The sequence below is a fragment of the Callithrix jacchus genome, chromosome 13 (assembly GCF_049354715.1).
Source record: "Callithrix jacchus isolate 240 chromosome 13, calJac240_pri, whole genome shotgun sequence".
Lineage (NCBI taxonomy): Eukaryota > Metazoa > Chordata > Mammalia > Primates > Cebidae > Callithrix > Callithrix jacchus.
In genome coordinates, this window is record NC_133514.1 from 48,792,704 (window position 1) to 49,309,808 (window position 517,105).

At 44.6% G+C, this 517,105-nt stretch overlaps 1 protein-coding gene and 1 pseudogene across 23 annotated transcripts; one reads left to right on the top strand and one right to left on the bottom strand.

Moving 5' to 3' along the window:
• Nucleotides 1–14,915: 14,915 nt before the first annotated feature.
• On the bottom strand, nt 14,916–451,793 carry LDLRAD4 (low density lipoprotein receptor class A domain containing 4). 23 transcript variants are annotated; one of them, XM_078347670.1, is made up of 8 exons: nt 451,299–451,793; nt 277,816–278,226; nt 261,570–261,728; nt 254,709–254,743; nt 228,327–228,467; nt 45,654–45,808; nt 24,476–24,529; nt 14,916–22,450 (listed from the first exon to the last, which is right to left on the bottom strand). In XM_078347670.1, exons 6-8 carry the CDS (start codon nt 45,756–45,758, stop codon nt 21,920–21,922), a joined length of 690 nt encoding a protein of 229 aa, XP_078203796.1. In that variant the 5' UTR covers nt 45,759–45,808; nt 228,327–228,467; nt 254,709–254,743; nt 261,570–261,728; nt 277,816–278,226; nt 451,299–451,793; the 3' UTR covers nt 14,916–21,919. The 23 variants fall into 23 exon arrangements, with proteins under 23 accessions (XP_078203796.1, XP_078203797.1, XP_078203798.1 ...); XM_078347671.1 differs by lacking the exon at nt 451,299–451,793 and adding an exon at nt 450,392–450,620; XM_078347672.1 differs by lacking the exons at nt 261,570–261,728; nt 451,299–451,793 and adding exons at nt 437,805–437,911; nt 450,392–450,620.
• A 58,186-nt stretch (nt 451,794–509,979) lies between these two features.
• Nucleotides 509,980–513,228, top strand: LOC100386579 (WD repeat-containing protein 89-like; annotated as a pseudogene).
• The last annotated feature ends 3,877 nt before the right edge of the window (nt 513,229–517,105 follow it).

The following is a 517,105-nucleotide window of genomic DNA, read 5'->3' on the forward strand; positions in this document are numbered from 1 at the left end:
CAGGCTACTGTAGAAGATGGTAATGGTGGTGAAATGGGCAGAAGATGATTTTTAGCAAATGAGGCAAAAAAAAGGAGTCATGTTTCCTGCTTTTTCTGAAATGATACTATGTTGAGAAGATGTTTTTGTGAGATATGCATTTCTGAATTAAAGGATTCCTTCTGAAAATATAACTTGTTAGGTAATGACACATTTTTTTCTGTTGCCCACAGTTCATTTTTTGAAATGGGGGCCTTCATTTTTTTCAGATTTTCAAAACTGAGTCTCCATAAGGCCTAAATGAAATAGATGAAATGTTATCAAAGTTGTTTGCTCCCGTTTAAATATCTTTTTTGCGAGCCACTTATATTTTTTGGTACTGAAAGCTCACTACTACGTTATCTTTATGAGCATGAAGGTCTCAGTGCATCAGATGATACTGGCCCACATGCCTGAGTGGGACCTGCACACTCAGGAAGTGGAAGCCTCTTCGCTGCCTGCCTTGGAATTCAAACACCTAAGCCAGAAATCTGGGAAATTTTACGTACTCATTCTGCAGATGTTAATGTTCTCTTTTGGATCATTTGTGTGTTACGTAGAATCAAGTTAGTATTAAACGAGATTGCAGAAGGGACTGCATTGTGTTCCCTGAGGACAATAGGAGTCAAGACATTCTTCCCTTGTGGGCTTCAATGGTCTGGGGACCACACTCCTTCCCAGAATTCATCTGCAGTCATGATTTTGGCCTGGCCTTCTGGTTCTTGAAAGATCTTTCTCCTGCACTTGGTGCTTGTAACTTGTTTCAGAAATGCTGAGTCAGGCCAATTGATAATATTTTCCCTCTGTAGATTTTTTCCTTTGTGACTTTTGTGTCAAGTTTTTTCACTTTAACTAGTCAAAACAAGCTTTTAATTGTCTTGCTTCTTCAGGGTTAGGCTTTGAAAATCAAGCTGTATTCTTCTTCATGCATCATTAACAGTCACAATAATTATAGATCATAATTATCCTGTGGCAATTATGATAAGAATTATTTTCTTCGTAGAAAGAATGCATCCTGATTTCAGAAACCAGGGCAGAGTATAACATGAAGCCTGCTGTTTATTCTGATAACTTGATTTTACATCTCAGGCAGCCAGAGGCATTCTCAAGAGTATCATGTCTCTACAGAGGAGAGGTGCTTTCTCTGGGACAACATGCTCGATAGGAAAAGTTGAGTTCAGTTAGACACGCCCTGCCTGCTGCCAAAGCCGATTTTCACTCTCCTTGAAAGTGAGGATTGAACATAACCTCTCTTCTTTTCCTTCTCTCTCCCTCCCTCTGTCCAGCTGCTTCTGTTTTAGATTTTAAATAATTTAAATGTTAGAAAAACTTTGAAGTGAGAAAGAAAAAGACAAATTTGTCCTGAGCATGCCAGGTACACATTCTGCTTGACATTTCTGTGCAGATCTCCCTGTTGTGGTCCCTAGGGGAGGATAGGCACACTGTCTCCAGAAAGAGGACAGTGAACTCAGAGCTGCATTTGACTGGTACTAGGCCATTTTTAATACTTAGAGCAACAACACTAAAACCTAAACTTCATCCTTTTTATTTTGATAAAATGACTCCCCCTCATTTTTTAATCAAATACATGGCAAAAGTGGGTCTTATCCTCTAATAGTTCCATAAAGGCTATATTCTAAGCATGTAATAAGAAATACTGGCAATTCTGTATCTTCTCTTACACCAATTAGATGTTTAACTCTTTAAAACCTGCGTTGTTTTTAATGAACACATGGCATTTTCGCATACATGTGTATTTCAGCCTTACCGTCTGTGCTCCTCTATATACAAGATTTTTGAATTTATAATGGCTGAAGCAGAGTTTGACTAATGTGTATTTTATTCCTTTTGAGTCAATTTTTTTTTGGACACTTAATATGGTGACTTAATAGTGCAGTTGCTTTACTTTTCTAAGAATAATGGTGACTCTCGTTCTCTTTCTTATGATAAGGGTGCCAAAAGTCCTCACATACCAGCCTGGCTGATCTCAGCTGCAGCCCGGAGTGGGAATTACAGGGCTTTGTTGCCATAGTGCTGCATCAACATGCACTTGTTATGCTCTCATTATTCAAGAAGATGCATTATACGGTGGGTCACAGTTTGCATTCCTCACTTCTTTTGGTCCTGAAATAAAAGTCTCACATTCCAACCAAAAGTTGTATTATTGAGCAAATATGTCCACAAAGCCTAATGCAACTTTTGTTGAGAAATATTAATTGTATTTCAAACACATTTTAGATTAATAGTTTTTTGCATCCTAAATCAAACCCTAGGCTTATAGAACCAATGAATTTGACATTTCATGGGTCACATTAGAACCAATATTTTTAGTTGAAGAAAGAAGCACAAGAGAACTGGGTTTAAAATTGAGATCTTGACTTCCAGTTTAGTGCTTTCCTTCGGTGCCAATTATGTAGATAAAAGGCCAGGCTTTGGGACTTCTGAAATTCCTTGTATTTTTGGTGACAGAAGTTCAAGCCAATTTTTTTTTCTTTTTTGAGATGGAGTCTCACTCTGTCACCAGGCTGGAGTGCAGTGGCGTGATCTCGTCTCACTGCAACCTCTGCCTCCCAGGTTCAAGCAGTTCTCCTGCCTCAGCCTCCCAAGTAGCTAGGACTACAGGCACATGCCACCATGCCCAGCTAATGTTTGTATTTTTAGTAGAGACGGGGTTTCACCATGTTGGCCAGGATGGTCTCAATATCTTGACCTTGTGATCCGCCAGCCTTGGCCTCCCAAAGTGCTGGGATTACAGGCGTGAGCAACTGCACCCGGCCCACTCAAGCCAATTTATTATAAATATCCCTTACCTTCCTTCTCTGCTGGTGCTTTCATCTTTGGCTTTCAGCTTCTTTTAGAACTCTTTTCATCTTTTTGTCTTTAAAGTGATGGGATGGGAAGATAGTCACTATTCTGTGATCTCAGTTTCTGAATGTAGAAAGGAAACATGTATTCATTAAAATTTCTCCTGCTTCAGCTTCATTTTCCCCTTCACCGGGGATGGATTGTGAGATGGGAAACTTACATGAGCCAGTTCAGTGACATCTGTCACTTTCTGGGTGAGCTGGTGTTGGCAAAGCTGTTAGGTAGCTATTTCCTTTTTTTTTTTTTTTTTAAGTTGACTTTATTTTTTTTTTTTAAGAGGCAAGGTCTGGCTCTGTTGCCTAGGCTAGAGCACAGTGGCAGGATCATAACTCACCACATAACTCAAATTCCTGGGGTCAAACAATCTTCCCACCCTGGCCTCCCAAGTAGCTAGAATTACAGGTGCACACCACCAAGCCCAGCTAATTTCAGGTTTTTTTGTTTGCTTACTTTTTGTAGAGACGAGGATCTCACTGTGTTGCCCAGGGTGGTCTTTAACTCCTGGCCTCAAGCAATCCTCCCACCTTGGCCTCCCAAAGATTACATGTGTGAACCACTGTGCCTGGCCACTATTTTTTTTTTTCTTATTTTTTTATTGCATTTTAGGTTTTGGGGTACATGTGCAGAGCATGCAATACAGTTGCATAGGTACATACATGGCAGTGTGTTCTGTTTGCTTTCACCCCTTCACCCACATTTGGCGTTTCTCCCCAGGCTATCCCTCCCCACCTCCCCCTCCCACTGGCCCTCCCCTTTTCCCCCCAATAGACCCCAGTGTTTAGTACTCCCCTCTCTGTGTCCATGTGTTCTCATTTTTCATCACCTGCCTATGAGTGAGAATATGCGGTGTTTCATTTTCTATTCTTATGTCAGTTTGCTGAGAATGATGTTCTCCAGATTCATCCATGTCCCTACAAACGACACAAACTCATCATTTCTGATTGCTGCATAATATTCCATGATGTATATGTGCCACATTTTTCCAATCCAGTCTATTATCAATGGGCATTTGGGTTGATTCCAGGTCTTTGCTATTGTAAACAGTGCTGCAATGAACGTTCATGTACATGTGTCCTTATAGTAGAACGATTTATAGTCTTTTGGATATATACCCAGTAATGGGATTGCTGGGTCAAATGGAATTTCTATTTCTAAGGCCTTGAGGAATCGCCACACTGTCTTCCACAATGGTTGAACTAATTTACACTCCCACCAACAGTATAAAAGTGTTCCTTTTTCTCCACATCCTCTCCAGCATCTGTTGTCTCCAGATTTTTTAATGATCGCCATTCTAACTGGCGTGAGATGGTATCTCAATGTGGTTTTGATTTGCATCTCTCTGATGACCACTGACGATGAGCATTTTTTCATATGATTGTTGGCCTCATATATGTCTTCTTTCGTAAAGTGTCTGTTCATATCCTTTGCCCACTTTTGAATTGGCTTGTTTGTTTTTTTCTTGTAAATCTGTTTGAGTTCTTTGTAAATTCTGGATATCAGCCCTTTGTCAGATGGGTAAACTGCAAAAATTTTTTCCCATTTTGTTGGTTGCCGATTCACTCTAGTGACTGTTTCTTTTGCCGTGCAGAAGCTGTGGAGTTTCATTAGGTCCCATTTGTCTATTTTGGCTTTTGTTGCCAATGCTTTTGATGTTTTGTTCATGAAGTCCTTGCCTACTCCTATGTCCTGGATGGTTTTGCCTAGATTTCCTTCTAGGGTTTTTATCGTCCCAGGTCTTGTGTTTAAGTCTTTAATCCATCTGGAGTTAATTTTACTGTAAGGTGTCAGGAAGGGGTCCAGTTTCTGCTTTCTGCGCATGGCTAGCCAGTTTTCCCGACACCATTTGTTAAATAGGGAATCCTTTCCCCATTGCTTGTTTTTGTCAGGTTTATCAAAGATTGTATAGTTGTAGATATGTTGTGTTGCCTCCGGTGCCTCTGTTTTGTTCCATTGGTCTATATCTCTGTTTTGGTACCAGTACCATGCTGTTTTGATTACTGTAGCCTTGTAGTATAGTTTGAAATCCGGTAGTGTGATGCCCCCCGCTGTGTTCTTTTTGCTTAGAATTGATTTGGCTATGCGGGCTCTCTTTTGGTTCCATATCAAGTTCATGGTGGTTTTTTCCAGTTCTGTGAAGAAAGTCAATGGTAGCTTGATGGGGATAGCGTTGATTCTGTAAATTACTTTGGGCAGTATAGCCATTTTCACGATATTAATTCTTCCTAACCATGAACATGGAATGTTTCTCCATCTGTTTGTGTCCTCTCTGATTTCGTTGAGCAGTGGCTTGTAGTTCTCCTTGAAGAGGTCTCTTATGTTCCTTGTGAGTTGTATTCCAAGGTATTTTATTCTTTTGTAGCAATTGTGAATGGCAGTTCGTTCTTGATTTGGCTTTCTTTAACTCTGTTATTGGTGTAGACGAATGCTTGTAATTTTTGCACATTGATTTTATATCCTGAGACTTTGCTGAAGTTGCTTATTTTCACGATATTAATTCTTCCTAACCATGAACATGGAATGTTTCTCCATCTGTTTGTGTCCTCTCTGATTTCATTGAGCAATGGCTTGTAGTTCTCCTTGAAGAGGTCTCTTATGTTCCTTGTGAGTTGTATTCCAAGGTATTTTATTCTTTTTGTAGCAATTGTGAATGGCAGTTCGTTCATGATTTGGCTTTCTTTAAGTCTGTTATTGGTGTAGACAAATGCTTGTAATTTTTGCACATTGATTTTATATCCTGAGACTTTGCTGAAGTTGCTTATCAGTTTCAGGAGTCTTTGGGCTGAGGCGATGGGGTCTTCTAGGTATACTATCATGTCGTCTGCAAATAGAGACAATTTGGCTTCCACCTTTCCTATTTGAATACCCTTTATTTCTTTTTCTTGCCTGATTGCTCTGGCTAGAACTTCCAGTACTATATTGAATAGGAGTGGTGAGAGAGGGCATCCTTGTCTAGTGCCGGATTTCAAAGGGAATGCTTCCAGTTTTTGCCCATTCAGTATGATATTGGCTGTTGGTTTGTCATAAACAGCTTTTATTACTTTGAGATACGTTCCATTGATACCAAGTTTATTGAGGGTTTTTTGCATAAAGGGCTGTTGAATTTTGTCAAATGCCTTCTCTGCGTCAATTGAGATAATCATGTGGTTTTTGTTTTTGGTTCTGTTTATGTGGTTAATTACGTTGATAGACTTGCGAATGTTGAACCAGCCTTGCATCCCCGGGATGAATCCTACTTGATCGTGATGAATAAGTTTTTTGATTTGCTGTTGCCATCGGCTTGCCAATATTTTATTGAAGATTTTTGCATGTATGTTCATCATGGATATTGGCCTGAAGTTTTCTTTTCTTGTTGGGTCTCTGCCGGGTTTTGGTATCAGGATGATGTTGGTCTCATAAAATGATTTGGGAAGGATTCCCTCTTTTTGGATTATTTGGAATAGTTTTAGAAGGAATGGTACCAGCTCCTCTTTGTGTGTCTGGTAGAATTCGGCTGTGAACCCGTCTGGACCTGGGCTTTTTTTGTGTGGTAGGCTATTAATTGCTGCCTCGACTTCTGACCTTGTTATTGGTCTATTCATAGTTTCAGCTTCCTCCTGGTTTAGGCTTGGGAGGACACAGGAGTCCAGGAATTCATTCATTTCTTCCAGGTTTACTAGTTTATGTGCATAGAGTTGTTTGTAATATTCTCTGATGATGGTTTGAATTTCTTTGGAATCTGTGGTGATTTCCCCTTTATCATTTTTTATTGCATCTATTTGGTTGTTCTCTCTTTTCTTTTTAATCAATCTGGCTAGTGGTCTGTCTATTTTGTTGATCTTTCCAAAAAACCAGCTCTTGGATTTATTGATTTTTTGAAGGGTTTTTCGTGTCTCAATCTCCTTCAGTTCAGCTCTGATCTTAGTTATTTCTTGTCTTCTGCTGGGTTTTGAGTTTTTTTGATCTTGCTCCTCTAGCTCTTTCAATTTTGCTGATAGGGTGTCAATTTTGGATCTCTTTATTCTCATATGGGCACTTATTGCTATATACTTTCCTCTAGAGACTGCTTTAAATGTGTCCCAGAGATTCTGGCATGTTGTGTCTTCGTTCTCATTGGTTTCGAAGAACTTCTTTATTTCTGCCTTCATTTCATTGTTTACCCAGTCAACATTCAAGAGCCAGTTGTTCAGTTTCCATGAAGCTGTGCGGTTCTGGGTTGGTTTCTGAATTCTGAGTTCTAACTTGATTGCACTATGGTCTGAGAGGCTGTTTGTTATGATTTCAGTTGTTTTGCATTTGCTGAGCAGTGCTTTACTTCCAATTATGTGGTCAGTTTTAGAGTAGGTGTGATGTGGTGCTGAGAAGAATGTGTATTCTGTGGATTTGGGGTGGAGAGTTCTGTAAATGTCTATCAGGTTTGCTTGCTCCAGGTCTGAGTTCAAGCCCTGGATATCCTTGTTGATTTTCTGTCTGGTTGATCCGTCTAATATTGACAGTGGAGTGTTAAAGTCTCCCACTATTATTGTGTGGGAGTCTAAGTCTCTTTGTAAGTCATTAAGAACTTGCCTTATGTATCTGGGTGCTCCTGTATTGGGCCCATATATGTTTAGAATCGTTAGCTCTTCTTGTTGTTTCGATCCTTTTACCATTATGTCATGGCCTTCTTTGTCTCTTTTGAATTTTGTTGCTTGAAAGTCTATTTTATCAGAGATGAGAATTGCAACTCCTGCTTTTGTTTGCTTCCATTTGCTTGGTAAATCTTCCTCCATCTCTTTATTTTGAGTCTTTGTGTATCCTTGCATGTGAGATGGGTTTCCTGGATACAGCACACTGATGGGTTTCGGATTTTTATCCAATTTGGCAGTCTGTGTCTTTTGATTGGTGCATTTAGTCCATTTACATTTAGGGTTAATATTGTTATGTGTGGATTTGATACTGCCATTTTGATGCTAAGTGGCTGTTTTGCCCATTAGTTGTTGTAGATTCTTCATTATGTTGATGCTCTTTAGCATTTAGTGTGATTTTGGAATGGCTGGTACTGGTTGTTCCTTTCTATGGGTAGTGCCTCTTTCAGGAGCTCTTGTAAAGCAGTCCTGGTGGTGACAAAATCTCTGAGTACTTGCTTGTTCGCAAAGGATTTTATTTTTCCTTCACTTCTGAAGCTCAGTTTGGCTGGATATGAAATTCTGGGTTGAAAGTTCTTTTTTTTAAGAATGTTGAATATTGGCCCCTACTCTCTTCTGGCTTGTAGTGTTTCTGCCGAGAGATCTGCTGTGAGTCTGATGGGCTTCCCTTTGTGGGTGACCCGACCTTTCTCTCTGGCTGCCCTTAGTATTTTCTCCTTTATTTCAACCTTGTTGAATCTGACGATTATGTGCCTTGGGGTTGCTCTTCTTGCAGAATATCTTTGTGGTGTTCTCTGTATTTCCTGCATTTGAGTGTTGGCCTGCCTTGCTAGGTGGGGAAAATTTTCCTGGATGATGTCCTGAAGAGTATTTTTTAGCTTGGATTCATTCTCTTCGTCCCCTTCTGGTACACCTATGCAACGTAGGTTAGGTCTTTTCACATAGTCCCACATTTCTTGGAGACTTTGTTCATTCCTTTTTGCGCTTTTTTCTCTGATCTTGGTTTCTCGTTTTATTTCATTGAGTTGATCTTCGACTTCAGATATTCTTTCTTCTGCTTGGTCAATTCGGCTATTGAAACGTGTGCATGCTTCGCAAAGTTCTCGTGTTGTGTTTTTCAGCTCCTTTAGTTCATTCATATTCCTCTCTAAGTTATCCATTCTTGTCATCATTTCTTCAAATCTTTTTTCATATCTTTTTTCAAGGCTCTTAGTTTCTTTGCATTGATTTAATACATGTTCTTTTATCTCACAAAAGTTTCTCATTATCCACCTACTGAAGTCTAATTCCGTCATTTCATCACAGTCATTCTCCATCCAGCTTTGTTCCCTTGCTGGTGAGGAGTTTTGGTCCTTTCTAGGAGGCGAGGTGTTCTGGTTTCGAGTGTTTTCCTCCTTTTTGCGCTGGTTTCTTCCCACCTTTGTGGATTTATCCACCTGTCGTCTGCATAGTTGCTGACTTTTCGATTGGGTCTCTTAGTGGACACCCAGATTGTTGGTGATGAACTATTTCTGTTACTTGGTTTTCCTTCTACCAGTCTAGCCCCTTCGCTGTACAACTGCTGAGGTCCACTCCAGGCCCTGCTTGTCTGGGGTACACCTATAGCAGCTGCGGAACAGTGAGGGATGCTACCAGTTTCTTTTTCTGCTATCTTTGTCCCAGGATGTTGCCTGCCTAATGTCAGTCCTTTGGATATAGAGGGGTCAGGGAGCTGCTTGAGGAGACAGTCTGTACTTTATAGGAGCTCAATTGCTGAGCTGTGAGCTCTGTTGTTCATTCAGGGCTGTTAGGCTGCTATGTTTGATTCTGCTGCAACAGAGCTCATTAAAAAAGCCCTTTTTTTCTCAAATGCTCTGTCTTGGGGGGTTGGGGCTTTGTTTTTGGTTGTCTGTTGAGGTGTCCTGCCCAGCTAGGAGGCAGTCTAGTCACTATTTGACTGCCAAGACTCCGCCCTGCTGTTGTGAGGCTCGCCCTGTTGCTGCAGGCTCTTGCTCTTCTGCTGCGTTCTTCACCATGGGCTACACCCTGCAGTGGAGTCTCTCTGTTGGAGCAGGTTGCCTCGACAACGGCAGGCTGCATCAGCAGTGGGCGTGTCTCAGTCGGGGCGGGTTGCCTTGGTAATGGTGGACGCCCCTCCCCCACGGAGCACCTCAGGGACGGTCTCCACGGTGAGCATTTGGAATCGCCGTTTTTTGCTGTCCCACTGCGCTATCCCACACGCTGTGTCCCTGCAATCCCCTGGGCTGGCCCACTGCCCAAGTCCCTTTCAGTCTCGAGTTCAGCCCCCTCAAGTCTCAGGTTGCCGTTTCAATAGGGCACCTGGACAAGCACGCCCTGTGGGGATCACTGGGTAGGGCTGGCCGCCACCCTGGCTGCTGGCTTCTCCAGGCAGAGCCTCTGCCTGATGTCCCGTGTCTCCTTTATACTTGGGAATTTCCCTGTTCTGTGGGCAACAAAGATCATTCTGAAAATGCAGCTTTGACTCACCTCTCCGCGGATTAACCGAGAGCTTAAATCCTGGGTTGTTGTCACAACGCCATCTTGACTTCCTCTCCTGGCCACTATTTTTAAACATCCAAATCCATACTAGAGGGCAAGTAATGGAAAAAGTTATTAAATCTAGTTTTTTTACTTCTAACCTTAAATATTTCACACATCCAAGGAGAATTTGACCTCAGGAAATTCCCCATTGCCCCCTTGGAACAAAATGAGGTTGCCATTTCCTGCTGCTGTGAGGAAGATCAGACAGTGGTCACAGCATCTGATCCTGTACTTGTGGCATACTTGGAGCCGGCTCAAATTTGAATTTTCCATTTAATTGCTGCCAATCAGTGGCAGAAACTGGCATTTGTGGAAAATTTTAGTGCTGAGTAGTTCAGATTAATATCTGTTAGTTGTCACCAAAATACAGAGGTTCGCCTCTGAATTCCATGAAAATTTCCAACCTTAAACCTGTACTGTATTATATACTTTAAAATGTGCTAGAAGGGTAGCTCTCATAAGTATTTTTACCACAATGAGATACAAAACAAACAAAACCCCTGGCCCTTCATACGCGGTGTGGGCAGCTCTGCACTGCAGTACCTGCTTCACAGCCAGGCTGTGCCCTCGTAGTGTCTGTGTGCCGGGTTCCGTGTCTCATGCACCTGATGGACTTAGAATTGCTGTGTGGCGTTTGCCTTTGGTACTCATGGTGGTTAAACAGCAAGTGCCTTGCCCCTCCATCAGGCTGCTGAGGACCCAGCAGGTTGAGGCACCCTGCTACTCCCATCTCCAGCTCTCCTTGGCTGGAACCCTCGCAGAGGGAGACCAGCAGATGGTGAAAGAAGTGTCAGAGTGAGAGACAGGAAGAATGTGTTCTGGGGTTTAGAGTGGAATTCTCAGTAACGCACAAGGCTAAGTGCTTGCACATATTCCCAAAGGAGGTGGGTGGGCCAATGTCAGCAGAGGGAATGCAGAACGAGAAGGCCCATCAGCAGGAGAGGCTGCCCAAGGGCCTGGGTGCATCCAGAGCTGCTTCAGGACTGAGCTAGGCAAATGGAGGGAATGGTGAGTGACAGTGCCCAGATCCATGTGGGCTCTCCCTGAATCCTTCAGACAAGGAAGACCAGAGGGAAGTGGGAAGGGCAGGAGAGGGTGTGGGGGAAGCAAGGCAAGAAGCCAAATGATTTTGAACCATATGTTGTCCTTAAGTCCTTCTGGGTTTCACATTTTGTTACAAAGTCTGTAATAAACCCTGCCCCCACTGCAGTGTGCTTCATTAAAACAACTGTATAGCTAAAGTAATGGAGTAGAAGAAACAGATGTAATTTATTTTATTTATTTTTATGTGTATTTACTTTTTGAGATGGAATTTCGCTCTTGTTGCCCAGGCTGGAGTGCAATGGCATGATCTCAGTTCATTGCAATCTCTGCCTCTCAGGTTCAAGTGATTCTCCTGCCTCAGCCTCTTGAGTAGCTGGGATTACAGGCACCCTCCACCATGCCTGGCTAATTTTTGTATTTTTAGTAGAGACAGGGTTTCACTATGTTGGCCAGGCTTGTCTTGAACTCATGGAAAGGAAGTTCTGGCCCAGTGACTTGGTCTTTACCTTGTCACTGGGTGGTCTAAACCCCCGTGGTACTCATTCCTGGGCATTAAATCAGCACCTGTTTATTTCACTGGGTTTTTGTTTTTTTTTTTTTTTCTTGAGACAGAGCCTCCTCTGTCATCCAGGCTGGAGGTCAATTGCATGAGCTAGGTTCACTGCAACCTCCACCTCCCAAGTTAAGTGATTCTCCTGCCTCAGCCTCCCGAGTAGCTGGGATTACAAGCACCTGCCATCATGCCTAGCTAATTTTTGTATTTTTGTAGACATGAGGTTTCACCATGTTAGCCAGACTGGTCTTGAACTCATGACCTCAGGTGATCCACCCGCCTCGGCCTCCGAGAGTGCTGGGATTATTTCACTGGGATTTTAAGCTGCAGTCATTCAGTGTGGAGGGCATTCCAAAGGCAAAGGGCATTTACAAATCTGTTGTATTCAGGCAAAAAATGTTTTAATTAGAACATGAAAGTTTGAGCGCTAACAGCCATTGTTCACGAGGAGCCCCAAATGTCAGGCGCTATGGCGTGCGCATTCCTTGGATCTTCACAACTGTCCTGTGAGTAATAGATGAGATTGCCTGTTGCCGTTCTATAGATGAGATTTGAAAGCCTGTCAGGGACATAATTAACTTGAGGTGAGGCTAATATTCAGACCACCCAGGTCTGTTAAGCTTCAAAGCCTGTGCTGTCCTTTAACTGTAAGCAGGAAATATTCAAGGAGCCAGATCACCTGGGAATCCCACGCCAAAGACAGCACCTCACCTACTTCTGGAAGCACGGGCACCCGGGCCTGTGTGGAGCGGCCCCGTTGGACTACAGGCTTGCTCTAGGTGCTAGTGTAGGTTGCTAGAACATTTTGTGCTTACAGACGACTGGTAACAGTGGAGACAAATACAATGCTGTAAATGAAATGGTTTTGTAAACCGAGGAAGTTATATAAGAGTCGCTGTTTACAGCTGCAGTTTTTTTAAGACAAAAAAATGTATGTGCTTACAAGTAAGTCCTTCTGAAAGTGTATTTTTAGTTACCACTCTATGCTCAAAAACTGAGCTTTTGCACTTCTGACATTTTTAACATGAAAGTGTAAAGTAAGGTGATGAGGTTTGCATTATTAAGGCAAAAGCCAGAGTCTTGACAGAAACATGACAGTAAGACAAAACTTTACAGATGCAAAGATCTAACTTTTCGGAAGCTGTTTTAAAATGCGCCTTTGAATTAGAATCCATTCAAACAAAACAAGGCAGTGTAGTGAAGGAATCTAATTCGAATGTTCTCAGCAACAGACTCATGCCCTGCATGTGTCATCACAGAGAGCAGAATAGGGGCTGTTATGCCATGGCCCAGGCTGGGTGGGCCTCTGGAAAGTTCCGAGGGATTCTTTTGAGCATGCCTTTCTGACTGTCCCCCCAGGGGGATGGGGGAGAGGGTGGCCAGGTGGATTCTACTCAGCTGTGGACACTTCTGTTTTCAAAACGAATATCTAAAATAATTGGGTGAAAGAAAGCCAGGATTGCTTAACTGCAGAAACTGGAGGGATTTGGGAACAGTCAGGTGGCACTGAAGTACAATGGAGAACTCCCCAAATTCGCCACTTTTGAGCATTAAGGAGGCCCAGGGCAGGATGGTGATCCCGCCCCCCTCGCCCCGGGCATGGGGGAGAGGGCTGCTGGGTGGATTCCTCTCCCCCATGCCCGAGGGGATCGTCAAGGAGGGGGTTCAGACAGCAAAGGTGTGGGCACTGGACATGTGCACTTGCCCTCTCTCCCTGCCGTCATCCCCTCCACCTCGCCCGTTCTCTCTGTCGCTTGGTCCGCGCTGTCCCAGAAGCATCTGAGCACGGTGCTTCTTGGCTCCCACACTTCAGCTCCAGCCAGAGCGGGCGGTTCCTTTGTGCACCAGTAGCTTCCACGCACTTCCAAGCCTTTGTTTTTCTGTCTCGGGTCTTTCGCAGAAGCCATCTGAGCTTGCTCAGTCTACAGCCAGAGTGTCTGGGAAGATGATCCTGTAAGGGCACTCCTCAACCGTGGGGACTGTTTTCCACAGGCAGGTGTCCCAGCATCCTGTCCTTCAGAGGCGCAGCCTGCGTGGTTTCTCAGCGTCGTTGAGCCCCTTCGCCGGTAGAGGGAACCAGCTCAGCCTGCACCTTTTGCTGTCTTTTCTCTCTCCGCTCTCATTTGCCTGTTGCCTCTACTAACAGCTCTCACATTCTTGGCTCTGAGACAGCTTTCCAAGTGACAGCCGGTACAGCCTCACAGGGACGGTGGGGCAGAGAGGAGTCCTGTGTCTCCGTTGTGACGAAAAAGCCCCAGGGTTTACTGGATTTGCTGCTTATGGTCTGCAAAGCGGGATCCCCAGCCTGGACTCCCCTCATTCCTTCTGTGCAGAGCTGTCTCCAAGAACAAAGTTTGCACTAGTGTTAGCAAGTCTGGGGGTTGTCTTTAATATTTCTACAATTGTCTGCTAAATTAAGAGATGACAGAATTTATCCCAGAGTATGGTGTGGTTTATCAGTGACTACTTGCCGTTTTACAGGAAGGAAAGTTTCCTATTGCTCTCTCTCTTCCTTCTTATAGCTCTCTGCGAATCCCCTTTAAAAATAGTCTTGAAGAATTTAATTCAGAGTCTAAAATGGGTGTACCGAAATTGGGGCCTATACTGTTTTGAATGGTCTTTTCAAGAGTTCAGTTTCCACATGCTCATCACAAGTACATACAAATGCAAAAAATAAATGGTATCTGCTGCCACCATGCAAATCCACTTGAGTAGTTTGGTAGGTTGTGTGGGGTTTTGTGCACACAGTCATCATCTGTGAACCCATATCCTTACTTAGAGCATAGAGGTAACACTATTCTAGTCTCTCGGTGTAGGAAATTTAGAGCCTTTCTGTTGTTCTTTATGACTAGAGACTGCCAATGCCAAGGAATTTAAAACACACACTCAAGGGGTCTGTTCTGTTCCATTGTTGAATAGTTGTCATTGTTAGGAACATTTCGGTTCTGTGTGACAGCCACCCAAAGACTTCGAGGCATCTAGAAAGTCCTCCTGGGGTGAGCAGTTTCCCTGGGGACTCCTGGCATGAGGGGACCTGCTGACTGTCTGAATGCCCTGTGTAGAACCCAGCATTGGGAAAAGAATCATGATCGGACCAGAATTGCTTCTAGTAGAATATGAAGTAGTGACTTTTGAAAAGTCAGAGTTACGACAAGCTGAATGGGAAGTTTAGCTAGGGAGCCATAAGGAGGGTTTCTTTGCGACAGGTCTTAAAACACACAGCATTTACCCCCATGCATGTGCTTTGTTGCTGAAAGAGAAACAAAAATCAAAGCAGAAACCCAAGGGACAAATGTGTGCCACTGATTATTTTTAATGATTTTGTGCTATGGTTTGGCCACAGCATTAAGAACAAGCAGAAAAATCTGATTTCATAACTAACGAACAGTACTTAGAGCAACATCGTTCTTTAAAAGTATTGCAATTACAGACCTTAGGTCGAAGAACTACATCACCATTGCTCGGGTAAAAGAGGCAGATACATGACAGGTGGAAATCTTTTTCTGTATAGAACTGGGAATTATGTTGAAAAGTAAGCGCAAATGTTTGTTTAAAAAAGACTTTAGTGACTTGTATCATAGCTCACAACCAACTATTGAAAAGTTCAAATACAGTTGTACTTTTTAGTAGATTGCTTTATAATAAAAATTAAATGAACTAAATGCTGTGCATTGTATTGTACATATTTTAAAATAGTTTTAAACTAGACAAGCATACAATTAGAAAACGTGATTTTCGAAAGCAATAAAATGAAAGATAGCAACATACCAACAAGCACATTAAAATGAACCAGTATAATTAACAGTAAAGTTTAAGCCTCAATTCGTTCTGTAGAAAAAGAAGCAATGATGTGGTAACAAATTTTAGTACCTCTGAGTCTAGAACATTCTCATGCTCAACAGTTCTTGCACAGGGTTGAACCTGGGGTGTGGGAGCTTTGTTTTTGACAGTAATGAGCCTCAGTTCTAAATGCGGAATCACAAGGGATGCAGCATATGATGGAACCAACACATGGGTCTAGACACGCGGGATCCACAACACCAAGAGTGTCAACTTCTCACGGCCCTTTTAAACAAATACTAAAAGGGCTGCCTTTTAATCTGTTCAGCATTGAGAGTTGCATTGTACAGTCGATTTCAGTTTAAGGAGAATCGGTCATTTGTTTCCTGAATGTTAGGGGTATGATTCCATTGTGATTTTCAAAGTCAGAACATACACCGTGAAACTAACAAACTTTGGAATTTATTGGACTATCCTCTGGTGGCAGAATAAGCTGATGATATGGATCAGATGGGCCAAATTCCATGGACTGCCCTTACGGATAACACTCGAAAGGATACCCACACCCAAGATTCAACCATGGTTTTAATGAACACGGTGTTATAAACTTTTTGTTCTTTTTTTAAAAAAATTAGGGCATTTGAAGATAATGCAGAGGTCATAATCAGACACTAAAAACTAAACTCGGAGAAGGATGTAACAATATACAATTCAAAACGTAATTTCTAACTAATGGCAAAACCAAGCTTGCTTTTTGGGTCAGGATGATGATGGGACACGAATGGGAATGGATGAGAGCTTCGCTTGGCTGGCTGACAGCCGAGTCTCTTCTAGTGCTAACCCATAACTAAACACTTTTTCCAAGAACAGGGCCTCCTTGTAAGTGGATGTGTTTTTCCTGAGGTATCTTTCCCTACAGTCTCTACTGTTGCTTCATTGGCTCCACAGCTTCAGTTTGTAAAAGAAAAAGGCACAGAGAGACTTGGACACAGACGGTAACAGATGCCTCTGGAGCTGAATGAAGTCCTCTGCTGTAGGCTGATTTACTTTTTCCTCTGACACAGTTTCTGCAATATTAACAACAAAAATGTGCACTTTTCACTGAGGCCTGACACCTTCGTGATGCTACAGCAGGAGACAGATGCAGGAGATTATAAAGCAAGCTGAAAATCAACATTTTTCTGACTCAAATGTAACTAACACTGGTCCAGCTGAGCATTACCAAAAAGATTAAATAAGAAGCGTCTAGTGGCAACCAAAAAGCTGTTGGATTTTTTTAAAAAGTATTTTCTTTAAAGTGTTTTCACAGCAAAGATGCAACTTTCCATTGCTATATATACGCTGGTCATGAACTGTTGCTTGTTCACACTTCTTTCTCTTGTGTTATAATATTGATATTTAATAGGAAAATAAACTACATAGATTTTAATCTGTATGCATCCATTTGCAAATTTCCTTACAAAAGAAGACAAAGCACATAGGCATTCACCAATTCTATGCCATTTCTGTTAAAATTGATATCGTCTATACATTATATTACAGTATTAACAACTTTTTGTTCTACCCATTGGGTAGGATATGTGCATAATATATTCAACTTATATACAGCACCTTACACATAAAAACATAAGAAAAGACAGACAACTGAAAAAGCACCATTTTAAGTGAGGCACAACAAAGGTGGGCGCATCAAGTGCAGGAGGGGCGGCTTGGTTCCTGTGTCTGCTGAACTCACCATGAGGCACCTTTAGTTGCTGAAAACTGACATGCAGATCTCTGACATGATGGGGGTGTATAGATATAATGTGCCTATATATTCTCTATATAGGATAGTGTCTATATATTCTCTATAGCTCTAACCCTCTCCCGCATTACACAAAACAAGGACACACAGAGGGAAGAAAGAAAAGGATGGAGGAAGACCCTGCTTTCTTAGCAAGACATTCCTGCACTCAGACAGCAGCTTCCTAATGCATCCAGTTCAGGAAGCAGCAGCAGCAGATGACTGTCCCTGGCAATAACATGAACTCTGCAGAGGACACAGCGTGCTGAGTATTAAAGAATGCTGGAATCTTGGTTCCTAAAAAACAAAGACCATGGCAAGGCTAAGAGTGCTTCCCATTGCTTGTTCACATCTCTGTGATCTGTGGAGGTGCTGGCAGCTGCTGGTGGTGGAACTGGTGAAAGGTAAGCCACGCAGCTGCCGAGAGCTAGCATTTAGGATCTGGGCTGAAAGCAACATATCTTGATTTGTGACTTTCCTCACACCAGGAAGGGGAGGTTCTCCTCTTACACCTGTCATTCAATTGTTCTTTCACCGCAGCAGGCCAAGCACGGGGCGTTTGAGGTCAGTGTGAGTAGGAGAGCAAGGGGCAAGGCTGTGGGGCTTGTTCATGGAGTGAAGGCTTGGCTCCAAGCACTGGCTTTAATCACTTAGGCACGAAACGCAAAAGTTAACTGAAACCAGGTAAATTTCCCATTTTTTTTTTTCTCTCATATACTGCTGAGCTTTGGAAATTAAAAAAACATTTGTTTAAACAAAAATTAAAACACAAAGTTAATGCTGTCATTCTAAGTAGCAAAATTCAATAAGCGAGCAGTGCAGCAACCCCCGTCCCCAACACCAAGAAGGGGTGCATCCAGTTAGGGCTGCGTGGGTGGCCGGGCTCCCTGCACCTCCAGCAGAACATCTCTGAGCTTACAATTGACCGACACCACGAGGCCATCCTTTGAGGGAGGGCCCAGGGCTGGGTGCTGTGTGTCTCTGTGCCAGCAACCAGTGTCTGGCCTGAGGACATATTTGAAGCACTCTGCATCAGAGCCTTCAAAAAAGAGCCACTGGATGGAAGATAGAGGATGGCCCCTGTCAGAGACAGGAACTGTTTGTTCAGAGAGGAAGGCAGGGATTTAGATGGATTCTTCTAGGTCAGAGAAACTTTCTAACAGTGCTTCCTTTTGAGCCTTTCTCTTCTTATGAGATGAAATAAAGGTGAAGAAAATCAAATGGAGATTGGTAGAAGTTCAAGAAGTCCTCGCCTGGGTACGACAGGCGGCCGCCCCCATTTACTGTTGGCCCCTATTTCCTGTCTCATAAGTTTGAGTGAATGGAAATGCAGTCCTCATGATAAATCTTTTAAAAATTCTCCTCTGCTCTCTTGGGATTTCTTGTGGCTTGGGTGTGTGTCCATGTGTTTATGTGGTGGGAAGGTGAAGACATGCTTGTCAAGCTTCTGTATTCGTGAATTTTGGACACCAAAAATAGATCAACTCTTGAAATACCTAATTTGTTTCATGAAATCTCTTTTCCATTAAGGATTGCTTCAGTATTTAAAAAGAATGCTAGAGTTTCTGAAAAATCAAATATATGCTGGAAGACTCTGTTCTTATAGGTGGGCTTCAGGATGCCTTGGGTCTCCTATACCTGGAACAAGGGACTTTTGAAAGTCAGCGGTATGCCCAGGAGTGCTCGTTCCCACCAACTGTTCTTCCTAACAATGCAATCCTTTGTTGCCACACTTTGCTGGAATAGTCTGAGATTATAAACCTATCACTGATTGTCTAAATCACTGGTTACTAAACTGGACCTGTGGGTTCCATGAGCTAAAAAAAGAATTCTTGAAAGAACAATAGGCCCCACTGTGTAAGCTCCATCTTCACAATCTCCACTCATTCAACATCACGCCAGCCATGAGGTGACACGGTATGAACAAGTCAGCCACAACCTTCAAAAGAGCTACTCATGTAAATCACCTTTTCCTTGTGCTGAAGGGAAATTGACTATTAATTCATGTCTGACCTTGGCTTTTAAACTAATTCATTACATAGTCCCAGCCTCAAAGACCTTTCAAAGTCATGGTTTGATATGTATGTGTCTTGATTTAACAAAGGCAATTCTCTAGGGTGGCGAATGGGAGGAGCCTCTTTCTTGAAACATGGTTAAAGGTATCTGAATTACATAATTATCTTGCCAATACTGTGGACATATGCAAAACATTCATATACTCACATTGCTAAGGAATTCACAAGTCTCTGCTCTGAGCTCCTTCTTGAGACAGGTAGAGAAGTAAGGACCGTGAAGCCATTTGAGAGCTAGGGCTGTGGGGTGTGTCCCCTGCTTCACCAAAACTGTGGGCGAGAACTGGAATGATGGAATCACCTTCTCGCCTCCGCATGTGCAGGAACACCTGACCAAGAATCCACTGCAAGTCCCTGCCCAGGGCCCAATGGGCAAACGGGCTCCTCATCTTTGCCTGACAGAGGAAGAGGCTAATCCGGAGAGCCAGTGAACCTTCAGGGCATCTCCAGGGTTGGGGAAAGTCCTGCCTGGCCCCTAACCGATCTCTGCCCTGAGAGCTGGTTTCTCTCCTGCAGAGGCCTTCCAAGTGTCACTGGAACAAGACTGAATCCAGTCTCGGAAGCTCCACTGTGGCCCTCAACTGTATCTACTTCCACACAGGGTTGTAAGCATGAGCTGGCAACTGGTGCCCGTGCTTTTTCTCTCTGCATTTAAGAGTTGGACTAGTTCTGTGGATGTTACTGTGTGGAATGGATGAATGTAATGGAAATTCCAATCCTCAAAACCAACAAAAACCAGCGACCTACCTACAGAGGTAAGAAGCAGAAGGGAACAGACTGGGATCAGACAGGACTTGGGGTTTGGAACAATCTCTCCAGTTATAGCACAGAGTCACCGCACCTCTGAGACCCACAGGCAGACACAAACACACACGTGAGGATTTGGCTTTAAAGCTGCATAGATCGGAGTCATGGAATCATCATTCCAGCTCATCTTGTTATGTGCAGAGGCCACAGAGGCCCACCCTCCACATGGCAGACCATTCTGCAGAGAAGCCCTTCTCCACGCGCAGTGTCTGCTAAACATGTTGGCTGCTGCTCTTATAAAAGCCAATGCTTACATCTGTAGAAGAAAGTTATTTTTTTAATTGTACATAAGAATGTTTGTAAATGTCAGGAGTATTAAAACTAATGGTATTTAAAATCAGTTTTCTCGTTGCATTTTAACTGCATGTTGTGCTTTTTACCCTGTGCTCTTAAGTCACTCGCCCCCTCCACTGTTCTCTGACGGTCCAGGTCTGGCCTTCAGTACAAAGGCTGGCCTGGAGAAGGGTTTGGTAGAATCCTGCAGGAGTTTGGGTAGGTTTTGAGCACTGCATTCCTCTAACAAGGCTATGCTAATACTAGTGACATACAATGGCTTATTATGATCAGCAACAGGGCATTCTTCCGTCATTTCTAGGGGCTTCCAAAGCATAAGAAACCACCACCCACACCACTCCTGCAGGAAGTTCTGGGTAGGCCGGATGTGGGGTGGCTGTTGGGAGCCTCCTGTGAACTGAGCAGCCCTGCAGAACTGAACTGAGCTGTCGAGGAAAGGGGAGAGGCAATGGGGATATACTGAGGAGTCACATATTTCAACAGTATGCAGAATAACCACCTTGCATTTTAAACAATTTATTGCATAAAATAAGGTATATATTTGAATATAGTTCATGCTATAGTGAAAAATATCTAAATTACTGAAGAAATTGCACTGCTGAAGGATGAGGGCAGTACTGCATGATACTGGATCCATAAACGCACGTGTTCATTTTCTCATAAAATATGCAGCCTAAGACTAGCAGAGTAACTCAAATAACAAGTCAGAAATGCTGGAACTTAATCTTCCCTATCTTCCATCCAAAAGTCTCCAAAAGCTTCACTGCTATTTGATGCAAACTCCTGCAACAATAATGACTTTTTTTGATTTACGCAAGTTGGTAAAATATTAGGCTACATCCCCAAATATCTGTTCTTAGATGATTCTGGGGACCACTCCAGGATATTCCTTGGGCCTGATGACAAACCACAGGTGAAAAGACAACATACAGAACTTCACATAAAACAGTTCCCTCGTATATATTTTCCACATTAAGATAGTGCAACTCTGAACACATATCGTCACAACACAAAGGAGCTCCTTGCATTCACCCAACTCTTCCACTTTATGCCCTGGCACACAAAACAGGAATTTTGAGTCATACTTTTTAAACAAAATGAAAGTTCCACACCTTAGGAGAAAAAGCAAACTGGCTGGTTCTTCCCCACAAGAATATATAATAATCCTTCCTTCTTCATTCAGTCAATTATAAAACAGGCCATTCTGGCCTCATTTATCTGCAAAGTCTTTCATAATTAAATAAACCAAATACCTCTGTGGGTTTTATTTCATGATAGCTTCAAAGCATCCCTTTCTCTGTTTTCCCCTGCCCACACCCCCATCCCAACCCCTGTCCCCAAATAAACACTGTTTGCAGTCAGACCAGGGGGACGTTTGTATCATTTCAGTCTAGTTTGCATGCAATTCCCCTAAAAGGAATCAGAAGCAAAGACCATGTTTGCGCATTTGGTTTTACTTATTTGTACCATGTAAAACTGAACAACACTGTACGCAGGAGGGGCCCAGCGGCCGCTTCCCTCCTCGGTTTCTTTCTCCAGCTGAAGCGCACATTGGAGGAAATCAGACCAGGTTCCCAGGCTTCCTGTCTTTGCCTTTGATGGGCACTACTGTGCTCTCTGCATTGTTCTGCTGAAACTGCAGTCTGCTGCCCCTGTGTGCATTGCTGCGCTGGTGATGGAGGAAAGAGGCACCTGGGTGGTGGCCCATCACCTCGCTGTATGTGGGGGGCGGCCCCTCCATCCTCCCGTTGCTGCTGCAGGTGGATGCACTGATGCCCGAGTTGCTGCTCGGTGGGCACGGGCCCCCACTATACATAGCAATGTCTATCAAATCACTGTCAAATATGGTTCGGTTGGGTGGGGCCCTCACGGACTCTCGGTTGAGTTCCATCTGCTGTTCAGGGTCCCGGAGCTGCAGGGTGCAGGGCCCCTGGTAAGGAGGTGGCTCTTCACCATCGGACAAGGAGATGGTGGGAGGAAGATCAATCTCGTGCTGCACATAGGGGTAGGTGGGCTGGAAGCGGCTGAAGCGATCCCTCTGGATGAAGGATGGAGCTGTGAACCTGTCCCTGGACCGCGGGGCATGCATGATCTGGAAGGAAAAGAGAGGCTTGAAGATGGTTTGGGTGCAACGATGACCTTAAATGTAACAGAATCAAGGAGAGTCACACTTGGTTCCTACCAGTTTGAACACCATCTCCCAGAGAAAGCAGGAAAATCCAATTCTAGAAAAAAGCTTACTTTTCTGATTCCCTATGTTCCTTATGACAGACCACTCACCTTGCCAAATCCCAGCGCATCCAGGAGGGCTGAGCAATGGAGAGCTGTGGGTAATTGAAAGCTTGGGCTCCTGGGAGTTACTGTGCATGCTACGTGTGCATTTTCCAAGGGTTCAAACAGAACACACTAGGAACTCCAAGAGTCACAGGGCGAAGAGCACTGCGGCCAGCACTCGGATCCAGTCATCAGTGACCTCGCCCAGGCCTCGGCTTCTCTATAACTTATGAGGACAGGACAGGGCTGCCTGCTTTCTCAGGTCCCTGCCAGTTCTAGAACCTAGAACCTAAGATTCAGAAAAGTAACAGGGGCTCTGAGTTTTTATTTATTTTTTAAGCTTAATTTTTTTTCTTTTTTTTTGAGACAGGGTCTGGCTCTGTCACCTTGGCTGGAGTGCAGTGTTGCCATTTTGGCTTATGGCAACCTCAACCTTTTAGAATCAAGCGATTCTCCCACCTCAGCATCCTGAGTAGCTGGGACAACCGGTGCATGCCACCATGACTGGCTAATTTTTTTAAAAAGAGAGATGGGGTTTTGTCATGTTTCCCAGGCTTGTCTCAAACTCCTGAGCTTAAGTGACCCACTCACCTCAGCTTCCTAAAATGCTGGGATTACAGGCATGAGCTACCGTTGGCCAGGACTCCAAGTAAGCCGAAGTTATAACTTCACACAATGATGTGCGGAGCAGATACAAAGCATTGGGTTGATTTATTCATTACTTAGAGATTATTGCCCTACCAATTACTTATTTAAACAAATCCCCCCAAAATGACTGCTTTTTCTTTTTTTAAAATTTTTATTAAAAAAAAAATCTTTTTTTGAAACAGAGTCTTACTCTGTTGCCCAGGCTGGAGTGCAATGGTGCCATCTCAGCTCACTACAACCCCTGCCCCCACCGGGTTCACCTGATTTCCCTGCCTCAGCCTCCTAAGTATCTGGGATTACCGGCGCCTGCCACTGTGTCCAGTTAATTTTTGCATTTTTAAATTTCGCATTTTTGCATTCACCATCTTGGCCAGGCTAGTCTTGGACTTCTGACCTCGTGATCCATTCACCTGCCTCAGCCTTTCAAAGTGCTGAGATTACAGACAAGAGCCACCATGCCCAGCCAATGACTGTTTTTTCTTCCTGGCTCCTAGACTTTTCCAGTTATTTGGAATCTGACTAAAAGTTTCCTATAATTATTTTTAGTCACTGACATGAAAAATGTTTTGTACTCAAGTAGATATGATTATAGTAATTTCTTTTTCTGAAATTAGTACATTCCAGGTAGTACATTTCTTACAATGTCTTCTCATTTGTTCTACCATTCCAGTTTCTAGGAGACAGCTCTTTTATATACATATATATACATACAAATGCATATATGCATAGATGTATATGTGTGTATAAATGTGTATACACATGCATTTAATATACACACATATCTACACACACACACATATAGAGATATTGATTTCTCGCTCACCATTATTTTTAACTTGAAGGCAAAAAAACCGTTGTTTAAAAATCTACATTATTACACTTGGAGATGTAGGAATGAATCACACTATATTTATAAACTATGCCCACACTTGCCAAGGCACATTAGTAGAAGCTATGGAATCATGTAAAGATCAGTGATTCACAAATTGTTTTTGGTAAGGAGCTTTAGACTAGAACGAATAGTCCTTGGAAGATTCTAGGAAAAATCCCCTCCTGCTTTTGACCAAAGTTCCAGGCAATGCCTTCGTCCGAAAGTATCAGCCCAAGTGGTAATGCCCCTGCCCCTTCCACCTCACTTGGCAGGGACATGCCCCCTCACTCCCCACCCCAGCCCGCACCTCCTGGGGCCCCTTACCTCCGAGGCGCCCTGCCGAGGTACGGGGCTATCTGAAGGCCACAGGCACCCTTCCTGGCGGAGGGGAAGGGAAGGAGAGTGGGGAACAAGAAACAGAAGAAAAACATTAGCCCTGCAGCATCTAAAAACATGAACCACAACTTCTGGAAACGGGGATCTGCTCAAAACGTGGAACGAGAAACAGCCGGTTTCTTTTCAGACCTCATGTCTACATGGAGAGCTGTGAACAAAAAGAAACATGGAAAAGTTGACCTCCTGGCCGGATGAGATAGTGGAATGTGGCTCACTCTACACCTGTGTGCTTGAAATACATTCAAGATGACGGTTCAACCGCATTCAGTGGCCTCTCGACGCGGGCAGGCTGGGTTGAGGAAGCCCTTACGGAGGCGGCCTCCCGCCGGCGCCCTGCAGCCTCCAGCAAAGGCGCACGGCTGCGCTCGCAGGTGGACGCCCCTTCCCAATCCCGAGTGTCCTTCCGCGCCCTACAGCGAGTGTCACCGCCAGTCCGCTTATTCACAGGGCAGCTGCAACTTCACATCTGGTGGCTTGGTATCTTTTCTCAAAAACGTCTGGCCAGATTGACAAGGCGACAGGCCAGCCACAGGCCTCACGAAAGGTTCTTTCCAAGGCCGCACGCGTGCTGGAAGAAAATCACGCGTGGTACCCTTTTCAGCCCAGTGTGGCTGTCTGCAGGGTCCGCGCGGCGGGGCTGTCGACCGTCTTGGGAGAACGGGAACTCAGCGGGGAGGAGACCGCGTTTGGGGTACTCTTGGAAACCGGCGGGCTGGGCCATCACTGAGCCTCCGAGGGCCCCAGCGCCAGTAGCGAGGGGCGGCGCGACAGAAACACCGCGCCTCGCGTTTGTCCAACACAGCCGGTTCCTGAGATACTCGGGGACATCCTGGAATTAGTGGCAAAAATACAGGGCGGTCCAACTGTGCGGAAACGAAGCATCGACTCAGGGACCTCCTGTAACCTGAGGGAAGGGCCCGGCCTAGGGGGCACCGGCGAGGGCAGGGGTAGGGCGCCTGCGGGGCGACAGCGGGAAGGGGGCGGAGGCGCTCGCACAGCCAGGGGCCCGGGCTCCTCCTCCCCAGGCTCCGCCCGCGCCGCCCTCCGCCCGCCCAGCCGGCAGGGGCGCTCCTCACGCCCGAGCCCAGTCAGCCACAGCCGGGAGCGCCGCCGGGTCCACCTGCGGGGCACTCAGAGGGGCTGAGCGGATCCTGAAAACCGTAGTGACCGTCCCCAGTGGCCTTATTTCCCCAAAAACGAGCAAACCCGGCCAAGAGCCCCAGTCCAGCCCGGCGGCGCCCCCGAGGCCCGGTCCTCAGCTGACCCAGGACCCGCTCCCCTCGCTGCACCCACGCCAACAGGCGGCCCAGCCACCTAGTCCGAGGTGTGCCCGCTGCTCCTCTGGGCCGCCTCCTCTCTCCCTCACCCCAGCCCTCGGCCCCAGAGGCCCCGGCGTCCCTCCTGGTCTGCGGTACTGAGTGTCTGGGCAGAGGCTGCTGCGCTGGGTGGTACTCGCTGCAGCTTCCTTGAACGCGAGGACTATCTTACCTATCAGTCAATGGATTGATCCATCTATCTCTATCTAATCTATTTCTATCTATCCATTCATCCATCTAATCTATCTCTATCCGTTTGTCTCTACCTATCCAACTTGTCCATTCATCAGTCAAGGCTATCTAGCTATCTAAATATCTCTATCTATCTAAATATCTGTATCTGTCCATCCATCTAATCCACCTATCGAGATGAGGGTCTCGCTATGCTGCCGAAGCTGATCTTGGACTCCTGGGCTTAAGCGATCCTGCCTCAGCCTGCTAAAGTGCTGAAATTACAGGCCAGCGCCACCATGCCCAGTTAAAGGGCTGTCTTCCCACAGCACCCATAACTAAGAATTGTTGCTGTTGACATCTCATCAGACTTGTCTCATCTTTTCCTCTATATGTGTATTTAAAAAACTACATATGTAATCCATGTATACATTCTCCCTTGTACCACACACAAGCAAAGGCATTCTAGGGCCCCAAATCACCCTTTACTTGGTGCTGCTCCTCTCTGCACCCGGAGTTCACTGTGTGTGTTCCTCTGTGTGTTTTTAATAATGCATTTCCCAGTCCCACATGTGTGACACACGTATAATCTAAGTAACTAAATTCTTTCTTAGGGCCTGTGAACCCAGGCGTCCCTCTTCTCCATTCCCTCTCTCATTGACCTTATCCGGCCTGTCAGCAGACCTTCTAAGCATCCCACAGAGAGTTCCTGAGGCCAGGAAAGGGGTGCAGAGGGTAACTCAGGGCATGGCTGCAGCCCTGGAGTCTCCTCCCGGCCACGCCACCTTCCCCAGCCTTGCTGCCCAGGCCAAGCCAGCCTTGGACGTTTCCCAGGCCAGCGCACTAGTGTGGGTCCCATCTGCTCCTGTCACTCAAAACAAGGGCACAACTGTTATCTATTGATTTATCTTGCTGGGGTGGAAAAAGGTGTCCTGCCCTGAGGTTCTCAAAGCCTGAGAACCAAGCCTGGAGCAGGAGGAGGTTGGCCTCCGTAGAAGAGTTCAGGCCATTCCTGCCTTGGGACATCTGCCAGACGGGATGGCCTGGAGATAGGAAATTTTCCTGCCTGGCTTTTTCGCAGGAATAATATAACAGCAAAATTAAAAATCCAAAATGGGAGAAAACGCATCTACAGTTCCATCATCCTAATACTTGAACAGATTTCTTTTTTTTAAGTGCTTTTCTAATGCTTTTTCATTTGCATACATTAAATTTATACAGCTGTAACCATAATGTGACCAGAGTTTTGTATTCTCTTCTTCACAGTATAACATCAGCGCTTTCCTCTGTCACCACCAGTTTTTCCAGCTTTGATGTAATAAATACTAAAAATTGTTGCTATATAATAATTTATTTAACTATTTACTCATAATTGCACCCTACTTCAATTTATTTACTTTTATAGAAACATTTTTTCCAGTGTGGTGCACAGGGGACATTATAACTACAAGACACTGTGGTGGAACAGCTTGAGGCCAACAGCTGAGAGGGCTGGCACTTCAGCTCTGTGCCCCAGGCTGCTGTGCAGAAAACCCAGATGGGAAGACTGACCAGAGTTCTAGAAAGGCTGAATCCCAACCACCCCATACCATTAGCTGATGCTCACTCCACAATCTCCTCTGGCTATTCCACCAAGGCTGTCACATGCTGTCGGCAAGGTCACTGTCCTTATCCCTTAAACCTCTTGCACTGCTGGTGAAACCTGCTGGCTCCTCCTCCATCTCTATGTCAAACAAGGATTTAACTCTGTGACTGGTGCCCTCCAAGGGACTTGTGCCAACTGAAAGACTGCAGATAGCTGAGTACAAAGATGTGTCCCCCTTGTCTAGGGTGGGGGGTCTCCACTCCACATGCTAGGGGGAACATTTTCAGGGAGAAGGGGGCTCACTAAACAGCTGGCTTCTGCTCAGATGGCAGCATTCCGATATCCTCATTATAGGACCAATTTTAATGTCGTCAATGAAGGCACTGATGTTCTCGGCTAATGCTTGCATTGTTGTATTATTCAAAATAAGCTGTGAAATAAGATAATACTTAAAGTAGTTCACAGAATTTTGAGCAATAGGAACACAACTTTGTTAATAATTTTGCACAGGTTGAAATGCATTCCCTGTCTTGTAGGCTGTTTCCTGGTAAGAACAACCGACAGGGAGGCGGCATTCACCCCGCTGTTCATTCACGACTTCACTGTTCGTGTACTGAATACTTCCTTGCAGCGGGTCTCAGTCCTCTGCCATTGCAACATATGACTGGATGTGCACATGGCCAACGGATACTGGTGCTGCACGTCCCCAAGGGGTGGGGGGCAGGGGCTCTGTACAGCTCCCAGGGCTCAAGTAGTCACTCCAAATCCTTTGCTCCACTCAAGAAAGCATCCTGGAAAGCCAGTGGGTTAGAGGGACATTACTCTAGGGATCACTTTGAATGAATTCTAGTTTACTTTTTAAGGCATAGTACTCTCAAATCACTCATGTTTGACCATTATAAGGACCAGTTCTTTGAGACCCACACGCACCTGAGCAGGAGATACCAGGGGGTGTTACACCTGCCCCAGGGATGCTTACAAGAGGGCATCTGCTTTGGGGGACACAGAGGTCTGGCAGCGGCTCTCAGAGGCCTCCCGTATGTGCAGTGCATTGCATGCGTGTTTTTATTCTCTTACTTTCTCCCTGGAACAAAGGCACCAACAAAAAAGGTAATATGAAATACCTGATGACAGTTTAATATTACACAGATGGAGGCTACTACTCTCAGCACAGGTATAAATCTGTAAGGTAAGAAGTCTCTGAGGAAGGTAGCCACTGCACAGGCTAGAATTCTAGCCATGTTTTTCATTTTAAAATTTAAAACAATTTATTATTTTTTTTAAGAGACAAAGTCTCTGTTGCCCAGGCTGGAGAGCAGTGCATTTTCATAAATGTTCTCATAGCTTTGAACTCCTGGTCTCAAACCATCCTCCCACCTCAGCCTCCCAGAATGCTGGGACTACAGGTGTGTGCCACTGAGCTCAGCTTCTGCCACTTTCTAAACTGTGACCTGAGGCAGCTCACTTAATTTCTTCCACCCTCAATTTCCTTATTTGTAAAAAGTGGTGGTCATGAGGCTCAAACACCATCTATGAGATTCCGTAGCACAGTGCCTTAAATAAGCTTCAGCAAATGGCAGCTCTTCTCATCGCAGGGAATGGTTACCCGCTATTGTTATGCACAGTTAACGGGGGATAATTTTCCATTATCTCTTTTAAGATATCTCTTTAAAGACAACGAGTTCATTGACATTTCCTTTTTATTTTTTTAAAGAGTATTCCAAAGGTGGCACTTTGAATGGAAAGGCTGAGGAATGAGAGTGGCTTAAGCCCCCATTTGTGTTAATTCCAGATTTCTTCAGAAGCTTCCTCCTAAGGATGGGTACTGCATGAGCCAAGAGACTCCTCATGGGCAAGTTCTTCTCTGGCTCTGGCTACTTGGTTTCAGTAGAACCCCAGGTGCTACACAACCAAAGGCCCGCCACTGCATAAACACCACCTGTGCTCTTAAAACATTAGCCCAGCATTGCAATCAGCTGCCCGCCAAGGCAGTCACCATGACTACAAACCTCAGCAGAGATTATCTGCACATGCGCTGTTTTCTTGATGTCAGGAGGTCACGCAGGGAGGCAGTGGATGGGGTAAAAAATGAAAAAGACCTTTAGGCCAGGCACAGTGGCTCATGCCTGTAATTCCAGAATTTTGGGAGGCCAAGGTGGGTGGATCATGTGAGGTCAGGAGTTTGAGACCAGCCTGGCCAACATGGTAAAACCCCATCACTACTAAAAATACAAAAATTAGCCAGGTGTGGTGGTTTAAAATAATAATTACAGGTGGGTGCCTGTAATCCCAGCTATTCGGGAGGCTTAGGTGGGAGAATTGCTTAAACCCAGGAGGCAGAGGTTGCAATGAGCTGAGATCATGCCACTGCACTCCAGCCTGGGTGACAAGTGCGAGATTCCATCTCAAAAAAAAAAAAAGACTGGGCACAGTGGCTTACACCTGTAATCCCAGCATTTTGGGAGGTGGAGGTGGGCAGATCACCTAAGGTCAGAAGTTCAAGACCAGCCTGGCCAACATGGTGAAACCCTGTCCTTACTAAAAATACAAAAAATTTAGCTGGGCATGGGCATGATGGCAAGCACCTATAATCCCAGCTACTCAGGAGGCTGAGGCAGGAAAATTGCTTGAACCCAAGAGGCCGAGGTTGAAGTGAGCCGAGATTGCACCATTGCACCCCAGCCTGGACAACAGAGCAAGACTCCATCTCAAAAAACAAAACAAACAAAAAACTTTGTAACATTCAACTTTATGATAAGCTTTTATTTTCCTTTTGGCTTTTTTTTTTCTAAAAGGAAATCTGTATTGTGAATGAATACAGTGGACCATTGAACAACATGTGTTTAAACCTGGCTGGTCCATTAAAAAGCAGATTGTTTTCAAGCTAATGTGTATTCATGAGATGTAAAAGCCTCTCATAGGGAGGTGGCCAACCTTTTCTGTCCGTGGGTTCAGCAGGACAGACTGCAGGGCTTGAGCATGCTGGGACTGTGGTATGTTTGAAAGTCCTAGAACCAATCCCCTGAGGATACCAAGGGACAGCTGGGCCTTGCTGTTTGTCATTCTCCTACGAGTGTAGTCACTGTCAGACAATCACTCCTGTTTGAACATCTCTGAGTAGGATGAGAACATTTTTCTTTTGGGTCTATAAGGCTGTGGGCAGAGTCTTGACGGCAGTAAACATGCCAAAGGCAGAGGCTTTCCTGTGACAGTCCCTAGCCAATATCCACAGAAGGTACAGTCACACACACACACACACACATACATACACACACACACACACACACACGTGGGCATAGCTGTCTTCTCTGCTAAGTACAGTTGGAATTATAACGTTAGTCTAGTGCTCTGGCCTCTCTGGCTTGTCCCTGGAAGTTGCCCCCATGGGCAGCTCCAGTGAGCATAGCTGCCCAGACCCAGGGATCATGCTGAGGGGCTGGCTAGTCAAACGTCTCTACTGAATCCAGACTTTTAATTCCTACATCTATGAAAAAAGGACACAGAAGGGTTCCAAATCTTGCAGGCTTGAGGACAGACATTTGCAGACTCCTTTACACTTGAGCATTCTGTTTCATATTTTCTTCCTTCTGAATGGTCAGTGAAAGGCCACACTAACAGGCAAACTCCTCACAAAATCAATCTGCTTGACACCAAAACACATGCATTAAAGAGAAAAATTTCACCTGATCTTCTCAATAAGTGTCTTTATGGTGCTGAAAATCAACATGTGTTATTTGCAGACCTGGAGCACACTGACTGAATTTTTTTCCTTTTAAATCAGACCATTTGGCACTTTTTTGGGGAGGAAGTGGAAAATACTCCTAATGTTATGGTATTTGGAGGTGGAACCTTTGCTAGGTAATTAGGTAATGAGGGTGGAGTCCTCATGAATGGGATCAGTACCCTTATAAGAAGAGGCTGAGGGCTAGCAAGCTCTTTCCACAAGAGAAGGCAGCAGTCTGCCACTGGGAAGAGTTGCCTTATCTGAACCCGACCGTGCCATCACTGTGGTCTCTCATATCCGATCTCCAGAATGAGAAATCAGTATCTGTTGGTTATCAGCCACCCAGTCTATGGTACTTTGTTCTAGCGGTCAAACTAAAGCTGAATTTTAAAGTTTCAGCTCTTATGTTTATGTCCATTTTGAGTTAATTTTTGAATGGGCCAAATGTCACTCTTTTGCATGTAGCTATCCAGGTTTCCCATCACCACTCTGAAAAAGCTGTCTTGTTTTCCACTTAACAGCCTTGGCATCTTTGCTGAAAATTATTTGACCATATATTTGAGGGTTTATTTCTGGACTATTCTATTCCATTGGTCTATAAATTTGTTTATATCCCAGCACCACACTGTTCTGATTACTACAACTTTGTAATAAGTTTTGAAATCAGGAACTGTGAGACCTCTAACTTTTCAATTCTTTTTTGAGATTATTGTGGCTATTTAGGGTCCCTTGAGATAACACATAAACTTTAGGATGGATTTTTTTTCCCCCTATTTCTGCAAAAACCTTCATTGGGATTTCAAAAGTGTTTACGCTGAAGTCTGTACATTGCTTTGAGTAGTAATAACTTCTTAAAAATAAGTTTTCCAATTCATGAATACAAGATCTTTCCATTTATTTGTATCCCCTTCCATTTCTTTCAGCAAACTATTTTTCAGTGCTCAAGTCTTTCAACTCTTGGTTAAGTATACTTCTAAGTATTCTGTTCTTTTTGACACTATTGGAGATGGAATTTTCTTTATTTTCTTACTGAATTGATCATTGTACATGTAAATAAATGCAACTGATTTTTGCATGTTAATTCTATATCCTGCTACTTTGTCAAATTCATTAGCTCTGACAGTTTTGGGGTTATTATTTTTTAAATAGAATCTTTAGGGTTTTTACACATAAGATCATGTCATCTTCTAACAGAGATACTCTTACTTCTTCCTTTCCACTTGGAATGTCTTTTATTTCTTTTTCTTGCCTAATTGCTCTGGCTAGAACTTTGAATTAATACTATGCTGAACAGAAGTAGTGAAAGCAGCCGTCTTGTCTTGTTCCTGGTCTTAATGGAAAAGCTTTCAGTCTTTCACCATTAAGTATGATGTAAGCTGTGGGCTTTTCATAGAAAGCCTTTATGATGTTGAAGTACCTTCTTTCCATCCTACTTTGTTGAGGGTTTCTATCATGAAAAGATGTTGAATTTCATCAATACCAATGGCAGTGGTGGCACACCTGGAGCAGCTGCTGAGAAGATGCTGGCTGTAGTGGGGGAGGCATGGCCAGGGCTGTGTAATCCATGGAGCTGGTGGGAGCTAGGAACAGGTGGGAGCCCTGTCCCCTTCTGAGATGCCGGCGCAGGAGCCCTGCCCACCCAGATGCAGCTGCAAACCCAGGCATCTCTGTGCTCTCAGAGGCCTAAGAAAGTCCCCCTTCCCCTACAGGCTCAGAAGTGCCTGTTTCCACTGCCTGGCCTCTCCCTGCTGCCTGGCTTCTTCCCGCTTGTGGTGTGTGCTCCAATTTTGGAGCAAAGTTGAGGCTGAGCATGGACACTGACACAACTTGGCCAGGTTTGTGTGTGCACTCAGGGTGGTGCTGACACACCAGCCCCCCACCACCTCAGCCCCCTTCAGACTTTGGGTGCCGACAAGCATGGGAGGGAGGCTGAGGTGGGGGTGGGCTGAGGGTGGCTCCACATGGGCCTGCAGGTGTCTCTTGATTCTAACAGCCTGAGTGCCATGTATATGACTGATGACAGCAGGAGGCAGACAGGCTCCTGGGCAAAAAGGTGTGGGTCCCTGGTGAAGCCCCACCTTCAAGCCAGGGATGGTCTGAAGCATGGAGCCAAGCTGTCAGTTCTGAGTGGAGTCCACAGACCAGAGTAAGAACTTATGATGCTTTTTCTGGGCCTTCCCTTGACCATCCATGGGCCAATCAGCATGCACTTCCTCCCTTCTGAGCTCATTAAAAATCCTGGATTCAGTTAGTCTTGAACAGACATCAGATCAACCTGCCTGTGGATAGGAGCTACTCACTGCAGGTCTCCTCTCCACTGAAAGCTGGACATTTACTGCCATGACCTGCCTGAGGAAAGGAGCTACCCATTGCAGGACACACATTGGGATGACCTGCCGGAAGAAAGGAGCTATGCACTGCAGGTCTCTTCTCTGCTCTGAGCTGGACAGTTGTTAGGATGACCTGCCTGCAGAAAGGAGCTACCCAGTTCAGGTCTCCTGGGAGCTGTTCTGTTGCTCAATGAACCTCCTCTCCACCTTGCTCACCCTCCAGTTATCCATGTACCTCACTCTTCTTGAATGTGGGACAAGAACTTGGGACCTGCTGAAAGGTGGGACTAAAAGAGCTGTAACACAAACAGAGCTGAAACATGACCCTCCACTCACCACACTGTGGTTGACCAGAAGGAAAGAAGAGCTGCAGCCCTTTGGGGAGCCCATACCTAGGTCTCTCTGAACCTGGGCTGTGATACCCTCTTTGGGACTCTGCGGTTCCTCGTGTCTCCAAGCTTCTAGGTGCCATCACATTCTCCTCATCTAGATGCAGGTCCCTGCAGCGGATGCTGCATGCAGTATATCTGGTCCAGCCATAGGCATGTGGAGCTGCCTGCCCTGCTGTATCACCCAGCATGCTTGGCTGTGTGCAGTGGCTGGACCTCGCCCTCGCTCACTCACACACCTCTCACTGCTCTGTGCCTGGCTTGCCCTTGGCAGGTGTGGGATCTGGGCCAGAAGTATGAGCTGAGAGCAGCCTGCCAGAGCAAGTGCGCAGGATGAGCTCAGTGGGCACAAGCAATACTCAGGCAGAAAATTCAGCCACAAAAATTTCTGGCTGGCAAAGCAACACCCCAAGGATCCTGTGACAATGCTATTTCTGCATCAACTGAAATTATTGTGTGATTCCTCCCCCCAACTTCATTCTGTTAATGTACTGTATGACACTGAATTTGATGTATGGAACCATCCTCGCCTTTTGGGAATAAATCCCCACTTGACGATGTATAATCCTTTTATGTTTTTTAAATTTTATTTTAATTTTTTATTTTTTTGAGACAGAGTTTTGCTCTTGTTGCCTAAGCTGGAGTGCCCTGGTGTGATCTCAGCTCACCACAACCTTCACCTCCAAGGTTCAAGCAATTCTCCTGCCTCAGCCTCCCAAGTAGCTGTGATCACAAGTATGCCTAGCCAATTTTGTACTTTTAGTAGAGATGGGGTTTCTCCATGTTGGTCATGGCTGGTCTTGATCTCCCAATCTCAGGTGATCTGCCTGCCTCGGCCTCCCAAAGCGCTGGGATTACAGGTGTGAGCCATTGCGCCCAGCCTAAATTTTATTTTTATTTATTATTATTACTTTTTTGAGACAGAGTCTCGCTCTGTCTCCCAGGCTGGAGTACAGTGGGGCGATCTCAGGTCACTGCAACCTCTGCCTCCTGTGAGCCATTGCGCCCAGCCTAAATTTTATTTTTATTTATTATTATTTTTTTTTTGAGACAGAGTCTCACTCTGACTCCCAGGGTGGAGTATAGTGGGGCGATCTCAGGTCACTGCAACCTCTGCCTCCTGGGTTCAAATGATTCTCCTGCATCAGCCTCCTGAGTAGTTGGGATTACAGGCTCGTGCCACCATGGCTGGTTAATTTTCATATTTTTGGTAGTGACAGGGTTTCACCATGTTGGCCAGGCTGGTCTCAACTCTTGACCTCAAGTAATCTGCTTCCCTTAGCCTCCCAAAGTGCTGGGATTATAGATGTGAGTCACTGTGCCAGGCCAGTATAACCCTTTTAATATACTGCTGAATTTAGTTTGCGAGTATTTTGTTGAGGATTCTTGCATCAATGTTTACAAGAAATATTCGTCTGTGGTTATCTTTTTCTGCTGTTTGTTTGGCTTTGGTTGGCAAAGTCTTTGTTTGGCTTTGGTAGCAGAAATGTTGGACTCATAGAATGAGTTAGGAAGTGTTCCCACCTCTTCAAATTTCTAGAAGTTTAAGAAGGATTGATGCCAATTATTTACATGTTTGGTAGAATTCACCAGTAAAGCCATGTGGTCCAGGTAGGAGATGTGAGACTATTGGTTCAGTCTCCTTACTAGCTATAGATCTATTAAGATTTTCTATTTCTGGCCTGGGGTGGTGGCTCATGCCTGTAATCCCAGCATTTTGGGAGGCCAAGGTGGGCGGATCACTTGAGGTCAGGAGTTTGAGACCAGCCTGGCCAACATGGTGAAACCCCATCTTAAAAAAAAAAAAAAGATTTAGGTGGGTGGATCACTTGAGGTCAGGAGTTCGAGACTAGCCTGGCCAACATGGTGAAACCCCATCTTTAAAAAAAAAAAAAAAAAGATTTTCATGATTCAGTCTTGGTAGGATATTTCTAATAATTTTTTCATTTCTTTAAGTTATCCAATTGGTCTGCATACAATTGTTCAAAGTATTGTTTTATAATCCTTTTCATTTCTGTCTTTTTGGATCATTTTTCATCCGAACAATACATTTCATATTAAAGTACAGTAATCTGCAGCCATGACTTGCTGAGGATTCCCCTGTGCTGCTCTGTGGGCTGCCCTGCGTTCCCATGTGCAAGGCTACACCATGCCTGGAACCCTCCTGGGCTTATGCTTTCAGCTACACTCTCCTTTCCACACACACAGAGGACCCAGGAATGATCAAGTATGGGGTCTGGAAACAGCCAGGTAGAACACTGAACACTGTTTTCCAGCATGTGCTTTGCAACCTCTCAGAGAGCTGGAAAATCCATTTAAGTGGGTCATAGCCAGCATTCTAAAAAAAATTAAATAGAATAAAAACGATCTGAGTACACTGTAAGTAGTTTTTTGTAAAATGTCTGCCTTGATTGTGTTATAGGAGGCTTTTATGTTGCAATATAAAATGTATCTCTTACTGTTCTTCATGGCTAAATACAGATTAAAGGCTTCTGAATGAAGCCAGTTATCCCTCATTTAGAGGGGGGAAACTGAGGACAAAGAGGGTGCATTCCTCTCTAGGTGCCTCGTCCAGTCTGCAGTAAAGCAAGGCTGCTGCTGGGTATACTGATGCTACCCAAGGCCTAACCTCTCAGTGAATGAATGTATGGCCTCAAATAGTTGGAAGTCTATTTTTCTCCTGTTTCAGGGTAAGAATTTCAAAGAAGAGGTGAAACTGATCTTTGGATATTCAGCAGCATCTTTGCCTTCTGATAAAATCAGTTTTCCCTGTTTTCTCCCTTTTCTCATGCAGCCCCGCCACCATCCCAGTATTTTATCACTACCATCCTGTCCACTCTAGATGGCAGTCACAGCCTGGATGTGAAGCCAGCAGGCCTTGATGTCAGAGACTGCACCTCCCCCTTTCTTCCTCCCGGAGAATCCATCATCAGACTTCTAAGATTCAAGATCCCCCAACTCTGCTCAATCTAGGGCACATCCCTTAAGAGAAAAGACAAATCATCTAGGAAGATCTGCTGGGAAGGAAAGGAAGGGAATCCTTTCTATTTCTAGGACAATGCAATGGACTGGGGGCGGCGACGGGAGGGGCGGGGGGAAGCGATACAAGGTGCCTCTCCCAGCTTGCCGCTGGGGATTCTGAGTAATCGGACTTCAAGAGGAATCAGCCTGGGCAGCAGGGAAATGTGGAAGCACACATGATCCAGGCAGGCTTGATCTTGATCTCAGCCCTAGCTGCCTCGTCTCACCTGTGAGAGGAAGTCAGGGCTCAGAAGGGCGCTTCTGTGACTTTCACTCAAGGTCACAGAGCTGCGGGATTTGCCCAAAGCCAGACCCCAGCCTGGTGAGCCTCCCCAACAAGGGCCATCCAGAGTTAGGATCACTAAGAAAATTTTTATTTTTTATTTTCCAGAATAAACCACACCAACTTTCAAGGACTAAGCAAAAAATAAAGCAACATATTTTACTACTAGATTATTAATGCTAATACCTTATATATGTAAAAGATTACTATAAATTTATTTATAAAAACTTTTGTACATTTTATTTAAAATTATTATTTTAGCCACCATAGAAACCATGTTCAAATGAATTACCTGGGAGTCTACATAGATGGCCAGATCATTACTACCTTCAGCATCAGTTTACATGAATATATTCTTACCATAAAAGTTTTACTGCACAGACCAGGTTTTCTTTGTTTGTGTCTTGTCCCCAGGCACAGCTGTCAGTTTGCTATGAGTCCTTCCTGATCCCTGTCTACAGGTCAGTTTGTAACTTGGACGTCAGTCTCACTAACTGAGTCGCGCCTGCCTTTGTACCAAAATTCTATCATTTGGTTTGATCACCCATATCATGCATGAGACTTAACTCTAAATGGATTTTGGCTGGTGCCAAAAATCAAATCTATCCCCAAAAAGCAAGTAGGAAAAAAAAAAAGGGAAGGTTTGCCATTGTGGAGAAGCTTTCAAAAAAAGTTTCCCTTGACTTAAAAAACAACAACAACAAAAAAAACCTAGTCAGCTGCTGTGGCTCATGCCTGTAATCCCAGGACTTTGGGAGGCGGAAGTGGTAAGCTGGCTTGAGCCAAGGAGTTTGAGACCAGCCTGGGCAACACAGTGAGACCTTGTCTCTACAAAAAAATTTAAAAATTAGCCAAGTGTGGTTGTGCGTGCTTGTAGTCATAGCTACTTGGGAGGCTGAGGTAGGAGGATCACTTGAGCCTAAGTGTTCAGGGCTGCAATGACTTATGATCATGTTACTACACTCCAGTGTGCAGAACAAAGCGAGATCTTGTTACTTAAAAACAACCCCCAAACCTGAAGGTAATTCCCAAACGTTCTGAGCAGCGGCAACATCAGGAGAAGGATAGTAGAAGGACTATTTCAGACACTGTCACTTTAAAGACAAGTCTCAGCTCTTCAAAAGCTCTGCCCACTGTTGTTCAGGTGGGAATCTGCGCGGACCTGGGGTCTAGCATCCTTACACAGCTTCCACTTGGCTGCTTGGCCTCCCGTTTCTCTTAATTGAAGGGAGACGTTCTCATTTTGAGGTAATGTGAAGTTGTCTATCCCCTAATGCTTCAATTAGACACAGCAAAAACTTCCAAATCACCTGATAACATGAAGTCCTTGCTCACTCAGACACTGTGCGGCCAAATCATAGGACCCTGAGCTCCTGAACAGCAGTTTCCGTGAAATGCAGTAACAGAGAGTTGTCACTGGACAAAGCAGATACACACATCTGGTCTGCAGTGCAGCAGGGTCTGCCTTGCCTGCAGGGAAACAGTCCCCCACCTTTCACCCCAGCAGTGATGCCAGAGGAAGCCTGTGGCTCTTTTCTTTAGTCTGGAGTGTGAGAGACAGACTGAATACAACTGCATCAGTAAGCCCTTTAGTCCACTCCTTCAAGCCTTACTGAAAATCATTCCTTTCCATCATTTTCCATATGCTTTTCTAAACACATGAGGTGGGCAAGAGCGAGAGCAGCATGGCACAGTGAGCCGGCCCTCCAGACACAGCAGGAATGAACAGCGGCACTGAAACCCCTGCTCCCTCCAAGGGATCCCACTGCCTGTGGGTTTCTCAAACACCCCTGAGCCTGAGGCCCACCTCAGAGCCTCTGTCTGCGGGGGAGGGTACAGTGACACTGCCCAGGTAGAGAAAGGCACCCCCTGAACATGGCGCACCCAGAGGTCCCCTCATCGTAGATTCCAAGCCCCAGCACAGCAGGCTCCTGGCTGTCAGCCACCTGCCCAGGACTGTCTGCTCTCTGGCCACTGCTGCTCCCAAGGTCAACAGAGAGGCTGCTGGTGGCAGGGCGAAGCCTCAGATAGCAGGGAGTCCATGGCCATCTCTGTCCCTCTGGCCACAGGATTTAGCCACAGAGGAGGGCCCTGCCTGGGGATATGACTAGACAGCAGTGGCCACGAGTGACCATGTCAGGCTGGCACAGGACATGCGGTGCACTGCTGACCCAGACATGCGGCTGAACTCCTAACCAGGCAGATACAGTCTTTACTTCTACAAGGACTTTCTCGTCCATTTTTCTGGAAAACAGTGGCCTCTCAGTCTATCTTGTTCTTCAGTCTTGCAGTAGAAGCCTGAGTGCAGAAGAACATTTTCTCTGAAAAACAGCCCCCACATGCTAACCCACAGATGGCAATGACACTGCCCATTGTTGAAGAGTCCCCAGTGAGAGATGGGTGACGGGCTGGGGAGCACAGGCCCCCATGGCAGCCACCTCACAGCCCCCACTTCAGGGTGTGGCCCCATAGGCTGCCTTTTCAAGAGAAGATGGAAATTCCAACTCTGATGTGAAATCTCCCAAATTTAATTTTTTAAAATTATTTTTATTTTTTGAGATGGCGTCTTGCTTTGTCGCCCAGGCTAGAGTGCGGTGGTACAATCTCGGCTCACTGCAACCTCTGCCTCCCAGGTTCAGGCGATTCTCCTGCTTCAGTCTCCCAAGTAGCTGGGATTATAGGCATGTACCACCATGCATAGCTAACTTTTGTATTTTTAGTAAAGATGGGGTTTCACCGTGTTTGTCAGGCTGGTCTCAAACTCCTGATCTAAAGTGATCTGCCTGCCTTGGCCTCCCAAAGTGCTGGGATTATAGGCATGAGTCACTGCACCCAGCCCCAATTTTTAAAAGCTAGAGCAACTTAGGTCAGAACACCCTGTGGGACAAACCGCGTACACAGCCATGCTCTAGGCTAACTCTGTGGCTTCTGCAGAGAGGAACTTGTGGGATGGATTCATTCCATATCAGGGCACTATGGATCTGAGGAACAGGAGTTTCTGCATCAAGAGGGCTGACAGCCACCAAGTGCTTGTCCTCCTCCCCAGCAGTCAGGACCCCCTCCCAATGTCCCGCCGGGGGGAGCCTGGCTGTGCTGGGTGGGGCCTGGCTGTTCCTCCTGGCTATGGGAACAGGCACCCGGAGTTTCACAACCGATTTAATCCCTGTAGGAGTTGGTAGTGAAGAGATGCCTGATGTGATTTCTTTTGTTAACTTTTTAATTGAAATTGCTGTTTCTATAGGTAAAAAATGGCTGAATGTCCACAATTTCATGCTCTTCAATCTGGGTAAAGGTCCCCATCCCTTTCCTGCCTCTCCTTCCATCCACTGATGGCCACCCCTTCTGCTTGCATGCCATCTGCTGCCCTGGGCTGTCCACACAGGCTGGGCTGGACCCTCCGGGCCAGGCTGCAGGCAGTCATAAAAGGTCACGTAGGCTCTCTCAGCTCTAGCAAGAAACGTGCCAGCAACTTGTTCAAACAGGTCTCCGTCTGTGTCTGGAATATTCATGCCCCTTTACTGTTTTCCCATAACTAAGTGGTCTAAGAAAATGAAAAGAAATCTAGACAGTCTCAAAACTCAGAAGTCACACAAACTAGGTTCCAAAGATTCAGATTCAAACACACAAGGATTCAGATTCAAACCCACCACTGCTATCTGCCATGATATAAGCATTTGTTTTGCCTGTGATGTAATTTGCATCTGGGTTGCTAGTTTTCATTTTCATCCAGAAATGGCTACTTCCACCACAGTCAGGCCCAGTAATGTCCCTGGGCTCCCCTGAGACACACAGTGTCTACTGTGTGGCGACAAAGGCTGACTGGCTTCACGACGCCCATCACATTCATGCAGCATGCATTGTCCCAGGCCAAGGGACCAGGGAGGAAGGTGCTAGTGTCAGGAGGATGCTGGCAGAGGGGAGGAGGGCCCTGGAGGTGGGAGGGGGTGCTGGCCGAGGGGAGTAGTGCTGCTGCTCCTCACCAGCACAGGAGCACACCCCATGGGACTGGGACCAGAACTGGCTGAGCTGGTCACTCCCTCAGGAAAGGGGCCACAGATGGCAGCGGGGGCAGTCACCACTTCTCAGAAGGGTACTCTCCGCAAGAAGCAGGGAAGCCAGGGCCACTGTGATGCTGTCTGCTTAACCTTGGTCTGGCCCTTCCTTGTGGTCAAAGGGGAAAACCTGTGGAGGAGGCAAAGGGCCGCTCACAGCAGGGCAGGAAACTTCCACAACCAAGTAAGGCTGCCCGCCCGCTCATCTCCTCAAAACCAAAACCCAGTCCCATCCTACTGCCTCAAACTATGCTTCCACCTCCACTCTCCAGGCTTCCAGCAGAAAGATGTAACAATTAGTTTAACCAGAGTGTGAAGGCAAAGCACCTAAAAGTTGGTTAATTTGATGCCCAGCCCTTCTGGCATCAGGTTTCAAAAGAACAGCATTTCGCTCACGCAGCCCTCGGGTGGGTCTCTACTAATGGGCCCCCATAGGAGGCGCCCGAGCAAGGCTCTGAATAAGGCTGTGATCCACAGAGGGGATGGGAGGGGCACCCACCCTCAGCTGCTGACTGGAGGGTGCTGGGGTCCCAGGGCCTCAGGTGCTGAGGGAGAAAGGCCTGGGACATCGGTGCTGAGAAAGGAAGGGGTGCTTAGCAGCTTGCAGGGGCTCTGATAATGGGATGCAGGGGCTCTGATAACAGAACGAAGCCATGAGGACGGCAGCACCTGCTCACACACGCACCTCCTCCCCAGCAGCCTCACCCTGGAGCACAGGCCCCCACAGCAGCACAGGGATCCCGGAGGCAGAGGACTACCAGGCTCTGCCAACAGGCAAGAGACCCTCCCTGCCATGCTGACCGGCCAGCCGTGCCTGCCCAGCCCCTTCCAAGCCCCTTGGGAGGGGGCTACCTGACACAGGCAGTCACCTAGGGATGGGGAAGCAGGCAACTTAGAACTACCCTAGCCAACTGCACATGGGCTGGGCCAGGCTGGGCATGGAAACAGAGGAGACACAGGTCCTCATGCCTGCCCCAAACACCTCCCACAGCTCCCAAGCCTGACACTCCTCCATCCCAAAGTCACAATCGGCCAGCCAGGCTCCCACCCTCCCCCAGGAAGATGGAGAGAATGGCAGCAGGGCCTCGGCCTCCACCAGGGGACTGCAGGTGCTGCTGGTGGCAGGGATGGGGCATGGCCACTGTTTCCTGCTCCTGTTCAGTGTCCAGCTCCTGAGGCGGTGACCACTGAATGAACTGCATAAGCAGAGGAGGCAGGAGTCATCAGGGGAAACTGTTCCCAAGGCAGAGTCCCAGACTGAACCCCAAACTTGTACTGCTGGGAAGTAGATGCTGTGGATGCCTCAGAGCCGGCCTAGAGAGACACCCTCATGGCAACAGGTGGCCTCTTCTGTCAGTGAAGCACCCCTGTGCCAGGCAGTGCTCAGCACCTGGTGGGACCCGCTCCTCTGCCTCAGTGCTGCTCACATCCCTCAGATGATTCTTTGTTTCGGGGCCGCCCGTGCACTGTAGGACACATTGTAGGACCCCCTCCCCCGCTTATGGTGCCAGATACTGCAAATGTCCTCTAGACATTTGGCAGAATCATCCCTGATTGAGACTCCTGACCTGAGTGTAGATGAATCAGATCGCTCCCCCCACTATTATACAGGGGAGCGATCAGGGAAGAGGCATTTCTTAAAAGAAGTTAGGGAGAAGTAGGGAACTAGGAGGCAGGAAGCCTGGCTGCTTGGGGGCATTCCTGGGGTGAGAGGACCTGGGTGAGGGGACCCTCACGGCAGAAAGGGGGAAATGGAGAGCATGGCCACACCTACAGTGTTAGCAAGGCCTGCGTCTGTGTCCAGGAAAGAAGGGAGAACCTCATCAGCTGCCACTCTTTTCCCTTGTGGGGAACCATGAACTAGGCTAAGAGACCAGTTCGGGAAGTGGAGCAAGGGCCTGGGTTGAGCTGCCTCTGGTCATCGTGCTGGAATGCATCTTGCATTTTATGAAGCATCACACAGAGCCCTTTGCTAAGCTGTGCAGAAGCCACAGGAGGAATAGCCACATCTCAAGGAGGGACAGGTTTGAATTCCAGGTTACTCAGAAAAAAAAGCAGAAATAGCGTAGCAGCTCAGGACCTCAAACCATGCTGTGTGCAGCCGGCTTCTCTGCAAGTGCCAGCGCAGTTCCAGAGCAGAGCTCTCAGGGGCAAGAGTGTACATGCATATTAACAAAACGAGGCCCAGACAGAGATGTGGACCTCTGTGGACAATTCACTGGCTACCAAATGTCTTCACCTGCCACACAGCGTGCAGACCTGAAGGGACCTCTGAATGTTGCTTCATCACCTTCCTGATTTCAGGGAAGGGAGGCTCTGCTGGTGGCCAGTGGTGCTTCCTGGGAGAGGACTTCACAGAAACCCACCACCACATGACAGAGAAGACACTTTTTTTGACACGTTTTGCTTTTCTGCTGTGCCTCTTGGTCAGGAAAGGTGTGGCCAGTGTACAGGTGTTCAGGACACAAGGTGCTATGAACAGGGGCTTCAAGGAAGGCTGAGTGTGTGCCAGGCGCAGAGGAAGGAGCTGACTGACTCATGCTAGGGAGAGAGAAGCCAACACCAGAGCAAGTCTGGGAGGAAGATGGGGGAGGGCCCAGGCAGGGGACAGAAAAGCTCCCTGTGTGCCCACACACAGAGACCCCAAGCATTCCGGAGCTCCTGGAGAGAAGGCCAGGGAAGGCTGTGCCTGTTTCCATCAAGGCCAGGGGTGGCGTTCACCACCTGTAATACATTAAGACAAAGCAGCCATGTCTTAGCCTTCTGTGGTTCTGAAACTGCTGTTGTGATGAGATTTTCTCCCTGTCCTCTCTTGAAACAGAGGAATCGCATACACTGTGTGTATGCGATTCAGAAGAATTAGTCCTCGCTCTGTCCAACAATCTACAGGCAGCAGGACACCAAAGTGTTCAGTGCATCTCGATGGTGCAGCTCTGTGGACACCAGACAAAGGGCCCCAGGATGCTGCTGAGGCTTGAGGAAGGTAAACAGCAGGGCCAGAGTGGCTTGTAGACTAGCCTGAGCACCCGAAGAGAGAACAGAAGGGGCAAGAGAGGATGTAGGGGCAAGTGGAGGAAAGGGCTGTCAGGGTGCACACCTTCTCTGGCATCCCATCTCCTCCCTGAGGCTGCCCTGTCCAGCCCTCGCCACAGTCTGAAGGTAGCACCTGGTGGCACCCACCCCTTCCCTCTCCCCTCTACCTGCAGGAGCTGCAAAGCAGACAGCACACCTCAGCTCTGAGCATATAGATGGCTGTACCAGTGGGCCCAGTGAAGGGTGAACCTGCCCTCCTGAGAGGGGTCTCAGCGGTTCGAGGGAAACCACTCTAGGAAACCCACCTGAATGGCTATACCCTGTACCCTGGACAGCCTCCCTAAGTCAGAGCAGGAGCAGGAACAGCACAGCCCTGGTCCTGAAAAGGGATACCTCTCCTGTGCTCAGCAAACTGCACGACTCAGCCCCACTGCCCACCACTGAAGCCAAGGATCTATAAGCTTGCTGAATTCACCACTCCTAACCCTCTGGCTGGAAACGAAGCCATCAGAATCACAGCCTGCAAAACAGTCTTGGGACAGGATGCTCTAGCAGCCCCTGGTCTCCCAAGTTTGATCATAGAGCAGTTTGGCTGAATATCTGTGTTTTACTTTCCAGAGGAGGAAGCTGGTTTGGGGCAAGAAATAACTGGAAACCTAAAATTAACCCAAGCTGAGTGTGTACCCCTCTACAACCCCACCGCTGATCCCCTAGGGGGCTCCCAGGGCCTCAAGCTCTGGGTGTCCTCCAGCTCATGGCACCCAGGCACTGCTGGCATGTTTAGTGACAATGAGTGTGTGATTTGTCCCTGAAGCACCCTCAGGACCCAGCTCAGGACAGGACTTTACAACACAATGTATCTCACAAGTGCACTGCCAAGCCAGAGGAGCCAGGCACGAAGGAGCACCATGGCCGGCCCCATCAGTGTACAGCTCAGAAACTGGCAAATCCACACACTGGGCAGAGGAGGCCTGGCAGGGGCCAGGCGGGCTTCTGGGAGGACTGCCATGTCTGTTTCTTGACGGGTGCTGGTCACCGATGTGTTCAGTTTGTGGGGACTCACTAAGTGGAACACTTACAAGGTATGCTTCACCCTGTTTTTTAAATGTCAACTGAAAGCGCTTCCAGCCTCTGAACTTTGATGGGCTCCTGAGTCTCTTGCCGCTGCCTGACTCTGGAGCCAGGGTGACCAGGATACTCACCTGTGGCAGCCCGTCCTCCTGTCTCCGGCTCTGGCTCGGGCGGTTGATGAAGGACCGCGTGGAGACTTTGTAGTGGTTCAGCAGGCAGACGATGACCACCACCATCACCGTGACCACAACGACAATGATGATGATCTGGGCGAACTCCAGCTCCGCTGCGGTGAAAGAGAAGAATGGTTAGCCACCTGGCCCCTATGGCCCCACCCTATTCTCCAGCTACTGCCACTGGGCCAGCCAGCAGGCCCTGAAGGCCTCTCGCACACATCTGGTCCTCAGAGGCCACAGATGACAGAACAACTGTCCCACTTTAGGGAAAGAGACATGAAGGTACAATTGGGAGGCTGAGCAAACCTGCAGCCAGGGAGCCGGAAGCCTGTGCTTCTGGCCACATCTGCCACTGGATCCAGCCCGCTGCCTGGACCACGGGAGGACTAGGGTGTCCTCAGAACATCTCCCAGAAAGGTTGGTCTAAGAGGGACTCTTCCCCGCAGACCTCTGCTCCCCAGCGTCTTCGTCCCATAAACCTTGTCTCTGCAATGCTAGAATGAGAGGTCCTTAAGAAGGTATGTCTATTTGCCCACAGACCTCTGGAAGGGCTGGCTGTAATGATCCCTGCTTCCCACATGGGGATGTAAGTCCAGGCCAGAGTGCTGACCCCAGTCAGGTCTGTGGGCAGGCACCTGGGTGCCACCTTCTCCTAGGACATGAAAAGCCCGGGGCTCCCATCACCTAGACCCTCTTCCTGCCAGAGGACGCCCTCCATCCCCCACCACAGGGAGCTGAGAAAGTCTCCCCAAACTGAAGCTATTTCTCCAATGTCACTGCTCTAGAAAAGTTAAACCCATCTTTATGGTTGAGTGGAGTTTCTCAAAGCAATCCCCCAAGAGACCCATACTCAAAAGGAAAACTCAACATCGGCCCCTTCCCTCCAAGGCTATGGCTCTGCAGGTGAGTTAGGAGACAGATCTGCATTGTTTCCAGGCCTGTGGGCATAGCACTTCAGGAGTGATCAGGTCTCCCCTGGGCTTCTGACACCACCACTCCAAAGATTCCCCAAATGCCCTGACACACACTTCACACATGAGTCCAGAAGCACAGAGTGACTTCCAGTCACAGCACGTTGGGCCAGCAGCTGGAAGCAGGTGAGTCAGACCCCTGTTTTGGAAGAGGAAGTAGGTCAAGGGCTCAAGGGCAATCTGGACCCAGTTTCTGCCCCCCTCTCCTAGCCCATGGCCCTGCTGCCTGCTTCATTCCTAGTCCCCCACGCTGGAAGGAAATGACTGTCCATGCAGTGATATAAATCCAGAGCAAGGGGCTTGGGGATGCTGTGAGGAAAACAGTGCAGGAATCTGGGGGTGGCATCATGTGGGACATCACACAAGGCAGGAGGAAGAGGAGAGAACACCATCAACTGCACTGCCCTGGGCTCACAGCACGCACAGACACACATGCGCATCACACACATATGTGCACACTTGTGCTGCGGCAGGACTCAGGCCCTGGTCAGTGGGGAGGTATATCTGTCAGTGCATCTGCTCACATATGCAGGTAGAGACCAGCTGCTTCCCCAGCAGTTATGGCTGTGTGCGTCTGCTGTCCACACCCTGGGAACTGAGGGTGAGGGTGGACGAGGGGGGCTCTCTGGATTCCTCCATGTCCTACCCTTTGGGACCGCCCTCCACTTCCACACTCAGATCGCAATATCTTAGGGACTGAGGGTGGGAGTGGAGGGCAGCGGGGCCCTGGGGCCTATAGGAGAGGGGCTGGTGCCTTAAGAATAGAAAGCAGAGTGTGTGGGAGGCTGATGGCTGAGCTGTGCACAGCGAGGAAGTGGACCTGTCAAGTGCCCCCTGCCCCTGCAGGTAGGGAGAGGCCAGATCAGTGGGAACATCACCTTCTCTGTGGACACGGACAAAACCATGCTCAGAGGCATAGAGGCCATGCCCTGAGCAGCTCCCCGAGGCTGGCAGTCAGTGAGGCCTGTTGACCCTGCCCCAGCCAAGGGGCTGCTATTGCCCTGGGGTCCCCAGTGACCTGTCAGCTGAGTGGTGGGCACTCTAGGAACCTGGTGCCCGGCCCAGCCTCGGGGCTTGAGTGTCTACTTCCTATGGGGAGGAAATGTCCAGCAGAGCTGCCACACTTATATGACCCCCTCCCCGCCCCGACCCAAGAGCTCCCCAGGGCTTATCAACAATTTTCATGCTGGGGGCTTCCTGGAAAAACTGAAATTGCTTCAAGCAGGGGCTTGGGCCCTTTACAATTGGGTTCCAATAGAAATGTGACCGAATTTCTGCTCACAGGCCATAGGAAGTATGACACACTTCTTTACCTAGGAACACAGTCTTTGACTCTGCCCCTGTGTGTAACCTTCCTGTATCTGGGACACCCTGTGTTTCTCAGGACCCTACCCCCACGCACCATGTGACATCTCCCAGGCTGAGTCTGGAGCCCCTACTTTGTCCCTCCTGACATGGGAGGCAGCTAAGTGGCTTCATTGGTACAAGGTGGATTGATGAGAGACTCAGCACCCCCAGGCTGAGAGAAAGGGGTGGGATGCGTGGCCCCGGTGGGCTCTGTCCAGCTGCATGGGTGCGCTCTCTGTGAGGGCAGCCACCACCAACAGGACAAGGCCTGCACTGGTTGCAGAGTGCCTGACTGCTCCTCCAGGAGCCCTGAGGGTCTGTGCAGGGGGTTGGCCACCAGCCCGAGGAGATCACCCAGGGACAATCATGAAAGGAAGCAGAGAGATTCTGCTCAGGACAAAGGCAGTGAACACAGTGTGAGGACTGAACCCCAAATAATGCCTTGTTTACCAATCCGTATTTTTATTTTGTGGTTAAATAGCAGAGTATTCGCAAATTACCTTTCAAGTTAAAGCATACCCTGGGATTTCCAAATGTTTTCTTTTCAAGAGAACTTCATTGCTTTATGGGCATGGAAACAGGAAAATCATGGTGACAGGGGAGGTGCACAAAGTCCTGCCGTGAATCAACTCTTCCCTTGGACGACGCCTTTCTAGGTCATCTGTTCTTGAATATGGAAAGCTGTGCAGATGAGCATTTGCAGCAAAGCAAATCAAATTATGTTTTCCTAAGTCTCTGGGCATTTTTTACATATTTGTGTTTCATTTGAAAAGAGCTTTAATTACAAAAGTAATGAAAACTTCTTGAAAATTTAAATCATATAGAAGGAAACAGTGCAGTGTAAAGTCTCCCTTCCCAACCCATGGTGCCCTGACTCCACCAAGCTCCACTCCATCCCACGGGAAAGCCCAGGCCCCCGTTGTATGTGTCTGTGTTTGCTATGAAAAAAAGGCTTTCCTCTTTTCAGTTATTGGACTCGATGTGCAAATATCTTGTTTGTGTCTTTTCACTTAATACATCACAGACTTCTTTAAACAAGAACACATATGCACTGGCCTTGGTCTGTCTGGCGGCTGTCTGTTACAGAGGGCACACATACTGGAATTTGCCTTCTCCGGCTGGTGGCTGTTCAGGCAGCTTGCTTCTTTATTCTCTTATGACCATAAGATTGCACGTGTATATGTGCAAGTGTATGGATGGCACACATTTGTCAGTATACTTGTAGGAAAGACTCCTAAAAGTGACATCTCTGGGCCCAGGGCATAATCACTCTTAATCCTCATGGCTACTGAGAACCTGCCTTTTGTAAATGCTGCACTAGTTTAGGCTATCCCAGAAGGCACGTTCCCCATGCCCTCATTCACAGCGGAGACTTGCCCTTTTAACTGATGCCAATTGGATGGACAAAAATATGTGTCTCATTTTAATTCATATTTCTCCAATTTCTGGTCATTTCAGATCTTTCCCAATGGTTATGGTAATTTGTATTTCTCTTTTACATGATCATATTAGTGTGTCTGTAGTTTTCTCATTTATTTCCTATGTATTTATATGAAAGCTTTCATATTACAGTTACACATCCTTGTCTGTTACGTGTTGCAACTATTTCCCCTAGCCAGTCATTTCTTCAAACTTTGCCGCGGGTTTCTCTATAGACGCTATGCATTTTTATGCCATCAAATACTCTCTTTTTCCTTTATGGCCTCTAAACTTCCTGTTTGATTGAGAAGGTCCTCTTCAATATTCGAAACATATTTTTTCTTCTAAGATTTTTGGAGTTTGTATTTTATGTTAGATCTTTATTTGCTCTGTATTTTATTCCTCTTTTGGTCTTAGACAGCACATGGAACATGCGACACTGTCTGAGAGGCGTGCATCTTCTGAGCTAATATCTTACTTAAAAATTCAGGCAAGGAAGAGAACGATCTCAGTTGTATGAAACAGTGCATGGAGTTAATCTCTGTAATACTAAATTCCAGGCTGGGTGTGTCTGGAATCTCAGCACTTTGGGAGACCAAGGAGGGGGGATCACTTAAGGCCAGAAGTGCAAGATCAGACTGGGCAATATAATGAGACCCTATCTCTACCAAAAAAAAGTAAACCCCCCACCACCTTTCTTTTGAAGGGGACCGCTTTCTTATAAACCTGCACACTCACGGGGCCTGCCCTGTCCTTCTGGGACACCTGCACCGTGCTGTTGCCCTGAGGCTTCAAAGGTGTCATGCACTGGCTGTGGCAGGTGCATCTACAGCACAGAGATGAGCGGTGGCCCTGGAGGTTCACAGGCACCTTAGTGGCATGGAACTCATTTGGGGCAGGTCAAGATCACAGGCATGCTCAGAGGCTGTGGGAGCAGGAACAGTGTTCCCAGGAGCCTGCAGACTGAATTGGGTGGCCCTGCAGGGTGCCCTGGGGTGGCAGCAGCCTGATGAGGGCCTGAGCTGGAAGAGCGCTCTGCCGAGAGCCAGAGAGGCAGCTCTTCCTGCAGGTAAGAAAGACCCAGGGACACTTGGGTTCTAGAGATCACCGCCTCACAGCCTGGTCATCTCACTGCAGCAACTTGGTCCCTGGCTGCAGGTGAGGGTGGCCTGTGGTGCCCCTGAAGCCCTCTCCTGAGGGTGTCAGGGTCTAGTGCGGGGGCCCACAAGTGCAGCAGACACTTGCTCTGGACTCTGGGCAAAACCCATAAATGGAATGAGACCTCCTCGTCTTTAAGTCATGGGAGCAGAACACTACTAGCAACTGAAAAGACAGCACTGTACTCTCTTCAGGGCCACAAAGCCTTTCCAAACAGGGCCCAGGGGATCCTCAAAGTGAAAACTGCAGTCAACAGGTTCTCAGAAACGTGCGTGATGATTCCCAGATCCTGGAGCTCTGCACTGAGATGCCCTTTCCCTCCACGACCCGCTTCAAGCTCATGAGGGGGTGTGTGGCAACCCCCACACCTGTCCTCCCACACCCTTTCAATCATTTTAAACAGGAGAATTCCACTAAACACCCACAGCCTGTTTTCACGTGGCAGGGCAGGGTGGTGGCTGTGGAGTGTGGAGCCCCGCATTCACAGAAAGGAAAGATGCCTGGGGTTTGGGTTTTGTTTTTAGGGGTGGGAGAGGAGTGGGCTGGAAAGGGGAGGCTAAGAAGAAAATGAATTCTGAAAGAACCATTAAAACAAAAAGTTTAGAAAAATAAAACCTTCAGAAATAGTAGCATTCTTAGAAAATTAATAGGATGCTCTGGGCTTCCAAGATGTCATGCACCTAACACATATTCTGAACACAGACCACTGCTCAGGTTTCCTTGGTCAACAGCAACCGATGTCCACAGAAGAGTGCCAAAGCAAGGCAAGCAAGGAAAGAAGTTGAGGCCAAAGTCAAATGTTCACACCCCCTTCTACAGTGCTGTAGCTCATGATGCTGTAACAGATGAGTCAATGCAATGGAAATACCGGATACTTTTTAATACCTAAAACTTACAGGAAGGCATCCTAGCACCTTCTTTTATTATTGTAAAGCAGTGACAGTGACGACAGTGATGATGGCATCTCTCTATTTTTATGGAAACATCTCCAGGAAATCCCAAGCTGCACAGTGGAGAATTACAGGAACAGAAGAAGCGGTGTGAAGTCTGTCGGTCTCTTCCCTAGTTCAATGAGGAGCTGAACTGAATCATACTAGAGGCATGAGTGTCTGCACTATTTTTAAAGAGCTCTGGGGAAGTGTGGTTGTCCCACCTTAGGCTCCTAATATAACACTCATTTCTATTTGTGGGATGGTTAACACCATCTTCCACTTGGTCTTTCCTCCACTAATACATTATCCTTCACTGAAGTTCTATTTCTACATGTTTAATTATTTTTAAGCTCCAGATGTGCAATGTGTGCCCTCAAAAACCCTGTCGTGGAGCAGGGGGCAAGGTCTGGGCCCCTCATGTGTTCTTCTCTTTCCCCAGGCTGAGTAAACACCTTGGCAATAATCCAGAAAACATTCCACACAGAACATTGCAATGTCACAGAATCAGCTGCCCACTAGCCATGAAACCCCACCCTACCCTACGTGGTCACTTCCCACCCTACCAACAGTAGCACCCTGCCTCACTCACGTACGTGCTGGTCTCTCCTGGAACACCAAGCCCAGGGCTGGGCTGGCCTGCTGCACAGCCTCACCTCCAGGCAACCCCTTCCCCTGCACACCTTCCTGCCCCACTGCTGGGACACAGACGCCGACCCTTCCACGTGTGGCTGGGCCTGCTTGGCTTCTGCACGGTTAACTTGTCGAATTTCCTTCCTGTCTCTGTCCTCCTCAGCAGAGACGGGCGTGGTGATGAGATGACAGCCTTAGGGGTGTCTTACTCTTTATTTATGGCTCTGTGACACTTTTAAAGTGCTGAATGTTCCTAAAGGCTGGTAAATTCTTTCCAAGTTCCTCCAGAGACCAGGCGGCGGTGTGGCAGGAAGATGGGTGGGGGCAGGAGTTGGAATCTACTTAGACTATAATTGCCATGAGTTTGTGAACTGTTAGTATAAAAATACTCTTGGATATTTTAATGGTTGAATGAAGATTCACACTCATTAAACACCATGGCTGAGGGGGAAAATTCAGCCTGTGTTACAAGAATGATTTCACAGCTTGAAGTTCAGAAGCAAAACAATAAGAGCTATCATTGTACTGATTACATTACATATTTTGAATTTTATTTTCCTTGGAGGTGGGTTGGCTACTTTACTGGATAGTACAAGAAGTAGAACAACAGAAAGGGAAAAAAGCCACCCCACAGAAATACCCAGGTTTTGGTGTCACCTTCTGGCTTTATCTTCTTTTAGAAGCTCTTTCCTAAGCCCTGATGATGGGTTCACTACCTTTGGGGACTCCCTGTGCAGCTCTGAACCCTGTTGCAGCACTTAGCACTGTCTTGGTAATGTCCACTTTCTGGTCATCTTCCTCCCTAGAGTGAGCCCTAGGTCAACACCTTGCTCATGTGTAGTGTCTCAGCAGGTAGTGTGTGCCTGGCGCAAAGTTGGCATCCCCTATTTAGAAGCTGGTGGAGAATACTTAAGAAGGAAGGGACCCCAATGGCCTGACCTCCTTCAACAGCATCTAGTACAGACACGTATTCTCCCAAATGCTTCCTGATGACTTTAGTGGTGCAGAAGTTTTGCTAAAAGTTTTCATATTTTGCAACAATTATTCAAAAATTACTACTCTAAGAGGGTGTGATCTGTCACTGAGAAAAGAGCCTCCTGGTTGGTCTAAGCTGCCTATTTGTAACCATGTATTTGTGTACATCGTTTGTATGATAATAAAAGGAGGAAACCGTCCCTATGATCTGTAGGGGGAGAGATGAACGTGGAGGGCAGGTGTGGCCCGGGCACAGCTACCTGACACCTGCCCAAGGCCAGGTACCTTGGACGGCACTGCCAGGTGGCAGGAACCAGTGATGACTGGACGGACTAGGGAATCCCTGAATGCAGACTCCACGAGCCCGTCTGGGTGGAGTGGCATCTCCTCACTCTATGAAGGCCCAAGCATTCATCCACTACAATGACTTCTCACCACACATTCTAGAATCTAGAGTTTCATGATCTTTTCAGAAAGAAATTTACCTAAATATCTTCTGATCAAAGATGACTGACAGGATTTTCTAAAAAATCAGCAGAGGAATAAGAGCAATTATAAACCTTTTAAAAGTCTATCCCTCTGCCATGCTATAAATGGAAAAAAAATACATACATAAGCCAGAATTCTCCCTATAGGATTCATTTAAAATCCACCCTCACCTCCACCTCCACATTATTAATTTAGGAAAGTGCATCAGAAAAAAAATACAGCTGTACATGGAATGAAACCTTCTCCACAGGGGAGTGTGCTTGCTTCTGAGGCTCTCGTCCCACAGTCAGTCTGTCTGTCTTTCACTCTCTTTGGCTCTCTGTCTCTTGGAGTCACAGTTCTCCGTCCTAATAGCTCCTGTCACTACATGGATGACTTAAGAAAGTGTCCAATGAACCAGCCACATCCTGAGAAATACCTTTTCTTTAAAATGCAGTTTTCAACTCAACAGGATGAAGAAAAAGGACCTATCAATGAGTAACAGAAATTCCAGAGGAGGTCTGAGCCTCATATATAGACATTTGAAAAAAATAAAACTCCAAAGCAACAAACTGTGTACTCATGCATAGCACCTCCAACAGGAACAAACTAATTCCAGACTTGAAAGAAGCTGAAAAAGCCTGACATGCATCTTCCTAAAGGGAGTCCCACCCTGAAATGTTCTGAGTTGACAGAACTCTCTTAGGTAGAAACAAACTTCTTGAGAAACAGCTTCTCCTCTTTTCAACTCTGTCCTCAGACCAAACTCCAAGAGGAACCATGCAAACCTGAAAGAGCATGCATCATCCACAGCAGTTCCCAGGAAATGTACCTTTTTTAAAGAACAGGTCTTTGAACTGAGCCTCCTTCAATGTGCTGTTGTTCAGGTGGTCACTGGACATAATCAGGTCCTCTGCAAGTGGGAGTCCAACCGTGACGCAGCCCTCTACGTTCAAAGCATCCCTTCAGCTTCCGGCAATCTCCTCTCCAGGCAGCTCAGAGCTGCAGTTATAGCCGGCGTGTGGTGTGGGAGAGTGTGTGAACGTGGCGGGGGGTGGGGGGGGTGTGTTTCTGTCTGCCTTGTTCACTCTCTCTCTACTGTATCAGCGGGGCCCACCCCAGGTGCTAGACTCAAATGCTGTGGCTCTGACCGCAGACTGTGGCTACCAATTACCAACTGTCATCAACAGAAACCAGGAACTCTGCGGCAGGAAGCCCGCCGTGTTACTGAGCAGAGAATAAGTCCGGGGTCTCTGATCTTGAGACCAGCTGGACACCCAGGGCAGTGCCGTTTACAGCAACGTCTGTCAGTGAGCAGTCTGCACCTCTGGGGTTTGGCCTCACACCTGGACGTGTCACACACACAGACAAGAATGCAGCTAGATGGCTCATCTTGTCTCACTGCGTTCAATAATCTTTTCAACAGGCAAATACCAAATCAGTCCAGACAGAAAAGAGGAAATCTGCAAATCTCACACAATATTCCTTCCCTTGATCTCTGCTGGAAGCTTTCAGCGTGGAAGGACCGCAGAGGGCGCTTACCAAGACAGGACCGTGACAGGCAGGACACTCACGTTAGGCCGGCATGCTTCTCCCTCGCAGATCCGCTCCCCGGAGTGTGCGCACCCAGCTGGGAGCACCCACAGCGCCCCTCAGGCTGCGAGCCAGGCTGTCCTCTCCTGATGCTCCCTCTCTACAGCCTCTAACTGATAGGAGCAGCTCGCAGGGGCTCTTGCAGCCAAGCTCTGCACTGGTAAGGGGTGAGGTCCTACCCACAGCAGGAAACACTGCCTGCTCCTCTCCCTCCGGCTCTCTCTTCCCCTCTCGGCTCTCCCATTCCTTCCCTCTCCCTCTGCCTCACATTATTATTCCCCATGTATGGTAACACAAAAACACCACAGACTCCTTCAAAGTCAGGACGCTCAATGTTCCTACCCAGTTTTAGTTTATAAGGATCAGAAATTAGAGAAAAGAATCCCAGGCAATTCAAACCTGAAAGCAGAGACATGTCTCAGGAGGGCGCTTTCTCTTGCTTCATTTTGTTCAAGTGCAGTCTCTTTTCCCTAGGTCTAAACAGTTTGTTTCATCTGAGTGTAAAACATCTCCTGTGCATTTGGATGCCCCCAGGCTGTGTGAAGAAAATTCAGGGCAGGCTGCGATTCTGTCTGTCGCAGTTTTCAGAGAAAATCACGGGGTGGCTGCAGTGGAAAGGCCAGCCTGCCATGGTAACACTGCAAATAACCACCACCACAAGCACTGCCCGGTGCCCAGAATAGCCCTTGTTTTTCCTTATTTAGGGTAAATAGGAATGACATGTGGGCCACAACAATAGTTTTGGCTGTGGGAGGAGTTGTCAAAGCAAAACTAAACTCTGTTGGTTACTACCAGCCTTAGAAACCAGGACAGTTGACGTTAGCAACCTGCCCGCTGTCAGCCCGGCACATCACCTGGGGCATGACAGCAAGGACTGGGCCCTGATGTCACTGCCGGGTCCTCTGGGTGGCTGGAAGACATCACTTTCTCATGTTCTCATTTTTGGGAGCAGGGGCAGAAAAGCAACAAAAGAACCACCCAGAAGAATCTCCAGAGGCTTCACATGGATAAAAAGAAACCAGGGAATTTCAGCAAGAAAAGTGACAACTGTATTAATATACAGCTGCCTGGGAAATCCAGACTGTGTGATTCTTCCTGAGCAATTTCCAAATTAAAAGTGGAACTTTCCTCCCTGTGTCAGACTTTCCCTGACTTCTTCTCAGAGTCATGCTGCCAGGGGAATGAAGAGGGAATTGCCCTCAGGAAGAGGCAGGTTCAGAGAGTATTAGAAGCTGCTGTCACTTCAAGCCACCCCTCCCTGGCTGCCAGCCTCCCTAGTCCCTGGAGCCCTGTGGCTCCTTGCCACGGGCACTTCCTGGTCAGGCTCAGTCATGTGGTAGGCTTGCTTTCAAGCCAGGGCCTCAGCCAGGAGTGCTGCAGACCACTGTACCTGTCTGTTTCTTAAAATTAGGGCTTTGGGGGCTGGGCAGGGTGGCTCAAGCCTGTAATCCCAGCATTTTGGGAGGCCAAGGTAGGCGAATCACCTGAGGTCAGGAGTTCAAAACCAGCGTGGCCAAAGTGGTAAAACCTTGTCTCTACTAAAAACACAAAAATTAGCTGGGTGTAATGGCACATGCCTATAATCCCAGCTATTAGGGAGGTTGAGGCGGGAGAATTGCTTGAACCTGGGAGGCAGAGTTTGCAGTGAGCTGAGATCACGCCATTGCACTCCAGCCTGGGCGAGAAGAGCAAAACTCTGTCTCAAAAAAAAAATTAGGGCTTTGGTGAACTTCGTGATACTCGGAAAGTTCTCCTGTCCTTTGCTAATGGACATATTTGCATTTTGAAATGGTTATAAATTGCCTGCTTTGGGGTTTAACATTATATAAAATGAATACTTCATATATATTTTTTTAAATGTATGTTTTTTTCATTTTAATGGCCACAGGCTATTCCCCAGTGTCTCAATGCATTTCCTGTGTTTGGCTGACTTCGTTGTCACTGGGCATCTCGGCCATGGAAGCCGATCTTTTCCTTCCCTCCCTCCCTCCCTCCTTTCCTCCCTCCCTTCCTTTCTCCCTTCCTCACTTCCTTCTCTCCTCCCTCCCTCCCTCCCTCCCTCCCTCCCTCCCTCCCTCCTCACTGTGTCAACCAGCCTGGAGTGCAATGGCGATATCTTCAATCACTGCAACCTCTGCCTCCCGGGTTCAAGTGATTCTCCTGCCTCAGCCTCATGAGTAGCTGGGATTACAGGCGGGCGTCAACACGCCCAATTAATTTTTGTAATGTTTGCATTTTTAGTAGAGATGGGGTTTCATCATGTTGGCCAGGCTGTTCTGGAACTCCTGACCTCAAGTGATCCACTGACCTTGGCCTCCCAAAGTCCTGGAATTACAGGCATTAGCCACCGGGCCAGGCTACGGAGCTGATCTTAATTAAGCTCTTTGCTCACTCAGTTTAATGTTCTCACAGTTCAACCCACTTAAAAATCACTTTCAAAACTTTTGACTTTATGAATGAAAGTTTACTTTGAAAACATTTCCCACACCTAACACACACACACACACACACACACACACACGCTGAACGTTCCTGTGTCTGGGGCACGGCATAGAGGCTGTCTTGGGATTTGTGGCTTAACAGAGGCACAGGACCTCTCCCAGCCCCTGCTGAGGGGCTGTCTGGGTGGATGCACTAGGTAGTGCCCTTGAGTTTTATTCTTAATTCCCTTTTAAGCACAACCTGAAGATGGTGCTTGCTTCAGAAGGAAGTTCCGAGGTCAAGTTGTGACTCATGGTTCATGCCCTGATACACAGCACACCCCTACCCTAAATGACAGCATGGGCATCACTGGGCTCTTTAGCTGAGACCTGCCAAAATTTCTTTTCCCGTCATTCAGAGAAAATGGCAGAGGGTGTGGGAGAGAGAAGCCTGTGGAACACACAAGTATGAAAGTGTAAAAACATTTGCATTCGGAACTCTCTCCTCCCACATCATCTTTACATTGCGGCTTTCACATGAGTACTCTGATGGCTATCACTTCTAATGGGAGTTTTGTGTAGTCACCAGAATACCTCAGAGCTTAAGAGGCATCCACGTGTGCAGCAGAGACCTTGAAAATGGAGCAAGGCAGGGTCACCGAAGACACACACTTTCAGAAAAGTTTGTTGGTAGCAAAAGGACTTGAGACTGTAAGGATATCTTCAGGTTTCCTCTATAAAGGTCTTCAGTTCTTTAATCCATCGGACAAATATTTACCCGAGTGTTTACAGTCCTTAGGAGGAAATGCACTGGACCTTCAATGGAGTCCTACAGATAAGTGTTTCTGTGTGGCTGAGCTCATCGAAGCTTCCATCTCCAGGTAGTTACTTTTTTAAGGAACCAAACACGCTCTAGGGATCAGCTATCAGTTGAGACCTGCATGGGACAAGCTAAGGTGGGTGGAACCTTGCTGTGGTGAATGGCCAAAAAGAGGCAGCTTAGGGCAGGGATCTGATTGGAAGTGATCAGTTGAGATTTCAGCTCTCATTCAGCCACTCCAAGTATGAGTAGCTCAGGGGCTACTCAGCTCATTAGCTTCAGAAAAAAGTTTCTGAGTGCTAAAGTGAAGCTCTGCTCTACCAGAATCTGTCTGTCATCTCTAAGCCCAGTTATAGCATCTTGCCCAGCCCTGGGCCTCGCCCCGGCTCTGACCCCCAGGGCTTCTCGGCGCACCCTGCTGCCTCCCCCTCCACAGCGTGCCCCACCACGGAAGCTTCACTCACAACAGAAATTCTCACAGATAAAGATCACTTGAAGAGTTAGAAATAACGATCGCCACTCTAACTGGCATGAGATGATATCTCATTGTGGTTTTGATTTGCATTTCTCTAACGACCAGTGATGATGAACTTTTTTTTTCATGTGTTTGTTGGCAGCATAAATGTCTTCTTTTGAGAAGTGTCTGTTCATATCCTTTGCCCAGTTTTTGAAGGGATTGTTAGTTTTTTTTTTTACATTGTTGGTGGGAGTGTGAATTAGTTCAACCATTGTGGAAGACAGTGTGGCAATCCCTCAAGGATCTAGAACCAGAAATACCATTTGACCCAGCAATCCCATTACTGTGTATAAGCCCAAAGGATTATAAATCATTCTACTATAAAGACACATGCACACGTATGTTTACTGCAGCACTGTTCACAGCAGCAAAGACTTGGAGCCAACCTGAAAATGTCCATCAATGATAGACTGGGCAAGGAAATGTGGCACATATATACCATGGAATACTATGCAGCCACAAAAAAGAATGAGCTCATGTCCTTTGCAGGAACGTGAATGAAGCTGGAAACCATCATCCTCAGCAAACTGACACAGGAATAGAAAAGCAAATACCACGTGTTCTTACTCAAAAGTGGGAGTTGAGCAATGAGAACACATGGACACAGGGAGGGGAACATCACATACTTGGGCCTGTCGAGGGGTGAGGGACAAAGGGAGGGAGAGCAATAGGACAAGTACCTAATACGTGCAGGGCTTAAAAACTAGATGACAGGTTGATAGGTGCAGCAAACTACCATGGCACATGTATACCTATGTAACAAACCTGCACGTTCAGCACATGTGTCCTAGAACTTTAAGTAAAATAAAATAAGAAGAAAAAAAGGATTAGAAATACCTTTTTAATGGTTCTGCAGCATAAATTTAGCATTTGTAAACATTCATAAAGATTTACTGCTATGTGGAAGGCACTTTCAAGTACTATATTATCTCTTATCTTCACGCCAACCCTGTGAGGCACATTTTTCTTGTTACCACTTTACAGAGGGGGAAACTGAGGCTCAGAGAGGGTGAGTCTTCTGTCCCAGGGCAAACTGCTGGTGAGAGGCCGGCGAGGAGTTGGAGCTGAGGCAATCTGACTCTGACACTCCCACCCAGCCACTCACCCATTGTTTTGCTCAGTGGCCAGTGAGCTCAGAATTACCTAACAGTCAACAAATGTAGCAGCCACTGAAACTAACCGAAGGATGCCAGTGGACTGATGATGACTTACATTGATATTTTTTTAGCCTGATTGCCCAACTTCTTTTGGGCACTAAGGGGATGAGTTAACTTGCAAATCCACATACAAGAGTTTGCATCTCCACATGCTGCCATGAGGCTCTTGGAGCCATTTTATGTGTCTCGTCTGCCTGTTAATGCAACTCTTGTTAAGAATCATGGCTCTGTCTGTTGCAAATTCCCATTCTTTGAGGTTTATGACTATGCTATAAAATTTTGCTCTGAGATGAAATTTTCCACATAAAATTTAATCCCTGGTATTTGGCCTTCAGAAAACAAAACAGTACATTTTAAGTAATTTTGTTATGCTTAAAATCATGAATGAGGATTTAAAAATAACGCAAACTTTATATTCCCACAGACTCAAAACATGGTAATAGTTTGATACTTCTGGACATTAGTCTATAGCATGAATAATCTAGTGTATCCTTGGAGCTTAGAGAAACGCGGCACAGAGAGGACTTTATGTAGAAATGCAAACACTCTGCGTGCACTCCCACCAGCCCCGTCGTTTGATAGGAATGTTCGCACATATAAAGTGGGTGGCCTCAAGGAGCTAGCAAGCCAATAAGGTGGATTCCACATGTATTAAATAAATTAGTTCAGATTAAACATCATTAAAATAGCTTCCTAATATGCAAAAGAGTCTCTGAATTAGCAGATTTGAGTGTACCTTACACATTAGCTATAGTACTAAGTGGGAAAAAAAAAGAATTAAAGGAATTACTCATAATTCCACATTTATGGTGCTATAGATTTTCATAATGGCTAAGCTACCTCTTACTAAGAGGGTTTGTGCCTGAAATTGCAACTACCCTTCCAAGCCCCTGAAGAAAATGGGAGGCAGTATGAAGTTTTTACAGAGGCCAGTTAGAACCAACTTTGGGTTCCAACCCTGCCACCTGTTAGGTCAAGCTGGGTGCATTTCCTCATCTATAAAATGAGGCTGAGAATAGTTACCTCACAGGAGGATGAAATAGCACATCCAACCCTTGCTCCTCAGAGTGTGGTCCACAGACCAGCAACTGCAGCATCCCTGCCTTAACAGAAATATGATCTTGAGCCTTGCCTAGACCTTGGAACCGAAGCCTGCATGTTAACCAGATGCCCATCCAAGTGATGTTCACACCGATGTTTCAGAGGCCCTGCTCTACTCCAGACTCCTCACCTGGATGAAATGAGCAAGCCAGGGGCTTGGAGAAATTGTGATGCACGCATACCACCACGAGGACACATGAAGGCTCCTGTTATTGCTAATTGTCATTCAACAGTGATTTTAAATAACAGTACTCAACATGCAACAATTTGCATGCACTTGTAGGTAAAGCAGTAACACTGCCCTCCTGGGCATGGAAGGTGCTTCCTGCTACCCTCTGCTCTGTTATTGATCCACCCGCACTTTTCAGGAGAACTGGCAGGGGTTAACAGTGTCATCAGGGTCCCCAAGAATGGCAAAGCTAGCTGGCTTATGTTAACAGAGGCTCTGGATGGGACACAGTGGCTCACACCTGTGACCCCAACACTTTGGGGGCCAAGATGGGAGGACTGCTTGAGACCAGGAATTTGAGACCAGCCTGGGCAACATAGTGAAACCACGTCTTTAAACATTTTTTTTTAATTAGCCAGGTGTGGTGGCACCCGCCTGTCATCCCACTTACTCCGGACGCTGAAGCAGGAGGATCGCTTGAGCCCAGGAGGTTGAGAATGCAGTGAGCTGCGATTGTGCCAATGCACCCCAGCCTGCACAACAGAATGAGACCCTGTCTCATTAAAACAGAGGATCCCGTGTTGAGAAACTATTTCTAGAATATTTGGTATCCTTCATAAAAACTCGAGAAGTCTTTTAGGATTTCTGGACACCATGTGTTAAGAGAACACTCTGATTCTGCACTCTGGAAAAACTCAAGTGCCAGGAGCAGACTTCTCGTAAAGACAGAAGGATGAAGATGCCAAGGCTCCGTCCCTATGAGCCTGGCCCCACTCTCTCTACATCCCTTCCTCAGTCTTCCTGTTCCTTGAGAGAGCCAGATGCCAGAAAGAGAGTCCTGGCCCTTGAGCATTCTGGAAGCAGCACCCATTCCTGCTGCATGTGTCCTGCCTGCCTGGTGGCTGCTGGCACGCCCCCAAATCTTTCCTTATCAAGAAGGCATGCCGACAGTGCCTTCAGAAAACAGCCACGACCTCTTCTGGGGGGTGTTGAAGGGGTGGTAGAAATCTGCATATTTCAGGTGAAACACGTTTCTCCTATGGAAAAACGCACTGAATATTTTACCATTTAAAATGTTTGATGTGGTTCCTCAGGAAAATATTTTATTTTGCTTTTCAAATATATTACAATTTTCACTTTCATCCCCAAACTGGAAGGCTGAATAACCTTCATAATTCATCTTATTTCTGGGTACGGCATGGAAAATGAGGCTCAAGATGTTTATTAAGTCAGGAGTTAGACACTGCTATTCTAGTTCTCAGTTTTTTTACCCTATAAAAATTGTAACTGCCCCTTGAGAGACCGAAACCCCAGTTTCATTAGCTCCTTAATCCAGGCAAACGGCGCGCCTTCTTGCACATGCGCAGTATGTGGCACACATAGGTCGTGCTCATGAGAGTCCATGTGGTTGCCAAGCGGCGGCAGCCTTGGGGCCGCTATTCCTGCAGCTGTTAGGGCAGCGGCCCGCCCCAGTCCTAAGGCACATACTGTCACCTCTGCAGCTACTCTCTGTCTTGCTTATAGACTCCAGAATGCATCTAGGTAGCTCCAAGACCTTTAGCTTTGGACAAAGCATTCATTTCTTCAAAAGCTGAGATAAAATCAAGGCACATTCCAGGGTTTTAATTTTGTATTAGAGCATACACTAAGCCACATATCAGAGAAATTATGTGCCAAAAATCCAAGCTAGTCCAAAGTCAACCTTGACATCAGATCTATATAACTATACTCGGTTTCATCTTTGGCATTTTAAAACTAGCGTGACACACAGATGCTGTGAAGGCAAGGATTTTCTGCTCTCCGGTGCCAGAGTGTTTCTGAAAGTTCCAGCCGGGGATTGATCCTCTTTGATGCCAGCTCCAGGAATGCATGCAGCAAATGTAGAGTGCTTACTATGTGCCCGCCACCCCAAGTGCTGCAGGAAACAAAGAAAGCCAGGAACCACCCTTGTCCATGCCATCCCTACTTCACATCTGTAGCAAAGCTAGCAGGGTTGTGAGGCCTGTGCGACTTAGCGTGACCCACAGCAGGGCACTCAACGTGGAGCCGGTGAAGGCACCAGGGAAGGGGGTGCTGCTGGAGCACACGAGGGGGTGCCTAACCTAAATACTGACAACAACAACTAACACTGAGATGGTGCTTACAGTGGACCAGGCAATACTCCAGGGCACTCTAACTCATTCAATTAGGCCATTTAATACTTAGGACTACCAGGAGATGAATTCTAGTTATTATCCCAATCACACTGGTGAGAGAATGGAGGCACAGAAAGATTAAGTAATTTGCCCAAAGTCACACGGCTGTAAGTGGCGATGCCAGGACCTGAGCTAGGAAGACTGGCTTCAGAGTCTGTTCCTCACCACTCCATCAGGCCAACTCTAAGTGTGTCCAATCCTAGGATGACCCTTCAGAAGGGTCCTGATCCATAAATCCCATTTAAAAGGCTCAAAGAATGAATTTTTCTTCTCTTAGACCAGGGCTCTAGGAAGTTCTGGAAGTACATAGAGACCATTTAACTGAACCTGATATCAGGAAAGGACTTCTTTTTTCACACCTCAGGGAAGATGGTCCTAGAAACAAACTATATTACCAGGCAATTTTCCTTTATGTTAAATTAAATCTGTTTTCTGGAAATTTAAGGTTATTGCCTTTATCCTTTTCCTTATCTTGGGCTTAAATGAAGTTTCTGCTTCTGTACTAGAGTATAAAAATGTAATTAAAAAACTTAAATATTCATGAAAATCAGAGTTTTCTAGACTAAAACTCCCTCAACACTTTTCTTTGTTACTGTTTTTAATTTGTTATGTCCACAGCCCTTTCTCTTCTTTCTGATTGAAAGCATATAGGGATGTCCCCCCATTAAATGTCCTCCATTTAGGGATTCACTGGAACCTATTCCAGTGCTGAAAACCATGATGTGCCTGAAGGGCCTGCTCAATTCAATATCTTACTTATTTGTGACTTGAAAAAGTACTAAAATAAAATTTTTTATTTGTTTTTTAATTTCTAGTTTTTCCTCTTTTTATTTTTTAAACAAAAAATTAGGCCGGGCGCAGTGGTTCACGTCTGTAATCCTAACACTTTGGGAGGCCGAGGTGTGAAGATCACTTGAGGTCAGAAGTTTGAGACCAGCCTGGTCAATATGGTGAAACCCAGTCTTTATTAAAAATACAAAAATTAGCCAGAAATTGCTTGAACCCGGGAGGCGAAGGTTGCAGTGAGCCGAGAATGTGCCATTGCACTCCAGCCTTGGTGACAAAGCAAGACTCGGTCTCAAAAAAAAAAAAAAAAAATTAAATGTCATAGTTTAAGAATGATGACATTTGATAAAATTCCCCCCGTCCCGCCACCAGTGATGGTTCCCAAAGCAACCAATATGCTGGTTTTGGAAGTGTGTGGATTTACAGTCAGATATCCTGGTTGAAATTCTAAACCTTACTAAACCGTCTGATATGATTCAGTTCTTTTCTACTTTTAGTATGAGGTTCAGGGGCACATGTGTAGGTTTGATACAAGGGTATACTGCATGCTGCTGAGATTTGTGCTTCTATTAATTTCGTCTCCCAGATAGTGAGTGTAGTACCCAAAAGGAAGTTTTTCAGGCCTTTCTCACTTTTCTACCTCTTTCCTTTTGGAGTCCTCAGTTTCTATTGTTCCCATATCTATGTCCATAAGTACCCAGTGCTTAGCTTCCATGTATAAATGAGAATGTACTTATATTTAGTTTTTCTGTTTCTGCATTAATTCACTTAGAATAATGACCTCCATCTGCATCCATGTTTCTGCAAAGGACATGATTTCATTCTTTTTCATGGCTGTGTAGTACTTCATGGTGCATATATATATCACATTTTCTTCATCCACTACTGATGAACATCTAGCTTGATTTTGTATCTTTGCTATTGTGCTACAATAAATATACAGGTGCAAGTGTCTTTTTGGCACACTGATTTATTTTCCTCTGGGCATATACCCAGTAGTGGGATTGCTGGGTCTAATGGTAGTTCTATTTTAGTTCTTTGAGAAATCTCCAAACTGCTTTCTATAGTGGCTGAATTATTTTACATTTTTACCAAGAGTGTATAAGTGTTCCCTTTTCTCTGCAGCCTCACCAACATGGTTTGTTTTTTTAATTTTGTCTTTTTAATAATAGACTTTCTGCTGGGAGGTGGTGTCTTGTCATGGTTTTGATTTGCATTTCTCTGATGGTTAGTGATGTTGAGCTTTTTTTCCTGTGTGTGTTGGTCACTTGTAAGTGTTCTTTTGAGACTTACAAAAGAAGTGTTTGTTTATGGCCTTTGCCCAGTTTATAGTGGGGTTATTTGCCTTATTCTCATTGATTTGTTTACGTTCCTTATAGATTCTGAATAAATTCTCATTGTTAAATGCATTATAATGTCAGATTTCTTTGTTTAAAATATTTCTACAAGGTTGATAAATGGAAACATGAAAACTGTAGCTGTGAATGTGAGGCCCCTGGTTAACCAGAGATAATGGAGATGGATCGTCTGGGCTTTATGATGACATCTTGCCACCATGAAATAGACAGAAGCCAAAGGGTTAGGAGAGCAGGTGCCCATCCTCTCTACAGGCCTGACAGTGCCTTTTATGCAGATAAGGAGAAACATGGTTTTGTTTTGATTAAAAATGACCTTAATTGCAGGAAAGCAAATCCAGTAAAATAGAGTGTTAATAATAAAAATGTAGAGTCCTCACAGAAGAAATGCTATTCTGGCAGAAACACATCTAATTTTGGTCATACAAATAAAACTAATTTTTAAAAACATTGTAAGCTTAGAAATGTTAATACTGCAAATACCTTTACCACTTTTTTTCCTGTTGTATACCTTACAGAAAATTTTCCAAATTGGTCTATCACCATTAATCCTCTGAGAGGCAGAAATCCTGGCCAATGTTGGCTGCAGGGTGGCAATTTGGTCACACATGTGCTTCTTGGTGATTTTTAGCTCAAACAGACAAAACAGCAAATGGAGAGCCTTGATCAGATTCCAGCTGAATGCCTTGGAAGTCTTAGGCTACAGATTCTGTCTGCTGTCATTATGCCTGGAACATTTTGGTTTTAGTGCCTCTTGATGCGGTCAGATGCTGGTCAGGAGACCCAGGGTCTAGTGCCACCTCTCCTACTAGCCGAGAGTGACATCTTGAGTCACACAGCTGTGCAGTCCTCACATGTCTCATATCATTGCTGGGACCAAATCAATGTCTTGCACACTTCAGTCCAAGCCCTTCAAGTCCCACCACTAGAATTCTTAAAATACCTGCACTCCTCATGTTATCTTATTTAATATTGATTTTAAACTGGACTTTAATTAATTTTAAAAAAGTTTAACCTCTAAGTAAAAATATCCATAAAATCACATATATGATATGCTAGAGATTTTAAATAAAACATTTGAGGCAAGCATATTATTAAAAAAATATAATAAAATTACAGACATAGTGGTATGTGCTTATAGTTTCAGCTACCTGGGAGGCTAAGGCAAGAGGACTGCTTCAGTTTCGCAGGAGTTTGAGACAAGACTGGTCAATATAGTGAGATCCTGTCTCTATTTTTAAAAGATATAATAATAATTGCCAAAACAATCTTTAATGTTATTTATAGAATATAAAGATAATGTTCTTATTCTTGCTCATTTAAAAGAAATGCTTGCTGTATAATTTGGTTTCAATCAATTAGCAAGAGAAACATGACTTATCCACATATATACTGTGTTTGAACCTTAAACACAGTTAAAACATATGAGTCTCACTTAAAGAATAGTGAGCTGAGAAGCTCCACAGACTCACTTGCCAGAAAAACAACCATAACTGACGAAATATTAATGTGTAAAAGAGTAACCATTTTGAGTCTCTGAAAATTGTCCAAGGGAATTTCAGCAGATTAATAAATATCTTCTTTCAAGAAAATCTATTAAATCTCTTACTTCCACAGTGAGAGTCTGTGGCACTTGAGTCACAACCCACTCCTTCCTTCTCCCTTCCTCAGTTCAGCACAGGGAAGCTCTACACTGAGTGGGTGTGGCAAAAAACAAGGTTTCCTCTCTCCTCATTTCCCAACAAAGTCTATGACACCTCCAGCAAAAGGCAGGCATCATCACATTCCTGTTGCAGAGATTAAATTACAGGTGAATGCAGTCAAGAGGCCATAGGCTTCCTATGACCACGTGGCCTTCCTTGTTGCACCCTTTCCTCACCTCCACTCTTAAGGCAGAAAATCTATTCGAGGAATGGCAGGCTAATGATAGCATGGTCCCAACTGATCTCAGCCCAGTTCATTCACAGGGTAGAAATTCCATGTAAGGAGAGGCAAGCTAAAAAGACCAGAGGCTACAGCCTCTACCCAGTGTCCTGCCCATCCTGCCCATAAACTTCAGGAGGGCTCACTCAGGCAAGTGAGTTGATGTCCCCAGTCAACTCACAAATTTTTCCCCGGCCATATAGGCAGGCCATAAGAACAAAGAGTTCCAAAGCTCTGCGACCAAAAACTGACTTTATTTAGGACAGCATAGGAGGAAGCTCAAGTGTTAACAGTGCTTTCAAAAACAGTAGAAATTTTGGTAGTAAGCAATTGAGAGGAGGCTAGAAGCTTTATGAGAGTAACAAGCTTAATGCCAGGTCAGCAATTTTACTAGAATTAGAGAAAGAGACAGTTAAGAAGAACCTTTCTGGGGTCAGAACAAACCTCAAAGGCTACATTCAAAAATGACCCCTACAAATGGGCCTGACTTTAGTTGGATCAGACTCCAGAGCAATTTATGCCCCAGGCATAGAGGAAAACAATAAAGCAATCAGCCAGCAGTTAGTGGAAACTAACAGCTGGATGTGACACAAACTAAGCAGACAGCTTAACAGAAATATGAGGCAAAGAAACAAAGAGAGCTCTGCTAAGTCACTGCTATCCCAGGGTGACTGTACCAGATCCAAGGCTGTGCCCTCAGAGGAGTGACATCAGAGGATTCACATTGCAAGGAAAACAGACTTTAATAAAATAGTACAACAAAGTTACTAAATAAACACGAAAACAATAAGAAGTTCTAGGGAGAAGAAGAAAATCATTATTCAGAGTTAATACAATATGCTATCAAAATGTCCAGTTTTTAGCAACAAAAAATGAGACAAGCAAAGGAAAGTGTGATGCATACACAGGAAATAAGGCAATAGAAACTACCTGTGGGAAGGCCTAGATATCCAGCTTAACCAAGACTTCACAATAGCCATTACAAATATGTTCAAAGAACTAAAGGAAACAATGATTAAAGAAGCAAAGCAAGGTATAATGGCACTGTTGCATCAAATAGAGAATATCACTAAAGAAACAGAATTATCAATGAAAAAAACAATGGAATGCCTGGTATTGAAAATACAATAACAACAACAACAACAACAAAATTACCTAGAGCCTAACAGTGGCAATCTAAACTGGCATAAGAGAGATTTAGCAAACTTTTGATTGATATAGACTGTGCATTCTAAGTAACAGAAAAATGATTGAAGAGAAACAAGTAGAGCCTCAGGGAAAAAAAAACCAACACAAGATATCACTGATCACAACATACACATTATAGAAGTATCACAGGAAAGAAGAGAGAGAGAAATAAGCAGAAACAAAAATCCAAAGAATAATGGCTGAAAATGTACTAAAGTTACTGAAAAAGTTAATCTATACACTTATGAATTACAACGAACTCCAAGTGGGATAAATCCAAAGAGATCAACAACAGACACATCATGGTAAAAATGCTGAAAGCCAAAGCAAGAAAAAAAGTAACAGACAAATGACTCATCATTTATGAGGGAACCCTATTAAGATTAACCAAAATTTAAAAATACTGCCAAAATTTATTTAAAAATACTGCCAACCAAGAATTTTATATCCAGCCAAACTAGCTCTCAAAAGTTAAGACAAAATAAAGACATTCCTAGATAAACCAAAACTGAAAGACTATTGCTAGTAGACTCACTTAATAAATACTAAAGGAATTTCTTTAGGTTGAAAGCAAGTAACCCTAGACAGTAATTTGAATCTGCATGAACAAAGAGCTCTAGTAAAGATAATTGCATAATTATAAAAGACAGTATAAGTGTATATTTCTTCTTTCTTCTCTTAGTTTAAAAGGCAATCGTTTAAAACAAATATATGCATAAGTAATTATCCCACTGGCCCAATAATATGTAGGAATATGTAGGAATGTAATCTATTTCATAATGACAGGACAGAGGAGATGATTGGGAGCAAAGCTGTACTATGCAAAGAGAATGCTACGGGATGGTAACTCAAATCCACAGGAACAAATGAAAAGGTAAAATTAGAAGGCTAATACAAGATATGCTATAAATATATGCTTGTTCTCATTTCTTCTCTCAAATTATTTAAAAAACATGAAATGACACAAAGTAACAATTATAACAATGTATTGTTAGGTTTGTAACATGGAGAGCAAATGTGTATAACAACAGAGTGCAAAAAAAAGAATAGGAAACAGCTATTTGGGGTACAATTTTATTTATATATATATCTTACACTAGAATATAGTGGAAATCTTAAGTAGATTCCGACAAGTTATGCATGTTAAGCTTGAGAGCAACCACTAAGAAAATAATTTTTAAAAAGTAGTATACGAGGAATAGAGGGAGAAAAGAAGATGAGACATATAGGAAACAAAAAGTAAGTGGCAAACCAAATGACATCAATAAGATTATATATGAATGAAATGAGCAATACAATCAAAAGGCAGAGACTGTCAGAGTGGATAAGAGAACAAAATCTAACTATATGCTATATAAAAAAAAATTTAGATACAAATTTTATTTGCAATACAAAGATAGCAATACATTGAAAGTAAAAAAATGGAAAAAGATGTAACAACAGCAATCATAAGAAAATGGGTGTGACCATACTAATATTAGACAAAATAGACTTCAGAAAAAAAATTACAAGGGATTAAAAAAAGACATTTAATAATGACAAAGTTCATTCCATCAGAAAGGATGAACAATACACACATATATACATCCAACAACAAACTCCCAAAATATATGCAGCAAAAGCGGACAGAATTTAAAGGAAAAACAGACAACTTAAGAATAATAGTTACCACAACACTCCACATTCAATAATAGATAAAACAACAAGGCAGAGGATCGACAAGGAAACAGAAGACTTAAACACAGTATAAGCCAAATAAACCTAACAGATGGACCCCTATAGAACACTCTAATCTACAACAGTAGAATGTGACATTCTCAAGGATAAACCACATGTTAGGCCATGAAACAAAAGAATTGAAATCACCCAATATATATTCTATGATTAAAATACAATAGCATTAGAAATCATAACAGAAAGAAGATTGGAGAATTCAAAAATTCACAAATATATAGGTGATGAACAACCTACACATTAAAAAAAAAAACATGGATTGAGCTGGCTGTGGTGGCTCATGCCTGTGTTCTCAGCAGTTTGGGGAGCCAAGGCAGGAGATTGGCTTGAGCCTAGGAGTTTGAGACCAGCCTGGGCAGTCTAGTGAGATCTCATCTCAAAAATAAAACACCACAAAACAGAAAAAGAACAATCTGTAGGTCAAAGATGGAATAACAAGGAAGTTTCTCCCCCAAAAGGGAATCTAGAAAACACTGAGATGAATGCAAAGAGATAAGGGCAAAACATATCAAAACTTATGGGATACAGCTACAGGAGTATTCTGAAGGAAGTTTACAGCCATAAAACCCTATATTAAGAAAGAAGAAAGATATCAACTTAATAACCTAATCTTCTACAATAAGATAGTGGACCAAATGGAATAAATTAAACCAAAATAAAAAAAAAAGAAAGATGAAAATAACAAAGATTACAGTAATAAAATAGAGAATAGAAAAATAGAGAAAATCAACAAACCATAATTTGAATCTTGAAAAAGATAGACAAAATTAAGCAATCTTTATTAGACTGACATAGGAAAAAAAGAAAAGACTAATTACTAAAATCAGGAATGAAAAGGTTAATATTATTATCAGCCTTACAATGATAAAAAGGACTGTAATGGAATATTATGAGCAACTGTATGCCAACAGATTACATAACTTGTAGGAAATGGAAAAATTTCTAGAAAGACACAAATGACCAAAACTAAATCAGGAAGAAATAGCAAATCTCAGTAGACCTGTAACAAGTAAAGAGACTGAATTAGTAATTTACTCTTTAAAATTTATTATCATTATTATTATTTTGAGATGGAGTTTCACTCTTGTTGCCCAGGCTGGAGTGCAATGATGCAATCTCGGCTCACCGCAACCTCCATCTCCCAGGTTCAAGCGATTCTCCTGCCTCAGCCTCTTGAGTAGCTGGGATTACTGGCATGTGCCACCATGCCTGGATAATTTTGTATTTTTAGTAGAGATGGGGTTTCTGCATGTTGGTCAGGCTGGTCTCAAACTCCCGACCTCAGCCCACCCGCCTCAGCCTCCCAAAGTGCTTGCTGGGACTACAGAAGTGAGCCACCGCACCCAGCTGAATTAATAATTTTAAAACTTCCCAGAAACGAATAGCCCAGACCAAGATGGCTTTACTGGTAATTTTATCAAACATTTAAGGAATAATTAAATTCTCCAACAATCTCTCCAGAAAACTTCTTTTTGGAGGAGAGAACACTCCCCACTCATTCTAGTATGATTATGATTATAATTTTTAAAATACTTCTTACTAGTATTTCTTTTTTTCCAATTTTTTTTTTTTTTTTTGAGATAGAGTCTCACTGTGTCACCCAGGCTGGACCATAGTGGCAGGATCTCGCCTCACTGCAACCTCCACCTTCCAGGTTCAAGCAATTCTCATGCCTCAGCCACCCAAGTAACTGGGACTACAGGCATGCACCTCCACGCCCGGCTAATTTTTATATTTTTAGTAGAGACAGGGTTTCACCATGCTGGCCTTAAGTGATCCATCACCTTGGCCTCCCAAAGTGCTGGGATTACAGGCAAGAGTCACCACACCTGGCCCCTCACTAGTATTTCAGCATTTATGCTCCCTCTTTAACCAGTGCTTATTATGAGTATACACAAACAACATTTCCTAGCATAAGAACAAATTGAACCCACAGTGGAATCCCTATGGTGGCAGACAGTGTCAGCTGAGTGACAGACCAACAGAGGAAAAAGCCACAAGCCATCTCCTCTAAGCTCCACTGCCTTCACCTGAGCTCATGGCATGCACCTGCACTGCCTCTAAGAGAGGGTCTGCTCTTCACGCTGCCACTCTGGAGACACTGACCCCACCAACACATTAAGCTCTCTGGGACCCCAAGGCAGATGTATATAAAGTGCAGTTGCATATGTGTGCATGTGTATAATATATATGCAAATATTACATGAGGATTGTGATGGAAAAATCAGGATATAAGAAAGTTTTGGAGGAAAAGAAAATTTTAAAAAGGCTGCCCAGCTGGGTGTGGTGGTGTGCACTTGTACTCCCAAGTACTCAGGAGGAGTCTGAAGTGGGAGAATTGCTTGAGCCCAGGAGGTCATGGCTGTAGTGTGCTGTAATCACATTTGTACATAGCTTCTTCATTCCAGCCTGGGAAACACAGAGAGATCCTGTCTCTAAAATAAGCCAACATATAAATAAAGAAAGAAATAAATCAGGGAAAAAGAGGGAGGAGGGTGTGAAGGAGAGCTGTTATAAAGAAGACTTGTATGAAGTCCCAGTTACTTAGGAGGCTGAGGCAGGAGGATTGTGTGAGTCCAAGAGTTCAAGGCCAGCCTGGGCCTCATATTTAGCTAGCCGGATAGATAGACAGACAGATAAATAGGATGGATGGATAGATAGATAGATGATAGATAGATGATAGATAGATAGATAGATAGATAGATAATAGATAGATAGATAGATAGATAGATAGATAGATAGATAGAGGTAAGTAAATAAACAAAATAAAAAACAGGCTGCCCACACTGCCCAATGTTCACATCCTGATAAGCCATAGGTCAATCAAACACTCCTAGGTTCAGACTGAAGTTCTCTTCAGCATCTCCTCTGTAACTAACACTGGAAAGCACTTCAAGGGAAGACAAATTCATGCCCAGGTCAGCTTGCAAAAAGCTCACAATCTTGCTGGAGAAGCAAGACTGGATTTAATTAATTAATTAATTAATTAATTAATTTGATGGAGTCTCCCTCTGTTGCCCAGGCTGGAGAGCAGTGGTGCCATCTCGGCTCACTGCACCCTTCGCTTTCTGGGTTCAAGGGCTTCTTCTGCCTCAGCCTCCCAAGCAGCTGGGATTACAGGCGAACACCACCATGCCTGGCTAATTTATGTGTTTTTAGTAGAGTCAGGGTTTCACCATGTTCGCCAAGCTGGTCTCCAACGCCTGACCTCAAGCGATCTACCTGCCTTGGCCTCCCAAATTGCTGAGATTACAGCCGTGAGCCACTGTGCCCGGCCAAGACTGGATTTTAAAAAATTAAAAATATAAAACAATACTATTTTGCAAGTGGTACTTTGTAAATTTAAGAATACACTCTCTAGAATCTCATTTGATACAATCAGGTTTCAAAAGTGACAATCGGGTACTAAATGCGTAAGAAATTGTTTGAAACTGCATTGCTCCACAAAGGCAAAGTTTGGGTCTTTTCCACTCCCTTTCCAAGGGGGAACTAAATTTAGAGAAGGAATTACAAATTCCTTCTAAAATATTTGTAGGTTATGTACAAATTGTATTTTTTCATCTTGGGTTTCTAAGAGTTAAATGCAACATTAAAAACTTAATATTGTATTCATTGATTATTCCTCCTTGGATAAATCATACCTACAATTTTTACTGTGTGAGATTTGTCCTTAAAAGGGTTAAAAGCCTGGTTGACTACACAGAACCAGGCTTATCAAATTTCAAGTAATATTTCCTATACCATTCCTATATCATTCTTTGGCCTACACAGATCTTTCCACGTGGCTATATAAGACAAGTCATTCACTTCCCATATCATAATGCTACCTCCTTTTTCTGGCCTTCAGAGGGAAGACAGGAAGGAAGCTGAACAGGGTTTTCTAAAGCATGGGCTGCAATCTACTAGGACAGTCAACTTAGCAGACTGCAACCAGTTTTAAAAGAAAGAACAGAATAGGAAATATCTAAGTGTGCATAGTAAAGATAGGTATTGTAAGAAATTTTTGTTGTCATTGCATGCGTATATATTTATACTGAGTTATGATGCAAGATGCATTTCCCATTGCGGGTCAAGGTTTAAAAAGTTTGAAAGCCACTGGTTGAAAAAGTAACGAACTATTCAAATATCATTCCTTCCTATTCAAGGAAGGAATCAAGGTAAAACCATCTTCTTCCACAAAACTCAAGTCTGTACTGGGAACAAACCAGCAATACACTAGTGAAGATCTTTCAAGGTTGAAGGTTTAATTCAGAGGTGACACATGTCTGAGGACCCAGGGTCACATAATCTTCTTTAGCCCCAGTTTCCTCATCTACAAAATGTTATGATTACCTCCACATGCCCTAAGGATGTTATAACAATCCATGCGCATGTGGCATACAATTATAAAGTGTGCATTGTTTTTGATTGGCTCCACACACAAGTGACCTCTTAGTTCTACACTGGTTCATGCCTCACAATCCTGGAATTGCACTGCATGTATTGTTCAGAGCAGTGATTCTTAACTGGTTGTAGATTGCATCCATAGCGTATTTTTACCAAGACCAATACCTGGGTCTCATTGCAGGCTAACTACATCGGAAGACTCAGAGGTAGACCTAGGCATCCATTAATTTTACAACTCCCCAGATGATTTTAGTGTGCAGGCAAGGTTAAGAATCACTGTTTCACTGATTGGTTTCTTTATTTTTAATATTCTGTCTGCTGTCTTCCTCTCTCGAGAATAAACAGGCAGACACACACCGACACACAGATACACACACATGCACACACATACATACATCTCTTTGGAATACATCCCTTCATGTTGCAGAGACTTCAGGAAGAAACAAAAATCAAATGCATAATCTCTTCATTCCTATGCTAACTACCTGGTGATATTAAATATGAAACTCAAAAAATCTTTGAAAGCAAACCAGTTTCTACAATGAAAGTCTTCAGGTTAGACAAATCATTACTTTTGTCATTCCTAAAGAATCCCCAAGAGTTTTTGTTTATATGGCTTTATTTGAAGAGAGAGAAGAAACAGAATTCTCTAGCAAGCAAACTGAACACAAGATTTGGGTTCTGTATTTCTTCTTTCAGAGATTGTAACTGTTCAAGGACAATAAAGCAGCCTCAAAACTCCCTGATCAAAAGCAACTAAAACCCATACATGATACTGGGTTAGAATCTCCTGCTCCTTTTAATTCATTCTTAAAGGAACATCTGAAGACAAAGAGCAGCAGGAATTCCAGGGAGAACACAAGTGCCAGCCTCAAGGCCACCAGCTCACGCTGCTGCTTCCTCCTTTCCATTTGATAATAATGAAACCTCTGGATTAGAAATTATAAATCACTTTGGGAGGCCGAGGCAGGTGGATCACGAGGTCAACAGATCAAGACCATCCTGGTCAACATGGTGAAACCCCGTCTCTACTAAAAATACAAAAAATTAGCTTGGCATGGTGGCACATGCCTGTAATCCCAGATACTCAGGAGGCTGAGGCAGGAGAATTGCTTGAATCCAGGAGGCAGAGGTTGCGGTGAGCCGAAATCGTGCCATTGCACTCAAGCCTGGGTAACAAGAGCGAAACTCCATCTCAAAATAATAATAATAATAATAAATCAGTCTTTCAAATTATTTTTACACATAAGATGCTTCACAAATGTAAAACTCTAAACCAAACTCAATCTCCAGTGCAACTGATCAGTAAGCTTTCCTGAACTTCTAATGCGTTTCCAGGTCCAGCAGGTACAGAATGAATCAGTCAAGGGCAGAGAGCTCTTTGGGTCTTGAGGCTAATCATGCACAAGAAACAAGATGCAGCCCTGTCAGTAAGAATTTTGTTTGGGTTAAATTGTTTGCAGAGATCAGAAACACTGCAGATTTGAAGAGGAAAAGACACCAGTGAGGACTGTGGTGGACAGAGGAGGTGTTGCAGCAGAGGTGACCTTCCGGAGCTGCAGGGCCACGTACATTCTAGACACACAGTCACAGGCGCACAAATAGCATGCTCACATGTGCCATGTTTCTGATTTGGGGCAATTTGATTTTCTGCTACATACGAGTGGGTTCTCCATGTGCATGCATACACATACAACACATACATATACATACACATGCATATACAGCCACACCCACACATGCAAACCTGCACACATGGGCACCCATGCATGTGCACAGCCGCATACAGGCATACCCACACACATGCAGATCCACACACGGGCACAGCCACACATGCACACCCCCTACACACAACCCCACACATGCACACCCACACACACACGCACCAGCTCACATGTCCAGTGCCTTCCTTGTCTTTCCCCACTGGCTTTTGAGACTTGGATTGCAGGGCAGGCCCAGCACCCCCGAATCAGAGACACCCTCTGTCTGTCACTCCTCAAGCCCCTCCGTTCCCTCCCTGCATTCACCTTTCCCGGATGTCATAACCTCTCGACGGCCCTTTCCCTTTCCTTCCAAGCCCTCTTCTCCCTTCTCTGAGCTGCTTCTCTCCTTTCGACTCCTTTCTTTCTGACTTCACCATCTGAAGAGTGTCAGGCCCTGCCAACTAAACTGGGATGTGCCTGAGGGGACACTGGGAGAGAGGGCCATGCCTGAGTGACCCAGCCTGGGGGAAAGGCGGGAGTCCGAGGCCACAGGGCTGTGGGTCTCATCCAAGACCGACCCCTGCATGAGAGGACACAGTTACAGGCCACAGTCATCCCAGGAACACAACACCAGCGAGGCTCCCAGAAAAGCCACGGTGATGGGAGCAGAAACCCTAGTTAAGAAATAAGCAGCAGCTCCTGCAGACTCTCCCTGGTCTCCACCAAGTATTTGCAAATGAAAATGAACAGCTGAAGCCTCCCTAGGTAAAACTCAGTGTGCCATGTGGCCCCATCACACAGACCAGCAGTCCACACAGGAAAGGCAGCTTGCAGTGGCATCCAACCACATTTCATTTGCCTTCTCCCATCACAGGTTGGGAACAGGAACCAACCACAGATGAAAAAAGGTGGCAGGCTGGGTGTGGAGGCTCATTCCTGTAATTTCAGCACTTTCGGGGGAGGCTGAAGTGGGTAGATCACTTGAGGCCAGGAGTTTGAGACCAGCCTGGCCACATGGTGAAACCCCATCTCTACTGAAAACAAACGTAACAGCTGGGCATGGTGGTGTGCCCCTATAGTCCCAGCTACTTGGGAGATTGAGGTGGGAGAATCATTTGAGCCTGGGAGGCAGAGGTTGCAGTGAACCAAGATAGTGCCATTGCACTCCAGCCTGGGTGACAGAGCAAGTCCCTGTCTCAAAAAAAAAAAAAAAAGACAGAAAAAAGATGGCAGAGTGCTGGATGATTCCGCAGAGCTTTCTGGCTGAGCATATGGCTGAATGAGTACACCAGGAAACATAAATTTTGCTGGAGTGTAGGATTAGGGAAGCCACTTCTCTGAAACGGGGTCAAGATAGTTTCAAGAAACTAGCCATAATCATGTATATTATTTGTGAGTGGATTGTGCTAATAGCAGAAGAACAATTCAATCCTAAGAACACAGAGGCCAAAAAGCATTTTCAGAAATTGAAGCTGCGGACAAAAACACCAAGCAAGGAGCACAGGGAAAGAAAGAGCTTGCTGGACCTTCACATGGTGAGGTAACAACCAGAGACACTGTACTTCCCTAAGAAAGTTCTAAGGGCAAGGGAGAAAACTGAAGTTTAAAAAATAATGAATCATTTTGATCATATATTTTAAAATACATTCCTTGATGAAGCTCCGTCTGTAAACTTATTTGTAATATTTCACTGCAAAAAGAGAAAATTTCAAACATTTTCAGAAAATGAAGAAATCAATAGATTCATTTCCCAGCCTTCAAATTTGTCATTTTATCTATAAATCTCTGTGTAAAAACGTTATCACTCCCACTGGTTCATTCAGACCAGAAAGACTCAAAATGAAATGACTGAAAAGGAGAAGAAAGCCCCTACCAAGCAGGTGATAGAGAAGCCACACGGCCCGTGCCCACACACAGTGAGACCACTTAGAGCATCAATGTCATCAGGTTTCCGCCTCAAGCAAAAATAATTCTGTCTTTTTACAGTATTTTCATAAAGCTTCTCAAAGGGACAGAAGGACAAAGAAATTATTCCTGTGAGAATGCTTTTTTTTTTTTATACATAAATAATGTCAGCACCACGTCCTCTACAGGAACCAAGAAAATGGTGCGACTCATACGAAAAGGCTTTCTGGATTCCAGATGCAGGGTGAGCCAGAAGCCTAAAATAAAGAAACTGTTGGCAACTTAGAGAAACAGCCATCCAATTTATATGAAAGAGATTCAAGATCAGCTATCAGATATTACTACTTACTTATTTGGGGACTAAATTTTCAAGATTGAAAGTGACCTCCCCCGATTTTATAGACACTCTAAAGCTAAGGAAATAGACAAAGGATTGGATACCGGTAAGCAGGATTATGAATGAGCAAAGGCTCAGTCATAAACAACAGTCATAAAGATTGGAGAAAAATAACCCCACTGGGACATTGGCACAGAAGGGATCAGAGAACCCACAAGTCTATGCAAGGTCTAGCCATCCGAGAGAGATTCGTCTGCAAAATCTATGATCATGTGTCTATTGGAGATGGGAAAGTGGTCTGTCTCTAAGGAAAAGCAAATAATTGAAATTGTGTAAGCCTGTATGTCTTGAAAATTCCACCCTATGAAATGAAGTGTGGACCTGGGAATTAGCAGGTCCTCCACTCACCAGCGTGTGGGCTGAGGGTGACCAGAGTCCTTTCTGTGAGGGACTGACGGGTCGGCTGCTCTCAGGAAAAGGCCAGGGCAGGGTGGTTCTTGGATTCTGTGCTGCTAGCACACTACCTGGTGTCTGATAAGGGCTCAGTATTTACAAAATAAATGAGAATGAGACTGTCTAACATGGACAGAGTTCTGGAAGGCAATGCCTAGGGCGGTGGTTCTCAACGTGTGATTGCTAGAAAAGCATCACCTGGGAACCTGCTAGAAATGCAAATTTTCAGGTTCACTTAGATCTACTGGGGGCTCTGGACATGAGGCCAGCAGTCCGGATTTTATGGAGTCCTCTAGGAGATTCTGATGTTTGTTAGAGTGTGAGAGCCCTGTGACCCAGGGAAAAGGTGGTGTTTCAAGAGTGGAAACCTCCAAGAAGATGAATACACATGTAATATTTTTATACTGCCAGCTTCCAAGACAATCTGATTTCTCTCGGTCTCTGACTTCCATGACTTAGCACTCCCAACTGTTTTTTCTTTGCAAGTGGATGCAGTGTGATGTTACGGGGTGCATACACATACTGATCACCCTGATTTTTTTCCTTTTTTTTTTTTTTAAGAGACAGAGTCTCGCTCTGTCACTCAGGCTGATTGCAACCTCTGTCTCCCAGGGTCAAGGGTTTCTCCCACCTCAGCCTCCTGAGTAGCTGGGACTACAGGTGTGCGCCACCATGCCTGGCTAATTTTTGTAGATAGGATTTTGCCATGTTGGCCAGGCTGGTCTTGAACTTCTGACCTCAAGTGGTCCACCCACCTCAGCCTCTCAATGACCCCCATTAATTTTTAAGGCATCCAGATTGTTTTGAGACTCACTTGCCTTAAAGTTAGATTCTGGAGTACATGGGTGTGTGTTTGTTCTAGGGCTCCGAGGCTCTTTTCACAATGGCACAGCGACTATCATAATCTGACTTCACTTGGTCGTCAGGGAAAAGATAAAATGGTAGCTGTGTCTCAGAGCCCTCTCAGTTTCTATTCCTTTTTTTTTTTTTTTGAAATAGAGTCTTTCTCTGTTGCCCAGGCTGAAGTGCATGGCATAATCTCAACTCACTGCAAACTCTGCCTTCCAGATTCAAGCAGTTATCTCTCCTCAACCTCCAGAGAAGCTGAGATTACAGGTGCTCACCACCATGCCCGACTAATTTTTGTATTTTTAGTAGAGATGGGGTTTCACCATGTTGGCCAGGCTGGTCTCCAGCTCCTGACCTCAAGTGTTCTGCCCACCTTGGCTTCCCAAAGTGCTGAGATTATAGGTGTGAGCCACTGTGCTGGTCCTCAGTTTCTATTCTTTACTAGGTATATTTTCAAGTTTAGGTTGCTATAATTTTAGCCTCAAGGAGTTTGCCAGACATTCCATTCACTCTACATCATCAGCTGTGTGACATTAGCTAGCTTGTACATCACGAAATATTTTTGATCTGTTTCTTTAATGAAGAAATCTGAAGATTGGAGGGACAAGTTCATTTAAGAGGAAGTAAGTTTGCAGATATTGGCTAACTTTCAGTTCCTCTACTTACTTTACTGCCCTGGCTTGGTTCAATATTGAAATATATATATTTTTTCCAACATAGAACTTATTATTCTGTAATATATTAGCAGGAATCAGCAATCTCTCCACAACACCAATTTGTGTTCAGTAAGAGATATTTTGGTTGATGTAGCAATTGTGCTTATATTTGGAGAAAATCTGGAAAAGCAGTTGTCTGTATCAGTAAAATTCATCACTAAAATTAAATGCTTTAATTTTCCTAATGGGCTTGAAAGGGAGAGTGGGAAACCAAATGTGCTTTAAAAAGATAATCTCCTGGAAGAGGAAGTCTGTATGAAGGCTTAATCAAATCTGGGGCAGAAGTCACGTTGCCAAAATTACTAATCATCAGAATGACCCCGCTTGCTCATTAGTGCATTAATAAGTGTGCCCACCCTTCACCTGAGCAGGCTGCTAATCCCCACGGTCAGGCATAATCCATTTCTTCTCCTCTCTCTTCACCTCAATATTAAAGGCTTAGCAAAGACCCCTTTAAAAAAAGCACAACTCAGAAGGCACTGTTATTTATCACCAAAGATAATAAATTAATGCAGCTTACAGTATTCATGGCAGAATAAAGAGAGCCAGTAACAGATTTGTTCCTGATGCATTAGAAATGAGCCCCAGTGACAAACTCCTGCTCTCTTCCCAGCGAAGCTGATGTATTGACTAGACAGGTAGATATGAGCTACTCAGGCTGTCTGGGTGCTATGGAAATCATGTCGAGTGCATTTGACCATTGGCAATGGGGCCAGACACACACGAGGCTCATTCTTATTCCAGCCAGGGAAGAGGCCTTGTCTGCATTTGCCTTTTGCTGAAAGGCTGCCATATTTGTCAGCTCAGACGCGTGTAAGATAAGCTCCGTCCTCGTTATCTAATATTTCACCAGGCAGTGGAACCAAAGGATAAGGACACCCTAATCACCCACATGGGCAGCAAAGCTTGAGTGCTGTCAGGCCCGGCACAAAGCCTGGAGTCTGGACAAGAGGAAGTTTACCGCGGAAGTTAATCACTTCATTTGGAAGGAAAGCCCTTAAGGATTTGGACAATTATGGTTTATCTTGGTTATACAATGTATCAGGAGACAGACCCAAAGTTCTCACTGCAGAATAATCTTCACACAACTTCCCTTTCTTCCTCATGGCACACTCTTAACTTAAATTTACCCTAGGATTAAGCACAATAAAAAGAGGTGGTAATATGGAATTATTTGTCCAGAGTTAACAAGAAATGAGTCTGAGGAAAGAGAGATTTTGTGGCCATCCCTCCACCGAGCTATCCTAGGATCCCTCCATTGGTTAAATCTTCCTAGGTGCCAGGTGCAGGCTAGTCACTGAGGGGAACAAGACAGATGAGCTCCTGTTCTCAGAGGAGCCGGAGGTGTCTGGGAAGGAAGGGGAGAGAGATGAACAGCTACAGTTCCATTTTCTTTCCTCTGAGCCAGCTGGTCAGGACTGTAACAGAATCATCACAGCTCAGCTCAGGAGAGGAGAGGAAGTGCCAAGCAGTGGGAGGAAGAGAGATTGGAAGAAGGCTTCCTGGAGGAGGTGGCCACTCATCGGAGTCTTAAAGGATATGTAACAATTGGTCAAATGACAGGGAAGGAGGACAGGATTCCAGGGAGAGAGACTGTCATGAAGCAGAGCCTCAGAGATGATAGAGCACAGTGTGTCTGGGACAACTCTAAGCAATTTGAGTCCAGGGTGTTACGATGATGAAGAGACCAAGGCAGGTAGAGGCAGACACTGGTCACAGGCTTTCTCCTGTGGCCCTGGGGGCACTGAAGGGTGAGGGTTATGGGAAGCAATGTGGCTTGAGGGGGGGCGGGGCAGGCTCACTTGTGCTCTCAGGAAGATGGGTATGGAGATGGGCTAAGGACGGTGGTGGCCCTCAAGGGAAGCCAGGCTGAGGCTGCAGAGATGGAAGGGCACGGCAGGCCTGTAGGCAGCTGGGGGAGCAGGGCGAGGCGACCCCAGTGTGTGAGTGGTAGAAAGTGCTGGCAGGTTCAATTCTCTTTGAGGCTGACATTCATTAAGACCAGCCATGCCAGAACTGTGAAAGGCAAAGCCAGAGATGCAACAGAAGGACTTTGCCAGCATGGCTGGCTGCAGGGCCTTGGCTTGGTGACTCAAGCAGGCTTCTGCGAGGCCGGGCACCCCAACACTACTTGTTAGTGAATGAAAGAATGAAAACCACACCCTGGTCAAGCCACCAAGCCTCTTAATCTAACTGAATATCTTTTGGCAAATATCAGTCTTTCTTAAAATTAAGTTTCTCAGTTAAATGTGGTAATAATATGTTCCTCTAAATATCTCAGGGGCCAAACTCATTTCTTTCTTTTTGGAACTCTAAAAACTTATTTTTTATAACTCATTTAAAGTTTCCAATCCCATGCATTCTCGTACTACTAACTAGATCTTAAGGATCCTAAAGCTGGTGCGTGGCCCGGTCCCTCCCCTAGATCTTGGTAACAAAAGGCAATCACCACTCACATGGCCATCAGGAGGCCACCCCAGTTGCCACCAGGGCTGAGTCTGTGAGTCCATCAGCCATCCTCTCTGCACCTCACCTTGTCATCTGTAGACTTAGACTACAAATACTGCCTTACCAATTTCACAGTGTTTTAGAAAAAATTGAGAGAATACAAAAAAAAAACCCACTAAAACATTAAATTACATGTGTTTACATATAATTCTGTACTAATATTACAAAAGCTTCTAACTTTTGGATAGCAACTAGCCTACTGTGGCTAGTAGATAAATTTTAAAATAAGAGCTACAATTCATAGTCTTATAGTGCAGGTCAAATAATCAAAAAGACCCAGGTGACCAAGAGAGCTCTTCATCATAGAAACCTATGATTTAGAGGTTTGATTTAGAGGTTTGATTTAGATGAGTATACAGGCTCATGCCTATAACCCCAGCACATTGGGAGGCTGAGGAGGGAGGATCACTTGAGGCCAGAATTGGAGACCAGCCTGGGCAACAAAGCAAGACCCCATCTCTACAAAATGTAAAATTTTTAAATTAGCCAGCACAGTGGCATGTGCCTGTAGTCCTAGCTACTCAGGAGGCTGAGGCAGGTTGCTTGAGCCTGACAGGTCAAGGCTGCAGTGAGCTATTTTCATGCCACTGTACTCTAGCCCAGGTGACAAAGTGAGACCTCATCTCTAGAAAAGTAAATTAAAAATAAATAACTAAGTGCAGAGATGAAGTGGAGCCACATGGGGAGGTGAGCCACCCAGGAGCAGAGCTCCTGGTGGCATGGTTGAGGAGGGGGTGGGCCTCCTGTCACACTATGTCTTTCATTTGGGGGTTGCCAAATGCCTCCTCCCACCTGCTCAGAGGAACCCACGTGGACAGAGCAGAGGTGCTGCAAACACTGCCCAAGCACCTTAGAAGCCTCCTCCAGCCAAACCTGGCTGCAGGCTTAATGGCAACCCTGGGAGGGAACTGTGCCTGCCTGGAAAAGGCAGACTGCTCTCAAAGCTAAATCCCACACCAGGCAGTTTAGATGCAGTTCTTTAACTGATGGCATAGCTACCTTGCTGCTGTCTGGGACGCCCACTTAGGGCCCAGCACAGTGCTCACACAAAGATGATATACACATTCATCTTCTTTCGCCAGTCACGTCTTGCCCTTTTAGGCCATTCAAAGGCAAAGAAAACTGGCCATTGCTGAGTGCTTCTGTGCCAGGCACTGTGGTGACTGCTTTAAGTTTTTTTTTGTTTTTTTCCTCATCTTTGGCATAAATCACTATGCCCATTTTTGTAGAAAGTATTGACGCTGGGTGGGGTCATGTCACTTGACTACAGATGCCTGAGAACTGGTGGCTGACTCCAATCCAGATTTATAATGCACCCAAGGCCATGCCCCTTTCACAGCTCCTCAGTGTGGAATAAATCACAGAAAGATACATGCACGCTTGTTAGGGATGGGCGGGAGGTAGAGCATCAAATGCTGCAGTCCACTCCCTGCTTCCCTTACCACACACATGCACACATGAACATACATGTACACACATGTGTGCACACACCTCTGCACACAAGTGTACAGTACACACGCACATACAAGCACATGCATTCACCCACACAGGGTGCCAGTAAGCATGGCTGCTCAGCTCAGGGTTCTCAGATCCAGCAGTGCCAAAAGTCTTCAGCTCTGTCTGCACACATGCCCACCAAGACAGGCTTGCAATTTGTATTTTTAACCACTGGTAACGGTTTAGGAGCCAATAGAAACCACAGAACTAAAATTACTAGGTTCAAATTGCTGGACAAACTTTAGGCAAGGATGAATAGAAAGTGAATGGTAGACAAAACAGAAGCTAATGCTAAGATGCAATTTCATAGCTGGATGATCTCTAGTTTCTTTTTATAACTGCATGAGTCCCTTTTTCATGTTCCCAAAAAGAAGGCTCCAAAGAATTTAGGAGAGTCTACCCAGGGAAGACAGAATGCAACAGCTCGGCTGTTTGAATATGCTAGACTGTCTCCAGACAGTTCAGTAGAGACAGAAAATGAGAGACAGGCCTCTATATAGACTGCAGGATAAAAAAAAGAACAACCAGCACAAATGTATTAGGGGTTGGAAAATCTAACATCTGAGATGCTCGAAAATCCTGAACTTTTTGAGAGCCGGCAAGACACCACAAGTGGAATATTCCACATCTGACCTCCTGGGCCAGTCACATCAAAACGCAGTCCAAGTTTTGTTTCATGCACACAATTACTATGCACTGTATAAAATTACCTTCAGGCCATGTGTATAACATATATATGAAACATAAATGAATTTTGTGTTTAGGCTTGGGCCCCCAACCCCAAGATATCTCATCCTCTATATGCAAATATTCCAAAATCTGCAAAAGATCCAAAATCCAAAACACTTCTGGTCCCAAGCATTTTGGATACAGGACACTCAATCTGCATACAGAACACAAACCAGTTATCTACCAACCAGCAACCTGGCAATTATTCATTTTCAAAACCAAATGCTGAAGAGCATTTATAAAAGAACAAACTTGTAATAGTTAAGCTGCTGCTTTTCTCTTTGCCAGAGGCTGGCTTAGAAAGGGAACTGCAGTTCAAAGACAGCTTGATGGTTTCATAAACCAGGAAAATGCAGATGCCTAGACCTGTGGCTACTAGGAAGTCTGGAGCCCTGCCTCTGGACAAGGGCATGGTCAAATCTCCCAGGAAAGGAAGTGACTGCTGGTCAGTCCCCCGAGAAGTCTGGGGACCAGGATGGACACCCTGTGCCTCTGTCAGCAGTGGCCCCAGCACCATGGCCCACACATTCCGGAAGAATCCTGCAGATGGTTGAGGTGGAATGTTCTCATTGCCATTCAAGCTTATCCCAAGAACATCCTCCCAGCAGCAGCAAACACTCACCAAGCATCAGGAGAACCGAGCAGCTTGATGCATCCCTGACACTCTGGGGTCCATCCTCTGGCTGTAGGGACAGTGCTGCCACTCAACAGGCACAGAGAGCCCAGGGAGTGGTTCAGAAAAGCCAGAGGATTCAAGATGATACAAAGGTCACAAGAAAGCTGAGGGGGTCACAAGCCAAGGTGGGGTGACCACAGCTGTGCCTAGACACAGACAGGCTCTCCAGAGCAGCAGGGTAGGCCAGGAGCTGGTGCTCCATCCTGTCCACAGGGAAAAGCCGCTGAAGGCTTTGAGCAGGGACTGTGTACACTATGCACGAGGCGCAGAATGAAATGCAGAAAGCAGGAGCAAGGAGAGCAGCCTGGAGCCCTGAAGTCAACCTGAGGAGAAGTGTCAGTGGAAATGAGAAATTGATGAGCACGGACCATGAAAAAGCATCGCATTAATAATGCAGTTTTATTTATGGCTGACATGCTTTGAACTAGAGGAAGGAAGGAAGAGAGTGTGAGTAGGGGCCCTAGAAGGGAGACTCAAGGGCCCTTGCTCTCACAGCGTCAGAGAGCAGCCCTGCTGAAGAGAGACACTGCAAAGGAGCAAGTCTATGGCCCCCAGATGACGCATGACAGACTACATTTCAAAAGTTCAGATGGAAGTTGGCTACTCAGAACTGGGCACTAATTTTTCCACAGGACAAATAATACGGCAAAAGGCAGGGTGGTGTCCAGAATAACTTGCAACAGTGTCTTTAATGCATACATTCTTGCGATAGGCAAAGGTGGCATTTCAATGCTATTTACATATAATCTTTGGGGACTTTGGTGACTTTGCAGTCCAATGATATGTCTCCACCAGTTGAAACCTGAAATTCACTATGATCCCACAAAGACTTTCACTACATTGGCATTTTCCATCCATGGCAATCACCAGCCGAGAGAATGCCCTTCAGCTACCACACAGGGACAAGGAATACTCTTCCCTTACTGGTCATCCGTGCAGAAAGAAGTCCCCTGGCTCAGTGGAGACTGGAGAGCTTTGGCTCAGAAAGTAGGAGGAAGTCAATTCCTACTAAAAAGGGACAGGCCCATTTACACGTTTTCTATGTGTCACAGATGACTACATATAAAAATCAGAGGCTGATAACTTGATCATTATTTGATAATAACTACATACAAACATCAAATGACTATAACTCAATAATTAATTCTTTTATAGGTATTTTTAGATATTTCCCACACTATCAGCAATATCATTTTAAACAAATAGCATTATATTATTAACTTATAGTGGTCTGTGTTCTACCATATCTAACTCAAAAAAAAAAAAAACAAAAAGACCTGGACAACTTTTAAATGGGCCACTGTACTTTCATGGTTTCTATTTTTACCTCTTGTATGTATCCTAAGTTTCATACAAGATCAAAAGTTGTTTTTTATCCTAGCAAAAAACAAAGGTTGCTCCAAGCTAAATATATTACAGTTCACTGAGAAGCCGGCACTAGCATCTTATTTGGCTGTGTGCGTGATCTGGCTTTATAAGATCGCCATCGTCACATCTCCCAAGTGAGCACCGTGCCTTCTTCTGCTGAAGGTTAATGCTTCTATGTGTTTCTTCTTTTCTGTCCTTTAGCTCATTCTTTGGCACCTAGCACCATGCTTGGCAAACACTGCTTGGAAGAGGACAGTTAAGAAGGCGGTTCCGACGACAATGATGATGTGCTGGCCAGAAAGGGCACAGGTGGGAGTGGGAGACCATCGCCATCTCCTGAGACAAGGAGGGACGCAGATTAGTCAATCTAGCTTTAGGAAATATTTCAAGGGGTTCCAGAGGAATATAAATAACAGTTAAAATTAGAAAATAAAGTAGTAAAGTGGTAATTCATTAGACAGATGACACAACTGATTATTTCAGAGGGAAAAAACATGTACTGAGTTTGTAGCAGGTGCTTTTAACTGAGACCCAAAGATGAGCTTCAGTGGTCTGCAAACCCCTTAACTATACATGAGACTTGGTATATGTGCATTGCTTTGGGATGAAAGTCTTTGGCCTGCTTCGGATTCTTAAAGGTTAAGAACCTCTGGTTTTTAGAGATGGATTCTCCCTCCCTGGCTCGCCCCACCAAAAAGAAGTAGGAGACACTGACCTCCCTTCCTCACAGCCACTCTCAGCCTCATTTGGGTGAGGAAAGTAAGCACAGCCTCTCTTTAAAGATAATAATCAGAGCTAAGTTTTAGACATAGCAAGAGAAAAGCCCATCCATGATTCCAGAGTAAGGAAACATTTCAGGATGAAGCTGTGCAATGTTCCCAGTGCCTTTTCACCTGGAAAGCAAGAGTCCATTTTCAGGCAACCTGATTTTGTTTTCTTAAGAGGTATGCCTCACATGGCCAAATGATATTAGAATTTGCCTACAGCAAATCAATTTGCAACTGATAATGTAGCCAGTACTTTTCCTTATTAAGGTTCCATTTATTCATTAAAGAGGACTGTGCAATGCTAGAGATGCCGCACACAGAGCTCCCCTCTCCCTTCGCTTTTGCTTTTCCTCTCACTATCGCCAAGAATGACTTCCCGTTTTAGTTTTCTGAGGATAAGAACATCTCCATTTCTTAAGTTTTCTCTGAGGACTTTTCTCAGAGGCTGCTCTTTTTTCTAATTACAATAGACTGAGTCGTAACTCACTCTGCCCACGTTTCTAACATCACCACAGTGAAACGGCGGCCTCGGCTGAGCAAAGGCATGTTCCCCAGCAGCCAGCAAACCCATCTCAACACAGCCGCTCTTGGAGACTCAGGACTGCAGCTGCAGTGTTCTCTTAGTTCTCAGAGGCTGCTGAACATGTCCTTTTTTGCCCATTACACAACCCCTGAAATATTAGTCTCATTTCCCAGAGTAATCAAGTTTCTTTCCAGTCCATGCAGGCAAGGAACAGCACGCCCAAGAGTTTATTTTCCCATTATGGACTCTGTGACTATCACATCTACTTCAAATCACACGGGCTGAAACTTGCAGAAATACAAAACTAGCCTCATGAAAATTCAGACAGTTTTAAAAAAATTGCTAAACCACAAAGCAAAGCAAAGACATCACCAGGAAGTTAAACACTGTGGACTTCAATTTTTTAGTGTTGGGCCAAGACACCAATAATATTTTCAAAAACTTATGTTAAGGATTCCTTTCCACAGAAAACTATGTATTGTTTTGCTTAATGTTGTAACTTCTTTCAAAGCCAGGTCCTCTCATCTGCCCAGGGGGCAGTTTCTCTGAGAAGAGCTCATGGACAACCCCAGCCCTCCTGAGATTCCAAGGCCACACTGCTGCCAACCCTCACCTAACACTCCACCTTCTGCACCCTCCGGACATCCCCCTGCTACTCCTGTGAAGGCCAACTGCACTTACCGTGACTATCTGTGGTCTCACCCAACACATCTGAAGGTTCGGAGCTCAGAGAGCCTAGCAGAGCCCATGAAAGAGAGACAATCCATATTCTGTGAAGCGCAAAGAGAACTGGTGGTTGACTGAACTGACCCCAGACATTTAGAAGCCTCCAGCTCCTAAGCTTATTTAATAAAATAGAAAATCCCAATCAAAGTGTTGGAAGCCAGAAAAATCACAATGTGAGCTGGCAGGCATTACATGGCTTTAAGCTAGGCAAGAAACTGGAAGAGGTATCCACTCTCTTGATGCTTGTAATAACTTTTATGAGACAAAATATCCTCCCCAAAGACTTGCTTCATAAAAGCTTCTGCACAGCAAAAGGAACAGTCAGCAGAGTAAACAGACAACCCATGGAGTGGGAGAAAAATTTTCACAATCTATACATCTGAAAAATGACTAATATCCAGAATCTACAAGGAACTCAAACAAATCAGCAAGAAAAAATAACAGTCCCATCAAAACTGGGACTAAGAACATAAACAGACAATTCTTGAAAGAAGATAGGTAGATCCAAGATGGCCCTTTTAGGAGCAGCTCAGGATTGCAGCTCCCAGTGAAAGCACAGAGGGTGAGTGGATGCTGCATTTCCAGATGGATCTTTATTGCCCACAGACCAGGAGATTCCTAGGCGGAGGAGCCCTATGGGTAGCCAGCGCGGCTGTTTTGGCCGGCGCAGCTGTTTTGGCCAGCCCGGCTGTTTTGCCAGTGCCGCAGCGCGGCGGCTCTCCATACAAAATACTCTGGTCTGGTTGCCCTTTTAAGCTGGCCAGGAGATTCCAGGGCAGCGTCGTTGTTTCAGCTGGTGCAGTGGGTAGCTGCATGGGAAATCACAGATCCCATCACCCTTTCAGCAGGCGACTGGAACACCTAGGAGAGAGTCAACCATTCAACTTAAAAAAAAAAGGCTCTGAGGCAGGGAGCCAGGTGATCAGGCTCAGCGGGTACCCCCCCCCAAAAAAAAACCAGCAATTGGAAACACTCGGGGTTGACAGTGGGGTGAGAGTTTCATGGCAAGTACAGCTGAACCCAGGACAGTGCAGCTCGGTGGGGGAGGGGCGTCCGCCATTACTGAGGCACTCCACCCCTACAGAGGAAGTCCGCCATTGCTGAGGCAGCTTACCGTTGCCGAGGTAACCCGCTGTTGCCAAGGCAACCTGCCATAACAGAGAGAGTCTGCCATTACAGAGGCGGGCCACCATTGCCGAGGCACTTCTAACCACACCCATATAAACAGGGCTACAGGGAAGCTCAATGGCAGCAGGGAGGAGCTCAGCAAAGCCTCTGCAGGCAGGCAGTGACTAGGCTGCCTCCTTGCTGGGCAGGGCAGCCCTGAAAAAAAAAAAAAAGCAGCAGCACAACGGACACTCATAAATAAAGCCCTAACTCCCTGGGACAGAGCACCTGGGGGAAAAAAAGGCGGTTTATGAGTTCTGCGGCAGCAGACTTTAACGTACCTGCCTAGCAGCTCTGAAAGAACAATGGAGCTCACAGCTCAACACTTGAGCTCCTATAAAGAACAGACTGTCTCCTCAAGCAGCTCCCTGAACCCCGTATATCCAAAGAGTCACCTCACAAAAGACTGATCAGACTGACATTTGGCAGGCATCATTCTGGGACAAAGACAGCAGAAGAAGAAACTGGTAGCAACCCTTACAGTTCTGCAGCTGCTGCAGGTGATCCCCAGGCAAACAGGGCCTGGAGTGGACCCAGCAGTCCTATAGCAGAGGGGCCAGACTGTTAGGAGGAAAACTAAGAAACAAATAACTTCATCATCAACAACCTGGACATCAACTCAGAGATCCAATCTGAAAATCAGCAACTACACAGACGACAGGTGGATAAATCCACTAAGATGGGAAGAAACCAGTGCAAAAAGGAGGAAAACACCTGAAACCAGAACACCTCTCCTCCTACAAGGGATCACAACTCCTCACCAGTGAGGGAACAAAGCTGGATGGAGAGTTAGTGTGATGAAATGACAGAATCAGAATTCAGAAGGGGGGTAATGAGAAACTTCTGTGAGTTAAAAAAACATGTTCTAACTCAATGCAAAGAAACTAAGAACCTTGAAAATAGATTTGAGGAAATGATAACAAGAATGGACAACTTAGAGAGGAATATGAGTGAATTGATGGAGCTGAAAAACACAACACGAGAACTTCACGAAGCATGCACAAGTTTCAACAGCTGAATTGACCAAGCACAAGAAAGGATATCAGAGGTCGAAGATCAACTCAATGAAATAAAATGAGAAGGCAAGATTAGAGAAAAAAGTGCAAAAAGAAATGAACAAAGTCTCCAAGAAATGTGGGACTATGTGAAGAAACCTAATCTACGTTTGATAGGTGTACCTGAATGTGATGAAGAGAATGAATCCAAGCTGGAAAATACTCTTCAGGATATTATCCAGGAAAATTTCCCCCACCTAGCAAGGCAGGCCAACACTCAAATCCAGGAAATACAGAGAACACCACAAAGATATTCCACAAGAAAAGCAACCCCAAGGCACATAATCGTCAGATTTACCAGGGTTGAAATGAAGGAGAAAATGCTAAGGACAGCCAGAGAGAAAGGTCGGGTCACCCACAAAGGGAAGCCCATCAGATTCACAGCAGATCTCTCAGCAGAAACCCTACAAGCAAGAAGAGAGTGGGGGCCAATATTCAACATCCTTAAAGAAAAGAACTTTCAACCCAGAATTTCATATCCAGCCAAACTAGGCTTCCTAAGTGAGGGAAAAATAAAACACTTTGCGAACAAGCAAGTACTCAGAGATTTGTCACCACCAGGCCTGCTTTACAAGAGCTCCTGAAAGAGGTACTACACATAGAAAGGAACAACCAGTACCAGCCATGCCAAAAACATACCAAATGGTAAAGAGCATCAACAAAATGAAGAATCTGCATCAACTAATGGGTAAAACAGCCAGCTAGCATCAAAATGGCAGGATCAAATTCACACATAACAATATTAGCCCTAAATGTAAATGGGCTAAATGCACCAATCAAAAGACACAGACTGGCAAATTGGACAAAAAAACAAAACCCATCAGTGTGCTGTATCCAGGAAACCCATCTCACATGCAAGGATACACAAAGGCTCAAAATAAAGGGATGGAGGAAGATTTACCAAGCAAATGGAGAGCAAAAAAAAGCAGGAGTTGCAATTCTCATCTCTGATAAAATAGACCTTAAAGCAACAAAGATCAAAAGAGACAAAGAAGGCCATTACACAATGGTAAAAGGATCGATACAACAAGAAGAGCTAACGACCCTAAACATATATGGACCCAATACAGGAGCACCCAGATACATAAGACAAGTTCTTAATGACTTACAAAGAGACTTAGACTCCCATACAATAATAGTGGGAGACTTTAACACTCCACTGTCAATATTAGATAGATCAACCAGACAGAAAATTAACAAGAATATCCAGGACCTGAACTCAGACCTGGAACAAGCAAACCTGATAGACATTTACAGAACTCTCCACCCCAAATCCACAGAATATACATTCTTCTCAGCACCATATCACACCTACTCTAAAAATGACCACATAATTGGAAGTAAATCACTCCTCAGCAAATGAAAAAGAATGGAAATTATAACAAACAGTCTCTCAGACCACAGTGCAATCAAGTTAGAACTCAGAATTCAGAAACTAACTCAGAACTGCACACCTTCATAGAAACTGAACAACTGGCTCTTGAATGTTGACTGGATAAACAATGAAATGAAGGCAGAAACAAAGAAATTCTTCAAAACCAACGAGAATGAAGACACAACATCCCAGAATCTCTGGGACACATTTAAAGCAGTCTCCAGAGGAAAATATATAGCAATAAATGCCCACATGAGAAGAGTGGAGAGATCCAAAATTGACACCCTATAGTCAAAATTGAAAGAGCTAGAGGAGCAAGATCAGAAAAACTCAAAACCTAGTGGAAGACAAGAAACAACTAAGATCAGAACACAACTGAAGGAGATAGAGACACAAAAAACCCTTCAAAAAATCAATAAATCCAAGAGCTGGTTTTTCAAAAGGTCAACAAAATAGACAGACCACTACCCAGATTAATTAAAAAAAAAAAAAAAGAGAGTGAGAATAACCAAATAGATGCAATAAAAAATGATAAAGGGGAAATCACCACAGATCCCACAGAAATTCAAACCATCATCAAAGAATATTACAAACAACTCTATGCACATAAACTAGTAAACCTGGAAGAAATGATAAATTCCTGGACACTTGTGTTCTCCCAAGTCTAAACCAGGAAGAAGTTGAAACCATGAATAGACCAATAACAAGATCTGAAGTTGAGGCAACAATTAAGAGCCTACCACACACAAAAAAGCCCAGGTCCAGATGGGTTCACAGCCAAATTCTACCAGACACACAAAGAGGAACTGTTACCATTCCTTCTGAAACTATTCCAAATAATCCAAAAAGAGGGAATCCTTCCCAAATCATTTTATGAGACCAACATCATCCTGATACCAAAACCCAGCAGAGACTCAACAAGAAAAGAAAACTTCAGGCCAATATCCATGATGAACATAGATGCAAAAATCTTCAATAAAATACTGGCAAGCCTATTGCAACAGCACATCAAAAAGCTTATCCACCATGACCAAGTAGGATTCATCCCAGGGATGCAAGGCTGGTTCAACATATGCAAGTCCATAAACGTAATTCACCACATAAACAGAACCAAAAACAAAATCCACATGATTATCTCAATCGATGCAGAGAAGGCCTTTGACAAAATTCAACAGCCCTTTATGCTAAAAATCCTCAGTAAACTCGGTATTAACAGAACTTACCTCAAAATAATAAAAGCTATTTATGACAAACCAACAGCCAATATCATACTGAATGGGCAAAAACTGGAAGCATTCCCTTTGAAATCTGGCACTAGACAAGGATACCCTCTCACCACTCCTATTCAGTATAGTACTGGATGTTCTAGCCAGAGCAATCAGGCAAGAAAAAGAAATAAAGGGTATTCAAATAGGAAAGGAGGAAGCCAAATTGTCTCTATTTGCAGATGACTTAATAGTATATCTAGAAGACCCCATCATCTCAGCCCGAAATCTCCTGAAACTGATAAGCAACTTCAGCAAAGTCTCAGGATACAAAATCAATGTGCAAAAATCACAAGCATTCCTATACTCCAATAACAGACTTAAAGAGAGCCAAATCAAGAATGAACTGCCATTCACAATTGCTACAAAGAGAATAAAATACATAGGAATACAACTAACGAGGAATGTAAAGGACCTCTTTAAAGAGAACTACAAACCACTGCTCAATGAAATAAGAGAGGACACAAACAGATGGAGAAACATTCCATGTTCATGGTTAGGAAGAATCAATATCATGAAAATGGCCATACTGCCCAAAGTAATTTACAGATTCAATGCTATCCCCATCAAGCTACCAATGACCTTCTTCACAGAACTGGAAAAAACTACCTTAAACTTCATATGAAACCAAAGAGAGACTGCATAGCCAAGTCAATTCTAAGTAAAAAGAACACAGAGGGAGGCATTACACTACCAGACTTCAAACTATACTACAAGGCCACAGTAATCAAAACAGCATGGTACTGGTACCAAAACAGAGATATAGACCAATGGAACAGAACAGAGGCATCGGAGGCAACACAACATATCTACAACCATACAATCTTTGCTAAACCTCACAAAAACAAGCAATGGGGAAAGGATTCCCTGTTTAATAAATGGTGTTGGAAAAACTGGCTAGCCATGTGCAGAAAGCAGAAACTGGACCCCTTCCTGACACCTTACACTAAAATTAACTCCAGATGGATTAAAGACTTAAACATAAATCCTAACACCATAAAAACCCTAGAAGAAAATCTAGGTAAAACCATTCAGGACATAGGAGTAGGCAAGGACTTCATGATCAAAACACCAAAAGCATTGGCAACAACAGCCAAAATAGACAAATGGGACCTAATCAAACTCCACAGCTTCTGCACGGCAAAAGAAACAGTCAGTAGAGTGAATCGGCAACCAACAGAATGGGAAAAAATTTTTGCAGTTTACCCATCTGACAAAGGGCTGATATCCAGAATTTAAAAAGAACTAAAACAGATTTACAAGAAAAAAAAATAAGCCCATTCAAAAGTGGGCAAAGAATATGAACAGACACTTTACAAAAGAAAACATACATGAGGTCAACAAACATATGAAAAAATGCTCATCATCACTGGTCATTAGAGAAATGCAAATCAAAACCACATTGAGATACCATCTCATGCCAGTTAGAATGGCGATCATTAAAAAATCTGGAGACAACAGATGCTGGAGAGGATGTAGTGAAATAGGAACACTTTTACACTGTTGGTGGGAGTGTAAATTAGTTCAACCATTGTGGAAGACAGTGTGGCAATTCCTCAAGGACCTAGAAATAAAAATTCCATTTGACCCAGCAATCTCATTACTGGGTATATATCCAAAGGATTATAAATCATACTACTATAAGGACACATGCACACGAATGTTCATTGCAGCACTGTTTACAATAGCAAAGACCTGGAATCAACCCAAATGCCCATCGATGATAGACTGGACAGGGAAAATGTGGTACATATACACCATGGAATATTATGCAGCAATCAAAAATGATGAGTTTGTGTCGTTTGTAGGGACATGGATGAACCTGGAGAACATCATTCTTAGCAAACTGACACAAGAACAGAAAATGACATACTGCATGTTCTCACTCATAGGTGGGTGATGAACAATGAGAACACATGGACACAGGGAGGGGAGCACTACACACTGGGGTCTGTTGGGGGGAATAGGGGAGGGACAATGGGGGGTGGGGAGTTGGGGAGAGAGAGCATGGGGAGAAATGCCAGATATAGGTGAGAGGGAGGAAGGCAGCACATCACACTGCCACATGTGTACCTATGCAACTATCTTGCATGTTCTTCCCATGTACCCCAAAACCTAAAATGCAATAAAAAATAAAATAAAATAAAATTGTAAAAGGTTAAAAAAAAGAAAGAAGATATACAAGTGGCCAACAAACATAAACAAAAATTGCTCAACCTCACTGATGATCAGGGAAATGCAAATTAAAACCACAACGCGATACCACCTTACTCCTGCAAGAATGGCCATAATCAAAAAATCAAAAAATAATAGATGTGGGCATGGATGTGGTGAAAAGGGAACACTTGTACACTGCTGGTGGGAATGTAAACTAGTCCAGCCACTATGGAAAACAGTGTGAAGATTCCTTAAAGAAGTAATAGCAGAAAGAACTACCATTTGATTCAGCAATCCCACTACTGGGTATCTACCCAGAGGAAAAGAAGTCGTTATAGGAAACAGATCCTTGTACTGGCATGTTTACAGCAGCACAATTTGCAGTTGCAAAAATATGGAACCAGCCCAAATGCCCATCAATCAATGGGTGGATAAAGAAATTGTGGTATATATATATATGACACAATACTACTCAGCCATAAAAAGAACAAATTAATGGCATTTGCAGCAACCTAGTTGGAACTGGAGACTGTTACTCTTTAAGGTACTTGACTTAGTAACTCAGGAATGGAAAATCAAACATCGTATATTCTCACTCACAAGTGGGAGCTAAGCTATGAGGACGCAAAGGCATAAGAATGACACAATGGACTTTAGGGACTCAGAGGAAACAGAGGGAGGTGGATGAGGGATAAAAGACTACACATTGCATGCAGTGTACACTGCTTGGGTGATGGGTGCACCAAAATCTCACAAATCTTCACTAAAGAACTTTCTCATGTAACCAAATACCACCACCTGTTCCCCAAAAGCCTACGGAAGTAAAAATGGAAACAAAAAACAACAACAAAAAACACTTTTCTTCGTATTTCTGGAAGGTTTTTTAGTTTTTTGTTTGTTCATTTATTTTTAAATAGTATCAGTGACTCAGCTAGGGAAGGAAAAAAAGCTAGATAACATATCCTCTCCCCCTTCCCAAACAGCCTGTGCTATAGAGAAGAAACGTAGAGGGGCAAGAGGCAAGAAGGGAAGGGCATCCCAGATAGGTATTCCCATCAGAAAGGCTAGTGTCAAGCTCTGATTTATTTTCCTTTTGGCTACAGTTTGGAACATGGTAGAACCGTGTTCAAAAGAAGCAGGAAGCTCTTCGTTTCTAACACTTCCCAATAATTTGTAAGATGGTCCTGAAAGTACCCTCCACAGTGGGGCACCCCTCTTAAATTGGGGCATTTCGGAGGGCCAACCGACAGAGGTGGGGTGTGAAGTGCTCATACTCAATGCCAGGGCTCCATGAGTGTCAAAGTCGGGGGCTCTCGGGCAGTTAGGAAAGTGAACCCCGAGACAGAGGTGCCAGGGAGACACATCCGCCGTGGTTCTACAGCACATCTTACGGTCGAGATTACTGGAGTCCTCAGATGCCAGGTGCTAAGGGTACGAAGATGAACACAGTTCCTGCTCTCAAGGAGCTGGTGCCCTGGTGAGGAAGATGTACAGGTGGATGAACCACCAAATGATGAGGACCTAAACAGGGGTCTGGATGGCAAGCTGTGGACAGAGAGCGGCTGCTCTCCCAGACCCGGCCAGCACGGGAGAAGTGCTGTCACAGCCAGCTTCCCCAGGAGCTGCAGCCCAGTCACATTCTGCTTTTTTCTTAAAAGGCTTTCTAATACCCACCCTCACACAAGTAATAATAGCAGATGGTGGAACAGCCATTGTCAATTTGATAATAGTGAGATGTGCTTTTGCAAATCTGGTCATCCTGCCACTTTCTCAGTGATCAAAGAAGAGCAGTGAGCAAGTGGAATAACCAAGAATTAGAGCCTTCCCCATGGTGGTCAGTATACCCACGCACCTCAGTGTCTTCAGCCCAAGACTTCTGTATCCATGGCTATGCATAAAGCTCACAAGTCTCACTCTGGTGAGAGATATCAGCCTGGAAAAAATGTAGCTGTCTTTCATGAAGTTCCTGTCCAGGAAACATGGGGATGGGAACAGGAAAAGGAGCATGTCTCCCACAGAATATCTGGCTCTATTCCCTTTCCAGGATCTGTCTGTGGTTTCAGCTTCACTACCTGAGAAGGGGCTACAGATGTGAACTTAAATCCGACTTCAGTCTCTTTTCCCAGATCATTCTCTGAGTTTGCTTCTCTGATTATAATTCTACCAAAAGCCTATCACTGCCCCCAAATCTGACAGAAAATGAATTCTAGTCCAATGCTTGTTTGCTTATGCACAGTGTGTGTTTTGTCAGTCTATTCCCGTCACCTGTAATGTGAGCTCAGCATACTTCTAGATTTCTAAAAAAAAACTTAAGACAAACTCTATAGGAGAACCAAGGAGTACAAACCTTCTCTTTAAAGGAGAGCAGCCAGTGGCTCACACCTGTAATCCTAGCACTTTGGGAGGCCAAGGTGGGCAGATCACCTGAGGCCAGGAGTTTGTGACCAGGCTAGCCTACATGGCAAAACCTTCTTTCTACTAAAAATATAAAAATTAGCAGGGAATGGTGGCGGCTATCTGTAATCCCAGCTACTCAAGAGGCTGAGACAGGAGAATCACTTGAATCTGGGAGGGGGAGTCTGCAGTGAGCCGAGATCACGCCACTGTGCTCCAGCCTGGGCAGCAGAGCAAGACTAGGTCTCAAAAATAAAATAATATAAAAAAGAACAAATCTTTTGAAGCAGCAACTCCTTCCCAGATGAACACTGCAGCTTTCCAACATCTAATAACACCCACACAGCACAGGAGGGGACACCTCCAGCCCCACAGAGCAGGCATGCAGAGCCATCACATGCGTCCTGGCCTCACTAGCATCTGCAGCAGTCTCGCCTGCCCATTCTGTGTTCTCCGTGCTGCTGCTATTGGGATAGGACAGGGCATGTGCTTTAGCTACAACTTTTGCCACAGGTATGCACTGCCAACAAATTCCTACTCTATGAGGCGTCCACATAAAAATCATCACTTTTGGATGAAAGAATGGTCAAGAAGCTACCCTCAAAACACCTGCTGGTTGCTAGGATTCAGAAGCCCCAATTTAACTAAAAAATGGTGATCTCCGGGTATTGAGAAGCGTTACTCAGAAGCATGATGGGAATCGTAAGAAACTGGAAGCAAATCTCTCTTCCCATTGACTGCTTTCCTGCTTTCCTTTTGTGGTTTCTTAGGAAATATGCATCGAAGCCAAATAAAAGATTTAGGAACCCTCTTGATAAGAACTGAAGAATGCCTAAATCTTCTAAGACAAACACAAAAATGAGTAAAAAGACCAAAGGATTCTCTTTGTTTACTAAACCAGAGCCTCTTTCCACCCCACGCCCAGGCTATAAGCCCACACCTGCACTCTGATCACTGACCCTGGAGCAGGGAAGCTGAGGACATTCACGTTCACATTCACAGCAATCACAGAAGGACAGCCGGCTGCGAAAGGGGCCAGGGGTGGCTCAGTAGCAGGCTTGCTTCTTTTGTTACTTGAAAACCATCACAACAGTAGTATAAACTTAAACCCATTTTGTGACCCCCAGTGCGGTACGTCCTCACTTAATGCTGCTGATAGGTTCTTCTAAACTGCAACTGTAAGTGAAATGACATACAGCAAGTCCTTGGATAAACTTGTTTCCTTCAACTTCGTTTTTTATTTTATTTTTGATTTTGTCACAGGTCATTTCACTTAAAGTTACAGTTTCTAATCATGTATTGGCAATGTTAAGTGGGGACTCACTGTACAGTTAAAATGCTGGGTGGTCTAAAGAATGAATCCCGAATACTCTTCATGTAGGTTAGCAATGATTAATTAATAACAGTGTATGAATAATTGCTCTATATCATTTTTCAGAATCCAAAGCAACACTGGCACGTGCATTGTATCAGGCAAACTACCCAACGCCATCATCCATGAGCTTGGGAGAACATATTTTCTCTGATCCTGCTGGGAATGCGTCCAGGTCTTCCTCTCATGGGTTACCAGAGGCAGTAGTGTGGCATGGAAGAGTGCTTCCTCCTAAGTAATATCCAGGGGCTGTGGATGGAGATGGCAGAAACAGGGTGATGGGCTGTGACCAACTTCACATGCTTTATATAAGGTTCTTGGAGGGACCGGGAGCTACAGGGAATTGGTGGCTGTGCTGAACTTAGTGATTCCCAGCTTCTGACCACAGGGGCTGAGTCGGAGCTCCACTGATCATAGACAGCACACTTACACATTTGCAAATGGAAACATTTACTTTCCTAATTTTTGATGAGAATCTGCCTGGCCACGCATATGGGAGTGTGAGGAAAGTGGACACATTCATGAACTCCACACTTAGAAAGGGCATGCCAGGTGTGGTGGCTCATGTCTATCATCCCAGCACTCCAGGAGGTTGGGGTGGGAGGATCGCTTGAGGCTAGGAGTTTGAGGCAAGCCTGGGCAACATACAAGTCCCCATCCCCACCAAAACATTTAAAAATTAGCCAGGTAAGGTGGCAGGCACCTGTAGTCCCAGCTACTGGAGAAGCTGAGGCAGGAAGATCGCTTAAGCCCAGGAGTTTGCAGCTGTAGTGACCTGTGATCATACCATTGCACTCTAGGCTGGGTGAAAGAGTAAGACTCTGTCTAAAAAAAGAAATGAAAGGGAGGGAGGGAGGGAAGGTAAGGAAGGGAGGAAAGGAAGGAGTGAGGAAGGAAGGAGAAGGAAGGGAAGGAAATGAAGGAAGAGAAAAGAAAAGAAAAAAAAGAGAAAAGGGCAGCCAGAGGACTGCACCTTCTGTCATCAAGGTGGAGCTCGCCCTGGCACAGGAGACTACAGGGCTCCAGAGTGAGGCTCCTGCTGGATCTCCCAGTGAACTGGGGCTCCTCATTTCCTTATTCGGGTACAAAATCAAGAGCATGCCCTTTCTATGCAGTAGGAGCTGAGACTATTAGAAGCATCTCCCCATTCATTAGGTGCCTCATTAAGGAGGTGCCTGGCTGAGACCATGCTGCTTCCAGCTGGCAGATTTCTGTTTTGTGTGGAATGGGCAGGAAGTGCTTGGAAGCCTTACGTGCTGTGGATGCCTCAATGCTCATTGGAGTCTTTGCCTCTCCTCTGGCCCTGATGACTGCCTATGTGGACTGGCGTCTGGGCTCCTACTTGCTGGTAGTCTAGGCAACGAACTGCAAGACAAGGTTATGGAGCCCTGAGCCACGCAGTGGTATCTTGGGAAGACCACTACCCACAGAAGGGCTGACCTGAGCACAGATAAGGCCCCCCACCTGCTCCAGTGCAGACCCTCTTAGGTGAGTCACGTCTGTCATTCTTCCTTGCCTGACACATGAGTGTTAGGAGCAAGTAAAAATGTCACCTTCTATCATCACCTTTTATCTTTGCTTCACTTAAATAAAAAATGTCCTTCAAAGGCCTAATGATTTTGTCAAAAAGAAGAAAAACCACCTGTATACTAAAATACAATCCCTTCCCCCAAAACATTTTAACTGTTAAGCCCAGCAGCTTAATTTTGATGGGGATCAGCTGTTTTGCCTCCCTCATCCATACGTTTAAAACAAATAAATAAATATAAATAGCATCTTATTCTTGCAAGGGAAATTTATTTTTTATTTTTCATTTGTTTATTTTTTGAAATGGAGTCTCACTTTGTCACCCAGGCTGGAGTGCAGTGACACTATGTTGTCTCACTGCAACCTCCACCTCCTGGGTTCAAGCGATTCTCCTGCCTCAGCCTCCTGAGTAGTTGGAATTACAAGTTGCCACCACCGTGCCCAGCTCAAGTTTGTGTTTTAAGTAGAGACTGGGTTTCCCCATGTTGGCTAAGATGGTATCAAACTCCTGACCTCAAGTGATCCACCCACCTCGGCCTCCCAAAATGCTAGAATCATAGGTGTGAACCACTGTGCCCTGCCCCAAGGGAAATCTAATACAATTCAAGTTGTTGGTGCAATCATTTGTTTCTATCAAAAGGGAAATTAGGCCAAAGTAATGCTAATCTTTAGCACTACAGAATTTTGGAGAATATTTTCTTCCTTGAAAGACACATAAAAGCAACACATTTTAAATTGAAGTGAAGACAAGGAACATCCAACTTATGAATTAGTTTGGTTCCCAAAATTCATTTCTAATTGGCTTATCCTGCAACTGAAAGCAGCTTTTCTACAGAGACAAGAGCACAGACAGTGTTTTATTCCCCAGATAGCACAGGGCTAGTATGGAGCTAACAGTTCAGTTTTGAATCAGAGTCCCTGAACCTGCAGGATGGGGGGCTCTGGAAGGTCCATTCGTGGGAAAGAAGCTTCTGGGGCAGCGTGTGGGGAAAGCCCCAGCAGCTGGGAGGAAGGCAAAGGGTGCATCTCCCGTGTCTGCTGTGAAAGTATGACATCATCTGAAACAAGCATCTCATATTGGATTAGTGTCACAACTTCTCTTAGCTTCTTATAATCATTTTTTTCCAAATTATGTATTTGCTCATGTAATCCACCGAAATCAACTAATTCATTAAATGTTTATGCATGGAGTGCCCACAAACATCACGTTGGGTAGAGGCTGCAGGTGAGAGGAGCTAACATCCTTCATGGCCCAGGGACTGGTGAAGGTGGGGTACGAGAGCCTTTCCCTGAGCCCTTCATGATGACCATGCTGACGAGATGTGAACACGCTTCCTGGCTAGACGCATGCTTGGCTATATTATAAATTTAAATAACTAGATAAGGTAAGAGGCAGGAAGACCTGAAACCTCCACTCAACTGGCCTCTAACCACAGGCTCTGTCTACTGGGATACATAGACACTAAATCATAACGAAGGCCACAGGTCCTGATGTGGAGCATGAAGCGCACTCGCTTTTATTCCACCTTCCCCTTCGTCCTTAGCAAGACTGGGACCTTGCCCAGTGACTCCTGCAGCTGGTACGGCCATACGGTGAGGTTCTGGTCAGGAGACAGTGGCAGAAGCGCTGTGTGGGACTCCTGGGAAGGGTCTTTAAAGGAATGAGGCATGTATCATTTTGGACTTCTGTTCTTTGTCCATGGTCCAGACTGTAGTGTAAGTGTCCTAGCTGGAATTCCAGCAGCTATTCTAGACCACGAAACAACCTCAAAGTTGGACACTAAGTGCTGGGAGTGTGGAGCTGAGAGAAATAACCTGGATCCTTGAGGACTTCCCGGGGCTCCTGTACCAGCCCCAAGCTGCTTTCTGCAAATTTCTTTCTTTTTGTTTTTTTTGAGACAGTCTCACTCTGTCGCCCAGGCTGGAGCACAGTGGCACAATCTCTGCTCACTGCAACCTCCGCCTCCCAGGTTCAAGTGATTCTCCTGCCTCAGCCTCCCGAGTAGCTGGGATTATAGACATGCCACCACATCTGGCTAATTTTGCATTTTTCATAGAGACGGGGTTTTGCCATTTTGACCAGACTGATCTTAAACTCCTGACCTCAAGTGATCTACCCGCCTCAGCCTCCCAAAGTGCTGGGATTACACAGTGCCCGGCCAAACTTGTTTCTAATGTGAGGGAATAACTGCTTAAGGGTTGAAGGCATGATAACCAGATGTCCATGACTCACAGTTCCTAACAGCGACACCTACTGTAACAGCAAATCCAGAGTTAATACTTTCATTATTTCCAAAAAGCCAAGACATTTCCAAGCTAGAGTTTACAGGCTAGAGTTTAAATGATGACACCATTATCACTGTGTTACTCTATTTTTAAAATGAGCAAATAATCTAACTTTTTGACAAAAATGTTCTTACAGCTCAGTTTTCAAAAGAGAACTTTCTCTGTCTTACCAATGTCAAAATTATGTCCTGTCAGATGAATGGAAACCAGCAGGGCAAGCTCATTTGCATTCAGGGAAAAGAGAAACGCAGTCAAGAGAGAACTCTTAGTTTGGTGCTAATAGTCTTGATCTTCAGAGAAGTTCAGTGTTGAGAAAATGTTTTTAAGAGCCTCAAACAACTTGAGGGTGTTTATTTTTACTTAGGCACCTGGGTCTCTTGCAAAAGTGGAACTCCTGGAGGCTGCTGCGGTGAGGGGTGATGACAGCACATCTGCAGGCTGGCCCCACACAGCACGGGTCCAGGTCTCAGGAACTGAAGCGGAGCAGCATTAGCTATAAAGAGCTCCCAGGTCAACAAGCCCCTCATCTCCGCCTTCAGTCTCGCTACTCCAGGAATCTTAAGCAATCCAGACACTGTTAGATTAGAAAGATGCAAGGTACTTATTTTCTTCCCTGCATGCGTGTATTTGTCTTTCTTAGCAGCGTTCCTGGACACTTAGGGCACCCACAAAAGCATATGCACATTGTAGCTAAACTAGTGAGGCTGGGTGTCGGGGGGAAAACGATTAATATTGACCAAGACAAACGAGAGCGACCCATGATGAGGATGAGTTCAGTGACACAGGAACAAGCCTGCGTGCACTGGCAGGGCTGCTTCCCCCTTGGGCCAGCCGTGGTCGGTTCTGGGCTCTTCCGTACATGCCGTGGGACTCCAGGCCAGGCTGCGCCAGGCTGGGCTTCACCTTCCCATCAGCTCAGCAGGACACTCTCCTCACAGGGACACTGAATCCACTGAATTTTTAGCACAGTATTCAGGACAGAGCGGACGTTCAACAAGTCTAAATTGTTTTCCACTTTCCATGCTATTCTCATACCCCTTTGGGCAGATGTTTGTAAGTAAACCTATCTATATTAAAATCCTCTCTTTCTGGGGGCTGGGGGGAGAACTCTTGTGTCAAGGATAGTGTGAAGTCATACAGCCATAGTATAGCACTACATCAATTATCTCCATTGGGCTAAGAGACACCTGTTGTCATTTAATATAAGGTGTACTCTTTATTGAAAATAGAAGGAAACCCGTGCCTGTTGTGCTGAGCAGAGATAGGTGTTGGCTTCCCCTGCAGGACAGACTGACCTTCCAGAAACAGGAACAGAAGCCAAGGGACAGCTTACTGTCCTGGCTCAGTGCTCTTTCCCCTGTTATCTCCCTGACACTGACGGGGGCCTCGCCCGATGCCCGTTAGTCTTGTCATCATGTCCCACCAAGTGGATGTAACTGTCACCATCTTAGACACCTGCCCTCTCTACCAGACACCACACCCCCAGGAGCAGGAGCTGGGAGGGAGCATTTCTGTGTCCCCACAATGAGATGATGTAGGTCCCAGAGGAAATTCATGGCCCAGGCTTGTTGGACTGAATGAATGAATGAATGAATGGCATGCCATGGAACAGCAGCCTGGCTTGTATTTAATGCCGCATGAGACATCATTGTCACAGGTTGTCAGAGCCAGGTTTCATCAATGCTGATGGAATTCTTCATTTAAATATCTACATGAACTCCTTACCTCCAAGGCCCCATCCAAAATGTGCGACCCCACAAGCAAGGAAGAGCTCCGTCCTAGTGTCTACAAAACACAAATACCAATTCTCCTCCCCATACGAAGTAAGGTACAGGTACAGAGCTCTGCCACAAATGAGCACACCCATCTTCCCGCGGCAGAGAAAGGATCTGCTCATGGCGTTAGCCACAAAAGTACCCTTTTGTTTGTTTGCTGTTGAAAGGGGGACGAGAAAAGAGAAAAGAATGAGTATTTCAGTACAGCTGGGCTAGCTCGCTCCAGAGCACAAGACAAGTGCCAGGATGGTCCAGCTGTGAGGGTGGCTCATGCCAATGTCACAACCCCATGACAACAAGGGGCTGTTATCCCTGCCACCATGGCTGTGCCACTGAGGACCGCAGCACCCCTTTGTCTTGCTGCCTGGAGGGCTGCCCAGGCTGCTGGCAGGCCAGCACAGCAGGGCCCTGGCCCACTTGGCACTGGCGATGGCTGTGTACTTCTGTGGCTCAGGCCCTCACAGCACAAAGGCCCATCAGAGGGGCTGTCTGGGATCAGAGAAGATGCTTCCTTCAGCTGTGGCCTTCAGCCCACTCCTGGACACTCCTGGCCAACCCTCTATTACAGACAACTCGTAGACCTAAAAGCTGATGTATTATAATTTTACAAAACTCCTTTGAGGATACTTTATGTATTATGGGGAGATATAATCCTAGAAAACCTAGTTCTTTGATGTGTGGCTTTGTTTTACATTGCTGCTTTGAGTTCAAATCGTGATGGCATGAGATTTAATTACCTTCGTTTTCCAGACAAGGGCATACAGGGTGAAATACATACTCTGTGTTCTAAAATTGTAAGGTAAGCATAATGGACATGCATGGAACAACTTTGACCATAAATCCCCGTCTGGTTGAGCCTCACTTTTAATATCTGTTTTTTCTTTTCTTTGGGGAGGCAGGAGGTGTGGGCAGAGGCACAGAAAGCAACGGTTCTTCAGAAAAGGCAGGAGATTCCAGCCTAAACCGCGCCCAAAGAGCAAGGCACTCCTGGACTTGAATAACCCCGACTTGCTTCAGGGAAATTAGCACAGGAGGGCTGGAACGCTGCCAAGGCAACGAAGGGAAATGGTTTCCAGACTCAGCCCAGACATGAGGAAGGGGGAGCAGCAGGGCAGAGGAGGGGTCATGGGTCTGCGCATCCTCACCTGCCACACTCGCCACAACTTAGTTCCCACAAATGCTCAGGCTGTGTGTGTGTGTGTGTGTGTGTGTGTGTAAGAAAATAGGAACACAAAAATGAACTTTATCCATTCTCAAAAACAGAAAAACCAAGGAGAGCAGCTGAGGCGAGGAAAGGTTCTCAGAGGACCAAGTATGCAGGTCTTAGAAGAAGGGAAAGACAAGAAAGTCCCGCCCTGAGGGCCGGCCACAGAGCAGGAGCAAAGGCAAGCATTGGGGACTGGCCTCCGTCTATGCACGGGCAGGGAAAATTGCCAGAGATGTGTAATTTACCTTTAGATACAACAATGTACGCTTGCTTCTGACAAGGACTACTTGAATAGCAGCGGTCCTCCAAACCAAAATACTCCATTTAGGAGGGAAAAAGGAAAGTACAATTTCTATAATTATCAGCAAAAGGCATCAAAAGGGAGAGAATCTGGGAGTTTGAAAATGGCCTATGCCGGAGTGTGGTGAGTCACACCTATAATACCAACAATTTGGGAGGCCAGAGCAAGAGGATTGCTTGGGCCAGGAGTTTCAGACTAGCCTGGGCAACAAAGTGAGACCCCATCTTTACAAAAAACCACAATTATCCAGGCATGGTGGTGCACATGTGTGGTCCCAGCTTTTTGGGAGGCTGGGGTGGATCACTTAGCCCAGGAGGTTTAGGCTGCATTGAACTGTAATTATACCATTACACTCCAGTTTAGGTGAGAGAGTAAGACTCTCTAAAAAAATGTAAATAATAGCAAAATAAAAGTAATTTTAAAGAAAGAAAATGGCCCAACTATAACCCAGCTGTGGGGGTTTAACCCATAGCTCAGGAATCACTAAAGGGCCTTTAGAGACCATCTGTTTAAAGACCCTTAAGCACAGGGGTCGGTCTTGTGGCTTCTGCATCTCCCATGGGGCCAGGCATTTGCAAACCTCTTAAGTGTTTATTGATGTATGAGGCCAGAGCCTCCCGTTTATCAGCACTCCTAGCTGCCGTTCTCCAGCACTGCTGACACGCTAATGTCGTGACCATTGAGGGATTCGGTAAGGAAGCTCTGTGCCCTGTATGTGTTCTGTTCTGCTGAAAGCAGTCACATGGAAAAGCTGCAGAACATTTCCGTTCTGCGCCCTAGACTCGCCTTCCCCAAGTGAGGACTATGCCCCTCACTTCCTTCCTTGTGCTACTCTATCCAGAAAATCACTGTTGTGTGAACAGATCAGGGGAGTCAGGACACGCAATACCCACCCTCTCAGTTGGCCTAAGAGGGTGGGTTTCCACCCCCTTCCAAGGGGCATCCACAGGCATGGCTGGATGGATTTTCATCTGAGGTGTCTGGAATCCTACCATCCATCCAAAATTAAACTGGGTCTAATTCTCAGCCTAAAATAGGCTCTATGGATTATTGGTTAAAGATTAATTGGGGGTTGTGAACACGCTCATGTTCCCTACAGGCATCATTAGTTACCCCCAAAATAAAGATGCCTGTCATCTCCAAAGACAAACATAAGTTTACTAAAAAATAGAGAGTGACAAGAAATAGTAAAGCTCCAGGTGTATCTTTGGTAAACCATCAGGTCTGTCCCTAAATCCTCAGAAGTGGGAAATGAAGGGTTAAGTTTCTTTCCTCTTCTAACAAAGAACTCTATTCATTACACTAGACCAGGCGACAACCATCTCTATATAGAGGATGGCAGTTGGTTCAAGCTCTACCTTCCTTTCTCAGTTGGATCTATTTTAAGCCTGCAGCAGAGGAAACTTGGCAGCTGAATGTTTCCAAAAGTTAGTATACCACTTCCCTACTTCAGATCACACAGGAGGGCACAGCCCAGGAAGCAAAGATTCCTTGGGTGGGAGAGGCAGGCGCCAGCCCAGAGCTCACACGGCCCCCAAGTTCATCAATGTCCTGTTGACAGCCTTCACCGGACATAGTTTTAAAATCTCACTTACATGTTGCATCTAAAAAAGTAGAACTCACAGAAGCAGAGGGTAGAATGGGGGTTTCCAGGGGTTGGGCCGTTGGGGATGATGGGGAGATGTTAGTCAAAGGGTACAAACTTTCAATTTCAACTTTCTTTGAAAGTACAAACTTTCAAAGCCTCAAGGTGGCCAATCTGGGTCACTGGGATCAAGGATGGTGATTCTCTGACAGTCTCTCTACCAAACACAGCTGCACTGTAATTTACCCTCACGGCAAGCCACATCTACCTATAAAAGCAGGTGTGATGATCACCTTTCACAGATGAGGAAATGGAAACTCAGAGACATCAGACAACTTGTCCAAGGAAACTGTCTTAAAAAGACTAAGCCAGGACCACGATTTGGGCCTGGAGCTACAGAACCAGGAAGTTCTCCATCACTCTGCAATGCCAGAGAGGTGGGGGATGCCTCCAACACCAGGTGGTTGAGTAGAATTAGTTAGCCAGTAATCATTATTGGATATTCTAGACTTTGTACTTTTTCTTTTGTACTATTTCTCATTGTTGGACATGTTTGGTTTTTCTTTTAGGTTTTCTCTAACATAATAAAACAGCAATTATTTATAATTATTAGCGGAAGGTTTGACAATCTGGAAAACATTTAGGTTCAGCTACTCTGAAATCGATTTAAGATTCATAGCACATCCTCATTATGCTGCATCACTGGCGTAAGTTACTGCATATTTTAATGCTCCATATCTCACAACATCCAAGAGATGTTGGTATCAATCCTACACTCAGTCAAGGCATGTGTCTGTGCACAGGTGTCACCACGTCCGTCCTTGCGTTCTCCCAACATGTTTCTTGAACTATAATCAGGACACCACTCCCAATGATGAAGTACACTTCCAACAAATGACTGCTCATCAAGGTCTCAGCTGCAGTGTTTAATCACACAGCAGAAACCATTTATTTTCTCATATACTTCTCTTTCTTGTAATATCTCTTAATTATCTCATTTACTCCTATATAAAACTGCTCAAACATCTAATTACAAGAGCAAGATCTTAAGGAGTTGCAAAGTGTGTGATTATTTCACGTAGAGAAATTTTCAAAAGCCCCCAATGCTATGAATGAGGAAAAATAACTGGATGATGCACCAGAAAAGGGTAAGGGGTGATAAGATAAATTAACAGAAGCCCATTTCTAAAACTAATTATGTATATATTGTTTCATAAAATAAATCCACATACCCATTTCAGGTGACACTCTTAACACCTTTCAATCTTTTAAACATGGACCCTGAAGAATAGCTCCAGTGTGTGGCCCCAGATATCTATAGGACATTCCCCGAGACAGTTAAGATCTGGAAACTGGGGAGCTTTACATGCTCATAAGGCCGAGTGACATAATCGTAAGCCATTTTACCAGGGAAGAAACAGAAGCAGAGCTCTTGGGAGACCTTCCTAAGGTCACACAGGTTTGTCTGTGGAAAAATCAGAACCAGTCTCATTGTTTTCCTTCATTTTCACACAGGCTTGAAGTTGTTTTGTGCTAAGAGAACTACAGTGATGGACACCTGCTAGCTCCCAGGTCACCTGCAGGCCCTTCTGAGAGTCATTTCAGCCTCAGGTCTGCACTCTGTTCCTACTTTCTTCTCAGCCACATCAACAGCTACGGCTTTGTGAACACTTGATGTTGGAATTGAGATTGGAGTTTTCTTTAATTATTATTCTCAACATAAAAGGCTGAGGCTGAAAAGGGAAGCTTGAGCTCAGCAGATCCTTTCACAGAGAGGCTGAGAAGACAAACTCTCTGATTTCTGTCTGGTCTTGTCAGAAAAGTTTAGAGTCAAAAATCATGGATGAGAAGACAAACATTTGTCTCCAAAATCTTGCCACTCTGGTGTTGTGAACTTCTTTAAGTCGGTCACTTAGAGTCTTACCAGGTCATCTGAAGGGCAAGCCCATAGGAGCCCAGAGGAAGAGACATCAGCTCCCATCATCCCCATGAATACAGAGCCTCAGATACAATGCAGGTCTCTTCTAGGACCAACCCAGGACAGCAGTCACAGTCTGAGGGGGAAGGACCCGAATCCCCTTGGGCTCTAAGATTGTGCCATTACCTAGAGCTTCCAAACACCTGCTTAGAAGTCAGAGAAAAAGTTAGCAGCCAGACAGACTCCTTGAGAATGGGGTGTACATATTCATCCTTCAGCAGTCTCACCCAGGGTGTTTTGAGGACGGAGCTGGCTCAGGCCAGCAGACCCAAAAGCAGGGGGACACCCTCTAGGGCTTCAATTCCCTGAAAAGAATTCCATGGTTCCTGTATTTGCACTGAACAATGTAAATCAAAAACAGAAAAAAACAAACGCAAGATAGGAACTAAAGAGTTCCACTTTTTCTGCCACCAATTAATCCAAAAGCTAAAAAGCACCTGTTTAATACTCTAAAGTTATCAGAGCAAAGGCCCGGAATTAGGAACTCTTTGTTGCTAGGAAGTAACGCGCAATCCTGTTGATTATGCAATGGCAGACCAACACCTTGGTTTAAAGACAGGCACTTCTTGGTCAGGGGTAGCAAGGTGCTGCCTGGACACAAGCAGACACTGCACCAGCTGTGCTGTCTTTGTACCAGAAGAGGCATCGGAGATCTCCCGCCAATCCTCCATGGGCAACTGAGGCCAGGAGAGGGGCAGTGATTAAGCGGAGGTCCTGGAAAAGACATTTGCAGAGCCACTGTCTAAACCCAGTTTTCTGACTCTCAGGGAATGCGATGTTTGTCCCTAGACAGAAGAAATAACAGATAGCTTACATATATACATATACACATATATATATAAATATACACACACATATGTGTGCATATACACAGATATACATGCATTTCTATATGTATATATACATGTAAACGATTTGTCATACATGTGTACACATATATATGCACATACATACTTAGAAATTTTAATTCTGGACAAATAGAGACTAATAATCCTGTTGCATTTTTTTTAGCAGATTGGGCCTTATATGTAATTAACAATTTATACAAATAACTTGGCTGAGGTGTCCAGACATTTTCCATGAATGCCATTTCAAGGCAGGTTCCCTCTACCAGCTCTCTGCGATTTATCTCATTTGTTTTTGTTTGTTGGTGAGAGACTGAGTCACAGAAGCAGCTGGTAACACTTCAGAACCCCACAGGAAGCAGCCATGCAGATGCTGTGCTCATCACCCACTAAAGTGTCCCTTTGTCACTAATTAGTCAACAATTATTTATTGAGGAAAAATGAAAGTAGGGATTCCCTCTTTCCTTAAAGAGACAGTGACACCTTTACAGGGGCCAAAGATGAGTGGTGACCCACTGAGACATCCTGCTTGCTTTTATCTAATGCTGGTCTTGCAGATAGTGGGGTACTACATTCTGGAGTGGTGGCAGTGGCATGCCTAGTGATGGTGGCATGCCTAGTACTTTAGTGCCCACGAGTCATATTAGTTGGGGAAGTGATGTGCTTCACACTTCTGTGATTACCCTAGTGCACAGGGTGGCCCCCTGATGACTTGCTCTTGCAGGGGGCAGGGGCGGGGCCATGCAGGAAAATTCAAGGTTATGTAATGCTTTCTCTTGACCACCTATTAAGAGAAAGCAATGATGGAAAAGCTTTTCTTTGGGAATTCATATTTTACATTTTTCTTACTGTTCTACATTTTTTGTGCTGTTTTTAATTTTTCTTGCTAACATTAACTAATAGCAAAATTATTTTGCATTTCTGAGTAAACAGTAACTCCTATGGAAGATAACCTAGAAACACATGAAGTCCCTGTGGGACTCTTTCAGCTAGCTGATAAACTTTTATGACTGAGCCATATACGTACTGACCCTACTAGGAATAAAAATTTGCTACCCATATCCCAGCAAGTGCTGCCAGTTCCTCGGGTTACAGCTACATAGATAGAGCTCTTCTTCTATTACTGCTTTAAAGCTTTATGAGTAAGCTGGGATGTCTGTAGCCAGTGCTAGGTCTAGAACAATGTTTTCCAGGAATGCTCCTCACCACGTGGCCTGGGAAACCTGCCCCTGCTTGCCAGAGAAATTGGATAAGAATAGGGGAACTGAGGCCCGCAAGCAGAGCCTCCACAAGCCCCTGTCACCCAGGCTGATCCCCAGGGATGCGCCTTCAGAACCATTAGTCTTGTTTTCTTCTGCCAGAGTGACACCTACTGGTAAGTATGCAGGAAGGCAGCCTACTCCTCTGACAGTCCCACTCAATATTCACCCTGTCTATTTTTGCACAAGGTAAGAATTTCAACCAGCTTGGATAAACACACAAGTTGTGTGACATGAAGATAAATTTGGCAAGAGTTGCTTAGAAACTAACAACAGTGCAATCAATAGGCAGTTTCCCAGAGCATCCTACTCCAACACCTTTGAAAGTGCCAATCAAAGTTTGCAAAAGCATTCATTATATTTCAGTATGTGGAATTTCCTTTTACCTTCAAAAATGATTAGATTTTGTTCATGTTTAAAAACTTACTTCTAATTCAAATTCAAAGTGAAAATAGTGAGATTGGATATCAAGAATTTAGATCTACTGGTGTCTGGTATCGAGGTTCTTCAGCTACCCAGTGCAGACGATGATGGTGATGGCCATGATGGTAACAATAGATAATAACACTTACATGCCACATACTAAGTGTCTTACATTTCTTAGCTCACTTCTTAACAATTTCTGGTTTCCATATAAAAAGTTTTGTCTAAAGAAACCACCTTTAGGCACTCGTGTTTGAGAAGGTCAAGTTTAGATTAGGTTCGTCTTCTAAGTGAAGACAAAGTCTAGTATTTGCTTATCATTTTCTTTTGAGACAGGATCTCGCTCTGTCACCCACCCTGGAGCACAGTGTTATAGTCATAGCTCACTGAATGCTTGAACTCCTGGGCCCAAGTGATCATCCTGGCTCAGCCTCCTGGGCAGCTAGGACTACAAGCATGTGCCATCATGCCTGGCTAATTTAAAAAAAATTTTGTAGGCCGGGCGCGGTGGCTCACGCCTGTAATCCTAGCACTTTGGGAGGCCGAGGCGGGTGGGTCACGAGGTCAAGAGATCGAGACCATCCTGGTCAACATGGTGAAACCCCATCTCTACTAAAAATACAAAAAATTAGCTGGGCATGGTGGTGCGTGCCTGTAATCCCAGCTACTCAGGAGGTTGAGGCAGGAGAACTGCCTGAACCCAGGAGGTGGAGGTTGCGGTGAGCCGAGATCGCGCCATTGCACTCCAGCCTGGGTAACAAGAGCAAAACTCCGTCTCAAAAAAAAAAAAAAAGAAAAATTGTTTTTTTAGAGATAGGGTCTTGCTATGCTGGCTAGGCTGGTCTCCAACTCCTGGACTCAAGTGATCCTCCTGCCTTGGCATCCCAAAGTGTTGGGATTACAGGTGTGAACCACTGAGCCTGGCCATACTTACTATTTTCTTAAGACAGATGAAAGGGCTGTAACATCCAAGCTTGGTTTTCATCACTGTGCATTGCTAATACCTATTAATCACCCTTCATATAGCATTAATCACCCTTTAAAGGGTAGTTCTCTTTAGACAAGGGGAAAAGAGCAACTTGACAGGGAAGAAACCTCAGTTAGGTGATCAAGGCCACCATCAGCAGTTATAAATCACGTTGATAGTATAGACCTCTGATATGACACACAAGGACAAGGACAATCAGTGACAACCATTATCCATCATGGCCTTTTCCAAACATATTTCTGTGCATCCCACTGGCAAGTCTTTGTTTACCCACTGACACTCTCTTTCCCTCAAATACATCTCCCACCTCCGGAAACATATTCATTCTTAAAAGACCAGGCTCAAGTGCTCCCTGTTCCATGAAGCTTTCCTTGTTTTCTAAGGCAGAAGTTATTTCTCTCTCTCCTTGGTCTCTGTGGTTATTTGATCTGGGCTCATAATTTTTCTTTATAAAAGCCTCTCTGGAGGCAGAGGTTGCGGTGAACCAAGATCGCACCATTGCACTCCAGACTGGGCAACAAGAGCAAAAACTCCATCTTAAAAAAAAAAAGCCTCTCTGGATTCGGGCACAGCCAAGCACCAAGCCTTGCTCTCCCAATGCACCTGCCTCAATCCTCACCCTGAATTTCACACATTAAAGAGACTTAGATATAGTGATAGTGCAGGTAATCATATGTCTTCACTGGATGGTAAGGCTCTTGAAAGCAGAGTTTACATCAATACAATTTCCATCAACTCAAAAGTACTTGTTCCAGTGAGGCCCTGGAGCCTCCTGATAACATGTAGAAACGACAATGACCAGTCACGAGAAGGTAAGCTCTGTTCACCAAAAAATGTTCCCCACTCTCCAAGAAACAACAATGCAATAGATTGAGAAATTCCAAGTACCTAATACATAGCTCATACTTAAATCAAGTTTCCAGACATGGTGAACTCTAGAAAATAACTTATACTGATGCTGTAGAAGATGAGTTTAATTTATCCCATTTATGAGTACACAAATTATAAATCTCAGTAACTCCAAGTAGTTAGAACAGGAATGCATTCTAAAACTACCACCTGGGCCATGCTAGATGGAGAATAAATCTAATGCTTACCTCAGACTCACATTCTCTATATAATATAGAAATATTATATATATTATCTCTATATAATATAATATAATATATATAATATATAGAGATATTATATAATATATATAATATCTCTATATATTATATATAGATCTATATATAATATATATAATATCTCTATATATTATATATATATCTATATATAATATATATAATATCTCTATATATTATATATATATCTATATATAATATAGATATAATATAGAGATATATATTATATATTATATAATATCTCTATATATTATATAGAGAATGTGAGTCTGAGGTAAGCAAGGCAAGGAAGACACCAATGAAGCTACTAAAAATAATGTAAGAATAATTCACACACAAAAAACTGCTTTCCCACCTTCTTAGAAAACAATACAACTCTGAAAGAAGTGTTAAGTAATAATCCAAAAAGTCCCAATGATTCGTCATCTGTACAATAATTATTATATACTTTATAAACTTCTTTCCATCTACAATTCTGTGTCTTCATCTAATTACAGCGAATTTCTCTGAGACACACCTGGCTTGCCTAATGAGATAGACCATGTCCTTTTTCAACTCAAAAATCAATCAATCACATTGTTTTGCACCCTGGGGTAACAACTGCTCTATGCCTTATAAGGCAACATAACAAATTGTACGCACTTATAGTTTGCATCTTCTAGTCCATTTTAAATGAAAACAGTGACCTGAAAATCAGTAATGTATCTAATATTGAATTCCATAGGTAAGAGAACATAAGCTATTTCATCTAAAGTAAACCAGCTGAATCATTTCTACAAAGAGAAAAAGAGGGAGAGATAAGGGGAAGATGGGAGGGGGTAGGCTGTGACTCATTTTACTTACATGTTATTTGCAATCAGACTTAAAATGCATCCCAAACTAATACAGAAAGGTAGTGTGGAGGTTACATGGTTCCACTGAATGGCCTTCTTTCCTCTTGCTGATTATCTTTTTAAAAAAATTAACTGACATCTATAGTTTATTTTTACTTCGTTCGTTTTTGCCTAATGTCCCTTTTCTGTCCCAGGATGCCACCCAGGATGTCTCACTGCCTTTAGTCACTGGTCTCCTTAGGCTCCTCTTGGCTGTGAAAATGTCTTCAAGTCTTTGTTTTTGATGACCTTGACAGGTTTGAGGAATAACAATCAGGTATTTTGTAGGATACTCCTCAACTGGGATTTATCTGATGTTTTCACTCATGATTAGACTAACATTAGGGTTTGGGAGAGGAGGACCACAGAGCACGTTATATCACTGTAATGCCAACATCAGCATTCGTGTGATCACCTGGAGTGTTTGTCAGGTTTCTCTACCATAAAGCTGCTCTTTCTTCCTTTCATGCTGTACATGTGGAAGAGGTCACAATGCACAGCACACACATCAGGAGCCAGGGTTAGGCTCCCTCCTTGAGGGTGGAGTGTCTACATAAATTACAGATTACCATTTGAAAACATACACAAGTGGAAATATCACTAAAATCTCATTTTTAATGGTCAAAGGTATTAAATTAATTTCTGTTATAATGTTCCTGAACATTATCATTCCCTAAAGAAAACAATATTATTAAGAGGCAGTAGGTTTTTGTAGCAGAAAATTGTGAATATCTAGTTGAGAATGTCTTTGGACCCTGAGCCTTGGCATCATATGGAGAGGTGTTCATATGGAGAGCCAGGTGTAGATGCTGACGCTATCTACACATTGAACACACAACCCTTACAGATGAGACCTGACCATGTAAAGGTGAAAAAATATATTAACAGATAAGCATCCATTTAAAGCTACATTTTAAGGTAAATGCTTAAAATAGTACTACCAAAATATATAACTAGTTTATTTCACTTGACTCCCTTGACCTAGAAAAACACATAAAAACAGCTAGTCAGTTACTGTCTGAGTTTTATGTATTGCTATGGGCTAACTCTGGACTTTGGCCATAGCTTATAATGTTTTTATACTGAAAATTATATTTTTAGCTCAAACAACTGACCTTTAGCAAACAAGAGGAAAATAAAAACATTTTTAATGCTTGCACTCCTTATGAATTATTCTTTGATCTGTTGGCTCAATAACTATTTGTAGAGTGCCTACTGTGTGTCAGACACCAGGGAAGCAGAGAAAGTACAGTCAATCCATTATCTATTCAAGTACAAAGCAGACAAAAGTGGTATGTGATTAAATGCTAGCTATGTGACTAGAACAATTAGAAGAAATACAACATATTGAGAGTTACAAATGGGCTACACAGAGACACTCAGAAAGCCTTGGATGGGGAGGTCACTCACTAATTCATGGCACAGATGAGAATTTCAGGCAAATTGGTTTCACCTGACAAAAAGGGCAGTTGGTCATAGACACACTCTGGAGACCAGGCCAGATTGCTTCATGTATGAACACAAAAGGGGGGAACACACAGAAAACACACAGCACAACACAGGGTGCTGAGGCAAGGCAACTGTCTCCATGAGATGAACAGATGTGGTTATCTGCTGTAGAAATGGAGGTTAGCCAGGGAGTCTGCACCAAGAAAGAGCTAGAAAATAAAGGGATCAGAAAACTAAAGATTAATGAAGCTCCACGGCTATTAATGGGAATCACCCCCCATTCTCAGCACAGCTCAGGGAACATCATGTTTCAGCTTCTGATAAGGAAAAAGTGATTTCAAATCATGCAAATAATTATCTTAGAAGAAACACATCCTTTTAATTTAGCATTTTTCTAACTCTGTAATTTAATTTATTTCTGTATTAAGAGGCGGTTTACAGACATATTTTAAGAACGTCATTCTTCAAAATCTCGTCTCACATCTTCAGACATTTTTCTGTCACTATAACCAGTGTCTAGACACCCAAATTAAGTACAGTAAACCCAGCCGCAACCCAAATGATCCTTCTGCTTTAGATAATGTGTACACAAGGTCACAAACACGCAAGCATACAAATATTTTCAACATATACCAAACAGGAGACCTTTATTTGTAGACAAAAATATTGATGTTGCTAAGTGATACTGAACAAATCACAAGCTATAGGTCTTTATTATTTATTTCCATCTATTTCCCACTCATAAACACTTTTAACTCTGTTCCAGGTCTGCACATATTTAGTCTCAACTAGAGTGTCACATTTACTAAAAATATAACAAAATACTAACCTCTTATCATTTTTCAGATCCTTTCTTAAAAATAAACAGAGGGTGAGTTAAGTCTTTTTTTTTTTTTTTTTTTTTTGAGAAGGAGTTTTGCTCTTGTTACCCAGGCTGGAGTGCAATGGCGCGATCTCGGCTCACCGCAACCTCCACCTCCTGGGTTCAGGCAATTCTCCTGCCTCAGCCTCCTGAGTAGCTGGGATTACAAGCACGCACCACCATGTCCAGCTGATTTTTTGTATTTTTAGTAGAGACGGGGTTTCGCCATGTTGACCAGGATGGTCTCAAACTCTTGACCTCGTGATCCACCCGCCTCGGCCTCCCAAAGTGCTAGGATTACAGGCTTGAGCCACTGCGCCCAGCCTGATGAGTTAAGTCTTAAATGAGCAACATCATAAAGGAAGTAACAGAACCAGATAAAATGATGATTGGTTAGTTTCAACCTAATCTAGGAACTTTTTTGTGTAGCAAACTCTGACTTTTTCTGAACGAGACAGAAATAAAGCTAGGCAAAGTAAATCCCTAGGCAATCTCAATCTGAAGCTCGGTAAAGAACTTTGCACACACAATCACTCAGGTAGCCCCTGAAGAGGGAGACGGACAGGTCCTGAGTTCGGTCACTTTCCTGTACTGTCTAGAAGAATAGCATCATCTAAAGTTGGGATACAACACAGAAAAAAGAGTAAAGAGTCACAGTCCTCCAGGAGCCACCGCAGCCATCAGCCTCTCCCCCATTATTAGGAAATGGAAGGAGGAGGGTGAGTGAGCCCTGGCCGTCAACTGAAGGCACAACCAAACTGCGCCAGGAACCACAGAGGAGCCAGAGGGAAGGATCATGACTGGCTAGGCAGAATCTGAACCTTTAAGAGCTAAGGGAACCTTAAAGACATTTTCAAAGATACATAAGCCCAGGTCTAGACCTTCCAGGTCCAGCTAAGGCAGAGATCAGAAGGCATAAAATGTCAGCGACTTGGAAGAAGTGAAGTGCAAGGGTAAGGCATGGTGGCTCATGCCTATAATCCCAGCACATTGGGAGGCTGAGGTGGGCAGGTCACAAGGTCAGGAGACCAGCCTGACCAACATGGTGAAACCCCATCTCTACAAAAAATACAAAAATTAGCCAGGTGTGTTGGCACCATGCCTGTAATCCCAGCTACTCAGGGGGGTGAGGCAGAAGAATCATTGAACCCAGGAGGTGGAGGTTGCAGTGAGCTGAGATCATGCCACTGCATTCCAGCCTGGGTGACAGAGCAAGACTCCATCTCAAAAAAAAAGAAGTGAAATGCAGGTATGCCTTCCAGTGGCCCTGAGATTTGATGACATTAGTAGTAATCTGTCTGCACTGTCCCAGCAAGAGGAAGCACAGTGTCGGGCTGGTGGACAGTTGAAGGGATGCAGGTGCTCACCCTGGCAGGCTGTCAGGAGCTGCAGGCCCAGGTGCTCACTGCTCACAGCTGTGCCTCATTTTGTTCACCCTGCTGATATGGTTTGGATGTCTGTCCCCTCCAAATCTCATGCAAAATGAGACCCCCAGTGTTGGAAGTGGGGCCTGGTGGGGGGTATGTGGGTCATGCAGTGGATCCCTCGTGGCTTGGTGTCCTCCTTGTGGTAATGAGCTCACAGGAGATCTGGCAGGAACCTCCCCCTTGCTCTCTTGCTCCCCATCCCGCCATGTGACATGCTAGACCCCCTTTGCCTTATCCCATAAGTGGAAGCTTCCTGAGGCCTCCGCAGAAGCAGATGCTGGCACCAAGCTTCCTGTACGGCCTGCAGAACCATGAGCGCAATAAACCTCTTTCCTTTATAAACTACCCAGCCTCAGGTATCCCTTTGTAGCAGTGTAGAAAGAACTAACACCTGCCCACTTGACAGGCCCAAATTCATGGCAGGTCAGGGTCTTCTCAGTCCACCTCTGCAACTGGTTTCCTCCCAATTCCCCATGTCTCCCCCTGGCAGAGGACCCTCCTCTGTCCCTGTTGTCCACCCTCCTACCCTCATTGTGGCGTACTCTGTGATGCTGTCCTGTATGCTCACTAACTCCCCTCAGTTCTGCAAGGGGCTACTTTTCATCTATCCTGTCTTCTCGCTCTTTCTCTGCAAACCAGAGCAATCGGAGCACTCCTTGCTCTCAGCTTTATCACATATGTGCTGGGAGAGCTGAGGCCTCAGCAACCTGGCAGGATTCACTCTTAGCTATGTGTCAACAAGCAGTTCTGGCCCCCAAACATTGCCCAAATGGGCCTGTGCACAGACTAAATGCAAAACAGATCCTCCATAAGACACACAACAGGAGAACTTAGTCAAGATGCCTCTACAAGGTGCCCTTGACAGGACAGTTGACACAGCTGTCCCAGGGTTGCAGGCGACACTCACTGCTGCTCTGTTGGACAAGCCCCCACACTGCTGAGCATGGGAAGAAAGAGGGTTGCAGGTGGCACCTGATGACCCTGTTTTGCTCATGACCATTGGAGGTGAAGTCAAACACTGGGTCCTGTGGAGAGTTAGAAAATGGCACTGGCGGTAGGGGTGTCGTTTAGAGGTGCACAGAAAATGGCCAGGGAGGCATATGGAAGATAAGAAGGGCCGGGTGTTCTGCTACCCCCAGAGGCAGAAGTCAAGCCCCTGGGCTGGGTGATGAGAATGAGCACAGAGGGGACATGACTGGAGGGCGGTGTGGCCATCCATCCTGGCCCACGGTGACAGCATCTGCGCTCACAGGAGGGAGCCCAAGGGAGGCAAAGCGTGGAACATCCCCAACAGAATTTGGCCCCGCCTGCTTGTGGAGGAAGGGACTTGGGGCCAGGGTTTGGATACCGCTCACAGCAAGACTTGGACTTAGACTTGGGGTCTCACTCTTCCCAGGCTCTCTCCATCACCCCTAGATCTGGACAGCTGGGGGGCTGTCAGCCAGGCTACTGTGATCTTCCTTGCTTGCACCTTGGCGGGTGTCAGCTCCTGAAGTGGCTATTTCCTAAGCCCACTGTGGAAGCCTGCTCGGTGGGACTCATCATCTTGATGGCATCAACACTGCCAGTGCGTAGGCCTCGCGCCTTCCTCCTGGTGGTCCTCAGGGATGCCTGCTCGTTCTCACAGCATGCGTTCATGATGCAAGCAGTCCAGACCCCCTCTACCCTCTCGTTGATTTATTCTAAGCCCTCTGCTGTTCCCAATATTACACCTTTCCACAGACCCATGGCAAGTTCAAGAATTTTGTTGATATCCATCACAATTTGCATGACACGAATCAGTTGAAGATTTTTTTCCTATACTAGCTTTCTCTCTATAGAAATTAAACAATCCTGTGAATGAAACCATTTGCCTATTACATGTGAAGTCTGTGTCTGCCAGCTCAGGGCTTTGTGTTTTTATATTCCTCATGAGGCTGTCCCTTATTCTCCCTCCAAGACCGCTACAGCATTTTGTTGGAAGCCTTTTCCATGGTGGAACTTACATTGTCATGCTACAGTAATCTGTTTTCAAGTTTTACATTAGGTAGATAATAAGCCCGTTGCCCTCTTATAGACAGCAACTGTGTCTGCTTTCTTCCTGTGTGGGCACGTGGCCAATGCTCCAAAAAAGAAAAAGGTTCCTGGATTAAAATATGCCAGTGGGATGATGGCAGCAGTTCAGAAGAATCCGTGAGGCAGAATTATCGTCTCCATTATACAGAAGAACTACAGCTCAGAGAAATGAAGACTCTTGCCCAAGTTTCCCTGGCTTCTAAAGTGGTGGTGCCTGAATTTGAACTTAGTTCTGTTTGATGGCAAAATTGCCTTCTTGACCCATCTGCTGCTGGCTTCCCCAGAAAAACAAGGAAGTAAGACAACCAAATGCCAGAAGCTTTAAAATTGCACAGACTAAAATAAGGCTGTCCCAGCTGCACAGGGTGCCACTGGTCTGCGTACACATGGTCCAGCCAGGGCTAATTTTAACTCTTTGTCTGTTCTCTAAGTTTCTTCTCTCTTACAACAGAACCCATCATCCTCTGCTCTCAGCAGCCACGGCCTTTCTATGTTTCATGCTCACAGCTCAGACGCTCAGATTCAGTTCCCTTTTTCAGACAATGTTAAAACACAATCATAGATCTGTTCTCCCATTAAAATGCCTTCGTGAGTAAAATAAACTGAGCAGAACCGTCTGGTCTTCCTGGGCCCTTTCCCAGAAGCACATGATGGACATCCCAGCACCTTCCACAGCAGCACCCCAGCTAGGGCCCACAGCAGCTCCACTCTCCAGCGTGATGCCTCAGCCGTGCATGCTCTCACTTTTCTGAGAAATGAAGACAGCTGTTTTCATTGTGGTTTTAGCCTAAACAAAACTCCAACTTCTTATTAAGAATGTTTAATAAAATCAACAGGGCGTTTAAACTGCCAGCAGGAAGCTAGGCAAATTAGACGCTGGCATGGTGCCTCCCTCTGTGTCTGGATGCAAATATTTCTCATCTTTACACAGCTTTTCTGAGACATCATAATGCCATCTCAGCCAGCCCACCACATACCACATGCAGCTAGGACTCTGTGAGGCACACATCAGCATCCATTTGTGATGAAAACGAAATCCAACTCCTTGTAGAATCAGCTAGGCTAAGTAGCTGCTTGCTTTTGGGGAGCTGAAAATTCAAGAAGTTGCTTTAGGACTCATGAAATAATTAATATATCCCCATCTTGAGATGGTAAAATGGAAAAAGTATTCCTTGCATTGTCTCATCTCATATTTATTAGGTGCTAGTGATGGCAGTGGTGGCCTGTCTGGAATGGCTGCTGCCACAACACTGGCTGCAGCAGGGGAGGCATGGCCAGGGCTGTGTGCTCCCCAGAGCGGGCAGGAGCCAGGAACAGATAGGACCCCTAATGCTTTCTGAGTTGGCAGGGCAGGGGTCCCGCACTCCCAGGTGCAGCTGCAGCCCACCAGCCACAGCTGTGGACATGGGCATCTCTGCACCCCTGCACTCTTGGAGGCCCAGGAATCCCCCCTGCCCCAGCAGGCTTGGAAGGGCTTGCTCCAAATGCCAGGCCTCTCCCCACAGCACCCAGTCAGATTTTGGAACAAACTTGTGGCCAAGCCCAAGTGCTCCTGTGACTCAACCAGTGTGCAAACACTTGGAGTGGCACTGACACACCAGCCCCTTGCCCTTGGCCCTCTCTGGACTTTGGGTGCTGACAAGCAGGGGAGGGAGGCCTGAGAGGGTACTGAGGGTGGCTTGGCCCAGGTCTGTAGGCACCCTTTGACCCAAAATTGCTGTTCTGATTCAGCAGTTTAGAAACACACTTTGTGTAGAATCTAAAAAGGGACATTTCTGATTGACAGGAGGCCTACGGTGAAAAGACAAATATCTCACAATAAAAACTAATAGGAAGTTATTTGTGAAACTGCATTGCAATGTGTGCCACAGATGCCGTGAATGGCAGCAGGAGACAGACAGGCTCCTGGGTGGAAAGGGGCAGGTGCCCGGTGAAACACCACTTTCAGGCCAGGGATGGCCTGAAGTCTGGGGGCTGTGCTGAGTTACAATTTATGGTGCTTTTTCCTGGCCCACCAGTGGCCACTGATGGACCAATCAGAATCTACTTCCTCCCTTCTGAAGCCCATAAAAACCCCAGACTCAGGCAGATAACAAGATGACCTGCCTGTGGAGAGGAGCTACCCACTGTGGGTCTCCTCTCTGCTGAGAGCTGCACTTGTCAGAACAACCTACCTGTGGATAAGAGCTATCCACTTCGGGACTCCTGAGAGCTGTACTGTGTCACTCAATAAAGCACCTCTTTGCCTTGATCACCCTCCAGTTGTCTGCATACCTCATTCTTCTTGGATGCAGGACAAGAACTTAGGACCTGCTGAATGGAGGGAGGGTGAAAGAGTTGTAACAGAAGCCGAGGCGGGTGGATCACGAGGTCAAGAGATCGAGACCATCCTGGTCAACATGGTGAAACCCCGTCTCTACTAAAAATACAAAAAATTAGTTGGGCACAGTGGTGCGTGTCTGTAATCCCAGCTACTCAGGAGGCTGAGGCAGGAGAATTGCCTGAACCCGGGAGGCAGAGGTAGCAGTGAGCCAAGATCGCGCCATTGCACTCCAGCCTGGGTAACAAAAGCAAAACTCCGTCTCAAAAAAAAAAAAAAAAGAGTTGTAACAGCTGAAAGAGCTGTAACACAAACAGGGCTGAAACACACCCTCCTGCTTGCCATGTTGTGGGTGACAAGAAGGAGAGAGAAGAGAATGAGAGAAGATGCTACTAAAGTAAATGATGAAGTGCTACATGTTCTTCCTTCCTACCTCAAAGGATGACTTAAGGGAAATAAAGTCAGTAACAGAAAGCGGGTTAACAAACAGAGACAGATGCACAATTCTCACTGACACAAGAGCTCTGCTTGCCAATGGCAGGCACACTGGAATCTTATCTAGCATCAACAAATTTCAAGATGGCAAAAATTAAACAGCTGCACAGTCTCACCTCACCAGCCAAAAATGTCAAATGTTCTCATCTTAAGTGTTGTAAATGAAAAAGAAAGCAACTCGTCTGTCAAGGAGATGCAGTGAAAACCCTCTCCAAGCCACTGCCTTTCCAGGTGGCTATTTCATAATCCAGCAGAGACACTACCTTTCTGTGCTGCTTCATCACCCAACAAGTCCCTCACTGATGTCAGTGACAGCAGCCTCAGATATCACTGCTTTTGCTAAGCTGAGAAAGAAGGGATGAGCTTGCATGTAGTTCCCTGCACACACTGATTACTTTTGGGTCAGGGTGCTGAGTAATTCCACTAGTGTTATTCAGTGACATCGCATAGCGGTAGAGCATGTGGTATTTTAAAAATATGTTATCCCAGCTTAGATAACATAGCAAGACACTGTATCTACAAAAAATACAATATTAGCCAGGCCATGCACAACTGTAGTCCCAGCTACTCAGGAGGCTGAGGCAGGAGAATCACTTGAGCCCAGGAATTTGAGGCTGCTATGAGCTATGATTGCACCACTGCACTCCAGCCTAGGCAACAGGGTAAGATTGTCAGGCAAGAAAGTGGGGGGAGGGGGAAAAGGGGGAGGGGAGGAGATGGGGGAGGGGAGGGGATGAGGAAGGGGAGGGGAGAGGAGGGGAGGGGAGGGGAGAGGAGGGGAGGGGAGGGGAGGGGAGGGGAGGGGAGGGGAGGGGAGGGGAGGGGAGGGGAGGGGAGGGGAGGGGAGGGAAGACCATCTTTAGTCTTTTATTGTTGAGCCGCTTCAGCTAGACAGATTACTCCCGAGCAGCAGTCAGTTGTGGAGTTGGCCTGCGAGGTTCCTCTGCAGAGCTGCCTCGCTGACCTCCCTTTCCTTACCCCTTGACCTTCCACTTGGCGAGTGTTGACCATTGGGTCCAGGCTGAATGCACCCATCTCTCCATCTATGCACACAAATACAGTCCCTTGCCTCAACTGCTGTTGACTTTTACCACCCACTTCCCACTCAGCAGGGGCTAACTTCTGACTCTAATCCCAAACCGCCTCTAGGCTCATACTTCACAGGTAGGGAACTTAGGTTCAGAGGGGGAAGGTAACAGGCATGTGCATGTGATCCCACAGTTATGGGCACTGTATCCTGACCCCATCCTTCAATGCTGCTGCTAAGAAACTCCCTCTCAGTTTGGGATTGAGGACAACTCCGCTCTTATGACTTCCGAAATGAATCCCACTGACTCTTACCTATTGGGTCCTCTCCAGCCTCCATCCTGCCCCATTGGCTTTCCCTGACTTTTGAGCTGTGGTTACATGTTCCACCCTTTGAAGGCTCCATTCCACTGTGACCTGAGCACAGCAGACACTGAGTACACTTGGTGTCATAATTAGCTTGCTTGGCTCTTTCCTGCCCTGTGAGTTTCCTACCCTCCTCAGCTCCCACAGCTTATTTGCAGCTAAGAAACTGCACTGCTCATGGCCGGCCGCTGGAAGAAGGTGTGTGGAAGAGCAGCCAGAGCTACTGCTGGCTTTAGCATAGGACTCCATAAAGGAGAAAGCCATTCATGGATCCCAGCAGGGCAAGACAAGATAACAGAATGATTCTCTCACTGGTCAATGTAGGACCACTGAGTAGGTCTTAATCTGCAAACTTCATATTTAATCATTTTCATGTTTTCCCTCACTTTAACTAGGGGCTCAGCATGCATTCTGGCTTTGCCAAAAGGATTCTTTGATACGTAATTTGGATGTAAAAAGCAGAGTCCCCAAGGAGTCCCCTTCGCTTCTCCATTTGTTACCCAGAGCTCTCCAGTTCCAGGGATCTGCCCTGAACACAGGCAACTCAACAGTGTGGTCAAAGACGCTGGGGCTCCTGAAAACACATCTTTGTATCCGTCTTTGTTTTCTTTCTGGGTCTGTAACTGTATTAAGCTCAGGGCTCAATTCCTTCCAGTTTAGAATATTTTCCCTGCCCAGGAGATGGGGAGGAAAGCACGGCGTCTGCTATTTATGGTGTCAAAGAAGATTTGTTTATCCTATTAACATAATCAACAGTCATGCCTCCGTGGCACCCTAGACGTGTCCCTGGTCCACTGCAGCACCCTGACTGGGAAATCACACTCAAGGAAAACAGCCTGGAGGCAGAGCAGTGCCTCAGGCAGTCAACGTATTTTTCACTAAAGTTTCCCAATCCCATTTCTAAAGGTATTTTTGAAAAGCAGTGTGGCTCCATAGCAGGCCCAGCAGTGGAAACCACAATGTCAGGGCTGAAAGCCTGTAAGTGTGGCCTCAGCTTCACCATGCCTTACCCTGTGTGCACACATGTGTATGCATGTGCACATCCACACATATGCAAGTATGTGGGCGTGCATGTTCGGGGCAGGTCTCGTCCTGGTGTCCCCCGGTACCCACTCCATGCCAGAGTCCATGCTGGTTTCCTTCGAAGACATCTCCTTGGCTAATCCTCCCAGCAACCCTGTTGGAGGTAGGGCTTAACAGGTAGCCCTGCTGGAGGTAGTTTTTCCTCATTGGAGAAACTGTACCTCAGGAAGTTTCACTGACTTCCCCAATGGCACAGAGGAGACAAAGGGCAGAATCTAGATCAGAGTTAGAGTCTGGCTGATTCCACAAGCCAGCTGAACCCCAAGTCACCAACAAACTCCAGGTGACTCCTCCAGTCTACCTCTGAGACCTAATGTAAGGCAGACAAAGAAAGTAAAGATGCAAAGATAATCTACAAATGCTTTGAATAGATAAGAAGTTAATTTTAACAATAATGCAGTCATGTAAATTGTCTCCAGTTGAAAAAGGTCTTATTCTTGAATTCAGCTTGTTAAACCTCCTTCAGGGCTCTAAAACCTTTTAGACCCTTAAATTGCAGCCTTCCATGTCTCCTGTCCTGCCTCCAACACCCTCTTCAGTAAACAGAAGTCAATGGCACTGGGGCAAAACTAAAGGAAAGCATTGGATGGTCTCAGAATTCAGGAAGACAGTACCTGGAGGCCCGCTGTAAGTGTGCTGGCAGAAGGCTGCAGATACAAGATGAAGATGATTTTAGGAGCAGGAGCTCAAGACCTCCAGCTCCAGCCCCATTTAGATCCTGTGGTTGTCCCAGGAAGGCCCTAAAGGACACAAAAAGCCAACTGTTCATGTGTGTGCTTGTTGTCCATGCTGGATGGCTTTCAGGGGCAGATTTAGATTTAATTGGCGGGACTGAATCAGAACCACGATGTTAAAGAAATTCCTAGAAAACTTACATAGGTGATCCCTAAATTACCTTCTGATGAGCCATGTGTGCATCCTCTAGCTGCTCCAGATGTGAAAAATGCCTGTAAAAAGGCGGGCCTAAGGGCCACATTTACCACGTTTTTCCAGAGAGTTGCTTCTCCTAAATACCAGGCAACCAGGCGACAGCTGGAAAGGAAAACATCAGAAGGACTCGGAGGGGACACAGGCAGGGAGGCATCTCTGTCCTTTGGTGCTGCTCAGACACGAGTTGCCCCTTCTCTTTGTAAACACAGTCAGCAGATCTGTGTTCAAAACAGTCCTCCATGGAAGGGAAGCAAACTACAGGAAAGGGTTTCTTTAAAAACACCAAGGACCCAAAAGAAAAACCAGAATGAAGTAAGAGCAGAAGAGAGCGTTCTGAGTGTGTAGAGCATGTCCCCACCTCCCTGTCTTCTCCCTGTATTCCTGAGGGCTGCCTGGAAGAGGATGAATGTCCATGCCTCCTCTGAGGAGCCCACAGTAGTGGACGGGAGGTTGACACACAGAGAGGGTGACACAGTCCACCCAGGACTGTGACAGAAATCCATGCAAAGGACTGAAGAGAAGCCAGCAGGTTCTGCCTGGAGGGTTGGTGATGGCTTTGCCAGGGAAGGGACAGTGATGGGTCCTAGGTACGGAAGGTCCTCTGGAGAGAGGAAATGGCACACACGCAGGCATGGAGGCATGAGGGGCTGGGGTCCTGGAGGGCACTGGGCCGGGGCAGATCAGACTCCAGGCAAGGAGGGAGATGGCGCCAGACTGTGATCATCAGCTTCACGATGATGCAACAGCCAAATATTTACTGTCCCACAGTGGTGATTAAACAACCTCTCCATAAAACACACTGTGTTGTTCTCTGTACTGACAGAACTTTTTAAACCACAAATCGATTCTGCAACATAAACTACACACAGCCAACTTGTTGAAGAGAGCTGGACAGCTGCTATGTAAGTAGAACTTGAGTACAGAGTGACCTTTCTCCTTTTCTGGAGTTGGGGTCTCACTGTGTTGCTGGGGCTGGAGTGCAGTGGTGTGATCATAGCCCAGTGCAACCTTCAACTCCCCGGCTCAAGGGATCCTCCCACCTCAACCTCCCCAGTAGCTGGGACTACAGACGTGTGCCACCACACTCAGCTAATATTTTTGGGCTATCTTTGTAGAGACAACATCTCGCGATATTGCCCAGGCAGGTCTCAAACTCCTGGCCTTAAGGAATCCTCCTGCCTTGGTCTCCCAAAGTGCTGGGATAACAACTGTGAGGTAACACCAAAGTGCTGGGATAACACTAAACCTGGTGGTCTTTTTCATATGTTACACTCAGTGTGCTAAACTTCTCACACCAGAAAAGGTCCACAGGTCATCCACACCTTCCCGATTTACAGGGCATTTCTGAGCACTGTGACTCAGAAGATGCCAGAGGCATCTCGGGGGCCAGCAGGTATTTGAATTATTAGTAGAAATGTGCAGAGCACAGAACGACGGAACAAACAATCGTTCTGTGAGAAAGACCAGTTCTAGTCTCCACATGCTCACGTCTCAAAAAGGACGCTGGGACTCCCACCACCTGAGGAGACCACTCTTCACATTTTTCTTCCATTAATCTCAGTACACACACCTAAGTGTGCACACCCCGTTTTTGCATACATGTGCAAATGCTTCTCACCGATTGCTTTCCACTGAACGGTACAGAGTGAATCTTCTTTCTAATTTCTTTAATTGTAATTTCTTTATTGTTGATGCTGGTTAGTGTCAGTCCAAGTTTTCCGTGTTACACGAAGCAACTTAAAGTGAACCATTCATTTCACTGCTACAATGAGTGTCCTTGAATAGTTACTGCTGTACATTGGTCTAAACTGCTGAGGAGAACAGTCTATACATTTTACATTTTGTTCCATTTTCCTCCAATGACTTCAAAAATGGCAGCACCAATTTATACCCTGGTGGGAGTGCCTTGCAGGGGTTGGGCTATTTTTGGAGGTGTGGGTGCTGCCTGCCCTCTGAGGGTTGCCATAGCTTTGCAAACTGTCTCAGAACCTAGAATGCAGCACCCGCCAGGGGTCTCAACACTCAAGGTTTCCACTTCCGCCTCCCCTCAGTGCCTGCAGGAAGGGGCAGGCCTGGCTCTGCTCAGTGCCAATGTGGAGGTGCCCGCAGGCTCCAAAGAGCCCCAGCAAGCAGGTAAGTTGCCCAGCAAGCCCAGAAGTGAGAGAGGAAGAAAAACGTGGTCAAGACATCCAGAGTGCCTTCCACCTTAGAACTGTTATCAGCAGACACTGATTTTCTGGGCATTTCACATCAGATCTTGCTCCTGACATGCTGTAACTAACATGTATAGAATTTCCCTCAAATAACGTTTCCTGCTGCTCATTATAATCGGAAGCAATTCATAATGTTCCTGAGAATTGCCCTGGACAGATTATTTTCCAGCCAGCAGATTTTGAAGCAGACTAATAAATAACCACTGACGAACCCCCACGGAACTCTCTGAAAAGGCTGTAAATATATTTAACAACCCACAGCACAAACACATCTCCAGCTCTCCACCAAGATTGAATACCTTTCAGAAACTGTTATGGATATACCTGAAGAAAAAGAAAAAAGGTTATACAGGACGCATTTGGAATGCCCATTTCTTCCAGAAAAAAATATGAGGCCCAGCATTTCCTGTTTCCTTGGCTTGCCCTTAACAACTGCAGACATCTGCAAACATTAGTGCCCTTACAAATATCAAGTCCCTGTGTTTATTCAATGGTCATTTCATTTTAGATGCAAATCTACTCTGCCTTACAGACTAAACAAAGAATTATGAGGATCTCAATTTCTTGGCCCATATCTGTTACTAGTTTTTTAAGACTTATATTTTTAACAAAAGACAAACATAGATAAATTGGGATGATTTGGCGTGAAAACAAACAAAACAAAATATCCTGTTTTGCTCAACCTCCCTGGCATCTGGCTGCGTAATTTCTTACGGTAGACTTTCCTCATTTCCCTGTTCTTGGGCCAGAAGGAGCTTTGGCATGTGGGTGACTCCACCTCCGTTGGCCTCACCACCGGGGGTGTCAGAGTCTATAGGACTTTGCCTATGGGCTGACAGTGGTCTTCAAGGACCCAGGTGGCCACAGCCAGCCCAGGGCATAGCCATGTGGCCCCATGTCAGGACATTTATCTGCCAGCATCTGTTCCTCCCCTCCAGTGTTGACACTGGTTACACTTCTCTTTCATGCACCGTGGGTTTTGTTTTTGAAAGAAAAATTATAATTAGAGAGTGAATTCTTTACCTGTTGAATTTACTTAATCCAGGATGTAATTGAGCCAATATGAAAATATCAATCCTTACATTAGTCCCATTAATTTCAGATGCGATGTCTTTTCTCCCACCAAGACACAGCAATCATGATACCTACTTCATTTGCTTTTCCCATTTGGGCAAATAAGAATGCACATATATTACAATAGTGTTGAATACTGAATAGGTGCATGGGGAGTCAGATATCTTTAAAGAGGTGGAAAGGGGGTGGAAAATAATCTATGTCTGTCCACAAAAACACAAAAGAGCATTCTGTAGTGAAGGACATTAAGTCAAGAAGAGCTTGCATCTGCTGTTCTTATTGGCAAAAGAAAAATACTCGCTTTTTCAAGTTCTGGTTCCTCCCTTGAACAGCTATTTTTCTATGCAAATATAACAAAAGGAAATTGAGCAATTAGGGACTGAGCAGTTACCTGCATAAGCTCTTCCTTCAGCTAGCTGGTCTTCAAATAAGCACACAGTTGCTCCCTGATGTGGGTTCTTGTGTTCACACAGTCACATGGTCCCCACCCACTTCCTGGACCCCATGTCTCCCCAGAGGCCTCGAAATAAAGCATTGCAGGGAAGGCATAAAGATGATTTCCCAACAAGCTTTTATCTCTAGAATAAGCCTATAAAAGCAAGCACTCTACTCTGAGAAAAACAGTACTTGGCAGAAACTACTTCTCTGCTTTTTTCTTTGTAACTAGGGGAGAAGAAGTAAAGCCAAAATCAAAAGTTATACTAAAGGAAACTGAATTTCTCATTAAGAGCCAAGGAGGTAAAAAAAACACTAACCTTAATTTCCCTCCTAGGGGCAAATAAGAAAAAGATTAGTCAACATTCCTTCAAAGACTTCATTAAGCAGATCAATTCTAGAGCAATAAGCTCTAAGCAGAGGCAGACTTCCCTGAAAAAGGCTTTTCACAGTGACAGTAAGAGTCACAAGGTCAGGCGTGGTAGCTCACACCTGTTATCCCAGCACTTTGGGAGGCTGAGACAGGCATATCACCTGAGGTCAGGAGTTTGAGACCTGCCTGACCAATGTGGTGAAACCTTGTCTCTACCCCAAAACACAAAAATTATCTGGGAATAGTGGCAGGCACTTGTAGTTCCAGCTACTGGGGAGGTTGGGGTGGGAGATTGTTTGAACTCAGGAGGCGGAAGTTGCAGTGAACTGAGATTGTGCCACTGCAGTCAGCCTGGGCAAAACTCAGACCTAGTCTCAAAAAAAACAAAACAAAACAAAAAAAAAACAAATCACAGACATCAAAATTTTAAATGAGACCCTTCACATCCAAAAAAACATATGGATGGAAAGCTGCATTTTTTTTCTCTCATTTACACTCTAGTATCCCATTCTTTAAAATATTTTGAATTGAATCATAGTAAAAATAAAACAGTTAAAAATTTGTGAGACACAGCTAACTTGGTGCTTACAGGAATGTCTATAGCTTCAAATGCATGTGTTATATAAGAAGATATAAAATAAATTCTCTAAATTCCCACCTTAAGAAATTAGAAAAAGAGAGCAAACTAACTCCAAAGTAAGTAAACGGAAAGAGATAAGAAAGGTAAGAACACAAATCAACAAGTAATAGAGAAAAATCAGTGAAGAGAAAATCTGGGTATTTGACAAGACCAACAAATCTGATAAGGTCTCTAGCTAGACTGGTCAAGAAGAAAACAGGGAAGACATAAATTACCAAGATCAAGAACGAAAGAGGAAACACCACTACAGATCCTATGGATATTAAAAGGCTAATAAAGAATATTATGAATAATTTTGTGTCAACAGATTTAACAACTTAGACGAAAATGGACAAATTTCTTAAGTTATGATAATCAATGTAAGAAAGAACAAAAAAACTGAAGAGCCCTGCATCAGTTAAATAATCTAAATAATAACTAAATCTCTCCCTTTTCTCCTCTCTCTCTCTCTTTCTCTCACATACACTAATTCCAGGCCTAGGTGATTTCTCTGATGAATTCTATTAAATACACTCATAACAATGTATTGGTCAATGATGGACCACATTTATAATGGTGGTTGGAGCAGTAGGCTCTACTGTATGGCAGGGGTTCCCAGCCACTAGGCCGCAAACCAGTAACAGTCCGTGGACTGTTAGGAACTGGGCCACACAGAAGGAGGTGAGCAGCGGGTGAGGGAGCATTGTCTCCTGAGCTCTGCCTCCTGTCAGATCAGCAGTGGCATTAGATTCCACAGGTGTGTGAGTCCTACTGTGAACTGCACATGTGAGGAATCTCAGTTGCATGCTCCTCATGAGAATCTAACTAATGCCTGATGATTATGATCTGAGAACAGTTTCATCCCAAAACTATCCTCCTGCAAACCCTCAGTCCATGGAAAAATTTGTCTTCCATGAAACTGGTCCCTGATGTCAAAAAGGTTGGGGACTGCTGCCATATAGCCTAGGTGTGCAGTCGGCTATATCATCTAGGTTTGTGTAAGGATGCTCTGATGTTTGCACAAGGACAAAATTACCTAACAATGCAGTTCTTAAAACCTATCCACTTCTTTAAGCAATGCATGACTTTATTTAAAGAAGAAATAATACCATCTTACTCAAATTATTTCAGAAAATACAGGAGACAGGACCATTTCTTTATTAATTTATGAACCAATACTACTCTGATACCAAACCAGATAAACATATCACAAGAAAGAGATAACAACAGACCAATATCTCTAGTGAAAATCCTTGGCAAAATTTTAGCAAACAGAATCTAACAATACATAAAAGGAATGATACATCATGGCCAAGAGGGATTTATCCCAAATATGTAAGGTTGATTTAATAGCTAAAAAATCAATTAATATAGTTGGTCATAATTACAGAATATTAAAAAAATATGATCATTTCAATAGATGCAGAAAAAGTATTGACAAATTTCAACATTTACTCATTGTAAAAACTACCAGCAGGCCGGGCGCGGTGGCTCAAGCCTATAATCCTAGCACTTTGGGAGGCCGAGGTGGGTGGATCACAAGGTCAAAAGATCGAGACCATCCTGGTCAACATAGCGAAACCCCGTCTCTACTAAAAATACAAAAAATTAGCTGGGCATGGTGGTGCTTGCCTGTAATCCCAGCTACTCAGGAGGCTGAGGCAGGAGAATTGCCTGAACCCAGAAGGTGGAGATTGCGGTGAGCCGAGATCGTGCCATTGCACTCCAGCCTGGGTAACAAGAGCGAAACTCCGTCTCGGGGGAAAAAAAAAAAAACTACCAGCAAAGTAGGAACAGAAGGAGACCTTCTCAATCTGATTTAAAGTACCTACAAAACACATATAGCTCATATCATACTCAGGCATAAAAAAGCTCCTGCTTTCTATCTAAGATGAGGAACAAAGTAAGCATGTCCTATTTTTTTAACCACTTTTATTCAACTTTGTACTGAAGGTTCTGAATAGTGCAGTAAAGCAAGAAAAAGAAATTAAAGGCATACAGGCTTGGAAAAAAAAGATGTAAAATAGCCTCTCTGTTCAGAAGATATAACTTTCTACAAAGAAAACCCTAGAGAAAACACAAAAAAGCTGCTAGAACAAATAAAGGAGTTTAGTAATGTCATAGGATACAGGGCTAATGTACACAAATCAACTTTATTTATTTAAACTAGCAGTGACTTAAAAGGAAAATTTTAATATACTTTCATTTACAAGAGCATAAAAAATTCTTAGGAATAAATTTAAAGAAAGGTGTGTATGGCCTGTACACTAAAATTTTAAAGGGAAAATCAAAGACCTTAGTGTATAGAAAGATAGGCCAGTGCAGTGGCTTATACCTGTAATCCCAGCACTTTGGGAGGCTGAGGCGGGCAGATTATGAGCTCAAAAGATTGAGACATGGTGAAACCCCATATCTATTAAAAATACAAAAAATTAGCTGGGCATGGTGGCATGCACCTGTGGTCCCAGCTGCTCTGGAGGCTGAGGCAGGAGAATTGCTTGATCCTGGGAGGTGGAGGTTGCAGTGAGCCAGGATTGCACCACTGCCCTCCAGCCTGAGTGACAGAGTGAGACTCTGTCTTAAAAAAAAAAAAAAAAGAGAGAGAGAGAGAGAGAGATACCATGTTAATGAATTGGGAGATTCACTATTATTGATAGAAATTTTTCCTAAATTAATCTTTCAGTTCAGTGCATTTGCAGTTAAAATCCTAATTTGCTTCTCTGAATAGTTGACAAACTAAACTGAAAATCTATATGTAAAGGAAAGACCTAAAGCTGAAACAGTCTAGAAAAGGAACTGGAGAACTTAACCTTATTCAAGAGTTCCTATTAAGCTGTAGTAATTGAGAGAATGATATTGCCATAGGGATAAACATATAAATCAATGGAATAGAATAGAGACTGCAAAAAGAGACTCAATGTTACATGATCATTTAATGTTCTACAAAAGCACCAAGGTAATTCAATGGGGGAAAAGATGGCCTTTTCACCAATGGAACTGAAACAATTGTGTCTTTAGCTCGAAAAATGAACTTGACTCTTAACTCATACCATATCCACAAATTAACTTGATACAATCATAGAATTAAACATAAAAGCGGAAACTATTAAACTTATAGAAGAAAACACATGTGACATTAGGTTGGGCAAAGATTTCTTAAACAGGACATGAAATCCACAATTTATACAAGAAAAATTTATGAGATGGACCTCATACAAATAAAAAACTCTTGATCTTTGAAAACAGCTAAGAAAACAGAAAGCAAATCACAGACTAGGAGAAAATAATTGCAGAAAATATACATCTAACGAAAAGTTTGTATTCAGAACATATATAGCTTCCTCACATATCAATAAAAAGACAACCCAATAAAAATGTGCAAAAGATTTAAAACAACATATCACAAAAGTAAAGACACAAATAAGCAATAGGGACATAAAGAGATGCTCAGCATCACCAGTCATGAGGGAAATGCATATTAAAGCAACAGTGAGATGCACTATACAACCACCAAAATGACTAAAGGTAAAAGGACCAACAATATCAAGTGTTGGTGAGAATGTGGCTCAATCAGAACCCCCATTCATTACTGGCTGGAATACAAAATGGTAAAGCTACTTTAAAATCCAGTAGAGCACTACTTATTAAATTAAACATAAATTACCCAGCCAGTCAATTCTTGAGTATTTAACAAAGAGAAATGAAAATATATGCACACACAAAGACTTCTATGTGAATATTCACAGAAATATTGTTTATAATAGCCCCAAACTGGAAACAGTGAACAGATCTGTCAATGGATCAGTGGATAAACAGATTATGGTACATCCATACCATAGAACACTACTCAGCAGTACACTAGAATAAGCCATGGAAATACATCATTACATGGATGAGTCTCAAAACATTACCCTAAATGAAAGAAGTAAAACTGCAGTGACATGATGCATGTTTGTATTGTACTATATTTCACTATATTTCAGAAGAGGAAAAAGTAGAGTGACACCAGGTCACTGGAGGTGGCCCCAGGGTCTGGGGACTGGGTACCAAGGAACATGAGCCAACTTTTCAGGGAGATGACACTGACTGTGGTATAGATTCACAACTGCATGTCATTACCAAAATTCATCAAACTTCACCAAAAGTGAGTAACTCTACCTCAGCAAAGCATACAAAAAGATGTCCCACAATAGATAGCAAATACCAAATATGAGGATAAGAAAGTACACTGCACATCAGACAAATACAGCCTCTTTCTCTTCTATGTCTTTATTCCGACTTTCTTTTTTTTCCTTTTTAGCAACGGGGTCTCTTCGAGAGAGATTATAAAGCTTTCTTGTCCTCTCTCTTAAAGCTTTCCTGTTGCAAGGTATGTTCCTCCAAATTGCAAAGGAATTAAAGAAAAACTACGCATTCATTTAGGTTAAAAATGTAGATTAACATTTGTGTTTATGGTTGATTTAACAACAGGCTTGTTTACAGGATGATTTAACAACAGTTCCCATTAAAACTTTAGCCAGTTTTCTGAAAACAGCATTTGACACATGCAGAGCATCTCCAAGAAGCCCAAATACCAAACGCACTGAGGCTGTGCCGTGAACTCATTACCCTTTAATTTAAAAAGTGTTTATATATTCACTCATATGGAGTCCACATCAAAGAAAAAAAGTGAGAGTTATATGGAAGCGGAGATAGGGACTACCTTTAACCATCACCTATAAAACCTAAACAAGGTGGCAAAATACAAAATTACCAGGAGTTTTTGTGGCAGAAGTGAGAAAGATATGCCTAGTTCACACAATTCACAGGAAGCATCAGAAGGCAGGCAGTGTGGAGTGCCAGAAGACACACCTGGAGATTATTCCTGGGGACATAATGGGAGGGCAACAGCTTCACGACCTCTCAAATTAAAATGCAATCTTAAAACTGCATGTTACATTCATATGCTTCATCCAGTTTTCACGGCATCCTTCTGTTTCATCTTTTGTCGAGTAAGAGAGCGGGGCAAGTCTCCTTGGTCCTTTACGGTTCAGTGAAAGGCATATCACAGTCAAGAGAGAAACTTAAAAGTCCCTGTAATTCCCAGAGCAGAATATTATTCACCTATTGAAGTGAGCCATTAAACTCAATTCAAAAATACCCATCCCATTCCTCCTTCTAACTATGCACATAGTAAAGAGATAGGTTTTAAAAGGCCTACTATGTAATTTAGATACATGGACTACTGCTTCATGTAAGATTCAGTACTAGTCACTTCCAAAATATCCATGGTAAGGGGCAACTGGAGTACCGTTTGTAAATATGATTTATATTTAAATTAAACCCACATATTTAAACCAAATTCTTGCCAGGCACAGTGAAAAACATTATGGTTAATGCAAAGAATATGAAAAAAATTGAGATCATAAGCTAAGTGTAAATGCTTAATTCTATTTTGACTGTCTTCAAAATTAAGCACTTTCTCCTTAAAATGCTGTACAGTCCAAAGATCTGCTAATTGCAATGTTATTTTATCTTCCCTTTCTGGTTTTTTCAAAGCAGTCATGAGGGGTTCAAAAGTAAATGTCTGACACTAGATGGGGACCAGAACTACATCAAAGTGATTATGTTTTCAGGATGAAAAATCCACTGCAGCAAGAAAAACATCTCTTTGTACAGATACCCAAGTTTATTGAGACAGAAGTCCTATGACTTGAGCCCGTCACTAGAAGAGTGCTGTGAGGGGCAGGGACCCTGTCTATTAGTCACTGGCTTATCCCTTAGCCCTGCCACACAGTAGGTGCTTGCAAATTTGATGGACGAGTTAATGAAAAACAATGGATAAATGAACTGGTACCTTACCAAAAGCAATAAAACACTGGCGCACTTTTCCCAGCGAAACGAGGCTCATTTCCTGAGTGTTGTTTTGTTTCTCACTCAGGAGACCCAACATTGCTGCTCCAAGTTCCTGGCCAAGGACTCCTTCCACGGCCCCTGCCCGGGACAGGGCCCCTGCCCCCAGCTTGGGAGTCTGGAGGACCAAGGGCGCAGGGCCAAGCATGCCATCACATCTCAGGAACACAAAGGAGCAAAGAGGGCTTCCGCCCTGGGCACCAGGACCGCAAACTATTTCACAAGCGCTACTGCTATTAAACCGGATTACATAGATGAACATGCCTCTGTCCTGCCAAGTCCAGTGAAGGTGGATTCATCTCCATGTTTATAAAACCACAGACAAGATGATGAGCATCAAAAGGCTGGGGCTGAGACGAGACTGGTTACTGAGGTCATCTAGTTGCTCAGTTGTTTAATTCCTTAGACAAATGCCGATTACCTCAAACAAAACCCATCCCACTCCTCTGCCTCCCTCCCACTTTAGGAAACATGGAAGACAGGGGCCCACTGTTCCAGCATTGCTCTTCTCCCAGCGACACAGTTGCTTGTATCCGGGCCTGACTTGTTTGGAAATAAACTTAGATCCCAAATCCTAGTAACTAGCATGTCTACTTTATAATCATCAGTTTAATGCCACAGGTCATCCAGACAGAATACAACCACTGAAGTTTCAGCCTCAAACTTGAATGTATAGTCACATATTTCTTAGAGGTAGGAATAATATATACTCCAGAATTCAGCTGCCTCGATGCCCCTCCCAATCGTTCTTACCTCTGAAGGAAATCACTGGAGCCGTCCATCACGTGCACGGCGGGGTGTGTATCTTTAACAGCCTGGCAGCTGCTTCTGCAGGCCTGATGCTGTGTCGGCTGTCCCTAGCCCTGCTCCCATCTCTCAGCACCCATCACCCCGCATGGACCAGGGTCCCCACTCTTTATCCTCCAAAGTAACATGATCACCAGGCAGCTGACCACATTCTGCCAACATCGGGGGTAGTGAGGGTCCGTGTGAACATCACACTCCACACAGCACAAACAGGCACTGGCGTGGGAAGCTCTGTCTCCAGAGGGCCAGGCCACCCTTCAGCAGGACCACCAGCCACGCTGCATCCTCAGAGCAGCCTCCTGCACACAGCTGCTCCTGCCCTCGGAGGACCCTCACCCCTTCCACTGCCTCTGAGGCTAGCACAACCCCAGAGTTCTCTCAGGAGACAGGTCCAGCACTTTCTCTCCATCTCCAGATTAAACCGCCTCTCCTACTAAAGGAGGCCCATCAGGGTTCCAGCCCAAAGAGCAGATCTCTGAGCACCAGGAACTGTGCCTTCCTCCTACCTCAGACCAGAGCCAGACAGACTCTCTCTATGACATTGTTACCACAAAGTGTGATTTCTTTTTAAAAAAGGAATCTTGCTCTGTTGCGCAAGCTAGAGTGCAGTGATACAATCATAGCTCACTGGAGCCTTGAACTCCTGGCCTAAAGTGATCCTCTTGCCTTGGCCCCCCAAGTAGCTGAGAGGCTTCTTTTTTTTTTCTGTAGAGATGGGGTCTCACTATGTTGCCCAGGCTAGTCTCAAACTCCTGGACTCAAGCGATCCTGCATCTGCCTCCCAAAGTGCTGAGATTATAGATGTGAGCCACTGCGCATAGCCAAAGTGTGATTATTAAGTTGTAAGACTGATTCCACAAGCAGGGCAGTCACACATCTGTCTCAGCACTTAATAGACTTTGTATTAAAGGAACATCAAGCATGTGGCTTAATCCTGAGTTGGAACTGGTGCCACTCAGTGCCCATGTGACCTTTGTGGACCTTTGGCTGCCTCCAGGACTGGGCTGGTCCTGAGCCCAAGGCAGACCCCAGGGTTAAGGAATAGCAATTTCTGGTTTTGTAGAGTGCAGAACAGCCAGCAAGCAGACCAGCCTGCAGGTGGCACAGTGTGGTCAGCAGATGAAATGAAGGAGAACCACTGTGTTAAGAGGCAGCTTAACTTTACCCTAAATGCAGACTTTTGGTTAGAAAGTGTTTAGAATAAAGTCCTTCCAAATGAAGTTTGGCTGCCTGGGACCCCTCCAGCCCAAGTCCACACCACTGTGACCCTGGGACATCTCTGGGGGCTGCTCACCAAATGCTATAATCCTCATGCCTCTGCCCTTCCTCCTGGCTCAAGGGCAGTCTTCCAGACAGCAAAACCACAGCTTTCACTCTGGGGGTCCACCCTGGCCCTGGCAGGGTCCTTCCATGTCACACACATCGACAAGCTGTAACAAAGAACCCATTTTTTGTGTGCCAGGGCATGAGAGCGCTTGCTCAGTCAGTGGGCAGGGTCCAGGGTGCTTCACAGAGCCATCGGACCCCACCCTGCTGCCTTTCTCCACTGACCTGAGATTATCCTCGGGTCAATTTGCTCTTACTGCAGATATTGCTAGAAAACCTTTCATTTTGGCCAGGATGTTTTTGAACTCCCACTGGAAGGACACACTGCCCAGAAACACACAGCACCTGCTAGAATCATGCTGCTCCCTATCTAAAGCCTCGGAATGTTCCAGAAACATACTGATGACCCCATCATCTCCTCTAAGATTGTCGATTAACAGCTATGACATTCAGTGAGAGAAAAAGAAGGAGGCCATCTTTTAAATTCCAATGTTGTTTTTCTTCCTGGAGAAGAACACGTGTTCCTTCCTCTTCTTACTTTTAAAGTCTGCAGCTGCACATTACGTTTCCACATCGCTTTATTGAGGTCTATGTTTTTTACTGCAGCAGGTCGGTGACTCCACAAATCAGCTATCAAGGATTCTGGAGACACATGGCTGGAAGCACAGGTGGGAGGCAAATTTAATTCTTTTGACTCAAATGTGAATTTTATGGTCAGGCAATCTTTTTTTTTCTTTAACCTGGCCTCTAAGGACACATATTTGAGGATGAGACTCACCCTGAAATATCACCTAGTCACCTCAAATTATCTGAACTATTTTAAAAGAGAAAGCTTCCCACTACAAAGATAAACACATCATTTTCGCGAAAGCAAATATTATCCTAGGATGACAGTCCTTCAAAACGGAACCTCTTCCATCTCAGTGGGCTGGTGCCATGGAAGTTTCTAAAGCAATAGCAGCATAACGCAACAGGACACAATCTGTGGACAGCCTATGTGGATGAAATACAAGTTTAATCACATCAGAACACTCTTATGTGCATACATTATTCAAATGGCCTGCCAACATTTGGAGAAAATAATTAGAATTAGAATTTGGAGAAAGGATAGGATCGCTATTGATTCAAAAGTTACATTTTCTTTTTGTGTTTTTCACACTGGAGGGGCTAGTAGCTCCACCTTTGTTTCTTGCCATGTCCACATGACTATGAAAAACACACTTCACAAAGCAACCTGGTAGATCCCGTCCTAAAAGCATGTATTATTTAGTTGTGCCAAATTCTCTGAGCTCTGTGGCAGTCCAGCTTCCTACAAGGCTTTCTAAAAGTCTTGCACCGTGATAGCCTGCTTTTGAGACTGCCAAGGTCTCCATATGCATTTTCCCATTTTCCACTTGTGGATGACCACCTTTTAAAAGACATCAGTGGTCGGGCGCGGTGGCTCAAGCCTGTAATTCCAGCACTTTGGGAGGCTGAGGCGGATAGATCACAAGGTCAAGAGATCGAGATCATCCTGGTCACCATGGTGAAACCCCTTCTCTACTAAAAAAATATACAAAAAATTAGCTGGGCTTGGTGGCGCGTGCCTGTAATCCCAGCTACTCAGGAGGCTGAGGCAGGAGAATTGCCTGAACCCAGGAGGCGGAGGTTGCCGTGAGCCGAGATCGCGCCATTGCACTCCAGCCTGGGTAACAGCACGAAACTCTGTCTCAAAAAAAAAAAGACATCAGTATTCCAGGTAACTTATATTCATCACTACCATTTGTATCATCAAAGGCCAACTTCAGAATGTCTTTTCCTTTGGAATGTAGGAGGAATATATCAAGGAGAGAACCCGAATCTTCCAAGCACCTAGTTGCTAGTTTGGAAAGGTCACCACTGTGGTAGGTGGGCATCTGGCCAGGCAACTGGTGGCCCAGGACTGCCAAATGAAGGGATTGCTGGGGGCAAGCTCTGGTTTGCTTGGAACCAGAATCAGATAGTGAGCTCCTTAACCACATTCTCCCCACACATCTTCAACATCTGTGTTTTCTAAGCAAGAGTTTTAAGTATCTGCTGCTATTTCAACTTCCCATCATTCTGACCTCAGTTGGGCCAGTGTCTCTGGCTTCCTGGGATCCAGAGCACTGTGAAGCTAGAACAATGGCTGAGGATCTATGCCCTTGCTACCCAGAGTGTGAGCCACAGACCAACAGCAGAGGCATCACTGGGAGCTTGTGAGAGAGGCAGATGCCCAGGCTTCACTCTCGACCTCAGAATCAGAATCTGTGTCTTCCTGGAATCCCCTGAGACTCATGTATCCTACAATTGGAGGAGCACTGCTATGCAGGAGCCAGCAGGCCATGCAATGGGAACTACAGGTGTCACAGCAGAATCCAACTGTGCAAGAAGCTAGCTGTAGGACAGTAAACTATTCTTTTTTGAGAGTGGCATAAATTTGCAACCTTGTATAAATTATACTAACCTTGTTAAGAGAAGGTTGAAAACAGATGATAATACTGTTCAACTCTGGGCCGGGTACAGTGGCTCACATCTGTAATCCCAACACTTTAGAAGGCAAAGGTGGGTGGATCACCTGAGTTCAGGAGTTTGAGACCAGCCTGGCCAACATGGCAAAAACCCCATCTCTACCAAAGATACAAAAATTAGCTGAGCATGGTGGTACACAACTGTAGTCCTAGCTACTTGGGAGGCTGAGGCAGAAGAATCACTTGAACCTAGGAAGTGAGGGTTGCAGGGAACCAAGATCGCGCCACTGCACTACAGCCTGGGTGACAGAGCGAGACTCAGTAATAATAATAATAATGGTGCTCAATTCTGCTCTGAGGACTAACAGGGTAATGGAGGTAAGGTGTCTCCAGCTCAGCACTGGCATAGGAAGAGTGCCGGCAGATGTGCGCTAAAAGTCACTGTGTTTTCCCCGATATACTTTTAGACATGGGTGGGGAAGAGCACCCACTTTCAGGAATCTGCTACGGGGTTGCTGCAGGAAAGCCTGGCTAGGTTGTCCAGGGCAGCATATCAGGGAGTAAAGTGCAAGACCAGGTACAGAAGCTGCATCTTTTGTTGAGAGAAGGTTGAAAGGTAGACAGCAGTCACCAGGAAGCTAGGAGGGAGTGTGCCAGCCTCCTATACAGATGGCAGGAGCTGACAGAGGGGTGAAGGCAGCTGGACCAGGACATCAAGCCAGGTTAAAGCAGGAGGCAAGCTTTGAGAATGGGAGTCCATGGCAAGGGAGGCGGTGGGGGCTGCAGGAGTGGCAGGCCAGGGTCTCCAGCCCCAGACCTGATGGGCTGCTGTGTGAAGGCCATGGCAGCCTCCTGGGACTCGGGTAGGTCTCCCAGGGTCCTCCCTGCTCCTTTTGCACATGAGTTTAGACCATGCAGGACTGTTTGGGCCATCCTACTTCCCCTCCTTTGCTTTCACACTCTGCTTCTCTTTCTCCCTCCAGCTGAGCCCTCTCTTCTGCCTCTTCCAAGTAGCCATGCATGTGGCCAAGTCCCTACAATTCCCTAGAAGAGGTGGTAAGCAGACCAAGGTGAGAAGTCAGAAAGTCTGTGGGTGAGGGACTGCAGGCTGGGGAGAGGCTCACGTTGGGTCAACCTGGAACTAGGTCTTTGGCAAGGACTGAGAAGAAGTGGGAAGAATGAGGCCTCCTGCAGAAGCTGTGTGCATAGCAGCCTCCCTTGGTCCCAGGCCAGCACCATAAGGGTACAGTGTCCAGAAGGCCAGCAAACGCAAGCGTCAGCCTGAAGCCCCACCTCCCACACAAGGCACAGTTCATGCCTCATTCAAGGATAAGGACATATGCCAAGTGATAACCCTATCAGCAATATTAAGACATCTTCTCATGCACGACTCTCTAAGGCTGATCTGTGACAGTTGTCATGAAGTGTCTGCAGAGCTGGCATTTTCTAAGCACCATTAAATTCACTTATTTGGCTTCTCTGCCTCACAGCCTTCTCCAGTGAACTGGGTAAAAGTCAGCATGAAACTTAATGGTGTCTTACAAGGAACCTGCACCAGGACATGAGGTCCCAGCCCAGTCAGTGTCACCATCCAGTGTTCTCTCTCTCTGCCAAGGGCAGCTGCAAATGACAGGGATGCTTTTCATCCCGCAGCACAGACATAACAGTCCCATGCATTCTATACACCCACCCAGGTCATCTGTATTCATGAGACAGACAATAACACAGAAAAGAAAGGAGCCAGGACACCAATCAGGGAAGGAAGAGAGGGAAGGAGGGAGGGAGGAAAGAAGGGGAAGAGAAGAGGAGAGGAGGAGAGGACCTCGGACCAGGACTCAGAAGCCTTAGTTCAAGCCATGTCTGCTGTTTCTCAACCTTATGTCCCTAAGCAAATCTCTTGTTCTCTTGGAGGCCCAGCTCACCCACATGCACATGGAAAAACACCTTCAAGGACATGGTAAGGATGAAATGATGACACGTGGAAGGTGCTTTCTGCATTATAGCATACATCCTCATAGAACTGACATTTTATTTTTGCTCTGACTAGGATCAAATAACACCAAAACAACTTCACAAGAGAAACACAGAAATGGCAGTTAACACACAAGTGAGACAATGGAGAAAATGTTGTCCATTATTTAAAAAGTATGGCTCAATCACAAGTGAGCTCATGATACAGAAAATGCAAAAATATGAGAGATTTTGAAATTGCTTTTATACTTCTGGATTTTTTGGAGCTAACTTCATTTCCCCTCTTACAGACACATCTCTTTTTCTCTTCTCGCACATTTAAAGCTGTTCAGAGTGCATTATATGTGTTCCAATATTATAAAAATCCCTTCTACACACTTTATAACATGCCCCAGCTTATCCGGGGATATTTTTCCCACCACATGCAGTGCAGGAGTCACTCCAGGCTCATTGACAAGAGGAGGGACAAGGAGGCTCCTGCAGAAACATGAAGGCTCGAGAGACAGTGTCCATCTAAATTGTGATGGGAAATGAACATGCACAGAGGATATATTCCATATCCATCCTATGGGAGTGTTTGCTTATAATAGTGCCATAAAATTCACACAGGAAATTAGCTCTATTCCCCCAAAATAAAACATAATAAAATTCCCAAATCACAATTGAATTCATGAGATTGCAAATATGTTTAATACTTTAAAAGTGTTCTGAAATAGAAAAAGCTGCTCTAAATCTGCTGGCAGAGAGAAACCTCACACAGACACAGGAGGGGGCAAGATACCCTTTGGAGAAAGAGATAAGGGGGTGGTGAGGCCCCGCTTTGGTATATGGCCTAGGGTACAGGTGGGAGAAGAACCACTCCTCCTCCTCGTCACTCTGCCCCTTAGAGTGGGCATAACTGCGTCTCTCAGTTTGCTAAGTCAGGGCTTTAGTTTTCTACTTACAGGCGCCACCCTCCCTGGTACCCAGGTGAAAGCAAGCTGGAGTTCTGGTTCCCACCCAGCTCTGCTCTCCTGCTCACATTCTGCTTCAGGGCCTCAAGCCCAGTGAGACTGGTCCTTTTGTGGGTCACCCCAACAAATGCCAAGATCCTCCCAGACACAACACAGATTTGAAACGGGATTTCGGGCCCCCTGAAGCATACCCATCAACTTCGAATGACACTGGTCAAATTTCTGCACAACCAATCAAGTTTATGGGAATGCCCATGTTTTCCTGGAGATCCTGACTGGTTAGTTTTCCAGGGGTCCAGGAGGGCCAGGATTTAGAGGGAGTTCTGTGGTCTGAAAGGCAGAGATTGACTTTACCCCGTTTAAATGTGAGATTTGCATAACAGACTCAAGAGGGCATGGGGATGATGCTCACCATGTTCCACGTGCCCACTATGCTCTTCATTCTCCCAGAAAACCAGAGAGCTTGAGGTCAGTGTCTCTGTTTTACAAATAGGGACACCCAAGCTCTTGGACATTAAGTCGTTTGCTGAAGGTCAAAATAATCACATGTGGGAGAGTCAGGGCTCAACCCACAGATCTGTCAGCTCCCATGCCACTCCCACTTCATCACAAAGTACTGTATCCAGATGAACTCAGTCCTTGCATCTAGATCTGAGTACACGTGTGTCTATGCCTGCCCGCAAGCACGCACACACCCATGCAAAGGCGCACACACACTCCCAAACCAATTGCGAGGATTGTAATTAAGCTCTTCTAACACTCAGTCACAGTGAGGCTATAAGCAGCTTTAACTAGGGCAGCCTTAATTTAGAACTGGGGCAAGATGGAGAGTGACACACGCCAACTTAGTTGGCATTTTAATTCTTTTTAAGATCAAGAAGATCAATTCACACTTAAAGCTTCAGAAGCTCAGGATAAAATCGTGGGCTTAGTTCTGATGTGGAGAAGAACACAGGGCTTCCATTCTGGAGACCCTGCATGAAGCCACATCTCCATTGCAGGGAGCCGAAATACGGACAGTTCATTCAACATGATCTTGTCTCGGCTTTTGCTGGAATAAGCAGGTTTTGGAGCAAAGATAGGTGAAAGTGATGTTTAGTGATAATAAATGGTTATTGTTTGAAGCCCCGGAGCTTGGGAGTAGTTTGTTACACAGTGTTACTGAGGCACTAGATAACAGATACATACAGTAACTTTCCGTTTTAGTAATAAGGTGACCAGGCAACTTAAGGCCTTCTTTCAAACTCTGTTCCCAGATAACAGACTAACCACTCTGTTAAAATTTTTTTTTCACCTGTTAAAGCCCAGGTGAAGATATTTGCATTTACTCAACTAACTTTATTTTACTAAGCATAAAAAAACCTGTATTTTTCTTTAGAAAAATATTAAACAGGTGTAACAGAGTGTATAATTGTAAGTTTCGAAGGAAGCATCAAGATACAATCAATATAACACATCAAAGTGAGGGTGCTGATCATGTGTGTCTTTTCAGAGGAAAGTGTAAAATAAACAACCCAAGACCCTTTGGCTCTTCGCCGCGGTGCAGAAGGGCCTAGTCCCGATTCAGAAAGGGCTTCCCTGGTGCTCTGAGGCTCCTCCCAGTCCCAAGGGAAGAGGAGGGGCCTGACCTGGAAGACTGAGGTGCTGGCAGCCAGAGATGCCTTTGGGAAGAGAAGCTCTTCTGAGGCATCTGAGGGAGTGGCCAGGGAGGGAACTACAATGCACACAGCAAGGAAATGCAGAGACACTTTGGCCAGAGGCTCTGAAGAGCCCAGGAGAACACGTTCCACCACAGCCAGGCAGACGGCCACAACCCAGCAGCTCAGAACAATACTGAGCTGTTAGCCCAGTGGCTCAAGTTCTCCTGAGGCTGGGATCACGGCAGGCTGTGCTCCCTCCTGAGGCTTGGGGTCCTCTTCAGCATTCACCTGTGCCATCAGCAGAATTCAGTCCCTTGCTATTATAGGGCTGGGGTCCCTGTTTCCTTGCCATGTGGCCCACTCACCTCCCCACAGTATGGATCACTACTTCACCACCAGCAGGAGGGTGTCTGAGGCTGCTGCATGTCCCCCCTAAAGACTCACCTGATTAGACCAGGCCCACCCAGGACAATCTCCCTTTTGATGAATTGATTGAGGATGTTAATTACATCTGCCAAATCCCTTCATCTTGGCCACTGAATGTGCCCTAATGTGAGGAGTGCCCATCTGGCCACATCCCAGTCCCACCCCACCAAGTCAGTCACATCTCTGAAAGCAGATCACATTTGCAGTTTAAAACAAACAAACAACCCCTTAGGACCACTCAGTACAGATATGAGATATGCAGACCAGCCCTTCCAAGGTCCTAAGGGGGAAAGATGTGTAAAAGGCATACTGTTAAGCAACATTATACAATGAGGGTACAGTGTAACGCTACACAAATGTTTAGAAAAAGTCTGTTGTAGGAGATTTTCTAGAATCATTTATGGATGATGTTTCACTTTCAAGGGTCTTCCTGGACAGCAGAAGGAGAGGTCCTTTTGTTCTAGACAACAGCGAGGCTACAGTCTAGTAGAGAATTATGCAGCTTGTCTAGAGAGCAAGAAGTCAGCCTGGCCAGCCACGGCTAAAAAGTGAGGACAATGGAATGCCACAGCATTTACCACCTTAAACAAAAGAAACAGATGGGAAATATTTTCCAGTTTTCAAAATACTGCTTTAGGGAAAAAATGATACAAATAAACATGATCAACAAGTGGCATTTGTGAACTAAAGGGCTTCAGGTGAATTACTTCACCATAACCCTGTAAAGTAAGCACTAGTGTCCTTAGCCCACTCACAGACAGGAGACCTGGGCGCACATGTTCAGCCACTTGCCATGGAGACAAAACCAAGTCTTGGAGCTAATTACTGGCCAACCTTAGAGAAAACAGTGATGCTACTAGATTTCAAATTACAGTGCCAGTAATGACTAGTACTCATTTTAAAATTTGCTTATTTTTCCATATAAATCATTCTCATTTTATGGTAGTGCCCATATTTAAGATAATTTTTGTATGCCAAAACAGAGCAAGTCAGCAACAGGGCTGAGAGAAAGCTCAGATGATTCCTCATCATGTACTCACAGAAAAGATCCCGTGACAACAATAGTTTCCAGATCAAATGCAGCAACTGCTCCCTTCTTCCTCCTCATGCCACTCATATCATAAAAGAGTGCAGTGACAGAGGATGATTGTCATCTTGTGGGTTTGTACCACCTCCCAGTTCATTCCACTGGCAATCCATCCAGCACCGGTACTCACAGAGGTCATTAACAAGGCAATCTGTCATACTTTCAACTCTCCTGATTTGTTTTGCTGTATCCCATCTTTAATGAGAGCAAGAAAAGCTCCTAATGACTTCGTATCTTCCACAACGGGCTGATTTTTACACCTGTATCAAATCACAAAATAGTCTAATCATGTAAATATGGTTAACAAGAAGGTAATTAATCTTCTCAACCAAATTTTATAAACAAATATTCATGGTTAAGACACAGAACAATTTCCAAGTGTGCACGTCCTTGTAGCCTGCAAAGCCAGGCTGCATGAGTGCCTGTGATCAAGAGTCAGCATCTCTCCCAAACTTCTCTTCATGGGACATATGTGTTCGGCAAGCTGCTAATGGGTCTTTTTCTGAAAACAAAAAGGATTCCAAGGCTACAACAGTAGGGAGACTGACTCATTAAGCAAAGTCTAACAGGCTTTCTGACTCTGCAAGGCATACATAGGCAACCTCGAATGACAAGTCTTCAAGAAAATGAATTCCCGTGGCCTGTCCAAGAGGCGCTGAGGCTAGGGACGCCTTCTCCAACAGCAACATCCCCTGCATTCTCTGACTTTCCTGTCCTGTCTTCTTAATCTCATGTGAGTGTGAGGGCATTTTTTGGGGGGTGGGGAGGACCGAGTCTTGCTCTGATGCCTCACAATCACAGCTCACTGCAGCCTCTAACTCTCAGGCTCAGGTGATCCTCCCACCTCAGCCTCCTGAGTAGCTAGGACAATAGGGCTCTGCCACCACGCCCAGCCAATTTTCAAATTTTTAGTAGGTCCCTCTATGTTGCCCAGGCTTGTCTCAAACTCCTGGGCTCAGGAGATCCTCCCATCTTGGCCTCCCAAAGTGCTGGAATTACAGGTGTGAGATACTGTGCCCGGCCTGAGGGCATTTCTAAGTTGCTCCCTCTGTGTCACCCATCCTAAAGAACAGCTGCCCCAAGCACTTCCTGTGTGGACATTCTGGGCAGCTGGGCCATGTACACAATGTTCTCCCCCACTGTCTGAATATGACACTTCCTTTGTCAAGAGACATCTATTAATATCTCAGCAAAGAGAGCACTAAAGTACAGTTTAGGATGAATCACCCTAGAGCCTTGAGGGTTACGGTTATTCTTCTTAGCCCACTGCTATTATTCAAGGTTCTGGTTCCTCTGGATCAGAGGATGCCAACAAGGCCAATTTTCAGGGGAGGCTGGAAGACAGGCTTTGGCAGACTTGGGAAGCTACCTCCAACTAAATGGTGAAAATTCCACTCATCCTTACGAATTCTTCTGAGGAAGTACCAGCAATATCTCATTGCCCAATCCCCTAAAAAGTGTGAGATTAAAAAATAATCTCAAATTATAGGGTCTATAGAGGATTCTTATGGTTGTGAAAATTCCTTGTTCTCAAGTGCACACACAGGTCTACCGTCTTTTTCATGTGTATTCATTACCTAAATGCACCTGTAGCTAGTGCACATTTTACGTAGCAAATTCTGAGTATGTTTTAAAATTCAAGCTTTTGTAGTTAACAGCACAGACTTGAGGTAACAGGACCTGGTTATAAAATATCCTTAGAAAATTTGAAGCTCATGAAAATAAAAAATCAATATGAGCCGGTAAATCAGTACTTTTGGGGTATTTACTTGAGATAACATGAGGTTTGGTAGGAAGTTTCATTTCTACTTTTTGTTTTTTGGAGACAGAGTCTTGCTCTGTTGTCCAGGCTGGAGTGCAGGGGTATTATATCGGCTCACTGCAACCTCCACCTCCAGGGTTCAAGCAATTCTCCTGCCTTAGCCTCCCAAGTAGTTGGGACTATAGGCATATACCGCCACTCTGCTAATTTTTTTTTATTTTTAAATAGGGCCGGGGTTTTACTATGTTGCCCAGGCTGGTCTTGAACTCTTGAGCTCAGGCAATCTGCCCACCTCAGCCTTCCAAAGTGCTAGGATTACAGGCATAAGGCACCATACTTTGGCCATTTCTGCTAACTTTTGGGAGCTGTCATGTCTTTTTAGAAAAGGCTAAGCATCCCCTTGAGGAAATCAATGAAAAGAAGGGAAACCCAAGGCAGACAGGGCAAGAGCTGGTCCCGGCTCCCCTAGCTCCTTCCAGAACACCAGGGAGAACGACGTGGGTTGACACCACATGTTTCTGGAACTAGAGAGACAGTAAGTTTCATGTCTGGAAATACAGTAAGTGAGATCCCCAGAGCAACCTTCTGCTGGAAACAACGAAGGCACCAGATGAAATAAATAATCTTTAAAATGACAGTAAGAAAAAGTAAGCAGTACTCGGAGCCCATGAGCTAAGGAAAGCAGGAACTTAGAGAGTTCACTGAGCATGGAAGGTTTCCATCTCAAAAGTATTTGCCAAAGCAATGAATTTGAGCTTTCATTTTAATGCACTCTTGCAGCTAACAGACAGGAGACAAAGCCTAGATAGAGCATTTCCACTGTGGGGATACCATAATAAACACTGCTGCTGGAGAAAGCTGGGTCTTCACAAAATTATATCCTTGACAAAAGGGTGAACTAGGAATAAAATCCATCCCCGAAGCCCATCCTACCCTAGCAGCCTGCAAGGAAAATTACTAGTCTTGAGAGGATGGGAATAACTATCTCCACCCGTAAGAATTTGTAACCATAAAATCATACTCTCTGGATGGGTCAAAAACATCAAAGCCAGTAATAGAAAATAGTCAAAGTTGGGGGTGTTTCCAAGACATCTGGTGGCTATAAATGCATGGACCACGCCCCCGCCCCCCTCCAGAGAAAACCACCTTCAATCTAGGCCAGGAATTTCCATAGATGAACTTCTAAGAATTATCAGCTCACATTTTAAAAAAAATCACAAAACAAGAAACAAAGCACCGTGAGTGAGATCCAGCATAAAAACGGGAAGTTTAATAGACTCGCAAAGACTGCAGATGTGGAAAATATCAGATACAGAGGATAAAATTAAGTTCGTTAAATAGCTTAAAAAGAAAAGAAGACTTTGGAAACTTTGTATAAAGAGCAAGACGACTTTTTAAAATGACCAATCCCAGTTGGAAAGAATACAACTTCTGGAATGAAAAATATAATACGTGAAATACAAACCAATTGGATGGGTCCAGTAACACAAGACACAGCTCAGAAGTGAACTAATGACTGTAGGAAGCTACCCAGGATATAAAAGCAGAGAGATGGGAAATACAGAAGTGAGTGAAGGAGCACAGAGGACAGAGAAGGACTAACTCACAATTCATCACATGGGGAGGATAATGAGACCAAGGCGGAGGCAATGCTTGAGGAGGTCTTGAAAATCTGCAAATTTTCCAGAACTGCTGAAAGACACCAATTCACAGACTAGGAATCTCACAAAATAACAAACAGGACAAAAATAAAAGAAAGTCATGTCCAGGCATATGATAAGAACAGAATATCATATAAAGACCTAAAGGAAGCTAGAGGGGAAAACTCTCCCACCTGTGGGGCCCCAGCAACCACAAACTGCACTTCTTAACCAGGACCACACTGCTTGTGTGGAATCCAGGCATTCACGGGCCGCCCTCCCCGAACACAGTGACTGCACCGTACAGGTGGCCACCAGAGACATTTGAAATACACTGATGCTCTGAGACACTTATCCCTGAGTCAAAAATAGTGTTCACTTGAAGTGCCACTCTGTTGGTTTTTAGAAACAAAATTTCAAATGCCACCCTAGCAATAAAAAGCCACGCAATGTACACACACCTGCGAAGGAGGGTGCTTCCAGAGTTCTCAGGTCTCTCCACATCACCCCCACCCTGCCACCATGGCCTCAGACACACAGGTGTCCCCTGGATGTGCATTGTGCCCCCACAGTGACAGCTGAACAAAGATGCATATGTGTTGGCTGCATAGGGCTAGAACTTTCTGTAAACATGAGAGTTCCTCTAGAACATCAGGAAGAGATCATGCATGGCTTCACTGTTGCTGTAAAGGTTCAACATCATTAAAAGTTTGTTACTGTCACATGTATTTGCAACACCCTCACTTTTTCTACATTCAATTTTGGGTGTAGGAAAGAGTGGGATATGTAGATAAAACCTTGATATGGTCCAAAGACCCACAGTTCTTTTTTCTCACGCATGGAAATTTTTAGGAATCAAAACATTCAGCTTAGGCTGGGTGCGATGGCTCAGCCCTCCAATTCCAATTCTTTGGGAGGTCAAGGCAGGTAAACACTTGAGGCCAGGAGTTCAAGACCAGTCTGAGCAACATTGTGAGGTCTCGTCTCTACAAAAAAAATTTTTTTAATTAGCCAAGAATAGTGGCATGTATCTGTAATCACAGCTATTTGGGAGGCTGAGACAGGAGGATCCCTTGAGCCCAGGAATTCAAAGCTGCAGTCAGCTATAACTGTGGCAATGCACTCCAGCCTGGGCGATAGAGAAAGACACTGCCTCAAAACAAAAAATTTCAGGTTGCTTAAGAAACTCCCCATAAAATGCAAATAAATACCTAAAGCAGTAGTGATCTTAATATAATTTAGAAATGTTCAACTCTACAAATCTTGTGTCACTGTCTGACTTCATTGTTAGATCTTTAAAAAGGTAAAATAAAGAACCACTGTTACAGGATGAAACATAAACATTTGAATTTGTAAGTCTGCTGAGAGTCATTCCTTCAGGAGGCTGGCAAAACATGAAGAACCCCCTGCCAGTGCTATACATCTGATCATTTGCTTGCGTCACATCACAATTTAGCATTTGCTCATCTGTGTTGGTGTCTATGTGCTTTAGTTTCAGTTTTTTAAGACAAGTGTTCTATAACCACAAGCCATCTAGGACAACCTGACTTCAAAGTTACTTTCAAAGTGACATGCAAGAACCACCCCCACTCCTTGTTTGTCTCTTTTCCTTTGCTGTATATTTGGAAGCTTTTCAAAAAGCAAAGTCAGAAATATTCATCCTTCCTTCCCTCATGCCTACAGGCAGCTTGCCAATGATTTTGGTTTCTTTAAAACCAATGTAATAACAGAGGCAGGCAGAAGAAAGAATGCATGCCAATGTTCTGCACAAGGAAGGTTTGTTCGGGAGACATCTCCAAAACCCAAGACTAGACCATATGCTCCTCTGCTTACATTCATTTTCTCTAAAGGCTGACCCTTTAACTGTTATATAATTCAGCTACTTCATAACTATTTAAATATAGCAAAAATGTCCACAAAGAAAAAAGTTGCCCACCCACCTAAATACCTTCCATGCTTTGCCCACAGTGGTAATGTGTGAAAGAAGTGAAGGAGAAGAGGTGGTTGGGGCAGGCTAACAGGCCCTTCAGTGAAAGCATGGAGAGATGCTATAGTCCAGGGCTTGAAAGAGCTTCTGTTTACAGCTTGCTCACCTACGAAGAGTGTAAGGTGGGTTTGAGCAGAGACACTGAGCCTGCAGCTCTCTTCTGTGCACCAGGAAATTTGCAGAGGCTGGGCAGCAACACCAGTGGGTTTCACCAGGGCTTATGCATGAGCTTAGCTCATCAAGCTGCATTGCATTAAGCCTGTGATCCTGGGATGAGCTCAGAGACACAGCTGTCCAAGGTAGAAGTTACAGGACCAAGGCAACCCATGGCTTATTTAAATAAATACACACATAGACACAAATATTCAATTTAAATAGTCTTAAGACTGTGTACAAGTAGCTTCCCAGTGAGGGATACCATGACCAGTGATGTCAGGCTTTCCAATTACGTCATCTGTCTCTATGTGGCCCTAGAATCCTGGCTCACCTGTCAGTGAGACCCACCTGACTCAGATATCCATGGTCAATGATATAAGAATGGGTAACTTTGAACTTTATAAATACAGAAAGGAAGGAAATGGAATTGATATCTGTTGTGTATTTACTATATACTAGACACTGTGCTAGGTGATTTATTTGTATTCATCTAATTCCCACAGCAATTATGTAAAATTGGTTTATCTCATTGTAGAGAGGAGGAAACTGAGGTTTAAAGAGATGGTTAACTCTTCCAAGGTCACACAGTACAGAGATGGAGTCAGGATTCGATCCAGGACTTCAGTCCTCCAAGGGTTATGAATTCTTTGAAAATGGGAGGGCCCTTATTATGGAATGTGACCCATATACAGTTTACTAGAAGTTAGTACAAGAGTTAACATATACAACAAAATACAAATGAAATACAATAACAATAATTTCCAATCTCTCCAGCCTCCCAGCAAGAGACAAAAGTCTGTTGGGACTGTATGGGTCATCCTCTCTCCAGCACCCCAGTTCCCTAAATTGATCTGCAATGGTGTGCTATGGCCCTGCTAGCTAAAAAAGCCTGTATTACTTTCTGCTGAACATTCTCAGGATGTCTATCTGAATTTCTTCATGTTCTGACTTTGAATCAGAGCCTTCATCAACTGGATCTAAGCACTTTTACATGTTTCAAGCTTAAAAGGACAGGCTAAGTGTGCCAGGGTAGGATCTGCCTTTTACACTTTTACCCCGGCCTGATAGGTGTTCCATGAGTAACCTCTAACATGCTCTCATGAAATCGAAGCCCAAAACAGGTCCAAGGCTTGGGGCCCTAGTGCTTTCGGCATAGCAAGAAAATTCAGCAAAGGCTCTGAAAGCTCCCAATAAGCAGAGACTGATGAAGATGATGAAGGTGGAAGCCCGTGAGGACCTGTTTGCACCTAAATATCTGAGGATCCAGCTCCCCACAGGATCTCCAAAAAGATCTGAAGCTCTTGAAGTTTGCATTTTCCCTAACAAAAGAATGGAAAAACCATGTAATTTAATTACTTCTTAACTATATAAGTATGGTCAAAAAATGCCCATGGAGACACAAAGTTGCCGACCCACAAAAACATCTTGTGTTTAGCCCACAGTGGTAACACAAAAAATGTGACTTGCTTACTGCTCTCTAAATGCGTTCTCAAGCAGCAGACAGCTCAGCTTCCAGAAACTATGACTAGGCTGTCTATAAGCCTGGAGGCAGGAAGGGTGCAGAGTGTATTCGAGTGAGGGCTGGCCAGGCTCTTTCACCTTTCAGGGCAGCTCTGTGACCCCAGGCCAAGTGTCAACCAGAACAAAGCAAACTGCAATGTAGGGCAGGCTGGATGATGTGATCATCAGACCCGTACACATTTATGGAGCTTATGCCACATGCAAGACCCTGTTCTGGTGCTAACCCTCTGAGTAGTTTAGACCCTGATTAGTTTAAAGGGATTGCTGCTGGGCAACTAGCATCTGTGGTCAAACTTGATCCACTGCACTCATCATCTGATAATTCAGAGACAAGCTCTGAAGTCCAAAAGGCAATGAGAGAAGACAGGATAGGGTAACATATAAAACAAGCCAACAAAATTTACTTTTTAGTGCAAGTAATCTACATTGCCAAATTTATTTTCAAACAGAATGTGAAATCCCAACACATTACAGCCAATTGGAATTTGACCAGTAAGACCCAGGACAGTATCTGAACCTAGTCATCTCAAAAATATAGGTGGAAATTTTAAAGTTAAACATCAATGCAGTTAGAGTTAGAGAAGGGAAGAGGCAGAATACCTGGAAAATCAATCTCTAATTTTCTCAAAGTAAATGCAGTAGTCATTAGCTCACTAAAGCGCAAGGAGGAATTGATCAAGCCCATTTAACCTAGGAACCATGAACTACATAAAATTACTCAATGAATCTAAGGAAGTATGAATGCAGAATGTGAACATCGAAAGCAGCAAAACTATTAGGAACATAATATATTTCCAAAAGCATCAAGGTTTGAAAAGAACTCTGAGCACCCAACCGTTTCCACTCCAAAAGCTCATGGTGAGCACCTCACAAAACCACGAAGCATGTTCCTGTTTTGAGAATATTTTCTTACAAAGTTGTCCCCATAGGAAACAAGACCACAGACAACTGAGTGACTATAGCTATGTATGGTTTTAAGAAGATCATTCCTGGCCCAGGTGTGGTGGCTCACCCCTGTAATCCCAGCACTTCGGAAGGCGGAGGCAAGCAGATCATCAAGTCAGGTGATCAAGACCATCCTGGCCAACATGGTGAAACCCCGTCTCTACTAAAAATACAAAAATTAGCTGGGTGTGGTGGCACGTGCCTGTAACTCCACTCAGGAGGCTGAGGCAGGAAAATCCCTTGAACCAGGTAGTCAGAGGTTGCAGTGAGTCGAGATTGCGCCACTGCACTTCAGCCTGGCAACAGAGCGAGACTGCATCTCAAAAAACAGTCAGGTACTTCTTGCCACAACAGATGTGTGGCTGAGGGGTTAAAATAATGCTGTATCTAAAATATGGCCACATTTTCTTACTCAGTCTATATCTACTCTGTAGGCCCAGCACAAGACACAACCGTGAAAAGGAACAGGAAGAAAATAACATTAAATATAAAATACTATGTTTTGCCTTTCATCCTGACTTAGATAAACTGAGCAGTACAAGCGCTCCTTGTTAGAAACTTAATTTCATGCACAAAGAAATGTCAACTGCATACATTAGCTGTCATAACATGCACAACCCAGAGGCTGCACATCTTTCTAGTCACCGGAACACGCCCCATGCCAGTGATGATAAAAATAAATGTCTTGTGTGTTTCCTGAAACATTCTGACTTGTGGGGGATTAAGTTGATCAAACAGAGACAAGGCCAAGGTCTTCTCTTTGTTTTGGGTCTGGGGAGTTTTACTCCTGAGAACCAACACTTCTTAGCCCAGCACACCCAAAGAACCAGTGCTGGGGCTGTTCCAGCACCTGTACCCATGCTCTTGCCTTTCCAACCAGGAGCCAGAAACAATCACTGTCTTTCTCGTTCCTGCCCACTCAAGTTAGTCCTTGAGGGAAATTTCTACCCATTAGAAAAAGATTAGAGAATTCATGACATAAATTTCCTTTACTCATAATTTTCAAAGAATATGCCCATTTTCTATTAATACTATGCTGATAACCTGTGTGATTATTTTTGAGCTCACTTGGCCTTCCCTTTTCAGAAATGGGACTGAAAGCTCAGTGGAGAGAGACTTTCTGAGCAGGCCCAGTTTTCTCCTCTTCCTTCCACAGGCTGCACTTGGGCCACTTGTCACAGATTCTGTGTGTGAGGACGCAAGTTCCATGACTTCTACGAGTGACCTAATCCAGGCTTGAAGAATGTTGCTCTGAGAAATCACTGCCACTTTCCTAACTTCCATGTGTTAGCTTTTCTTTGGAGGATCTGAATTTAATTCTATTTTTTCCAAGCAGACGAAAAGATCACTTGAGCACCATCTCCACACATCTTCCTGTTTTGTTTCGAAGCTTCCCTCTCACTCCTCACCCCAGCCCCATTAATCCTCTCCACGCTTTCAGCTGTATCCCCCCCTCCCCAGGCAGTACCTCTCTGCTCCCATACTCTGCAGTGGAGACAGATGGTCCATCAGCAGCCTTGGGTGGGAACCTTAGCAAGTGTTGACACTGTCTTTCCACACCAGGAAGGCCAACCCCGCTGACTTCACCTTTCCTCATATTTTCAAAGATGATTTTTTAATTTTAACACTGTTGGGGTACAAGTGGTTTTGGTCACATGGGTGGATTCTACAGTCATGAATTTTGAGATTTCAGGGCACCCGTCATGCAAGCAGTGTACACTGTTCCCAATATGTAGTCCTCACCCCCCTCCTAACATTCTCCCCAACTCTCCAAAGTCCATTATATCAAAGATGACTTTCAATCATCTTTATGACTTTGTTTGGAACTCTCTCCAAAGGACTCCTACATCATGGAATCAAATAGTTTTAGAGCCAGAAGAGACTTTGTGAAGGTTTTTCAGCCTTGTACATAAGAGAAACTGAGGCCCAAGAGGCTGCATGACATGCAGAAAGTCTCCAAGCTGACTCCCGGGATTTAGCTAAAATCATAGGTCCCCATTTCCACAAAAAGGTATTACCTCTTCTATCCAGATCTAACCATGGAGAAGCTATCCCCACTTTACACAGTTCAGATACAAAAACATTTCAGTTACCATGATTTAGTTAAATAACACCCGCCTCTGAACAATACGGTTCACATTTCAGTTACTATAGCACAGACATACGTGGAGATACTGCAGATTCAGTTCCAGGCTGCCAAAATAAAGTGAATATTACAATAAAGTGAGTCACACAGATATTTTGGCTTCCCAGATATAAAAGTTAGATTTCCACTATACTGTATTCTCTTTAGTGTATAATAGCATTTTGTCTAAAAAAGGTACATACCTTAATTCAAAAATACTTCATTGCTAAAAAATGCTAATGATCACCTAAACCTTCATTGTGTTATAATCGTTTTCCTGGTGGAGGGTCTAGCCTCAATGTTGATGGCTGCTGAATGATCACAGTGGTGGTTGCTGAAGGCTGGGATAGCTGTGGCAATTTCTTAAAATAAGAAAACAATGCGGGTGGATCATGAGGTCAAGAGATCGAGACCATCCTGGTCAACATGGTGAAACCCCGTCTCTACTAAAAATACAAAAAATTAGTTGGGCATAGTGGTGCGTGCCTGTAATCCCAGCTACTCAGGAGGCTGAGGCAGGAGAATTGCCTGAACCCAGGAGGCGGAGGTTGCGGTGAGCCGAGATCGCGCCATTGCACTCCAGCCTGGGTAACAAGAGTGAAATTTCATCTCAAAAAAAAAAAAAAGAAAAAAAGAAAGAAAGAAAACAATGAAGATCAGCTCATTGATTGATTCTTCCTTTGACAAAAGATTTCTCTATACATGCAATGCTGTCTGACAGCATTTGATCCACAGCAGAACTTCTTTCAAAATTGAAGTCAATCCTCTCAAGCTCTACCAATGCTTTAACAACCAAGTTTATGAAATATTCTAAATCCTTTGTTGTCATTTCAACAATATTCACAGCATTTTCACCAGGAGTAGATTTTATCTCAGGAAACCACTTACTTTGCTTATCCATAAGAGGTAACTCCTTATCTACTAGAGTTTTATCATGAGGTTGCAGCAATTCAGTCACATTTCAGGCTCCACTTCTAATTTTAGTTCTCTTGCTATTTCCACCTTATTTGCAGTTAGTTTCTCCACTGAAGTCTTAAATCCTTCAAAGTCAGCCAGGAGGGTTGGAATCCAGTTCTTCCAAACACCTGTTGTGTTTTTGTTGTTGTTGTTTTTGAGACAAAGTTTTGCTTTGTTGCCAAGGCTGGAGTGCAGTGGCATGATCATGGCTCACTACAGTCTTGACCTCCTGAGTGTAAGTGATCTTCTCACTTCAGCCTCCTGAGCAGCTGGCACCATAGGTGCACACCATGAAGCCTGGCTAAGTTTTTTTTTTTTTAATTTTGTGTAGAGATGATGTCTCCCTATGTGGCCAAGGCTAGTCTTGAACTCCTGGGCTCAGGCAATCCTCCAGCCTCAGCTTCCTAAAGTGCTAGAATTACAGGCATGAGCCACTGTGCCTGGCTGATGTCGATATTTTCCCCTTCTCTCAGGAATCATGAATCATGAATGTTCTTAATGGCATCTAGAATGAGGAATCCTTTTCAGAAGGTTTTTAATTTACTCTGCCCAGATCCATCAGAAGGATCACTATTTAAGGCAGCTACATCCTTAGGAAATGTATTTCTTAAAGAATAAGACTTAAAAGTAAAAATTGCTCCTTGATCCATGGGCTATAGAGTGGACGTTTTGTTAGCAGGGATGAAAACAACATTAACCTCCCTGTATGTCTCTATCAGAGCTCTTGGTGACCAGGTGCATTATCAATGAGCAGTGATAATTTTGAAAGGAATCTTTTTTCTTTAAATGAGCAGTAGGTCTCAACAGTGGGTTAAAAATAGATCTATGGATATATTTTAGATCTCCTGTCATCCAGCTTTGTTGTTCTATTTCTAGAGCACAGGCAAAATAGATTCAGCATGATTCTTTAGGACCCTAGGATTTGTGGAATGGTAAGTGAGCATTGGCTTCAATTTAAAGTCACCAGCTGCATTAGCCCCTAATGAGAAATTTAGCCTATCCTTTGAAGCCTTGAGATCAGGCACTGACCTCTCTAGCTATGAAAATCCTACATGGCATCTTCTTCCAATAGAGGGCCATTCCATCTACATTGAAAATCTGTTGTTTAGTGTAGCCACCTTCATCAAAGCTCTTAGCTAGATCTTCTGGATAACCTGCTGCAGCTTCTACCCCAGCACTTGCTGCTTCACCCTGCACTTTTACAGTATGCAGATGTTTACTTTCATTGAATCTCTTGAACCTACCTCTTCTAGCTTCCAACTTCTCTCCTGAAGTTTCCTTGCCTCTCTCAGCCTTCACAGAATTGAAGTGAGTTAGGACCTTGCTCTGGATTAGGCTTTGGCTTAAGAGAATGTTGTGGACGGTTTGACCTTCTCTCCAGACCACTTAAACTTTCTCCGTATCGACAATGAGGCTGTTTTGCTTTCTTATCATGTCTGTGTTCATTGGAGTAGCACTTTTAATTTCCTTCAGTAACTTTTCCTTTGCATTCATAAGTTGGCTAACTGTTTGGCACAAGAGGCCCAGCTTCTAGACCATCAGGCTTTCAACCTGCCTTCCTCACTAGGCTTAATCATCTTGAACTTCTAATTTAAAGGGAGAGGTTTGCAACTCTTCCTTTCACTTGAACACATAGAGGACAATGCAGGGTTATTATTTCTCCTAATTTCAATATTCTTGTTTCTTGGAGAATTAGGGGACCCCAAGGAAAGGGAGAGAAGTGAGGGAACAGCTAGTGGAGCAGTCAGAACACACACAACACTTACTAAGTTCACTGTCTTATATGGGCATGGTTTGTGGTGCCCCCAAACAACTACAATAGTAACATCAAAGATCTTTGTATCACATATACAAGCTTGTTTACAGCAGCACAATTCACAATTTCAAAGATATGAAACAATAAGTGCCCAGTGACCAATGAGTGGATAAAGAAAATGTGGTACATATACACCATGGAATATTACTCAAACATAACAAAGGAATGAAATAACGTCTTTTGCAGTAACTTGGATGGAGCTGGAGGCCACTGTTCCAAGTGGAGTATCTCAGGTATGAAAAACTAAACATCACATATTCAGACTTATAAGTGGGAGCTAAGCTATAAAGATGCAAAGGCATAAGAATGACATAATGGGCTATGGGGACTTGTTGGGGAAGCTGGGAGGAGGGTGAGAGACAAAAGACTACATATTGGGTATGACCGATATGTAGTCTTTAAAAAATTTTTTTTAATTTTTAAAGTTCACTGTCACAGATCACCATAACATTTAATAAGAAGTTTAAAATACTGCAAGAATTGCCAAAATGTGGCACAGAGACATGAAACACACCCATGCTACTGAGAAAATGGCACTGATAGACTTCTGTATGTGACGTTGCCATATACTTTCAATTTGTAAAAAACACGGTATCTGTAAGCACAGTAAAGCAAGGTACGCCTGCAGTCACCGTCAGCGCTGCAAGTGCAGACTTCACAGCTAGTGCTTCAGCCACGCACATCACCAAGCAAATAACAGATGAGCACCACGGTCAGTGACCGAGCAGGTCACTTCTGTCAAAGTCTGTTGGCCACTGTTTACCATGCAGCTGTTATTCACGTACAGACCACAAAGCATATAGTTATGTTGTTCCCTGTCACCCAGGGGTAAACGAATGTGATGTTTATGAAAACAGGTCATCAAAAGAGGAAATCCACCAACAAAGACAAAAGTGTAGCAGGCTGGGCGCAGTGGCTCACACCTGTAATCCCAGCACTTTGGGAGGTTGAGGTGGGCAGATCACAAGGCCAAGAGATTGAGGCCATCCTGACCAACATGGTGAAACCTCATCTCGGCTAAAAATACGAAAATTAGCTAGGCCTGGTGGCACACACCTGTAATCCTAGCTACTCAGGAGGCTGAGGCAGGAGAAGTGCTCAAACCCAGGAGGCAGAGGTTGCAGTGAGCTGAGATCATGCCACTGCACTCCAGCTTGGCAACAGAGAAACTCCATCTCAAAAAAAAAAAAAAAAAAAGTGCAGCAAAGAAATAAGAAGTCATGCTGGAGGTAAAATTCAAGTCTACCGTAAATGGAATTACAGAAGAAGCAGCTGCCCACGGGACGGTGACCCGGCTGCAGTGAGCGACCCCTGTTATGCCCAGAAGAAGGCGAGCTTAGGAGGAAAGTGGCTGTAAGGAAAGGGACAAAGACGACTTGGAGGAAGCAATGGTGGGAAACAAGTTCACATTAAAGAAACTCTTAAGAGATGTTTTGCAACTCTGAGAGCACACGGGAGAACAGGTGGGAAGCGGACCCACCCTGGAGTGACAGCTCTAACAGTACAGGAAGGCTGCTCACACCACACCTTGAGTTACAGGATAAGAGACAGCAGCACCACTCAGACCACTCGAGATTGGTCTCACCAAGAAACAGCACGCTTCCATTTTCAAGGTTGCTAGTGTTTTAAACTACAGTATGCTAAGTAAATACCAGTTCTACTATCACTTGCCATTTCCCTATGCATTTATAATTGATGGTAGAAAAGTTTTTAATGCTGTGAGCAAAAACATGCTTAAAGGTCAGAGGAGCAACTGTAATTTTCCTGCTGACTATTAAGATCACCTTGTTCATCCACCACCCACCCCCCTCAGTGCAGGTGTCCTGTAGTAGCTTCTTAGTAATGGTGGATATTCCCAAGTCAGAATCTATCACAAACAGCAAGGACAATCGTGGGGCATATCTGCGGGAATGGTGGCACAGGGTTATCAACAAACAGCATAAGCCACACCCATGCCTCTCTCAAAAGAGAAAGTGTGTATTCTAAAAATACAGAATGGCCGGGTACAGTGGTTCATTCCTGTAATCCCAGCACTTTGGGAAGCTGAAGCGGGTGGATCATCTGAGGTCAAAAAGTTCAAGGCCAGCCTGACCAACATGGTGAAACCCCATTTTTACTAAAAATACAAAAATTAGCCAGGTGTGGTGGTGCATGCCTGTAATCCCAGCTACTCGTGAGGATGAGGCAGGAGAGGTTGAACCCCAGGAGGCGGAGGTTGCACTGAGCTGAGATTATGCCACCGCACTCCACCCTGGGCAACAGAGCAAGACTCCATCTCAAAAATAATAACAATAAAATAAAAATAAAAATACAGAATGAATGCAATCTTCTAAATGGCTTAGTTCTCTCTGAGTTTGCAATTGTTCATCTACAGACCATGGACATTCTTCTTAAAAGCCATGGTCTTCATCTGGTGAATGCCACTGTGAATGCCACACCAGTGAACTGGAACAACCCATTAGTGATGCTTTAGATTTATAAAAGTAGGGACGTGTCTTGTTTGACTTTGGATCTAGTGTCCAAGTCTCTTTTTGAGAGGGGAGTGTAGCGCAGGGGTCAGTGAATGGACTTTCAGGCCGAATTGCCCAGTTCAATTCTTGGCTTTACCACTTACCACATGTGTAATTCAAGGCAAGGTATGTGACCTGTGTGAGTCTCCCTCCCTCATTCAGCTCCAGGGTGGAGGGAGCAATTATGCTAACTTTATAGGGTTGTGGGGAGGACTATGTGAGTTCATTTCTACAGAGATCCTGGCATGTGTTATGTACTATATAAACCTTGGCTATCATTAGTAATGTTATTGAAAAAATAAATCTTCAAACATAATATATCCACGTTACATAAAATCTGGAAAATGAAGAACAAATCATTTTACTCTCTCCTAACTACCTTGGTAATTATTTCTTTTGAGTCATTTTAAAGTAATTATTTTTTACTTATTTTGCCAGTCTTTCCTTTCTCATCTCCTGCCAGATGTACAGCCTATGAGGCCTGCTCCAAATAAAACCAAACTCATTTCAGAAAGGGGCTCCATCCATGCACAAGTGCCTGGGCTGCCTGCCTCCCTTCTGGCACATCCTACCCCTGCGATAATCCAACTTGACATGAGGCTGCTTTCCACTGGATTTACAGGTCTTCTGCACAGCAAGGAAGCCCCCTTCTGGTCCTCTCTCCTCTTTTCCCTTCATATCTGTTTCCCCTATTTGATAATTAAAGTAGAAAAATACAGAAGATGTTTTCTTCTCAATTCTCATTTAGGGCCTTTAGGGTAATTTTAATTAGGAGAAGGGACCCTCATACACATTGCCATTTGTTCAAGCACCTGGTGGCAGGGACCTCGCTGCCGGCTGGAAACAATGGCAGGTTGCCAGCTATCTGCAGAAAAGAATTTTCAAAGGCTGCGCAGAACAGAGATGTCACCGAAGCACAAAGTGCTGCACTTTTCAATGCTGCCATTTCCAACGGTTAGTACTCAGGGCCGTCCTCCATGGGACTGAGGGAAAAGCCCTGGAGGGAAGTTTAAAAAATGAAATGTCCTTAGTATCCATCTCCACTGTCAGGTGTACATACTTCAAACGTTTTATCACACATCATTGGTTGAGGGTGGCCATAGATAAACCACAAGAGACAGAATTCATGCAGTCAAAACTTGGAAATCCACGTAATACCATCAGCCTCTCAGGCTCGTGTTAATACAAGCACATAAACCTGACTGATGCCACGAAGTCTGCTCTCTCTTGCCCGTCCTTCTCAAGCCTTTCCTCCCCTAAATTCTTTCTGCTACAGCAGATATCTGCTGTGTGCACTGACCTCCAACATCTGCGATCCTGGCCTGTGGCTGCCAGCCAGGCTGCTTTAGTGACCGACGGGTGAGGTTCCCACCAGCTGTGCCCTGAGGATGGCTCAGGAGAAGTTAAACTCCACCCCCAAAGCACTGAGAAGACCTGTTTCATAAGTAGATCAGCTCCAGGGGTGTGGCCCAAACAGTCCTCCCAGTGGGGTCCCTGTTTGGAGTCAAGCCTGTGCACTCCAGGCAGCAGTAGCTGAGACTGGGTAAGAAGCAAAGCGACACGTCTGTTCCTGCCACTGGCTGGACGGTACTTTATCTTTTCCCCTACTATTTTTTTTCTTCTGCAAAGAGTCAACAAATAATTAAAAATTTACTAGACAGTCATACTGTACACTTACAAGCTCAGCACTTACGATTAAAATGTTTTAAATGACTTGGTGCCTAGTACAAACTTCATGCACAAAAGTTTGGTAATATACATACCAATAATTGGCATTCAGTTATGGGTGTGTAAAAGAATTAATAAATCTTAAACCCAAATAAGAGCATTTTGGAAAAGCTGCATCACAAAATGTATCTGGACACCGTCCCAAGAGCTGGTGAATCAGTCGGACTAGCACAGAGGCTACTGGGACAGAATTTTAAAAGATGTGGCACCGGCTAATATCAAAATGGACAGGATATGAAACTTTAAGTCAGGAGCTAAAGAAAACACAGGCGAGCTGACAATCAGAGCAGCTGAAATGGTTTTCCATACCTCACTGCGAAACTTACACGAGTATTTGCTACTTTGGTGATGGTTCAAAGCCTTCTGCAAATCTGCAGCGTTACACATGTCACTTTCTCCCCTCAATTTGCCTATGGGGCTTACCGTGAACTTCGGTGCTGTGTAGGCACCAATTTCAAAGAGGTCTGCCTGAAGCCAATGGAGTAAAAGCATTTTAAGTGTAATGTTTTCTTCGGCTGAAGATACCAAACACACATTTCTAGCACAATTCCAGATGTTTCAAAATATGATTTAAGTTGCTAAAAATCTTGAAATGAAAGCTCTGTTATTACAGAATGTCCCTGCTTTTATCAAGCATTAAAGTGAACCAACCCCCACCCACCTCATTCCCTGGCTCTGAGAGAGAGGGAAGTGCATGTGTAAGCAAGTGTGGGGTGTCCTGTGCATACATAGGCATGACATGGTCCTCCTCTCACTCCTGACCCCTCGGGTTTCTATGGATTATTAATAATACCCACCCACCTGACTGGCAGACTTTTCACAACACACCCTTTGAGATTCTACCAAAAAAAAAAAGGCAACACAATCTGAAAATACATAATGACAAACTCCGGAGGGGGGGAAGAGAGAGAAAGGAATTAAGGGTGAGACCCAGAAAGACAGACAGACAGACAAACAGGCTCAAGGAAACTGCATCCCCCCAGGGTCTGGGCCGTGCAGTCGTCGGCAGGTACTCAGCCCTTCTCGGCTGCAGACTTGCTTAGCATGGCAATCGGCTGTCTGCCCAGGAGGATGAGGTAATGTCTAGGTTTAATGCCAAAATCTCTCTCACTGGCAGGACACATCGGGTAAATATTTCTACTGCAGGAGACCACATTCATTTGATGCTGCTGCCAGTTTTATTATTGTTATTATGCTCATTAATATTAATACTCAGCCACCATACCTATTTAAGATTGAAGAGGAGAAAGGCAAGGTTTTGCTGAAGTCATGATAACAGGTGCAGGAGGAAGCAAGTAGCCCCCCCCACTCTCCCCCTAACAATGACAGTCACAGCACCAGCCTTCTGCAACCCCTTCGAACATCCTCAGCTGCACAGAGACCCCCTGCACCTTCCTCTCCAGGTGGCTGTAAATCTGGGACCCAGCAGTGAGAATGGGTTTGGGGTGGGTGGGCATGAGGGGCTTGAAGGCTCCTTCAAGCTAACTTCATAGTTATAATATGGAAAATATAGAAAAATTTAAGGGTCAGATTGCCAATGGCTTCTTCTCCCCTCTAAAAACCATTTCTAAATTTGCTACACCATCTATTTTAGATGATCTGTTTTATGGCCTCACAAATTACAGGCACGGTGGTGCTGGTACACCAGGTCTCCCAGCTGGTTCCCTCAATGATCTCGTCTCTGTGGTTACTGTCAACAATCCACATTCGTGTTGTGGCATATCATCTTACAGAAGCATTTAAAGCAGCTCAGGGCTTCCTTCCTCGAATTTAGATGTTCTCCATTGTTAATCCATGAGGCCTCTGACATCAGCCTCAATTCACTTCAAAAGACAGGACATTTTTCTGGGAGGCAGGAACTGAATGCAGAACTTCCTGTGGGCCTCACAAAGAACCGCCAAAAGGGACGGTCACACACTGCCATGAATTTGGTCTCCTCTTGCTGAGGAGTTGGGAATAACACTACCCTCCCACCGGCGTTGCTCCCAGAAGGGGCAGCAAGGCATGATGCCAAGGGGCAGTTTCAAAACTAGGCCCCAGGGAGCAGCAGTAGGTTGGACAACACAAAAGAGCACCTAAGACCCAACACCGTCCTGCAATGAGACCGAGACGCAGCCCCTGTCCCACACAGCCCACAGGCAGAGGAGGTGCTCTGGAGACTGAGTCGATGCCTCAAACGTGCCTGCTACAGAAGTCACAAGACAGCTGCTATTCCCGGGCTGTCAGGACCAGGCCAGCCCAGTTAGCTGCTGAGAGGGTCTGCACAGTGACTCCATGAGGTTAGCTAAATATTTTTTTTAAAGCTTAGCAACCCTTCCTAAACAGTTCTTTTTCTTTCCCTTCCTTCCTTCCTTCCTTCCTTCCTTCCTTCCTTCCTTCCTTCCTTCCTTCCTTCCTTCCTTCCTTCCTTCCCCTTCCTTCCTTCTTTCTCTTTCTTTCTCTCTCTCTCTCTTTCTTTCTTTCTTTCTTAACACATTGTAAGGAGTTTCAGGTTATTCCCGACATTTCCAAATGTCAAGTCCTGGACAACATGTCCACAGCAAACATGTGCTTCTCAACAGGAAACTGACAGTGCCTGTGAGTCAGGAAGGTAACACTCTGGAGAGGAGGAGGAAAGGAAGTGAGACAGGGCTGGTATCCTTTGTTGTTAGGTGAGTGGAGATGTGATGTTGACCCAAGAATCATACCAGAAGGACAGCTGAGAGCAAAAACAGAAGGGGAGCGTGGAGGTATTCACAGCAGGACATGTGTGGGCAGAAGTATTCTCCAGTGTCCACAGCGGGGTGTGTGTGGGCAGAAGTATTCTCCAGTGTCCACAGCGGGGTGTGTGTGGGCAGAAGGGTTCTCCAGTGTCCACAGTGGGGTGTGTGTGGGCAGAAGGACACCCCAGTGTCCAAAGTGGGGTGTGTGTGGGCAGAGATCTCTCCAGTGTCCACCATGGGGTGTGTGTGGGCAGAAGGACACCCCAGTGTCCAAAGTGGGGTGTGTGTGGGCAGAGATCTCTCCAGTGTCCACCATGGGGTGTGTGTGGGCAGAAGGACACCCCAGTGTCCAAAGTGGGGTGTGTGTGGGCAGAGGACTCTCCAGTGTCCACAGCGGGGTGTGTGTGGACAGAAGGGTTCTCCAGTGTCCACAGTGGGGATGTGTGTGGGCAGTGTTGTTCTCCCTGGCACCTCACCCCCAGCTAACAAAGTATTTCTTCCTATTGTAGTTTTGGTTTTCAGAAGTCATCTCTCTTTCTTCCCAAAAGGGAAGGCTTTCCTCACATACAAGAAAATTAAGGCTCCCCCATATGTGTTTTGACCTGATATTACCGCAAAAAAGGCACTTGCTCCTTCTTACAAAGGCTTAGTGAACTACTTTTGAAAAATGGTAATAATTAAGAAAGGTTAACAATACACGGTAGTCAGCCTTTTAAAAACATTACAAGATTGACACAGCAGGCAAGTGAAAAAAGAAGGGAAAAATAACACTAAAAATGCCACCCTTTGGCCAGGCACAGTGGCTCACGCCTCTAATCCTAGCACTTGGGGAGGCCGAGGCAGGAGGATCACGTGAGGCCAGGAGTCTGAGACCAGCCTGGGCAACATAGTGACCCTGTCTCTCCAAAAAAACAAACAAATTAGCCGGGCATGGTGGCACGTCCCTGTAGTCCCAGCTATACCGGAGGCTGAGGTAGGAGGATTGCTTGAGCCCAGAGTGTCAAGGCTGCAGTGAGCTGTGATCACTGCAATCTACTCCAGCCTGGGTGACAGAGTGAGACCTATGTCTAAAAATATAAAAAGAATGCTTCGTTAAGTTGAAATAAAAGGAACCTAAATAAAATAGTAACTAAGCAGTCTCCACTTTATTTAGACCAGAGAATGCTCATTATGCGTCAGGCAGCAGACTGAATGGAAATTACTAATTAATTGAACATTATGGCTTAAAACACATTAATTCATCTTACTTCCTTTCGTGAACACATGCACATTTCTTATGTTTTGTTAAGCTAATAAAAGACCATGTTTAAAGGTTATTAACAGGGAATTTCTCATCCTGGGGCTGCTTGGCTTTGCCTGTCTTCAAGTCCACCGGGGTACCTAGCATCAAGCTGGCCTTGAGATTTGCTGGACAAATAGACATGTGGACATGACATTTTATACTATGTGGCTTTAATTTGTTTGCATTAATGCAGTGGTTTTGTGGTAACTGCCACAAACCTTGAAATCACACCCTTTCCCTCCCACCTCCCAATCCCTTTATTAACCTTGAGTGTGGAAGACTTTGACTCTGATACCAGAACCAAGAGTCAGATTCTGTGGTGTCTCCTCTCGGAAACCATCAAATGATGTGACCCAGTTCAGTGCTGATGCTTGAGTCTCCCTAACTCTAAACACTAAATTTAACTGGATACTTTAAAGGTTGAATTTTGATCTCCTCCGTTCTTTGTCTCCACAGGGAACATGGCTCACCTTCCACAGGAAAGATTTAGGTCACATGAAAAGACGGTATTAGAAATCTTCAACAAAAGATTTGTTAAGCGTTAGTCTGTTCTCATGCCTGTAGAAACCCCATACCCTGAAAATCTTTTAATAGAATCAGGAGGAGATGGGGGTCACCTGGTCCACACTCTGACTTCAGGCCAGACCCACTCAAATTGTTCTGGGCAAGTGAGGCCACCCCATTTTTAAGGCAGATGTTTTGTCTTTCCAGAGGAACAGATTCCACCATCTTCTTTAACAATGCACATGAGTTCCTAACAGTCTCCATGACTCAGGATTTATTTCCTTATGATTAACCTAAATCTCCAAAGCCATCAGGGTGCTCACTTCTTCCTGCGCTCTCACGATACCCATGGCAAACAGTTGGTACCTGTCCCCTGCATAATCACTTTCCGTGTTCCTCCACACACAGCCAAATCTCCTTGAGGCAGAGAAGGGAGGCCAGAGGGGTGGCGGGAGTGCCAGGGCAGCCCGTAGTGCGTTACAGGATTTAGAAGGGGTCTGGGGAGCCGGGGAGGATGACAAATCAGTGAGAAAAAAGCCCACAAGGGCCTGGCAGCTGGAGGCTGAGGCAACCCGACTGAACTAGGTAATAGAGGTCTTTGTGCTCACTGAACACTGTGCAGTGGCAGTCCTGGTGGCACTGCCATATGATCCAGGCAGAGCAACAATCCTCCAAGTTTCAGTTGCCATCTCAGTGCAAAATTAGTAACTGACTCCGCAAGGCAGGGGGCTGGGCCCTACGACCTTTGAAGTCTTTTCTTGTTCTAGAATGTAACAGTCTATTAACCTATTCCTGAGCCAACTTCATCACTCTCAAGGTTATTGACCCAATTCTCAAGGCAGCTGAGGGAAGATTTCAGAATCCTCAGTGTATTTCTTCCCTTTTGATGGAGACACAGTATTAGTGACACCATCTTACACTTCAGGAATGGGGGAAATATGCCCTTCTAGTGGGCTCCTGCAAGGGACAGCACCAAAGCTGCCTGTAAGGCTGATGAATAGAAAATATTTGTTGACTGAAGGCAGGCTCAGAGAAACAGATGAGATACATTTACAATCCATTTGTCTGTAGAATTTTAAGCTCTGAGATTCATCACCTAAAGAAGGAAAGTGATTTGGGTTCCAATCGTTTCTCAGAGTACTTGCCTGCACCGCATTCGCCTCGCTGGCCCTGGAACTGAAACCGCCTCCCCATGCACTCCTCATGGAGCGAGTCCATGAGACAAAATGATTCCTGATTGTAATTTATGATGAAATTCTAGATTTACTGGCGTACATTGGAATTTTAATAGTCTTTCCTCTGAATCTTGCCACACAGCCATTCTGAACAGTCCCTTACATGTATATTCAGAGGTCATTTTCTCAGGCAATGACTCACTCACTGGGAAAACTTGGCGGACTGGAAATCTCTCCTTGATGCCAAATGAGACCTTAAGGTCTGGGAGGCAGGTCACAGGGGTGACGGTGAACGGGGCTCTGCTTGTGCCTTAAACTGAATAGGAGCTTGTTTGGTTCCCTCTCACCATTGTAACAACAGAAAAAATTGACCTTGAAGGACCACAACTATAGAGAGAGGGGTGAATTACAAATTACCATTGTTGAAGATTTCCTGAACAATCATTCAGTAATTTATTAATAAAGCCTTTACCCTGGGAGGTGCTCGGGGTACCCAAACTTCTTGAATTCCCACTATGTCATTTATTCAATGTGTATGTATGTGTGTATATACATTGAATAGATATATATTTAATTATATATATGTGTGAGTATATATATATATATATATATAAAATGGAGATGGAGTCTCACTCTGTCTCCAGGCTGGAGTGCAGTGGTGCAATCATAGATCTCCTGAGGCTGAAGGGATCCTCCCACCTTAGCCTCCCAAACTGCTGTAGTTAAAGGTGTGAGCCACCATGCCCAGCTTCAATGTATACTTTCTATAAAACAGGCAAATGTGAAGATGCCTTATGATAGCAGGTGTATCTGACTTGTGTTATGAAACTCAGAGCTAGGCTTGAGAGAGGGCTTTAGAGTTTCAGCAGCATATCACATTGCCGACTTATCAGGAAAAAGCCTCCAGACTTCAGTGCCTCAGTTCTCCACCTGAGATTGCTGGAAATGAATCTGTTTCCTGAAGCTGTTGTTTTTTCTTAACTGAAGGCCCTTGAAACAGAAGTTGAGTGAGATTTTTCTTCTTCTCGGTGAAGATACACTTTCGTGTCAGACAAGCCGGAAAACAGCAGGGTTGGGATAACAGTGAATGTCAATATTTAATTGCAACTTCCTTTTCCACCTGTCAACCACGATGCCTCCTCTCAGGAGAGCCATCGCCCCCGCCCTGCTCCTTCTCCTCCAACTCACGGCCAGGTCACATTGACAGTCAGCTGTGCTCCAAGCCCAGGAAGGAGGTGGCACCATGGGATGGCCAGGAAGGCAGCCTCCACACCGTGAGGGAGGATTGTGGCACCACATCACTATGTCCGGGCCATGTGCCTCCATGCTGGGTCCCGCCAGGGCTTCTCAGAAGCAGGGAGCCCCTGGGTGACCCCACACACAGACGGGAGGAAGCAGAGGGTCCGCAGGTTGAGTGAGGTCCTGGAAAAGGACCACAAGGCTGAAGGCAGGGACGGCATGGCTGGGCTTTTACCATGCCCTCTGCTGTTCTGTGCCCCTCTTCCCAGCTGTGGACAAAGTAAAGAGGCTGTGACTGGCTCTGAGCCCCAGAAGGGAGAAAAAATCATTTCATCTCCACCTGTCTTGGTTCCTTGTTTAGAGAAGAAAAGCTCTTATGTGACCAGCCAGGCATGGTGTACTATGCCTTAATGAAATGGTGCCACTCAAATACTGGAAAACATTTCCAAAGCATTCAAAGCAATGCCCAGCTAAGAAGAGCTTTCTTCTCAGAACCTTAGCAACACCAAAGCCAGAAGCCTTGGGGGTGCACAGTGCAAAAGAGGAAACATGATTTGTTTTCCATAAAATATTTTTAGTGACCATTGCTTCCATGACCTACTTTTTTGAAGGTTAATTTTCTCTCAATTTTTTCTAGCCCTAAAAGCTGACTCCAGGATTTAGCAACAACAACCAGAAGTCCCTTCATGACTATGTTTCATACAGAACTACACTGTCACGCAAAAAATAAAAAGAAAGACAGACTCACATGACTGAAAAGGAGAACCAGGGTGTCAGGCCTTGCCTTGGAGAGGACGTATACTCTCCCAGTGAGCAGACTTGTGGAAATGGCTTTTAAATGCTTGAAAACAATGCAACTTCTTGGCTATGGGCAGTATGTGGAGGTGTTTAGAAGATAAGGGATTGAGTTTTTTGATCTTCTTTTTTTTTCTGTAGAGACAAGATGTCACTCTGTCACCCAGGCTGGAGTGCAGTGGCACAATCATAGCTCGCTGCACTTTCGACCTCCTGGTTTCAAGCGATCCTCCTACCTCAGCCTCCAAAACTGCTGGGATTACAGGCACGTACTACCATGCTCAGCTAGTTATTTTTTGTTTTTGTGGGGACAGAGTCTTGCTATGCTGCCCAGGCTGGTAGCACAGCAATTCTCCCACCTTGGCCTCCCAAAGTGCTAGAATTACAGGCATGAGCCACTGTGTCCAGGCTTTTCTCCTCTATTTACCATAGTCATTTTTAAGGAAAAGGCAGGAAGATTGGAGCTGTGGGGATGGAAGAAAATAAGGAAAGGGGATATGGCATGACCTGGTGCTCCGAGCACACCCCACTGCCCAGGTGATTCAGGAGTGGCCGGAAGAGCTCCATCTTCTGAGGAGCACCTACCATCTCCCTGGAGGGACCTAAGGCCCTGGGACACCTTCCAGAGGGGCCACCCCAGTCAGTGGAGATCCCACTTCTGAGCAGGTCCAACAACGCCCATTGACTGTCCTGTGGCCTTTTCGGGGAGGCCAGGCATCCTGAAAGGTCAGGGAAGAAGGCATTTGCCAAGGAGCTGCTGCTTCCCAGATGAATCGCAGGAAGAGTGAACACACAGGAGCTGGCAGATTTAGACTAAGAGGGAAAGGAGGACCAATTCCTTCTGCTAATACTGCAGCCACTCCACCAGGTTACAGCAATCCTGGGCTCCCTTCCAGCAGAGGCAACCCAGAACCAGAAGAAAACTTTCAAAGGTGAGATCCCATCAAAAGCCCAGAAATAAGGGAGAAATCCAAGATTCACATTTCTGTGTGCTGGGGTGGACAAGTTCTGTGGCAGGCTACTCAAACCCTTCCTCTGTATCCCTCAGGCCTGATAATGTCCTGGCCATTTTGGGGACAAGAGCGTGGCCTGTTTCTAGCTAGACTTGCCCAAATCGGTCTTAGGGAGTCTTGGTGGCATGGACCTTAAGGAACAACAAGTTGCATTTTCAGTGGGGTGCCAAAACTGTATGAAGGTAGCATAAACAATGTTACTACATTCATTATACCCATGAAGGACAATATTTCAGTGCTAGGTAAAATAAAGGCAGCCTGGTAGTCATCCATCAGTTTGATGATGGAAACACCTCTACTTTTCTTTGCACTGATTCATGCAAGCCTCCCTGTGGCGTTCTGCAAATTTCATGATCAGATGGCACCGACATGCAAAGCTTTGGCTTGACATGGCATAAACCCAAACACTGTCACCTGGGCAAAGTACCAAGTTGAGAAACAAAAGTTCTGTTTTCCTGGTCTCTAGTTCTGGGACTTGTTCTTTGTAAAATGGGTGTAAAACTCCCTGCTGTGCCCCCTGACATTAACTTTATTACAGCTCATATATGAATGTCCTTGCTCCACACAAATGCTTCCTTTTTGCTATAAAATCAAACATTAGTATCTTCATTATAGCTTCCCAATCACCAATACTACATATAGTCTTTAAAGGAAACAGACACAAACTAGATTCACTGGTACCAGCTATCAATTATTTCAAACACATAAAGTATCTCAAAAAGAAGTAAATCAAACTTATTCTCACTCAATTTCAAATATGTCTCTCTTAGGACATCTTTCCAAAAATCTCTGTTGTTAAACTGGACACGCACACACAGGTTCCAGCCCACGGCCTGAGCATGACGAATGTGCTTGGCGACAAGCCCATGACTGACAGCCACCATCTGATAGTAGAGGAGCAGCCGGCCAGCCGTAGTTCTAGAGGTGATCAGCCACAGATGGAAAAGGGCGTGCTTGGTATGCTTTCATCATCCCAGCTGCCCTGAAGGTGGACATTTAAAGTAAATCATTAACAAACCCCTGTGGCAGACATGCAGTGAACCTCAGCACCTCATCAGCAGCTGCAAGGGACTCTGCTTGGTGTCCTGCAGGCTGAATAGGAGTCTGTGGCCTTTTCCATGAGGGTGGGTCTAGATGGTAGGGAGCAGCCCCTTTTACCATGAAGAGGAACAGAGACAAGTCAGCCAACCACTATGTCCAGCTAAATCCCTCTGGCAGCCCAGTGATTCACTCTGTGGCTAATGTTCAACACTGAGAAGTTCAGGCTGGAGAAGTAGAATATCATCCAGAGAGAGAGGAGGTCCAGATCTAAAGGGGAGAGAGGGTGCAGAAGCTTCAGCTGAACTCTCCCTGCCATGCCAATGAGGCAAGGACTCCAAACTCTGGCACAGCCAACATAGGGCAAAGTCCCCAGTCCCCAACATCTCACATTCTCTGAGGGAGGGGCATGGGCAGAGGGGTCTATCTGAGTTCTAGGAGCAGGAAGCACATTCCATGCTGGCTATCACAGAACCGAGAGGCTGGAGAAGCCCCCTCGCCCTGCCTTGGCCCCGGATCTGTCCTCCCACAGGTCTGTGTCCCTTGCACCAGCACTGTCATTTGCACGGGCTCAGAGGGGTCCCAGGATGCTCAGCTCATGCAGCACAGCCTGTCCTGGAGGACTTGTCAAAGAGATGGCAGGATGTGCGTTTTTACTTTTAATATTCCATATTTTCCTTCTTGGAACGTATCATTTAAATAAAACTTCCCCTGGAAACATATATAAGAGGTAAGGTTAAAAAGGGTTTTGGGCTATCATTTTTAAGTATTTTACTGAGGTAAAAATATGTATACATATAGAAAAGCACACATAATTTACAGTTTTCATAAACTGAAACATCCGTGTGCATTTTTTAGCTTGGACTACATTTTGAAATAAAAACATTACAAAAGGATATACACACTAAAAAAAGTTCAGTTTCAATATAATTTTCTTCATAATATGGGTTGAGTATCCCTTACCCAAAATGCCTGCTGTCAGAAATGTTTCAAATCTGAACTTGAAATACTTACATTATACTCAGCAAGTAAGCATCCACCTTCCTAATTCAAAAATGTGAAATCTGAAATGCTCCAATGAACATCATATTGGCACTTAAAAAGTTTCTGACTTTCGAGCACTTAAAATTTTAGGTTATTATTATCGGATTAGGGGTACTTACCCTGTGGCTGTTGACAAAGTCATAAACAAAGCGGAAGGGAATATAATAAGTAGACCACAGTGGATCACAGGAAGTCATTTGGGTACAAGAGCTTTCACGGCAGCAGGGCAGATGGAGTGCCCAAAACAGGAGCCTGCTGGTCTCTGAAGAGTGAGCCTGGTTTTCATGCTACCTTCACGGTGGTTTAGGAGAAGCACACACTCCATTTGGCCATGTCTCTTCCAAGTGGGGAAAACCTAAATTTTATTCTCTTTTATCACGAGTTATTTACAGAAGAAAAAGAGATACATGCAACTTTCATTCATCTTTTAGCCATTTTCTTTCATCCCTGGCACAAAATCTCCTCCCTCCTTCCTCTAACCCATGTCCCTTTAAGTCACTCATGTTGAAAGCAGCAAACAGATGTTGGGGATAATTTAATGCAGCAAAGGTCTTCCTTCCACACCTAGGAATGTGGCTGTGACCTATGCACTGGGGAAGGGGTGCTGCTGTGTCACAATTCTGAGGCAGGAATAATACAGGTGGTCACAGGAGAATACACATTCCAGGCAGCAGTTTCACATGACTAGAGGCTGTAGTCTGACCAGGCCCCAAAAACCAGGGTGTGGACCAAGCTGGTTAAGACAGATGGACTCAATGCAGAGCTGGATTTGAGCTAGGACCCACCTTGGACCTCATTATCCACTCACTGACACAGTCAATCACACACCACCAGTACCATGACAGTTCCAGAATACCCGTATTTGGTGTAAGAATGGGTGGCACCACAATTCCAATGAATCTTCACCTTTGTCCAGTAATTTTCATGAATATTCAGTGGAAAGAAACCCATGAAGATAGCAGCCCCAAACCCCACTGCATGACTCTCTTGAGTCTGCCCTCATGCTTCCTTTTCATGAGAGTATACTCTTCATTCTGCAATAAATCTCTGTACTTTCACCATTTTCTGACTCATCCTTGAATTCCTTCTTACGATGGTGTCAACAGCCTGGACACCAGCTGGGGTTGGGGTCCCACCAGCATTTGGGGACCTCCTGGCCCCCGTATCACTTATACCCCAGTTTGTACAAGGACACTCAGACCTGGCCTCGGCTGCTCCCCACACTCTGGGGAGTCTCATCTGGGGTGTCAAATTCTCTATCTGTGCACCTGCTGGCATGACAGGCATCTGGGTGTGTGTGCCCCATATGAGCATGGATGTGCAGGGTGTGTCTGCAAAGCAGGAGACTCAGGAGGTAAGATCCAGACAGATCAACAGATTCTAGGTGACAGGAAACAAGAGCAAGTCTGTTACAACTAAAAACACCTGGAGGCAAACAACAAGTGAGTGTCTCTGAGGCCTGGCTCTCCTAGTGCGCACGGCTGCCTGGGGCACAGGAGGGGCTCCACAGTGACGATCAGGGGCTGGCTAAAAGAAATAGCGGGTATGCCACAGCCCTGAAGTCAATGTAGTTCTCACAGAGTTTACACATTTCAGAAATGCACCTGGAAGGGTACAGAAGGGTGAGACAGACTGTATGCCACCACCTCATCTCAGGACCTGTTTCTATTTTGCTCTCTCCCCTCCAAGGCAGAGGGTTATGAGGGCACAGAGGGGCCCACAGAGGGGCTTCATGCTCTGTTCCCCTGGCGGACCCTGTCCTAGCCCTAGAACACTCACGACCAGGGTACAGCTATAGGGGACAGAGGGCAAACCCAACACAGGAGCAATGATAAGCAATGGGAGATGGCAAGGCAGGGCAGAAACGGGGGCCAAGGCTGTCCCTGGAAGTCCCTGCAAGTCTAGGGATAGGAAGGAGCTTGGGGAGGTGCTGGACTCCAGGGCCAGATGGCTTCTTTTTCATGAGAGCACCAGGGTCACTCAGAGCTCCTGCCCCTGCTTCTGCCTGTGTGTCCAGTTGCCCAGGTGCTGTCCATGAAACGGTCAGCAGCACTTCCTCCCTCCCTGGACCCAGCACTCTGCTCCAAAGCTAGTTCTCCAGGACGCCACCCTGGCCTTGGCACAGCCATGGCTCTCCAGGCCCCCCTTCATTTCTCTCCACAGCCCCCAGACATCTGACATGACATTACAGTTTTCCTGTTTATTTTCCATCTCTGTGAAAATAAGGGCTTCACTTATTTAATGTGTAATTGCCAACACTGAAGAAATTGCAGGAGTTCAGTCATACTTACTGGATGAATGAAAGAAGAAATAACCAAGTTAGCTAGCTAATGTGCATGGGTGGGCCTCGGCTGTAAGATCTCTGGCCGTGAGATGGAGCACAGAGAAGTTCTCGGCTGTGGCAGCCACAGAAATGATGCCAATGCCACGAGCACGTCTTTCTGAAGCCATCAGCATCTCTGTCCGGGCAGAGAAACCTCAGTGCTTCTTCAGGCAGCCCTTCCTGGTCTGGCCAAATGTCCCTGCAGGGACAGACACACATTCATGCTCCTTTCTGAGTACATCCCTGACCCAACAGCAAGGGCCAGGGAGTCCTTCAGCCCAACACCCACCTGTAAGCATAGCACACAAGGAGCAGGAGGCTAACCTGACCCACCACTCTTCCCCTGCACAGCGGGCAGGTGCCTTTTGCTATGCCTTCAGGAGAGGCAGCTAAGTCCTTGATGTTTTCTGAACTGGATTACGGTTGGGGAATAAAAAAGAAATGATTACTTCATCCCTACTTAAAACAATTATAAAAATTCAAATGCCCAATAAGCATATGAAAAGGTGCTCAGGTTCACTAATCATCAAGGAAATGCAAAGTAAAGCCACAATAACATATACTAATAGTAATCCACCAGAAATGAGAGAGCAGCACGTGTTGTGGAGCGCATGGGACCGGCAGAGGTCTCTGGGCATGCCAGCGGGAGTGGAAATGCAAAGCCGCTGGCCCTGGCGACCACTCTGACACTTCCAACAAAACGCAGCTCAAGGGGGCTGAAGGGGCTGCTTGAGTTCTGGGGCTTTTTTTTGTTTGTGGAGGTGAAATTTACATTAATATAAAATTAATCATTTTAAAGTGAATCCTTCAGTGGCATTTCACACAGATGTTTCCAGTGCATAAAAAATCAGTGAGCTTTTGACACATGCACTTTTCTGAATATATATATATGTATATATATCAAATCAACAAAGATTTTGATAAACAGAATGATGAAGTGATGAATGTAAAATGCACTCTTTCCTCAAGCACACTCCTTCCGAGCAGCTTTGCTTTGTAAACAGAGAGGAGGTGTGCGCACTAGCACTCTCTGTGCTGCTCCATTCTCCCGGGTGGCGCGGGCCCTGGTGGCTTCTGCTATGTATCACCAGATTCCCTTCTCCTGATGATTTATGCGCCATCTATACATGTGACAAAACTCATTGGTAACCTTTCCAGATGGCTTTAAATTGTAACTTGCTATTTGTTTGCATGCTTAGCCAAGCTGCTACATTCCCAACTCTTTGGAGAAAGGAAACTGTTTTACTTCGGTGAGGGGAAAAGTCGCAAACCAAAAATAAATATGCAGTAAAATAATCTTGACACAAGAAAATCACCTCCAATGTCACATGCCCCAGGGAACTACGTCTGCAGTGATGTCCTCACTACGTGGTTTCTGCATCCCCACATGATTAATGTTTGAAGAGCAGAGAATGGGGTTAAAATCCAGTTTCTAGAATTCTTAGTTCTTGATATTTCCAGAGGATGGATGTATCTCAGAACTATGGGCAATTATCAATAACAAAGAGCTACTTCAGCAGAGGCAGCTTCTGAATAAAACCAAACCAGAAGAAAAGGGAAAAGGCCCCCTTTGAAGCAGTTAATTAATAAAGCTTTACCCTTTTGCATTTTAAACCACAGCTGAACCTTCCTATTCCTATTTCTTGTAGGGATACTACTTGTTTATCCTTGTGTCTTTTTTTAGAGGCAAGGTCCTGCTCTGTCACCCAGGCTGGAGTGTCGTGGTGTGATCATGGCTCACTGAAGCTTCAAACTCCTGGGTTCAAGTGATCCTCTCTCCTCGGCCTCTAAAGCTGCCGGGATTCTAGGCTGGAGCCACCACTCCCAGCCCTGGGGTCTTGATACAAAAATTCTATCACACACATGGCACTATGTGACATGGAGATAATTATTAAGTTACTAAAACTGAAGCACCCAGCAGAGAGAATGCAGCGAGTGGGCAGGTGACCCCAGGCCATGCTCCGGGCTGAGCAGGGTGCATCTCTTATCCATGAGTGGGTTCAGAGCAGCAGTGGCAGCAGCACGAGCAGCATGAGGACAGCCACTACTGTCACACCATATCCATGGAACTGATGCCCCATTCATGTCCCTGGCCTACAGGAGAGCAGACAGGGTCATCATGCCCAGCGGGGAGCAGGCGGAGGCCTAGGAGCCGCAAGGGCATATGGTCAAGTTTCCCAACCAGGTGGCTAAGGCCAAGCGCCTCACTCGGGCCTCCTGGCTCCCGAATCCATGTTTCTACCACCAACTACAATCCCACCAGAGGCTTCGTGGGGTCAGTGGAACAGGGGCAGTTCTGAGCAGTAACATTTACGTAAGCACCATGTCAGACAGCTGGAGAGCAAAGCACAGGCCCAAAAGCAGGTCCTCCCCACAAGGAGCTCAGGTCCACCGAGGGAAGGCTGGAGCTTGGACACTCCACTCACATCCCCAGATGCCCAGTACTTAGCAAAGTCCTAGAAAACAACAGATGTTCAGAAAATACTAGTCAGTAAATACACTGCAGAATATTTCTCCAAATCTGTAGAAGGTGTTGTGATAGAGCTCATCCACTGGGTGATGTGCCTGTCCACAACTCTCAGAAGAGCTGCAGAAATACACATTATATTCTACTGTTTTAGAGTGAGCCTCTGCTGTAAGTATTAAATATGTCTAATCATATGACTGCATCCAAGGGTGAGCTTGAGCAAGGTGGTACAATCACCAGGGATATTTAAATCTACCCCCAAATATCCAAATCAATTCAGATTTACTGACACCCATTTGAAAAGTCAAGGAAGATACCAGCCAGCACTGGGTCACCTATGTGCATTAGTGTCTGTCTCTCCAGGGGAGTGAGATCTTTTTAATTCCTATACAAGAAAATTTCTGTAAGAATACACATAATGAGGCCGGGTGCAGTGGCTCATGCCTGTAATCCCAACACTTTGGGAGCCTGAGGTGAGGAGATCACAAGGTCAGGAGATCAAGACCATCCTGGCTAACACAGTGAAACCCCATCTCTACTAAAAATACAAAAATTAGCCAGGCGTAGTGGTGCATGCCTGTAGTCCCAGCTACTCAGGAGGCTGAGGCAGGAGAATCACTTGAACCCGGGAGGCAGAGGTTGCAGTGAGCTAAGATTGCACCACTGCCCTCCAGCCAGGGCGACAGAGCAAGACTCCATTTCAAAAAATAAAAAAGAATACACATAAATAGAAAGTGTTTCATTTGTCTTGTTTTCTGAGACAGGGTTTCCTGTTGCCCAGGCTGGAATGCCGTGGTATTATCATGGCTCACTGCAGCCTCTACCTCCTGGGCTCTAGCGACAGAGGTTCCCACTTCAGCCTCCCAAGTTGCTGGGAGTAGCTGGCCTGCCACAAAACCTGGCTAATTTTATAATAATAATAATAATATTTTATTATTTATATATAATTAATATATATAATTAATTATTATTATTTTGTAGAGACAGGATCTCCCCATATGTTACTTAGGCTGGTCTCAAACTCCTGTGCTTAAGTGACCCATCTACCTCAGGCAAGAGCCACTGCACCCGCCTAGAAAATATTTAAATATCTAAGGGCTACATAAAAATCACAGCTTCAAACTTGCTTTTTAAAACTTATCCAAAAATACATGACCGGCCTGCTCTGTGTTTTTGTCTTTCTTGCCACTGGATCTCCTGCTCTTCTGGGCCTGCAGGCTCCAGCACCACCCAGGAACGCAGAGGAAGGAGCGACACCACAAGGAGGGAAAGAAAAGCAAAGGCGTGTCTTAGCATCAACTCCCTGGTGGGTTTCACCGCCTGGGTTCACCTCATTGCTGTCAGACAGGGATGGCAAGGGGCTTTAGCCTCTTCTCTGGATAGAGGGAAAGAGAACGTAGACATATCACAGGCCAAGTAAGAATGGGACAGACCAGGGGCTAAGCAGGGAGCCCTGGGGCCTCGAGCTGTGAAGCTGGGGCAGGAGACAGAGCAAGCGAGCTGAGTGTGGGGTCCATTGAGAGCAGAGAGACCAGGAGGAAGGGGCTTAGAACAGGCAGAGCGCTGGCGAGTACTGCTGGGTAAGACCTGGGAGGACCTACCCCCAACATCTTCCTGACTGTGCTTTTTGGGAAAGGGTCTCATTTCTCTGAGTCCCACTTTTCTGATCTGTAAAACAGACACACCATCTGCCCTCACAGAGATGGGGGAGAGGAAATGATACAAGATGCACAGTGCCTGGTGTTTGGTAAGCATTCAGCAAACACGTCTCATCCTCCTAACTATGGGCCAGAAGCCTGTACAAGAGGCACAGCACCCACATGCCTCAGCCCCACTCAGACGTGACCAAGCCCGGGGCTCCCACCCACCATGCTGGCTGCAGGTTCGGGGTTCTTCTCAGCACAGCAGGCAGGCAGCCACACTGCTGAGTGATGCCTGACATGACCCGCAGGTCCAGGGTTCTGTCCAGGCAGGGGCAGTGCAGGTGTTTCACAGGGTGTCCACAGCAAAGACAGAACACTAGAATTGGAGATGAAAGCTTCAAGGGAGAGAGCTCACTTCTCAGCACACCAGTTAAAGCTGAGAGCCCAAGAACACAGTGAGAAACTCAGAAACTACAGAGCCATGTCATGGCAGGTCTGGCTAGATGCCGAGCCAAGAGGATTGGGGCTCAATATATTCTCTCTGGGGAAAGACGGGTTTGAAACCAGAGATAAAACCTGTGCTGAAAACATGAGCTCAGAAAACAATACCCCAAGATACGGCACCTTGGCATGCTGAGAGTGTTGAACAATGGAGACTGAAAGGCCTCAGAAATAAGCTCAGGACCAAGGCCTCTCTCCGACCTGCTTCCCTGCTCTCTTTCCCTTCTGAAGAACGGGGGTGGGCTCTCTCTGAAGGTCCTCATCTGACCTAGGGAAGTTCCTCTGGAAGGAATGCATCTGTTTCAGGCTCCCCTCCCTCGGATCTCTATTAACCACAGAAAATTAACTCTTAACGCAGGAGAGAAAACTCAAAGTCTGCATGCCCAGGACAGACATTTCACCTGTTCTTTCCACTACTCTTCTAAGGGCTATTACATGAGAGACTTAATCTTCGTAATGAGACAACCTTTGTTCACAGTGCACTTCCACCCCTCACCTTCCCATAACTTGTCACCACTTCCCCCAGGGCCCAGAGGAACTTTGTCGCAGTCCATTGTCTGCTCTTGAGTCTACACATCTCCTTGTTGAGGGGTCGCCCTCCACAGGGACTGACAGGTCTCAGAGAGGCAGCCCCTGCGGTCCCCATGGGATGGCTCTGACCAGGCCCCCTGAGGCGTGCTGTGCTCCTTCCCATGCAATTGGCCTCAATTTCCACTTTTGTTTCTGAGTGGTGATGGGGAGAACTGAAATACTCAAATATTTATGAATAAATCATCCTGTCTTATTGCTCAGCTGAGTGTTTTTTTGCCAATGCAGAGCTTCCATGTGTTCACACTTACAGAAGTCAGCCGTGGGGAAGGTAGGAGGGTGGGATTCTCACAGAACAAGCACATGGCAATGTCTGTGTGGCCTCCTCTCTGTGCAGCTGCCTGGGCTCCTGTCCTGACCCTGGCAGAGGAAGTGAGTGTAGAACGATCTAACTGCAGAAGGATCTGAAAAGCTGGGGTGAGGGGGTGGTGGGTACAGGGGCAAGAGTCCCCGGGGGTATGATTTGGCGCTGGGTCTCTGTCAGACGTGCCCCCAGCCACTGCCCTTCTTTGCAGGCCCCCAGCCCTCACCACAGGCCAGGTTCCCCATTGTGTCTCCTTCCTGGAAGGCAGCATTGGCCTTCTGTCCCTGCTTGCCTCCCTGCTGTCCATCTCGGCCACAGAGATGCTCACTCTCCCTCCTCAGCCTGGAGAGCTCCTCACTGCCCCTGCAGGCCCACCCATCCTCTTGCCTCAGTCACCCTGTCTCCCCCAGCCCCACTCCATCCCTGCTCTGCCCTCTCCCCTCCTGCCCTGTGGGTCTTCCTTCTCCTGTCCAGCAAACTCCACTAACTTCTCACGCCCAGCTTCTCTGTCATTTCCTCCAGGAGGCCTTTTCTAAGTTGAGCCTTCTGTCCAAGACCCTCCCATAATGATGCATCTAACTATTCACCTTTCCTAGAGGGGGCCATGGAGAACAGAACATGGCTGTCCTGCCTGGACCCCTGCAGAGCCTCAGGCCCAGCTCAGGCCCCTGTCTAGAGCAGGCACTTGGTAAACACCTGTTGAATGAATGCATACATGAGCCATGATGTCGGGCGAGAAAACTGCTGCCATGGAAAAGGTGTGAGCAGTGGGGAGAGGGTGGACAGAAACAGTGACAACAGGAGCCCAGTCTTGGGTGGTGGTCACAACTCGAGGGCCACCGGAGGTCTTCCCAGCAGATGGGACCATGCACAACCCTGTCACAGCATATGCCTAAGAAATCATGTTGCTGGCAGCACAGTCAGTGTCAAGCCACAGTCAGCATCTGCACATGCCCCCCGTTCTGGGGCTTTGGACCTCTGAATCGCCCCTTCTGTCTAAAGGAAGCCATCCACAAAGTTGGAACATTAAGGTGAGAGTTGAGACACAGCAGAGAGAAGTGTCTGCCTCAAAACTCAGTCCTCTTCTAGACACCTGTCCTGTCCCTGCTTCCCCAGCTAGGCAACCTCTTACAGCAGGGTGTTCACTTTCAACAGGGCAGAAGAATTTGCCTGTCTTTTGATAGGTCAGAAGATGATGGGAAGACAGCTACACATGTTCCAAACTGCTCATAGCTTCCAGGTAAGACTCAGCCATTGTGCAGCCCACACTGACATGCCTGTCTGTCTGGCATGCAAGTCTCCCCCACCCCACGTCTGTTCCCAGGACATGTGTATCCACAGCTCCCACACCAGAGTTCCTAGGAAGACAACGAGCAGGCCAGAATGCTGGAGTTTTGCTTAGATCAATGTTACATTTCTTAAACGATGACTAGTCAAGGCTCTGGCTGACGTGGGTGACAGCCAGAATGTGGATTTTCACGGGGGTCATGGGTGTCTGTAAGGCTGGGTGATCTTCTACTTCCTACTTCAGGCCACTTATTTCTAACGTCTGTCATCATGACCCAACTCTAACTTTAAAAGCATTCTTCCACTTCATGAAGCTCCAGTCAGGATTTATGACTTTATTTTTTAGAGAAGTTTTAGGTTCACAGCAAAACTGGAGAGGAACATCCAGAGATTTCCTGAGTGCTCTCTGCCTTGCACCCCCGCCACACACAGCTTCCCACATGATCACATCCCACACAGAGTGGCGCATCATTACGCTCCATGGACTGACACCGCCACTTCACCCATCATCACCTAGCATCTGTGGCCTTCATTAGGGTTCACTGTTGCACATTCTCACAGGTCTGGACTAATATATTTTGCCATGGATCTACTGCCACGGTATCATACAGAATAGGCTCACAGCCCTAAAAATCTTTTGTGTTGCTCCTAATCGTCCCTCTCTCCCACTACCCTGGTAATGATCTTACTATCTCTACAGTTTTGCCCGTTCTGAATGTCATACAGTTGGAATCATACCATACATAGCTTTTGGACTGGTTTCTTTCATTTAGACACAAGGATTTAAGTTTCCTTCATGTCTTTCCATAGCTTGAAAAAAAAAAAGCCCATTTATTTTCAGTGCTGAATAATATTTCATTGTCTGGATGTACCACAGTTCAGTTATCCATTCTCTCACTGAAGGACATCTTAATTGCTTCCAAGATTTAGCCATTATGAATAAAGCCACTATAAACCTCCATGTGAAGGTTTCTGTGTGGACAAAACATTTCAACTACTCTGTGTAAATACCAAGGAGCACAAGTGCTGGATCATATGGTAAAATTATGCTGAGTTTCGCAAGAAACTGTCAAACTGTTTTCCGACGCGGCTGCCCCATTCTGCATCCCCCTAGCCATGGATGAGCGTTCCTGTGGCTCCACATTGTCACCACCATTTGGTGTTGTCAGTGTTCTGGATTGGGGCCATTCTAAGAGGTATACAGTAGGATCTCATTGTTTAATTTGCATTTCCCTGATAATATATGGTGTGGAGCATCTTTTCATATGCTTATTTTCCATCTGCATATTTTCTTTGGTGAGGTGTCTATTAAAGTATTTGGCCTATTTTTTAATCAGGTTTTTTTTTTCTTTCCTTACTGAGTTTTAAGAGTTCTTGGTATATTTTGGTTCATTATCAGATGGTCTCTGTAAATATTTTCCTCTAGTCTGTGGCATCTCTTTTTTCTTTTTGAGATGGAGTCTCACTCTGTTGCCCAGGCTGGAGTGCTGTGGTGCGATTTCAGCTTGCTGCAACCTCCACATCTTGGGTTCAAGCAATTCTCCTGCCTCAGCCTCTGGAGTAGCTGGGATTACAGGCACCTGCCACCACGCCCAGCTAACTTTTGTATTTTTAGTAGAGATGGGGTTTCACCATGTTGGCCAGGCTGGTCTCAAACTCCTGATCTCAGGTGATCCGCCTGCCTTGGCCTCCCAAAGTGCTGGGATTACAAGCGTGAGCCACCGCACCCGGGCCTCTTTTCATTGACTGAAAAGTGTCTTTTGTAGAGCAGAAATATTTAATTTTAATGAAGTGCATTTTATCAATTTTTTCTTTCATAGACCATGCCTTTTGTATTGTATCTAAAACATCACCATTAAATCAAAGGTCATCTAGATTTTCTCCTATGTTATCTTCTAGGTGTTTTAAGTTTTGTGTTACACATTTAAGCCTGTGATCTATTTTGAATTATCCCACCTGGTAGAGGCATGTGAGAGCACTTTTCTAGATGCATTCCTGCTACTGTTTCTCATGGGTCGTGGAGGCTACTGGGTGGGCAAGGAGGACCTGCTGCTGGCTGCTCTCTCAGGTGAGGGTGCATATTCCCACCTCATGGGCCTCATTCCTTGTTCTTCTGACCGTGGTTCCATCAGCAAATGCCCATTCCCAGGAAGTTCAGGGCCCCAGTGTTGCTCAGGCCAAGGAGCGGAAGTCTAACACCACAGCTGTCTTGCTAGAAGATAAAGTGAAGCCTAAAAGAAGTTCCCCTCTGGAGAAAATTAGGGCCCAATCCTCCTGGTATTCCTTCTTAAATTCTTTACCACAGAAAAATTCCACCAAAATTATTAAAGTATTCTTTACCATAAGTTCAGCCTCCCACAAAGCCTAATCCATTGTGAGGTCAAATTCAAACATGTCTGTATAAACGGATCTAAGTGAGTTTTCTTGAGATATCAAAAAAGATAAGAAAAATGTCATTAGAGAACTTTTTCAGATAAAAGGCGTAGGCTATTCCAATTTAAATATTATGCATGTCACTCCATTCCCTTGTCCAAAAATATAAGCTCAAGCAAATGTCTGCTGGAGACCGTACCTATAGGCAGGAAGAGTCCTCAGCAGGCACCAAGCAGATCACACCGCGAGTGAAGTGGGCTGTGAGCAAACAACATGGCAGGCTTGAAGATCCTGCGGAGGCTCTTGGCCTCTGTGTGGAGGAGACAGAGAGGGCCTGGGGACAGGGGACACGTGGCCCACCTGCTACTGCATCTTCCTATTTTTTGAAAGAAATTAGACTGGACTTTTTTTTTTTAAGAGACAGGGTCTTGCTCTGATGCCCAGGCTGGGGTGCAGTGATGCAATCATAGCTTACTGTCACCTAGATCTCCTGGGCTCAAGAGACCCTACCACCTCAGCCTCCGGAGCAGCTGGAACTCCAGGTACACACCACCATGCCTGGCTAATTGTTATTTTATTTATATATTTATTTATTTAGAGATGAGGTCTTGCTACATTGCCCAGGCTGGTATCAAACCTCTGGACTCAAGTGATCCTCCTGCCTCAGCCTCCCAAAGTGCTGGGATTACAAACGCGAGCCATTGGACCTGGCTGGATTTTTAACATGAATCTTCTTATTTAGTTTTAATGTTGGCAATTTATTTATAATTTTTAAACATGGAGGACAACATTTTAAAGCACTAAGGTGTATACATCAAATTAAACATGTGTCTGGACAAGATGTGGCCCCTGAACGTTACTTTGCCACTTCTCACACACAAAGCAGAGCATCCTCCATAAGGAATCCACAGTCACTTAAGGCATCCATGTGCCAAGATACCGTGTTTTAAATCTGTTACAGATTTACAGACGCTTCAGTCTGGTCCCCCTGGATTAATCCAAACCATATCTCAGATTACCCTGGCAAACACCCCATTCTAATGAGGCTGACCTCCTGGGCACCTGAGCAGACCACTTCCATTTCCTCCCCCATCCCTTTGCCCAAATTATTTTGTTCTTCTGCAATGTCCTTTCTTCTCCCTTAGCGTCACACACCACAATCACACCATTGTCCTTTCTACACCATTGTCCTTCACTCTTCTGATGAATGTGTCTTTTATTATCTGCATCACACAATTTGGCATGGAGTCATGCATGGCTGCTTATCTTGAGCTAGCTGTCTCATATGTATTCCTGGTGAGGCTGTGAATTTTGGAGGGAAGAGGCCAGGTCTTGTTGGCTGTTCAAAAGATTTCTTCTGTTTTAGGGTAACAGGAGTCCATGTGCACCATAAGCAATGAAGGTACCCAGGATATTGGCCACAACACACACTGCATTAATTGATACAAAACAAAACAGCCAGGAAGGGCCCAGTGGCTCATACCTGTAATCCCAGCATTTTGGGAGGCTGAGGCAGGAGGGTTGCTTAAGACCAGGAGTTCAAGACCAGCCTGGCCAACATAGCAAGGCCCTGTCTTTACAAAAAAATTTAAATAGTGTGGTGGCAAGCCACCTGTAGTTCCAGCTACTCTGGAGACCTAGGAGGTCAAGGCTGCAGTGAACCAGCCTCAAGCTCCTGAGCTCCGGGGATCCCGCTGTCTCTGGGCCACAGAGTGAGACATCTCTTAAAACAAACCAAAACAAAAAAACAGAACCACAACTGTGAATCTGGCATTCCTTACACTGTGAGAAAGAATTGTTTAACCTAAGTGAAAAAGATCTAGTGAAGAAAGTGCCAAGCACAGACTGAAAACAGCAAACTTAACGTTTGCACCCTTGAGGCTCCCGTCTGCTCCACTTCCCTCTGGAGTCACGTTAACACTGGATGTGACTAAGGCTTCTTTGGGGACCTCCCAGCAACCCAGGGAAGCCACCCCAGACCCAGGGCAAGCAGCCTTAGGACCCGAACTGTGGCTCCTAGGAGCCCATGGCATTTGTCTGTGATCCATAAACCACCTTCTGGTCTGTGAGTCCCAGCAGCAGGACTCACACTCTTGCTAAACCGTAAGGAATCCTCCACAAACTCCAGCACCTGCAGCTCCCAGGCTGCACATTTCCTGGGTCAGCCTGAGTCCTCTCTAACTGGCACCCAAAACCCTGAGTGAGACACAGCCATCCTAACCTCAGGAGTCAAAGACCTATTATGTTGTTTGTTGTTGTTTCTGAGACAGCGTGCCAGGTAGGTGTGGGGTAGAATCACCTCTACTTCTGGAGTCTCCAATTACTACCATGATCTTCACCTGTGCTTCCTCTCCCTCTGGCCAGGCACTGGCTTCATTTCCATCCCGGTTCCTCAACTCTCCTATAGACCCTCTTCTGGACCCAGGAGGAAGGAAGCAGGATCCACTTGGCCCTAAGTTCTCACTGAGATATCAGGACCGCCGCACTGGCCACACCATCACTCCCTGAGCTGCATAAAGGGAGCAATGGCTTGGACCTGCACCCAGTGGGCTGGGAGCAGCTTTCGAGTGTTCCATCCATTTGAATCTGACACGTGTCTGACTCCTGAGGTCAGGTTGGATATGTCCGACTCAGGGTTTTTGCAGGCTGACCTAGGAAATGTACAACCCAAGGGCTGCAGGTGCTGGGCTGGTTGACGATTCCACATGGCTTAGCAGGTATATTAGTCTGTTCTTACATTGCTATCAAAAATACCTGAGACTAAGTAATTTATATTTAAAATGAGGTTTAACTGGATCACAGTTCTGCAGGCTGTACAGGAAGCATAGTGACTTCTGCCTCTGGGGAAGCCTCAGGAAGCCTCCAATCATGGCGGAAAGCAAAAGGAGAGCAGGCACACCTTAACGGCTAGTGCAGGAGGAGGAGAGTGTAAGAGGGGTGCTGCACACTTCCAAACAGCCAGACCGCATGAGAACTCACCCCTGTGACAACAGTACCACAGATGGTGCTAAGCCATTCACGAGAAATCACCCCCATGGTCCAACCACCTCCCACCAGGCCCCACCTCCAACACTGAGGATTACAACTATACATCAGATTTAATGGGACACAGATCCAAACAACATGAGCAAGAGCATGGGTCCCATTTGTCTGGGGTTAAGGTGGCTCATGGATCCGAGACAAATGTCACAGGCTCTCTGGAACTTCAGTTTGGGGCCTGAAGTTGCTCCATTCAAAAAGAAAATGTTTGAATTTGGATCTGGTATACAAGCCCTTTCCTCCCCAACCCCCCCCCATATAATATGTATATTCTATATAACATATATTATACACTATGTATATATAAACATTATACATATATATTAATATATTACACATATATATAATTTAGAAATGGAATCTTACTGTGCTTCCCCGGGTAGAGTGCAGTGACACAATCATAGCTCACTACAGCCTCCAACTGGGCTCAAGCAAGCCTCCCACCTCAGCCTCCTGAGTAGCTAGGACTACAGGTGCATCACTATGCCCAGCTCATTTATATTTTTTGTAGAGACTCAAACTTCTGGCCTTAAGCTATCCTCCTGCCTCAGCCTCCCAAAGTGCTGGGATTACAGGCATGAGCCACAATGCCCAGCCCCCACTAGGTTTTTTAATCTGTCTGGCTGTGATATGATTTTCCTGCAGGTACACCTAGACTATGGGATAAATGCCTATAATAAACAACTAGAGAAGCTGGAGATGGGATGAAAAATCCAGGCCACATGCTATTCCTTTTCCTCATAGGATTTTTGCCAGGGCAAGAAGAAGACACATTTTTAATGTTTCTGTTTTGAAATGAACATAACTCACCTGGTGTATGATCTTTAGGTTATAATTAGGTTTGCTTTTTACTTGAACTATATTCTGCCTTCAAGTGTTGCAACCCATCTGATGTGCAGGCAGGTGGGAGGGGGGCGGATCTCAGCATATTCCCATGAAGTATTTTCATTTCAGTTGAGAAGATTAATTAATGTTGACTTCTACAAACAAATGCTGTTCAGAGAATGATAATGACATACTGAGATGATGAGTAAGGAATTAACACTATCTGTGGAAGTTTGCAAAAGACAGACATATACACTACCACAAAATGTTCTCTACACATTACCCAAGAAAAAGAGGTGTGTGTTTGCTCAGATATGCTCCCTGTTAACTATGAAACCTGTCCCTTTCTACTCCAAACATGGAGTATGTTTGTGGAGTATTATGCATGAGAATATAAAATTCTGCAGTGTATTAACCAGGGACTTATGTAATGTGTAAATAAAATCATTTTATTGCACTTGACCTTAAACTGTCTCTCCATAACCTTTCTCCCAACATTAAGGCCAAGTAGGTGTAAATTAAGGTAAGAAGATGCAGTGGATGGGGGTGGGCGGGTAAACTGGACTGAGGAGCCAGCCAGGTGGGTGTCTCATTGGCTCAGAGGATGCCCAAACCCTCAGACCTGGCACCCAGCCTGGACAGGGTCGGGATCCTGCAGGCTCCATGGAGCAGCCCCTTTGTTCATATTCTAATGTGTTTTGCAGCCCAGAACAGAAGCTGCACTGTTATGCTGGAACATTTCATGAACCTCAAGTCTTTTATCTGAAATCGAAGCTTAAATGACTTCTTTTATCTGCTGGCTCGTGGGCCAGCTCTGTCCAGTGACTGAATGAAAAGGAGGAAGGCCAGTGCTGTCCCATTTGCAGGCTTCAGTGAGCTGGACAGCCCCAGGATCTCAGAGGGCAGAGAGCTGATCTGGTTGCAGAGACTTCAGAGATGATGGGCGCAGGAGCCCGCACCGCCTCGGCCTGGCCATGGCTGAGCCGTGGCTGGACAGCACAACGAGAGGCCTCCCCTGACAGCCAGGCCCATCCACCCTTGGTCTGGCAGGAGGTTGGCTGGGAGGAGTTGGTGTATTCCAGTGGTGAAGATGAATTCACCCAAACAAAATCCTTCTGTCTACAATCAAGAGGGTAGTTCTCTGCACAGAAGGTAGAAATTGTGTTTTTATGACCAGAGCTTCCTTCTTCCCATGATTTCCCCTTATAAGACTGTGTCTTCTCTGGGAACAACTAGGTATTAATTATGCGGTAAATGCTTTCTATAGTGCCAAAGACTCTATACGTACCTGAAAAAAAAAAAAAAAGAAATAAAACAAACAACACTTTTCTTTAAGAAAAATGAAGTCTCACCAGTGAGTAATTGATGAAACAGGAGAATGTGGCTTGGCAGAAGCCACAGGGCCATCCCAGACACCACTGTGAGCTGCCCCATCCTGCCTCCAGCACCTCCTCTTTACCTGGCACCTCCTTGTGCTATCCTGAGGCCATCATCCCTTCCTCCTCCCCAGCTCCACAGAGCCCTCCAGTGCTCTGGGCCACTGACTGGACTCTGAGTGGGTCCCTGAACCAGCAGCATCAGCATCATTCTGCAAACTTGTCAGAAATGCAAATTCTCAGAACACCCCAGACTTTCTGAATTTCAGGACAGTGAGTGGATGCACAAGAGTTGGAGAAGCAGTGCCTGGGCCTTCTCCTCCCCATTAGGAAAGAAAAACAATGCTACATCCCTTCCAGTGGGGAGCCCATGTGCACTGCGATGTGCTGTGCTGTGTGCATTCCACTGCCATCTCTGCTCAGTGTCCTGACACAGCAGACAGAGAGAGCAGCAGGGCAGGGCAAGGGCATGTCCAGTGCTCACATTGCTGTGACCTGCACACAGCCTCACCCAGACCCAACGCATGGGTCTGACTCTCAGGCACCCATTCACGCTGGGCCACTCGAAGGCTACAAAGGGCAGTCCTCTGCCCAAGACAGACACTGGTCTCACGGAGGGCCAGGCAGTCTTGGGGCCCAATCACAAGCCAGTCAAAAAGGTCAGGGAATACAACCATCACCAATTAGTGATGTTGTAACACTTTCAGTGCTGCCCAGGACTTTCCAAACAGATCCCCAAGTTTGCTCTTTCACCCACAGTAAAGACACTCTCACACTTTTTCTACAAATGAGCTTCTTTTCACCAGGGCAGCCTAAGTGTGGAGGGGTGAATGCAGCTGCAGTGGCCAGTGGAGAAGGAGGGGGCGGTTATCAGGGCCCAGGCACGAATCCTAACAGGGGTCTTTGTAGTCACTCTGCTTGCCCATGACACTGGAGAGAAATGGAAGTCAAGGGCAAGGCAGTGTGTGGGGACTGAGTCCACTGCTGTGTGAGGCAGAGGAGGGGAACTGGGAAGCAGAACTGACCCCAGTGGACACTCCTGCACCCTCACTCAGGCCCACACCTGAGCAGGAAGGCGGGAGTGCCAAGACCAGAAGTCCAGCACTCCATTTCCCACAACACATCCCAGGATGTGCTCCTGAACGACAGCAACTGACTCACTAACTTATTCAACAAACATGCCTAGAGTTCATACTAGATGCCAGGCAGGGAGCAGGATGACTTCTACACATCTCACAGGGCTCAGAGCTCTGGGACATTGGCGGTTTTGCTGTGGCAGATTTGAATTACGGGCCATGAGGACAGTGGCCAAGCACTGGGTTGGTGAGGTGCTGCTGGAAGGATGAGAATCCATGCCTCAACCCGACAGTTTGATTTTCTAACCATCCTTATACACCCTTGTAAAGTGCTGAAAACTATTTCCTCAAGAAACACGACCATTAGTGAGAGATAAACTTGCAGGTAAGAAAATACACAGGAAACACTTATTTCTCTATGAAACTGCGAGTCTAGAGAAAGCCAAGAGACTCTACAAACACTTCTGCAGCCCTTTACTGGAGATTTGCAAAGGTCTGCATGTGTACCTCTTTGGACATCAAGGGTTTACTGAATACCATTTCCACACGGTCTATAGCTATGTCAGAGGACCTCTATTCCACCATTGTTTCCAAACCGCAGACCTGTTAGATGTTAAGTCTGGAGAAGGAGAAATAAAACTCAATGTTGTTAATTCCACTCCAAAGATTTCCACAATTTTTTCTAACTTTTTTATGGTAGTAAAATATATATAACAAATTTTACCACTTTAATCATTTTTAGATTTGTTTTTAGAGATGGAGTCTCACTATGTTGCCCAGGCTGGCCTCCAACTCCCTGGCTCAAACAATCTTCCCTCCTCAGACTCCCAATAACTGAGACACATCTGTCTCCAATCTCTTTCCTGAACAGAAAGTCTGTAACCATCAAGCAGTAAAGTCTCCATTCTTCCCCTACCCCAAGCTCCTGGTAACCTCTAATCTACTTCCTGTCTCTATAGCTTGCCTATTGTAGATATTTCATATATGCAGTATCATATATTTGTCATATCATATCTTTTAGTTACTGGCTTATTTCACTTAGCATAATGTTTTCCAAGGTTCATTCAAATTTCTTTCCTTTTTATGGCTGAGTAATATTTCATGGCATGGATATACCACATTACTTATCTCTTCATCAGTTGATAGACTTGTAGTTTATTTCCACTCTCTGGCCATTGTGAATAACGCTGTAATGAACAGTGGGTACAAATAACTGTTCCAGTCTTTGTTTTCAATTCTTTTGGTTTTACACCTATGAGTGGAATTGTTGGGTCAAATGGTAACTGTATGTTTAACTTGTGGAGAAACCATTGTAAGATTTATTACCAAGGTAAAATGAGGAAACTGAGGCGAGTATTAAAAAAAAGTGAAAAACTAATTTATTCAGCTCCCAGGCAACCTGCAGTGGTCCAAGAAGGGGCCAGAGAAGTTGCCCCTGGCTGTTCAGGGCATGGGATTTTGTGGGGAGTGCAGGCAATTGATTGGTTTCTGGGGAAACAAAGAAAAGGCATTTCTATTGGCTGTTGAGGAGCAGGAAGTACATGGAGTTAAAGTAGGAAGTACATGAAACTAGCTGCCATTGGTAGGCAGGCGGGACCTTCGATAAGTGGGCCTTGATTGACTACTGGGGAAACAAAAAGAAGGCATTTCTATTGGCTGTTGAGGAGCAGGAAGTACATGGAGTTAAAGTAGGAAGTACATGAAACTAGCCGCCATTGGTAGGTGGGCAGGACCCAATGCCGGGGCATATGGGGCAGGCTGTTGCTGGGCAGGGAATGGTGGGGCTTCTTTAAAAAAATTTCTCTGCAGCGTTTTTTAACAGCGGGCTGGAGGTTGGATGCATAATTTAGTGCTGAATGTGGGCTTGGGCATGGTATACAGAGGCAGGTGCGGGGAAGCTTTGTGGGGAAGCCAGATAATGAGCTGGGGTGATGACACCCCACATCAGGTGTGGTGAGTGATGAATGTGTCCATTTGACTCCCAGCAAGGCAACCGGCCTTACAACCATCAGACTGTTTTCCATAGTAGCTGCACTGTTTTAAACTCCTATCAGCAATAAAAAGGAGTTCGAATTTCTCCACATCTTTGCCAGTGCTTTTTACTTTATGATTTTTAAAATCATAACCCCTCTGGTAGGTATGAAGTGTATCTCATTGTGGTTTTGATTTTCCTTTCTCAAATAACTAAAAATACTTGGATCTTTTCATATGTTTATTGGCCATTTGCATATCTTCATTGGAGAAATGTCTATTTAAGTCCTTTGCTCATTTTTGTGTTTGGTTGTCTTTTTGTTGCTGAGTTTTTTAGTAGTTCTTTATATACTCTGAATATTAAACCCTTATCAGATAAATGACTTGCAAATATTTTCTCCCATTTTGTAGGATGTCCTTTTACTCTCTTAATAATGTCTTTGTATCAAATTTATCTGTTGTTTCTTTTCTTGTTGATACTTTGGGTGTCATATCTAAGAATCCACTGCCATATCCAACATAATGAAAACTTACCCCTATGTTTTCTCCTACAAATTTTATGGTCTTGGGTTTTAAATGTAGATAGTTGATCCATTTCAAGTTAATTTTTGTATCTGATATGAGATAGGGTCCAACTCCATTCTTTTGATGTGGAAACCCAGTTGCCCCAGCACCATCTGTTGAAAAGACTGTTCTTTCCCATTAAATGGACTTGGAGCCTTTATCAAAAATCATCTAGCCATAGCTGTGTGGATGTCTGGACTCTTGGTTCTCTTCATAGGTCTATGCATCTATACCACACTATTTTGATCATAGTGCTTTTGTAAATTTTGAAACTGGAAAGTGTGAGTCCTCTGATGTTCTTTCTCAAGACTGTGTTGGCTGTTAGGCATGCCTTGAAATTCTATATGAACTTGAAGATCAGCTTTTCTATATCTGCAAAAGTGAAAGGCTGTTAGAATTTTGATAGGAGTTGCATTGCATCTGCAGATGGCTTTAGGTAGTATTGACATCTTAGCAATAGTAAGTCTTCTTACCACTGAATATGAAATGTCTTTCCATTTAATGAGGTAGTCTTTAATTTCTTTCAGCAATATTTTGTATTTTTTTCACTGTACAAATCTTTCTTCATGGCTTAAATTTACTTCTAGGTATTTTATCTTTTAGAGCGAATTTAAATGAAATGACTTTTTACATTTCCCTTTCAGATTGTTCATGGCACATGTATAGAAACACACTTGATTTTTGTATGTTGATCTTGTTTCCAGAAATTCTGCTGAATTCATTTATTAGTTCTACTAGCTTTCTTGTGGAGTCTGGGAGATATTCTATGCATAAGATTGTGTCATTTGTGAACAGGGATAGTTTTCATTCTTTCTTTGCAATTGGATACCTTTTATTTCTTTTTCTTGTCTAGTTGCTCTGGCTAGAACCTGGAGTACGACGTTGAACAGCATTGGTAAAAGTGGGTATCCTTTCTTATTCCTTGTCTTGGGGGTTAAAGCTTTCACCACTGAGTATGGTATTAATAGGTTTTTTATAAATGCCCTGTGATAGGCTGAATGTCTGTATCCCCCTACAACTCACATGTTGAAACCTAATTCCCAATGTGAGGGTATTAGGAAGTGGAGCTTTTGGGAGGTGATTAGGTCATGAGGCCAGAGCCCTCATAAATGGAATTAGTGCTTTTATAAAAGAGACCCCAGAGTAGCTGGCTGGTCCCTTCCACCATATGAAGACACAATAAGAATGTTCCATCTATGAACCAAAAAACAGGCCTCCACCAGACACAGCATCTGGCGGTGCCTTGATCTCAGACTTCCAACCTCCAGAACGATGAGAAATAAACCTGTTGTTTACAAGCCACCTCATAGATGATATTTTGTTAGAGCAGCCCAAATGGATGAGGACAACCCCTTAATCCTGTTGAAGATGTTCCTTCAATTTCTAGCTGTTTGCGTGTTTTTAGAATCAAAGGTTAGATTTTGTCAAATGTCTTTTCTGTGTCTATTGAGAAGATCACATTTTTTTCTTTCATTTGATAAATGTGGTATATTATATTGTTTGATTTTCCTTTTTTTGTGAAACAAGGTCTCACTCTGTAGCCCAGGCTGTAGTGCACTGGCATGATCACAGCTCATTGCAGCCTCAACCTCCTAGGCTCAGGTGATCCTCCAACCTGAGCCTCCCAAGTAGCTGCGACCACAGGGACCTGCCACCACTCCTGGCTAATTTTTGTAGAAACAGGCTTTCACCATGTAGCCCAGTCTAGTCTTGAGCTCCTGGGTTCAAGCAATCTGCCCACCTTAGCCTCCCAAAGTGCTGGGATTACAGGTCTGAGCCACTGTCTGACTTTCTTATGTTGAACAATTCCATTATTGCTGAAAGAGATAATAAATTTTGTATTACTATATGAAAATTATGCTCTGAGCGCCATTTAAAATATTACTTCATTATTTCATTCAACATGTATTTATTTTCCACCCAGACATTATTTTGAGCACTGAAGGCACAGCCTGGACTAAACAGTTATCTCTGCCCTCCCAGAGTCACATTCCAGGAGGAGAGACAGATAGAGAGACAGGTAAAATATATAGCTAGTGATAAGTGATAAAGAAAATAATAAGGCAAGAAAGGGGGAGAGAGTATGAAGAGGCTGAGATTCTGGATCGAGAGGCCTAACTTTACACACGTGTCCACAACTCAGCATTGCTTTAGAAATAGGAACACTTTTAGTAAGAAGGAAGAAATTGCCTAAATGGACTCAGTGTCTTTCCCACAACAATCCTCTGCCAAGCCGCAGGCCTAACCAGGAAATCCCATTTCCTTTTGGCCTCATGTCCTCCACCAACAGATACAACCCTGGTGCCAAATGTTGTGTGGTTTGTAGGTATTGTGAGCCAATGAGGGCACACCCAGGGCCAAAGGCTGCCCTTTGGAACCAGAGCAAGGTTGTAGATTCCTTTAAACAATGAATGCGTCCTACCCCAAAATCAAATGCTCGACACATGCTGCCTTTCTTATGCCCATCTCCCCTTTACTCATTTCATGGCTGAAAATAATCAGGATGGGCATTTGTCCATAACTCCTACAGGTTAATTTCCAGAAGTGATATGAGCCTTTAAAAGTTATAAAAGTTTACATCATCTTTTAATTTCTGACACCAACATACTTGCAGAAGTTGCACACAGCCATCTGACCTTCAGAATCAATGATATACACGGCCTGATAATAAAGAGAGGGTGTGCTGTTTGATGACTTGACTTCAACACCTAAGCAACCACTAAGTATGGCTGAACCAAAGCAAAGAAATAAGAAGAAAATAAACCTAGATTTTAAAAGCCAGATGTTACACAGGTTAAACATGACCTCATTTAAATTACGAAATGATAAGATACTTATTACTAGCAATGGAGCCGCGAACAGGGTACTCCCTGGAGAAGCTCCCGTTTAGCTCTGCAGCCTCACGCCACCGTCCCTGGTGGGCAGCACCCCTCTTGGCTCGCTCACTTCCTCCCGGCTCCAGCCACAGCAGACAGGAAGCACTGTGTGAGCAACAGGAAACCTGCGCTTCCTCGTTTTGTGCACCGGCCAGCCAATTAGCATGTCACCATGAGGGGCAGATGCACATGAATATGGAGCACGGAGCCTCATTTTTCTGTTCAGTCTGTCAAGCCATGAATTCACTCATCCCGTTTTGTCCTAAAACCTTGGGGTGGGGGTGGGGTGGGGAAGGAGGGTTTCAAAACCCAATCTACAGGGATATGGGGGAAAAAAAACAGCCAGGCTCTGTCAGCCCTAAAGGGCATTTCTGAGAGCAACAGCACCATCTTTTCATATCCAGGTGCACTTCCCAGTGGAAGGTTCTAGATACACAGTGGCCCCTCAAATTATTCCCTGTGGCAGACAGTGATATTGTTACATCTGCTATCCACTTGTGTAAAGAAAAGGGAGGACCTGATCTAAGAGTTTTGAGGCTGAAAGACAGCAGGTCTATATAACCAGACATTTAATACGAAAAACCCAAGCAACTAAATGAGATTATTGGTTGACATAAACTCAGATAAAGGTACAGAAATGAAAATATGCAATGCCTAATTCTATTGATCAGATTAGAGCAATTTCTATAGAAAATTGCTATTCTTTGCTCACAACACAGTTTAAGGCAATGTAAACACATCCCTATTGCTACTGTGCCCAAATACTTCTCTGCTGAGCTATTAGCCATGGTTTCATTTTATAAAAACCATAATAGAAAGTGTGGCCAAACAGATAGATGGAGTGTTCCCAGCAATATGGAGAAACAGTTGTGTTTATGCAGAGATTAGTCTTTCAAATTGAGAGATCTCCAAAGCTCCATTTGTACTTGAAAGGCTTGTCTTTTTGTTACCCAGTAAATAGCTCATTCATATTCTACAAAGAAACCCTCTAAATTGGGAGAAATAGCCATATTTAACATTAGGTAAAGAAATGGGGCTGAAAGCGAGAAAAGAAGTCTATTTCCCCCAGTTTCTTGGACTAGATTAAAGCTTTCCTTTATAATTTAAAGCAGCCTCTGTTTTTTCCACATATAAGAGGCAGAAATTTCATGAAAGGCTGAGAAGTACTATCCATTAATGCAGAAATTATGCCAAAGAACAAGTTAAGAAACACATTTTTTAAAAGCAATCTTGGGTCCTTTTCTCTTATTCTGCAGTACATGTTTCTTAGCTGCTGCAGCTCCCTGAAGGCGGGGGTGGCTGTCAAGCTGGCCTGAAGTGCTGGCCCCACACGGGTCCTCAGGCAGGGCTCTTTCTGTGAAGCCCCGGGGCGCTGTATGCTGTGAGGTGACTGCCCTGTAACTTGCCATTAGTTACTAAGAATTAGAGATAAATATCAAAATTGTGCAAATGAGGTGAACACTAGATATAAATTAAAGCCACCCAAAGACATGATGTATTCCTTGCCATCTCAAAAAAATGACAATTTGGGAGATGAGAATATGTGTTAACAACTGTTTTTAAGCCTGTTTGAGCACAAAAATAACAAAATGGAGCTATAGTGTTAATTTAGGGCAATGAAGGGAACGCAGAGAAGGCATCCTGTTCCCTTCATCAGGAAGGTGCCCTGGGATACGGGTAGGTTTGCTCCTCCAAACCCCAGTCTCAGGGGGCTGCCCACACTCCCAGGGAGCAGGGTGAGCAGGCAGCATGGCCTCAAAAAGAGGTGCAGAAAGAGAAGCATGAAAAGGAGAACTAGAGAAGAGGGAGGGAGCCCGGGAGCTGGTCGTCACCCATCCTGCAGGGCCAGGGAGTCCAGGGGGGGGACACGGCCACACCCAGGAAAACCTCTCACTCCCTAGGTGTACACACACATCACGTGTTATTCTAGACACCCCATGTGGCATCTTCAGGGGTCACCAATTGTTTCATGGAGGGTCTTGGTCTCAGGCCCCCAGTGGGACCACAGGTAGGAAAATGTTCCACTTGCCCTGTGAGCCCTCCCTGGCTGCTGCCCCGGCAGTCGGGATTTGCCTTCAGCTCACCCTAGAAGGCCCTGAGAAGGCCACCACAGCATGGCCACAGGTGTGGGAGGCTTCCAGGAACATCTCCTGATGAGAGTGTACTGTCCTCATCAAGTCTAGGCCATGATCTGCCGTCCACTGGAAAGATTGAAGCTCTCTGGCTACATCATTGTAGAAAACTTCCCAGGTAGGGCTCTGCTCAGGCTCTCTGCATTTCTGGGAGATGTCCTTGCTGTCCCTGCTCCCCTGCGACAGCAAAACCACCATGACTGAGCCCACACTGCCCTCTTGGACCCCCACCTTCTGCACTGATATATGCCTTTCTTGGGCATTCTTCAAGGCTTGGCATAGAAGAATTTGTATCAGTTAAGGAAAAAGATAAATCCTAATTCTGTAGCTCCCAGTTTCTTTTTTGGAATCATTAAAATCCAAAAAATTAGTTCCAACTGCTTATTGGACAGTGTCTGCCTCACAGTCCTATGTAGAAGTCACCCCTTTCTTACACCAAAGTTGGCATCTCATCCTGAAAATCAGTCCCCTCCCTGACTATGTGGTCTGGAGAGTCACATCACTGTGTACCCTGGCTTGACACCTGGATGTGTCCCCGCCCATCCCCAATGGCCCCCGGTTTAGCAGTCAGCCTGGTTGTCTCAGCTCAGAGTGCCTGCATGAACCCCTTGCATCCTGGACTTACTCGCACTGCCCTAGTCAGACCTGCTGCATACCTGGTCCCTGGTAACAGTGTTCTTTCTGTCCAGTGTAACCAAGGTGACAACACCACCTGCTTTTTAAAGGACAGTTAAGGACCCCACAAGTGCAGGCCCTGGTTCTGTTGTACTTGCAGCTATCACAGCATCTGAAGCCAGCCCACTGTGGCTTCCACAGACCGAAGTTCCAGCCCATCCACCCAGGTAAGCAGTGACCCCTTGAGGCAGGAGAATAGGGTCTAGAGGCAGGGAACCTAAGGCCGATTCACATCAACTTCCTAGAACTAAATCAAAAGGAAAACCCCAACTTTTCATGCCCAAGTAACACAAGGACCGGGGGCTACTCCCTTGGCAGCCTTGCCTCTTCCCACTTTTTCTGTCAAAAGTACCTCTAATTAGACCCTTCCCGCAACCAATTAGGCTGTCCTGGTTCTGTTGTACTTGCAGCTATCAGTGCATTGGGGGCCTAGTCTTCATTTGCATAGGAGTATAACTTTATAACTTCACTTTAGCCTCTGATTAGTCATTTTCTGCAACCAATCAGACATTTGCATAGGGTGTAACTTTATAACTTTGCTTCAGCCTCTGATTGGTCCCTTCCTGCAACCAATCAGACTGATCATAGGCCACTAGTTAATTTACATAGGGCATATACCAAGTAACCAATGGGAAACCTGTAGAGGGTATTTAAAACCCAGAAAATTCTGTAACCCCCGCTTGCTAGGGCCTGCTCCCACTCTGTGGAAGTATACTTTCATTTTCAATAAATCTCTGCTTTTGTTGCTTCATTCTTTCCTTGCTTTGTTTGTGCATTTTGTCTGATTTTTTCTTTAAGATGCCAAGAACCGAGACACCCTCCATTGGTAACACACACACTACTTCTTCAGTGACATTTCGGTTCCTAGAATCCTTCATTCCCCTCAGTCAGGTCCGTGTCTCCATCCCCATGTCTTCCTCTCTCTTCTTGGCCTTTGTTTACAATGTCCTCCTACTCCCCCTTGCTTCCCCCCAGATTCTCAAAACCTATATAGTCCCCAAGGCTATCTGTCCTCCCCAGGCCCTGGTCATGGAGATCCCTGCCTCCTGATCTTCTGTACTATCCCAGCATGCGTGGACACATTCATCTGCATGACAGACATCATGGGCACCATCGATGAGCAGTCTTTGAGGGGACAAGGCCAGCCCGCCTCAGCTACCTCAGTACTTGGAAACAGCAAGCCAGGATCCCCCAGCATGGCGAGGTAGGTGCCATGTTCACTCATCACAGTGGACAAAGATCGGTGCAGTGGGGGTTGTGAAAGGGCTCTGGCCACGCAGAGGGCAGCATGGCAGGCTGCTCCAGGCAGTGCTGCCCACCACACCCTAGTGGGCTGACTTATTTGGTGTCAGAAGAAAAGGGGAGAAAACTTTTATTTTAGTTTTGCTCTTCAGCAAAATCTATAATTTTGTGTTTATCTTAGGAAGTTTATAATAGTATATGTATATAACATTAAAATAAATACACATATAATGGAGGTTATCCCCATCAGATTTTACCATAAGACACCCACGATCCAAAAACTCAGGAGGTGTGAACTGCCTGCCTTAAATACCCTCATCACTAATTGTCCTTTTTTGGTATCTCTCAACAGCACTACTTTTCATCAGATAGCAAGAATTTTCTTTTTCTTTACTCAGCACCAAATCTCTTAGATAATACAAAACAGTTCATATCCTTCACCCACTCAAAAGAAGAAATTTATGTGGCCAAGAAACATATTTAAAAGAGCTCATCATCACTGGTCATTAGAGAAATGCAAATCAAAACCACATTGAGATACCATCTCAAGCCAGCTAGAATGGTGATCATTAAAAAGTCAGGAAACAACAGATGCCAGACAGGATATGGAGAAATAGGAACACTTTTACACTGTTGGTGGGAGTGTAAATTAGTTCAACCACTGTGGGACACAGTATGGCAATTCCTCAAGGATCTAGAACTGGAAATACCATTTGACCTGGCAATCCCATTACTGGGTATATACCCAAAGGATTATAAATTATTCTACTGTTAAGACACATGCACACGTTCATTGCAGCACTATTCACAATAGCAAAGGCTTGGAACCAACCCAAATGCCCATCCATGATAGACTGGATAAAAAAAAAAGTGGCACATATATACCATGGAATATTATGCTGCCATAAAAAAGTATGAGTTCACATTCTTTACAGGGACATGGATGAAGCTGGAAACCATCATTCCCAGCAAACTAACACAGGAACAGAAAATCAGACACTGCATGTTCTCATTCATAAGTGGAAGTTGAACAATGAGACACATGGACACAGGGAGGGGAATATCACACACTGGGTCCTGTTGAGGGGTGGAGGGCTAGGGGAAGGATAGCATTAGGAGAAATACCTTATGTTGATGATGGGTTGATGGGTGCAGAGAACCACCATGGCATGTGTATACCTATGTAACAAACCTGCATGTTCTTCACACATATCCCAGAATTTAAAGTATAATAATAATAATAAAAGAAAATACAAAGTAGACACATGGCTTTGCCAAATGACATGGATGCACTCTAATGGATTGCTCTAAAACTATCAATAAATGCTGGGTGGGTGGCTCACGCCTATAATCCCAACACTTTGGGAGGTTGAGGCAGGAGGATTGCTTGAGCCCAGAGTTCCAGATCAGCTTGGGCAAAATTATGAGACCCTATCTCTACAAAAAACACAAAAATTAGCCAGGCATGATGGCATGAACCTGTAGTTCCAGCTACTTATGAGGCTGAGACAGAAAAATCCCTTGAGCCCAGAAGTTCAAAGATGCAGTGATAGCGCCACTGCACTCCAGCCTGGGCAAGACAGTGAGGCCCTGTCTCTTAAAAAAATAAAAGCTTTTAACTTAGGAAAGTAATGTTCATTAACTACTATTTTCAAACATGTTCCTATTCTGATATTGTATCCTTGCAAAGCACCTCTCCTTTGTGTTCCTCTTCAAAAGGAAGCTGGAGAAACTGCAGTGAAATAACAATGATGATGGCATGATGACACGAGGATGGTGGCTCTGGCTCTGGCTCAGTCATTGGCTGTGGAATGTTAACCATGTAACAGGGCTGGATCCAGGATGTGACCTCAGGTGGAAACTTAGGGGATGTTTACCTTGAGTTTATGCACCTCTCACAAACAGACTAGACTATGATTCATAGACTTGCCACCGCTTCCTATTGCTGCTATAACAAGCTACTACAAACTCAGTCACTTAAAACATTGAATTTGGCCAGGCTTGGTGGTTCATGCCTCTAATCCCAACACTCTGGAAGGCTGAAGGGGGTGAATTACCTGAGACCAGGAGTTCAAGACCAGCCTGGCCAACATGGTGAAACCCCATCTCTACTAAAAATATAAAAATTGGCCAGCATGGTAGTGCATGCCTGTAATCCCAGCTACTCTGGAGGCTGAGGCAGGAGAATTGCTTGAACCCAGGAGGTGGAGGTTGCAGTGAGCCAAGATCGTGCCACTGCACTCCAGCCCAGGCAACAGACTGAGACTCCATCTCAGAAAAAAACAAACAAACAAATTTATTTTTAAATTTTTATTTCTTTTTGAGACAGGGTCTCAGTCTGTCACCAGGCTGGAGTGCAGTGGTGCAATCATAGCTCGCTGTGACCTCAGACTCCTGGGTTCAAGTGATCCTCTTGCCTCAGCCTCTAGGGTAGCTGGCACCACAAACATACCTCACCATGCCTGGCTTTTTTTTTTTTTAATTTTTGAAGAGATAGGGTCTCACCATGTTGCCCAAGCTGGTTTCAAACTCCTGGCCTCAAGCGATTCTCCCACCTTGGCCTTCCAAAACCAAAGTGCTAGGATTAGAGGGTGAGCCACCACACTTGGCCTTAAAACACAAATTTGTTACTTTACAGTTCTGTAGGTTGGGACTCCAAAACTAATTTCATTGGGTAAAAAAATCAAGGAGACAGCAGGGCTGCATTCCTTCCCAGAGCTCTAGGGGAGAATGGTTGCCTTTTCTGTCTTCCAGAGGCTGCCCACATTCCTTGGGTTAAGCCCCTTCATCATGTAGAAAGCCAGCAAGAGCAAGTCAAGTCCTCTTCACATTGCATGGCTCTGATCCCTCTTTGGTGGTCACCTCTAGTTTTGACCACAGCTGGGAAAGAGTCTCTGCTTTTAGAGAACTCATGTCTTCAAGCCTGCCTGGATGGTCCAGGACAATTTCTGCATCTCAGGGTCTTTAGCCTTAATCATATCTGTAAAGTCCCTTTTGCTAGTAAGGTAACATATTCACAGGTTCAGGAATTAAGAAGTAGACACCTTTGTTTGGGGGCATTATTCTGCCTACCACATCTTTCATGTAATTAGACAAAACAAACAAACAAAGCAATGAACGTTTCAAAACAGACACAGAGTTGCTCACATGAATAAATGTATAACTTTCACCTGGGCACATGCTCTAACGTGTCCCCTGTTCACAAGTCTGGTCAGGTGGGACACCCAGGATGGTGCTTGTGGAAAGATTTATGCATGGAAGTCCCATTCTCCTTCCTCAGCCACGGAAGCGAAGTCAGGTCTGTACACACTTGCTAACACATAGTGCTTCTAAAGCAGCGCACCACTCTCCTTCACAGTTGCTGAGTTTGTCTTGCATGAATGGCATTTTGAATCCTCATCACATAGAGCCAGCTCAATGGCGTGGGCCCCTCCACAGCTCCTGCTCAGCATCAGCACCAGGGTCCTCATCTGTGCTCCCCATACCTGGGCCCTGCGCCTTCTGCATGCTGTAGTCTTGGTCCAGTTAGGAGACTTGCCTTTACCACACTTTTCAGCAAGAAATGAATGGGTCCACCAGTCTCACTATTTTCCACCAGGAAAAGCAAACGAATCATGAGAATACATATGAATGATCACCACCATGGCCCTGGGATACATCGTTTTCCAAAACCATTCATGGACCTGTTCATTCTATAGGCAAACACTGATTAAGTATTTGCCATATCATGTGCAGTAGAGGACAGGAGACTCTCTGAGCATGGTCCTGCCTTCAGGGAGCTTACCCCCATGAAGGGCAAGTTGGACCAGCATTGAAATAAGCACACTGCACAGGGGAGGGGGACCTGGGTAGCGAGGCAGTGGGAGCTGCCTTCATAGCAGAGGGCCCTGGGGACACTCATGGAGGGCCTGTGTACTGAACCATGGGGAGACGTGGTGGTGCCGTGATGTGGATCTAGCTACAGGCTTTCCTCCATAGCTCCTGGCTTGTATACCCCACAGCCCTGTGACAGTCTTCTGTTAGAGGGGGAGTGTGTCAGGCCTCAGGAAACAGAACCTCCCCAACCTTCTCCTATCCTCCTTCCAGCTTCCAGGAAAGACATCTCTCTCCCCCAGCATTTCTTGTTGCTCATACAACCCTCCTCAGAGAGGGCCCCACCTCACACCAGAGGGGAGGAATGCTGACCTCAAGAAGTGCCCATAAAAATCCAAAAGGACAGGGTTTGGGGAGCTTCTGGATAATGGAACATACAGAGGCTCTAGAATGGGGGTGCCCAGGGAGGGCACAGGACTCCACACCTTCCCCATGCCCTGCCCCTGCAGCCCTTCATCTGTGTCCTTTCCAATATCCTTGGAGCAAACTGGTAAATGTAATCATGTGTTTCCCTGAGTCCTACAAGCCTCCCCCTCCCAGCAAATTAATCAAACCTAGTGCGGGGGTTGTGGGACCCCCAACTTGAAGCCAGTCGATCAGAAATTCCTGAGGCCTGAACTTGCAATTGGAGTCTGAGGGGACAGGCAGCCTTGGGGACCGAGCCCCCAGCCTGTGGGGCTGATGCTACAGCAGGTGTCCAGTGCTGGGCTGTGGGAAGCCCCAACACTCAGCCACAGAAGTGTTCTACGTGGATGACTGTTCTCTGCTCTCACACCAAAGGAAAGACCCAGGGTGAAGATTTTCCCCAGACACACAGAAATCCTTGGAGCTGAGAAAGGAGGTGAAGGAGGAGAGGAAGGAATTTTGGATAGCGTTGTAAGCCACAGAATCTAGATGAAATCACATGTCCCAGGAAAAATGAGTGGCATGGTTCTGCTGACCTTTGATTTACTAAGGTTCTTCAGCCTGAAACTAGGGCCGAGATCTGCACTGATAGCATACATTGGTTTATGCCTGCAAATAGAATAGTTTTCTCATTTCTGTTTACATAAAATATCCTTTTAAAAAGCAAAACTATTATGGATATATGTGTATCTGACGGATTTGTGTGTATATGTGCATGCACATAAATCTTTCACTCAACATCGAGGGACAAAAAAATAAACAAAACACAGACCCTCCCCCAGAGGGATTTACTCATAATCTAGTATAAGACAGAAGTCATTAAACAAATAATTAAAATCCAACACAATGTGGGTTAGAGGAATCCGGGGGCAATACAGGAGCACCATAGAAAGAGAAAGGAAAGGCAACTGGCTGCTGAGACCCAGAGAGGGCCCGGAGAGCACAATGGAAGCCCTGGCGAGGCACACAGGGAGCAGAAGAGAAGGCGGCAGGGCACCCCAGCCAGGAAGGGGCACCCCCATGCAGATGTGCACGCTCAGTAAGGTAGGCAGACAGTGGGGGGAATACTGCTATCACCCAGGTTCCCACTTTCAGGCAAAATTCGTGCCTGCCCCTCGTCCCCCACCACAGCCATTTTAATAATTGTTTATTCACACCTCAAACCACAGCACCTGACACCTGGAACTCTGCCCTGTTTCCTGCCTAGGAGTCCATGACAAGATGTCCCTTGGTTCCTGGAAGATGTGTTCCTGCCACAGCAGTGACACATTCACTCCTCCTCCATATGCTGAGAGCCAAGCAAAAACACATCTAACAATGCAGAGAGCGCAGGACACGGTGGTGCTCTAGCCACAAGTCCCAGCAGGACTCCACACGGAATTCAGGGCAATCAGACTTTGGAAGCTGGGGCTCTGAGTAAAACAGACTAATAAACAGGCTTATATTTTAAATGTTTGCTTTCTTCATAGTCCTAAAAATATACAATTGCAATTTATCATCTATTCATCTTAGCCCCACCAAGTTTCTCAATTGTATGTTAAATCACTAGAAATGGCACCCAGTGTGGGGCTGAACGCAGCTGAAGGGGAGGTTGCCAAGCCCCCGAGTATCTTCCCTGGGGGCTGTGTGGAAGGAGGGAGCCAGATGCACAGCTCTGGCCCAGCCACAGGGGAGGGCATGACTCGGCCCCCTCTCCTCCTCCTGCTTGTGTCTTAAGTGACCCAGCCCAGCTCGTCAGAGGGAATGAGGAGGACCTACCCTCAGAGCCGTCCGGGCTGTGGGAGGACACTGAGCTGCTCCTAGCCTCTCCTCTACCTGCTCACCAGGAGCAGGTTCCCCCACAGGCCCCAGCCTCTTCTCACCACCTTCATCGGCCTCATAGATGTCACATCAAACCCAGGAAAAGCACCTACATCCCACATGAAACAATGAACTGCAGGTGACTATTTGACAAGCCATCACATTTTGTCAACATTTAATTAAATGTGTCCATTTCAATTTGGCAGTTTCGCTTCCTATCTTGGAAGCAGTAGAATTTTTTTCAGGTCTCCAATATTTGCATAGGACCCCCCTAAAAAGCTCAGAAACCCCAAGGCCTCCTGCCTAAGGGCCCACTGGGTAAAATGACCTGCCTACCAACCCAGCCTGGGGAAAAACCCTGGTCCTGGTGCCAGGACATGTGATGCCCTCCCAGGAACACCTATGCACCCGCCCCAGTCCCCAGCTCCCGCACATACAGGTGTCCAGCCTCCACCAGCCTTGCTTCCCTTGGAGGGACATGCTTTGGACAGCCTAGCTCAGTGACTAAGTTTGCAATGTTACAATCATCCCCTCAACAAACATGGACTGAGCACCCACCAGAGTGCAAGGCTTGCTCCCACCACAGGTGACCCAGCACTGCGTGCAGCCAAGTGGGATGCCTAATGAACATACACATCAGGACCAAGGCTGCTCCTGAGGACTTGGAGTGGTCTGATCTCCAAAGGCAACACAAAACGTCCCATATATCAGGGACTGTCAAGGCAACACAGTACCTCCCTGCCCTCCAGCAACTTCTGGACCAGGTCAGGTCCTTCCCTAGCTCACCTGTGCCCATGCCTGGACCTGTGGTTCAGATGAATGGTCAGTCCTGCTGCTACCCTCTCTGCAGAGACAGGCATCCTTCAGCGTGGACAAACACCAGCTGCCTGGAAGAGGATAGCATCTGGCTGCCCTGTCTACTCAAGAGTGTGTTTCATCGAATGGATTTCCAAAAAGTGAGAGCAAGAAATTAAGGGATGAGGTGTCTGGGTACTAATAAGAGCAAAGATAATCAAGAGAATGGAGTCACTGCCTGGCTGACCCAGGAAGCGAATGAAAAACAGTGCTGCAAGCCAGACATTCAAAATTCCGTATTATTCACAACTTAACATAATGCACTTAAATCATACCTTTAAATGTGGTATACTGAAATTCTTTCACAAATTTAGACAATGTATTTAGAACCCCTTTCTAGTGCTCAGAAACTCCAACTAGATAAACATTAACCAAAAACAGGTTAAAATCCAATTTATTTTCATCAAACGACTGCATTCTGTCATCATCGCTAACATTCCCTCCATGTGAACACTGCACCAGCTTGTGCATCTAATAGTTAGACAGAAAGGGGTCTTATATCATCACAGTGCCAGAAAGACAGCACGCCTTATAAAGGAGGGAGGATGTCCCTTTTGGAGAACACCCCTGCAATAAACAAAACCACCACAAGACACTGGGTGTGCATGGCACAGCCTCCGGCTCTGTCCCCGCACCCGCAGCAGCGCCGGAATGAACATCTGCAGTGTGAACGCGGCACCCATTAGCTCCTGCAGCCTGTTAGCATATTTTAATGCTGTGATCACAGCTTTCTATTTCCATCAAGGCGCCACGAGGTGCTAGACTCTGGATCACACGTTGCGTCATTATTGTCGCCACTGAACAGATTACACAGCAGTACTGGGGATGGGGTTGGGAGGTAACATAACGAGGGGCAACAGAGGGAAAGGCAGGGGGAGAACCGGGCGCACTGCAGAGGGCAGGTAGGCACTGCTCTGGGCTGGGGCTCTCATCTCAGCAGGGGCTCAGAAACATGGCATGTCCTCATGAAAGTCTCTCGGACACCTGAAAATAATAACAGTATTTACAAGGAAACATCACTCTTGGCTAAATGTTCCATCTAATATTTATTTCATTAAAGTTATTAACAGAAGTCAAGTCACTATTTCATAATGTTTTTTTCTTTACATCACAAGTGACTCCAGGGATCAAACCTGCCTTCCTTGCCAGCAGCTGCGAAAAAACAGGCCTGAGGTGTTAATAAACCAAGGTCACCATGGAGTAGCGGAGCTGCTGACTCTTGATTTTAACTCCTTCTTGTGATACGAAAAGTACATAAATCCACTGTCATCTATGACACAAACAAGTTTCAGGGCTGGCCCTCCAAGAAAAACATCACGAAGGGTCTGGCTCCTTTTGAACCTCACATCCCAAGTTTATACACGGCAGGACACCAGTGCACAGTCCTCCTTATTTTCATAATGTGAGCACATGCACACTGACCACAGGCACACCAGGAGGAACGCAAAACAAAGTCCATCTTCATCTGTATTCAAAGGGCAAGATGGTGGGCCCTGCATCTTTTGAAACTATGACTCTCCTTGTGATTCCTATGTTTCACTTGTGCATGATGCAAATCCCGTGACCTCACACTCGCTCACGTGGGCCCCCGGAGTGCTCCCCAGGCTGAGCAGAGCACAAGCCCATCTCTGTGTCCTTTCTCTCCCTGGTCATTTGCACTTGCGAAGAGGCATTCCACTCAGCACCCCTATGGTCCCCCTCACTCACCCCAAGACGCTGCCTCTGGCCTTCCTGGAGGTTCTCGCTGGGGGTCAGCCCCCAGGCTGAGGCTGGACTCACTGCCGCTGACTTCCTTAACCCTAAGGAGGGATCCAATGAGTTCTTATCACATCTAGTCATTCTAACAATTAAATGAGATGACTCAAGTAAAGCACTTAGCAATTGGTAAACACAGGACCTGGTGGAATTGTTGAGAGAAGTTCATACACGCAGAAAGCTCTTTTGAACGTTGCAGAGCATGACCAAGATGCTGACTGCCAGGACTGCAGATTTCTCCTCTGTCGGTGTTCTTACAGCTCCCCAGCCCCAGGCTGGCTCATGGCAGCAGCTCTACCCAGGAGCAAGGACTCTGCTTTCTTCCTCCTTTCAGCTCCAGGAGTCTCCACCTGTGCATGGGAGTTCTGTCCACATCTCCCCTCTCTAGGCTTGGTCCCATCTCCACAGAGGCTTGCTCCCAGGGGCTCTCTCTCTAGCACACCCACCACCTTTGCTAAGCTATCCCTCTGCAGGGAGATAACCCCAGACTCGTTCTCACCCTGCTCCACAGCACCCAACCTGCACTGGGCTGCATCCTCCTGAACCCTACAAGGGGGACACCATACTGGGATTCTGCTGTGCCGGGCACTCTGACTTCCCCCTCTATTCATCTCCTGCTGTGACTTTCATGTGGATTCCTCCAAACCTTTTACATAATCCCAAAGGCACAATTTCTGGGGACCTGTGCCTCTGACAGCCTTCCTAGCTAGGCCCAGTCCCCACTCTCAGGGGCACATGCCACGTTCACCATAGGCCACCTACTCTGCAAGGGAGGGTCCTTCTGGGTGACTTCCTCCTGCCACCCTGACACTGCCTAACCTGACAAGTTGGTGTGAGGACAGCGCCTGGTGGAAGAAGTGGCCTAAGAAATGGGAAGCACTGCTAGGGTCTCAAGATTTTGTCCTCTTCCCCTCCCTAACATTGTATGTCGAAATCCTAACCCTAAGTGATGAGCTTAGGTGGTGAGGCCTGTGGGAGGCATTCAGTCATGAAGGCAGAACTCTCAGGATTGGTATTCGTGCCCATGGGAAAGAGACCTAAGAGAGCTCCTTTTCCCTTCTGCCACATAAGTACATAGCAGGAAGCCTGGATGCAAGCCCTTGCCAAACACTGAGTCCAGCAGCACCTTGACCTTGGACTTCCCGGCCTCCAGACCTGCACATCTCAATTGTTTGTAAGCCAAGATCTCATCTGTATTAGGCTATTCTTGCATTGCTATAAAGGAATACCTGAGACTGGGTAATTTATAAAGAAAAGAGGCTTAATTGGCTCTTGGTTCTGCAGGCTATATGAGGAGGCACAGTGCTGACATCTGCTTCCAGGGAGGCCTCAGGGAGCTTCCATTCAACATGAGAAGTAAAGGGGGGCTGGTGTCTCACATTGGGGAGCAGAAGCAAGGAGTGAGGAGGGAGGTGCCAAACACCTCAACAACCAGATCTTGCAAGAACTCACTCACTACCTCAAGGACGGCAGCAAGCCATGAAGGATCCCATCCCCATGACCCAAACACCTCCCACCTGGCCCACCTCCAGCACTGGGGCTTATATCTCAACAAGAGATTTGGAGGGGACAAATAGCCAAACCATATCACAGTCCATGGCATTTTGTTATAGTAGCCCAAACAGACTAGAAACATACATATTAGGACTTCTGCCAAAGACTATTTTTGTGACCTTGAAACAGTCATTTAAACTCTTGGGTTTCAGTTTCCTTTCCTGTGTGCAGAACTAAACTAGGTTATCTCTAAGGGACTTCCAACTATACAACCGCTTTGTGTCCTAGTCCCTCTTGCTAAGAAAGCCTTCAATGACTTCCTTCAGGAAAGAGAATGAAAGTGATCTGGCCTGACCTCCCTGGCTTTCTAGAATATGACCCCACCTACCTTCCTAGTGATACTACTCCTCAAAGTCAGCCCTCACCTCCCTGCAAGCTTCCATGACCAGCTTATGTGGCATCCCTGCTGAGCCGTCTCCTCACCACACTCCGTGCCCTTTCCGTCAGGCCGCCTGGAGGAGCAGGAGTTCTCCAGACCCCGCTGGCCAGTGATGGTGTCCTCCCTAAGCATCCAGGCTCAGGAAGATGTCCCCTCTGTCCCACACACTGGCACTGTGGGTATAGGCCACGCTTTTATGGGCCTTCTCAAGGACACCATTTAGCACTGGACAGAACAAAGGTGGAGGCAAAGTTTCCATCTTACACATACTGCACCCTCCCATGTCACCCAGCCCCGGCAGCCCTGTACCTGCCCACAGAGCCCAGCCCATGCCTCTCTCTTTTCTCAGTATTGTATGTATACTCAGAAACAAAATACCTTCCATGAAGTATCCCAAAGATAGGATGTTTTGAACTACTCGGTATAATTTTCCGCAAGTGACTACCCCAAACATGTTTTCTCTATAATACCCTCCAGCCCCCTGTCCAGACATTATCTTTCAACAACTATTTCTCCTTCAAGAGCTTCTGAAAACTAATCAGTCTTGGGAGCTTGTGTTTTTTGCGGGGGAGAAACTAACTGCACTGGCCACCAGGTCCTGTCATTTCTGCTTAATGTCTCCTAACATGAGAGCAGACACTGAACCAGAAGAGTGAGAGGAGGCAGTAGCCACTGGCTCCTGAGACCTCATGGGGCTTTAGGGGAGGCACAGGTAGGCCTGGAAGAGCGGGGTCTCCTCCAGCCTTTTAAGGTCAGATTGGCATTTAAAATTTTGGGTTCCTGCCAACCCCTCTTGCCAAGGAAGAGACAACACTTCTATCTCCAAAGGCTACATGAATGGAAGAGGGAACTCTGTTGGTAGTGTGTTCCTTTGGCTGTCCTTCCAGGAAAAGTCATGTGAAGTCAAGACACAGACATACATCCCATGAGGGAAAGTCCATCATTTTCCTTGATTGGCTCAGCTACTACCCTGGCCCCATGACAGAGAGACCGGCTGGGCCTGAACCCACCACCCACCCAAACCCAGACAGAGAGAACAGCCGGCACACAAGGGCCTACGGCGGTATACCTTACCTGGAACCCCACCTGACCTTCCCCTGAGATCTAAGGATAAAAGGCCATAGTTGTAGCTCAAATTCCCTTTTCTCTGAGTTTTTAGAATAAAGTAAGTAACAGATGTCCATCACCTCTAACAATGAAGAGATAGATACAGATGAAGGAGACAGCGCCATGGCAGAGCCATCCCCAGTAGACACCCTGACTCAGGGGCCCTCTCCAGAACAGGTGCATGCCTGCAGAAAGGCAGGGGCCTTTCTCAAGGAGGTCGGGTAATCCAAGATTCTCCTCTCCCAAGCACACATGAGCCTGGCAGTCACTCCACTGAGCTGTCAGAGTCTCTGAAACGGGGAGATGCACTTTATGATCCCGAGATTTTAAGTGAACAGAACCAAGAGGTGGTGAGGCTTCCCTTCCAGGCCCCATGGCCAGCAGCAGAAGTGCCGGTGACCACAGCCCAGCCCCCTGCCACATGTCCCTTCCCTACACACCATCCCAGGGAATGAAAAGTGTCTGCCGTAAGTGGAGGGTCCTGGCATTAACAGTAGGCAAAGAGTTTAGGGCAAGAACCTTCAGTTGTCTAAGGACAACTGAACCTTCCAGAGGACCATGGCAATTTTTCTAGGAGTCGTCTGGAACAAGGACAGACTCCCTTGCTGCTCATAACTGCAAACTCCTGAAACAAGATTTCTTTCTTCTCTCTCTGCCGCAATTGTCCAGTTTGAAAATATTTGTTATCTTCAATCTCTCTTTTCTTTCTAGGAAGGAAGAAGCAAAAAATACCTTCTTTTCCTTCTGCTATTAGCTCTTGAGACAGAATAAAAATGGAAGAAGGAGTGAAAAAATGATTACTGCAAAGTTGAGGTTGTTGGTTTTTTCCCGTGTTAAAGCTGGCAGGACTGAAAGAAGCACCAGCCCAGAGGGTGAATTCAGAAGTCCAGCCCTCAGAGGGTCACCTGCCTCTGTGGTCCATGACACATCTCACAGCAGCTTTAGACTTCAGCTTTATTTCTGCAATTACTCAAAGATGGTCCCTTCCAGGTTTCACTGTAGTGCCCTTTTGGATAATTTATTTCAAGACAAAGACGTGACTAGGGGCCATCAAGCTAAGTGACGAAGCAACTCCCAGCCAAAGGGCAAGATTCTGCATCGCACCCCACCTTGTCGTTGGTCCCCCAGCCTCCACCCCCCAGTCTCCTCTTTACCGCAACATCTCCTTCCCCTGACTCCCGCCACACTTACACTGGGTGAGAGTCTTCATGAGCAGAAACTCACTTCTTACGTCACATAAACTCCATCCCTGCCACTCAAAAAATAATTAGGAAGACAAGCATTGTGACTACACAGGCATCCGAGTGCAGCCAGGCTGGTGCTGGTGAATTTTTTACCCACTTTCCTACCGCTCTTCCAGTCGTGGAGCTGCCCGAACGAGACCCAGCTTGGAGAATTTTGTAGATTCATAAACAAAGTAAGCAAGCCAGTGAGCCTCTAAAACCCTTGCAAATTAAGAGGCTAAATGAACAGTCAAGACCAACTGTTTCAACAAGAGCAATGCTGAGTGTGTTAATATACACAATTAACACAGGTCACCCCACAGGCTGCGTTCCTGTCTTAACCACACAAGACGACATCCTCCTTTTCACCCCAGCCCCTCTCTGGCCTTTGAAGCCCAGGTCTGAAATATAATGTTCTGCATTCTGGGCAGTACCGCCTAAATCAATAGTGTTACCACCCTACAACTGTCCTTTCACACTCTCCCTAATGCCTAATAATTGTCAAGTTAGCACTAAAATTGATCAGTAACAGAGGGCCTTTTCTCTTAGCACCCCCTCTCCCTACACCCTCCCGGCCACCCCTCGGCCTCCCCCAAGAAGCAGGATCACATTGATTTCTATCTGATTACAGGAGAGCTTGCCCTGACTTTCCCCAGTTACTTAAGCCGGCGTCTCATTGCGTGTCCTTAGAGACCAGGGCTTCGCTCAGGCAGAGAGCGTCTAGACAGTATTCATGACCCATCTGTCTGGCACAGCCCAGAGGATGGCAAACTCTATTAGAACTGAAACCATTTTTCCCTCCCCCTTCTCCCATCCCTCTTTCCCGTTGCGAAGCAGGAATCTGACACTGAAAATTACTATCATTGTTGCAATTCTCAAAATAGCACCGCCAGACTTTCATTAACATCCACGCTAGACTACTAAATATTTAAAGAAGTGGATAAATTTCATCTGAAGTGGGACAGCCCCACACACATGAAAGCAGTAACAGAATCAAAATGTAAATCTAAGAGGTTGTTTTTATCCGAGTAAATATAGTGTCACAGCAGGAGGAAATGATGCCTAAGGTTTATTAAAATTTACCCTCCCATTTGTTCTCCGCCTTTGTTTATTTGAAAAGGCAGAATTACCGTTTAAGACCCTACACAATTTTAATTGATCAGAAAACTGTCTTGGAGAAACAAAGGCAGCCAACACAAGGGGTGGGGAGGGTATAAGGCTGCCAGTGCCTCCCTGGGGCTCATCCCGCAGAATCATTCGGGCAGAAGTGCCTTGCCAGTAACAGCCTGCAACCTGATCCCGTGGCGAGCCCAGAGAGAGGCATATTGCCCTCCACAACTTGTTTTAAATACCACTTTGGGTCTCTGTCACAGTCAGTAATTGCTTCACCATAGATTCTTTTTTTTTTTTAAGTAAAGAAGTCGCGGGCGGGGAGCCCTGTCCAAAGCACACAGGCTGTTCTGCATAACAGCCTTATTCATTGACCATGCCCTCAACTACCAGCCTTGACAAAGGCCAGCCAGAATTAAGTCTGTGGAAACCCAGAGCCCCTCACCCCTGCCTCGCTCCACGGTAACACCACAACCTGGAAGACCCCTGTCCCATCCACCCTGCAGTCAGCAACATCAACATGGAAAGTCCAATTGGCTGAGTACCAGAGGGCCTCGGAGGCAGGCCCCACCCCTCCTGGCACAGCTGGAGATGCTGAAGGGGTCAAGGCACTCAGGTAAGAGTCAGAGGGAAATTGGGGATCAGAGGCTAAAAGCCCATATCTGGCTGAGGTGGGCTCTTGGCGCCCACAGGTGAAGCGGGGAGGATGATGGCAGAAATAGTGCAGCCCCATGCTGAAGCCACGCTGCCTCTCGTCTCCCCAGGGCAGCCGTCATCATCCCCATCCTCCTGACAGAACAGTGGGTCAGAGAGGACAGCTGGCTTCTGGTTATATGATTACTACCTATACAGGACACAACCAAAGAAGGGATAGTTTATCAATTTGCAGAGGAAACGCCAAGGAATCAACAGAATCAATGATCCCTGACACACAGGGGCTTTTAGGTTAATTTTTTGTAATCTGAAAATCCATCCTGAAATCAAGAATCGTCATCTACCTATCAATTGAAAACATTCATCCTCTGTGGCCCTCCTGAATAGAGATGGTTGGTTTGATCCCCACCGCCCAAGCCCTATAAGCCTTTTAAGAACTGATGAGTAAATCCCTATCTTACTGGAAAAATACCATGGGAGGGGAAAACAGCACCTCCAAAGACAAAACCACAGCCTGAGTTCTACACCCCAGCAGCACCATGCCCTGGCTGTGTGACTCTGAAATCACCTGACCACTCTGAAATCACCTGACCACTCTGAGTGCTGCATTCTTATGCCTGTCCTAGGATGCTTTTGAGAGATAACTCAGATGATGCCTGTAAACAGCAGGCACCTAGCAAACCGCAGCTCCCTTCCTGCCTGATTCCCACCCCCAGGAAGCAGTGGACTCTCCAATAGATAACGCTTATTGAGCCTGTACTGTAGACCAGGTATTATTCTAATTGCCTTTCCTGTACTATTTCAGTAAATCCTCAGAACAACCCTTTAAAGAGACACCAGTATTATGCTCCTTTCATAAATGAGAAAATCGAGATACACAGAGGTTGAACAACTTGCCTAAAGCCACAGGCAGTGAGTGGTGACTCCAGGTGACACACTCATGCACACATGCACCACACAGCCTCACCCTCACTCACACACACAGACACACACACTCATGCATATATACACTAGAGACTCAATGTCACACACACACCCACACATGCATATACCCACACAGACATGCACACACTCTCATGCACACATGCACCACACCCTCACCTGTACATATATATGCACACACACTCATGTACAAAGGCACCAGACTCATCCTCATACACATGCATGCACATGCACCAGAGACTCTCACACATACCACCCACACATGCACACAACCACACACTCTCATACACACATGCACCACACACCCTCACCTGCACACGTATATGAACACACTAATGCACAAATGCACCACTTACCCTCACACACACACAGGCATGCACACACTCATGCACAAATGTACCACACAGACACCTTCACACACATGCTCACACACATTCACACACCTGCATACACACTCCACCCACAGCACACTCACACACACATATATGCACACAAGTCACACACATACACACGTCAAACTCACACTCTCCAACACTCACACACTTGTGTACACAAGCACTACTCCACATTCTCACACATCCACATGCATACTTGTGCACACACACCACACACAGTCCCAGACACTCTGGCATACTCACACATCTAATGTACACACACAGACTCACACCCACTCACACACATGTCTTTAGGGCTGGCCAGAAGCACTCCACATTTCCTCTGTGCTTGGCACAACTGGTTCTTCCTACTCAGCAGATGGGTATTCAGAGGCCAAAGGTCTGTCCCTCTAGGGCTACAGTACTGGGAAGCCTTGACCAGTCACAGGCACAGTAAAAGCCTATCACCCTGTTGGTCCCAGAATAAATGCTTCCACCAGACTAGCTCCTTTGGTTGGTTTGGGTGTTTATAGCAGTCTAAACACTCATGGGAAGGACAGGCAATTTATGGCCATGGGCTTTATGTAGTCTCTTCCTTTGTCTTCTCAAGCAGGCTGCCAGGATCATGTGGATATTTTCAACCCTCGGTTCCACTCACAGGGTGCTAGACCATGCAAGCAAAAGCCTTTTTCATCCTCTGGTCAGGCTTGAGTTTTCTAAAATAATAATATTCATTCCTACACTCAGCAAATATCTGCAGGGCCATGCCCCATATGCTACATGCACCAGGCACTGCAGCAGGCATCAAGGCTACCACAGAGACCTCGTGGGTACTGTTCACCTGGCAGCTGTGGTCACAGGGTGCTGGGAGGCAGCAGAGAAAGGATCAACGGTCTCCAGTCAACACTCTCAGTGTCCACTATGCCCAGCTAACCTTTGAACAATTTGGGGGGTGGGGCTCTGATCTCCATGCAGTGAGAAATTCCTGTATAATATTCAACTCCCCAAAAACTTAACTACTAATAGCCTACTGTTGACTGAAACTTAACTACTAATAACCTACTGTTGACAGAAAGCCATACCTATAACATAAGCAGTCAATTAACACTTACTTTGTATGTCATATATATGGTATACTGCATTCTTGCAATAAAGAAAGCTAAAGAAAAGAAAATGTTGAGAAACATCATAAGGAAGAGAAGGGAGAGGGCTGAGCCCCTGCACACCTGGAGTTTAACCTGTTTGAAGTCATTGACAATCCCCAAATCCCAGATGAGACCTGGGAGTTGGCTATCCAAGTGTGGCAGGTTCCTAAAATGTTGAGTGTATGCCTCAAACATGTTTCATCAGTTCATAATACCACACAGAGGAAATCTCAGTGGTCACCTGTGCACAGTGACAAGGATCCCTCATCCTTAACTTAATGGATCCTATATGATATACATTTTGGGGTAATGATGGGGAATTTATCTTTACAGAAGTATCTCCACTAATTACTTGAGAAAAAGGGATAGAATTCGGTTGTGACTGTTTTGCAACCCTGAATTCCTGACAGTATCACACAAGAGACCAGTAGACACGATGCACTCCTGATGGAAGCGCTGCACTGAGGCAGTAGTTTCACACACACAGCATTCGCACTTGAGTCTCCCCAGACCTCTGCGCTACCTACCGCATGGCAGGAATGGTGTGGGACACGGAAGAATGTTCAGTGACTCCACAGGAAAGCAGCCAGCAAAACCCAGAGGATGGAAACTGCAGAACAAACAAGCCAGACCCCTCCACCCAGTCACAAAAGGGAGGAGAAGGGGGAGGAGGAGGAGGGAGGGAAATAGATATGGAGGGAGAACCTACAGAGTCAGAGATCCTTTAGGAGCCAGAGATCCTTTAGGAGCCAGCGATCCATGATGCCAGGGCTTCTTTGGATCCTGATGCAAACAAACGATAAACAGAACAAGCCAGAATGCACATTTATAAGACAACTGGAGAAATATGAACTCTAAAAGGACGTTTGGTGAATATTCTCTAATATAGAGAATTATGGTTAAGGTTCACTGGAATAATTATAGGAAAAAGAAATAGAAGTATCCGGCATTTGTAAGCCCTGGCTATGCACAGGTTTCCCATGTGGTTATGAGCCCCGTCCCTAAGTCCTCAATAAACAACATGCTTGGGAGGTGGGAAGTCGCTGGCTTAAGATGGAAAGGAAGGCAGTCATAGCTTGGTGCCTACAGGTGACAAGTAGGGTGCCAGTCTCTTTGGGGGAAAAATGAAGAAGCTGGGAAGAACAGTTTCAGAAGTAGGATAATCAGCTCAGATTTTAATAAGTTGGATTTTATTTTATTTGGTTGTTATTACCTTAAATGGCAATGGGAGGAAAACATTTCCTTCTAAAAAGTCCTGAAGTCACAATCCTGGCTTAACTGGGTACACATTATCAGCTCCAGTTCATTTAATTTGGGGTCAGTTTTATGAGGTCCCCATAGAGAGAGCAGCTTCACCCGACCCTCCAGTAGCAGGGACAGCTGCTTCTCTCCCTGCTTTCCCTGAGTCAGGTCCTCTCAGTTAACTGGAAATTCCACCAAAGCTGAAAGGTGAAGTTGTGGTTTCTTGTTAACACTGACCTTACTCTGAAGGTCCAGCGGCGAGAATCTCTTAGCAGCACTGGCTTTGGGGGTGGGGGGTCTGTGCTCACCAAGGCTTTCAGAGGACATGGTACTGCCAGGCTGCATAGGCCACTCAATTATCGCTTCAGGACAGTTGAAGGAATGCTGATGTCGCCCACCAAGATGTGGCCAAGGGCTTTGGAAATGCAGCACCACAGGACGCGCTTGGCTGGGCAGGAATGGCGAGGTGGCAGGTCCACCAAGCAGGATGCCAGCCTCAGACTCCCTGAAGCCGGCCAGCCGGCAGGTGGCCTGTCCTGAAACCAGGGCAGAAGGTGGAGCCTTATACACCGGCTTCTCTTTCTCTGGGCCTGACCCACTTTCTCAGCCGTGCCTCACGCGGGTCCCAGCCATGGCCTTCTGTCCCAGGACAGCACCACCCTCACTGCCAACCTATGCTCACGCACTTCTGGGCCTTGGCGCTCTGTCCTCTCCTCTTGCCATCCAGCACACCTCTTCCAGGAAGCCACTATGACCACTCACCCTACCAGGATGAATCTCTCTATCCCCCGAATGCCTGGCCCCGCTCAGCCCTCACTCCCTGGGCCCATTTTTAGTTATCTTTGACTGTGCAGGTGTAAATTCACCTTGCAACTCTCAGCACCTTGATAGCAGGGTCTGTATTTTCCTTCATTTCTCGCTTCCACAAGGCCTAGAACAATGACCAGAGAATGTACTTCATAAATAATTTTGTTTATATAAGGAGTACTTTGTGTAATTATTTTATTTGTGTATATAATAAATCATTTTATTTGTGTAATTTGTATGTTTAGTGCTCAGAGGTACAATATTTTGATAGAGCAGCCAGATAAAAGATGTGACAAAAGCTGGAAACCTAGGCTGACAGCACATTTCCTCTTCCACAGAAAGATACAGTCAGGAAAACTCTTTCCCCAGAAGGTAATCCATGCCAGCCCAGCTTTCCATGCCCATGCAAAACCCTTTGGTCTCTCAGCAGAATAAAGCAGCCTCGGTCCAAGGATAACCTGAACATGGTGAGGAGAGATGAGAGGCAGATGAAACCCACTGTGCCTTAGCCTGGACTCCAAACACATTTTTGTTTGAACGGAAAGCTACTTACAGCAACTTTCAGAGCTTCTGTGATTATTAGCATTGCTGGCTTTACAAATAACAGTAATATTTTCTTGCTAACCTTAATTCATGCTGAAATTTAGCAACTATCAAATAGGAGATATGGCCAAGACATCTCAGCCATGGAGCACACTCAAAGCTAACGGCATAGACAGGAAACTCAGCTGATTCCAGCTCATCCGGAAATTGAGACTGTTCCACCTCGCTTCCACCTCAGATCCCAGAACACTGAGTGTATCCTCCAGGTGGGAACAAAGTAACAAAGATCAAACAAGCCAATCCTGCTCCTAAGCAGGAAGAAGAATGAGGCAGCACCTTTCTGAAGTGTGGCACTTCATAGACAAGAGTTTGTGGGATACTCTGATTCCGTCCAGGTGGAGAGGAAGGGGACCATACCATCAGAGCAGCATGCCATGAAAGGCAGGCTGTCCATCTGCTGTAGGAAACGTGCTGATGAAGGATCCAATAAAAAGTGTGGTCCACTAACACCCACTGGCAACTGGAGAGGCTCTAAGGCTCTTTCACAGCTATTAACAGGAAGTGAAATATCCCTGTTCATTGCCCAACAGAATACAGGAAAGAAAATATATATCCACTCAATATGAGACCACCCTGTGGCCTCCTCCTCTGGGAAGCCACACACCTGGCAGAGGTGAGCTGCAGCAGAGGACAGAGAAGCCACCACCTGCCCCGGAGCTCCCAGCCACACAGAACAGTCCAGCACTAATCCATGCTGTGAGTGTTCCCCTGTGACCACCAGGCCAGCTCCCTCAGAAGTCTGCGAAAGGGGGACGTGGGGGCAGCCACAGGCTAGGTCGCAGCCTTCCCCAGGGACAGAATAAGGAGAAGCATGCAGGGTTGCTGAGCAGGCGCACTCGTGGACATCTGTGAATTCCTGCTCCGTGTACGGAATGGTCCTGACATTACAGATAGATGATACAAAGTCACAGCAGTGCACGCCCCAGAAAGGGCCGCAGGGGAGTAGAGATGACGACTGCAATGTGATGACATAGCCTGTGCTTCCCATGGACGTTCTTTTCTTTAGATGTTCACGTGGCAGGACGTGTGTCCATTCCACAGGGAGAGAAACTAAGCTGAAAGGAGTTCAGTCACTTCTCTAAGCTGAACCTTGAACCCAGATCAATCTGAAGCCACAGCCAAGGTCCTGCCCTTTGTCATTCTGTCTCCTGGCTGGCTATCCAGTCTTCTTAGAAGAGAGTACATTGTAAATAATATCCCATTTTAGCTATAAAGACAAACGTTCTAGTTATATCTGAACAGTAGGGGGCCAAGAGTTTGCCAACAGGATCGTAAGGCTCCTCTGTTACAGCGAAGTTGAGCCAATGACCGATGTAACTGCTGCCCTGGCTTCTAGGCAGAATTAAAATGCTCGCATTTTCAAAAATGAGTGGAAAAGCAATCTGGAGACAGGCCTTAAAACCAGGAAAGAATACTGACAAGAAAGGGAGCGAGGGAGGAGGGAAGGGTAGGAAGGAGGGTTGAAAACAAGGAATCCCTCAGCAAAAGGGACCAAGGGAAGAAGGAGGAGCTGCAGACACAGAGGAAACCTGTGGAGTGCCCCGGGGCAAATGCCAGGTCTCCAGAACTCTAAAGCCAGTCAAGGCAGCACACACCGTCCTGATATTCTCCGCACAGCTTACCATGGTGTGTCTGCTGTTAGTCAAGTCCAGAGGACACAGAGTCAGAGCTGCCTTTACTCACCTCCTTCTAAGATCCCCAGCCTGAGTTGAGGCAATCTGAGTGCTTACTGCCTCAAAATCACTGCTCTAAGTGCTGTTTGTGGATTCTCCTGTGTGATGCTCCGATAACCATTCTTATGTCCCCATTGTGCAGATGAGAGCACTGAGGCTCAGGAGATGAAAATGACATGCTTCATCCATGGGAAAGACAAGCAGGATTCCTCAGGGCTCCCAGCCCTCTGGCATGCTGCCTGCTCGTCCTCAGGGAGGTGCTCACCCAACTCCCAGTCCCCCGTCCTGAACTGCAGCCCTCCTCCCTCTTCCCGCACCCAGCCTGGTTCTGTGCACTAAGTAGGATACCCAGAGCAAGTGCCTCTGGGCCATCCCAGGCCTGTAGGGAGCCGGAGCTGTCCTGGGCCTCAGGGGAGCTGGGGCCTGTGGGCCAGATGACTCCAGGTGAGAGGCAAGCTAGATTGCGCAGAGACTACCACACAAAGCACGGACCCAACACCAGGCAAGCACGCGCCCAACCTGAACCTCCAAGAACTGTCTTCACAAAGATGGAGATGGGACTCAAACAGAGCTCAGTAGGAGAAAATGCAAATGGAAATACAATAGAAAAACCTGAGAAAAACTATCTGTACTATAAGACTGTTGAATTTAGCAAGCATAAATAGCAGGCTTAAAATTTGCTAGAGCACAGTCATTTTTATATTGGGGACATATGTAGCTTGCCCCCCATATAAAAAGACAGTAGGAATAGGGAAAATAGTTTCTTTTTAAAAATCCCCTTCCATTTTCACATTTGCAGCACTGATATTTATGTAGTCTAATTTCCATAACAAAAATGTTAAAATCTGTCTCAAATATAACTCCTCAAAATAATGTCAGTAAAACTGGGGAGAGAAGCTGAATGCATCATAAAATGATCTCAGAAAGAAGGCGGTGTGAGGAGGTTGGCCCGGCCAACGCTCTTCCCAAGGTGTGCAACTGCAAAAGGATCCCCATCCTCAAACCCCTTCACTTAGCCCAGAGAAACACGGAAAACAGTAAGCCACGTTTCCTAAGAGAAGTTTAGCAAGTGTTCAAAGCTGCCTTCTTTCTCCTCCCTTGTCACAAAAACCACGAGATCAAAAACCAAAGAACTTCAAACTCTGATTCCACTACTTCAAATTCAAGAAATGCTCAAAGCCTGAGCCTTGGAGAGTCACACATGTCAAACCTCAGTCAAGTTGTTTCCATCCAGTACCTAATAGAAAAACACATGGTCAGAACCTTTAAGGATCCCATGTAAATTTTTCTACTTTCATATTTCAGTTGCATGATTAATTATGGACCTTCCACATATCTTCTTTGCTTATGTAAAATTACTTCTGAAGTAAGAATGTTGGTATGAAGAACACTAAGTCAATATATGATTTCCTGGAATCCAGACATTGCTCAGATAAGTAGCAAAAGCCTATTTCAAAACACAGCTCCACTGACCACTTTAGAGAATAGAATGAATTTCTAACTTATAAACATGCCATCCCTCTATCCTAAAAGAAGAAAACATTTCCTTTGTGAAAATGCAAATCTCTTTCCTTTACCAGAAAACGACCTCCTTCCCATGTCCCAGTGACCCACCTCCTAACCGTTTCAGAACCACATCAGACAGTGCCACCCCGGTGGGAGGAGAGACTTACAGTTGAAGATGCCCGGAGGTGGGTGCTCTGTCACCAGGAGACAGTTCTCTTCATCACTGTTGTCCCCACAGTCGTTCTGTTGGTTACAGACCAGCGAACCAAGATACAAGCATTTACCGCTGGTGCAGGTGAATTTGCACTCTGAAAAAGTACAATATAAAGCATGGAGCAGTCAATGCAAGCTTGGTGCTCTTGAGCTGTGACTGTTGTTGGTTTTTCTTTCCCCCATTTGCATGCCATGATTGTTTGGGAGCTCAGACTATCTGGAGGGCCCAGGGCACTAAACTCAGAAGGGCCATCTGGGTAAGGATCTTCCTTATCTGAAACACACGGGATGGTGCCCTCCTGCACTCCACAGGGGTGTCAAGGCCTGCTATGCACGCCTCACCCTGCAGCACTGCCCACACGAGCAGCATAGGTGCTGTCTTTCCACGACCTGCTCTGCAAAAGTCATAGCTGTGGGGCTCTATTATTCGGCTTGAAACCATCCTTGGCAGTTCTCCACACCTCTTAGAATTGGGGAGCCCATGCAGCTAGCCATGGCAGGGGGCCAGCAGAACTCAGGAGGGTTGGCTTACAGAAGGACACTCAGACATTTTATTTCCCACTTGCCACTGTCTTGTGGTGAGAATCCGGACAAAATATTTCATGTCTCTGATGTTCATTCGTCCCATGCCTAAGAAAAATCAGGCATAATACCAGGCATGGGTTGCAGTGAATTTATAATGTTAAACTGGGGAAAATCACGTGTGTTTTCTGCTAAAGGGCCATGTTGGTGAATTATAAAAATAGGGCAGATCCCATACCCAAATCTCTATAGGCCACACTGAACACAGGCTCCCTAAAATCTGTATAAATCAATATTTGAAAATGGATTTCAGTTTTGTAGGACTTTAAAATAAATTTGCATACTTAACACATTACTATCACTTTAAGCAATGGAGAATAAAGGAAGTTACACAATTATATATGCTTGGGAACAGAAGGGTCCATTACATCTTACAGTGACTGTCATCCTGCATTCTGAGTGTGGGCTTGGCCCTAGGGGACCACAGAAGCCGGCAGGATTCACACAGCATGGCCCACTCAGTAGACAGCGGGAAGACAGAGTCTCCAGAGGAGTCCCAAGTTCCTCACTGCCACTGACTGTCACAGCCTCTTCCTTTTTCCAGGCCTTGGTTCTAACTGTCTGGAATAAGGGCAGCAGGCCTGGATCAAGTCCAAGGTCCTTTCAACTCTAATTTTCCATCATTCAAATAAAAGGCTGGGCATCGGTCTCTTCCAGCGATGCTAACCATGTGTGGGGCTGCCCCAGCCCAGCCTGCCTCACAGGGCTGAACTGTGGCCTGCAAGAGAGTAACCTTTACCTGTTGTAAAGAAACACAACTTAAGAGTCCTCAAAGTATTTTTGTGAACCTGTATGAAAAGGGTATTATAATCCTCCATTTTTTCACATTCTCCTAAAAGAGTATAGAAAAAGAAACCAGCCGAGCTGCTGACCTAGTTTAGAATAACATGTGAACACAGCACAAATGCACACCCACTAGTGCCTTGCTGGCGGCGCCATCCAGGTTAGAAAATCTGTGTGCCGAGAGAGGCCAGGCCACGTGGTGGGGGTGCTGCTGAAGCCAAATGCTCTCTTTCCATAAGGTGGAAAGATTAAAACCCAGCTGTTTGAAATCACATTTATGAAGTAACATTTTTTAACTTAATGGAAAAAAGGAATATCAAGGGAAAAATTTATCTTCCTTTCCAAAAGAAATATCGGACTATGGATTTATACCAAACATGAAAAGCACATTAACCAAAAACAGGTACTCCCCGTGTTGCTAAAACAGGGATTGGGAAAAAAGGATTACTAACCTGAATTGAATCAAACTCTAACTAAAAAATTCACCATTGTTGTGGTTTGAAAGGATCTGAGGTGAGACTACCATATTCAAGTTGGTGTGGAACGTTAAACTAGCCAGGAAATGAAACCATATCCACACTTTACTCATTTTACCTTGTTGGAGGGAGACACGACATACTTGCAAGGAAATGAATTCTGTGACTCATTCATTCGTTCATATAACCAATATATTAGCCGCTTCCATGCTCCATGCTAGGTACTGAGACATGGAAACTCAGAAATGAATGAGCTAGACCTCTTCAAAGAGCTTATGATATGAATTATTTAAAAAATATAAGCAGTGACTAATTTTCCACTCCTTCCAAGGCCACACATTTCCTTTCATCTTCTTCATGTCTAGAGTGCCGCCCAGCCTATGACAGGCACTTGGTGAATCACACATTTGTTGAATAAATGAATAATCTGATCTGAGCCTCATAAGAACCCTATGAAATAATTAGAGCAGATATCATTCTTCCCATTTTATTTCATTTTGCCTTATCTCACCACACTGCCTTGGTTTCCAAATCCACTTTCAGGAATGTGAGACACACTTGTAATGGGTATGGCCCCATGCATAACAAAGTTCCCCAAATGGCTTGTTGTCTTAAGTAGGTTCAACATTACTCAGGAAGTACTAATAAGGCTTGTGCTACTAATGTGCTTGGCTCTTACTTCTTAGATAACTGAAATAACATCAATCTGTTGAATTTCAAATCCAGCTGGGTACAGTGACTCAGACCTGCACTCCCAGTACTTTGGGAGGCCAAGGCAGGAGAATCATTTGAGGCCAGGAGTTCTAGACCAGCCTGGGGAACAAAGAGAGACTCTGTCTTCACAAAAAAGTTTAAAAATTAGCCAAGTGCACTGTACTCCCAGCTACTCAGGAGCACTCCTGTACTCCCAGCTACTCAGGAAGCTAAGGCAAGAGGATCGCTTGTGCCCAGAAGTTCAAGGCTGAAGTGAGCTAAGATCACACCACTGCAGCACTCAAGCCCACGTGACAGAGCAAGACCCAGTCTCTAAAAAACAAAAAAACTGCAAATTTATAAAATCTAAATCTCAGCAGTGAGTCATTAGCCCAATATCAGAATAAGGTCTTTCCATTACATGGCCACTGGAATCAGAATGACCAGATTGAGAATTTGAATTTATTGGCTTCTTGATGTGATACAGAAAATACTAGAAAATTGCTGTAATGTGATTAAGTGCTAAGAATTAATGCTAAAGATGGAATGAGAACTACAGAGCACAGTAAATATCTGTCCAAGTTAACAAAACTGGTGTTGACAGAGGCAGGCTTCCACCTCCATCCAACCTCCCCTAGGCTGTCTCCAGCACACTTTAACACCCAAAAGCCCAGTGCATTCAGGTCCTCTAACAACAAGGTTATTGTGACATTTCAGACAAACTGATAACTCTAGGAGAAAGGCCCTCACCTTAGCTGCATATTGGGATCACCTGGACATCTTTTAGCACTGCCAGGGTCGGGGTCCCAGCCAGGTCCTGCTCTGGCTGGCTTGAGGTGCAGTCAGACAGTGTGGGTTTCTCAGCGCCCCCGGCATGACTCTGATGGGCAGCGCAGACAGAGAACCACTGTCTACTGAGAAAAGAGGAAGCTCACTTACAGCAAGCCTCCTCTTTAGTTAATGGTGTTTTATTGGAATGTTTATTTCGTATTTGCTAATTTACGAAGAACAAACTAAAATACAAGCTCTTAAAATAAGCAGGTATTTGGATAATTGCTGGCTACAGGGCCCAGTCGCAGTATTGTTCTATCAATGGGCCATTTTGGAAACTTTGGAACCAATGTAGTTTTGACCCCTAAACTACATTTTGACAGACTAGAACCAGAGAGTGTCCTCCATGAACTAAACTCAAGTCAGAGAAAGACAATGGAAGAATTTTAAAAATATGTTGTCCTATAATATGTTGTCTATTCTTTGTGGAACTTGTTGAGTATTTCTGACAAGCTAGAAGTTGAGGGAAATCAAGGATTGTTAAACATTAGAAACATTTTGGTGACAAATTCATGGTGACCTGAGATGGATAATATTGGGCTGGAATACAGAATGAGCCACTCAGGAACCTGGGTCTCCTCCAGGAGCGGTAGATGTATTATAACCATTTATAAGATTTATATCACTCCTCTTCTTTAAAAAGTTGGGAACTTTTAAATGAAGAAAGTGACATTTCTCTTTGCCAAAATATCATATTTGATTTCTTATTTAAAAAAAAAACTTAGCAGAAACAACTTCCAGAATCAACAACAGACTTTAGAATCACTGTACATACGTCTGGCAATAATACAATCCTCTCTACATTTGGGGTCTTTAGCCTCTCTGCATTTCTATATAAAACTTCTGATGGGTTTTTTCAATGTTGTGGAGTTATCCCAGAGTCATCAAATCTTAATGCTGAGAGGGACCTAGATACATGGTCCACCTCTCACCTCCCAGGTGAGGAAGGAGGCCAGGGATAAACCCTGACTTACCTAAAGCTGGAAAACGAATTACCTGCAGTGGAACGTAAAACTCAAGATTTCCATGAGATTGAGAGGAAACCCTTTTTTGTCCTGAAGGTCATTCTAGTTACGTACAAACTAACATCAACCAATTGGGCTATACCATGTGCAAGAGGAGAAAGGAAAAAATAATTAACAGGAACAGAATTTCCTAATATTTTGTAACGTTTGAAACAACAGGGAATTTTAGGAGTCTTAAAACTAGGGGGAAAATGGAATATCTTAGTTTTCTGTGAATTCCAAGCTTATATATCGAAAAGCTATATTAAAAAAATTTTTAAGAATCAGTTGCTAAACAAATTTGAATAATGTAAACCTAAACTTAGTCAGGATTCAATGATATATGCTCAACCTTAAGTAGAACAAATCAAGCCTCACAGAGACTAAATTTAGTACGCTTGGTAGAGTCAACATTCTACTAGTTAACAGGCAACAAAAAGTTGTTTTCAATTTCCCCTACACTCCTTTAAAGCCTTACTTTTCACAGATACGATCTCAGTCACAAAATAAGGACCTATATACAGCATTACATCTCAGCTGTAAAATCAGCCTTTTTTGTGAATTGGCAAAGTAGTCTACATTAGTTATTTCTGTTAAAATTCATATAGCAACACTGACTCATTTAGTTCACACTTCTATCATTCACAAACCTGAAAATGGAGAGTGATTCTGGCTCCATCATTTCTGACATTAAAGTCTAGAACCTGCTCTTAGTATGGGTACCTTTTCCAAGTACTTACATTGTAAATAGCAAAGAGGTCAAATCTAGCCACCAGAGAAGTGTAAGCCAAGAATCAATGAGTTCTAAGATTAGCATAAATAATTGTACCATAACCAATGTAAGTTTACATTTCCTAGTACAGAGGTGACAATAATTTTTTTATTGATTTATATACACACTGCCTATTCCCCTGCAAGGTATAGGATATCCTATAATAAATGGAAAATTCAGGCTGGTCATAGTGGTTCATGCCCGTAATCCCAGCACTTTGGGCAACCCAGAATGGAGGACAGCTTGAGTCCAAGAGTTCAAGACCAGTTTGGTCAACATAGTGAGACCCCATCTCTACAAAAAATTGCAAAGTAGTTGAGCATGGTAGCATGTGCGCCTATAGTCTCAGCTACTCGAGAGGTTGCTGTGAGAGGATGGCTTGAGCCCAGGAGTTTGAGGCTGCAGTGAGCCTAGATCGTGCCATTGCACTCCAGCCTGGGCAACAGAGCCAGACCCCCAACTCTTTAAATAAATAAATAAATGTATGTAAAAGTCAATGAAGATGGAAAACAATGAGAAAAACACAAAACATAAATCAGGAAATGCAGAAGAAAGCGGAGAGGAAAACTGACTGAAGAGAACTTATCTCTAAACTGAATTCCAAGCAAACAAGCCACCACAGCCAAGAGGAAACCAAAGGAATGGTGATGGGACCTCATGGGCCCTTGAGGTATGTGTTCCAATCACACAGAAACAGACTTCTCTCATTGCTAAAACTTAACAGGATCTGTCACACTTTTTATTAAAGGGTGCTGTTCAGCAAGGAAGAGACTATCTGACACACCAATTTTATCAAAAAGTGAAAAGGACTGCCCATCTTGTAATTTCCTAGATCAGCCTCAGGGAGGTTGAAATATTGGTTTCCATAAAGTAGTTTCCATAAAGTTGCTAAAAACAGCATCCAGAAAGTAATGCTTTAGCTAATTATGAAGATAAAGCTTTGAGAATTTTCAGAAATGAAAAGTTGATCCTCAGGGCAAAACTTCTTAAATGTTGGCTTTTGATGGCATGGGAATGCCGTGAGGATGATACATGTACTCACTCCCTTGTGAAAACCTGCAGTGCAAGGTGCACATGTTGAGTAAGCTTTGAGACACTGCACAGCATGTTAACAATGTTAATCCCACTGGGAACCTAAGGCAGGAGATGGCAACGGCGCTCATGCTTCACCTGGTGTCACAGGCCAGCTCCATGTTCGGCTGGAACTTGGTGTAAAAGCACCAGCCGCCCCGGTGATGCTCTGATCTCACTCAAAGATGGGCTGATGTTCCCGGTCATAAACTTGGAATGCAGGGGAATTTAATTTGAAGGTTTATATTCTGTGTAATGAATTAAGTTACCCCCAAAGCATTTAATAAAAGTCCTATCTTAAGTGGTGCTGCTGAAACCATAGCTGTCCTTCAGAAAGATGAATATGACATGATAAAAGGAAATCTGCCCAAGTAATAAGATTACCAGAGAAGAGCCTCCCATCAAAGAGAGTAATAAAAAATGTTTAAAAACTCAATCCATTTTATGATATAGCTTATCGCTCCCATTATGGTGCTGAAAAGATGATTTTAATGGGCCTCAAATTCTATGAGAACCATAAGTGAAAAACATACAATGTGCTCTTAAAAGTCCAAAGCACTCTCAGGCTTTGGACTTGCATACCTACAATTACCCTTTAGAGCAGCTTGAACAAATCACCCAACTTCCCATCAAAACACCACCCAGTATTTTGAAAGTCATAAAAGTTCTTCAGGGCTTGAAACAGTGGATAACAGTATGTCTTGTCTGTATTTATAACCAATTATATACATATAACCAATGAATGAATGAATTTGTTTTTGTGGTTTTCTGTCTGTAAGACACGAGAAGGTATTCTTCCTAACTTCTTATGTAGAAGAGTACTGTAAGTAGGTAAGAACCCTCTTTCAAACACTTAGAAGAACAGAAATATCAATAAATAGAATGCACATGGGAGAAGAGTTTGAAACGATGTCCACAGTGGCCTTTTCTGGGGATGCTGGGGTCACTTTGCTAACTTTAAAGTTTCTTGTGGATTTTATATATGATTTTATTACCAAGGACAATAAAAACCCTATTTTAACAGAAAAAAATCTCTGTGAAAACTAAATGTCTATAGAGCTCTAAAGCCATTAAAATTCATAATTTTAAAGGCACTAATCAAGTAACTTAATTCCCTATGGCATCATCTAAACAGAAATCCCAACGTGAGTCCTTCTTCATGAGGGTCAATGCTATTTCAGACACATTGCCTTTCCTTTCAAGAAATGTGTACTGAGCCCCTCCATCAGCAGCATGGAGTGGCAGGGGTGCTGCTCTGCAGGGACACATCCTGGAGGACAGTGGACAAGGTGAGGTCAGTGAGGGGGCTGGGTGGCCTATGGAGCCTGTGGGCCTCTGGACAACTGGTGGATTTTACTCCATGTGAGACCAGAGAGGCATTAAAGAATTTTGAGTTCAAGGACAGATACATTAATTTTTTAAAAAAAAATATTTTATTGGAATATAGCATATGTGTATGTACGCATGTGTGTGTAGTATATCAGAAAGTTCAGCTCAATGAGTCTATGAAGACTAAAAAATACCCACGTAACCAGCACCCTGATCAAGACCCAGAAAGACACCCTCGGGGGCCCTAACTTGCTTGTTCCAGGATCTCGCAGTCCCCAACATGGTAGGTAGACTTTGTGGGCCAAGGCACCCTGTTGTGAAGAGCCTTGTATGCCTTGCTGAGACCCATTCATGGCTCTCAATCTGCAGAGTTTATACTTAGTGAATGTGATGGAAACTCAACTGTGCCGAGCTTTCAATATATCTTCATCAAGACTAACCTTTCATAACCCTCTCATGATTTTACTCTGCAGATAAAACAGAATCAATCATGAAGCCCAACAGGAACTCTATGCCGCCCACTGACAGATGTGCTTTCCATGCGCACTGGAGGTCCGTGGATGATGAGGACCATATCCACCTGCCAGGATCAACAGAGGCAGACACACAGGTGTTGACAGCAGAAACCTGGGCCTCAAAGTAGGGACCACAGGAGTGCCCAGCAGCATTTATCCTCAGGTGTGGTGAAGGCTGGCCCAGGAGGCTCTTTCCCTCCACTCAGTCCGTTGTTCACTCATGGATCCACCCACCAAGAGCCCGTCACTGCCTGGGCAAGGAGTATGGCCACAGCCACCAAGGGAGAAGTGGACAGTGCACAGCCCAGAGACCCAGGACCCAGGACCCTGGCCTCCCTCCAGCTCTTACACTCTATATTCTGTGTATCCTCAGGCAAGACTCTTCATCTCTAGATTCCTATGATAAAATGAGATGCCTGGACTAAACCAGCAGCTTTTCATTTTTCCCCTGAACAACTTTGGTGCTCCCCATGGGGCCTCACAGTTTGCGGCAGGAGCGGGAGCTGGGTCAGGAACCCTGAACATTGGCTCGGGTCGGCATGCAGGGGAGGCTTCCATTGGAGGGTTCACGGGACAAGCGCATCCTCTGGCTGAAAGGCCTGAAAGCCTTTTTGCATTCTCACATCTAAAAGTCTTATGTTCTAAAAGTCCTTTCAATTCTTATGATCAGTGATTCTATAAAATTTTAAGACAGGGATTTTGAAGAAAATCCCACATTAGCTCATTGGATACTTCTGTCGCCTGCTCTGAATTATTCCAATGAACATTCAAATGACAGATAACTTCAAAAATAGATTCCTGAATTATGGACATTTTGACACAAACTGATTATATCAGCAACAGCTCCACAGGGCCATTCCCATGAGAAGACAAACATGCTCTAACTTCTGGTCTTACAAAAAAATGTTCTGGGCCCCATGGCCCATTTCTCTGCTCCCACAGTTTAATGCTGCAAACAAGTTTTCTGTATTCACTGTGTCTGATTTCTGATTCTCCCCTCACAAATTTGAATTAGGCTTTGGGCCCCATCACTGCACCAACACCTCCCGGCCAGTCCCCAGTGACCACCATGAAGTTAACTCAGCCTCATCTCACCAGTTAACCCCTCTGCTCCCTCCCACATGGAACCCCATCCGTCTGGGTCCCAGCGCACACAGCACTGCAGTTCTCTCCACACCTCTCAGCTCCTCCTCCCCTCCCTGACCTCTTAACCTTGGAATGCCCTGGCTCACCCTTGGCCCCCTTCCCTTTTCTGCATACGCCATTCCCTTGCCATCTCAAGCGGTCACTGTCTCACACTAACAACTCCCACATTTACCCCTGATCTTTCCACCTCATCCCAGACCCCAGACTCCTCCAGTCACCTGGTCAACATCTCCTTGTGGAATGTAATAGAAATCTCAGCTTACATGTCCAAGCCCAAATACCTCATTTCCCTGCCCAAACTTGCTCCCCCTGCCTTCCCCATCTCAGAAACTGTACCTGAGATACAGATGCCACTGCAGTCATCCTTGACCCCTTCCTTTCTCTTACACCCCAACCCATCCATACACTCTGCTGGCTCCACCTTCAAAACACACTGGAAGTGGACCGCTTCCCACCACCTCACTACAGTCACCCTCCCCACGGTGATCTTCTGGCTCCTCTCCTGTCCTTCCACCATGGTTTACTCACAAGAGTGCAGTCAGGATGCTCCTGCTGAGATGAAAGTCAGATCAGTTCTCTCCAACCGCTTTCATTTTACTCAGAGTGAAACCCCAAGTCCTTAAAATGAACTCCATGTGACCCTCCCTGATGTGGCTCCTGCCAGCTCTCCCCTTGCCCTCCCGAGGTTGGTTCTGGGTACCCAGCCTCCTCACTGTTCCCTGCACTCACAGCTCACCCACACCTGCTGTTCCTCTGCCCAGAGCTTTCCTGAAAGCCTGCTTAGCCAACTCCCTCACTTTCATCAGGCCTTCATGCAAATGTCACCATGGCCATGGCCTCCCTCACTCCACTCCTCATCTCCCTCCCAGACTCCTGGCTCTTCCTACCTCCTTTCCTGCTTCACTCTTCTCTCCTACTCATATATCCATCTAACATGATATTCAAATATACACATACTGTTTCTTGCCTTCTTTTCTCCATTAGAAATAAACTACATGAGGGCAGGGATTTATGCCTGCCTGGTCTTACTGATGAGTCCCCAGAGTGTGGAACATGGCCAGCAATCAATCAGTATTATTATTGTAAGCAATCAATCAATATTATTAAAGAAATCAATGAACAGATGTAAAAGGCTGTGGAGAGGTTCTTATAGGAGCCACAATTAACTACCGGTGTTCCTTCGGGTGAAGAAAATTTTCTCTAGCTGAGCAAATATCCTCACTAGAAATAAATATATGGAAAATGAAGCAGGAAGGAGAGAAAAGAAGAAAATAATATATTGTTAGCAAATTGTAAAAGGTTTTTAAAGGCAGAGTTAAAGTTATTGGCCACATGGTTTTTTTAGTTACCCGTGGTCTTCAATTATGGAATCGTTCTCTCCCGTCCTCAAGGTCATAAATAGTTAGGCTTTTTCCATCTGTCCCTACCCAGTCATCTGGCTGTGCTCCTAAATCACAATGTTCTCTGTCCACGCAACACTGTGTATTTTGGAGAGAAAAACCCATTGTCTGGCTAAAGCCCTGGACTGTTGATTCAGGAAACAGCCAGCTCCTTCCCTCCCAGCCTCCAGCAGCCCGAGAACTGGGTGTGAGTGCTGAGTTCTCCACCTGTCTTATTTCCTAATATCTGTAACCAGCTCAGAGCAAGGGGTAAGTCAGGACTCCACCAGCCTTGTCCTCAGGTGGGTCACAGCTTGCTATTTTTTTCCCATTTGAGTAAAAAAACGCCTGACTTTCTTGCCTTGGCCTTCTCATGGCATCTGCCTAGAATCCTCCCTCACTTTATGAAATTTGAAAACGTCTTGCTTCTGAGATCTCAAACCTCAGTGACCTCAAAGGGCATGGGCTACACACAAATGTCCGTGTCCCTGTATTCTTCAACCCACGCCAGGATTTTGCGATGGCATCTTCATACTTCTTTAATGGATGGTAGGATGTTCTACTGCAGGGAAATGTCCCTGGCCCCAAACAAGAAAGGTCTACTGGTGAACTGAACTGTCTCTTCATTCCCAGATGGAGACTGGGTACTTAAAAGAATGGTCTTCGGCTGCTGTAACTGATCACACTCGAGGCTGGGGTGAAAGTGGGTAGCAAGCCGTCATGTGCACTCCCCTGTATGCCAGACTGTAGTGGGAGGAGGCACAGGTGGGCCTGTTGGGTTCTCAGCAGCAGGCTGAGCTCCGGGCTGACCTAGTACCAGTTCCACCACTGGGCAGGAGAGGCGAGAACCTCTCACCTGCCCTTCAGTTCTAGCCAGTTACGGCTTTATTGGGAAAAAAATTTCTTTATTGGGAAATTTATTGGGAAAAACTACCTATTTCCAACAACCTATGCCAGGTTAGAATTCCAGGCTCTGCAAAGACAAAATATTTTTTGACCTGAACATGCCTATTTCAAGCCTTGCATAAAGAACTTCTTTATAGTATTATGTGCCAGTTAAGGATTTCCTAAATTCCTTTGTCTGTCTCCCCAATAACCAAAAAGAGAATATTTCTGATAGACTTAGGAGACTTCAAAATAATGTGATCAACAACCAGGAGCAGAGACTTAAAAACCCATCGTCCTCAACAAAACACTGGCTGATAAAATTCCCGATCTTCCAAAATTAACAAGGAATCTGCCTTTCTGTTCAGTTCTTCCCCGAGGGAATGTCCGGTTGAGAACCGGTTCCATCTGTGTGGCCCAGCACTCAGGAGCTCTGCGCACCCTGCTGCCACAGGCCATCCATCTCCAGATCTCTTCCCCTGGGATCACTGCATTCCACCATCCTGCCCTTGGGGAATCTCAGCCTCCCTGTCACAGGTGCAACTCACCCTCACCCCTTACCCGGGCCTCCCTTCGGTCCCCATCCCTTCTCCAAACAGACAGACGTCAAACACCACCCAGGCCCCACCCCAAAGACTCATTCACTGATGCTGTCGCTGGACCCAGGTCACCCAGGTGTCAGAGCCTTAACCTCGGGTTTGTTCTCACAGGATGAGAACAGTACAGCCACCTCCCAGGATTGCCAACCCCAGCATGGAAAGACTTACACTGGTCCTCACCCCAGCCTGAACACTCCTGCTGAAGCCAGCCCTTCTCTATCCCATTCTGTCATCATTAAAGAGAGAAGGGAATGGAATAACCATTCCCGCCTCTGAACAGGGCTCTCATCTGGACCCCCGACTTGTTGTACTCCTCCACATTCCTGGAGGGAGAAAGTGCCCCAGTAGACTTTCATTCTGCTCTGTAGCCAGTCCAGGTTTTCTCAATGTGATCTTTGCAGAAAAGTGTATAAAACAGCAAGAATAACTGGCATAAATGAGACAAATGTAATACAGAAGCTTAGTCCCAAAACGCACACTGAAAACAAAGTCATACAAATATAAATGAATCAAGTTTTCTTTATATTTAAGTATAACAAAGCCTGCTATTGATAAATGGGGCCTTCTTCACACCCACGTCAGGACGATGTTCCTTGCTTTATTTTGTCTTATAGTGCTTACCACCTTTAAATAAATCAAAACCAAATAAATCATATAATTAACTTTTATTTTATTTACTGCCTTCAATCGCTAGAATGTAAGTTCTCCTGAATGCAAGGAATATTCACAGTATTGTTTATTGTTATTTTCCTGGATCCCAGAACAGTGCCTGGTATGTCACACATTCTCAAAACTATTTGCTGAATGAATGAAGGTTTCTTCTATTAAGTAAACTGTTATTTCTGGATGATAAATGTCACGTCACTCATCAACCTCAAATCTTTCCATAGATTCCATCAATTCCAGGACACAGTCCGTATTAGCAAGGCATATTTGGCCTTCGCAATGTGGTCCTGAGTATCTGTGGGAATCCTTCCTAAATCCTACACATCACCTGGAGGCCAACATGCCTCTCAGGCATACCATGGCTTCCCATCACTGCACCTTCATGTAACAGTTCCTCCTGCCTAGAATGACTTGCTTCTTATCCCCTTGCCTGACATATGCCTACTGACCTTTTAGCAAAAAGCAAAAACAGAAAAATCCCCCGCCAAGGCTGTGAAGCCTTTCCCAGTATTCCCAACCCCATCCAAGAACTGAGTACCACTGCTTCCATGTTCCCATAGCAACCTGTGCTCCCCCCCACCCCCACCCCTAGCACAGTGCTAATCACCTTGCTATCATTGGTCTTTGTCTCACCCATGTCATTATCTTTGCATCTCCAGGGGCTAGCACAGTAGGTGGCTAATAGTTGCTTTAACTTAAATGGACTCGAATGCACTGCGGGGAGGGGAAAAGAGAAGTCGGCACACTTTGGGGCTGAGTTTTGTTTCTTTCACTTGTACCTGATATCTGTGCTCCTGCCACAGCTGTTCACACCAAGGCAAGAGCTGAAGAGGAATATGGACAAGAAGCAGCACAGGCTTTGCTTCTCTGGCTTCATCTTGAACCAGAGGGCCCATTTGTCTGTGTTAATTTAAGCCATTAAATATTAAAGCTGTATAAATCACACAAACCAATATATCTGCCTTCTCTCCACTAAGTGTCCAAATCAGGAGCCAATAAAACACTGGAAGATTTTTTTTTTTTTTTTGAGAGGGAGTTTCACTCTCGTTGCCCAGGCTTGGTGCAATCAAGGCTCACTGCAACCTCTGACTCCCAGGTTCAAGCGATTCTCCTGTCTCAGCCTCCCAAGTAGCTGGGATTACAGACACCTGCCACCACGCCTGGCTAATTTTTGTATTTTTAGTAGAGACAGGGTTTCATCATATTGGTCAGGCTGGTCTCGCACTCCTGACCTCAGGTGATCTGCCCGCCTTGGCCTCCCAAAGTGCTGGGATTACAGGTGTGAGCCACCGCACCTGGCCTAATGCTGAAAGATATTTTAAGCATATAAATTTTTTATACAGGGAAAATTATACACATGTGATACAAAGAAATTACAAAATTTCAATGAACATGGGTTGCCCATGAGACAAGGACATGTGTGAAGGAACCACATGAACAGGGCTTTCTACAATTCTGCAGGTGCACACATGGAGAGGAGCCAAGGATTTCTGCAGAAAAATCCACACCAGAGGTCAGCAACTAAAAGTACAGAGGGAGAGTGAGTGAGCATGAGCACCTCATGGACTCAGGCTTCCCAGGTACTGGAAGATGCTCAAGATGCAGCTCAATGAGTCAATGAGTCTTTTTTTTAAAAAAAAAAAGAATGTCGCTCTGCCACCCAGACTGGAGTGCAATGGCACAATCTTGGCTCACTACAACCTCTGCCTCCCGAGTCCAAGAGATTCTCTTGCCTCAGCCTCCTGAGTAGCTGGGATTACAGGAGCCTACCACCACACCCAGCTAATTTTTGCATTTTTAGTAGAGACAGAGTTTCACCATGTTAGCCAGGCTGGTCTCGAACTCCCAACCTCAGGTAATCTGCCCTCCTCAGCGTCCCAAAGTGCTGGGAGTACAGGCGTGAGCCACCATGCCTGGCCAAGCCACCATGCCTGGTCTTCTATAGTCTTAAAATTGGAAACTTGTTTCCCTTAAAGGCCAAAAATGTTCAGAGTTCTCTAGAAGCAGTGGCTTATGACGATTACACCAACATTAATGATACAGAGTAAAGGCTTCGAGACACCAGTGGTGTGGCAGGCATTCACTCAATGCAGGTTAAGTTGTGCCCAGCTTCAGAGGGCTGCCAGGATTAACCCAGACACCCCAGGGAGCTGATAGCAGCTCCAGAGCCATTCTCCTTTCCAACACCAGCTTTCAGCCTCTGCTTGCTGGAGAGCACGTCACCAAGGTTGAGCGGCAAGCAGCTACAGCCCCACAAACTGACACAGCACATAACACAGGACACTGGACCTGTGGTTCCTGGGCAGCTGCGCCCAACCACACTATGTGATCTCTGCACTATGAATGGCTGGAGTAAGGATTGCTGAGATAGAAGAGGAAAAAACATATCAGTTGCTGGAGATACACAGAGAGATAACCACAAAGCAGAAAGCATAGTTTTAAATTTGTTGTTGGTGGTGGCTTTTTTTTTTTTGGTTTTTGAGACAAAGTCTCACTCTGTCACCCAGTCTGGAGTGCAGTGATGTGATTACGGTTCACTGCAGTTTCCAACTACTGGGCTCAAGCCATCCTCCCACCTCAGCCTCCCAAGTAGCTGGACTATAGGCACAGACCATCACACCCAGCTTTTTTTTTTTTTTTTTGGTAGAGACAGGGTCTCACTACATTGCCTAGGCTGGTCTCACTCCTGGCCTCAAGTGATCCTCACACCTTCACCTCTCAAAGTGCTAGGATTACAGGCATGAGCAACTGTACCTGGCCTTAATCTTTTTTAACAAGCGTATATTTGCAGGAATCTCTCTTTATTTGCAAGTAGCAATAAATAAGGCTTATTTAGGCTAGACAGAGTATTTCTTTGGATTTGGGACTGAAGATCACATCACTCTCTCTCTCTAATCTTCTCCCTCCACGGCAGCTCCAACCTCCCACAGTGTGAGCCCATGTGACATGTGCACTGAGCTACTTATTCCATAATCATGAATGTTCAGTGACCAAAGGAATGGTACAATAATGGAATGAATCAGAGAAATATATATTGGCCAAAAATTGCTATTAATTCAGTAATACTTAGATAAATGGTAATGGGTTCATCACAACAGAAATTCACGTTTGAAACAGAGCTCCTCCTGGGGGAAGTTATGTATCTGGTGTGTAATGAGCATCAGAAGCATGGGAAAGTCCTTGGGTTGGAGCCTAGGCTCAGATCTAAGAAGTCGGTGACCCCTACGTAGGTGTGGCAGGGCCCAAGGCTACAGGTGCAGCAAGGACTCCCACCCACCAGCCCCAGCCCCATCCCCCAAGATGGCTTTCCTGTACTCTGAGGGCACGTTTTTTCCCGTAGGTGACCCAGTTTGTAGGAATATTTGCATTTCTACCTCCTCTAAGTGTCCACAGTATCTTTAAATTCTACAAAAAGCACTTAGGGAAACAACAGGTCGAGTGGGCGGCACCTCAGAAGAAAAACGTCTACAAAACACAGGGAAGTACAGCTGAGGGGCAACCCAGGGTGCCTTCCGACATTTGAAGGCTACCAGACACCTATGGAGACTCGTGGAACCCTGAGGACTCCCAGGTGGGGCAGGGCTGGGACTGGATGGAGCAGCCACCAGGGCTCTCTCCTGTGCGCCACACTGTCCTGGGACGCTGAGACCTGATCTCTCCACACCTCGGTGCACTGCAGCTTCCCCATCAGACTCTCCTCATGACAGCAGCCCCCTTTCCAGCTTCATCCTACCGAGCATCAACCTGTTGGAACTCTTTCTTTATCCCTATTATTTACTCAGTCATTTATAATTCCACCAAATACGCTATGCCAGGCACTGAATGAGGGCTCTTTGCCATGACCTTAGAGGAGGAAGTCGGGGCTCAGAAACAGAAATGAGGACAAGCCACCTGCTCACCTCCCTGCCTGGCACACCCAGCTGCAGTGCAGGTGATGGCCTGATGGAGCTGCAGCCTCCACAGACCCAGGGAGAGGGGTGGAAGCCAGGCAGGTCTCCTACCACACCCCTTCCTTCCTTGTCTTCCACTGGCTCCCACACAGCCCAGGACACGAATGATCTGAAAATAAGAGTCAAACTCTAAAAAATATTCCCACACAGGCCCAGAACCATGTGCCCACATACACCCCCACACAGGCAGCCTGGCGACATCGACCTTGCAGTGCTCTCCCTCACAGAGACTGCAGAACATGCAGGAGGATGTTTTCCCTGCTTCTAAGGAGCCGTGGTGATTTTGTTCAGTGCCCCTGGTGTACCTTTCTCTGTACAATGTAAGGAAAGAGACTTAGGGCTTCTCCATCCCAGCACTGCAGCTGGACAGCTTCTTGCATGAGAGCACTTGCTGACCTGAGTCTCCCCAGGCTGCCCTGGGCTCCTTGTGCACTGAGATATTGAGTCCTGAGGAGCCTTCCAGGACCAGTGAATGGGACTAGTCTTCTGCAGTGTCACGACCATTCTGAAGTGAGTATTCGGTGGTCATCTGCTACCCTCTGTGAACCCCAGGAAGTGGGGATTTGGGGCTGACCAGGGACCACTGTATTCTGTGTTCATGCATGGAAGCTCTGTATTTGGGCCCCAAAGACTGAGTAAAGTTTTACCTTGAACTGTTAATCCCAGTGCTGGAGATCTGCAGTTTAAACCCTGATTCTACTACAAAATAAATGCCAGACTGGGTCACGTACTTAAGCTGTGTTTTCACTATGCAAAAAATGGCAGTAAAATGTCTTCCAGAGACCGTGCAGGGAGATAACGCCCACGGAACGCTCGGAATGGAGCTTGGCAGAGACGGGCCTTACCAGGGGCTTTTAGTGCTGGCATATTTGGTGCTGGTTATTTTATTTTCTATGATTACTATAATTTCCTTCTTATAATCTTACCCTTACTGCTTATCTTAGAGTGAGGTTTCAGAATCAATGTAGTGTTTGATATTCTGGACAATCTAACACAAGCAATTTGTAATTCATAATCTACTATTTATATTTGTTGATTATTTGTTTATAATTTAAAAAGCAATGTTTTGTCACTTTTCCACCATCTGCAACCAACTTCAGATATGCTTTCATGAAGCTTAACTTCAATTAAGGCCCATGTGCTTTACTTTTGTGAAGAATTGAGATGTGAAGACATTCTGTGCTCTGCTAGGCTGTGTCCTGAGAATCCCCCTTTAAAAAGGTTCTCAGTATTGTAGGTGTCATTTTTTCCCATTTTTCTCATTATAAATCATAAAATGTGGTAGCCAGTTAACAAGGGACAGGTGTTGCTCCCCTGAAGGTGCCTGCAGAATGGTGCAGAGATTCTCTCCTCATCCATAGCACTCTTGCATGATTTATTTCTGATGCATGCCTTCCAGGAGGTCCACCAGGCTGACGTCTGTGTCTGTGGAGGTGTGTGTGAACATGTACATGTGAGGGTACATCCAGTTTTCTACAAGCTAATATGTCAGAGACCACAGAATGTCAGGCTGGAAGAGACCCTAAAGGTTATAGAAACTAACTCCTTTATTTTAGAGCTGAGAAATGTCGGGTCCAAAGAAGGGAGAAGCTCTAACATGGTGGCACTAGAATAAGGCTGCCTGGGTTCGAATCCTGATGCAACCACTTATTACCTGTGTGATCTTGGGAATGTTACTTAACCTTTCTGGGTCACAGTTTGGATGCCTAAAAATGGCAGATAATAACAGTGTCTATTTGTGTGGACATTTTAGCAGTAAAATTATATCATTCATGCAAAAAACTTAAAAGACTCCTAGATAAGTTGTGGTGAGCTATGATTGCACCACTGCACCCCAGCCTCCTCTAGCCTGGGCAACAGAGCAAGACTGTCTCTAAAAAATCAAAAAAATAAAAATCTCCAAGATAGACATTAGATCTGCAAAAGTTTGGACCTAATCATGACCCACAACTAGGGCTTGATGACTTCCAAATTCACTGCTTTCTTTCTTGGATCATTATTTATATGGCACAATATGTTGTAAAATGACACAAAAACTAAACACTAATGAACATACCTCTGTGTTGTAGATGTCTATGTACAGAGGTCCTTGTCCCAAAACCTATGTGGATCCCCAAGTGCACAGATGCCACTATAGCAAATAATGTTCCCAATAAAATGCAGCAAAGTAAAACTAAAAAATTCAAGGAACTCCTTCAGAACCTTAACGATTCTATAAATATAGCCCTAAGGTCATTTGTAACACCAATAAAATACATTCCAACTGAAGCACTTATGGCAAGTTTTCATCACTGGTGACAAAAGTGCATGAAGCAGTATTTTGTGTCCTTGAATCAAATCACCACTATATTTAATCATCTGTGTGTTCATTTACACAAAATCTCTCCTTCCTGGTTTTGAGCCCCTAAGGCACAAAGATCTTAAAGGTGGTGAGGCTGGGTTGAAAGCCCCCCGAAGGTGGGAACCAGGTGTGGTGGCTTAGTTTCTTTCTCTGGAGCAATGCTTGGCTCTCCATAGGCACTCGTAAATATTTTGGAATGAATGTAGACTGAATAAATAAATGTTTCAGAAACCAAACTTGCAAGCAGTGCCAGCAAAGCATAGCTCAAAATATTTGTTCAACAGCTGTTGTTCAAAACTTTGAACTTAGCACACCAAAAATGGTTTATGTGTCACAACATGCAATGTGCCAAAGTACAGGCTGGTTGAAAGTTGAACACAGAACCCAAGGGCTATCTATGGCGACAGGGCCTGCAATGGGATAAAGACCCAGAAGCCATCAGCAGTGAGGCCAGAGACACAGAAAACACAGAGTCTCCAGGACAGCAACGGGAGACGAAGCTTTAAGGGTCCATCAGGAAGGAAGAATGACCCGGAAGAGGCTTGGCTCAGGCCAGACCCAATGGTATGAATCTGCAAGGCTCAGGGGCGAGGCAGACCAAAGCACCAGGATTTTGGGTCCCTGGAACCATGAGAGGCTCCCAATAAGGACAGTGCCCAGCCAGGCCCCGAAAGCAAGTGATCAGAAGGGGTGGCAATGTAGAGCCCTGCCCAGGAGGAGGGGTACAACAGAGGAGTTCACTCCGGGCACAACCAGGGTTGAGTTGGGAGGTAGAAGAAAGCCTAATTGATGAGAAGGCTACAGAGGTAGAAGGGAGTCATCCTGGGAGGGCCTCAGAAGGCAGGTGGGGAGCAGAAGCTCCAGGGCTCAGTGCAGTGCAGTGCTGCTGAGCACCTTAAACAGCCCAGCCTCCAGCACCTTAAACAAGAGGTGAGCCATGTTGCTGGGGTCCTCACTTCCAATGTGGATAAGTGGTGTCTAACAACAGAGACCTATGCCAAGTGGTTACCAGGATTTGCATATTGCAAAATGTATAACAAGAAGGTAGATAAAAAGAAACACACACATTTACCTATAATAAATTGATTGAGCAAAAAGGAACACAGACATCTCCAGGCCCCTATAATAGGGCATGGTTATGTAGTTGGAAAAACAGCAAACTAACAAAGCATTGTTCTCTTGGCAAATAAATAAAGAGAGAGGTTTAGACTACCACACCAAAGTGAAACAAACCACATGGTTTTCCTTAAGACCTTACTTTTGCATTGAATTTCTGTATGAGCCTTGTGAATTATGGCAAGTAAACCTGAAAGAAGGAATCAATTTATGCAAACACATTTCTTAAAATAAGTTTTCTAACATTCGTACTTTCAGACTACAGTGAGATGTGAACTCTGGAACCTCTCCAGCTACGAGCCATTCCCCACAGGATTATCTGCCTTCACTTTTCTAATGTAACAATTGCTTTCCACAGCAGTGTAGCACAGGGGATAAAGAGTGGATACTGCTGCAAGATTGCCTGGATTTTGAAGATGACTCTACTACTCACTGGCTGTGCAATCTTGGGCAAGCCATTTAACCTGTCTGCAGTTCAGTTCCCTTAGCTACAAAAAGGAGACAGAAATAGTACCTACCTCATATTTGCTATGAGATTAATTGAAATAATATAAATAGAAAGCACCAAGAATAGTGTGGCACAGAGAGTATTATGTAAGTATATGCTGTAATTATTAATGATACCTTCTATTTTCATAAATTTGTTTTTCCGTTTATTAAGACTTTTGTAAAGGAATTAATCTTGTATAGTCCATACCTATATTCCCCCATGGTATACAGCATAGCTTTTATTTGCTATAGCAAATAACATTTTTGCAGATAGCAAAAAAAAAAAATTGTTGAATATACAAATGAGTGAATGAATTCCTAGATATGGACAAAAATGTTTTAAGGTTCCAGCATCATACCAAGAAACACAGATATCAGAAATAGACACAGAGCTTTCCCTAAGTTATCATGTAATTCAAATGGTGGTTCTTTGCTGAAGCCTGTTTTCACCATGTGTGTCTCTACAGCAGAGAGACGATCCTAAGCCCTGCTTACCTCACGTGCCCAGTGAGATAACAAACCCACGAGTGAAAGTGGAAACCACCAACCACTAAACACAAAGTCCCTGTTATTGTTGGAAAAGGAAACTGGAATCAAAACTCAGGATTTCTTTCTTTCTTTCTTTTTTGTAAACAGAGTCTCCCTTTTTTTCCCAGGCTGGAGTGCAGTGGTGCAATCTTGGCTCACTGCAACCTCTGCCTCCCGGGTTCAAGCAACTCTCTGCCTCAGTCTCTCGAATACCTAAGACTACAGGCATATGCCACTACACTTGGCAAATTTTTTATATTTTTAGTAGAGACGGGGTTTCACCGTGTTAGCCAGGATGGTCTCAGTCTCCTGACCTCGTGATCACCCCTCCTCGGCCTCCCAGAGTGCTGGGATTACAGGCGTGAGCCACTGTGCCTGGCCAAAACCCAGGATTTCAAAATGTGACAGTGCTTGGAGAATCTCATGCAAACAACTTAAAAGAAAGGCAAAAACAGGAAGAGGTCCAGGTGCCCCACACTCAGCTGGAGAACACAGCAATTGTGAGTATTCACATTTAAAGCTCCACCTCCCAAGGATGCTTGGCCCCGAAGCTCACATGCTGTCCCTTCAACCAAGAGTCCTGCCTACTAAGGCATGCACCCCAACATGTTCATCTCTGCATTTCATTTGTGCCTGGCACAAAATGAGGCATGGAGTAGACCTCAGGTAGAAATTTAGAACAAAAGTGTTCCTGGGCATGACTGGGCCCACTTTGCCACAGGGAAACTGAAGACAATGACTCGCCACAGCTCAGAACAGCCCGTGTGTGGCAGAGCCGAACTCAGCGGGGGTGAGGACTTCAGTGTCCCCGCCAACCCCATCTCTTTATGAAAGGTCTGGTCAGGCTGCCCTCAGCCCCACGACCTGCAGGGCACTATGACAACTGGCCAGCACAGCCCACACCAAAGTGCTCCCATGAGGCCAGGCACTGCAGAGATGAAGACAGAGCCACACACATCTCCCTCCTCTCAATCTCCATCCCGGAAGGCTCTCCCCTGGGACTGAAACATGGCTTCAAGGAATGAGTCATGTGGGGTACAGGGGAATGACGGAGCACCCCTCTAGGCAGCCCAGGCTGCCCACTTTCCCTGAAGCCTCCTGGGCTGGGGCACCAGGCAGCATGGCCCTGGTTCCAGGCCCTGGCTCTTCCTTGGAGAATTGGAATCCAGTGGGAAAGATGGATACGGTGGATTGCAAGGGTTTGCAAGGGCCTGTCCTGTGGTGTGAGGTGTGCCTTTCTGGTAACCTGGAGGTGTCATCCGCTTTGTATATGAATCCTGGGGGCTCCCCTCAGTACACTATGTACCTGCAACCCTTGGGAACAAGAGCAGCTCCCCCAGACAGCCCTAACCACAGAGGAGACAAGTCAGTCTACCTAGCCAGACCTCCTTTGGTAGGAAAGTACACCTCCCACCCCGCACCACCCTGGAGCAGCCAGGGCCTTGGCCTCAGGGCTACTACTGCAGCTGTTCAGAAGAGCCACATCATCAGCTCTGGTGCACCATGCGCTACAGACAGAGGCATGCAAGCCCTGTCTGTGGGGAAGGATCATTAACTAGAGAAAGGTTATCCTTCCAGTCTATTACCCACTGTAATGAGCAAATGCAAATGATAAGACCTTTCTCAGGTCATAAGAAACTGTGTGTTTTGGAAACTTGAATAATCCTTTAACTGAGGAAGAAACTCAAGAGGAATAAGCCAGCATTTCTGGGACTCAGGGCCCTGTGTTGTATTATTACAGAGACCTCCATACAAGAGAACCCCAGCCAGCCTCCCAGAGTAGCTGAGATTACAGGCATGCACCACCCCGCCCAGCCCAGCCATACTCTCATAGAAAGAAGATATAAAACTTCTCAGAAAAACTTACTAAAGAATGCAGATTACTACACAGCAATCTTTAGGTCTCTGTGAACACTGCACATCTCCAGTTTGAACCACAGACAAATTTCAATTATCCAAGGTCAAGCATGAAAACAGTAGCAAGAATGGTTGCCCAAAAAACACTTCCATAGGCTTTCAAAGAGTGTCTTTATTTTAATACTTCTCTTGGCATAAGGATGTGTCTAATAGGGAGTTTACTGCATGGCAAATAATGAAGCCACCCTGAGAAGGTCTACACAGCCCAAGGACGGAAGGGCGTGTGGGCTCTTCCTTCTCGAGCTCCCCCACCTTTTCCTGCTGAGGACAGCAAGAGCAGGTGTCTGCAAGCCATCCTCCTGCCTCACCATCCCTGTCCTGAAGAGATAATGAGGCCTTTTGGTTTAATGGACCTCCTGCTGAGCTGCAGCAAACACAGAAATGCAAAAGTAAGTAAGAAGCTGTAATTTGTGACAATGGGGGACTTTAGCATATTCTCCAGTTAATCCTGTAATTAGAAAATGGAAACTTGATTCCCCTTTATAAAATTCAAATTCCACAGCCTGGCATCAAATGCACTCCTGCCTGTCCTCTGGCCTCTAAGTGACAGTGACAATAGAGATGCTGACTGCATGAGGAAGGTACTAAACTGTACGTTCATGGGCCCCTTTAGTGCAATGAAGTGGGTATAAGTAACCCCATCCTACAAGGATGAAACAGGCTCCAAGAGGTCGTGTGACTTGGCCAGAGCAACAAAACCAAGCCAATGGTGGGGATGATGACGTCTCCCAAGGATGCTTGGCCCCAAAGCCTGCCTGCTATCCCTTCAATAAAGAGTCCTGCCTACTAAGGCAGGCACATGTTCATCTCTGCATTTCTTTTGTGCCTGGCACAAAACGAGGCATGAGGTAGACCTCCAGCAGCAATTTTAGAACACAATATGGTGGACTATAATACACCTCCAGTTTGAGAAAGTAAGCCCAGCACACCACCAGAGCAACACTATCCACGTATCTAATTATCACAAACAAGAACACCTCAGGTATGGGTAGAAACACAGGTACTCTATTCTATTTCTTTTCCCAGTGATTAAAAACTTTTTTTAGGGCCAGAGTCTCTCTATATTGCACAGGCTGCACCCCTACTCCTGGGCTCAAGCACTCCTCTGCCTCAGCTTCCCTCAGAAGCTGAGATTACAGTCATGCAGCACCCCACCAAGCTCAACCATACTCTCTCCTAGAGAGAAGACATAAACTTCTTAGAAAAACTTACTAAAGACTGCAGATTACTATACAGCAATCATTAGGCCCCTGAGAAACCTGGACATCCAGTAAATGTTGATAGTTGGCTGATGATTGAATAGAAATCCCAGATGTTTAAAGACATAATTTCCGTACTCAATTGAAGACACTATCCCTTTTCCCAAATCACATTCTACCAGGCTATTTCTGTCAAAGATAGTGTTCCTGAAAATTTACTTGAAGTGCCAGGACATAGATCTCAGGCCTTGACTAATCACACTGGAGATGGGGTTAAACGGAACAATTCAATTTACAAAAGAACCCGACGCATGTTTAAAAGTACTGTGATACAAACTTCTGCAGAAGCTCACATTTACTTTGTCAGAATTCTCTATCAGTTTAAACACAAAATAGCTGAAATTTACCAACAGTCAACCAATTGCATTTCAGTGAGTAGTGAACATGTACAATTACTTTTTCTCACCAAGTATTAAAACCTCCTTCCCTTCCCACTTGATAGGTCTGTGGGGAGAGGAGCACCTTTGCAACAGAAAACGCAAATACTAGCACAGCACTGGATTCCAACCCTCCTTACAGCCAAGCAAAGTCATGTGACCCAAGCTCCACTCAAGGCACTGTCCTGGGTTTGACATGGCCCTGGAAATGTGAGAAGAAAGCAAGGCTCAAGAGGAGCCCTTCCTGCTGGTGGTGGATGTTGCCTGCAAGAAGAATCCTGACTGATGAACAGCCTTGCTGTGATCCTGTTGGGTCACACAAGCCACCCTCACTATGAACCAGGAGAAGGAGGCAGCGTTTCCAGGAAGCTCAGGACAGTCATTAAGAAAATCTTCAATGATAAACTTCTCAGCTCAGTTCATAGATCAATAAAAACTTGAGAAGCTGCTGGGAGCAAAGTGATCGTCCATAAGATCATGTACAAATTGGTACATTAAGTGCTCAGTTCATTTGTTCACTTGTGGAATGCCTACTGACTGCCAGGTGCTCTTGTATACACTAGGGCTACAAAAACAAGAAAGACAAAATTCATGCCCTCTAAGAGCTCATAATCTAGAAATGCTAATAGGTAAACAAATCCTTTTCTCACCACTGTAATTACATAGCTAAAGTCCACCTGGCCTGCTGGAGTGGAGACCCATAAAGTCAGGGACTCTGTCTGAACCTTCACTGCTGTCTCTTTAGTTCCTCATGTACCTAGTCCATAATAGGCACTCAGTCAATATCATATGAATAGATGAGACAGGAGTGAATGAATCTAATTCATTCAAACAGAAACACCACGGTAAATGTTATAATAGATAAATATCAAGTCTTATGGAAACACTTTATAGGAAAAATATTTGCCGACCAGAATGCTGAAAATGAGCAGAAATTTTTCAGAAAGATAAGAAAGATAAGGATACTTAAAGAGCCAGAAATTATAGAGGCTGGGTGTAAAGGACATGCCATCCTCTAAGAATAGCAAGCAATGCGATGGGGCCAGAGATTATGCATGAGGAAGTAGCAGACAATGCACTGAGGCAAAGTTATGGCACTGATTACTGTCAAAGAGTTAGGGAATTGCTCTGAGCAAATACTAACTTAAGAACTCAGTGCAGGCTAGGCATGATGGCTCATGCCTATAATCCCAACACTTGGGAGGCTGAGATGGGAAGAGCACTTGAGTCCAGGAGTTTGAGATTGGCTTGGGCAACATAGTGAGACCCTATCTCTACAAACAAACAAACAAACAAACAAACAAACAAAAACCATGTTTTAATTAGCTGGGCATTGGTGATGTGTAACTGTAATCCCAGCTACTCAAGAGGGTGGGGTGGGAGGACTGCTTGAGGCTACGAGGTCAAAGCTACAAAGGGGCAATGATTGCCCCATTGCACTCTAGCCTAGAAAACAGAGTAAGACCCTGTCTCAAAGAAACAAACAACAACTTGAGTGCAGACTACTGGGTTAGGTCTCATAATGGCAATTTCAACAAAAGTATCTGTATTAGTCAGTTCTCACACTGCTAATAAAGACGTACCAGAGACTGGGTAATTTATAAAGGAAAGAGGTTTAATGGACTCACAGTTCCACATGGCTGGGGAGGCCTCACAGTCATGGCTGAAAGCAAATGAGGAACAAAGTCACATCTTACATGGTGGCAGACAAGAGAGAACATGCAAGGGAACTGCCCTTTATACAACCATCAGATCTTGTGAGAATTATTCACTATCATGAGAATAGCATGGGAAAGACCCATCCCTGTGATTCAGTTAACCTCCCAGTGGGTCCCTCTCACAACACGTGGGAATTATAGGAGCTATAATTCAAGATGAGATTTGGGTGAGAACACAGCCAAACCATATCAGTATCCAATATCAATATCCAAGTAAAATACTTGGAAGTAGTAACATATTAGTCTAATAGCAGATGCTTTGTTCAAGCATTTGTTGAGCACTTATGGCAAAACTATGAGATGAGGGTACTAAAAAAAGAAGATTTTGCTCTTAGGACTCTTTATAGAGGCACTTTTTTTTTTTTTTTTGGAGACAGGGTCTGATTCTGTAACCCAGGCTGAAGTGCAGTGGCACAATCTCAGCTCACTGCAACCCTCACCTCCCAGACTCAAGTGATCCCCTACCTCAGCTTCCCAAGTCGCTGGGATTACAGGTGCACATCATGACATGCAGCTAATTTTTTGTATTTTTAGTATAGACAGCTGTTGCTATGTTGCCCAGGCTGGTCTTGAACTCTTGGATTCAAGCGATCCACCTGCCTCAGTCTCCTAAAGTGCTAGGATTGCAGGCGTGAGCCATCGCACCCAGCCTGTATTCTTATAATAACTAACTGGCATCTTTTCTGGTGACCATGAGAATGCACCCCCTGGACCTCCAACTAGAGGGGCAGCTGCTGTACCCTACAATACCCATTCCTGCATTTTGCCCTGAATCTCTGCTTCCCACTAACAAAAAGTCATCCTCTAAAATCAAGCTAGCCTTTTACAACGAGAGCTTTCAGTTTCCCAAGAAATCATCAGTTTTATGAATTTCCTCCCAGTATCTAACCTGGTTGGCCTTATATCTTAGTTTGTTAGCCTAATCACAAGGCAAATCTGAGGAAGGAGGGGAAATGTATGCACAGCATATTTCAAAGTCCAGTGTAAGCCATTAATCTGTCATCTGGACTCGTTATAGGCTATGCTTCCATCCATTAATGCAGATCAAGCCTCACTGTGTAAACAATAGCAAAACTGAATGTCAATTAAAAGGATATACATATTCATAAAGGTTTTTTTAAACTTCTTACTTTGGGATAATTTTAAATTTGAGGAAGAGTTGTAAAATCACTAGAGTTCCTGTCTACCCTCCTTAACCCACCTTCTCCAGTGGGTTAGGAGTATGCCAATGTTAGTTTCTTAGTTTGGATGCTGCAGCACAATCATCTAAACTAAGAAATTAACATTGGCATACTCCTATTACCTAAACCACAGACATTGCTTGAATTTCACCAGTTTTTCTGAATAATGTCCCTTTTCTGTCCCAGGATCCCATCTAGGATCCTGTGGTGTGTTTAGCTGTCCTTCCTTAGCGCCCCCCACCCTTGCCCTGACAGGTCTGAAGTTCCTCCTTGCCTTTCAGAGGCTTGATACTTTTGAAAATTACTGGTCCAGTGTTTTGCAGAATGTCCTTCAATTTGGGTTTGTGCAGTATCTTATGATGATTAGAGTAAGACTACGCATTACTGGGAAGAACACCACAGAGGCAGTGTGCCCACTCAGCACGTCATGTCCTGGGTACCGCGTGTGGGTATGTTTATCGTTGCTGATGTTGGCCTTGAGCACTCAGTGTTTGCCAGTTTCCTTCACGATAAAGTCACTATTTTCTTTTCATAATTAATAAACATTTGTATTTGGAAAGACACTTTGAGACTATTAAAATGTCTTGTTTCTCCTTTCTCATTGAGTAATTTTAGCACCCAGTAACAGATCTCACCTACTGCAGTCATTGTTATGCTGTTCTGATGGTGATTTTCTATTTTTCTCAATTCTTCTACATGTACTAATTAGAATTCATCTGAAATTCTTCTCCGCCAGCTTGTGAATGGCCCAAGCTCTCCCTAATCTAAGAATGAAACAGCCCATTAAGAATTAGTTTAGAGAATGTTTATGCTGTCCGATATAATGCAAAACTTGCATATGTTCTAGAAACTAAATGGTAAGATACACATTGGAGATATAAACATTTAAGAATGTAAGTTGCACATAAGATAGATATAATAGGTTAATAGTCTGACCTATCAGTAGCTTAAAGTCTTCCTGTGTGTAATGGCAATAAATAAGAGACAAGGTTATTTAATAATCTATAGGCAGGGTAACCACAAACAATATGGTGAGGAATCATCTATAGTCAAGGACAGATCCCTAGAGGGCAATTAAGCATTTTACACAGGATCCCCAAGGGGGCCACCACATGTCTCTCCCTTCCCTGGGAGGGGAGGCAGCAGCCTACCCACCCCTTCCGGGCCCTCCCCAATCACTTGCTCACTACCATGAGGCCTGGTCTCATCTGTATTATGAAGGTAGCTCAGTTACTTCTTTAGTGAAAACAAAACAAAACAAAACAATAAACAGTGTGATTATCACAGAGGTAGTACGGAAAACAGGCAGAATCCAGCTCCTCATGGGCAGGCCTATTTGGGGGTTAGTGGTGGGCTGTGACAAAGGCAGGATTGCATAGCTGCTCTGAAGTCTCAGTAAGATGTTCTTACAGACCTTCACTCTGTGCACACAAAGCCAAATGATGTAATCATCATCACTTCAGTAAACTTATTTCCATTGCTTAAAAAAGTAACCGATATTCCCTGTATGGAATTTACAAAACCCAATAAACTTTCTAAAAGCAAAAGAAGGTGGAAGAAAAAGATGAGAAAGAAAAAAAAGGAGTTACAGGGTAAAAGAAGAAAAGTTATCCTAACTTCCAAGCCAAAAGGAAGCTCAATTAATAAGCTGTGTACCCACCTGTAATCCCAGCACTTTGGGAGGCTGAGGCCAGTGGATCACGAGGTCAGGAGTTTCAGACCAGCCTGGCTAAGATGGTGAAACCCTGTCTCTACTAAAAAGACAAAAATTAGCCAGGTGTGGTGGTGGGCGCCTGTAATCCCAGCTACTTGGGAGACTGAGGCAGGAGAATCACTTGAACTTGGGAGGTGGAGGTTGCAGTGAGCCAAGATCCCACCACTGCACTCTAGCCTGGGTGACAGAGCAAGATTCAGTCTCAAAAAAAAAAAAAAAAAGCTGTGTGCCTTCTATTGACCATGGTTTTCTATGGCTTACACCCTACTACTCTTTCTATTTCTCTCTCTCTCTTTTTTTTTTTTTGAGACAGGTTGTCACTTTGTCACCCAGGCTGGAATGCAGTGATATGATCATGGGTCACTGCAGGTGGAACTTGAAGTCAAAAGTCATCCTCCCACCTCAGCTTCCCAAGTAGCTAGGACTGCAGGCCTACACTTCTACACCTGGCTAAATTTTGTATTTTTGTAGAGACAGGGTTTCGCCCTGTTGCCCAAGCTGGTCTTGAACTTCTGGCCTCAAGTGATCCTTTCATCTCAGCCTCCCAAAGTACTGAGATTATAGGTGTGAGCCATTGGGCCAGGACTTTATATGCCATATATAATTGAATATAAGGTGATAGTAATTGTAAGACACTATTTTATGTGTCAATAAGAAAGAAAAAGAAAATATACACAATTATAGTTTTAAGACCTAATCAATTATAAATCAAATTCCAGTTTTGAAGATGTGGAAATGGCAGGGAGCAGTTCATCAAATTGACTAATTATGGTTTCTTAAACATGGAGCTCTTAGAACAATTAGTACAAAGGGACCTAGGTCCTACCCTCAGGAACTTGGTAAGACAAACCCTAGTATAAGAAACACACAAATATGTCATTAGAAACGATGGTGAGAGTTGTGAAGAAAAGATCTCCAAGGCAGAAAGGCACGCCCACTGCCCTATCACCTCCTGGTTCCCCTTCTCGAAAGATGTCCAGGTCCACCCCCATCATTTGGCCAGGCAATGATTCTCCGAGCTCCAAATGGCCATTTGCTCCCAAGGGGGTGAAACCTTGGACAAGATGCACTAATATAGCTCCTACCAGTGTTAGTGCCCTTGGGCAACCTCAGGACAAATTAGATGAAATCAGGTGTGTTCAGGGCCATAGACTTTGGTAGAAATTAGGAAGGTCAGTTAACATATGGAAGTGACCTGAGGCACGATGCATTGTCTTGTTCATCTTTGCCTCCTGCGGTGCTAACAGTGCCTCAGCACCATGGGCGTTCTATAACACTGTGTAGACTTACTTGAGAAAATCACATCACCCTCAACTAATCTAATGCTGTGATGAAGGAAAAATTACATTTTCCTATCAACTGAATTACTTGTATGTCTCTAATAATAAATGAGATGAAAGAAGCTCTGAAGTCACATTCAGAGTGGCCTCTATGAGGGGTGCACCAGAGTCGCGTGGGTGACACCCAGCAGTGTCACACACTCACCCTCATGTTTACAAGGGTAGGAAAAGCTACTCTCCCAGAAGCATCCTCAGGTTATCCTAAACACTGTGCACAGAGAAGCTGCCAGAAGAAAAGCTTAAAATGCACACCATCATGCACTTTGCTTATCATTCCATCCCGCAGCCCACCTCGCCGTGCTAAGTTTAAGGCAGATATGAAAGGGCAAAGACCAACAGTCCTGGACTTAAATTGCCATTAATAAACAGTCACTGCATTTTATTGCTGAGTCAGTGTCTGCTCTCCAAAGGTTATGGACTCAAGTACACCTTCACCCACCACACCACGCCATCCTAAGCACCCTGACCATCACATTTCTACTCAGGGACAGGCAGCCCTGGAGGACAGGCTTCCTTCCTCCTGAGAGTGCATGGAGGCCCCTTAGCAGGTGCATGAGGGGACCACTGTGCTAAAAACCCATGGCAAGTCAGAGTAAGTACAGCCAGGCCTGGTGGGAGTGGGCCCCAGCCAGCATGGTGGGAAATGGCCTCCCACCCTGTCCAGGTCCCAGGAGCCTGCCCACCCCTGCTGCAGGCTCCCAGTGAGAGGTAGTCAGAAGGATGAGGCTCCTCTGAGGATTCCTGATCAGGGAGGCCCAGCACAAAGGGGAAGCCTCTTCCCCAGTAAACAAAATAATCATGCACACCACGGCATCCAGGGGCAAAGGATGAGGTCCTCCTGACTGTATCCTTGTGTTGAGGTTTTGCATGATGCCAGGCGTTCCAGCTACTCTGGAACAAAGAAAATGCCCAGGTAGCACTGCTCATGTCACTTCCTGATATATAGAGGTCCCAAGCTCCTTGGTCACAGCTCACTGTTATTTTTAGGACTTGCAAGCAACTTGCAAAAACCATTTCATGGCACCTCAGCACCATGGAATCAAGATCTGTGACTCTCTCAGCTAGAATGCACCAAGGTCACTTGGGGGTTGCAAGTTCACCAAGTATCATCAGCTGAGAGGGCCAGTAGGAAGGAATCCAAGACAGTGTTCCCCAGGGGGCCCAGGCATACCACAAGGGCATGAGTGTGGGTACCCTGGCACAGGAGCTGCCAGCATGGGTGCTCAGCACAGTTAGGTGACAGAATAAAATATGCTGCAAAAGTAGAGGCAATGATCTCAGCCATAAAGAAATGTGGCCGGGAGCGGTGGCTCACGCCTGTAATCCCAGCACTTTGGGAGGCCGAGGAGGGTGGACCATGAAGTCAAGAGATCGAGACCACCCTGGCCAACATGGTGAAACCCCCATCTCTACTAAAAAATACAAGAATTAGCTGGATGTGGTGGCACCCACCTGTAGTCCCAGCTACTTGGGAGGCTGAGGCAGGAGAATTGCTTGAACCTAGGAGGCAGAGGTTGCAGTGAGCTGAGATCGTGCCACTGTACTCCAGCCTGGCAATAGACCAAGACTCTGTCTCAAAAAAAAAAAAAGAAAGAAATGTGATATTGGTATTTTAAAAGTTGCACAGTAAGAATCACCATGAAATCTCTACTGAATTTAAAGAAAGGGACTTAGGGAGGAATTGTCTCTCACAGCAAGATAAGCTGCCTGCTCTAGAGGACAGAAAATGAGCTGCTGACAGGAGCAGGCCCAGGAGCCCCAGTGCTCACCCACACCACTGTGGCACTAAGACACCCTCAGCTCAGAGCAGGACAGGGCCCTGCATGCCAGAGCTCATTAGTCCACAGTGAAATCCTTCCAATTCCAACGGTGAAAATGCTCGTATAGGGCCAGGCGCAGTGGCTCATGCCTGCAATAATCTTAGCACTTTAGGAGGCTGAGGCAGGAGGACTGCTTGAGGCTAGGACTTTAAGACCAACCTGGGCAACACAGCAAGATTCTGTTTCTACAAAAAAAAAAAATTAATTAGCCAGGCATGGTGGCTTCTGCTATGGTCCTAGTAACTTGGGAGGCTGAAGCAGGAGGATAGGAGGATAGGTTAAGCCCCAAAGGGCAAGGCTTCAGTGAGCTATGATTGCATTACTGTACTCCAGCATGGGTGACAGAGTGAGATCTTATCTCAAACCAACCAACAAACAAACAAACAAACAACGGTGGCAATGAACTTGTAGTTTACATTCTCCATTTTAAGATCACATATTAAGATATTAAGATATGTGATCTTAAAATGGAGAATGTAAACTACAAGTTCATTGCCAGATACGCTGGGTACAAAGTCCAACTCTGCCACGGACAAGATGCATTGTGTTGTCTCTATAAGCCTCAGTCTTTCAGGTATAAATCAAATTCAATACCTATTTCTTGAAGTCAAGATTAAACCAGATGCTATATATGAAGTACTCAGCACAGCACCTGCCCCGTGTGGTCCATAATTTAAACAGTAACTAATAATATTGTATTTGTTCATCATTATTACCTTGTTTATCAATAAAGCAAACATGCAGCTTCCCTTAGGACATCTGTGACCTTCCCAGGGTTTCCCACTGCTTCAGAGTTCACAGAGGTCACATCTACTTTCAGGACCTCTTCATCTGGTTTTGCTCACACTGCTTTTTTCTTTCCTTCTTCATATGACCTACAGAGATTCACAGTTTCAGTTCTTTTGCATGTGTTTCTGAAACACCACTGACAGATGAAATGCATATTAAAACAGGTGCTGAACTTGTACAGTTACTTTTTAAGCATCTTAATGCAAATCTAAAATGACAATAAAAGCGCAGCAGCGACCGGCACAGGAGCAGTGTCAGTGAGTGGGCTGTCCCCTGTGCTTCAGTGTCCTATGCTCCTCTGATTGTGGCTGCATTGTGAAGGCACAGCAAGGCTGCAGCCATGCCGTCACGGTGCTCTACTCCATCGGGCATCTGGCCTCCAAGTCTCCTGTGCACATCTCCACGCCTGTTTAGAGGCAGGGGAGGCAGCGGGGATGCAGAGCAAGAGAACAGCGACACCCCCAGGGGAGGGGGCCTGTGCCACTGCACCCCTGACACACCTCAACAACGGTCAAGGAAGGGTTCCATCCTCCAGGGTACCTCCCAGCAGTCTAAAACATCCCTCCAGAAATGGCAGAATCTGAAATTACCAGCCTCTTATTAAATATACCTGGAGGGAAAGGTCAAAGTCATTTCCCAGGCCACATTAGCCTAGCCACGGGGGGAGCAGGGCAGAAATCAGAGGCCCCGCCCCAGCCTCCCTCAGTTCAGGGTCAGCACACTCAGTGTAGACATCACCTCCTTACAGGCTGGGTGCCTCCCTGGGGCAGCGTGCATCCAGATGGTCTCCCTCTTTCACTCAAACATCTTTCCGCCAGCCACAGCCACTCGCAATCATCACAGGCTTCACAGACAACAGAAAAAACCTGCTTTAAGGACATGGACCTCCCCCCCACCATGTCCTTTCTTTTAGAGGTAAAATATATTAGAATCAATTTGAATTCTATTCATTTACGCCCTGGCTCCTATAAAGACACACAGTCTCACAAGGATTTTGCAAGGCAGTAAAACATCCCCTGTTGAAAAAGAACTAAATACGGCCATGACACAGGGCCACACAATCACCAAATCACACATCCACCATCAGAAGAACGTGTTCATTACTGATTTTGCAGAGAAACTGCGCCCCAGAGAAGTGAAATAACCCACCCAAGGTCACGCAGCTACACAACACAGGAACTGCCAACATAAGCTCACTGTCATTTATTTTGAAAGCAAACAGAGTTTTGCTATCCATTCTGAGACGGACTCTTTCCTAATAACACCCCCATGAAGTGATCATGGGTCCTAGTGTCAGTCTATTAAACTGCACCAGACCTATGTATTTTTTTACCACAGAAGATAGACTCTAGTCCCCAGGCTTTATTTTATTTCTCACTTTAAAAAGGAAACTTCTTACTTCCTTTTTCCATTCTTATTTTTAAAAAGAAACTTTGGTAGATATAAACGAACAAGGTTAAGAAAGTAAAAATTGCCTCATGCTCCTACTCAGGGGTGGTCACTGTTAGCATTCTGGGGCATGTATCTGTCTATTAAGTCTTTGCTCTTTATTTTAAAAAACAGAATCACTCTCTTCATGTTGTTTTAGGATCTACTTTTTTCCATTTAAAAATGTATCATAAGGCTTTCTCCAGGACAGCAAATACTGTTCTTTAATATCATTTTAATAGCTACATGCTATTTCAGCATACGAATGTGCTATTATCATTTAACCATGTGTCGTTTGGAGACTGGCTTAATGGTTTAATATTGTTTTTTCCAAGTGTTGATTGTGTCAGCCAGTGAGAGTGCTATCCCTTCCAATCTCCTGTCATTTGCAAATGTGATAAGCATGTTTGTCATCACCTTTACCCAAGTTCCTAATAAAATCTCAAGACACAACTGTTAGATTTCCTTCCTGATTGACATGTATCTATTCAACTTTCTTTGGGTTTCACAATTTGGAATTTGAATGACGGAAGAGTCCCCAGATCATCACAAAAACCGTTTCATTCATTCAAATATGTTTACTGATTGCTGTCTATAGGAGCAGCACGGACCTAGGAGCTTCCAAAACAAATGCAATGTGTTAGAAGTACTTTATAAATGAGAACTCTTAGGACTCTTGGTCACAAAAGCATACCCAGATTCGGCATCCCAAAAGTTGTAATAATTAAAAGAAGAGCCCCGCAGGTGCCAAAACATGTTTTGGCAATTTAACTAGATTATAAAAATTGTTCAAGTTACTGGAGACAACAATCCTGTAATTTAAGAGTTAGCTACTGGGAAACTATTAGTGCGAGAAGTAAGTTTCTGAAAATGGGATGTTTATAAGAGAAGTGTGATTCAGGTCGGGGTAGTAGGGTCCTATAACCAAGCAGCAGCTCTGGTTGTGAAGAAAGGGTAAGGGGCTGCCCTGACTCCTGCACAAGAAACCAGGATTCACCGAGGAGCACAAGCAAAAAGGAATGGGGCCCACAGACTGAAGTCTCTGTTGGAAAAGAAGGGAAAAGCATGTTGTTGGTTTCTATCTTTTTAAAAGACGGTATTTAATGCTGAAATATCATGAAAAGTGCATCAGATGTTCTCATTTTAGGTGAGAAGAGACAAAGTATGGCAGATGAAAGAGCGATTTGGCAACGTGCCACTGCTGATTCTCTGTGCTGTTTCATCCTGTCGTTGTTCCGGATAAGGAGGAACCACCCTTGAAAACTGTGAAGTCAGTCCACAAACCTCAGGGAAGTGTGAGGATAACTTCCAGCAGGCCTGGTAGCACTTGTCACCTGCCAGAGGGGCTAAAACCACACATAAGGAAAAAGCCTCAGAGTCCCCAAGATGGGTCCAGCTTAGAAGTGAACCCAGGCTGGGAGCAGACCCCATTCTCCAGGTGTCTGGCCCCAAATGGCTGCAGCCTGTATCTGGGGGACAAAGACTGAGCAAAATGTTCTCATTTGCTTTCTGTCCTGGACTCTGCTGAAGAGAGGCTCACGCTGTCCAGACCTAGGAGCCCACAGCGTGGGGCATCCTCTCCACCAAGGGAGAGGTGACTTCCTTCCTGGGGTCTCAGGGACACACAGGAGAGTCGGACAGACAGCCCATGTGCTTCTCACACCAAGTCTCAGCAGTGTGCTTACAAGGAGCCAGGAAACACATGAAAGTGCAGTGATCCTAAATATAAAACCCTTCTTCTATGGAGAAACTCAGTGTTCGACAAAGGAATGGTTTTTTTTAAGCAATGATTTAGAAAAAGACAATATAAATGTATTAAATACACAGCAAACATTCCTAGCCAAATTGACAGAGTCTTACCCAGCTTCTGCCTCCCTTTGGAAGTGAACAAAATTACAGTGACTGCCCGCCTGCCTGTCCGCTCCTGGGCATGTGGCCTCTGGACAGCTGACACACTGTTCCCCAAACACCAATTCTGTTCCAGCCTGAGTCCTCTGCGCTGGCTGCTCCCTCCTGAGCCCGCTCTCCCTGTTCTCTACGTTTCCTTCCCCTCCCTTGTCCTCAGCGAGGCCTCATCTTGCCCTTCTATCAGCAACGGCCATTCCCCAACCTCACCTATCTCCTTTCCATACTTGATCTTCTACAGGACGTGAATGCTGTCTGAAACAGCATGATATGTTTGTTTACTCTATTCTGTCTCACCAAACACATGTAAATTCCATGAATGTGGGGTACGCCTCTGTCTTACTCACCCCTGCGTTCCCAGTGCCTGCTACAGTGCTTGGTGTACAAGTGCTCCAGGAATACATGTGAAGTCAATGAATCTAGGAGTGGACCTCCATAGCTCACCTCATGGACCATAAGGGAACCGCGTCCTTTCCTCCATCATGCCTATGCCAAAAGCAAGACTTCTTTTGGTCAAAGCATTTCAAGAGAATGTATGCAGAAGAAGGCTTTGCTCCGTCTCACAGGCTCGAAGGCAATATGACAGATTACAGGAGCCTGTGAAGAGGGCTAGGCTTGTCCCTGCCCTGGTTTCTCTCCAGCCATGAGCTCCAATCATAAATACTCTTTTCACCATCCTGGAGTGTCTCCTCCTCATCACCACATATCCAAGAGTCTGGCCTGCTCACCTGTGCATGGACCACACAAACAGAAGGGTCCATCTGGACCCCACAGGTCTGGGTCCCACACCCATCAGCCCGGTCCCAACTCCATGCTGGGTGGGCCTACCCTCGCCCCTGGACTCTGACCCAAGCCCAAATTCCTGCCAGAAACAGAAATCACTTCAGGCCTCCAGGATCTTAAAAGGATACAAGGAGGTAGACCATGGCACTTTTTAATATGCAGAAATGAAATCGCCACACCTTCCATAATTCCCTCTCTTCCCCACACCCCACTAAAGAATAACCTAACTGTGCAAGCATGTGTGACATGGACGAGCTCCCCCAAAGAAGCCTGCCGTCCAAGCAAACTATGTAGCATTTTATTAAATAAAATGTTTTCCTATTTTGTCATTTTCCAGCACCCAGCCCAGTGTCCAGCATAAAATTCAATGAAAGTCAATAAGAGCCAATGCCAGCTGGCTCTCAGGGCCCGGAAATGTTTGCATCAAGCAAACGACAGGGAAGAGCAAGGTAAAAGATATGGAGTCTAAACTGCTCAGCAACATGTTTATTTAAATTCTGTTTCTACTTTGTTATACCATGCAACAAAACAATCACATCTAAATGACAAACAGGTAATAAAGAGTCTACCTGTGGGGAAATCAGTCTTCACTGAATATATTCAGAACAATTCATCATGGGGACATTGAGTTCAACTTTCCAAGGCAGCTACAAGAATCCGAGGTTTGCTTTGTTGTTGTTTAAAAATGAGCTATTAACAGAAGAGCATATGTTCATGTGAGTTTACAGCATGAACTCCGATAATGCTGCCATCCCTGGAAACCCTTAGGAGCTGTTCTTCTGAGTATGTCCTCAGATGCCATTGGCAAATGGGATGCCCATGTGGCTCTGCAGACAGCGAGGTGGGGTCTCAGAGGTGGCAAATATTTGGGGGCCAAGTTTTGTCAATAAAGTGAGTTGATGGCTGACAACTGCCTATTGCCATGAAGTCATGTTTTGGGTAGCAGCAGTGTGCCTGAAATAACAATATCTATTTATTGTACGTTTATCATGTGTCTGGCTTTGTTGCAACTGATTTATCTGCATAAACGCATGTATTTTGCCCAACAAACCTTTAAAGTACCATTGTTATTGTCATTTTCACATTATGGATAAGGAAGTTGAGGCACAGAGAGGTTAAGTTGCTCACCATATGCCACACAGGCTGGTGTGGTCAGCCAGGATTTGAGCCCAGGAACATGTACATGTGTATAAACGCATCACTGTCCTCTCTCTCTAGGGAAAAATACGTAGAGCGACTTTTTTTTTTAAGTCAGGGTCTCACCCTGTTGCCTGGAGTGCAATGGTATGATCATAGCTCACTGCAGCCTCAAACTCCAGGGCTCAAGCATTCCTTGTGCCTCAGCCACCTGAGTAGTTGGGACTATAGGCACACACCACCACATCTGGTGGGATCTTGGTATGTTGCCCAGACTGGTCTGGAACTTCTGGGCTCAAGTGATCCTCCTACCTCAGCCACCCAAAATGCTGGAATTACAGGTGTGAGCCACTGCTCCCAGCCCCAAACATTGTTGCAAAGATGAAGAGCTGGGTGGCTGCATTCACTGCATCTCTGCACACGAGTATATTCCATGAGAATGGATGCAACACTGAGAGTAATGCTCCACAGGGAAGGGAGTCCCAAGCAACAACAGACAGTTGCTACACTGCCCCTGGGGAGGGTGGGCTGGTCAGTGGCAGGGCCTGGTTCTACAGAGAGGGATCCCCATGTCCAGGCTGGTGGTCAGAGGCTGTGAGGACACCAGCAACACACCAGCATGCTGCCTCTCCTCCCTGTGAACACCAAACCCGCATCAACAGAGCATCATTCACTGCACATCAAGTTGTTAATGTGAAGGGCCACCTATCTCCTTCCAAACCTATCCTTAAGCCGAAACTGAGACCCTCATTACCCACCCACAGTCACTCCTACCTTCCCACCCATCTTTCTGCTCCCCTTCTTCCCATCAAGACCCACACTCAAATCTGAGCTCTTCTGATAAACTCAATGGTATTAATGCAATTTTCTTTTTTTCAAAACTGTTTATGTTTATTGTGGTGAAATATATGTAATATAAAATGTCCCATTTTTCCAGTTTGCATGCTCACACTGCTATGCAACTGTCACCAGCGTGACGCCTTCCTGCTTTAACGCCTAAGCATTCCAAAAGCAGAAAGACAAACGCCAGTGAGGTTATCTAAGGTAGACATGTAAAAGTCTTGTATTTTCTAACGTGGAACACAGACAACACTATCCAATTCTTAGTATTTGCGTTCAGTTTGGAGCGTCAGCCTCCTTCCTCTCTCCCTCAGTCCCCTCCTGCCCCAACTTGGTTATGAAGGAAAAGCCGGAGTGGGAGGATCTGAGACAGCCCCACTTTCAACCCTGACACAGTGGCCCCCGCTGGTCAGTGCAGCCTCGAGGAGAGTCTCTTGTGCCTGTGCAGATCCTGAGCCACAAACTCGGATCACGCCCACACCTCTCAGGGCTATCTCAGGGAGCACACACGGCTGCATATGTGAAAGCACCTGCCATGGCAGACAATTAGTCTTCACTCCTTATGTCAGCTCTGTGAGAGCGTGTGCTGAGATCAAGATAGCATCCTTCCAAAAGGGCAGGGAAAACACCCTAAATTTTCTGCAATTTTATCACAAAGAAAAAAATGAGTGTAGATGATAGACCAGCCTGGTTTCCTACCCAACTCCTGGTATGAGGAGTGCTAGGCCATGGTAGCACCGTGCTTTGTCATCTTGGGGCAGGACCTGACGGGCCCCATGGCTTTCCAGTAAGTGCCCAGGACAAGGGTCCTGCTACTCTAGGGCTCTACAGACAAGATAACAAGAAATAGGTGGTAGGATTCAGAAGCACTGATCTCAGGATGACTTTCCTAAGAAGTCAGGCAAACCCAACAGGGAGCAGTGGCTTGTGCCTGTAATCCCAGGCCAAGGCAGGAGAATCACTTGAGGCCAGGAATACAAGACTAGCCTGGAAAACAAAGCAAGATCCCATCACTACAAAAGATTATTAAAGTTTTTAAAAAATGAAAACAAAAGTCAGGCAAACCCAAACAGTAGCTGTAGCTGGTCTCAGGGGTAGCAGACTGGGCAAGCCTAAGACAGAACCCCCATGTGAAATGGGCACACCCCCATCTCCTTAGGAAGTCTGGAAGCCCATTTTCTACTTGGCAACTGGTATATGGCTTCTTTAAAGGAATTCTTTAATATACAATATGGTACCCAGAAACACTAATTAACATATTTTCTTCTGTATACTTGCTACAGCTGTACCATCAGCCCTCCGTATCCACAGGTTCTGCATTTGTGGATTCAACTAACTACAGACTAAAAATATTCAGAAAAAATACAAATAACAATATAACAATAAAAAATAGGCCATAGTGGCTTACACTTATAATCCTAGCACTTTGGGAGGCCAAGACAGGAGGATCGCTTGAGCCCAGGAGTTTGAGACCAGTCTAGGCAACATGGCAAAATCCTGTCTCTACAAAAAAATAAACAATTTGCCAGGTGTGATGGCATGTGCCTGTAGTCCTAGCTACTTAGGAGGCTGAGGTGGGAGGATCACTTGAGCCCAAGACGTTGAGACTGCTGTGAGTTATGCTGGCACCACTGTACCCCAGCCTAGGTGACAGAGCAAGACCCCGTCTAAAAAATTTTAAAAATACAAATTTTAAAAATATAGCGTAACAACTATTTACACAGCATTTACATTGTATGAGGTGTCATCAGCAATCTAGAGATGATGCACGGTCTGTGAGTGGATGTTTGTATGTTATAAGTATATGCACCATCACTTTCTATGAGGGACTTGAGCAACCACAAAGGACAGCAAGGCTGATGGTGCTAACAGAGCACAGAATTAGATGCCCAGCTAGGGCACCATGTTATTATTTGTATTCTTTTATTGCCCCCAGGAAATCTTGAACCAGGAGACATCTTTCTCACACCACCCTGGAGTATTCTACAAATGCCAACATTAATTGAGAGGAAAAACAGTCCATACTCCCATATTGACTATTGCTGGTTGAAAATTTTTAATTTTAATGGGACCATAAACCACCACCCAAATTAAATTTGTTTATTTTTATATCACATTTCTGGGTTCTCCCATTTAAACATAGTGTCCTGAAATAAACACACAGACCTGTGACTTGACTTCCAGCCAAGTTTGATGACTCTTGACCTGTGACGACTGCATGAGATGCTGGAGGAGAGACCATTATTAGCCCAGCACAGGCAGGTGGCAGGGTTCAAGTGCAGAGAGAAGCCCTATCAGATGGGATATAAGGAAACAGAGGGGAAGCCATGTGCTGGACATTCCCACGAGCAGAGGGCCCAGGGCTGAGCCAAAGTCCTCAACCTCCACAGCCCATGCTCCCACCAGATGCCAGCTCCCACCCCCATGCCAGCTCCCACCCCATGCCAGCTCCCACCCCATGCCAGCTCCCACCCCCACTCAAGCTCCCACCCCAATGCCCCGACCCCACACCAGCCCCCAGCACCATGCCACCCCTACCCCCATGCCAACCCCCAACCCCATGCCAGCTCCCACCCCCATGCCAGCTCCCACCTCCACACCTGCTGTGATGTCATCAGAGCTATGGCAGCTAACTGTGCAGATCATGATGACACTGAGGCTATACACTCCTGGGACACAAGCATGACGACTATTAAATATCTGCTAAATGACCCCTGATTTTTATGAGGGCTTTCTGTATAAGTCAACGTCAAGGAGACTATGAAAGAAGACGGGGAAGAACATTTATTGAGCACCACTATAAACTAGTGTCTGTGTTTTGTACTTTACAAATGTTATTTTACTTAATCCTTATACAGAGCCTACTCACTAGCCATTATCTCTACCTCAGTGTTGTAAAGAGTGCATCTCAGAGAGGTCAGCTGATTCATCAGCATCACAGAGCAGGAGCTGGGGGTGACTGAGGCTGGTTGCTCCTGCTGGAAGCAATGCCTTCCCCAACAGACAGCACAGGAGAATCCAGTATGAAGGACTCTAGAGACATCCACACACTAACGAAAGAAGAGGCTAGGACCCCAGAAAGTACAAGAGGCCATGTATGGAAGCAGTCTCCTGCTTTCTGCACATGTTTCATTTCTCCAGAGATAAGCAGCTCCATTTCAGGGATGACTACAACATCCAAGTTTCAGATGTACAATGGACAAAAGCCAGCATTTTCCAAAGAACCTAATGAGATGTGTAGGTTGCTTTGATCCTGGATATTCAGTGGCAGAGAATTCATCTTAAACAATGCTCATACTTAATGACAGTAAAGCCAGCATCCAAACTGGTCTCGGTGGTGGTATATTTATTAACAGTTAAAATATCAAAAGAAATTCAATATAATTAAATATAATTTCTTTTGATATTTTAACTATTAATAAATATACTAAATACATTAAATTATATTATTAAATATAATTTCTTTTTCTACTTTATTAATAGCAATGAAAAGGCATTTATGACTATATGTTGTACACACTCAAGTAACTTTAAAATACACATATTTCAGACAATACTGAAATCATTTCTCATCCTTATTTAAAATGGAAATGAGGCTACCACAATGCCTGTAAAAAAAAAAAGATAATCACTTTTGATTATCTTGAAACAGTACAGAATGGTTTACAGGGAAGAAAATGGAGAAGAGTTTGGTGCTTATGGGAACAATAACATAAATTATATGTTATTTACACACAGAAACATTATTAATTAAGGTTAGGTTTGTAACTGAGGACCAGATGCGAGGCTAAACAGCATGAAGGAAAAACCAGTAGACACACCACAGTATGTAAAATGGCTCTCTCAGCAAACTTAACTTCCCTGGAGAAAAAGCATTTGAGATTTACAAAAAGCCATTATCAATCATTTCTACGTCTACTAAATTGCAAGGAGGAAGACCGTCTAGGCTTCTCCTGCGCACATCACAAATGGTTACATGGACCTAAGACAGCTCCAGAAGATGGAGAGGAAGGTGATGGAAGGAGAGACTGTAGAAGATGAGAAGGCATTAGCAACAGCATCGACGTTAAAAACTGCACAAACAATTGGGTTCATGGTCACTTTGTCCAGAACTTTGGTCACAGCAAGAGAATGAAGGAAGGCAACTCTAGGGGGGGCTCAAACTCCAGGATGAGGAGTTTGGACTCTTGTTAAGAAGCAAGAAGCAGCCCTGGAAAGTTTGGGGTCATGGGAAAGTTATCACTAAAGCCTCACTTTAAAGAGCATCGGCAGAACTACAGAGAGGAGAGAATGAAGGCAGGGAGACGGTCTCATGACACTGTTTCTCTGCAGCACTTGACATACACCTGGCAAGAGCTCCATCAATATTTGCTCAACAGAAGCAGCCCGCCGGGAACCACTGCACTGGCACAGGTGGGACAGGCACACGGGAGCTGCAGATGGCAGGAGGCGACCCCCAAACATTCACAGCTTCTTCAGAGTGCACACTACGAGAAGCTGTCCCTGCCTGCTGTTCTTTCCAAAATGCCTTCCAGGTCTTGTTCATTTGGAAAACACTGCCCACTGCCTGCCTTCCTAGGACCTTCATACTGCACAGACCTATATTAAAGACTGAAAAGTTCTATAGTAAAGAAACTGGCTTAAGTTGATTCTTTCAAGCTTTGGTCATGAATTCACCCCTATTCCTTTCATGGAGGAACAGCTCTCAACATGTCCTAAAGCGGGCATTCTCCAGGCAGCTCTGGAAGGCAGGGGCTGAGGGCATCCGTGGGTCAGCCACAGTGGCAACCTTGCAGATGAGAGGGATGAGAAACACGCAGAAGGTCTGTGGGGTGGGAAGGCAAATCTGGAGCTGCTCCTCAATGCAGCAGTCAAAGCACACCCCCAGCAAGGACACATCCCTCACTCAGGGCCCACAGGGGAAACAGCTCTAACTACTCCGTCTAAGTGAGTTTTCTTTTTCAGTCATTAGTGGCTAAGAAAAGCTGGTGACAAACACCCACAAAACAGCACTTTCAGACGCTTGAAGACTGTTAACTTCCCTCCTCCTCCTTTATGAGTGAAATAACCTTAATTTATTTAACAATTAGATCTGATTCTCCTTTCACCATAAAGACTAGCTGTAAATTCTACAGGAATTTGGTTCACTTACCTAGTTATTTGAGGCTAAATGTTTTTTCTCTAACATTGAAATGATTTTAAAATACTAAGAAAATTAATTGTGCAAGACCTTTGCAGTATCTAAGGGTGGTACCATGGGCAGGGAAGAGGCAGAATCTCAAGCCAGTAACCTCTGTAGGATGTAGGCGGTGGTACCCAGGCAGGATGCGTTCCAAGTCGGTTGAAAGCACAAGAAAACTCAGGTGAAATCTCCCCCGCTATTAGGGCACCTGGAATGGAGCCTGGCAGACCCAGCCTAGAAGGGTCTCTACTTCCCTCTGCTCAGAGGAACTGGGGGTTTGTTTTCAGGACAGACAGAGTCTTATCTTTCAGGAGTCCATTCACCTATATCATTGCCTCAGTGAATGACGGCCAGGCAGAAAGAAGGCCTGGAAGCACAAAAACAGTAAGTTGAAGACACCTGCATTTTTAAGTGCTCAAGGGTAACATGAGGGTGCTCCACACAACACATGGTGCTCAGGCAGCCCTTAGAGCAGCATGCTGCAAAGAGCTTCACAAATGCCCTGTGAGGCAGGTGAGGGCCACTCCACGCACAGCTGAACCACGGAGGACAGTGCAGCCTCAAAAGTTAGGATAAACCAATCCCTTTGGAAATTCAATTACAAGCTTTAACAGAATTCACATCTTTGGACCCAATAATTCCGCCTTGGGGAGTTTATCTGAAGGAAATAATAAAAAATACAGAAGAGCTTTTATGCACAAAGGTGTTCATCAAAACGTTATTCATAAGGGTGAAAACTGTCAAAAACTGCACTATCCAACAATAGGTACACAATTTTAAAATTCAAGTACATGTACATAAAAATATGCAGCAATTTAAAGTCATATTTATAAGAAAAATGCTCATAATGTAATATAAAATGGGAATGATCAGGTTACAATATTGAATATACATTAGAACAGAGTTCTGTAGGAAGAAATTCACTGAAGAAGACTGGAAGGATGTAAGCCAAAATGTTACCCAAAGAAAGATTCACATGGCAAGGATGCATGTGGAAGATTATTTCTCTTCTTTTGACTCTTGTGCTTTCCAAGTTTGCTTATAATGAGCAGATGTTACTTGTAAAAGGAAAAAATTAATTTTTGATATAAAATAGTATCTAAATGACTAAAATCATTTCTAAATTGGATATGCTGAGAAACTTTAAAATAACATCAGTTCTTGTATGCAAGGATTCACCTAAGAGCATAATTAAGAAGTTAAATGTGCAATATGCATCTATGTGAGTATACCCACACTCACCCAGGAGGCAAGAGGTCAGTTTGAACTCCACCACAGGCTTGTTAGCATGGCACAGGGACAGGGGCCTCCCAAGTTCCCACCACCCTCGTGGTACTTTCACATGCTCTAAACAAACGCAGCTTCACAGCAGGTCTCCCAGCTCTCCTCCGCAGCCAGAGTGCCACCCCAAACCCTCTTAAAGGGGAATTCTCAGCCTCCACCCTCCAAGAGAATTGGAACATAAAGTGACAAATTTCTTTTAGTGGATACAGGGTAAACTGCACAGTGACGTTTGTCTGGCCCCAAAACAAGATTTAAAGCCTAGGGAAGATGCCTCAATGCCTTCACCATTTAGGTTATCTAAGGTAAGACTCCTTTCCATTAGCCCAGACAATCAGCAAAATCCAAAATCGTAAGAACAGCAACCCAACTAAGGCTGTGGGCTGGGCACCAGGCTCCTGTTCACCTCCTTCTGAAGCTAAAGTTTCAGCCAGCTGCCCGGGCAGGCAGGGCGTGTCAGCCCCTTCATCCTATATCACGGGGAATCTTGCAAACTAAGTGGGCAAACAGATGGGAAGGAGACCAAGAATAAAAATGACGAGCCTAGTCTACAGGGACTCAGCTCCAGAGAAGACCAGGCACTCACGTCTCCTTATTTCACTGCTAGTTACTTCCTAGAGATGGGGAAGCTAAAACTGCCACCGTGGAGGTGCTTGCACACCCAACAGTATAAACACTTCAACATGTGATAGTCTCTTGAGAATGAGCAGACCCATTATTTCGATCCCCCCAATGAAGGAACGGCACAAGTCAGTTGATTTTTTTTTTGAGACGTGACCCCCTTGAGCACCCTGGCCTCTCTCTAAACCCTGCTCTGCTGAGTGCTGGCTCCCAGTGCTTCCCAGACTTTAACATGAGCTGAGCACCTGGGGTCTTGTGAGGATGAGGGTCCTGATTTAGCAGGTCTAGGTGATGCCAAGACCAATTAAAACTCAGTCTCTGAGGGTGAGAGCAGGTGGCAGGGAAGCTCCCCAGGGAACCCCGTGTGTGCCTGAAGCCACGCTGTGAGACAATCTGGAGAGGCCACTGGCACCAGCCAGTTCCCACCTGCACCAAGTGTTCCCTCAGGGAGCAAGGCCAGCGTGATGGCACTGGCCTCGGAGTTGCTGTGAGGACCAGCAAAGGACACACGGCAGGAACACAGTGCCTGGCACACTGTGGCTCCAAAATGGTGGCCATGGCCAACACCCCACCATTGCCACCAGCACACCTGTTACTCAGCCAGGCTGGCACAGCAGGGAAGAGGCCAAAATAAGAAAACAGATTGTTGGGAAACTCATAAATGTGAGCTGAAAGAGAGAAGCCAAAGTATTCTCAGCAAAAAGAAATGATAAAATGTGCAGTGATGAGCAGAGCCAATTAGCCTGACTTGTTCACTCCACAGCATATACATGTATTAAAACATCTCACTAGAACCTACTAATATATATAACTATTATTCGTAAATTACAAATAAAACAAAAACGTGAGCTGGGGTGGAGCTACAAGTGGGTGGCTGTGACAAGTGGGGAGGAAGGTGGGGTGACACAGCCCTAGGGGTAACAGCTGCCATGTACCTTGGCTTAATATGTGAGAGGCACTGTCCTTCCTGCAAGAATCCTCCAGGCAGAACCACAGGATTCTGAGTATTCTAAACAGAGCCTCAGTTTGGCCCTTCCCTTTCCCTTGGGGCAGAGGAACCCCCAGCACCCCAGAGTGTGAGGACAGCATGGCTACCTCAGTGGGAACCATGTGGACCAGCATTAGGTGCAGCAGGTTGGGGAGACGGCCCCAGAACCCTGGCCTCTGCGGGCCACACCTATGGTCTTCACCCTGCAGTCAGGTCCATGGACAGGAGAACTATCTAAGAGAGTGTGCCACTCTTCCTCGGGCTCTTTTTGTCCAATGCCATTTCCTTTTCTTGTTTCCTCTTCCTCCTAGAACTATTCTGAAGAGCTTCTTTATGTCATCTCCTGGTGCTGCTCCTCCCCAGCTGCCTCCTGGGGTGTGGGGAAGAGGGACAAGGAGGCTGAGTACACAACCGGCCACTTCTCAGTTGCTTCTGCTGCCCACCCCCCGCCTGGAGGGTAGGGGTATCCACAAGGGAGTTGCTCCTGAGACAGAAACAGCTGAAGCACACAAGGTAAGGGATGCAAAAGGGCAGGGTTTCCAGCCAGCTGGGCTGCAAGTATAAAGATGGTTCTAGAGAGCTTTGCTTTGCACATGCTCCCCGACCCTGTCAATATAGCTGATGAGCTCATCCACAAGGGCCATGACCTGCACCCCAGAACCTGGGAGGAAGGCTTCTACACAGCCGCGGAGCTCATCCACATGGACCATAGAGTAACCAGGCCCCCAAAATCCAGAGGGAGGCATCTATACTGCCGCCACGCTCACGAGCATGGGCCCTGACCCACCCTGCATGACTCGGGGAAGGCACCGTCACTGAGACCCCATGTCACAGATATGGTACAAGCAGCCAAAGGAGGTTGGCTGCAGGTGTGCACAGAAGCAGCAAGGATGGGAAGAACTGTCCCCTTTCTTTCTTGGAGCAGCACCACAGTGCCGTGCAGTATCTCCCTTCATACCGGAGCCACAGGGAGTGTGGAGAAGTGCAAGGCTGTCTCGGAGCTGACATCTAATCCAAGCAGAAGGCCCATGCCAATTGAGCCTGAGTCCCTGCCCCTCTCTCTAGGCATCCCAACAGCCTGATCTGCTCCCTCCATAAAATCTGAAAAGCTGCAAACTTTTGGGACTCACGGAACCAGAGAATAGGGTCACGTCTTGTGACTATTTCTACCATCTTTCCTTGTAAATAAAAAGCAAACCCCTCAAAATCTTTTTATGTAAACATGTTCTCTCTGAATTTCATGAGGTTCCTCAATGTCACAGAGCCCCGTCTGTCTACGAGGAGACAGAGGCCCAGAGGATTAAGTGGCTTCCTGGGATGTTATGTGAATCAGAGAAACAGCCAGGATCCAAATTCAAAAGCCCCTGTGTCTCGTGTGAGGGCTCTGGGAACCAGCCAGACTGTGTGGTTCCCTGAAAAATATGCAAACTGCCAGCCAGGCCCAAATCACCAGCACACTGGCATGTCCCACTCCTCCCCGCTCACGGCCAGCCAGGGCCAAATCACCAGCACACTGGAGTGTCCTGCTTCTCCCGGCTCACTGCAAAGTGAGTTCTTCCCAGCTGCCCCAAGTACACAAATAAATCTGATAAATTAAAGATGGGGAGAAATCAAGCACACATCGGCAATTAATCTTTTCCCTGGGAGAATCTTCCCAGTTCTATAAAGAACAAACCATACTTCCCCTGCCCTCGCTCAGCAAGTGACATATTTCCTTAGAGAACAGAGACTTGGAAGACGCTGTGAATACTGCAGGATATTATGTGTATCCTATCATTCAACACAAACAGAAGCAAAAAGTGTCAAACACTTTTCCAAACTCTTATTGGGTGAGAAGGAAAACATATTATTATTTTGTCAAAATCAGTCACCACAGCAGCCTGAGCCCTTGACTGCACTGACCTTCAGTTCCTGACTGCAAAGGTAAGTTCACCCCGTGCCGTGGTTTGGGAGTTTATTACCTGCCAGGAGTGGAGGTGAAGCCTCTGATTACCTGGGGCATGCTCACCTGTGAAAGCATTTGTGGCCTGAAAACCAGCTTCCGGCATACTGCTCCCCAGACAAGCCTGTGCTGCGACTCTTGTGCTGTCCCGTCGAGGAAGCCACCGGGCGAGGCTCAGGTCACTTCCATCTTAGCCTGTCCAAGTGCATCGCGCTGCTGGGCCGGCCTCTGGGAGCATCCGCGGCCCACCAGCCCAGCTCCGGCGCAGGCGGCGGTACCTGGGTGTGGCACCTGGGCAGCGTCCCCGCTCCAGTCAACCGTCCAGCCAGGGCGCAGAGGCCATGGCGTGGGTGGAGGGGCTGGCCCTCAGGCCCTCAGAGAATAGGCGCCCCAGGCCAAGCCACTGCCAGCATCCTGCAGGGTCGTACCTGCACACAGGAGCTCGTGGTCCCAGCTGTGGTTCTCTGTGCTCCGCCTCTGAAATTGAAAAGCAAGAGGTCACTTTCCTGATGACTGGCAGAAGCATTACAATTAACAGGCTTACAAAGGCCAGAAAGGAAAAGTGGCCAGAGCTGCCTCTACGACCCCACTGTGGACATGGAGGCGCCTGAAGGGGCTGTGAGGGTCAGAGGAGCTCCATCTGCCCCCCGCCCCCGCAAGGCCACAGCTGTGCTGGACCCAAGGGTCAAATGTCCTTCCTGGGCCATTCTGCCCTCACAGACACCCTGGGGAAAAAAACCCATTTCCCAAGCTGGGTTCCCAAGGCCTTAGACTGAGGTCTGTGGTAGATGGCCATTGTGGTCAGCACTCCAGGAAGAAAATTCAGGACTTGCATGAAGCAGTTTTTAAAAGGGATTCTCTTTATTATTTTATTTATTTATTTATTTATTTATTTATTTATTTATTTATTTATTTTGAGACAGGGTTTCACTAAGCTGCCAGGCTGGCCTCAAACTCCTGGCCTCATATAATCCTCCCAATGTGCTCAGCTTCCCAAAGTGCTAGGATTATAGGCATGAGCCACATTGCCTAGCCTAAAAATTCATTCTTAAGGAGAAAAACAAATGCCTACATTAACTTTTTAAAGAGAATTGGAAGGAAGAGCAAATTTAATCTATAAACTGCTCCATATGTTACATAATAATAAAAGCATTTTGCAAATGTTTCTCAGATTTTTAATGTTCATTCGATTAAACATAAAGCAATACTAACAAGAAGAATGTCAGAAGCCCAAAGAATCAGACTTTTAAAACAGAATCCTGAATATCAATCTCCAACATTTAGGAAAAGAGACTTCTTTTCTATTATCACTTCATCCTAATCAATTTATAACCGATTTTTAGAAATTGGTTATTCTTTTTCACCATTGAAATAAAGAAAAAGAACTTAAGAGAACAGACCACAGAACAGAAAGGAGCCCTCTGTTAACTGCATGTTGCTGTAAATATAAACAGAAGGTAGTGAAGTAACACATCACTAATAAATACTAATTATAAGGAGTACCTTATAAATTAACGAAGTACTTTAATGATACTAAGACATTCAATTCTATTACCTTCATGTATCTATAGTAACGTTCTAAGTTAATAAGGTATGGCCCAGTAGGAGTCCTCAAGTTTAAAGAATATGTAAAATTTCAATTAAAAAAAATTATCTGTGTAAACGATGGCTTTGAAGTGTGTAAAAATGTGAGAAAACATTTTTTTCTCTGAATTCTAACATTCCACCTAAAAATGGCCAGCATGCAGGTCCTACAGGAACTTCTGAAGAAACCTAGTTGCATTAGCATCATGAACTTTGGGAAGTGGAATTTCCTCTGCCAGATGAAAACAAAAGTCCACCTGCCCTAAAACTTTGATTTTTCTCTGCCCTTTTCTATGATGCTTGTGTGCAAATATGCTAGACTTTATTTGTTCCCGTTCTCTAAACTCAGAAAGAAAACTGAACTGTGGAGAGGTTTTCGCTGTAGTTTTATTGTGGGATTTTTGTCTATTTGTTTCACTGTAGAAGTTATGCTACCTCACTTTTTAAAAAATCATTGTTATCATAAGGAAACGATCAACAGAATGAAGAGACAACCAACGGATTGGGAGAAAGTATTTGCAAACCATACATCTGATAAGGGCCTAATATCCAAAATATATAAGTAACTCAAACAACTCAGTAACAAGAAAACAACCCAATTTTTAAAATGGGCAATGACCCAAAAAGACATTTCTCAAAAGAAGATATACAAATGGCTGACCGATATATTAAAAAATGCTCAACATCTCTAAGCATCAGGGAAATACAAATTAAAGCCACAATGAGATAACATCTCACACCCATTAAATGGCCATTATCAAAGACAAAAGATGAGAAGTATTGGCAAGGACGCAGAGAAAAGGGAACCCGTGTAGCTGTTGGTGGGAATGGAGATTGGTACAGCCAATTTGGAAAACAGTATGGAGGTTCCTCCAAACACTAAAAATAGAACCACCATATGATCCAACAATCCCACTGGGAAGGGAAGGTATTCTGACATACCTATAGCCAAGGGAATTGAAATAGGTATGTCAAAAATATATCTATACTCCCATGTTCATTTCAGCACTATTCACAGTAACCAAGATATGGAAGTACCCTAAGTGTCCTTCAGTGGATGAACACATAAAGAAAATGTGGTATACATACACAGTGGAGTACTATACAATTTTTAAAAAGAAGGAAACTATGTCATTTGCAACAACATGGATGACACAGGAGGACATTATGCCAAATGAAATAAGCCCGGAACTGAAAGACAAATGCTACATGATCTCACTTTTATGTGGAATCTGAAAGAGTCAATCTCACAGAAGGAGGGTAGAAAGGAGATTACCAGAGGCAGGCAGAAGAGGGATGGGGAAAAGGAAAATGTTGATCAAAGGTACCAAAGTTTCTGTTGGATTGAAGAAGTAAGTTTTAGTGATATTCTGCATTGCATGGTGACCACGGTTAATAAAAATGTATCACACACTTCAACATTGCTAAAATAATAGATTTTAAACATTCTTACCACAGAAAATGATGTTGGTGAGGTGATGAATATATTAATTCATTTGAATTGAATCTTTCTGCCATGCATGCATACACCAAAACATTACATGGTACCCCACGTATATGCAATTATTATTTGTCAAAAAAAGTAATTAGAAAAATAAAGTTATCATACATCCCACATGTCAAATGGCTGTGAGGAAGACTGAGGCCAATGTGGATCAAAATAGAGGAAACAACCAACTTCACCTTCACCAATCCTTAGCCTTAGGACTCCTAAAAGAGAGGCTGGGAACAGGTGTGTAACAAACAGTTCCCGTGAGGTCTAAGTGTTAACATGGCCAGGATTTTTAGGACAATGATGTGTGTGGTTCCCAACAAAAGCAGGACAGACACAGTTGTGTTACCTCATCAGTGAATACGTGCCTATTCCTATATATACTCTGAGTCTCCCCCAATGCAATTTTCAAGGTAAAATACAATTATAAATGCTGTAAAAAGTCTTCTTCCTCACTGCTAGCATACAGATTAGCTATCCTTTCTAGGAATATGCAGCAGAGGTTCAGGCTTCATTCTGCTCAGTGAAAGACTGTGACCATCCTAAAGCAGCCAGAACCCAGCAGCACTCGATAAGTGCCTGTCAGGTGACCAACAGGCAGGGCAGGGCGGGTAATCAGGACAGAGAAAACTCCGAGGGCCAGCATGGTCAGCAGAAGTCTGCAGGCCCTGTTCTAAACCAGACATGTGCTTTTAGTTTTCAAACCAACCAGCAACCTGCACGGTCACGCTGGGCATCTGTGGAACAAACACATGGAAGTGTGAAAGTTGGAGAAGCTGAACAAACACTGCCTGCGGGCCATCCCTACAATCTTCTGCTCTCATGGGCCTCCTGCTTGTGAGTTGCCACTCAGCCTTCCAGTCTCAGCCCAAAGAACTCTCCTTGGAGATGCTTCTTTGATAGCCCCCAGCCTAAGTCCAGACCCTGCTACACAACCCACAGCACCTAGTCAGCTTCCCAACATATTTGCAGTTCCAACTCCATGCCAGTGTCCTGACTGTGCCACACCTGCCTGTCTCCCCCACAAATGCCATGAGGGCAAAGGCAGCAGCCAGCAGATCCTCCAGTTCCTGCTGGCACCCAGCAGGTGCACGGTAAATATATGTTTCCTGAGCGAACACATGAGTGAAGGAAGGTATTTGTGTGAAGCTTCCCTGAGTAATATACCCAGCACAGAGAAGGCTCAGCAAACACCTACACAACCCCACCTCCAGCTGTGCCTGGCAAGGGGCATTTCCCAGGTAAGATGCTACTCCTCAGCCTGCTTGGCTGGGACCCTCTGGTCTGGTTTTCCTACCAACCCACTAGAAGAGTAGAGATGGTGATTACAAATAATGATCCCTCTGCACTCAGACTTCCCAGAAATTCCTATCTAGTAAAGGCCTTTAGAGGTCATTGACTTAAATGTCCTCAGGCTACAGAGAGAGAGCAAGCACTGGCCCACAGAGGCTCAAGAACTGTGCCCAACACTGGCAGCAGGAGAGCAGGGTTGACTCTGGGCCTCTTGCCCTGAAGGCACTGCTTCCCATGCTACTCCTGAGGCCCAGGAAGCTCCCTAAACCCAAGTGCCCTATATCAAGAGAGAAAGAGAGAGGGGAATACAGGAAGAGGCAACTTACCCAGACTCAAGGTCACAGTCAAGAGCCCCCCCAAGGCAGCAAGCACATGGTCGTCATTCTACACACACACACACACACACACACACACACACACACACACGGAGGTTCTATTTATACTGGGAAGATGGGCAGGACTAAACAGGAAATAAATTAATTCAATATTGCACTTGAAAAAATGTCATTAAGTCCCTCCCATAACAGAGCAACAGTTACTAAGGAAATAGAGCACATCAAATGGAAAAACACCCCCACGGGAAGGGACATTTAAAAACATTAAAAACATGAACACTCGCAAACCTAACCAAGTAAGTTGCAGGATCTGTCTGCCTTACCAGTTATTCACAAAAACTTATATGAAAGGCAGTCCTCCTCAGAGTCATTCAGGAATAAAAAGTGAATGTGTCCGTATTACAGCTTTCATTAAAAGACACTGTAAAAACAGACACATGGGGTTCAGGAAACATGAGGGTCACACTTGGGCACAGAAGCCAAACTCTAATGGAGAAGTGAAACAGTCTTTTTTCCAAAATCAAGTAACATTCAAAAAACTGTAGTGCATAAAGAATTGACGCTGCAGTTTCATTTTTTATTTCCTCCTGCTGTGGACAGACTGTTTCGCTGGCGGAATGTCGGTTACCTAGGTGACAGCTCCATAGCCACAGTTACCGCTCCAGGCCCCATAGACACTGAAGGCTGAGCCCCGGCCTGTGGACGCCGATCCCTGGCCACTCCCCACCAGAGATGTTCCAGGGAGAAAGGAACACTGCAAAATAAAGAGGTCATTCTAAACCTTGGCAAACCGGGGCTCTGTTGCAAAATTTTAAAAAAATAAAAATGAACATGTTTGAGGGCTGTACTGCACAGCTCACCTATGCACCATCTCAGCCTATGGTTCATTTAGGATCAAGGTGGCAAAGGGTTTGCCATGAGAAGATGTGAGAAAAATTGGGAAAAAGGTACCTGAGAAGCTATTTCCGACTTGAGCTGGCACCAGGTGTCCCTCCAAGGGAGATGCCACATGTCTCCATGTGAGTGCTCTCATAGATAGTGCAGACCTTGGCAATAGCCAGTCAGTTTCAAGATCTCCTAACAGTAAAGAAAAGGAGGTGCTACAAATGAAACAACCTCTGCCTCCAGGCAGCCAGAGGCAGAGAGCCCCAGGTGGGGACCCATCTCACTTCTGGTTCCCTTGGTGACTCCCTGGCCCCGGCTCCCATCTCCTCTTTTATAAAATGAGGAAGTGAAACTGGAGGTCCCTGACATTCCAAATAAGTCTCCTGTGGCCATGTCTCTGGCCAAGGGAGAGGGGGCAAATGGGCATTAGAAAGGACAAAGAGGGCAGGCACAGTGCCTCACTCCTGTATCCCCAGCACACTGGAAGGCTGTGGTAGGAGGATCGCTTGAGCCCAAGCATTTGCGACCCACCTAGCCAACATAGCAAGTCCCCATCTCTGGTAAAAATATAAAAATTAGCTGGGCACGGCACTGCACACTTATACTGGGGAGGCTGAGGCAGTAGAACTGCTTGAGCCCGGGAGTTCACAGCTGCAGTGAGCTGTGATTGCACCACTGCACTCAAACCTGGGTAACATAGTAAGACCCTGTCTCTTAAAAAAAAAAAAACTAAAAAGAAACAAAAGAAAGGGACATAGTGCACAAGCACAGAAGATCCACACAGAAATGCGAGTCTGAGAACAAGTCAGAGAAACGGCCTGCCTATAGCCAGGGAAGATTGAGTTGGAGTGTTATGAATTTTCCATGCTACTTTTCATCTCTGTGATGTGGGGGTGCAAAATAATGTGTAGCTTTTGCAACACAACCTCCAAGCCATCCTCACCCTGGGTAGCTCAGTGGGCTCTGATTACTTGTTCAGGGTAATGTAGTTCAGGGTACCGTAGTGCCTCGCTGTAGATCACCAATTCAGGACGCAAGTACAAAATCCAAAACACCTGATTCAAAGGCACACACAGGCTACAAACAGGAAAAGCAGTAATTATTAGAACAGTCTTTAAAATGTCACCTTGACAAATCCGACACTTGATAAATCCTGAGGCTCTACTCAAACCAAGTTGGAAAGAGTTCCCCTCAAAATAAACAAACAGAATAACTGTCTATAATGCATTAGTAAGTCTATAATTATCAACTCATATGATCTAGCAGCAGAGGAAGCCACAAGGAGTCATATATCCAACCCCTGTGCTGTGTGGAGGAGGCGATCCAGAGGCTCGGGGAGAGGGAGCAGGTTGAAGATGAGTGTGGGAGGAATGCAGGCTAGGGCTGGAACCAGGTGTTGGGATCCCGGCCCAAGCCTCCAGTTCCACTGTCCACTCACAGAAACCACAAGAGACACTGGCTCAAGAGGGAGAGACTCTGATACTAGGAAGACAGCCACGCACATGTGCACTAGCCGCTTGCTGGAATCAGGGAATACTGGGAGGATCTCCACTTTCCAAGGCCTAAAACAGACCATGCCTGCAGCACCTACATGCACAGGGGAACGAGAAAGGCTCAGGGCTTGGCCCAGGGGCAGATGATCCCTGGGCAGACATGCATTCAGAGGGGACCTGGCCTGGTCTGAGCACATCATGGACACCTCCACTGTGGCCACCAGCCAAGCAGAAGAAATACCCCCTACCCAACCCTACCCCTCTAGAGGTTCTGCTCCCACTGCGACCTGGCATGAAGGCTCCAGCTGGCGGGCAGGGGGCTGGCAGGCGGGAGCTAGGTTCTGTGATGCTCTACACCCAGGGATCTTTCCCACCCCAGCTTTCTTCAGATAAAATCAGCTTAAAATGGGCATGACAGGCGAACAAGAAGGGGGTCAGGCTGTAGGCTAACAAGTGTGGGCAGGAAGGGAGGGGGAGCTGTCTCATTCTTTGGTGGGAGCAGAAAAGAATATGAACCGACAAGCTGTTTGTATGAAACAATTTTCGTCCCCTTGCCAAGCCACTCCTTGCTGTCAGCTCACAGCAGGCTTCCCTGGGACACCTGTGCCGGCCCACGGTCTCTCCTTATCTCTGGCCTGCAGGATGCCACTAAAGCTACATCTCTTCATTCAGTATTTCAACAGCTATTTGTGGGGTCATTACTCTGGCAGGCACTATTTTAGGAGCTGAGGAGACAGCAGTGAGCAAAACAAACCAAGCTCCTGTGGCTACAGGGCCCAGATCCTTGTGTCTCGTCTGCCTCTGCAGGTGTTTATGGACAGTGCTTCCTGATTGTCCTTGGCACTGACCATGGGGACTAGAATACAGCAGGTGCCCAATTAATGCTAGTTGTACTGCACAGAATTCTAGCTGAGTCTCAGCTGGGTCACCTCCTTTTCAATCCATGGCCTCTGTCCTGCATCCAGGTGCCACACACAATTGGCTGCTGGCCTGGGGGCGCCCCATGGGGGACATCATGGCTGGGAGTTTGCTGCACAGGCAGTGCCCAGCCCCACGCTGTTTCAAAAATGCTCAAACAAGAGCCTTATACAAAGGGGCCAGAGAACAAAAGTCCAGGCTCTGGCCACCTTGGGTTCACCTACATTCTAGGCTGTGTGTGACTTGGGCAATTTCTTAAGCCCCTGAGCCTCAGTTTCCTCAGCTGTAAAACGGAAGGAATGATGGCACTGGCCTCATAGAGCCATCTAGTACGTAATGAGAAAACACAAACAAAACGCTAGATCTAATGAGGGCTGGAGGAATTACCACCACTCTCAAATTACTTCAACCTGCCTCGGCAGACGGCTGATGAAATTGTGTATTTCTAATACGCCTCAGCCCACCCTCTTCCAATTCTTATCTGACCCAACTGGTTACAACATTGGATTTATCTCCTAGTTCCTCTGCTGATTTGTCTTGATTTTTTTTAAAAGTTCCCAATAGATAAAAATCAAAGCTCAAATCATTCCATGCCAGCTAAAATTAACAACAGAGAGAAACAGGAGAAAGGATACAAAATTAGAGAAAGTGTGTGGGTGAGGTTTTTGGTATGAAATGTGGTAGAATAGTAGAAGAGAAAAAAAAATGTCAAGAAAGAAACTTGCCTTTAAAAGGAAAAAGACAGAGGCTCTTGATATTTGATTGGGTTTTTTTTCATGTTTTCGTATTGAAATATCACATTTAAAAAGCAGCAATAGAAAGAAAAATAATAAATTTGACCAAGATTTTACATCTCCTTCTCAGAAAATAATCATGCAGCGTCCCGTCTGTGGTTCTTCCATCCCCCTCCCTGTCTGGTTTGCTTCCTTGTTAAAGTGCTGACTTTTAGTCCTTTACATGTACTTCTCAAGCTTCCACACGGCCCCAAGAATGAAACTTGGCACAGAGAGGACAGCCAACCACCCTTCTGACAAGTGTGGCGCTCTCATGCCCCTCTGCAGGCTGTGAACATGTATCTGTCCCCAGGAGCAGCTGTCACAGAGTGCAGGGAACCCAGAGGAAGGCTGCCTGGTCTCTAACTAATGGAGCCACACCAGGACGTGCAGCAGAACAGACTATACCTTAAACCTCAGATAAACTGATGAGCGATAAACCAGTCAATGTTCCCTACAGAAATCCATGATCTGTGCCATGTCAGTCGCCTGTATTCACAAAGCCTCCTAAGCATTCCTTGTTCACCAAGCTCCAGACCAGCTCCACAAGTGCCTCTTAAATCAAACACACAGGGAACAGCTGAGCTTTCATGAAGCACTTCTGTCTCATTTACTCACATTCATTATCTGAGGAATATATATTCCTCTAGGACAAAGAAAAACTTTCCACTTTATATAATTTTTCACAACTTAGTATCCAGTTCAAGGTGGGTGGTGGTGGACAGAAATGCTCCAGTAAGACTTTTCTTAGATATTTTCAGGGGAAAGTCTATGTTGTGTGGGGTGGGCCTGCGAGGCTCTGCCTATTGCTCCATCCAACTTTATGTGGGCTCAATGGCGGGTCACGCCTGCACAGCTCTCGGGGCTGGCTAGCAGTTTGCACTCCGGCAGAATGACGACTCCTTACTGCCTGGGTATGTCCATTATGACAAAATGTAGGGAAAGTCCCACTTTCCTCGGGAGAGAGGAAGAGGTTTCTATTGCTGATAGAGAAGAAACAGATACAGGCCCATCTGATATCCTCTTAGAGATTAAACTTCCGTTCAACCACTCTGCTATTTCTCCCATTTAAGGGAACCAGAAGAAGAAATACTTTGCAACCTATCGTGTGCCACCCTAGGAAAGTCATGGGTTGTACAAGCACCTGGAAGAGGCCACAGGCACTCACCTAAGAGCTAAAAGATAACCTCTAGATCAGCCTTTCCAAGAGTGACTTGCAATGCAAGCAGCAAAGCCATCACTGGGGCAGACCAAGTCATGGAGACAGAAGTGGCATAGCACAGTCAGTTCATGTTGGTCAAACAACTTCATCTAAGCACAGAAATCCAAGGAGATGCATGTTTCAGCAGATGTCTGAAGGACAGAACGCAAAACAGTGCTGTCTGAGGTTGGCCCTGGAGTTGTGTCACCAGCAGTGAGTGGGCCCAAGAGTGTGATACACAACATCAAACACCACCCACAGGGCCGGCACACCGAGCCTTCTGACGGGCGGTCCCGACTCTAAGCACCTGCAGGGAGCATCAAGAGAGCTTTCCAACTTCCTGAAAGGCTGGGCAAGGCAGGCTGTGAAAGTACATCTGTCCCCAGAAGCACCTGTCACAGAGGGCAAAGAACCCAGGGGAGGCCTGGTCTCTAACTAATGGGGCCACAAACCCCGTCGCTGTGTTCTGGGGCCTCCAGCCAAGCAGAAAGAGTTCATTAGACCAATTTCCACTGCCTTGGTAACAAAGAACTGTGCATGTGCTCTCACAGAGGAAAAGCATGCAAGGGGTATTCATGGGGAAACCACAGACAGGTACCATGTGTCCCACCAGGCAGCCCAGGCAGCAGTAAAGACATGTGCCCTCCTGGAAGACAGAACGGGCCCCTCCGGAACCACATGTGATAGCACAGTCTCCAACAGCACTGGAGGCCAAGGGTGTGCTGAGTTTGCTGAGCTTCAGAAGTACTGATCGGTGGCTGCAGGAGCTGTCTCATCCTGAGCTGTGTCCTCACCCACAGAAGAAGCCTCTGTGTATACCTGATGCAGAAAGGATCTGTCTGTCTTACATATCCACTGTTAGTTAGATCCAGGCAAGTCCACTGAAGAAAACCACAGGACGCCGGCAGCAGGAGAGAATGTAACCACTGCGCTTGGCAGCTGAGGCCGCTGTTGATGGGGCTGCACAGGCTCTGAGAGGCCTTTCATGACCTAAGCCACCATGGGCTGCACCAGCCTCATCACTGGCTTCCTCTGCATGGAAAGTTGTGTCTTCTTCAGATTTTTCTTTCTCCCTCTCAGAATCTAGACCTTGTTTATTCCCTTCTCCATTAGAGTTGACAAACAGGAACTGACTTATTCCAGCCCCTATTCTGCATGGAGACCACAGCACATTTCTTCAGACAGAGGCCCGCAGAGCTTGGGAGGACAGGAAGGGAGGGGCAGCTTTCCCCCAACACACAACAACCTCATGCCCACCCTCCCTTCCAGATTCAGATGAAGTGAATACAGTTCCCTCAAACGTCAAGAACGAGGACTTGATTTCACTCCTCCAGGGAAAGTAAGCCATTGCCACTTTCACCAAGATACTCTGGGCCAGTGTTCCCAAATATCCCTAATACCCCATGCAATCACCAGAACTGTGCTCTATTTTTACATAAAAACTAAATAATAACAAATACATTTGAAATCAGGAAACATTCACATGCCAGTGGACAAGACCAGCATTGAAGAGCAAGGTGCCGGTGGGAGGAAACAAGGAGGAGAAGGCCTCCCACCAGGTGCAGGCCATGGCCATCAGAGGCTCTGCAGGACCCTGGGCCCAGCCCAGCACAGCTGCCCACTCCATGGAGGCGCTGAGCCCAGGTCAGGTCAGACAGCCCAGGGCAGGACGCTGACTCTGTGAGCCGCTCTTCTCTGGCTCGTTCCATGATCTCCCTGAGCCTCAGTCTCCTCCTCTATAAAATAGGACACTAATATATCCATGAGAGAGTGGTGACGATCAAATGAGAAAATGCATGAAAGCTATGTGCATTACAACTAACAGGCCCTCCAGAAAGGTTAAGGCTCTATCCTTTTCTGTGTGCTTCCTGTGGGGTGACAGTCACAAGCAGGAAGTTACCAGACCCTCAGGACACTGTGGGAGGACGGGATGAAAGAGGGGAGGGAAGAAGAGGGTGCTGTTCCCTGACTGCAGGGAAAGGGACGGGAGGGAAGAGCAGAGAGCCATGATCGCCCCAATAAACTCCACTCCATAACTGAATATTCAGAGGGCTCACTCAGGCCAGGGCCTGCTTAGATTAGAACTTAGCATTGTCATCTTCAAATACTTGCATAGTCAGCACTGCTTCACTTTGTCCTTTCCACCAACCCAAGCCTCCCCATCTCACTAGGCTTCTGCTCTGCCCTGACCCACCAGGCCCTCATTTTCAGCCCAGCACACAGAGCCAGCTGTGACTCACTCGCACTGCCGAGCCACAGGGATTTCCCACGTCTGAGAAATCACTCCTATCGAAATGATTCATCTCCTCACTTCCTTTGAATAAAAACATGTTATTACGTTCAATAAAACCATACAAGAAATAATACCTAAAAATGGTATTTAAATAACTTATCCCAACACCTAAAAATGGCTTCCTGGAGGAAAAGGGAATGATTGGGATTTTCAGGGATATTTTCACACCTCCTCCTTTTCTCCTCGTTTTTCACTGGCCTCTCCTCCAGATGAATCTTGGCTGCATTCAGAGCTGCATGGACCCCTGGCCTAGAGGTAAACTTGGGCAAATCAGGTTTTACAGTGAACACAGAGGCTGCCATCAAAATCTAAAAGCAGTCTAGCTGCTCCACCACCGTTCCCTTCCCTTCTGGTTCCCATGGAAACAGACCTCAGATCGCCAAAAACCGGGTAAAGATAGCACCGTGCCCAGTGTTCCCGCAATCTGTTTCCATAGGAACGGGAAGGGAAAGGAGTGGAGGCTGGGTGGCTAGTCTCCTGCAAATCTCCATCCCATCATGGGGCTGCAGACGGCGCCGACAAGCAGGTCCAGGGCCTGGGGTGCTCTTCAGGAATGAGATGTCCACTCAGGGATGGAGTCCTAGAGGTGAGGCTCCCAGCAGCTGGACTGTGCAACTGAAGTTGCTGCAGACTTCCAGACACACATCCAGCAGGTGACTGACCTTCCTGAACTGCCCTTCAGCCAACAGGGATGACCATTTCAGAGCAGGGGTCCCACACCTGGCTGGGTGGCAGAATCACCCCAGACCAACTGAATCACTATCTGTGAGGGCTGGGGCAGGAGTCTGTAATGTCTCATCAGCTCCATAGGTGATTCTGATACACGATCACTCTGGGAAACCAATGATCCAGACCAGAGCTTCCTGAGATTAAGGTGCCTGTAAATTCTGTGGGATGTGGTGACTGCAGACTCGGTTCAGCAGCGCAGGGGCTAGGCCTGAGAGGCTGCATTTCTAACCAGCTCCCAGAGGATGCTGCTGGAGACCACATCTAATTAGCGAGATTCTAGACTCCCGGGGTTTGGCTCTAGAACCTTCTCCACAAACCAACAATTGGGATGACAGCCACTCCTGCATTAGAGCTTGCTCCCATTGGCAGCTGGCAGTTTGTAACTTGGCTCTGGCCTCCACAGGAGCCTGTGGGTCAGGACTGGGAGGGCTCTAGCTTCCACAGCACCCTCCTCTACCTGTGCTGTCCCAAGAGACCACATGTGTGGATAAGAAGATAACAGAACAGCCAACATTTATGTGCAATTATCAGGGACACATGATGTCACCTCCGAGTGTGATTTCTCTAAGAAAAGGTAAAAGCAAATTCCACGTGGTTGAGGATCAAACATACACATTTTTTCCAAATATTTATAAATGTAGACGTATTATCAAAGAAGAATGGAATTGTACGTGTCATTTTAAAAGAAATGAGAGGGGAAAACTCTGGAATTTATTATAAAAAATTAACTGAGGTAGCCTTAAAATCCAGTATAAATGAAAATATACAGGGTAAAAGTATACTCTACATTTCAGCTAAAAGTATGCAGTGTCACAAAAAAGTAGCATTTATTTCTACACTGAACTGCAAAATACTTTTAAACCACATAAACTTCAAAAGCAAGTCACTGATTTTCTATCCATTTTACTTAAATATAAAAAGGGGAGCTATTTCAGTTTGTTTTATTAAATACACTTCCTGCCTCCTTCAAAAAGCATATATTAATCTTTGAAAATGAAAATATGAGCAAAGATCTCAACCATCAATCACTGAGTTACAGTATAAGCTTACTTGAAAAAATAATTTTCTGATGCTAAAAATGCAAGAGGAAAAATCAATTATTTCATTAGTCAGCACACAAGCAGCAAAGATAGCTAAGCATTTCTGCACAGTCCTGTAACTGCGAGCAGCTAAAGAAAACATCGAACATACAGTCTCTGACGCACATTTTCATTCCACTGAAGCAAAAATACACATATATTTATACATGTGTGTATAATGTCATATACAAACTTAAAAAAAGGCCATGAGTTGGTGTTGAGACCCAGTTGCTTTTTAGGTTCTCAAAGCATATGAAGCCAGAGCGCTACAACTGCTAAGATGAGAAAAGGAAATGAAAATAAGGGATTTCTGCCTTTGCTTAAAAGACACAGGCACACACAATAACAAATTAAACAGTTGTGGAAGAGGATGCCAAAGGACTGTGAGCTGTTAAGAGTTCCATTAAAAATGATAAAAATAATTGGGAATAAATGCAGAGATGTGCTTACACCCAGCTCCACTGAAATCTGTTAGTCTGTGAGGCCCTAGCCAGAAAATCCGTTGTTGATATTTATTGTGTACATGTGTTTACTTTGTGTTTACATGAAGACGAAACTGGAGCCCAGACAGCGAGCTTCCCACAAAGGCCCAGATGGTGAATGGCTCTGCACAGGCCACGCCACCTCAGCCCCTGCTCCTCTGCTCTGCTGAGAAAACAGGAACACAGCACCCACAGACAACACACAAACACATGGCGTGGCCATGTGCCAATAAAACTTTATTAACACAAACAAGCCCTGGCCAGGACATGGACCATAAACATGAAGTGCTGAGCACTGGACCATACCCTTCTCATCTTCAGCGACATGTCTTATTTAACTTCCATTCCATAGCTTCAGGGAAGGGAGGGGAAAAATCTTGCAGGGCTGGCCTCATTTCTGTTTCTCAGTCACCCTAGAGGAACCTCCAGGACACCCAGGCGGCCTAGCATTCCCAGCATGCCCATCCCAGCTCTGTACAGCTGCCACTAATTAACATAAATAATTGCTTGTTGTGTGCTGTTTTGTTCTCTGTATTTTTCTTGCATTCATCTTGTCTCTTTCATTTCTTCTAATAGTTCTAAGGGCAAGATGTTTTTATTTGCATTTTCCCTTAGAATTTAGCTTAGTGTTCAGCAAAAGATACTGCTGACGAGCAAATCCTCTCTTCCTCTCAGAAGGTAGATAAAAGTATAGATAAACAGCAAAAAACTACACCATCTTTATGTCTACCCCTAAAGCAACTGTGGTGCGAGGAACCACTTCCAGGTCTGCCCAGTGAAGACCAGGTGCACAGGGGTACGTTTGCTAGCGCTTCCTGAGGCAGGGACCGGCCTCTCTTGTGGCATGCTTGGCAAGGGCCCATGGCGGTGCTTGGTGAATTCAACAATAAACTGTGGTGAAATGTATGGTGAACTAACCTTTTACATTTGAGCAGAATTATGGCACTCAGGAATTAAAATTGCTCTTAAACACCATCCACTTTAACCCACTGTCCCATGTAAGTAGAAACCATGGCTCTGTGTGTCCAGAAGTTGTGCAGGGCTGAGTCCAGAGAACAGTAAAAGAAGGGTACCTCTAACACTGTTCTAAATGTGATACAGGAACCCCTGCTATTTAAGGAGTCCTATAATGAATCTTCCCTCATAAATAAAGACATGAATTAGTAAAAAGATGTTTGTTCCTAAATTCAGCAGTTCCTTGACTGTGGGCTCTCTTTTTTTTTTTTTAGTTTTGAGGGAGTCTCACTCGTTGCCCAGGCTGGAGTACAGTGGCACAATCTCAGCTCACTGCAACCTCTGCCTCCCAGGTTCAAGCAATTCTACTGCCTCAGCTTCCTGGGTTGCTGGGATTACAGGCTAATTTTTTGTATTTTCAGTGGAGATGGGGTTTCACCATGTTGACCAGGCTGGTCTCAAATTCTGCCTGCCTAGGCCTTCCAAAGAGCTGAGATTATAGGCATGAGCCACTCTACCTGGCCAATTGTGGATTCTGATGTACTCAGCCTCCCTTGTGGACAATGCACCAGTGCACTCACAGGGTTTATGCTAAGGAATGCAACGGTTCACAGCAACACAGAGGCGAGTGCATAACATTTGTGAGGTGGACTCCAGCAGCAGCAGGGCATGGAACACTGGGCCTCCTGGGGCGCTCCCCATTCTTAAAGGTGATGGCAGCACTGTGCAGCAGTCAGCCCACACCCGCTGTCTTCCCCAGCCCTGGACTCTGGTCTCAGCCTCTCTATGGCAGCCTCTCTGTGGCTGTGTGAGAAGAGCGCAGCAATTTCCGCAGCCACCTGTGCCAGAAAGGAGTGCCTTCCCTCAGCCTCCCAGCCAGGTACCCTGGGTCCTCAAGGAGAATGCAGCCTGTCAGGAGCTACAGATTAGTCTGAAAACTTTGGCAGTGTTTTCTGGTGAGAAGAGGTAGGGATTAAGAAACATGAAGGAGATGCTGCCTTACATCTAAAGGCAGCATAAGGCTCGATGTCATAGAAAATGACGGTCACCATGGAGCACTTCCTGCGTTTCTCTGGGCCACTTCCACAGAGCAGGAAATGGAAAGGGCGCCATCTCCTTATTAAACCATTTGGTGCCACTGTAAAGTTCCTGACATGGAGCAGGTACCCACCAGAGTCACTAGGGGTATCAACACAGTCAGCTCAAATCAATAAAGACCAAGTGAAAGTTAGATTTAAATAAGGCCTTGAAGATAGGATTCCACAGGTCCATCCTAGGCCTGTTCCCCTCGGTGCCCACCCAGCTCAGCAGTAGAGACCAAAAGCCCCACCTCTGGACCCCAGGTTCCAAGTTCCTACAGGATAACCCTTTCCAAACTTCAGATTGCAACCCATTAGTGGGCTGTGACGCGAACACAGGAATCAGAACCAATACATCTCAGAAGGTGAGGGCAAGTCCTGCTCCAGTAGCCTCTGTGCAGTGGCGTATGCGTGTGTGCTGGCTCATGCATTTCTCACTGTGACTCACAGTCCTGATACAAAATCCACTTCTTCCTGGAAAACACTGTGCTATGGACATAGGTCCCTGCATGGCAGGCCACCTGCAATCAGGAATTTAATTCGTGCATTGGCTAAGGATTAAAAATGTCCATGCATTGAATATTCCATGCTAATGGAGATGCATTCTAGTGGCAAGAGCTCCAAACCTCCCCAAAACCACCCACGGTTCCAAACCACAGCTCCCTCCTGGGTGGCAGGCGTGGCCAGGCTGCAGGGTGGGGCTGAATTACCCTTCCAGTTGCCTCTGATTGGAGAGGAAACAGAAGGCGTGGGAGGAGGCATCTGAGTGCATAAGCCCATGTGGCGTTTATTACCAGATGCCTGGCATCAGAAGAAAAGACACTGAGGAAAGGATATTTATCTAAGGAGCATGACGTTCACTCTCAATATTTACTGAGAGGGATTCAGAGCATTTATCCAAGGTGCTGCAGTGCAGGGGCAGCTCTTAAAATGCACATCTTCTCAGGTCACTTCTCTGCTTAGAGCTCTTCAAAAGCTCCCCAGTGCACTTCAGATGCAGTGCCAACTCCAGAGCACCTGTGGCTTCTCACGGCCCGGACACTGCCTCCCTTCCACTCTCATCTCCCTCCACCCCGACTGGAGACTCCATGCCATGCTCTGGCCATCCTGAATACAGCAGGAGGTGCCCACAGTGCCCCTGCCAGCAACTTCCTTACCAAGACCACCCACCCAATAGCCCACTCAGGCCACAGGCCCCCAGGCTCCTCACATGCATGCCCTCTTACAGAGCACCTGACACCTGGACATATTTTTCCCTTTCTGTCTCTACCAGGCTGGGTAGCTCCTAGAGGGCAGAAAATGCATTTCATTCCTGCACCTCCAGCACTAAATACAGGTGCTCTATAAACACTTATTAACAGAAAAATGACCAGATCACCATTAGAAGGTGAGTGAGTGGTCACCATGATCAGTTCCCATGTCCCCTGCCTGTAAGCCTGGCCTCAGCCTTGGGTCAAAGCACAAGGTCCTCCCATAGCTGGCTCCCACAGTCAGCTCCCACATTCCTTCTATAGTCTGACACCCAGCTCACTGTCGATACAAATGCACAATGACTGAGCTGCCTCTGGCAAAAAAGACCATGGCTTGGCCAGGCACGGTGGTTCACACCTGTAATCTCAGCACTTTGGGAGACCAAAACAGAATGATCACTTGAGGCCAGGACCACTGAGTCCATTAAGGCCAGGGTTCCTGCCACCTGCTCCATGGCCGTGGGCGTCTCCAGTATCCCCAGGTAACAGAGCTGGAACTTGAAGCCTATCAGAGTGCCATGGTGTATGGAAGAAGGAATTCAGGAAGGATGCAAATTAAGCTAGTCATCAAACAGCCTACACAGAGTTCAAGTGAGCCTCTTCCAAAACTGAAGGTGTTCCCAAACAACCTGATCCCCCAATGCCACACAAAAGTATCTGGATAAGTCATCTCAAAGACGTGGATGCAGGAGACATTCTGGTAGTGCCTGGAAGGACATCCGACACACAGCAGGCTCACCCCTGGGAGAGATGGACAGGTGGAGGAATGGATGGATAAAATCAGAGCTGCTTTTGGTGGGAAAGCTGCTTTATGCCTAATGTTTTTAGTATGTGTTCACTTTAAATATGAAGTTCTGGTGTAGGCAACACCATGCATAACTGAAGCTTCCTACACAGAAAGCAGACATTCCTGAGACAGGCCAGGGCGGTGCACACCTCTCATGCCCACAGTGCTGAGCCCATTCCCGCTTCCATGACGCCCAGGCCCCCTGCCCTCTGCCGGGCCTCTGATTCATCTGTTCTTCCTCTCTTGTTCCTTCTTCCTCCTCAGCTCATCCCTCAAAGTCCCACACTCAGCCTCTTGTTGGCTCCCTCTAGAAACCTGACTTCCACACCATCCATGAGCCAATGCCACCAAACCTGTTGCCTGGCACAGAAAGTGTCCCCTGAGTTCCACATCTTTGTCTTCTAGCTGCTTCCTAGAAAGGCTCATTTGCACTGCCCTCAGATATACCCAGTTCTAAGAAGCCAAAAGCAGACCCTTCTTCCCAAATCTGTTCCCTATTTTATTTTATGGGACACTGTCTCACTCTGTTACCTGGGCTGGAGTGCAGTGGCGCCATCATTGCTCACTGCAGTCTCAACTTTTCAGGCTCAAGCAATCCTCCTGCCTCAGCCTCCTGAGTAGCTGGGACCACAGGCACATGCCCCCTTGCCCGGCTGTCCCCTCTCAATCACACCCCTTAAGCGCCCCTGTGCCCCACTGTCCTCTCTCGGTACATCCCTTGACAGCATGAGCCCCTGCACCCTGCTGTCCCCTCTCTCAGTACACCCCTTGACAGTATGTGCCCCCTGCACTCAGCTGTCCCTTCTCTCTTGCTACATCCCTTGATAATGTGTGCCCCTGTACCCAGCTGTCCCCTCTCGCCACACCCCTTGACTATCTGGCCCTGCATGCTGCTCGCCTGCCCTCTCAGCCACCGAGTGGCCTGCAGCCTCTGTCCACTCTCTTGGTGTTGCCACAGCCACCTTCCTGCAGCACCTGGGCCCCAGCTCTCCACCTTCCTGCAGCACCTGTGCCCCGGCTCGCCACCTTCCTGCAGCACCTGTGCCCCAGCTTGCCACCTTCCTGCAGCACCTGGGCCCCAGCTCTCCATCTGGACAGAAGCTGCCTGGTGTGCACTGAGTCCTTCCTGAGTGTATCTGGCAGGACCCTTCCAGCCTGGACACAGGTTCCTGAATTGCACCTCCCAAACCTCCCAGGCTCCTTACTGCCCTATGGAGTGCCCCACACAAGTCAATGCCTGAGACACCCTCACCCCCTTTCCCACCTGCCAGTCCCATGTGTTCTGCACAGCAGGACCTCATCTCCCAGGCCCCTCCACCCCACCTGCCATCCACACTGCCTGACACAAATCCCTCATGCTGCCACAGACCAGGGTCTCCCTGACGACCCAGCAGTTCTGACTCTGTGTGGACCAAAATCATCTGAGGAGTTTATTTCAAAGATTCCGAGTTCCACCTCCACCAGCTGCGATGGAGTAGGGCCGGAGGATGCTGGAGGGGGCTGCAAAGCCCCGTTCCCACAGCCACAGGACTTCTCTGTTGACAGCAAACAGGACTGTTCTATGTGACACCCAGTTTGCATCTCACTGTGGGCAAATGTCCAAAAAGTAAATTGACCTGATGCCAAAATGTACTTCCCGTAAAAGCCCATTTGATGGATGTGATTTCATTCAAAGCACTGCCTGTCCAGAAGTCACTAGGATTCCCTAGCTGGGTTTTATGTATTTGTTTTGACCACAGGGATCAGAACGAGGACCAGTGAGTGAGAAATACAGAAAGACGGGCTTCCACGCATTGACAAGAAACACGACAATGTGTCTTTGTTCTTTAATAATTAAGAACCATGCAAAGACCGAAAGGGCAGCCTCATGAGCTGCCAGCACCCATCATCATGATGCTGGAAACAGGCCAGTGGCCTGTGATGGGTGCTAAAGAACCCAGTCATCGTATAGGACTGAAGCAGCTAACACCCTCCACCCCAGAAAGACTTTACAGAAACAGTAACTATGTACAGGTTAACCTTTGCTGCATCTAACTCAGAGCACTGAGGGCAGCAGTGACCTTGGACATGCCCTGATGAGTGGTTCTGATGCCAACCTTAAGGTTAGCCAGGACCTGGATTCCCACAGCGGCCATCTACAGACAGAGGTGAGGAGCTAAGGCCAATGTTTGCCAATTATGCCTTAAAAGTGGAACTTAAATACCAAGTATTCTTGCTTCTAGAAGCTCTAAAGATTTTTATTTTGAGAGGGATCAGACCAAAGACAGAATTCAGATGACAAAGATTAAACAACCTTCATATTTATTCAGAAGGATTTTTTTCTGTTGAAGTTTTCAGTATCAAATCAATCTAGTCCAGACCCTCATCTCTAAGAGTCTGTCTCCCACAGTGGTCAATTCAGGGCAAAGAAATACCAATCTTTAAAAGATCCAGTATTTAAATTTAGCCGAGCGTCTGGCAAGCCTGGTTTTTCCAGAAGAACCAGGGAGTCATCCTGTTAGTGGTTTTTGGGGAAATAATACCAGGAGAAAACCGTGCCAAGGATTATCCTCTCTGCCTGCTGAGAAGCAACCAGGGTCTCTTCCCGAATACTCATTCACTGAGAGATCAACACATAATGTACTGTGAGCTCAGGATTTACAGACACAGACATTTACTTTGAATTTCAAATAATTGGACATGGCGTGGTCGCTCACACTGGTAATCCTAGGGTTTTGGGAGGCTAAGGCAGCAGGATCATTTGACGCCAGGAGGTCGAGTCTGCAGTGAGCTGTGATTGTCGAGTCTCCAGCCTGGGCAAGAGAGTGAGACCCTGTCTCTTAAAAATATATATAATTAAAATATCAAATAATCAGTGTATCCTTGTGGTCGAAATAAATAATACATAACACAGAGCTAGGGAATCCTGGTGACTTCGAGACAGGCAGTGCCTTGAATGAAATAACATCCATCGAATGGACTTTTACAGGAAGTACGTTTCAGCATCAGGTCAATTTACCCTTAGGACATTTCCCCACAGCGAGATGCTGTGTGATAACTGTGTGTCGGCAGAAAAGGACAACATCATGGAGGGGATTCATGTGAACAGAGTGTCTTCTAAGTGACACTATCCATTTTTCTTATGCACAAAAGGTGGAGAAGGTTCTTAATAATGGATTTCACCATTCTCACAGAGCACTACAAATATTGACAATTATCACTTCCACAACAGCCTGACTTTGTGCTAGACTTGGCTGTCTCAGTTCATCCTCAGGTGGCATTAATGAATACACGTGAGGGAAGCCATTTTCCCAGCATCTCTGCAAGAAGACAGCACCCAGACTTAGTTAATGGCACTTTCTATTTTAGAGACTCTCATAGAACCAGTTCTCAAGGTAAAAAGCAAAAGATTAATGCTGAAAGCGTAGAGGGTACGGCCATGCAGTAGCCCCTTCCAAGGACAGGTGCCTGCTCCTTCTCTCCAGGAGAAAGAATAAACAAAGCAATGTGAACCCATTTCCAATGACTCCTAGCTACACTCACCTTCCCTGTCTCCCTCCATCACTCCCACTGTCTGTATCACAGCCTTAGCAGCTTCTTTAGTTACTTGTACTGCACAATTCAGCAGCACCTGCATTCCTCACTAGCTGCTTTCAGGGTGTGTCTTGTCTCTCCAACCAGTCTGTAAGTTGCTTACAGAAAAGGACACTATCCTGTGCTCTTTGCCTCCATCACACTTACACACTTCAAACACAGAAGTGGAACTGCATCGAGCACTGAGTTGAACCTTTCCCACCTGCTTAGGCTGGCTGCTTCCTTTCCTCCACGAGGAATACTTCTCTATGAGGAATACTTCTGCACACATGAGTATAATACCACTCACAGCATTGCTGGCTTCAGATATGCAGGAAATACAAAACAAAAGTATGTCCACTGAGGATTTTTAAATTTATTTGCTACTTGTATGACATGATCCCTACACACACACACATATCAAACAATAGAGCTCACACCTGTAATCCCAGCTACTTAAGAGGCTGAAGTGGAAGGAGTGCTTGAGGCAAGGAGTTCAAGATCAGCCTACACAACATAGTGAGATCCCGTCTCTACAAAAAATTGTTTAAGAAATAAGCCAGGTGTGATGGCACACGCTGATAGTCCCACCTACTCAGGAGGCTGAGGCAGGAGGATCACTTGAGCCCAGGATTTTGAGGCTGCAGTGAGCTATGACTGTACCACTACACTCCAGCCTGGGTGACAGAGCAAGACCTTGTCTCTTAAAAAACAAAAATCAAATAATACATGTCATTAAAGAACATTTTTCTTAAAAAGCAATAATGGCAATAATGTTCACTGTGGGAAAAATGGAAAACACAGATAAGTAAATTAAAACATTAATACTCATAACCCCACGACCAAAGTTAACCAAAGTTAATAGCTTGGCATGTCTCCTTCAGAGAAGATGATTATGCATACATATCTTTTGCCAAAAACAGTATCATATTACAGATACTATTATATGTTTTCACTTAATATATATTAAAATTGGTTTTATGCTAATTATACTTAATATCTGGAACAGAACATTTCTATGACCTCAGTATACTTAAGACCAAACTTTTAAAATTTATGTTCATCGCTTTAAAGCCTGCTGACAAGATCAGGTCTAGCAGAGACGCCACAAGGAACAAGCATAGTACACGGCATTATTTAGAGACTTTTGATCCTGCAATGAGCCAAGTGTCAAGCTGCATTACAATTCCACCGAAAGAGTGCTCTAGTGCTGTTAATTTGGCAATTAAAATGTTTCACATTTAAAAAAATGAGACTGATTATAAAGACTCAAGGTATCTGTGAGACCACAACCAATATTTATTTTATTTTTATTACATTACTCCTCCTGACACTACATTTTTTATCATGGAAATGAGAACTAGCATTATCATTGTCAGCTGTCAAAACAGTTCCTGAAAGCCAAGGTCATAAGCCAACAACAATCCAAAGACAATGTGATGGTTAAACATGCAAAACTGTCCTCAGAGCTGCCTCCTAGGCTCCTCTGACGCGATGCTAACAGGTTTGGCTTTGTTTAGACAAAGCTCTTTTTGGCACTGGAATAATTAAAACACAGACTTGCACACTTGAGAAATATTTTTTAATTTCTGCTCTCCTCTTCCCCTGGTGCATTCCTAAAGACTTTCATTAAGTCTTTAGGAACAACAACACGAAGGCAACAACATGTTTAGGGCAACAACACAAAGTCTGCCCGCCTAACCACCCCCTTCTCCATTCTTCATATTCTTCAGCCTTTGCTATTGGCTAACATTTTTATGACTAACCTGATAACTAACTACAGAGCACAGAACTGGTTAGAAATATGATCCATATTTCCCCAAAGGTGAGTTGGGCTCTCATATCTGAAGCAAAGAAAAAAAATAATTTTCCAATTTGGCTCTTCTCTATATGCATAAAAGTATCCAACAAGCTCATATCCAGCAATCCACCACCCTCTTGAGTAATTTTCATAGAGTCATAAGGGCCCTTCCTGCCCACAACCCAAAGAATAACTTACATTTATTCTTTTATTTATTTATTTATTTACATTTATTACATTTATCACTCAAGAATAACTTACATTTATCATCTTTGTCTTCCCATTCTCATTTCTATTAAATTGGTTTCCATATCATTAATCTATCAAATTGTTTCTGCTACATTTACCTTTTTAACCACTTGTTTTATTCAATTTGCCTTCTAAGATGTGTTCATATTTCTATTAAGGTCCAGCTAGAAACATCTAGATGCATAGCTAAAGCAGGGAGGCTGCAATCTGGAAATCACCTGGCTGCACCGCTGGCACAGAGGTTTTGGAATCCGAGTGCCACACTAGTGGGCTCTGACTCCAAAATGGCTGCTCCACATCATCACACCTTGACCTCCGATCTGTGAGTTCCCTCCATCTACAGCATGTAGAGGCATATTCCAAAACTCCACGCACAAGGTCTATGTGGACTGCAAAAGCCTGAATGATAAGGTCACTGGAACAGTCCCCTGGCACAATCATATGAAAGCAGGAATTTTACCCCTATGCTGATAAACTGAGAGAGGTTTCAGTCCAAACTGAGAGACTATCAGACTAGAATAGCTGTCCAACGCTCCTACACAAACTCGTACAACCCACAACCAGCTTCAACAGAACAGTTCATGTATGAGACAAAGGCACAATGACAGGTCCAAAAGATGGCCTCTCTCCTCTCGCTCACGCCTCTATTTGTTTTACATCCAAAAAGTGTGTTTTTGCCCACAGACCTCAGTAGGTGACAATCACAAGCGTATGCTCCTATCAAACCTTCAAAACTTGCCTCCTATGTCAAACCCTGTTGCAAACAGATCCAAGCAGGCAAGTTTTGCTCTACTGTGAGCCTGCTCTGGCTGGTGGGGGGCAGACCTCATTTAAGAAAGGCAGCTGACATCATGCTAGGATAAAGAGGCCCCTCGTGGAAAACATGTAACTTATTATTTCTCATTCTACAAACTGTTGGAACTGTACCTTCTCAGCTGTCAGCATGGCCTCACCTCCAGCCCTAACACCTGCGTGGGTGCGGACAGCAGAGATGGCATCCAGACCCCCCACCACAAGACAACACACACTCCTGCCAATGAAAGAACAGCATGGAGAGGCCCAGGAAGGGTATGTCCTCATCTTCTAGCAGATGGAACAATAGAAATCAAAGTTATGGTGAAACTGGCTGTCCCATCTGGGGAACCATACCACCCAAAGTGAGGTTCAGCAAGAAGTACTCGGAATGTGTTAAGGAAAGATATATATTCCTCTTCAAATCCAACATCCCTTACTAGAAATCATCACCAGAAACGTTATTATATGTATATTAAAATGACAGGAGAAACAGGAACTTGTTTTCAGAAGTGTATTTTGGGTCAAAAAGGGAGGGGGCGCCTTCTGAAGGTCTTCCTAATGAATGATGGGCTCTGCACAGATGTCGCCTGTGCTACTGGCCCTGCTCCTTCCCACGATAAGCTGACACCATAATGCACATGCAACACCCAAATATTTGGTGCAAACCTTGAAGGCTATTCTGAATTCTGAATGCAAAGTGTGATGGAATTTTTATACTCAGTTCCCACTCATCTGCCTCCTCCTCCGAAAAAAAAAAAAAAAAAAAAAGAAATCAGTGGGGAGAAAAGGAACAGAAAAATACCAGAAATTCTCTCAGGGGCCAGGAATTTCCATCTTCATGTCACCTCTTACTTGCGTAGCATCAAAGTAGCACACACCCGCCCCTTTCCTTCACTCAGTTTCCACACCAGGGAGAAGCCTTGTCTAAGAGTGTGGCCTTGCTTGCCTTTTGAAAGATGATACCAGAGATTTTCTTTTACATCAACTTATCTTTGCAAATAAATGTAAATGGCCAGTACATTTGAAGTCAGAAATTAGAAAATCTGTTTCATGTCCACTAATGCTCTTTTCAAGATTATTCATGGCTATTACTGAGGACCTTGAACTTTCATTGACCTAAAAATCCAGGAATCTTTTGTCATACTTTTTTAGTGTTGAAATCTATAATAGGAGCAGAAGGCGTCACCAGTAAAAATGCACAACAGCACTGGGAGTGAAAACTAGCCAGGATCATGGCAGGTGAGCACTGCTTTATCCCTGCTGGGTGTACTGTAATACCGTACATCTCCTCACTTGGATTCATCTCGATGCACTCCCAATTCCACTACAACCTCCCTCAGGGCAGACAGCACTTTTCTGAGAAAGGAATCTCTACAGGATATTTGATTCTGGGTATGACCCTAAAATAAACCTGTTTCCAACATGGATCTGAAATGTGATTTTTTTTCCTCCAATGATAATAAGAGAAAATGACTTGCAGGAAGGTCAGAAGCCCAGGTCCCAGGCAAGGCCACCATGGCAGAGATCCTGCTTAATGGAGCCTGCCCCTCACTCAGGAGACATACTGTTCTCCAAGGCTTGCTGCAGCATGAAGTTCCTCATCTTTCCATTCCATGGCCCACCTACAGCTCACAGTGCCTGTGCTCCCTCTGAAGTTGAAAACACCTCATTCACATCGATCTCAAAAGCCGAAGATAGCCAAAAACAAAGCCAATCAATTTCCAATTGTGCTTTAGCCATGCCTGTTGGCTGGAAGGGAATCTTCGAAACTCATAAGCTAAGAACGGTGTCATCTGAGGGCGAAGCTGGTTGGAGGCATCGGAACCCTCTGTAATGCTGCAGTTGGCCTGTATCAAGAAGTACTCAATGTAGATGCCACCAGAAATCTGGATTCTTAGGGGCAATCTTTCTGATCACCACCAACATTCATATAATTCATCATCTCTGGAATGATAAGACCAAATCCAACTGGCAGCATTCCTAACTAGGCATCCTCGAGAGACAGCTCCCAGGAAATTAAGTTTGCTAAAATGAGCTCACAATCATGTCTATTTGCGATTTAAAAAATTCAATTCCTTTCTTACCAATATTAAAAAGCAAATGGAACAGCAGAGTATTGGAGTTAGCAGGTAAGAATATGGTTGTTTTTTTTTTCAAGCTGCCTTAAACAATGATAAAGGCAGGGAAACACATCATGTGACAAGCAGTCCATTCCATTGTTGGGTAAGTCCTGCTGTTAGAAACCACCTTCTGACAATGGCTTGAGGTTTCGCCTCTGTACCTTGCACCCACAGGCCTCAGACTGATCATTTCAAGCTGTGCCAAGACCCCACTCCCTTCCTTCACAAAAAGGCTACCGCATTTACTTTAAGGTCTCTTACAACCATGGAGTCCTCTCCATCCCTTAACTCCTCAGCTGCTTCTCATATAACACAATGTCCAGATTCTTGGCTCCCTGGAGTCCCTGCCTCAGAGCCACCTATAGTGTGTCAGCACTGTCCTTGTGCACAAGGCCCGAGGCTGAGCACAGACTGGTCTGACCAATGTGGAGTAACCACTGCAATGATGGAGACACCGAGCTCCTAGGAACACAGCCTGAAAACCCAGTGGTGGGTTCTGTTGGTTTTCAGCCGCCTTATATCATTGGTGTACAACAGTCTTGGATTTTGTTGTGTTTTGGTTTACTACTATTGTTTTCTCCATTCAGAGTTTTTTCCACTTTTCCATCCTAAAATTACATAATGGAGTTTCAGAATGAAAATTTTCACCTTTGTTAAATTTCATCATATTTATGTTAACTGATTTCTCTAGCCACCCACTTGCTTTCTGAATTATGATAATAATAATATGTATGTATTATTTCCAGCTGGAAATACAATAAGCCAAACTTTTAATTATCAATTACAGACAAACTTCAAAAGGAGCAGGGTTAGAATTGTTTTTCCTCTGAAACAAACTATTTTCAGTAATCACAATTGGTCATGGTAGAATTAGTTTTCTTTTTTTTGTTGTTTTTGAGACAGAGTCTCACTCTATGGCCCAGGCTGGAGTGCAGTGGCACGATCTCAGCTCACTGCAACCTCTGCTCCTGGGTTCAAGTGATTCTCCTGCTCTCACCTCCCAAGTAACTGGGACTACAGGCACGTGCCACCACATCCAGCTAATTTTTGCATTTTTAGTAGAGATGGGGTTTCACCATATTGGCCAGGCTGGTCTCGAACTCCTGACCTCATGATCCGCTGGCCTCAGCCTCCCAGAGTGTTGGGATTACAGGCATGAGCCACTGCACCCAGCAAATTAGTAGTTTTCTTCTAACTCTACACATTTGGTTTATCACATTTTAGGGATAAATCAAAATCAGGGATTTTCAAAATCTTTTATCTTGTGAAAATATATATAATATATGTATCTGTACAGATAAATAGATACATAGATATAGATACACACACACGTGCGGCTTTGTCCACTAAAATGTCCCAAAAACAATAACCTTGTGTCAGTGAATATTCCTAGTATGCAGACTATGCTCTTGAAATGTAATTTATCATTTAATAAACTAGAGCTTCTTGAAAAAAAAATGGCTGATTCCAGGTCTGGTACAAAAAAAATATACAATATGAGTGTGTAAAATCTTGTCATACCCAATAGTGAAGAAGCCATCGAAGATGACTAGGACCATGTCAAAAGGACCCAGGAAACAACCAGAAAAGGGTTTCATCAGTCGAGAATAGGATAGTTTGAACTTCAATAATAATAATCATTGTAATGGATCAAAACTCATCAACTATGTTAAAATCCATGAGTTTATATGCACAAAAGCAGGCATCTCTCAAAGATGACTGGGAAACTTGGAAACTGAAAGGAACATGAACCATACACCACAGGTAACCATGGCAAAGGAAGGGAAGCATGTCCTTATAAAAGTGTTCCAGATAATGAGTAAAAACAAAATAACAGAATTGCAAGATGGCCATCTAATAATCCCCCAATAAACAAATGCAGCTAGGAAGATAACATTATGTCTCCTCCTGATGAAAAAATACAACACTTCTAGACTTGCCAAAGAAGACCAAATTCTGATCAAGCTTCCTAATACAGCTACTAAGTTATAGAAAATACAGAGGACAGACAAACACGTTGAATCATACCACAAGTCTGTAGTCTGCAAAATCCAGGGTGAAGGAAACTCTAGAGGCCAAAAGGTCCAGGCTCTTTAACAAATAAGCTTCTTATTTTGTTCTGCATTCCACCAGCCATTACAACAAATAAATTTCAAGTGAGTTGGGTGTGGAGGCTCACGCCTGTAATCCCAGCCCTCTGGGAGAACAAGACAGGAAGATCACTTGAAACCAGGAGTCCAGCGCAACAGAGCAAGACCTCATCTTTAATTAATTAATCAAATTTCAAGGAAAAGAAAGAAGGAGAGAGTCTGCCTGTTAAAAATTAAACTTAAAAAGCATCAAGTTTTGTTTGTTTTGTTTTTTGGTGGTTTTTTTTTGAGATGGAGTCTTGCTCTGTCAACCAGACTGGAGTGCAGTGGCATGATCTCACCTCACTGCAGCCTCTGCCTCCTGGGTGCAAGCAATTCTCCTGCCTCAGACTCCCAAGTAGCTGGGATTACAGGAGTGTGTCACATGCCTAGCTAATTTTTGTACTTTTCGTAGAGACAAGATTCTACCATGCTGGCCAGGCTGGTCTTGAACTCCTGATCTCAAGTGATCTGCCCACCTCGGGCTCCCAAAGTGCCGGGACTACACATTGGCGTGAGCCAATGTGCCTGGCCTAAAAGACATATCAAGTTTTTTTAATTAGAGAATATTAAACTATAGCTCAAACTTGGATGATAAAATTATGAAGAAATGTCAGGAAGTCATTATTATAAAGGCCAAGGCAGTGGTTGCTCCTGGAGGGAGGACGATGGTGTGATGGGAAAGGTGCAGCCCACAGAGAGGATTCCTGGGGGCGGCAAATTTCTAGCTCCTCACTTGAATGACGGTTCCAGGGGAAACAGTCTAAAATAATTCACTACACTCTGTATTTGCTTCCTATGTTTTCTGTACCTGTGTTTTATTTTATAATTTAAAAGGTAAAACTTTTAATTAGATGGGAAAGCCTTTTATATTTCAAATAGGTCTGTCCTACTTTTTCTTCTTTCTACAGCCTTACATCTTCTAAGTCTGACTTATGATGAAATATAATAGATACTAAAAATAATAAGAGTTGTTTTTCTCAAACAAGCTACAGTAGCTTTAAGCAATGCATTTACATTACCCCAGACCTTTGCACACTTGGTGTGGTGGCAGTGCATCTGTCCCAAGAGCTGCACGCGCCTGCTGTCAAAGGCCCACAGCCACCCTTCCAAGGAGATTGCCCTTGGCTGGGTGGGAACCTCCTCCCCACAGAGGTCATAACCTGTGGCCTGCCCCAGATCCCAGCACTCTCAGGCAGCCAGGAGCCAATAGTGCCCAATACTGGGTATTTCTCAAAGGGAGTCCAAATCAATAGAGCAATTCATGCTCTGGAGGCCTCAACGAATTGTGCTGAAGCAGAACCCTGGCTGAGCCTGCACACTTGCTTAAGCTCTTCCCTCCACTGCCCAATCCCACATTCCTCAATCCCCTGCTCCTAAGAATATGGCCTCAGTAACTCGCTGCAACTGGATTGTGATCTCAGGCTCTGCTTCTAGAAAACCCAACTTAAGACTCTTGGAGCCAAGCATGGAGGCTCATGCCTTAATCCTAGAACTTTGGGATGCCAAGATTGGAGGAGCACTTGAGGCCAGGAGTTCAAGACCAGGCTGGACAACAAAGCAAGATTCTGTCTCTACAACTTTTTAAAAAAATTAGCCAGGCACGGTGGCACATGCCTGTGGTCCCAGCTACTCCAGAGGCTAAGGTGGGAGGATTTCTTGAGCTCAGGAGCTTGAGGCTGCAGTGAGCTGAATCGCAGCACTGTACTTCAGCCTGGGCAACAGAGTGAGACTGCCTTTCAAAAAAAAAAAAAAACAGACTCTTAGAAATGAAAAGACACTTTTGTAGTAACCAAAGGGATTTCAGCATAACAGAAAATAATTATTGACAGATATGACTTACTAAGAACTACGCTAACTAGGCATTTGCCCTTCTGGAAACACTAATGCTATCAGCATGTCCCAAAATATTTTATTACTTTATGTGGATAAGCCACTGACTCCCTTGTATGACAAATTCTAACACTGGCTTATGAGAGAAACTTCTTAGAAAAGACAAAGAGAAAAGGGTCCTAATTGTCTCTTTCTAGATCAACAGTACAGCAGGAATTGAGCAGGTTATCCAAATGGGAAGATAAAACTGGCCTCTTTCTACTTCCCCACATACATTAAATCTTCCAAAGTTTTAAGTACTGTCAGGTTGCCAAAGTTTCACTCCAAGCTTAGATTTAAAAATTGGTAAGATCTGATAAAATGTCACAAAAACATAACAACAAAGACTAAAGTGCAGAAGCACCTGCCTCGTCTGAAAGGTCCTCTGCAATGCTGTACCAGGCATCTTTGTCACAGGGTGACAGTCCAACAACTTCAATCTGTCCATTGATCCCGTTTATGACCAACGTGTCAAACAGGCACAGAAATGGAGTGGAAACAAGCACCTCTCTCCATTCATTTCAAGTATCCAATTAAATCAAATTGGAACCCACTATATTGACAACAGGTTCCAGAGCAGAACCTCCTTGAAGATGCGTGTTGATGACACTAGATAAATCTCTGTAAAATGATTTTGGAATATATTGTAAAAGAAAGTTTAAGTCTATTAATGGATCCTGGGTTCAGAACCCCAGCTAAATAATGTCTGAAGGCTCAGCTGGTCACTGATTCATTTCCTATCCCCAAGAATGATGATGTCTAAGTCATGTCAGGCCCCTTTGGTTTCATGGAGCAGTAAATTAGTTCAGACTGACTATAGTTCGCTACATTTTTCCATCACACAAACAAATGACATAATTTGTAATCACAGGAGTCTCTGTCAAGATTACAGACAATGCAAGAGTATGCACCCAAGAGCAGTGAAAGAACATTCCCGCTTTATCCATTTAACGCTGTTGGCCCCCATTTCTTTAACTGCATTTTAGGTTTTGGGGTACATGTGCAGAACATGCAAGACATTTGCATAGGTACACACATGGCAGTGTGTTTTGCTGCCTTCCTCCCCTTCACCCACATTTGGCATTTCTCCCCAGGCTATCCCTCCCCAGCTCCGCCCCCCCACCACTGTCCCTCCCCTCTTCCCCCCAATAGACCTCAGTGGTTGGTACTCCCTTCCCTGTGTCCATGTGTTCTCATTTTTCATCACCCACCTACGAGTGAGAATATGCAGTATTTCATTTTCTGTTCTTGTGTCAGGTTGCTGAGAATGATGTTCTCCAGATTCATCCATGTCCCTACAAACGACATGAACTCATCATTTTTGATTGCTGCATAATATTCCATGGTGTATATGTGCCACATTTTCCCAATCCAGTCTATCATCGATGGGCATTTGGGTTGGTTCCAGGTTTTTGCTATTGTAAACAGTGCTGCAATGAACATTCGTGTGCATGTGTCCTTATAGTAGAACGATTTATAGCCCTTTGGATATATACCCAGTAATGGGATTGCTGGGTCAATTGGAATTTCTATTTCTAAGGCCTTGAGGAATTGCCACACAGTCTTCCACAATGGTTGAACTAGTTTACACTCCCACCAACAGTGTAAAAGTGCTCCTATTTCTCCACATCCTCTCCAGCACCTGTTGTCTCCAGAATTTTTAATGATCACCATTCTAACTGGCGTGAGATGGTATCTCAATGTGGTTTTGATTTGCATCTCTCTAATGACCAGTGATGATGAGCATTTTTTCATATGTGTGTTGGCCTCTTGTATGTCTTCTTTTGTAAAATGTCTGTTCACGTCCTTTGCCCATTTTTGAATGGGCTTGTTTTTTCCTGTAAATCTGTTTGAGTTGTTTGTAAATTCTGGATATCAGCCCTTTGATAGATGGGTAGACTGTAAAAATTTTTTCCCATTCTGTTGGTTGCCAATTCACTCTAGTGACTGTTTCTTTTGCCATGCAGAAGCTGTGGAGTTTCATTAGGTCCCATTTGTCTATTTTGGCTTTTGTTGCCAATGCTTTTGGTGTTTTGGCCATGAAGTCCTTGCCTCCTCCTATGTCCTGGATGGTTTTGCCTAGATTATCTTCTAGGGTTTTTATGGTGCCAGGTCTTATGTTTAAGCCTTTAATACATCTGGAGTTAATTTTAGTGTAAGGTGTCACGAAGGGGTCCAGTTTCTGCTTTCTGCACATGGCTAGCCAGTTTTCCCAACACCATTTATTAAACAGGGATCCTTTCCCTATTGTTTGTTTTTATCAGGTTTATCAAAGATTGTATGGTTGTATATATGTTGTGTTGCCTCCAATGCCTCTGTTTTGTTCCATTGGTCTATATCTCTGTTTTGGTACCAGTACCATGCTGTTTTGATTACTGTGGCCTTATAGTATAGTTTGAAATCTGGTAGTGTGATGCCCCCCACTGTGTTTGGCTGGATATGTAATTCTCGGTTGAAAGTTCTTTTCTTTAAGGATGTTGAATATTGGCTCCCACTCTCTTCTTGCTTGTAGAGTTTCTGCTGAGAGATCTGCTGTGAGTCTGATGGGCTTCCCTTTGTGGGTGACCCGACCTTTCTCTCTGGCTGCCCTTAGTATTTTCTCCTTCATTTCAACCCTGGTGAATCTGACGATTATGTGCCTTGGGGTTGCTCTTCTTGCGGAATATCTTTGTGGTGTTCTCTGTATTTCCTGCATTTGAGTGTTGGCCTGTCTTGCTAGGTTGGGGAAATTTTCCTGGATAATATCCTGAAGAGTATTTTCCAGCTTGAATTCGTTCTCTTCATCCCCTTCTGGTACACCTATCAAACGTAGGTTAGGTCTCTTCACATAGTCCCACATTTCTTGGAGACTTTGTTCATTTCTTTTTGCACTTTTTTCTCTAATCTTGGTTTCTCATTTTATTTCATTAAGTTGATCTTCGACTTCTGATATTCTTTCTTTTGCTTGGTCAATTCAGCTGTTGAAACTTGTGCATGCTTCGTGAAGTTCTCGTGTTGTGTTTTTCAGCTCCTTCAATTCATTCATATTCCTCATTAAGTTGTCCATTCTTGTTATCATTTCCTTGAATCTTTTTTCTTAGGTTCTTAGTTCCTTTGCATTGATTTAGAACATGTTCTTTTAGCTCACAGAAGTTTCTCATTACCCACCTTCTAAAGTTTGATTCCGTCATTTCGTCACAGTCATTCTCCGTCCAGCTTTGTTCCCTTGCTGGTGAGGAGTTTTGGTCCTTTGTAGGAGGCAAGGTGTTCTGGTTTTGGGTGTTTTCCTCCTTTTTGCACTGGTTTGTTCCCATCTTTGTGGATTACCCACCTGTCGTCTGAGTAGTTGCTGACTTTTCAATAGGGTATCTGAGTGGACGCCCAGATTGTTGATGATGAAGTATTTCTGTTACTTGGTTTTCCTTCTACTATTCTAGCGTCTCTGCTGTACAGCTGCTGAGGTCCACTCCAGGCCCTGGTTGTCTGCGGTACACCTGTAGCAGCTGCAGAACAGTTTCTTCTCTTGCTATCTTTTTCCCAGAATGATGCCTGCCTAATGTCAGTTTGATTAGTCCTTTCTAAGGTGACTCTGGATATACAGGGGTCAGGGAGCTGCTTGAGGAGACGGTCTATACTTTATAGGAGCACAAGTGCTGAGCTGTGAGCTCCATTGTTCATTCAGGGCTGTTAGGCTGCTACGTTTATGTCTGCTGCAGCAGAACTCTTAAAACCCCTTTTTTTCCTCAGATGCTCTGTCTTGCGGAGTTGGGGCTTTCTTTATGAGTGTCTGTTGCACTATCCTGCCCAGCTAGGAGGCAGTCTAGTCACTATTTGCCTGCCGAGGCTCCGCCCTGCTGATGTGGGGTCCACCCTGTTGCTGCGGGCTCTGCCCTGCAGCCGCAGGCTCCACCGTGGGCTCCGCCCTGCGGCAGAGTCTCTCTGTTATGGGGGGTTGCCTTGGCAATGGCAGGCTGCATCAGCAATGGGAGTGTACCTCAGTAGAGGCGGATTGCCTCGGTAATGGCGGACACCCCTCCCCCACTGAGCTGCACCATCCTGGGTTCACCCGGAGCGTTTTGAATTGCCGTTTTGTTTGTCCCTGTGGGGGTGAAACCCACCGAGCCTGCTCGCCTCGCTCCCTGCCTCAGAGCACCTTTCTTTTTTTTTTTTTTAAGTTGAACGGATGGCTCTCTCCCAGGTGTTTCAGTCGCCCACTGTTAGGGCACCGGGATCTGTGTGATTTCCCGTGCAGGGAGCCACTGCGCTGGCTCAAACAGCATTTCCCAGGAATCTCCTGGTCTGGCTCACTGTCCAAGTCCCATTTAATCAGATGGATATGCTAATCTGCCCTCCCAAATCTCAGATTGCCGGTTTAGCAGGGCACCCGGACCAGTGTGTTTTGTGTGGAGTGTTGCAGAGTGCCGCTGTGCTACGGTGCTGGCCAAAGCAGCCGCAACAGCCAGAATGGCTGCGCTTGCATCCCGTGTCTCTCCTACACCTGGGAATTTCCCTGTTCTGTGGGCAACAAAGATCCATCTGGAAATGCAGCTTTGACTCACCCTCTGCGTGTTCACTGAGAGCTGCGATCCTGAGTTGTTCTTACCCTGCCATCTTGAGGCTCAAATCATACCATTTTTTAAGAGCAAATTCCTTTTTTATAAATAAAAAGTTGACCTGCAACTAAATCAGCATGAGAACTTCAAAACGAGAAATTTTAACATAAAATTGACGATTTATTATTGCATTCTCCAAAGAACTTTAAGAATTAAATGCTAAGCCTTTTCTCATTTCTTTTTTTATAGACTGGGTCTTGTTATATTGCCCAGGCTGGAGTGCAATGGCTATTCACAGGCACAAACATGGCAAACTACAGTTTTGAACCCTTGGACTTAAGTGATCATTCGACCTCAGCCTCCCAAGCAGCTGGGACTACAGGTATGCACCACCATGCCCAGCTAAAACTCTGAACGTTTTTAATTCTGTGAGTTAAATCACTATTGTATTAACTGCATAAAAAAGAGAATATTATATGGAGGAGTGACATTAGCAAAACAGCAGACCAGGAGGCTCCAGACCCTCATTCCAAAGAAATATTAAAGAAAAACAACTAGAGACTGGCTACATTAATTTTATAAAAGATCTGGAAAATAAAGTTCTACAGTCATTAAGCAAATGCCTAATCAAGAAGCCACATTCAAAATGTCTGTAATTTCATTTCATTTTTATTCACTCTTTTTCTCCCACCTCCCAGCCTGGTGTAGCCTTGGGCTTGAGGAGGCAGTGGCTGAAGTTCCCAATTCCCTCCCTCTGAAGGGAGTGGAGCTGACGTAATTTGCAACATTTTAACATATCTGAGGACTGCTTGAGGACTGGTCTCTGCACTGCCTAACTCGGAGCTCAGAAGGCAAAAGCCACCACAGCTTGGCTCTCCCGGGTTAGGAAAAGGGACAGGAAGCAGGAAGCAGCAGCGAGAGCTATGGTAAGAATACAGACCCACAGATTCCTAAGGCAAGAAGTCTGGGGGCAGAGGAATACAACAGAATTAAGGCCCAGCAGCCAAGGTGAGAGTCTTGGGGAAATTAAAAAAATTTAAAGCTGCCATCTATACTGGGAATTGAAAAGCATACACACAGGCCCTGATACAGCACATACCCAGAAAAGGGCCTAGCAAGGCCTTAAATCTTCACAGTGAGCTATCCCAAAACTCAGCTTATTAATGAAGCTCAGCTGATCCCAAATATCCCCACAAACACAAAGCCACCCTAAAAGACAGGAAGAAGTGGCTACTTTTTTTTCAAATACCTAATTTTCAATTTTTAAAAAGGAAAACATGGCCTATTGAAATGAAGAAAATAAAGCAGTGGAAACTATCCCTGAAGAAACATAGGCATTGAATATACCAGACAATGATTTTATGATTGGAGTCTTAAATATTCTCAAAGAGCTAGAGGAAAAGTAGACTAAGAACTAAAGAAAATCAGGAAAATTATTTAACAACAAAATGAAAATAATAGCAAAGAGACAGAAATTATAAAATGGAACTAAATAGAAATTCTAGAGCTGAAAAATACAACAACTGAATTGAAAATGCTCCTATATTTTGAAAAATATACTAGAGGAACTTAACAGCAAACAAACAGGTAAAAGAAAGAATAAGAAAATCTCAAGACAGGTCATTAAAACTATTGAATCTGAAGGGCAGAAAGAAAAATTTATTCTTGGAATGCAAGAAGTTCAACATCTGAAAATCAATCAATGTAATGTATCACATTAACAGAAGGAAGAACAAACACCACATGATCATTTCAAATGATGCAGAAAATCATTTGACGAAATCCAATACCATTCATGATTTTTAAAAAAACACTCAATAAACTAGGAATAAAAGAAAATTACCTCAACATTATGAAGGCCATGTATGAAAAATCCACAACTAACACTGTGCTCAAAAGTTAAAGACTAAAAACATTTTCTCTAAGATAAGGAATAAGACAAGAAAGTCCACTTTTGCCACCTCTATAAAACACAGTACATGTCCTAGCCAGAGCAATCAGGCAAGAAAAATAAATAAGAAGGAAAAAAATAAAGTTACCTCTGTTCCCAGATGACATGTTCTTTTATGTAGAAAACCCTAAAGATTCCCTTTAAAAAGGAAAGTATTATAACTAATGAACATAAAACATAAACAAACATAAACAAAGCTGCCACAAACAAAATCAACATGCAAAAATCAGTTGCATTATTATACACTAACAACAAACAATCCTAAAAGGAAATTTAAAAACAATTTCTTTTACAATAATGTCAGAAATAATAAAACATTTGGGAATGAACTTTACCAAGGAAGTAAAAGACCTGTGCACTAAAAACTACAAATGCTGATGAAAGAAATTAGGACACCAATGAATGGAAAGACATTCCATGTTCACGGATTGGAAAATAATATTTTTAAGATATCAGTACTACCCAAAGTGATCTACAGATTCGATGTAATTCCTATTAAAATTCCAACGATGTTTTTTTGCAAAACAGAAAAATTCATTCTGGAATTCATATAAAATATCAAAGGACCCTGATAGCCAAAACAATTTTAGGGGGGAAAATAGTTAGAGGACCCACAATTCCTGATTTCAAAACTTGTTCAAAAATTATTGAACAAAACTACAATAATCATGACAGTGTGATACTGGCATAAAGGCAGACATATACACCAATGGAATAGAATCCAGAATCCAGAAACAAAACTTAACAGCTATGATCCAACAATTTTTGACAAAGGTGCCAAGCCCATTCAACAGGAAAGAATAGTATTCAACAAATGGGTTGGAAAAACTGAATATCCACATGCAAAAGAATGAAGTTGGACCCTTACCCTGTAACCATATATAAAAATTAACTCAAAATAAATAAAAAACCTAGACACAAACACTAAAATCACAAAACTTTTTGGAGAAAACAAAGGGGGAAAGCTTTATGACATTGGCTATGACAACAATTTCTTTGATATGACACTGAAAGCACAGGCAACAAAAAAAAAATTGAGAAATTGAACTTCGTCGAAATTAAATTTTGATCATCCAAAGACACATCAAGAAAGTGAAAAGGAGTCCACCATTACCAAGGCAATCTGCCATTACAGAGGAAGTCTGCCTTTACTGAGGCAGACTGCCATTACTGAAGTAGTTCTAACTACACCTCTGTAAATGAAACCGCATGAAAGTTCACACAGCAGCTGGGCAGAGCCCACAGCAGCTCAGCAACGCCTCTGCTGGCAGACTGTGACTAGGCTACCTCCTTGCTGGGCAGGGCATCTCTGAAAAAAGGCAGCAGCACATCAGGAACTCATAAATAAAGCCCCACCTTCCCAGGACAGAGCACCTAGGAAAAAAGGCAGTTATGAGTTCTGCTGCAGCAGACTTAAACATACCTGCCTAGCAGCTCTGAATGGAACAACAGAGCTCACACCTCCACACCTGAGCTCCTATAAGGGACAGATTGTCTCCTTAAGCAGCTCCCCAACTCCCGTGTATCCAAAGAGACACCTCATAAAGGAGCACTCAGGCTACATCTGGCAGGTACCCTTCTGGGACGAAGATAACAGAAGAAGAAACTGGCAGCAACCCTTACAGTTCTGCAGCCGTCACAGGTGATCCCCAGGCAAGCAGGGTCTAGAGTGGACCTCCAGCAGTCCTCCAGCAGAGGGGCCTGACTGTTAGAAGGAAAAACTAAAAAACATAAATAAATAACTTCAACATCTACAAAAAGGATGTCCACTCAGAGATACCATCTGAAAGTCACCAACTACAAAGACTACAGGTAGATAAATCCACAAAGATGGGAAGAAAACAGCACAAAAAGGATGAAAACACCCAAAACCAGAATGCCTCTCCTTCTCCAAGGGATCACAACTCCTCACCATCAAGGGAACAAAGCTGGATAGAGAATGAGTCTGATGAACTGACAAAAACAGGCTTCAGAAGGTGGGTAATAACAAACTTCTCTGAGCTAAAAGAACATGTTCTAACCCCATGCAAATTAACTAAGAACCTTGAAAAAAGGTTTGACAAAATACTAACAAGAATAAATAGCTTAGAGAAGAATATAAATGACTTAATGGAGCTGAAAAACACGAAGCATACACAAGTTTCAATAGCCAAATCGACCAAGCAGAAGAAAGAACATCGGAGATTGAAGATCAACTCGATGAAATAAAACCAGAAGGCAAGATTAGAGGGAAAAAAGACTGAAAAGAAATGAACAAAGCCTCAAAGAAATACGGGATTATGTGAAAAGATCTAATCTATATTTGATACCCTGAATAGCCCAAACAATTTTAGGGGGGAAAAAATTTTGAAGAACCCACAATTCCTGATTTCAAAACTTGGTAGAACAAAACCTGAATGTGACAGAGAGAATGAATCCAAGCTGGAAAACACTCTTCAGGATATTATCCAGAAGAACTTCTCCAACCTAGCAAGGCAGGCCATATTCAAGTCCAGGAAATACAGAGGACAGCACGAAGATATTCCTCAAGAAGGGCAACCCCAAGACACAAAATTATCAGATTCACCAGGATTGAAATGAAGGAAAAAATGCTAAGGGCAGCCAGAGAGAAAGGCGGGTTACCCACAAAGAGAAGCCCATCAAACTCACAGTGGATATCTCGGCAGAAACCCTACAAGCCAGAAAAGAATGGGGGGAAATTTCAAAATCCTCAAAGAAAAGAACTTTCAACCTAGAATTTCATATCCAGCTAAACTAAGCTTCATAAGGAAAGGAGAAATAAAATCCTTTACGAACAAGCAATTGCTGAGAGATTTCATTACCACCAGGCCTGACTTACAAGAGCTCCTGAAAGAAGCATAAAACATAGAAAGGAACAACCAGTACCAGCCACTCCAAAAACATATCAAATGGTAAAGAGCATCCACACAAGAAACTGCGTAAACTAACAGGCAAAACAACCAACTAGCATCAAAATGCCAGGATCAAATTCACATACAACAATATTAACCTTAAACATAAATGGGCTAAATGCCCAGTCAAAAGACACAGACTGGCAAATTGGATAAAAAGTCAAAACCCACTGGTGTGCTGTACCAAGGAAACCCATCTCATGTGCAAGGACACACATAGGCTCAAAATAAAGGGATGGAGGAAGATTTACCAAGCAAATGGAGAGCAAAAAAAGGAGTTGTAATCCTAGTCTCTGATAAAATAGACTTTAAACCAACAAAGATCAAAAGAGAAAAAGAAGGGTATTACATCATGGTAAAAGGATCAGTGCAACAAGAAGAGCTAATGATAATAAATACATATCCACCTAGTACAGGAGCACCCAGATACATAAAGCAAGTTCTTAACCTACAAAGAGACGTAGACTCCAACACAATAATAGTGGGGGACTTTAACACTCCACTGTCAATATTAGACAAATCAATGAGACAGAAAATCAACAAGGATATCCAAGACTTGAACTCAGATATGGACCAAGCAAACCCAATAGACATCTACAGAACTCTCCACCCCAAATCCCCAGAATATACATTCTTCTCAGCACCACATCACATTTACTCTAAAATTGACCACATAATTGGAAGTAAAGCACTCCTCAGTAAATGCAAAAGAATGGAAATCATAAGAAACTGTCCCTCAGACCACAGTGCAATCAAATTAGAACTCAGGATTAAGAAAATAACTCAGAACTGCACAACTTCAAGGAAACTGAACAACTGGCTCTTAAATGTTGACTGGATAAACTATGAAATGAAGGCAGAAATAAAGAAGTTCTTCGAAACCAACAAGAACAAAGACACAATGTACCAGAATCTCTGGAACACATTTAAAGCAGTGTCTAGAGGAAAATTTATAGCAATAAATGCCCATATGAGAACAAAGAAAATATCTAAAATCAACACCCTATCATCAAAAGTGAAAGAGCTAGAGGAACAAGATCAAAAAACTCAAAAACTAGCAGAAGACAAGAAATAATTAAGATCAGAGCAGAACTGACGGAGATAGAGACACAAAAAAACATTCAAAAAAATCAATAAATCCAGGAGCTGATTTTCTGAAAGATCAACAAAATAGACAGACCTCTAGCCAGATAAATAAAAAAAAAGAAGAATCAAACAGATGCAATAAAAAATGATAAAGGGGGTGAGAACAACCCAGGATTGGAGCCCGCGTTGAATTCGCAAACGGTGAGTCAGTGCTGCATTTCCAGACTGATCTTTGTTGCCCACAGAACGGGGAAACTCCCAAGTATAAAAAGACACGGGACGCCAGGCAGTAGGTCTGCCTGGCGAAGCCGGCAGCCCGGGCGGCGGCGGCCGGCCCTACCCAGCAATCCCCACAGGGCGCGCTTGTCCGGGTGCCTTGTTGAACCGGCAACCTGAGACTTGAGAGGGCTGGACTTGAGACTGAATGAGACTTGCACAGTAGCCCAGCCCAGGGGATTGCAGGGACAGATCGTTTGGGATACCCAGTGGGACGAACAAAACCGCGATTTCAAACTATCCCGGGCAGACGGTCCGAGACGCTCTGTGGGGGAGGGGCGTCCACCACTACGGAGGCAACCTGCCCCAACTGATATACACGCCCACTGCTGAGGCAGCCAGCCGTTGCCGAGGCAACCCGCCCCAATTGAGATACACGCCCACTGCTGACGCAGCCAGCCGTTGCCGAGGCAACCCGCCCCAATTGAGATGCACGCCCACTGCTGACGCAGCCAGCCGTTGCCGAGGCAACCCGTCCCTACTGAGATACACGCCCACTGCTGACGCAGCCTGCCGTTGCTGAGGCAACACGCTACAATGAAGAGACTCCGCCGCAGGGCGTGGTGGAGAACACAACAGAGCCGGCAGGAACAGCACGAATCACACAACAGCAGGGCGGAGCCTCGGCAGCCAAACAGTGGCTAGTCTGCCTTCGAGCTGGGCAGGACACCTGATCGGACATCCAAAAATAAAGCCCAAACCCCTCAACACAGAGCATTTGAGAAAAAAAAAAGGGTTGTTTAATGAGCTGTGTTGCAGCAGAATCAAACATAGCAGCCTAACAGCCCTGAATGAACAACAGAGTGCACAGCTCAGCAATTAAACCCCTATAAAGTACAAACTGTCTCCTCAAGCAGCTCCCTGTCCCCTCTATATCCAAAAGACTGTCATTAGGCAGGCATCATCCTGGGACAAAGAGAGCAGAAAAAGAAACTGGTAGCATCCCTCGCTGTGCCACGGCTACTAGAGGTGCACCCCAGACAAGCAGGGTCTGGAGCGGACCTCAACAGTCGTACAGCGAAGGGGCTAGACTGGTAGAAGGAAAACCAAGCAACAGAAATACTTCATCATCAACATTCTGGGTGTCCACTCAGAGACCCAAACGAAAAGTCAGCAACTACGCAGACGACCAGCGGACAAATCCACAAAGATGGGAAGAAACCAGCGCAAAAAGGAGGAAAACACCCGAAACCAGAACACATCGCCTCCTAGAAAGGACCAAAACTCCTCACCAGCAAGGGAACAAAGCTGGACGGAGAATGACTGTGACGAAATGACGGAATTAGACTTCAGAAGATGGATAATGAGAAACTTTTGTGAGCTAAAAGATCATGTATTAAATCAATGCAAAGAAACTAAGAACCTTGAAAAAAGATTTGAAAAAAGATTCGAGGAAATGATAACAAGAATGGATACCTTAGAGAGGAATATGAATGAATTAAAGGAGCTGAAAAACACAATACGAGAACTTCGCGAAGCAAACGCAAGTTTCAATAGCCGAATTGACCAAGCAGAAGAAAGAATATCCGAAGTCGAAGACCAACTCAATGAAATAAAACGAGAAACCAAGATCAGAGAAAAAAGCGCAAAAAGGAATGAACAAAGTCTCCAAGAAATGTGGGACTATGTGAAAAGACCTAACCTACGTTTGATAGGTGTACCAGAAGGGGACGAAGAGAATGAATCCCAGCTGGAAAATACTCTTCAGGACATCATCCAGGAAAATTTCCCCCACCTAGCAAGGCAAGCCAACACTCAATTGCAGGAAATACAGAGAACACCACAAAGATATTCCGCAAGAAGAGCAACCCCAAGGCACATAATCGTCAGATTCAACAGGGTTGAAATAAAGGAGAGAATACTAAGGGCAGCCAGAGAGAAAGGTCAGGTCACCCACAAAGGGAAGCCCATCAGACTCACAGCAGATCTCTAGGCAGAAACACTACAAGCCAGAAGAGAGTGGGGGCCAATATTCAACATTCTTAAAGAAAAGAACTTTCAACCCAGAATTTCATATCCAGCCAAACCGAGCTTCAGAAGTGAAGGAAGAATAAAATCCTTTGCGAACAAGCAAGTACTCAGAGATTTTGTCACCACCAGGCCTGCTTTACAAGAGCTCCTAAAAGAGGCACTACACATAGAAAGGATCAATCAGTACCAGCCATTCCAAAATCACACTGAATGCTAAAGAGCTTCAACATAATGAAGAATCTACAACAACTAATAGGCAAAACAGCCACTTAGCATCAAAATGGCAGTATCAAATTCACACATAACAATATTAACCCTAAATGTAAATGGACTAAATGCACCAATCAAAAGACACAGACTGGCAAATTGGATAAAAATCCAAAACCCATCAGTGTGCTGTATCCAGGAAACCCATCTCACATGCAAGGATACACAAAGGCTCAAAATAAAGGGATGGAGGAAGATTTACCAAGCTAATGGAAAGCAAAAAAAAGCAGGAGTTGCAATTCTCATCTCTGATAAAATAGACTTTAAAGCAACAAAGATCAAAAGAGACAAAGAAGGCCATTACATAATGGTAAAAGGATCGATACAACAAGAAGAGCTAACGATCCTAAACATATATGGACCCAACACAGGAGCACCCAGATACATAAGGCAAGTTCTTAATGACTTACAGAAGGACTTAGACTCCCACACAATAATAGTGGGAGACTTTAACACTCCACTGTCAATACTAGACAGATCAACCAGACAGAAAATCAACAAGGATACCCAGGGCTTGAACTCAGACCTGGAGCAAGCAAACCTGGTGGACATTTACAGAACTCTCCACCCCAAATCCACAGAATACACATTCTTCTCAGCACCACATCACACCTACTCTAAAATTGACAACATAATTGGAAGTAAAGCACTGCTCAACAAATGCAAAACAACTGAAATCATAACAAACAGCCTCTCAGACCATAGTGCAATCAAGTTGGAACTCAGAATTCAGAAACCGACCCAGAACCGCACAGCTTCATGGAAACTGAACAACTGGCTCTTGAATGTTGACTGGGTAAACAACGAAATGAAGGCAGAAATAAAGAAGTCCTTCGAAACCAATGAGAACGAAGACACAACGTGCCAGAACCTCTGGGACACATTTAAAGCAGTCTCTAGAGGAAAGTATATAGCAATAAGTGCCCATATGAGGAGAATGGAGAGATCCAAAATTGACACCGTATCGTCAAAATTGAAAGAGCTAGAGGAGCAAGATCAAAAAAACTCAAAACCCAGCAGAAGACAAGAAATTACTAAGATCAGAGCTGAGCTGAAGGAGATTGAGACACGAAAAACCCTTCAAAAAATCAATAAATCCAAGAGCTGGTTTTTTGAAAAGATCAACAAAATAGACAGACCACTAGCCAGATTGATTAAAAAGAAAAGAGAGAATAACCAAATAGATGCAATAAAAAATGATAAAGGGGAAATCACCACAGATTCCACAGAAATTCAAACCATCATCAGAGAATATTACAAACAACTCTATGCACATAAACTAGTAAACCTGGAAGAAATGGATAAATTCCTGGACTCCTATGTCCTCCCAAGCCTAAACCAGGAGGAAGCTGAAACTATGAATAGACCAATAACAAGGTCTGAAGTTGAGGCAGCAATTAAGAGCCTACCTCACAAAAAAAGCCCAGGTCCAGATGGGTTCACAGCCGAATTCTACCAGACACACAAGGAGGAGCTGGTACCATTCCTTCTAAAACTATTTCAAACAATCCAAAAAGAGGGAATCCTTCCCAAATCATTTTATGAGACCAACATCATCCTGATACCAAAACCCGGCAGAGACCCAACGAGAAAAGAAAACTTCAGGCCAATATCCATGATGAACATAGATCCAAAAATCTTCAATAAAATATTGGCAAGCCGATTGCAACAGCAAATCAAAAAACTTATTCATCATGATCAAGTAGGATTCATCCCAGGGATGCAAGGCTGGTTCAACATACGCAAGTCTATCAACGTAATACACCACATAAACAGAACCAAAAACAAAAACCACATGATTATCTCAATTGACGCAGAGAAGGCATTTGACAAAATTCAACAGCCCTTTATGCTAAAAACCCTCAATAAACTCGGTATCGATGGAACGTATCTCAAAGTAATAAAAGCTATTTATGACAAACCAACAGCCAATATCATACTGAATGGGCAAAAACTGGAAGCATTCCCTTTGAAATCTGGTACTAGACAAGGATGCCCTCTCTCACCACTCCTATTCAATATAGTACTGGAAGTTCTAGCCAGAGCAATCAGGCAAGAAAAAGAAATAAAGGGTATTCAAATAGGAAAGGTGGAAGCCAAATTGTCTCTATTTGCAGACGACATGATAGTATACCTAGAAGACCCCATCGCCTCAGCCCAAAAACTCCTGAAACTGATAAACAACTTCAGCAAAGTCTCAGGATATAAAATCAATGTGCAAAAATCACAAGCATTCGTCTACACCAATAACAGACTTAAAGAAAGCCAAATCAAGAGCGAACTGCCATTCGCAATTGCTACAAAAAGAATAAAATACCTTGGAATACAACTCACAAGGAACGTAAGGGACCTCTTCAAGGAGAACTACAAACCACTGCTCAACGAAATCAGAGAGGACACAAACAGATGGAGAAACATTCCATGTTCATGGTTAGGAAGAATTAATATCGTGAAAATGGCTATACTGCCCAAAGTAATTTACAGAATCAACGCTATCCCCATCAAGCTACCATTGACTTTCTTCACAGAACTGGAAAAAACCACCATGAACTTCATATGGAACCAAAAGAGAGCCCGCATAGCCAAGTCAATTCTAAGCAAAAAGAACACAGCGGGGGGCATCACACTACCGGATTTCAAACTATACTACAAGGCTACAGTAATCAAAACAGCATGGTACTGGTACCAAAACAGAGATATAGACCAATGGAACAAAACAGAGGCACCGGAGGCAACACAACATACATACAACTATACAATCTTTGATAAACCTGACAAAAACAAGCAATGGGGCAAGGATTCAATGTTTAACAAATGGTGTTGGGAAAACTGGCTAGCCATGTGCAGAAAGCAGAAACTGGACCCCTTCCTGACACCTTACACTAAAATTAACTCCAGATGGATTAAAGACTTAAACATAAGACCTGGCACCATAAAAACCCTAGAAGGAAATCTAGGCAAAACTATCCAGGACATAGGAGTAGGCAAGGACTTCATGAACAAAACACCAAGAGCATTGGCAACAAAAGCCAAAATAGACAAATGGGACCTAATGAAACTCCACAGCTTCTGCACGGCAAAAGAAACAGTCACTAGAGTGGATCGGCAACCAACAGAATGGGAAAGAATTTTTGCAGTCTACCCATCTGACAAAGGGCTGATATCCAGAATTTACAAACAACTCAAGCAGATTTACAGGAAAAAAACAAACAAGCCCATTCAAAAGTGGGCAAAGGATATGAACAGATACTTTACGAAAGAAGACATATATGAGGCCAACAATCATATGAAAAAATGCTCATCGTCACTGGTCATCAGAGAGATGCAAATCAAAACCACATTGAGATACCATCTCACGCCAGTTAGAATGGCGATCATTAAAAAATCTGGAGACAACAGATGCTGGAGAGGATGTGGAGAAAAAAGAACACTTTTACACTGTTGGTGGGAGTGTAAATTAGTTCAACCATTGTGGAAGACAGTGTGGCGATTCCTCAAGGCCTTAGAAATAGAAATTCCATTTGACCCAGCAATCCCATTACTGGGTATATATCCAAAAGACTATAAATCGTTCTACTATAAGGACACATGCACACGAATGTTCATTGCAGCACTGTTTACAATAGCAAAGACCTGGAATCAACCCAAATGCCCATTGATAATAAACTGGATTGGAAAAATGTGGCACATATACACCATGGAATATTATGCAGCAATCAGAAATGATGAGTTAGTGTCATTTGTAGGGACATGGATGAATCTGGAAAACATCATCCTCAGCAAACTGACACAAGAACAGAAAATGAAACACCGCATATTCTCACTCATAGGTGGGTGATGAAAAATGAGAACACATGGACACAGAAAGGGGAGTACTAAACACTGGGGTCTATCGGGGGGAAAAGGGGAGGGCCAGTGGGAGGGGGAGGTGGGGAGGGATAGCCTGGGGAGAAATGCCAAATGTGGGTGAAGGGGAGAAGAAAAGCAAAGCACACTGCCATGTGTGTACCTACGCAACTGTCTTGCATGCTCTGCTCATGTACCCCAAAACCTATAATCCAATAAAAAATTTAAAAAAAAAAATGATAAAGGGGATGTCACCACCGATTTCACAGAAATACAAACTACCATCAGAGATTACTACAAACAACTCTATGCACATAAACCAGTAAACCTGGAAGAAATGGATAAATTCCCAGACACCTACATCCTCCCAAGCCTAAACCAGGAAGAAGTTGAAACCCTGAATAGACCAATAACAAGGGCTGGAGTTGGGGCAGCAATTAATAGCCTACCAACAGAAAAAAGGCCAGGTCCAGATGGGTTCACAGACAAATTCTACCAGACATACAAAGAGAAGCTGGTACCACTCCTTCTGAAACTATTCCAGACATCCAAAAAGAGGGAGTCCTTCCCAAATCCTTTTATGAGACCAACAACATCATCCTGATACCAAAACCTGGCAGAGACTGAACAAAAAAAAAAAAAGAACTTCAGGCCAATATCCATGATGAACATAGATGCAAAAATCTTCAATAAACTACTGGCGAACCGATTGCATCAGCACATCAAAAAGCTTACCCATCACAATCAAGTAGGCTTCATCCTAGGGATGCAAGACCAGTTCAACATACACAAGTCTATAAACGTAATCCACCACATAAACAGAACCAAAAACAAAAAACACATGATTATCTCAATAAATGCAGAGAAGGCCTTTGACAAAATTCAACAGCGCTTTATGCTAAAAACTCTCAATAAACTAGGTATCGACAGAACGTATCTCAAAATAATAAAAGCTATTCATGACAAACCCACAACCAATATCCCACCACACTAAATGGGCAAAAACTGGAAGCATTCCCTTTGAAATCTGGCACTAGACAAGGATGCCCTCTCTCACCACCCCTATTCAACATAGTATTGGAAGTTCTAGCCAGAGGAATCAGGCAAGGAAAGGAAATAAAGGGTACTCAATTAGGAAAGGAAATAAAGGGTACTCAATTAGGAAAGGAGGAGATCAAATTTTCTCTATTTGCAGATGACATGTTTGTATACTTAGGAGACGCCATCATCTCAGCCCAAAATCTCCTTAAACTGATAAGCAACTTCAGCAAAGTTTCAGGATACAAAATCAATGTGCAGAAATCACAAGTATTCCTATACACCAATAACAGGCTTAAAGAGAGCCAAATCAAGAATGAACTGCCATTCACAATTGCCACAAAGAGAATAAAATACCAAGGAATACAACTAACAAAGGATGTAAAGGACCTCTTTAAGGAGAACTACAAACAACTGTTTAAGGAAATAAGAGAGGACACAAACAGATGGAAAAACATTCCATGCTCATGGTTAGGAAGAATCAATATCGTGAAAATGGCCATGCTGCCCAAAGTAATTTACAGATTCAATGCTATCCCCATAAGCTACCTATGACCCTCTTCACAAAACTGGAAAAAACCACCTTAAACTTCATATGGAACCAAAAGAGACCCTGCATAGCAAAGACAATACTAAGCAAAAAGAGCAAAGCTGGAGCCATCACACTACCTGACTTCAAACTATACTACAAGGCTACTGTAATCAAAACAGCATGGTACTGGTACCAAAACAGACATATAGACCAATGGAACAGAACAGACGCCTCAGAAGCAATGCCATACATCTACAACCATCCAATCTTTGACAAACCTGACAGAAGAAACAAGCAATCAGGAACAGATTCTCTGTTTATTAAGTGGTATTGGGAAAACTGGCTACCCATGTGCAGAAAGCAGAAACCGGACTCCTTCCTGACACCTTAAACTAAAATTAACTCCAGATGGATTAAAGACTTAAACATAAGACCTAACACCATGAAAACCCTAAATAAAACCTAGGCAAAACCATTCAGGACATAGGTATAGGCAAGGACTTCATGACTAAAACACCAAAAGCATTGGCAACAAAAGCCAAAATAGACAAATGGAATCTAATTAAACTCCAGAGTTTCTCTACAGCAAAAGAAACAGTCATTAAAATGAACCAGCAACCAACAGAATGGGAAAAACATTTTGCAATCTACCCATCTGACAAAGGGCTAATATCCAGAACTACAGAGAACTAAAACAGATTTACAGGAAAAAAACAAACTCATTCAAAACTGGGAGAAGGACGTGAAGAGACACCTTTCAAAAGAAGACATATATGATGCCAACAAACATATGAAAAAATGCTCATCATCACTGGTCAACAGAGAAATGCAAATCAAAACCACATTGAGATACCATCTCATGCCAGTTAGAATGGTGATCATTAAAAATTCTGGAGACAACAGATGCTGGAGAGGATGTGGAGAAATAGGAATACTTTTACACTGTTGGTGGGAGTGTAAATTAGTTCAACCATTATGGAAGACACTGTGGCAATTCCTCAAGGACCTAGAAATAGAAATTCCATTTGACCCAGCAATCCCATTATTGGGTATGTATCCAAAGGATTATGAATCATTTTATTATAAAGACATATGCACACGTATATTCATTGTGGCACTGTTTACAATAGCAAAGGCTTGGAACCAACCCAGATGCCCATCAATGATAGAGTGGACAGGGAAAATGTGGCACATATACACCATGGAATACTATGCAGCCATAAAAAGCGATGAGTTCCTGTCCTTTGTAGGGACATGGATGAATCTGGAAATTATCATTCTCAGCAAACTGACACAAGAATAGAAAATCAAACACCACATCTTCTCACTCATAGGTAGGTGTTGAACAATGAGAACACATGGACACAGGGAGGGGAGCATCACACACTGGAGTCTGTTGGGGGGGAATAGGGGAGGGACAGCAGTGGGTACGGAGGCTGGGAAGGGATAACATGGGGAGAAATGCCAGATACAGGTGATGGGGTGATGGAGGCAGTAAATCACATTACCATATATATATATAAAAGAAAGTGAAAAGACATCCTGTAGAATGGGAGAAAATATCTTCAAATCATATATCCAATTATGGTTTAATATTCAGAATTTATAAAGAACTAGTAAAGCTCAATAACGGCAAGACCCAAATAAATATGGGCAAAGGACTTGAAAAGACATTTATCCAAAGAAGATACACAAATGACCAATAAGCACATGAAAATATGTTCAACATTACAAATCATTAGGGAAATGCAAATCAAAAACACATTATGGTGGCTATTTAAAAAAATAGAAAGTTAGCAAGAATGTGAAAAAATTGAAACCTTGTACATTGCTGGTACGAGTGTAAAATGGTGCAGCCACTGTGGCATACAGTATGGAAGTGCCTCAAAAATTTAAACATAGAATTTCCCAGCAATTCCACTTCTGGAGCTATACTGAAAAGAACTGAAAGGAGGGACTCGAACAGACATGGGTGCATCAATGTTTATGGCAGCATTATTCACATTAACCCAAAAGTGAAAAGAACCTGAGTGTTCATCCGTGGATGAATGGATAAAGAAAATGTAGCACATACATACAGTGAATTACCATTCAGCCTTAAAAAGAAAGGAAATTCTGATGCATGCTGCAACATAAATAAGCATTATGCTCAGCAAAATAAGCCAGTCACAAAAGGACAAATAATTTCACTTACAAGGCTCCAAGACTAATCAAATTCATAGAGAAAGTAGAATGGCAGTTGCTAGGGCTGGGGAGGGGGAAAAACCAGGGCTTAGTGTTTAATGGATATGGAGTTTCAGTTTAAAAAGAAGAAAAAATTTTGAAGATAGATGGTGGTGATGGCTGCACAATAATGTGAGTGTACGTAACATCACGACACTGTACACCTAAAAATTATTACAATTGTGAATTTTAATGTTTTATATATATATGTTTTACTACAATGAGAAAAAATATTAACAATGGTAAGTTACCTCTAGGTTGATCAAGATTGATCAATTCTTACCTCCTTTTAAAAAGTATTGTCTTTTCAAACTGTTCTCCATAATATTTTATCACCATCTCTATAATTTAAAAACACTTTTTATTTTATTACTTAAAGAAAAATATCAGCATTACACTGTACCTTTTCTGGCTATATAAGGTTTTTGTTTATAGTTTTATCCTAAGTTTTTATCTGTATATATCAAAAGGACATAAAACTTAAGAAGTAGTGATACCACAGAAGGACAACAGATTCAGGAGATCATGTGCTCACTATATAACATATTAATTTTTGAAAAGCCATTATATTAATCAGTGAAAGCCATTCTCAAGCTTCAGTGGAAAGTAGTCCTAAATTGTGGAAAATAAAACTATTAAATGCCTCCTTTCTACCAAAATATGTAACCACTTTGCTCAAATTCCATGTCACAGATATAAATTAAGCATAAACAAAAATGCAAAACATTTTATAAATTTTTTTAAAGAAATTGCCTTTTCCCTCCTTCCATCCCTACTCAGGAAAGAAAATAAAAGCTCCCCTGAACTCACCGTTGTCTTCTTCAGAGGAAGCAATCAGTGGAAAGCAACATTTTAAAACAGGGTCATCTTCTCCCTCTATTCTGCACCCTAAGTCTCCCACAAATCTACCCAGCTAAACATAAACAAACAAAAAAAAAACACACGAGCCAGAATTTGTAAACAGGACTCGTATGTTCAAACAATTAAGTATGATCCTCCAATGACCTTAAGTATCAATCAATAAGCCTTATTTTTTCATACAAAGGGCAATCACCAGTGATTTTTAGAAACTAAACTGTGTTCTTCACAGAAATGCAAAGACAGAGGACGTGGCACAGTTCGATTCTATTTTCACCAGAACCTTATCTTTACTGAGTAAACATATGTGTGATAGTAACCTTTACACTCTCAGACACATTCACAAACAAATCCACGAACACTGCATTGAAGAACGGCACAAGAGTAGTCAGGACTGAGGATTCTCTGTCAGAGTCAACAACAACAGGAACTGTTTTTGAGTCTCTCTTTTTCAGAAACCTCAGCCACTAGCAACTTGGGAACCTGGACAGAAAAGATATCAGATTTTACCCACTCATCCCTGACCTCCAGAGAACAGTGTGACTGGAGGACCCCTTAAACAAAACAAGGGGAGAACATATAGCAGTGGATGCCATTCTGAAAAAGAAAAATCAAGGGAGAATTGAAAGGAAATGTGGTGGATGATAAGAAGCACCAGTTGCATTTCAGAGAAGTTGCAAGCAAGGTAGCAGATGACAATAGAGAGCCTGTCTACCTATATCTCCTTTCGGGGTCACAGCAGGAAAGAGGAAAGAGAAGGGAAGAGAGGGAACTTGAAGTTATAGGTGATCATAAAGTTCTTAACTGAAAGCACAAAAATTTTCTATAACCATAACTTGTTACTCAAATACATCTACCTCTAACAAATATCCAGTAAGACTAAAGTTGCTTTGACTTCGTAACTGCTTTCCACTATGACTGTATCTCCAGCACTGAAGAAACACCATAATATAGTGAAAGAGCATGAACTTTTCTTGTTTTTAGAGATGGCCTTGTTTTAGAGATGGCCCAGGCTGGAGAGCAGCGGCACAATCAGCTCCCATGTAACTGGGACTACAGGTGTGTGCCACAACACTTAGCTAACTTTTTTTTTTTTAACTTTTTGTAAAGACAGGATTTTGCTATGTTGACCAGGCCAGTCTTGAAATCCTTGGATTCAAGCAATCCTACCACCTTGGCCTCCCAAATTTCTGATATTACAGGTGTTAGCCACTGCCCCAGCCGACTTTTAAACTCACTGTTGAAAATCATTCTGCCCTTGCTGGGTGACACTGATCAAGTTGCTTAACCTTTATGAAACCACTTTCCTTATCTGTAACAAAATGGATAAACAGAACTTTTTCCTTTCCTCTGGATATCAAACGAAAGCAAAAAGATAATGACAAAAGTTGCATGAAATTTTTGAACTGCATTTTCTATGGAACTAGGAGACAGGTATAACTTCCAGAATTCAAAGTATCTGTAAGGTCTACCAGAGGCAGCTGAGATTGGACAGAAACTTCAAAGAGAAACACAGAGAAATGAATGAATCCAAGCACCACCAGTGAAAACATGCTTCAAGGTGAAGAACACACCCTGAAGGACACGGCTCTAGTCCCTAATTGCATGTATGAGTGCACAAACTGGACTGCAGCCCTCCAGGACTTATGACATGTCAAAGAATCCAAGGCAAGACCATTTTTTTAAAATCTCAGAGATGAATTACATCTGTAGGAAACAGCCCTCTTTCTAGTGCATCAGAGATAGAGAGAGGTTCTGGGTTGTAAAGCCCAGAAAGCCATCTTGGTTGGAAGCTTCTCCATACCACAGTGTCTCTTGAATAAAGCTGGTCTTGGAAAACCCAGCTCACTCAATGATGAATAATAAAAAGGGCATTGGAAAAGCAATAAAGTTATTATATGAAAAAATGTGAAAGAAAGCCATAAAACTTACCAATAGACAAAGAATACTCCCTAGAATGTTGCTAGGGAGCAGATGAAAGTTGTGACCAAAATTTTGCCATTTTGTAAAACTTAATGAGGTGATCACTTTGAAAGAGAGAGGGAAAGGGAGGACAGGAGGGAGGGATGGAGAGAGGAAGGGAGGTACCACGAAGCACAAATATAAGAACTCAAGGAAAAAATAGTGAGATAAAAAGAAAAGGCAGAATATGAACTAGAAGAAATCAGGAAAAAAAATACTTATGGGAAAAAGTCACAGAAATGAAGATGAATTTTAAATTGGCATAATACAGAATAGGTATTGCAGAATCAAAAAAAAGGGGGATAGAGGAATGGATTAGAAAAGCCTAGACATTGAAACTCAGGTAAAAGAAAAAGAGGATGGGGGGGGAAATGGTAGGTTTGGAAGCATGACAAATGAGAGTCAAAATATGCATACAAGGAATCCCTAAAAAATAAAAACAAGCAATAGAATGAAACAAATATTTAAAGGTATTATTCAAGAAAAATGTCCTAAATACAAGATTTAAATCTACATACTGAAAAGGCACCCAGGCCATTCCAAAATGGACCCAGAACAGTCAACAACCAGGCATATCCTAGTAAAATTGAACTTAATAAATCTGACCTTAAAGATAAAGGACAACTCCTTGGCCTAGGGTTATGGTTTGAATATTTGACCCCTCCAACCTTCATGCTGAAGTCTGATTCCCAATATCGCCTATTAGGAGATATCTGGGCAATGGGGTTGGAATCTCATGAATAGATTAATGCCCTCCCTCATGAGTTCTCACTCTGTTAGTTACCTCCCTGCACTCTCTTGCTTCCTCTCTCACCATGTGATCTCCACACATGCCGGCTCTACTACACCTTCTGCCATGAGTGGAAGCTTCCTTGGCCCTTACCAGAAGCAGACGCCGACACCATGCTTCTTGTACAGCCTGTAGAACTGTGAGCCAAATAAACCTCTTTTCTTTGTAAATCACCCAGCCTCAGGTAATACTTTATAGTAACACTACACAGACTGAGTAATTAAGCAAAAAGAAAACGAAATCAAGTCATCTATAGGAAGGAACTTTACTAAGCTAGCCACGTATTTCTTCAAAGTAATACTCTATACCACAAATCCATATGTTACTGCTTCAAAATACTTAAGCAAATAAAGTATAAGCCAAGAATTTATACCCAGCCAGGCATTCCTTCAAGCACTGACTGACAGTTCTGAATGCACAGGCATTCAGGAACTCTTGTCCCAATGAATTCAAGAGATAATGAGGAAAATAAAAGCAAAAGAACTGGCAATTGAATTCATTTAACTATAGAACTAGGATTAAAACAAATGTGATGATTAAAGTAATCAACCAAATTAAATGTAATAATTAGTGACAATGTAAAAATCATACAACCAGCAAAAATTGCAGTGATGGGGGAGAGCAGCAAAAGATGGTAGGAAACAGGATAATGTCACTGCCTTAGCCCTAGTGATTGAGAATCAAAAGCTATCATTGAAATGTGATGAAAAAAGTAATATACATATAAGCATGTCTAACAGTATGACAGTAAATATACATATGAGCATATCTAACAGTATGACACAAGGGAGTGCAGTGAGGGGAGAGGAAGGAAGAGAACATGTACTCAACACCAGTGGTAATGGTAGAAGCTTCCCTCTAATGAACCAGAGGAGTGAAGACATTCCCTAAAGTTATAATCAAAAAGGTTACTATTAGAAAAAATTCAAACATTCACAAATATAAAAAATATAACATCAACTTGAAATAGCCCCCATAAGAGACCACTTTAAAAATTATAAAAACAGAAAACATAAAATGAGAGAACTCAGACAAAACATGAACGTGTAAGTCACATAATGAAAAAGACTTGAAAACCATAAAAACAGAAAACATAAAATGTGACATAACTTAGACAAAACATAATTGTCATACAAATAATGTAAATGAGCTAAGTTTATCAATTTAAAACTTTTCGGATAAATCTATCAGGTAAAATTCAACCCATTCTCAGAAAAGAAAGAGTTAGGAGAAACTTCCTCAACTTGTATCACAATTAATGATGAGAAATGAGAATCTTTCCTGCTAAGATCAGAAACAAGGCAAGGGCATCCTTCTCACCACCACTTTCAACATTGTATATAAGCCCTAACTAGTGCAATAAGACAAGAAAAGAAAAGGAAATAAAAGGCATACTGATTTGGAAAGAAGAAATAAAACTGTCTTTGTGCACAGATAGGGAAAATCCAGAAGAATCAATACAATTCTGAAACTAATAAGCAACTATAGCAACATTCTAGGACACAAAGTTAATATATTAAAGTTCATTGCTTTCCTGTAGCAAAGAACAAGTGATATGTCAAATTTAAAATATAATATTATTTAAGTTATCACTCCCCAAAACAAAATACTTAAATATAAATCTAACAAGATCTGTATGAAGAAAACTACAAAACTCTGATGAAAGAAATAAAAAAGAAACTACATAAATTAAACAGATGTTCCATGTTCATGGACAGGAATACTCAATATTGTCGAGATGTCAGTTCTTCCCAACTTCATCAACAGATTCAATGCCATCCCAATCAAAATCCCAGCAAGTTATTCTGTGGGAATTAACAAACCGATTCTAAAATTTACAAGGAGAAGCAAAAACACTCAGAGTATCCAACATAATATTGAAGAAGAACAAATTCAGTGTGCTAGCACTACCTGACTTCAAGACTTACCATAAATCTACAGTAATCAAGACAGTGTGTTATTGAAGAAAAACAGACAAACAGAACAAGAGAACATAATAGAAATCCCAGAAAAAGACTGACATAAATGTTGTCAATTGATCTTTGACAAAGGAGCAAAAACAATAAAATGGAGCAGATAGTCTTTTCAACAAATTGTGCTGGAACTACTAGGTATGCTCATGCAAAAATAAATAAACCTAGACACATAACTTACACCTTTCACAAAAATTAACTCTAAATAGATCATAGAGCTCAATATAAAACACAAACTATAAAATTTCCAGAAAATAACACAAGAGATTATCTTAGGAATGAAAATAATTTCTTAGATTCAACACTAACAGCATGATCCATAAAAGAAATAATTGATAAGCTAGACTTCATTAAAATTAAAGACTTCTGCTGTGTGAAAGACAATGCCAAGAGAATGAGAACCAAACCACATACTGGGAAAAATATTTTCAAAAGACACATCTGATAAAAGACTCTTATTCAAAACATACAAAGAATTCTTAAAACTCAAAAATAAGAAAACAACCCAATTTAAAAATAGGATGAAGACTTTAACAGTCTCTCAAAGATATAGAGACAGCAAATAAGCATATGAAAAGATGCTTCACATTACAGTTCATCAGGAAAATGAAAATTAAAACAACGAGATACCACTATACACCTATTAGAATGGCTGAAATCCAGAGTACTGACAATACCAAATGCTGGCAAGGATGAAGAGCAACAGAACTCTCATTTATTGATGGTGGGAATGCAACATGGTACAGTCACTTCAGAAGACAGTTTGACAGAGTATCAAAAAAACTAAACATACACTTAGCATATGATCCAGCATTGTGCTCGTTGGTATTTACTAAAAAAGTTAAAATCTTATAACCATGCAAAACCTTACTTATGGACATTTATAGCAGATTTACTCATATTTGCCAAAATTTGGAAGTAACTACCCCATGTCTTTCAGGAAAAAAGTGGATAAATAAACTGTGGTACATCCAGATAATGAAATGTTATTCAGCACCAAAGAGAAATGAGCTGTCAAGCCACAAAAAGCCATGGGGGAACCTTAAATACATATTACTAAATGAAAGAAGCCACTCTGAAAGGCTACGTACTCTACAATTTCAACCATATGACATTCTGGAAAAGGCAAAACTATGGAGACAATGAGAATCAGTTGGCTGCCACAGGTTGAGGAGGGGAGAGATGAATAAGTGAGGCACAAAGGATTTTTAGAGCAGGAGGGGAGAGATGAGTAAGTGAGGCACAGAGGATTTTTAGAGCAGTGAAGCTACTGTGTATGATACTCTAACGGTGAACACATCACTAAACATTTGTCCAAACCCACAGAATGTACAACACCAAGAGTGAACTCCACCATAAACTATGAACTTTTAGTGATGATGTTTCAGTGTGGGTTCATTAATTGTAACAAATATACCACTGTGGTGTGGGATGTTGATAGTGGAGTAGGCTGGTTATGTGAGGGTGAGGTATATAAGAAAATTTTTGTAGCATCTGCTCAATTTTGCTATGAACTTAAAATTTCTCTAAAAAATACTTTTTAAAAATTCAACCCAAAAAAGAATGTTTTGCTCACCATTATACAAATAAATTTTAAATTCTGAATGAAATGAAGTTTCTAAGAAAGTATAATTTACCAAAACTTGTTGTACCAAAGCTATCTGAACTGACTTCCACAGGAAAAAATAGAGAAAATTATCAAAGGCTACCCACCCCTACAAAGAGTAGTCAGTTTCTCTGGAGTAGTCAGCTACCACTCACAATTCTAAAGCCATCTGCCAGGTGCTATGGCACACACCTGTAGTCACAGCTACTCAGGAGGCTGAGGCAGGAAGATCACTTGAGCCCATGAGTTCAAAACCAGCCTGGGAAAGATAGCAAGATCACAAGATTTTGTCTCCAAATAAAAATTCCTTTAATAAAAGGAAATTCTAAAGCTTCTTATACTTCTCTAGGAAAAAAAAAAACAGAAACCAAGTTTTTACAAGAAGTAAAAGTAACATTGATATTAAAGCCTAAAATAGAGCAAACAAAAAGTGTACTATTCACTGATTATATTCAGTGGAAAATCATAAAGCATTGCAAGAATAATCCAACATTAACTAAGAGCAAAACATAATCAAGTGCAGTTTATTTGGGAAATGAAAACATAGTTCAACATTAGAAATTCATTATTAAAATTAGTTATACTGATGTTTAATAAACACCAGATGCAAGACTCAGAAGAAGACATGAATACTTCCATCACCACCACATTTTAACACTGTTCTGGAGGTACTAGCTAATAGAAACGAGAGGGCTTTTTTCTTTTTTTGTAATAGAAAAGATAAAATAATGGTGTGGAAAAATACTCAAACTTTTTCCTCTGCTCTCACAACACAGCAATCAACACAGAAGGTCCCAATCCTCTGGTAATACCTTGATCTGTGAGCAGATGTGGGGAGGAGGATTCCGCACATACCACCAAGCAAGCAGTTCTGCATGGACACCCTCTGGGTGTCCTCCAATTCAACTCAGTCTGACCCTCCCTACCTGGAGACAGTGTCAGATCCCACACGTTGCTGGTTCGGTCCCCAAGAATGTTCCCAACTTCTGGCCAACCAGCTATAAATCAGGATTCCTACAGCCTACTTCTTGGGTTTGACTAACTAGCTAGAGCAGCTTACAGAACTCAAGGAAACACTTACTTACCTTTACTGCTTTATTATACAGCATTTATTAGAAAGGATACAGATGAAGAGATGCATACGGCAAGGTATGGGGGAAGAGACGTGGAGCTTCCATGACCTTTCCAGGGATGCAGCCCTCCAGGAACCTCCACGTGTTTAACTGGAAGCTCTCAGACCCCAGCCCTTTGGGTTTTTATGAACTTTATTATGTGGGCAAAATTGATTACATCATTGGCCACTGGTGATCAACTTAACCTTCATCCTCTCTCCCTCCCTGGAGGGTGGGGTGGGGCTGAAGGTCCCAATCCTCTGGTAATACCTTGGTCTTTCTGGTGACCAGCCTCATCCTGGAGCTACCTAGGGGCTGCCACCCATCAGTCAGTCATTAAAATACAAAAGGCATCATTGTGGAGATTCTAAAGATTTTTAGGTTGTGTGTCAGGAAAAGGGGTCAAAGACCAAACTTTTCTATTACATTATATTTTTATAATATTACGTATTTTAGTAAAACATTTTATCAATATAATTATATTAATAAAATAATAATTGTCTATTATATTTATATTTTATAATATCACAGATGGCTATTTGCAAATAATTACTATAGGCTACAAATAATCAGATGTTATTTACAATAGAAATAAAAAAGATTAGGTTTCCAGGAATAACCACCAATAAGGTTAATAGAGTTTTCTGAAGAAAACTACCGAAACTACAGACACAGATGAAGTCTTTGAACAAATGGAAGATATGCCAGATTAGGACAGGAAAACTCAACACCATAAACGTGCCAATGCTCTGAAATGTATGAATGTAGTATGATCACAATAAAAAATACCACATTTTGAGAAAACAAGCTTGATCATAAAGCTAAAGTAAAAAAATTAACAAAAAAGTAGTACCAAGAAAATTGGAGGGGAGTGGGAAGTTCTATCAGATAAGGATACATGTAGAAAGGCCCCAAAATTAATAATTAATTAAAAGAATAATGGTCAAAAGAACAGGAAATCAAACCAATTAATCAGATTAATGAATCCAAAACTAGACCGAAATGCAAACAGAAATTCAGTGTATAGTAAAGGCAGCATTTCAAATCAGTGAGTAAAAGATAGATTATGCAAGAAATGACACTGGAATTGGGTAACTATTTAGGGGAGAAAATTGTATTCATAACTCATACCACCACAGGATAAATTTCAAAGATAAATGGTTTGGGTATTTTGCCTTGTTCGAAAAAAAGGACTTGCTGAAAGTAATAGAAGAGAACATTTGGAGGAATTTCTTTATAATTTTGAAAGATGCTCCCTAACTGTAACTGTAAATGCAGAAGTCCCAAAAGGAAAAACTGATAGATTTGACCACATCATCTTCAAGATGACCAGTGATACAGCTGGAAAAGAGAAAAAGAGTAAGAACAGACAGTCAAGGAAAAGGAAACACAAACAGCTTATAAATCTGTGGAAAGATCGTAAATCTCACCCATAATAAAAATAAGTACAAATCAAAATAACTCTAATTTTTTTCCTAGTAGGTGACAGAAACCTTTAAAAAACTGAAAACATGTTCTGTTGGCAAAGATGCAGAGAAACAGGCCTCTAGTATATTGCTGATGATTGTGTGAACTGGTGTAACCCTAAGGGTAAGCATTGGTAATAATCACTTCAAACTGCAAATAAATATACCCTTATCCCAGCAACTTCACTTCTGGGAATGTATCCTACAAATGCATGTTCACATGTGGGAAAATATGTGTACATCATATACAACGACTGCCAACTACTCAAACATCTATTTATATGACGAATGGTTAAAAAATCTAGGGTATCCATTCAATCCAGTCAAAACTATGCAACTGTACAATAGAATGAGGCTGCTCTCTGGGAAGTGATAGGCAACGATTTCCAAGGCAAAGTTTAAGTGAAATAAACCAAGGTGTAAAACTGTGTATATAAAATCTACAATTTAGACATAAAAAGATAAATAATATTTTATGTTTATTTCATATGCTTACAATTTTGGAAAGTATACACAAGAAAATAACAAAAATATTTAAATACTGGGAAGTGGAAGAACTGGATAGATGGGAAATAGGCGTAGGAGAGAAATTTTTCAATAAACATCTTTTTATATGTTTTTGAGCTGCTTGACTAAAAAGGCATATTTTTAAAATGAAAGGTATAAATGAATAAATTAATACATTTGAAAAGTATTGTGAAGATCATATAAGACAGCCCAGAGCCTAATACAAAGTTGACGCTCAATAAATGCTAAGATACTTCCTTCTACATGGGATAAGGACATGTCAACTGAAGAATTATGAGGTTCATACATTTGGAAAGAAGAGCTTTATTTCTCAAAGGGCTGCACCCTGCAAGTGGCCCTTATACAGGCTGGGAAGTGTAGCCTCTGGCTGGAAGCCAGAAACAGGCACTTCAAGGGTGGGAAGAATAAGACAGGGATTTATGCTCAATGAGGTTGCCAAATATGCATATTCTATGAGCTCTAGGAGGAGTCATAAATATTTATGAAAGGAGAAACATGCACATGCACACTGAACTTCATGACTCTCTGTGGGACCCATGTTTAAAAAATGGTGGCATGAGCATGACCCAAGGGTGGAGTTTTTGGCCATCCAACGTCAAAAGGTGAAGCTGAGGACATGACAACCCGAACTGCATCTCCTCTGTAGACTCACCAGAACCACTCCAAGGTTGGTGGCTTCGTATCAGGAAGAGAATGCTGGTTAGTTTTTTGATCAAAACCAGGAAAGGGAGGAACAGCATCAGGTGGCTGCTGAAATGAGTAGGAAGCTTCTAGCCCGAGGGGAGGAGAGCCTGACAGTGACATGTTCCCACTCCTTTCACGGCCAGGACTCAGCTCTAAGGTTTCTCTGGGTGCCCTTGGCCAAGAGGGGGTCCATTCATTTGGCTGGGAGCTTAGGATTTCATTTCTCAGACTATACCACAAAAGAGAGTGATGACAGCCCAGAAGCAAAGCAGGAAGCCAGGGGACATGTCTCATGACACCCTCATGTCAGCACCAGCGAGCTCCTGAGCAGGAAGACCTGCTGCTCTCCAAGACCCTGCTCCCTGGATCTCTGGGCCCATCATGTCCAGCTTCTCAACCTCTCACAACTTTCTTTCTCTTTAAAACTGAGCCCATGTCTCTCTATCTTTAGAAACAAACTTTGCTTCATCTTGCTAGGCCATCGAGTACCACTTCCATTTAACACCAAAATCCTTAATTAAAAAAAAAATACACGCACCATATGGAAATCTCTCCACTTCCTCTCCATCTGCTCCTTCCGACTTCCTTGAAATCTGGCTTTGATTTCAAAGACTTGCCTGAAGCTGTGCTCTTCAACAATGACCCCATCTTGCTATTCTGATGACGTTTTCTCAGCCAGTCCCTATCCAACTTTTCACCTTTCCCCATGGAGGTGCTACTGCTTGTCCGCTACTTGAAGTTCCTTCCTTAATTTCAGCAGCCCCATGTCCCTCGGGGCCACAAGCACCAGATGCTGTGCACTGGAGAGAATAGCACACACAGCTGCGGGGAGGATTCATGAGTTCATACTTAACAAACGTTAACCAAAGTGGCTCCATCACTATCATCATCATTTCTTCAGAAGACAATGGATGGGGATAGGGCTCTGCTGCAGAGTCCACAGCCCACAGAGGGAGTCAAACAGAACAGCAGTGAGCTCAGGACAAGACAATGACTTCTAAGAATAAGCACATGAGGAGGCTCCCCCAAGCCTCCTCAAAGGGAGAACCAGATGCCAAGAAGTAGCTTATCCATGACAGTAACAGTGATAATGAGAAGAAGAAAAAGATGTCTGCCTTTCCCATCAGCACTTGCTATGTCACACTTCAATAAACACTTAGTCTCATTTAACCATGTAAAGAAAAACTTTTAAAAAGCTCAAGACCTCAAATTCCTTATGCAAAAGGGAAAGTTAAGCCAAGCAGATAAGCCAGGCAATGCCCTCTTCCACAGGAACAGCTGTTAGGAGCATTAGGCATCAGCCAGACCCCGCAGAATGGTGAAAGCCTCAGGACTCCAAAAGGGCTACCCAACATATCATTCCTAAGTAAATTCTTTGCTGGCATCCCATAAACAAGAACATCTCATTGGAACTTCAGGTCTACAATCTGACTCTAGCTTAAAACTGAAGTCTGTTCCATTCCACACTGATCATGTCTATTACAAGCTTAGCTTCCCAGGTGCAGAACAAAAATGAGATCAATCATTCCTTCACCTACCCAGAGACATCTGCATAACTGATTCTTCCTTCATGCCCTTTTTTTCCTCTTCAAACATTCACCTTATCTTATGTAAAATGTAGATTTATTAGCACTAACTAAAGTCTCACAAGAATGTAATCATTCGCCTTACAGCCCACCTGCCCCTCTTCCACGCCTTTCCCCCTTTAAGGAAATGTATAAATACTGAGCCTCCTGAAAACCTCTTTAGAAAAAGAGACACAGATGTGTCTGTCTGTGGCTTGTGTTCTTCCAGAAGTGCCCTAAAGCTGGCTTAATAAATGTCAACAAGTGAGACCTTTGCCTCAGTCACTCATCTCAGCTATCAACCACATGTAACCATATACAATTTATATTGCCATCCATGTTACAGATGAGGAAATTGAGGTTGGCTGCAGAGCACTTGGCAGTTCCGAGATGGGTGGGTGTGCAGGGAAGCTGAGTGCAGGGATCAGCCCGGAAAGGGCCTTCAGCATTGCCCACGTGGAGAGGGAGAGTGGAGGAGACACTGAGCAGCTGGGGAGTCCACAGGAAGCATGGAAAGGGAGAGGCCCCAGCCTCCCTTTAAACGGTGGGCGGACCGCAAACCAGGGAGACTGGCTGGGCAGTGAGGGGAGGTGCCTGTGGTGCCAGGTGGATCCAAGAGCTGGTTTTCCACTGGGGGAGTGAACGGGGCAGAACTCTGGTCAGAGCTGTCTCAAAGGCTTAGTGCACTCTGCATCTCTACCTCTTGAAATCTTACTCTGTGACTTCCTTGCGGGATCAAAGCTCTGCCATCAGCCTCGCCAAGATGTCCACACCCATGACTGCAAGGCTCACTTCAAAATGTGAAAAGAAAATAAAATCCTAGGACTCCAAACTCACTATGGCCAAAGGGAAAAGTTAAGCCGGGAAACAGTCATGCAAAAAGCTGACTTTCTTTGTATTTCTATACAGATAGCTGCAAGATAAAAGGCCACATGTCTCCCCGGGTGGCCTCCTTCACCCTAACAATGTAAGTTAACAGCTCATCTTGGCAGGCATGGCACAAAGGCAAGATCAGAAATCATCCCTCTGCCATCCTGAGGCAAATGCACATTTGACTTCTTCCTCTACTCTGTTTACTTTATCCCATGTAAAATGCAGATTACTGAACAAGAGACACAGGCAAAACTGACGTCCCTCTACCCTTCCTTTCACATGTCACATGTGGATTAAGTGAGCGAAAATCAAAGCCTCACAAGAATGTAACCACTCACCTCACCACCTACCCTCCCATTTGCTTTTCTCCTTCCCCTCCTGTCTGCTCTTTCCCCTTTAAATAATGAAGTTGTCGAAACCCTTTTTGGATCCTACTGTGACGTGTGTGTCTTCCCCTGGTGCATTCTCAACCTTGGCAAAACGAGTCTCTAAATTGAGACCTGTCTCAGACACTTCATTGTTTACAGCGGATGGGCACTGGAGGCTCCAGACCGTCAGCAGCAGTCCACTCCAGGCCCTCCCTCCCAGCCAGGACGCCTGGCATCAGAGTCAAGATGCTCAGGCCAGAAGCCACCAGCTAAACCCACAGGCTGCTTCTTGCTCTTCCCCGTTCTGCTGCTGTGGTTGGCACTTAGAAAGTCCTAGGGACATATTCAGAGAATTAGTAATTTCAGAACCTTGTCAAAAAATAGACTCAATACTCAATTTTTTCAGAACCTTGTCAAAAAATACACTTGGACTCAAGATAGTTAATGGAGCTATGCTCATGTAATTCATTTTCAAGATTTGGTATACTAATTCTGATGACTTTTTTTCTCACTGTCACCCAGGTTGGAGTGCAGTGGCATGATCTCAGCTCACTGCAACCTCCACCTCCCAGGCTCAAGAGGTTTTCCTGCCTCAGCCTCCCAAGTAGCTGGGACTACAGGCATGTGCCACCACGCCCAGCTAATTTTTGCATTTTTAGTGGAGACTGAGTTTTACCATGTTGGCCAGGCTGGTCTTGAACTCCTGACCTCAGGTGATAAACTCTGATGACTTTTTGAAGATTATATCCTTCTCTGAACTTGATTATTTCCTTCTTTATTACAAATGTTCACGAAGGAAAAATACTAAGATGAAGAGATTAACCGAACATTTCAGAGTATTCACTGGAAATCCTCAAAATCCTTATACATTTAACAACAGTCACAAGACATCTGATCCCATATGATGAACAGTTTGTTCATCATGCACTTTTGTCATAATTTCCATATTTTTAATATTACTTTAAAGTATTTTTAACTCAATTACTGAGGGGTGTTTTGTTTGGAGTTTGGTGCCTCCTAAAATGTGGCACCTCACTTGAGTCAAGGCCCTGCCAAATAAGGACCTGACTTGGAAGTAAGAAAAGAGCAAAGAATGTGAACACATTTGCTATTTCCAGCTCAGTACACAAAAACCATCCTCATTCCTTTTCCCGCATCCAGTCCTCTCCTAATTGCCAGTCATGCCATTTCCACAGCACGAGAGCTCACTTCCAGGAGCTGAGGGTAAAAAGGGGCATCCCTGGTGAAAGCAAACACATGACACGCTGCAGCCAGGCATGGTGGCGGCGTCTGTAGCTCCAGCTACTTGGGAGGCCAAGGCACAAAGCAAGATCCCATCTCTACAAAAAGAAATGTATGCAGAAAATTGAAATGGATAGACATATCTTTTAAAAGGCAAATTTCTAAAAAAACAAAATCAAGCTTTTTCTGTGGAGTGAGAAGGAAGTGGTTTCTTTCTACTGCTCCTCTTCCCAACTGCTTCCCCCTGAGCAAGCTTCACAAAAGTAGAAATCCAGAGAGATGCTGCCACCGATTTTGTAACTATTTGTGAAGAAAAGAAAACTCTAAGTCAAAGCATTTGTGTGACAAAAATTTGCATTATCCATCTTTAAGGGATACAGCCAAATACAAAAAGAAGTGAGAAATATGGCCTGGTGCGGTGGCTCATGCCTGTAATCCCAGCAATTTGGGAGGCCAAAGCAGACGGATCACCTGAGGACAGGAGTTTGAGACCAGCCTGGCCAACGTGGCAAAACACTATCTCTATAAAAAAAAAATTAGCCAGGTGTGGTGGTGCACACTAGGTACTGGGGTCAGCTACTGGGGAGGCTCACTTGAACCTGGGAGGTGGAGGCTGCAGTAAGCCAAGATCGTGCCACTGCACTCCAGCCTGGGGCAACAGACCAAGACTCCTTCTCAAAAAAAAAAAAAAGAAGGAAAGAAAGAATTATGAATGACAGGCCAGTCATAGTGGCTCACACCTGTAATCTCAGTACTTTGGGAGGCCAAGGCGGGTGGATTACCTAAGGTCAGGAGTTCAAGACCAGCCTCGCCAACATGACAAAACTCCATCTCTACTAAAAATACAAAAATTTGCCAAGCATAGTGGTGCACACCTGTAGTCCCAGCTACGGGAGAGGCTGAGATGGGATAACTGCTTGAACCCAGGAGGTGGAAGTTGCAGGGAGCTGAGATCGAGCCACTGCATTCCAGTCTGGACAACAGAGCAAGACTCTGTCTCAAAACAAAACAAAAAGTGAGAAAAGTGACTGGCTTAAATAAATAATAGAAATAAGGAAGTGAGAGCCATTTTAAAACTCAGCTGTGAAGTAAAAGTCCTCACATAAAAAAATTAAGAAGGGAAATGTAGATAATTTTTCACAAAGAAGTAATTGTCAAATTATATAAGCGTGTGGCAATACAACAAAGACTCTGATGAGATCATCACTTGACTTTTTTCTTAGGATAAAGTTTTCTATGTTGTGAATTAATATTTTCTGTGTTTCGCTAAAAAGAACAAGCATGGCTAGTTTTTTGCAAAAAAAAAAAATTCTGAATATAATTATTCTGGCTTTCAACTGCTTTCTGCACAAATAAAGATTTTAAGTTTGTGTGTTTATCCTTTTTTTTTTTTTTTAGATGGCACCTCACTGTTGTCGCCCAGGCTGGAGTGCAATGGCGCAATCTCAGCTCACTGCAACTGCCACCTCCTCAGGTTCCAGCAATTCTCCTGCCTCAGCCTCCTGAGTAGCTGAGATTATAGGTGTGCACCACCACGCAACAGCTAATTTTTGTATTTTTAGTAGAGATGGGTTTCACAATGTTGGCCAGGCTGGTCTCGAACTCCTAACCTCAGGTGATCCACCTGCCTTGGCCTCCCAAAGTGCTGGGATTACAGGTATGAGTCACCATGCCTGGCCTTGTATGTTTATTCTTAATACCTTATTTTTGGAAGAAGAATCTTTATTATAATTAGCCAAACCTGACAGTTGTAAAATTGAATGGAAAAGACTAGAAACAAGAGGAAATAAACAAAATAATTCAGAGCTATACACAACCACTTAAAATTTGAGGGAGATGAATTGATCCCAAAGAGAATTAAATAGCCACAACAAGCCAAATAAACCATGGTTTTCAAACATCACCCAGCCCAGAGATAGATAGGCTTTGGAAACGTCTGCAACTTCATCTGAAATCATAGACTCACAATGTCCAGAAGGAATCTGGCCGGGCAGCCAAACCGTATATAGACCTCTGTGCTGGGCCAGAGAAGACCCAGGGAGCCAGTTTCTCGGAGCCCTGCAGAGTGCTCCGGTTGAAGTAACCACTTCTTGCTGCCTTCATCAACATGAGAGGGGAGGGGAGAAACAGCTGCTGTAGAAAAGTCGCTGCAAAACCAAGTATCTCAAACTACACTCTCCACACTGAAATCAGCATTCTCTCTTGTAAATAGAACAATGTATAAAACCACAGAAGAGCTTATGATGAGACAGGCGATAAAACACATTATCTCATCATAAAGTTGAAATCTCAGGATGGAGTCAGAAGTAACTATGATTCCTGCAACAATGCAGATACCATTGTTTTCAAGTCAAAACATAATTTTTTATAATCTGTGAATGCACCATACATAGTTTTTTGGTTTTGGTTTTTCATCCTTTCTTCCCTTCAGAGTATCAGTCAAGAACTTGTTTATTATAAAAATTATAATAAAAATTAGACATAGTGGCCTCAAGTAATGTCTCATGACCTGAGCATTAAATTGTAAGTCTCAGAGCTATGAGGCAATTGTGTCCTAAAACACTTACCTCAAAGGTCATCTAATTTGAGTTTCCAAAATTTCAGCCACTGGAATGTACTTTTCATGGTTTTGCCAGGAATATAGGCCATTTGTACTGTTTATTTCCTTATTTTTTGATATACCTAATCACTCTTTTGGCTGAAAATAACTTTTTTTAAAGAAGAATTTCTATTACTACCATAAATAGAAAGCCACTATCACTGGTCATAAGTTACAGGCAAATCTAAAACACACACAGCAATGAGAAAGTCATCTAGTGATAACTTTTAGGGAGAGACAAACTGAACTAAACAAGTGTCTCAAATGCTTAATGAACTTGGCTTGCTGCAGGGAGAGAGTTCAAGGCCTGCTTCCATCCATCTCTAAAACTCCAACTTTTCTGATCTATTCAAGGCGGAGGAGCAGTGTGGTGTCTGTAAACAAAATGCCATCAAACAAGAGAAAACTCGGGAATGACCCACCTCCAGCATAGCAGCTGCATGACCTGGGCCAGCCACCTGGCCACTGCACACCTCTGTTACCTATCCATGAACTGGGATGAATCATACACCCCACGGCCACTCCAGAGGGTTGTGCACTACAACTGATTCATGTTTCTACACCATGAAGTCCACACGAGCAAAAGGTGCTATGACAGAAACTAGCTGCAGTAAGTTAATACCATGAAATATTTAATCGGTGTAAAGGGCTTTATGCTGCAGCAGCATTTAAAAAATCTAATCAGTGAATGACCTCACCCACTAAACAGCTTGATATATTCCAGAGGCAGCAGGCTCTGAGTTCACCAACAGTCACTGCAAGTGCTGAGCTCCCCAACCATCCTTAAACTCTCCTCATTTAAAGCCAGAAAGCTGCGCAACCAAGGAAGGGGACAGCGAGTCACTGGAGAAGGGGGACTGCAGTCTGTGGTGGGGAGGGAACATGACTCAGTGTAAAGTAAGAGGGCTTTTCTAACATGGACAGCAACAGCATTGCCCACGTGCATCCACCAAAGAAGAGCTCCGTCACCCAAGGTCCTTCCTGGGTCTGTGACCTTTAAGATTCATTATGAATCCCAGCACTTTGAAAGGCTGAGGAGGGTGGATCACCTGAGGTCAGGAGTTCAAGACTAGCTTGACCAGTATGGTGAAACCTTGTCTCTACTAAAAGTACAAAAATTAGCCAGGTGTGGTGGCGTAAGCATGTAGTCCCAGCGACTCAGGAGGCTGAGACAGGAGAATCGCTTGAACCCATGTTGCAGTGAGCTGAGATCGTGTCACTGCACTGCAGCCTGGGTGACACAGGGAAACTCCATCTCAAAAAAAAAAAAAAAAAAGATTCACTATGAATTAAAGCTTCATCCCCAGAAACCAGCGATGGCCATAGGCAGCAGGGGAAAGAGGGAGTGGTGCACAGGGAAAGCCAGCAGCTCCAGGTCAGTGGCCCTGCCTTGAAGGGACCCCTTCGCTGAACGCCCCCAGTCCTGACAATACTCAGGGAACAGCAACTTTGCAAGGACAGGAAGCAAGGGACCAAGGACAGGAAGCGAGGGAATGGACGAGCCAGGAAGCGAGGGAATGGATGAATGGCAGACACGTACTCAACCACACGGTAATGTAGAAAATTCTATTCCGGATGACACAGAGAGACAAATATTTCACATAATGTGAAATTCAACTGTATACACTGATAAAGATTAAAAGAAGACATAGATTCTTCTAGTAGAAACAGTTGGTGTCATATGATAAAAAATTTTTTCTTAAATGACTTTTATTTTTATTATAGGAGTAACAAACGTTCATTGGAGAAAATACAAAAATAGAGATAAACAGAGAAGATAAAATCACCCATAATCCCACCACTCAGACAGAAACATTACTTATATTTTGGGTTATTCTTCCAGACTTTCCTCTATATGAATATAAACATACACATTTTTAACTGAAGTGGGATCACAGTGCACATACTATCTTTTAACATGCTTTCTTTAACTCAGCCTGCCTTGAACACTGCCAGGTTCAACAGATACACTTCAACAATATTGTAAGGTCTTCCCAGTGGCACCCACAGAAAATAAACAGGTGTATCACCAATTGCTCAACCAATCCTAATTGTTCAATTTATTACAAAGATAAAGGATAACCAATTTCAAACATTAATTTTTGAAGTGATGAATGCTTTTTAGTGGAGAAATCTTACTTATAAATCCATCAAAATGACTGCAGACAAAAATAAAATACTCTTTGTTTTTCAATAAAAAAAATCATCTGAGTAGCTGAGCAGGCCAGGATCTTCCATCTAAGTTGTTTTGGGGATGTATACCTTAGGCTTGGGGCTAAAGAAGCTGGGAGTCTCTACAGATTGAAGCTGTCCCTGAGAGCTTAGGACACACGTAGGGGCAATTTGAGAAATACCTTTTTGTGGCAATAGACTCTGCCTTTACAGTAAACTATCTTCCTTGGGAATTAACCTGCTACCACTATGAGAAGCTGCTATCTTTGGCAATGCCGGATGCCTTGACATCTGCTTCACCTGACACAGGTGCATAACTGCAACAGCTTCTTTATGGCATGTGTGTGCATGGGGCATCTTTCTCCATCCTTTTACTCCCAAGCCTTCTGGATTCCTTCATCTAACATGTCTATTGTAAGCAGCAATTTTTTAAATATTCAGTTTGACAATCTTGGTATTAACTGGTATATTTAGTTCAGTTGCATTTTATGTCATTATGAAGTGTTTGAGTGAAAACTGACCACGCTGCTGTTTTCTATCTGTTTGGTTTGTACATCTCTCCTTTCTTACTTTCTTTTGGATTCACTGAGTACTTCTTATGGGTTCAGTTTTCCCTCCTCTAACACCACATGCATCATGCATTACTAGTATTCTAGCGGTTACTCTGGAGATTGTAACGCGTGTCCTAACTCACTACAGCCCAACAGAAATTAGTTCTCCAACAGCATCCCTAACAACAGCAGGACCTGCTATCCACATCCACCATCAAGGCCATTCCCATTATGTGTTTTAATTCTGCCTGCACATCACACTTGATGAGGCACCACTGTGACTTGCTGGTGTTGGATAGTCACTGTTCACTCAGAACCGCTCGTGGCTTTACTGTTTTCATGGCTCTGCATTCCTTCCTACACTTCCATGCTTCCATCAGGACCCTTTTTCCTTCCACCTCAAGAATTTCCCTCAGTATTTCTTTTACTATAAGTCTTCTGGTGACAAGTTCTGTCTGATTCTGTTTGTCTGAAAATGTCCTTTGGTGGCCTTCATTTTTGAATAGAATTCTAGGGAAAGAGTCACTTTCTTCACTTTAAAGCTTGTCATTTCATTGTCATCTGATTTCTATGATCTCTGTGGAAAAGTCAGCTGTCAGCCATAGAGCTATCCCTTCACTCAGATGCACCTCCAGCCCCACCTACATTTCCAGTTGTTCTGGTTTTGCAATGACATGTCAAGTGTGGTTCTCTGTGTATTTATCATGTTTGTAATTTGTAAAGATTCTTGAATTTATGGCTTCCTGTCTGACAGAGTTTAGGACACTTCTCAGCCAGTATCACTTCTAATCCTGCTGGCACCCCCATCTCTTCTCTCCTCTCATGGTCCCTCACCTTCATAGAGTGGGCCTTTTCTCCATGTCTCCTGTGGCTCTCATGCTCTTTCCTCAATTTTTTCATTTTTTCTTCCCTATGCCATACTCTGGATATTTTCTATCAATCTACATTACAGAATTCACTCTCCTACATGTAATCTGCTATCCAATTTATGTTTAATTCTTCATTTCATTTATTGTACTTTTTATTCCCAGAATTTCCATTTAAGTCCATTTTTATACATTCCATTTTATTTGTGAAATTCTCCATCTTGTCCTCTACTTTCTTGAATATATTAATGACCATGCTTTTAAAACCCATATCTCATTATTCCAATATCTAGGTCACTTGTTGCTGTCTCCATTGTTGACTTTTACTCTTCTTCATTTAATCATTTGGTCCTTAAAGTTTATTGAAAAACAGACACTGTGTATCACACACTAACAGGTCAACTGGAGGCCTGGCTAATGTTATCATCCTTCGGAGAGCACTGACTCTGGTTTCTGGCAGGCAGGGTGCCATAATCCTCTCTGAGTTGAGTGGTTCAAGGCTGAGTCTCAGTCTTTTGTGAAGGCTAAACTATTTCAACTTTCCTCTTATTCCCAGGTTGGGGTCAGGACCTAACAGGAAGTCTAGGTGCTTACCAGGGCTCCTCCTCCTTGGCATGCCCTGAACTCCCATTTTTGGTTCCCCGAGTCTTGAAGAATAGCTTTCTGGCTGGGTATGGCAGTTCTCATCTATTATCCCAGCACCATGGAAGGCCAACACAGAAGAATTCCTTGAGATCAGCCTGGGCAACATAGGAGACCCTGTATCAACAACAACAGCAGCTTTCCCTTCATTTCTTAGTCTCTGAGCTAAAACATCAGCAAATCCCTTGAGGAGAACACAAGTGCAGATTACTGGGCTCACCTTAATGTTTTCCCTTCTCCCCAGGATCTTGGTCTCCTGCACTCACACAGCCTTGGTAACTAAAACTCTTAAGTTTTGTCTCCCAGTCCTACAAGGCTATCAAAAGATCCCTGCATGGTCCTAGTTTTCTGGACACCACTTTCTGTTTTGCTCTTCACCTATCCAGCTCCCCACCCCTTATGAGCCAGCAAACATTTCAAGAGGAAAAGGATCACAGAATACTGCGCTCAGCCCACCAGCTTCCTTCCTCTTCAGGACATGGTCCCTCCAGCATTGGCCTCCTTTCTTTTGTACTCTGTCCAGCTTTTCAAGATCTCTTTGTGGGAATGTTAGTCTACAGGATATTCCACAACACCTCCAAGGCATGCCTGTACACACAGATTATTAAAAGAGGAACAGCCACATCACAGAAAAATGTTAAAATTTAAAAATTACTTTTTCAATAATTTGACGCAGTTTAACAATCTAAAAACATAAATTACAATTTTTCCAGAAAATAACTCACAGAAGTTTGTTACCTCTAATTTGTAAAATATTCCACTGAGTCAGAATAAAATTGCCCCTTTTAAAGTCTCCTTTCTGATTTACCACTTTGTAACGAGAATGCCAGAGCCATCAGGAAACATGCCAAAATCACCATAAATTGTACCAGATTCCTTCCCCTCGGGCCCCGCTGATTGCCAAATTCATTACCAAAATTACTTGAAGATGTTGCTTCTTCACCTGATACCAACAATTTAGAAACAGATGTTTAAACACTGGCTTGTGCTAAATCTCTTCAGGCAGTATCAGTAAGGCATGTGCTACGATCACTGGAAAAATGTGTTTTGGTCACATCTAATTGCAATTAAATAATAAAGCTTTCTTCTACTTCCCTCCCTTTCTGACATCACAACATATAAACTGCAAAAACATTAAAAAAAAAACTATTCTCCTTAATCCAAACACTAAAATATTTCATCAAGGAGATGAGTGGGCCATCCCCTGCACATGGCTGTTTGCTAGATTTTCAGAAGACACAGGTACATGTTTTATGGGCACAGGGAACAAAGGCAGAAACCGTCACTGTCCTCAAAGTCCCTATGATTTCTCAGAGAAAAAAAACTCAACGAAGAAAACAGCTAAGTACAATTAAAACACAGTACATCAATAGGTACAAAACGTTCTTGTTCAAATGAAATGCACATGTAAGTGCCAAGAAGCCTAACTTGAGTTTCCAGTGCGGGGGACGGCTGTAGGGGAGGGCCGTTCTGAAGCTCCAGGTTGTGGGCTAGTGCTTAAAACAACTGTTTACCATGGAGAAACTGGATTCACCACAGAGATAAAAATGACTCAAACTTGCATGCTCTTGCAACAGGAAGAAATGTTCAAGGGCACATCTGAATGGTTTTGAAGCCCTTGACTACACAGCCGAGGTATGGGAAAACTTAGCCTGCTGTGTGTGAGTGGGCTGTGGGGAAGGAATCAGTTTCTTGCAGTAAGAGCTAGGAAATAACTGACCTCAGCCTCTGCTGTGGGGCTGACCTAGGCTGGCATCCTAATCCAAGCAGGTCAGCCATAGGTCACGTGCACAACAGCAACTCAAACAGGACTCTGCACATAAGGACGCAAAAAATTTGCAAGCTTGCCCTTCTTTCCAAAGACTAGAGATAACAGAACAAGTACAAAATAACAGATCCTTCTACCTGCCCAAAATTCTATGAAGCATGGGACCCTCTTTAGCATGTGACTCTCAGTCTTTACAAACATCAAACCACATGGAAAGCAGCCCCTCCTCCCCTTAACAAAGTCAGTGACCAGGGGAAAGATAAAGAAGAAAAGTGGAAAACACACACAAACGGAATCTGTGTTATTTTTATAATATTTTACCATCTTTTCAAAGTCCAAATGGGTCAGAAAACATCACAGAGAATGTATAATGCAACCAAGGCTTAGGAAGAGTTTTTCAAGTGGTTTCACTATAATTATTTGAGGTTATCTCATTCATATCTCTTCAGAGGAAAAATATGCAGTATATTTTTAACCCTGAACTCAGTTTTGTGTGGATTTTTATTTCTTTGCTTTTTTGTACAGATAAGACCTTGCTCTGTTCCCCAGGCTGGTGCACTGGTGCAATCATAGCTCACTGCAGTCCTGAACTTCTAGGCTCAAACAGTCCTTCTGCTTCAGCCTCCCGAGAAGCTAGGACTACAGGCACATGCCATCTTATCAGACTAATTTCTCTATTTTTTGTAGGAATGGAGTGTCTTTATGTTACCCAGGCTGGTCTCAGACTCCTGGTCTCAAGTGATACTCCTGCCTCAGCCTCCCAAAATTCCAGTGTGTGAGCCACTGCACCTGGCCCTGAACTTGTTTTATTAATGATGCCTTTCTGTGGTCCTTTAAGTATATACAGGTTGAGTATCATTATCTGAAATGCTTGGGACCAGAAGCATTTTGGGTTTTGAATTTTTTTCAGATTTTGGAATATTTACATGTACATAATGAGGTATCTTCAGGATGGGCCCCAACCCAAACACAAAATTTATTTATGTTTCACATACATCTTACACACATAATTTCATACAATATTGTTAATGATTGTGTGCCCAAAACAAAGTTTTGACTGCTACCCGGCACCATGGTCAGGTGGGGAATTCTCCACTTGCAGTCAGCACTCAAAAAGCTTCAGATCTAAGAGTGTTTGAGAGTTCAGATTCTCAGCTTAGTGATGCTCAACCTGTAACTATTCTTATGGGTTTTATTTTTCAGGTGAGCCACAGGCAGCGTGGACACATAGAACTGCTTTCCAGACTCAGGCCTCTGGGCATGTCCTCCACATCCAGGCCCACCTTCCCTGGAAATTATAGCAGTGAAGCCAGCAGCATCGATGGCTGCCAGTGTCCAGTGCTTCACCATTTAAAGACCTCTACAAAATATCCCCCGAGAACACAGTGACCACCAGCTGGAAACATTGCCCAGTGTGGCTGGCGTTCTGAGGATGACATTGGAGAGGTGTCCAGCAGTATCACCCATGCTAGAAGGTAGCAGTCCCTGAGAGTGTCGTGGAAGCCAAGCCTGGAGGGACATCAGAGCTTCCTGCCACCTGAAGTACTGCCACCAGAAAGCATAAAGACTCTCTCACTGAGGGGTGGATCAGTGGGCAGGCGCCAGGAGGCCTGAGTGGGCTCTGTTTCACCCACCATCCGTCCCTGACAAACACTGAAGTCAGTCCCTGTCTGGCTTTTCGAGGGTGGGATAGGGTCTTATTTGTGTTTGTGTCCCACCCATTACATGTTCTGGTACTCAGGAAGCACCAAGTAAGCTCTCATGGACCCAGCAGCTGAACGGACAGATGAGTGAATGCATCTGAAATATAAGATAGGAAAGGCCATATCCATCCTCCGTCTTACCCAAAAACAGAGTTTTTATTTACGCTTATCTTTGATCTCCCCTTTGAGAAAGGTAGGTATCACTTTCTGCATTTTACAGAGGAGGGAGCTGAGGCTCTGTGAGTTATGTAATATGCCTAATGCTACAGAAATGTTAGAGGATTGAACAGGAATTGAACTTAATGTCTCTCTGGATCCAGAATCTGCATCTTTCCAACATGTCAAATCATCTCCTTAGCAAAAGTTTGACTCTGCAAAATTTCTCAAGTAAAATACAAGAATAAGGAAAAATAAATACAGTAATTTATGGATTTAATCTCAGATAATCTATAGTAAATAAGACAAACCAAACATGACAATTGAACTGAAGCTCAAAACCCACCTAAAAGCTGTTATTCCAGATGCAAACAGTGACTGACTCAGAGCCCTCAGGTTCCTGCGGAGAAGCTAAGGTCAAGACTGAAGGAGGAAGAGGAGGTAAAGGGGCGATTAGGGGACCCAGCCGGCTGTCACTGCCTCCTCCAAACCCCCAGCAGCATCCACAAGGCCCTGCTCAGGCTTTTCTGGTTCTTCCACACCCATGCTGCTGGCCACTCTGATCAGATTATACCGCAGAATTTCTAGGGCAAGGACTGTGTCTTTTTTCCTTTTCAACCACAATGTCTATTACTATACTACACATGGTCCTACTTCTATCCAACTGCATGAGGGCAGTGGTGCCATGATCATAGCTAACTTCAGCATCGACCTCTCGTGGCTCAGGCAGTCCTCCCACCTCAGTCTCCCAAGTGTCTAGGACTATAGGTGTGTACCATTAAACCTGGCTTATTTCCATTTATTTATTTATTTATTTTTGTAGAGACAGGGGTCTCACTATGTTGCCCAAGCTGACCTCAAGCTCCAGGCCTCAAGTGATCCAATCCCTTGGCCTCCCAAAGTGCTGAGATTCCCAGTGTGAGCCACTATGCTGAGCCTCAGTGTCTCTTCCTGGCTCTGAAAAGAAAGAATTGGGGAAAGCCGTTCTGCAGATTTCCAACATTGTCACCGCAGCTACCCACACAGCTCTATTACTTGTCCTGAAGCATTGTTAAGAGACTGTGCTATTGTTCCATTGACAGCTTGGAGTTCAGTGACAGAATTATCTGGAGAAGGCAGACCCTGTCGGATGAAGGCCACACGGTTTTAGTCACAGAAGTAGGGCCACGTGCACCCATCACCAAGACACCCAGTGTCTGTGAGTCTTTGGTACAGTAATCGAAGCCCCTCTCTCCCACCTTTCCTTCACCTCTCACTGTCCCTCAGACCCCACTCTCACACACATCTCCCAAGCCACAGGAAACACTCCATGAAGACGCATCACACCTAAGATCTTATTTTAAGTGATCAAGGTCTAGGCAAACAGTTTTCTGACTGACCCTAATTTGTTTTTAAGAGAAGGTTATTTTTTATGGCCTTCAACATATTTAATGCTGATATTAAGAGTGCTAGAGAGCCGGCAGGATAAGGGGGGCTTGTCCTACAGGACCCCTCCTCACATACCAACACCTAAGTCCTTGGTAAACTCACACAGAGAAAAACAATTCTGTAAGTAATAAACATAACAGGCTTGGCACATCTAATAATTACTTGTAAGCGAAATTGGAATGGAATACACAGAAAACGACCTATTTGATTTTCATTGGCGAAGTCACTGTCAACCAGCTCATGAATTCCCAAGGCCACTTGATGGGCATTCATTACCAGTACTCAGAGGCACCCTCTAATGGCACTCTAAGAACTGTACTCCACATCCCAGCAAAGCCAGATGTTCTTCCCTGTGACTGTCCACGATCCACGCCAGGGTGTGCAGGGCAAGTGAGGCCAGGTTGCTTACAGGCCTCTGCACCAAGGACAAGCCTCTAACTTAAAGTCTGATCCGCCTCCACTGAAAACATGCCTTAGTTTTCCCTCTTTGGTGCTAACTACGATCTCTTTCCAGCTATGGGCAATGGAAAACTGTAGTAAGAATATCTTATTATTTTAAATAAAGTCAAGCAGACAAGACCAAAGCAAAGTACATGAAATCAAAAGCAAATATAACTTTTGGCTCTAGTGGTTCTATAGCCACTATGGCTCAAAATACAGAAGCCACAGAAGAAAATATTCATACATATGACCACATAAATATCAAAACTTCAGACTGGCAAAATCAAAGTTAAAAGACAAATGCAAAAACAAATTTAAAAGACAAATAACAAAAACTTGAAAACAGTATCTGCATGCGTTATCACAAGTCGACTTCCCTAATACATAAAGCATTCCTAGCAACCCGCAAAAGTTCAACAACCACAAACACACATGGCTCTGACATGAAATATGCAGAGCCTCCCTTCCAGTGAAAGAAATGCAAATTCAAACTATGTGTAGATACCATTTCCCACCTTTCAGGCTGGTAAAACTCCAAATATACCAGTGAGGATGTGGCCAAACAGAGACCTTCGCCCACCGTTCACACAACTGTGCCTCAGTCACAAAGGTGCAGTCTGGCCTTGACACATTCCATTCTGAGCATACATCCTAAAGTACATGTGCATGTTTGACAACTGAAATTAAGAGAAATGAAATATATTATTCATTGTATTTTGTCTATAATAGCAAAATTTGGAATTAAGTCAAAGTTTCATCAGTAGAGGACTGGTGAAATAAACTGGCACATCTATTAAACGGGACACCAGATGGCTGTAAACAAAGGGAGAGTCAGGAGTGGCAGCGGGGAGGGGCAAGGAAAAGGGAAGCTTTCTGTATGGGAATCGTGGAAGAATCTCTAAGGCACGTTGAGTGTGGAAAGCATGGTACAGGAAAATGGGCTTGACGAAGGGTGGGGATGGCTAATTTGTTTTAACATGGTTTATAAATGCATAAAGAAATTCTAGAAGGATACATAAGAAACCAATAACATGACTGCAGAAGCAGGGCAGAGACAGAGTGGACAGCAGCAGGCTTGAATGAATGCCTTTGATAACCGGTTTTATTTTTGAAGCATCTGATGGTATTAACTAATCATTAATAAAACAATAAAACTACAGTTGCCCTTAAACAACATGGAAGTTAGGGGTGCCAGCTGCCTCCACAGTCAAAACTCCAAGTATAACTTTTGACTTCCAACAATGTAACTACTAATGGCCTACTGTTGACCATTACAGATAATATAAACTGCCAATTAACACATATTTTATATGTTATATGTATTATATATATACTTATACTATTCTTATAATAAAGCATACTATGGAAAAAAATGTTATCAAGAAAATCAGGGGCCATACGTGACAGCTTATGCCTGTAATCCCAACACTTTGGGAGGCCGAAGGAGGAGGATCAGGAGTTCAAGATCAGCTTGGGCAGCACAGTGAGACCCATTCTCTACAAAAAAAAAAAAAAAAAAAAAAAGGTAAAAATTAGGAGTGGTGACATAACCCTGTGTTCCCAGCTACCTGGGAGGTCAAGTTGGGAGGATCACTTGAACCTGAGAGGTGAAGGCTGCAGGGTGCCAAGATTACACACTGCACTCCAGCCTGAGAAACAGAGCAAGACCCTGTCTCTTAAAAAAAAATTGGCTGGGCATAATGGCTCATGCCTGTAATCTCAGCAGGTCGAGGCAGGTGGGTCGGGAGGTCAAAAGATTGAGACCATCCTGGTCAACATGGTGAAACCCCATCTCTCCTAAAAATACAAAAATTAGCTGGGCATGGTGATGGGCACCTGTATTTCACTACTCAGGAGGCTAAGGCAGGAGAATTGATTGAAACCGGGAGGCGGAGGTTGCAGTGAACCGAGATCACACCACTGCATTCCAGCCTGGCAACAGAGCGAGAATACATCTCAAAAAAAAAAATTAATTAAAAAAAGGAAATCATAAGAGAAAATATATTTAATTTAGTAAATGGAAGTGAACCATCATCATAAAGTTCTTCAAGCTCTTCATCTTCGCAGTGAGTAGGCTGAGGGGAGGAGTCAAGGTTGGCCATGTTATCTCAGGGGTGGCAGAGGCGGAAGTGATGAAGGAGGTGGGAATGGGGAGAAGACAGGCAGGCATACTTGGTGTAACTTCACGAAACACACTGTAATTTCCAACTGACTTTTTTGCTTTTTTATTTATCTGACTCTTTCCACACAGTACCAATCCTTCTTCCACAGTTTGTTTTAGTTTCAGTGCCCACAACATAGAAAGATTCATGTCATAAAAGGAAATAGGGGAGGGACAGCGGTGGTTGGGGAGATCGGGAGAGAGCATGGGGAGAAATGCCAGATATAGGTGATGGGGAGGAAGGCAGCAAATCACATTGCCACGTGTGTACCTATGCAACAACCTTGCATGTTCTTCACATGTACCCCAAAACCTAAAATGCAATAAAAAAAAAAAGAAGTCAAAAGCAGTCTGAATAATCAGATCCCTTCTGCCAGATTGTCTAATGTCAATTTATTTTCTGGCACTACTTCTTCTGTCTTTTTCCCATCACCTGGCCCTGTCTGGAAGCACTCATCTCCACTGAGTCATCTTGTGTTAATTCTTCCAGGGTGGTATCTACTAGCCCCTGACTTCTCTAAGATCCATATTTTAAAATTCTTCCTTCCCCTTCTCCCCTGCCACACATTTTTTTTTTTTGCCATAACCACAGTCTCTTTCATGATTTCCTTGGTTGGCTCTATTGTAAATCCCATGAAGTCATGCACAACATCTGGACAGAGTTTTCTCCAGCAAAAATTTATTGTCTTGGGTTTGATAGCTCTCATGGTTTTTTCTATTACAACAGTGGCATCTTCAATGGTGAGATCCTTTCAGATTTTTATGGCCTTCTCTTTATCAGGGTTCTCCTCCACATAGTTAACATCGTTTTCATAGAATGTCATGTGTAATGAGCCTTAATGGTCCTTTGGACACCCTGATCTAGAGGCTGATATGAGATGTCTTATTTGAGGGCAAATAGACCACTTCAGTCTTCAGCCTTCAGTGTTGAACTCACGGGGTTCGGGGTGGCCAGGGACACTGTCCAATATTGAAAGAAGTTTAAAAGGCAGTCCCTTACTGACAAGGTACTTCCTGACTTCAGGGACAAAACACAGATGGAACCTATCAGAAAAAGCATTGTCATTGTCCAGGCCTTCTTGTTCTACAACCAAAGGACTGGCAGCTGGTGTTCATCTTTCCACTTCGAAGTTCAGGGGCAGTCCTGATCAGAAACCCAACTGCATTTGCACAAAATGAGAGTTAACCTATCGATGCCTGGTTCTCTTCCTTACTAATGAATATCCTTTGTAGCATTTTTTTTCCAGAATAGACCACTTCCATCTGCATTTAAAAACCTATACAGGCAGATATTCTTTCTCCTCAATGATTTTCTTAATGGTGTCTAGGAACTCAATTGCTGCCTCTCAGTCAGCAAAAGTTGCTTCTCCTATTATCTTGACTTTTTTTTAAGCCAAATCTCTTTCTAAAATTATCAAACCATCCTTTGCTGGCACTGAATTCTCCATCTTTAGATCCTTCATTTTTCTTGCACTTTAAGTTGTCATATAATGACTTTGCTTTTTCTCAAATCATATTAGAGTCTATGGCTAAGCCTTTCTAATAGCCATCCATCTACCACGCAAAAGCTGCATTTTCAATACAAGATAAAAAGGTATTTTACAAAAAGTGCAGTTTTTGTGCCTGCTGGCATAGCTGCAGTGACAGCTTCACAAATTTCCTTTTCTTTTTTCCAGTGGTTTTTATGCTGGTCTTATTTATCTTGAAATGGCATAAGGTAACCACAGATGGAGACCTCAATCTAAAGCACAAATCAAGCAATTCAACTTTTTCTTGCAATGTCATGACTTTTTCTCTACTTCTCAGGACCACTTCCAGCATCACTAGAGGTACCTCCTGTGGGTCCCATGTTGTTATTCATGGTTTATGGCATTGTACTAAATGCTACAAAAATATGCAAGAATCTCAAGAGATTCCTTTTTACCGTGACATGAAATTTACTGTTGAGAAGAACTGCTCATGCAGAGATGATAAGCATCACATGGTGTCTTAAATGGATACTGAAAACACTTGAGCTGACCACAATAGCAACCAGATGTGGCTACAACAATTATTACAGTAGTAAAGCAGGGAGTATAATTAATTTTATGCAGTTATGATTTAATAACACATCTTTGTGTTTGCTTTACGTTTCTCAACTACAAATGGTGCCAAGTATATCTGTGTTTGTGTGTATAAGTTTTGAAAAGATTTAACTTTTTATAACAGTTATACATATATTTTAAGGTAATAAATGACAAAATAGACTAGTATCTACGTACATTTTATGCATTCATGACATGCCTAACTTTGTCTTATCTTTTTCAATATTTCTAGGCTACAAGGTTCATACACAAGTTTATTCAAATTTTTGAAAATCTCCCTAAATTTCCAATATATTTATTGGAAAAAAAACTGTATACAAGTAGGCCAACACAGTTTCAACCCACGCTGTTCAAGAGTCAACTAAGTTTTTCAGTTTTTCCATTTTTCAACTGTGAAATGATAGCTGTCTTTCTTACCACACCCTCTGTCAGCGAGCTGAGGCGTGTGGGCTGAGTCCACCTTCCTCACATTCCTTCTGTTTCCTGTGTTGTCTTCCCTGTCCCCATCCCTAGAGATCCCTCCTACACCCTCACAGCAGGACCAGGTTTAGCAGTCTCCCATCCTCAGGTCTGTGTCCATGACAAGGAGTTTCAGAAAATGGAAATTATTCTTGACTATCATAATTTGAAACCAAAACAAATGGGGCCCATTGCCCAAACCTGCACTAAATTAAATTCGAAAGGGCTGATGTTGCCATGACAAGACTGGAAACCTGTGTCTGTATACAGGGCAGTGGCTGCCTGGCCTCATTCCTTGGGGGAGTCTGAAAGAGTCACCTTCCCAGCCCTCCCCAGCAGCTTCCAGGTGGCCTGCCCCACAGCCTGTGCTGAGCTAGCATACTGGGGAATCCCTGCAGTCATCCCTGCTGCATGAGGCCATTCTGGCCAACCCAGGCCCAACACAGAGAAACAGACCTGACATCAGCACCCAGAGGGCCACTGCCCATCTCTGCACTCTTCAACATGTGGGTTCCAACCAACTGTGACCTCAGGAAATCTTCTTTGAAAAACTAACTCCTCCTCCTCCCCTTCCCCACACTGCCCACACCATACTGCCACAACATCCTGTAGAGGAACCACTTTCAGCCAGACATGGTGAGAGGCGTAGACCTCCAGGGATATCTAAAGTCCACCAAGATGAGCCCTGAGTGTAGAAGCCAGGAAGCCACCCAGGTCCTGGCCTGGGAGCCTGTGCACTGGAGTCCAGGACCACAGCAGCAGGGCTGCCTCCCCTGGAGGCCAGACTTCAGGACACTGGATCCACCCCTGGTGGTGCAGGACTCTACTCAAATCCTCCCAGGTCTTTGCTTGTCTAAAAAATTCCAGAAATGGCTTCCTGGTGACAACTGCACTGTCTACCACCACTTCAGACCATAGTTTGTGGATGACTCATGGGCCTTTGTGCAACTGCAGCTGATTCCTTCTTTTCATCACATCTTATGGAGCAGTTAGGACCACCTTAGCTCTCTTACTAGGAGAACCTGGTGCTTTTCCAGCTGATGCCTTCAACAAGAGGTCCCTGGAACAATGCATGGGCTTCCCATTCCTAAGAGGGTTCTGTTCTATTTTGGATTTTTTTCAGCTTCCTTTCTCTTTTTCTTGGGGAGTAAGGAACAAGAGGATTTGTTTAAAATATTTAGCTCATGTATAAAATAACTCCCTTTTTCTTTCATCAAAAGCAAATCTTGGACAGGCACAATGGCTTGTACCTGTAATCACAGGGTTTTGGGAGGCCAAGGCAAGAGGACTGCTTGAGCCCAGGAGTTTGAGACCAGCCCAGGCAACATAATGACAGTCCCTCTCTAGAAGGGAGGAAGAGAAGGAGGACAGGGAAGGAAACAGGGAGAGAGAGAGAAAAGAAGCAAGACAAACAAAGTAGCTTGCATGGTGGCATGCACCTGTAGTCTTAGCTATTCAGGAGGCAGAGGAGAAAAGATTGCTGGAATCCAGGAGCTGAGGCTGTTGTGAGCTATGATCACACCACTGCACTCCAGGCTGGGCATCAGAGTAAGAGCCTGTCTCTAGGGAAAAAAAAAAAAAAAAAAAGCTGTCTTCAGAAGACAAAGTTAACCTATTTCCCCCTCAGTGGATCTGAGGGGACATCTGAGCTGGGGTCTGGGCACACATGGTTGCCATCCAGCACGTGCCCTGCATGGGTGCACTCCTGCCCTCCAGTGCCTTCCCTGTGGGCAGCTCTGAGGTTAGCTGAGCACCCTGGGCAGACCGCTCACAGCCGCTGGAGAAGTCTAGAGAATCCGTCTTTTCATTAAAGACTATCCCCAATAAATCTTTCTAAAAAGCAGGAACCCAAAGCTTTTCTTTTGGACCATAGCCAAGTTCTCATTTTACAGTCAGCAGCAGGTCAGGCTCCAAAATAGGAATAGTAACCGCATATTACAGTAATTGCATGTAACATAACTGCACTGCATGTAGCATAACTGCATAAACATAATTGCACTGCGTGTAACATAACTGCGTGTAACAGTGGGGCATGTTTTCCTTTCCCTTTGCAGTTTCAGAGCTAGCAAGGAGTCCTAGCCTCCAGAAACCTTCTTACCAGGGCACACATTCCCCTTCCACTTGGGGCAGAATAAATTTCACGCAGGACATCCATCTGCATTTGGCCTCCATGCACATCAGTAAGTATGTAACTGAAAATGTAAAAGGTCTCTAAGGCTGAAACAGCAAAGCCCTGTGAGTTTCCTTTAACCTATCCCCAAATCTGTCCCCCTGAAGTATCCCATTCCCCAGGTAGTGCCAGTCCTTCCTGAAGCAGTTGCTTTTAACAGTTTTCTCTGAAGTGAAATACCATCGCGGCAAGCTGTTACTCCCCTGCACAGAGCTGCTGAAAACTAATCATTGAGCTTCAAACGCTAGGTTTGGCAAACTCTGGCTACAGAAAACCATTAATCTCATGATGGCATTTTAGAGGTCTCCACATAATCACATTTCCAAATGAAATAAACCCAGTCTCCCAAACTGGGCTGCGTTGGAAACAAGGAAACAAACAGCCGGCGACAGCAATGAATTACAAGTGGCATGCTAATTACCAGTCCACATCCAGAAATAGCTGAAGACTGCAGGGTTTGTGTTGTTGTTGTTGTTAAAATAACTACAGCCTTTATCCCAGGGTTGGGCAAAGCATCTGATTTATTCAAATGCTTCAGTTTCTAAACATAATCACATTTGTATGTACATATCTGGGAGGGGGAGAGAGTGGAGGGAAACTAAGGGCTGGGGCAGGGTCCCAGGAGACAGTAGTGAGTGGGGCAGTCAGTAGAGGGCTGCTCAGCAGGGCTGGTACATCCCCTACCATCAAACCCATCAAACCTCCAGGGGGCTCTCTCACCTGTCTGCCCGATGACGCCCACCTCAGACCCTGCAGAGAAACAAAGGGGACAGAGGACGCCTGGTCCCTTCAGTTTCTTTAGCGCCATCCATAACTTACTCCACAGGAGTTGCATGATAGGCAATGGTGCCTAGAGAGGGTCACAGAATTTAGATTGAAAGAATCTTCTTTCAAGAAACTTATAATCCTTTAAGGAGAGGGATGAAAAAGTGCATGAGCATGACAGAAACGTGGTCGCTTCATGCCACTGCCCTTGGTTCCTGGGGACAAGGTGAGCCTCCATCTGCATGTACGAGTTCAGCGGAAGAGACGAGGCCACACCCGTGGTTCCTGCTGGCACTGTGGGTGCAGAGCGTGGCCCACAGGACTTAATTTTAGGATGTGGAGCCGGAGCTCTGTTGAGAGAATCTTCTGCTCCCTATCCTTGCCCCAAGTCCCAGCCTTCTGTCACCCTATCACCCCTCTAAATATGCAACAGCACCCCCCACCCCACTCTCAAGTTCCAGAATGTTTCAGCAGGAAGTCTCCCTCAAGGAGTCTGGTCCAACACAGACTACTTTGGGCTGACTGGAGTTGTGGGGAAAGAGTGTTCTGGGTTCGCATACATTTGGGACATTCTGGGCTAAGTAACACTGAAGTCTTCTGTACTGCAAGACTGCTTGACATCTCCAACACTAAAGGCACACTGAGGATCTCCAAGACAGGACCGAGTAGGTGGCATCCTTAAACCTAACGGCTGAAAATGCTTCCCACTTCCAACATCTGCACCCCCCAGATGCCCCAACCAGTTCAGCCTCCTTCCCCTTCAACTGCGGTACACACAGGAGCCCAACCCCAGCGGCCACTGAGGACCTAGTACAGAAGACACACACGCCCCTCAGGGCGCTCACAGCAGGGACTCACAACTGGAAGGTCAGCCCTCACAGCCACGCCGCCAGGTGCCAAGGGTTCAGTGTCGGGACTCGCTACCGGCTCCCAGTTCACCACCCTTCCTTCTTCCTACCCTCGCCCATCTCTGATCATGAGAAGTGGCTGTTCAGCCTCAGAAATCCAAGACCAGATGGAGGCCTCCAGAGAGAAATCCTCAGCAGCCTAGGATTCACTGAAAACCCAGTGCCTTCCCTCTGCCCACTCTGACACTTCTTAGTGTGCATGCAACCAAGGAATTCTTTGGTGCAAGGACTGATCACATAAAGATGAACAAATTCCTACATCCTGCTGTCACTCATCTCACAGCCAATTCTCACAACACACCCTGAAATAAGCCAAGAGAAGGAGAGGATTCCGGGCATCTCTACTGGGATAGGCCCAGGAGGAAGAGAGAGTACAACGGGGCTCCATGCAGGCACCAGATGCCTCATTGCAGGCCTCCCTTGGGGCAGCAGCCATGGCTGACCTCACGAATGTCACGTCCTTGAGAAAAATGGCCATCAGAACATAGCCTGCCCTTTGGTTCCCAGGCCCACAGAGGGCCTCACCACCGCCATCTGCTCTGTCTGGGGAGGTGGCCTTGTGGCTGAGGCAGAGCACAGGCACGGGGTGGGCAGGAGCGTAAGAAAAGACTGCCGGCCCCCTCTGCAGGCCTGTCTCTCTGCTGTGCCTGGACATGCTCCAACTGTAAGGAGGCACTGTATGGGTCGGCTGGCCCTGGACCCATAGCTCTCCAGAGACAAGTAAGGACCAGAAGCCAGGGCTGGGTCACTGAATTTGCAGGAACCAAGATGTGTGAAGCACAAGGCAGAGTCACATGGACTATAACCAGCAGTTCCCAAATCAAGCACATTGTCTCTCTGTGTTCACACAAAGCCAGAAACTGAGCCATGAGAGACCGATGTGTGCAGGCACCAGGGGAACACAGGTGGGCTGCCTTCAGTGTGGGGAAAAATATCCTCCAGATGGGAGGACCCTAAAGTACCCACCACCACCAATGTGGACATCACCACCAGCAGCCACACAGAAGTCACAAATCTGCTTCCTGAAATTTACCTTTTTTCTTTTTTTAAGAGACAGAGTCTTGCTCTATTACCCAAGCTAGAGTGTAATGACATGATCATAGCTCACTATAGCCTCAACCTCCTAGGCTCAAGTGATCCTCCTGCTTCAGCCTCCCAAGTAGCTTGGATTACAGGTGTGCACCACTATACCTGCCTTAATTTTTATTTTTTGTAAAGATGGGGTCTTGCTATATGGTCCAGGCTGGTCTCAAACTCCTGAGTGATCCTTCTGTCTCAACTTCCCAAAGTGCTGGAATTACAGGTATGAGTTGCCATACCCAGTCCTAAAATTCACTTTAAAGTGTCACACCAGCCTGATCTCCCCACTAAAAATGCAAGGCTGTGTCACAGAGGGCTTTAGTCTCAAACCCAGGGCTCAAAAGTGCTCTAGTCCTAGTTCCACAGGTGTCTGGCCCTGTAGCCAGAGGCTCAGGCTTTTCTTCCTCTAAGGCGGGGAGTTATAAGGTGCAGGACGGAGGCTACCCACCTTGTGACGAGGCAAGGAAAGGGCACATGTTCAAAAACAAAACTCTAAACAAGGATTTGTAAATGCTTTTGCTTTAAGATATCAAACAGGCACACCATAGACTTGAGGAACTCCACTACTTTTGTCAAATGTGTCCACTTAAGAAACAGAGTCTGGCCAGCACTGAGCTGCAGTCACCCGGTCCACTGCCCAGCACAATGGATGCAAGCGCTGGGCAGGGGAGGGTGCTCTGATCTCACACTTACTGGGTGCAAGCTTATAGAAATGATCCTCACTTTTCCAAGGACATCAACACCCCTTCCTTTTTTTGTTTTACTACACATGTCCTTTAAATGCCTACATGCTATATAAAATCATGACTCTAAGTTAAGCACTCCCTTTTAGAACGTCAGAGGCAGTGATGAAGGCAGCCCATGGATGCTCCATTTCAAGAATGTAATTTTGGACAAGCCCAAATGGTCAGACTACACATGACGTATGGATGTCTGCTTTCCCAGAGTGTGGCAAGGCCCACAGATGGTCTCAGAGCAATCCCAACTTGTGGCAGGATGGACTTCAACCAGACTACCACAGGCCGGGAGCTCTGTAGCATGTCCTGTCCGTATTGAGTGACCCCTGCCAGGAGCTGCCCCCGGAGCAGCTGCATCACCGTGCCCAGAGCAGCTCCATCACTGTGCATTTCCATTTAAGCTCCAGGCAGACTCCAGCCCCAGGATTCCTACCTGGACCAGAATGCTGGCTTCCTACTGATAAATACCAGGGGATGCCAAGGTCTCTGAGCACTGATCCCTACCCCCAACTTGTGCACCATCACACCCTGGAACCAGAGCCCTAGCCCTGAACAGTAGCAGGAAAACTGCCCCTCAGCGACCGCCTGGCTTCCCTGTCACTGTGGTGGGCCTGTCCCCCTGGGGTGTCCCCATGGCAGGCTACATCCATGTCTTACCCAGGCTCCACCTACCGGTGCCTCATGCATCCTCCTGGTCAGCACCTACAACTAAGAGAGGTCCTAGCCTCCACTTTCAGCTTCTGTCCAAATCCTGGCCCTGGCCACATGCCTTAGCACCTGAGCCATGAAAGCAAGACCTGCCCAACATCTTAGATACCACAGATGGGCCTGGCAGGGACTTCAACACTGGACTTATTCTTTTTAAAAAATCACAGGGTCTTACTCCGTCACCTTAGTTGGACTGCAGAGGTGGGATCATAGTTCACTGCAGCTTCAACCTCCTGGGCTCAAGAGATTCTTCTGTCTCAGCCTCCCAAATAGCCGGGAGTACAGACGAATGCCACCACACCCAGATAATTTATTTTAAAAAATTTTTGCAGAGACAGGGTCTTATTATGTTGCCCAAGCTTGTCTTGAACACCTGGCTTCAAGCCATCCTCCCGCTTCAGCCCCCCAAAGTTCTTGGATTACAGGCATGAGTCACTACACTGGGCCCAAAGTTAAACTTTAAATTTGGGCACCAACATCATGGCTCTGGATTCAGGAGACAGTGTTTTGATGACTGGAACAGGTGCTTCCCTTCCAGCAGGTCCTGTCCTGGCCTGGTAGGTAATGAGGGTTGAGTGGTCCCAGCACCCGCAGGTGCACCACAGAGAACAGAGAAAGGGCCGTGTGATTGTACTGGCCAGAAAACACCAAAGGGCGCTATGAACCCCCACCTCAAGCTGAGTGGCAAAGTCCTTTTCAAAATGCAGAGGTCCCTTGGTGCCCAGAGTCACTTGGCCCCGACCACTGCTCAACGAACATCCTCAGGGACAGGGGCCTTCACTTATCAAAGAGGGCAGTAATTTCTTTACAGAACATGAAACAAAATGAAAAACAAGTGCACAGGTGAGAACCGGAAGTGGCAAATAGTGCACCATGAAAGGCCTGGCACTCTCATGAACATCATCTCCCACAAACCCACAAGAACTCGCTCTCAGGGAAGGAATCCCCTCACTGCACAGATGGAGAACCTGGTGCAGACAGGTGGTTAGACTGCTCAGGACACATAACAAGTCCATGGTGGCTCCAGAAACCCACCCTGCTCAGCCTGTCCTCAAAGCTCACACCCTCCTCACATGGCTATGTGGCCATGACCTTGTGGAAAGCAGCTCTTAAAACAATTTTTAAAGACTGAAAAGAAATGCACAGAAAGGAAAGTCATGGTTGTGTGAAAATACTGGCAGCATGGATTACTTCTGCTCTTTTCTTTATTTCTAATTTTTCTTGTTTTTATTATTTTAAAATGCTTTAAATTAAATAGTAAAAGGCTGGTTATGGCCAGGTTCTGTGGCTCACGCCTATAATCTCAGCACTTTGAAAGCTGACGTAGGAGGATTGCTTGAGCTTAGGAGTTCTTTTAAAAATAATAATAATATTAATAATAAGGTTAAGTGAAGTCCTGGGGTGAAGCCATAATCCAATGGGTTTGGTGTCCTTATTCGAAAAGGAAAAGACCCTTCCCCTGTGCACAGAGAAGAGGCCACATGAGGACCAAGGGACATGGTGGCCATCTCTGGGCCTAGAAGAGAAGCCTGACCAGAAGCCAACACTGACAGCACCTTGATCTTAGATTTGGAGCCTTAAGACCTGAGAGAAAATAAATTTCTGTTACTTAACTCACCCAGTCTGTGGCATTTTGTTAGGACATTGCTAGAAGATTCATATACCTCAGCCAATTCAAACAGAGGACACTAAAACATCTCACAAGCTTATACATAAGAATGACAGCCTGCTCTAATTTGGGGGCCACCTCTTGCAAAGCAGAAGTCATCTACGGCATTCTGTTCCTGCTCTAACACGGCAGGTCATACCTTTTGGCTTCTGGGCAAAGCACTCATGAAACCCCGCTGGAGGGACACATGAGAGATGCCCACCAGGCACAGGAACCCTTGACTGAAGAGACAAGAGCACTGGTTCCGCTCCTGTCTCCACTCTGGGCTGCTGGTGAAGTCCTGGGCAAGGCACTCTGCCTCGCAGCCTCAGGTCTTCTCTTTGCACAATGTGAGAGGAGAGTCAGTGATCTTTTCAGTGAACGTGGAGTCCCAAAGCTCCAACTTTACGAATTCTCCCTTCGTCCGCGCACAGTACTGTCTCACACACAATACCCCAAATACAATTCTTGTCACACAGTCATTAAAAGCATACAAAATATACATGAGTGTTTATTTCTACTAGAGAAGGCTTATAGCCTCATAGGAGCATATCTATACATATATTTTTTCTTGAGACATTGTTTCACTCTTGTTGCACAGGCTGGAGTGCAATAGTGCAATCTTGGCTCACCACAACCTCCGCCTCCCAGGTTCAAGCAGTTCTCCTGCCTCAGTCTCCCGAATAGCTGGGAGTACAGGCATGTGCCACCACGCCCGGCTAATCTTATATTTTTAGTTAAGACAGGGTTTCTCCATGTTGGTCAGGTTGGTCTTGAACTCCTGACCTCAGGTGACCTGCCTGCCTCTGCCTTCCAAAATGCTGGGATTACAGGTATGAGCCACAGCACCCGGCCTAGAAGCATGCATATTTAAGCCACAGCAGCTATGCTGTTTCTTGCAGGTATTCAAGAATACGGATTCCCTGAAAAACCACACAAAGAAACTTTTCCCCCTTGGGAGTCACCAGACTACCACCATCATAGCTCAGTCAGTATACAATGCTTAACATTTCAAGGTGCCAGTTGATTCTTTAAAATGCATTTTTATATATATTTTATTGAATTTTAGGTTCTGGGGTACATGTGGAGAACATGCTGAATTGTTGCATAGGCACATACATGGCAATGTGGTTTGCTGCCTCCATCCCCTTCACCTCTATCTGACATTTCTCCCCATGTTATCCCTCCCCAACTCCCTAGCCCCCACTGTCCCTCCACTAGCCCCACCAACAGACCTCAGTGTGTGATGCTCCCCTCCCTGTATTCATGTGTTCTCATTGTTCAACACCCACCTATGAGTGAGAACAAGCAGTGTTTGATTTTCTGTTCCTGTGTCAGTCTGCTGAGAATGATGGTTTCTAGGTTCATCCATGTCCCTACAAAGGACACAAACTCATTGTTTTTCATGGCTACATAGTATTCCGTGGTATATATGTGCCACATTTTCTCTGTCCAGTCTATCATCGATGAGCATTTGGGTTAGTTCCAAGTCTTTGCTATTGAAAACAGTGCTGCAATGAACATATGTGTGTATGTGTCTTTATAATAAAAGGATTTATAATCCTTTGGATATATACCCAGTAATGAGATTGCTGTGTCAAATGGAATTTCTATTTCTAGGTCCTTGAGGAAACACCACACTGTCTTCCACAATGGTTAACCAATTTACACTCCCACCAACAGTGTAAAAGTGTTCCTATTTCTTCACATCCTCTCCAGCATCTGTTGTCTCCAGATTTTTTAATGATTGCCATTCTAACTGGCATGAGATGGTATCTCAATGTAGTTTTGATTTGCATTTCTCTGTTGACCAGTGATGAAGAGCATTTTTTCATATATTTGTTGGCCTCATATATGCCTTCTTTTGAAAAGTATCTGTTCATGTCCTTTGCCCACTTTTGAATGGGTTTGTTTGTTTGTTTCTTGTTAATCTGTTTTAGTTCTTTGTAGATTCTGGATATTAGCCCTTTGTCAGATAGGTAGATTGCAAAATTTTTTTCCCATTCTGTTGGTTGCCGGTTCACTCTAATGACTGTTTCTTTGCTGTGCAGAAGCTCTGGAGTTTAATTAGATACCATTTTCTATTTTGGCTTTTGTTGCCAATGCTTTTGGTGTTTTGGTCATGAAGTTCTTGCCTATGCCTGTGTCCTGAATGGTTTTGCCTAGGTTTTCTTCTAGGGTTTTTATGGTGTTAGGTCTTATGTTTAAGTCTTTAATCCATCTAGAGTTATAAAAAAAAGAATGACTTCTACTTCTTCCACAGGTTTAAACTCGTGTACAAACCACTGCATAGGGGAAGATAGGCGTGGTGTTATCAGTAAGTCTAGGTGACATGCACGATGCAGCTGACTTGCAGGGAGATGGTGAAGAAGCCCTGCACCCACACCAGATTTCCAGTCTCAGGAGCCACTGCTATTCCCTGGGTTCAGACACAGTGTGGCCCCACACATACAGCAGATCAGTGAATGCTGCTACAGAAGAAACCCTACAAAATAATCAACTTTGAGGTCTTCCCAGCCACAAGGTTCAGCTCAGCTTTCCAGGATGTGAGCATGTCATGCAAGAATATATGCATGTTGGTGTGTAGAGGTAAGCCCTGTGTGAGGGGAAATTCCAAGCAAGACTGAAAGTATCTTGAGTTTCTACAATGTCCAGATGCCAAAATGGAGTCTCCCTACTGCTGGCATATTTGCTGAAGCAACGTCCCCCTTAGGAATGCTGTTGGTCCAATTCCTCAGCCTGAAACACAGATTCCACAATTTGCTTCTTTCAGGGCAAGAAGGGTTTACCTATGAATCCAATGCATGACTTTCATTGTGCTTGATACTACGAAGTATTTGTGCATGTGCCTAAAATCGGACCAGCCAGTCCCCAACACACTCCCTGTTTCTGACCATTTTCTAATGACAGAATTTACGTTCATGTCCATAAAGAATACAATCTCTCAGCTATTCCACATAAAAACCAAGCTAAAGAGACAACTTTTTTTTCCTATTCTACACTCAAATAAGTCCCAATATCAAGTGTGACATAAAAAGTGTGCAACTGGAATTTTCCTGGTTACCATTAGGACTCTCATTTCCAATGGGCCTCACAACATCCTCCTCATTCACTTGTGTCCCCCAGCACAGGCCACCCCAGACGGGCCGAGTGGCAGCAAAGAGCCCTCTCCACAGTCCCACTGCCTAGGAAGGCTGGAACCTCAGGTCACGTGACCTCTCACATCTACTTCCTCACTTGTCATTGAGGGATTTTTGTTCTATGAGATAGCATTGGTCCCTTTCTGTTCTAAAGAAAAGACATAACTCACTCTTCTATAATAACAGCTATATTTTAAGCCACCACAGTCCTCATCCTTTTGATGACAAAAGTGCCTTGTATGCATTCAGGTAGAGTGATTATGCCCTGTGGAGAAGGGGCTGCTATCTTCATCAACGCTTCCTCATGCTGGCTGGGCTGTCTGTCTGACGTGCCCCAGCCCTCAGGTGCTGCCAAGAGCAGCCACCTGGACCACCTTTAGCCTTTTCATCGTGGGCAGAAGCTGCACTTCCCATGCACTCTTCTCAGGTAACTTTACAGAGTTAAACTTAAATCACTGGAGGTTAATTAACCCATTTATACCTAGTGTTCCATTATTGGAACACTAAGCATGTGGGAGCTATTTATATCCTACTGCTCAAGGTCATTGACAAGGTCTGATTTTTCACACGTCTGCAATTCAAAAAATTGCAACCTTCGGCATAAAAGGGTTTAAAAGGAGAATCGGAGAGCCATTCAGACACATCTGCTATTCCAACCTCGGAAACAACTGAGTAACTGCTGATCCAGTACTAAAGTGCTCCTCTGGCCCCAGAAGCCCGTGGGCATGACTCCTATGTGATCCCTAGTGAAGGCATCTCTGGTGGGATAGTGCCAGGAGCAAACAGTTTTCTGGAACCTAAAGCAAGGCGGGATGAGAGCATTTTTAGAAAGTTTAAAAGTAAAGTTTATACGTAGCTTCAAAGAGGTGATCAGTGGAAGGGACAATGACTAATGAGATAAAACTGCCACCTGAAAATTGGCATGCAATGTGGAAACATGGAGAGGCAAAGGGACGTTTATCCAGGACTTCTTATTTAGAGAGTCAGGCAGACTTTGCAAAAGAAAAAAGTATTCTAAAGTTATGGTTTAATCCAGAAATGCACCAGAGATAACCCTTCTCCCTGCTGCTCTCCTTCTGTGACAGCAATGACAGGCTGGCACACACAATATTTCCAATATTTTTGCGAAGCCAGATGCTGGCCTGGCCAGCTCGTTTGTATGAGGTATAACTTCTACCTGAGGAGGTGTTTGCTCCATGCATCTATCCTTAATTCAATAATTTCGGTGTCTGTTCAGAGACGGTAGAGGGGAGACAGAGCCATAAACTAATCACAGTCAAATGCTGCTGATTTAGAGAAAGCACACAAACACACACACTTGCACAATAGATCAGCTACAGGGCGTCTCTGTGGCAAAAGCATCACAGCAGCAACCTGGGATATTGGCTCCTCTCTTTTTACCCCACCAGGGACTAAATAAATATGTCTAGAAAAGGGTCAGTTTTCCAAAAACCGAGCACAGGCCATAGGAAAGACATAAAACCAAATTACACACACCAGTGCTTCAAATACTGTCAAAAAAAACTTTGTAATGTAGCCAAGACTTCAACCAGTGATTTCAAATTTGTGTTTTCAGCATGAATCCACCTTTTAAGTTAAGATGTCAGCAGTAAAGGTTCACAGCAATCCTCAGAGGTGGTGGCCGAGCTTCAGAACCAAAGCTCGCCTGCCTCCAGGGCATTCTCTCCAAGACCCAGTGCTGAACTCCTGAATTCGCATGGCCTCCATCATCGTCTCATTTCCGGGCATCCACTAGGTTGGAAAAGTCCTAGCTCTCTCTCCAGTGGCCTTGTACCTCAGAATTACAGAGGAATAAGTAAAGGAATCGCAAATGAAAAACACATATCAGGAGTGTTGATCTCCCACAAAGTAGAAGGGTTGCTGCCTCATTAATTGCAAAATAAATCCTCTGCACAATAACCAGAAAACATTGTGCTGCTAAGTCAAGCAAAGAAAGCAGAAAACAAGAAAGGCCCTTCCATGCCTCATGGTATTCTCTCCATCCTAGGGCTCCCTTATGCTTTAATTTCTGCACCTAGAGGCATGATTAGTAAAGGTTTTCAACATTTCCATTATATATTCCAGTGCAGAACCAGGCCTGAGAAAGCCCACCCCAATGGCATCCTCTCTTCCTCTCTCCTTTCTCAAAACATACTGGAGATGTTTAATTTCATAGGCTATTATAAAGGGTAACCCACAGCCTACAGATGGGAGAATGTCTAGAATCTTTCTAAATGCCAAAATTATTTTACAACTCTAATGTTCCTGACCTGTCATCATCTCAAGCCACACAGTCATCTGAATTAGTGGGAGAAAGTGACAGGAACAGAGCATGGATCACAGAGCCAAAAATACATCCAGAGCACACCCAGGCATCGTGCCAGCAGTCTACCCACAGACGGTCTATGAGCACAGCAAGGTATACCCAGTGCTGCTGTTTGCCATGTGCCACTGAGGCACCCAAGCCAATGAATGAGGAGAGAAGCCTGCAGACTTGCTGTACCGTTACCTCCATCCACTCCACAGCCAGACAGCTGGCAAGCTCCTTAAAGGCAGCAGACTTCACAATCCCACAGTGCTTCACTGACCCCAGCTGCGCCCCTAAGGGCACACAGCAAATGCATGTGGACAGACTATACTAAGAACACCCAACTTCTATTTGGTAGCCTAGAAGGGAAATTTTTCTTTCACTGGGACATCTTCCAAAATTTCATCGAATTGGCTCAAAAAGTAACGAAACAGTCAGCCCAACAGATTTCAGGGCAACATTTTCCTCTAAATGGAAAATGTCCCATGCTGGGACCTCCGCTTGGTATACCCAGTCAATCTTAAGCATAAAAAGCACAATTTTCAAGAAACATTGTATGCTCAAGAATGCAAGAGAAAATTACATTGGTCATGAGATGACACATTATAATTCCTCAGAAACATTACTTTGTTAAAACTCAGGAGTTTTTAAAAGATCAATCACACTTACACTGATGAGATTCTCGTTGTTCCTGAGAGTCTTCAGGTCTAGTTGTGGCTGTGGAGTAACTCAGCTGGGATTCAGACCGGATAGCCTGCAGAGCCTACTGTAGGGGAAGGAAGAGCTATACCCGTGATGATGTGAGAGGTGCTCCAGACACCCAGAGACCCAGCCAGGTCCCTGAAGCTCAAGTTACACATTCTACAACCACAACCCGATCATCACAGCCATCTACACCTCACCCTCTGCAACTGTGCAATTCGATTTGTTCAAGACTTTTGCCAAGACCAACTTTTGCTAGTTTCCGTCAACAAATACTCAATAACTATGTATTGAATTAACAAGTGAATGAGTGAATGAGCTTACAAGCTAACAATTGCTTTTGCCTTCTGACGCCCCTGTTGGCGGCAGAGGGCTTTGCTGCTGATTATGTCATTTGTTATTTTGTTTTCTGGAGCACAACAGATTGAGCCTCAGTTGGAGAGGTGTAAAGACGTCAGCAACCAGACTGGCTGAGGAAGGAGAGGCGGCATGGATGTGTGTGCCACTCTTCAGACACTCTCCTGAACAGATACTGTGCTGTGACTCAGAGGCCCAAACTCCATCCAGACTCAGTAAACAGCCTGTTATAGTTTTATTTAGTTTTGTTATTGACCATAAACTGAGAAAATACTTCAGAGTTTAGTGAGCCCCAGGAAATTAAAAAGAAGGGCTGATTGGGCCTCTGGGCAGAGCTGCCTTTCTTCAGGAAGCCACGGTACAGAGCAGCGCCTCTGGATCGATTCACTGGGGTTGAAAATGTGGTCTGTATGTAGGCAGCACCTCAGATATTTTTATAGGCCTATGATCTTAGAGGTGAAGTTTGATATAAATGAACTGTGATTTAAATTAGTGTTTAAAAGACATTTCCGTTCTTCTAGTGTAATCTAACTTCTGAGACTGCACTAGCACCTGACTTCTACTTCAGTTTTGTATCTCACTAAATCCACAAATCAGGAGTAGCTCATACATCAGATGTTAAACAACAAAACTCTTTTAAGATACCCTAATTTTGTTACACGTACAAGAAGCGCGTGCCAAAAAATGCCTTTAAAAAAACCCAGATCTTTTGGGGTTTTTTTTAAAAAAGAATACCTGTCTAGAAAATAAATAAAGAAAACCAGGCAAACGGAAGGCAGCAAAACACACTGCCATGTGTGTACCTATGCAACTATCTTGCATGTTCTGCACATGTACCCCAAAACCTAAAATGCAATAAATAAATAGAAAAACAGGCAAACGAAGAAAGTAAATTAATGGAAATTTTCAATAGTTCTCAATTCTTCTGGCAAAGCAAAAATAATTTAGAGTTTTAAGGGTTTCAGGATTGTTTTACCCAGAGTAAGTTAAGATATACTGATATAGTTGGAGAATGCTTAAGATATAAACAAAGACTAATGGAGAGGAGGTTGCTACAAACTCTGAAACTGACTGCAAGCTAAACATTTTAGGCACATAAAGGGTTAATTAACTTTTCTACGGAAAACCAGGGACAGGAAGGAATGAATCCCCAGCCCCTCTTCTTCCTCAAGGATCAAGGCACTGAGCCCCCTGAGAATTATGGGAAATAAAGTAATCTAGTTTGATGATAACCAGGGGGAGGAATGGATGCCCCATCAGCAAAGAAGAGGTGCCAACTAGGCAGGACCTGCCCACTCCTCCAGCTGTACCCAGATGGGAGGACTGAGGTCTCCTCCCAGGGTACAGCCCCCCACAGTTCCTGAGCCCACCGCATCTGCCCACACAGTAAAACTCCCCAACAGGGTAGGGGAAGAGCAGGAATCCACTGTCCTACATGGAACATCCAGAATGTCTCCATGGTTCCTCCCAGAGGCTGCTGAATCTCTCCCAGGAGCCCCCAACATCATGAGGAAGGCTGAGATATGGTGGGATTCTTCTTCAGGTAGGAGGAAGCCTATTCTTGAACACAAGTCTTCACCCCTAGAAGCTCGAGCACCTGACTTCAGCAAGAAGGAATTTACATCTGGCATTCTGCAACCCAGCTATTCTCTCCACACCCCATCTCTCCACAGCAGTCCCAAAGGCTGAGGACTGGACCCAACTGGGTCTGTGGCTGAGCATAGGCAGAGATGGCCCTATAATTTTAGCAGTGACTCATCTCTCTTTTACTTTGCAAAGTATGACAGTGGCCAACTAGCAATCTTCACCACAGTCTTATTTATGCTTTCTTCACTGACGATCCCAAAAGATGGAATCAACGTTTTTGTTCAACTGTAAATTAAAGACAGATGACACTCCTGAAGATTTCACATTAAGTGATTAGAAAGTAACTGGCCATATAGTACTAAATTCCACTTATATTTACACACTTACGAATCCCTGAATAGTTCAATGTCCTGCAATCTACAATATGCTTATAATCCCTTTAACACTGTTGAGTCATCACAAATAGTCTAAGCCTCATGTAATCTCTCATTTCCTCAGTTTATACACCTATGCAATGAGACAAATGAGAAAATGAATATGATGTGATTTAAGTCCCTAGGAACTAAGCCATATGCACACTGGAACTGAACAATTCTACTTTCAGAACTCAGAAGACTATGAATGACACAAGAGCTCCCAAAGGCTGAGGACTGGACCCAACTGGGTCCAGTTGGGTCCAATATTCAAAACAACTGCTAAACAGGTCCTGTGCTGGACCCTTACAGCAGTGTGGAAAATACCAAGCAGTGGAGCCTTCTGAATTGTTGGAAAGAGGAACAGAGTCCCAGCTCCTTATGAGGCCTAACTGGTGTTTCTAAAAGCCCCCAAATGTCAAAGTGCCCAAAGGCTTAGTGTGTGGACAGGGTTGTTTCCACAGTCTCCTTTGTTCTTCTGCCAAAGCTCTGCACTTGTTCATTTCTTTACTAGGTGGTGTTTTAAGTGCTTCTAAGATAGACAGTCATATCAGGGGGTCCTCATGCTTTGTGGGTGTCATCACAGTGCAGAAGGTAGGGTCGATTGCCATGGTCAGCAGGACGGCCACTGTGGCCCGTGATTCACCCCGCAGAGTGACTTCTGCATGACTTTCCACTCACAGTCACTATATTGTGCTAATGCCTTTAGACATTATTTTTAGATTGTTGAAATAGTATTTTTCAGCAATATTTTAACTTGAAATAGCCAAAGTTGTATCTGGTCCTATCATTGACTAAATTTTCCTTTACTATAAATTTGACACAATTTTAATATAACCAACTCTAATATGGATAGCTAAAATAATCTTTCAATTTCAATCAACATGTTCTTTAAACAATGGGGAAGAGACCTTTATCAGTGTAATTTTGGCTAAGCTAATGGAAAGTCGTTAAAAAGGATATCATTTTCCTTTATTCACCTGAAGTTGAGGTTGGGACATTTGCCTATTTGATTCTGTGTTACATTCAACTCACATTTACCTGGAGGATATAAAACTGCCAGACATTTTATTGATTAAAAACACTCACACAATTATGAGTATTACAGAAGTAAATCCTCAGTTGGGAATGTGAAAGGAATATAAATTGATAACTGTTCCCATTCCACCTTCTTCATGGAATCAAGTGATCACTTTGAAGAGGATGATGGTAGCATCTGGTCATACTTATATGAGATTTTTTAAAAATACCTAAAAGCCCAAATTATTAAATTAAAACTGGCTATGCAGGCACATTTTGTCTTAATTTCTTTGCCTCTTACTAGAGAAGGTTTTCAACGTTTTTTCTGTATTGAACCAATGTCATCATTTTAATCCTTCCCCACCTGCCCTCCACATTCCAGCTACCAACACAATCGGCACACAGATGCCTCTACCCCAGGCCTCTTCTCCACAGCTGCTGCCTCAGCTCAGGCCCGGTCCCCCTAGCCAGGAACAGCTCCTCACTGTCCTTCCAGGATGGCCCTCTCAGCCTCTGTCTCCTTCTTCACTGACTCCCACCTGTAGCCACCAGACTCTGCTTCCTAAACACACATCTAATGACACTCCTCTGTAATGGTTCCCAAGCCTTATGGGATAATCTATGCAGAGCATTCAAAATCTCATGGGTCCAGGAGGTCAAGACCAGCCTGGGCAACATAGTAAGACGTCATCTGTACAAAACATTTTAAAAGTTAGCTGGTTGTGGTGGCACACACTTGTACTCCCAACTACTCCGGAGGCTGAGGCAGGAAGATTACCTGAACCAGGAGGTTGAGGCTACAGTGAGCTATGATTGTGCCACTGCATTCCAGCCTGGATGACAAAGCAAGACCCTGTTCCTAAAAATAAATAAATAAACAAAAGATCTATGGTTTGGCCCTGACTTTCTTTTCCAACTTTTTAGCTCTCGTCTTCCTGTTCCAAGGACAACATAATATGAGTCAGCCTTAAAAAGGAAGGAGATTCTGAGACATGCTCCAATGCGGGCAAACCTTGAAGACTTTATGCTAAGTGAAATGCATGAGACACAGAAGAACATATACTGCATGATTCCACTTATGAGGTATGTAGAGTAGTCAAATTCATAAAGACGGAAAGTAGAAAAGTGGGTGTCAATGGCTGGAGGGAGAGGGAATGCAGAGTTAATATTTAATGGATACAAAGTTTTGATTTGGGAAAATGGAGAAAGTTCTGGAAATGGATGGCGGTGATGGTTGCATAACGTAAATGTACTTAATGCCACAGAACTGTACACTTAAAAATGGTTAAAGCATACTGTTTCCATAGCAGCCGAACCATTTTACATTTTTTCCAGCAATACACAAGGGTTCCAACTTCTCCATGTTATGTATATCTTACTACAATTTTTTTTTTAATGAAGGGGCAAAAAGTTTGAGGAACAAACTTAACAGTGTTCTGTGAAAGTGGAGTTGAAGGACTGGCCTGAGTTTCCCCTACTGTTCTCTAGACAAGGGTGCAGACTTGACTTCCCTACCACAACCTCAGGGTTTCAAGAAAGACATGAAAAAATGTGGAGGGCCCCAGCAAACCAGATGCCAGGAGAAAAAGAGAAAAACTGTTTAAGTGTCAGGCTGAGCAGACAGACCTCAGACACCTTGTGCAGAGCGGTATACTCTCCCAAGCACTGAGCTTGCTCAGCTAACCCAGCATCGCCATATAGCCTCCTGCAGGAAGCAAGCCGACTCTAAAACAAATATTATATGAAGTTCAAAAAGAAAGCCTATAAAGGAAAAGCCCAGTGGACACCTCCAATGGCCCCCATGTTAAGTTACGCAATTGACAACAGAATCCCGTCCCTTGCCTGTCTACGTTACCCTCTGCCCACTCATGACACCTCCAATCTGACCATCACTGAAATGACTGCCCCAAGCCAAATAAACCACACACCTCATGCTCCACTGCAAGCGCTCTTAACCTTTTCCAGAGGTCAAAACCTTGCTGAGAATCCTATCAAAGCCCTGGCATTCTCACAGGAACTGGCAACATTTCAAGGAATTCGCAGATGCCCCCAGGCCCAGGGGGCTTATAAACTCTGTCCCAGTGCCTCTCTCCTTCACATTTCCCTTCTCTGCTGCACTTGAGAGGGACACTGCAACCTCCCTCCATTTGTAAGAATTAATGTAACTCTAACAAATTTCAAGAATCCCTCAGGACTCTCTTTGAAAGGGTGGCCCACACCCCCCATTAATGTCAGGACATCAAGGGGAGGTCGTCTCACAACAACTTCTTGAGAGGCACAGCCTGTCAGACACGCCACATCCCCAAAGGACGCCCCTCCCTGAGACTGCCCTCACAGATGCACCAATGTGACTTATGGGGACTGCTGCGATGCAGTCTGTTACCACTGGCACCAGCTGCCACAGGCAAGTCATCTCAGGAAGCTGACCTTGGCAAAGCGTGTTTCACACTCAAGTGCAGTTCATCCAGGTGGCACCGAGCAGGGGCAGGGAGGCAGAAGACTGACAGGGAGGTGCCGGGGCACACTGCCCCCCACACCGCGCCACAGGAGTCACCTCACCCACACAGGGAGACCAAACCCTCAAAGCCAAATTTTCAAGCTGCTGCTGAGAATCCCATAAAAAGCAATGCTATTTCTAACCTCCTGCACCACGGAAAAATACACACACCACCAAGCAACCCAGAATCTGAGGGTTTATTTTTACATCTTTTCCCCACATCCCCCACCCTAGCCTCCCCCACAAAATTTTAGGTGGAAAATTTGCTAGCTTTTTAGCAGTTTGACAATGCCATCCTAGGCATGAACTGACGGAGCTGCTAGCACATTTGAGTTTAGAGCAAAGTGTCAAGGTATTTTTCCCATACAACTCCACAGGTCTGCTTGATGAGAAACTAATACAATCTAATCACAGAAAGAATCCAACAAGCAGGTGGAGACGATGCCCAGGTCCCAGGCCATAGGTGGAAGTGGCAGAGGTGGCAAGTTTCTCTTTCCAACCTCTGAAAGCGGTGTTCACACCCATGGGCCTTTCTCCTTGCAGGCTGGCATTCCCTAATCCCAACTACAAACAAGGGCATTCAACATCCCAGATGCCCTTGCTGCATTTCTGATTTTCTCAGTGCCACTCTTAACCCTTGATATGGTTTAGCTGTGTCGCCACCCAAATCTCAACTTGAATTCTGTCTCCCAGAATTCCCACATGTCATGGGAGGGACCCAGGGGAAGGTAAATGAATTACCCCAGGCCATTCTCGTGATAGTGAATAAGTCTCATGAGATCTGATGGATTTATCAGGGGTTTCCAATTTTGCTTCTTCCTCATTTTCTCTTGCTGCCACCCTGTAAGAATGCCTTTCACCTCCTGCCATGATTTTGAGGCCTCCCCAGCCATGTGGAACTGTAAATCCAATTAAACCTCTTTTCTTCCCAGTCTCAGATACGACACTTTATCAGAAGGATGAATACAGACTAATACAGTAAATTGGTGTCAGTAGAGTGGAGTACTGTGAAAAGATACCTGAAAATGTGGAAGTGGCTTTGGAACTGGGTAACAGGCAGAGATCGGAACAGTTTGAAGGACTCAGAAGAAGAAAGAATAATGTGGGAAAGTTTGGAACTTCCTAGAGACTTGTTGAATGGCTTTGCCCAAAACGCTGATAGCAATATGGACAATAAAATCCAGGCTGAGGTGGTCTCAGATGGAGATGAAGAACTTGTTGGGAATTGGAGCAAAGGTAACTCTTGCTATGTTTACGTTGCCCAGGCTAGTTTCAAATTCCTATGACAGCATTTTGCCCCTATCCTACAGATTTGCAGAACTTTGAGCTTGAGAGAGATGATTTAGGGTATCTGATGGAAAAAATTTCTAAGCAGCAAAGCATTCAAAATGTGACTTGGGTGCTGTTAAAGGCATTCAGTTTTATAAGGGAAGCAGAGCATAAAAGTTTGGAAAATGTGCAGGCTGACTATGCAATAGAAAAGAAAAACCCATTTTCTGGGGAGAAATTCAAGCTGGCTACAGAAATCTGCATAAGTAGCAAGAAGCCTAATGTTAATGCCCAAGACCATGGAGGAAAATGTCTACAGGCCATGTCAGAGACCTTCACGACTGTCCCACAGACCCAGAGGCCCAGAAGGGAAAAGTGGTTTTGTGGAGTGGGCCCAGAGTCCCCATGCTGGGTGCAGCCTAGGGACTTGATGTCCCATGTCCCAGCCACACGAGCAGTGGCTCAAAGTGGCCAACTTACTGCTCAGGCTGTGACTTCAGAGGGTGGAAGCCCCAAGCCTTGGCAGCTTCCATGTGGTGTTGAGCCTGTGGGTATACAGAAGTCAAGAATTAAGGTTTGGGAATTTCTGCCTAGATTTCAGAAGATGTATGGAAATGCCTAAATGCCCAGGCAAAAGTTTGCTGCAAGGGTGGAGCCCTCATGGAGAACCTCTAGAGCAGCGCAGAAGGGAAATGTGGGGTGAGAGCCCCCACAGAGTTCCTATTGGGACACTGCCTAGTGGAGCTGTGAGAAGAGGGCAACCACCCTCCAGACCCCAGAATGGTAGATCCACCAATAGCTTGCACTGTGGGCCTGGAAAAGCCACAGACACTCAATGCCAGCCTGTGAAAGCAGCCAGGATGGAAGCTGTACCCTGCAAAGCCAGGGGTGGAGCTGCCCAAGACCATGGGAACCCACCTCTTGCATCAGTGTGACTTGGATGTGAGACCTGGAATCAAAGGAGGTCATTTGGGAGCTTTAAAACTTGACTGCCCCACTGGATTTTGGACTTGCATGGGCCCTGTAGCCCCTTTGTTTTGGCCAATTTCTCCCATTTGGGATAGCTGTATTTACCCAATACCTGTACCCCTCTTGTATCTATGAAGTAACTAACTTGCTTTTGATTTTACAGGCTCATTGGTAGAAGGGACTTGTCTTATCTCAGATGAGACTTTGGATTGTAGACTTTTGGGTTAATGCTGAAATGAGTTAAGATTTTGGGGGGCTGTGGGGAAGGCATGATTGGTTTTGAAATGTGGGGACATGAGATTTGGAGGGACCAGGGGCTGTGACCCCACCCAAATCTCAACTTGAATTGTATCTCCCAGAATTCCCACATGTTGTGGGAGGGACCCAGGAAAAGGTAATCGAATCATGGGGCCAGTCTTTCTCATGCTATTCTCATGATAGTGAATAAGTTTCATGAGATCTGATGGGTTTATCAGGGGGTTGCACTTTTGCTTCCTCCTCATTTTCTTTTGCTGCCACCATGTAAGAAGTGCCTTTCACCTCCCACCATGATTCTGAGGCCTCCCCAGCCATGCAGTGCTGTAAGTCCAATTAAACCTCCTTTTCTTCCCAGTCTCAGTATATCTTTACCAGCAGTGTAAATCCAGACTAATACAACCCTAAAGTTGAAGAATCAAGGAACAATGGTGAGATTGAGCTTCAGACAGAGGCTTGGGAGGAGAGAGAAGGGAAGAGGAGACATGTGAGAGACAGTGAGGTGGCCCAAATAAGGCTGAGGAACTCAGAAACTCTTTTAGAAGATGAGGGAGACCCCTGAATGAAGACCCCCAAACCTGGGATCCCTCCCAGGACCCCAGCACTGGCCACCTTGGTGTCACATCCCTGATGGTGACCTGGAAGGCCAGCAGAGGTTGACTCATGGCTGACCTGCTGCCTATGCAGGTGGGAAACCTCAGGACACCCTCTGCAGGAACCACCTTCATGGCTGAGTTTCAGTCCTCCGCAAGTCAGAAGCCCCAAGCATAAGATAGTCATTCACATGACAAGTCCAGTTTTGCTTTTTTTTGTGGGGGGGTGTTGGAGACAGGATGTTGCTCTGCTGCCCAGTCTGGACTGCAGTGGCATGATCATAACTCACTGCAGCCTCAAACTCTCAAGCTCAGGTGATTCTCCCTCCTCAGCCTCCTGAGTAGCTGGGACCACAGGCATGCACTACTATGCCCAGATAATTTTTTTGATTTCTTAGTAGGAGCTAAGGTTTCATTATGTTGCCCAGGCTGGTTTCAAATTCCTGAGTTCAAGCGATACTCCTGCCTTAGCCTCCCAAAATGCTGGGATTCCAATCCTTTTTGTTTGATAACATTTTCATGAATTAATCTGTTTTATTACACAGTGCCAAAGATCACTTTGTACATACATCTGGTGACAATAAGCAGGACTCTATTTACCAATGCAGACAGCAGGGACCTAAGTTCAAAAGTAATAACTGCTTCTCCCAGTACTATTGATCCTCTGATTTTAACCTTAAAAAGTTTAAATTGAGCACAAAGATAGAAGTTCAGCTCAGGATGCATCACCTGTTTCTAAGGTTATTTTTTCATTGTTTCACTGTGCCTCCCCACAGGGAACGCTGGTCTCACAGTGGAAGACATCCACATGGCCCCTGGTCTGCACCCGTGCCTTCAGATCCCTTAAGGACCAAGAGAAAGGTGGAGTTTTCTCCAGCTTCACCTTTCCAGTCTGTGCTGACAGCCAGCCAGATCTCAGTGTGAGGCTGCACTGTCTTATGCAGAGGTCAGGGAACAGTGTGGGCAGCTAAAATTAATGATTTCTTTGCCTGCACCATGGTGCCTTTGTGCTTAATCATGTCAGCAGTACTCCCCTATAGGCTCTAGCAGGATGCCACATGAAATTCCTTAGCAAACTTCTGTAGTTCTGAAAGAGGACAGGAAAAGCAGGACCTCTGCTATTTTCCTCCAATCCCTCCAGCATGAGGATCACAGAAGAAAGCCAGCATTCGGGTGGAAAATAATAGCCAACATGTTGTTGAGTGACTACTGTGCATGGAATGCTGAATTAGGCATCTTCAAAGTAATTCCACGAGATAAATATTATCCCATATAAAGATGAGAAAAGCTGAGACTCAGAGGCTTATGACTCACCAGGGTAACAAAGTGAATGAAAGTGACCAAGCCAGAATTCAAGCCAAGCTTCTGAGTTGCCCACACAAATGCAATATGGGAAGTGTATATGTGTTCAGATTCATCAAGGAGGGAAAAACTCAAAAGTGCATTTAATAACAACCTAAACACAGGGACCCAGCTGCATTTTAAAACCAAGTCCAAATCAAACCACTACACAGGGAGACCGGCACATCCTACAGTTAATGCAAAGCTCTAGGCCTTCTTGGGCCCTGCCAGGCAAGCAGACAGAACAGAAGAAGGCAATGCCACCTGTCCATTTTATCAGCTCTTAGGAATGTCTCACAGTCCAGCTGTGAGCTGCTTAAGGGACAAAATTTTGCAAGTTAACAGAGCAAATATAAATTCCAGGACAGTCAGCTGTAAGGACCTATTTTAGAGGTGTGAAAGTTCTTATGACGCCTCACAAGCTAAGTCTGTGCCTGAAAATTACCACGATGATGAAGCACCATGTAGCCATGCAGTTCTGCAGATGGTGATTTCTTCCTTAGCTGCTCTGATCTTCAGGAGAAGCAACAGAACTTCGTATTTAATTTAAAATCCACATATACCACTACAGTCAAGACAAAGTTTTCCCCATTACCAATTTTGAAAGCTGCTTAAAATAGTTGATGAGTGAGGTAACCCCATATAAGGGGAGAAATCAGATATTTATGTCATTTACAGGAATTCTTTCTTTTGCTGAAACGTTGTAACTCAAGTTTCAGTCTTTGGGAGCATAGTCCAATGGTGTGTTCCACTATCCAGTAAAATTCTACTTGAAGACAGTGCTAGTTTTTGGTGGGCCAATTCAATGGGAACTGCATTTGAGACAATAAAAGAGAAATGAAACTGTGCCCACGCCTTTGTCAGCCCTGGTGGAGACGCGCTGCCACCGCCCACTTCAAGCTGGTGGTGGGTGTTCCAAATGATGGAAGAAAAACGGCTCCTCCACACCCACCAAGCCAGCGAAGAGCAGGGATTTTTAAACCCCATGCTTTTCTGTCAGGTTAATAAAGGGATTGTGTGAATAACAAGCATTTCGTCAGTCACTGAACATCCACGAGGCACGTGGTCTGGGTGTTCCCCATGAGCTCTTTCCACCCCAGCCTCCGGAGAGCCAATCGAATGGGCGTGAAAGCCACTTAGGAGAGAGGAGAGAAACAAACATGAGCTCAGCAGCGGAGGAGCCGCCCCCACTCAGAACCCAAGCCTGGTTTGCTCTGCTATGCATACTGCTTTGCTTTAGGAAGGCTCCAAACTGTAAAAAGTCCATTTACATTCCAGGGTCTGTGTGCCTCAGCAAGGAAGCACCGCATATCCTCCTGGATTCTCCAGGTGCCTCCTCTGCTGCCAACAGCAACCAGAAAGGAAAAGGCTAGGATATGTTCTAAGACCTTCAGAGGGGATTCTTCATCAACTCATTTCATTTAGCAAAAGTTTTATCACGCTCACCTGACACTGCACATACTGTTCTAGGCCCTGAAGAAAAAAATAAGTGGAAGGAAGGAAAACATGTAGAAGGGAGGGAGGTCCTTGACCTCATAAGGTTTATATTCTACAAAGGGATTTCCTGTAAGCAATGAATCCCACCACTGGGCACATTAAAAATCTAGAAAAAAATTTACCTTATATTTTATAGAATGTCTTACCTTCCTGAAAATTCTCATGTGTTTCTTCAGCTGATGCTCCTGACATCAAATGAAGCCTGACAATGAGACATAATAAGCATTGCTAAAATCACTGAGGAACTGAGCACACATGGAGTCGAGAGGGCCAAGGCATCCTGAGGCCAGAGGCTGATGGCTGGCATGCCAGGTGGGGGGTTCCTGGCACCTCCAGCACTGCCAAACACTTGTAAAGCCCAACACGCCAGGCAGGTCCACCATCGCAGAGCAGTCCCCACTGTGACAAGCTCTGTTTCCCAGGCATCATCACAGAGAGCATGTATGAGTTTCACTCACCTTTTAAACTATATGGAAATTGATGAGAGTTCTTGGAAATGGCCCAACAGAAGAAAGGGGTTTGATGTCATGAATGTAAAGCTTGAACCTCTAGGAGGAAAGATGAAGAACTTCTGTGAGCCGTTTGATTTTTCGTGTGTGTCCCCCTCCCAAGTTTCAAAAATGGTTAAATATTTGAGGGCTGTCACAGTAAGAGGCACAAATATCAAAATGAATAAAATACAAATGCAATGATAAGCAATAAGTAATAAAAGGAAGGAAGAGAGAAGGATGACAACACAGAATTACTAAACTGGGATAAAATCCCCCTCTGCCTCCACGCAGCTACAGGGGCACCAAGTCCTCACCTGTCAAAGGACACACACTTGTTCCTGCAGAGGCATGGGCCTCCTCTTTGATGAGAGGCCAAATAACAGACAGTATCCCTGTTGGACTGGTCTTCTTAAAATTTATACACACCCTAAAGGCTGTGAAATTACCATCTTCTTTCATAACAGTCCAAACTGTCTCAAGATAAGATGGGTTCACCTAAAGGCAGGCAGGCCCCAGTAATTCCTTTGCTGAAATACATGCCTGATTTCATGGAAAACGCAGGCCCTCTAGCAGTGACACTCTGGCTGCGATGGTAACCTTCATGATTCTGCCTGAAAGGATGCCTTTACCTGCCCTCCACCTTTTAGGAGAGTGTCCTCCCAGCTAATGCTCCAGATTTTGTCCAGTCCATACAACCTGTCACCGGCATCCCCATCTGAACTGAATAAGCATGCTCTGCAGGCATCACACCATCCCACGTGGAGTGCCAGCATCCTCAGGTGACGGCCTCATGCTCACAGAGCAGTTTCAGGTGAACTCAGCAAAGCTCAGACTCAGAGTCACAAACAGCTCTCAGCACCCTGCCTGCCAGTGTACAGGACACACTCTTGTCCAAGGTAGACTAAGCCACCATCTGTCTAGCTTGTGTGCCGCAGTTCACTATCCAGGAGGCTCATACCCCAAAACGTGCTCCTGCCATATGCCACTCCTGAGTGCTCAGCCTATGCAAAGACAGCCGGATAAAACCTGGCTGCACCTAGCTAGAGGAGCCAGGGAGATTCCTGTGGAGCTCTGCCCCAGCCAAACACCTCCTTCCCATCAGTGTTGGAAGCCTGTAGATATTCTTTTCTCCTCCTGTTTCCTGCTTGCTGAGAGATGAAAACAACCCACTGCTGATTTTCCAGCTCTTACTTTTTATTTCCTCCACTGGGGCTGCTCTAACCAATATTCCTAGGATGCAAACGCTCAGATTTCTTGGGAACAGAAGTCCGTGGAACAACCAGAAAGGTACAGTGGTGGGCAGAATTCTAAAGTGACCCCCAAATTGCTCACACCCTGTACAACTCCCTCCCCTTAAGCATAGTGGAAGCTGTGATTGGCTTCTACCCAACCGAATACCTCAAAGAATGCCTCTCCTCATACCAGGTGACCTACATAGGATCCCATCTCAGCAACAAGGGAGTGACAGACTCCCTTGCTGGCTTGGAGAAGTAAGCTGCCACTTCTCCAAGATAGGGCCTGTGAGGGGCCACTTGGCAAAGCACTACAGGGGCTCTCCAGGACCTGAGAGCAGCCCGCAACTGACAAGCAGCAAGGGAACAGGGAAATTAGTCTTGCAGTTACAAGTCAATGAATTCTGCCAGCAACCTGAATGGGCCTGTGGGTGGATTTATCCCCACTTAAACCTGCAGATGAGAATACAGCCTGACCAACACCTTGACTACAGTCTGACCAGAGAACCAGCTAAGCCATGCCTGACTTTGGAGCCATGAAAACTGTGAGACAACAAATGACTACTGTTTTCAGCTACTAGATTTACAATAATTTGTTATGCAGCAACAGAAAACTGGTAAATATAACTTAATAATTAGACTGGGTGCAATTGATCATGCCTATGAACCCTTTGGGAGGCTGAGGCAGGTGGATCAGGATGCCAGGAACTTGAGACCAGTCTGGTCAACACAGTGAAACCCCATGTCTACCAAAAAATACAAAAATTAGCTGAGCGTGGTGGTGCACACCTGTAGTTTCAGCTACTTGGGAGGCTGAGGCATGAGAATCACTTGAACCCAGGAGGCTGAGGTTGCGGTGAGCCAAGACTGACCCACTGGACTCCAGCATGAATGACAGAGTGAGACCCTATCTCAAAAAATAAATAACTTAGTAATTAAATATGGGGTACATAATATTAAGTGCATATGCATATACTAAATGTACACACAATTGTACATTAGAGCAGGCCTTTGTCCTGCCTCAACTAAAAACTGGAAATTCATTCTCCTACTCGACTTTGACCTCCTTGTGGGTGAAAAACGCATCCCCATCATCCTGGCATCCCCAAGACTGCAGAGTATGTGGTACATGGGAGGCCTTTAACATTTGTTTATTTTTTTTATTCTTAATTTTTGTGTGCACGTACTAGGTATATATATTTATGGGGTACATGAGATGTTTTGATACAAGCATATAATGTAAAATAAGCAAATCACACAGAATGGGATGCCCATCCCATCAAACATTTATCCTTTGAGTTACAAACAATCCAATTATACTTTTTAAGTTATTTTAAAATATACAATTAAGTTATTATCAACTTTAGTCACCTTGTTGTGCTATTAAATTTTTTTTTTTTTTGAGACGGAATTTCACTCGTTACCCAGGCTGGAGTGCAATGGCATGATCTCGGCTCACTGCAACCTCTACCTCCTGGGTTCAGACAATTCTCCTGCCTCAGCCTCCTGAGTAGCTGGGATTACAGGCACGCGCCACCATGCCCAGCTAATTTTTTGTATTTTTAGTAGAGATGGAGTTTCACCATGTTGACCAGGATGGTCTCAATCTCTTGACCTCGTGATCCACCCGCCTCAGCCTCCCTAAAATTTTTTAAAATGAGCCAAAGTAACAGAAGTATGATTTGTCAATGTCTAGTCACAAAAAGGCCATAGCAACCGAACTTATTCAAGTCTTCAAAGCAGAGCTCATAGCTCTGAAATTAATTTCAAACTAGGCAAAAGATTTGGCTTCATGTTCTACCTCCAAAGAATGAATGCACAACTTATCCAGTACTGATTTCATTTTACCGGGTGAACCTGCGTCCATGTTAGAAATGTCACTCAGTAGTTATTATTTTTGTCAAATATCCTCGTCACTTCTCTGGCATCTAGATATCTACAGTTAAAGGTTAAAAACAAAAAGCTCCCTAAGAAAATTTCCAAGGAATTTGAGACTCATTTTTAATTTTCCATTAGTATCAATAAGTCTTTTCTTCCCAACTAAAGTGACAAAACCTGTATTGGTCAAATGACCCACCTCTAATTCTGAAACAAAAAGCTAATCCAATTTCCTGGCAATCTATTTCAAAATTTCTTTGGGATTTTTTGTTTTTTTTTTTTTGAAACAGGGTCTTGCTATAGTGTCCAGACTACAGTGCAATGGTTGCTCACAGGCAGAATCATAGCTCACTGCAGCCTCAAACTCCTGGACTCAAATCCTGCCTCAGCCTCCCCAGTAGCTGGGACCACAGGTGCACACCACCATGCCCAGCTCTTTAAGATATTCTATTTTTTAAACTGATGATTTTTAACTCTTTTAAGCAAGACTTTAAGCTCTGTTGAAAATAATAATCCAACACATATTCAGTTCCTGCTACTCAAAATTGTGTCTATTTTAATTTCCTGAAGGACTAGTTTTAACAAGTGATAACTTAAAATATTTAAATCAATAAAATTACTTAAAAGAGTACAAAATAAAAACTTCATTCATTACAGAAACCTGTCACACTCCCCTGAAATCTGTATTCAGGAATGTATGATATATTCCCACTTCATCAATCACTCAGCAAACGTGATCACTGTCTCCACGCTTTCTCCCTCATGTTCAGCCTCGCCTCGCAGGCAGCAGGATTCTCACACCCAAGCCAAGAAAAATTAAAAACAGCAGTTCCATGACACGAGGCAGGGAGGCAACAAACTCACCTCTTCCTTCCAGCATTAACTTTAACTCTCTAGCTGCGAAAATAGCCACTGACCTGCTGCTTAGCATCCCCCGTGTAGGGGCCAGCAGGGAACTGAAGGGGTCACTGACCGACCCCGCCCCAGCCAAGAGATCTTCGGCTCCAGGTCACAGAACAAAGGCAGACCTGACGCCCCGCCCAGGCTTCCTCCGTCAGTTCTAGTAAACACAGGCTTTTTCCATAACCTCACCAAACACAACTCAACACCAAGCCCAGGCCTCCAAGAAAGAAGGCTGAGTAGAAACACTAAGCCTCCCCCAAGGAAATCAAGCCTTCGGAAGAAAGGTTCACTCAAGAGGAAGCAACCAAGGAAAGCCAACAAGCACAGCCGCGCCGAGGAGACAAGAGAAGGTGCTGGCTGAGCTCCTCACACGGCACACCCTGCGGCGCCAGGCATTGCGGCATCCACACGTGGCTTTCCAACAGCATGATCCTGTGGGGCTGCCCATCTCACTAACGCCAAACTACCTCCTGAGTGACACGTCCCAGACACATCTGTGAGCCAGGGGCCCCCGAGAGGCAGAGCAAGAAGAGGCAGAGTGGGTGGAACTCCTGAAAAGTGACAGGCATGAGAACCTCGCTTGCACTAGAACAGAACTGAGTTGCATGAGGGGCTGGAGGAGGGAAAACCCCGAGGGGAAGCAGGCGTGTTTATTCTTAATACAGTTTCTCACTCTCTCTTTAAGGTAAAGGAAAATGGGGAATTTGTTCCGGCAAAGGTAGAATCGAAGCCTGGCCCCAGGCTTCCTGCCTTTCTCTGGAGCAAGACTCACTCCAACTAGTGGCTGGGTCCTGGGAAGCAGAGCCATTTAAAATACAAGAGGCCGGGAGCGGAGGCTCACACCTGGAATTCCAGCACTTTGGGAGACCAAGGTGTGAGGGTTGTTTGAGTTCAAGACAAGCATGGGCAATACAGCAAGATCCCATCTCTATAAAAATAAAAATATTAGCCGGATATGGTGGTGTGTGCCTGTAGTCCCAGCTGCTCAGGAAGCTGAGGTGGGAAGATCTCTTGAACCCAGGAGTCCAAGGCTACAGTGAGCTGTGATCATACCACAGCACTCCAGCCTGGGCAACAGAGTGAGACCCTGTCTCAAAAACAAATAAATAAAACACAAGGAGGCCTAGAGACAGAGTGGAGAGCCATCTAAGGGAAATCATAACAGGACAGAATACGCACAGAGCAGCTGATGACATACGAAATAGAAAGGAAAGGCATCCTTCCCAAAACCAACCCTGCTTTCTGACACTTTTTTCAGTAATATTGCAGATATTACCACATCCTCACGGCAGATGCAGTAACACACCTGATTTCTGCATTATGTACAGTTTCATACCATAAATGCACATGTGCATTCACTCATTCAACCTATAAATGCCACATCATTTTTGTTTTGATAATTTTCTAAAATCTTTACAAGCCAACCCAGCATAGCTGCCTAGCTTCTCTCTTGCTCACAGGGCTGCATTTATTCTGAGTAAATTGAAGCCAAGCTATACCAACCACAGGTGTGTCTTTCCTGGGGCCTCACTGTCCAGCACCAGGAATCTGCACTGAGTCTGGCCTCAGTGAAGGGCCAGCAGTCATGGTGGCCCCACTCACAGAGTAGCAGGAGGTCTCCAGCTGTCCCTGAAGAGTCCAGGCTGGGTCTACTAGGCTGCCATGCAGAGTGACCATGCACCAGCCATGGTTCCTGCAGGCTACTCAATGCTGTTGTCCCCAGAGCAGCCTAGAGCATGACTGACTGTGTCCTAACAAAGCTGCAGCAAGCATTTCATCAGCGCCTTTCAGACTCAAGGAATACACACATGGAGCATTCAGCACGGGGTGATACCCAGGGACACTAACTTAGCCAGGAAGAGCGAGATGGAGGCAAAAGCCAGGAACCGTCTGGCAGCTGTATGGCTGTGTTTGAGTTTTCATATCCCCAAATAGAAAGGAAGGTCTCTTCAATCCAGATGCAACAGTAAAATGGTCCCATTTTGCTCGCCGGGGACAAATGAGGAATGGCGATGGCCACCTGGCAAGTCCCCTCTTCTGGAGCACAGAACACTGACTCACCATTGCCAGGCACAGTTACAGTGGCTGGTCTCTTCAAAGACCTGAGCCCCATGACACCCTCTTGGGAATTTCTACCTGGATCAAGGCAACCCAGGCCCTGAGCAGCTGCCACACACAGGGCAAGAGCATCCCTCAAAGTCAGCACTGAACAGGGAGGTGGGGTGGAAACTGACTTGCTGGGATCAGTCCCTGTACCAGGGCTGGTTCAGCTTTTCCCACCCTTTCCCCTCAACCAAGATCTGTCATTCAAAGCAAAAGCAATCCATGTGCCTAACGTCAACTGACACGCTCTTGGCTTGAGTGATCAGAGGCCCCACCTCCTAAGCTTCAAAAATTCCAGAGCCATCTACAGGAAGACAGGACAAGGCCAGCGTCGGGGAACACTACCGGCATTCAGGGCCTTCACGCAACAGGGGCTTATCAGGTGCTAAACATGCCGGCCCTGTGTCAGATGCTGAGGCCATCATGAGAGGAAGAAGACTGAGAAGAGGCCTTTGATCTGGACTCTTCTGTCTTCAATGGTAGCTAAGGTCTCCTTCGACAGACTCAGAAAGACCTCATGGACTAAGTACCCAGAAAGTGTCCTAGAAGCCCCTGGTGGGAATTGGGAGATGAGCTTTCTACAAGCTCAGAGGGTCCCTCTCCACCCTTCACTTTCACACAGGCACTGAATGCCTACCATCATGATGCCGAAGAAACGGACAATCCTATAGTCATCTACATCAACAGCAAGAAATCATGTCGGTTACAATCACTTGAGTCTTAGCTAAGCCTCATTAGAGTCTCATTATTTAAATCTGTCAATGGTATAATAGGATCTTTCTATATTAACGAGAATGATTTAAAAATCATAACACCATATTTCCTAGCCTTTCCAAATGGTAAAATGTTTACTGCTCATTGGTGTATGTGTTTAGTTATTGTTTAGGTAAACTGAGCCAATAATAAACTTCTATTCTTGGTCATTCTCCTCCATTAAACTATGTTTGATCTTTCCTCTGTAAATCTCCCATAGTACTAGCCACTGTGTACCTTCATACATTTCAAATGCAATATGGACACACGTATACATATATACACAGATAATCTCCAAACACATTACATACACACACTGAATTGTGGTATTTAAATACATACACATACATAAATATCACACATATAACTTTTTAAAGTTTCTAAAAACAATACTTAGTCTCATTATTTGAAATACATTTTCTCTTCCCTTGTATTGGAGATCACTTTTTTGCTGGCTGTGATCTCCACTCCTGAGGAGAGCAGCAAGCTCTAGCCTCCTAGTGAAACCTGCCAATGTTCTGAGGAACCATCCTTCACAGCACAGTCCTGCAAGGTCCGGAAAGCAGAAAGCAGCTAAACGTGTTCTGCTCAATCCAAACTGAGCTCATCCCATCTGTGTTATCTGTTCATAAACTTCGCAAATAAAGTCCTGGATCCAGTCTCTGAAATAACTTAATAAAAACACATTCTACTGCTAAAGTACCTTTGCCTTGGCTTCCAGTGCTTTGATAAACTTGTATGTGGTAATCCAAATAGGCCTGGAATGAGCATACTTTGTACTCTAGACCCAGCCAATTCAGACTCTACACATATGTAGTGAGCCCCGAGGTTCTACATTTCTTATTCTGTTTTAAGAGACAGAGTCACCCAGGCTAGACTACAGTGGAGTCATCACAGCTCACAGCAGTCTCCACCTCCTGGGCACAAGTGATCCTCCCATCTCAGTCTCTCATGTAGCTGTGATCACAGGTAGGCATGCCAACACGCCCAGTTAATTTTTATGTTTTGTGTGTGTGTGTGTGAGAATCAGGATCTTGCTATGTTACCCAGCCTGGTCTCCAACTTCTGGGATCAAGAGATCATCCCATCTTGGTCTCTCAAAGTGCTAAGATGTCAGATGTGGGCCACCATGCCCAGCCTCCACATTTCTAACAAGCTCCTAGAAGACACCAGCACAGCAGTCCAGTGGCACAGCTCTAGACAGCCCTGGTGTGTTTGCAGATCAAGGTAGCATGCCTCAAGTCCCCTACAAATTCTTGTCCAAATCCACAGCAGCGAGAGCCTGCCATAAAGGCAGCTATTCGAGTGACGCCCATAAGCATGTTAACATGGATGTCAGGTGATAGACAGAGCCGCACAAGAGGATGCAGGACAGAGCATCCATCAGACACCAGGAGGAAGGGGTTGAAGGAGGCCATGAGGACACTGAGTTTGCAAACGAGAGAAGGCCTGCTGCAGACACCCATGAACCATTCAAGATGAAAAGAGCTTTGGAAGGAGCTCCCAAACTGCCGACTCCAAGTGTAAGCACATGACATCAGACAGGTCGCTAGGACTGCAGCAGGCTGGAAACAGGCATGGATGCTACCAGCCAAAGCCACCATGCAAATGGGCTTCCCCTCAGGAAAAAAAAAAAAAAGGATCATCTACCCCAGTTCATTTGAAAAGACACTGATGTTCCAAATATTCCCACATTAACTAATCATTTTAATTAAAAATAGAGACATGTTTCTACTACCTCATCAGAGCACAATATATGATTGCAAAGATTATCTTATCACTGTGTGTAAGCCAACTGCTTACATTTCACTAAGCCAGTGTTTTAAAAAAATTACCAAGTTCCTCTTTATTTACACCATTCTTAGAATATTTCCCAGCATTTTCTCTATGAGACCACTGAAAAATAACCATTGTCATTGAAATCCTGCCCAGCTTGGGAGCCACTATTAACTAGTTAAAGTCTGGACATGCTGTTCTACAAGCTACTGAATTAATAAGCGTAAAAATAAACTTCCAGAAAAGGCAAACCCTACATTAGTGCAGCCTTCTCACATTCAAAGCCATGCAGCCTTTCCTCATTCTTGTGGGTTTCACAAACTAAGAAGCAAAGAACACTGTAAACTGATTTGCTGGTTTCCATAAATGCTGCCAAATTTCCACTTCTGCAAAACCAATTTCAATCAAAAATAAAAAACCCCTAAAGTTAATCTTCTAGTTCTTTACATGGTCCAATTTATTCAGAATGCGGGGTAAAAAGTTGGAAGACAAGAAATCAATTGTTGGCAAATAATGTCAATGTTAATTTACTGTCTTCATTTTTTAAATCACTACTTTGTCTCAGAGTCATTTCCTCCTCCAAATTCTGGAAAGTCTTTAAAAGGTGGACACTGCCAAACAATGACCTTGTTATAAGCCAAAGTTTAGTTATTTTAAGGCATTTACTTTACTGCCTTTTAGCTGAAGTTCTCATGAAAATCCTTCCAAGCCACTAACTTTGTTAAGAATTTTTACAGGTTTACAATATAATACTGCGTAGCTTCTAAACATTTCAGGGTTTTACTTTGCACATTACTTTAGCCTTTAAGAAAGCAGCGGAGTCTGGAGTTAACGAAACGGACGCCAAGAGGGCAAACGCTGGCAGTGACTTAACAAGGCTGCATTCCGGAGGAACAGCTAAAGGGCAGCCTGCGGTGTGAGGCTCCTTCAGCCCCTGAGGAACAGACAGCAGAGGCAGTCTGAAGGCACAGCATTTTGTATCTACTGACTCACTAAGAGATTTTCCTTCCTCTGCCTTCAGTAGTAAGCTCAGACAAAGAAGCCCCATGTTTTCAGATGCTCAGATGAGACCATCTTCCACTAGGCCAGAATCCCAACAGGGGAGGGAGGTGGGGAGAAGAGTCAAGCCAAGGAAGGAGGAGGGTGAAGGAGGAATTGAGACAAAGGAAAAAGGATGGAGAGTTCAGGACAGACTAGCAGGAAAGGCAGAGTCAGCACCGTCTGCAACCCATCAACAGGAGCAAAATATTCTGCCCTGGGATAAGAAAACAAAGGAATTCAGTAGAAAACTATAGTCTTAACCTTAAGAGGAAAATATCTCTCCAAGCACATCTTGGAAAGTATAAGAGTTTCAAAAGACTAAAAAGAATGCATTCAGCCAGGTGCGCTAGGAGTAGGAGCTGTCGTCCTAGCTACTTCAGAGGTGAGGTGGGGTGATTACTTGAAGTGAGGAGTTCAGGTCTAGCCTGAGCAGCATAGTGAGGCCTCATCCCTAAAGCAATCCCATTACTGGGTATATATCCAAAGGATTATAAATCTTTCTACTATAAGGACACATGCACACGAATGTTCATTGCAGCACTGTTTACATTAGCAAAGACCTGGAACCAACCCAAATGCCCATCGATGATAGACTGGATTGGGAAAATGTGGCACATATACACCATGGAATATTATGCAGCAATCAAAAATGATGAGTTCGTGTCGTTTGTAGGGACATGGATGAATCTGGAGAACATCATTCTCAGCAAACTGACACAAGAACAGAAAATGAAATACCGCATGTTCTCACTCATAGGCGGGTGATGAAAAATGAGAACACATGGACACAGGGAAGGGAGTACTAAACACTGGGGTCTATTGGGGGGAAAAGGGGAGGGACAGCGGGGGGGAGCTGGGAGGGATAACATGGGGAGAAATGCCAAATGTGGGTGAAGGGGAGAAAGGAAGCAAAACGCACTGCCATGTGTGTACCTATGCAAATGTCTTGCATGTTCTGCACATGTACCCCAAACCTAAAATGCAATAAAAAAAAATCTCTAAAAGAGAAAGAATGCACTGGTCTGCCCTTGTTACCTTAAGTCAAAGGTCTGGAAGGACAGTGAGTGATTCACAATCTATACCGGTTCTTACAGCATACAAGCTGTCACCAGGGGCCCCAGGAAAGTTGCTGGACAATCCTTACATGTGGGTGATTTCCAATCAACTAGCCACTTCAAACATTGCATGTAACTCAGCTATTTCATTTGTTCATTCTCATCTTTTGCTTTTCTGGAAGGTTTAACCCAGCCTCTGGCTTATACCTTCCAGAAAAGCAAAAGATGAGAATGAGCAAATGAAGTAGCTGAGTTACATGCAATGTCTGAAGTAAGGTTTGCTCATCTCAGTTAGACGGCAGCAGGAGCTGGATCTGAGTGAAAATTGATGGCTGATATCCTACATGCAAACACACCAGAGGCTGTTTACAAAAAGAGAATTCACATTCACAGCCTATGCCCCTGGGCAACTTCACCATCCTGATCAAACTGTCCTCCTTCATCTCAAATTCCACCACCACATGTGACAGGTGGAACTGGTGATGCTGGGTTTAAAATGAATGGGATGGACCACTCTTCCAATAACTACTATGCTGCAGGCCTGTGTGCACGCACTAAAAACAACACAACGCACACAGAGACATGCATGAAACTGATCAGTGATCAGAAGTGGAGTTTCCAGAAGTTCCAAACATCTATTTGAAAATTTTCAGTGTACAGTAAAAAAAAATGTATCATTCTACGTGATTATATACCAAAAAATGTTTCTATCATGGACAGCAAAAAAAAATAAAAGTATATCACTCTACATGATTACATACTAAAAAATGTTTTTATTATAATTATTTGGCCCTTACAAGTGAAAGTACATTTTGCAAAGATAGGTGTCACTGAACTGCTGAAGCAGCCGCCTCCACAATTCAGAACTGCAGTCTGAGAATATTTTCATGAACCTTCCCTTTGCCACCATTATCCTGTTGATTCTAACCGAGACCTAGGCCTGAACTCAGAAAATGCTATCTTTCACAAAGAAATTCCACAGGAAAGTAGGTCTAGCCTTCAGTCGACGTAAAGATTTTCTACCTCACTGGAACACAAAAATTGCAACTCTTAGTATATTACTCTTACTCAGAATTCTGTTCATTTCAACTCTCTTCCTAGTCAGTGACTTGCCACCTCTGGGGCTATGACTGAAACTGTAACACCCGGAAGGCAGCTCCAAGGGTGGTGTGGGGACAGGGCTCCAGGGATCTGCCCAGGAGTCTGGCCGGGACTGCGGTGCTGGGCTCACTTCAGAGCAGCTCCCTCTCCTCCACGTAGAAGCCATCACTAGCCAGCGCCCATGTGGAGGCCCTGCAGCAGCCTGCCTTCCACCTAAGATGGTCGCTTTGCCCGTTCAAAACAAATAAAACAAAACTCATTCCCAGCTGTGCCAAGTCCAAGCCCAAATCTGGAGAAGGCAGCCACCAGAGACCCTTGGAATCCTCCCGCCTCTGGACACTGGAGCACCATGCCAGAAAGGAAAGGAAAGCCAAGCCCAGGGTCAGGTGCCTTCCTCAGTGGGCTGTGTCTGTTGTCCCCAAGACTGCTCCTGCCCACATCTGGCTGCGGACCCAGTGCACGGCACCAGGAGTTGTGCAGGAGGAATGAAGCCATGCCCTGCCCTGGAGGAGCTCCCGGGCTAGCTGTGAACATGGGGCTGGGGAGCAGAGGGCTTATGGGGACTCTATAGCAAATGGCTTACTATATTCCTGGGTCCACAAGAAGAAGTCAGGGAACCCTAAAAACAAGCCCAGAAAAAGCCTTTGTTTTTAAGGTCTAGACAAGTGCTACTCACCATCCAAACGACAGAGCAACTGTGTCAAGGGGCCCACCCTTCTTGCTAACACACACATTCACTACCGGGCACCATCTCAGCTTCTGAGTCAGAATCTCTTGGGGTGGAGTCCAGGAATCCTCATGTTTAACAAGCTCCCCAGATAATCCTTAAGCATACTGATGCTTAAAACCAGAGCTCTAAACTTAGATTGAGCAGATCCACGTGGGGATGAGGAGGAGGCTGAGTGCTCAGGGGTGAGAGGAGAAGAGGGACCCACCCAGGGGAGGGCAGGGACCCTGGGAGTAGCAGGAAGCAGGCTGAAGAGGACCCCTGGAGGCCTGAGCAAGGGGCAGCGGAGTGGGGTCCCAGGGCCACCCCCACAGGAGACAACTTCAGCAGACGTTGAAGAAGATCTGAGCACCAGGCAAGCAGGACCCATGGCCAATGGGTCATGGGAAGTGGGGCTGGGTGTGGTTGAGTGACAAGTCCTCGGAAAAGTGTCCTGGAAGGACACCCCCCAAATGACATCAGCCACCCCACCTTTCTCAGTGAGGCAGGATCAAAGGAGATTTAGTTCTCTAGAAAAATGAAGAGATGTGGCACGCCTTGCTCCTGGGTGCACATTGAAATGGCCACACATTTCAACAAATTGTGATAAGCCCAGAAAAGGACTTACCTGGCCACTGATGTTTGTGATGCAGGATGGAGGAAGCCATGCTCCAGGCAGCACAGTGGGAAGGGCAAGGGCTTTGAGTGTCCCTGGAGGAACTGAACAAAATGGGAGCTGGAGACAGAGACCCAGCCCAGGCCACACAGGTAAGCCTGGTGTTGACCTTCAAAGCCACACAGTGACAGATCAGCCCTGCTGCTAGGTGGTAAAATGGTTCTCAGAATGAGGTCCTGGACCAGGAGCTCAGAAGGCACAAGGAATGACATGAAGAGGGGAAAGACAGCGGGGACTGGAGGCAGGGTTTTCAGAGGCCATTTAGAGGCCACTGCAAAAGTCCGAGTAAGAAATGTGGAGAATTGAAGGCAGTGACTGCAGCAGAAGGAAAGGAGCTGTGTGGAAAACACTTAGAAGGCAGAATCACAGGCCGTGGTGACACAGTGGACACATCCATGGAGCCAGAAGGGGTCAGAATGGCACCAGGTTCTGGCTTGGGTAACTCAGCTTTAATTCAGGTAAAAGAAAAGAGAAAGCTCTTATATAATTTTACAGATCAGTTTGCCAACGTTTTCCTCAACCTTGAAACACTGGAGTCTGTGTATAAGCCAGTTCTGGATCCTCCAAATTTGGGAAGACTGTATTTGAAATGCTTTTATGAAACAGAACAGTTGTGAAATACACCCGGGTGCTTTCTCCAGACACATTCTTCAACTACTCTTTTCAGCAATGCATCTCAGAAAGCTTCAAAAACAGAAATCAATCCAGATTCAGAATTTTGGAAGAAAGGAGAGGTTAGGGAGAATCACCTCGCACAATCCAAAGAACAGCCATTTGCAGAGAAAAGCATGAAACCATCTTCAACTTGCATGGCAATCCCGCATGGGAAGGAAGCACAGGACAACATCTACTCCAAAAAACAGGCTAGTGGCTTCCCTGCCAAGAATGCCATCACCTAAGCTATCCCGCTTGGGAGACCTACACAGATAAGTCAAATCCTCATTAGCTAAACTCATAAAGGGACACTGTGGCATTGGATGATAGCAAATACTTCAGAAACCATTCGTTCCTGGCTTTCTAAGCATTCTCCTGCAGACTGCTGAACGTGGGCCAAGGAAGTGTCTAATGGCCTGCAGACACCCTTTGGAAAGAGCCACAAGGCCCACTCTGAAGATGACAGGGGTGGGGCTGGGAAGCCCTCCAGGTCTGCCGGGCCCCAGCTTCACTGACTGTTAATGTAAAGCAGCCACCTGCCCAGCAGGGCCACCTCATCAAAAGATGCATCCTCCAACCTCACTGCTCAGGTCCATCCCCCAACCAGCCCCCACTCTTTCAAATGGCACCCACTCACCCACCCAACCAACCGCAACTACAGGCCTGGAAGGGGACAGGTGGGGCCCTATCCACCACGGAAAACAGGGCCGGGCTGTGTTCTGCTCTACTCTATCACAGCCCCTCCCATGCCCCCAACAGACTTGCCCACCCCAGGGTTATATTAGTTACATCCAAAATTACTTTAAAAAAAGAATTAAATTGTGCTTGAGAAACACAGCAAGTTTCCTCCAACATTCTAAAGTCATGCTGATTGTACTTTATGAAGTGAAATAAGATTATGAACACAGGAGAGGCTGAAGTTCAGCTACCACCAAACCATGACCTTTAGAGGGACAGCAATGCAGTCAGGCGGTACACAGTCCAAGCCCAACTCCCTCACTTCAACCATAAGAAACACCATTGGCCAGCTGTGTCTCAAGCCCAGAACATGATTGATTTTTACTCTTTCCATCTTTATAAGAACCCATGAGATGGGTAATACAATTACCAACATCTTCCTTTTATCTATGGGGAAATTAGGGCACAGGAGGGTTGAGTTAAAGCATTCAAGGTCACACAGCTGCCACAGAGTTGGGACTCGAACTCAGGCTGGCTGGCCCAAAGAAGGTGCCAGGTACCCCTCAAGTTCCCTGCCTCTCTCCCAAGCAAGCTCCTACCTGCCTCACTGCACAATCCCATAACTCAGCTGCAATCCTGTGCCCTCACTGTCCCCACCAGGTTGCCCTGAGGATCCCTGAGATAGCAACGGGAAGGCTGGCACATGGGACCTCAGCCTCCACGCACAGAGCTGCACGGGACTCAGTTTCCACACACACAGCCGCATGGGACTCAGCCCCCACGCACAGAGCCACATGGGCCCTGCTCCCTACAGCTCCACCCCCATCTCCTGTCTTCACCTTTGCTCTATAAGGCTCTGGTAGCACATGCAGTCCTGCCTATCCCCCGCCCCCACCACCAATTCCCTCTTCCCTAGACACAGCACAGGTACTGCATACACCTGATATGTGCCTGCGGCCAGGTAAGCCATAACTCTTGGGCAGTCTTCGATACCAATGAAGTTTTTACGAATCCTGAAGCTCTTCCCTGAAATTCAAAAGTAGGATAGAAATACTGCACTTTATAATGACAACTATGTGTCTAACCACAGGGTTGATGGACCAAATGGGCTTATCACTCACTCTGCTGACCTGGCCTCTAGGGTACGGCTGAGGTTAGAGATACAACCCCCAAGGTTTCTGAAGGTCTGAGCCTGAAACCTAAAACCAACAGCAAGGATTCTCAGCTCACAACTTGAACCAAACTGGGATTCCTATAAACATTTGTTGAAATCCCACTGTCCCACACAGGTATTGTGCTGGGCATTTTCTGAAAGTTCCCTTTCTACAAATGAGGAGACACAGAGCACTCTGAAAAGCATTCACCAGGAACCAGAAATCAAGTCCTGGGCTAAGAAGCCACATTCTTTCTTGGTAAACAAGATGAAGAAAATCTATCATCTAGCAGGAACCCGCTGGTCTATTTTTCCACCACCAGTAAATGGAACGTTAGGGGCAGAGTTCTGCTATTCCCTGGAGCTAGGACTAATGTGCCCCAGCACCTCACCCTTGCCAACACCCTCCTCACTTCCTAACACCTGTTGTGCAAAGACATAGTCCATCGTAGCTGAGCTCTGAAAGCCCACAGCACCCTCATCTAGGAGAGAAATAAGGGAGCTGTCAGCGCACCAGAGGAGGGATGGGGAAAGCAAGCTGGGCTGCCAGACCTGGAAAAGAACGAACCAGGTGGGGCACCAGCAGTGTCTTTAGACACATTAGTCCCAACACAGGGAAGAAAAGTGAGCCCTGCTCTGAATCCCAGCCCACGGAGGCATATTCCACTGCATCTAGGAAGGTTTCTAGCTGCCACAGCATCCCCAAGATGGGTTGCTCAGCAGAGCTGAGCTCCCTGCCCTCAGAGCTGCCACACCAGGGCTCCATGGCAGTCACCGGATAGAACAGTGGGGATTCAGGGATGGACCCACAATTGATGTCTATGCGAGAGAACATCAAAAAACACAAAGACAGTCCTGGAAAGACAGACATCTGTAAGGAGGGAAGGAGAGGGTAGCAGAAAGAATAGCAACAATAAATAATAAAGAAACAGGAAAAAGGAAATAGTTGGCTGAGTCAGAGAAATGCTACGCTTGAGAATCATGCTGCCTCCCACTAATTGTCACATGTCCCCAGTCGCCCTGAACAGGAGCAGATTTTGCCAAGTTCACGTAAAATACTACTCAGCTATTTGTAAAAACGGATTAGAGAAAGATTTGCAAAGCACTCTAATATGTTTAAGGCATCTTCCGCAGCCAGATTTCCAAGACAAACAAAGGCTTCTGGGACCCTGCCAGGGCCTCCAAAAGGCTAGGGAGGGTGCTGTTCTGCAGACACCAGGGACCAGTGAGTGGAAGGGAACAGGCTCTGTGTAGGGTCCCCAGGAGGCTCACAGCAGCACAGGCACACTGCCCACACCTTGGCATGTGGGTCACTCAGCTGCCCTGGGCGTAGGGAGGTCGAGGTGATGACCCCCAACAGAAGTCATGTGCTCTCAGGAGATTATTCAAAAATCTCATACAGTCTTCTCCATTTAAGGGGAAGTAACTAACCTGTAATGACCACCTACCATCCTACAAAATTTACCTGCCATCTTCCACCCAATGCCTCCCAAGAGGTCCTGTTACACCCTTCTTAAAGAGAGGGGACCAAGGCTGGACAGACTGCACAGCCCAAGGTCAGTTACAGGAGCAGCGGTGTAGGAAGGAACTTCCCCAAACCACATGTTCCCCTCCTGGGGCCTCCATGGGGCCAGGAGACACAAATTCTAGACCCCACTGCAAGACCAAATGGGGCTCAGTCATTCCAGGTACATCCAGCAAAGGAAAACATGTGACAGGAACACCTCCTTTCTCAAAGCAGCGGTGGGTGGCTATAAAGGCAAATGATCCCATGTAAATGATGTCCCTTGAATTTATGAGCAGCACAAAGGAATGGATGGATGGATGGTTGGATGGACAGGCGAGAATCAGAAAACAGGAGAAAGAAATAAATTGAAGAAAATGAACCCAAACCACATGCCAATGTATGATATATATATATATCTGAGCATTCCAAGGCATGTGGTTTCTTTCACTAAGTACCTCTTTAAGAGCTACAGATGTTTTAGCACTAAAATTCATCTTACTCAAAAGTCAATCAGAATTTAGGAGGGCTGGTGCAGCAGCTCATGCCTGTAATCCCAACACTTTGGGAGGCTGAGGCAGGAGGATTGCTTGAAGCCAGGAGTTCGAGACCAGCCTGGGCAACAACATTGTGAGACCCTGCATTTACAAAAAGAAGAAAAATAGCCAGGCATGGTGGTGTTTATCTGTAGTCCCAGTGACTCAGGACCCTAAGATGGGAAGATAAACCTGTGGAGTATGAGGCTGCAGTGAACCATGATCATGCTACTGCACTCTAGCCTGGGCAACAGACCAAAACCCTGTTGAGGACAGGAGGGAAGGGGAAGGGAGGGGAGGTGAGGGGAGGAGAGGGGAAGAGAGGGGAGGGGAGAGGGGAAAGGAGGGGAGGGGAGGGGAGGGGAGGGGAAGGGAGAGGACGGGAAGGGAGGGGAGGGGAGGGGAGGGGAGGGGAGGGGAGGGGAGGGGAGGGGGAGATGCTACTGCACTCCAGCCTGGGTAACAGAGCAAGGCCTTATAGAGGAACAAAGGAAGGAAGGAATGGAGGGAGGGAGGAGGGGGGGAGGGGGAAGGGAGGAGGGAAGGAGGGAGGGAAAGATCCACAAACTATGCAAATTTCCCTTTCACTTAGGAAGTCTTACAAACTTGCAAAAGTGTTCTTCGAGGATGGCAGCAGCCAGAAAGAGTGTTTCTTTCAGGAATACTCACTCACCCCGAATCAAGTACAAGATCATTGGCCTAAATATTCAGTGACTCCACCTAGAGACCCTCTGTCCACAATCACTCTGGTCAGAAGTTGTGCATGGTGGCAGCACTTGTCCATTCTGGATTAAAATCATGACCTGCCTTTAGAGAGTGCTTCTGGGAAGACCATTTCACAGAATTAAAAGGCTAGTTGTTCTGGCATAATCCTTCTCCTGCCCCATTTGAACATTATTGGCAATCTAGCTAAAGAGAGCAGAAATACATATCATGAAAGGCTAAACCACAGCCTTCGTACTAAGCCAGGAAAAAACATTATTGACCTAAATACTGAGTTAATAAACAAGAAATTTATCATTGGAAAATATCAGTGAGGTACTACCAGATCACAAAAGCTTTTAAGGGGAGGAGGACTCAAGATGGCACTGTGAGAACAACCCAGGATGGGAGCTCTCGTTGAGTCCGTGGAAAGGTGAGTCGGAGCTGCATTTCCAGACTGATCTTTGTTGCCCACGGAACGGGGAAATTCCCAAGTGAAGAGGAGATGCGGGACGCCAGGCAGAACCTCTGCCTGGCGAAGCCGGCAGCCAGGGTGGCGGCAGCCGGCCCTGCCCAGCGCTCCCCACAGGGCGCGCTTGTCTGGGTGCCCTGTTGAACCGTCAACTGGAGATGTGAGAGGGCTGGACTTGAGAGTGAGCGAGACTTGGACAGTGCGCAGCCCAGGGGATTGTAGGGACAGAGCGTTTGGGGCGGCCCAGTGGGACGAACAAAACCGCGATTTCAAATGATCCCCGTGCAGAAGCCCGAGACGCTCTGTGGGGGAGGGGCGTCCACCATTACCGAGGCAACCCGCCCCAACTGATATACATGCCCACTGCTGACACAGCCTGCTGTTGCCGAGGCAACCCGCTACAACAGAGAGACTCCGCCGCAGGGCGTGGTGGAGAACACAGCAGAACAGCAGAGCCTGCACAACAGGGCGAACCACACAACAGCAGGGCAGAGCCTCGGCAGGCAAACAGTGGCTAGTCTGCGTCCTAGCTGGGCAGGACCGCAACGGACATCCAAAAATAAAGCCCAAACCCCTCAACACAGAGCATTTGAGAAAAAAAGGGTTTTTTTAATGAGCTCTGTTGCAGCAGAATCAAACAAAGCAGCCTAACAGCCCTGAATGAACAACAGAGCTCACAGCTCAGCAATTGAGCTCCTATAAAGTACAGACTGTCTCCTCAAGCAGCTCCCTGACCCCTCTATATCCAAAAGACTGACATTTGGCAGGCATCATCCTGGGACAAAGATAGCAAAAAAAGAAACTGGTAGCATCCCTCGCTGTGCCACAGCTGCTAGAGGTGCACCCCAGACAAGCAGGGCCTGGAGCGGACCTCAGCAGTCGTACAGCAAAGGGGCTAGACCGGTAGAAGGAAAACCAAGCAACAGAAATACTTCATCATCAACATTCTGGGTGTCCACTCAGAGACCCAATTGAAAAGTCAGCAACTACGCAGACAACAAGCGGAAATATCCACAAAGATGGGAAGAAACCAGCGCAAAAAGGAGGAAAACACCCGAAACCAGAACACCTCGCCTCCTAGAAAGGACCAAAACTCCTCACCAGCAAGGGAACAAAGCTGGACGGAGAATAACTGTGACAAAATGACGGAATTAGACTTCAGAAGATGGATAATGAGAAACTTTTGTGAGCTAAAAGATCATGTATTAAATCAATGCAAAGAAACTAAGAAACTTGAAAAAAGATATGAGGAAATGATAACAAGAATGGATAACTTAGAGAGGAATATGAATGAATTAAAGGAGCTGAAAAACACAATACGAGAACTTCGCAAAGCATGCACAAGTTTAAATAGCCGAATTGACCAAGCAGAAGAAAGAATATCTGAAGTCGAAGACCAACTCAATGAAATAAAACGAGAAACCAAGATTAGAGAAAAAAGCACGAAAAGGAATGAACAAAGTCTCCAAGAAATGTGGGACTATGTGAAAAGACCTAACCCACGTTTGATAGGTGTACCAGAAGGGGACGAAGAGAATGAATACAAGCTGGAAAATACTCTTCAGGACATCATCCAGGAAAATTTCCCCCACCTAGCAAGACAGGCCAACACTCAAATGCAGGAAATACAGAGAACACCACAAAGATATTCTGCAAGAAGAGCAACCCCAAGGCACATAATCGTCAGATTCAACAAGGTTGAAATAAAGGAGAAAATACTAAGGGCAGCCAGAGAGAAAGGTAAGGTCACCCACAAAGGGAAGCCCATCAGACTCACAGCAGATCTCTCGGCAGAAACACTACCAGCCAGAAGAGAGTGGGGGCCAATATTGAACATTCTTAAGGAAAAGAACTTTCAACCCAGAATTTCATATCCAGCCAAACTGAGCTTCAGAAGTGAAGGAAAAATAAAATCCTTTGCGAACAAGCAAGTACTCAGAGATTTTGTCACCACCAGACCTGCTTTACAAGAGCTCCTAAAAGAGGCACTACACATAGAAAGGAACAACCAGTACCAGCCATTCCAAAATCACACTAAATGCTAAAGAGCATCAACATAATGAAGAATCTACAACAACTAACAGGCAAAACAGCCACTTAGAATCAAAATGGCAGTATCAAATTCACACATAACAATATTAACCCTAAATGTAAATGGACTAAATGCACCAATCAAAAGACACAGACTGGCAAATTGGATAAAAATCCAAAACGCATCAGTGTGCTGTATCCAGGAAACCCATCTCACATGCAAGGATACACAAAGGCTCAAAATAAAGGGATGGAGGAAGATTTACCAAGCAAATGGAGAGCAAAAGAAAGCAGGAGTTGCAATTCTCATCTCTGATAAAATAGACTTTAAAGCAACAAAGATCAAAAGAGACAAAGAAGGCCATTACATAATGGTAAAAGGATCAATACAACAAGAAGAGCTAACGATCCTAAACATATATGGACCCAACACAGGAGCACCCAGATACATAAGGCAAGTTCTTAATGACTTACAAAGAGACTTAGACTCCCACACAGTAATAGTGGGAGACTTTAACACTCCACTGTCAATATTAGACAGATCAACCAGACAGAAAATCAACAAGGATATCCAGGGCTTGAACTCAGACCTGGAACAAGCAAACCTGATAGACATTTACAGAACTCTCCACCCCAAATCCACAGAATACACATTCTTCTCAGCATGACATCACACCTACTCTAAAGTTGACCACATAATTGGAAGTAAAGCGCTGCTCAACAAATGCAAAACAACTGAAATCATAACAAACAGCCTCTCAGACCATAGTGCAATCAAGTTAGAACTCAGAATACAGAAACCGACCCAGAACCGCACAGCTTCATGGAAACTGAACAACTGGCTCTTGAATGTTGACTGGGTAAACAATGAAATGAAGGCAGAAATAAAGAAGTCCTTCGAAACCAATGAGAACGAAGACACAACATGCCAGAACCTCTGGGACACATTTAAAGCAGTCTCTAGAGGAAAATATATAGCAATAAGTGCCCATATGAGGAGAATGGAGAGATCCAAAATTGACACCCTATCATCAAAATTGAAAGAGCTAGAGGAGCAAGATCAAAAAAACTCAAAACCCAGCAGAAGACAAGAAATAACTAAGATCAGAGCGGAACTGAAGGAGATTGAGACATCAAAAACCCTTCAAAAAATCAATAAATCCAAGAGCTGGTTTTTTGAAAAGATCAACAAAATAGACAGACCACTAGCCAGATTGATTAAAAAGAAAAGAGAGAACAACCAAATAGATGCAATAAAAAATGATAAAGGGGAAATCACCACAGATTCCACAGAAATTCAAACCATCATCAGAGAATATTACAAACAACTCTATGTGCATAAACTAGTAAACCTGGAAGAAATGGAGAAATTCCTGAACTCCTGTGTCCTCCCAAGCCTAAACCAGGAGGAAGCTGAAACTATGAATAGACCAATAACAAGGTCAGAAGTCGAGGCAGCAATTAAGAGCCTACCACACAAAAAAAGCCCAGGTCCAGACGGGTTCACAGCCGAATTCTACCAGACACACAAGAAGGAGCTGGTACCATTCCTTCTAAAACTATTTCAAACAATCCAAAAAGAGGGAATACTTCCCAAATCGTTTTACGAGACCAACATCATTCTGATACCAAAACCCGGCAGAGACCCAACAAGAAAAGAAAACTTCAGGCCAATATCCATGATGAACATACATGCAAAAATCTTCAATAAAATATTGGCAAGCCGATTGCAACAGCAAATCAAAAAACTTATTCATCACGATCAAGTAGGATTCATCCCGGGGATGCAAGGCTGGTTCAACATACGCAAGTCTATCAACATAATTCACCACATAAACAGAACCCAAAACAAAAACCACTTTATCTCAATTGACGCAGAGAAGGCATTTGACAAAATTCAACAGCCCTTTATGCTAAAAACCCTCAATAAACTCGGTATCGATGGAACGTATCTCAAAGTAATAAAAGCTATTTATGACAAACCAACAGCCAATATCATACTGAATGGGCAAAAACTGGAAGCATTCCCTTTGAAATCCGGCACTAGACAAGGATGCCCTCTTTCACCACTCCTATTCAATATAGTACTGGAAGTTCTAGCCAGAGCAATCAGGCAAGAAAGAGAAATAAAGGGTATTCAAATAGAAAAGGTGGAAGCCAAATTGTCTCTATTTGCAGACGACATGATAGTATACCTAGAAGACCCCGTCGCCTCAGCCCAAAAACTCCTGAAACTGATAAGCAACTTCAGCAAAGTCTCAGGATATAAAATCAATGTGCAAAAATCACAAGCATTCCTCTACACCAATAACAGACTTAAAGAGAGCCAAATCAAGAACGAACTGCCATTCGCAATTGCTACAAAAAGAATAAAATACCTTGGAATACAACTCACAAGGAACGTAAGGGACCTCTTCAAGGAGAACTACAAACCACTGCTCAACGAAATCAGAGAGGACACAAACAGATGGAGAAACATTCCATGTTCATAGTTAGGAAGAATTAATATCGTGAAAATGGCTATACTGCCCAAAGTAATTTACAGAATCAAAGCTATCCCCATCAAGCTACCATTGACTTTCTTCACAGAACTGGAAAAAACCACCATGAACTTCATATGGAACCAAAAGAGAGCCCGCATAGCCAAGTCAATTCTAAGCAAAAAGAACACAGCGGGGGGCATCACACTACCGGATTTCAAACTATACTATAAGGCCACAGTAATCAAAACAGCATGGTACTGGTACCAAAACAGAGATATAGACCAATGGAACAAAACAGAGGCACCGGAGGCAACACAACATATCTACAACTATACAATCTTTGATAAACCTGACAAAAACAAGCAATGGGGAAAGGATTCCCTGTTTAACAAATGGTGTTGGGAAAACTGCCTAGCCATATGCAGAAAGCAGAAACTGGACCCCTTCCTGACACCTTACACTAAAGTTAACTCCAGATGGATTAAAGACTTAAACATAAGACCTGGCACGATAAAAACCCTAGAAGGAAATCTAGGCAAAACTATCCAGGACATAGGAGTAGGCAAGGACTTCAAGACCAAAACACCAAAAGCATTGGCAACAAAAGCCAAAATAGACAAATGGGACCTAATGAAACTCCACAGCTTCTGCACGGCAAAAGAAACAGTCACTAGAGTGGATTGGCAACAAACAGAATGGGAAAAAATGTTTGCAGTTTACCCATCTGACAAAGGGCTGATATCCAGAATTTACAAAGAACTCAAACGGATTTACAGGAAAAAAACAAACAAGCCCATTCAAAGTGGGCAAAGGATATGAACAGACACTTTACGAAAGAAGACATATATGAGGCCAACAATCATATGAAAAAATGCTCATCGTCACTGGTCATCAGAGAGATGCAAATCAAAACCACATTGAGATACCATCTCACGCCAGTTAGAATGGCGATCATTAAAAAATCTGGAGACAACAGATGCTGGAGAGGATGTGGAGAAAAAGGAACACTTTTACACTGTTGGTGGGAGTGTAAATTAGTTCAACCATTGTGGAAGACAGTGTGGCGATTCCTCAAGGCCTTAGAAATAGAAATTCCATTTGACCCAGCAATCCCATTACTGGGTATATATCCAAAAGACTATAAATCGTTCTACTATAAGGACACATGTACACGAATGTTCATTGCAGCACCGTTTACAATAGCAAAGACCTGGAATCAACCCAAATGCCCATTGATAATAGACTGGATTGGAAAAATGTGGCACATATACACCATGGAATATTATGCAGCAATCAGAAATGATGAGTTTGTGTCGTTTGTAGGGACATGGATGAATCTGGAGAACATCATCCTCAGCAAACTGACACAAGAACAGAAAATGAAACACCGCATATTCTCACTCATAGGCGGGTGATGAAAAATGAGAACACATGGACACAGAAAGGGGAGTACTAAACACTGGGGTCTATTGGGGGGAAAAGGGGAGGGCCAGTGGGAGGGTGAGGTGGGGAGGGATAGCCTGGGGAGAAATGCCAAATGTGGGTGAAGGGGAGAAGAAAAGCAAAGCACACTGCCATGTGTGTACCTACGCAACTGTCTTGCATGCTCTGCTCATGTACCCCAAAACCTAAAATCCAATACAAAATTAAAAAAAAAAAAAAAAAAGCTTTTAAGGGGCCCAGTTAAAAAAAGGAAGGAAGGACAATTCTGAAAAAGAATTTAATCTTCAGTTTACACTCAATAGATTATTTCACTCTCTGAGTTTCCCTCTTGTCATCTCTAAACATTTGCTTAAAGAAATATGAATTTTAAAATCATAAAAGCAAAAATAAAATAAATAGCCAAATCCACAACCAAAAAAGTCTTCAAATAAATGCATCTCATTTCAAGTGTTGTCACCATTGTTCCCAGTGGCCATTCATTAGCAGATTCCATTTTAATGCTAACAACAACAACAAAAAAAATATTTCATAGAATTCGCTGATTAAGACAAATCAGGAACTTAACAAAGAAAATCCTAACATTCTTCGTCAAACAAAATACTCTGGGAGCATAGAAGAAAAGTAAGGGTGCCTACTGAAGTGGTCTGACTATTTAGAATTTAAAACTTTTCAACTGTCTTGGAAAAAGTGGATTTTGGACAGTGGAATTTATTTTCTGAATACTAAACAAATAAATGGGAAACAAAAAAAATGGAATCAGACATTGGTGATCTGACATCTTTTCAACCACTACCTGGCCATTGTATGCTTTCTTCTTTCTTTTGAGATAGGGTTTTGCTCTATTGCCCAGGCTGGAGTGCAGTGGTGTGATCACAGCCTCCGATTCCTAGGCTCAAGTGATCCTTCTGTCTCAGCCACAAAAAGTGCTGGCATTACAGGCATAAGCCACTGCACCCGACGCCATTGCATATTTCCTCATCTTTACCATTATCCATCTATCCAAACTGTCACTACTGTTAAAGCAGGGTTTCTCAACCTGGGCATGACAGACACATTGGGCTGGACAAACCCTTCTGATGAGTCTGTCCAGTGGACTGCAGGCAGTCTAGCAGCATCCCTGGTCTCTTCCCACTAGATGCCAGGAGCACCTCCTACCTCCCACTTGTGACAACCAAAAATGTATCCAGACATTGTCAAATGACCTCTGGGGGACAAATCACCCCCAGGTGAAAGCCACGGCTATAAAGCATCCAGGCCTATAAAATCGTCCCCTATATGGTCACTCAGTGTCTCACAGTCCAGGCTGCAGGCAGCACTCTAAAGCCCAGGCTGCCAACCTGCACATGCCTGCCATGAGCATAGCATGGATGGATAGGGCAGGTGCATCAGGGAAACCCACCCTTGCTCATGGAAAAGTAACCACATGTCCATGTCCCGACAGTGATGAGCCAAAATTGTCATCCCCAAATCTCAAAAACATCATCATTACAGAACGAAAGGACTGGCACTGAATTCCTCTCTATCCCAGCCATCAAAAGAATGGCGAAATCTCACACTTAGGCCTTGACACCCGGCTTCTAAAGATCATTAAAAGGAAGAAAATTTTCAAAGCAGAACTTTTCCACAGGAACCAGGCCATTTTTATTCTCCACAATTCAGTTCACCAGCTTAAAAACCAGATCCGCGACACGCAGGCTCGAGCCTGTCTGAGCCAGGGCACAAGGCTGTGCGCCACCGTCCTCCCAGACCCTCCAGCATGGCGTGACTCCACAGCAGAAACGTTTTAACTGGAAATGATTTGTGACAGCTCATAAACAGCTCTGAATACAAACCATTGTCAAAGGAGGTATTAACAAATTTGCACTTCTCAAGTTCCCACACAGGCAATTTTCTCATCACTCTGACAAGAGAAATGTTTAAGGAAAAGGCAACAGACAGTTCTGAGCTGAGCTCTTTGGGCAATATTTTCCAAATAAGTGCACTAACTTCCACCAAACAGCGACTTCATTGCAACAGCACAGATTTCCTTCCCAGGCACACACACCTGCCCCGCTGGGCACTGATGCACCTGGGCTCCCTCCATTCACCTAACCTCTGCTTTTGACCCTTTCCTTTTGACCCACACCAGCATACACCAGTTTACCAGGGCTCTCATTTTCAAAGGGCTTTCTATGGAAACACCCATGGGATGCCAGATTGCAGGATGCTGGTGGGGTCTATCCGTAACGTGACCCAAGTACTCAGCACTGTTCACACCAGTCCTACACACCTGCTGGCATTCCTAGGATTTAAACCCAGCTGCCCTAGTAAAATGCTGATCCCAAAGCAAGAAGTCCTCAGAAAGTCTTGAAACTGTCCTAACTCAGTATTTCCCAAACTTTAAGGTGCACAAGAATCCTCTCGGATCTTGTTAAAAGGCAGATTTTGATGGGGGAACAGCTGAGGCTGAAAGCACATTCCTAACCTGTGCCCATGTGGGTGATCTGTGACCCCAGGAGGATGACTCAGAGACAGAGCCAAGAAAGGGACCTATTTTAAAAGAAGAGCAATTTCTACTCCCAACATGGAGATGACTCACCTCAAATAGCAGGAGGATGCTTTGAGATTCACGCAAGCCACCCCCCACATCCAGAGCGGTTCGTGACCTGAGTCCTGTCAACATATATAATCACTGTCTCATTTTCCCTAGAATAATAGGGCAACAAAACCTGTGTACACACAGAACCTGTTTCCCCAGGGAATCAACGTGCTTTACATCGAGTCTTTCTTGGAAAGAAATTCAGTTTGATTTCTAAATAACACTTAACATATAATATCCTAAATAAGTGGTGTGTCATTTTCTAAAAGGCTAGCAAGCACGAAAGTTAAACAGAAACAAGATCATGATGAACAGGAGTGATAAAAGTCATGCCAAAATAACACTAATGCTAATGACAAATTGTCTCCTCACAATAAAAGCAATGATCGAAGCTGTCCCTTCCCTAGCTATCCTAGCCCTGATAAAATGGAACTCCAGGTGCTCAGGCAGACACTCAGAGACACCGCATCTCCCTCAGCCAGCTCTCCACCTCAATGCATCCTCTGGTCCCTCCTCCACTCCTAGCACCCCACAGCCCTGACCTGAGGACCTCAACATTGCAGCAACCCCTGTGGCTCCCGCTTTTCCCTTGGGCCTCCACTGTGGTCTATTCCCCAGAGGCCCTGACCCTCTGGAAAGCTACACCCAGACACTGTTCTGCTCCAAACTGGAAGGGCACCCATTCTACCTGGAGCCCTGGGCCCTATGGGACCTCACACACACGCACACATGTTCACACATGCCTGTATGTACACACATGTGCACATGTGGCCTCTGCACCCCTTGCTACTCTCCAGTCATGTGGCCTTGACCACTCCCAGCAGCCTCTTACTTACAGCCTTTGCACAGAGTTTCCTCAGCCTAGAAACTTCCCCCGTACCCACATGGTCACTGCCTGCTTAATGCTACCTTCTCTGACCCCAATACCCCACTCTGACTTCAAACCCCACTCTTTGTTGAAAGTGGAACATTTCCTTGGTCTGCCTCTGCCTCTCCCAGCACAGACCCTAGGCCAGGAGGAGCTCCCACTGTGTATCCTGCAGCACCTCTTGGGTGTGGAGCATCCCAGAGGGGCTGAGCATCTGTCTGTAGCCCCTGTGCCCAGCACACAGGAGGGGCTCTGGAAGTTATCTACTGAAGCCAAACACCCTGGTTGTGTGTCTGCCCCTTACTCTCAAGCTCTCACAGCTTCAATCATTTGTTCATGGATTCATTCAACAAACCCTCCATGCCAACCCTGTGCACCAGGCCTTTCTTCGGGGCATTGAGTGAGTGAAGGAAGCTGGCCTTGTTCTCACTGAATGCATATGTACGCCCTGACACATATCTTTCTGATATTTTCTACTATCATTTCATATGAGGATTACTGTTTTAGTCTCAGTGCCCTATTAAATAAAAAGAACTGGGTTTTTCTGTTATTTAACTTTTCTTGAGACAGGGTCTTGCTCTGTTGCCCAGCTAGCATGCAGTGGTGTGATCTCAGCTCACGGCCACCTCTGCCTCCTGGGCTCAAGAGATTCTCATGCCTCATCCTCCTAAGTCGCTGGGACCACAGGCAAGCGCCACTACATTCAGCTAATTTTGTGGGGTTTTGTCAAGACAAGAGTTTCCCTACATTTCCGAGGCTAGTCTTAAACTCTTGGGCTCAGGTGATCCTCCTGCCTCAGTCTCCCAAAGCACTGAGATTACAGGTGTCAGCCACCACACCAAGTGTGTTCTTTTACATGTTTAATTTGTTGAACACAGGTGGACATATTTGTTTCTTGAGGCTCACTCTAGGTCAGAGTAGGGACATAGCCAATTCCGTAACCACCATGAACAGAAGGATGCCACTGAACTTCCTGGAAAGAGAAGCACGGAGGTTTGCTGGCACTGTAAGTCCAGCTATGCCATGGTCAGCTGAGTGACCTTCAACAGGTCGGACCCTCTCTGTCTGTGCCAGCCCTCCTTGGCTACACCGGGGAAACTCCTCCCACCCCGACTCTGCCAAGTCTCCAGACCATGGCCCAGTGCAAACAAACCCTGTCACTGCTGCTGAAAACACTCCAGTGGTTCCCCAAGGCCTGTAAACTCCCACTCAGTCTCAGAAAAGAAAACTCAGAACCCACCTGGGGACCCTCACTCCTCACCCCATCAGCCCTGGGCCTGCAAAGCTCCCTGCCTCCCCCAGGCCTCAGGCTCTGCCCTCCATCCAGAGAGGTTCTTCTGCCTTCACAACGTGACACCATCTATCCATGTGCAACCATCAACTCCATCACCTGCCTTCAGAAATCCCTAAGCTTCCCCTCGGTGGAATCTCCAGCATTTATGCTTCTCTGCCAGCACTCTCTCCCAGTGGCAGGTATGATTGACTCATCGGAGTATTGGATTCCTGGGATCCCCCGTGTCACAGCAAGCCCCCAAGCACAATGCCTTCTATGGCCTCAGCTCTAGGGCTGGGCACACACTGGGCACTCAGTGAGTATCGGCCTGGAGGGCAGGCAAGCATGCAAGGGGTGGGGGCGCCACTGTCCTGCCATGAGATTTGTTATCAAAACTCACCCAGCAGCTTCCTGTGCAGTGACACCCGAGGGCCAAAGGATGAGTACAGCCTGTGTCAGAGATGCTCCAATCCACAGAACCTATGCTCACTTCTAATGAAAGGAAATTCAATATGGTACGTTCTGATCATTGTGCCTTTAAGAGAATATCAGAAAGATTATTCTGAATTCCACTTTCCATTTTCTTTGAATGCATTCCTTCCTCTACCCACCTCATTTGCAGAACTCAAAGGGTAACACATACTGTACCTCCCGCTACAAATCCTCCCCATTAGCACTATGTGTCATAATCAATCCGGAAAGGGGCCCTGCCCACAAGTACTAAATCAGCCTAAGAGCTCTTGGCCATCCTAACAGGCTCATTTACCCTGCAGCCTTTGGAGTTCCCTCAAGTAGGGGTGCAGAAAAGGAAAAAAAGACTTAAAATATTACTCTTCCTAGATGCATATCATCCTTCTTAAAAAAGAGTGAGCAACACCCTTCAGTCAACAGCCTGAGCACATTCATGCTGGTGTCCTGCAAATGCATCCAGCTTCCCCACCACGGCCAGTCACAGCAAGGCTCCGGGAGAGGGTCCCCCGGTCTCCAGGCTCACAACCCCTGCCCCACGTATGACACTCCTCCTCACCTCCTGCCTTCTCCTGTCACCCTCTTGGGTCCTGACAGTGCACCATGGCTGAAAATGGCCACCACCACCAGGCTCCTTAGAGATTGGAACCCAGGCAATGTGATTACACATTTGCAGCTGGAGCCCAGGCTGGTGGAGAAAATCACTGGGACTTGGGAGCAGGAGCAGAGACAGGGCGCCCAGAGTGGGGCAGGCCTGAACCATGGACCCCCGCTGCCCCGGTTTCCATGCCAGCACTCACCTGTCTCATGCCATCTGCTCACGAAAGCCTCATGGCACAGCTAATGGTTTGGAAAACCAGCAAAACGACAAGACACAAAGAGAAGCAAAAGCTAATAAGACTACATGAACACTATTCTAGGAACAGCGCAACACTGCTCTGCAGAGGGCTCAGAGCCAGACATCCCTGCACAGAAACAGCTATGGACGTGGAGGGCCAATGGCAAGTGAGGCTGGTTCTGCATGTCACATGAAAGAAAGCCTTGATCTCACATAAGCAAAGAACATCTTTGTTTCTCACACTGGCAGGACTCTTTGTCATCCATCACATCTGCAGCAGTCCCACCATGCCCAATACAGTGGGGAGTACCACTGAGTTCCCAAGGTGCAGCTGCAGCACCAACCTCGTCATCGGTCTTACTGTTTCTAGCTGTAACAGTAAAAACATTAAGCAACTGGAAGTTCATCATTTGAGCATCAAAGGCTGCCTGAGGTCAGTCACCTGATCAGACAGGGGCTGCAGCCCACACTGGGTCCTCAGCATCTAGCAGTGCACCTGGACAAGTGTGCACAATGAATAACTGTGGAAGGCATGACTGTGTGTCTGCATTTGAGCTTCAGCAATGACATCAAGTTTTCACTAAAAACTTAATGAAAGCCAGGCACAGTGGTACACGCCTGTAATCCAAGCACTTTGGGAGGCTAAGGTGAGTGGATCCTGAGGTCAGGAGTTTGAGACCAGCCTAACCAACATGGTGAAACCCTATCTCTACTAAAAATACAAAAATTAGCCAGGTGTGGTGACAGGTGCCTGTAATCCCAGCTACTTGGGAGGCTGAGGCAGGAGAATCACTTGAACCCAGGAGGCAGAGATCGCAGTGAGCCAAGATCATGCCATTGTACTCCACCTGGTGAAAGAGTGAGATTCTGTTTAAAAAAAAAAAAATGAAGCTGGTGATAGAGAGATTCTAATACAAGGAGACATTCCAATGCAGACTGTTTCTCCTTGAAGGACCCAAGTCCTCTCCAAACAATCACATATCTATAGAACCATACAAATAACATTTTTTTCAATTTGCTTCTTTTAGTCATGAAGGTTGAGTTTCCGTATACATGACTAACTTATTTTGAAGACCAAGGAGAAAACCATCCTAGCCTCCTCAATAGTGGGCCACAAGTGAAGAACTCTGCACTTGGAATAAGCAATTTTTCTTCAAGATATCATCTCCTTAAAATGTAAATAGAGGATTCATTGAAGCTGTAGATTTTTTTGGACAGTATGGTCATCTGAACCATACAGTACTTCTTCCAACCCATGAGTATGGGATGACTTTCCGTTTGTTTGGGTCCTCTTCGATTTCTTTCACTGGTGCTTTACAGTTTTCCTTGTAGAGGTCTTCATCTCCTTGGTAAAGTTTATCCCTAGGTATTTTAAATTTTGTTGAAGCTACTGCAAATGGAATTGCCATCTTGATTTTTTTTCATCAGTTGTTTGTCTATAGGAACAATACTGATTTTTGTATGTTGATTTTGTATCCTGCAACTTTACTGAATTCATTTACCAGTTCTGAGTTTTTTGGTAGTCTTCAGGTTTTTCTCTATATAAGATCATGTCATTTGCAAATCAGGATAATCTGATTTCCTCCTTTCAAATTTGGATGCCTTTTATTTCTTTCTCTTGCCTAACTGCTCTGGCTAGGACTTTCAGTACACGTTGAATATGAGTGGTAAGAGTGGGCATTCTTTAATTGTTCCAGCTCTTAGAGGAAATGCATTCAGCTTTTCCTCATTTAGTATGATGTTAGCTGTGGATCTGTCATATATAGGCCTTATTGTGTTGAGGTACATTCCTTCTGTACCCAGTTTATTGGGAGTTTTTATCATGAACGGATGCTAAAGGTTATCAAATGCTTTTTCTGCATCTATTGAGATGATCGTATGATTTTCGTCCTTCATTCTGTCATGATGTATCACATTTATTGATCTGTGTATACTGAACCATCTTTGCATCCCTGGGATGAATCTCATTCAATCATCATGTATTATTTTTTTGATTTGTTGCTGGATTTGATTTGCTATTATTTCATGCAGGATTTTTGCATCTATGTTCATTAGGAATATTGACCTGTGGTTTTATTTGTTGTGTTCTTATTTGCTTTTGATATCAGGGTTATACTGGCCTCAATAGAATAAGTCAGGAAAAATTATCCCTGATTATATTGATTTGGAATAGTTTGAAAAGAACTGGTATTAATTCTTCTTTAAAGGTTTGGTATAATTCAGCAATGAAGCTATCCAGTCCTAGGCTTTTCTTCTGTGGGAGACTTTCATTAGTGATTCAACTTCATTACTAGTCTGTCCAGATTTTCTTTTTCTTCGTGGCTCAATCTTGGTAGGCTGTATATGTCCAGGAATTTAGCCACTTCCTCTAGGTTTTTTACTTTATTGGCACATAGTTATTCATAACATTCTCTAATGATTCTTTATATTTCTCTGGTATCCATTATGATGTTTCATTTTTTCATTTCTGATTTTATTTATTTGGGTATTTTCTCTTTTTTCTTAGTCTAGTTAGTGGTTTGTCAGTATTGTTATCTCTCCAAAAATCCAACTTTTTGTTTCATTGATCTTTGTATCTTTTTGTCTGAATTCCATTTATTTCTTCCCTTATCTTTACTTCTTCCCTTCTATTAAGTACCAAAATACCAATGGCATTCTTCACAGAAATAGAACAAAAAGCCAAAGTTTCATATGGAATCATTAAAGACCCCAAATACCCAAAGCAATCCCGAGCAAAAAGAACAAAACTGGAGATGGCACATACCAGACCTCAAAATATACTACAAAGCTGTAATAACCAAAACATCATGACACTGGCATAAAAACAGATACACAGACCAATGAACAGAATAAAGAGGCCAGATATTAATCCACATATGCACAGCCAACTGATTTCTCACAAAGAGGCCAAGAACGCTCATTAAAGACATTTTCTTCAATAAATGGTGCTGGGCACATTTACTTATATGTAACAAGCCAGCACATCCTGCACATGTACCCCTGAAGGTAAAATAAAAAATAAATCACGCTGGGAAAATTCTATCCATATGCAGAAGAATAAAACTGGACCCCTACCTCTCACCATATACAAAAATCAACTCAAAATGCATCACAGACCTAAATGCAAGACACTAAACTATAAAACTATTAGAAGAAAACACAAGGGAAATACTTCAAGACATTGGTCTGGGGAAAATTTTTATAAATAAGACTCCAAAAGCAGGGGCAACAAAAGCAAAAATGATCAAATGGGATTATATCCCATATGGAACCTAAAAGCTTCTGCACAGCAAGAGAAGCAATCAACAGAGTAAAAACATGACCTACAGAATTAGAGGACATATCTGCAGACAATGCATCTGATGGAGGATTAATACACCAAATATACAAGGAACTCAAACGTTTCAACAGAAAAAAAGATCTAATTTTAAAATGGGCAAATTTGAGTACAGACATTTCTCAAAAGGAGACATACAAATGGTTAACAAATATTAATATATGAAAAATGCACATCACTAATCACCAGGGAACTACAAATCACAACCACAATGAGGTACCATCTCACCCCAGTTAAGATGACTACTATCAAAAAGACAAGAAATAAGTGCTGGTGTGGATACAGAGAAAGGGAACTGTTACACATTGCCAGCGGAGAACAGTATGGAGGTTCCTCTAAAAACTACAACTAGAACTCCCATAAGATCCAGCAGTCCTGCTACTCAGCATTTACCCAAAGGAAAGGAAATCAGGATATCAAAGAGACACCTGCATCCCCATGTTTACTGCAGCACTAATTCACAATAGCCAAGATACAGAATCAACCTAGGTGATCCACCACAGAGGAGTGGATAAAGAAAATGTGGAATATATACACCATGAAGTACCAGTTCACCATATAAATGAAATGCCATCATTTGCAGCAACATGGAGGGAACTAGAGGGCATTATGTTAAGTGAAATAACCCAGGAACAGAAAGTTAAACACAACATGTTCTCACTCATGTGTGGATGCTGTAAAAAGTTGATCTCATAGAAGTAAAAAGTAGAAAGAGAATAGCAGAAGTTGGGAAGGGTTGTAGGGAAAAAGGGATAGGAAGAGAGTTGTTAAAGGATGTAAAATTACAACTAGACAGGAGTTCTAGTGTTCTATACCACTGTAGGATGACTATAAGTAACAGTAACATAATATACAGTTTCAATTAGCTAGGAGGATACTGAATGTTCCCAACACAAAGAAATGACAAATGTTTGAGATGATGGATATGCTAATTACCCTCATCTGATCAGACACATATGTATTAAAACATCACTATGTACCCCATAAATATATACAATTATTATGTGTCAATTTTTTAAATAAAATACTTTAAAATGTAAATAACCTCAAGCGGTTAACACTTAAAAACACTAAGAGTTTCACACATCTTGGTATGAAGGAGGTTAACAGTTAAACTTACAAACCTACTAGGAGGCCAGTGGTTCATTCCACAATCGCTACATCACATCTTACGGGGTAATCGCTGTGCCGACACCAGCCAATAACTTTCACAGGCACAGAAACAGAAATCTCTGCCAGGGCAAAAGAGGACACTAGGCATCCAGTCACTGGTGACACTGAACCCAGGGTGCCAAGGGAAAGTATGATGTGGAAATAAGGCAGTTTTTCTTCTGTCACACGTTTTGTTTTAGAGCGGCTCTTACAATCAGGTATCTCAAAAAAAGTGGGGCTGTGTGGAGCTGGAGAGGTTTTCTGAGCCACTGGGTCACACTGAATAATAAACCTCAACTGGAAGTCATGAATAAAGGCTCCAGAGTGAGCGGGTTCCCCAGCAAATCCTGTGGCCTGTGAAAACTGTAGCAGAAATCGGGGGAACTCACATCCAGTTCTTATGCACAGGTGCTTACAGTAGCAACTCTGGAGTGCCATCAGCAAGACACACAGTGACTAGAGACGCAGGACAAACACGCCGCCAGGCACAAACTCAGCAGGCCTCGTGCGTGCATGGAGGGTGCTGCCAGGGCTAGGCCACTCACTAGATACCTTCATTCACGCAACATGTAGAACATGGCTGAAAATGAGCCATCTTCAACTGGACCCACTCACATGCTCTCTACTACAGAATTCGAAAATTTTACCATGATAAAAAGTTAAAAATAAAATTGTTTAAAGAACAAAGAATAAAAAGCAGTGGTTAGATGCAACATGGCATCCTGGGCTGGACCTGGGAACAGAGGACATTAGTTGAGAGAAAAACTGAAATCGAAGTCAAGTCTATGGTTTTCATTAGCAGTTTTCTACCAACATTAATTTCTTAATTGTGATACGCATGCCATGATTACATATGATGTTAATAATACGGGAAGCAGGGCACATAGGAACTCTCAGCACTATCTTTGTAACTCTGCTGAAAATCTACAATTATTTCAAAACAAAGCTTTTTATTTAAAAAAAAAAAAAAAGGTGGCTTAGTGACAGAAAGTGGGGGGCATACAGATTTTAAAATCCTGCAGCCACCCTAAAAACAGAACCTGTAATTCTTACTACCTCCTGGCACCTAAGAAGCAAGCTGGTTGGAATGTCAAAGACTGTCTGGTGAGAATGGATAAGTTTCTAAGCATGACGTGTAGAGGTCTTGAGTTCACCCAAGGTCTTTTTTGTCATTAGCCTCCCATTACTATGTCTGTGTGTAATTAATACTCATGTTCTATTAGGAAATTTAAAAAAAAAACTTGTAGATAAAAAGACATTACAGATTTTCAGGAACAAAATTAACCTAGTTTATATAGATCTCCTGTTATTGATCATGATCTACCTGCAGGGCTGTTTGTTTAACCCTGAGGTTATGAAGCACAAATGTTCTCCTCTCTAGTGTGACTAATGGAAAATCAGGTGTGCAGACCAGGTCTGCTGAACATCGCAACAGAAGACAGCTTCTGACATGGCTCCCTCCACAGTAGATCTCTGGAGGCCAATTTTCCAAGACACTGACAAAAAAGCGGATTCTAAGCCCATGGATCACATTTCCTTACAGACTCCTGATCACTCTAACACCGACTGCAGCCGTGACAGCTGGATCACCACCCACAGGGGCTGTGGTATCTGCATGTTACACGGCACTGACCTCAATGTGTGCATAATAGCTGGAGGGCCAGCACGCCATAAATCACTCTTTTTCTCCTCATCACCAATCAAGTACTTTATAGAAATCTGACCACAGATTTCTGTGAGTGATTTAGACAGGTGGCATGTAGTAACATGACAGTGTTACCATCTATCCCAAACTCAGAACTGCAGCAATGCACTGGAATGCGCACCACCAGGCACCAAAGCAGCAAGATCCCCAGGGCTGCACAGGGCCCCCCAGGGCAAAGTGTGGTCTCAGCATGGGCAAAAGCAGGCAGAATCTGAGGTCAGCAATGGCCGCAGTTCACCCAAACCTCAGCAGCCTGCACTGCTCTTCAGTGCAATTAGCTCTTCAGTGAATGCTTTGTGGTGACTTCAGACAATATGGGTTATCTGAATTTATCATTGTTCGCACACTTTAATTAGCCTCTAAAAATACAGGGACCCAACCTTCATGCCAATCTTTGTTCACACATTGAATCCATTTTTAACAATGCATTTTTAATTTGCTCTTGAGCATCTACTTATACATCTGTCAGTGCCTGCCTTGTAATTCCAGGCAGATACTGAGTCTTTAGAAAAGAGTAATAATAGCTGCAGTGCTTTGAGCCCCAAGCGATGCTCTCTGCAAGACACAGGCTCAGCACTCTGCACACTGTTTCCCTTAGTCTCCACCAGGCCAAAGTCAACAACCCGAGACAAGAAAACCAAGAGGAAGAGAGGCTGGAGAACAGCCAGCGTGCAGACCAGGTGGCAGAGCTGCAAGGGCCCTGCCCCTCACCTGTAGGCCACCAGCTGCCATTCTGAGCTGGTGAAACTCCAATTGCCTCTATCCCCTCGAAGCAAAAATGATTGTGCTGTCTGCTCCAGTTCTGGAGAAACACTGCTATCCACATTTCTTAGGGATACGTGGGCCATAGTGAGACGGACAGAGAGCCAGTGTCAAAGATGTGGGCCTGAGAACTGGCCCCGAGCCATTTGACTCGGGCTGACCTGACACAGCACTGAATCTCCCTGAGCCTCGGTTTCACATTTGAAAAGTGACAATGCTAATAATGCCCAGAACCATAAGCACTTGGCAAAGTCCTGTATGAACATTAATTAGGTATAGTACTATTTCCTGCTGGAATAAACTCAGCAAAAACTTCAGGCAGCCCCCAAAATTGGTATCACTTGAATCCAATGCAAGAATAAACACGGGTGCCCTCACATGCCTGTCTCACCTCTTGTCTCCCCATTATCTCTGGTACTGAATAAGCTCTCGAGAACAGCGGGGCTAGGATGATATCACATGTGCATCCACACAGCCCAGGCACACATGGGTCCTACAAACTCAGGACAACTCCTTCCCAGGAGCTCCATGTGGACTGGTCACCCCTGAGGTTTCTTCACATTTTCCAGCATGACTCTGACTCAGGCACAGCTCCCACTTAAGGGAACCCACAGCTCCCACCAAAAAGAGGGTGCAGTCCACCACAATAAGGCAGATGACACTGCTCCCCAGGAACCTCATGTGCAGAGGAAGGAGTGCCCCACGGAAGTGCAAGGGCCACAGACGGACCAGACAATTCTGTGCTCTTAATTATTTGTTTCTCCCAGAGTGCCTAACAAAATTGCTAATGAGGCATATGATGCATGCTTTCTAAATATTTATTAAATTTAACTTTAAAATGAGTAGTCCCACCTGTCCGTAAAGACAGCGAATCTCAACCATGAGGTCAAGCCACAAGCTCTCCCAATGGCTCAAATTCCACACAGAACATTCAGAAGTAAGACCTGCTATGCGTGTGTGGGGATGTGGGGAAGTGTCTTGGGGGAAGAGAGAAGGAGAGGCCTAAGCTTTTGATGGCAACACTTGCAGCTATAAAACTAAATGACTACAATATTAACCACAATACACTCCACATGGGTCAGTAAAGATGTTTAAAGATTTCAAACATTCATTCGTAATTATAATAACAAAAAGAGAGGCATAGGTAGGTAACAGAGAAAACTTGGAGCCTTTACCCTAACATTGTATATTTATATTTGGCAAATAAGTTTAATAACTGACAGATAGATAGGAAGATTGACGGGATAGGGGGTGGGCAGGATAGATGGATGGGCAGATGAATAAGTAGATCAGTGGGTAGATGTTAGGATAGATGGGTGGATGAATGGATGGTTAGGTAGGTGGATTAGTGGGTTGGATGGATGGATGAATGGGTACATGGATAGATAAATGGATGAATGGGCGGGTAGGTAAATGAATGGATAGAGGAATGAATGGGTGAGTGGAGGGGTGGGTGGCTGGATTAATGGATGAGTAGGTAATTGGATGAATGGAGGGTGGATGGGTGAATGGATGAGTGGATGGATAGAGGAATGAATGGATGGGTCAGTGGGTGGATGGATGGATGGGTGGATGAATGGGTGGGTGGATGGGTGAGTGCATGGTGGATAGATGGATGGGTGAATAGGTAGGTGCTTGTTGGGGAGATGATGGACAGATGGAGGTATGGGTGGATAGGTAGATGGATGGATGGATGTGCAGATGCATGGGTGGGTGGTTGGATGGATAGAGAAATGGGTGGGTAGGTGCACGGATGGATAGATAGATGAATCAGTGGATGGGTGGATAGATGGATGAATGGGTGGGTAGGTACATGGATGGATGGATACAGGAATGAGTGGGTGGGTGAGTGGATGGATTGGTAAGTGGGTGTACAGGTGACTGGGTGGTTGGATAGGTGGGTGGGTAGAAAACCCTGGGAGGGTGGGTGGGTATACGCTGATATAGTTTCAAGTGCTGTTCCCATATTTTTTTTCACTAATCCTCCTTGTAGATTGAGAGATATTCCAATGATCACACTACAGAAGTTAGTGATGTGCCCACGGTTAAGAACTGGAAATGGCAGAGACCTGGGACAGCTCAGCTCCTTGGCTCTCACCTCCAAGAGGCCCGGCCTCCCACACCATGCTGCCCACAGAAACGTGGGCTACTCCCTGGGAAAGACGCTGTAAAATGCTCTCAAAGAAAACATGGCCTGATTGGAAAACTAAGATCAACTGGAGTCAGACACTATGCCTTTAAGTGCTTCCAGCATAAAAAACAGCCCCAAGTCACTCAGTGGCTACAGAACCAAGGGACATGGAAATGAAGGCACAGGGGCAGAGCAGATGCCAGGTGCAGAGCAGGCTGGCAGGGAGAGGAGCACCCAGACCAGGAAAGCTCCTGCCAGCACAGGACATGCCCACTGTATAACAGCTGAAACCCAGGTTGGACAGCTAGGGTCAGAGCTATGTGAAAGGCCAAAGCTGTTGGATAAGATTTAAATAAACTACTTCAAAATTACTTTTCTTAGAGTTAAGTAAAACGGTACACCTAATGGGTACAACATATCCTATTGAGGCATTGATACACTAAAAGCTCAGACTTCACCACAAAGCAATATATCTATAAAACAAAAGTGCACTTGTACCCCATAAATCTAGTTTTTTACATTTTTAATTAAAAAGACAACAATGAAGAATGGCTTGCAAAAAAATACCACGTTTGCATTTAGTTCTTATTTCTTTTTCTACATACTATACAGACTACAAAGGATCTTAAAGGGTAAAATATTACCAGCCTCTGTACTATTGTTCTAAAAATCCATCACTAGTAAGTGCATTAAAGTGGTTTTTCTATGTCAAAGTGAAGTCCATGAAGCCCTTGCCTGCCTTACCTTAGTCAGATCCACTAACCACCCAGCCCAGCTCCAGGCCTGAAACCAAAGCACCAGCAGGAAATAAACAACCTCCTCAAGGAGCTTCCTAAAATCTTAACCCTTTAACTGGAAAATGCAGATGATCAAATCAAGCACTGGTGACTGGTGGTATGGTTATTTGAAATTCCCTTCTTGGGTAAACCTGAAATACTGGAATACTAAACAAAATCGTTTCAATGAATTTCCTGCAGATGTGAAAACAAAGGGATTCCAGTAAGCCAACAAGTCAGAAGCACTTCCTTGGTTTAATGAAGCTCTGTTCAATTGTTTGCTCTTTCTCCTAGAACCCCAATCTTTTGCTATTATTTTCAGATGATGTGTGGTATTTGTTTGTGGCTGGCTTTACATCACTCTGGAAGGAAGCCAGGTGTTCATAAAACAGGCCGCAAAATCCTGCGCCTGCAGACCCACACCCCAATGGACACTAGCCTCGCCATGATGATGCATGTGAGAAACCCGCCCCAGTTTGATATCTGCAGTACTTAAGAGTCTGAGACATGAACCCCACAACATTTTTTTATCACAGTAAAAGATATTAGATGCACGAGATAATACAACAGTCATCTGTGCAATCCTGATCTCCAGCAGGAGTAATTATGGCATAGGACACATTTCACGCATATCCCTGTGAAAGCAGCATCTAGGACGTTCAGTCAGGGAGGGGACTGCAGGGACGGAGGAGGATTCGCTATGAAGGCAGAGCACCCTGCAGCTGGAGGCTGGGACAGTCAACACTACATTGTCAGTGGTCAGTCAGAAGAAGGAGCTAGGAAGCTGCCCCTGGAGTCCCAACAACAGCAGTTTTCAGCAGGAGGCCCAGCCTTCACCTGCCGCTCCTCTGCCCCTGCGTCTGTCCCTCGGACACACCCTCAGTCCCACCACGCTGATGCCCACGTAGCCTGGGTTTTGCTGTCTACCTCCAGGCAGGATCACTACTCCATTTCAGTCCTCGGCATATCAAGACATTGTGTACGGAGTGATGATGAGCAGGAGACCTGCTGCAGCACCTGGGAGCCACGTTGGAAGCCTCCGGAATGAACTTCCACATGTACACACACAGTGAAAGCGAAGAGCAGGCTCCAGGGCCAGTGTGGAACTCTACAGTAGTTTGGGTCTTTATAAACCAGCACCCTATGCGGTGCCATGTGAGGTGTCCTACAGACACAAATAAAGCCCACCTGGGCCAGGGGTAGTGGCTCACGCCTATAATCCCAGCACTTTGGGAGGCTGAGGCAGCCTAATCACCTGAACTCAGGAGTTTGAGACAAGCCTGACCAACATGGAGAAACCTCGTCCCTACTAAAAATAGAAAATTAGCCGGGCGTGGTGGTGCACGCCTGTAATCCCAGCTACTGGGGAGGCTGAGGCAGGAGAGTTGCTTGAACCCGGGTGGCAGAGATTGCAGTGAGCCGAGATTGTCTAGCCTAGGCAACAAGAGCAAAACTCTCTCTCAAAAAAAAAAAAAAAAAAAAAAGCCTGACTCAAGTAGGGTAGGGCCAATTCTTTCTTACGCAAAAATTGTAAGACTAGACCACAATCCATCGTCATTCCTCCAAAGCTGCTATCTCATTTAGACCACTCATCTGGCAGTCATTGAAGACTGACTATGTGCTAGGAGCTCTGGGGGGCACCTGGAATACCAAAGTAAACAGATAAGTCCCTGATCACTAAGTTCCTGGTCTATGAGGAGGCCAGATGCCTTCACAGCCCATTAGAAAACAATGGTGCACATGCATACACACACATGCACACAAACACACACATGCAGATACATACACACACACGCACATGCATACACACACAAGCACATGCACATGTACACACATACACATGTGCACAGAAGCACACACATGCACACACATATATGCACACATGCATAGCACACACCTACATGCACATGTGCATACAAGCACACACATACACACACATGAATACGAGCACACGCATGTACACAAGCACACTACAGCCACACTCTGAGGACGCACAGGGCAGCAGGGACCTCCAGCCCAGGTGTTGATGCTGTCTTGGAGCGCCTCAAGGCCAAGGAAAGCTGAATCAGCACCTCTCAGGCCAAAGAACCCACAGGATGGCCATGGGAGAGCCGAGAAAGGGCCCAGGGAGGGGTGTGAGCATGTGTGGGGGAGGCGGTGTGAAAGGCCACTTCTGCTTCCCTGCCACTGACTGGCAAGGACACCGGGGCCCTGGGCCTGCAGGTTCACAGCTCCTGCTGGATCAGGGGCTGAGCATTCTGAAAGTGGACCCTGCGAAACTGAGGAAGCCTCACGCTGCTCTGTTGGAAGGTGAATGTGTGACTCTTTCAAAGCACCCTCCTCAGCAGGAGCAGGGGCTGGGGCTGTTGAATAGGAGTAGGATGCCCATCTCCATCACTGAAGTGGGTCTGGGGTCGGGTCTTTCAGAAGGCTGGCCTAGTTATTTACATAACGTGCAATGAGTTTCTCTGTGCAAGGCCATTCAAAACATGGAAAAACCAAAGAAATATGTACACACTTAGGAAAACCCTTCCTTGGCCAAACAGGAACAGGGACCCTATGACTGGCATGGGAAGAGATGCATGAGCCAGCACGCTGCCAGGAGTTCCCCATAAGTACACACTGCAATTCAAACAAACAGCACAGTCAGGAACTGGGTAAAGGCTGGCCACAGCACAAACAGCTACAGTCGCAGCCTCTGGCTCCATGGCATCTCACAGCCAGTACAGCCTGCATGGCCTAGGCCACCATGGAGCAAACCCCGTGGGCCACAGCTGGAGGTTTGCCAGCCGCCAACTTGGGTCTCCTCTCTTTCCAGGCCCACCAAGGACAGCCACGGCATCTGCGTCTGGTTCCCGGTCCGTGCTGTGACTAGTGCGGGCTTTACAAGAAAGTGGAATGGAGCGTAAATGAGCGCAGCCATTCTAAGCCTACTGAAGGTCTCTCCAGCTGGATGGCTGGCCCAAGCCCCCTCTGGACAACTGCTACTTTCATTTGCTCTAAGGCTCTATGATCATTAATACCTGTAATTCATTCTGACTAATCAAAATTCATCCTGGTTAATTCACTAGCTAATTAGAATTTAAAAGAGTGTCACAGCCATTCAGGCAAGCTCATTTAGGAGCTATTGAAATCCTCACACAAGACGTAGGTGAAAAGGGAGAGGGAGTCTGTTTAAACTTCTAAGTGGCCCCTGCACTCCTCTTTGTTCTCTCAAATCCCTGAGCTCAGCAGGCTAATCTCATTGGATTAGCTGCATTAACATTTCCAGTATCCTCTCCCTAATACCAGGCCCCTCCACCCACAGGCTTAGAGGGTCACAAATGTTCTCTTGAGCCCTCAGTTATAAGCAGCAATCTTTTTTTTTGAGACGGAGTCTCGCTCTGTGGCCAGGCCTGGAGGGCAGTGTGCAATCTTAGCTCACTGCAACCTCTGCCTCCCAGGTTCAGGTAATTCTCCTGCCTCAGCCTCCTGAGTAGCTGGGATTACAGGTGCACAGAACCATGATGAGCTAATTTTTGTATTTTTAGTAGAGGCAGGGTTTCATCATATTGGTCAGGCTGGTCTTGAACTCCTGACCTCAGGTGATCTGCCCACCTTAGGCTCCCAAAGTGCTGGGATTACAGACGTGAGCCACCCACCTGGCCTTACAAGCAGCAATCTTGATGCCCCCTCCCATCAGAACCTCAGCAGGAGCAGGGGCTGGAGCTGTTGAGTAGGAGCAGGAGGCATCTCAGTGAGCTCCCTGGGAACATGACATTACAAACACACATTTCCACACAGAAACACAGGCGCAGTCACCACCCAGGAGAGGCTGCCTGTTTGTAGGCTCTTCCCCAGCCACTGAGTCTCTCCAGGATCCTAAAAGTAACCCAGGTTTGCTGCAAACCTCAGAGAGATGTGAACCCAGGCTGGCAGGGCTCTATAGCCCATGCCTTCTGGCCTGCACCATACCTTCCCTCAGTTCTGTGGGGGCTCAGTCCCACATCTGCACATTCTCCCACCCAGTCTCCCAAATAACTCAGCTTATCACAGAAACAGCACACAGAGTAGATACAGAAATTCTTCCTTTGTGTCAACACTGATAGCCCAAATAAAGAAGGCATCAGGTCTATCCAATAGTGTTTTAAGACACTTTGAAATCATAAAATATTGCATGGCACACGCACCTCTCATATCCTTCTAGCTGAGCAAAAAAATTACCAACAAGAGGCAATGCATGAAGGAGACCATGCCTACAGCAGAATGTTTTTTAAGAGGGGGCTCCTCCTGGTTTCACAATAAACCACATCCAGTCATTGAGCAATCTGTCTCCAGTTCCAATCCTGGAAAATAAGGAAAAGAAATCCTGGGTTCATGCTTAGGTGGCTCTGTGATCTCATGCCCTCCAGACCTGGGAAAGGCAGACATTGCAGCAATCGTTGTTAGTTTGCAGCTCCCAATAGGTCCTAGGGGGTTTAGGTGGATTTTCAGAGCAAGCTTGTGGGTAAAGATGGCTGGGACAAGCCTCACTCCACTGTTCACTTCCTTCACAATCAGCCCAATTGCCATAACGTCACAAGGAGGCAGACACGTTGACCCTGAGAACCAGGAGGCCACCACCAGACTCTACTCCAGCCTCCCATTTTAGAGATGAGATATCAACAGCATGTGACCTCAGACAAAGTGCTAAATTCCCTAGACTTCAGTTTCCTCATCTGTAAAATGAGACAGATCACTACACTTCCCAACTTCATAAATGAATTACATGGGTCAAATGAAAAAACACGTGCAAAGTGCTGGACAATGATGCCTCCATGAAGGGGGTTCTCCACGGGGAAACTGAGGTCATGGGTCTTGAGTGATCACAGTGCCTGGTACAGGGCTGTCACACAATTGTATCCACTGAGGGAATGGATCTTTGGTTGCTCAGGGGTCAATGCTACTTGGAGACAAAGCTAGGAGTAAGAATTCATATTCCCTGAATGTCTTCCAACTGCTTTTCCCATTGAACAGATCATTCCAGTTCCACTTGACCCTGGGACCAGGAGTGAAATTATCACCTCTGTTTCCAACACAAGAACAAATCAGCCACTCAGTGCTCACTGCCCACAAGCACATGAACCCACAGTACCTTCCTTGGTCCTAAGCATATGAACTAGAAGCTTTGGGGACTAACAGATCATCTATGGTGGCCTCACACATCCATATCCTATCAGATCACAGGAAGAAGTGGGCAGGAACCAGTGACCCTGCCAGTGCCCAGGACATCGGTGATGCACTTAGTCCCCTGCATTTCACAGCTGGCGCCTGCACCATCTTATCTGACAGTCAGAGTAACCCTACAAGCAGCCAGATATCATGACACCATTTCCAAGATGAGGGAGCAGGACTAGGACTGGCCAAAGACCACAGCCCAGAACAAGAGCAGGCTGGCTTCCAGAGCCCAGGCCAGCACATCTAGCATGGGTCTTATGAGTCGGGGCCTCAGGGACAACCCAAGATCACAAAGAAAGAGATGCCTACTGCTTCTTAAGTCACTGTGTTTCATTCTCCATTAAATATAAAACAGAGCTCTACCTGTACACATGATGTCCCCAAGCATGGTCCCTTATGGAATGTAACAACCTCATCTCTAAATTGAGATGGAACCACACTGGTTCTAAGCAAGCCTAAGGAGGAAATAAGTCCACAGTTCAGGGGACAAAGCAAAGGGGAATGAAAACACAGCCTCAGAAGAAGATGTCAACACGTCTGCAAAAGAAAATTAGTTCCAACCGTGATCTCAAAGTATGACATGGAACACCGTGTGCAGGAGACACCTCCATTCCAACAGCAGGTCAGAAACCCTCCAGACTGAGAAACATGGACTGAGCCCTATGCGGGCAACGCTGGCACCCAAAGGTAGCAGAGGGTACAGAAAGGGTTTAAAATGTTTTTCTATTGTTACATCAAAGTAAAATGATGGTTCCAGGGAGGAAAGATGGAACAGTGCTTCTCTGCGTAACTGTTTCCACATCTAATGAGAAACTCTGCTCTGCGCAAGACTGCCCAGCCCAGCTCAGGAGCGACGGGTGCCAGATGGAACCACTCTCTGTAGAGAGTAAACCTTGCTATCCCCATAGCAACTCCACCGCGCTTCCAAAATGCTTAAAAAGACACACATCAAATTGTTTTCCACAATTTTTCAGAAAGTGACTTTTTATTCCACACCCTTAGCAAATCTAGTCAACTGGGAATTTTCTCATTATAAAAACAAGAACACATGATCATTGCAGCAAATATGGAAAAGATGAAAAGACAGAATTTTTTAAGCCACCCTTAGCACTATATGCCAAGACCTCTATTTTTAATGTCCTGGTATATTTCCTTCCAGTCTGTTAGCCAGGTGGAGGTTCAGATAGATTCCTAACAGAGGCAAGGATTGAAGCCCAGCCTGCAAGAAAAGCAACCCAGCCCAGGGCTGGATGTGCACTTCGCCTGGGGCAGAGCTGCAGATGTGTCCTCAGACCGGCAGGGAAATAAAGTCGACTCATCCAACCAAGGCTGATCCCACATGCAACATGGCTAGTGGTCTATTACATGGGTTAAAAGCCATCAGTAGAAATGAATTGCTATAGTCCTCACCACTATTTAGAATGTGTGTGTGTTCTTTTTCAGGTTTTTCTCCTTCTTCCGCACTTGTTTTTCACAATCCTTGTGGATTTTAAATCCAAGGCAACAAAACTAATACTGGAATAAAAGCACAGTCAGATGTCTGGAGGGTGAGTCAGACTTCCAGGTAACTGCTGAACATTTCGTCTTCTTTGAAAAGATGGAAAAAAAGATTCACAGACCATAATTTTCTCTACTTTGAACTTTTCCTGATCCCAAGAACAGTTAAAAACAGCTTAGGAGAACCAAGGTTATGACAGACACATATTGCCTAAAGAGAAAACATCTACATATGATTAATTTAATAAACTTTAATGATCTGATGATTTTTTACAGCTTGATAAATTGGTTTCTAAGCAAATAAATAACTAATTTATCTAAAATATATTTAGCCAGCAAGTTAAATTTGAGAGGAGAGAAGGGAAGGGCAAAAGTTGGTCTGAAAAACAGTTGCTTCTCCTGGTTTCTAGTAGGTAGTTTGCTTAGGAGAAAACAGTAAAATAAGAATGGAATGTAGGTGAGTAGCACTCCATGGGGTGCGGTGGGGCTCTCAGAAGGAGTGCAGCCTCCCCAGCTCATCTCTCTCATGCTGCTCATACTTCAGCCTTTCTGCAGGACTTTCTGTTTGCACTGAGGCCTGCCCTGACCCATAGAGGCTCAGGTGAGACAGCTTCGCACCCACACCTGGCACCCAGGAGTCAGCAGAAGGGAGAAGCCCAGAGCCCCATCCAGGCCTGCAAGTCTGTGAACCTGCCCACTGTCCTCCCCTGGCCAAGGCGCCTGCTCCTAAGTCCATCTGTTTATTCGATGAACAGTTCCAGTGGTCTGATGCTGGGCCAGGACAGGGACGAGATGATGACTATCTACCCTCCTGGAGCTTACAATGACCAGGCCTGGTGCAGGAGATACAGGGGCCAGGGAAGGCCTCCTAGGGCAAAGCCAGGGGATAAATGTGCACACCTAGGGAGAGTTTTGGGCAGGGCAACTACAGAGGCCTGTGGGGTGAGGAGGTGCGTGGATGAGGAGCCTCAGTGGGAGGGAAGCCCAAGGGGCATGGGACATGCCAACAGGGATCAGGAATCACAAGGGTCACTTGCTGCTGCATCCAGAGGGGAGCATTGCGGGTGGAGAGGATGCCATCTGGTCAGAGGCCCTGCAGAAACCCAGGGAGAGAGGACACATCAGCACTGCTGGTGGTAACAGCGAAAGTGATCAGATTGGTACAAACACTGGAGGCAGAAAAAAACAGGAGTCGACCATTGACTGGGCTATAGGGAAAGATGACGAAAGTATCCAAGATGTGTGGCCTAAATGACCTGCAGACAAGGATCCTGGTGACTGGAATGGGACAGTGAAAGAGTGACAGGGCTGAGGAACCGAGGGTCAGGGAGAAGCAGGTTGGGGAGTAAGAGTTCAGTTTTAAACATGCTGGCTTGGAGGTGCCTATGAGTGAGACGTCCAGTACACAGGCAGGTGTAGGAGCCTGGGGCTTGGAGTTCTGGGCCAAGGTCCTCTATGGAAATACACAATCAGTCTCGATAGTTGCAACACAACTCTGGCCTCCAGGCTCTCTGGCTGTTATAGGGTTCTAGGCTCAGAAACCTCTCTCCACTGACAGTTAAAGGAGAGACCCCATTCCTCCAGGCTCTGGAGTTGGTAAGCAGGTTCTGCTCTCAGGCTGCATCACCCCGAGAGGGAGGGAAAACAAATGCTCAAAGACATTTTGCTTAGAGAAGATTTCCATAAAACAGCACCAGACACAGTGACAAACAGGTCACAGAATGGAGAATATTTCCAATAAGAGGGCACCGGCTTCCTTAGCCCACTTCCAAACACAGCTCTCCCACCCCTTACTGGGTTCTGAGCAGTGGGCCCCTCTGCCAACCCAAGAGCAAGCCAGAGGGTTCCTTGATGTCTTGCCACCTCTCAACAATCAACAAGCCAATGCATTTGCTACATCACAGCCAGCACTACATCAACCAGAATCAGAGAAATTATATCTTAATGGCACAGCATTTGCCTTCTTAGCAGCCAGTGACCCATGTTTAAGCAGACGCAAGCGCATCTCATCCCAGTTGTGTCCTTCGGGGCAGGCACCTGCAACAGAGGTGGAGCCCTTGGTGGCAAGCTCTGCCCCTACTGCACTGTGTGTGGTGACAAGCAGGACCTCTGCCATCGTCTGGAGTACACATTGATCACACAACTAATTACCAGGGGAGATCAGAAAGCTCTTCACCTGCCACCTAATCATCTGAACAACGAGCTGAAGCCTTGGTCATGAGGATGCTTGCTCTGGCTCCCTTCAGGGAACCAGGAGGACCACACCAGGGAGAGCCAGCAGATGTGGCAGCTTTCTGTCCTACCGTCAGCTTCGGTTCCAGAGCTGGGTTGGGGACAAGCATCCCTGCCGGCATGCACCTCTCCCACATGAAGTTTCCAAGGAGCGTGGCTGCAGGCAGCGCCTCCCAGGCTGTGGAGGAGAGAACAGGAAGCTGTGAAGCCAGTGTGAACTGCACGAATAGCTTCCACTTGGAACGCAAGCAGGGGATGAGAAGGCTTGGCAACCAGAGCAGCACAGTTAGAGCCGCAGACAACAGTGAATAGCTGAGCTGGGAAGGGACATGGTGGCAAGAGGTGACACAGAGGCTCGTGGAGCACAGCGGCGGCCTGGAGCAAGGGCTACAACGTGGGGCAGCAGGAGCCACCAAAAATGGCCAGGTGGGGAAGGAAGGCGATTTTGTTGAAAGGGGAGAAAATGGAACTGAAGTCAACTTCCATCCACAGTAGAACAACTTGTACCAAGACCATGTCAAGCTCAAACCATGCCAGGCAAAAAGGGGCACAGGCTGCAGACAGAGGTGGGAGACAAGTGGGACAGACAGGAGAAGGGCCACACTGGCAGACCTACCCCACTGCTGGCACCAGGCCGAGTCTCTGCACTGGTCAGGACCTAGGACATCCTCCTAAGTCCCACAAGCTCGCCCAGAAGACACTCCTCTAACAGGGAAGAGATGGGAGCAGGCCCCTGTGGTGGCTCCAGCCTGTACCATACTCGGCTGCACTACACCACGCATGGCCCACCAGGAGAGGGCTTCACGGATTGCCCCTTCAGTGTCCTTGATGTAACTATGTGTATCTTCAAATTCAATTTCTAGTGCTATACCCTTGACCTCCCAAAATGACATCAACTGGGTGCCTGCCCAGCCACCAAGATGCCATCCCTGGGACCAGGGGCCTTCAGAAAACAGCCTGCCACATGCCTTGGACAACCACTGAACATCACTTTCTAATTAGATTTCACACATTAAAATAACATAAACTCTGACCTGAATTCCTCATTCAGCTAATAGCCACATCAGAGAAGAAGAAATAAATCCATTAATTATACTTCTGTGTACATTTCATTAATTATTTGTTTCTTAAAGCCAAGGAACATGAAATTAGATGTTGTCTGTGAAAAGCTTTAAATAGTTACACATGTTTTGCAAATAGAAGGCATTATTATTCCCATGACAAAGTGATAAACCTGGCTTTCTGGAGTGAACCACATGAAGTATGAAATTTAAGCATTTTGTGAAATGTAAACAAATATCAACTATTAAAGCTCTGTGGTCAAGACAGAGATCCCCACTGCAAACAATTCCATAGGAATCAAGGTAGGTGTTCTAATGGGCTTGTTTTTCTTTACCATTCCTGGCTGGTTGATTTGGTTTTCTACAAAGATGGAAAAAATACTCCACACAAGAACCAGACTCACGCTACCTCAGGCTGGGCCACAGTCAGGAGGAATGGTGACCTTAAGGGCGAGGGCCGCCTGACATGCTCACCAAGCACAGTACCACGTGCCCTGGCTCACTCCTGCTCCTACAAGCCTCTGGCCTTTCTGCATACGCCCACTTTTCACACGAGCTATGTGTCAGCTGCCATTTCTTCTCGAGAAAAATCTGTCCAGACCTCTCTCACCCTTCTCCCTCCCGCTTTCTCCCACACCACCTGCCTTCTGCCTCACCCATAGACAACTACATGCCTCTGAACTTGAAGATGACACTACTGCCCATGGTGCACATTCCATGAAGGCAGAGAAAGAACCTTCACTCACTCCTGCAGCCCCGAGGCACCCTGGATGTCCTAAACAAGCTTCATCAAATTACAAGTCTCCATTCTTATAAGTGCACATGGGCCCTAAAAGGGTGCCCCTGTTCCAAGCATAAATAAATAATCTCACCCTCCTGAGGAAGATTTCTCCACACAAATAAAGCAGTCCTATCAACATTTCTCATCACCAAACTGGTATATACAATCCCTCCCAGACCTGCAGATCCCTAGTTTTCTTAAGCATATACTCCTACAAGCAAAAAGGTCTAAGCAAACAGGTCATGTATATTTACTTATAAATTATATATTATACACATATACTATGGTAATAGTACACTATGCACATAATACCCAAAATTTAAAATAATAAAACAAAATAAGTACACACGCTCTAGTATTTTCTCTCTGCAACCCACTGACCTCGAACACTCTTTCTCTGTTTGTCCACCTAAGAAAAAAACTGTTCTTTCACCAAGTCTCAGCCCAAGGTCCATATCTCAATCCAGCCATGCCGCTATAACAAAATACCTTCAATGGGGTCATTTAGAAACAGCAAAAATGTGCTGTTCTCAGTTCTGGTGGCTGAGAAGTCCAAGATCAAGGTGCCAGCAGATTTGGTGTGTGGTGAGGGCCCATTCTTCACAGATGGTGCCTTCTATGAGTCCTTGAGTGGTGAAAGGGGTGAACAAGATCCTCTGGTGTCTGTTATAAGGACACTGACCCCACACATGAGGGAGGAGCCTCGTGATCTAATCCCCTCCCAGAAGTCCCATTGCTCAATACTGTCACACTGGAGTTATGTTTTCACTGAAGAGTTTCAGGGACACACGAACATTCAGACAACAGCATTTGGTCTCCTCCATGAAGTCTCCCTTGACTGATCAAAGTACACTGATCTCTCAGGAAGCCAGGAGACAGTGCATCTACCTACATCTTCCTCTGTCTCCCTGGTGCAGTCGTTAGTCCTAGGTAGCAAATGTGGGCATATCTGTCTTCTGCCCATTTGTGGACAGAGTTATGTCTTTATCTTTGTACCCCCAGTGCCTAGTGCATGGACGTCCTGAGTGCTCCATAAGAATGCGCAGAGGAGGAAAGAGTAGAAGGAGAGATAAGAGAGGGAGCAAGGGTAGGTCAGGGCCACCACCTCTGGGCCCGGGGGCCTCACTCTCCTTCACATCTTGAACAACTGCTTAGTTCAAGATGTGGTTGTGAAACTGCTCTTACTTGCTAATTGCTTCCAGCACACAAAGGCTATCTTCTCCTTGGTCTCTATGCCCCCAAAAGGCGGGAACTGGGTCTCTGACTGTGCCAGCACAGGACAGATGCCTGCCGAGTACACACTTGACTCACAAGCTACCTTTACTGAGTGCTTGCTGTGGTAGCTGGCCTGTCCCACCTGATCTGCATATTATGATCTTATCTAATCCTCTCAAAAATCTACAAGGTGGGCAAACAGCTATTTCAGAGAAGAGTAAACTGAGACCTAGAGAGTCAGTCACCTTCCCCAGGTCGCACAGCCTCCGAGGGACCCGGCAGCACAGGGCCCAGAAGGGACAGCCAGAAGGATGGCTGAGCCTCTGCCCATGCCAAGCCCTCGGGAAGCCAGGAGACAGCGCGTTCACTGAATCCTCCCAAGCACACTGTGGACGACGAAGCTCCCCCACAGCAGTTGACACACAGGCTGCGCTTCAGCCGGGCACTGCCTCCTGGGTGGGCCCTATGGGGACAGCTTCCTCCATGCAGATGGTAGAAAACAAGACCCATTCCCTCAGACACATAAATGTGCCCTGACTGTAAAACTCCAACATACAAACAATGTTACAGCAACCAAAGGATAAGGATTGACATTAGAGGGTAAGGCACCAAGAGTCCCACCAGATAACAACTGCTCCACTTCATTTAAAGCTCAACTTCATCAGAAAACAAATGTCGTGATTTTTCTGGACTAAATTTACTACATATAGCTAGTTGTGACTGCACATACACAACATTTATTATTTTTACATTACTCTTCAGACGAAAAAATGCAAAATCCCAGGACCTCTAGCTTAGAAGTAAACAATTTTGAATGTCATATTCAATATGGAGGAAAGGTAAGTGTTTGGGGGGTATGAATTTTTTTTTTTTTTTGTATAGACAGAGTCTTACTATGCTGCCCAGGCTAATCTCAAACTCCTGCTCTCCAGTGATTCTCCTGCCTCACCCTCCCAAAGTATTCATGTTTGTAAACATGAGCCTTGTGCCTGGGTGAGGGGCTCAAGATTTATCTGAATCTCCAAAGTAGCAGAAAAACAAATGTTCAACCAAGCCAACCGACTGCCGACATTTCTTCCAGTCCTGCACAATGTATCCAGAAGGCCCCTGTACTCTCTAAGAAAGCAGGGACTGTGTTGTAGGAGCAAGCCAAATAGCAAGGTCAAATCAGAAAGAAATCGGTTAGCCCCACACACCTCAGCCAATAACAAATACGAGGTGGATTTGTCAGGCACTCAAATCCCCCAGGTCAATGGCAAGCACCCTCACAGTGACATCAGAGCCACTGCCTTGCTGGGGAAAAGCGAGAACCGCCAAGGACTGTGGCAGAAGTGTGTTCCCCAAAAGATGCTGAGGGACCCCACTGGCCAGACCACTGAAGGACTGCCACCTCATTAGCAGCCTTTAGCATGCCCTAACTCCGCTCCACAAGCCTCCTCATCTCATCTCCAGCCTTTTGGAATCCGTCTCCAGGGCCTCAGGACTGCCACAGCTGAGGGTAGGTGTGCACCTGGGACAGAGTGTGGTGCTGACAGCAGGCCTGGTGGAGCTGAGAATAACCCAGTCTGCGGTCTCAACCCAGGGAGATGGGGCATGCCATTACCAGCTGAGCTTCTGCCATCTGCACCTGCAGACACACCTAGGCACCTCTTTGAAGGCTTTCGCACAGAATACAGAACTGTGCTGATATGGTCAGGCTTTGTGTCCCCACCCAAATCTTACCTTGACTTGTAATCCAAATTATAATCCCCATGTGTTGTGGGAGGGACCTCATGGGAAGGGAATAGATCATGAGGGCGGGTCCCATGCTGTTCTCATGATAGTGAGTTCTCCTGAGATCTGATGGTTTTATAAGGGGCTTTTCCTTCCTTCACTCTGTACTTCTCTCTCCTGCTGCCAAGTGAAGTAGGACATGTTTGCTTCCGCTTCCACCATGACTGTAAGTTTCCCGAGGCCTCCCCAGCCATGTGGAACTGTGAGTCAATTAAACCTCTTTCCTTTATAAATTACCCAGTCTTGGGTATTTCTTCATAGCAGCATGAGAACGGACTAATACATGTGCCTACCAGGTCCTGCGGGGCCTGCTCACTGTCCCCCAGGCAACACCAGGTGGAGGAGCAACCCTGGTACACACCAAAGAGCAGGTGAGCACCTTGCACAGTACATGGGGGTCTCACCACCCGATGAGCTCAGGTCCCTGTGAACAAAACCACAATGATCGCAACCAGCCCTAGAGAAAGTAATGCCATCCTGCTCCCTCCAGCATGATAAGCACCCTACATTCCAACCATTTCCAACCCCTCAGTGAAAGAGTGTCTTTAATTAGTTCATCACCACCTGCTAAAGTGATTACCCCATGAAGTATGGAGGAGAATCCATCATGAATTTTCTGTCTGCATCCTTGGGGGCAAGACTAGCAAAGCATGTGATGCCAAAAGGGGTCATCTGAAATGAAGAGAAGCCACTGAATAAGGTATGGTAGGGCTATCCAAACAGCCAGGTGCTGACTCCACCCCCTCTCCAGGCCCTCATTCTCCATTTCAAGTTGAAGGCTACCCCTAAAGAGGGAGGATGAGGAGGCTGGGGGGAGACCAAGAGCACCACCATATCCTATAATTTCATTTCCTCCATACTTCATGATTGTGTCCTCTGCAGAGGACCTCCATGTCCTCTGCAAATGAGCTAAAGTTTTCAGCTTTCCTCCAAGGCCTCAGCCCTTCCAGAGTTGCAGCAACTATGAATGGTGCCTGACCTCCCAAGCTGTTGCTCCTGAAGCTTGAGAGAGATGAAAAAACCACTTTAGTAGGTGGTGATGAACTATGGCCACCATATCCCATAATCTGTTTAAAGGACATGTTATTCGAATGTGTATTGCCCTGCACCTACCTGAGTAGAATTTAATTCGAATTTTAAAAAGCACAGAGGTCTTACCCCACCTGCTGGGATCATCCACAGACATGATGTTTGGCCTTAACAAAATTCTGGCAAACAGCAAAACTCTTTTCGTCAATGATCCAGATACAACGTCAGATTTTTGAAACAAAAAGATGGGAAAAAATTTAAACATCACATCGTTTACTGCCAAATTTGCAAAGGGTGCAGTCACCCTCTTGTCTGTGGGAAATGTAAGTTGCCTCTCTCATTCTGAAAGCCCCATCTGGCAATATTTTCAGAGGACCCCTAAAAGTCTTATACCTCCCAATTACCCTTTTAAGAATCTAGCCAAATAATGTAAAAAAAAAAAGAAAGAAATGGTCAGGTCAAGCACAGTGGCTCATCCCTGTAATCCTAGCACCCTGGGAGGCCAAGGCAGGCAGACTGCTTCAGCCAAGGAGTTTGAGACCAGCCTGGGAAACATCACAAATCCCAGTCTCTAAAAAAAAAAAAATAGCAAGGCATGGTGGTATCTGTAGTCCCAGCTACTCAGGAGGCTGAAGGGAAAGGATAGCGTGAGCCTGGAAGGTGGGGGTTGCACCACTGCACTCCAGCCTAGGCAATAGAGCAAGACCCCATCTCCCTTTTTTCAATTATAAAGCTATGTAAGACATTTCTAAAATAAAAAAATTAAGATGTTCAATGCAGTCATATTCATTACAGAGAAAACTGGTAAGAGCCTCAATGTCCTAAAACTGGTTTTTAAAAATAACAATATAACCACAGAATGGAATATTATACAGTCCAGAGGTGGGATTTTTGGGGAATATTTAAATCACATGAAAAATGTTCATGAAAGAATGCTAAGTTTTTTTAAAAGTACATAAATGGGCTAGGTGCAGTAGCTCATGTCTGCAATCCCAGCACTTTGGGAAGCTGAGGTGGGCAGATCACATAAGGTGAGGAGTGTGAAACCAGTCTGACCAACATGGCAAAACCTAATCTCTACTAAAAATAGCTAGGTATAGTGGCACATGCCTGTAATCCCAGTTAGTCATTTTAGGAGATTGAGGCACAAGAATCGCTTGAACCTGGGAGGTGGAGGTTGCAGTGAGCCACTGCACACCCCAGCCTGGGTGATAAAGGGACATTCTATCTCAGCACAAAAAAAATAAATAAACAGAGAGACTCTTAAAGATGGGATAACTTTTTTTCATTTTTTAAGAAACTGTAGTGCTCTTTGTCCTGGGATGAACTGGATCCTTCCAAGTGAAGACAGCTGGCGGGGTCATTAAAAGCACATGCCCCCAGACTCAGGCCGTTGGCTGCTCTTCCTCTAGTCCTGACGTCATCCCAGGAACCAGGAAGTCACACTCCCCCAGGATACACCCAGAGGTACTGCAGAGAGGCTGGTGGAAATGGTTTTCAGGACCAGTGCAGAAGAAATATCTGGCAATACCAACACTCCTGCTGATTATTGCTTTGTCTTTCTCTCAAGGAACTCAAGGGATAAGGTGGACAGAGACAAAGCTGCAATGGACCAGTCCTCAAAACTGAGGTTCTTGCCATAGGCAAGACAGACAGAGAGAAGAGATTAGAATTAAAAACAGGGGAGGGAGTTGGGGAGGGAGGGCCACAGCAGGGAGGCAGGAAGGACAAAGCCCTGAGCTTGCTGGCTGGATAGAGTCCCAGTGGGACCTATATGGGGACAAGAAGAGAATGGCACCCAGCCACCAAGTGGTCCCAGATGAAGAATTCCTGACCCAGGCCCCACCTCATCTAGCTCCAGAGGCAGATCCCAGAACCTGGAGCCAGACTGTCTAGGCTGCTCCACCCTTTATTCACAAGCTGGTGACTCTGGGCAATGTCTTGATGTCTCTGTAAAATGGGGATGGCAGAAGGACCCATGTAACAGGGCTGCAGTGAGGATTAGATTAGTGAATCAGTGTATGGCAGCACTCAGAACAGAGCCTGGCACACAGGAAAGACTACAGAAGCACTTGGAGCTGCTGTTATTATTGTCTGACCAAGTGCCCCTGTTAGAGGTCAGAGAGCCCTTTGGAAAGCAGCCTGGCCTCCTATAGCCTCTCCTGTGACTGCCTACGGAAGCAGTGAGACTTTCCCACGGAAATTCCCTTGCAGCTCTATGCACAGGTTGCTGGCCACTGGGGCCACAGACTTTGAGAACAATGTCTGGCTGTGCAATGCGGGCCCAGCCCTCTTCTGGAGAATCCCAGCAGCCAGGCCGGCAGCACACCAGGAAGCCACACAGCACGGCAGAAAGCCTGCCATTCTGCAAACCCCAGAGGCAGGAAGTTGAAGCACACCTGTACAGAGGAAGATCCTCGCGACACCTGGCACAGAGGAACGGCTAGCCAGTGCGGGTAGGAAGGATCTCTTTCTCTCAAGACCTACTTTCAGGAGATTCGCTAGGTCCTTTCAGGAACAGCACAGAGAGGGCACACATACATCGCTCACACCCACCCGCTTCCCCACCTTAACACCACTCAGTCATCCAGTCCCCAAGTCCCATCCGCAAAGGGAAGCGCAAATCATTTGACAGGGGCTCCTCATATGAGGTGGCTTTGTAACACGAGCCGTGTGTCCGCAAACAACTAGGGCAAGACCATTAAGTTCATTACACCTGTCACTCTGCCAGCTGAGCTTCCAAATTGCCCAGATGAAAGTACATTATGCCCAAGGAGTGCCACCCAGGCCCTCCCAGGCCAGTACAGGCTTATCTATCGCAGACAATTTGTTCTCAGTGTCTGCACCTGCAGAAAGAATACAACTGTAAACAGCTTGAAACTTGGCTGTGAGACACTTCAGGCCCTGGGCAGCTAAGAACAAAGTTGAGGTCTCCTGGGAAGAAGCTAGGTGCCTGATTTCCGTGCTCAGAGGAAGAACGGCAGTGTGGACCAGAGGAGAGGGCCTGAGGCAGGGGAGGAGCCAGAGCACCCTAGCAAAATAAAGGACACAGAGTTGCTCCTCGGATTCTACTGCCCTGCAGTAGAGCCAAAAATAAAAGCAAGACACACCCTTTTCACTTCCGAACCGAGGCACAGCATTCTGGGGGGCAGGCAGAGGCCCTCTGCGCAGCTGCACAAGCACCAGGCCCATGAGCGGCGCCCAGCCGGCCGCCGGCTGCAGAGTGCGTTTGCAGTGCAAGCGTGTTGCAGACAGCGGTAATTTATTTATCCCTGTCATGTAACATTAACAATCTGTCTGGAGCTTGGCAAGCACCAACTTGCACTGTCACATAAACTGTCTGACAAACTTAAAGTTTCGTAAATGCTTCTCTTTTTCCAGCAGACAATAAAGCATTCTTTAAAAAAAAAAAATAGTTGTCATCTTTTCTGTTCCTTTTCTGTCTTCCTCTTCCAAAAAAAGAAAAAAAACACATAGGAAGCATAGGAAGAAAAAGGAAAAACCCAACAACAAAAGAACCCATGCAAACAGAAATGATCCCTCAGCAGGATTCTTAACCCTGAACCGCTGGACATTTTTCTGATGTCAAGTAAATAAGTAAATAAATGGATGGGGGGAGTGACATTGTAGGAGACGGTTGAGAGGGGGGTACAGAGGAAAATCTGCAAAACAAAAGTACAGTCATTAAAAATTAATAAAGGGTGTGGACATCCAGACCCCACCCCCGTCTGCTCATGGGGATTGAGCCAGACATTCTGTGTCCTCGTTAAGTGGAGTCTGGCAGGCTGCCGGAGTGTTAGTGGGTTCTGGGAATGCCAATATATTAACCAGAGGACTTTTTGCATACCCTTTAGAGTTTTTATTCTAGAAAAGTCAACCATTTGGCACAGTGCAGCATTATTTTTGTCCCAGAAAGCTCACAGATGCCAATCAAGGAAGAAATTATATCTATATTCTTTGTAATCTCCAAGACCTATCTGGAAAACAAGCTTGGTGGAAAGAAAAGTCTTCACAAAAACAGCTTAAAAGACCAAAGTACCATTTTTAGTGGGAACTCAAAGAAAAGCAATAAAATTCTTAAATCACATAGATATGTAACAACACCGACATCATTTTCAATTCCTCCTGTGAAAGAGGGAAAAAAAGACATTAATTGGAAATCTGAACCCAATATTTTCGCAGTAATTAATAGTACAGGTACTAGCTTCAGTCCTTTGCTTGCCTAACAATGAAGCAAACAATGCCCCCAAAAAATCTCCCTAAAAAGTGGCAGGTCTTGCAGTCTAAATTTTCAAATAGTAGGCAGAACCTTTGCATTCCTATTTTGAAACTTAAGATTCACCTTCCATGCACACCCATAATACAGGTCAAGATGTAATTCAGACTAACGCAGTCCATTTAGGCAGAAAGTCTCTTTGACATCAGAAAATAATGGCTTCCGGGAGATTTTTTTTCTGAGACCTAAAAAAGGAAGGAACAGAGGGAGAGGGAAGGAGACAGAGAACAGGGAAGAAAGGGAAGAATAATTTTGGACTACATGGCAACTTTGCCACTATTCACATTTAATATCCATATGCCTCTAGAGGCTCTGTTAAATATTTCCAAAAATTTTTCCAGATTAAAATGATACACTCTTCTTTTACACTCTTTTATCACTTCTTGAGCAATAACTTCTTTTTCTTTCTCTATTAACTCTTACACAGAAAGGACACATCAAGAGACTGGATAATCCCAGATTCCAAAGAAAGACAAGAAGAAACATGGCAAGGACTACCAGAAGGATCGCACCAGTCGACAATTGCAAGGATTCCTGCCCAGTGCCCTGAGGTGGCTTTGGTTTTACGTGATGACTGGAGCAGTTCCCTCCCACACACCACCACAAGGAGACTTTATGCTGGCTACATGCAAAGAGGTCAGGAGCTCAGGGGTCTCTGCTGGGCTGCCTGCCAGAAATTACCCACAGGGAGTAAAAGTCACCCTTCTCTGACTATGTTTCCCTATAAGGCAGGGAGGTTAGCCCAGAGAAAAAACAGACAGCCTCCCAGGAGCTGTGAGGCTGGTCTGCCAGGCTGCTAAGTCAACCAAGACTACAGCACAGTCCCAAACTGTAAACACCTCTGCAGACGGGCCCTTGCTCTCTGCACGCCAGGCAAGAAAACTATTCTTAGAACACTGTCAGCAGTTGGGGGAAAATAAATATTTGTCTATGTATGTATATACTCCGACGGGGGTGAGGTGGGGTGGAGGAGTCTCAAATGATCTGCCAACAAATTGGCACAAAATCCTTTAATAAGCAGCTGGCACTGGCTGCGTTCCACTGCAAGATTGTGGTCTTGCAAACCAAGCCCCCAAGAGGATTCAAGAGACAGTCCTAAAAACCTGCTGGGAAGAGTCTTCTCCAATGTAAATACAAACCTACACGAACCAGGACCAAGGCCAACAATGGCAAGCTCTTCCAAGGGTAACAGCAGAATGTTAAGAAATTAGAGAGGTCTTTTAAAACAAGGGAGGAAGGTAGCTACAATTCCATTACAGCAAATCCCTTACTGGCATTTACAGTCCCAGCCCTAATTCCTAACAGTGTGTTCAATGTCAATAGCAAAGTGAAGCTCTTAAAACTAATTAAGCTTTCAAAGATCATGAGGAAGTTAGCCCCCTGTTTTAAAAAGCACTGCTTTGCGGGCCATCAAATAGCATTTCAAGGGTTGATGGGAAACCAAATATAATTCAATAAATATACATGGGTAATATTCAGATGTCCTCATTTGTCTGTGTAATGACTTAGATTTGACACTATGATCCTTGACTGAACACAAAGACTATATTCCAGGAGAATTGTGCAGAGTAGAAAGGCAGAGTTACAGATGACAATACACTGGAGTTAAAGACTAGAAAACACAATCCTCATATACAGAATGCAGACATGACTTGATGCATGGCAGTCTTTCTGTGCAGACTTTGCTGAACCTTCTCTGTCATTCTATACTCAGTCCTGAAGCTCAAGGGGAGATACAGAGAGGAGAACGCCATTCTTGGCTGGCCAAACCAGCTGAAAAGACCATTTTTAAAGGGAAGCTTCCCAGCACTAGCCCCTGGAGAAGGCACCAACATCCATACCAACCCAGGACCCTATTTTTGACAATCAATGCTTCTCTCCATCTCTATCCACCTCTACGGCAAATAACTCACTGATACTAGCGCTCAGAACCCACATGCTGTACAGCTACTCTTACCTCACAACCCACAATGCCTAACACACAGTAGGCCATCAATAAATATGTACTGCAATGGTAATTAACATTTAGGAAGCAGCACTGGTCCAGGGATGCGAAGATGCCAAAATAATTAGAAAAGGGAAAACGAGAAGGGACTAGACCAGGACACAGAGGAAAAGAAAAGAAACAAATCAAAATTACCCAATTCTAGCTAATTAAAAAATTCTTTGGGGAAAACAAAAATTACCCTAGTTCAGGCGGCCATGGGTACACAGCAATCGTTACTGTGCCTGGGCAGAGCTAAGAAGCCCTCCTTGTTTTAAAGAGCTTCTAGCTGCCCTGACTGGCGACGAGGTGTCCCTCCAGGTAGGTGACCAGAGAACGAGGTGCTCTCGGATGTGCCTTCTCCGGGTGCCGCCCACCTACCACGCGTCCCTGTCGGACAGAAAACCTCTACTTCGTTGGAAAACCTCCTCCTTTTCCAATTAAAAAAAAAAAAAAGTTTAAAAACAAGCAAATGCCCTCTCCGCCACGATAGCGACTTAACCTAAACCGAGCCCACTGTCTTCCACCGGTGTACTCACAGGGCGCACCCCTAGCCCCACCCGGGGCGGCGCACCGGGCAGGGGTCCCGAGGAAGCCTCCTCAAGGCTGTGCAGGGCGGGCCCCTCCACAAAGGCAAGTGCCGGGCCGGGCTGGGTGCTCGTCGCTTCCTGTTTATTCCACCGTGAGGGGCAGAGAGAAATTCAACACACGCCTGCTTCCTCCGGGGCTAGGAGACCCAGCCTAAGTCCAACAGCAGCCGCCCGAGACAATCGACTTCCCAGCCAATGCCAGGAGCTCCGGGCGGTCCCGCGACCGACGTCAACGCGCGCGGGGGGACCCGGGGGGACGCCGGCTGCAGCGGGCCCGAGGGGCCGGGCAGAGGAGAGCGCGGTGCAGGATGCGGGGCTGAGGGGCTGCGGGGCTTGGCCCGCCCCCTCCTTCCCTCAAACTCCCCAGCTAGGTCCTGCAGGATCTTCCCGCTTCCCGCTGACCTCCAGCCCCCGCCCGCCGCGGCTCGCCGAGGCCTAGGGGCGTCGAAACAGTTGTAGCTGCCACCCATGCGCCCATCCTGGCCTCCCGGAGGTGCAGAATTCAGTCCTGCAACCGCCGGACACCCGGGGCCCCAGGGCACCGGGAAATAGAAAGCCGGGTGGGTGTTGGTGAGGTCCCTCCACCGGCGAACCCCCGCCCGCAGGCCAACGCCAGCCCCCGCCGTGTCCACTGGCAAGCCCACCCAGACGCAAGCTCACAGACCTCGAGCGCTCGGCGCCCGGCCGCTCCCTCCTGCCCCAGCCGACGGCGCAGGCTCGCGGACGTCCAGTCCAGTTCCCAAAGCGTCCGGTCCCCGCGTCCCCCGCCCCACTCGGCCACCCCTCCCTCCCGAGAGTGGCTATGAACTTGGGCCAGAAGCCGCGACCACGGCGGCCACCTCGGATCCGCACTCACCTGGGCTGCCCCCCGGGAGCGGAGGCTGGGACTGCCCGCAGTGCGGCTCCGCGGCCACCGGCCCTGCCGGCCAAGGGGAGGGGCGCGGTGCGGGTGGCGGTGCGGGGCGCGCAGCAGGCCGGCGGGGAGCGCGGCAGGCCGGCGGGGAGCGCGGCGCGCCGGGGTTCTTTAAGAGCCGAGGACCTCACCCCCGGGCCTCCCCCGCGCTCCCCGCCCTGCTTCTACTTTCCCAGGCACCCGCAGCCTGTCTGGCGGCGGTGGCGGCGCTTCTCAGCGGCTCTCAGGGAATCCCCAGCCGGCCGCGGCGGCGCGCTGAGCAGGCAGGGCCAGCACACTCGCCTGCTCGTCCCACCGGGCCCGGTCCTCAGCCACAGCGCGGGGAGAGAGGGGACGCGGCTCTGCGGCCGCCGGGGAGGTGTCCCGCCTCCAGTCGCCGGAGGGGGGAGTGTCCCGCCTTCCGCTGCCGCCGCCGTCTGTCTCCAGCCGTGACTGCGCGCCGCGGCTGTGTCTGTCTCCAACTCCTCCAGTCTCTCCTCCTCCTCCCTACTCCGCTGTGGGGGCCCGGCGCGCGGCCAGGCAGCGGGGACTGGGGCCGCCGTGGCGGGAGTTCGGGGATCGCCAGCGCGCAGGCCGCGCTGACCCCTGCGGGGGGCGGGCCCGGAGGCCGGGGGTGGGCAGAGGGGAGGCGTGCGGGCGCTGAGGCAGCGGGACCCCGGGCCGTACTCCTGCCCGGGGCTCGGGCTCGCGGGGCGCGCGCCTACCGCCGGCCGCACGGGGAACTCCAAGCCGAGCGCAGAGTCCGCAGCAGGGGCGCCGCGAGGAGCCGACTCGCCGCCCGCAGGCTGGAGGCGGTCTCGAGAGGCGGGGGTGCGTTCGAGCACCGAGTACCTCGCAGGCTACGTGTGCACCGCGGGCCGCGGGACCTCAGGCGGCTGCTCAGAGACGCGGAGTCGGGCGGCAGGACACTTAGGGTCAGTGCTTCGGTAGCCTTGCGGAGCTGAGGGCTCCTCGGACCCCACCTAGTCACCCCCTTAGTATCCTGCCCTCTTTAAAGGAAATGGCTTCTGCCTACAAAGCCGGGTAGATTCTTTGCGCTGTGACCCTGTCTCCTTGAAGGACCTACGTCTGTGAAGACAGTTTCCGACCTGACCCCCGCCTGAGTGCAGGCAGTATGCCATTTTGTTCTTCAGAAGTACATGCATTGTCCCCAGCCAACCCTACCATGTTTGATGGGGATTGGTTACTGTCAGAGCATATGGGTATTTTAACCCAATTTTATTACAGTCACCAAAATTAGTTCCCCTCTGCCAAAATTAACCTCCCTGCAGACATAACAAAATATAGTATAGTATACTAAGCAGGGGTTTCAGGCTGGGTTTAACGTAGATGCAGTAGATTAAAGGAGTGAACATTTTCCACTGTCCTCCGACACCCCCCAAAAAAAGTTGTACAGCTCATATTTCCATAATATAAGAGAAATGAATCTTTTTTGAAATCTACGTTCTGTCTCATCTAATTTGTCAGTAACTTTTTAGTGAAATATTGGCTGAATGCAGCTTCCCTTAAGCCCTCAGCTCTCAGCTACGGTGGTAATTACCGCTAGCCTTTCATCGGTGCTCATATGTGATGTAATAATAAATACCATTCACGGAAAGCTCTGTCTGTGCTAAGCGCTTTACATGGATTGTCTGATTGAGTCCTCACAATAACTGGGAGCTATTACTTCTCCATTTTACACATGAGGAAGTTGAGGCTAGAAAGCTTTAGTAATTTGTCCTCAGACCACAAAGAGATGGTCTAAATTCCGAACTAGCTGTATAGAAAGCTGGGAGCTGAACCAGCATGCCATACTGCCACCTACCTACAGCAACGCTGACATCAGTTCTTCAGCTCAGCCAGCAAACCAGCCAGCATCTACCCTGTGCCCAGCACCAAGCCCGCTCCAGCTAGGAATGCCCAGGTTCTGGTCTAATTGAGAAGCTTGTGGCACCGGAACTTTGAACCTGGCTGCCTGGATAAACTTTTTTAAATGAGCAATAAGCTGATAAGTGCTTCACACAGGTTATCCTAATCTGACAAGCATATACTTGGTTTGTATTTAATGTCCACCAATGCAAAACACACATGCTTTGGGGTTAGAGAAACTGTGCTCTTGCCTGTAGAAAAAGAAATGACTTTTTCCATCTAAACACTCCATGGACAGTTAAGAAGAAAGGTTTTTCCAAGATCACAAAACAGTATCTTCTATTTCTCTTGTGCATAATTTCTTTGTGTATAACTCAACCCCTTTAAATTGAGGCTGAATTTTAAGCTCATCATCTCAATTTCCAGCATTCGTGATGAATCTCAATCTCAAGTTGCCCTTTCTTGTTGTCTTCTCTCCTTTGTAACTAGGAACAGTTACTATTTCTATTCTGTTTCTATTTCTAGAAAATATGGGAGAAAACTGTCCCTGTGTTTGCTACTCGGTCCTCCCTGTGTTTGTTTTCCACTTCAGCTGCTCCCTCTCACACCCTTCCAGACACACACACACTCCTTATAGCAATGGAAGACTTCGAGTTGCTTGGATGTATGTTTGCTCTCTGTAAAAGGCAACATGATTCTGTGTTGGCCTCATCCTGACCATTCACTTGTTTCAAGGGCGCAGATTAAAGCTCAGGAGACTGGAGACTTTGTTTTGCTCCATTGGTGGAAAACCTGGACTCCAGTACACAGAATAGTGCCTGACACAAAGAGCTCAAAGGATTTTTGGAATGAATGGCACCTTAGTATTGGCATAGACAAGTAACCAATATCAAGGTAAATATTACAAAAATTGGGTGGAAATCAACTGGAATTGGTTTCAAAGCGTGAGTGGTGAGAAAAACTCTTTTTCACTGTCAGTCCCTTCCAGTTTATCTCATGTCACTTATACGCTGGCCACACTTAATCCCTAGAAGGTTGCGAGTCAATCATCTAAGGAGATAAAAATAGAAAAGGCAAACATGAGCAAATGTTGAGAAAAAGAGAATTTGAAAGCCAAGTGACCTCAAGTTGAATGTGAATCTGAGAATACAATTTTGTTTCTTGGATCTCATGCATAACATTTAGATGAAATTTAATCTATCCAAAATGATTCATCCTATTCCTTGCACTCTTTAATTTAAATGAGAAATGGAAGGAAATGAGAAAGAGAAGCTTCATTGTGGGTAATTCTGGTCCTGGAGAAGTGGGGACCCTGCTCTAGATTCTCAGGACCAGAATCCATGACTAGCAGCCCCAGAGGGAGGGCTTTGTCCATGTGCCTTGAGGACATCTGCGCTTTTCGTCCCAACACATAGCATCGCCACACCTCAGCAGCCATCTGTACACTGGAAATAATAGTTCCTATCTCATGGGGTCTTCTGTGACACTGGCCATGTCCCCATCTGCATAACCATCCCCTGCCTAGGATCCTGCAGCCCCCACTGCTCCTCATCCACTTTCTTTGGGGTTAGGTTGAAAATCACACAGGATGGAAAGCAAAGTGTTCTGCAGGCAACTTCTGCTCTCCACCTCACTGCAGGGCTCCCCTTGGGCAAAAGCCACAGCAGCCACACTCTCCTTAGGGGCCAAGGAATAAAGACAAAGGGAAAACACAGCAAGAAAAATATAAACGTATGACCTCAAAGATGATCCATCCAGACATATTTGTGTACGGTATCTATACATTACATCAGTTAAAAGTGCTTCCTGAGCTGTGACACACATACTGTCAGATCTCTTACACATGTTACAGTGCCTAAAGGTTCCTCCGCCCTACGAAGACCTCATCTATATGTGCGTCTCATCTTTATGCCACAGCTCTGTCTGTCCTGCTTCAGAGGTGCCCCCCAAGCACTCCACACCCCACAGAGCATCACACTGGGGTTGAGTCTCTGAGGTCTCTGAGCTCTGGGTCTCTGAGGCTGCAGTGATGGCAGCTGGCATGAGGTGGCCTCTGAGGCCTCCCCTCTGAATTCTCCATTTCTCTCTGACACGCGGTTCAGTCAGCTCCCTACTGGGGTATAAATTGCCAGCGAGTTAAGTGTTGAGCATGGTACCTGGCTCGAAGGGTAAATAAATAAATGCTTATTTATTTTTCAATAAGTATTAGCTTCCTTCAGTCCTTTTCACTTCCTCACAAACAAAGACAGGCTCTGGTGACTTTATACTGTGTCAGCTGAACCCCATGGGTCCCATGCTTCCCAGAATTCCTTTCCTGCTGGGTTCCAGGCCCAGCTGGCCGCAGAGAAAGTTGTGTGAGATTTGGAAGGAGGAAGGCAAGTCTCCCTCTGCAGTGTTGCTCGGGGCTCCAGGTGCTGTGAAGCCCTCGCACCTCATTCACCTGAGGTCCCCTTGTCCCCACTGGGCCTCCCCTGGAAGCATCTCAAACCCCGGGTGAGGGGGGTGAGAAGGGCATCTGTGGAGAAGGGCACTCGCCTCGTCCTCAGGTCACGGGCATCCTTGAGGTTAAAGGAGCTTGAGAGGGCCAGGGCTGCCCTGTCCTCGCGGGCTCCAGATGTCCTCACTCTGCCTGCAGGCCTGCCAGTCCCAGGGCCACAGCCTCCCACAGCTTCTCACCAGCCACAGTGGCCCATCATAAATCCCTGGTCCCAAGCAGCTTTCAGAGGCTCCAGTTTCTCACCAAACACTGACCGAGGCAGGATTGTGTGCCGGTGCATCTCTCTGTCCTGCTGAGGAGGGGTTGTTTGTAGAGAACATAGCAATTTGTCCTTCCTTACAGGAACATGCTCCATAAGAATAAGAAGGATTCCTTGAAAAGGTGCCTTACAGACGAGGATATTTAAGTAGCCAACAAGCATGGGAAGAGGCGCTCAGTTTGCACTGAACTCACAAAATAGCACACCCACTAGAATGGCTGAAATTGAAAACAGTGACAATTGTAAACATTCACCAGGGCAAGGAGCCAGTAGAACCTGCATCCCAGCAATTCTCCTCCCACCAGAGCACAGGAGGACTGAGTGCAGATGTCGGACAAATGGCACACACAAGGGCCTTCATGCTGGCTCGCTAAAATTCAAAAGAAAAAAAACTGGAAACAACCTGAATGTCCATCAGTGGATAAAAGATAAATAAATGTTGGTACATTCATATAATAGAAGATTACAGAGTAGTTTAAAAACCATGAAACTAATGAGTAGTGATATCAAGCTTTTTAAAATGTTTATTGGCCATGTGTTTCTTTTGAGAAGTGTCTGCTCATGTCCTTTGCCCACTTTTAATTGGATTATTTATTTTTTTCTTGTAAATTTGCCATTATCCTCAGCAAACTAAGGAACAGAAAACCAAACACCTTATGTTTTCAGCAGGAACAGAAAACCAAACACCTCATGTTCTCACTTATAAGTGAGAGGTGAACAATGAGAACAGGTGGACACAGGGAGGGGAACATCACACACCGGGGCCTAACAGGGGAGAGCTGGGGGAGGAGACCAGGGAGAGCATCAGGATAAATAGCTGCTGCATGCCGGGCTAAATGCATTGATAGGTGCAGCAGTCCACCATGGCACACGTTTCCCTGTGTAACAAACCTGCACATGGACCCCAGAACTTAAAAGAAAATAAAATGTTTTTAAACCCATGAAACTGCTGGCATACACAGCATGAATAAATGTCACAAAAACTTATTTGAGTGACAGAATTCAGGCACAAAAGAATAGTAACATATGGTTTTATTCGTGTAATTTTCCAAAATGGGAGAAGCTAACTGATGATGGCAGAAGTTAGATCAGTGGTCACTCTGGATGGTAGTGGGTAGAAAGGGGCAAGAGAGCCTTCATGGGAGAGGGAAATGATCTGTCTTCATCTGATGTGGTTGCAGGGGTACAGGCATATGTAAAAATTCAGTAGTTGTATGCTTAAGATTAGTGAACTTCATATATATTTTTATTATATACCACATTTTTTAAAGTTTTGCAAAGAGGGAACTCCTGGATGTGAGAGGGCCTTGTAAGGTGGGGTCACTCAGCAGCAGAACCAGCTTCTCAGGTGGGAAAAAGCAGAGAGGCAGTCTCCCCACTGGATTAGGCTCCTCAGACACCTCGCAGGCCTCCCTTCCTCGACAGGGAAGGGCTTAGCTCACTCTTCTGGGATGAATGAAGTGGCAAGGCTGAGGAGTACCTGAATCTCATTGCCCACAGACACTCACACTGCACTGAGGCTCCAAACAGTTCCATTCTTTGACACCCCGTCGGAAGCTGCCTTTGGCATTCTTTAACCTCATTCCACCTGGAAAGTTGGGGACACATAGTGGGACTTTAGGTCTGAGTCACGGATTCTGCCTCAGGAGTACCTCTGCTCTGTCCAGTTCAGCCTGCAAGGCTTAAGAACCAGATGTTCCATTTAAAGTTTGAATTATTTGTTGGGCAGTCAGTTAGATGGCAATGATTACATGAAATGCTTAAAGTAAAAAGGGTAAAGTGCTGTTGATAGGAGTGTACATTAGTTCAGCCATCATGGAAAACAGTATGGCGATTCCTCAAAGACCTAAAGACAGAAATAGCATTCAAACTAGCAATCCCATGACTGGGTATATACACAGAGAAATGTCCATCATTCTGTTATGTATGTATGTTCATTGCAGCACCATTCACAATAGCAAAGACGTGGAGTCAACTTAAATGTCCGTCAGTGGTAGACCGGACAAAGAAATCTGGTACATATATACCACAGAATACTGTGCAGCCATAAAAAAGAATGAGATCATGTCCTTTGCGAGACATGGATGGAGCTGGAGGCCATTATCCTTAACAAACTAGCACAGGAACAGAAAACCAAGTACTGAATCTTCTTGCTTATAAGTCAAAGCTAAATGATGAGAATGCATGGACACCTAGAGGGGAACAACAATACCCACTTTCAGAGAGTGGAGGCTGGAGGAGGGAGAGGATCAGAAAAACAACGCATGGATGCTAGGCTTAATATCTGCATCATGAAATAATGTGTACAACAAACCCTCATGACACAAGTTTATCGATTTGACAAACACCTACTCGTACCCGTAAACCAAAAGTAAAAGTTTTTAAAAGGGTGAAGTGCCTACGTAAGTAGGTGTATAGATATATTTCTTATCAGTGTTGCTGATGTGCCTGTGTGCTGATTGTGTTAGTTCATTCCTGCTGCTAATGACAAAATCCCTTAGACTAGGTAATTTATAAACAACAGAAACGTATTTCTTGCAGTTCTGCAGGTAGGGAAATCCTAGAAAAGGTGATACATAGACCAGGTAATCTCAGAGGCTCTTTAAGACCTTCCACTCTTTCATTCAACAAACATTTATTGAGGTCTTACTGTGCACCTGGCCTGTGCCATGTGTTGGGATGCAGCTGTGAACCAAAGTCCCTGCTTCACCGGGCTTACATTTTCCATGGGATGTGAACCTCTGGTAGTGAACACAGAAAAAAAGAGGTTTCAGTAAAGAATGTTCCCCTTTAGAAGTCAGTGCGTACTCCAGACTGCCTCAGTCCCCACCAACTTCATCCTGCGTTTTCTAGGTGAAATCTCAAATCAGGGCCCCTGTCTCTAGGATCACAAAGTCCTCACCCACGAAAGATGGAGGAAACCCCAAACGGCCAAGTGGGATTTGGAGAAACAAGGCCTGGAGGAAAGGGTGGGAATTGCACGGCTCATTCTATCTTAGCGTTTTGGCTAGAAGCCTCCCTTCAATTCACTTGGCCACTGAAGGCGTGATAAAAACATTTAGAAGCAAGGCCAACCCTCAATCAGGCCAAAATTGTGAAGTAGGCAACTTATTCTCAGTTAGCTGCCAGCTAATCTCAAGTAACACACAAACCAATAGCTTGGCATACTTATAAATTTCAGAATCTCAAGGCTCGTGCCCTCAAGGGTGAAGCCATCTCAGAAATGTCTCTAGTACCTCCTTGCCAAGTAGTTTTCCAACTCTCCTGGAGTTCATGCTTCCCTGGACAGCCCACACTAAAGGGGGACCATGTGAGTTAGGGAAGTTTGTTCCTGCACTGAGCTGAGAACTGGGTTTGGCAGGTGGCCTCTTGCAGCCCAGGTTCAGCTGTCCTGTGCACACAAAGCTGCTGGCATCCTCTGCACAAGATTAGTTTGAAGCAGCTCTCTGCCATACTTTTGTTCTCCAAGCGGACAGCCCATGGCGCTTCCAACCATTTTTCATGTTCTATAGCCTTGAGTCCTCTGTCATTCCTCTGGACACTTCCAGCTGAACTTAGAAGGTGGTGGCCAACAGTAAGTACAATGCCACGTACGTTTTTTTCTGGTTAGATCAGGTTGGTCGCCTCCCTGGACAGGGCTACAACTTAATATCTAAAACTCCAAAGTTCTGTTTCAGCAGGATTCTTTGGAGCACAAATGATAAGACACAACTCAAACCAATGCTGGAAAGGGAATATCTTGGCTGACTTGATCTGTGAAGGTCAAGGAGCTGATGTGGTTTTAAGCAGGTCTGAAGCCAGGTTTCAAATGAAGGTTTTTGTGGCTTTGTCTGTCTCTGTCTGTCCATTCCCCATCTGCTGCCTCAGTTGAGTCTGATTCTCAGCTGGGCCCTCTCCATAGGGCAGCAGTGGCCGCAGGTGCTGCAGCCTCCCATCCTGTCTGGTGGCCCTGATGAAAGAGTGTGTCTTTCCCAAGAAGCCTGGCAGAAAGGTCCTGGGAGAACCCTGGCCTAGGTTGATCCCACATTCCCTGAGATCCTGACACCAAAGCAAAAACACAAGTGGGCTAATGGATTAGGGCCAAATCTGGGCCTTCTACCTGTGTCTTTGGCCTCACCTTGCACTGTCTCCTGGGTCCAGCAGGCTGCTCCACTCAGGGGACAGAGGGGCTTCAAGAAGCTGAGGCCAATGTGCCTCTTGGCAACTGGCTGGCCCTGTGATACAGCCGTGTCCTTTAATAAAAGAAAAGTTTTCTTTCTTTAAAATCTGGGGGCAGGACTTTTCTGATGCAAACCATTTCAAAACCATTCTATGTCCACTACAACTTGACAGCAGGGTAGCAGGATGCTGTTTGGAAAATTATATAAAAGCAAAGAGGACAGGCCCTCTGGGTGACAGAGGCATTGATGTCCAGCTGCCCAGGAATTCCAGAAGCTTCTAGAAAGATGTTTCCTGAGGATTTGTGGTACTCAATGTATAAAGACATGAAAAATAATAAGAGTAAATCATTGGCTCACAGGCAGGAGTAGACATATGACCTGTATAAAAATTAAACAAACACATAAAGCGCCACAGGTACGGATGACACATCAGTCCCCGCACCCCCATGAAGCCAGGGTTTTCCAGCAACTGGGGCTTGCCTACAGCAGAAAATCCCTGAGAGAGTCCTCCGCAATTAGGGTGGAGGAGGAGAGGGGCCAAGAAAAGTGTCACAGGTCCAGAGATTAAATCCTTCTCATAGACCACAAAAGAGAGGACAATTACAGGAAAATTTCATCTTAATGGCCACTCTGGTTGAATTATTATCACTGCTGACTGTGAGTAATTCAGTATGTGTGAGTTAAGCCCTCTGCCTCACAGATGAGAACACCCTCTGCCAATGAGCTGTGGCTTCAGGCTGTGTGATCTGTGCAAATGTATTGTAATTAATTGAGCTTTAAAAATTGACTTTGGAGGTCTCAAGGTCTTAGAAATGGCTGTTGGTTTGGAAAAAGGCATCTCCTGAGAAGGTGATCGAAGATACTTAACTGACAGGAAGTGTCTCTAAATTTATTTTGGAGGGGGTAATTTTATTTTTAAAAAATCTTTCTGTGTTCAAAAGGGATAAAATTTAAAAATTTAAAAATATTTTAGAATTAGAACAAAATAAAGAGTGGCTTAGTAAAGTTGGAGTTGAATGAGAAGATCAGCGTGAGTTGACACACTTTAAAGGGGTTTCCAATGCTGTCACCAACCGGAGCACAGGTAACCCCTGCTTCCCTCATTACCTGTGTACAGCCTGGACTCATAGGGAAGCCCAAGGCCCTCACAGAGACAGGCCTGGATTTCAGTCTCTAATCCTCCTCTCCACAGTGGCCAGAAATCCTTGGAAAGTCGCTACTTCCATGGTGAAGACAGGGAAAGTCAAAACAGGCCCAGCACATCTTGTGTGGTTGCCAGAGAATGTTTTTCAAAATACGTGACATCTTGCTAAATAAAACAAAGAACTCTTCTTGGCCAAAGTGATGCTCTTCATATCAAAAAGAAAGTGTCCATCACAGTCCACTGGAACACGTGAAGCCTCAAAGAGGTCCCAGTACCCTATGAGAAAGAAGTCAGTCTCAGCTAAACCCAAGGGAACAATCTCAAATGATATGCAGAAACAAAGGTATCCTTAGAGCAAGATGAAGAAATCAGTGTTCATGTCCTTCATTCATTTTAAGACAAAACGTATTTTTTAAGAAGTTAGCAATGCAGAGATGAAGCAATCCAAACACTAGAAGAGGAACAAGTGTAGAAAATATTAGCTAAGAGAACAATTTTATAAACCAAACCAAACTGCTCTTACCATGTGATCCAGCACTCATGCTCCGTGGCACTTACCCAGCACACGTGAATGCTTATAGCAGCTTTTTTCATAATTGCCAAAACTTGGAAGCAACCCAGATGTCTTCAGTAGGTGATGGATAAATAAACTGTAATATATCCCAACAATGGACTATAATTCAGCACTAAAAAGAAAAGAGCTATCAAACATGAAAAGATAGGGAGGAAATTCAAATCACATTAAGTTAAGGAAGACAATATAAAAAGGCTACATCTTGTATGAGTCCAACTCTATGACACTAGAAAAGGCAAAACTATGGAAACAGTAAAAATATCAGGGGTTGCCAAGTGTTGGATGTGGTGGGAGGGATGAATAGACAGAACATACAGGATTCTTCAGGCAGTGAAACTACTCCGTATAGATACATACTATTACACAATTGTCCAAGTGGTGGACAATTGCTCCCTTGATGGAGAACTTGGACACCAGTACACAGAACAGTACCTGACACAAGAGGCTCAAAGGATTTTTGGAATGAATGGCACCTTAGTATTGGGATAAACAAGTAAACAATATTGAGGTGAATATTACTAAAATTGGGTGGAAATCAACTCAAATTGGTTTCAAAGAGTAATCTGTGCAAACGTATTGTAATTAATTGAGCTCAACTTAGAATCTAAAAGTTGGTATATAATGGTGGACACACACTATTATACAATTGTCTAAATCCCTAGGATATACAACATCAAGATCAAACCTCCAATTCCTGGGCTTAAGCGATCCTCTGCCTCAGTCTCCTGAGTAGCTGAAACTATTGGTGCACGCGACCACACATGACTAATTTTTTAAAAAATCTGTAGAGACAGGTTCTCACTATATTGCCCAGGATAGTCTCAAACTCCTGGCCTCAAGCCATCCTCCTGCCTTAACCTCCCAAAGCATTGCCACCACCCAGGCTTGCCCCTGCTCCTTAGTTGGCATTAAGTATCATTCTTGGCTCATCAGTGGCAACATCAGCATATCACAGTAATGTAACAGGTTTGCAACATAGGACATGGGGACTTGGTGAGGGGACATGAGAATCCTCTGTGTGTTCTATTCAATTTATCTCAAAATAAAATATATTCATTAAAATAATTTCTTATCAACTCAACTCATAAAATGGACTGATGGGAGACTAAGCCAGTATCCTATTAGCAGACATGACCAGAAACTAAGAGTGGTCCCATGTGAAAGAGGTTTGTCCAAGAATCAAAGGTGCAGAACAGAAGGGATGGTCTTCCTGGCCATCTCAAATGTCAATGTTAGTAATAGTTATTTTATTATGATGTTGAATTCATCATCTACAATACCATCTTTGTTGCTTCAATTATCACATTTAACCTGTCACAAGCTTAATAATATATATTCTTTGAAAAGATAAGTCTGGGTGCAGTGGCTCATGCCTATAAGCCTAGCACTTGAGGAGGCCAAGGCGGGAGGATCCTGAGGTTGGAAGTTCGAGACCAGCCTGACCAACATGGAGAAATCCCATTTCTACTAAAAATACAAAAAGTAAGCCAGGTATGGTGGTGCATGCCTGTAATACTAGCTACTTGGGAGGCTGAGGCAGGAGAATCACTTGAACCCAGGAGACCGAGGTTACAGTGAGCTGAGATCACATCAGTTCACTCCAGCCTGGGCAACAAGAGCGAAACTCCATCTCAAAAAAAAAAGAAAAAATTGTTTGTGGATCAAGAACTCCCAGTTAAGTCTGGTAGATGAGCTGTGTTTGTTGCTCTCACTTCAAAAAACTGCTAAAATGATTAAGAATTGAAAAGATACAAACCCACTTGTTGAAGGAAGAAGAGACCAACAGCAGACATAAAATTTCAGAGGATTTTGAAGAATGGAAAAAGCATGGAGCTGACTTAGAAAAGAACCATGGGCCAGGCACAGTGGCTCACGCTGGTAATCCCAGCACTTTGGGAGACCGAGGCGGGCGGATCACTTGAGGTCAAGAGTTCAAGATCAGCCTGGCCAACATGGCAAAACGCCATCTCTACTAAAAATACAAAAAAAAATTAGCTGGGTGTGATGGTGGGTAGCAGGGACCTATAATCCTCGGGAGGGACAGGAGAATTGCTTGAGCCCAGGAGGTGGAGGTTTCAGTGAGGTGATATCATGCCACTGCCCTCCAGCCTGGTGACAGAGTCACCTTTGGTCTCTAAAAGAGACCAAAAAAAAAAAAAAAAAAGCAAAGCACCATGAAAGTGAATAAATATTTAGATTATAGTGTGAGTCAACCCTCCTTGAAAACCCTTGAAAGGCAGCTAGAATGGGGAGATGTGAGCTTCTCAGAGAGTGATCTGGCCCCTGGGCCTCCTTCACTGTGAGCAGCCAAGAGACCTCCCCCCAACCACACTCTGTCTCTCTGGAAACCAAGGGTCATCTTCTAGAGATGCAGCTTCCCAGAGGTTCTAGATCAGGGCACCAAATGAGGCAGTGCTAAGGCAGGATGACAAAGCACCTGACCATGGGTCCTTCTGCCCTGCTCTCAATCATTTCTTCAATAAACATGTATTGAGTACATATTCAAAATGCTCAGGGTGGGGGTGGGGGAGACTGTCAACCTAAAACTCTATATTCAGCAAAACTATCTTTCAAAACTGAAGGTAAATAAATAAATAAAAGTTAAAAGGTTGAAAAATCTGGAGGTAAACTAAAAACATTGTCAGAGAAATAAAATCTGAAATGATTCATTGCTAGCCAACCTACCTTACAAGAAATAATAAAGGAAGTTTTTCAGGCTAAAATCAAGTCACTCTCAGCAATAATTTTAATCCACAATATGGTTGAACCTTAGAAACATTATAGTACGTGAAAAACGCCTGTCACAAAAGGTCACATGTTGTACAATGCCATTTGCATGATGCATTGAGAGCATGTAAATCCACAGAGACACAAAGCATCTGGTAGTTGTCAGGCCCTGGGGGAGAGGGAGAGAAAGAGAGTAATGGTTTAGCAGGCACAGGGCTTTCTTGTGAAATGAGGAAAATGCTATGGAACTAGATAAAAGTTGTAGTTGCACAGCATTATGAGTGCACTAAAAGCCACTAAATTGTTCACTTTAAAATGGTTAGTTTGTTTTGTGAATTTCACCTCAGTAAAAACAAATTGAATCAAATTTATATTTAAAAATGTAGAGGCCTAGTGGGGTGACTCATGCCTGTAATCCTAGCACTTTGGGAGGCTGAGGCAGGTGGATCACTTGAGGTCAGGAGTTCAAGAACAGCCTGGCCAACATGGTGATACCCCATCTCTAAAAATACAAAAATTAGTCAAGTGTGGTGGCATGTGCCTATAATCCTAGCTACTCAGGAGGCTGAGTCAGGAGAATCACTTGAACCAGGAGGCAGAGGTTACAGTGAGCTGAGATCATACCATTGCACTCCAGCCTGGGCAACAGAATGAGACTCTCTCTCAAAAAAAAAATTGTAGAGAACAACAGAGATGAACACGATGAAAAATAACATGGAGGGGAAGAAAAGGAGTTCCTACCAAGAGAATACAGGCTTTCTAAGAATGATCAAGAAGGAATAATACATAGGGAATCACGAGAACCAATAAGAAAAAAAATTTTAACTACAACTTTCTGAAGCTGAAACAGGAGCTGGTTCACAGGTAACAAGCACCTACTGCATTCCAGGTAAAATTAATAGGAAAGACCCACATTTAGAGTTTTTCTGACAACATTTTTATCTTTAAGAATAAAAAGAAAAATTTTACAAGGATGCAGAAAAAAAGAAAAGAAAAAAGAAACCACAGGTTACCTACAAAGGAGTAAGAATCAAGGTGGTTTCATTCTGCTTCATAGCATTGTTTCATCAGAAATGTCACAATTAGGTGCAGGGATTTGAAGAGCACAATTCTTTATCCAGCTTAGCAGTCATTCATATATTTCAAAAGGGTGCAGGGAATATATATCTCAAATATCCTTCTTGAATTATTTGAATATATAGCACATACATTGTATGTATATATCATGAATTTGTCCTATAACTGAAAGTCAAATACTGAAGAATGAGAAGTTTGCAGTAGTAGATATTGTTAATAAAACTGAAAAGCAATTTAAAATGCAGAGTCTGAAAGAGTAGTTGGCACCTCAAAGTTTAACTATCTCTTTGGAACACAGAGAAAATCTCAGATTTGTAGTGTTTACTGATGGGAGAAGGGACAATCTCTCCCACTATGAATGGTTTCCACTTACCAATGTGATTTCACAAAAATAAAGGTAAATTAATCCTCATCTCAAAACATATACCCAAAATTAATTGTATAAGTTAACGTCAAATGTAAGAAACATTAAAACCTACTACAAAGCTATAGTCATCCAAATAGTATGGTACTGACATAAAGACAGATAAATAGACCAATGGAATATAATAGAGATCCCAGAAATTAACTGTCATATATATTGTCAAGTGATTTCAACAAGAGTGCCAAGGCCATTCTATGTAGAAAGGACAGTTCTTTTCAACAAATGATGTCAGTAAAACTGGAAATTCACATACAAAACAATGAAGTCAGACCCTTACTTAACACCTTATACAAAAATTGACTCAAAATGAACAAAGATCTAAATGTAAGAGCTAAAATTATAAAACTCTTAGAAGAAAATGGAAAAATGTCATGAGATTGAATTTGGCAATGGTTTCTTAGCTATAACTTTTTTTTCGTTTACTGCACAGGTGACAAAAGAAAAAAAAAGACAAACTAGACTACATCAAAAATAAAAATTTCTGTGCATGAAAGGACACAAACAACAGAATGGAAAGGCAACTGATGGAATGAGGGAAAATATGTACAAGTTATATATCTGATAAGGGGTTTTTATTCAAACTATATAAAGAATCCCTACAACTGAACAACAACAGAAAATGACAATTACAACAACAACCCAGTTAAACAATAGATAAAGGATTTGACTAGACATTTCTCCAAAGAAGAAATGCTAATGACAATCACATGCAAAGATGCTCAATGTCATTAGAAAATGTAATCATGAGGAAAATGTAAATCAAAATGACAGTTAGATACCACTTCCCACTTATTAGTATGGCTACTATTTAAAAAAAGAAAATAACAAGTGAGGATGTGGAGAAACTGGAAGTCTTGTGCATTGTTGGGAATTTAAAATTGTGTAGGCCCTGTAGAAAACAGTCTGGTTTTCCTCAAAATCTTAAGCATAAAATAACCATGTGATCCAGCAATTCCATTCTGCATATATACTCAGAACTGAAAGCAGAGTCTTGAAGAGCTTTTGCACACTCATGTTCATAGCAGCACCATTCACAGTAGCCAAAAGATAGAAGCAACCCAAGTGTCCATCAGTAGATTAATGGATAAATGAAATATTGTATATACATACCATGAAATAGGATTCAGCCTTTAAAAGGAAGTAATTCTGTTACAATATGGGTAAAACGTGAAGATATTCCGCTAAGTTTAATAAGCCTATCACAAAAAGACTAATACTGTATGATCGTACTTATATGGCATTATCTATAGAGTAGTCAAATTCACAGAGACAAAAAGTAGAATGGTGATTGTCAGGGGCTGGGTGAGGACAAAAGGGAGCATTTGCGTTTAAGGGACACAGAGTTTCAGTTTTGCAAGATGAAAAGAGTTCTGGGGATGAAGGGCTGTGATGTGAATGTGTAATACTTAATACCACAAACTATGCACTTAAAATGGTTAAGGAGGTAAACTTTATGTGGCATGTACTCACCACAATTTAAAATTATTTCAAATGCAAGAGAAAACACAAAAATAAAAAGCATTAATATTAATACTGAAAAAAAGATAAGAGCACCCCACCCAAACCCTGAAGAACTCAAGCTTTAGAGGAGGACCAGCAAGAAGACCTAGGAAGGGTAGGGGGAAAAGTAGGAAACCTGGGCCGTGTGAAGCACCAAAGACCAACAGAGGTGAAGTCAAGCAAACAGCATGATTCTCTACACATAGAAGCTGTGTGTCTCCCATGTCTGCATATCTTTTTCCTCTTATCTCTTTTTAAAAATATCTCTATACTTCTTTTCTTTCCCTGTCTGTTTCCTCTTTCTCTGTCAGTTTCCTTCACTAGCTGCTTCTCATGATGCCTTTCTCCTTTACTTAGATATCATAAAGAACTAAAGATGTTCTTTTACTTGTTATTGTTAGGCATTTATGTTCATCTTATTGATTAAAAGCAAATAAATGGATAGATTTTTTATTTTCAATATTAAACAGATGTGGATAAATACACCCAAATAAATGTATTTTGGGCTCTGGGTTGAGTTTTTTTCTCCCAATAAATGGCTTGCAGTTAGAGAAAAACAGATTTCCCACCTCACTCTAGGGATAGAGTCACCATCCAAAAAAATGACATATTCATTTATCTAAGATGTTTCCTTTTTTAAAATACATACCTTCAGTTTTTATTTAAATTATTTTAGACACAGCAAAAAAAAAAAAAAAAACACTGAGAATAGTACAATAAACACTTCTGCATACTAGCATGTTACCGTATTTGTTTCAGAGCCTTTTCTTCGTGTGTGGGGGGGGGATCGGGGGACGGGGGGCGGGTCTCACTGTTATCCCGGGCTGGAGTGCAGTGTCGTGATCTTGGCTCACTGCAGCCTCAGCATCCCTGGTTTGAGCAATCCTGCCACCTCAGCCTCCAAAGGAGTTGGGACAGCAGGTGCACACCACCGTGCCTGGCTAAGTTTTTTGTATTTTTTTGTAGAAACAGGGTTTTGCCATATTAGCCAGACTGGTCTCCAACTCCTGGGCTCAAGTGATCTGCCTACCTCAGCCTCCCAAAGTGCTGGGATTACAGGCATGAGCCACTGCACCTGGCCAGGGCATTTTCTTAAGAAATTAATTTCTGCAGCCTTTTTTGACCCCTCCCTTATTCTATTCCCTTTCCTTCCTAGAGATCATTCTTACCCTGAAGGTAGTTGTTGAGAGCCATGAGGAATCTAAAATTTTACTAATAAATTAGTAATAATTTAGCCCGTTAATTAATTTTTGAAACTAATAAATTAGTCCATTACTGTTTCTTAGATGCTGGCAGAAGACATGAGACTCCTGGGTCAGAAACAAAGGAAAATGTGTTTCACAGCAATAGTATCATCAGCATTTTTGCACCAATAACCTGAGCCCCAATTCCCACAGGGCAATGCAAAGAGAGTCAGATGACACCTACATGCACAGTGGATTGCATTATAAGAAAGGAGCCCTGAGTTCTGGAACCTGGGCCTTTTATCCTTAGCAGTTGCCATGTCTGGTCCTTGCTCCAATAGGAATCACTATCTCCATCTTCCAAGACTATACAAACATCCTTCAAGGGATGGTTCAGAACCAAGGGCATGGGTAACTGACTGACAGGACATGCTGATATGTGAAGACCAATGGAGAACTGTCTTCCAACATTAGTTGTTCCTTTCTACCCATGTTTTTATACTTATGCTGCATATAACATATTCCTAAACCATATGTATTGTTTTGTGAGTTTTAAACTTTATATAAATACCATCATAGTGTATGACTTTTTCACTCATTACATTATCAAAATTCATTCACGTTGACATATATGGCTTTAGTTCATTGATTTAAATGGGCAATAGTATTTTATTATCTGAATATCCATTTACCACTTATTCTGTTGATGACATTTAGGTGTTTCCAGTTTTTGCCCTCTTACATTACTTCAATGAACATCCTTGTGCCTGTCTCTTTGTACACAGGTGTGAGAGTTTCTTAGAGTCTGTATTAGAATGGGATTTCTGTGTCTTAGGGTATTTTCATCTTGAATTTTTGGTTGCATTTTTAAAGCATAACTTTGATTAAATTAAATTTGTAGTGGCCATTTGTGTGCAGTATACAAACCTTTCCTACCAGCCACCTTATCTCCATTTTGGATCATCTTCCTTCATGCCTCCTGCTAGAGATCTTCTCCTCCCACCCCATTCAATGGAGGACAGCTTGTAACTAGGTGGGCTGCTGAGATGCTCTGCAGGGCCTAAGAGAGTGGTTTCAGAAAGTGGGAATTATCAGAAGTCAAATTCACCCAGAGGGATGCCCACGCCAGAGTTGGTGTGCTTCGTGCCCTCCCTCCAGAGCACATATAGAGCCTGCCTGGGTTCCAGCACTAGTTCTTACCCTGTCATTGAGCACATGTGCCTACAACCACCCTTCCTGTCTGGAGAGCTGGAGTCAGATTCTGTTGTTCATGCACAAGTACTCTGATGGATCGTGGGGAAAAGCAGAAGAATGCAGGAAGAAAGCAAAATAAGGGAGGGGTAAAGATATAGAGAAGAGAGGAAAGAGAGAAAAAGATGACAGAGCCTTCACTCTTTTGCTTATTTTTTAATTCAGACAGCTAATTTTGCCAAGTAAGCTTGAAAAGCGTCTCTCCAACAGTACTAAGTAAGGCTTTGCTGACAAAATTTTAAAACACGTAAAAGAATAATAAAAACATATAACAATGACAGTTTACTGCCTACTAAAATAACGGGCAATGTAGATGTAGCTTATTTGACCAAAAATAAAAAAGATTGGTGTCTCTGGTTATAGATGTTTTTCCTAAACACAGTATTACAATACTTTTTACACAAAACTTAATGCTTTTTCCCTTACCTCTTAATTTGTTTTTTTGATCTTGTAAGTGAAAGGAGAAAGATCTTTAGTTTAAAAAAAAAAAAAAAAAGACAGGCTGGGCACGGTGGCTCACCCCTGTAATCCCACCACTTTGGGAGGCCGAGGCAGGCAGATCACCTGAGGTCAGGAGTTCGAGACCAGCCTGGCCATCATGGTGAAACCCGATCTCTACTAAAACTACAAAAAAATTAGCTGGGCATGGTGGTGAGCGCCTGTAATTCCAGCTACTTAGGAGGCTGAGGCAGGAGAATCACTTGAACCCAGGAGGTGGTGGTTGCCGTGAGCCAAGATCACACCACTGAACTCCAGCCTGGGTGCCAAAAAAAAGGACTCCATCCCCGTGCCAAAAAAATATATATATGTTAATGTGTAATATAAAAAATAAATTACATAAAGAAATGGAGAACAGACTCTTTTCCCTGTAGCAACCAGGTGATTGTTATGTGCTTTGCTGAATTTAAAACTAACTTAATCAACTTACTATATTTATTAATAAAATGAGATTTTATTTTTTTAAAAGAACCATTTTATATCGTGCACATTTTCATGGGTCAAGAATTTGGGAAGTCTGAGCTGGGCAATTGGTCTCTGATGCACATGGCATCAGCAAGGGTGACAGTGCCAGGATCCAGTTGTGAGACGGTTTCTTCCCTCACTTTTCAGCACCCTGGGCTCCCTGGCCTCCTTCCCTTCAAGGCATCTTAACCTCCAGGGTTTTTCCACAGGCCTTGGGTTTCTCACTGCAGGGGCTTCTCAGGATATCTGCACTCCTTTCTCCTGGCACCAGGCTTCAGACCAGTGAAGGGCCCCGCCTGGCACTGGCCCAGCATTCCCTGGAATGTGACCCCCTGCCACAATCTAGGGGGTGGAGAAATAGACTCCACCTCTCCATGAGAAAGCAACAAATACATATTGCAAATGAGCACAGGAGACCGCAGATATCATTCCAGCAGGCTTTAGAAAATACATGCAAACACATTGTGAAATAATGTTTGCTTTTCGTTAATTGGAATGGTCTTAGGGTAAAGAGATCCTCAACTAGAAAAACTAAGGGTTTTTTTAATTAATTTTTACTTTATATATATATAAAAATATATATAACTTTCCTTTGAAATTGGAAAAATCAAGTATGCTCAAGTGAGACTACCCAAAGACACATATTTTTAAAGTTAATGCACTACACTCAGCCCTCATTCAATTCCCCTTCCCTGATGTACCCAGTGTGTCCCTCCACACACGCTCATGCAAATATAAACGCTTGCACACGCAGGTGTTTGTTGGCTGTTGTTTTCGGTGGGTTAATTGTATGCATCTCACTCTGCCACTTGCCAATCACTTACTAGACCAACAGCAATCCTTCCAGCATGAGTCTAACTCATTTTATTAGGAATACTTAATATTTCGTAGTTAGATAAAACTGCAATTTATCCAACTAGTCCCCTTGTAGCAGAGATTTTCACAGTTCTTGATATAGTTCTTGATATCCTGTTACCCTTCTGGGCATGCATGTCTTGAAGTTTCTCATAACCAGGGCTTCATTCTCAAAGCATTGCTGTGCAAGCCGGAAGGCCCACTTTCCCCAGCTCTGGCAAGAGTGAACACGCATCCCCGGAGGGACCCTCAGCCTGGCCTCCTGAGTGCAATGTGTGCAGCTCTCCTGCAGTCTTGCAAGAAAATGTGTTTTAGGTCATTGATTTTTTTGGAGCTGTTTGCCATGTTTATTTCCTTTGGATAAAGTAGCACATCCTAACTTGTACAGCCCTATTGATAGACATTAGGTCATTTGGGCTTTTTTTTTTTCTTTGCCACTGAAACAATGCTGCAATAAACTTTAACACACACACACACCATTGATTCTCTAATTTGTATAGGATAGACTCTTAAAGGTTGATTGCTGGGTCAAATGATTTTGTTTTTTGGTTTGTTTGTTTGTTTGTTTGTTTTTGAGATAGGGTCTTGCTCTGCTGCCCAGGCTGGAGTGCAGTGGCATCATCACAGCTCACTGCAGCCTCAAACTGCTGGGCTGAAGCAACCCTCCCACTCAGCCTCCCAAGTAGCCAGGATTACACGTGTGAGCCACAGAGCCTGGCCAGATTTCAAGTTTTAGTAGATATTTTTAGATTATATTCTCCAAAAGTTGTAGCAGTTCACACTCCTACAAGCAATGCAAGGATGTTTCATGCATTTTAATTTTTGTTGGTTTAATAAGAAAAACGGTATACATTATTGGTCTAATTTGTATTCCCCATACCAATTTTCATCAATTTATTCATACTTACCAGCAATATAAGAATGAAGACTCATTTTAATTTTTGTCAATCTGATGGGCTAAAATGGCATTTTTTATTGCTTTAATTTGCATTTCATCAATTTTCAGATGTCTATTAGCCATCTAGATTTCTGTGTATGTGAAACGTCGTTTCATGTTATTTTATCCACTTTTCCTTCGGAATGTCTTTTACCAAATAATAGGAGAGCTTTGTATGCCAGAAATATCAAGTGTTGCTGAAGTTTTTACTCAACATAATATCTCTTGCCTTTCCTTATGACATCTTTTGCTGTGCAGTATGTAAACGTTGTGTGTTAAAATACATCTGTTGAGAATTTGGAATTGATATGAGGTGGATGGTGGTGATGGTTGCACAACGGTGTGAAGGTACTTAACGCATGGTTAGAAATCGCAAATTTTGTGTTGTGTATGTTGTTTGTTTGTTTGTTTTGAGACATAGTCTCGCACTGTCACCCGGGCTGGAATGTAGCGGCGCAATCTCAGCTCACTGAAACCTCTGCCTCCCCGGTTAGACTTTCTCCTGCTTCAGCCTCCTGAGTAGCTGGGATTTCAGGCACCCGCCACCACGCCCAGCTGATTTTTGTATTTTTAGTAGAGTCAGGGTTTCACCATTTTGGCCAGTCTGGTCTCAAACTCCTGATCTGGTGATCCACCCTTCTCAGCCTCCCAAGGTGCTGGGATTACAAGTTTGAGTCACCACCACGCCCAGCTAGTGTTGTGCATATTTTACCATAATAAAAGAAATGCCTGTCTTTTCCTTGATAGCTGCTTGGTTTCCTTTTCTGCTTAGGCACCTCTCTCCCATTCAAAATTATAAAAATACTCTCTTAAAATTTCTTCTAATATTATAGTTTTATTTTTTACATTAAAATGTTCAATCCGTCTGGAATTTACTTTTAAATTGTGAGGTAACGGTTTTCTAGCTGTTTATCACCTCTACCATCTTGATATTTGTCTTTTTTATTTTCATTACTATGTTTACTTTCTAGTTTTATTTTATTTAATAAAAATTGCTGCTGTATATTTTTCTACTGAAGTCAATAAATTACTTTCTCTGAGCAGACTATGAAATGTCTAGAGTCAGCAAGATTTCTAATCACTCTTCTTAGGAAAATACCTGTGTACGTGCTTTCATACATATATTAAATCATTCCCAGTGAAGAGATTATTTAAATAATTAACGCCCTTTTCAAAGATGTAATAGAGATTATTGTTGTAAAAGTCTGCACCCGTGTAACCAAAGCAACATTGAAATTTGAAAATTAATGAAATTAATCATTATGAACAATAAAACACAATGTATGTTTAGGATTGAATTATTCACATTGACTAATCTACAATAATTACAGATATTCAGTTCAATTTGTATATTATAGACACGACATCATAACTCTTGAATATAAGCTTCAGGTTATTTTCTTAATTACATCGTTTAATATAACAATATTAACATTAAAATAATTCCCCGGGGGAGCACCGTGGCTCGTGCCTGTAATCCCAGAACTTTGGGAGGCTGAGGTGGGCAGATCACGAGGGCAGGAGTTCAAGACCAGACTGGCCAACATGGTGAAACCCCGTCTCTACTAAAAGAAATACAAAAATTAGCTGGACATGGTGGCTCATACCAGTAATCCCAGCTACTTGGGGGCCTGAGATAGGAGAATTTCTTGAACCGGGACCAAGGAGGCAGAGGTTGCAGTGAGCTGAGATCGCACCACTGCACTCCAGCCTGAGCTACAGAGCCAGATTCCATCTCAAAAAAAAAAAAAAAAAAATTCCTGGCCAGGCACGATGGCTCACGCCTGTAATCCCAGCACTTTGGGAGGCCGAGGAGGGTGGATCACGAGGTCACGAGGCCAACATGGTGAAACCCCATCTCTACATAAAAATACAAAAATTAGCTGAGCGTGGTAGCGTGCACCTATAATCCCAGCTACTTGGGAAGCTGAGGCAGGAGAATTGCTGAACCGGGGAAGGCAGAGGTTGCGGTGAGCGGAGCTGGCGCAACAGAGTAAGACTCTGTCTCAAAAAAAAAAATAAAAATCCCCAAGTCATAGATACACAGCAGCTCTATCTACGTTTGTGTGCCATATCTATTTTTTTCTAGGGGTACCATTGTCAATGAGTTACATTTCCTCGCAGATATTTTTAGTGGACAGAGCTGGAAATATAAATTTTTAAAAATCGTGAGCGAAGCTAATACTTCTGATTTAAATTTAACTTCAAAGGGACTTTACTTAATACTTGGATTTCACCTTTGTATCATAATATTTTATCTTCTAAAAGTCTTGTTTGATAACAGCTGTGACCTAATCACTTATTTGCTTTATCAAGATATATATATAAATTTTAAATGTATTTAATAAACATATAAAATATATACCCATGCATTCATATTATATGTCTTATATCTAAAATGGTTTATCTGTTATATGCAATGGTTTAACAGTTAACAATCCCAGGTTACTATGAATGACAAGACTAGTGAGTGAGGTTAAAGCTGTATCTCTGCAGGTCTCCTGCTGTGTAGATTTTCCATTAAGGATGGGTGGTGTAAATACTGTGCTCCAAAATCTCTTAAAATAACTATTTTCTCTGAGTACATATGTCGACAACCATAAAGTTCATTCATTTCAGTTTCTTTTTGATTTTTAGGAATTGTTTTTGCTTTTTGTATTTTAAAAATATATATGGTACTTACCTGACCCCAAAGTCAAAATGACACACTCTGTTGGGAGAAGCCTGGTCACATCCTCAGCCTCATCACTCTGTCCCTTCCCTCCTGGGCAGATTTTGGTTTATCCTGCAGTGTTTGTTTTTATGAATACAAGCAAGTTGCTAGAACGTACTCGTGTTTCTCTACCTTTCTTGGCAAAAGTGAGCATCACATCCACACACTTCTGCATCTTGAGAGCTCTCCCTTTGTGTCCTTGCCCCATAGTCCTGCCCCACTGTGGTTCACCCAGCCAGACCTCTGCTCACAGACAGTTTTTGTGTTTACAAATGAGGCCGTGATGAATAACCACATACCTGGTTATTTGGTATTTGTACCTGTGTAGCTTTAGAGTTGAGTCCTAAAACATTCTTAACATGAAAGTTAGGTGCAATGTCTGATAGTTAAAAGAATCTCAAAACTTATTGATAACTAAAATAAACCTGAAACATTTTCCTAGCCCTTTCCCCTCCCGACCTGCTCAGTGGCATGCACAGCTGCTCAGACTCCTGCTGGGCTCTGGGCCCAGGGCCCTGCACAAAGGGACCACAGCTGCCTGGTCATCTGGCTGGGCGAGACGTGACTCTCCTCTGGGGAGCGAACAGGGCAGCTCATTTCTGGAGGATTTCTCAGTGGCAAAACACAAAAACACTTCTCCTAAATACAAGAAGTGAGCTGAAAAAAATTGGAAATTAGGTTTCAACTTTTACGTAACTTGCATCCTTAAGTGAGTTAATAATTTTGAAGAGCTATAAACACAAAGAAGAAAATATACTATACAATTCACAAAATGGAATGCATGCATATGGAAGAAAATCTCATTCTACCGTTTCATCATGGTATTTATATTTGGCACCTCATCCTTATATCTATAAGTTATGAAGAGTTAAGTTACAGAAAACAGAATTTCTTAGCTCACAGAATGACTTGGAAAATAGATTACTCTTTTATTCCATGAAGTCTCTTTCTTCCCTTTTTCTGATGGTCTTTGTTTAGAAGTCACAGGTAAGAACTATTAACTCCAGTTCCTTCCACAGCCTACAGAAGCCAGGCCTCCCTGCACAATGCCTCCCTCACTCATCAGTAAATATGCAATGGGTTTTTCACAATGGCATTATTTAAACCCACAGGCATACATGAGAGTTGCGATCAACAAACAAGGGCACCGAAGTTCAGAAGGATTTATTTTCGCTGCCAGAGTGTACCTGGCTCACAATTTTCCCTTGGGAGCAAGGTGAGCCTTTCAGGCATGTTAACAGATCCATCAGGTTTCCGGGGCACTTGGGGCACTGTGTCATAGTTGGGGGTGTGCTGGGGAGGGAAGAGGGGTGTGACTCCCAGGTGCTGCTCACATCTGACCAGCAATCCAGCAGCTCTGGGCCCTTGCCCTGCAGTGGAGGTGACAATGACTGATCCGGCAGCACCCCTGGGTGCTGAAAGTGGAAGAGTTTATGCTAGGGCAATCTTTGGGATGAAGGCCCTGTGGAAACCTAAGGTGTTTTCACCTTGCACCTTCCTGTGGGTCTTGGGCTACCTGAGGACAGGTCTTTGCATCCTGAGCCCTACTGTAACCCTGGCCAAAGCCTGAAACCCACTTGCTAAGATGTCAGGCCCCAGAGCTGGCACGAGGGTCTCAGCCAGGGGTGACTGTCCTGTGCCAGCAGTGCCTGAGGCACTGGTGGGCAGCCAGGTGGACTTATTAACCCCTACCTGTGCCAGAGCCTGTGGATAAAAAAATAAATAAAAGATGATCCAGCTCTGCAGAAGCCACCAGGGCAAAGGGAGACAAATCAGGGAATAGCAGCTTTCAAGGAGGGGATGATGCCAGGTACAGATGGGATGGGGCAGGCCTGGGACCCCTAGGTATAGGGGAGAGCCTCCGCCTCCCAGAAGGGCTCCATCAGCCTTGTTTTTGGGAATGTGTGACTTAGAACTGACCTCAGAGAGGCTACTCCTGTGAGGGGGACCATCCCAGCCACTTGCTGTGGAGGCTGCTGGCCACCTGTCCATGCCCTACTCTCCCTGGGCCTGGGCTGGGTGACAGAGGCCTGTCTCCGCCACTGACCTGGACTCTGCCTGGCCAGGCTGTCCCCTGAGACACAGCCAAGTGCACATTTGGCTATGGGCCAGTGGCTGCTCCACAGCCAGAGGATGCCTGCATGTGGCCACCCCCACAGCCCACAGCAAGGGCAGGGCTCCTTTCCAGCTGACCCACCCAGGAGACCTTGTCACTGCTTGTGTGGTTGGATATAAGGCAGTGCTGGCTGATGGCTGTGGAGGCTCTGCTGATTCTCCCTGCCACCTTCTGAAACCCCTGACCTTGGTAGCCCTCATTGCCAGAGGAAGAACGGGAGGTGCCCAGGTGGGAACCGTGTGGTTTGGATTGCTGATCATGACCCAAAACAGAGCTGCTCTATTCCAGCTGGACTTTAAGCAAAGGGGTTCACCTACCTGCAGCCATTGTAACAGCAGTAAACATGCACCCAATACCTAGGGGTTAATGCTCTGCTTCCATGATCTCACTCATCTCTCAGCCCAACATCTCTGCAGGTAACACCATTCTTATCCACCTTTGTTGCACTGATGAGGAAACTGAGGCCTGTGAGGAGATCAGAAATGCCCTGTGGACATGCCAGGCTTCAGACGCTGGACCTTGGCGCCAGAACTCAGCCCAGCCATGCACAGGGCTTCTCTGCGGTGAGCAAAGCCTTTGGATTTTCCAGCGAGCAGAAAAGGGATCCACGTTTGCCTCTACGTTTGAGTCTCAAAGGCCCTCTTGGCTCTCTGTCGTGGCAGTGCGGACTCTTCAGTAGATGGAAGTGTCTTTTCTTTTCCTGGATGCCCAACACCCTGCCCTTGAAGCCTCTGGAAAGCAATAAGGAAGCCAATTCGGCCCAGTCCCTGCTGCTTGGAACGCAGCTCCAGCACAAACTACGTTCCCAATGCCAAGGATCTCACCTGTGTGGCACAGAGACCGGGCACCTAACCTGCAGGGAGAGATTGCAGCTCCAGGGAGCGCAGGCCTGGGTGTGCCTTCTAGCTGCACAGAGAAGCCTCAGGGCGGAAGTCTCACCCATAGTGAGGGCAGAGTAGCTCATGTCCTAGTCCTAGCAAATGCTCCCATCAATTATTACTCCACCAGCCAGGCCTCCTTGGGCCACATGACTCCTTGCCACAGGCCCTTCATGGTTCTGCCTCCACCTCATTGCCTCATGTACTGACAAGGAAATGTCCTCCCATCCTCCCAGCCTCCCAGGCATCACCAAAGGCTTAGATCCCTAACCCCATGGCCGATTGCTACGAGGTCCTCATGCTCCTCACTGCCAGGCCCTTTTCCTGCCTTCACCCCTCCTTGAGACCCTGCAGCAGTCAGCCACACTCCCATGTGAAAGATGTTCAGTGCATGCCAGGCTTGCCTTCAGGAGAGAAGGCCTCACTCCCCCGTCACCCCTTCTTCCAGGGACAACAGCCCTTGTCTGGCCATCTGTCATCTTGGCAGTGTGAAGGCCGGGCCCCCCTCACCATGCCAGGATAATTCCAAAGGCCGTCCACACCACAGCACTCTGCAGGGACAGGTGGAGGCCACCATGGAGATGGCATGTGCCCCAGTGTCCCCGGCCCACACTGCTCTTCCCCTTGCTGAGCACCAGCCTCGGTCTCAGAGCCACTTCCCAGGGAACCTACCTGGGCAGTATTAGCCTTCGCTGGACCTTAACTCCCAGAAGAGCAGAGACTGTTGCTCCGTCTTGCATTCTCTTCTTGCCTGACTTGACTTGGCCACTGGAGCCCTCAAGGTTCACACTGTCCCTTGCTCACCAGTAACCCTGCAGAACTGCATCTCCAGCCACAGCCTTCCTCCCCAGCTCCACACAGCACACCCAACCTGTCTGTGTAGGCCCAACTCAGCCTCAAGTTAAATACTCCATTCACTCCCACCCCATGGCTAGCCAGGTTCTCCACTGTCATACCCAATCAACGAATGCATGTTAAGCATCTTCTACCCGTGGAGGAGAGCAAAGTAGCCATTTGTCCACACGCCCTCAGGGCGGCATGCATTCTGAGTTCTGCATGTATATTTTGGGTAGCCCTCCCCCCACTCCACGAGCTAGGCGCTGTTACTCCTTCCTTCTTACAGAGGAGAAATGGAGGCTCAGAGGTCAAGTGCTTTGCCCATAGTTACACAAGCAGTGAGAAGAGAGGCAAGATTTCAGCCCAGACAGTTTGGCTCCTAGCCACTAACCTATGCCAGGAACTGCAAGAGGCAGCCACCCAGGGGTCAAGGATGAACCCAGCTGTCTTGTCCAACATGACACTTTCCCCAGCCTCTCAAGTGGAGGTTAATGTTCTCCACACCCTGTTACTCTGTTATATCACTTCACGCATTCCACTTTGCATAGACTTGTCTGAATTCTGAGATATTCCTCCTGTAGATAGAAAGTCCTCATGGCAGGAACTATCTGTCTCCCCTTTTTCTTTCTATCTCCCTGAACAGGTTCTGTAGGTTCCTGGAAAAAGCACGGAAGACCACGGGCAATCATAGTTCACATCTGTCATCTGGGAAAAATTATAATACTGTTCTCTTACACTCTCAGAATTGTCATGGTTTGATGTGAAACTGGTGAGCTCTGAGCAGGGTTGGGAGTGAGTGCATCAGTGTCGACATCTGGCTGTGGATGAGTTATGCAAAATGCTTCTGCCAGGGAAAGTGGTTGAGGGCGTATGGAATTCTGTCTGTGTTAATTCTAACAACAGTGTGCAAATCTACAATTATCTCAAAATTAAAAGTTTTTAAAAAAGTATCCTAGTTCAAAAAATAAATTACATGGTCACCCTAATTATAATAGTGCACTGTCTGATTCCTCTAATTTTTGTCTATCTTTCTTATTCCTTTTACATAGCAACTAATTTCATGTGCACCTACCTCTATTCATTTTTACTTTTTACCATCTGCTTCCTCAATAAAGGATGACAACAGGAGTTGTATTTTTCTTTTTCTTTTTTTCTTTTCTTTTCTTTTTACAGGAAGGAATAAGGGAGGAAAATAACAAACAAGCAGCCAACCAATATTTCATTTAAACCTGTGAAATGCTACGCAATTGCTGAGGAGTGATTTACTTCCAATTTTGTGGTCACTTTTAGTATAGGTGTGATGTGATACTGATAAGAATGTATGTTTTGTGGATTTGGGGTGGAGAGTTCTGTAAATATTTGTTAAGTTTATTTGTTCCAGGTCTGAGTTCAAGTCCTGGATATCCTTGTTAATTTTCTGTGTAGTTGATCTGTCTAATACTGACAATCAGTGTTAAAGTCTCCCCCTACTATTGTGTGGGAGTCTAAGTCTCTTTGTAAGTCATTAAGAACTTGTTTTATGTATCTGGGTGCTCTTGTATTGGGTGCGTATATATTTAGGATCGTTAGCTCTTCTTGTTGCATTGAGCCTTTTACCATTATGTAATGTCCCTCTTTGTCTCTTTTGATCTTTGTTGCTTTAAAGTCTATTTTATTAGAGACAAGAATTACAACTCCTGCTTTTTTTCTCTCTCTCTCTCTCCATTTGGTTGGTAAATCTTCCTCCATCCCTTTGTTTTGAGTCTTTGTGTATCCTTGCATGTGAGATGGGTCTGAATGCAGCATACTGATAGGTTTTGGCTTTTTATCCAATTTGCCTGTCTGTGTCTTTTGATTGGGGCATTTAGTCCATTTAAATTTAGGATTAATACTGATATATGTGAGTTTAATACTGCCATTTAATGCTAGCTGGCTGTTTAGCCCATTAATTGATGTAGATTCTTCATTATGGTAATGCTCTTTACCTTTTGGTATATTTTTGGAAAGGCTGATACTGGTTGTTCCTTTCTATGTGTAGCACTTCTTTCAGAAGAAGCTCTTGTAAAGCAGGCCTGGTGGTGAGGAAATCTCTGTGTACTTGCTTGTTCACAAAACATTTTATTTTTCCTTCACTTGTGAAGCTTAGTTTGGCTGGATATGAAATTCTGTGTTGAAAGTTCTTTTCTTTAAGGATGTTGAATACTGGCCCCCACTCTATTCTGGCCTGTAGGGTTTCTGCTGAGAAATATGCTGTGAGTCTGATGGGCTTCCCTTTGTGGGTAACCGGACCTTTCTCTCTGGCTGCCCTTAGTATTTTCTCCTTTATTTCAACCCTGGTGAATCTAACAATTGTGTGCCTTGGGGTTGCTCTTCTTGAGGGATATCTTTATGGTGTTCTCTGTATTTCCTGGACTTGAATATTGGCCTGCCTTGCTAGGTTGGGAAAGTTTTCCTGGATAATATCCTGAAGAATATTTTTCAGCTTGGATTTATTCTCTTCGTCACATTCAGGTACACCTATCAAACGTAGATTAGGTCTTTTCACATAGGCCCGTATTTCTTGGAGACTTCTGCTCATTCCTTTTTATGCTTTTTTCTCTAATCTTGCCTTCTCGTTTTATTTCATTGAGTTGGTCTTCGACCTCTTATATCCTTTCTTCTGCTTGATCAATTCAACTGTTAAAACTTGTACATACTTTGTAAAGTTCTCATGTTGTGTTTTTCAGCTCCATCAATTCACTTGTATCCTCTCTCAGCTGTTTATTCTCGTTAGCATTTTGTCAACCCTTTTTTCAAGGTTCTTAGTTTCTTTGCATTGGGTTAGAACATGTTCTTTTAGCTCACAGAAGTTTCTTATTATCCACCTTCTGAAGCCTGATTCTGTCAATTTGCCACACTCATTTTCCATCAGGCCTTGTTCCCTTGCTGATGAGGAGCTGTGATCCCCTGCAGGAGGAGAGGCATTCTGATTTTGGGTGTGTTCAGCCTTTTTGCACTGGTTTCTTCCCATCTTTGTAGATTTATCCACCTGTCTTTTTAATTGCTGACTTTCACATTGGGTCTCTGAGTGGACGTTCAGCTTGTTGGTGATGAAATTTTTTCTGTTTCTTAGTTGTCCTTGAGTGGACGCCCCTCCCCCACAGAGCTGGACCTTCCCAGGTTCAGCTGTGCTTGCTGTGAAACTCTCAATCCTCAGTGTTTCCAATTGCTGTTTTTTTTTTGTGTGGGGGTGGGACCAGCTGAGCCTGATTACCTGGCTCCCTGTCTCAGAGCCCCTTTTTTTTTTTTTTTTTTTTTTTTTTTAGTTGAATGGTCGATTCTCTCCCAGGTGTTCCAGTTGCCTGTTGAAAAGACGCTGGAATCTGTGTAATTTCCCTTGTGGTGACCCACTGCGCTGGCTGAAACAGAGGCGTTGAGCTTTGTGGTGCTTTTTTGCCTGGGAATCTCCTGGTCTGGCTCCCTGTTTCAGTCCCCTTTTCAATCAGCTGACTGGGTGACTCTGCCTTCCCAGAGCTCCAAACCCCAACTAAAAGGGCACCCAGTCCCGTATACTCCGCACTGAGAACTGCCGCGCTGGAGCACCAGCAAAACAGCCATGCTGGCCAAAAGAGTCACACTGGTGACCCGTGGGGCTCCTCCACTGGGAATCCCCTGGTCCGTGGGCAACAAAAATTCCTCTGGAAGTGTGGCGTCCACTCACTCTCTGTGCTTTCACTGGGAGCTACAATCCTGAGCTGCTGCTAATCTGCCATCTTGGATCTCTCTCCAGTTATACTTTTAATGTTCTGTCTTTTTTTTTTTTTTTTTGAGACAGACTCTTGCTCTGTCACCCAGGCTGGAGTACAGTGGCCCAATCTTGGCTCACAGCAACCTACAGCTCCCGAGTTCAAGTCATTCTGCCTCAGCCTCCCAAGTAGCTGAGATTACAGGCACCTGCAACCCTACCTGTATAATTTTTGTATTTTTAGTAGAGATGGGGTTTTGCCATGTTGGCCAGACTGGTCTTGAAAGCCTGACCTCAGGTGACCCACCCACCTTGGCCTCCCAAAGTGCTGGGATTACAAGGGTGAGCCACTGTGCCCAGCCGTATTTGTCCCTTTATTTCAAGCACTTACAGGCATGTGTTCTCTGTTCTATGATCAAAACAAGAGCAGAGCAACAATCTCCTTGTCCCCAGCTCACTCCCTGCCCCAGAAGCTGCCAGGAGTTTTTTGTGTCCCCCTCTAGGCTCAGATGGGAAATCAAGAAGCTCTGTGTGGAACACCTTTAAAGATCAATATATTATAAGTGGAAATATAAAGTCCTAATCATAAGCATAAGTTAATGGAAAATAACACATTATTCTACTAAAAGTGAACTCATAATTTCAACTCCATTTCATTTGTGGCTGGTTCATTTGTTTTATTACTTTCTGTTAGACAGTGACAGACAAGCAACAGCTCCCACCAAAGCCGTAAGAAACACACATAAGAAAGGGGAATCATTCCCTTCAAGGGTTGGGTGGCGGCTGTTTACCTCTAGCGGAGGCAGGTCCAGGGGAGCAGCTGCAGGGGCTTTGGGGTCAGCATACCAGGGGTATATAAGCCCCACCACATGTGTGACCATGGCACTCCTGGTCTTTGGATTTGGGCAGCTGAGCTCCAAATTCTAGCTGTGTTCTCATCCCCAGCTGTGGGGGCTGTCACAAGAGTGGAAGCCCGAGTGGAAGCCAGCCTGGCCATTTCTTAAGAAGTTCTGATAGACCCACCTTACAACTCACCACTCCACCCCCAGGAGTTTACCCAGGAGAAAGGAAACATGCAGCAGCCACCCCTTTTCTTAGTTTGTGCCCTTTCAGTTACCCACAGTCACCTGTGTTCTGAAAATGTTACATGCAAAATTCCGGAAATAAACAATTCATGTCTTAAATTCCATGTCGTTCTGAGTAGCATCCCGGGTGGGGTGTGAATCCTCACTTTCTCCAGGGTGTGCACACCATCATCACCACTCAGGAGCCATCTCGGGGATCAGATGGACTCATGTCATGGTACCACAGTGCTTGTGTTCAAGTCACCCTTGTTTTACTTCATAATGGCCCAAGAGTGCAAGAGTAGTGATGCTGGCAATTTGGATACGCCAAAGAGAAGCCATCAATAGCTTCCTTCAAGTGAAAAGTTGAACATTTTTTACTTAATAAGGAAAGAAAAAAAATCACATGCTGAGGTTGCTGAGCTCTACAGTAAGAGCAAAGCTTCTATGTGTGAAATTGTGAAGAAGGAAAAAGAAATTTATGCTAGTTTTGTGATTCCTCCTCAAACTGCAAAGGTTATAGCCACAGTGTATAGTGAGTACTTGGCTAAGACGGTAAAAGCATTATGTTTGTGGATGGAAGTCCTGAGTGGAATCATGTCCCAATGGATGGCAGTCAGTCAGCTTCGGTACTATAGGAGGTTTTAGCCATCCACTGTTGGGGGCATCTTGGAAGGCATCCCTATGGATAAGAGGGGATGACTGCTTATTTATACAGACTTGTACATGAATGCTCATAGCTGCAATAATTGTAAGAGTTCTAAGTTATAGACAACACAAATGCTCATTAACAGATGAATAGAGAAATTGTGGTATAATCAACACAGTGGAATACTACTTGGTCATCAAAAAGAATGATTTATCAATATGTATATTGTGCACAGCCTGGAAGAATTTCAAAACAGCACCACTGAATTTTAAAAGCCAGACAAAAAAGAAACACCTTATGTTTTCATTTATATAAAAATGCCTACTAATCTCTAACGAGAGAAAATAGACCAGCAGTTATTTGGGGATAGGGTGGGGGGCAGGGAGATGCTGAAGGGAGATTAGGACTGGGCAGGAGGGAACTTTGGGGGATGGATATTGTAAACCAAAAAGTATCTGAGACAGGTCTCAATACAATTTAGAAGTTGATTTTGCCAAGATTAAGGACATGCCCTGAAGAAGAAAATACAGAATCCCGGAAATGGTCCATGGTTGGGGCCTTTTTCCAAAGATGATTTTGAGGCTTCAATATTTAAAGGGGGAAAGTGGGCTGGAGGAGAAAGAGGAAGGGTCTAATAATCAACATGTTGCCAGAGAAAAGAAGCAGGTAGGGCAATAGTCGATTATGTACTGGTCTCCTGCTAGTAAACTGGTGCTTTACATAAGAGAAGGTGAACATAGAGTAGCTCTCTGTGGAGGTGTTTAACCTGTTATCTGTAGCTATCTGCTTAGGAATCAAAGGAAAGGCAGCTTCTCTCATGACTCGGCTTTCCGCCTGGTATTTTTCCTTTCGGCAGGGTGAATTGAGGTCCCTTACACAGTATGTTCACTGTCTTGATTATGGTGATGTTTTCACAGAGGTACACATGTGCCCGGGCTTAGCAAATTGTACCCTTTCAATTGGTGCAGTTTATTATATGTCAGTTACACCATAGGAAAGCTGGGTTTTTGGTTTTTTTTCAACCTGGTTCTGTCCCTTACTGGCTAAGTTGGGGGGATGTTGGACAAGCTCCTGAATGTCACTAAAGCTTAGCTTTCTCACAAAGAAATGACAGCATCTCTCACTAGGGCTGCTAAATGGGATGGGGCACAGAGGGCTCTGCAGAGCAACCATAGAGACTCATCCATGTTATCTGTCATCAGCCCCTTTTGTAAAGAACAGCTTTATCGAGCTATAATTCACATGCCACACAATTCATGCGTTTAAAGCATGGAAATCAATTGTTTTTACTGTGTCACAGAGCTGTGCAACCATCACCACACTTAGTTTTACAACATGTCATCTCACTTCAAAAAGAAGCCCTGTGCCCTTTACCTACCTCCCCTACTCCCTCTCTTAGACAACCTCGAATTTACTCTCTCTCTCTGGATTTGTCTATTGTGGACATTTCACAGAAGTGGAGTCATATAACCTGTGGTCTTTGGCTTATTGATTCAGCATGAGGTTCCCAAGGTCCGTCCATGTTGTAGCACATGGCAGTCCTTCGTTCCTGGCTATGGCTGAATATGCCACAATATGGATGCACTGTATTTTGTTTATCCATTCACCAGCTGATGGACATTTGGGTTGTTCTACTTTTTGGCTATTATGAATAATGCTGCTGTGAACATTTGAGTATGCGTTTTTATGTGGACATATGTTTTCAGTTCTCCAGGAGATAAATTGTTGGATACAGTAACTCCATGCCTAACTTTCGAAGGAGCAGCTAGACTGTCTCCCAGATCAGCTGCACCACTATATATTCCCACCAGCAGTGTATGAGGGTTCTAATTTCTCCACACCCTCACCAACACTTGTTATTACCTGGCTTTTTTTTTTTAATTTTTTATTGGATTTTAGGTTTTGGGGTACATGAGCAGAGCATGCAAGACAGTTGCGTAGGTACACACATGGCAGTGTGCTTTGCTTTTCTTCTCCCCTTCACCCACATTTGGCATTTCTCCCCAGGCAATCCCTCCCCACCTCCCCCTCCCACTGGCCCTCCCCTTTTCCCCCCAATAGACCCCAGTGTTTAGTACTCCCCTTTCTGTGTCCATGTGTTCTCATTTTTCATCACCCGCCTATGAGTGAGAATATGCGGTGTTTCATTTTCTGTTCTTGTGTCAGTTTGCTGAGGATGATGTTCTCCAGATTCATCTATGTCCCTACAAACGACACAAACTCATGACTTGGCTTTGAGCATTCTCTTGTCTTTATTCCTGCAAAAGCGATCTGGTAGTAATGGCCATGAGTAATTGTGGTTTGTGTTCGTTATCTTGATTGTGGTGGTGATTTCACTGGCGTATACAAATGTCAGAACTCATCAAATTGCATACCGTACATATGTGCATTTAATTATGCACTTGACCCTTGAATAATGTGGGGGTTAGGGATGCCAACCTCCCATGTGGTGGAAAATCTGAGTATAACTTTTGATTCCTCCAAATTGTAACTACTCATAGCTGACTGTTACCTAGGAGACTTACCTGTAACATCAACAGTCAATGAACATTCTGTATGCCATATACAGATTATATGCTGTATTTTCACAATGAAGTGAGCTAGAGAAGAGGTTATTAGAATCATAAGGAAGAAAAAATATATTTACTATTTATTAAATGGAAACAGATCATCATAAAAGTCTTCATCCTCTTTGTCTTCACGTTGAGTGAGCTGAGGAAGAAGAGAAAGAGGAGGGGTTGATCTTGCTGTCTCGGAGGTGGCAGAGGCCGATGAAAATCTGCAGGTCAGTTGGACTGGGCAGTTCAAACTTGTGTGGTGCAAAGGTTGACTGTGTATCAACTGTATCTTAATGAAGCTGTCAAACAAACCAATAACCACTCCCCCTTCTCCAGAAAAGCAATAATGACCACATGCCAGGGGACTGGAATAATTACATTTCTTTTTTCCAAAAAGTCTCTGGACTGCTTTTATCTGAGAGCCTATGTGTCTTAATACTGTAAAGTGTCTCAGAAAATTTTTTGGAACTAGTCCTGATATGAAGGCCAAATGGAAGATGTGACTCTGAGGGGGCAAGGGTCTGCTGGGGCCTCAGAAGCTGCGAGATGCTGGGCACATGGGCTCTCTGTAGCCCGCTCACTGTGGGCCCCTGGAGCAGGCCTCAGGTTCTTTCTGTTCAGATCAACCCCACAGTTGCAGGGACAGACAACAGATGATCTTAACCTGGAAACAAATCTCTGTCCATAACATTCATAAACGATTTGAAGCTTTAGTCATATTTATACATCCTTTGTGGCTTGATCAGTAGTCTCATGTACTGAAGGCACTAACAAATGCAATTAACAATGAAAGCTGAAGAATTACAGTGTGATCATAAGGTCAGTATTACTTATGTATTCCAATAAGAGAGATAATAATGACACTCTAAATGAAGGAGAACACAGAAAATAGCTCATGTAGACTCAATTCTGTTTATCCTACTTCAAATTAAATTCATTTAGGAAGAAACTTTTTAAAGTATGATAAAATTTAAAATATTGTCTGGGTGCAGAGGCTCAGGCCTGTAATCCCAGCAGTTTGGAAGACTGAATCACTTGAGCCCAGGAGTTTGAGACCAGCCTAGGCAGCACAGGGAGACCTTGTCTCTACAAAACATAAAAGAATTATCCAGGCATGGAGTGGCGTGCCTGTGGTTCCACCTATTCCCTATTCTAGAGGCTGAGGTGGGAGGATTGCTTGAGCCTGGGAAGTCAAGGCTCCAGTGAGCAGTGACTGTGCCACTGCACTCCAGCCTAGTTGACAGGGCAAGACTGTCAAAATAATGATAATAATAATAAAATTTTAAACATAATATTTTTTACAAGAAATTTAGAACTCCATGAGAACATGCAACCACAAAAACAAAATGGCTTGCTATTTAATGATGGTACAGATTGAGTTCATCCGTCAACAGGAAAGGCGAAAGCTGCATGCACAACAGATGGCCCACACAGCAATGAAGACGTGACCCCTGCAGATCTGCTAGAAATGGCAACATATGCGTGTCTGCTGTGGAGAAACTATAACCACACAGCAAATCACAAACACATGTATTAAATATGTATATGAAGCCTTTATATTAATTAAAGGTATAAGATGTGTACATTATTATTATTTTTAGAGACAGGGTTTCACTGTGTTGGCCAGGCTGGTCTCAAACTCCTGACCTCAAGTGATCTGCCTGCCTCAGCCACCCAAAGTGCTTTGTCCTTTTCCCCTTCTTCTTATTCTTTCTTTTTGAGACGGAGTCTCTCTGTTGCCAGGTTAGAGTGCAGTGGTGCGATCTCAGCTCTCTGCAACCTCCACCTCCCAGGTTCAAGTGATTCTCCTACCTCAGCCTCCCGAGTAGCTGGGACTACAGGTGCCTGCCACCACCCCCAGCTAAATTTTGTAGTAGAGACGGGGTTTCACCATGTTAGTCAGGACTCCATCTCCTGACCTCGTGATCCATCTGCCTCGGCCTCGCAGAGTACTGAGATTACAGGCATGAGCCACCACGCCCAGCCCTGTACATGATTTCTAAAAGCCACTATAAATATGGCCTAGCCCCCTCTAGAAAAAATCTATACATTTTGCTAAGTGATCTATTCCTTAGTGTGGAGACTGTGCTGCTGAGCTCACAGCATAGAGAAACGCACGTCCCAAGCTCCGCCCATTGGTGAGCATCTGTGAAGCACGCCTGTGCCCACCTCACACAGGGACTAGCAGCCAGCTGGCCCCTTCCTCACGCTCTTCATGGAATGCTGAAATGGTTTCTCATGCAGGTCATTTGTTTTCCAGATCCTGCAAATATCGCTGACTACAGTAACACTTTCAGTTACACAATTAAAATCCACTCACACTGTTCAGTTCCACCTTTAAATCCACTTGCACTGTTCAGGCGCCACACACACACACACACAGGCTCTGCTTTCGCTGGAGTGAGGATGGTGCCTTCATGGGTCACGCCACCAATACTGAGCAGAGACACGCTCACACCTTAGCATAGCAATTCACACCACCCAAACATGCCTGTTAAATCCCAAAACATTTACTAATTTTCTCAGGGGCCTTGTATTTTGATAAGATGTAGTTTATACATCTAATATAGATGCAGAAACTGTCTTTTAACATCAGTACTTGGGACAAAATCCCATCTCCTGGGGCCCAGGAGCCCTGTCAGGGTCTGAGTCAAAAATCTAGCGTCTTCACTCAGCACCTGCAGCAGGTCACTCAGCCTCTTGCGGCCTCTATTTCCTCACAGTCGAATGCACAGAGATAGAGAATAACACAGTGGTTCCCAGGGCTGGGGAGGAAATAGAAGACATTCGCCAACTGAGACAAAGCAGATAGGCAGGGGGCCAGTCCAGAGAGCTATTGAGCACCAAGACGGCTAGAGAAAAAGACTGCACCGTATTGGGGCTTTTTGCTGAAAGAGTAGATTTTAGGTGTTCTTGCCATACAAAAAATGGGTAACTAAGATGATGAATGTGTTGATTTGTCTGACTATAGTAACCATTTCACTACTTGTATATATACTTAACTTCTGCAAATAACCAGTTTCTCCCAGCATAGTTAATTTCAGAGTAAATAACATCACAACATCATGATATGCTACTAGGCCATGTTGATACTGTCAAAAAGTTTACCAAAAAAAAAGAATTTTCTTAAAAAAAAAAGAAAAAAGAAAGAAAGACTTTATTCTGGTGAGCAGTTTGCAAACTGGAGAAACACAGCCTTTGGTACAAAACAAAGGTGTGCTCCAAGAAAGCAAAGAGAAGTATTGTCTTGCAGAGACAGTTCCCACCCAGGTTCCCACTCCGATCTGCTTATGCAAATGAGGGATGCACACTTGCTTAGTTTTGATTGGCCAATGCTTGTTTAGTCATGATTGGTCAATGCAGGTACTATCTGTGGGTTAAGGTACAGGAGGTGACATAGGATTTCCTGCCAGCTGTTGATTCAGGTGGTGTGAACAGTAACAGACAGCTATGAAAGTCCCAGAGTTAAGACAAGCTTGGTGGCTCACACCTATAATCCCAGAACTCTGGGAGGCCACGGCAGGCAGATCACATGAGGTCGGGAGTTCAAGACCAGCCTGACCAACATGGAGAAATGCCCTCTTTACTAAAAATACAAAATTAGCCGACTGTGGTGGCACATACCTGAAATTCCAGCTACTTGGGAGGCTGAGGCAGGAGGCTTGAACCTGGGAGGCAGAGGTTGCCATGAACTGAGATAGCACCATTGTACTCCAGCCTGGGTAACAAGAATGAAACTCCATCTGAAAAAAAAAAAAGTGCTAGAGTTACACAAGCATATGGATTTTCTAGCAAATGGCTCCACTTTGACTTTAGAAGCCACTCAAGATCTGTCTCAAAGGATTGACTCTTTGAGTCCCACAATGTAATTTTTAAAACTCGCGAGGTATGGCAGTCAGGAGGCTGAGTGATCGATTTTGCCTGATTTTGCTTTCAGCCCTGCTGGAGCTTCCAAGATTTAGGTGACCACAGAAGGTAGAACTCCCCTTCTCTGGCTTTCTCCTTTCCTGGATTTTTGAGCTGCCCAAATTCTGTTCTTTGACTCTTTGATGCAATAAGCTGCAGGCTTTCTTGCTGCCTCTGCTTGGCTTGGACTGAGGCCATCCTCTAGGGAAAAACAACAGAAATCAGGTGCTGGCTCCTGCCGCCCCTTCCTCCAGGCGTAGGCTCCGGCCAGGGTCAGCTTGCTCAGGGCTCTCTCCAGCTTTATTTTTTGTACTGAGTTTGTGGCTATTGCCTGTGGGAGTAGGAGTGGGAGTGGCTGAGGCGCCACCTCTGCAAGGTTCAAAGTGCCCATGAGCCCTGGCTGATGCTGAGGCTGAGGCCCAGGTGGCCCTTAGAGAGTGACACTCTTCATCTGAAACATGTCCCCTTCTCCTTACAGCAGGAAGACACCTCAGCTGATACCTCTGAGGATAAAATTACTTCATGCATAAATACATTCATTTTCTCTGTTTCCACATGCTGGCTTTTTATGTTAGCACAGTGACGTTTTCCCATTTTCCAGTTGCTTGGGTCTACCTGTCCCCTCTCTCCCAGCTCCATTCACCTCAGCCTTAGGTTTTGAGACCACTTCCCGTCTTACAAACACTTAGACTTGGAGGATCTTTATCAGGTTCTTAACATTTCTCTATAGAAAAGCAGGGCGGGCTTCACTGTGGCTCTTTTCCACCGACGGAGACTCACTGTATGTGCTTCTGCTGGAGGATAGCCTCATATCCTTGGAAGTGGGTGATACCAAGGACAACGCAAGCTTTGCATCTTCTTCCAAATGGACCCTCAGAATGCATGTGGGCTTCAGAGAGCAGGATCCAAAGCCAGCTGGTTCCTCCATGTGCTGCTCCTGCAGGGGCAGCCGTGAAGGATAGTGGAACCCTTTCATATCTAACTGAGGTCAGGTGCATGGGGAGGCTGTGACTGAGTCCAAAACTCGCTCAACCAGCCACACGGCAGCCAATAAGTTGAGAAACACGGAGTTGGGGCAACAAAGGCAACTTTTTCTTGGAGGGTCAGCAAACTGAGAAGACAGTGGAAACCAAGGTCCCAGAGATCCATCTCAGAATTACGCGGGCTTTGCCTTGTCTTTGTGTTCAGGTGAGAGAGGAAGGAGGGGGCTGACAACTGCAATTGTCTGGGCCCCAACAAGACTTTGGGGGCGGGGGTTTGTAAAACTTCTTTGTTCTTGTGTAATGTTCTCTCATGTGACAGTAGCCAAACCTCCCTGTTTCTATAAATCCTTAACAAAACATAGTTAGCTGTTTACATACTTCCCATTTCTTCCCAGGGTTAGTTTTGAAAACTACATGATTGCTGCTTTTGTGTTTTATTTCAGTGCTCTAAAATTATCCTAGCCTATGTGCAGGAATGAGTAGAGGCCCCTTCAACAAAAATGGAGCTAGTTATGTCCATTCTTTCACTGTTTCACTGTCACAGGCCCATGTGGAGAGCATGGTCAAGGAGTTCTGGAATGTTCTGCCAACTTGTAGAAACAGTCAGTGTGACTCCTTGTGTAAACTCTCATATGCAGCTCAGCCCACCAGAAAGATATTTCAGACGAAGAACATGGGCGAGAGCCACAGCCTCCTTCTGGCTCCTCGTTAACGAGCTCACTAAATCTAGGACACGTGTTCACTCTATATTTGTAGAAAGTTATGTTTTCATCTTTTTGCAAATTCGTTTGAAGGTTTTGGGGGTCCCGCCAAGATGCCTCTGCGACTCACCCAGCAGAGCCACAGAACTCCACCTGTCAACGAGTGCGCATCGAGGCTGCTGAACCTGCTGACACACACTGAGTCTCAGGCCTCAGCAGACCCCCCAGGGCACAAGCCGTTTCTAGCACTGACTTCCCAGGCTGCTTTCTTTCTGACCATGTGTTGCTGCATTCCTTCCTGGTTTGGGGCCTGCTTCGGTTCCAGTTCCGGTTTGGCCCTATCCAACATGCAAGTGCTCTCAGCAATGACTGAGAGCCAGGCTTTTGGGTCTGTCCCGGGGAGGTTGTGTCTCTACTGCGGCGGGAGGGGTCCATTCTCCATTGAGAGAGAACAGAAAATCCAGCTTGTTCTTTTCTTCCTGTCTTCCTGTGAGGTCAACTCCATCAAAAGGATGTGTTGGGCCCCCTGGAAAAGAGAAGGGGTTTTAGGATATGGACCCGTGACTGGCGTGTCTGGGTTGGCTGTGGTCTGTGGCTGAGGACACATGACAGCAGCTACACTCACTCAGTGGGTCTGTGAGCCTCTGGCTGAGAAAGCCTTTACCTCTCCTGGTGTCTGAAATCTTTTCTTATATCAACAATGTATTAATAAATTAGATTACAAAGTTTCTTACAATGTAGGAACTTTGTCCTGAATGGCTAACTCCTTATATGGATTTAATATCCTCAAAATCCCCAGAAAATATAGAAAGTGAACTTCTAATATTTTATTTTTTATTTTAATTTTTTCTAGAGAGGGGAGTTCACTATGTAGCCCAATCTGGTCTTGAACTCCTGGACTCAAGTGATCCTCCCACCTCAGTCTCCCAAAGTGCTGGGATTACAGGCATGAGCCACCATACCTGGCCTTCTAATATTTTAAGAAAAAATATTTCTCCTCAAAATTACTATTCCTCATAAGATTTTTTTTCTTTAAGAAACTAACTTAATATAATCAAAGTGATTAAACAAATCACACCAGTTGGATAAATTTGGTTTAAAGACACCGAATACACCTTTTTCTTGATATTTTTCTATGTGCATATAATGTAGGCATATATTTTATGTTTAATAAAATGTAAATTTGTTTGTGGTTTTAGGTTTAAATTCCCCACTTCTTGTCCCCATCTTTTTTTTTGCTTTATTTTCAAAGATATACACAATTTCACATATATCATTATGATCCAGATATATTTACCAAGACATTTAAACATGTAGATTTCCTGTTTTTAAATCCCTATTAGCGGCCAGGCTCAGTGGCTCATGTCTGTAATTCTAGCACTGTGGGAAGTCGAGGCTGGCAGATCACTTGAGGTCAGCAGTTCCAGACCAGCCTGGCCAACATGGTGAAACCCCATCTCTACAAAAAAATATGAAAATTAGCTGGGCATGGTGGTGTATCCTGCAATCCCAGCTACTCAGGAGGCTGAGGCAGGAGAATTACTTGAACCCAGGAGGCAGAGGTTGCAGTGAACTGAGATCACGCCACTGCACTCCAGCCTAAGTAACGTGAGAGAAACCTGTCTCCAAATAGGTAAATAAATCCCTACTAACATCCTAATGTACTAGTTTACATTCCCGCCAGCCATGTAAAAGGGTTCCCTTTTTACCACATCCCCACCAACATCTATTATTCTGTATTACGGCCATTCTTTCAGGAGTACAGTGGTGTCACACTGTGGTTTTGTTTTCTTTGTTTGTTTGTGACACAGTCTCAGTCCAATACCTTGGCTGAATCTCAGCTCACTGCAGCCTCCACTTCCCGAGTTTAAGCATTTTTCCTGCCTCAGCTCCAAGTAGCTGGCATTACAGGTGCCCACCATCATGCCCAGCTAATTTTTGTATTTTTAGTAGACGTGGCTTCACCACGTTGGCCAGGCTGGTTTCCAACTCCTGGCCTCAAGTGACCCGCCCACTTCAGCCTCCCAAATTGGCATTGAGGATTTGCATATCCTCAATGCTCAGTGATGCTTAGCATTTTTTCATATGTTTGTTAGCCATTTGTGTATCTTCTTTTGAGAATTGTCTATTCATGTCCTTAGCCGACTTTTTGATGGGATTGTTGATTTTTTCTTGCTAACTTGTTTGAGTTCCTTGTAGATTCTGTATATTAGTCCTTTGTCAGATGTATAGATTATGAAGATTTTCTCCCACTCTGTGTGTTGTCTTTTTACTCTGAGTGTTTCTTTCGCTATGCAGAAGCTTTTTAGTTTAAGTCCCATCTATTTGTCTTTGTTTTTGTTTCATTTGCTATTGGGTTCTCAGTCATGAAGTCTTTGCCTAAACTGATGTCTAGAAGGGTTTTCCCAATGTCATCTTCTATAATTTTTATGGTTTCAGGTCTTAGATTTATGTCCTGATCCATCTTGAGTTGATTTTTCTATATGGCGAAAGGTGAGGATCCAGTTTCATTCATCTACATGTGGCTTGCCAATTATCCCAGCAACATTTGTTAAATAGAATGTTCTTTCTCCACTTTTTCTGTTTGCTTTGTCAAAGATTAGTTGGCTGCAGGTATTTGGGTTTATTCAGGGTTCTCTAATCTGTTCCTTTGGCCTATGTGCCTATTTTTATACCAGTACCATGCTGTTTTGGTGACTATGGCCTTGTAGTATAGTTTAAAGTAAGGTAATGTGATATCTCTTCTTTTTGCCTAGTCTTGCTTTGGCTATGCAAGCTCTTTTTTGGTTCCATATGAATTTTTGGATTTTTTTTTCCAGCTCTGTAAAAAATGATGGTGGTATTTTGATGGAAATTGCATTGAATTTGTAGATTGCTTTTGGCAGTATGATTATTTTCACAATATTGATTCTACTCATCCATGAGCATGGGATGTGTTTCCATTTTTCTGTGTTGTCTATGATTTCATTCAGGAGTGTTTTGTAGTTTTCCTTCTAGAGGTCTTTCACCTCTTTAGTTAGCTATATTCCTAATCATTTTATTTTTGCAGCTATTGTAAAAGGGGTTGAGTTCTTGATTTGATTCTGAGCTTAGTTGCTATTGGTGTATAGCAGAGCTACTGATTTGTGTGTGTTAATTTTGAATTCTGAAATTTTGCTGAATTCAATCAGTTCTAGGAGATTTTGGGGGGAGTCTTTAGGGTTTTCTAGGTATATGATCATATTATCAGCAAACAGTAACAGTTTGACTTCCTCCTTACCAATTTGGATGCCCTTTATTTCTTTCTCTTGTCTGACTGCTCTGGCTAGAACTTCCAGTACATGTTGAATAGAAGTGATGAGAGTGGACATCCTTGTCTTGTTCCAGTTCTCAGGGGAATGCTTTCAATTTTTCCCCATTCAGTATTATATTGGCTGTGGGTTTGCCATAGATGGCTTTTATTACATTAAGGTATATCCCTTCTATGCCGATTTTGCTGAGGGATTTAATCATAAAGAGATGCTGGATTTTGTCAAATGCTTTTTCTGCATTTATTGAGATGATCATGTGATTTTTGTTTTTAATTCTGTTTATGTGGTGTATCACATTTACTCACTTGCATGTGTTAAACAATCCCTGCATCCCTGGTTTGAAACCCACGTGATCATGGTGGATTATCTTTTTTATATGCTATTGGATTCAGTTAACTAGTATTTTGTTAAGGGTTTTTGTGTCTATATTCATCAGGGATTTTGGTCTGTAGTTTTCTTTTTTTGTTACGTCCTTTCCTGGTATTGATATTAGGGAAATACTGGCTTCATGGAATGATTTCGGGAGGATTCCCTCTTTCTTTATATTTTGGATAGTGTCAATAGGATTGGTACCAAGTCTTCTTTGAATGTCTGATAGAATTCAGTTGTGAATCCATCTGATCCTGGGTTGTTTTTTTGTTTGTTTGTTTTGGTTAACAATTTTTTCATTACCATTTCAATCTCACTGCTTTTTATTGGTCTGTTCAGAGTTTCTATTTCTTCCTAGTTTAATCTAAGAGGGTTGTATATTTCCAGAAATTTATCTATCTCCTCTAGGTTTCCTAGTTTATGCAAATAGCGGTGCTCACGGTAGCCTTGAATAATCTTTTGTATCTCTGTGGTATTAGTTGTAATATCTCCCATTTTGTTTTTAACTGAGCTTATTTGGATCTTCTCTCTTCTTGGTTAATTTAGTCCATCAATTTTATTTATCTTTTCAAAGAACTTTTCAGCTTTTTGTTTCATTTATCTTTTGTATTGTTTTTGTGTTTCAATTTTATTTAGTTCTGCTCTGATCTGTGCTATTTCTTTTCTTCTGCTGGGTTTGGGTTTGGTTTGTTCTTGTTTCTCTAGTTGCCCTGTATTTTGCTCGACTTGCTAAATCTCAGTTCCAGGTAAGGTCAAATCCTTCTCCTGTGATTTGGACCTTCAGTTTCCCCAGTGAGGATGTGTGTTCGGGAGTGGACAATCCCCCTTTCACATTTTGGGCACCCACGGTTTGGGGACTGTCTCCTGGGACCTGCAGGAGCAATCCACTTCTTTGAAAGGGTTTTTGGATTCTTTCACTTTCCTGGTATGTTCCTGCAGTAGTTCTTGAAGCAAAAGTTCACCAGTGTGAGTCTCTGTCTGCTCTGTCTGTCCAAGTGGGAGCTGCAATTTATTCCTGCCTCCTATTTTCTTTTACTAGATATAAATTTGTTTTGTCTTGCATAGTCCAGATAACTTGATCTTTCTAAACTTCCTATATTGATTTTGTGTTCAAATAAACTAATATTACTTCCATATAAATGTTTAGATTTAGAAAAATGTAAAACATATTCAACTAAGTTGAATTAAAATTCTAACAAACTTTATTATGCCCATAGTAATTATATTCTGTGGTATGTTATTTTACACATAATTTCCAAAGTCCTTAATAACCTTAAGACCTTGGATTTATATTGACTCAATTCATAATCTCTAAATACTAATTTCTTCTTATTTTTATGTGCTGTAGTTTAGCTATACCTTTGGGCCATGTTAACAGATGTTCAGCTTAGCCACTTGTCTGTATGTGTTGTAAGGGGTCTTCCTGTATGTGTTTGTGAACTTCCCTGGCTCTGATGGACACAGGGGTGCCCAGCCCAGGTGCCCTTTTGTGGAAGGACTTGCTGCCAGGGCCCTTGTCAGCAGCAGGGAGCCAGCTCACCTGAGACCCACTGGCCTGGGCCACACCTTCAATTGAGCCCCACCAGCCAGCCAGCCGGGACCTCTCACTGTCAGCTCTGGACTGGGCATCCCCCACTGAGCTGGCCAAGGCTTCCTCTGGACTGAATTGTGGCTTGATTTCTTCCTCTGCCCAAGTTTTGGGCTTTAAAAACCATCTGCATTCCTAGCTCCATCTCAGCAACTGCTTCCAGAGACCCCTACCTTTGACACGACACTGTCTGCTAAAATGGCTTTTGTGACAACAGATGGTTCTCTATTCCCACCTCCCAATTCTACCTGCAAATGGAAGTTATTGGCTTGGGTTAACATTTAATTAACATTAGTGACTGAGACTACACTAGGAGCAATAGTGGCAAAGAAATATGACTGTACATTCAATGGGATGTGCTTGCATTTATCAGGGATAAAGAGATTTGTTTTTTCTGGAACAGTGTTTGTTTGCTCCAGAATGGGAAAGAGGGTAGTGAAAGACACACTTGAATGAAAATAGAAAATTACAGAAGGTTTGGCCAGGCGCGGGGGCTCACTCCTGTAATCCCAGCACTTTAGGAGGCCGAGGTGGGCGGATCACAATGTCAGGAGATAAGAGACCATCCTGGCCAACATGGTGGAACCCAGTCTCTACTAAAATACAAAAAAATTAGCTGGGACTGGTGGCACGCACCTGTAGTCCCAGCTACTCAGGAGGCTGAGGCAGGGGAATCACTTGAACCCGTGAGGCAGAGGTTGCAGTGAGCCGAGATCACGCCATTGCACTCCAGCCTAGGCAACAAGAGTGAAACTCCATCTCAGGGGAAAAAAAAGAAAAGGAAATTATGGAATGTTTAAAGAAAGTAAACCTTATTTTCCTTGATTTCAAATATCTGCAAATAATGAGTCTGAAAAGAAACAATGAAATGTATTACAATTTGGGCAAAATTTGTTCATACTTAATGGTTTTGTTCATAAGAAAAAATAAAAGCATATGAATCCTTTGCTGCCAAATATTATATTAATGCCAGCCTAGAATTGGGTCTTGTCTCTATTAAAATGACAGAAGTGGTCTTGAAGTATTTAGTCTGCTATTCAATAAGTGATAATAGGCCGGGTCTGAGACCCTTTGGAAGTGGGATTGAGTGGATGGATAAGGGAAGCCTGAGTCTTGCTGCTGCTATTTTTTTATCTTTCTTTGTGATCAGTATATGATGAAGCCATTCTCCTTCTTCTGGATCTGTCCTTAACTTTTAGCTTAATAAACTACACTTTTGCAAGCTGAAACAAAACATTCTTTAATATCTTACTAATCTTTTAGAATTCATAAGTATTTTATTGAGTTTCTTTGCATTAATTGGCATTATTTGCATAGACTCAAGAAGAATCTGTCCTCCTTTTTTATCAGGATATAATCGGACAAATTTTGTGACCGAATTGTTTGGATTTTTACAGTGTTATATTTAGGAAAAAATGTGTGTGATCAGGCTTGATAAATGCCTCATGGAGGACCAAAGGTGGAACTTGACTGGTGTCCATGCCCCTATGATCCTCCCTCTGCTCAGAGCAGGCTGAGGGCCCACATGTACATGGGGAACAGCAGGGACATTGGAAATGTTTGCCCCTGGGAGGGGAGGCACAGGGTGGGCTCAGGAAATGTCTTCAAAGAGAAGGGCTGGAGGCGACTTCTGTAGTTCTGTGTCATTACGTCTGGGCCACACCCTCAGGTGGCTCCTTTTCCTTCAGTGTTCCCACCAGGCACATCTAGGTGACCCAATTTTCTGTTCCTTTGAATCAGGCTCCTGTCCTGCAGATCCCCTGTCTGCCATTTGTGCCAGGACTCCCAGAGTGCCAGCTTCCCCATGGGGCAAAGTGGATCAGCCACTTGCCTCAGAAAAACCTTTTTGCATATTTCAGAGGCTGAGGCAGGAAGATCTCATGAGCCCAGGAATTTGAGGCTGCAGTGAGCTGTGATCGCACTGCTACACTCCAGTCTGGGCAACAGAGCCAGCTTGATGTGGCCTCCTGGCTTTCTTCTCCCCTGCTGGACTCTGATGCTTCCATTCCCACAAGGCACAGGGGTTTCCCACACTTCCAGACCTCAGGACTTGTAGCGCCCACCTCCCACCTGGCATGCCCCTTCCGTGGCACAGATGTTCCCAACTCCCTTACCAGGCTGCAACCATGGAAGGGGTTTTCTGGCCCCAGGGCCTCCGTGGCTGTGCTCTTACCCCATCCCACCATAACCATGGTGTGTGACTCAGTCCCCTAACAGAATGTGCCTTGATTGTCTTCTCATTTTGGCATCCAGCAAAGAGCCCAACCTATGGAAAATGCTCACAACTGCGCTAGAAAACAAATCAAATCTAGTCTAAGTCTCTCATTTTACAGCAGAAAAGAGAAGTTGTTAAGAAGTAGCATGATTTGCCTGAGATCCTACAACCAGTTAGTGGCAAAGCTGGGACAAAATCCCCAGTCTCTCAGGGCCACTCCTACCTGCCTTCTTGTAACACCTGCAATTCCTGGTGGCTGTAGGGACCAAGCTGAACCTGATGACCTTGGCTCCAGGCAAGTGCACGGGGTCTGTGTGCAGGAGAAAGCTGCTTCAATAGCAGTGATGCCAGGGCACGAACCCCAACAGGCGGGGGACCCAGGCCCTGCCCTCAACCCTTCCCCCTGCCTCCACCTCCTGGGATGCGTGATCTCGGCAGAGCCTTCAGTGCTACAGGGCATAGGACAGTGCTGGCTGTCTGGAGGGTAGGAGGAAAAGGAGGATGCAGAGAAGAGGATGGTGATGACAGATAACAGCTATTAGCCAACATAAAAAATGCTTGCCTTCCAAAAGTGGGTTTCTCACTCCTGGGACTATTTGGTCAAAGGCTAAGACCCCCATGGGAGGCAGGAAGGGATTCTGTCCCTGAGGAGAGAGCTGAGCCACCTGGATTGCACCCCCTTCAAAGCCAGCGTTCCCACTCTGATTGGACAGACAGACCTGAGTGCACTGCCATGGGGAGGCTGCCCAGAACTGAGATAATCGGGCTGCGAGGTCAGGCTGACCTAACATCTCTCTGCATATGGTTCCACAAAGGGTCCCAAGGAGCCCATGTCCACAAGGCTTCAAGCTCACCTCAGCTCCTACAGAACAGCCATGCATCATCACTGGGTGCCCAAGATCTATTCTTGGGACTTTTTATAGCTCAGTGTATTTGAGCCAGCAGACAGCTCACTCTCTGTGGTTCCCATGCACCATGCACCAATGGTGACATGCTGACTCCTGGGCTCCAGTTTGCCACTGGCAACCAGCACCATGCAGAGGACCTCACTATGAATGACAGGACTGAGGGGATGGTGCCTCCCAACAAATGGAACACACATAAACGTGAAATTCAAACCCCTCGTCTAGACATGCTAAGCCCTGTCCTCATTGATGGCAAGAATAGGGTGGTGATACCTGAGGACAGAATGTGTGGCTCCAGTAGCTTAGAGTCCAATCACTGCTGTTACCTGCCACTAACCAGCTCCGGAAATCCGCGTTCTCCCCGGGAGGTAATTTTGGACATAGACCAAGAAAGAGTCAGTTTCAGGGGCAGGACAGCCAGCAAGAGGGAGTGAAAAGAAGCCTCAAGGAGGGATATAGAACCTGGGCTCTGGTCCTGGATATGGCCCCACGTCCTGTGCAATTGGAGCACGTCACTTAATCAGACCCTCGGCTTTTTTATCTGGGAAGTGGAGATAATAATATTTTATCATCTCACCTTGCAAGATTATTCAAGTCGAATTATCATCTCCTTAGCTAATACTATAAGCAATGCACACTTGTTTAAGGATTTGTTACCTGGTAAGCAGCCCTTTTACTTTTTTCTCTGAAAGGATTTTTGTTCTTTGGCCATTGAAAGAGCTAACCCTGGATTACCTTCGCCAAAATAAGTCACTTCTTACTCAAAAACACAATTCACTTCAAACCACTGAACTGGACACTTGAAAATGGTTAGAAAGGTAAATGTTGCTAGGTGCAGTGGCTCACGCCTGTAAATCCCAGCACTTTGGGAGACTGAGGCAGGTGGATCACAAGGTCAAGAGATCGAGACCATCCTGGCCAACATGGTGAAACCCCATCTCTACTAAAAATACAAAAAAATAGCCACACATGGTGGCACGCACCTGTAGTCCCAGCTACTGGGGACACTGAGGCAGGACAATCGCTTGAACCTGTGAAGCAGAGGTTGCAGTGAGCCCAGATTGTGCCAGTGCACTCCAGCATGGGCAACAGAGTGAGATTCTATCTCAAAAAAAAAAAAGGTAAACGTATGATGTATATATTTTACAACCCCTGCCACACACACACATCACTTCCTATTTCCGCATCCCACCGTGGAATATTCCTCACACTTCTGCACAGTTGGAGTGCCTCCAAGCTGGCTCAGGCCCTGCCCTCCCATGGTGCCTCCCCGGGCCTGCATCAGGACACAGGCTCCTCCTTCATCCCCACATCAGGACACCTCTCACCCAGTGGTTGCAACAACTGGGGACCCTTTGTATCACCACAAGAGTACCACCTCTAGAATGCATAGACTGGGACCTGTAGCACATTGGTCAGCCCTTTATGCAAGAGAGACACTCAATGTATGTTTGGCAATTGGTCAATTTATCTGTCCACAGTGAAGGAGATAAGGCTCAGGACTGCAAAGGACATGACTCCTTAGTAGCAGTGATCCTCTAGCTCCTCATCATGCGAATTTTATTCACTGCATCCCTATGACACTCATATTTGTTTTCTATTGCTGTCATAAAAAGTCACCACAAGGAAGTGGTGTCACTAACACGGTGGATAAGTCGCCTCAAGTGCCATTCCTCCGAAGACACTGACTTAACAGTGTATGTTCCAAAAAGTCTTGTATGAGAACTCCAAAAAAACACTTAAGAAGTTGCAGCACCCCAAGCAAACTTATAGCCAAGAATAGTCACCTTGAAAAGAGTAAGAAAAGACATTTTATTTCAACCTCAAAAGCCATTTCTCAAAGCAGCACAATCAGGAGAAAGCACCCAGTTCACAGCTTCTCCCTCAAGGGAAAAAGAGAAAACTGGAACATGTGTCCAACATTCCAACTTCTCAGGGGCTGCCTGAGGCAGTGGTTTCTGTCTCACTTGAATTGAATCACTAATGGAAATTATATACTTCGCATATCCTGGGAGCCACAGAGAACAAAAGAGCTCAGTGGCTTCTTGCAGCTCCAGAAAACCTGCAATACTTCAGATAAACACCAGAGGGAGTAAGAGATTACAAGCTCCTGAAAAGGAAACCAGAAAACCCCTATAACTGGGAAATTACATGCCCAGAGAGGCCACATCCCAAAGGTTTGAGAGGCCTCTAGAATATCCAACCCAGATGACTGGTGAAGGTTTTCCCTTTATGAAGCCAATCCTAAAACACTGCAACAGGTGGCTGGTTTTCCAAATGGACAAATCACAGCATAAAATAATAAGACCCATGGAGAAGCAAGAAAATGTGGTTGAATCAAAGGAACAAAATGAATCTCCAGAAACTGACTCTAAATGAATAGAGGTCTATGAATTACCTGAAAATAACTTGAAATATTTCTTTTAAAGAAACTCAATGTACTACAAGAGAACACAGATTAACAACTAAATTAAATCAGGAAAACAATGCATGAAAAATAGAGGTTATCAACAAAAAGATAAAAAATGCAAGAGAGAAAGAGAGAACAAGAACTAAGCATAAATTCTGGAGCTGATGAATCCAATAAGTGACTTGAAAAACTACAGGGGCTGGGCACAGTGGCTCAAATTTATAATTCCAGCACTTTGGGAGGGCAAAGCAAGCAGATCACTTGTGGCCAGGAGTTCAAGACTAGCCTGGGCAACATGGTGAAGCCCCATCTCTACCAAAAGCATATAAAAATTAGCTTGGTATGAAGTAACATGTGCTTGTGGTCCCAGCTACTTGGTAAGGTGAGGTGGGAGGATTGTTTGAGCCCAGAAGTGGAGGTTCCAGTGAGCTGAGATCATGTCACTACAGTCCATCCTGAGTGACAAGCCAAACTCTGTCTCAAAAAAAAAAGTTTACTGCAGGGATTCAACATCAGACTTGATCAAGCAAACAAACAACAAAAGAATAAGCAAACTTCAAGCAGTTGTTTTGAAATTATTAAAGTAGAGAAATGAAAGGAAAAAGAATAATGAAAAGTAAAGAAAGCCTAAGGGATTTATACAACACCATCAAGCCAACCGATACATGGCAAGAAAGTGGCAGAGAACTTATTTGGAAAAACAATGGCTGAAACCTTTCCAAATTTGAGGGAGGAAACAGATACTCAAATTCAAGTTCACAGGACTCCAACTTGGATGAACATAAAGAGGTTCACAGTTTTGTTACATATTATAACTCAGTCCATCCTGAGTGAGAAGTTATATATTATAACCAAACTGTCAGAAGTCTAAAACAAGAAAATTTTGAAAGCATCAAGAGAAAGTGACTTTTCATATACAAGGGAGCTTCCTTTAGACTCTCAGTAATTTCTAAGCAGAAACATTACAGGCCAGAAAGTAGTAGGATTATCTATTCAGAGTGCTAAAAGAAAAAAACTGTCAACCAAGAATACTACAGCCAGTAAAACTGTCTTTAGACTTAAAGTCAAGAACTTCTTGTTTCAAAACGGCAGTGCAGAAGCAAGCTGGCTTCCCTCTCCCCAACACCCTGCCCCAGAAACCTGAAATATATATTTATACTGCACTGAGATTCTCACCAACAATAACTCAGAACTCAAAAATGAAGATGAGACAGTTCCCAGGGCCATAGATAAATGAAGAAACTCTGAGCAGACAGGAAGAGAACTGGACTGCCACATTCATGACGCCCCTCCTCCCATTCTGCCTATCACCAAGCACATGGAAAAATTTTTGCTCAACTCACAGTTTCTACATTTAAAAAAGTGAGATCAAGGTGGACCACCAGCTCCCACATCATCTTGGACTATCTGGCACATGTGACCCTGCCTTAGCCCATGGAAAGCATCATGAGTGCCTGAAGGGAGAAATATCCTTGAGGACAGGCAGAGACAAAATGGGCAGGTAGGACTACCATCCCCAGCCCTGGAAACTTTGCTCTGTAATTTGGTTAAAGAAGACACCAAATTAGAGAGGCTATTCACAGCACCACCCATAAAAGATTCATTTCATAGATCTCCTGGGCACAAACCCCTTGCCAGCCTTCCATACTGCTGGAATATCCTCTTCAAGGCCTGCCCCATTCAAGAAGAGCAGCATTCATATCATTCATTAAAGCTGAATGAATCTGGACTTAAGGCACCACCTACAGCTGTAAAAGAGGCAGGCAAACCACTGGTAAAGAAGCTCTAAGAAACATACCCAATACAAGTCAGACAAAGAAGACTTAAACAACTAATCCCTCAATGCAAAGATGTAGACTATATCCACAAGAAACAACTGTGAAGACCTCCTCAAAGAGAAAAAGCAAGGGAACCAGTGACTGAACCTAATAAGATGGCAATATTGAGCTCTGGGACTAAGAATTCAAAACTGCAATGTTTTTGTGTTTGTTTTTAGAGACAGAGCCCAGGCTAAGATGCAATATCATGATCTTAGTTCACTGCAACCTCAAACTCTGGTCTTAAGCAATCCTCTCAAGTAGCTAGAACTACAGGTGTATGTCACCATACCTGGCTAATTCCTTTTTTAATTATGTTTTTTGTAAAAATGAGGTCTCACTATGTTGCCCAGCCTGGTTTCAAACTCCTGGCATCAAGTGAGTCTCCCATCTCAGCCTCTAGGTGTGAGTCATCATGCTCACCAAAAATGGCAGTTTTAAAGAAACTCAATAATCTTCATGGTAACATGGAAAAGCAACTGAGAAATTTAGCAAAGAGACTGAAATAATTAAAAAGATCACACATAGATTTTAAAACTGAGAAATACATACACTAAACTGAAAAAGTTATTAGAGGCTCTCAGCAGTAGAATGGATGAAGCGCAGGAAAGAATCAGTGAGGTTGAAGACAGGCTATTTGAAAATACATAGTATGAGGAGAAAAGAGAAAAAAAGAGTGAAAAGGAACAAAGATTACCTATAAAATATAGAAAATTACTTCAAAAAAACAAACTAAAGAATTATTGGTGTTCAAGAGGGAGTTGAACAAGAGTAAGGGAGGTAGAAAGCTTATTCAAAAAGAGAAATAGAAAACTTCCCAAAACTTGAGAAAGATATAAATAACTAGGTACAAGAAGGTCAGAGATCACCAGATTTGACCCAAATAAGACAAACTCTGAAAGGTCAAGAACAAAGAGAACATCCTAAAACCAGCAAGAGAAAAGAAGAAAATCACACATAAAGGAGCTACAATTTGTCCAGCAACAGACTTCTCAATGGAAACCATACAAGCCAAGAGAGAGTGAGGCCACATTTTCAAAGTGATGAAAGAAAAAAAACACTGCTATTCAATAATACTGTACCCAACAAAGTTATCCTTCAAATATGAAGAAGAGATGTCTTTTTCAGACAAATAAAGCTGAGAGAGTTCACCACCACCACATCCGTCTTACAAGAAATGCTAAAGATGGTTCTTTAATCTGAAAAACACACTAAATGCCAAAAGAAAAAAATGAAAAACGTTTGAAGGTATAAAGCCTACAGGTAAAATTAAGTATTCAGCTCAGACAAACCCAGTACACCCTAATATTGCAATTCTGTTGTGCAATCCACTTATAGCTCTAGCATGAAGTCCGAAAGACAAATATGTCAAAAACAATAATATTTGTAGTAGCCTGTTAAGAAATAGGTAATGTAAAAATATGTAAATTGAGACAACTAAAAGTGAAAATGTCAGGGGATGAAGTTAAAGTGCAGAATTATTTTGTTTGTTTCTTTGTGATCTAAGATAAGTTGCCATCTCTTTAAAATAACTTATAAGATGCCTTCTGTAAGCTTCATGGTAGCCACAATTCAAAACCTGTCATAGATTCCCTAAACATAAGAAGGAACAAATTAAAACATACTACAAGACAAAATGAATTAACAATGAAAGAAGGCAATAAGAAAGGAAGGAAAGGAGAAAGGATGTACAAGACAACCAGAAAACAAGCAACAAAATGATAGTAGAAAATCCTTACCATGAATAACACTGAATATAAATGGACTCAGTCCTCTTAGTTAAAAGGGATAAAATGGCTAATGAATAAAGAAATATGACCCAAATTTATGCTGCCTACAAGAAACCACCTTCACTTACAAAAGCACACATAGATCAACAGTGAGAGGGTAGAAAAAGATATTCCATGGGACTGGAAAGTAAAAAGAGCAGCTGTAGCTATATTTATGTCAGATTACAAATCAAAGACTGTAAAAAGAGACAAAGAAGGTCACTATTTAATGATAGAGTAAACTCAGCAAGAGACTATAACAATGATAAATATGTATGCACCCAATATGAGAGCACCCAAGTATATAAAGCAAACATTAACAGATCTAAAGAAGAGATAGACTGAAATACAATAGTAGGGTACTTCAACACCCTACTCATTAATTGACAGATCATCCAGAGAGAAAAGCAAAGAAAAAAAAGATTTGAACTACACCCAAGACTTACTAGGTTAGCTGACATTTACAGAACATTTCACCCAATTGTTGCAGAGTACACATTCTTTTCATCAGCACATGGGAACATTCTGCAAAATAAACCATATCTTAGGCCACAAAACAAGTCTAAACAAATTCAAAAGTGCAGCAATCATAACAAGTATGTGTTTTTGACCATGATGGAATAACAGTAGAAAGCAATAATAAAAGGAACCTCAGGAATTTCACAAGAACATGGAAATTAAACAATGTGCTCCTGAATGACAAATGGGTTAATAAATAAATTTAAAAGGAAATTCAAATATTTCTTGAAGCAAACGAAAATGGAAATACAACATGCCAAAATCTATGGGATGAAACAGAAGCAGTACAAAGAGGGAGGTTTATAGCAATAAATGACTATATCCAAAATATAGAAACACTTGAAATAAACAACATAAAATATACCTCAAGGAATTAGAAAAGCAAGAAAAAAACAAACCCAAAATTAGTAGAAGAAAAGAAATAATAAAGATCAGAGCAAAAATAAATCCAATTGAGACTTAAAAAATACAAAACTCAACAAAATAAAATACTGTTTTTTTTAAAAATAAAATTGACAAACCTTTTTAGCTAGACTAAGAGAAAATGAAAGAAGACCCAAATAGATAAAATTAGAAACAAAAAAGGAGGCATAAAATTAGGCCACAGAAATACAAAGCATCATTAGAGAATATTGTGAGTAACTATATGCCAACAAATTGGAAAACATAGAAGAAATGGATAAATTCCTGGACACATTCACTCCATCAAGATTGAATAATGAAGAAATAGAAAACTTCAACAAACCAATAGTGAATAACAAGACTGAAGCCATAATAAAAAGTTTTCTGTTGGAAGGAAGGAAGGAAGGAAGGCCAGCCCAGGACAAAATCACTTCACTGTTGAATTCTACTAAATGTTTAACAAAAAACTAATACCAATTTTTCCCCAACCCCTAAAAAAAAATTGAAGTAGAGGGAATACTTCCAAACTTGTTCTGTGAAGCCAGCATTACCCTGATACTAAAATCAGACAAGGACACAACAAAAAAAGAAAATGGTAGGTCAATATCACTGATTGAACATAGGTGTAAAAATCTTTAACAAAATACTAGCAAATTGAATTTAACAACACATTAAAATGATTATTCACCATGGTCAAATGGAATCTATCCCAGAGATACAAAGATGGTTCAACATACGCAAATCAATAAATGTGATATATCACATCAACAGAACCAAGAACAAAAACTATATTATTATCTCAACACATCCAGAAAAAGCATTCAATAAAACTCAGCAGCTCTTTATGATAAAACCTGTCATCAAACTGAGTATAAAAGGAACATACCTCAAAATAATATAGGCTATATATAACAAATCCACAGCTCATATGGTACTGAATAGGGAAAACTTGAAGGCTCTTCCTCCAACACATGGAACAAGTCAAAAAACATCCACTTTCACCCCTTTCTTTTTTTGAAACAGAGTCTCACTCTGTCACGCAGGCTGGAGTGCTGTGGCACAATCTTGGCTCACTGCAATCTCCACCTCCTAGGTTCAAGTGATTCTCATGCCTCAGCCTCCTGAGTAGCTGGGATTACAGGCACGTACCACTGTGTGTGGCTAATTTTTATACTTTTAGTAAAGATGGGGTTTCACCATGTTGCCCAGGCTGGTCTTGAACTCCTGGCTTCAAACAGTCTGCCCACCTCGGCCTCCCGGACTTCTGGGATTACAGGTGTGACCCTCTGCACCTGGCTACTTTCACCATTTTTATTCAACATAATACTGTAAGTCCTGGCCAGAGCAATTAGGCAAGGGAAAGAAAGAAAAGACATCCAAATCGGAAAGACAGAAGTCAAATTAGCATTTTTCACAGATGACATGATCTTACACTTAGAAAAATCTGAAGACTCCACCAAAAACCTATTAGAACCATTAAATGAAAGTTGCCAGGAGATATTTAAAAAGAAAGAAAAGAGAAAAGAAAAAAAAGGAACTGTTAAACAAACTCAGTAAAGTTGCAGGATACAAAATCAAAGTATGAAAATCAGTAGCAGTTACATATATGCCGAGAGTAAACAATCTGAAAAAGAAATCAAGAAAGAAATCTGAGAGCCTGCCTTTTCTCCAGTATTCATTCGGGGCCAGCTGCTGAGGTATTTGGCTGTTATAAGTAAAGTTGTGATGAACACATGTAAAGGTGTTTGTGTGGACATAAGTTGTCATTTCTCTTGAGTAAATACCTAAAAGTGGGATTGCTGGGATTACTACTTTTGTATGCTACCACTGATATGGAAAAGATTGAGGAACAGTTTGCTAATCTGCACATTGTTAAACATTCCTCAGGAACCAAAGAACCCACTTACCTTCTTGGCATAAACATATCAAAGACGGTGCAAGCAGGAAAAGAAAATTTGGTTGCTGCTTTATATTCTAATGGATTGATCAGAATATATGATACAGAAAGGTTAAATGCACTCCAAGAATTTAATGGATATCTTGGACTTACTGGAGTCAAATGTGCAAATTCCTGTGACAGTATATATTCAGAATGTACTGATGGCACTGTTAAATGTTGGGAAGCTTGAGTAGCCAGTGAAAAACTTGTCCAGCTCTTCAAGGATAATCCTTCCAATATTTTTATCAGTTTTGATATTAACTGTCATGATAATATTATTTGTGATGGTACAGAAACGTTGATAATGATGCATCATCAGTGTTTGGGGATACAAGGATAATTTATCAGAACTTTTCTACAACTAAAGACCTGCTTGGTGCATATTCAGAGACACATAGCAATGATGTCACTCAAGTATGTTTCCATCCCAGCAATGCCAACAGGGTAGTCTCAGGGTCCTCAGGGTCATCCGATGGCCTGGTAAATGTATTTGATATTAATGTTGATAATGAAGAGGAGGCACTGGTTACAGCCTGTAACTCAATTTCGTCAGTAAGCTGTATCGGTTGGTCTGGGAAATGTTACAAACAGATTTACTGCATGATATATGATAAAAGATTTTATTGGTGGGATCTTAATCATCTGGATACTGATGAACCAATTACATGTTTCAACATCCAGGATGTCAGATAAATGGTTAACATGAAAAAAGATATTTTAGACTATTTGTTGGTGGCCTATATCATGAAAAGGTGAATACATTGCTTGTTATTGGAAGAACAAACATAGGAAGGATTCACTTGATGAACATCAGGATTGACCCACATGACTAGCCTTTAGGAACGGTATGCCGCTGCAGTTCATTCTTTCTGTTGGAATGTGAGGGATGATTCTTTGTTGACTGGAGGAGAAGATGTACATTTGTACTTTGGAAATCTGGAGCTATAAAGAAGATCTTTATAAAGAAAGAGAGCATGAAAATAGCATCCTCGGGCTGGGCGTGGTGGCTCTTGCCTGTGATCTCGGCACTTTGGGAGGCTGAGGTGGGTGAATCATGAGGTCAAGAGATCAAGACCATCCTGGCCAACATGGTAAAACCCTGTCTCTACTAAAAATACAAAAATTAGCTGGGCGTGGTGGCATGCACCTGTAGTCCTAGCTACTCGGGAGGCTGAGGCAGGAGAATTGCTTGAACCCAGGAGGCAGAGGTTGCGGTGAGCCAAGATGGAGCCACTGCACTGCAGCCTGGTGCCTGGCGATAGAGAGACTGTCTCGAAAAGAAAAAGAAAATAGCATCCTCTGTGCAACAAGTACGAGTTCATAGTAATGAGTCTTATAAAAGAAGGAAAAGTGATAATACATTGGCATTTTGTTTTGTAGGTTTTATAGTTTCAAGTAGTCATTCTTATTTACTACCCACTGTAGACATGTTTAAAACTTTATGTACAAACAAGCCAGTTAGCAAACAGTCCTCAGAAAAATGTTGAGAATGGTTTCATTCAGGTCTTCACATATTCTAAAAAATTTTAAAGCTGGCCAGGCATGATGGCTCATGCCTATAATCTCAGCACTTTTTGGGGCAGAGGCAGGCAGATACAGTCTCTACTAAAAAAATACGAAAATTAGCTGGGCATGGTGGTGGGTGCCTGTAGTCCCAGCTACTCAGGAGGCTGAGGTAGGAAAATCGCTTGAACCCAGATGGCGGAGGTTGCAGTGAGCCGAAATCATGCCACTGCACTCCAGCCTGGGCAACAGAGTGAGACTTCATCTCCAAAAAAAAAATGTAAAACTACTAGTTAAGTATAAAATCAGTGAGTTGAAAGTAAATTTTCTCATTTAAAAAATGCAACTGTTGAGTTACTAAATGTTGGGTTTAAAGAAATAGCTCTGATAAGGACGTTTTAGAAGTAGAAACCTGGTAAAATTTAATAAAACAGGTGGTTGGCTGCATTTTTAAGCCCAATTTTTTATATTTTAAATTATCTTCATTGTGTATAACACCAATCAGACTATCTTCTTCATTTGAGGAGCATCTATATGCTTAATACACCAAATATATCATGTTGGAGTATTTAAATGTAAGTGTTTTAATGACTCTAAATAGAATTAAGCCTTTTTAGAAATAAAATGATAGACATCTATCTAAAATGAGAAAAATATATTTAGTAAATATTTGCATCTTTCATATTGTAGTAAATAGTAAACAGATGTTTTGCTGATGAAAAGGAAGTTATCTTGCCAAACTGAGATTCAAAGTGAAACACAAAAATGAAAATATTTATAAAAGGACTTGATTTGGAGAAATTCCTATTTTTCCTGTTGTCTAAACCATGGCTCTCAAGATAACCTGGATTACTCTCTTCCCTCTTCTCCTAACCAGTTTTTCATCAAGTCCTATGCCATTTCACCTCCTAACATCTGTCAGCTACCCTTTTGCTTTTCCCTCACCACTATTACCTAAGAGATTTTCATTATTTCTCACCTAGATTACAGACTCTGTCTCTAATCTAGGTGTATCCTTCTTGCTACTTCTAGGCTAACCATAAAAAAACAGATCTGATGGGGGTGGGGAAGTGGGGGGAAGAAACAAAACTATCTGACGATCACTCATGCGGCTCAAATTCTTCTGTACATTGATATTTTGATGGAGCACTAAATAAACATCAAAAATTATGTTTTTCAGAATCTCTAAAATATAAGTCAATGCTATGCAGTAAATATAAAAACGATTGAAAAATTTCCCTGAGAAATTACACTCATAAAACAATTGCATTCATAAAACATAAAACTAGCAAAATAATAGGGCTTTTTTAAATTAAAAATATTTTAAACTCAAAAGTAATTAATAGTAATGGAAAATGTGGGTGACAAAATAGTCCTAAAAGTAGAATTCAAAGTGACAGAAAGTGAGAGAAAAGATAAAAGTCACAGAATATAAATCTATGGGTCTAAAACCAGACTAACAGTTTCAGAAAGTGAAAAAATTTTTAAAAAGTTAAAAAATGAGAGCAGTGGGTTATTATGAATAACCTAAGTGGCTGATAGGGTTAGTCTCTGTACCCACCCAAATCTGATCTTTAATTGGAATTCCCATAATTTTCACATCTAGGGAGACACCTGGTGGGAGGTGATTGAATCATGAGGGCAGTCCCCTCCTGCTGTTCTCGTGATAGTGAGTGAGACCTCATGAGAGCTGATGGCTTTATAAAGGGCTCTTCCCCATTTGCTTCTCTCTTTCTACTTCCTGCCACCCAGTAAAGAAGGTGCCTGGCTTCCCCTATGCGTTCCCCCATGATTGTAAGTTTTCTGAGGCCTCCCCAGCCATGCTGAACTGTGAGTCAATTAAACCTGTTTCCTTTATAAATTAGAAAAAGAAAGAAATCTCATTTACAGTAGCTACAAAGAATACAAAATACTTAGGAATCAATTTAACCAAAGAAGTAAACGATCTATATATGGAAAACTATTAAAAAAATGATGAGAGATTGAAGAGGATACAAAAAAATTGAAAAATATTCCGTGTTCATGAATTGGAAGAGTATTACTAAAATGACAATACTACCCAAAGCCATTTACAGATTCAGTGTGATCTCTATTAGTGATATTCTTCACAGAAATAGAAAAAAAATCCTAAAATGTATATAGAAGCAAAAAAGGCCCTGAATCTCCAAAGCAATCCTGATCAAAAAGAGCAAAGCAGGAGGCATCGTAGCACCTGACTTCAGAGTAAATAGACATCCTATAAAATAGGACAAATATTTGCAATATATGCATCTGACAAGAGTCTAATATCCAACATCTACAAAGAACTTAAACAAATTTACAAGAAAAAAGCATTAAAAAGTGGGCAGAGTACTTGAACATACACTTTTCAAAAGAAGACATACATGCAGCCAACAAGCATATGAAAAAAAAAAAGCTCAATATCATTGATCATTAGAGAAATGCAAATTAAAACCACAATGAGATACCACCTCACGCCAGTCAGAATGGTTATTACTAAAAAGGCAAAATATAACAGATGCTGGTGTGGATGTGGAGAAAAGGGAATGCTTATACACTGTTGGTGGGAGTGTAAATCACTGCAACCATTGTGGACAGCAGTATGGTGATTCCTCAAAGAGGTGAAAACAGAACTACCATTCAACCCAGCAATCCCACTACTAGGTATATACCTAAAAGAATATAAATCATTCTGTCATAAAGATACATGTGTGCATACGTTTATTGCAGCACTATTCACAATAGCTAAGAAATGGAATCAACCCAAATGCCCATCAACGATAGACTGGATAAAGAAAATATGGTATACATACACCATAGAATACTATGTAGCCATAAAAAAGAATGAGATCGTGTTCTTTGCAGGATCATGAATGGAGCTGGAGGACATTATCCTTAACAAACTAATGCAGGAACAGAAAACCAAATACCATTATGTTTTCGCTTATGTGGGAGCTAAATGACGAGAACACTCGGACACAAAGAGGGGAACAACAGACACTCGGACCTACCTGAAGGTGGATGGTGGGAGGAGAGAGAGGAGTAGAATAAGTGACTATTGGATAGTAGGCTTAGTACTTGGGTCATGAAATCATCGGTACAACAAACCCCTGTGACACGAGTTTATGCACATAACAAACCTGTACATGTACTGCTGAACCTAAAATAAAAGTTTACAAAAGACCATGGGCAAAAGTTCTGAATAGACATTTCTCAAAAGAAGACAAACAAGTGGCCATCAGGTATAGGAAAAAAAAAATGCTCAACATCATGAATTATCAGAGAAATGCAAATCAAAACTACAAATTTCACCCCAGTTAAAATGACTATTATCAAACAGACAGGCAATAACAGATGTTAGTATGAGGAGAAAGGGCAACCTTTGTACACTGTTGGTGGGAATGCAAATTATACAGCCACTATCCAGAATGGTATAGAGGTTCCTCAAAAACTACAAATAGAACTACTATAGGATCCAGTCATTCCACTATTGGGTATGTGTCCAAAAGAAAGGAAATAAGATATTGAAAATATATCTGCACTCTCATGTTAATTGTAGCACTAGTCACAATAGCCAAAAATATGGAACCAAACTAAAGGCTCATCATTGAATGACTAATAAAGAAAATGTATTACATATCTTATTATATTTTTATATAGTACTTATATTTTTATAATATAAAAAGAATAAAATCTTGTCATTTGCAGCAACATGGATAGAACTGGAGGTCATTATATTAAGTGAAAAAGAAAGAAAGAATAGAAAACAAAGAACTTGAAGAACACTGTAGACCAATTGAGCCTAACAGACACATACAAAACACTCCACCCAACAACAGCAGAATACACATTCTACTCAAATGTACACAGAACAGCCCCCAGGATAGATCACAGGTTATGCCACAAAAGAAATTCTTAACAAATTTAAGAAAATCGAGGTCATACAAAGTATCTTTCTAAACCACAATGGAATGAAACTAAAAACGAATAGCAGTAGGACAAGGAGAAAGTTCCCAAATACGAGGAAATTAAACAACATACTCTAAACAACTGGCGAATCAAAAAAGAGACACAAAGGAAGTTACAAAATATCTTGAAAAAATGACAATAAAAACAACATAACAAAACTTGTGGAAGGTGGTAAAAGCAGTACTAAGAAAGAAATTTATAGCACAGAACACATACATTAAGAAATAAAACCGATCTCAAATCAATAACCTAACTTTACACTTGAAGAAATTACAAAAGGAAAAACAAAAAACAAAGTTAGCAGGAGGAAAAAAATCATACATATTAGAGGAGAAATAAATGAAATCAAGAATAGAAAAAACAACAAAACTGGGTTGTATTTTAAAAATAGAATAAAAACAACCAAACTGAGTTGAATTTTTTGAGCAGATCAAGAAAATTGACAAATCCTTAGCTAGACTAAGAAAAAAGAGAAAAGACTCAAATAAAAAAAACAGAAGTGAAATAGAAGACATTACAATGAATGCCACAGAAATTAAAATTATCATGAGACTACCATGAACGATTGTACACAAGAAATTGGATAATGTAGAAGAGATGACTAAATTCCTAGAAACATACAACCTACCAAGACTGAATCAGGAAGAAACTTTTTTAAAAACCGGAACAGTCCTACAACTAGTAAGCAACTAGAAGAGTCAGTAGTCAACAATCTCCCAACAAAGAAAAGCCCAGGACCAGAGGGTTCAGACAAGAATCCTACCAATCATTTAAAGAAGAGTTAGCACCAATCCTTCTCAAACTCATCCAAAAAACTGAAGATGAGAGAGTACTTCCAAATTCATTTTACATGGGCAGAACTATCCTGATACCAAAACCAGACAAAGACATTACAAGAAAAGTAAACTACATTTTAATATCCCAGATAAATGTTGATGTAAAAATTCTTAACAAACATACTAGCAAATGGAATTCAATGACTCTTTATTTTTATTTTCTAGAGACAGGTTCTCACTCTGTCACCTAGGTTGGAGTGCAGCATAACCTGCGCTATCACAGCTCACTGTAACCTCAAACTTCTGGACTTAAGCAGTCCTCCTGTCTGAGCCTCCCAAGTAGCTAGGACTACAGGTACATACCAGCACACCTGGTTAATTTTTGGGGTCTCGCTATGTTGTCTAGAGTTGTCTCAAACTCCTGGCCTCAAGTTGACCTCTTGCCTCAGCCCCCTAAAGTGCTGGGATTACAGGTATGAACGACTGTTTGGAAAAACTGGCTAGCCATCTGCAGAAAGCAGAAACTGGACCCCTTTCTGACACGTTACACTAAAATTAATTCCAGATGGATTAAAGACTTAAACATAAGGCCTAACATTATAAAAACCCTAGAAGAAAACCTAGGCAAAACTATTCAACACATAGACATAGGCAAGGACTTCATAACTAAAACACCAAAAGCAATGACAACAAAAGCCAAAATAGAAAAATGGGATCTAATTAAACTCTAGAGCTTCTGCACAGCAAAGGAAACAATCATTAGAGTGAGCT

Coding starts and splice junctions, on each gene's coding strand:
- LDLRAD4 (XM_035270484.3), bottom strand. CDS start 277,855: ATGCCGGAAGCTGGTTTTCAGGCCACAAATGCTTTCACAG. Junction 45,809..228,326: donor ACCTCCGGGCATCTTCAACT/GTAAGTCTCTCC, acceptor CTTTCACCGCAG/CGGAGCTGGAGTTCGCCCAG. Junction 22,451..24,475: donor CTCGGCAGGGCGCCTCGGAG/GTAAGGGGCCCC, acceptor TTTTCCTTCCAG/ATCATGCATGCCCCGCGGTC.